The 492,689-nt window shown below is 45.1% G+C and overlaps 122 protein-coding genes across 122 annotated transcripts; 60 read left to right on the top strand and 62 right to left on the bottom strand.

Moving 5' to 3' along the window:
• Positions 1 to 30,852: 30,852 nt before the first annotated feature.
• Positions 30,853 to 31,472, bottom strand: IAQ61_005129 (uncharacterized protein; the record flags this gene model as incomplete). The annotated part of the gene is made up of 5 exons (XM_066096672.1): positions 30,853 to 30,936; positions 31,089 to 31,101; positions 31,155 to 31,200; positions 31,255 to 31,373; positions 31,444 to 31,472. 5 exons carry the CDS (start codon positions 31,470 to 31,472, stop codon positions 30,853 to 30,855), a joined length of 291 nt encoding a protein of 96 aa, XP_065953367.1.
• Positions 31,473 to 78,793: 47,321 nt separating this feature from the next.
• Positions 78,794 to 79,793, bottom strand: IAQ61_005128 (uncharacterized protein; the record flags this gene model as incomplete). Its single annotated transcript, XM_066096671.1, has 4 exons — positions 78,794 to 79,152; positions 79,202 to 79,265; positions 79,315 to 79,627; positions 79,753 to 79,793. 4 exons carry the CDS (start codon positions 79,791 to 79,793, stop codon positions 78,794 to 78,796), a joined length of 777 nt encoding a protein of 258 aa, XP_065953366.1.
• Positions 79,794 to 80,446: 653 nt separating this feature from the next.
• Positions 80,447 to 80,955, top strand: IAQ61_005127 (uncharacterized protein; the record flags this gene model as incomplete). Its single annotated transcript, XM_003843050.1, has 4 exons — positions 80,447 to 80,468; positions 80,528 to 80,563; positions 80,721 to 80,836; positions 80,902 to 80,955. 4 exons carry the CDS (start codon positions 80,447 to 80,449, stop codon positions 80,953 to 80,955), a joined length of 228 nt encoding a protein of 75 aa, XP_003843098.1.
• Positions 80,956 to 81,308: 353 nt separating this feature from the next.
• Positions 81,309 to 82,259, bottom strand: IAQ61_005126 (uncharacterized protein; the record flags this gene model as incomplete). Its single annotated transcript, XM_003843051.1, has 1 exon — positions 81,309 to 82,259. One exon carries the CDS (start codon positions 82,257 to 82,259, stop codon positions 81,309 to 81,311), a length of 951 nt encoding a protein of 316 aa, XP_003843099.1.
• Positions 82,260 to 82,966: 707 nt separating this feature from the next.
• IAQ61_005125 (uncharacterized protein) lies at positions 82,967 to 83,964 on the bottom strand (the record flags this gene model as incomplete). The annotated part of the gene is made up of 2 exons (XM_003843052.1): positions 82,967 to 83,298; positions 83,361 to 83,964. The coding sequence occupies 2 exons, from the start codon at positions 83,962 to 83,964 to the stop codon at positions 82,967 to 82,969; spliced, it is 936 nt and encodes a 311-aa protein (XP_003843100.1).
• Positions 83,965 to 84,755: 791 nt separating this feature from the next.
• On the bottom strand, positions 84,756 to 85,457 carry IAQ61_005124 (uncharacterized protein; the record flags this gene model as incomplete). Its single annotated transcript, XM_003843053.1, has 1 exon — positions 84,756 to 85,457. The coding sequence occupies one exon, from the start codon at positions 85,455 to 85,457 to the stop codon at positions 84,756 to 84,758; it is 702 nt and encodes a 233-aa protein (XP_003843101.1).
• Positions 85,458 to 87,529: 2,072 nt separating this feature from the next.
• IAQ61_005123 (uncharacterized protein) lies at positions 87,530 to 88,930 on the top strand. Its single transcript, XM_003843055.2, has 3 exons — positions 87,530 to 87,977; positions 88,042 to 88,553; positions 88,604 to 88,930. The coding sequence occupies exons 1-3, from the start codon at positions 87,598 to 87,600 to the stop codon at positions 88,648 to 88,650; spliced, it is 939 nt and encodes a 312-aa protein (XP_003843103.1). The 5' UTR covers positions 87,530 to 87,597; the 3' UTR covers positions 88,651 to 88,930.
• Positions 88,931 to 89,367: 437 nt separating this feature from the next.
• Positions 89,368 to 90,900, top strand: IAQ61_005122 (uncharacterized protein; the record flags this gene model as incomplete). The annotated part of the gene is made up of 1 exon (XM_003843056.2): positions 89,368 to 90,900. One exon carries the CDS (start codon positions 89,368 to 89,370, stop codon positions 90,898 to 90,900), a length of 1,533 nt encoding a protein of 510 aa, XP_003843104.2.
• Positions 90,901 to 91,742: 842 nt separating this feature from the next.
• Positions 91,743 to 94,711, bottom strand: IAQ61_005121 (uncharacterized protein; the record flags this gene model as incomplete). Its single annotated transcript, XM_003843057.2, has 2 exons — positions 91,743 to 94,136; positions 94,454 to 94,711. 2 exons carry the CDS (start codon positions 94,709 to 94,711, stop codon positions 91,743 to 91,745), a joined length of 2,652 nt encoding a protein of 883 aa, XP_003843105.2.
• Positions 94,712 to 96,328: 1,617 nt separating this feature from the next.
• IAQ61_005120 (uncharacterized protein) lies at positions 96,329 to 98,444 on the bottom strand (the record flags this gene model as incomplete). The annotated part of the gene is made up of 7 exons (XM_066096670.1): positions 96,329 to 96,472; positions 96,524 to 96,586; positions 96,632 to 96,646; positions 96,716 to 97,016; positions 97,203 to 97,600; positions 97,740 to 98,181; positions 98,335 to 98,444. 7 exons carry the CDS (start codon positions 98,442 to 98,444, stop codon positions 96,329 to 96,331), a joined length of 1,473 nt encoding a protein of 490 aa, XP_065953365.1.
• Positions 98,445 to 99,339: 895 nt separating this feature from the next.
• IAQ61_005119 (uncharacterized protein) lies at positions 99,340 to 102,647 on the top strand. The gene is made up of 2 exons (XM_003843059.2): positions 99,340 to 100,072; positions 100,257 to 102,647. Exons 1-2 carry the CDS (start codon positions 99,467 to 99,469, stop codon positions 102,294 to 102,296), a joined length of 2,646 nt encoding a protein of 881 aa, XP_003843107.1. The 5' UTR covers positions 99,340 to 99,466; the 3' UTR covers positions 102,297 to 102,647.
• IAQ61_005118 (uncharacterized protein) lies at positions 102,648 to 104,563 on the top strand. Its single transcript, XM_066096669.1, has 5 exons — positions 102,648 to 102,860; positions 103,012 to 103,145; positions 103,201 to 103,295; positions 103,347 to 103,878; positions 103,940 to 104,563. The coding sequence occupies exons 1-5, from the start codon at positions 102,757 to 102,759 to the stop codon at positions 104,086 to 104,088; spliced, it is 1,014 nt and encodes a 337-aa protein (XP_065953364.1). The 5' UTR covers positions 102,648 to 102,756; the 3' UTR covers positions 104,089 to 104,563.
• On the top strand, positions 104,564 to 108,158 carry IAQ61_005117 (uncharacterized protein). The gene is made up of 2 exons (XM_003843061.2): positions 104,564 to 106,918; positions 106,974 to 108,158. Exons 1-2 carry the CDS (start codon positions 104,859 to 104,861, stop codon positions 108,043 to 108,045), a joined length of 3,132 nt encoding a protein of 1,043 aa, XP_003843109.2. The 5' UTR covers positions 104,564 to 104,858; the 3' UTR covers positions 108,046 to 108,158.
• A 1,360-nt stretch (positions 108,159 to 109,518) lies between these two features.
• IAQ61_005116 (uncharacterized protein) lies at positions 109,519 to 111,747 on the top strand (the record flags this gene model as incomplete). The annotated part of the gene is made up of 1 exon (XM_066096668.1): positions 109,519 to 111,747. One exon carries the CDS (start codon positions 109,519 to 109,521, stop codon positions 111,745 to 111,747), a length of 2,229 nt encoding a protein of 742 aa, XP_065953363.1.
• A 557-nt stretch (positions 111,748 to 112,304) lies between these two features.
• IAQ61_005115 (uncharacterized protein) lies at positions 112,305 to 113,683 on the top strand (the record flags this gene model as incomplete). Its single annotated transcript, XM_003843063.2, has 4 exons — positions 112,305 to 112,550; positions 112,616 to 112,951; positions 113,034 to 113,164; positions 113,243 to 113,683. Coding segments are annotated over 4 exons (1,146 nt in total), but the record flags the coding sequence as incomplete, so codon positions are not given.
• An 835-nt stretch (positions 113,684 to 114,518) lies between these two features.
• IAQ61_005114 (uncharacterized protein) lies at positions 114,519 to 114,773 on the bottom strand (the record flags this gene model as incomplete). The annotated part of the gene is made up of 1 exon (XM_066096667.1): positions 114,519 to 114,773. One exon carries the CDS (start codon positions 114,771 to 114,773, stop codon positions 114,519 to 114,521), a length of 255 nt encoding a protein of 84 aa, XP_065953362.1.
• Positions 114,774 to 115,577: 804 nt separating this feature from the next.
• On the bottom strand, positions 115,578 to 115,859 carry IAQ61_005113 (uncharacterized protein; the record flags this gene model as incomplete). Its single annotated transcript, XM_066096666.1, has 1 exon — positions 115,578 to 115,859. The coding sequence occupies one exon, from the start codon at positions 115,857 to 115,859 to the stop codon at positions 115,578 to 115,580; it is 282 nt and encodes a 93-aa protein (XP_065953361.1).
• Positions 115,860 to 116,414: 555 nt separating this feature from the next.
• IAQ61_005112 (uncharacterized protein) lies at positions 116,415 to 116,747 on the top strand (the record flags this gene model as incomplete). The annotated part of the gene is made up of 1 exon (XM_003843065.2): positions 116,415 to 116,747. One exon carries the CDS (start codon positions 116,415 to 116,417, stop codon positions 116,745 to 116,747), a length of 333 nt encoding a protein of 110 aa, XP_003843113.2.
• IAQ61_005111 (uncharacterized protein) lies at positions 116,736 to 117,107 on the bottom strand (the record flags this gene model as incomplete). Its single annotated transcript, XM_066096665.1, has 1 exon — positions 116,736 to 117,107. The coding sequence occupies one exon, from the start codon at positions 117,105 to 117,107 to the stop codon at positions 116,736 to 116,738; it is 372 nt and encodes a 123-aa protein (XP_065953360.1).
• An 815-nt stretch (positions 117,108 to 117,922) lies between these two features.
• IAQ61_005110 (uncharacterized protein) lies at positions 117,923 to 119,089 on the bottom strand (the record flags this gene model as incomplete). Its single annotated transcript, XM_066096664.1, has 4 exons — positions 117,923 to 118,036; positions 118,194 to 118,321; positions 118,627 to 118,940; positions 118,980 to 119,089. Coding segments are annotated over 4 exons (666 nt in total), but the record flags the coding sequence as incomplete, so codon positions are not given.
• Positions 119,090 to 122,170: 3,081 nt separating this feature from the next.
• IAQ61_005109 (uncharacterized protein) lies at positions 122,171 to 124,104 on the bottom strand (the record flags this gene model as incomplete). Its single annotated transcript, XM_066096663.1, has 7 exons — positions 122,171 to 122,297; positions 122,353 to 123,311; positions 123,361 to 123,397; positions 123,455 to 123,682; positions 123,741 to 123,936; positions 124,025 to 124,046; positions 124,102 to 124,104. The coding sequence occupies 7 exons, from the start codon at positions 124,102 to 124,104 to the stop codon at positions 122,171 to 122,173; spliced, it is 1,572 nt and encodes a 523-aa protein (XP_065953358.1).
• A 400-nt stretch (positions 124,105 to 124,504) lies between these two features.
• Positions 124,505 to 124,738, top strand: IAQ61_005108 (uncharacterized protein; the record flags this gene model as incomplete). The annotated part of the gene is made up of 1 exon (XM_066096662.1): positions 124,505 to 124,738. One exon carries the CDS (start codon positions 124,505 to 124,507, stop codon positions 124,736 to 124,738), a length of 234 nt encoding a protein of 77 aa, XP_065953357.1.
• A 1,780-nt stretch (positions 124,739 to 126,518) lies between these two features.
• IAQ61_005107 (uncharacterized protein) lies at positions 126,519 to 126,959 on the bottom strand (the record flags this gene model as incomplete). Its single annotated transcript, XM_066096661.1, has 1 exon — positions 126,519 to 126,959. The coding sequence occupies one exon, from the start codon at positions 126,957 to 126,959 to the stop codon at positions 126,519 to 126,521; it is 441 nt and encodes a 146-aa protein (XP_065953356.1).
• Positions 126,960 to 127,730: 771 nt separating this feature from the next.
• IAQ61_005106 (uncharacterized protein) lies at positions 127,731 to 128,412 on the top strand (the record flags this gene model as incomplete). The annotated part of the gene is made up of 5 exons (XM_003843072.2): positions 127,731 to 127,776; positions 128,000 to 128,025; positions 128,077 to 128,107; positions 128,239 to 128,246; positions 128,323 to 128,412. 5 exons carry the CDS (start codon positions 127,731 to 127,733, stop codon positions 128,410 to 128,412), a joined length of 201 nt encoding a protein of 66 aa, XP_003843120.2.
• A 2,225-nt stretch (positions 128,413 to 130,637) lies between these two features.
• On the bottom strand, positions 130,638 to 135,270 carry IAQ61_005105 (uncharacterized protein). Its single transcript, XM_066096660.1, has 4 exons — positions 134,900 to 135,270; positions 134,487 to 134,810; positions 131,787 to 134,414; positions 130,638 to 131,699 (listed from the first exon to the last, which is right to left on the bottom strand). The coding sequence occupies exons 2-4, from the start codon at positions 134,586 to 134,588 to the stop codon at positions 131,595 to 131,597; spliced, it is 2,835 nt and encodes a 944-aa protein (XP_065953355.1). The 5' UTR covers positions 134,589 to 134,810; positions 134,900 to 135,270; the 3' UTR covers positions 130,638 to 131,594.
• A 529-nt stretch (positions 135,271 to 135,799) lies between these two features.
• On the top strand, positions 135,800 to 136,247 carry IAQ61_005104 (uncharacterized protein; the record flags this gene model as incomplete). The annotated part of the gene is made up of 2 exons (XM_066096659.1): positions 135,800 to 135,858; positions 135,929 to 136,247. The coding sequence occupies 2 exons, from the start codon at positions 135,800 to 135,802 to the stop codon at positions 136,245 to 136,247; spliced, it is 378 nt and encodes a 125-aa protein (XP_065953354.1).
• Positions 136,248 to 136,902: 655 nt separating this feature from the next.
• Positions 136,903 to 140,645, top strand: SSH4 (Rsp5p-dependent ubiquitination, sorting of cargo proteins at the multivesicular body). The gene is made up of 3 exons (XM_066096658.1): positions 136,903 to 138,638; positions 138,705 to 139,010; positions 139,062 to 140,645. The coding sequence occupies exons 1-3, from the start codon at positions 138,239 to 138,241 to the stop codon at positions 139,934 to 139,936; spliced, it is 1,581 nt and encodes a 526-aa protein (XP_065953353.1). The 5' UTR covers positions 136,903 to 138,238; the 3' UTR covers positions 139,937 to 140,645.
• Positions 140,646 to 141,510: 865 nt separating this feature from the next.
• On the top strand, positions 141,511 to 144,360 carry IAQ61_005102 (uncharacterized protein). The gene is made up of 3 exons (XM_066096657.1): positions 141,511 to 142,087; positions 142,165 to 143,552; positions 143,610 to 144,360. Exons 1-2 carry the CDS (start codon positions 141,862 to 141,864, stop codon positions 143,385 to 143,387), a joined length of 1,449 nt encoding a protein of 482 aa, XP_065953352.1. The 5' UTR covers positions 141,511 to 141,861; the 3' UTR covers positions 143,388 to 143,552; positions 143,610 to 144,360.
• A 44-nt stretch (positions 144,361 to 144,404) lies between these two features.
• Positions 144,405 to 145,918, top strand: IAQ61_005101 (uncharacterized protein). The gene is made up of 2 exons (XM_003843076.2): positions 144,405 to 145,477; positions 145,541 to 145,918. The coding sequence occupies exons 1-2, from the start codon at positions 145,355 to 145,357 to the stop codon at positions 145,709 to 145,711; spliced, it is 294 nt and encodes a 97-aa protein (XP_003843124.1). The 5' UTR covers positions 144,405 to 145,354; the 3' UTR covers positions 145,712 to 145,918.
• Positions 145,919 to 146,387: 469 nt separating this feature from the next.
• Positions 146,388 to 147,119, bottom strand: IAQ61_005100 (uncharacterized protein; the record flags this gene model as incomplete). Its single annotated transcript, XM_003843077.1, has 1 exon — positions 146,388 to 147,119. The coding sequence occupies one exon, from the start codon at positions 147,117 to 147,119 to the stop codon at positions 146,388 to 146,390; it is 732 nt and encodes a 243-aa protein (XP_003843125.1).
• A 1,104-nt stretch (positions 147,120 to 148,223) lies between these two features.
• IAQ61_005099 (uncharacterized protein) lies at positions 148,224 to 149,258 on the bottom strand (the record flags this gene model as incomplete). The annotated part of the gene is made up of 1 exon (XM_003843078.1): positions 148,224 to 149,258. The coding sequence occupies one exon, from the start codon at positions 149,256 to 149,258 to the stop codon at positions 148,224 to 148,226; it is 1,035 nt and encodes a 344-aa protein (XP_003843126.1).
• A 1,773-nt stretch (positions 149,259 to 151,031) lies between these two features.
• Positions 151,032 to 151,568, bottom strand: IAQ61_005098 (uncharacterized protein; the record flags this gene model as incomplete). The annotated part of the gene is made up of 3 exons (XM_003843080.2): positions 151,032 to 151,162; positions 151,216 to 151,287; positions 151,355 to 151,568. 3 exons carry the CDS (start codon positions 151,566 to 151,568, stop codon positions 151,032 to 151,034), a joined length of 417 nt encoding a protein of 138 aa, XP_003843128.2.
• Positions 151,569 to 152,794: 1,226 nt separating this feature from the next.
• IAQ61_005097 (uncharacterized protein) lies at positions 152,795 to 155,550 on the top strand (the record flags this gene model as incomplete). The annotated part of the gene is made up of 2 exons (XM_003843081.2): positions 152,795 to 154,062; positions 154,205 to 155,550. The coding sequence occupies exons 1-2, from the start codon at positions 153,378 to 153,380 to the stop codon at positions 155,548 to 155,550; spliced, it is 2,031 nt and encodes a 676-aa protein (XP_003843129.1). The 5' UTR covers positions 152,795 to 153,377.
• Positions 155,551 to 156,039: 489 nt separating this feature from the next.
• IAQ61_005096 (uncharacterized protein) lies at positions 156,040 to 159,873 on the bottom strand (the record flags this gene model as incomplete). The annotated part of the gene is made up of 3 exons (XM_003843082.2): positions 156,040 to 159,245; positions 159,314 to 159,795; positions 159,851 to 159,873. The coding sequence occupies 3 exons, from the start codon at positions 159,871 to 159,873 to the stop codon at positions 156,040 to 156,042; spliced, it is 3,711 nt and encodes a 1,236-aa protein (XP_003843130.2).
• Positions 159,874 to 167,312: 7,439 nt separating this feature from the next.
• Positions 167,313 to 170,475, top strand: IAQ61_005095 (uncharacterized protein). The gene is made up of 2 exons (XM_003843084.2): positions 167,313 to 168,812; positions 168,881 to 170,475. Exons 1-2 carry the CDS (start codon positions 168,353 to 168,355, stop codon positions 169,516 to 169,518), a joined length of 1,098 nt encoding a protein of 365 aa, XP_003843132.2. The 5' UTR covers positions 167,313 to 168,352; the 3' UTR covers positions 169,519 to 170,475.
• Positions 170,476 to 171,647: 1,172 nt separating this feature from the next.
• Positions 171,648 to 171,974, bottom strand: IAQ61_005094 (uncharacterized protein; the record flags this gene model as incomplete). The annotated part of the gene is made up of 1 exon (XM_066096656.1): positions 171,648 to 171,974. The coding sequence occupies one exon, from the start codon at positions 171,972 to 171,974 to the stop codon at positions 171,648 to 171,650; it is 327 nt and encodes a 108-aa protein (XP_065953351.1).
• A 1,405-nt stretch (positions 171,975 to 173,379) lies between these two features.
• On the bottom strand, positions 173,380 to 176,308 carry IAQ61_005093 (uncharacterized protein; the record flags this gene model as incomplete). The annotated part of the gene is made up of 6 exons (XM_003843086.2): positions 173,380 to 173,499; positions 173,746 to 173,859; positions 174,068 to 174,549; positions 174,979 to 175,216; positions 175,683 to 175,870; positions 176,227 to 176,308. Coding segments are annotated over 6 exons (1,224 nt in total), but the record flags the coding sequence as incomplete, so codon positions are not given.
• Positions 176,309 to 176,409: 101 nt separating this feature from the next.
• On the top strand, positions 176,410 to 178,553 carry IAQ61_005092 (uncharacterized protein; the record flags this gene model as incomplete). Its single annotated transcript, XM_066096655.1, has 3 exons — positions 176,410 to 176,414; positions 176,907 to 176,997; positions 177,063 to 178,553. 3 exons carry the CDS (start codon positions 176,410 to 176,412, stop codon positions 178,551 to 178,553), a joined length of 1,587 nt encoding a protein of 528 aa, XP_065953350.1.
• Positions 178,554 to 179,643: 1,090 nt separating this feature from the next.
• IAQ61_005091 (uncharacterized protein) lies at positions 179,644 to 181,275 on the bottom strand (the record flags this gene model as incomplete). Its single annotated transcript, XM_066096654.1, has 1 exon — positions 179,644 to 181,275. The coding sequence occupies one exon, from the start codon at positions 181,273 to 181,275 to the stop codon at positions 179,644 to 179,646; it is 1,632 nt and encodes a 543-aa protein (XP_065953349.1).
• Positions 181,276 to 181,919: 644 nt separating this feature from the next.
• IAQ61_005090 (uncharacterized protein) lies at positions 181,920 to 183,672 on the bottom strand (the record flags this gene model as incomplete). Its single annotated transcript, XM_003843089.2, has 2 exons — positions 182,601 to 183,672; positions 181,920 to 182,551 (listed from the first exon to the last, which is right to left on the bottom strand). Exons 1-2 carry the CDS (start codon positions 183,286 to 183,288, stop codon positions 181,920 to 181,922), a joined length of 1,320 nt encoding a protein of 439 aa, XP_003843137.1. The 5' UTR covers positions 183,289 to 183,672.
• Positions 183,673 to 183,941: 269 nt separating this feature from the next.
• Positions 183,942 to 185,359, top strand: IAQ61_005089 (uncharacterized protein). Its single transcript, XM_003843090.2, has 4 exons — positions 183,942 to 184,248; positions 184,420 to 184,531; positions 184,583 to 184,720; positions 184,777 to 185,359. The coding sequence occupies exons 1-4, from the start codon at positions 184,234 to 184,236 to the stop codon at positions 185,019 to 185,021; spliced, it is 510 nt and encodes a 169-aa protein (XP_003843138.1). The 5' UTR covers positions 183,942 to 184,233; the 3' UTR covers positions 185,022 to 185,359.
• A 199-nt stretch (positions 185,360 to 185,558) lies between these two features.
• On the top strand, positions 185,559 to 190,292 carry IAQ61_005088 (uncharacterized protein; the record flags this gene model as incomplete). The annotated part of the gene is made up of 5 exons (XM_003843091.1): positions 185,559 to 185,994; positions 186,259 to 187,734; positions 187,794 to 188,939; positions 188,988 to 190,135; positions 190,191 to 190,292. 5 exons carry the CDS (start codon positions 185,559 to 185,561, stop codon positions 190,290 to 190,292), a joined length of 4,308 nt encoding a protein of 1,435 aa, XP_003843139.1.
• A 707-nt stretch (positions 190,293 to 190,999) lies between these two features.
• Positions 191,000 to 192,133, bottom strand: IAQ61_005087 (uncharacterized protein; the record flags this gene model as incomplete). Its single annotated transcript, XM_003843092.1, has 1 exon — positions 191,000 to 192,133. One exon carries the CDS (start codon positions 192,131 to 192,133, stop codon positions 191,000 to 191,002), a length of 1,134 nt encoding a protein of 377 aa, XP_003843140.1.
• A 107-nt stretch (positions 192,134 to 192,240) lies between these two features.
• On the top strand, positions 192,241 to 194,199 carry IAQ61_005086 (uncharacterized protein; the record flags this gene model as incomplete). The annotated part of the gene is made up of 2 exons (XM_003843093.2): positions 192,241 to 193,320; positions 193,369 to 194,199. The coding sequence occupies exons 1-2, from the start codon at positions 192,535 to 192,537 to the stop codon at positions 194,197 to 194,199; spliced, it is 1,617 nt and encodes a 538-aa protein (XP_003843141.1). The 5' UTR covers positions 192,241 to 192,534.
• A 1,071-nt stretch (positions 194,200 to 195,270) lies between these two features.
• IAQ61_005085 (uncharacterized protein) lies at positions 195,271 to 195,916 on the bottom strand (the record flags this gene model as incomplete). Its single annotated transcript, XM_066096653.1, has 2 exons — positions 195,271 to 195,778; positions 195,894 to 195,916. 2 exons carry the CDS (start codon positions 195,914 to 195,916, stop codon positions 195,271 to 195,273), a joined length of 531 nt encoding a protein of 176 aa, XP_065953348.1.
• A 72-nt stretch (positions 195,917 to 195,988) lies between these two features.
• Positions 195,989 to 197,538, top strand: IAQ61_005084 (uncharacterized protein; the record flags this gene model as incomplete). Its single annotated transcript, XM_003843095.2, has 4 exons — positions 195,989 to 196,272; positions 196,321 to 196,422; positions 196,472 to 197,167; positions 197,218 to 197,538. The coding sequence occupies 4 exons, from the start codon at positions 195,989 to 195,991 to the stop codon at positions 197,375 to 197,377; spliced, it is 1,242 nt and encodes a 413-aa protein (XP_003843143.2). The 3' UTR covers positions 197,378 to 197,538.
• A 1,190-nt stretch (positions 197,539 to 198,728) lies between these two features.
• Positions 198,729 to 200,296, top strand: IAQ61_005083 (uncharacterized protein). The gene is made up of 3 exons (XM_003843096.2): positions 198,729 to 198,947; positions 199,028 to 199,439; positions 199,531 to 200,296. Exons 2-3 carry the CDS (start codon positions 199,140 to 199,142, stop codon positions 200,065 to 200,067), a joined length of 837 nt encoding a protein of 278 aa, XP_003843144.1. The 5' UTR covers positions 198,729 to 198,947; positions 199,028 to 199,139; the 3' UTR covers positions 200,068 to 200,296.
• Positions 200,297 to 200,834: 538 nt separating this feature from the next.
• On the bottom strand, positions 200,835 to 202,497 carry RPS25 (40S ribosomal protein eS25). Its single transcript, XM_003843097.2, has 4 exons — positions 201,545 to 202,497; positions 201,428 to 201,482; positions 201,062 to 201,271; positions 200,835 to 200,957 (listed from the first exon to the last, which is right to left on the bottom strand). Exons 1-4 carry the CDS (start codon positions 201,545 to 201,547, stop codon positions 200,932 to 200,934), a joined length of 294 nt encoding a protein of 97 aa, XP_003843145.1. The 5' UTR covers positions 201,548 to 202,497; the 3' UTR covers positions 200,835 to 200,931.
• Positions 202,498 to 203,021: 524 nt separating this feature from the next.
• On the bottom strand, positions 203,022 to 206,383 carry IAQ61_005081 (uncharacterized protein; the record flags this gene model as incomplete). The annotated part of the gene is made up of 6 exons (XM_066096652.1): positions 203,022 to 203,069; positions 203,126 to 203,475; positions 203,524 to 204,373; positions 204,425 to 205,469; positions 205,681 to 205,691; positions 206,195 to 206,383. The coding sequence occupies 6 exons, from the start codon at positions 206,381 to 206,383 to the stop codon at positions 203,022 to 203,024; spliced, it is 2,493 nt and encodes an 830-aa protein (XP_065953347.1).
• Positions 206,384 to 207,124: 741 nt separating this feature from the next.
• On the bottom strand, positions 207,125 to 207,578 carry IAQ61_005080 (uncharacterized protein; the record flags this gene model as incomplete). The annotated part of the gene is made up of 4 exons (XM_066096651.1): positions 207,125 to 207,174; positions 207,234 to 207,338; positions 207,391 to 207,413; positions 207,466 to 207,578. The coding sequence occupies 4 exons, from the start codon at positions 207,576 to 207,578 to the stop codon at positions 207,125 to 207,127; spliced, it is 291 nt and encodes a 96-aa protein (XP_065953346.1).
• A 420-nt stretch (positions 207,579 to 207,998) lies between these two features.
• Positions 207,999 to 208,463, top strand: IAQ61_005079 (uncharacterized protein; the record flags this gene model as incomplete). The annotated part of the gene is made up of 1 exon (XM_066096650.1): positions 207,999 to 208,463. One exon carries the CDS (start codon positions 207,999 to 208,001, stop codon positions 208,461 to 208,463), a length of 465 nt encoding a protein of 154 aa, XP_065953345.1.
• A 2,506-nt stretch (positions 208,464 to 210,969) lies between these two features.
• IAQ61_005078 (uncharacterized protein) lies at positions 210,970 to 211,917 on the top strand (the record flags this gene model as incomplete). The annotated part of the gene is made up of 1 exon (XM_003843102.1): positions 210,970 to 211,917. The coding sequence occupies one exon, from the start codon at positions 210,970 to 210,972 to the stop codon at positions 211,915 to 211,917; it is 948 nt and encodes a 315-aa protein (XP_003843150.1).
• A 1,527-nt stretch (positions 211,918 to 213,444) lies between these two features.
• IAQ61_005077 (uncharacterized protein) lies at positions 213,445 to 215,527 on the top strand (the record flags this gene model as incomplete). Its single annotated transcript, XM_003843104.2, has 5 exons — positions 213,445 to 213,485; positions 213,535 to 213,595; positions 213,691 to 214,176; positions 214,231 to 214,824; positions 214,871 to 215,527. 5 exons carry the CDS (start codon positions 213,445 to 213,447, stop codon positions 215,525 to 215,527), a joined length of 1,839 nt encoding a protein of 612 aa, XP_003843152.2.
• A 1,463-nt stretch (positions 215,528 to 216,990) lies between these two features.
• IAQ61_005076 (uncharacterized protein) lies at positions 216,991 to 219,077 on the bottom strand (the record flags this gene model as incomplete). The annotated part of the gene is made up of 6 exons (XM_066096649.1): positions 216,991 to 217,670; positions 217,736 to 218,412; positions 218,466 to 218,490; positions 218,543 to 218,582; positions 218,637 to 218,866; positions 218,924 to 219,077. The coding sequence occupies 6 exons, from the start codon at positions 219,075 to 219,077 to the stop codon at positions 216,991 to 216,993; spliced, it is 1,806 nt and encodes a 601-aa protein (XP_065953344.1).
• Positions 219,078 to 219,669: 592 nt separating this feature from the next.
• Positions 219,670 to 220,374, bottom strand: IAQ61_005075 (uncharacterized protein; the record flags this gene model as incomplete). The annotated part of the gene is made up of 4 exons (XM_003843106.2): positions 220,239 to 220,374; positions 220,054 to 220,185; positions 219,937 to 220,004; positions 219,670 to 219,862 (listed from the first exon to the last, which is right to left on the bottom strand). Exons 1-4 carry the CDS (start codon positions 220,251 to 220,253, stop codon positions 219,670 to 219,672), a joined length of 408 nt encoding a protein of 135 aa, XP_003843154.1. The 5' UTR covers positions 220,254 to 220,374.
• Positions 220,375 to 220,751: 377 nt separating this feature from the next.
• Positions 220,752 to 221,072, bottom strand: IAQ61_005074 (uncharacterized protein; the record flags this gene model as incomplete). The annotated part of the gene is made up of 2 exons (XM_066096648.1): positions 220,752 to 220,847; positions 220,923 to 221,072. The coding sequence occupies 2 exons, from the start codon at positions 221,070 to 221,072 to the stop codon at positions 220,752 to 220,754; spliced, it is 246 nt and encodes an 81-aa protein (XP_065953343.1).
• Positions 221,073 to 221,224: 152 nt separating this feature from the next.
• GPI3 (Phosphatidylinositol N-acetylglucosaminyltransferase gpi3 subunit) lies at positions 221,225 to 223,517 on the bottom strand. The gene is made up of 5 exons (XM_066096647.1): positions 223,345 to 223,517; positions 223,255 to 223,286; positions 223,171 to 223,205; positions 222,736 to 223,124; positions 221,225 to 222,689 (listed from the first exon to the last, which is right to left on the bottom strand). Exons 1-5 carry the CDS (start codon positions 223,359 to 223,361, stop codon positions 221,624 to 221,626), a joined length of 1,539 nt encoding a protein of 512 aa, XP_065953342.1. The 5' UTR covers positions 223,362 to 223,517; the 3' UTR covers positions 221,225 to 221,623.
• A 229-nt stretch (positions 223,518 to 223,746) lies between these two features.
• IAQ61_005072 (uncharacterized protein) lies at positions 223,747 to 225,864 on the top strand (the record flags this gene model as incomplete). Its single annotated transcript, XM_003843108.2, has 1 exon — positions 223,747 to 225,864. The coding sequence occupies one exon, from the start codon at positions 223,747 to 223,749 to the stop codon at positions 225,862 to 225,864; it is 2,118 nt and encodes a 705-aa protein (XP_003843156.1).
• Positions 225,865 to 226,850: 986 nt separating this feature from the next.
• IAQ61_005071 (uncharacterized protein) lies at positions 226,851 to 229,589 on the top strand. The gene is made up of 3 exons (XM_066096646.1): positions 226,851 to 228,369; positions 228,419 to 228,933; positions 228,992 to 229,589. The coding sequence occupies exons 1-3, from the start codon at positions 228,014 to 228,016 to the stop codon at positions 229,348 to 229,350; spliced, it is 1,230 nt and encodes a 409-aa protein (XP_065953341.1). The 5' UTR covers positions 226,851 to 228,013; the 3' UTR covers positions 229,351 to 229,589.
• A 1,599-nt stretch (positions 229,590 to 231,188) lies between these two features.
• Positions 231,189 to 231,941, bottom strand: IAQ61_005070 (uncharacterized protein; the record flags this gene model as incomplete). The annotated part of the gene is made up of 1 exon (XM_003843110.2): positions 231,189 to 231,941. The coding sequence occupies one exon, from the start codon at positions 231,939 to 231,941 to the stop codon at positions 231,189 to 231,191; it is 753 nt and encodes a 250-aa protein (XP_003843158.2).
• A 524-nt stretch (positions 231,942 to 232,465) lies between these two features.
• Positions 232,466 to 236,782, top strand: IAQ61_005069 (uncharacterized protein). Its single transcript, XM_066096645.1, has 6 exons — positions 232,466 to 234,000; positions 234,048 to 234,628; positions 234,680 to 235,029; positions 235,156 to 235,608; positions 235,666 to 235,744; positions 235,794 to 236,782. The coding sequence occupies exons 2-6, from the start codon at positions 234,196 to 234,198 to the stop codon at positions 235,985 to 235,987; spliced, it is 1,509 nt and encodes a 502-aa protein (XP_065953340.1). The 5' UTR covers positions 232,466 to 234,000; positions 234,048 to 234,195; the 3' UTR covers positions 235,988 to 236,782.
• Positions 236,783 to 238,678: 1,896 nt separating this feature from the next.
• Positions 238,679 to 239,062, top strand: IAQ61_005068 (uncharacterized protein; the record flags this gene model as incomplete). Its single annotated transcript, XM_066096644.1, has 1 exon — positions 238,679 to 239,062. The coding sequence occupies one exon, from the start codon at positions 238,679 to 238,681 to the stop codon at positions 239,060 to 239,062; it is 384 nt and encodes a 127-aa protein (XP_065953339.1).
• A 348-nt stretch (positions 239,063 to 239,410) lies between these two features.
• IAQ61_005067 (uncharacterized protein) lies at positions 239,411 to 242,330 on the top strand (the record flags this gene model as incomplete). The annotated part of the gene is made up of 5 exons (XM_066096643.1): positions 239,411 to 240,226; positions 240,285 to 240,366; positions 240,423 to 241,233; positions 241,283 to 241,379; positions 241,427 to 242,330. The coding sequence occupies 5 exons, from the start codon at positions 239,411 to 239,413 to the stop codon at positions 241,661 to 241,663; spliced, it is 2,043 nt and encodes a 680-aa protein (XP_065953338.1). The 3' UTR covers positions 241,664 to 242,330.
• A 270-nt stretch (positions 242,331 to 242,600) lies between these two features.
• Positions 242,601 to 244,248, top strand: IAQ61_005066 (uncharacterized protein; the record flags this gene model as incomplete). The annotated part of the gene is made up of 2 exons (XM_066096642.1): positions 242,601 to 243,271; positions 243,424 to 244,248. The coding sequence occupies exons 1-2, from the start codon at positions 242,708 to 242,710 to the stop codon at positions 244,246 to 244,248; spliced, it is 1,389 nt and encodes a 462-aa protein (XP_065953337.1). The 5' UTR covers positions 242,601 to 242,707.
• Positions 244,249 to 244,407: 159 nt separating this feature from the next.
• IAQ61_005065 (uncharacterized protein) lies at positions 244,408 to 248,224 on the bottom strand (the record flags this gene model as incomplete). The annotated part of the gene is made up of 3 exons (XM_003843115.2): positions 247,970 to 248,224; positions 245,268 to 247,876; positions 244,408 to 245,214 (listed from the first exon to the last, which is right to left on the bottom strand). The coding sequence occupies exons 1-3, from the start codon at positions 248,115 to 248,117 to the stop codon at positions 244,408 to 244,410; spliced, it is 3,564 nt and encodes a 1,187-aa protein (XP_003843163.2). The 5' UTR covers positions 248,118 to 248,224.
• Positions 248,225 to 248,595: 371 nt separating this feature from the next.
• On the top strand, positions 248,596 to 251,008 carry IAQ61_005064 (uncharacterized protein; the record flags this gene model as incomplete). The annotated part of the gene is made up of 4 exons (XM_003843116.2): positions 248,596 to 248,713; positions 248,776 to 248,943; positions 248,998 to 249,842; positions 249,890 to 251,008. The coding sequence occupies 4 exons, from the start codon at positions 248,596 to 248,598 to the stop codon at positions 251,006 to 251,008; spliced, it is 2,250 nt and encodes a 749-aa protein (XP_003843164.2).
• A 670-nt stretch (positions 251,009 to 251,678) lies between these two features.
• Positions 251,679 to 252,491, bottom strand: IAQ61_005063 (uncharacterized protein; the record flags this gene model as incomplete). Its single annotated transcript, XM_003843117.2, has 2 exons — positions 251,679 to 252,226; positions 252,293 to 252,491. 2 exons carry the CDS (start codon positions 252,489 to 252,491, stop codon positions 251,679 to 251,681), a joined length of 747 nt encoding a protein of 248 aa, XP_003843165.1.
• Positions 252,492 to 254,848: 2,357 nt separating this feature from the next.
• Positions 254,849 to 257,815, bottom strand: IAQ61_005062 (uncharacterized protein; the record flags this gene model as incomplete). Its single annotated transcript, XM_066096641.1, has 5 exons — positions 254,849 to 255,607; positions 255,694 to 255,837; positions 255,898 to 256,420; positions 256,467 to 257,388; positions 257,704 to 257,815. 5 exons carry the CDS (start codon positions 257,813 to 257,815, stop codon positions 254,849 to 254,851), a joined length of 2,460 nt encoding a protein of 819 aa, XP_065953336.1.
• A 759-nt stretch (positions 257,816 to 258,574) lies between these two features.
• On the bottom strand, positions 258,575 to 260,405 carry IAQ61_005061 (uncharacterized protein; the record flags this gene model as incomplete). The annotated part of the gene is made up of 3 exons (XM_003843119.1): positions 258,575 to 259,825; positions 259,878 to 260,044; positions 260,099 to 260,405. 3 exons carry the CDS (start codon positions 260,403 to 260,405, stop codon positions 258,575 to 258,577), a joined length of 1,725 nt encoding a protein of 574 aa, XP_003843167.1.
• A 1,844-nt stretch (positions 260,406 to 262,249) lies between these two features.
• On the top strand, positions 262,250 to 264,323 carry IAQ61_005060 (uncharacterized protein; the record flags this gene model as incomplete). Its single annotated transcript, XM_003843121.2, has 2 exons — positions 262,250 to 263,848; positions 263,895 to 264,323. 2 exons carry the CDS (start codon positions 262,250 to 262,252, stop codon positions 264,321 to 264,323), a joined length of 2,028 nt encoding a protein of 675 aa, XP_003843169.2.
• Positions 264,324 to 264,425: 102 nt separating this feature from the next.
• IAQ61_005059 (uncharacterized protein) lies at positions 264,426 to 264,659 on the bottom strand (the record flags this gene model as incomplete). The annotated part of the gene is made up of 1 exon (XM_066096640.1): positions 264,426 to 264,659. One exon carries the CDS (start codon positions 264,657 to 264,659, stop codon positions 264,426 to 264,428), a length of 234 nt encoding a protein of 77 aa, XP_065953335.1.
• Positions 264,660 to 265,249: 590 nt separating this feature from the next.
• Positions 265,250 to 267,624, top strand: IAQ61_005058 (uncharacterized protein; the record flags this gene model as incomplete). The annotated part of the gene is made up of 6 exons (XM_003843122.2): positions 265,250 to 265,367; positions 265,423 to 265,649; positions 265,705 to 267,274; positions 267,330 to 267,433; positions 267,485 to 267,502; positions 267,559 to 267,624. 6 exons carry the CDS (start codon positions 265,250 to 265,252, stop codon positions 267,622 to 267,624), a joined length of 2,103 nt encoding a protein of 700 aa, XP_003843170.2.
• Positions 267,625 to 269,441: 1,817 nt separating this feature from the next.
• Positions 269,442 to 270,602, top strand: IAQ61_005057 (uncharacterized protein; the record flags this gene model as incomplete). The annotated part of the gene is made up of 1 exon (XM_003843123.2): positions 269,442 to 270,602. One exon carries the CDS (start codon positions 269,442 to 269,444, stop codon positions 270,600 to 270,602), a length of 1,161 nt encoding a protein of 386 aa, XP_003843171.2.
• Positions 270,603 to 271,786: 1,184 nt separating this feature from the next.
• On the top strand, positions 271,787 to 272,290 carry IAQ61_005056 (uncharacterized protein; the record flags this gene model as incomplete). The annotated part of the gene is made up of 1 exon (XM_003843124.2): positions 271,787 to 272,290. The coding sequence occupies one exon, from the start codon at positions 271,787 to 271,789 to the stop codon at positions 272,288 to 272,290; it is 504 nt and encodes a 167-aa protein (XP_003843172.2).
• A 1,708-nt stretch (positions 272,291 to 273,998) lies between these two features.
• Positions 273,999 to 274,226, top strand: IAQ61_005055 (uncharacterized protein; the record flags this gene model as incomplete). The annotated part of the gene is made up of 1 exon (XM_066096639.1): positions 273,999 to 274,226. The coding sequence occupies one exon, from the start codon at positions 273,999 to 274,001 to the stop codon at positions 274,224 to 274,226; it is 228 nt and encodes a 75-aa protein (XP_065953334.1).
• Positions 274,227 to 274,652: 426 nt separating this feature from the next.
• On the top strand, positions 274,653 to 277,415 carry HSP98 (Heat shock protein hsp98; the record flags this gene model as incomplete). The annotated part of the gene is made up of 1 exon (XM_003843125.2): positions 274,653 to 277,415. One exon carries the CDS (start codon positions 274,653 to 274,655, stop codon positions 277,413 to 277,415), a length of 2,763 nt encoding a protein of 920 aa, XP_003843173.1.
• A 230-nt stretch (positions 277,416 to 277,645) lies between these two features.
• On the bottom strand, positions 277,646 to 279,021 carry IAQ61_005053 (uncharacterized protein). Its single transcript, XM_003843126.2, has 2 exons — positions 278,254 to 279,021; positions 277,646 to 278,184 (listed from the first exon to the last, which is right to left on the bottom strand). The coding sequence occupies exons 1-2, from the start codon at positions 278,509 to 278,511 to the stop codon at positions 277,801 to 277,803; spliced, it is 642 nt and encodes a 213-aa protein (XP_003843174.1). The 5' UTR covers positions 278,512 to 279,021; the 3' UTR covers positions 277,646 to 277,800.
• Positions 279,022 to 279,568: 547 nt separating this feature from the next.
• Positions 279,569 to 281,251, bottom strand: IAQ61_005052 (uncharacterized protein). Its single transcript, XM_003843127.2, has 3 exons — positions 280,386 to 281,251; positions 280,029 to 280,327; positions 279,569 to 279,981 (listed from the first exon to the last, which is right to left on the bottom strand). Exons 1-2 carry the CDS (start codon positions 280,982 to 280,984, stop codon positions 280,135 to 280,137), a joined length of 792 nt encoding a protein of 263 aa, XP_003843175.1. The 5' UTR covers positions 280,985 to 281,251; the 3' UTR covers positions 279,569 to 279,981; positions 280,029 to 280,134.
• Positions 281,252 to 281,659: 408 nt separating this feature from the next.
• Positions 281,660 to 282,288, top strand: CRP27 (40S ribosomal protein uS8; the record flags this gene model as incomplete). Its single annotated transcript, XM_003843128.1, has 2 exons — positions 281,660 to 281,792; positions 282,029 to 282,288. 2 exons carry the CDS (start codon positions 281,660 to 281,662, stop codon positions 282,286 to 282,288), a joined length of 393 nt encoding a protein of 130 aa, XP_003843176.1.
• Positions 282,289 to 283,925: 1,637 nt separating this feature from the next.
• IAQ61_005050 (uncharacterized protein) lies at positions 283,926 to 284,903 on the top strand (the record flags this gene model as incomplete). The annotated part of the gene is made up of 1 exon (XM_066096638.1): positions 283,926 to 284,903. One exon carries the CDS (start codon positions 283,926 to 283,928, stop codon positions 284,901 to 284,903), a length of 978 nt encoding a protein of 325 aa, XP_065953333.1.
• A 4,737-nt stretch (positions 284,904 to 289,640) lies between these two features.
• Positions 289,641 to 291,494, top strand: IAQ61_005049 (uncharacterized protein; the record flags this gene model as incomplete). Its single annotated transcript, XM_066096637.1, has 1 exon — positions 289,641 to 291,494. One exon carries the CDS (start codon positions 289,641 to 289,643, stop codon positions 291,492 to 291,494), a length of 1,854 nt encoding a protein of 617 aa, XP_065953332.1.
• A 1,156-nt stretch (positions 291,495 to 292,650) lies between these two features.
• On the bottom strand, positions 292,651 to 298,930 carry IAQ61_005048 (uncharacterized protein; the record flags this gene model as incomplete). Its single annotated transcript, XM_066096636.1, is given in 5 exon segments — positions 292,651 to 293,681; positions 293,700 to 293,881; positions 293,930 to 295,960; positions 296,009 to 298,612; positions 298,820 to 298,930. The coding sequence occupies 5 exon segments, from the start codon at positions 298,900 to 298,902 to the stop codon at positions 292,651 to 292,653; spliced, it is 5,931 nt and encodes a 1,976-aa protein (XP_065953331.1). The 5' UTR covers positions 298,903 to 298,930.
• Positions 298,931 to 300,010: 1,080 nt separating this feature from the next.
• IAQ61_005047 (uncharacterized protein) lies at positions 300,011 to 304,766 on the top strand. The gene is made up of 6 exons (XM_066096635.1): positions 300,011 to 300,552; positions 300,632 to 301,149; positions 301,210 to 301,237; positions 301,966 to 302,140; positions 302,284 to 302,751; positions 302,812 to 304,766. The coding sequence occupies exons 1-6, from the start codon at positions 300,036 to 300,038 to the stop codon at positions 304,565 to 304,567; spliced, it is 3,462 nt and encodes a 1,153-aa protein (XP_065953330.1). The 5' UTR covers positions 300,011 to 300,035; the 3' UTR covers positions 304,568 to 304,766.
• Positions 304,767 to 304,914: 148 nt separating this feature from the next.
• Positions 304,915 to 307,608, bottom strand: IAQ61_005046 (uncharacterized protein; the record flags this gene model as incomplete). Its single annotated transcript, XM_066096634.1, has 2 exons — positions 304,915 to 307,302; positions 307,375 to 307,608. 2 exons carry the CDS (start codon positions 307,606 to 307,608, stop codon positions 304,915 to 304,917), a joined length of 2,622 nt encoding a protein of 873 aa, XP_065953329.1.
• Positions 307,609 to 307,991: 383 nt separating this feature from the next.
• On the bottom strand, positions 307,992 to 310,635 carry IAQ61_005045 (uncharacterized protein). The gene is made up of 5 exons (XM_066096633.1): positions 309,963 to 310,635; positions 309,543 to 309,914; positions 309,245 to 309,487; positions 308,664 to 309,185; positions 307,992 to 308,606 (listed from the first exon to the last, which is right to left on the bottom strand). Exons 1-5 carry the CDS (start codon positions 310,344 to 310,346, stop codon positions 308,514 to 308,516), a joined length of 1,614 nt encoding a protein of 537 aa, XP_065953328.1. The 5' UTR covers positions 310,347 to 310,635; the 3' UTR covers positions 307,992 to 308,513.
• A 1,475-nt stretch (positions 310,636 to 312,110) lies between these two features.
• IAQ61_005044 (uncharacterized protein) lies at positions 312,111 to 313,416 on the top strand (the record flags this gene model as incomplete). The annotated part of the gene is made up of 4 exons (XM_066096632.1): positions 312,111 to 312,263; positions 312,343 to 312,715; positions 312,763 to 312,801; positions 312,854 to 313,416. The coding sequence occupies 4 exons, from the start codon at positions 312,111 to 312,113 to the stop codon at positions 313,414 to 313,416; spliced, it is 1,128 nt and encodes a 375-aa protein (XP_065953327.1).
• An 890-nt stretch (positions 313,417 to 314,306) lies between these two features.
• Positions 314,307 to 316,004, top strand: IAQ61_005043 (uncharacterized protein; the record flags this gene model as incomplete). Its single annotated transcript, XM_066096631.1, has 2 exons — positions 314,307 to 314,815; positions 314,888 to 316,004. The coding sequence occupies 2 exons, from the start codon at positions 314,307 to 314,309 to the stop codon at positions 316,002 to 316,004; spliced, it is 1,626 nt and encodes a 541-aa protein (XP_065953326.1).
• An 830-nt stretch (positions 316,005 to 316,834) lies between these two features.
• IAQ61_005042 (uncharacterized protein) lies at positions 316,835 to 317,116 on the top strand (the record flags this gene model as incomplete). Its single annotated transcript, XM_066096630.1, has 1 exon — positions 316,835 to 317,116. One exon carries the CDS (start codon positions 316,835 to 316,837, stop codon positions 317,114 to 317,116), a length of 282 nt encoding a protein of 93 aa, XP_065953325.1.
• Positions 317,117 to 318,143: 1,027 nt separating this feature from the next.
• IAQ61_005041 (uncharacterized protein) lies at positions 318,144 to 318,428 on the bottom strand (the record flags this gene model as incomplete). The annotated part of the gene is made up of 1 exon (XM_066096629.1): positions 318,144 to 318,428. The coding sequence occupies one exon, from the start codon at positions 318,426 to 318,428 to the stop codon at positions 318,144 to 318,146; it is 285 nt and encodes a 94-aa protein (XP_065953324.1).
• Positions 318,429 to 318,546: 118 nt separating this feature from the next.
• IAQ61_005040 (uncharacterized protein) lies at positions 318,547 to 320,706 on the top strand (the record flags this gene model as incomplete). The annotated part of the gene is made up of 7 exons (XM_066096628.1): positions 318,547 to 318,801; positions 318,854 to 318,940; positions 318,990 to 319,190; positions 319,241 to 319,640; positions 319,757 to 320,190; positions 320,242 to 320,314; positions 320,366 to 320,706. 7 exons carry the CDS (start codon positions 318,547 to 318,549, stop codon positions 320,704 to 320,706), a joined length of 1,791 nt encoding a protein of 596 aa, XP_065953323.1.
• Positions 320,707 to 321,559: 853 nt separating this feature from the next.
• Positions 321,560 to 322,484, bottom strand: IAQ61_005039 (uncharacterized protein; the record flags this gene model as incomplete). The annotated part of the gene is made up of 2 exons (XM_066096627.1): positions 321,560 to 321,865; positions 322,314 to 322,484. 2 exons carry the CDS (start codon positions 322,482 to 322,484, stop codon positions 321,560 to 321,562), a joined length of 477 nt encoding a protein of 158 aa, XP_065953322.1.
• A 403-nt stretch (positions 322,485 to 322,887) lies between these two features.
• IAQ61_005038 (uncharacterized protein) lies at positions 322,888 to 325,386 on the bottom strand. The gene is made up of 4 exons (XM_066096626.1): positions 324,693 to 325,386; positions 324,529 to 324,608; positions 323,546 to 324,461; positions 322,888 to 323,497 (listed from the first exon to the last, which is right to left on the bottom strand). The coding sequence occupies exons 1-4, from the start codon at positions 324,922 to 324,924 to the stop codon at positions 323,181 to 323,183; spliced, it is 1,545 nt and encodes a 514-aa protein (XP_065953321.1). The 5' UTR covers positions 324,925 to 325,386; the 3' UTR covers positions 322,888 to 323,180.
• Positions 325,387 to 425,847: 100,461 nt separating this feature from the next.
• Positions 425,848 to 426,955, top strand: IAQ61_005037 (uncharacterized protein; the record flags this gene model as incomplete). Its single annotated transcript, XM_066096625.1, has 3 exons — positions 425,848 to 425,881; positions 425,960 to 426,348; positions 426,449 to 426,955. The coding sequence occupies 3 exons, from the start codon at positions 425,848 to 425,850 to the stop codon at positions 426,953 to 426,955; spliced, it is 930 nt and encodes a 309-aa protein (XP_065953320.1).
• A 130-nt stretch (positions 426,956 to 427,085) lies between these two features.
• Positions 427,086 to 428,675, top strand: IAQ61_005036 (uncharacterized protein; the record flags this gene model as incomplete). Its single annotated transcript, XM_066096624.1, has 1 exon — positions 427,086 to 428,675. One exon carries the CDS (start codon positions 427,086 to 427,088, stop codon positions 428,673 to 428,675), a length of 1,590 nt encoding a protein of 529 aa, XP_065953319.1.
• A 1,563-nt stretch (positions 428,676 to 430,238) lies between these two features.
• Positions 430,239 to 433,221, top strand: IAQ61_005035 (uncharacterized protein). Its single transcript, XM_066096623.1, has 5 exons — positions 430,239 to 430,867; positions 430,944 to 431,746; positions 431,796 to 431,998; positions 432,193 to 432,770; positions 432,823 to 433,221. The coding sequence occupies exons 2-5, from the start codon at positions 431,084 to 431,086 to the stop codon at positions 433,044 to 433,046; spliced, it is 1,668 nt and encodes a 555-aa protein (XP_065953318.1). The 5' UTR covers positions 430,239 to 430,867; positions 430,944 to 431,083; the 3' UTR covers positions 433,047 to 433,221.
• A 661-nt stretch (positions 433,222 to 433,882) lies between these two features.
• IAQ61_005034 (uncharacterized protein) lies at positions 433,883 to 434,719 on the top strand (the record flags this gene model as incomplete). Its single annotated transcript, XM_066096622.1, has 1 exon — positions 433,883 to 434,719. The coding sequence occupies one exon, from the start codon at positions 433,883 to 433,885 to the stop codon at positions 434,717 to 434,719; it is 837 nt and encodes a 278-aa protein (XP_065953317.1).
• Positions 434,720 to 435,010: 291 nt separating this feature from the next.
• On the bottom strand, positions 435,011 to 436,060 carry IAQ61_005033 (uncharacterized protein; the record flags this gene model as incomplete). Its single annotated transcript, XM_066096621.1, has 1 exon — positions 435,011 to 436,060. The coding sequence occupies one exon, from the start codon at positions 436,058 to 436,060 to the stop codon at positions 435,011 to 435,013; it is 1,050 nt and encodes a 349-aa protein (XP_065953316.1).
• Positions 436,061 to 436,225: 165 nt separating this feature from the next.
• Positions 436,226 to 436,732, bottom strand: IAQ61_005032 (uncharacterized protein; the record flags this gene model as incomplete). The annotated part of the gene is made up of 1 exon (XM_066096620.1): positions 436,226 to 436,732. The coding sequence occupies one exon, from the start codon at positions 436,730 to 436,732 to the stop codon at positions 436,226 to 436,228; it is 507 nt and encodes a 168-aa protein (XP_065953315.1).
• A 2,225-nt stretch (positions 436,733 to 438,957) lies between these two features.
• On the top strand, positions 438,958 to 440,052 carry IAQ61_005031 (uncharacterized protein; the record flags this gene model as incomplete). Its single annotated transcript, XM_066096619.1, has 1 exon — positions 438,958 to 440,052. The coding sequence occupies exon 1, from the start codon at positions 438,973 to 438,975 to the stop codon at positions 440,050 to 440,052; it is 1,080 nt and encodes a 359-aa protein (XP_065953314.1). The 5' UTR covers positions 438,958 to 438,972.
• Positions 440,053 to 440,398: 346 nt separating this feature from the next.
• Positions 440,399 to 441,895, bottom strand: IAQ61_005030 (uncharacterized protein; the record flags this gene model as incomplete). The annotated part of the gene is made up of 1 exon (XM_066096618.1): positions 440,399 to 441,895. The coding sequence occupies one exon, from the start codon at positions 441,893 to 441,895 to the stop codon at positions 440,399 to 440,401; it is 1,497 nt and encodes a 498-aa protein (XP_065953313.1).
• Positions 441,896 to 442,565: 670 nt separating this feature from the next.
• On the bottom strand, positions 442,566 to 443,562 carry IAQ61_005029 (uncharacterized protein; the record flags this gene model as incomplete). The annotated part of the gene is made up of 4 exons (XM_066096617.1): positions 442,566 to 442,725; positions 442,780 to 443,053; positions 443,078 to 443,365; positions 443,421 to 443,562. Coding segments are annotated over 4 exons (777 nt in total), but the record flags the coding sequence as incomplete, so codon positions are not given.
• A 440-nt stretch (positions 443,563 to 444,002) lies between these two features.
• IAQ61_005028 (uncharacterized protein) lies at positions 444,003 to 447,524 on the bottom strand (the record flags this gene model as incomplete). The annotated part of the gene is made up of 1 exon (XM_066096616.1): positions 444,003 to 447,524. One exon carries the CDS (start codon positions 447,522 to 447,524, stop codon positions 444,003 to 444,005), a length of 3,522 nt encoding a protein of 1,173 aa, XP_065953311.1.
• A 546-nt stretch (positions 447,525 to 448,070) lies between these two features.
• On the bottom strand, positions 448,071 to 448,940 carry IAQ61_005027 (uncharacterized protein; the record flags this gene model as incomplete). Its single annotated transcript, XM_066096615.1, has 1 exon — positions 448,071 to 448,940. The coding sequence occupies one exon, from the start codon at positions 448,938 to 448,940 to the stop codon at positions 448,071 to 448,073; it is 870 nt and encodes a 289-aa protein (XP_065953310.1).
• An 833-nt stretch (positions 448,941 to 449,773) lies between these two features.
• On the top strand, positions 449,774 to 450,297 carry IAQ61_005026 (uncharacterized protein; the record flags this gene model as incomplete). Its single annotated transcript, XM_066096614.1, has 3 exons — positions 449,774 to 449,930; positions 450,008 to 450,083; positions 450,165 to 450,297. The coding sequence occupies 3 exons, from the start codon at positions 449,774 to 449,776 to the stop codon at positions 450,295 to 450,297; spliced, it is 366 nt and encodes a 121-aa protein (XP_065953309.1).
• Positions 450,298 to 450,608: 311 nt separating this feature from the next.
• On the bottom strand, positions 450,609 to 451,676 carry NOP1 (Small subunit processome complex component; the record flags this gene model as incomplete). Its single annotated transcript, XM_066096613.1, has 3 exons — positions 450,609 to 450,814; positions 450,867 to 451,393; positions 451,453 to 451,676. Coding segments are annotated over 3 exons (957 nt in total), but the record flags the coding sequence as incomplete, so codon positions are not given.
• Positions 451,677 to 451,948: 272 nt separating this feature from the next.
• On the bottom strand, positions 451,949 to 452,384 carry IAQ61_005024 (uncharacterized protein; the record flags this gene model as incomplete). The annotated part of the gene is made up of 3 exons (XM_066096612.1): positions 451,949 to 451,989; positions 452,061 to 452,126; positions 452,258 to 452,384. 3 exons carry the CDS (start codon positions 452,382 to 452,384, stop codon positions 451,949 to 451,951), a joined length of 234 nt encoding a protein of 77 aa, XP_065953307.1.
• Positions 452,349 to 453,233, top strand: RPL17 (60S ribosomal protein L17; the record flags this gene model as incomplete). The annotated part of the gene is made up of 4 exons (XM_066096611.1): positions 452,349 to 452,399; positions 452,453 to 452,663; positions 452,837 to 453,024; positions 453,081 to 453,233. The coding sequence occupies 4 exons, from the start codon at positions 452,349 to 452,351 to the stop codon at positions 453,231 to 453,233; spliced, it is 603 nt and encodes a 200-aa protein (XP_065953306.1).
• A 523-nt stretch (positions 453,234 to 453,756) lies between these two features.
• IAQ61_005022 (uncharacterized protein) lies at positions 453,757 to 454,220 on the bottom strand (the record flags this gene model as incomplete). The annotated part of the gene is made up of 2 exons (XM_066096610.1): positions 453,757 to 453,969; positions 454,029 to 454,220. 2 exons carry the CDS (start codon positions 454,218 to 454,220, stop codon positions 453,757 to 453,759), a joined length of 405 nt encoding a protein of 134 aa, XP_065953305.1.
• A 568-nt stretch (positions 454,221 to 454,788) lies between these two features.
• On the top strand, positions 454,789 to 455,790 carry IAQ61_005021 (uncharacterized protein; the record flags this gene model as incomplete). The annotated part of the gene is made up of 1 exon (XM_066096609.1): positions 454,789 to 455,790. The coding sequence occupies one exon, from the start codon at positions 454,789 to 454,791 to the stop codon at positions 455,788 to 455,790; it is 1,002 nt and encodes a 333-aa protein (XP_065953304.1).
• Positions 455,791 to 458,126: 2,336 nt separating this feature from the next.
• Positions 458,127 to 459,928, top strand: IAQ61_005020 (uncharacterized protein; the record flags this gene model as incomplete). Its single annotated transcript, XM_066096608.1, has 4 exons — positions 458,127 to 458,186; positions 458,246 to 458,687; positions 458,749 to 459,338; positions 459,386 to 459,928. The coding sequence occupies 4 exons, from the start codon at positions 458,127 to 458,129 to the stop codon at positions 459,926 to 459,928; spliced, it is 1,635 nt and encodes a 544-aa protein (XP_065953303.1).
• A 517-nt stretch (positions 459,929 to 460,445) lies between these two features.
• Positions 460,446 to 461,600, bottom strand: IAQ61_005019 (uncharacterized protein; the record flags this gene model as incomplete). Its single annotated transcript, XM_066096607.1, has 1 exon — positions 460,446 to 461,600. The coding sequence occupies one exon, from the start codon at positions 461,598 to 461,600 to the stop codon at positions 460,446 to 460,448; it is 1,155 nt and encodes a 384-aa protein (XP_065953302.1).
• A 436-nt stretch (positions 461,601 to 462,036) lies between these two features.
• Positions 462,037 to 464,021, top strand: IAQ61_005018 (uncharacterized protein; the record flags this gene model as incomplete). Its single annotated transcript, XM_066096606.1, has 3 exons — positions 462,037 to 462,054; positions 462,115 to 462,877; positions 462,955 to 464,021. 3 exons carry the CDS (start codon positions 462,037 to 462,039, stop codon positions 464,019 to 464,021), a joined length of 1,848 nt encoding a protein of 615 aa, XP_065953301.1.
• Positions 464,022 to 464,350: 329 nt separating this feature from the next.
• On the bottom strand, positions 464,351 to 464,575 carry IAQ61_005017 (uncharacterized protein; the record flags this gene model as incomplete). The annotated part of the gene is made up of 1 exon (XM_066096605.1): positions 464,351 to 464,575. One exon carries the CDS (start codon positions 464,573 to 464,575, stop codon positions 464,351 to 464,353), a length of 225 nt encoding a protein of 74 aa, XP_065953300.1.
• A 2,126-nt stretch (positions 464,576 to 466,701) lies between these two features.
• Positions 466,702 to 470,282, bottom strand: IAQ61_005016 (uncharacterized protein; the record flags this gene model as incomplete). The annotated part of the gene is made up of 5 exons (XM_066096604.1): positions 466,702 to 467,372; positions 467,495 to 468,033; positions 468,114 to 469,359; positions 469,435 to 469,929; positions 470,138 to 470,282. 5 exons carry the CDS (start codon positions 470,280 to 470,282, stop codon positions 466,702 to 466,704), a joined length of 3,096 nt encoding a protein of 1,031 aa, XP_065953299.1.
• An 887-nt stretch (positions 470,283 to 471,169) lies between these two features.
• On the top strand, positions 471,170 to 472,288 carry IAQ61_005015 (uncharacterized protein; the record flags this gene model as incomplete). The annotated part of the gene is made up of 1 exon (XM_066096603.1): positions 471,170 to 472,288. The coding sequence occupies one exon, from the start codon at positions 471,170 to 471,172 to the stop codon at positions 472,286 to 472,288; it is 1,119 nt and encodes a 372-aa protein (XP_065953298.1).
• Positions 472,289 to 472,871: 583 nt separating this feature from the next.
• IAQ61_005014 (uncharacterized protein) lies at positions 472,872 to 477,046 on the top strand (the record flags this gene model as incomplete). The annotated part of the gene is made up of 6 exons (XM_066096602.1): positions 472,872 to 472,879; positions 472,936 to 474,335; positions 474,397 to 474,726; positions 474,773 to 475,773; positions 475,824 to 476,177; positions 476,231 to 477,046. The coding sequence occupies 6 exons, from the start codon at positions 472,872 to 472,874 to the stop codon at positions 477,044 to 477,046; spliced, it is 3,909 nt and encodes a 1,302-aa protein (XP_065953297.1).
• A 241-nt stretch (positions 477,047 to 477,287) lies between these two features.
• Positions 477,288 to 483,001, bottom strand: IAQ61_005013 (uncharacterized protein; the record flags this gene model as incomplete). Its single annotated transcript, XM_066096601.1, has 5 exons — positions 477,288 to 478,172; positions 478,222 to 479,250; positions 479,296 to 479,580; positions 479,626 to 479,856; positions 479,903 to 483,001. 5 exons carry the CDS (start codon positions 482,999 to 483,001, stop codon positions 477,288 to 477,290), a joined length of 5,529 nt encoding a protein of 1,842 aa, XP_065953296.1.
• An 881-nt stretch (positions 483,002 to 483,882) lies between these two features.
• IAQ61_005012 (uncharacterized protein) lies at positions 483,883 to 484,713 on the bottom strand (the record flags this gene model as incomplete). The annotated part of the gene is made up of 1 exon (XM_066096600.1): positions 483,883 to 484,713. The coding sequence occupies one exon, from the start codon at positions 484,711 to 484,713 to the stop codon at positions 483,883 to 483,885; it is 831 nt and encodes a 276-aa protein (XP_065953295.1).
• Positions 484,714 to 486,994: 2,281 nt separating this feature from the next.
• Positions 486,995 to 487,189, bottom strand: IAQ61_005011 (uncharacterized protein; the record flags this gene model as incomplete). Its single annotated transcript, XM_066096599.1, has 1 exon — positions 486,995 to 487,189. The coding sequence occupies one exon, from the start codon at positions 487,187 to 487,189 to the stop codon at positions 486,995 to 486,997; it is 195 nt and encodes a 64-aa protein (XP_065953294.1).
• Positions 487,190 to 487,705: 516 nt separating this feature from the next.
• IAQ61_005010 (uncharacterized protein) lies at positions 487,706 to 488,768 on the bottom strand (the record flags this gene model as incomplete). Its single annotated transcript, XM_066096598.1, has 3 exons — positions 487,706 to 487,978; positions 488,036 to 488,509; positions 488,568 to 488,768. The coding sequence occupies 3 exons, from the start codon at positions 488,766 to 488,768 to the stop codon at positions 487,706 to 487,708; spliced, it is 948 nt and encodes a 315-aa protein (XP_065953293.1).
• A 590-nt stretch (positions 488,769 to 489,358) lies between these two features.
• On the top strand, positions 489,359 to 490,759 carry GLD1_1 (mitochondrial glycerol dehydrogenase Gld1; the record flags this gene model as incomplete). Its single annotated transcript, XM_066096597.1, has 4 exons — positions 489,359 to 489,507; positions 489,563 to 489,650; positions 489,706 to 489,719; positions 489,913 to 490,759. 4 exons carry the CDS (start codon positions 489,359 to 489,361, stop codon positions 490,757 to 490,759), a joined length of 1,098 nt encoding a protein of 365 aa, XP_065953292.1.
• A 160-nt stretch (positions 490,760 to 490,919) lies between these two features.
• On the bottom strand, positions 490,920 to 491,459 carry IAQ61_005008 (uncharacterized protein; the record flags this gene model as incomplete). Its single annotated transcript, XM_066096596.1, has 1 exon — positions 490,920 to 491,459. The coding sequence occupies one exon, from the start codon at positions 491,457 to 491,459 to the stop codon at positions 490,920 to 490,922; it is 540 nt and encodes a 179-aa protein (XP_065953291.1).
• Positions 491,460 to 492,689: the final 1,230 nt, after the last annotated feature.

The following is a 492,689-nucleotide window of genomic DNA, read 5'->3' as shown; positions in this document are numbered from 1 at the left end:
AGTAGATAGGTATAAAGCTTTCCTAAGTAGTCGCACTTTAATACTAAGATCTATTGCTTATAAGCTATACCTGTTAGCATGTTAAATAGATCCTATAATACCTAGTAGTATAGACGTAGTAATCTTTCCCTTAGTTATCTTAATATAACCTATTAGGCATGTGTAATAGCGTAGTGCTCGCATTTGCTCCTAGGAGTTCCTTTAATCCTAACGTTTATTACTAACTTAACTAGAGCTTTAAGCGCCTTAGGTCCTAAATAGCCTAATTATTAGTGCTAAAGCTCCTCACTATTGTGTCTTAGGTAAGTTATCTAGGATTGCTAGGGTTATTTAGGCACTATGCTTTAGATTATTAGATAAGGAGTAGAGGGCTTATATTCTAGGAAAGTTAAGTTAAACTTGCGCAGTAACTTAGCTAATACAACGCTCTTTTCTAATAATCTAAACTACAAGGTAGTATCTAGCCTAAGGAACTAAACTCCTGCTTTAAGCAATTAAGCTTCTAATATAATATTTACATAAAAACCTTCTACTAACACCACGTTAGTGAGCACTAAATCTTCTGTTTTTAGACCTCTTGGTCTATTAAGAGTATTAGGGATTACTCTTGTCCCTCTGCCTAAGATTAGAAAAGCTTAAGTTCCTGCTTTAACTGTCTTATATTTAACTAATCTAAACAAGCTTTCTTCTAGGTAGCTTATATTATTAACTAGGTGCACTACACCCCTATTGTTAAAGATAGTGCTCTTTAATAGAGCGTAAGCTTTAAAGTCTATAGTTAAATAGATCCTGTTTGTTTTCTCCGCTATTAACATAGGGTTAATTAGTGCCGCCTAGATACTACCTAGATAGGTAATCGCGCTTGCCTTACTACTATAATCTTAATTAATAGGATAGGACTTAATTAGAGCTTTTCTTAACTCTTTAAATTTTAGGTTCCTATTAATCTTTTTCTTAATCTCTAATTATTAAGTAGTAGTAAGCTTGTTACCTATATTAGTCTAAGCTTTAATAACGTTTTTGTATTTAGAAGGTTTCTATAGGTAAGATCTACTATATAGGTATAAAGACTCCTTCTTTAGTTAATTAGAAGGTAGAGCTCCTATTATTGCAAACACTCTAGGACCCTTAGAGCTTAATCTTATATTGTTCTCTTAAAGAAGTAATAAATAGATCTTAGTAACCTGTAGGAGGTTATAAGTTAGCTCTCTTATTACTAACTTTTTAATAATCCTTTAAAACATGTTTTAACCCTAATCTAGTAAGATCCTAGTAGATAGAGCTTTAAGATAATCCTGTACTACAAGCTATCCTTTAATATTAGGTACGTTATATACCTTAGCTTGCGCATATAGGATTGTCTACTCCTTCTACTAGCGATTAGTGTCTTAGCTACTTATCTTTACCTTAGTAAGATAAGCTTTATACTGCGATCTTGCTAGTATTGCAGCGCTTAAGTTAGTTAGCGCTAGGTTATTATAGAGCACTTAGATAAGTGCTTAGAGGGTTACTCTTCCTTGATTAATAAGCTCTATATAGGCTAGGGTAAGGATCCCTTAATCTACTATATTATTAACCTGTGTAAAGAGGTTCTAGATTGCTAATAACATTAATGCCTAATCTAATAAGCAAGCTTAGTACTATGCTATTTAGAGTTTGTACTGCTTGCTTGTTGTGTTAGATAGCGTGATATCTGTTGGCATGTTAGGCTTAATAGGTTTATTCTTAAAGTGGTTTTTAGCATCTAGAGCCTTAGGGTCTACCTTTGCCTAGATCCCTTTAGTTAGGGCATAGTATCTAAATTAAATGTACTAGGTAGGCCAGTTAGTTAATCTAGTAAGTAGGATATCCCCCTTTAGGATTTAGTCACTTATAGTAGAAGAGTAATAAGTAAGCTTTTCGCTTAAGAAATAGTATAAAGAAAGAGTAAAGCTTTGCTAGCTTAGTGTCTAAGTCAAATAATACGCTTAAATAGATAGGACGATCTTTTAATAAGGTAAAGCGCGAACCAGGCTTATAACTGTGGAAATTTAGATCACTAAGGTTAGGAATAATTTAGGAGATAGATTATTAGATTGTATCTACTACGATTAGACTTATATATATAGAGCTTTAGCTACCCTTACTAGAAGGTAAATAATTAGTAAACCTTCCTTACTAGAGCTCCTGCTTTTTATTAGGCACTTGGCAGTAAGCTGGCAGTTAATCAGATAGTGGGTTATACAGGGGTATTGACCAGGATTGATTGGGATTGATCGGGATCAAGATGCTCCGTGATCTAGTTGATATCCCTCCTGCAACACTTACTTATTTTTAGAAAACTATAGTATAATATAAACTAAATAGGTATATAAGTAGTATAACTGCGTAGTAATTAGTATAAGTTAGTATATCTAATAATAGTCTAGCGTAATATATAGATAATATACTTACCTAATAAATACTAGTATATTATATAGTAATAGTGTTAGTATAAAGAGCCTAGTACTATAAAGCTAGATATAGACCTATTATCTTACTTAACTATAGGTAGTTAGTCTTAGACTATCTATATTTATTAATGATATATAGCTTATTACTAGGTTAATGTTAAGTCCTATATCTATAGTAAACTATAGCTACTCCTATAAGGTTAATAATTATTATTATTTAAATCTATTTAATACTATTATTATCTTCTATTATCCTCTAAGGTTAGGCTAGTTAGCCTATAGCAGTAGCGGGTTATATCTATTACTATTAAAGTACTCCTGCCTATTTAGAGTTATTAGCTAGATCTTAAAATAGGTATATTACTATCCTAAAGGAGAGCTAAATATAGTTATTATAATTATTTCTAGTAGCGTAATATATAATAAATATAGTACTCTAAGGGTAGTTACTATCTTTATAATTCCCTAAAACCCTAATAGTATACCTATCTAGAAGTATATAATAGTTATATATAACTATATCCTAGGCGCATGTCTATATAGCATATACTATAGTTATAATTATAGTATAAGTATTATTTAGGATACATCCCTAGTATATATCTATACTACTATAAGACTTAGATTTTAGATAGTACTCTTATAGCTAAGTTATAATTATATTTTTATTAATATTATACTCTATACTAAGCCTAAGTGTTGCAGGAGGGATATTAACCGGATCACGGAGCATCTTAATCCAATTAACCCTAATTAATACCCCTGTATAACCTACTATCTGATTAACTGCCAGCTTACTACTAAGTGCCTAATAAAAAGCAGGAGCTCTAGTAAGGAAGGTTTACTAATTATTCACCTTCTAGTAAGGGTAGCTAAAGCTCTATATATATAAGTACAATTATAGTAGATATAATTAAATAATCTATCTCCTAAATTATTCCTAACCTTAGTAATCTAAATTTCTATAGTTATAAGCCTGGTTCGCGCTTTACCTTATTAAAGATTATCCTATCTATTTAAGCGTATTATTTAACTTAGACACTAAGCTAGCAAGCTTTACTCTTTCTTTATACTATTTCTTAAGCAGAAGCTTACTTATTACTCTTCTACTATAAGCAACTAAATCCTAAAGGGGGATATCCTACTTACTAGATTAACTAACTAGCCTACCTAGTATATTTAATTTAGATACTATGCCCTAACTAAAGGGATCTAGGTAGAGGTAGACCCTAAGGCTTAGGATACTAAAAACCACTTTAAGAATAGACCTATTAAGCCTAATATACTAATAGATATCGCGCTATCTAATATAACAAGCAAGTAGTACAAACTCTAAATAGCTTAGTACTAAGCCTGCTTGTTAGATTAGGTATTAAAGTTATTAGCAATCTAGAACCTTTTTATATAGGTTAATAATATAGTAGATTAAGGGATCCTTACCCTAGCCTATATAGAGCTTGTTAATTAAGGAAGAGTAACTGTGAAGGGCTTAGGCTTATGCCTAAGCCTAGGTCTAACACAAGACGGACCAAGTCTAACACTACTACTAAGCGAACACATTGCACACCTATAAAAAGGCGCTAAGGGCTTACCTCTCCTTTAAGATACTAAATACTATTATTAACGCTTATTGTATTCTCCCTTAAGGCTAGTCTATAATTTTTTAGTATCTTCTTCTAAACATACTATAATAGTAATAAGAGATAGACGCGCTAGATATTTAGAATAACTAGGTGCAACCTAATATAGTAGAAAGGCTAATATAATAGGTCTATAGATTAATAGAATAATAGGCTTAAGACTCTACTATAATAGCTATACTACGTTAATAGAACAAGGAAATACGTAATTAGATTCTATCCTAACCCTCCTCTAAGCCCGCCAGGTTTAATAACATGCTGCCTCTGCCCTCTCCTACCTTATATTACAAACCCTTTCTAGTTAGCTTGCTATATAATAGTACTAAGGCAAACTTCTCCTCCTAGCAAATAACTATAGAGTTTAAACTACGTGCAGACAAGGTCTTTATTAGGGATAATAAGGCAAGGTTTATATATATTTAGTCCTAGTTATTGCCTATAGTTTAGCGCGCTATAGTACTATACTTTAAGGATAGTACACGCAAGTATTAGGATATAAGCAGGTTTCTTAACTACCTAGCGTTTTATTATAGTAACTATTATAGGTAGGAGTGCGCCTAAGTTATATTAGAATACTTATATTAGGCCTAAAATTAGCCTTTTATAAAGTTCTTTATAAATTTTGTATAGCTCCTTATATAGTTAGGAGGTTTACACTAGGATAATAAATAGAAGCTTTTATAACTTTAGTAATCTCTTAATAGTTATATGCGCTTAGTTTCCCTTAATAAGGGAGTCTCTAGGATAAACTATAACGTAGCTATAGAGGAATACAAGATAATTATAGTAGATATTAAAATAGCCTCTCTAGAACTAGGTTTTCTTTAGGCTAGTAAGTCTAAGGAACCCTAGTAGAAGTCTAACTTAGATTAGGATAGCAATATAAATATAGTAGAAGTGGCAGCCTTATTAAGTACACCTACTAAACTACTAATATTACGTCCTAACTAGATCCTACAGGACCTGTTTAATATATAGAAACTAGTAAAGGTCTACACCTAGTATAGATAGGGCAGTTATTTTATGCGTGCATACCCTAATACCCTATTGCTACAACTAGTAGGTGTTAAGACAGTTGCAGCATTAGCAAGCGGCTCTAATTTAGGAAACTAGCCGCCCCTAACTTTAGGCTAAGTTAGGGGTATAAGGAGGACACTATAATAGAGGAATTATTAATAGTAGAGGCTATTAAGTATCCCCTAGATATTAAGGCTAGGTTAAATAATCCTCCTTTCTTTATTCCCCTCCTCCTAGGTAGAGTAGAGAACGTGCAAGCAATAGTTAATTTAGGGTGCTAGTGTTTTAGTGTAGTTAAGGAAAAGTTAGCAAGATAGATTAGTAGGAACTTTATAGATATTCCCCTATAACCCTTGTAACATGCCTAGGGAATTGCTAAGGGTACAAGAATTTTATAGTTAGTAGTATTAGACTATAATTTAGATAGTTAGTAGTCTTAGCTTTTAGCTTATATAGTACCTAGTCTCTCCTATTAACTAATACTAGGCAGACTATAGCTATATAGAGAGGGCGTTATTATAGATATTCTATAAGGCAAATTAATAATTAGGAAGGTAGGAAATATAGTAGTATAAGAGAGCAGGAGACGCCTATATCCTACCTATATCTCTACTATCTTAGGTTTAGTTATAGCAGGGTTGCTAAATTAAGGATCCTAATAGGAAGATATATAGGTATAAATTTTTGTAATAAATATACTAGATATTTTATAAGTAATATATAACTTGCGCCTAATAAAATATCTAGGAAGTGTTAATAAGGGAAGTCCTATTAATATACACACTATCTATATTACTAATAGCACAGTTCCCTATAAGCCTAAGTATAAAACTAGAAAGATAAAGTTACTACTAGAACTATAAGAGTTTAGGGACCTATTTAACAAAGAGTTAGTAAGTAGTTTGCTGCCCTATTAGGGTAGTATAGATTACTATATTTAGTTAATAACTCTCCTAGATAGAACCTAGCCTAACCCCCTATAGGGTCCCCTATACCCTATGTCTTATAATTAATTACTAGAACTAAGAATATAACTTACTAGATTAATAGATAAGGGCTAGATCTAAGCAAGCTCTTCTATAGCTAGAGCTCTAGTATTGCTAGTAAAGAAGCTATTAGGTAGTTAGCGCCTTTGTGTGGATTACTAGATGCTTAATAGCATAACAATATTAGACTAATACCTACTACTACTTATTAAGGAAACTTTATATATACTATCTAGCGCAAATTAGTTTATAAAAGTAGATATTTGTGCTACCTTTTATAAAGTTAGAATAGTAGAAGGTTATAAGTCCTTAATAGCTTTCTGTACCTAGTTTAGGTTATATAAATAGTTAGTATATCTATTTAGTCTTAGTAGTGCGCTATCTACTTTCTAATAATATATTAATACTGCGCTTGTAGAGTTACTTAGATTATATACAATAGCCTACCTTAATAATATCCTAATTTATTTAGGAGGAGACTAGTTTAACTATATAGAAAAAGTAAAGTATATACTTACGCTATTAAAAGAAGTAGGACTACACCTAGACTTAGAGAAGTGTGCCTTTATTGTTAAGGAGGTACGCTACCTAGGCTATATTATTAAGGCGGGCAAATTACTTAGACCTAACCCTAAAAAGCTTAGGGCAGTATAGGAATAGGAACCCCCTAGGAATATAAGAGAGGTGAGGAGTTTTCTAGATTTTGCTAACTTCTACTATAATTTTATTGCAAAGTTTTCTAAAGTAGCAGCGCCTTTAAACTAACTAACTAGGAAGGACACCCTATTCTAATAGGGAGAGGAAGAATAGAGTGTATTTAATGCACTAAAAAAGGTATTTATATCTAGACTAGTACTAACGTAATAGGACCTAGCTAAAGAAATATTATTAGAAGCAGACTATTTAGGATATGCTCTTAGGGGTTACTTGTTGCAAAAAGTTAGGGGCGTCTAGCGCCTAGTTACTTACTACTCTATAGCACTAATACTAGAGAGATAAAACTACACTATATATAACAAGGAATTACTAGCTATTGTTAAGTGTCTTAAAAGCTAGTTAGTAGAGTTATAGAGCGTTTATAAACTATTTACAATATTTACAGACTATAAAAACCTAAAGTACTTTACTAGCCTTTAAAGCTTAAGCAAGTAATAGTACTACTAGGTAGAGGAACTTTTAAAATATTAGTATATCCTATAGTATAGACCTAGCTATCTTGCAGGATAACCTAATACCTTAAGTAGGCAACTATAAGACTTAAACTCCTCTAAAGTAATACTATAGTTAGTAATACGCCCTAAATTAATTTAGGTTATAGTGTTAGAAGCAGAGGAGGCGTCTAAGTTACTAAAGGGCGCTAGCCTTTTTACTAACCTGCATATATAGATACTATAGGACAAAGCAGTATTAGAAGATAAGATATACTAAGTGCGTCTTAATACAGTTTAGAAAGGCGCTAGGTCTTTCCTAGTTTCTACTAATATAAAGCAATAGATTAGGGACTGTATAATTAGCGCACACGGCACTTTGCTTTAGAGGGGCGTTATTTAGTTGCTAATATAGGAACCCCTTATAACTACTATTATATAGCAAGTATATAAATTAGGTTTAGTAGGATATCTAGGAAAGAATATAATATTTTAAATACTGCGCCGCGACTATTATTAGGATAGAATATTAGGAGACGTTGCGCAGTATATTTAGAACTGCTATTATTATAGTGCTTATATCTCCTAGAAGCGCTAATAGGGTCTATTATAACCTATACTAGTTACATTATAATACTAGTCCTAAATATCTATAGATTTTATAGTTAACCTACCTATAAAAGATAATAGTAAACCTTAGTTCTTATTAGTTATTACTAATAGATTATCTAAATATGTTTAGCTTAAAGTAACAGTCTTTATAGCAGCTAATTATTATACAAGGATCTTCTAGGATAACTAGTAGTAGTTCTAGGGCTTCCTATTCTCTATTATTACTAACTAAGGCTCTAACTAGTTAGGATCCTTTTAGTTAATATTATACTAGATAATAAAGATAAACTAGTTACTATCTACTATATATTACCCCTAGATAGACAGCAGGATAGAGCAGGCAAACTAAGAGGTGTAGGTGGTGCTGCGCATAATAGTATGCTTTAAGCAGACTAACTAGCCTAACTACCTACTAGCCTGCTAACTTGCACTTAATAATAGGGACTCTAGTATAACTAGTGTTAGCCTAAATCTACTTTTAAATAGGTATACTATAGATATACTATAAAAGATAATATTACTACTAGTAAAGCCTATAAATCCTTGTAGAGAGGCTATAGCGTTCTTATTACACCTATAGAGGGGTATAGAGCTAGCGCAAGCTACTATTATATTCTAATAGTAATAATAATAGGAAGTAATAAACTAGTCCTAATACCTAGCTAAAAAGTTCCTAAAAGGTAATATAGTTTAGTTTATAATGCGCAATATAAAGATAAACTAACTAAGTAAAAAGTTTAACTAGCTATAGGTAAAGTATAGAGTAATAGAAGTCCCTACTCTACTTATAGTAGTATTAGATTTACTAGGGAACTTGTATAAGACCGTGTATATAGATCTGCTAGAGAGAGCTACTAATAACCTGCTACTAAGCTAGAGGCTTTAGGACTTATAACTAGGTCTAATAGTTACTCTAGAAAATAAAGATATAACACTAGATAAATAGGAAGTAGAAGAGATCCTTTATATAAAGAATATAAGAGGAAAAGGAAAGCGTTAAGTCCTAGTAAAATAGAAGGGGTATGTTAATCTAATATAGCACCCGCTAGACGTAGTATAGGATACTAAGGCTCTAGATAGGTTTAAGGAATAGTATAGGGATGCTGCGTATAATAATAGCCTAATATATATAAAAGCTAGGAGGTAAGGGTAAAAGGAAACTAGAATAATAACTTAGACCTTTGTTACAATTAAGAAGTAGAAAGGTATTAGAGATATCTTTTTATTTATCCTAATAACACTCTAAGCAAGTGCCCTACTACTAAAGTTTTATAATATAGCTAATAATTAGGTAGTAGTGTCTATACTATTACTATCTATAACTAACCTCCCTCTAGCCCCCCCTAAACTATTGTTTATGTTATTCTAACACCTCTATATCTCTTAGCAATAGTAGTAACGCTTACGCGTGTTATAAGTAGGGGAAGACTTAGTTAACAAGTATAAGCAGTAGTAGTAGTAGTAGCAGGAGGAGGGTAGTGCTTTAATAGCTTGCTAACGCGCAGCACCCTAGGCCTAAAGGAAGCAAATATTAGAATAGATATAAAGGGAATAAGGGAAAATTAATACTAATAATAAGGGTCTTAATACTACAGGTAGTGCGCTTAGCAGCGCTCTTAAGCTTATTAATATAAAGGTTAGTTTAGGCCTAGGTCTTATTTATACGCTAGTTAATACACTAGAAGGTAATACTAGTAGTAGTAGTAAGCTATATAATATTGTTGTTGCTATAACTACTATATAAAGGCGTAATAGCAGACTAAAGTAGAAATACTAGAGCACTAGTAGTAGATAGAATAATAGCACTAAGCTAATACTAATTATAGGCGCGCGAGTAGGTAGTAGGGGTAAGTAGAGTAATAGTATTATTAGTTTAAGCCCTTAATATAAGATCCTTAAAATAATAGTAGAGCTAGTAGAACTATAGCACAAACTAGTAATAGGTGCCTTTAGTAGGTTTCCCTATAAAGGTGCTAAGGGTCCCCTTCTTTATAATATAGAGGCAATCCTCCTAGTAACTATAATAAAACCAAAGCTAGTTGCGAAGGGCTTAGCAAACGTTAGGATTATTAGTAAGGATAGCTTCTAATTAAGTATAGGTCTTATAGCTATAATAGCAGGACTTGTATAAGCGCCCTAGATATAGTTAGAACTTGCTATAAAGAAAATAAAAATTAAGGGGAACTTACTACTACCTTCCTAATAGTTACACTTGCTAAAGAGATAAAGCTAGTTAATATACTAATTATAGGGAAGTAGCTTTATAAAGCTACTATTATACTCCTTATTATCTAAGTTACTAGAAATAATAAAGCTACTAAGTAGCTGTGTTTAGGGAGGCGTGTGCTAAGCAAAAGTTAGTGTAGGAAATATAGGGAGAACACTAGAAGTACGCACCTTATCTTAGTGGGCCTAGTATAGGGTCTAACTGCCTTATAGTAGATCCCTACTACTAGTACTAGTAGCTATAGATAAAGATATAATAGGAACTAGATAGGTAGGATTAATAGAAAAAGATTAGAGAAAGGGCTAATTAGTAGGGAAAATCTGTTGTATAACAAAGTAAGTTTAGGAAATTTATAGTAGGGTAGGATAGCTATATTAGAACTTTTATAGTAGGGTGCTAAAACAAGCGTATAGATGCTACGCGCGTGTACTACTTAATATACAGGCCTGTTACAAATTAGGAAGGAACATAAAGATATAACAACAAAACCTAAGAATATATAGAAATAAAGCCTAAAATAGATTATAGGGTACAAAGATATAACCCTAAACCCCTAGAAAGACAATTTTATAATAGTTTATAGGGAAGGTTAGGGGTATGTAAAGGGCTTAGGCTTATGCCTAAGCCTAGGTCTAATACAAGACAGACTAAGTCTAACACTACTACTAAGCGAACACATTGCACACCTATAAAAAGGCGCTAAGGGCTTACCTCTCCTTTAAGATACTAAATACTATTATTAACGCTTATTGCATTCTCCCTTAAGGCTAGTCTATAACAGTCCTATTTGCTATTATATATCCCCTAAAAGGTCCTCTAGGTATAGAACCTCTTTATCCTTGTCTATAAGTTATATATTATTATTATAGTTATCTATTAGGTCTATACTATTACTAGTAGAATTACTAGTAGAATTGTAGGAAGAATTAATATTAAGTACTCCTTGTATATTATTAAGGTATAATAGTTAACTAGCAGGGCAGCTAGTAGTCTATAGTATAGCAGCATCTTTAGTAGTAGTAAAGGGAATATTTTATTTATAGCACCTTTACTAGTGTTATATATACTACTTTTAATTTACCTTATAGTATATACCTTAGTATAGAGTAAGACAATAATAATACTAGAACTTATTCTATTAACTAGATATTTATAGGTAAGGGGTAGCAATTACCTACTATATACTATCTATAATAGTTTCTACGTTAATATAGCACTTAGGGATATAGATAGTAGATATATAAATATAGATAGTAGTGTCTAATCTAAACTATAGTGTGTTCCTTTAATAAGCTATAATATAATTATACTAGTCTTCTAGTATAATAGCTTAGTAGCGTGAACTTACTATTTTACTATACTAGATAATATAAATATTAGTAAGCTATATATATATTAGTAGAGTTATAAAGTTTTATATTTATTATAGTTACTATAATAAACGTATTAGTATAGAAAGTAGACTTTGTATTATCTTCTTTTATACTATATAGGTATTCTACTTTATATATTTATATATTCTACTAGAAGCAGACGTACTAGATATAGTTTATCTTGCTATAAGTTAGACCTAATCTTACCTACTACTTAAAATAATACTATTAAAGATATAGTATACAACTGCGATCGCGATAGCTAAGACTACTAGAATAACTATCTAAACTATACCTAATTAAGGAAACTTACTAAGCTTATAAGCTAACTTATCTAATAAGATAAACTATACTATAGTAACTTTCTATAACTATCTTGTAATAACTAAACCTCTAACCTTATTATTACTATTAGACTTCTATAATAGGATATTTAAGTGTGTAGATATATAATTACTTAAAAGACTAATAACTATTTAAGAGTATAGCGTAATACTATACTCTACGCCTATATTCTATTCTACTTAGGAGATTTTACGTTAAAATATATTAGTTCTAGGATAGATAATTAACTTTAATAGATTATTAACTTAAATACTTAGGACTATTACCTTAAAAATAGTATAGAGAAGTATACTAGTCTATATCTATTATATATCCTATTAGATTATAAAGAGTGTTATAGCTATATTATAGAACCTATAATATTAAATTAATTAGTTTAGAATAGCTCTTTCCTTAACCTAATTAGATCCTAGAGTTGTATTTACTAAGATTGTATTTATAAGGATAGGCTAGAGTAACTTAGATAGTATATTATCTATATAAATAGTACTATAATATTAATACTAATATATATCTAATTTAAAAACCTCTAAGTCTAATCCTACATGCTATAGCAATATTATAGTAGTTAGGGAGCTTACTTTACCTTTACTATATAATCTACCTTATAGAACTCTACTATTAAGTAGCAACTTAGTGTGAAGGGCTTGGGCTTATGCCCAAGCCTGGGTCTAACACAAGACAGACCAAGTCTAACACCACTACTAAGCGAACACACTAGACACCTATAAAAAGGCGTGGAGGGCTTACCTCTCCTTTAAGATACTAAATACTATTATTAACACTTATTGCATTCTCCCTTAAGGCTAGTCTATAATATTTTAGTATCTTCTTCTAAATATACTATAATAGTAATAAGAGATAGACGCGCTAGATATTTAGAATAATTAGGTATAACCTAATATAGTAGAAAGGCTAATATAGCAGGTCTATAGATTAATAGAATAATAGGCTTAAGACTCTACTATAATAGCTATACTATGTTAATAGAATAAGGAAATATGCAATTAGATTCTATCCTAACCCTCCTCTAAGCCTGCTAGGTTTAATAATCTGCTACCTCCGCCCCCTTCTACCTTATAACACAAACCCTTCTTAGTTAGCTTGCTATATAATAGCACTAAGACGAACTTTTCCTCCTAGTAAATAACTATAGAATTTAAACTATATACAGATAAGGTCTTTATTAGGGATAAGGAGGCAAGGTTTATATATATTTAGTCCTAGCTATTACCTATAGTCTAGCGTGCTATAGCAATATACTTTAAGGATAGTGCACGTAAGCGTTAGGATATAAGCAGGTTTCTTAACTACCTAGCGTTCTATTATAGTAACTATTATAGGTAGGAGCGCTCCTAAGTTATATTAGAACACTTATATTAGGGCTAAAATTAGCCTTTTATAGAGTTCTTTATAAATTTTATATAGCTTCTTATATAGTTAGGAGGTTTATACTAGAATAATAAATAGAAGCTTTTATAACTTTAGCAATCTCTTAATAGTTATATACGCTTAGTTTCCCTTAATAGGGGAGTCTCTAGGACAAACTATAACGTATCTATAGAGGAATATAAGATAATTATAGTAGATATTAAAATAGCCTCTCTAGAACTAGGTTTTCTTTAGGCTAGTAAGTCTAAGGAACCCTAGTAGAAGTCTACCTTAGATTAGGACAGCAATATAAATATAGTAGAAGTAGCAGCCTTATTAAGTGCACCTACTAAACTACTAATATTATATCCTAACTAGATCCTATAGAACCTATTTAATATATAGAAACTAGCAAAGGTCTATACCTAGTGTAGATAGGGTAGTTACTTTATACGTGCATATCCTAATACCCTATTACTATAACTAGTAGGTGTTAAGATAGTTATAGTATTAGCAAGCGGCCCTAATTTAGGAAACTAGCTACTACTAACCCTAGGCCAAGTTAGGGGTATAAGGAGGATACTATAATAGAGGAATTATTAATAGCAGAGGCTATTAAGTATCCCCTAGATATTAAGGCAGGGTTAAATAATCCTCCCTTCTTTATTCCCCTCCTCCTAGGTAGAGTAGAGAATGTGCAAGTAATAGTTAATTTAGGGTGCTAGTGTTTTAGTGTAGTTAAGGAAAAGTTAGCAAGATAGATTAGTAGGACCTTTATTAATATTCCCCTATAACCCTTGTAATATACCTAGGGAATTGCTAAGGGTACAAGAATTGCATAGTTAGTAGTATTAGACTATAATTTAGATAGTTAGTGGTCTTAGCTTTTAGCTTATATAGTACCTAGTCTTTCCTATTAACTAATACTAGGTAGACTATAGCTTTGTAGAGAGGGCGTTATTATAGATATTCTATAAGGCAAATTAATAATTAGGAAGGTAGGAAATATAGTAGTATAAGAGAGCGGGAGACGCCTATATCCTACCTATATCTCTACTATCTTAGGTTTAGTTATAGCAGGGTTGCTAAATTAAGGATCCTAATAGGAAGATATATAGGTACAAACTTTTGTAATAAATATACTAGATATATTATAAGTAATATATAACTTACGCATAATAAAATATCTAGGAAGTGTTAATAAGGGAAGTCCTATTAATATACACACTACCTATATTACTAGTAATATATTTCCCTATAAACCTAAGTATAAAACTAGAAAGATAAAGTTACTACTAGAACTGCAAGAGTTTAAGGACCTGTTTAACAAAGAGTTAGCAAGTAGTTTGCTGCTATTATGGACTGGCCTTAAGGGAGAATGCAATAAGCGTTAATAATAGTATTTAGTATCTTAAAGGAGAGGTAAGCCCTTAGCGCCTTTTTATAGGTGTGTAATGTGTTTGCTTAGTAGTAGTGTTAGACTTGGTCTATCTTGTGTTAGACCTAGGCTTAGGCATAAGCCTAAGCCCTTTACATACCCCTAACCTTCCCTATAAACTATTATAAAATTATCTTTCTAGGGGTTTAGGGTTATATCTTTGTACCCTATAATCTATTTTAGGCTTTATTTCTATATATTCTTAGGTTTTATTATTATATCTTTGTGTTCCTTCCTAATTTGTAACAGGCCTATATATTAAGTAGTCTGCGCACGTGGCGTCTATGCGCTTATTTTAGCACCCTACTATAAAAGTTCTAATATAGCTATCCCCCCCCTACTATAAATTTCCTAAACTTACTTTGTAACACAACAGATTTTCCCTACTAATTAGCCCTCTTTCTACCTTCTCTATGTTAATCCTGCCTATTTAGCCTCTATTATATCCTTATCTACTACTACTAGTACTAGTAGTAGGGATCTACTATAAGGCAGTTAGACCCTGCGCTAGGCCTACTAATATAAGATGCGTACTTCTAGTGTTCTCCCTATATTTCCTGCACTAACTTTTGCTTAGCACACACCTCCCTAAATATAGCTGCTTAGTAGCTTTATTATTTCTAGTAACTTAGATAATAATAGGTATAATAGTAGCTTTATAAAGCTACTTCCCTATAATTAGTGTATTAACTAGCTTTATCTCTTTAGTAAGTGTAACTATTAGAAAGGTAGTAGTAAGTTCCCCTTAATTTTTGTTTTCTTTATAGTAAGTTCTAACTATATCTAGGGTATTTATATAAGTCCTGCTATTATAGCTATAAGACCTATACTTAATTAAAAGCTATCCTTACTAATAATCCTAACATTTGCTAAGCCCTTTGTAACTAGCTTTAGTTTTATTATAGTTACTAGGAGGATTGCCTCTATATTATAAAGAAGGGGACCCTTAGTACCTTTATAGGGAAACCTACTAAAGGCACCTATTACTAGTTTATACTATAGTTCTACTAGCTCTACTATTATTTTAAGGATCTTATATTAAGGGCTTAAACTAATAACAATATTGCTCTACTTACCCCTACTACCTACTTACGTGCCTATAATTAGTATTAGCTTAGTGCTATTATTCTATCTACTACTAGTACTCTAGCGTTTCTACTTTAGTCTACTATTACGCCTTTATATAGTAGTTGTAGTAATAATAATATTATATAGCTTGCTACTACTACTAGTGTTACCTTCTAGCGTATTAACTAGCGTATAAATAAGACCTAGGCCTAAACTAACCTTTATATTAATAAGCTTAAGAGCGCTACTAAGCGTACTACCTATAGTATTAAGACTCTTATTATTAGTATTAATTTTCCCTTGTTCCCTTTATATCTATTCTAACGTTTGCTTTCTTTAGGCCTAGGGTGCTGCGCGTTAGCAAGCTATTAAAGCACTACCCTCCTCCTACTACTACTACTACTACTTGTACTTGTTAACTAAGTCTTCCCCTACCTATAACGCGTGTAAGCGTTACTACTATTACTAAAAGATATAGAGGCGTTAGAATAATATAAATAATAGTTTAGGGGGGGCTAAGAGGGGGTTAGTTATAGATAGTAATAGTATAGATACTACTACCTAATTGTTAGCTATATTATAAAACTTTAGTAGTAGGGCACTTGCTTAGAGTGTTATTAGGATAAATAAAAGATATCTCTAATACCTTTCTACTTCTTAATTTTAACAAAGGTCTAAGTTATTATTCTAGTTTCCTTTTACCCTTGCCTCCTAGCTTTTATATATATTAGGCTATTATTATATATAGTATCCCTATACTATTCCTTAAACCTATCTAGAGCCTTAGTATCCTATACTACCTCTAGTAGGTGCTATATTAGATTAATATACCCCTTCTATTTTACTAGGACTTAATACTTTCCTTTTTCTCTTATATTCTTTATATAAAGAATCTCTTCTACTTCCTATTTATCTAGTATTATATCTTTATTTTCTAGAGTAACTATTAGACCTAGTTATAAGTCCTAAAGCTTCTAGCTTAGTAGCAGGTTATTAGTAGCTCTCTCTAGCAGATCCACATGCATAGTTTTATATAAGTTCCCTAGTAAATCTAATACTACTATAAGTAGAGTAGGGACTTCTATTACTTTATACTTTACCTATAGCTAGTTAAACTTTTTACTTAGTTAGTTTATCTTTATATTATATATTATAAACTAAACTATATTACCTTTTAGGAACTTTTTAGCTAGGTATTAGGACTAGTTTATTACTTCCTATTATTATTACTATTAGAATATAATAGTAGCTTACGCTAGCTCTATACCCCTCTATAGGTGTGATAAGAACGCTATAGCCTCTCTATAAGGATTCTTAGGCTTTACTAGTAGTAATATTATCTTTTATAGCGTGTCTATAGTATACCTATTTAAAAGTAGATTTAGGCTAACACTAGTTATACTAGAGTCCCTATTATTAAGTGCAAGTTAGCAGGCTAGTAGGTAGTTAGGCTAGTTAGTCTGCTTAAAGCATACTATTATACGCAGCACTGCCTGCACCTCTTGGTTTGCCTGCTCTGTCCTGCTGTCTATCTAGGGGTGGTATATAGTAGATAGTAACTAGTTTATCTTTATTATCTAGTATAATATTATCTAGAAGGATCCTAACTAGTCTAAGCCTTAGTTAGTAATAATAGAGGATAGGAAGCCCTAGAACTGCTACTAGTTGTCCTAGAAGATTCTTGCACAATAATTAGCTATTATAGAGACTATTACTTTAAGCTAAATATATTTAGATAATCTGTTAGTAATAACTAATAGGTACTAGGGTTTGCTATCCTCTTTTGTAGGTAGGTTAACTATAAAATCTATAGATATTTAGGACTAGTATTGTAACGTAACTAGTATAGGTTATAATAGACCCTATTAGCGCTTCTAGGAGATATAAGCACTATAATAATAGTAGTTTTAAATATACTACGCAACGTCTCCTAATATTCTATCCTAATAATAGTCGCAGCGCAGTATTTAAAATATTATGTTCTTTCCTAGGTGTCCTACTAAACCTAATTTATATACTTACTATATAATAGTAGTTATAAGGGGTTCCTATATTAGTAACTAAATAACACCCCTCTAGAGCAAAGTGCTATATGCGCTAATTGTAAAGTCCCTAATCTATTGCTTTATATTAGCTAAAACTAGGAAAGACCTAGCGCCTTTCTAAACCGCATTAAGACGGTACTTAGTATATCTTATCTTCTAGTACTACTTTGTCCTATAGTATCTGTATATATAGGTTAGCAAAGAGGCTAGCGCCCTTTAGTAACTTAGACGCCTCCTCTACTTCTAATACTATAACCTAGATTAATTTAGAGCGTATTACTAACTATAGTATTACTTTAGAGGAGTTTAAATCTTATAGTTACCTACTTAAGGTATTAGGTTGTCCTATAAGATAGCTAGGTCTATACTATAGGATATACTAGTATTTTAAAAGTTCCTCTGCCTAGCAGCACTATTACTTGCTTAAGCTTTAGAGGCTAGTAAAGTACTCTAGGTTTTTATAGTCTATAAATATTATAAATAGCTTATAAATACTCTATAGCTCTACTAACTAACTTTTAAGATACTTAATAATAGCTAGTAATTCCTTATTATATATAGTGTAGTTTTGTCTCTCTAGTATTAGTGCTATAGAGTAGTAAGCAACTAGGCGCTAAACGCCCCTAACTTTTTGTAACAAGCAACCCCTAAGAGCGTATCCTAAATAGTCTACTTTTAATAATATTGCTTTAGCTAGGTCCTATTATATTAGTACTAGTCTAGATATAAATGCCTTTTTTAGTGTATTAAATGCACTCTATTCTTCCTCTCCCTATTAGAATAGGGTATCCTTCCTAGTTAGTTAGTTTAAAGGTGCTACTATTTTAGAAAACTTTGTAATAAAATTGCGGTAAAAGTTAGTAAAACCTAGAAAACTCCTTACCTCTCTTATATTCCTAGGGGATTCCTATTCCTATACTACCCTAAGCTTTTTAGGGTTAGGTCTAAGTAATTTGCCTGCCTTAATAATATAGCCTAGGTAGCGTACCTCCTTAATACTAAACGCACATTTCTCTAAGTCTAGGTGTAGTCCTACTTCTTTTAATAGCATAAGTACACGCTTTACTTTTTCTATATAGTTAAACTAGTCTCCTCCTAAATAAATTAGGATATTATTAAGGTAGGCTATTGTATATAATCTAAGTAACTCTACAAGCGTAGTATTAATATATTATTAGAAAGTAGATAGCGCACTACTAAGACTAAATAGATATACTAACTATTTATATAACCTAAACTAGGTACAGAAAGCTATTAAGGACTTATAACCTTCTACTATTCTAACTTTATAAAAGGTAGCACAAATATCTACTTTTATAAACTAATTTGCGCTAGATAGTATATATAAAGTTTCCTTAATAAGTAGTAGTAGGTATTAGTCTAATGTTGTTATGCTATTAAGCATCTAGTAATCCATATAAAGGCGCTAACTACCTAATAGCTTCTTTACTAGCAACACTAGAGCTCTAGCTATAGAAGAGCTTGCTTAGATCTAGCCCTTATCTATTAATCTAGTAAGTTATATTCTTAGTTCTAGTAATTAATTATAAGATATAGGGTATAAGGGACCCTATAGGGGGTTAGGCTAGGTTCTATCTAGGAGAGTTGTTAACTAAATATAGTAATCTATACTGCCCTAATAGGGCAGCAAACTGCTTACTAACTCTTTGTTAAATAGGTCCCTAAACTCTTATAGTTCTAGTAGTAACTTTATCTTTCTAGTTTTATACTTAGGCTTATAGGGAACTATGCTATTAGTAATATAGATAGTGTGTATATTAATAGGACTTCCCTTATTAACACTTCCTAGATATTTTATTAGGCGCAAGTTATATATTACTTATAAAATATCTAGTATATTTATTACAAAAATTTATACCTATATATCTTCCTATTAGGATCCTTAATTTAGCAACCCTGCTATAACTAAACCTAAGATAGTAGAGATATAGGTAGGATATAGGCCTCTCCTGCTCTCTTATACTACTATATTTCCTACCTTCCTAATTATTAATTTGCCTTATAGAATATCTATAATAACGCCCTCTCTATATAGCTATAGTCTGCCTAGTATTAGTTAATAGGAGAGACTAGGTACTATATAAGCTAAAAGCTAAGACCGCTAACTATCTAAATTATAGTCTAATACTACTAACTATAAAATTCTTGTACCCTTAGTAATTCCCTAGCTATATTATAAGGGTTATAGGGGAATATTAATAAAGTTCCTACTAATTAATTTTACTAACTTTTCCTTAACTACACTAAAACACTAGCACCCTAAATTAACTATTACTTACACGTTCTCTACTCTACCTAGGAGGAGGGGAATAAAGAAAGAAGGATTATTTAGCCTAGCCTTAATATCTAGGGGACACTTAATAGCCTCTACTATTAATAATTCCTCTATTATAGTATCCTCCTTATACCCCTAACTTAGCCTAAAGTTAGGGGTAGCTAGTTTCCTAAATTAGGGCTGCTTACTAATATTATAACTATCTTAACACCTACTAGTTATAGTAATAGGGCATTAGGGTATACACGTATAAAATAACCGCCCTATCTACACTAGGTGCAGACCTTTGCTAGTTTCTATGCATTAAATAGGTCCTGTAGGATCTAGTTAGGACGTAATATTAGTAGTTTAGTAGGTGTACTTAATAAGGCTACTACTTCTACTATATTTATATCGCTATCCTAATCTAAGTTAGACTTCTACTAGGGTTCCTTAGACTTACTAGCCTAAAGAAAGCCTAGTTCTAGAGAGGCTATTTTAATATCTACTATAATTATCTTATATTCCTCTATAGATACGTTATAGTTTGTCCTAGAGACTCCCCTATTAAGGGAAACTAAGCGCATATAACTATTAAGAGATTGCTAAAGTTATAAAAGCTTCTATTTATTATTCTAGTATAAACCTCCTAACTATATAAGGAGCTATATAAAATTTATAAAGAACTCTATAAAAGGCTAATTTTAGGCCTAATATAAGTATTCTAATATAACTTAGGCGCGCTCCTACCTATAATAGTTACTATAATAGAATACTAGGTAGTTAAGAAACCTGCTTATATCCTAACGCTTACGTGCACTATCCTTAAAGTATATTGCTATAGCACGCTAGACTATAGGTAATAGCTAGGACTAAATATATATAAACCTTGCCTCCTTATCCCTAATAAAGACCTTATCTGTATATAGTTTAAATTCTATAGTTATTTACTAGGAGGAAAAGTTCGTCTTAGTGCTATTATATAGCAAGCTAACTAAGAAGGGTTTGTGTTATAAGGTAGAAGGGGGCGGAGGTAGCAGATTATTAAACCTAGCAGGCTTAGAGGAGGGTTAGGATAGAATCTAATTGCATATTTCCTTATTCTATTAACATAGTATAGCTATTATAGTAGAGTCTTAAGCCTATTATTCTATTAATCTATAGACCTATTGTATTAGCCTTTCTACTATATTAGGTTGCACCTAGTTATTCTAAATATCTAGCGCGTCTATCTCTTATCACTATTATAGTATATTTAGAAGAAGATACTAAAATATTATAGACTAGCCTTAAGGGAGAATGCAATAAGCGTTAATAATAGTATGTGTTATGGACTGGCCTTAAGGGAGAATACAATAAGCGTTGATAATAGTATTTAGTATCTTAAAGGAGAGGTAAGCCCTCCACGCCTTTTTATAGGTGTCTAGTGTGTTCGCTTAGTAGTGGTGTTAGACTTGGTCTGTCTTGTGTTAGACCTAGGCTTGGGCATAAGCCCAAGCCCTTTACAAGTATATGCTTTACTTTTTCTATATAGTTAAACTAGTCTCCTCTTAAATAAATTAGGATATTATTAAGGTAGGCTATTACATATAATCTAAGTAACTCTATAAGCGTGGTATTAATATATTATTAGAAAGTAGATAGCGCACTACTAAGACTAAATAGATATACTAACTATTTATATAACCTAAACTAGGTGTAGAAAGTAGTTAAGGACTTATAACCTTCTACTATTCTAACTTTATAAAAGGTAGCGCGAATATTTACTTTTATAAACTAATTTACGCTAGATAGTATATATAAAGTTTCCTTAATAAGTAGTAGTAGGTATTAGTCTAAGGTTATTATACTATTAAGTATCTAGTAATCTATATAAAGGCGCTAACTACCTAATAGCTTCTTTACTAGTAATACTAGAGCTCTAGCTATAGAAGAGCTTACTTAGATCTAGCCCTTGTCTATTAATCTAGTAAGTTATGTTCTTAGTTCTAGTAATTAATCACGCGATATAGGGTATAGGGGACCCTATAGGGGGTTAGGCTAGGTTCTATCTAGGAGAGTTATTAACTAAATATAGTAATCTATACTACCTTAATAAGGCAGCTGTAAAGGGCTTAGGCTTATGCCTAAGCCTAGGTCTAACACAAGACAGACCAAGTCTAACACTACTACTAAGCGAACACATTGCACACCTATAAAAAGGCGCTAAGGGCTTACCTCTCCTTTAAGATACTAAATACTATTATCAACGCTTATTGCATTCTCCCTTAAGGCTAGTCTATAATATTTTAGTATCTTCTTCTAAATATACTATAATAGTGATAAGAGATAGACGCGCTAGATATTTAGAATAACTAGGTGCAACCTAATATAGTAGAAAGGCTAATACAATAGGTCTATAGATTAATAGAATAATAGGCTTAAGACTCTACTATAATAGCTATACTATGTTAATAGAATAAGGAAATATGCAATTAGATTCTATCCTAACCCTCCTCTAAGCCTGCTAGGTTTAATAATCTGCTACCTCCGCCCCCTTCTACCTTATAACACAAACCCTTCTTAGTTAGCTTGCTATATAATAGCACTAAGACGAACTTTTCCTCCTAGTAAATAACTATAGAATTTAAACTATATACAGATAAGGTCTTTATTAGGGATAAGGAGGCAAGGTTTATATATATTTAGTCCTAGCTATTACCTATAGTCTAGCGTGCTATAGCAATATACTTTAAGGATAGTGCACGTAAGCGTTAGGATATAAGCAGGTTTCTTAACTACCTAGTGTTCTATTATAGTAACTATTATAGGTAGGAGCGCGCCTAAGTTATATTAGAATACTTATATTAGGCCTAAAATTAGCCTTTTATAGAGTTCTTTATAAATTTTATATAGCTCCTTATATAGTTAGGAGGTTTATACTAGAATAATAAATAGAAGCTTTTATAACTTTAGCAATCTCTTAATAGTTATATACGCTTAGTTTCCCTTAATAGGGGAGTCTCTAGGACAAACTATAACGTATCTATAGAGGAATATAAGATAATTATAGTAGATATTAAAATAGCCTCTCTAGAACTAGGCTTTCTTTAGGCTAGTAAGTCTAAGGAACCCTAGTAGAAGTCTAACTTAGATTAGGATAGCGATATAAATATAGTAGAAGTAGTAGCCTTATTAAGTACACCTACTAAACTACTAATATTACGTCCTAACTAGATCCTACAGGACCTATTTAATACATAGAAACTAGCAAAGGTCTGCACCTAGTGTAGATAGGGCGGTTATTTTATACGTGTATACCCTAATGCCCTATTACTATAACTAGTAGGTGTTAAGATAGTTATAATATTAGTAAGCAGCCCTAATTTAGGAAACTAGCTACCCCTAACTTTAGGCTAAGTTAGGGGTATAAGGAGGATACTATAATAGAGGAATTATTAATAGTAGAGGCTATTAAGTGTCCCCTAGATATTAAGGCTAGGCTAAATAATCCTTCTTTCTTTATTCCCCTCCTTCTAGGTAGAGTAGAGAACGTGTAAGTAATAGTTAATTTAGGGTGCTAGTGTTTTAGTGTAGTTAAGGAAAAGTTAGTAAAATTAATTAGTAGGAACTTTATTAATATTCCCCTATAACCCTTATAATATACCTAGGGAATTGCTAAGGGTACAAGAATTTTATAGTTAGTAGTATTAGACTATAATTTAGATAGTTAGCGGTCTTAGCTTTTAGCTTATATAGTACCTAGTCTCTCCTATTAACTAATACTAGGCAGACTATAGCTATATAGAGAGGGCGTTATTATAGATATTCTATAAGGCAAATTAATAATTAGGAAGGTAGGAAATATAGTAGTATAAGAGAGCAGGAGACGCCTATATCCTACCTATATCTCTACTATCTTAGGTTTAGTTATAGCAGGGTTGCTAAATTAAGGATCCTAATAGGAAGATATATAGGTATAAATTTTTATAATAAATATACTAGATATTTTATAAGTAATATATAACTTGTGCCTAATAAAATATCTAGGAAGTGTTAATAAGGGAGGTCCTAATAATATACACACTATCTATATTGCTAGTAACACAGTTCCCTATAAACCTAAGTATAAAACTAGAAAGATAAAGTTGCTACTAGAACTATAAGAGTTTAAGGACCTGTTTAATAAAGAGTTAGTAAGTAGTTTGCTACCTTATTAAGGTAGTATAGATTACTATATTTAGTTAATAACTCTCCTAGATAGAACCTAGCCTAACCCCCTATAGGGTCCCCTATACCCTATATTACGTGACTAATTACTAGAACTAAGAATATAACTTACTAGATTAATAGATAAGGGCTAGATCTAAGCAAGCTCTTCTATAGCTAGAGCTCTAGTGTTGCTAGTAAAGAAGCTATTAGGTAGTTAGCGTCTATGTGTAGACTACTAGATACTTAATAGCATAATAACCTTAGACTAATACCTACTACTACTTATTAAGGAAACTTTACACACACTATCTAGCGTAAATTAGTTTATAAAAGTAGATATTTGCGCCGCCTTTTACAAAGTTAGAATAGTAGAAGGTTATAAGTCCTTAATAGCTTTCTATACCTAGTTTAGGTTATATAAATAGTTAGTATATCTATTTAGTCTTAGTAGTGCGCTATCTACTTTCTAATAATATATTAATACTACGCTTGCAGAGTTACTTAGATTATATACAATAGCATACCTTAATAATATGCTAATTTATTTAGGAGGAGACTAGTTTAACTATATAAAAAAAGTAAAGTATATACTTATACTACTAAAAGAAGCAGGACTATACCTAGACTTAGAGAAATATACTTTTAGTGTTAAAGAGGTACACTACCTAGGCTATATTGTTAAGGTAGGCAAATTACTTAGACATAACCCTAAAAAGCTTAGGGCAGTATAGGAATAGGAATCCCCTAGGAATATAAGAGAGGTAAGGAGTTTTCTAGGTTTTACTAACTTCTACTATAATTTTATTATAAAGTTTTCTAAAGTAGTAGCACCTTTAAACTAACTAACTAGAAGGAACACCCTATTCTAATAGGGAGAGGAAGAATAAAGTGCATTTAATACGCTAAAAAAAATATTTATATTAGGACTAGTATTAATATAATAGGACCTAGCTAAAGAAATATTATTAGAAGCAGACTATTTAGGATGTGCTCTTAGGGGTTGCTTATTGCAAAAAGTTAGGGGCGTCTAGCGCCTAGTTACTTACTACTCTATAGCACTAATACTAGAGAGATAAAACTACACTATATATAATAAGGAATTACTAGCTATTATTAAGTGTCTTAAAAGTTAGTTAGTAGAGTTATAGAGCGTTTATAAGCTATTTATAATATTTATAGACTATAAAAACTTAGAGTACTTTACTAGCCTTTAAACCTTAAGCAAGTAATAGTGCTACTAGGTAGAGGAACTTTTAAAATACTAGTATATCCTATAGTATAGGCCTAGCTATCTTATAGGATAACCTAATACCTTAAGTAGATAACTACAAGATTTAAACTTCTCTAAAGCAACACTATAGTTAGTAATACGCCCTAAATTAATTTAGGTTGCAGTATTAGAAGTAGAGAAGGCGTCTAAGTTACTAAAGGGCGCTAGCCTCTTCGCTAACCTACATATATAGACACTATAGGACAAAGCAGTACTAGAAGATAAGATATACTAAGTACGTCTTAATGCGGTTTAGAAAGGCGCTAGGTCTTTCCTAGTTTTAACTAATATAAAGCAATAGATTAGGGACTATACAATTAGCGCACACGGCACTTTGCTCTAGAGGGGTATTATTTAGTTGCTAATATAGGAACCCCTTATAACTACTATTATATAGCAAGCATATAAATTAGGTTTAGTAGGATATCTAGGGAAGAATATAATATTTTAAATACTACGCCACAACTATTATTAGGATAGAATATTAGGAGATATTATATAGTATATTTAAAACTGCTATTATTATAGTGCTTATATCTCCTAGAAGCACTAATAGGGTCTATTATAACCTATACTAGTTGCGTTACAATACTAGTCCTAAATATCTATAGATTTTATAGTTAACCTACCTATAAAAGATAATAGTAAACCCTAGTCCCTATTAGTTATTACTAATAGATTATCTAAATATATTTAGCTTAAAGTAACAGTCTCTATAGTAGCTAATTATTATGCAAGGATCTTCTAGGATAACTAGTAGTAGTTCTAGGGCTTCCTATCCTCTATTATTACTAACTAAGGTTTAGACTAGTTAGGATCCTTCTAGATAATATTATACTAGATAATAAAGATAAACTAGTTACTGTCTACTATATACCACCCCTAGATAGACAGCAGGATAGAGTAGGCAAACTAAGAATTGCAGGTAGTGCTGCGTATAATAGTATGCTTTAAGCAGACTAACTAGCCTAATTACCTACTAGCCTGCTAACTTGCACTTAATAATAGGGACTCTAGTATAACTAGTATTAGCCTAAATCTACTTTTAAATAGGTATACTATAGACACGCTATAAAAGATAATATTACTACTAGTAAAGCCTAAGAATCCTTGTAGAGAAGCTGTAACGTTCTTATTACACCTATAGAGGGGTATAGAGCTAGCGTAAGCTACTATTATATTCTAATAGCAATAATAATAGGAAGTAATAAACTAGTCTTAACGCCTAGCTAAAAAGTTCCTAAAAGGTAATATAGTTTAGTTTGCAATACGTAATATAAAGATAAACTAACTAAGTAAAAGGTTTAACTAGCTATAGGTTAAGTATAAAGTAATAGAAGTCCCTACTCTACTTATAGTAGTGTTAGACTTACTAGGGAACTTGCATAAGACTATACATGTAGATCTACTAGAGAGAGCTACTAATAACCTGCTACTAAGCTAGAAGCTTTAGGACTTATAACTAGGCCTAATAGTTACTCTAGAAAATAAAGACGTAATACTAGATAAATAGGAAGTAGAAGAGATTCTTTATATAAAGAATATAAGAGAAAAAGGAAAGTGTTAAGTCCTAGTAAAATAGAAGGGGTATATTAATCTAATATAGCACCTACTAGAGGTAGTACAGGATACTAAGGCTCTAGATAGGTTTAAGGAAAAGTATAGGGATATTACGTATAATAATAGCCTAATATATATAAAAGCTAGGAAGTAAGGGTAGAAGAAAACTAGAATAATAACTTAGACCTTTATTATAATTAAGAAGTAGAAAGGTATTAGAGATATCTTTTATTTATCCTTATAATACTCTAAGCAAGTGCCCTACTACTAAAGTTTTATAAGGTAGCTAATAATTAGGTAGTAGTATCTATACTATTACTATCTATAACTAACCCTCCCCTAGCTCCCCCTAAACTATTATTTATATTATTCTAACACCTCTATATCTCTTAGTAATAGTAGTAACACTTGCGCATATTGTAGGTAGGGGAGGACTTAGTTAATAAGTATAAGTAATAGTAGTAGTAGTAGGAGGAGGAGGGTAGTACTTTAATAGTTTACTAATATATAGCACCCTAGGCCTAAAGAAAGTAAATATTAGAATATATATAAAGGGAATAAAGGAAAATTAATACTAATAATAAGAGTCTTAATACTATAGGTAGTGCGCTTAGTAGCGCTCTTAAGCTTATTAATATAAAGGTTAGTTTAGGCCTAGGTCTTATTTATACGCTAGTTAATACGCTAGAAGGTAACACTAGTAGTAGTAGTAAGCTATATAACGTTATTATTACTATAACTACTATATAAAGGCGTAATAGTAGACTAAAGTAGAAATACTAGAGTACTAGTAGTAGATAGAATAATAGCACTAAGCTAATACTAATTATAGGCGCGTAAGTAGGTAGTAGAGGTAAGTATTGTAATAGTATTATTAGTTTAAGCCCTTAATATAAAATCCTTAAAATAATAGTAAAGCTAGTAGAACTATAGTATAAACTAGTAATAGGTGCCTTTAGTAGGTTTCCCTATAAAGGTGCTAAGGGTCCCCTTCTTTATAATATAAAGGCAATCCTCCTAGTAACTATAATAAAACTAAAGCTAGTTATAGAGGGCTTAGCAAATATTAGGATTATTAGTAAGGATAGCTTCTAATTAAGTGCAGGTCTTATAGCTATAATAGCAGGACTTATATAAGCGCCCTAGATATAGTTAGAACTTGCTATAAAGAAAATAAAAATTAAGGGGAACTTACTACTACCTTCCTAATAGTTATACTTACTAAAGAGATAAAGCTAGTTAATATACTAATTATAGGGAAGTAGCTTTATAAAGCTACTATTATATTCCTTATTATCTAAGTTACTAGAAATAATAAAGCTACTAAGCAACTATATTTAGGGAGATGTGTGCTAAGTAAAAAGTTAGTGCAGGAAATATAGGGAGAATATTAGAAGTACGCACCTTATCTTAGTAGGCCTAGTGTAGGGTCTAACTACCTTGCAGTAGATCCCTACTACTAGCACTAGTAGTAGTAGATAAGGATATAATAGGGGCTAGATAGGCAGGATTAATAGAGAAAGAGTAGAGAGAGGGCTAATTAGTAGGGAAAATCTGTTGTCTAACAAAGTAAGTTTAAGAAATTTATAGTAGGGTAAGATAGCTATATTAGAACTTTTATAGTAGTGTGCTAAAATAAATATATAGACACTATACACGTATACTACTTAATATACAGGCCTGTTATAAATTAGGAAGGAATATAAAGATATAATAACAAAACTAAAAAATATAGTAATAAAGCCTAATATAGATTATAGAGGACAAAGATATAACCCTAGACCCCTAGAAAGATAATTTTACAATAGTTTATAGGGGAAGGTTAGGGGTATATAAAGGGCTTAGGCTTATACCTAAGCCTAGGTCTAATATAAGATAGACTAAGTCTAACACTACTACTAAGCAAACACACTAGACACCTATAAAAAGGCGCTAAGGGCTTACCTCTCCTTTAAGATACTAAATACTATTATTAACGCTTATTGCATTCTCCCTTAAGGCTAGTCTATAACAATAAGCTTACTATATTATGCTACCCCTTTACTACTATATATAATATAGTATATATAATAATATATATATATACCTAACTTTAAACTAATATACTACTAAAAAAACCTATAATATATATAGTATAAGTAACTAACTTGCCCTAGAATATTTATAATATAGAGTATAATCTTTAGTAATACTACTATACTATAATATAGGAGTGTTGTCGCAATAGGCGCCTTTATAGAACTTACTAACCTATTATTATAGGATATTTTAGATTATAATTTTATATACTAGGTATACTACCTAGTCTCTTAGTTATTATTATAGCGTACCTAGGTAGTAGTATGCTACACGCCTATACTACCTAGGTATCTACTAGTACTAGTTCCTATATAGTACCCCTACTAAATTATACCTACTACGTGCCCTCTATTTACACTAAATTTTCCCCCTAGGTGCTATATATCTATCTACTATATAACCTATAATTAGGTATAATATATAAACTATATTTAAATAGACACTAAAGTTAATATATATAATACTAATAATATATAAACTAAAAAGTTGTTTACCTTTATAGAATATATAGTATAGTAAACCCTATTTAGGTTTACTTCTTATACTTAAACTACTTTGAGGTCTACTTTAGATAAATATGGCTACTGTAAACCGGTTTTGTACCATAGTGCTGGGATTAGGGACATTCTATACCAAGGGTGAATGATGTGAGTAGGAATTTCACTGAAGCACAAGCCTTGGCGATCGACGTGAACATATACCCGGATTCATGCGTTGGTACAGATTGTGCCGTGCCTAAATTAAGTTTGTAGGAAAAGATTCTGTGATTTGGATGGCTTTCATTATGACGGAAGCGGGGGGCACATGATTACCCCAGGATCGTTGTGTACCATACTAGGTATGCAGAAGAGATGCATTCACGCTTTGTCCTGTTCTGTCAAAGCTCATGATTCAAGTTCAATAGTCGTTGATCAAGTCGGTACCCGGAATTTACCGGTAGAGCACCGACTCGGAGTCAGCAGGGATTATCATTCTGGCAATCAATGCCTGACATGGATCTACTTTGGTATCATATTAATAGATGAGGGATTTCCTTTTAGCTATTGCAGTGTTAGGCATAAATCGATATAAAACGTTTGGTTCTGCAGGGAATTTAGGTAATATCAGTGCGTTTCTGTAGCGCTACCGGGGTACCGTTACCAGATTACCATACCTTCATGAGCTTTGTCCCTCCGTCCTGGTAAGATCAGCAAATACCATATTGAAGCGCGCAGGTATTGTGCGAATGGACGACATTTACGTGGGCTCTGTCGATTGCAGGCTTGCTAACTACCATATAGTGGTTACTGTTTCCTCAGAAATCGCGCAAAAGCCAAGTCGATGTAGGGGCTTGGAACAACAATAGCGGACCTGCTATTTGATATTTCAATCAATTCTGTGATTCGGCTAGAGGAACATTGGAAAAACACAAGACCATTGATGTGCATAGAGAGTAGTGATCTACACGGCGCCTTAAGTCTACCCTATGGTACCTTTTGTAACTACTTTAAATCTACTATATTTTCAAATGGCTTTTGAGTCGTAACACACTTAGACTTAAGATAATTCCCCGTAATGTCACTCCTGCCAACTACAAACGATTCGCTCACATAGATGAACTGTGCAACTAGTGATATTTCTAAATTCTCAATATTCTCATAAAGCCTGGTACCTACCAAGGGATGGTCAAGCGTTTCTATTACAAGTATAGAAGTGGAACCAGAATGATATAAAAGGCTAGTACATTGTTGATTTGATGAAATAGCCAGCTAATTGGCTGGTTGCTAGCAGTATATTTATCTGCTAATCGGATTCCCATCCTGGTCGGTGCGCCGGTAGTTACTGAAGCATCCAGGTGTGAAGGGCCGCTTCGTGTTCTCCTTAACCCCACATGTCCTATACTCACCTTTAGGCGTGAAGCAAGCTGCAGACGGGTTGGTCTCCGGGGCCCCGGCGGCTTGGCACAATCTCGTAGCTTGCGATACAGTAATCCACCCGTCACCATGCACGTTACCGGAGTGGAAACTCGCACCAATATCGTGGAACTTCGACCATTAGGAATATTTATCAGTATAGTAATCAAGGATATCTTACATACATCCCTTCTAAAGGGGCTCTCTCTTTCCCGGTCCACACTTTAGTGCCTAGTACCATATAATTAGTTACTGCGGTCGTCCAGGCAGTGGTACGGTACTTACTGATCACATATTTTCCCCCACTACTGTCCGTGATGTCCAAGGATCTGCTTTCTGCGATTTTCTTATTTTCTGTACAGGTGCAGAGGCGATAGTTAGTATCAGCATGAACGGATGTTGCCCTGCAGGTGTCAGGAAATTCTAACTCAGGGAAGATTGAACGTTGTGATGAGTAGAATTTAGGTAACGTACAATGCGCCGAGAAGAATAGCGACGCGCATGATGAGCTTTGTTGTGTATCGAGAGGACCGGATTTCTGTCAAAACAAATGGCAGTTGTAAGTAAAAGATAAAAAATTCTGCTATGAGGATTATTCAAACCCTTTATCTCTCTGTTCACTGATCTATAGGAATGAGGCTATGCATAGGGCCGAGTCGAGCGGGGCTGACTGTGTTATTGAGGACCTTTCCACGTAGGTTTACCGGTACCGGTACATCCTGGCTAGTCTTTCTCTTATGTTGGGGTTGACTGGCCTAATACTATACTTGTATAGGTACCATAGACATCTCTTGGACTATTAACACAATGATGGGTCATGGGTCGATGGGTCGGCTTGAATACGGACGCTACCGGTACTCTCACAAGTCTGCTCCATTTCCAATGGTATGTGTTACAGGTGCTCCAGAACCACGATTTGAACCGTAGGTCGAGTGAATTCCCACTGCGTTAAACAACCGAACTAGGGCCGCATAATCCATCTTCATTGATCATAGGCAAGTATAAACGCTCAGATACTCACACCGATTGGTTTAGGGGGAAATGCAGAATGCTTTAGCCTTTAGAGCGGGCCGATGCAGCTGCACAGCTTGCATGATCGCTAGGCTACCCCTATAAAGAAGGCCGTAAGTGACACGACCTATAATCATCGATGGAAGGACATAGAACGAAACTCTTCCGCGTGGGGATAAACAATAGTACATGTCAGCACTATGGTAAATCAACAGCAGCATCTTTCGTACCCTGATGTGATAGCAAAACAATAAGAGTGCTGCTATATAGGTACTCTGCACGCTAGGTCCATGTTATAGTCGTCGGGGCCATTCGTTCGAATCGGACTCTTGCATGGAATAATTCTTGTGCATCAGATCATACCGTATAGGGTGTCACTAAGATGGATTAGAAGACAGACTAGAAGCTTTACCTAGTTTCAGAAGAGTTGGATGAGTAAGCGCTAGGCCAGGTCCTGTTAGTATTAGGTCAGAGATTTTTCTTGATATATAGTACGGAGGTGGCTTTTAAAAGTTCTTGCTAGCGTATTTATTAGCGGCTAATCTATTAGCCTAACTTTCTTAGCCTACATACACTTAATTTTTGCCTACTATACCTAATAACTAGTATATAAGAGAGAGGGAGTAGAGAAGTATTGTAGGAGGGATATTAACTGGATCACGGAGCATCTTGATCCTGATTAATCCCGATCAATCCTGGTCAATACCCCTGTATGACCCACTATCTAATCGACTGCTAGCTTACTGCTAAGTACCTAATAAAAAGCAGGAGCTCTAGTAAGGAAGGTTTACTAATTATTTACCTTCTAGTAAGGGTAGCTAAAGCTCTATATATATAAGTCTAATTATAGTAGATATAATCTAATAATCTATCTCCTAAATTATTCCTAACCTTAGTAATCTATATTTCTATAGTTATAAGCCTAGTTCGCGCTTTACCTTATTAAAGATTATCCTATCTATTTAAGCGTATTATTTAACTTAGACACTAAGCTAGTAAGCTTTACTCTTTCTTTATACTATTTCTTAAGCAGAAGCTTACTTATTACTCTTCTACTATAAGTAACTAAATCCTAAAGGGGGATACCCTACTTACTAGATTAACTAACTAGCCTACCTAGTACATTTAATTTAGATACCATGCCCTAACTAAAGGGATCTAGGTAGAGGTAGACCCTAAGGCTCTAGATGCTAAAAACCACTTTAAGAATAAACCTATTAAGCGTAACATGCTAATAGATATTGCGCTATCTAACATAACAAGCAAGCAGTATAAACTCTAAATAGTATAGTACTAAGCTTGCTTATTAGATTAGGTATTAAAGTTATTAGTAATCTAGAACCTCTTTACATAGGTTAATAATATAGTAGATTAAGGGATCCTTACCCTAGCCTATATAGAGCTTATTAATTAAGGAAGAGTGACCCTCTAAGCACTTATCTAAGTGCTCTGTAATAACCTAGCGCTAACTAACTTAAGCGCTGCAACACTAGTAAGATCGCAGTATAAAGCTTATCTTGCTAAGGCAAAGATAAGTAGCTAAGACGCTAATTACTAGCAGAAGGAGTAGATAATCCTATATACATAAGCTAAGGTATACAACGTACCTAATATTAAAGGATAGCTTATAGTATAGGATTATCTTAAAGCTCTATCTACTAGGATCTTACTAGATTAGGGTTAAAACATGTTTTAAAGGATTATTAAAAAGTTAGTAATAGGAGAGCTAACTTATAACCTCCTATAGGTTGCTAAGATCTATTTATTACTTCTTTAAGAGAACAATATAAGATTAAGCTCTAAGGGTCCTAGAGTGTTTGTAATAATAGGAGCTCCACCTTCTAATTAACTAAAGAAGGAGTCTTTATGCCTATGCAGTAGATCTTACCTATAGAAACCTCCTAAATACAAAAACGTTATTAAAGCTTAGACTAATATAGGTAACAAGCTTACTACTACTTAATAATTAGAGATTAAGAAAAAGATTAATAGGAATCTAAAATTTAAAGAGTTAAGAAAAGCTCTAATTAAGTCCTATCCTATTAATTAAGATTATAGTAGTAAAGCAAGCGCGATTACCTATCTAGGTAGTATCTAGGCGGCACTAATTAACCCTATATTAATAGCGGGGAAAACAAATAGGATCTATTTAACTATAGACTTTAAAGCTTACGCTCTATTAAAGAGCACTATCTTTAACAATAGGGGTGCAGTACACCTAGTTAATAATATAAGCTACCTAGAAGAAAGCTTATTTAGATTAGTTAAATATAAGATAGTTAAAGCAGGAACTTAAGCTTTTCTAATCTTAGGTAGAGGGACTAGAGTAATCCCTAATACTCTTAATAGACTAAGAGGTCTAAAAATAGAAGATTTAGTGCTTACTAATATAGTGTTAGTAGAAGGTTTTTATATAAATATTATATTAGAAGCTTAATTGCTTAAAGCAGGAGTTTAGTTCCTTAGGCTAGATGCTACCTTGTAGTTTAGATTATTAGGAAAGAGTATTATATTAGCCAAGTTACTGCGCAAGTTTAACTTAACTTTCCTAGAATACAAGCCCTCTACCCCTTATTAAATAATCTAAAGCATGGTGCCTAAATAACCCTAATAATCCTAGACAACTCACCTAAGACACGATAGTAAGGAGCTTTAGCACTAATAATTAGGCTATTTAGGACCTAAGGCGCTTAAAGCTCTAGTTAAGTTAGTAATAAATATTAGGATTAAAGGAACTCCTAGGAGCAAATGCGAGCACTGCGCTATTACACATGCCTAACAGGTTATATTAAGACAACTAAGGGAAAGATTACTACGTCTATACTACTAGGTATTATAGGATCTATTTAACATACTAACAGGTATAGCTTACAAATAATAGATCTTAGTATTAAAGTGCGACTACTTAGGAAAGCTTTATACCTATCTACTGTAAGCCAAAAACCTTAATAAGATTATGCGGGTGTTCAAAAATTTCAAGAGCTTAATACTTAACTAATATAAGCTTAGTATAGTTAAGATTATGCAAGATAACAATATTATAACGCTCCCTTAGCGTGGCAAATCTCGCTTTTAGATCTAGGTAGCTAATAATAGTATTAAAATTAAGAGCTTACCCGTATATACCTATAAACCTAATAGAGGAGCAGAAAGAGCAGGGTAGGAGATTATAACAAAATCAATTAAAATAAGGATTAGTGCTAACCTACTAACAAAGCTCTAGCCTAAAATTATTAAAGCAGCAACTTGGCTCTATAATATAAGCCTGTCCTATACTTATAATATAATATTACCTAATAAAGTGCTAGATTGTTAGTTTACTAGATACTTTAGGTAGTGGCAACTAGAGCAGATAAGGGAGGTAACTACTAATCTCTGCCCTAATTAGAGCGGAATATACGCCTATAGCTGTTAAGCTTACCCCTGTAACGACTTAGGTAGGTAGGGCATCCAAAAGGTATCCTATACGACTCAAAGGCATATAGGAGTGCGCGTCTGTATAGAAAAGGATAAGATTCCTACACCTATAGGTCTTGTACAAAAGGACAAGAAGAACATGCCTATCCTAACTATAGGCAAGCTGTTCTCTATATATATTAGTAAGTTAGGCCTTTATTAGGCCTAACTTAGCATAGAATAATAGGCAGGCAATTCTACCTTATTATTACACTACCCCCTCCTATAGAGAAAGGATAGTCCCTATCCTTAGGATTAGGTTTAGATCCCTTATTAAAGAAGAGCTTTTTGCAAAATAATTCTACCTTTACCTCTACCTTTACCTTCACTTCTTCTTCCTAGGGCACGGACCCCTATCCCTAGCCTACATATAACTAGCCCTTTACCTACTAACTTTCTTATTCCTATATCCCTAATTTTTTAAATATTTAACCTAATCTATCTAAAATCTAGTAAGTATTTAATCTATATAATTAAATAGTTGCTAATCTAAATTAGAACCTTTAGCTATGCTAGTACTAGTACTACTAGGAGTTCTCCCTGTTGCTTATCGCGCTCTCTATATAAGGGTAGTTAGGGCTCTAGCTAGGGGTAGGTTTAATAATTTTAATTTTAAGTTAAAGAATTCTAAGAAGTGCTAGTACTATATCTCCTAGAATAAGTATTATAATCTAGTAAGTATCTAAGTCTAATAGGGTTCCTTTACTAATTCTAGCAGATTCCTTCTTTTATTAGCTAAGAGTACTCTACCCTTAGGGGTGCCCTAGAAGAGTACTATAGCCTAATAGGAAACCCTGCTAAAGGGGATAAGGATAAAGAGGCTGTGGTTACTTATTAGAAGGATATTAAGTAGTTTAAGGCTACTATTTAAGAAACTACCTAAAACCTAGCTAAGTGTGTTACTATTACTAATACTTAGACTAAAGGTATAGAAGCTACTAAAATCCTTATAGCTACCTATTATACTGCTATATCTAATTTATGTTAGCTTTAGAATAGTATCTATAAGATAGTCTTAGTAGTTAGGGGCTTAATAAGGGCTATTAACAAACTTAAAGAGGAAATAGCACTAAATTAGGAGGTAACCTTTGCGGTGTAGGCTAAGATAAAGGCATTTAACAAGAAGGCGTCTAAATTAGTTCTAGCTCCTATAGCTACTGCACTAGTTATCTAGAAGCTAGCTAAGAAAGATGGTCTAGGCGCTATCTTAGCTAATACAGAGTCTAAACTAGGGTCTAATAGAGAGATAGATATAGAATAAGGAGGTTTCCTAGGGGTTGTAACAATAAGGCAGAATTGCCTGCCTATTGTTCTATGCCGAGTCAGGCCTGATAAAGGCCCAACTTACTGATGTATATAGAGAACAGCTCGCCTATGGTTAGAATAGGTATGTTCTTCTTGTCCTTTTGTACAAGACCTATAGGTGTAGGAATCTTATCCTTTTCTATACAGACGCGCACTCCTATATGCCTTTGAGTTATATAGGATACCTTTTAGATGCCCTACCTACCTAAGTCGTTATATTACAAGAAGAACATTATCCTAGCTAGTGATAGTATTTAAGAATATTGCACTTGTTGTTATTTTAAGCTACTAATTTAGTTCTAGTAGCTACCTAACCCTGCAACTCTACAGTTAGAACAGCTATTAGAACTTCTAATAACTAAAGCCTATAGGTTTAGACTTCTAGACCTATAGGTAGTGCTAGATTACCTTTAGAAAAATCGCGTTAGATTGCGTTAAGGTAGAGACCTAGAGACTACTAAAAGCCTAGAGGAATTAGAGGCAAAGCTAATATCCTCCTACAACTAAACCCCCTAAAAGAAAAGAAAAGATTTGTTATTCTTATTAACTATAAAATATTAGATAAAGGCAAAGGAAGGGTATCTAGTTTAGCCACTTTTAAAAGCCTATTTACTAATAGAAAGAAATTAGATAAGGAGGACTCGATCAACAACGCCCTCCTAGAAGGACCCTCTTCCTATCTGTCTCTTAAGGTACCTTAGGCTCCTAGGAAATCTTAAAGTAACACCTCCCTTAAAGATAAATATATGTTAACCCTATCTAAAAAGGAGAGGTTAGAAGAATAAGTTAAGCAACTTACTAATTAGTTGTACAACACCTCCCTCTATAAGGAGATACAGGGTACTACCTAACCTAGCTAGTCTTTAGCTTCTATATTAAACCCTATAGTGTATGCTATAAAAGCTAAGAGACAATCTAAAAAGACGCTAAATATCTCTACACTTAGTAATAGTGCTAATCCTACTTTTAGATAATAGTAAGCATCTATTTAGGATAGGCTAGAGATTAACGCTAATTACTACCCCTCTTCTAGAGCTTAGATGGCGTTAGTCTAGGGACACTGCTTAGGACTAGCAAGAGAATACTTAGAGCCACGTTACCTATCTAATTCCCTAAGTCTTTAATTCTAAAAAGCTAAGGAAATAATTACCCTCCTTTAAACTTACTTTATTACTAGAAATAAGATAGCTAAGAGTTAGACTGTATTTAACCGCCTGTACATAACTAATATAGAGACGTTCCCTGCTTTTAAGTCACAATTCTAGAGTCTTGCTATTAGAGGAGAAGTACCCTAATTAGAGTAGTATTACTACCTCTAGATAAAGATCACACCTTCCCTAAGGATGCCAAACCTCGCTTTCTAACAGAATTAGCACAATAATTTTAAGACTATAGTAGATTATCTTACCGCTTTTAATATAGAACGCTGCCTATACCCTACCTTGTCTACTCCTCCCTAGACTACTCTATTATCTAGAAAAGGACTAACCCCCTTCTAACACTCTAGAAACTAGTCCTATTTAGACGCTAATTAGAAACCCTATAATAGACCTTTAACAGCCAAACCTTATATGCCCTACTTGCAATAATAAGGCACTACCCCTTAAAACAATTGACCCCTATCTACTACGCTAGCTACTCCTAGCGCTACTACGCTAGGAACCCCCGTAACTTGCTATAATTGTGGAAAGCCTAGGCACTTCTCTAGTAACTGCCCTAAACCCCCTAGGATTTAGGCTATAGATGTGGAACAGGTTGTTAAAAATTCTAAGGAAGAAGATACCGCTAAATTAACTAATTTAGATAGCTATTAGACAGGAAATAACAACGCCTAGGAGGATCCTCCTTCCTAGGCCTAACTTAATATAACCTGTTAAACCTTTCCTTAACTAAATTATTTGTTAGTTCCTATTTGCTTGCACGTACAACCCTGTGCCTTAATAGATCTAGTGTTTAACTAAACGCTTTAGTAGATACTAGGGCCTAAGGTTACTTATTTCTTAATTTAAAAATTGCTTATAATATCTCTTCTACACTTAGGGTACCTATCTAAAAGCTACTATACAAGCTTACTATCAAAGGGTTCTAGGATTAAATTACCTCCCTAGTTGCCTACTACATTTAGCTTCACATAATAGTTAGTGGCTAAAAGGTTCACAACTGCCCCTTTATAATAGTAGACTTAGGTTCTTAGGATTATATTATTAGATAACACTAGCTAAAATAGTTCTAAATCCTAATTAATATAGATAAATATTAACTAATCTAGCCAGAGAAATATCCTCTAACCTACAACCCTACCCCTCCTATTCTAGTACAACTCTACTAGTAAGTGCCGTCTACTCTAGTTACCTATAACATCTTGCAAAGAGACGCCCTTTAGGATTAAGAGGAGAACTAGAACTAAAGTAGTCCTAGTATAATTAATAGGATACGTGGTATACTTAAAATTCTAGCCGCTTATAGGGCTACTACTAAACCTATCACGCCACCTACCCTAGTCTAATCGCTAACCGTTACCCTACCCGCAAAATTCTAAATTACTACTATTTCTGCTAATGCTTTCTATTTTAATATAAAAAAATCTTCTAACAAATTCTTTACTACTAGCCTGTATAAGATTAAGCGTAGGATCCAAACCCTATCTAAATAGGATACTCTTAACTACCGCTTGTTAGATTAGAAGCTCCTATCTAACTATAACTCCTATTAGGACGTCTTTAACAAGGCTAAGGCTAACAAACTTCTAATCTACTAGCCTTACAACCACAAGATAGTCCTAGAGGAACCCCTTCTAAACTACTAGAGTCCCCTCTATTATTAAAATACTAAGGAACTCTAGGCTACTAAGGAATATGTATAAGAGCACCTACAGAAAGGTTTTATTAAGACTAGTTAGAGCCTATTTGCCTCTCCTATCCTATACGTTAAGAAGCTAAATAGAGGTATTAGGATCTGTGTGGATTACTGTAAGCTTAACAGCTTAACGCAAAAGGACGTGTATCTAATACCCTATATAGACGATCTATTGTCCTAGCTAGCTAAAGCAAAAATCTTTACTAAGCTAGATATTTGTGCTGCCTTTAATAAGATCTAAATAGACCCTAACTTAGAGGAGTACACCACTTTCTGCACTAGATATAGTGCCTATAAATACAAAGTCCTACTATTTAGGCTGTGTAACAGACTAGCAACCTATTAGCGTTATATAAATAATATACTAATAGATTATTTAGACGACTTCTGCATCACCTACCTAGATAATATCCTAATCTACTCTAAAAACCTTGCTACTTACAAGGACTATATTAAAAAAGTCCTTAAGCGTCTTTGTTCTACTAGATTACAGGCTAATATTAAGAAAAGCGAATTCTATATAACCTATACCTGTTACCTTAGCTATATCCTAACTAATAAAGGCTTAGAGGTAGACCCTAACAAAGTTAAAGTACTCTAAAACTAGTCTGCTCCTAAGACAATAACTAGAGTAAAGTCCTTCCTAGGATTTACTAGATTCTACTAGCAATTTGTAGAAAACTTCTCTAAGATAGCTAAGCCCTTAACCACCCTCTAGAGTCCTGCTACCCTATTTGTATAGACTTTGGAATGCTAACAAGCCTTTAACTAGCTTAGGAATGCCCTGCTAGCAATCCTAAGCTTAGCTCACTTCTATCCTAAGTACCCTCTAAAACTAGAGACAGACGCCTCTAATAGAGTTATTGCAGCTGTCCTCTTATAGGAGCATCCTAATAGGAAATAGTACCCTATATCCTTCTTTAGTTAGACCCTTACTAGTTCTAAACTTAATTAGGAAATCTATAATAAAGAATTATTTGCAATAATCTGCGCCTTTAAGAAATAGCGTGCTAACCTAACAAGTACTTAGCACCTTATTAGAGTATACACAGACTATAGAGCACTAGAGTACTTTATGTCTACTAAAGTCCTTAGTACTAGGCAAGCTAGATAGCTAGAGGTTATAAGTCCCTTTAACTTCCAAATTAAGTATACTCCTAGATCTTACAACGCCTAAGCAGATATCCTAAGCAGAAGGGAATAGGATATAGTTAACCTTAAGACTACGCAAAGGGATAATTACTTATAAGTAATAATCTCCCTAGACAGGTTACACCCCTAAATTAACTCTAACTTAGCGCAAGACTACCTAGCCAAGCGTTCCTTACTAATCCTTGCTTTAATTATAGCGGTTTAGAACCCTATAACTCTTAGATCCCTAGAACTTATTAAAACTCTTCTCTAAGAAAATAGGTCCTTATTCCTAATAGAAAGATTAGAGTTGCCTAAGCACTATTAGATAGAAAACGGACTCCTTCTCTACTAGGATTAACTTTGCGTGCCTACTAGATTAGTCCTATGTACTAGACTAATTTGTAAGGCTTATGATTAAGTATCTACTACCTACCTATTAGCTACTAAAACCTATTAGATTCTAGCCTAATATTACTACTAGAAAGGTATAGAGACTACCTATAAACGCTACGTTTAGAACTATATCCTATACAGGAGAGGGCACCTAAGACAGCACTAACTCCCTAGCATGCTCTATCCCCTTCCTATCCCTAGTCTACTAATGCAACACTTATGCATTAATTTTAAGGATTTTCTCTAGGATTAACGTAGTTACAATTAGATTATAGTTATTATCAATCGCCTATTAAAGCAAGCTATTACTATCCCTTGCTACAAAACTATAGACGCCTAAGGTATAGCTACCTTATTTATTTAGTAGGTGTACTAATTTAGACACACTCTAGATACTATTATTTCTAATTAAGGCCCTTAGTTTATATCTAGTTTCTAGTCTAAGTTCTGTTAGATTATAGACACTAAAGTTAAGCTCTCTACTACCTACTACAAACAAACTAATAGATAAACTAAGATTATAAACAAGTATATTAATTAGAGACTAAGGCCTTTTGTATCCTATTACTAAGATAACTAGAGCGACCTACTACCTATAATAGACCGTGCCTAAAGTACTCTTCTACATTTATCTATTAGCATAGCTCTATATTAGCTCCTCTTTAGTTCCTTACTAAAGCAAAGTTAGAATTAGAAACTAGAAAAGACCCTATCTACTATACTAGAGAAACTAAACCACAAGGACGCCTTATCCCTTGCTACTTAGATACACGACGCCTAGAAGATTACTAAAGAAAATATAGAAAGAGCTTAAGACTAAATACGCTCCGCTACTAATTGCTATCGCCGTCTAGTTAACTAGAAGGTTAGTAACTATATTTATCTATCTACTACTAATCTTGCTATTTTACAACCTAGCTAAAAACTATCTAAACAATAGGAAGGTCCCTTTAAGGTATTAGAACAAGTAGGAAACGCGTATTACCTCTAATTGCTACCTAGTTCTAAGATCTATAACGTTTTCTCTCCTAATATACTATACAAAGATCCCTAAGACCTATTACCTAGATAAGAGGCTCTAAAACCCCCTAGTACTCCTATACAAGGTGTAGAGGAATAGGAGGTAGAAGAAATCCTAGCTAGCAAATTATATTAATCTAAGCTAAAATATAAGGTTAAGTAGGTTAGACACGATCCTAATCCTATTTAGTATCCTACCTCTAACTTTATAGGTGCTCCCTATAAATTACAGGCATTCTACTAATAGTATCTAAATTAGCTAGGTCCCCTACGCAGCTTACTAAAATGGATTCAAGCCTAGGAAAAAGGGAAAGAGAACCTAACATCACTTCACAACAATTATGCCTAATATTAGAACCAATTCACATCCTATTTAGCTACGTATTACCTATTAACTACTATCTATTACTATTATTCTTATCACTATTTATTATTATATCCTATTTAGAACCTTAAGGTTCCTAGGATACTACCCCTAGGAAACCTCTTTATTCTATATCTATCTCTCTATTAGAACCTAGTTTAGACTCCGTATTAGCTAAGATCGCGCCTAGACCATCCTTCTTTGCTAGCTTCTAGACAACTAGTGCAGCAGGTACAGGAGCAGGGACAGGAGCTAGGACTAATTTAGACTCCTTCTTATAGAACGCCTTTATCTTAGCCTAGACTAGGAAAGTTGCCTCCTAATTTAGCGCTAATTCCTCCTTAAGTTCTTTAATAGCCCTTATTAAGCCCTTAACTACTAAGACTATCTTATAGATACTGTTCTAAAGCCAACGTAAATTAGATATAGTAGTATAATAGGTAGCTATAAGGATTTTAGCAGCCTCTATGCCCTTAGTCTAAGTATTAGCAATAGTAACGCACTTAGCTAGGTTTTAGGCGGTTTCTTAAACGGCGGCCTTAAACTATTTAACATCCTTCTAATAGGCAACCATAGCTTTGTTATCCTTATCCCCTTTAGCAGGGTTTCTAATTAGACTGTAGTATTCTTCTAGAGCACCCCTAAGGGCAGAGTACTCTTAGCTAACAAAAGAAGGAATCTGCTAGGATTAGTAAAGGAACCCTATTAGACTTAGATACTTACTAGATTGCAATACTTATTCTAGGAGATACAGTACTAGCACTTCTTAGAATTCTTTAACTTAAAATTAAAATTATTAAACCTGCCCCTAGCTAGAGCCCTAACTGCTCTTATATAGAGAGCGCGATAAGCGACAGGAAGGACTCCTAGTAGTACTAGTACTAGCATAGCTAAAGGTTCTAATTTAGATTAGCAACTATTTAATTATATAGATTAAATACTTACTAAATTTTAGATAGATTAGGTTAAATAATTAAAAAATTGTGGATATAGGAATAAGAAAGTTAGTAGGTAGAGGGCTAGTTATAGGCAGGCTAAGGATAGGGGTCCGTGCCCTAGGAAGAAGAAGTAAAGGTAAAGGCAGAGGTAAAGGTAGAATTATTTGCAAAAAGCTGTTCTTTAATAAGGGATCTAAACCTAATCCTAAGGATAGGGACTATCCTTTCTCTATAGGAGGGGGTAGTGTAACAATAAGGCAGAATTACCTGCCTATTATTCTATGCCAAGTTAGGCCTAATAAAGGCCTAACTTACTAATATATATAGAGAATAGCTCGCCTATAGTTAGGATAGGCATGTTCTTCTTGTCCTTTCGTACAAGACCTATAGGTGTAGGAATCTTATCCTTTTCCGTACAGACGCGCACTCCCATATGCCTTTGAGTCGTATAGGATACCTTTCGGATGCCCTACCTACCTAAGTTATTACAGGGGTAGTATCCTAGGAACCTTAAAGGTTCTAGGTTAGTTCTAAATAGGATATAATAATAAATAGTAATAAGAATAATAGTAATAGATAGTAGTTAATAGATAATGCGTAGCTAAATAGGATATAAATTAGTTCTAATATTAGGCATAATTATTATAAAGTAATATTAGATCCTCCTTACCCTTTTCCTAGGCTTAAATCTATTTTAGTAAGCTGCGTAGGGGACCTAGCTAATTTAGATACTATTAGTAGAATACCTGTAATTTATAGGGAGCACCTATAAAGTTAGAGGCAGGATACTAAATAGGATTAGGATTATGTCTAACCTACTTAACCTTATATTTTAGCTTAGATTAATATAATTTGCTAGCTAGGATTTCTTCTACCTCCTATTCCTCTACACCTTATATAGGTGTACTAGGGGGTTTTAGAGCCTCTTATCTAGGTAATAGGTCTTAGGGATCTTTGTATAGTATATTAGGAGAAAAAACGTTATAGATCTTAGAACTAGGTAGTAATTAGAGGTAATACGCGTTTCCTACTTATTCTAATACCTTAAAGGGACCTTCCTATTATTTAGATAGTTTTTAGCTAGGTTGTGAAATAGTAAGATTAGCAGTAGATAAATAAATATAGTTACTAACCTTCTAGTCTACTAGATAATAATAGCGATTAGTAGCAGAGCGCATTTAGTCTTAAGCTCTTTCTATATTTTCTTTAGCAATCTTCTAGGCGTTGTGCATCTAAGTAGCAAGGGATAAGGCGTCCTTATAGTTTAGTTTCTCTAGGATAGTAGATAGGGTCTTTTCTAGCTTCTAATACTAACTTTGCTTTAGTAAGGAACTAAAGAGGAGCTAATAAGGAGCTATGCTAATAGATAAATGTAGAAGAGTACTTTAGGCACAGTCTATTATAGGTAGTAGGTCGCTCTAGTTATCTTAGTAATAGGATATAAAAGGCCTTAGTCTCTAATTAATATACTTATTTATAATCTTAGTTTATCTATTAGTTTATTTATAGTAGGTAGTAGAGAGCTTAACTTTAGTGCCTATAATCTAATAGAATTTAGACTAGAAACTAGATATAAACTAAGGGCCTTAATTAGAAATAATAGTATCTAGAGTGTGTCTAAATTAGTACACCTACTAAATAAATAAGGTAGCTATACCTTAGGCGTCTATAGTTTTGTAGCAAGGGATAGTAATAGCTTGCTTTAATAGGCGATTAATAATAACTATAATCTAATTATAACCACGTTAATCCTAGGGAAAATCCTTAAAATTAATGTATAGGTGTTACATTAGTAGACTAGGGATAGGAAGGGGGTAGAGTATGCTAGGGAGTTAGTGCTATCTTAGGTGCCCTCTCCTGCATAGGATACAGTTCTAAACGTAGCGTTTATAGGTAGTCTCTATACCTTTCTAGTAGTAATATTAGGCTAGAATCTAATAGGTTTTAGTAGCTAATAGGTAGGTAGTAGACACTTAATTATAAGCCTTACGAATTAGTCTAGTATATAGGACTAATCTAGTAGGCACGCAAAGTTAATCCTAGTAGAGAAGGAGTCTATTTTCTATCTAATAGTGCTTAGGTAACTCTAATCTTTCTATTAGGAATAAGGACCTATTTTCTTAGAGAAGAGTTTTAATAAGTTCTAGGGATCTAAGAGTTATAGGGTTCTAAACTACTATAATTAAAGCAAGGATTAGTAAGGAACGCTTAGCTAGGTAGTCTTGCGCTAAGTTAGAGTTAATTTAGGGGTGTAACCTATCTAGGGCAATTATTACTTATAAATAATTATCCCTTTAAGTAGTCTTAAGGTTAATTATATCCTGTTCCCTTCTACTTAGGATATCCACTTAGGCGTTATAAGATCTAGGAGTATACTTAATTTAGAAGTTAAAGGGACTTATAACCTCTAGCTATCTAGCTTGCCTAGCACTAAGGACTTTAGTAGATATAAAGTACTCTAGTGCTCTATAGTCTGTGTATACTCTAATAAGGTGCTAAGTACTTATTAGGTTAGCACGCTATTTCTTAAAAGCGTAGATTATTGCAAATAATTCTTTATTATAGATTTCCTAGTTAAGTCTAGAACTAGTAAGGGTCTAACTAAAGAAGGATATAGGGTACTATTTCCTATTAGGATACTCCTGTAAGAGGACAGCTGTAATAACTCTATTAGAGGCGTCTATCTCTAGTTTTAGAGGGTACTTAGGATAGAAGTAAGCTAAGCTTAGGATTGCTAGCAGGGCATTCCTAAGCTAGTTAAAGGCTTATTAGCATTCTAAAGTCTATACAAATAGGGTAGCAGGACTCTAGAGAGTAGTTAAGGGCTTAGCTGTCTTAGAGAAGTTTTCTACAAATTGCTAGTAGAATCTACTATATCCTAGGAAGGACTTTACTCTAGTTATTATCTTAGGAGCGGACTAGTTTTAGAGTACTTTAACTTTGTTAGGGTCTACCTTTAAGCCTTTATTAGTAAGGATATATCTAAGGTAATAGGTACAAGTTGTATAGAATTCGCTTTTCTTAATATTAGCCTGTAATCTAGCAGAACAAAGACGCTTAAGGACTTTTTACATATAGTCCTTATAAGTAGCAAGGTTTTTAGAGTAGATAAGGATATTATCTAGCTAGGCAATATAGAAGTCGTCTAAATAATCTATTAGTATATTATTTATATAGCGCTAATAGGTTACAGGTCTGTTATATAGCCTAAATAGTAGGACTTTGTATTTATAGGCACTATACCTAGTGCGGAAAGTAGTGTACTCCTCTAAGTTAGGGTCTATTTAGATCTTATTAAAGGCAGCACGAATATCTAGCTTAGTAAAGATTTTTACTTTAGCTAGCTATAATAATAGATTGTCTATGCAGGGTATTAGATACGCGTCTTTTCGCGTTAAGCTATTAAGCTTATAGTAATCTACACAGATCCTAAGGCCTCTATTTAGCTTCTTAATATATAGGATAGGAGAGGCGAATAGGCTCTAACTAGTCTTAATAAAACCTTTCTATAGGTGCTCTTGTATATATTCCTTAGTAGCCTAGAGTTCCTTAGTATTTTAATAATAGAGGGGACTCTAGTAGTTTAGAAGGGGTTCCTCTAGGACTATCTTATAGTTATAAGGCTAGTAGATTAGAAGTTTGTTAGCCTTAGCCTTATTAAAGACGTCCTAATAGGAGTTATAGTTAGATAGGAGCTTCTAATCTAATAAGCTGTGGTTAAGAGTGTCCTATTTAGATAGGGTTTAGATCCTACGCTTAATCTTATACAGGCTAGTAGTAAAGAATTTATTAGAAGATTTTTTATATTAAAATAGAAAGTATTAGTAGAAATAGTAGCAATTTAGAATTTTGCGGGTGGGGTAACAGTTAGCAAGCAGACTAGGGTAGGTAGCGTAATAGGTTTAGTAGCAGCCCTATAAGTAGCTAGAATTTTAAGTATACTACGTATCCTATTAATTAAACTAGGACTATTTTAGTTCTAGTTCTCCTCTTAATCCTAAAGGGCGTCTCTTTGCAAGATATTATAGGTAACTAGAGTAGATAGCACTTGCTAGTGTAGTTGTACTAGAATAGGAGGTGCGGGGTCGTAGGTTAGAGGATATTTCTCTAGCTAGATTAGTTAAGATTTATCTGTATTAATTAGGATTTAGAACTGTTTTAGCTAGTATTGTCTAATAATATAATCCTAAGAACCTAAGTCTACTAGTATAAAGGGGCAGTTGTTGTGAAGGACTTAGGCTTATGCCCAAGCCTAGGTCTAACACAAGACAGACCAAGTCTAACACCACTACTAAGCGAACACACTAGACACCTATAAAAAGGCGTAGAGGGCTTATCTCTCCTTTAAGATACTAAATACTATTATTAACGCTTATTGCATTCTCCCTTAAGGCTAGTCTATAATATTTTAGTATCTTCTTCTAAATATACTATAATAGTAATAAGAGATGGATGCGCTAGATATTTAGAATAACTAGGTGCAACCTAATATAGTAGAAAGGCTAATACAATAGGTCTATAGATTAATAGAATAATAGGCTTAAGACTCTACTATAATAGCTATACTACGTTAATAGAATAAGGAAATACGCAATTAGATTCTATCCTAACCCTCCTCTAAGCCCGCCAGGTTTAATAATATACTACCTCTGCCCTCTCCTGCCTTACGCTATAAACCTTTCCTAGTTAGCTTACTATATAATAGCACTAAGGCAAACTTCTCCTCCTAGTAAATAACTATAGAGTTTAAACTACATGCAGACAAGGTCTTTATTAGGGATAAGGAGGCAAGGTTTATATATATTTAGTCCTAGTTATTACCTATAGTCTAGCGCGCTATAGCACTATACTTTAAGGATAGTACACGCAAGCGTTAGGATATAAGCAGGTTTCTTAACTACCTAGTATTCTATTATAGCAACTACTATAGGTAGAAGCGCACCTAAGTCGCGTTAGAACACTTATATTAGGGCTAAAATTAGCCTTTTATAGAGTTTTTTGTAAATTTTATATAGCTTCTTATATAGTTAGGAGGTTTACACTAGAATAATAAATAGAAGCTTTTATAACTTTAGCAATCTCTTAATAGCTATATACGCTTAGTTTCCCTTAATAAGGGAGTCTCTAGGACAAACTATAACGTAGCTATAGAGGAATACAAGATAATTATAGTAGATATTAAAATAGCCTCTCTAGAACTAGGTTTTCTTTAGGCTAGTAAGTCTAAGGAACCCTAGTAGAAGTCTAACTTAGATTAGGACAGCAATATAAATATAGTAGAAGTGGCAGCCTTATTAAGTACACCTACTAAACCGCTAATATTACGTCCTAACTAGATCCTATAGGACCTGTTTAATACACAGAAACTAGCAAAGGTCTACACCTAGTGTAGATAGGGCAGTTATTTTATGCGTGCATGTCCTAATACCCTATTACTATAACTAGTAGGTGTTAAGATAGTTATAATATTAGTAAGTGGCCCTAATTTAGGAAACTAGCCGCCCCTAACCCTAGGCTAAGTTAGGGGTATAAGGAGGACACTATAATAGAGGAATTATTAATAGCAGAGGCTATTAAGTATCCCCTAGATATTAAGGCGGGGTTAAATAATCCTCCCTTCTTTATTCCCCTCCTCCTAGGTAGAGTAGAGAACGTGCAAGCGATAGTTAATTTAGGGTGCTAGTGTTTTAGTGCAGTTAAGGAAAAGTTAGCAAGATAGATTAGTAGGACCTTTATTAATATTCCCCCGCAACCCTTGCAACATACCTAGGGAATTGCTAAGGGTACAAGAATTATATAGTTAGTAGTATTAGACTATAATTTAGATAGTTAGCAGTCTTAGCTTTTAGCTTATATAGTACCTTGTCTTTCCTATTAACTAATACTAGGTAGACTATAGCTTTGCAGAGAGGGCGTTGTTATAGATATTCTACAAGGCGAATTAATAATTAGGAAGGCAGGAAATATAGTAGTATAAGAGAGCAGGAGACGCCTATATCCTACTTATATCCCTATTATCTTAGGTTTAGTTATAGCAGGGTTACTAAATTAAGAACCCTAATAGGAAGATATATAGGTATAAATTTTTATAATAAATATACTAGATATATTATAGGCAATATATAACTTACGCCTAATAAAATATCTAGGAAGTATTAATAAGGGAAGTCCTATTAATATATATACTATCTATATTACTAGTAATATAGTTTCCTACAAACCTAAGTATAAAACTAGAAAGATAAAGTTGCTACTAGAACTTTAAGAGTTTAAGGACCTATTTAACAAAGAGTTAGTAAGTGGTTTGCTACCTTATTAAGGTAGTATAGATTACTATATTTAGTTAATAACTCTCCTAGATAGAACCTAGCCTAACCCCCTATAGGGTCCCCTGTACCCTATATCGCGTGATTAATTGCTAGAACTAAGAATATAACTTACTAGATTAATAGATAAGGGCTAGATCTAAGCAAGCTCTTCTATAGCTAGAGCTCTAGTGTTGCTAGTAAAGAAGCTATTAGGTAGTTAGCGTCTATGTATAGACTACTAGATACTTAATAGCATAATAACCTTAGACTAATACCTACTACTACTTATTAAGGAAACTTTACACACACTATCTAGCGTAAATTAGTTTATAAAAGTAGATATTTACGCTGCCTTTTACAAAGTTAGAATAGTAAAAGGTTATAAGTCCTTAATAGCTTTCTGTACCTAGTTTAGGTTATATAAATAGTTAGTATGTCTATTTAGTCTTAGTAGTGCGCTATCTACTTTCTAATAATATATTAATACTACGCTTATAGAGTTACTTAGATTATATATAATAGCCTACCTTAATAATATCTTAATTTATTTAGGAGGAAACTAGTTTAACTATATAGAAAAAGTAAAGCGTGTACTTACGCTATTAAAAGAAGTAGGACTACACCTAGACTTAGAGAAATGTGCTTTTAGTATTAAGGAGGTACACTACCTAGGCTATATTATTAAGGCAGGCAAATTACTTAGACCTAACCCTAAAAAGCTTAGGGTAGTATAGGAATAGGAATCCCCTAGGAATATAAGAGAGGTAAGGAGTTTTCTAGGTTTTACTAACTTCTACCGCGATTTTATCGCGAAGTTTTCTAAAGTAGTAGCACCTTTAAACTAACTAACTAGGAAGAATACCCTATTCTAATAGGGAGAGGAAGAATAAAGTATATTTAATACGCTAAAAAAGGCGTTTATATTAGGACTAGTATTAATATAATAGGACCTAGCTAAAGAAACATTATTAGAAGTAGACTATTTAGGATGCGCTTTTAGGGGTTGCTTATCGCAAAAAGTTAGGGGCGTCTAGCACCTAGTTGCTTACTACTCTATAGCACTAACGCTAGAGAGACAAAACTACACTATATATAATAAGGAATTACTTGCTATTATTAAGTATCTTAAAAGTTAGTTAGTAGAGCTATAGAGTATTTATAAGCTATTTATAATATTTACAGACTATAAAAACCTAGAGTACTTTACTAGCCTCTAAAGCTTAAGCAAGTAATAGTGCTGCTAGGCAGAGGAACTTTTAAAATATTAGTACATCCTATAGTATAGACCTAGCTATCTTATAGGATAACCTAATACCTTAAGTAGATAACTATAAGATTTAAACTCCTCTAAAGTAATACTATAGTTAGTAATACGCCCTAAATTAATTTAGGTTGTAGTATTAGAAGCAGAGGAGGCGTCTAAGTTACTAAAGGGCGCTAGCCTCTTTGCTAACCTATATATACAGACACTATAGGACAAAGCAGTACTAGAAGATAAGACATACTAAGTACGTCTTAATGCGGTTTAGAAAGGCGCTAGGTCTTTCCTAGTTTTAGCTAATATAAAGCAATAGATTAGGGACTTTATAATTAGCGCATATAGCACTTTGCTCTAGAGGGGTGTTATTTAGTTACTAATATAGGAACCCCTTATAACTACTATTATATAGTAAGTATATAAATTAGGTTTAGTAGGACACCTAGGAAAGAACACAATATTTTAAATACTGCGCCGCGACTATTATTAGGATAGAATATTAGGAGACGTTGCGTAGTATATTTAAAACTACTATTATTATAGTGCTTATATCTCCTAGAAGCGCTAATAGGGTCTATTATAACCTATACTAGTTACGTTACAATACTAGTCCTAAATATCTATAGATTTTATAGTTAACCTACCTGCAAAAGAGGATAGCAAACCCTAGTACCTATTAGTTATTACTAACAGATTATCTAAATATATTTAGCTTAAAGCAATAGTCTCTATAATAGCTAATTATTGTGCAAGAATCTTCTAGGACAACTAGTAGCAGTTCTAGGGCTTCCTATCCTCTATTATTACTAACTAAGGCTTAGACTAGTTAGGATCCTTCTAGATAATATTATGCTAGATAATAAAGATAAACTAGTTACTATCTACTATATACCACCCCTAGATAGACAGTAGGACAGAGCAGGTAAACCAAGAGGTGCAGGCAGTGCTGCGTATAATAGTATGCTTTAAGCAGACTAACTAGCCTAACTACCTACTAGCCTGCTAACTTGCACTTAATAATAGGGACTCTAGTATAACTAGTGTTAGCCTAAATCTACTTTTAAATAGGTATACTATAGACACGCTATAAAAGATAATATTACTACTAGTAAAGCCTAAGAATCCTTATAGAGAGGCTATAGCGTTCTTATCACACCTATAGAGGGGTATAGAGCTAGCGTAAGCTACTATTATATTCTAATAGTAATAATAATAGGAAGTAATAAACTAGTCCTAATACCTAGCTAAAAAGTTCCTAAAAGGTAATATAGTTTAGTTTATAATATATAATATAAAGATAAACTAACTAAGTAAAAAGTTTAACTAGCTATAGGTAAAGTATAAAGTAATAGAAGTCCCTACTCTACTTATAGTAGTATTAGATTTACTAGGGAACTTATATAAAACTATGCATGTGGATCTGCTAGAGAGAGCTACTAATAACCTGCTACTAAGCTAGAAGCTTTAGGACTTATAACTAGGTCTAATAGTTACTCTAGAAAATAAAGATATAATACTAGATAAATAGGAAGTAGAAGAGATTCTTTATATAAAGAATATAAGAGAAAAAGGAAAGTATTAAGTCCTAGTAAAATAGAAGGGGTATATTAATCTAATATAGCACCTACTAGAGGTAGTATAGGATACTAAGGCTCTAGATAGGTTTAAGGAATAGTATAGGGATGCTATATATAATAATAGCCTAATATATATAAAAGCTAGGAGGCAAGGGTAAAAGGAAACTAGAATAATAACTTAGACCTTTGTTAAAATTAAGAAGTAGAAAGGTATTAGAGATATCTTTTATTTATCCTAATAACACTCTAAGCAAGTGCCCTACTACTAAAGTTTTATAATATAGCTAACAATTAGGTAGTAGTATCTATACTATTACTATCTATAACTAACCCCCCCTTAGCCCCCCCTAAACTATTATTTATATTATTCTAACGCCTCTATATCTTTTAGTAATAGTAGTAACGCTTACACGCGTTATAGGTAGGGGAAGACTTAGTTAACAAGTACAAGTAGTAGTAGTAGTAGTAGGAGGAGGGTAGTGCTTTAATAGCTTGCTAACGCGCAGCACCCTAGGCCTAAAGAAAGCAAACGTTAGAATAGATATAAAGGGAACAAGGGAAAATTAATACTAATAATAAGAGTCTTAATACTATAGGTAGTACGCTTAGTAGCGCTCTTAAGCTTATTAATATAAAGGTTAGTTTAGGCCTAGGTCTTATTTATACGCTAGTTAATACGCTAGAAGGTAACACTAGTAGCAGCAGTAAGCTATATAATATTGTTGTTGCTATAACTACTATATAAGGGCGTAATAGTAGACTAAAGTAGAAATACTAGAGCACTAGTAGTAGATAGAATAATAGCACTAAGCTAATACTAATTATAGGCGCGCAAGTATATAGTAGGGGCAAGTAGAGCAATAGCGTTATTAGTTTAAGCCCTTAATATAAGATCCTTAAAATAATAGTAGAGCTAGTAGAACTATAGCACGAACTAGTAATAGGTGCCTTTAGTAGGTTTCCCTATAAAGGTGCTAAGGGTCCCCTTCTTTATAATATAAAGGCGATCCTCCTAGTAACTATAATAAAACTAAAGCTAGTTATAGAGGGCTTAGTAAACATTAGGGTTATTAGCAAGGATAGCTTCTAACTAAGTGCAAGTCTTATAGCTATAATAACAGGACTTACACAAGCGCCCTAGATATAGTTAGAACTCGCCACAAAGAAAACAAAAATTAAGGGGAACTTACTACTACCCTCCTAATAGTTACACTTGCTAAAAAGATAAAGCTAGTTAATATACTAATTACAGGGAAGCAGCTTTATAAAGCCACTATTATACTCCTTATTATCTAAGTTACTAGAAATAATAAAGCCACTAAGCAGCTGTGTTTAGGGAGACGTGTGCTAAGTAAAAGTTAGTGTAGGAAATATAGGGAGAATATTAGAAGTACACACCTTATCTTAGTAGGCCTAGCGCGGGGTCTAACTGCCTTGTAGTAGATCCCTACTACTAGCACTAGTAGCAGCAGATAGAGATATAATAGAGGCTATATAGGCTAGATTAATAGAAAAAGAGTAGAGATAAGACTAATTAGTTAGGAAAGTCTGCTATATAACTAAGTAAGTTTAGGAAATTTATAGTAGGGTAGGATAGCTATGTTAGAACTTTTATAGTAGGGTACTAAAATAAGCGCACAGATGCTACGCGCGCGTACTGCTTAATATATAGGCCTGTTACAAATTAGGAAGGAATATAAAGATATAATAATAAAACTAAAAAATATAGCAATAAAGCCTAATATAGATTATAGAGGACAAAGATATAACCCTAGACCCCTAGAAAGACAATTTTATAATAGTTTATAGAGGAAGGTTAGGGGTATATAAAGGACTTAGGCTTATGCCTAAGCCTAGGTCTAACACAAGATGGACCAAGTCTAACACTACTACTAAGCGAACACACTAGACACCTATAAAAAGGCGTGGAGGGCTTATCTCTCCTTTAAGATACTAAATACTATTATTAACGCTTATTGCATTCTCCCTTAAGGCTAGTCTATAATAGTTATGAACCTTTTAGCTACTAACTATTATATAAAGCTAAATATAGTAGGTAACTAGGGAGGTAATCTAATCCTAGAACCCTTTAATAGTAAGCTTGTATAGTAGCTTTTAGATAGGTACCCTAAGTGTAGAAGAGATATTATAAGCAATTTTTAAATTAAGAAATAAGTAACCTTAGGCCCTAGTATCTACTAAAGCGTTTAGGCGAACACTAGATCTATTAAGGTATAGGGTTGTACGTGCAAGCAAATAGGAACTAATAAACAATTTAGTTAAGGAAAGGTTTAATAGGTTATATTAAGTTAGGCCTAGGAAGGAGGATCCTCCTAGGCGTCGTTGTTTCCTATCTAATAGCTATCTAAATTAGTTAATTTAGTGGCTTCTTCTTCCTTAAAATTCTTAATAACCTGTTCTATATCTATAGCCTAAATCCTAGGGGGTTAAGGGTAGTTACTAGAGAAGTGCCTAGGCTTTCTACAATTATAGCAAGTTACTAGGGTTCCTATTATAGTAGCGCTAGGAGTGGCTAGCGTAGTAGATAGGGGTTAATTATTTTAAGGGGTAGTGCCTTATTATTATAAGTAGGGCATATAAGGTTTAGCTATTAAAGGTCTATTATAAGGTTTCTAATTAGCGTCTAAATAGGACTAGTTTCTAGAGTGTTAGAAGGGGGTTAGTCCTTTTCTAGATAATAGAGTAGTCTAGGTAGGAGCAGATAAGGTAGGGTATAGGCGGCGTTCTATATTAAAAGCGGTAAGATAATCTACTATAGTCTTAAAATTATTGTGCTAATTCTGTTAGAAAGCGAGATTTAGTATCCTTAGGGAAGGTGTAATCTTTATCTAGAGGTAGTAATACTACTCTAATTAGGGTACTTCTCCTCTAATAGCAAGTGTGGAATTTTGGATCACTAAGGTTAGGAATGATTTAGGAGATGGATTATTAGATTATATCTACTACGATTGGACTTATATATATAGAGCTTTAGCTACCCTTACTAGAAGGTAAATAATTAGTAAACCTTCCTTACTAGAGCTCCTACTTTTTATTAGGCACTTAGTAGTAAGCTAGTAGTTAATTAGATAGTGGGTTATATAGGGGTATTAATCAGGATAAATTAGATTAAGATACTCTATAATCTAGTTAATATCCCTCCTATAACACACCCCCTAGGTATAGGTAGATCTTTTATTATTATAGTTACGCTTATAGTTAGTAGGTAGTGTAGCTAATTAGAGCGTTATATATCTAAAGGGTTAAATTAGCTTACCCTTTAGATAATAACTAGCGCGCCTTCCTTGTTTAGCCTGCGCTTACGTGTATAGATATTATCTAAATAGAGCTCTATAACTCTATCTACCTAACTATAATCTTTACTATAGCTTAAGTTATAAGATTATATAACCCTAAAAATCTAAACTATACCTATATCCCTACTAACCTGTATCTTAGTTAAAGTTAAAACCTACTACTTGCGCTTACTCTACCTACGCTACCCTTATTACCTCCTGCGTAGCTAAAGCTATAGTTACTAAAGCTACTACTACTAAAGAAGAGCGTGCTACTACTAAGCGTAAGGCTATTATAGAGTATGCAGTAGCTAAGTGCGTAGCTGCTGCTACTGTAGCTAAGATTACAAAGCTAAGGAAGGGCGCTCCTACTCTAGCTCCTACTACTCTAGCTCTAACTCTAGCTCCCGCTCCTCCCTAGACCCTGCCCCCTATCCCTGCTCCTACTCCTGCTCCCTCTCTAGCTCCTAAGGAGACCCTAAGATCCTCCTATTATAGAGAGCCTAGTATTTGTTATGCTAAAACTTATCTAAATTATCTACGCTTAGCGCTCTTTAATAAGTCTAATAGTAAGTGCTATAACTCTTCTAGTAGAGGGACTTAGTGCTAGTAGTACTTCTCTAGGTATAGCTATATCCTAATATATATAATCTATATAAGAATTTTTCCTTTATAATACTTTAGCAAGATCTTATACTAATAAACTAATTAATAGCCCTAAGCTTGCCTAATACTCTACGCTATCCTTCCTAGTAAGGAAGTAGGTAGGTAAGAGCTAAGACCTTCTTAAGGATAAGAAGCAGAGGGTCTTAGTGCTCCTTAAGGAGAGCAAGGCTAAATAGTAGGAGCTAGTAAAAGCTACTACTACTGCTGCTAAGCTTGCGCGCAAGGCTACTACTATAGCTAAGGGCGCCTAGAGCTCCTTATTAGAAGATAAGGACTCTAGCTCCTCTAAGGTTCCCCCTATAGATCCTAGGATAGGGCAACCTAGGCAGCTCCTTATAGACTCTAAGGCACGCTTTACACGCGTAATAGAGCTTATTAGGGAAGCTACCTAGTTAATAATAGAGAGGTAGGCTATAGTTAGTTATTCTTATATTATATATTAATAGATCTTATATACTACCTTACTTTAATTAACGCTATATAATCTATGCTCTACTATTATTGTAACAACTTAGGTAGGTAGGGCATCTAAAAGGTATCCTATACGACTTAAAGGCATATGGGAGTGCGCGTCTATACAGAAAAGGATAAGATTCCTACACCTATAGGTCTTGTACAAAAGGACAAGAAGAACATGCCTATCCTAACTATAGGCGAGCTGTTCTCTATATACATAAGTAAGTTAGGCCTTTATTAGGCCTAGCTTAGTATAGAATAATAGGCAGGCAATTCTACCTTATTATTACACTACCCCCTCCTATAGAGAAAGGATAGTCCCTATCCTTAGGATTAGGTTTAGATCCCTTATTAAAGAAGAGCTTTTTGCAAAATAAATCTACCTTTACCTCTGCCTTTACCTTTACTTCTTCTTCCTAGGGCACAGACCCCTATCCCTAGCCTGCCTATAACTAGCCCTCTACCTACTAACTTTCTTATTCCTATATCCCTAATTTTTTAAACTTTTTAACCTATATCTATCCTATCTAAAATCTAGTAAGTAATAGATCTATATAATTAAAATAGTTGCTAATCTAGATTAGATCTAAATACTATGCCTGTCCTAGTGCTACTAGGAGTCTTGCTAGCTACCCACCATACTCTGTGCATGCGAGCCGTTAGGGCTCTAGCTTAAGGCAAGTTTGTTAACTTTAACTTCGCTTTATAGAACTCTAAGAAATACTAGTACTGTATTTTATAGAATAAGTATTGCAATCTAGTTTATATCTAAGTCTACTAGGTTTCTTTTCTAACTATAATAGATTCCTAGTTATATTAGGCCTAAGTACTCTCTTCTTTAAGGTGCTTTAGATAAGTACTACAGTTAGATTGCAAACCCCCCTAAGGAGTCTGTAGGAGCCTAGGTGTTAAAGCGCTATTAGAAGGATGTTAACTAATTTAAGGCTACTATTTAGAGGACTACCTAAAACCTAGCTAAAACTATTACTATTGCTAAATCTTAGACTAAGGGCATAGAAGCTACTAAGATCCTTATAGCTATATATTATGCTGCTACATCTAATTTATGTTAGCTTTAGAACAGTATTTATAAGATAGTCTTAGTAGTTAGGGGCTTAATAAGGGCTATTAACAAACTTAAAGAGGAAATAGCACTAAATTAGGAGGTAACCTTTACAGTGTAGGCTAAGATAAAGGCATTTAACAAGAAGGCGTCTAAATTAGTTCTAGCTCCTATAGCTACTGCACTAGTTATCTAGAAGCTAGCTAAGAAAGATGGTCTAGGCGCTATCTTAGCTAATACAGAGTCTAAACTAGGGTCTAATAGAGAGATAGATATAGAATAAGGAGGTTTCCTAGGGGTAGTATCCTAGGAACCTTAAAGGTTCTAGGTTAGTTCTAAATAGGATATAATAATAAATAGTAATAAGAATAATAGTAATAGATAGTAGTTAATAGATAATGCGTAGCTAAATAGGATATAAATTAGTTCTAATATTAGGCATAATTATTATGAAGTAATATTAGATCCTCCTTACCCTTTTCCTAGGCTTAAATCTATTTTAGTAAGCTGCGTAGGGGACCTAGCTAATTTAGATACTATTAGTAGAATACCTGTAATTTATAGGGAGCACCTATAAAGTTAGAGGTAGGATACTAAATAGGATTAGGATTATGTCTAACCTACTTAACCTTATATTTTAGCTTAGATTAATATAATTTGCTAGCTAGGATTTCTTCTACCTCCTATTCCTCTACACCTTATATAGGTGTACTAGGGGGTTTTAGAGCCTCTTATCTAGGTAATAGGTCTTAGGGATCTTTGTATAGTATATTAGGAGAAAAAACGTTATAGATCTTAGAACTAGGTAGTAATTAGAGGTAATACGCGTTTCCTACTTATTCTAATACCTTAAAGGGACCTTCCTATTATTTAGATAGTTTTTAGCTAGGTTGTGAAATAGTAAGATTAGCGGTAGATAAATAAATATAGTTACTAACCTTCTAGTCTACTAGATAATAATAGCGATTAGTAGCAGAGCGCATTTAGTCTTAAGCTCTTTCTATATTTTCTTTAGCAATCTTCTAGGCGTTGTGTATCTAAGTAGCAAGGGATAAGGCGTCCTTATAGTTTAGTTTCTCTAGGATAGTAGATAGGGTCTTTTCTAGCTTCTAATACTAACTTTGCTTTAGTAAGGAACTAAAGAGGAGCTAATAAGGAGCTATGCTAATAGATAAATGTAGAAGAGTACTTTAGGCACAGTCTATTATAGGTAGTAGGTCGCTCTAGTTATCTTAGTAATAGGATATAAAAGGCCTTAGTCTCTAATTAATATACTTATTTATAATCTTAGTTTATCTATTAGTTTATTTATAGTAGGTAGTAGAGAGCTTAACTTTAGTGCCTATAATCTAATAGAACTTAGACTAGAAACTAGATACAAACTAAGGGCCTTAATTAGAAATAATAGTATCTAGAGTGTGTCTAAATTAGTACACCTACTAAATAAATAAGGTAGCTATACCTTAGGCGTCTATAGTTTTATAGCAAGGGATAGTAATAGCTTGCTTTAATAGGCAATTAATAATAACTATAATCTAATTGTAACCACGTTAATCCTAGGGAAAATCCTTAAAATTAATACACAGGTGCTATATTAGTAGACTAGAGATAGGAAGGGGGTAGAGCATGCTAGGGAGTTAGTGCTGTCTTAGGTGCCCTCTCCTGCATAGGATACAGTTCTAAACGTAGCGTTTACAGGTAGTCTCTATACCTTTCTAGTAGTAATATTAGGCTAGAATCTAATAGGTTTTAGTAGTAGATAAGTAGGTAGTAGACACTTAATTATAAGCCTTACGAATTAGTCTAGTACATAAGACTAATCTAGCAGGCACACAAAGCTAATCCTAGTAGAGAAGGAGTCTGTTTTCTATCTAATAGTGCTTAGGTAACTCTAATCTTTCTATTAGGAATAAGGACCTATTTTCTTAGAGAAGAGTTTTAATAAGTTCTAAGGATCTAAGAGTTATAGGGTTCTAAACCGCAGTAATTAAAGCAAGGATTAGTAAGGAACGCTTAGCTAGGTAGTCTTACGCTAAGTTAGAGTTAATTTAGGGGTGTAACCTATCTAGGGTAAATATTACTTGTAAACAATTATCCCTCTAAGTAGTCTTAAGGTTAATTATATCCTATTCCCTTCTACTTAGGATATTAGCTTAGGCGTTATAAGATCTAGGAGTATACTTAATTTAGAAGTTAAAAGGACTTATAACCTCTAGCTATCTAGCTTGCCTAGCACTAAGGACTTTAGTAGATATAAAGTACTCTAGTGCTCTATAGTCTATGTATACTCTAATAAGGTGCTAAGTACTTATTAGGTTAGCACGCTATTTCTTAAAGGCGTGGATTATTACAAATAATTCTTTATTATAGATTTCCTAGTTAAGTTTAGAACTAGTAAGGGTCTAACTAAAGAAGGATACAGGGTACTATTTCCTATTAGGATGCTCCTATAAGAGGATAGCTGCAATAACTCTATTAGAGGCGTCTATCTCTAGTTTTAGAGGGTACTTAGGATAGAAGTAAGCTAAGCTTAGGATTGCTAGCAGGGCATTCCTAAGCTAGTTAAAGGCTTATTAGCATTCTAAAGTCTATACAAATAGGGTAGCAGGACTCTAGAGAGTAGTTAAGGGCTTAGCTGTCTTAGAGAAGTTTTCTACAAATTACTAGCAGAATCTAGTAAATCCTAGGAAGGACTTTACTCTAGTTATTGTCTTAGGAGCGGACTAGTTTTAGAGTACTTTAACTTTGTTAGGGTCTACCTCTAAGCCTTTATTAGTAAGGATATATCTAAGGTAATAGGTACAAGTTGTATAGAATTTGCTTTTCTTAATATTAGCCTGTAATCTAGCAGAACAAAGACACTTAAGGACTTTTTAAACATGGTCCTTATAAGTAGTAAGGTTTTTAGAGTAAATAAGGATATTATCTAGATAGGCGATGTAGAAGTTGTCTAAATAATCTATTAGTATATTATTTATATAGCGCTAATAGGTTATAGGTCTATTATATAGCCTAAATAGTAGGACTTTGTATTTATAGGCACTATACCTAGTGCGGAAAGTAGTGTACTCCTCTAAGTTAGGGTCTATTTAGATCTTATTAAAGGCAGCACGAATATCTAGCTTAGTAAAGATTTTTGCTTTAGCTAGCTGTAATAATAGATTATCTATATAGGGTATTAGATACGCGTCTTTTCGCGTTAAGCTATTAAGCTTACAGTAATCTACACAGATCCTAAGGCCTCTATTTAGCTTCTTGATATATAGGATAGGAGAGGCAAATAGGCTCTAACTAGTCTTAATAAAACCTTTCTATAGGTGCTCTTGTATATATTCCTTAGTAGCCTAGAGTTCCTTAGTATTTTAATAATAGAGGGGACTCTAGTAGTTTAGAAGGGGTTCCTCTAGGACTATGTTATAGTTGTAAGGCTAGTAGATTAGAAGTTTGTTAGCCTTAGCCTTGTTAAAGACGTCCTAATAGGAGTTATAGTTAGATAGGAGCTTCTTATCTAATAAGCAGTAGTTAAGAGTATCCTGTTTAGATAGGGTTTAGATCCTACACTTAATCTTATACAGGCTAGTAGTAAAGAATTTATTAGAAGATTTTTTTATATTAAAATAGAAAGTATTAGTAGAAATAGTAGCAATTTAAAATCTTGCGGGTGGGGTAATAGTTAGAGATTAGACTAGGGTAGGTAGTATAATAGGTTTAGTAGCAGCCCTATAAGTGGCTAGAATTTTAAGTATACTACGTATCCTATTAATTAAACTAGGACTGTTTTAGTTCTAGTTCTCCTCTTAATCCTAAAGGGCGTCTCTTTGCAAGATATCGTGGGTAACTAGAGTAGACGGCACTTGCTAGTAGAGTTGTACTAGAATAGGAGGTGCGGGGTCGTAGGTTAGAGGATATTTCTCTAGCTAGATTAGTTAAGATTTATCTATATTAATTAGGATTTAGAACTGTTTTAGCTAGTGTTATCTAACAATACAATCCTAAGAACCTAAGTCTACTATTACAAAGGGGTAGTTATAAACCTTTTAGCCACTAACTATTATGTAAAGCTAAATGTAGTAGGCAACTAGGGAGGTAATCTAGTCCTAGAACCCTTTAATAGTAAGCTTGTATAGTAACTTTTAGATAGGTACCCTAAGCATAGAAGAGATATTATAAGCAATTTTTAAATTAAGAAATAAGTAACCTTAGGCCCTAGTATCTACTAAAGCGTTTAGGTAAACACTAGATCTGTTAAGGTATAGGGTTATACGTGCAAGTAAATAGGAACTAACAAATAATTTAGTTAAGGAAAGGTTTAATAGGTTATATTAAGTTAGGCCTAGGAAGGAGGATCCTCCTAGGCGTCGTTGTTTCCTGTCTAATAGCTATCTAAATTAGTTAATTTAGCGGTTTCTTCTTCCTTAGAATTCTTAACAACCTATTCTATATCTATAGCCTAAATCCTAGGGGGTTTAGGGTAGTTACTAGAGAAGTGCCTAGGCTTTCTACAATTATAGCAAGTTGCTAGGGTTCCTGTTGTAGTAGCGCTAGGAGTAGCTAGCGTGGTAGATAGGGGTTAATTATTTTAAGGGGTAGTGCCTTATTATTGCAAGTAGGGTATATAAGGTTTAGCTATTAAAGGTCTATTATAGGGTTTTTAATTAGCGTCTAAATAGGACTAGTTTCTAGAGTGTTAGAAGGGGGTTAGTCCTTTTCTAGATAATAGAGTAGTCTAGATAGGAGTAGACAAGGTAGGGTATAGGCGGCGTTCTATATTAAAAGTGGTAAGATAATCTACTATAGTCTTGAAATTATTGTGCCAATTCTGTTAGAAAGCGAGGTTTAGCATCCTTAGGGAAGGTGTAATCTTTATCTAGAGGTAGTAATACTACTCTAATAGGGGTACCTCTCCTCTAATAGCTAGACTCTAGAATTATAACTTAAAAGCAGGGAACGTCTCTATATTAGTTATATATAGGCGGTTAAATATAGTCTAACTCTTAGCTATCTTATTTCTAGTAATAAAGTAAGTTTAAAGGAGGGTAATTATTTCCTTAGCTTTTTAGAATTAAAGACTTAGGGAATTAGATAGGTAACGTAGCTCTAAGTATTCTCTTGCTAGTCCTAAGCAGTGTCCCTAGACTAACGCTATCTAAGCTCTAGAAGAGGGGTAGTAATTAGCGTTAATCTCTAGCCTATCCTAAATAGATGCTTGCTATTATCTAAAAGTAGGATTAGCACTATTGCTAAGTGTAGAGATATTTAGCGTCTTTTTAGATTATTTCTTAGCTTTTATAGCATATACTATAGGGTTTAATATAGAAGCTAAAGACTAGCTAGGTTAGGTAGTACCCTATATCTCCTTATAGAGGGAGGTGTTGTACAACTAATTAGTAAGTTACTTAACTTGTTCCTCTAACCTCTCCTTTTTAGATAGGGTTAACATGTATTTATCTTTAAGGGGAGTGTTGCTTTAAGATTTCCTAGGAGCACAAGGTACCTCTAGAGATAGATAGGAAGCGGGTCCTTTAAGGAGGGCGTTGTTAATTAAGTCTTCCTTATCTAATTTCTTTCTATTAGTAAATAGGCTTTTAAAAGCGGCTAAACTAGATACCCTTCCTTTGCCTTTATCTAATATTTTGTAGTTAATAAGAATAATAAATCTTTTCTTTAGGGGGTTTGGTTGTAGGAGGATATTAGCTTTGCCTCTAATTCCTCTAGGCTTTTAGTAGTCTCTAGGTCTCTACCTTGACGCAATCTAACGCGATTTTTCTAAAGGTAATCTAGCACTACCTATAGGTCTAGAAGTCCAAGCCTATAGGCTTTAGTTGTTAGAAGTTCTAATAGCTATTCTAACTGTAGAGTTGCAGGGTTAGGTAGCTACTAGAACTAAATTAGTAGCTTAAAATAACAACAAGTGCGATATTCTTAAATACTGTTACTAGCTAGGATAATATTCTTCTTGTAATATAATAACTTAGGTAGGTAGGGCATCTAAAAGGTATCCTATACAACTTAAAGGCATATAGGAGTGCGCGTCTGTATAGAAAAGGATAAGATTCCTACACCTATAGGTCTTGTACGAAAGGACAAGAAGAATATGCCTATCCTAACTATAGGCGAGCTATTCTCTATATACATAAGTGAGTTGGGCCTTTATTAGGCCTAGCTTGGCATGGAACAATGGGCAGGCAATTCTGCCTTATTGTTACAATTATATAACTTTAGGTGCTCCCTAAACCTTATAAATTATTATATAGTAAGGTTTTTAGTAAGCCTATTAGCTAGCATATTACTAGTAGGTAGGTAGGTAATATAGAAAGATCCCTTTTTATACTCTTATCTTAGCCACATGTTTTAAATATCTACATAGCGCAGCTTAGTAGTAATCCTTTTATTATTGCCTACTACTAACCTAATAGTTTATTAATTATTACAATTAATTGTCTAGGTAATATCTAAAGTAAGGTGTATTTTAGTTAAAAAATATTTTAACGCTATTACTTCTTTGCTTACTTGCTTAAGCGCAAGGAGCTCTGCCTTAGTAGTTAAAGTAGTAGTAGTTACTTATTAAGCTACCTTCTAAATAATAGGTCCTCTAAAGAGCGTGATTAGGTATCTATGTAATAATTGCTAAGTATTAATATTATTAGCAAATGACGCATTACTATATATTATAAGCTTATTAGGATCCCTATTCCTATATTAGATTAATTAGTATTAAGTTTAGTATAGATAGATGATTACTTGATTAACTATATTAAAGTGTTATTTAGATAGGTTAGTAAGGTATTAGGAGAGCTAGGAGGCTATATAGGCAATATTAGGGCGCCCTATAATTAAGGTGTAAAGGATTAATCTAACGCGCTCCTAATAGTCCTTAATCTCTTTTTTAGTAGCTTCTCCTGTGCTCTTTTTAATGTCTTTACTTAATAGTAGTGTAGTAGGGAATTTTCCTATCTCTGCTAGATTAAATTTCTTTGTAATCTTGTTAATATATTTATTATAAATAAGCGTTATTATCTATCTCTTTCTATCCTAGATTACTCTTACCCCTAGAAACTAGCTTACAGGTCCCTTTTCTTCTATAGTATATCTTTGCTTTAGAGCTTAGATAACTTTGTGAGCTTAGCTTGCGTAGTTTTAGTAATAGAGCGATAGGATATTGTCTACATAGAATATTAATAAGATACTGCGATCTCTATTAAAGAACAGGCATAGCTCCTCTTTAGAAGCAATAAGCTTATTTTCTTAGAGTGTAGTTAAAAGCTTGTTATACTATAATAATAGTAAGTCTTTTAATCTATATAGAGCTTGTTTAAGCTTAACGCACTTCCTAGGTATTTAATATCCTTTAGGTAGCTCGCAGATAACTATAGGGTGTTAATCCCTTAAGGTGTTAAGGAAAGCTCTAACAACGTTATATTAATATATCTTAAGGTTAAACTTGGCTCTAATAGCTATTGTAGTCCTAAAGGTTTAAGCTGCTAGGGTAGCTGCGTAGGTTAAATAAATTAAGTTAGTAAGCTATAGATCTCCTCTTACTACTATCCTTGCTTTGCACTTAATTAGGTAACTATCCTAATTAAGCTTGTATGTAAACACCTATTTAAGTAGGAGTAGACGCTCTCCTTTAGTTAGCCTATTAATCTCCTCCTAGGTACTAGCTTTTAGTAGAGTATTAATTTCTTTATATACTACGTCTCTAAATTACTGTCCTATTTAGTGGTTATAGAGATCCTTCTATTATTTTAGCTCTTTTTATAGAGCGTCCTAGTGCGGATTTCTTTTAGGGTTTTTAGGAGATTTGCTCCCTATTACTACTATAATTATAGCGTAGATTATAGCGTTTAGTTTAGGATATACTAAAAGATTATGCAAGGGATTTCTAATTAGATCTATATCTAATAGATCTATCACTATATATATCCCTATACTTATAGAGCCTCCTAGTAGTTTATTAAGGTCCTATCCCTAAGCTTGCTTACTAACACGCGTTAGTAGTAGTCCTTTAACTTGCAGTTTTCTGCTTCTTCTAGGAGCTCTAGGTGCCGCTTGTAAGGGATCTGTAGGAGATACAGAATCTAGTCCTAAAGCGGGTAGGTAGGAGCTCTGCTTACTACCCCTATAAGAGCTAGATAGGGTGCCCTTACCTATCTCCGTGCTCTTATAAAGTGACCTACTAATAGCACTCTCCCCTCTAGGTCTTTCCTAGGAGCTACCTATTATAGCGTTAAAGTAAGTTAGATTACTACTATCTTAGGTAGTAAGACCCTAATCTATAACCTGTATAGATCCTTTATCTCCTATACTAAAGTTTAGTTCTAGTATTAGTTTAGGAGTTTAGAGCCCTATTAGCTTAGGGGACTTTATATAGATCCTTTGTGCTAAGCTAGCTATACTTAGTACCTATACTAGAGGTGTCTGCTTAGGGGGTTGTGAATCACTAGGCTAGCTAGCCTAATTATCTACCTCCTCTAGCTCTACTCTACCCCCTAGCTCCTGCGCTAGGTTTAGTCCTCCTTGCTTACTAGACTCCTTATATTACTCTGCCGCAATATAAAGCTAATTAAAGATATTAAGCTCTTTATATACTTCTCCTATATTATAGATCTTACCTTTGCTAATAATATTAACTATCTTTTAAGCCTCTAACTATTAAAGCTACTCTAGATCTTTTTCTTTAAAGAAAAGATCCTTATTAAAGGTAATATTCTATGTTGTAATAATCTAATTAAGCAAGGGGATCTATATCCTATATATGTTAGATGCTCTATATCCTACTAGATATCTAATATAACCCTAAGGGTTCACCTTAAAAACCCTCTTGTAACGCCTAGCTGCTTAATCTCTATTAAGGGGGTAAGCTTAATAGCTATAGGCGTATATTCCGCTCTATTTAGGGCGGAGATTAGTAGTTACCTCCCTTATCTACTCTAGTTGCCACTACCTAAAGTATCTAGTAAACTAACAATCTAGCACTTTGTTAGGTAATATTATATTATAAGTATAGGACAGGCTTATATTATAGAGCTAAGTCGCTACTTTAATAATTTTAGGCTAGAGCTTTGTTAGTAGGTTAGCACTAATCCTTATTTTAATTAATTTTGTTATAATCTCCTGCCCTACTCTTTCTACTCCTCTATTAGGTTTATAGGTATATATAGGTAAGCTCTTAATCTTAATACTATTATTAGCTACCTAGATCTAAAAGCAAGATTTGCTGCGCTAAGGGAGCGTTGCAATATTATTATCTTATATAATCTTAACTATGCTAAGCTTATATTAGTTAAGTATTAAGCTCTTAAAATTTTTAAACACCTGTATAATCTTATTAAGGTTTTTAGCTTGCAGTAGATAGGTATAAAGCTTTCCTAAGTAGTCGCACTTTAATACTAAGATCTATTATTTATAAGCTATACCTGTTAGTATGTTAAATAGATCCTATAATACCTAGTAGTATAGACGTAGTAATCTTTCCCTTGGTTATCTTAATATAACCTGTTAGGCATGTGTAATAGCGCAGTGCTCGCATTTGCTCCTAGGAGTTCCTTTAATCCTAATATTTATTACTAACTTAACTAGAGCTTTAAGCGCCTTAGGTCCTAAATAGCCTAATTATTAGTGCTAAAGCTCCTTACTATTATATCTTAGGTGAGTTGTCTAGGATTATTAGGGTTATTTAGGCACCATGCTTTAGATTATTTAATAAGGGGTAGAGGGCTTGTATTCTAGGAAAGTTAAGTTAAACTTGCGCAGTAACTTGGCTAATATAACGCTCTTTCCTAATAATCTAAACTATAAGGTGGCATCTAGCCTAAGGAACTAAACTCCTGCTTTAAGTAATTAAGCTTCTAATATAATATTTACATAAAAACCTTCTACTAACACTATGTTAGTAAGCACTAAATCTTCTATTTTTAGACCTCTTAGTCTATTAAGAGTATTAGGGATTACTCTAGTCCCTCTACCTAAGATTAGAAAAGCTTAAGTTCCTACTTTAACTATCTTATATTTAACTAATCTAAACAAGCTTTCTTCTAGGTAGCTTATATTATTAACTAGGTGCACCACACCCCTATTATTAAAGATAGTGCTCTTTAATAGAGCGTAAGCTTTAAAGTCTATAGTTAAATAGATCCTGTTTGTTTTCTCCGCTATTAATATAGGGTTAATTAGTGCCGCCTAGATACTACCTAGATAGGTAATTGTGCTTGCCTTACTACTATAATCTTGATTAATAGGATAGAACTTAATTAGAGCTTTTCTTAACTCTTTAAATTTTAGATTCCTATTAATCTTTTTCTTAATCTCTAATTATTAAGTAGTAGTAAGCTTGTTACCTATATTAGTCTAAGCTTTAATAACGTTTTTGTATTTAGGAGGTTTCTATAGGTAAGATCTACTATATAGGTATGTAGACTCCTTCTTTAGTTAATTAGAAGGTGGAGCTCCTATTATTGCAAACACTCTAGGACCTTTAGAGCTTAATCTTATATTATTTTCTTAGAGAAGTAATAAATAGATCTTAGTAACCTGTAGGAGGTTATAAGTTAGCTCTCCTATTACTAACTTTTTAATAATCCTTTAAAACATATTTTAACCCTAATCTAGTAAGATCCTAGCAGATAGAGCTTTAAGATAATCCTATACTACAAGCTATCCTTTAATATTAGGAACGTTGTATACCTTAGCTTACGTATATAGGATTATCTACTCCTTCTACTAGTAATTAGCGTCTTAGCTACTTATTTTTACTTTAGTAAGATAAGCTTTATACTATAATCTCGCTAGTGTTGCAGCGCTTAAATTAGTTAGCGCTAGGTTATTGCAGAGTACTTAGATAAGTGCTTAGAGGGTTACTCTTCCTTAATTAACAAGCTTTATATAGGCTAGGGTAAGGATCCCTTAATCTACTATATTATTAACCTATGTAAAAAGGTTTTAGATTGCTAATAACTTTAATACCTAATTTAATAAGCAGGCTTAGTACTAAGCTATTTAAAGCTTATACTACTTGCTTATTATATTAGATAGCGCAATATTTGTTAGCATGTTAGGCTTAATAGGTTTATTCTTAAAGTGGTTTTTAGTATCTAGAGCCTTAGGGTCTACCTCTACCTAGATCCCTTTAGTTAGGGCATAGTATCTAAATTAAATGTACTAGGTAGGCTAGTTAGTTAATTTAGTAAGTAGGATATCCCCCTTTAGGATTTAGTTGCTTATAGTAGAAGAGTAATAAGTAAGCTTTTGCTTAAGAAATAGTATAATAAAAGAGTAAAGCTTTTGCTAGCTTAGTGTCTAAGTTAAACAATACGCTTAAATAGATAGGATAATCTATAATAAGGTAAAGCGCGAACTAGGCTTATAACTATAGAATTTTAGATTACTAAGGTTAGGAATAATTTAGGAGATAGATTATTAGATTATATCTACTATAATTAGACTTATATATATAGAGCTTCAGCTACCCTTACTAGAAGGTGAATAATTAGTAAACCTTCCTTACTAGAGCTCCTGCTTTTTATTAGGCACTTGGCAGTAAGCTAGCAGTTAATCAGATAGTGGGTCGTATAGGGGTATTGATCGGGATTAATTGGATTAAGATGCTCCGTGATCCGGTTGATATCCCTCCTGCAACAGCAAGACTCTAGAATTATAACTTAAAAGCAGGGAACGTCTCTATATTAGTTATATACAGGCGGTTAAATATAGTCTAACTCTTAGCTATCTTATTTCTAGTAATAAAGTAAGTTTAAAGGAGGGTAATTATTTCCTTAGCTTTTTAGAATTAAAGACTTAGGGAATTAGATAGGTAACGTAGCTCTAAGTATTCTCTTGCTAGTCCTAAGCAGTGTCCCTAGACTAACGCTATCTAAGCTCTAGAAGAGGGGTAGTAATTAGTGTTAATCTCTAGCCTATCCTAAATAGATGCTTACTATTATCTAAAAGTAGGATTAGCACTATTACTAAGTATAGAGATATTTAGCGTCTTTTTAGATTATCTCTTAGCTTTTATAGCATACACTGTAGGGTTTAATATAGAAGCTAAAGACTAGCTAGGTTAGGTAGTACCCTATATCTCCTTATAGAGGGAGGTGTTATACAACTAATTAGTAAGTTGCTTAACTTATTCCTCTAACCTCTCCTTTTTAGATAGGGTTAATATATATTTATCTTTAAGGGAGGTGTTACTTTAAGATTTCCTAGGAGCACAAGGTACCTTAAGAGATAGATAGGAAGCGGGTCCTTTAAGGAGGGCGTTGTTAATTAAGTCTTCCTTATCTAATTTCTTTCTATTAGTAAATAGGCTTTTAAAAGCGGCTAAACTAGATACCCTTCCTTTGCCTTTCTCTAATATTTTGTAGTTAATAAGAATAACAAATCTTTTCTTTAGGGGGTTTGGTTGTAGGAGGATATTAGCTTTGCCTCTAATTCCTCTAGGCTTTTGGTAGTCTCTGGGTCTCTATCTTGACGCAATCTAACGTGATTTTTCTAAAGGTAATCTAGCACTACCTATAGGTCTAGAAGTCCAAGCCTATAGGCTTTAGTTGTTAGAAGTTCTAATAGCTATTCTAACTGTAGAGTTGCAGGGTTAGGTAGCTACTAGAACTAAATTAGTAGCTTAAAATAACAACAAGTGCGATATTCTTAAATACTATTACTAGCTAGGAGGATGTTCTTCTTATAATATAATAACTTAGGTAGGTAGGGTATCTAAAAGGTATCCTATACAACTTAAAGGCATATAGGAGTGCGCGTCTATGTAGAAAAGGATAAGATTCCTACACCTATAGGTCTTGTACAAAAGGACAAGAAGAATATACCTATCCTAACTATAGGCGAGCTGTTCTCTATATACATTAGTAAGTCAGGCCTTTATCAGGCCTGACTTGGCATGGAACAATAGGCAGGCAATTCTGCCTTATTGTTACAACCCCCTTAATAGAGATTAAGCAGCTAGGCGTTATAAGAGGGTTTTTAAGGTAAACCCTTAGGGTTATATTAGATATCTAGTAGGATACAGAGCATCTAATATATATAGGATATAGATCCCCTCTCTTAATTAGATTATTATAATGTAGAATATTACCTTTAATAAGGATCTGTTGCAGGAGGGATATTAACTAGATCACAGAGCATCTTAATCCAATCAATCCCAATCAATACCCCTGTATGACCCACTATCTGATTAACTGCTAGCTTACTGCCAAGTGCCTAATAAAAAGCAGGAGCTCTAGTAAGGAAGGTTTACTAATTATTCACCTTCTAGTAAGGGTAGCTGAAGCTCTATATATATAAGTCTGATCGTAGTAGATATAATCTAATAATCTATCTCCTAAATTATTCCTAACCTTAGTAATCTAAAATTCTATAGTTATAAGCCTAGTTCGCGCTTTACCTTATTAAAGATCGTCCTATCTATTTAAGCGTATTATTTAACTTGGACACTAAGCTAGCAAAAGCTTTACTCTTTTGTTATACTATTTCTTAAGCAAAAGCTTACTTATTACTCTTCTACTATAAGCAACCAAATCCTAAAGGGGGATATCCTACTTACTAGATTAACTAACTAGCCTACCTAGTACATTTAATTTAGATACTATGCCCTAACTAAAGGGATCTAGGTAGAGGTAGACCCTAAGGCTCTAGATGCTAAAAACTACTTTAAGAATAAACCTATTAAGCCTAACATGCTAATAGATATTGCGCTATCTAATATAATAAGCGAGCAGTATAAACTCTAAATAGCTTAGTACTAAGCCTGCTTATTAGATTAGGTATTAAAGTTATTAGTAATCTAAAACCTTTTTACATAGGTTAACAATATAGTAGATTAAGGGATCCTTACCCTAGCCTATATAGAGCTTGTTAATTAAGGAAGAGTAACCCTCTAAGCACTTATCTAAGTGCTCTATAACAACCTAGCGCTAACTAATTTAAGCGCTATAATACTAGCAAGATTATAGTATAAAGCTTATCTTACTAAGGTAAAAATAAGTAGCTAAGACGCTAATCGCTAGCAGAAGGAGTAGACAATCCTGTATGCGCAAGCTAAGGTATATAACGTTCCTAATATTAAAGGATAGCTTATAGTACAGGATTATCTTAAAGCTCTATCTACTAGGATCTTACTAGATTAGGGTTAAACTATATTTTAAAGGATTATTAAAAAGTTAGTAATAGGAGAGCTAACTTATAACCTCCTATAGGTTGCTAAGATCTATTTATTACTTCTCTAAGAGAACAATATAAGATTAAGCTTTAAAGGTCCTAGAGTGTTTGCAATAATAGGAGCTCCACCTTCTAATTAACTAAAGAAGGAGTCTTTATGCCTATGTAGTAGATCTTACCTATAGAAACCTCCTAAATACAAAAACATTATTAAAGCTTAGACTAATATAGGTAACAAGCTTACTACTACTTAATAATTAGAGATTAAGAAAAAGATTAATAGGAATTAAAAATTTAAAGAGTTAAGAAAAGCTCTAATTAAGTCCTATCCTATTAATTAAGATTATAGTAGTAAGGCAAGCGCGATTACCTATCTAGGTAGTATCTAGGTGGCACTAATTAACCCTATGTTAATAGCGGAGAAAACAAACAGGATCTATTTAACCATAGACTTTAAAGCTTACGCTCTATTAAAGAGCACTATCTTTAACAATAGGGGTGTAGTGTACCTAGTTAACAATATAAGCTACCTAGAAGAAAGCTTGTTTAGATTAGTTAAATATAAGATAGTTAAAGCAGGAACTTAAGCTTTTCTAATCTTAGGCAGAGGGACTAGAGTAATCCCTAATGCTCTTAATAGACTAAGAGGTCTAAAAATAGAAGATTTAGTGCTTACTAACGTAGTGTTAGTAGAAGGTTTTTATGTGAATATTATATTAGAAGCTTAATTGCTTAAAGCAGGAGTTTAGTTCCTTAGGCTAGATGCTACCTTGTAGTTTAGATTATTAGGAAAGAGCGTTATATTAGCTAAGTTACTGCGCAAGTTTAACTTAACTTTCCTAGAATATAAGCCCTCTACCCCTTATTAAATAATCTAAAGCATAGTGCCTAAATAACCCTAATAATCCTAGATAACTTACCTAAGACACGATAGTAAGGAGCTTTAGCACTAACAATTAGGCTATTTAGGACCTAAGGCGCTTAAAGCTCTAGTTAAGTTAGTAATAAACGTTAGGATTAAAGGAACTCCTAGGAGCAAATGCGAGCACTACGCTATTACACATGCCTAACAGGTTATATTAAGATAACCAAGGGAAAGATTACTATATCTATACTACTAGGTATTATAGGATCTATTTAACATGCTAACAGGTATAGCTTACAAGTAATAGATCTTAGTATTAAAGTGCGACTACTTAGGAAAGCTTTATACCTATCTACTACAAGCTAAAAACCTTAATAAGATTATACAGGTGTTTAAGAATTTTAAGAGCTTAATACTTAACTAATATAAGCTTAGTATAGTTAAGATTATATAAGATAATAATGTTGTAACGCTCCCTTAGCGCGGCAAATCTTGCTTTTAGATCTAGGTAGCTAATAATAGTATTAAGATTAAGAGCTTACCTATATATACCTATAAACCTAATAGAGGAGTAGAAAGAGTAGGGCAGGAGATTATAACAAAATTAATTAAAATAAGGATTAGTGCTAACCTACTAACAAAGCTCTAGCCTAAAATTATTAAAGTAGCGACTTAGCTCTATAATATAAGCCCGTCCTATACTTATAATATAATATTACCTAACAAAGTGCTAGATTGTTAGTTTACTAGATACTTTAGGTAGTGGCAACTAGAGTAGATAAGGGAGGTAACTACTAATCTCCGCCCTAATTAGAGCGGAATATACGCCTATAGCTATTAAGCTTACCCCCTTAATAGAGATTAAGCAGCTAGGCGTTACAAGAGGGTTTTTAAGGTGAACCCTTAGGGTTATATTAGATATCTAGTAGGATATAGAGCATCTAATATATACAGGATATAGATCCCCTTACTTAATTAGATTATTATAACATAGAATATTACCTTTAATAAGGATCTTTTCTATAAAGAGAAAGATCTAGAGCAGCTTTAATAGTTAGAGGCTTAAAAGATAGTTAATATTATTAGCAAAGATAAGATCTATAATATAGGAGAAGTATATAAAGAGCTTAATATCTTTAATTAGCTTTGTATTGCGGCAGAGCAATATAAAGAGTCTAGTAAGCAAGGAGGACTAAACCTAGCGTAGGAGCTAGGGGGTAGGGTAGAGCTAGAGGAGGTAGATAATTAGGCTAGCTAGCCTAGTGATTTATAACCCCCTAAGCAGACACCTCTAGCGTAGGTACTAAGCACAGCTAGCTTAGCACAAAGGATCTATATAAAGTCCCCTAAGTTAATAGGGCTCTAAACTCCTAAACTAACACTAAAACTAAACTTTAGTATAGTAGATAAAGGATCTATATAGGTTATAGATTAGGGTCTTACTACCTAAGATAGTAGTAATCTAACTTACTTTAACGCCATAATAGGTAGCTCCTAGGAAAGACCTAGAGGGGAGAGTGCTATTAGTAGGTTACTCTATAAGAGCACGGAGATAGGTAAGGGCACCCTATCTAGCTCTTATAGGGGTAGTAAGTAGAGCTCCTACCTACCTGCTTTAGGACTAGATTCTGTATCTCCTGCAGATCCCTTACAAGCGGCACCTAGAGCTCCTAGAAGAAGCAGAAAACTATAAGTTAAAGGACTGCCACTAATATATATTAGTAAGCAAGCTTAGGGACAGGACCCTAATAAACTACTAGGAGGCTCTATAAGTATAGGGATATATATAGTAATAGATCTATTAGATATAGATCTAATTAGAAATCCCTTATATAATCTTTTAGTATATCCTAAACTAAATACTATAATCTACGCTATAATTATAGTAGTAATAGGGAGTAAATCTCCTAAAAACCCTAAAAGAAATACGTACTAGGACGCTCTATAAAAAGAGCTAAAATAATAGAAGGATCTCTATAACTACTAAATAGGATAGTAATTTAGAGACGTAGTATATAAAGAAATTAATACTCTACTAAAAGCTAGTACCTAGGAGGAGATTAATGTGAAGGGCTTGGGCTTATGCCCAAGCCTGGGTCTAACACAAGACGGACCAAGTCTAACACCACTACTAAGCGAACACATTGCACACCCATAAAAAGGCGCTAAGGGCTTACCTCTCCTTTAAGATACTAAATACTATTATCAACGCTCATTGCATTCTCCCTTGAGGCTAGTCCATAACAATTAATAGGCTAACTAAGGGAAAGTGTCTACTCCTACTTAAATAGGTGTTTACATACAAGCTTAATTAGGATAGTTACCTAATTAAGTGTAAAGCAAGGATAGTAGTAAGAGGAGATCTATAGCTTACTAACTTAATTTATTTAACCTACGCAGCTACCCTAGCAGCTTAAACCTTTAGGACTATAATAGCTATTAGAGCTAAGTTTAACCTTAAGATATATTAATATAACGTTATTAGAGCTTTCCTTAATGCCTTAAGGGATTAACACCCTATAGTTATCTACAAGCTACCTAAAGGATATTAAATACCTAGGAAGTGTGTTAAGCTTAAACGAGCTCTATATAGACTAAAAGACTTACTATTATTATAGTATAATAAGCTCTTAACTACACTCTAAGAAAATAAGCTTATTACTTCTAAAGAGGAGCTATGCCTATTCTTTAACAGAGATTGCAGTATATTGTTAATATTCTATGTAGACAATATCCTATTGCTCTATTACTAAAACTACGCAAGCTAAGCTTACAAAGTTATCTAAGCTCTAAAGCAAAGATATACTATAGAAGAAAAGGGACCTGTAAGCTAGTTTCTAGGGGTAAGAGTAATCTAGGATAGAAAGAGATAGATAATAACGCTTATTTATAATAAATATATTAACAAGATTATAAAGAAATTTAATCTAGCAGAGATAGGAAAATTCCCTACTATACTACTATTAAGTAAAGATATTAAAAAGAGTATAGGAGAAGCCACTAAAAAAGAGATTAAGGACTATTAGGAGCGCGTTAGATTAATCCTTTATACCTTAATTATAGTGCGCCCTAATATTGCCTATATAGCCTCCTAGCTCTCCTAATACCTTACTAACCTATCTAAATAACACTTTAATATAGTTAATTAAGTAATTGTCTATCTATACTAAACTTAATACTAATTAATCTAATATAGGAATAGGGATCCTAATAAGCTTATAATATATAGTAATGCGTTATTTACTAATAATATTAATACTTAGTAATTATTATATAGATACCTAATTACGCTCTTTAGAGGACCTATTATTTAGAAGGTAGCTTAATAAGCAACTATTACTACTTTAACTACTAAGGTAGAGCTCCTTGCGCTTAAATAAGTAAGTAAAGAAGTAATAGCGTTAAAACACTTTTTAACTAAAATACACCTTACTTTAGATACTACCTAGATAATTAATTATAATAATTAATAAACTATTAGGTTAGTAGTAGGTTATAATAAAAGGATTACTACTAAGCTACGCTATGTGGATATTTAAAATATATAGCTAAGATAAGAGTATATAAAGGGATCTTTCTATATTACTTATCTACCTACTAGTAATATACTAGCTAATAGGCTTACTAAAAACCTAACTATATAATAATTTATAAGGTTTAGGGAGTACCTAAAGTTATATAATAGTAGAGTATATATTATATAGCACTAATTAAAGTAAGGTAGTATATAAGATCTATTAATATATAATATAAGAATAACTAACTATAGCCTACCTCTCTATTATTAACTAGGTAGCTTCCCTAAGGAGCTCTATTACACGCAAGAAGCGTGCCTTAGAGTCTATAGGGAGCTGCCTAGGTTACCCTAGCCTAGGATCTATAGGGGGAACCTTAGAGGAGCTAGAGTCCTTATCTTCTAATAAGGAGCTCTAGGCGCCCTTAGCTATAGTATTAGCCTTACGCGTAAGTTTAGTAGTAGTAGTAGTAGCTTTTACTAGCTCCTGCTACTTAGCCTTACTCTCCTTAAGGAGTACTAAGACCCTCTACTTCTTATTCTTAAGAAGGTCTTAGCTCTTACCTGTAAAGGGCTTAGGCTTATGCCTAAGCCTAGGTCTAATATAAGACGGACCAAGTCTAACACCACTACTAAGCGAACACATTGCACACCTATAAAAAGGCGCTAAGGGCTTACCTCTCCTTTAAGATACTAAATACTATTATTAACGCTTATTGCATTCTCCCTTAAGGCTAGTCTATAACATTACCTACCTACTTCCTTACTAGGAAGGATAGCGTAGAATATTAGGCAAGCTTAGGGCTATTAGTTTATTAGTATAGATCTTACTAAGTATTATAAAGGAAAAATTCTTATATAGATTATATATATTAGGATATAGCTATACCTAAAGGAGTACTACTAGTACTAAGTCCCCCTACTAGAAGAGTTATAGTACTTGCTATTAGACTTATTAAAGAGCGTAGAGCGTAGATAATTTAGATAAGTTTTAGTATAATAAATACTAGGCTCTCTATAGTAGGAGGATCTTAGGGTCTCCTTAGGAGCTAGAGAGGGAGCAGGAGTAGGGATATTAGGCAGGGTCTAGGGAGGAGCAGGAGCTAGAGTTAGAGCTAGAGTAGTAAGAGCTAAGGTAGGAGCGCCCTTCCTTAGCTTCTTAATCTTAACTATAGTAGTAGTAGCTATACACTTAGCTACTACACACTCTATAATAGCCTTATACTTAGTAGTAGTATACTCTTCTTTAGTAGTAGTAGCTTTAGTAATAGTAGCTTTAGTAGTGTAGGAGGTAATAAGGGTAGTATAGGTAGAGTAAGCGTAAGTAGTAGTTTTTAACTTTAACTAAGATATAGGTTAATAAGGATATAAGTATAGTTTAGATCTTTAGGGTTATATAATCTTATAATTTAAGCTATAGTAAAAGATTATAGTTAGGTAGATAGAGTTATAGAGCTTAGTCTAGATAATATCTACGCGCGTAAGCGTAGGCTAAATAAGGAAGGCGCGCTAGTTAGTATCTAAAGGGTAAGCTAATTTAACCCTTTAGATATATAATACTCTAATTAGCTACACTACCTACTAACTATAAGCGTAACTATAATAATAAAAGATCTACCTATACCTAGGGGGTGTATTATAGGAGGGATATTAACTAGATTATAGAGTATCTTAATCTAATTAACCCTAATTAATACCCTTATATAACCTACTATCTAATTAACTACTAGCTTACTACTAAGTACCTAATAAAAAGCAGGAGCTCTAGTAAGGAAGGTTTACTAATTATTTACCTTCTAGTAAGGGTAGCTAAAGCTCTATATATATAAGTCCGATCGTAGTAGATACAATCTAATAATCCATCTCCCAAATTATTCCTGACCTCAGTGATCCAAATTTCCACAGCTAGGCATTGTGAATCGCGTGTGTATGCTAAGAGATAAAGGTGGGTCATGTGCAATGCTTAATCGAGCATGCCTTACTAGTTGTCAAATTTGATGTATGCGGGACTGTAGTTTACCTGCCTAGTACTGACTTGCCAACGCTCCTTTGTGTTTACTTTCATGTACCATGTGCATATGCATCTCATCAAGTAATATATGAACAAGCAGATCTTGTGTGCAAAATTCCATTACATGTGGATAATGTGTATTTAGAGTCCAGCTATCTACAAGATCATTTCTTGAGGTCCGAGTATGGTACATACTTCTCCCCACTGGCCTCTGTCACCCTGTCCGCTGCCCTCTTATACGCGTCCCTTTGCTGCAGCCTACGCATATATGCGTACAGCTTCGGGTAGCTCGTCTCGCTCAGTGGTACTCGCTGACATGCACCTTCCAAACCAAAGTGCATCATGATATCTGCGCCCGAGAGTGTCGACCCAGCAAAGAACTCGCCACTAGACTTGCTCAGGTAGTCCTCCAAGAAGTCGAAGTGGTTCTTCAGCTCAGGGTCAACGAAGGAGCTGTCGATGTTGCCGGCGACTCCTTTGACGATTGGCTTGATGAAGAATGGAACAGGGGCACCTTTGATTTCTGGTCGAAAGTTAATGGGATTCGTTTGGCTGGAAGTGGAAATGCGTACTGCCAGAAATCAATGCAACGATCAGGATGGTGAAGAGAGAACCTTCTGCGTAGTCCATGAGGAACTATGGTGTCGTTAGTACACTGTGATCGTAACCTGTATACCTCACATGCCTTGTAACGCATCCACTCATCCGTCTCCGCGCCCACTTCGCCCTCCTTGCCCTCAGGATAACGGTTCGGAATCAATTGCTTTCCAAAGTGCTCAGAGATGTACTCGACAATCGTCTCACTCTCAGCAATGATGATCTCTTTGTCGGAACCGGCAGGCGTGATTCCAATCGTCGGCGACTTGCCCAGAGGGTGAACTTTCTTCAGTTCGGGCCCTGCGCGTCCGGCTTCATTGCGCTTGTAGACCTTGATGTCATACTCGAGATTCAGCTCTTCAAGTAGCCAGACGATGCGCTGGCCGCGCGACTTGTCGAGCCTGGAAGGAGATCAGTTGACGAGTCAATGTGATGCGCTTACTGGAGTTGATCGTATGCTAGATGTTGATCCAGTTGGAGATGCATGGTAGCCCAAGTCGCTATGGTGATGCGGAGTGTGGCTTACCAGTAGACGGTGATTTTTGCACCTTGTTGATTAGACGCCATGTTTGCACGACTCGAGTTGTAACGGCACAGCAGATTACAAAGTTGAAGTGTTGAGTATGGCCGACATGATCTTTGTCACCGAGGTTCTTTTGATCATTAACAAGCATCGGCCGTTCTCGGTCTTGCGTCACTCTTAGTGTCGGCACCCACAACCTCCGACGAGTTCAGCCTCGACAAGCCACCACCATTTTGTCGTCTTATCAGAGGGAAGCGTTGAATGAAGAATACGCGATAGACGCGGTTCAAGTACAGCAGCTGTTAAGCATTATTGCATGAATCGAGTGCCCGTCGGACCAAAATAATCACTGTGCGACTCCACCAACGTTTCCACGTCTTAGTAGTAGACGTGATTCAAAGACTTGTTCAAAATCGAAACCTTCATGGTTACCGATAATATATACGCAACGGAGACTACTTGTAGTACAGTACATCGCCATGTATTTTCGTCCATAAGCATGATGCTGTCTGTTTTGAACAAGTGATGGAAGCGTCCAACCAACCTTGAAATACTGTCCTCGTTGCCAAGCTCGCGCCCTCACATTCCCGAAGAACACCCGATCCGCCGACCTCATCACAGCTCCTCCCCAACCTCACCACCACGCCAACAACCCCCACGCGCAAAGCCCGCCCTATACCCAAGCAAACCACACACAATGGCGGGGCACAATCATGGCAGTATGTCGTCGCACCTGGAATGAAGCCACTGTCGGCACAATGGCTAACAAGACCCGCAGTCCTCCGCCAGGATCCCGCGCTCATCAAATGGAACAGTACGTTATACGCACGCAATTCACCCGATCTTCTCCGTACCCATATATACATATTCCTCGCTGCCTAGAACGAGAAGGATTGGGAGATATGCAGAGGAGATTGCGCGAGCGCGCGGGGCAGCAGCATCAGAGGGATGAGGAATTGACGGTGTGACAGACATGACAACGAACCGCCACAAATACTTCCGCTGGACGCCACGAACGGTATGGATCTCGTTTGCCTATGTCATTTTGGTGCCCGCGATGCTGGGCACGGCCGGATACATGACTGAGGTATGTAGTGTACCCGCCACGCGCCGGAAGGAGACATAAAGGCGACTCTGTTGACTTTGTTTTAGGGCAAGTGGGAACTTCGTGGCAAGAGAAGGGGAGATTTGTTGTCTGAGTACTAGGGAATGGAGGTGGACGAATTTGTACATAGGAAATGAGGTCACTTCGTAACAGGATTGGACAAAGGTGGGATTGCGTATGTATGCGCAATCGAATTTGATTGAGGTGCTATATTATGATTTAAAAATGATATGTGACGCATTTATGTGACCGAAATGGTGTCTCTGAAAACACTAGCCCCATTATATCGGAGATGTATTTGGCTAGTTTCTCGCCGCAATAAGATTCGGTTATTCATTGCTTGCTCACATCGTGATACAGAGGAGCTTTTATAGAATCAGCAAGCATAATCGCACTTGAAACATGCTGAGAATATATCGAGGATTGAAGTAGCAATGTCCCTGCCAAGTATCGTCTACTCCCCCTCTCGACCAGTCGTATTCTGCTGCTCCTCTTCCCATGCCTCCAACCAATCACAGTGGTCATCGTCAGGCGCTTGGTGCAAAGGCCGCTGTACAGCACGCGTCCAGTACATCATGGAGCGGTCACCAATAGAGACTGTCGGGTCGGCAAAGACTTCCTGTAAGGCTTCATAGAAAGCATTACATTCGGTCTGCAAGCCCATGACGCGAAGACAGCGAAGGATGCGGGTGATGCGGAGATGATTATGGTCGAAGCGGATGCACCAATTAGTGGTTTTTTTGCGCCACTTGGGGCCTCGTATGATGGAGTAGGTGGCGGAAGAGAATTTGGACGATGAAGCTGTAGTAGCTTTAGACTCAGTGGGAAGGCTACTGTTGTCTTCGGGAGATGTCTCTGTGTTCGACCCACTGCTCTTCTCGCTGTCTTCTTGCTTCGACTGTGCGTTGGGTTTGGGCTCCCGAGATATAGCGAAGCCGTAAAACTCAAGCATGCGTTCGAAGCTTAACTGCATACTATCACGCAATTCGCTCCTTGATCGGAATGCATCGAAGACTTCACGGGTAACTACTGGGGCTGACCAGTTGTAAGGCGAACCCTCGGGAAGCGGAAACAGCATCTGGATGTAATTGTGGTTAAGTTCCAGTTGTTTGCCACTCCATGATAACATGTCTTTCTGCGTCCGGCCGTGGCTGTCCTTGGCTTGGATGTTCTGATCATAGAATCGGATGATCAGGTGGGTCTGAGTAGATGGAGTCATCGCTTCTGGCATTCTGCGCTTGGTAGGGGGTTCCAAGTTTATATGTGAGGTTGCTGATGACGATGCTGCTGATGCTGCTGAGTGTTGCTGTTCAGGCGAAGATCGATTATGTTTCTTATTGATGAAGAATTTTAGACGAGATAACCGGACCTGGGCCATTTCCTTCCGATTGTGTGTGCTACTCATGGCTGTTGTTACTAGTGAGAGTAGAAGCAAGAGCGGTCCGGGCGTTACTGTCGGTTGCCAATGCGGTGTTTGCCTGGCGGGAGCAAGTAAAATCGTGGCTGCACCAAACTAGTCACCTGCAATAATTGGAACAATAGATCTGGCTAGATATCTTAAGTGGAATATCTATATATATTGCTGTTCAAGTTATACTGTGAGTTTGAAGAGATGAGATGTCGGCGGCTGTGGATGTTGTACAGAGAGAGGGACCGCTATCTACCGGTACCTCTTCAGGCCTAGCTTGTGCCTTAGCGTGCCAAGGTCACAGCAAGTAGAGTACACAGGATTTTCCGAACTCTTTGGCTTGGGATGCATCATTTACATCTACAAGCCATTTTAAAGTCATCGAGACTGGCGCCATACTCATCATTTATGCAAGGTAGGTATTTACCTTACTCCAACTGCAACTACCCCAAGTACAAGTACGTCAGCATATCTGGCATCAGGACCCTAATAATCCACGGTTGGTTCCTAGCAAACTCGACATGATCAACACATGGATATTACAATCTGCATCTAAGTTCTAAGTGACTGTCTCTGGAAAACCTACTCTGGAAGAACATTGTCAGGCAAACAAGGTAGGTATAGGAGCGAACAAGACGACAGTAGTATGGCATTCCATATTTAACGAGCGTTTGATGACATCCTATCTTCAACACGGACTTATTTTACCACATGACAAAGAGAGTTACTAACGTCGTCAGGCCAGTAATAGTCCACAGCGACTGCTGCCAGATCACTGCTGCCGAATCCTCTCCTGGGCCTTGTTCTGGATTGTCAGCCCCAGCAGCTTTTTCAACAACTCGACACACAACGGTGGCATTGGAAGCCCCGACCACTGGACCTTGGCCATATTTGTAGTTCATAACAAGAATGTGCAACGCGTGAATCGCCTGATTGTACGCGGCCGTCTCGCCAGGTCCGTAAGCTGCACTTGTTGCAAACACCAACGTACCATTGCGCGGCCACTCAACCAGCCCTTCATCATCTGCATTCATTGCTAGTGCGAAGAGTTGTCAGTGATGAGTGATACATCAATTGAAAGGAATGCGGATGCCTTACAAAAGCTGATACCGCGACTTGTACTCTGATCTCTGGCATCGAATGTACTCTCACAGCCCTCCAAATTACTCCAGGCCATTTCATCTTCACCATTGACTGCTCTGTTTCGGATCGACTCAACGCACCTCTCTCCAAGCATAGGTGTACAGTCTCCGTCGTCCGAGTCTTCAAAACGGTCCGTAATGTTCGAGTAGACGGTTGCCATGAAGGCGCTGAACCTAGCACTGTCGACGCTCCGCGACTTTACGAATGATAGGAGATCGTCTTCTTCGCCTGGCCAGACCAATTGCCATTGCGTATGTGCGACATGCAGCCCCTCTGAGAAGTTTGCCCTTTCAAGACCAAGGTCTTGAGAGTTATCTGGGACAGCAATTTCACTGACATTGATCCGCCAAGTCCATTCTTCGGCTGTGTTGTTGAAGTTTTGGGTGAAGGTGACCACGTCGCTCGCATTGGGACTATATCCAGCGTCTTCAAAGACCCGGACAGCTTCGTCAGACCCAGATCCCGCCTTATTGACGCCGATTACTCCCCAGCCGTTGCCTTCAGCTTGTGCGGATGCTGATATTGAGAGCAAGGCCCACGAGAAGTAGCTCAATCTCATTGTCGCGTTGCTGATCGTAACAGAGGCTGTCAAGCCTCAGATTACGCGACGAATTGTTTGACCGGTGTGGAAGTTCGACAGAAATTGCACAGGGCTACGGTACAAGATGAACAATCTTCACAGCAAGTGAATCGCTGTGCGATACTGACTTGACTAGAGGACAGTCCTGCAGAGAACTAAATAGCAAATACGCCCCATATGCCAAGTGCTACGCCTCAACAGCCTGGTCTATCCCATGGAGATCCTCCATGGATTCCAAGAAATCCATATTGACTTCCATGGTATTATCAAATAAGCATATACGTCACAAGTGGATGGCCTTGGGCGAAGATCATCGAGGCAGGGCATGGCTCAGTCAGCGTTACATTCGCTTCGGTCACCCTATCGATCAACTTATCCGGGCGATCGCTAGCGGAGCGGGGAGGATAAGCTGGTAGTGCTCGGCGTTCCTCATTCTTATTCCTTCGACAGCTCTTGGAGCCAGTCACTCGCACGAGCGTACCCGTACCGGTAGGTTAGGGGCCTATACCGGTCGCAAACCTTTCGACGTAAGAGGATTCTGGCTGACATGTCTCGCTGTTCTGCACAACTGCAAGGGTCCAATGTCTCTCTTTAGGATTTCGCAACCATATTGACGGTGCCCATGCGTTACAAGCTAAAATGGTTTACGTGTCATCGTGGTCTCATGTAGATCTAATAGCAAGGTAACTTCTGTTCTAATCTTTACTACGCTCGCTTGGAGCACAGCACAGGAAACCCGCAAGACACATGTGTTGACCCACAATCAGAGCCTAAGGTTTGCGGGCCAAAGCTATGCAGCTAAATCGAAGGTTCTCTCCCCCCTCATCTTCATTCAACCTGATGATCCTCTTGATACCCATGTCAAGCGCTCGTGAACTAAGAACATCCTCATCATCAGCAAGACTCCCTCTCTCCAGCGGACCCATCCTCGATCCTTCAAGCTCCCAAAGTTTGCCACCGCTCTTAACAAAACTCACAAAATGCCCACCGTCACGCTCATCTGCAGGATGCGCATAGCTGTCGCCAGCCTGCTCGACTGACTTGTGAGCACGCTCGAATGGCTCGCTGTTGTACAGCATTTCCGCACGTGCGGCCATTTTCAGTGGTATGGCGGAGTTCCGTAACATAGCGAGATCAGAATCAGGCTTGATGAAGTCAGCGGCTGGGCCGTTGATTACGCTATGTAGTAGGCCAATCGAGCCGCAGGCGTGACCGATGGTCTGCTTGAACCAGATGACTGGCTCGTCAGGGCCGGCGCCAGTGTAAGATTCTTTATCAGCGTCTTCGGCCTTGCGAATTCGATCCCAAGCTGGCGTCAGTGGAATGATGACTAGCAGTGCTAAAGCAGGTCGAGGGATGTGTGCGATTAGGTCAGGGTCATCTAGGGAATAGACGTCGTAGAATTGGAGCTCGGATGATAGACCCAATATCGATGCCAGGTGGTTCATTACATCGGGGTTATTCTCTGCCATTTGCGATGAGTTGATTTCCAAAGGCAAGTGTTAGATGGTGGCTTAGCTCCCTTACCAAGCATCACCCATGTCTTCGATTCCATCTTGAGTAATCAATATATGGAGCACATCAAAATCTGTAATTTTTGATAGAAAAGAAATGCCGTTGAAATGCTAAATTGTTGCCTCAAACTATCTATGAAATCAAGATGTTTATGGAAACGCGGGGTAACGTCGTTGCTGCTGCCTAAACCAGTGATAGCTGGTGTAGACGCTTCAAGAATACAACCAGTATCCATTATGGATATAGACACAGCCGAGAATACTATCGCGTCTACTGTAAATTCCGTGTTCAATTGTGTATTATACTTGTCGTGTAACGATAAATACTACCCCTTGTTCCACACTAGAATATGGTGCATAAAAGAACCGAATCATCTACCATATCTTTCAAGCGTACACCTTAAATCTTAAAAGCGTTGAGATGGGCATGTATAGCATGATTTTGCACTCTTCTATTTCTTAATACTACTTGTCCTCCTAGCAAGTTCCCAGTTGATTTTACGCCTCGCTCAAAATACCATATGACAAGGTATTTACCCGGGCACGCTGTGCTTCACCGGCTAACGGCACATGTCTTGTAAACCCTGCCTTTGCTTGGAATTATTTGTAGGGGCACAAGGAGGTCATAATCAGGAATCAGGTGTTGTGTCGCACATGTAATTCCACATTATCTACGCCAAAGCACAAATCATTGGCCATTCGCACCATCAAAGCTTCACCCAGACAAACCCGCGCAAAAACAAGGAATGTAAGTCTAGGAAATCCCCGTTAATTCGGCGTCCGAATGTTTATGGATCGAAGATGAGTGACCTCACACCTCGCCACAGCCTCCTACCAAGAGAGACGGGAATTCAGAAAAGTAAATGCTGTCCTGTCCATATCTGATGCTCGCTTTCCTCATTCGGCATCTAAACCTTGCATTCCCGCTCAATACGTCAGCTCCTATACCGCAACGGATCCTTCCACGTGAGCATGGCATCCAGATCCACTTCACCGTAGCCAATAAATGCCTGATCTGTCGCGATGCCCGCCCAAATAGGCTGGTATGGCATTCTCTAGATTGCAATAGGAGTAAGACTGCGTGATCTTTTAGGTTGGCGCGGGAGGCTGACCGGAAGGTATGCACCGCACATTCGTTTGTAGGATGGGGGCTTCTTACAACAAGAGTGGAAAGTGTGCGGGGGTGGGATGGTCCGTGGGAACTACCGGTAAGGTCCTAGCCAGGTCATGTTGCTTGGCATTGTGGAAAGGTGGTGTGGGGAGAGAGCCAGGAGACTTGCGTGTATCACGTGCGATGTTGGGTCTTATGGGATGTCAGTGACTATGTGTTGGCTGGAGGATACATCATTATTCTGCCTTGCTAGTTGCACGCGAGCATGCCTATCCTTAGACTAACTCGCTAAGTCTAAAGGCAAAAATGGCTTGATCCTGGATATCTCAAACCTATTCTCAGCCATCGTATACTCAATTCAAGGACGTGAAGATCATACGAAGCTGACGGTTTCCTCCATGTTCAACAGGCCAGCCAGGGCACTCCTGCTCAGCGTAGGCATCAGCGAACGATATTGCCTACTCAATCTGATGCATGCCTCGTTTCTGCATGTCTTAGAAGTGAAAGCAACTTGATTAACGAGTTGGCGGTGGAATACACTCAGCCCATAACAGCAAGGACTAATGTGAAGTTATGGCGCAGCATGCTCTTCTACACCGTTTAATTGCATCCCTTTGGTGGCCATGATTGGACTGTATCGAATCTAACAATACTTCTACCAGCACAGTTCGCCTTGGCAAAGGCATTGGCGAAAGAGGCCTTGCATCGTGAGAGCCATATGAACCAATGTATACTGAAGTTGGGCGTAGTCTTAGGTGTTGGACGTGAACATGATGACCTAATTCTGAACTTCTCAGCCGGAAATGGCGTTAGAATTGGTCCCCGAACCAGAGAGAAGAGAGCCCTTGCGAAGGCATATAAACCTACTTCTTGTCCCTCCAATGCATTTCCACACATCGCTCAGTCTTCTCAGCAGTCACAGCAATCTACTCACTTTCTCTTTGCACAACTTTTCGTTCACACGACTAGAGGCCATCCATCGTTAAGATGCCTTCCCAGTCCATTCTCGCTCTGGCTCTTGCGGTCTCCACTGCCGTGGCCGCCCCCTCTTTCCGCGGCCAAATGATCAAGTCTCGTGAGCCCAACGGCTGCGGCCCCTTCTCAGGAGACCAGCCATTCATCGCCGATATTGGTTTCTACTCTGACAAAGACTGTAATGACAAGATTGACTATACATGCGTCTACACCTACCAGAGCGTCGCAGATGATGATGCAGGTGCCTATGGATGCAACCCAGGTCTGTTGCCTGACACCACTCCGTTCTGGGCAAAGGTCGAGGAGTCGCCTTTTGATGAGATGCAAATCATCTTCACTCGCGATCAGACTTGCCCGCCTAACGGCCCCGGCGCTGTCTTTGCTACCTTAATGTAAGTCTGCTCTGTGTCAACATTAGGATGATGCGTTACGGAAGCTGATGCGATCAATAAATAGTGACAACAGCAACTGTGTTGAGATGAACCTAGGCGGCGAAGCTCCCGGCATCAGTGTCTATCCCAAAGGTGGCTCCGGCCTCTCCCGCAAAATCGATGACGGTCTCGCAAAGCGTGCTGACCCCAAATGCGACGGCTTCGAGGTCGAGAGCTCTACTCCCAGCTCCTCAGAGAGCGTGCAAGTCTCGGTCATCGTGGACTGTGTCAACGGATCTGAACAGGGTTGCGAGATTTCCGTCGAGAAGCAGCACAGTGAGTCTGTCACCACCTCGTACTCGCTTAGTGCTGGAGGTGGTATTGAGGGCATCTTCTCTGTCGAGGCGACTTTTGGCCAGGAGTTTACTTCTGAATCTTCTACTTCGGTTACCACTGGTTTTAGCGTGCAGCAGGGCCAGAAGGGCTATCTCTCTGCTTACTCTGCCGCCACCTTGTTCAAAGGCAAGTTCACCGGCTGTGACTCTGGTGATTCCGAGCAAGCAGGTGAAGTTTTGGCTATTAAGAAGGAAGGGTTTAGTAAGTGGTCCTATGCATATTGCTCAAACGACATCGACTGACTTGCACAGCCTATGCCGTTGTCAACACTGGAGCACGCCAGCTTGTGAGTGCTTAGAGTGGTACTTCAACTCAGGACTCAAATCCTGATGCTTGTGGGGTGATGGAATTATGTGGTATCGGTGTGATGCTTGAGTAGCTGGAGGTGACTTGCTTGTATGTTAACTATAGCCGCTCCTTGTGCTGTGCGGGGAGATTGGCCACTCTTTCGCAAGTTAGTACGTAGAACTTTGATGATTTCGTTTCCTCTGAAATTTTGGACTGAACACATTATCTGTAATGATGATGTCCATGTCCATATCGAAGGTTTGTATCCCAAAACATCCACGACGTTGTCCGCCCCACCTAATTAAGCCTAGCGTGTTCGTAACAGATCTGTGTGTAACATCGCGATCGATACCTACAGGACCCTCATTTCATCTCGATTCGACCTCTGGTTTAAACTTTCACCTCTCTCCACAACATGGCTACCCCAGACTATACCTCTTCGCTGTTCCGACGCTATTGTCATACTCACTGGTTATCAGACGTATGCTGACGTCACGCATATGTCTTTTTGTTGAGGGAATCCTGCTCTAGACCTCTCTCTGGCCTTGTTCTCTAGCTGTCGCGCAAGAAACCGGCTACGATTAAGATAAACCTGCTCATGGCTTTAGTGCTTGATTTTCATAGTTTTATTATATATTCCACAACTTTCGTTACTTTGGATCTAAATATTTTATTTCCGTACACCCACGCACCTTTGAGCTAGATTCGCAACGGCTCAACCATCAATATGGCGTCAGATGAACAAACTCCAACACCTGAAAACAGCACCCTCTTCCAGGCCTTTGAATGGAACGTCCCAGCAGATCAAAAACACTGGAAGCGCCTCATCGCTGAGATTCCCAAACTCAAAGCCATTGGTATCGACAACATATGGCTGCCTCCAGGATGCAAAGCTGCAAATCCAAAGGGTGTTGGCTACGATATCTACGACCTCTACGACCTCGGCGAATTCGACCAAAAAGGCGGTACAGCCACGAAATGGGGATCTAAAGATGAACTCATGGAGTTGACGAGGGTGGCGAAAGAGCATGGCGTGGGATTATACTGGGACGCAGTGCTCAACCACAAAGCCGGCGCAGATAAAACTGAGAAGTGCCGTGTCGTTGAGGTCGATGAGAATGATCGTACCAAGGAAACGAGCGATGCCTTTGAGATTGAGGGATGGCTGGGTTTCAATTTCCCGGGTCGTGGCGACACATACTCGAAGCAAAAGTACCACTGGGAACACTTTAGCGGTACAGACTGGGACCAGGCCTCGGAACGCAAAGCCATCTTCAAGATCCTCGGGGATAACAAAGGCTGGAGTCAAACAGTGGACGACGAGTCTGGCAACGCAGATTACATGATGTTTGCCGATATCGACTACTCGCACCCCGAAGTCATCTCTGACGTGAAAAACTGGGGCGTCTGGATCACAAAAGAACTAGGCCTCAAAGGCTTCCGCCTCGACGCCGTCCAGCATTTCAGCGAGCGCTTCACAAACGAGTGGATCGACGAGCTGCGTGAGCAGTGCGGCGCAGACATCTTCGTCGTGGGCGAATTCTGGAGCGGCGATGTGAAGGAAATGAGCAACTGGCTGGACGCCATGCACCACAAATTCTCCCTCTACGACTCCCCACTCCTCAACAACTTCGGCCGCCTCTCCACCACCGAATCCGCAGACCTCCGCTCCGTCTTCGACGACACGCTCGTGCAGCTACGCCCCACCGACGCCGTCACCGTCGTAACAAACCACGACACCCAGCCCGGCCAAGTCATGGAAACCAAGATCGAGCCCTTTTTCAAACCCCTCGCCTACGCCCTCATCCTCCTCCGCCAACAAGGCTACCCCTGCCCCTTTTACGGCGACCTCTACGGCCTCGCAGACCCCCATCCCACACCCGCCAGCTGTGGCGGCAAACTCGCCGACCTGATTCTCGCGCGTAAACTGTTTGCGTACGGCGAGCAGGAGGATTATTGGGATCATGCGAATCTGATTGGGTTTGTGCGCCGCGGGACGTGGGATCGCAAGGCGGGGCTGGCGTGCGTGATGAGCAATGCGGGGCCCGGGGAGATTCGAATGTCGGTTGGGGACATGCATGCTGGGGAGAAGTGGACGGATGTGTTGGGTTGGGAACAGGGTGAGGTTGAGATTGACGGGGAGGGATTTGGCGTGTTTAAGTGCCCTGGAACAAGCGTGGCGGTATGGGTCAGGAGTGATGCTGAAGGTAGGGAGAAGTTTCCGACGGAGTTTGATGCGGATATCTACAGCAAGGTGTAGAATTTCTGGTTTGGTTTATCTTCTTCCTTTTCTTTTGCATGATGGAATTCCGACTAGATTGTACTGCGTTGATAGAATTTTAGACGTTCAAGAAGACTTGTACACTCGGCGATATTGACTCTTATTCCCCGTAGCTAACACCGCTACCCATACCGTCTCCATTTAGCCTCCCACCCATCCCTCCCCCTCTTCCCACCACCACACTACTACATACAAAACCCAGCAAAAAAAAACCCACCCCCTCACACGCGAAAAACCACGCAAGCGACCTGAACACAAGAAGACATCACACAAACGCCAAGACTACAAATATACCACATCATCGAGCCACACCAGCAAACACAGGCAACCGCCCTCAGCCCCACATTCACACGCACACAACACCTTCACATGCAAACATGCCCAAGGTCAAAAGGTCAAAAGTGCAAAAAGTCTACAAATTTCCAACTCGAATACTTTCAAATTCCTACATAAAAACGCTATCCTGCCAGTCTCCACGCGCGGGGTATATATATGTATGCGTCGACGTCAACTTGAACCGTCCAGATGATCTCAGCGAGTGTGTGTATGGTTGTGGGTTTGGACAACCAGGCAAGGAGATGGAGAAAGGGGGCCCGGGGATCTGTTTCCCAAAAAGGGGGAAAAGGGCGGGAAAGAAGGGGGGAATTGTATGAGATGGGTGTGCGTTTGTATTGTGTTTTGATTTTGCGTGTTGTGTGTGTCCAGGTATCCTACCCGCACGCCCGTGAAGCAATTCACCCATGCCTATCCAAGCCAACTTCGGAGAACAAAAAAAAAAGAAACCCACCAAGCCAAGCGAAACCAAGCCATCACCCATCCACCTACGGCTGCGCGAAAATCGCCAACGTAGCACAGAAATTCGAGCGATTATCCGCGTCCTTGACGACGCCCTGTCCACCCTGAGTAATCATATTAACCGACGCCTTACTGGACAAGCCAAAGACATTGACATTTGTAGAATTATCAATCTGATTCATATGCTGCTGGCAATTCTGCAGCGGCACACAAGTCTGGGCGTAATTGTCGAAGAAGGAGTAGGTACCCGAGCCGTAGTTCCAGATGCTCTGGCTGTCGAGGATGCGGACGGCCCAGGCAGATGCCTGCTGGCTCATGTCCGGGTCGAAGAACTTGTCATTCTTGACAAAGGGGACGGCAGCGGTGGGGTTGGGTTGGTAGTATGGGGTTTCGGTTTGGATGGCGCCGAACCAGATGTCGCGGGCGCCGGACATTTGGTACTGCGAGAGTTGCGAGTGTTCCGAGGCAGTGCCGACGAGCCAGACGGGGCCTTGGGATTCGATGAGCATGCCGCGGCCGTTGTAGATGTCGATTTGCGCGTGGTCCTCTTGGTCGAGCTCGTGGTCGGCTGTCCAGAGCCAGACGTTTTCAAAGTAGCCGTTGGAGTTTTTGGTGATGTGGAGCTGCATGAAGGAGCCGATGCATTCTGGGTTGGGCGCGTGTTGGACTTCGGGCGTCTTCTTGCAGTTGGAGGACTGGAGCTTGGTGCCGGCGAAGCCACCGACGCGGAAGTGAACGTCCCAGAGACCGGCTTGCCCCTTCTCGGCGGCAATATTCCATTCCATCAAGATACCGCCGGGAGCGGGACCCTGAGTGCTGATGATGAGGTCGGACATCTCAAAGGAACCCTTCTCGCCGCTGGTCTTGCCGACCTGGAAGCCAGGCTTGGGATTGTTCATGTCGGAGAAGAATTTGCCAGTGATGAAGAACATGCTGTAGACCTCACCAACAATCTTGACGTTCTTTGCGGCGGGAATGACAATGGTCTTGGTGATCAGGTAGGCACCGTGGTCGACATGGAGAATCTGGCCATCGGTGAGACCATCGATAGCGGCCTGAATGGCAGCAGTATCATCCGTCGCGCCATCACCCTTTGCGCCCTTGGACTTGAGGCTGACAAACTGCGATACAGGAACATTCTCGTACTGAGGTTTGCTGCGCTCGAACCAGCCGTTCTCGCCAAGAAGGCTCGCTGGCTTGGTGGGTGCGCCGTTGACATCACCCTGTACGCGGCCTTGTTGGGCGCCAGCAGCCATGGCATGACCCTGAGCCCAGGTGCCAATCTTCTTGCCACCAGCAAGGATGACATTGCCGGTAGAGCCCTGCACAGCAACCTGAGAGCCGGTGAAGTCGACATTGTCAAGAATGAGTGTGCCGCCCGTTGTGGGAATGCTGTTCTCGGTAAACGAGGAGTTGACGCCGATGGGGGTGTCGACAAGCTTGCTGTCAAGGAGAAGAACAGAGCCAACAGTCTGGTTGGCGGGGTTGTTGGCCATGTCCAAACCAACCTTGCAGCGGTTGATGGTGATGCTCTTGTATGTGAAGACCCAGTTCCAGTTTTGGAAGATGGCAGTGCCGCAGTCATTGAAGGTCATGTTGCGAATGGTAAATTGCTGGGAGCCAAGGAAGGCGCCAATTGCACCGCCGTTGAAGACGAGATCAGTCATGAAACCACCAGAACCATTGTCCTGGAAGATTCCCTTTTGCTCAGCACCCGCCTCGCCCTTGGCCATCTCGAAAACAATGTTTTGGAGACTAGTGGCCTGAGATACTTGCCAGTGGATACCAGCTGCAACCTTGGCTGCGGAGATGTCAATCACAAAGTTGCGAACCTGGCGGTAGAAGTTGTTCTGGTTGGTGTACCAGTTGGCCCCGTTCCCACCTGGAATATACGGGTCGGCATCGATGACGCCCATGCCCTCAAAGTTTGGAGATGCCTTGAGAATAGGCATGTTCAGTGGGTCACCGACAAACTGGGTGTAGTAGTACTGGATAATAGGCTTGCTGATAACGTAGGTACCAGCCGGGAAGTAGATGAGTGCAGGCGTGGTGGTAGATGAGTCGCAGCCCTCGCCACAGCGATTGCCAGCGGCAATGATTTGGTTGATGATGTCTGTGTCATCGGTGACACCGTCACCCTTAGCACCCATCTTCTTGACATCGCGGAAAACCTGGTAGGAATCAGGCGTGGGGTTGAAAGGAGCCTTGCCCTGGCGCTCGATAGTCTCGAGCCAGTACCCTGATGCACCAGGCTGTGGTGCAGGGGCAGGGGCTTGCGCAAGGGGGACAGCATCTGCTGTGGATGCAGTGAGCAAGACGCGCAGCGTCAGAAGAAGCGCGCCAGCGCTGAAAGCAACCATGATGATGGTGCGTTTATTGAGGGTTCGTGCTCTGAATCGTTCAAGAAATGAGTCAGAAGGCTAATGTGGAAGTCGTCAGTTGGCCTGCAAAAGACGATTTGGATAAGTTTTTGGAGCCTGTGGCATGCAAGGTTGCAAGAATGTGGGAGTGGGTTTAAGTGAGAGGTTGCCTGGCAAAGAATGTGGTGAAGAAAAGGGTAAGAATGCTTCGAGCCAACTCTTGAAGAAGATAAATGAATGACGAAGAAACAATAACAATGGAAGCAACACACTGAGTGCTGATGGCTGACCGTGAGTCTGCGTGAAGGGGAGAGGGTGAAGGAGGGGGAGTCAGGCGTTGTATATAAGGCAGCGAGAGTATTCAAGAATGAACTCACAATGTCTGCAGTTTGCCAATCAGGTTCGTCGAAGCTCCTTGTTTCACGTTTCGAATGTCCAGGGCGTGTTCTTCGCTCTGCTGCATGCGACTCATATCCCCCGGCTCTGAATAGATATTTTATACCCCCATCCACATGGTGATACCAGTGCTCTTTTGCCGCCTCTCCGCCACGCTCCACCGATGCGCTCGATCCATACATCCAGCCATCATTCTCTCGCGCCTCATGATAGTGAGGAGGAGGAGGCTCTGTAGCCATGTCTACCAGCCGCATTCCCGCGCCAGCATGTGCCGTAGGGAGGGCTGCGGAATGGGTGACGACGTGAACGACCCTGTGTTCCCCCCTGAGCCCTCGCGCCCACCCAAGACCGCCCGAAGTGTGGCTACACAGTACTAGCAAGGATCGACAGACTTGCCCACGCAAGCGTCAAAAATCCGCGCATGAAACACTATGGAGATCTGGGCCATTCGTTGATTGAGCGTGTGCAGGTGTTGTAGGCCATCTTCCTGAGGGTTTGTTGCCGCAAAGGCAAGCAATTGTCCCTGCAGCTAGCGTCCACTCATCGAGCTAGCATGTGAGTGGGTGGCGTCACATCCGAACATCCCCCATGCGAAACCGTGCTGAAACAACAAGGGATCTATAGGCCCTCAGTGGCCAACTGCTGAGATAAGTAATGCTCGCCGCAGACAATGATGGTCCTTAGGTGGCCTGCGCAGCCGCCGGCCCTTTGCGAAGAAGCCGTTGAAAGAGCCACAGTTCACAGTACCATGTACATGGGCATGGTCCCAATCGCTCCTCACAACACCGTGAAGAGGAGAAGTCCATGTCAGCCACGGACCTGCGGGCCGACGTGACGTGCAGACTGTCAAAGGCGTTGTCTCCATCATGCTGGGTGCTGGGCAAAAATGCCCAAGTACCAAGTACGTATGCATGTAGCGGGTGAGTAGGGTAGAGAGACATGCCCACAACCGCACCACATCAACCAAGCCCTACCGGTAAGTTACCGTACTGGTACCATGCGAACCAAAAAAAAACCCACCATCTCCCCAGACGCCAGTACCAATCCAGTCCTACATCCGTCAACGCCCCCACCGCAAGACACCTTCATATCCTCCAGACTACCGGGTAAACTAAAAAGGGAGTCAAAAGAAGTTCTATCCCAATCAGGCTCTAAATGTCGCACTTTCCCCCCACCAAAAGCAGGCAGAACTTGTTTGGCGGAAGCCGGGGTAGGGGTGCTGGGAGAGGGACTTGTTGTTTTTGGCATCAGGGCAGGCATTAACGTTTTTGCATTGACGCGGCCCCTGCGGCTGTTTCCCCAAGTTTGGCAGGGGTGTATTCATGTATGGATTCATGTACATGGTATATATGTAGGTACCGTACAGGAGCTAGAGTAGAGTACCGGCGTGGATAATTTCATACGAGGAGATTGGGGGATGGGGGCGTTAATATGTTTGCAGATCTGTATCTGTATTATGCTTAACACGACTTCCCGTGGGAATTTTAGGGACGGCCAATCATGTTGCGTTGTGGCATCCTGTTTATCCCCCCCCCTAGTCCTCTGCCGGCTTAACACGTCGATTCACTCTGCAAAAGCTGGTGTCTCGCTGTCGACGAGATTCATGGGTCGGGGACATCATGAGCCGTCAATTTCTTCTCGAACAAATGTTTCAATTGAAGATCTGCTAGCAAGTTAAGTGGGGTGTCGATACATGTTTAAAAATGGCACTTTCACGCCCAGACGCTGATGTGGAAATGGAGGTAGTAATACATAGATTATGAGGGTCTCGCCTAGATTACTGCCTCACGAATACGTGGTGATTTATTCTTATGGGCTTGCTAACCTGGAGTATTTGGAGTATTCATACGGCTCAGTTACCAAAAGCTCTTCGGCTCTGCGTCCGTCGTAGGTGTAAGTGCGGCATTATCGTCGCTAGTTGTATCCTCCTCATCTAACATGCGGCCAATGACCCGCGCGAGACGTTCGATACCTTCAGCCAACATGTCCTCGTCTTCCCACTAGTAGACCGTCAATGATAAAGTTGTCAAATGAGGTTTTAGAGGTCATACCGCGAAGCAAACTCTAACCTCGTTGCCGAAAGCCGTGCCTGGATACTCGGTGTCGCGGGGGACCTGGATCTGTAAGTTATGAATCCCAACTTAGTGGAGTAAACTTACTTGAAAGATCTCACCCTACGTGAGAATGGTTGTTAGCCGCTCCCATGATGTGGTCAGCGGATCTCGTTCAGGTCTTGTACTCACCTGCGCTACTACGACGTTTTCCTCCTCTTTAGCACGTTGTGCAAGCACGGAGCCATTCAACGGCAAGGGCAGAGTCATCCAAATAAAGTATCCTCCGACTACTTCACGATCTGTCTGCGGTATACGGACACCGAGTGGGATCAAATGAGTGTTGATGGCTTCGACCATCCGGCGATAGCGACTGCCGTAAGCCGGCTGGAGTGTGTCGTACACGTAACGTTGCAGCTCTTCGGACTCCAATATCTCAGCCACAAAGCAAGCTGTCAGCTGGCTTGGTGAACCGCCAGATCGACTGCTACCTCTGTGCACGCATTAGCTGTCGTCCTGAATCGGCAAGAGAATGCCTCCTCAGCACTAGAGGAGGCGCCTTTACAGCGCACTTTCAATGCCTGAAGATGCATCACAAGGCGCGAAATTACCAGTAGCTTCGTCGTCAATGGCAAGACAAGTGCATGCACCCAGATCACAATCGAAAAGAATGGCTTACGTCTGTGAGACTCCATAAGACAGCTTAGGCGAACCTTCGCACCAGCCAGTTCGCAAGCCAGGCCCGCAGATCTTGGAGAAACTGCCGTTTGACACCGCATTTCCAAAGCCGTCCGCGCCATCCCTCTCAGCCCCGCCGTCTAGGAATCTATCTAGGTCTACAAGCCGAGGCAATGCAGCCTTCTCCAGGGAAGATGTTTTAGATGTGAGACCTGACGGCCATTGTAGGAAATCATAGACGTCGTCGGTGATGACTAGAGCATCGTACTCTCTAGCCAAGCGTACTAGTTCTTCCCTGCGCCTCAAGCTCATGGTCTTGAAGCTTGGGTTCGAGAAAGTAGGCACAGCGTATATGACATGTTTGTAAGATTTGTCTGATGGCCTTGGAGGCTTCAAATGCTAAGTCGGGGGTTAGTCTGGCCTTGATAGAAGCCTTGGCGTCGAGCTATGCAGGCCTTCAGCTTGAACATTAGGATCCTGATGCTTCACCCAGGTTCCACCATTTTTTTACGTGCTGTACCTCGCTGACTTTACTTACCGGCTTGTCATTACCTTCAGCATTGGCTTTCTCCTCACTTTTCCGAATCTCTCTTCTCAGAAAGTCTATATCTATGCCTTCTTCATCTTCAGGGACAGCTCTCAGCTTCTTGTGGAAGCCTGCATCTTCAAAGATGCGGAACGATAGCATGTATGCCGGGGCCACGATCCAGACATTCCTAGTATATACGGGGTCGGTGAAGGACTGGAGCAAACAGGCTAGATTCTGGGAAGCACCACCAGTGATGCAAATTCGGTCCATATTTACAGGCTCGGCCGGCTGATAAAACTTGGTAAGCCAGGAGGCGACGTTCCTACGCAGTCGCGGATCTCCTGCATCTGGTCCATAGCACATGGCTGGTAGCGCAACAGATGGGTTCTGGAGGGCATTGTGAGTGGCCTTGGCCATCAATTGCGTGGGAAGCAAGGAGACATTGGGCCATCTACTAGTCTGTCAGTGATGGTGATACGCTTTACTTGGTACCTAGTCATCTCGGGTCCCGTGATGGGTTGCCTGTGGAGGCAGAGCACACAGGGGTGGCAGCAGTGCTCGCAGTTGACGTGGGGGGTGAAGCCAGGGTGGGTAGGTAACGTGCCCTCTCAGAAGATTGATCAGCTTGTTAGAACTAGTCATCGAACCGACCATGTCCGGCAAGTTGAACGTTTTCAATATTTGATCAGCGATATCCTCGCCTCCCCCGGGCATGACAGGTGATTGTTGAATGTTGACAAAGGCTAATAGTCGCAAGTGTAACCGCGAGAGCCGGAATACGGATAGTTATCGGATGGGGCTCGTGCGCGAACGGTGGGTGGAGAGGTAAGCAAGACACGAACGGTGTGTGAAGAGAGAGGAGTCTGGACTTGAGACGAGTGAGAAGTTCAATGCGCAATGGTGAGAGGCATATGCTCCTTTGTGTCACCGTCAGTCAGGCTTGTGCTGTCAATGTCATGTCAAAATAGTCACTGTCAAGGGCGCAATGTGACGTTTTACGTGTACGGAGATACAGCCAATGGGGCCAACGCTACGTCATCCCTCGGCAACGAGCTCTACTCCATCTACAGCAGATTCAGGTTATGCTATTTCGACCAGAGTTGTGTTTTCCAAGGTAATGTTTCGCTGAGTGTAGGCACAACAACTGTGGAGTAGAGACTGTAGAGCAGAGTAAGAGCAAGTACCGGTACAGTGAGCCTGCAGAGTTCAAACGCGGCGGGCCTCAGCTGCAGCCTGCGAGGCGCAGGACCGAGCCAACTTCCGCGCATGACGTGTTCCTGTCAGACGGGATGAGGCGCTGCAAGCTGGCCTAGAGGCTGGAGCGTGGGCTTGGACATGCTCATCGTGACCTAGAGTGCCGGGACGCAGATTCAAATGGAACTGAGCGCATCGAGTGCAATGCGCTGCACCTGGACGTACAGTACAGTACCTGGGTACCGTCGTGGCAAACCGGCCAGCCGTCCTGACTCCTAGTAGGTATGTCATAGTAGGTTGCGCTAGCATGGCTGGCTTCTTCTGCTGCGACACTGTTGGATCTGCAACAGCCTTGGGAAGCAAATATAGATCACTTGGCTCCTCCCAGCTGTTCGTTCAAGTTGTCCAGCACCCCCCCCCCCCATTGTCGACCCTATGACATTGAAGACATAGTTATTTTTCGTGGAGAACAGGTCGCCTGCCGTCGCCCTCTGTCGCTCTATACATATTGCATCTTGTAGAGTGGTCGCCCCCTCACCACCATGTTGGGTGACAAGAAGAAGTCGAGCCGCAGGTTGTCGAGTATTTTTTCCATAGGCTCGTCGTCGGAGTCGCAGGACAGCAAAAGTAGCGGCACCAAGATCTCCTCCGTCCCTTCGTCCGAGTCGAGCGGTGGACGATTAACCAAGGTCAAGAAGCGCATGACCTCTGGAACGCATCTGACGCCCGAATCCGCCCAACAGCAGACAGCAGCCGCACCGGCACACAATGCCTCCCTCTCGCCGCCCAGCAGTCAGTCGGTACCGCCGGTACCACCGGTAGAGCCGGCTGCTTCTCTCCCGCCCGTAAAGCCCCTCGAGTCCCTTGAGCCTCCTGAGCCCCTCGAGCCCCCACCACCCCTCCAAGTACCGTCCCGCAGCTCGTCGCCGTACAACAGCAGGCCTGGCACACCCAGCGGCGATGCGGGCTCCGAGGGCAATCTCAAGAAACTGAGGCGCAAGAGTAGGCTTTTTGGAGGGAGCCAGGGCGGCAGTGAGAATGAGTCTCTTTCAATGGCAGCGCGTCCAAAGAGCAGCCCTCTGGCATGGATTGTCGGGCACAAGGGCAAGGTCGCGTACAGCCTGACGACGCTGCTAAACGGCGAGCCGGTGAGTGTTTTATTTTGTTGTGTTTGTTGTTGTGTTTATAGTTCTAGTGCAGGCAGTGCCTCACAGTTGTGTGTCTTACAGCCGTGTCTTACAGTTGTCTCTGCCATCGGTCTGTTTGTTTGTGTATTTGTGTGTATTTGTGTGGCCGTGTCCACAGGCGGCTAACATGGCTCTACTACCATAGGTTCCCGAGCTCTGGGATGACGCAGGCGACACGCTTGTCTACCTCTTTCCTCGCACATCGAACAAAGGCCCCTCCTTCCGCATCGACTCTTCCGTCTACGCATCCTCACAGGCCCTCACCCGTCTGGTCCATGGCCGTCTCTACAGCGACGCCCAGACTGCGCCGCCCTTCGACCTCGCCGCTATCGACCGCCCATCACGGCCTGCCTCGCCGGATCAGAGCCAGATTGGAAGCTCGGATGGGTCCAAGGGTTCGAGGGCGCTCAGTGATGCTGTCGAAGACGACCACACAGAGAAGCACCTGTACATGCCCATTGCCCTCAGCTCCGACTTGGCCTTCACTCCCCAAGAGCCCCAGCTCAACGCCCAGGACACGGACACGTTAGTCGCCTATCGCAACTTCTTCGCATTTCTCATCGGCCAGTCCTTGGTGGCGACGGAGCGTCATCCGCATATTTTCGACATATTCCTGCGCATAGCAGACATTCTCTCCCACTATGCCTTCTCCAACGTCGACGGTTCAACCTATGGCGAGGTGGCTGCCTCCAGCTTTGACTGCTACGTGGATGAGCTGGCCCTTGCAGACGTCAGGCATAGCCGGGAGAAGACGCTTGAGGCCATCGTGCTGGGCGAAAAGATGCGTTCCATGTCCCTGTATACAGAAGGTTTTGTTCACGCTGCGGGCAAGTATGAGAGCATCAAAGAACTCGCCTCTCCGAAACACGACATGATAAGCCCCAAGACTGCGACACGACTGGCCCGCGCTGCCATGGACCTGGAAAACCGAGAAGCCGCAATCAATGGGAAGCTCAAGGACTTCGAGTTTCCAAATATCTTTGCAGGCATCATGAATAGTGCAATGGCTAGCGAGGGTAAAATCATCAGCTTCAAGAAATGGCGGTCAGCATTCGGGACCACGAGGTCGTTTGTGATCGATTACTACAAGAATAAATACGGTTCCTGGCTTCCCAAGGCAAGTTCGAAGAAGAATACCTTGACAACAAGTGGTCTCAACCGCTTGGTCTTGCTAGACATTTACCGTGACATGTCTGACCTGTACGACCTTCTTGTCGATAGAAAGAACCTCACGAATCGCACCGCAGATGGATTCTTAGCTGAAGAGGAGGACATGGACGTCGAGTCTGTCGTTCAGCGCGCGATGAGAAAAGTGCTCAGTGAATATGATCGCAGTACGCCTCCAGTGCAACCGCCCATTCCCTTCGATCTACCATTGTATCCCACATCACCAGCCGCCAAAACCGGCGACAAAAAGAAGGACGCAAAAGCGCGTTCCAAGAGGCTGCACAAGGACGAGGTTGCAAAGTTGCTCAAAGAGGCGCATAATGTGGATGCTGACCAAAAGACACCATTTCTGGAAGCGTTTCGACAATTCGAGTTCAAGCAAGCTGTTGGCGGTAGCATTGAGGACTTGTGGGATCTCCGAGCGGGACAGTGGCTGCTCCTGTATGCCATCATTCAATCGTTGCCTCTGCTGGTCATCGACGCTCCCGGGGTCCGCTTCACTGAGGGTGTAGAATACTTCTTGTGTGAAGTCCCGCGAAGTGGTGTGCCATGGGGGCGCGAAGACACCACACGAACACGGACCTGGTTTGGTGTCGCGGGAGGAGCCCAAGTTGTCAGCCTACCCACTGACATTGTCGAGCACGGTGTGGAGGGTGTCTTCCGCCGATCTCACTGCTGGAAGAAAGCACAGCAATGGTCGGCAAGCGATACGGTTTTGACTGCCGCCATGCAAGAATTGAATGCGAACGCATCACCACTGGCACCTCCGCCGGGCCTACTTGATCCCTCAACAGCAGGGGGTCAATCACGATCGCATAGCCCCGACAGTCGCCGGGAGAGTGTCATGAACCTGGGATTAGAAGCTCTTCCCTTGCCACCTGGCGTTGCACCGCCATCTGCTAATTCGCCCATGTTGAGACCTGCGTCTGCCAGTGACCCAACCAAAACTTTTGACGCAATCCTCGGTATCAGTGCCGCACCTCCGAGCCCAAAGTCCAAGAAGAAGAACAAAAAATGAAATCTCTCTGTCTAGGTGGTTTCTGTTGGCTGCCGCATTGTTGTCCGAGAAAAATGTTTCGAACCGTATTTACACACCAGTAACTACATGTCGCATATACCTGTTTGCATAGCGAATTTTGCTGCTCGTCCATATCAATACTGTAGGGAGGACAGTAGACTGCATCGAGTAATCAATTTCTGAAACCAGTCTCGAGCAATAGAAACTCATTTGTTGGCCTTTGGCCCATGAATTCGTCCCAAGATGTGAACTGGCTGAAGGTTGTGCTCCCGTCTTATCGCATCGAGCTCGGGCCGAGCGTGATGAGTTCCAAACGCCCGCACCGCTTCCGCCATGGTTCCGACATGCCACACTGAATTAACCCCTCTAGCTTGCTTACCTACCCAAAAGCAAGGTCTCCCGCAAGACTTGCAAACATTTGCCTCCTTTGACCCCAGCATTGCCCTCCCTATAAGAGAACATGACATCCTCTCTACCAGGCAGTCGCGATCTGCCATCGTCCCAGTTCGACTTGGGCACTTATTGGGGACGTGTGCGTCACTCGGCCAATCTTACAGACCCAAGGTGAGACCATTGCGCAGATGATAGTTACTTGCATGCGCGTTGGGTGTGGTAAGTACCACGACCGGGAGCTTTCTTCCTTGTATAGGAATCGTCTCGGCAGAGGCGCACAAGTTGAACAAGAGAACAAGAAGGCTGACAGTCGGTGTTGCAGCACGCTATTCGTATCTTCTGCTGGCCTTGAAAATGCGAAACAACTTGTCACCGCGTACAAGACGGGGAAGATTCCGGAAATGACACCGGATCTATGGAGGGCAAAGAAGATTATCGATTCCACGATACATCCAGGTACAACCACGCCTAGGCCGAGGGACAAGAGAAGCGCACACTGATGGCCATAAAGATACGGGAGAATCGGTTTTCCTCCCATTTCGCATGTCAAGCTATGTCTTAACCAACCTGGTTGTGACGGCGGGTATGCTCAAGCCTGGTCTTGGGGTACGCAACATATTCGATTCTGTCAAGAATATAGCATGCTAAGCTCTACAGACAGCGGGAACACTGGGCTGGCAGATAACGAATCAGTCGGTCAATGTCGGAGTCAACTTTTCGAATGCGAACAAATCCACCCCACTCTCCACGTCGACGATTGTCAAGTCCTACCTCCTTGCAGTCAGCGCATCCTGCGGTGTAGCGCTGGGTCTCAATGCGACAGTACCTCGCCTCAAGAGCCTGTCTCCTAGGGCGAGAATGATTGCTGGTCGGCTGGTACCATTTGCAGCAGTCGCTTCGGCCGGTGTGCTGAACGTCTTCCTCATGCGCGGCGAGGAGATTCGACATGGCATTGATGTATACCCAGCTCTTACGGAGAGTGAGAAGCTCAGAGTGGATAGTGGAGAGCTCGAGGTTAAGCCACTTGGCAAAAGTAAAAAGGCTGCCATACTTGCTGTGGGAGAGACAGCGATTAGTCGTGTGCTGAACGCTACGCCTATCATGGTTCTGCCACCTTTGATCTTGGTCAAACTGCAAGAAACGAATTGGCTAAAGAACAGGCCACGAATGGTCACGCCAATCAACTTGGGTGAGCCAGCCTCATGGAAACCCTACTAGTACACGAAACTCTCTAGCTAACCTCTGGCCAGGTCTCATTTTCGCGACATCCGTGTTCGCTCTCCCTCTCGCACTGGCTGCGTTCCCGCAAAGACAAGCTGTCAACGCCAAGACATTGGAGCCAGAATTTCATGAGCGTGGTGGGAGGGACGGCTTGGTCGAATTTAACCGTGGGATATGATGGATGAGTGTCACGCAAAAGGACGCATATGCCCCAAGGCCAACGAGAAGGTTCTCTCGAGTCATGTCATGCGGACACAGTCATGCTCCAAAGCAGAAATCAGTCGTCTCCCAGGACAAGTCTTCGAGGTCATCACTAAATGGCGTTGGAGCGCTTTGGAGAAACCCATGAACTGCGGCGAACGCCTTGCTTCCTGTTGATCTGATTGGCCAGGACCCTGGGAGGCTGATAGAATCGTCGCAACACCAGAGGCCACCGCCATGAAAAAGAAGAAATGGTACATACTGTACGTATATAAATCAAGAGAGAAGCCTCGTCAGGCACCAGCAAAATGGAATTGTAGAATTATTTGCACGTAATTATGCCATATGACTTACTGCATATGGGGGCTGGTGGGCTAGCTGAGGGGCCGGCGTCAAGGTGGCCTCTGTGCCAAAGAGCCAGGTGTCAAAAATGTCCGTGAACAGGGTGCCGACCTAGCTCCAGGCACTTGACTTGGCTATAGACCTACGATACGCCCAACACCTCACGTTCAATGCACCACGGCTGTGAGAGATACGAATCTCACTCCATTCGCGCTGGGATAGATTCCCTTCCCGTCGTTCTCTGTATTTGCACATACACCGCCATACACTGACCGTCTTTGCCACACGCACACGCCCCGCAGGCTGTTGCATCTGCCCAGAGACACGCCTTACCGTTGCCTGGTTTCCTCTTTCTCTCTCTCTCTCTCACACACACACACACACACATTTATATATACACACAGCATGGCCCCACCAGGGCGTCGGAGAGCTAATCTCTCCCCAGCGGCCATCCTGCTTGGTCTTGTGTTTCTCTTCTCCTCCACCGCCTCCGCTGCGTCTGCTGTTGTCGGAATCGATCTCGGAACCGAGTACATCAAAGCCGCTCTCGTCAAGCCCGGCATCCCCCTCGAAATTGTACTCACAAAGGATGCAAGGCGCAAAGAGACCTCTGCCGTTGCTTTCAAACCCTCCAAGAGCGGGCCGCTTCCTGCTGGCTCTTTTCCCGAGCGTTTCTATGGCTCCGATGCCATCGCCCTCCAGGCCCGCTTTCCGGGCGACGTGTACCCAAATCTCAAGCATCTCTTGGGTGTGAATAGTGACAATGATGTGGTCAGCGTGTACAAGGAGCGATACCCCGCCCTTGAGGTTACGGGCACAGAGGGTCGCAAGACTGTGAGCTTCAAGAGCGGCGTCTTTGCGGCCGAGGAGGATAAGACTTACTCAGTAGAGGAGCTGCTAGCCATGGAGCTGAAGAGTGTGCGTGAGAACGCAAAAGCGATGGCTGGTAAAGGCTACGACGTCCAGGATGCTGTATACACGGTCCCGCCTTTCTACACGGTTGAAGAGAGGCGTGCGCTCGAGGTCGCCTCGCGATTGGCTGGCTTGAATGTTCTCAGCATGGTTTCGGATGGTGTGGCCGTCGGTCTCAACTATGCCATGGGCAGGACTTTCCCAGACATAACAAAGGACGGTAACAAGCCAGAGATCAACCTGGTCTTCGACATGGGCGCTGGATCGACTACGGCAACTCTCCTGAAGTTTCAGGGTCGGTCGGTCAAGGACATTGGCAAGCGCAACAAGACTATCCAAGAAGTCCAGGTTCTCGGAGCCGGTTGGGACAGGACCCTGGGAGGCGATGCGCTCAACACTCTCATCGTCGACGACATGGTCTCGCAATTCGTAGAGCTCCCAGGAGCGAAGAGTGCATCCATCACAACCGAGAAGGTCAAGTCCCACGGACGCACCGCTGCAAAACTCTTCAAGGAGGCCGAACGCGTTCGCCAAGTCATCAGCGCCAACACGGAGACGGCTGCCTTTTTTGAGAGCTTCTACGAGGATATAGACTTCCGCTACAAGCTCACGCGCTCCAAGCTCGAGGAACTTTCTGCTGCGTACGCGTCCCGCATTGAGGCACCAGCCATCCAGGCTTTGGAAGCCGCTGGCCTCGAGTTCAAGGATGTCGACTCTATCATTGTGCACGGAGGTGCGACTCGCACACCCTTCATTCAGAGCCGGCTAGAGGCTCTTGCTGGTAAAGGCAAGATCAGAGCCAATGTGAACGCCGACGAGGCAGCTGTTTTTGGCGCCGCCTTCAAGGCTGCTAGTCTGAGCCCTTCATTCCGCGTCAAGGAGCTACGGGACTCGGACACTCAAGGCTATAACCATGGCATCCAGTACTCTTTTAACCTCAAGGAGCGCGATCAGAAGATTTTCACACCCAACACTAAGTTGGGTGCCACCAAAGACCTACCTTTCCAGATGATGGGTGAGTTTGAGTTCACCCTCTACGAAGCTGTTCCTGGAGCAAAGGGCGATGTATCAAAGCAACCTACTCTGCACTTTCAGAGTGGAAACCTAACCAAGGTCGTCACCAAGATGATTAATGAAGAAAAGTGTGACCGTGACAGCTTCAACAACTATGTCAAGGTCAGGCTGAGTCCCATCACTGGGACCCCAGAGGTTCTTTCTGCTTGGGTCACTTGCGAAGCCGAGACTGAAGGAACCAAGGGCGGTATTGTCGATGGTGTCAAGAACCTGTTCGGCATGGGTGGCAAGAAAGACCAGGACCCATTGAAGGAGAGCGAGGAGTCAAGCTCTTCCGCTTCTGCTTCAGCCTCATCCACTTCGTCTTCAGCCTCCTCCTCCTCCTCCTCCTCCAAGTCAGCGAAGGGTGCGAAGAGTACCGATGCAGCAAAGGCTGAGGAAAAGCAAGTCAAGCTCGTCCGATCCGCCATCACCTTCGAAATTACTCAACTAGGTTATGAGAAGCACCCTCGTAAAGAACTCAAGCGCATGCAGGACAGGTAAGTCAATTAGTTCTTATGAAAAGTGAGAAGTGGTTGTACTAATGCCCAACAGACTTGCTGCTTTTGATGCCTCTGACAAGGCTCGTCGTGTTCAGGAAGAGGTTCTGAACTCTTTGGAAGCTTTTACTTATCGTGCTCGTGACTACCTCGAGGACGAAGACTTTATTGCCGCATCTACCGCGGCCGTACGTACGTCACTGGAGAGCGCTCTTAGCACTACCTCGGACTGGATCTACTCTGAGGGTGCAGAGGCCAGTGAGAAGGTACTCAGGGCCAAGTTGAAGGAACTCGAGGACATTGTCAACCCTGTATTGAGGCGCAAAGACGAGGCAGCCAAGCGCCCTGATGCTATCAAAGAACTCAAGGATACTATTGCTCACCTTAAGGAGGTTGAAAATCTAGTCAGCGATCAAATCAAGACGCAATCGGTGGAAAGCTCGAAGAGTAGTGAAGCGGTGTCAAGAGCTTCTGCTTCTCCTTCTCCTTCGCCTTCGGCGGATCCCATGGCCGAACTTGACGAGGAAGCTGCAACGACATCTGCACCTGCTGAGCCAGAAATCACCGAGGTACCCACCATCTACACTGAAGACGATCTGGAGACTGTTCAGAAATCTGCCAGCAAAGCCCAAGAATGGCTTGACGAGGCGGAAGTGAAGCAAAGCAAGCTTGGTCTGACAGACGACCCAGCTGTTACCGTCAAGGAGATTCTAGCAGAGAAGAAGAAGCTAGACGACATGGTCATGGAGCTCATGATGAAGAAGATGCGAGCCTTCAAGCCGCCCGTGCAAAAACCCAAGCCCAAGCCCAAAGCCAAGCCCGCAAAGAAAAAGGCTGACAAAAAGGACAAAAAGGACAAAAAGGCCAAACCGAGCGAGGACAAGCCGGCCGAGGGCGATGAGCAGCCCACGGCCGAAGAGCTCGAGGCCGCCCTCAAGCAGGCGGGCATCAACACGGAGGGCATCAAGCTCAAGAATGTGGGCAACCAGGATGATGAGGTCGAGGATGAGGCGGGCAGGAAACTGAAGAAGTTGAACATCAACCCAGACTCCACAGAGGAGGAAATCTTGGCGGCTATGGATGACTTGATCAAGGATAAGGATGACAAGAAGCACGATGAGTTGTAAGCTTGGAGATTATTTTTTAGGGGGTGTGGCTGGGAGGGGATGACGATGGTAATTCTAGCATGTACAATTCATTGCAAAAGAAAGTGAAATGTTGAAACGTGTACACGTGTTTCTGGATGATTTGTTGTGAGTTTTGTTCTTCGGTGTAGGTTGTGCTGCTGCTGCTGCTGCTTTTGTAAGTGACCATGTGAAGTGTGAGTGAGTCCCGAGATAATAAGAATAAAAAGACTATCCTGGCATGACCAGCCCGCTACGGTTTGTCGTAGTAGAGTTTAGGAGATGTAGTAGACCAGTCATAAGTCATCATCCTTGGCTGTGCCGATTTTCCCTGTCCCCAATGGCATTGCATGTTGAATGCAGGAGTGGGGAGCGGGGGGGGGGGGGTATCATGTGACATGGATGTGTGATGTGTGTAAGCAGATCATCCATCCTGTTTTAGACATCGAGTACCTAGGTATCGACACCGCCCACCTGCCGACAAGTCATGGATTAAACTCGACTGTGTCATCTGACCCCTCCCAAGCCATGGAATCAGCCCATGCAAAATCAGTCTATGCAATCAGTCTATGCAGACCTGTACATGGTGGTGCAATGGGTCAGGAATAAGTGAGGCAGGAGTGGCGTTTAGAATCAGTGTGTGGAGATGCATGATGAGTCGTCTATCCATCCCTTCTGTCCATTCATTCCTCGTAGCACATTCCCCTCCCCTTCATACCTAATCATCCCAATTCACCACACGCCAAAAAAAACACCCCCCCCCCCAAGCACATACATACTCCCCATCCCAACACAGCGCAGATATCCTCGAGTCTTCGGTGTGTGTATATACAGTACACACCCAGAACCACACAATACCACAAACTACGGTACCACACATGTAGCTATGCGGTGCCGTGTCCACCTCACCTCACCCCCGCCACGGCACGCAACAACCAGCCGCTAGCAAGTGGCCGCCGCTCGGTTACCCGCTGCGACGACGGGGCGACAGGGGTGCGGCGGTGTGTAAACAAAGCTAAGTGGGCAACTGATGGTGGACAACGCATCGTACTGCACTGCACCGGCCACATAGGTATACCAACCCACACCGGCACACACACACACACACACACACACACACACACACCCACACGCCCACCGCTCGCACCAGCACCGCACTGCACCCAACCGCATCCCAGCCACCTGCATTGCTGCAATCTTTGGGCCTAGTTTATCGGGGGCCATGGGCTGGTTGCTGTTCAGTCTGGGCCACCCCTCGCTCTGAATTTTACTTTTTCTCTTGTGCAAGAAGAAAGGCGTGGCAGTTTATCTGGACCCTGGAGTGTGGTTGCACGTACCGGTACATAACTTTTATACGCCGATAGAACGGATTTTACAGGATTGACTGTTTGGAGGAGAGGACGACTGATTGATTGATTGATTGATTGTACAGACAAGACAGACGGACTGGGTAGAGTAAGGACGAGAAAGGGTCAAATGAGTACTACGAATACCACGACGACGACGACGACGGCGACGGCGACGGGTGTGCCATCTGCCCCACACGGTCTGACCTCTTTCGCTGTTTACAAAGATCCGGAGCACCACGGACCATCTCTCTCGCCCTCGCCCATGTACGAGGGCGACATGTCGTTCAACTCGGAAGCCGCCGACGACGACGCCCTCCCGAGCACAGAGTTCGAGGCTGGACTGGCAGACGAACCGGAGCCGTACAGGAGCTCGTATACGTCTCGGAATTCCATTTCGGACCCGCGTCGCTCGTCGGGGGCAACGCACTATAGCTTGATCTCTGCGCTTCCCTCCGAGTCTTCCATGTCTTCTCATACAAACGCACACTCGAGCCAGGCCAACGAAGCTCGCTATACACCGCGCAAGGACAGGCCGCGCTTTCGCAATCCAGAGTCGGTGAGGGCGCTGCAGATGTCGTCGCCTCCGCCCCTACCGGCGGCTGAAGCGTCTCGCGAACGCATGAAGACGTACAAGCCGGCCACTCCGAGCAGGACCGCGCGATCAGAGACGCCTGGGTCACGGCGGTCGGGATCACGGAGACAAAGTATAAGGGAGCAGCACAGTCCCCGGCCTCTGGTTAGCGCACCGCAGGCGCCGCTGGTGTTGTTGCATGTCACGATTCTGCCGATGCAGATGCCATACCCGCACGATGTAATGGCCAAAGTTATGCCCGAGTGGCTGGTGGATAACTACAAGATCTTGGAGGAGAAGCTGCAGGATATCATCCTCATGCGACGAGGGCTTTTGATCCCGCATCCAGGAGACGAATACGATCTGCTGGAGGAGCGCATACTGGAGAGCTTGGAGCTCAAGACCCCTCGCATCCTCAAGTGTGGCCACTTTGTACCACCAGACGATGATTCCGACAAGGAGGACGACGATGATGCCGCGAGTCTGGCAGACGACACGACGGGCCGGGGTAGTCGGATGAGCGGGGGTACCCTGACATCAGAAAGGAACATGCACAGCATGGACGATGGTACCTGCACAGACTGCCACCGCGAGCTGAAGAAGCCCGGCAAGGGCGTCGGTGCTGGCTCACGCAAGTTCGACATCAAGGTCTACGCTGCAAACGGTCTCATGCGTGCTGCAGCTTGGGGCGCGTGCTGGGGAGACATGGAGCGATGCGACGTTGAGATATCGCCCTGGATGCCCGACGAAGTCCGCAAGGGTCTCGAGAAGAGGGTCCTGGAAGAGCAGGAAGCCAGCAAGCGAAAACAACTCTACGCCGTTGAGCTGCAGCGTCAGATTCAGGAAGCTGCTGCCAAGCAAAAGGCTATTGAAGACGAGTCCTACAGCAAGAGGAAGCAGGAAGAGGAGGAGCTGCAGAAAAGCTTCGAGGCTGCCGCCGCAGCGTTGCAGAGGAGCATCGAGGAGAAGGCGGCGGAGAAGAAGAAGTTTGAAGAAGTGCTCGAGACGAAGATTGAAGAGGCCAAGGAGTCTGTTCGTCTGGAACTCGAGACCAAGGCTTCAGCCGAGCACGACGCCGTTGCCGAACGCCTGCGTGCATTGGAAGCCATCCTCCAGGAAAAGAAGAAGGCTGAGTCGGAGTCAAACCAGAAGGCTGGCAAATTGTCGGCCTCTGGTCGACCTCGTGCCTCTGACATTCCTCTCCGCACACTGATGAAGAATTACGTTCGCGTACTTTTGGGTGACCGGCGAAACCTCGTCATTCTTGGTCTGAGTGCCGCAGTCGTCTTCCTGGCGATGAATGTGAAGTCGAATGGCAGCCAGCCAATTGTCGCTCCACAGTTGACGTCTGTACCCAATGCACAAGTCTCCAATGCGATTGTGACCACCACGGCGATTTCCTTTGCCACTCTCACAGTCACTGAGATTCAGTTTTCGAGTTTCATGCAGGCTACGTCGCTGCCGACACCGGAGGTTGTGACGCCGGCGTTGGAGGTTGAAGAGTTCTTCACCCGTGTTGAGGATCTTGTCCTGTCCGGTGCTGCTCCCACCACCGAGGGGATTGCCATGGCACATGAAGTCTCTGGGGAAGAGGCTGCGTCTGAGGAGCAAATGGACGACTCGAATGACGACACTCTTGTTGAAGATCTCGTTGAGCCAATTCCCGCGGAAGCCAGCCTTGAGTCAAAAGACTCGGTCAAGACATCTACTCCCGTGCCCGAGTCGTGCTCCGTCGAGCCCTTCTTGCAAGCACCCGCTGCCTTGTGCGCAGTCGACGAACGGTAACTGTGCCAGGAAGTCTGTCCCCTTTTCTTTGTCAGATGTCACTTTACGACCGCATCGTACATATACAAACCCTTTTTTCAAGTCAACGATATACTTGTTTTTTGTTTTCTTCATGAAGTCACGTAGCAAACCCCAGATATCCAGTCAGTCAGTCCCGTTTGATTGTTGTTTGTGTTGGAGCGAATTAGCGGAAATCCATCTACCCTTTGGTTTTGTTTGTTGATTTTCTTTCTTTTCTTTGTTCAAGAGGAGCTTGGTTGGATGATGGGGTGGTGGTGGGTACGTGATGGAGGATGTTAGATAGTCATCAATGCAATACTACAGTACCGAACGGTATGGCTCGATCGTAGCGAGTTTGAGATTTTGGAGACTATTTGTTCTTGGTGCTGCAAGTGTCTGTGTGATTGATGGATTGTATACTATGATTGGCTAGTGGAGCAATCTCAAGGTCTTCTAGTGAGGCCGGATGCCGAGAGTATTATCCGGACTTTGGTAATAATCTGTGGTGAGAGACGAATCGTGATGGATGGTGGATGAATAGGATCCCATGTGAAGGTCCAGTGTGGTTAAAGCGGGGCATTCCGAACCCATCGGAACTGTTCCGAGCACCCTCAAAATCCGGGCCGTCCCAGACTCCGGGCGCCGGTATTAGGCGCCGGTTTCGATGGCGTCAAGGTCTCCCCCCAGTGGCGGCGACAACAACACTTGACAAACAAACCAAGGCCAGACCGACTGTCCTGCTCTCGCTCTTTCCCGTGACGAGCACCATGTCGGGCGGCTGGAATACTATAGAGTCTGATGCTGTAAGCCTGATTTCACCCCCAACACTCATACCCACACCATGGCTTGTGCTAATACGCAAACTAAGGGCGTCTTCACCTATCTAATCGAGAAACTCGGAGTCAAAGACGTGCAGTTTGAAGAACTGACTACGCTCGAACCCGAAGAGCTGCAGCAGTTGGGTACCGTGTACGGTGTCATCTTCCTGTTCAAGTACCCCACGGGCGAGGAGCGCAGCGAGACGCCAAAGGACGGTACCTATGATCACGACGCAGCGCAGAACTTGTTCTTTGCTGCGCAGACGATACAGAATGCTTGTGGGACGCAGGCGATTGTCTCGTTGTTGTTGAATCGTGAGGGCGAGGTGGAGATTGGTAAGGAGTTGAGGGAGTTCAAGGAGTTTGCGGGGGAGTTTCCGCCAGAGGTGTGTTTTTTTCTTGTTTGGGGAAGGGCATTGTGGATGTGGTGCAAGGTGAGTGTATGGGTGGCTAACGGTGAGGATGTAGCTGAGAGGTGAAACCCTGTCGAATTCCGATCTCATACGAGAAACACACAATTCCTTCGCCCGATCGTCGCCCTTTGTCGACGAGACACAGCGGACTGCGACGGAAGACGACGATGTCTTTCACTTCATTGCGTAAGACTTATCCCCACCCTCTAGTCTAATCCCCTTAAACCCCCCATCGCAACAAAAACTCATCCTTCCCGCGAACAGCTACACCTCAATCAACAACACCCTCTACGAACTCGACGGCCTCCAACCAGCCCCAATATCCCACGGCCCCTGCACACCCTCCGCCTTCCCCACCAAAATTATCCCAGTCCTCCAACGCCGCATCGCCCGCTACCCAGCCACGGAAATTCGCTTCAACCTCCTCGCCTGCGTCAAGGACTTGCGTATCCGCGCGCAGGAAATCGGCGATGAGGAGGAGCTCGAGCGCCAGGAGGATCGCCGCGCGCAATGGCTGTGGGAGAATTCCCTGCGCAGACATAATTTTGTGGGGTTTGTGGGCGAATTGTTGAAGGGGGTTGTTAGGGCGAAGCTGGCCGAGGGCGAGGGGGCGTATGAGAAGTGGGTTGAGGAGGCGAAGTGGCGGTCGAGGAAGAGGAGGGAGGAGGCGAGGAGGCAGGGGGTTGGAGAGGGGTGAGGTGGTTAAGAGGGTGCGGGGATTGAAGAGGGGTGAAAGGGGGTTGCTTTGGGTTAGGGATGGGAGATGCAAGATGTGAAATTAGGGGATGTAAGAGCGGAGGAATGTTTATGATTACGATGTCATGATGAGAGAGGAAAAAGTCTTTGCACATCATATCATGCTACTCACCCACCAGACTGGCTACTTTGCCTTCTTCCGAACCAAAGATGAGTCTCAAAAGTAAGCCCATTCCTCCTTCCTTTCTTCTTTTTTCCCTATACCCTCTCTCCTTCTATCTATCTATCCACCGTACCACACACCCCTCTCCCATCTCATCCACCACATCCCCATCACTCCCCACCCCACACCCCTACCGACCCCTCCTCCCCCTCTTCCCCCAAAACCTGCCCTATGGCACACTTCTCAAACCCCACCCGTGGCTGGCCCGCATAAAACCCATCGTACCGCTCGTCCATGGCGTCTGCCAGGCTGTGCACGTTGCCCTCCAGGTGCAGCGTTTCCCAGGGGTGTGTGCAGCTACGCGCTTAGCAGCGTTTGAGGGTCAGGAGGAGGGTTGGGGGATGAGTTGGTGGTGTTGGTGGATGAAGAGATGGGGAGATTGGGGGGAGGGGAGGGGGTAGAAGGTGTGGATTTGGCGGGGATCCAATTTCGGGGCAGGGCGGAGAAGGGTTGAGGGGGATAGGGGAGTAAGAGGAAGGAAAGCAGAGAATGAAGCACACCTTCATATCATACAACTCCCCCTCCATTCCCCCACCAACCCGTAAAACTCCCCTCGAACTCAGTATTCGCTCCAAATCTCAATCTTCACATGTTCACCCTTGTCCTTACCTTTTTCTCAGCTCACCCACCCTCGCCCCTTCTCTGCTCTACACCCCCACCATCCTCAACAACTCGCACAGCAATCAGCTCGCCATCTAAACCCCCCCTCGGCTGTACTTCTGCGCGTTCAAAAACTGTCGGCACAACATCCGCATGACTCGACGGTGTCCACGCACTCCGATTCCGCGGCACCCCCGGCCCCCGCACGAGAAACGGGATATTCGCGTCTTGGTCAATGGCGCAGGATTTGCGGGGCGGCAGGCGGTGCTCGAGCATGTGGCAGCCGTTGTCGGTGGTGTGGAAGAGGTAGGTGGAGGGTAGGAGGGAGGGGTGGATGTGGAGACGGTTGGGGAGGGTGGTGATGGGGTTGGAGATGGGGGGGGATTGGAGGCGGAGTTGGTAGCAGGTGTTGGTGTAGTTGAGTTCCGCGTGATTTAGTTTGCAGAGGGTGAGGAGGTGGTGTGGGGTGGTGAATATGGTGTGGTCTGGTAGGAAATGGTATATTATAGTGTCGTAGGAAATGGTATGCTAGAAGAATAGTGTGGTGATGTTTCAAGACAAGGAAATGGACAAGCACAACTACAAGTAAACCCCCCCCCCCCCAAAAAAAACCCCCCCACATCACTATTAAACCCCCCGGCAGTGGCGTATATATACGAGTACAACCAAACCTATCCTATCATATACAATCGCAGATACCCGTACAAAACGCCCCCTCTTCCCTCCACCTTCCACCCCGATTCCAGAATCCCAGGCAAACCCGCTCAGCGACATGTATTCCCGCTCTTGATTGCGTGGGCTCTGCACTTTCTTGCGTGCTCTCTGCAAGCCAAGCTAGTGTTATTCTGTTGTAGCGTGACAGTGAACCCGGTGGGAGTTGAGAAGCGCGTAATGGGGATTGGAAGATGAGATTGGGAGGGGGGAGGGGGAAAAGTCCAGGGGCATGGTAAATCGCGGGTGTGGTGGGTTTTACAGATGAACAGGGTTGTCTTGGCGCTTTCGAAGGGATGGGTCTTGATTTAGGTACGGTATGGCTTGTGCTGCTGCAAAGTGTTGCGGGTGTAGGTACCGAGTGTATTGCTAGGATGTCGGGGTCTTTGAAGCGCTTGGTGTAGTGGTGTAGTGGGGTGGGATGGTGAAATGGCAAAGGGGGTGATGAGCGAGGGTATGGTGGGTTGTTCTTGAGACTGGTTTTGGGGGCTCTGGAGTTGCGTTGATGTTGGGTGGATGGTGTTGGATTGGTGTGCTTTGGTTTGAAGAGGAGAAATGCTGATAGTGGCTCTGATAGCGCGTTACAGACGCATCTGGGCTAGGAGTTGAAGATGCTTGGGATGGGTATAGTAGGTAGTATAGGCGGGCCATGGGGACTACGTGGTATGCTATAGGGTTGGTGCATCAGGTACGGGAACATACGCACCTGAGCAGCACATTGATTGCTGCTTCTCAGCTGCTTCTCAGAGTGGACCGTGTGCAATGGAAGTGCCTTTCTTTGCCAATACAACACTAGTCCGGCGAGCTCTACACATGCCACACCCTCACCAATTGTGTTTGTCCCATGGCCATTATACTCGTGGCACACGCACACATCCACATGTCTGTTGTCTCACTTTGTCCCAGTCGAGGACATGTTCTCGTTGCAAAAGCAACATCGCGCCGCTTCCGAGCTTCCCGGCCATCAATACGGGATACAGCGAGGCCATCGCATAATTCGGAACGGCGTGTTGAACAAGCGGAATGAAACGTAAAAGATGATGATTGGCACGGCGGATTTCTCCCACTGGTTGTCATCAGCATCAACGTCAAAAGGGAGAAGGATAGTCTCTCGTTGTCAGAGAGGTTGGGGCATATCTATTCCTCAAAGGAGTCTAAGGTGATGAAGAAGCCAGGAAGGGGGATGATGCCCCTTCTGCAGTTGGGATGTTCAAGTGGTCAAAGTACGCAGAGAGGGGAGTGAAGATGATCACACCACCATTGCCACCACCTTGCGCGCTCCGCTGTCCCGTGGGCTCGACAGGACATGGAAGACGCCGGCGTACGGTCGGAGAATACAAGGAAGAGCTGCGGAAACAAAAGAGCGACGTGATGAAAAAGAAACGTTTACGCCTTGGCAAAAAGCTGCAACATCTTCTGAATTTTGCAGATCAAAGGGACAGCAGCAACAAGGCACGACTGAGAGACATTTCGGCGGTGAGGCCGCCTTCTTACCAAGCCCTTACTGAATACGAGAACACTCATGGGCTAAGGCGGTAAAACCCCTCCCCTGGGCAAGAAACTTGGGAAGCCAGCTCCAACGCGGATCAAAACGGCTGGCTTGTTTGCGTCACCTTTTCCTTTATGCCCCTCCCTCCCCTCCTCGCAGAGATTTTTCTTTTTCGCGGGAGAGTCGCTGGGGTGCCGCTTTTCGATTGTGGAGAAAGGCGGCATGGTGTTGTGGCATGGAAGACCGGTGCCAGCCACAGAATGAGTGGCAGTGCTATGGTTTCCGGGCAGTCTGACCGTGGCCTTATGTCGGCGGCATCTATTGGTGATCGACTGTCTAGTGGTACCACAGTATGAAGGATGGTCATAGTAGAAGTCTGTTAAACCTCTTCTTCTAGAGTAGACGGGCATTCGGAACTAGAAGCGTTGAGGCTGTCCATGTCGTGCACGTGACGATGTTGAGACTCTGAGGGAGCAGACCTGCAAGTCTCAGTCCACTCTTTCGTCATTAAAGGCCATGAGGAAAATAGGAGTGTTCATCAAGGCACTTGGGCAGCGACTATCATGTCATCTCTCCATTATAGTGTAAAGCCATTTCAGAGTATTCGACTGGCTAGGTTTGGCAATAGCTCAAACAGTCCGAGGCACTTGCACTTTGAACCTTCAGGGGTCTCCCCAAACCACGAGCGGCCATTGCAGATTCGCTCTGGTGATTGTTTAGCGTTAGCCAGAGCCAAAGACGACGGTTTGCCGGTACAGTAGTTGATGCGCGCGGGTAGCGTACCGAGTTGATTCTTCGCCTCCACAAAGGCAATCACTCTCGTTCTTGGTACGGTTGGGACAGTCGAGACGAAAGCGAGCGATCAATGATGCCCAAGATAGCAGCATTCCCATCAATCCGAAGAGAGACAATGCCAATTGCCTCGTGTCTGTAAATAAACATTGGAGTCGTAACCACGGCGATTTCGCCGTGGTGTAGCGGCATTCTCTTGCTGGCTGTGGTTTGACATTTTGTGGTCCACGGAACGGATACAGATGCTACATTGACCAGGAGATGGGCAGATCACGGTTGCAAGATCGACAAAACGGTCTTCTCTGGATCCATGCTGCAAAGGACCGTGAGTTTTTTGTCCAATTGCAACCATGGTGTGATTGTGCAAGATAGGCGGGATAATGGGGGTCCCACTGTCCCATCGCATACGGTACATGGGTACCTGCCAGATCTATTACTGAAAATCGTTTGAAGCTTCGTATCTTGCGACGCTGAGCAGAGGTTGATGTGCGGTCCGAGCCATCTCAGGTACCTCGCTGTTGGAAATGGCTAGATCATAGACGGCAATCTATGACTGATAGGAGTCGATTCCGCAAGACAGCCAGTGTGGATCTTTGCACACGTACAACATGTACCTACCTATATCATGAGCACTATTGCGACGGGCAAAGCTTGTTAGCCAGACCAGCCGCTCTACTTCCCCTGAAGCTGAGGAGAAGTCGTACCATGTCGGCGTGTGCCTTGGCTACGACATTGCCGGCTTTGGTGGTTCCGAAAAAATAAAACGCTCCGGTGGAAGGAATGCCATACGTTGACTTGGCGGGATCGAGGCACTGGTTACAGCCCGGGCGGCCTGCTAGGCGGTTTGTGAGGCGAATGAGCGATGCGCAAACAGCCAGTTAGCGGCATCCTCGTTCGGATGTTTCTGTCTGGCCCCCCGCAGAAAGAGCCAAAGTGTACGGTACTTGCTGCCCCAGGCCGCAAAAATGATGCCACCTGACAAGCCACAACACCGAAGCGGCTGCGAGTTGGTTGGGTTTGGGCTGAGGATGGAAGCAAGTGTGCAAGTCGCGAGAATCACCCGAGGCATTCGGAGGGTGGGGCCAAACGGGTGAGAGGCGCAACAACCGCAAGACCATGACTATTTGGGTCCCCAACCAAGGGAGGCGATCTGGGTCTCGGTCACGGGTTGTAGGCTATTGTACAAGTTCGGGTTGGTGTGATGTGGAGCGGCGAAGGGGCGGTGGGAGACTGAGAGACTTGGACAGCGGAGCCCTCTCCCTCTGAAAGAAGGGAGGAGGAGAGCGGAGCGAGGACGGTTCCTGCAACGGCGGAAATTTCTTGTGGGCCTCTGGTGCACGACTCGCTCACCCATGTCCCAGCGAACAGGACCGGTCGCCGTAGGGCGCGCGCGGCTAGCCGGGAAGCCATCAAGCCAAACCCTTTGAGCGCTCCGTTTGGTCTCAGAACGGCTTCCCAAGCAGACCGGCTAGGACCAAGAAGAAGCTTACACTGGCTCGATGGACCGTGTTTGCCGAGCAGTCAAGGGTCGATCTGGAGGAGAGTCGGATGGAGCACTGGGTAGGGTAGATGCCTGAGGGTGACCAAGGAGGTACCGTAGCTAGCTAGCTGCTGTAGGTAGGTTCAGTGGCTGCCTAGCAGGGAGGAGGCACACCGATACAATGTGTAGATGTAGTATCATGGCCGGGCAGGGAGGCTGCTATTACTGTGCAGGTACATAGTACAGTACGCACATGTGGTGCGCATGGCGACGAGTCGGTGGGAAAAAAGAGGGTGCGCTCGCCTGTGCCTGTCCATGTATGTATGGATGTATGTACGGAGGTGGCTTTCAAAAGTTCTTGCTAGCGTATTTGTTAGCGGCTGATCTATCGGCCTAACTTTCTTAGCCTACACACACTTAATTTTAAAGCTGTAGATAGTAGTAGTAATAGTCTATCTACTTAATCCTTTAGTATTTTTACTCTACTATAGCTCCTAATACTAATCCCTATACCTATGCGCTTATTATAACTCTAAAGTTACCTTTTAGTAGTAAATCTACTACCTAAATTAGTGCTATTATAGGTATTTTACCACGCACTATTAGGAAGGGCGCTCTTAAGAGTAGAGTAGAGGGTATAAAAGCATAGTTAAAGGCTTAGGATAAGCTACCTTAACACTAAATCTAGGCTTAGATAGAGCGTATATAGTATTATATTTAGTAGATTATTAGACTAGAAGGTGGTAATAAGTATAAGGAGGGGCGGCGCGATAGAGTAGTCTAAGCTTTGGTGGTATCACGGCGGTAATATAGACGCCCCTGTCAGCAAGAACTTTTGAAAGCCACCTCCGTACTACGTAGACACATGCTGTATGTACTTGGTAACGTACTCTACGGCAGGTACCTAACCGTAGTCATGGCGGAGAAGATGCCTCGCTCGTGTACACCTGCCGCAGCGTCGTCGGCAGTCTGCTCTGCCATCATGTACCCAATACACACACGCATATCCTCGTACCGTTACCACGTTACCACCGTCGTACCAAGATCTACCATCTACTATCTGACACCTCGATCCTTTTGTACCTGTGCCCACCACCACCCAATACATGTGTCATGTATGTCGCTCAGCCGATGTAGATACGCCCCATCCTTCTCATGCTGACTCACCCACGCTCTTTGGAGGTTGCAAGCAAGGGCACATTCAAAAAACAAACAAACTCCCCCCTCCAAGCCACGCGTTCACCGGTTATCCCATCCCACATCATCAATGTCAAACACGCGGGGTGTGGCTGCTAGACAAGCGTAGAGCCGGTGCCTCGCGAGAAGTTACCCAAAGAGGCAAGTGTTGCAGATCGACGATCCAAGGAAGAGCAGTGAGTTGCAGCGGGTTGCCGGGATGGGGGAGGAGATGGTGGTGGTGGAGGAGGAGGAGGAGGAGGAGTCTGGCTGGCTGGCTGGCTGGCCGCTTTTCTGCAGACTTTGTCACTGAGTAGACACAGTAGCAGCGCGACAAGCAGCAGCCAGCGGTGTGGAATGACTGTATGACATCACCCCTCGGTCTCGGTCCCTTTTTGCCGGTCGGCCGTGGACAGCAGGTAGGTTACGAGTGGGTGATGGGGGGGGTGTTGTCTCAGAAGCAAACAAAAAGAAGCAGAAACAAGTGAAGAGGAGAGAGAGGAAAGGAATGCAAGCCGGTCCTGTGTGGTATTCATTCATCTCCCATTCCTAGCACAAGGCCGTCTCTGGTCTGCTCTGGCCCTCTTGACTCTGTTCTGGGGACTGTCGATGGTCTTGGGTACTCTAGACATGGCTTGTACGTAACCCGCTGGGCTGGGCTGGCTCAAGCGAGATGGAATACTTGGCTCTGATTGGCCTAGAGAGCTCGGGCTATATTTGGCTGCCCGTCACCGTTCGCCGCCCCATGCACGCTAGCAGGGATACAGGGATTGACTGCTAGCCTTGGCCCAATGCAGGCCGTGTGCACACACACACACACACACATACAGTCACTCACCCACCCATCCGCCCTAGCCACACACACACACACATACACACACACATGCACACATACACACACACATGCACACATACACACACACATGCACACATACACACACACATACACACACACATACACACACACATACACACACACATACACACACACATACACACACACATACACACACACATACACACACACATACACACACACATGCACACATACACACACACATGCACACATACACACACACATACACACACACATACACACACACATACACACACACATACACACACACACACATACACACACACATACACACATACACACACACACACACACAGTAGACAACTAGGTAGAGACACCACAGTAGCATGCCCAATCAATCCAATCAATCCAGTGCAGGCTACTCAACCGAGGTTAGACAATTGGACAACCTGGAATTTCTTTGATGCTGGCCGCCGGCTGCCAACGCCACTGTGCAACCAAGGCCATCTTGCTCGGCCCAAGTGACGAGTCCATACCCTCTCCCATGTAGCCTTCTCCCATTTCTAAACTGACTCGCTCGCTCTGCATCGCTCGCTTCTGCCTTCAAATAGTATGTAGATCAAGACAGGTGCCATAGGTAGGTAGGTAGGTAGATTGGTAGATTGGTAGGCAGACAGGCAGACAGGTAGGCAGACCGGTAGGTATACCTCCCATACTACCATCTGTTTCCCTTCCATGTCTCCACAAACGCAAACGTCGCCAAGTGTCGAGGGAAATACAAAAGACTGCGCCGTGAACCAGTGCGCATTTCATCAAGTCGTTGTTGTGTTGCGCGTGCAGACACGGCCCTGTCCCGCTCTCGTGCCGCCGCTTTCCTGGCTGGACCTCGCCAACTCGATGCAGCCTTCCGCTTACATAACAACATGTGATGCCGATGCCTTGCTTCTCTTCGGCTGCTGCACCGAACGCCAAAGCTCGCCGCTTATCCTCCCAACGGCGGTTGGCCGGCTCGCCTCGCTGTAATAGGTCCAACTCTGTTGGTGATGATCCCAATCCCATCCGTCAATCTTCGCCTCCTTCTCAACCCGGAGGTGGGATCCAGCAAGAAAAAAACCTGGCAGCCGTCCTCGCCGGGAGAAGGGGGGGGGGGCAGGGAACCGGCCTGAAACCCTGTCCGTCCTCTTCCGCCCCATCTCCCTCTCCCTCTCCTACGCCTGGCTGTACTGCGTTCCCATGTAGGCACTAGACGTCGGCTGGCCTGCTGCATTTCCAGAATGGGGACTGGCACTCGAGTGTGGGTGTGGTGGAGAAGCAAGTAGGTTGGTAGTCATGTTCCTGGAAGGTTCGTTCAGCGCGCTTCGTTCATGTCCAGATAGGTGTAGCCACGAACCCGCTGGGATAACCCGTATGCATTCCATACTGCGTGTATGCATGATCTTGTGGTGCTGTGCTGTAAGGCGGTAGCAATGCTGCAGGTGACCCCAGCGGAGACGCATAACTGTTCGACGACGCATAGTTGTTGGAGCTATAGGCGTCGGGGACCGCTCTCGGAACCTCCAGGTAGGGCGATGTGGGCGTAGAAGACATGTTGGATGGCAAGAATGTCAGTGGAGAAGGCGCAAAGGCGGGACTGAGGCTTTGGCCTTGACCATAGCTATGTTGTGCAATCTGGTTCTCAAAGTCCAGGTTGATAGACTCCATTGCGTACGCTGGCTGTTGCATCGTAGACATGGTAGCCATCTGTTGTCGGGCCCATTCCCGACGAGTCTTGTAGGTCGAAACCATATCCATGGGAAACTGTATTAGATAGGACATGGTCTGTATGCGTGAATCATATCTCGTGTCTTGGAACCCTTGTACAACCTGATTGATCTCTTCCAACGGCCGAAGGGAGGGATCAGCTACAAAAACAGATGCCACATCTGGGAACATGGGCTCCAGCGCCAGCGCTGTGGCGTAAAAGTGTGCGAGAACAACAAGGACATTGACGTCCCCGCATTTCGCAGCCAAAAGCGATATGGGAACCCAGAAGAGCCACTTCCGTAGAGCATAGAGCTGATTGAATTGCTCCTCGGGGGATTGTGGTTGGTTGGAGGCCCGCAAACGATCGAGATAACTCTTCAGTTGGTCGACCCACTTCGTCTCTTGGTCGTTACGGTTCAGATAGGGCTGCATGCGTTGTAGGGAGGCATGAATCTCTAGCAGCGTGTTGAGCTGTTCCCTTCGTGCGTCTTGCGATATGGGTGTGCTGACGGGGTTCATGAAACTTCGATTGGGCATTGGTGTGTTGTCGGCGATGTAATCAGCAAACAGGGACTCGTGCCTCCACGGCTGCATTGATTGAATAACCTGACTCTGGGTCAGCTAGAAAGAGGCCATCGCTTGAGAATGAGCTTACCGTCTTTGTGCCTGTCACCAGTGAAGCCCAGCCTCGCCTAAACGTGTCTCTGTCAGTCCCCGAGTGTTGTCCAATGCAGGACCTAAAGACTTACCAGTCCGTGGCTTGCCACGCTAGGAGCAGAGACGAAGCAAGTACCGCATCCGAGTTCAGTTTTGTGAAGTTTGCGATACCATCATGCAGGCCCTTGAGAGCTATGCTTGCATGATGAAATGCAAGGTTCCGCGTTTCACTCGACTGGGAAATCCATGCCAGGTGTGAGGCAGAAAAGGCAAGGATAGAGTGCATTACAAAAGGATGTGATGCTGAGATGCTCAGAAATCTAAGCGTGTTAGTGGTGCGTGCGTTGGGCTTGGATCACTTGAGGGATCTGATCGTACTTGGGCATCATATCCGTCCACAGTGTCGATTTCGACGTTCTATTCCTGAACATTTCGTTTGAAATGGAGGAAATATGATGAATCAAACGCAAGTCGGTTTTGCCAATGGCCCGCCATTGCGGCTGCGGGTACACTCGAAGTTCAGGAAAGGGGAACTCGCCCGTCTGGCTCCACAGCTCGATGGTGGTTTCGATCTCTGGAGTCCATAGCAAATTAGGTTGTTGGGGAGACGAGGGAGAATCTGGCATCATGGCAGTCGGACTGTCCATGTAATCACAACGGACTTGGTGTTTTGTACAGTTTCGGCTGATTCACGGTTAGCCAGAGCTTGCAAAGCAGTCCAGTCCTGCTCAGCGCCTACCATTGCGGGAATGTTTCATCACACCGGATATGCCTTCTCTTGCACGTTTTGCATCCCTTCCGGGACTTGGTGTGGCTGCGTCTCGAGGGACCTCCGCCGGGACCAGCCATTTGGTAGGGTAGAGAGGTGATTGAGCGAAGATAGCAGGTGGAACCAACTGCGCGGTTGGTGGCCTCAGTGATGGTGCGTAACGGTCGTCGTGGTCAGATTTGTTTTTGAGGGATAGTATGCTAGGCGAGATAGATGGGTAGGCGAGTCTCTCAGTATATGCGGGCGGTAGGTCTAGCGAACGGTTGGTGAAGCGAGGGTAATTGGGTCGAAACCGGTGACGAGGTTGGGTAGGGTGTAGTTTTGGAGGCCAGCGATGGGTGTTTGATGATATATACCGCAGGCTGCAGATGGGATGAGCTCAGATAGACCTAGGGCTGGGAGACAAGATATCGAGCCAGAACCAACGAAGCTCCGGTGGACAGGCAGGCAAGGTACGACAGGACGACGTAGCAACGAAAGTGGTCAAGACTGTCTGCACGCTGCCCCCTGCAGAATGACCATGCAGGATTTGGACAAGGCTATGGGACTAAAGGATGGACAGGCTGAAGAAAGACTTGGGTGGTATGGGAGCGGATGCGCAGGGTGACTTGTGCTCGGGTACCATGGACTTCGGTACAGATGTCAAGGACACAGCGAACTACAGCTAGGCAGGGAATAGCGGCCACACAAATAGCAGTGACGCCACAGCGGCAGAGGGGGAGAGAGGGGGATTTGGGTAGCAGCGGACAGACAACTGGACGGGCGGAGCTAGCAGGGAAGGCAGCGAAGCTTGCGGGAGCTACAGCGAGGTTGTAGTTGGTGAGTGATTCACATATGGAACTGGCTGGCTCATGCTCGTATGACATAGCGACATAGCGCTCAGTGTCACTCTCTTGTGGGGATTTGAGCAGCCGTCCACACGCCTATCCAAGGCCGTGGGCCATGGGCCATGGGCCCTCTTGCCCCGAAGCCTCCTCATTTGAGCGCCTTGCTTCCGGCTCAGCAGGCGGCCATGCCGGGCCCTGGACTGATATCAAACGAGAACGACATGGGTGAGGAGAGTGCGAGAGTGAGAGAAGGAGTGAGACTTAGAGCGGAATAGCAGACGGATGGCCACAGCCCTTCCCCCTGTCCCCCTGTCCCCTTGTCCCCCTGTCCCCCTGTGGCCCTTGTGCCCCTGCTGCCGCCCTGGCCAGCATGGCATGCGGGCACCCATCTGGCAGCCAGCCGGCCGGCCATGACTGGGGAGGCGTTGAAGGGTTGGAGGGTTGAAGGGCGCGGATGAAGGAGGAAGTGGCTCTCTCTCTGGCTCGGACCCCTTGTCCATCTGACTGGAAATGGGAGACGTTTAGGCGTGCAGGGTGATGTGCATGAGCCGCCGCTCCAGCTGGGCTGGCAGTGGCAGGCCGGCAATGAGGCGTAAAACGGCCATGGAGGTTGCGGCGGCCGAGGTGTGAAAGGCCAACCTGTCGCGGCCCGTGCGGTGGAGAGATCGACCAGTAGCACGCGACGAACACGTTTGGCCATGCCGGATCGGGTAGGCCGATGGGTGCGCGGATGAGCACCAGCCTGGTCAGCTCCGGCGGGCGCTGAAGAGTTTTGCCGCGCTGGAGAAGAGGCCTGCGCAGCCTGAGGCAAAGCCTGGGGGAGAGGGAAGAGGAGCCTGGGGGTGCCTGGGAAGCCTGGGAAGCCTGAGGGTGCAGAGAGATGTACAAGCTTGCAGAAGCGGTGGTATTGGTGCTGTTGTTGCTGAGATTACAGTCCTGCAATTCATCCTGATTAAAAAGTCGTCGCATTGCGTACCATGCGATTCATACAGCGAGTATTGTTGCTGCTGCTGCTGTTACACAGTGCAACCACTGCATCCATCCAGCTACCTACCTTCCTACCCACCACTACCACACCATCACCAGTCGAGTCCACCCATGACTAGGTACGGCTTGCTTCCTAAACTACCTGCCTACTACCTACCTACCTACTACCTACCTACCTACCAACCACAGGATGACAGACCTACACATACAATACCACCTACTACCTACGGCTACATACCCAGTGCGGCAGCCGGGGCCTCCAATATCTCAGCAGGTAAAAATAGCTCCTTGTCCAATCCGCCTTCAGCTACCTTTTCACTCGCACGGTCATGGTTCAAAAAAGGGTCTTTTACTCGTGCGCTGCCGGACGGCTCTTACTACCTGCTAGCTTCCAGCCACTGTACACAATAGTGCCTCCGCTCGGCTCCATTGTCGATGCTGCTGATGCTACTGTGGCTCTTTGCTCACCGCACCTCCGCCATCATTGCGCCGAAGAGGTTGGGAGAGATGCGCACGCTCGATGTAGTCTACTTTTGGTACATACCTGGGGTGCCGTCCTCGGCTCCTACATGCCTATATGGTGGAACTAAGGCATGCGCCCCTACGCGGGCGGGCAATGGCAATACTGGGTAAAGCCAACGTCCCCCGCGTTTTTGTCTGGAGTAGGATCAAGACGTCCTCTGGCAATATCTCGTGCAGCAGACCTGGCTTCTGGCCGCCTGATGTGCTTATTAGGCGAGAGTCGCGAGACTGACCATCTTCTGTTGTGCTGCGCTGGCCAGCATGACCACCACTACCACTACCACTACCAAGACAGAGTCCTGCTCCCCACACAGTACCGCACATGGCGTGGTACCAAAATACCACAGTGCCACAGTACCTACCGCGGTGCGTGCCACGATCGTCCTCGAAATTTTGAGCGCGGCTGTCCTCGCGGCCGTTACCGAGCTCTTCATCGTCATCATGGCCACCGCGCGCGCGTCCGGAGTCCGCTGCCGCTGCCAGGGCACGCATGCTTCGTTCTCGGGAAGCGTGGGAAAAGCTACGAGTGGAGCAAAACGTGTATGTTGTCGCGAATTACGAGGTCCTAAGAAAAGGAAACCGCAGGGTGACGGCCAATGGGCAACACAATGCATGCCCTTCAGCCGAGGGGCTAGGTACAGTCATTCATTCATGGCCATGGCGGAGTGCGCGACGGTGATGCGATGGAAAACTATGTATCTGAGGCCTCCCTAGTTCGAGCGAGCCACGCATGGGAAGCGTGACCGGGATGGGGTGAGGTTGGGTTAGTATGGATCCCAGGCGGCTATTCTTAGAGATAGAGTCTGTCGGGCTAGCAGGCATGCAGCCGACCCGTGCACGGACGCGGACAGGGGCACCACGCTGGCCCATGCCGTTCTGGGGTTTGGCCAGCCACGACGCTTCGCTGGGAAAGCTCTCTACAATCCCTCTTCGGCGTCTGCCGTCCCAACTCTGTACAGGACAGCTCCAGGAAAAGAACATCTACCTGCTACCTACGGGCCGCAATAGGCAGCATGCTTGCCAGTATTTGCCTCACACCTCCCTGCACGTCCGCTTCTAGGTGGCTTCGACTGGACTATACTGTCTGTACCTACAGTGTGCATCTACCCATCGATTGCACCAGTGCCCTACCCACAAGTTACTTGGCAGTAGCCTACCAAGATACCCTACCATGACGTCTGGACAAGCTCTTGACATTGGCGTGACAGTACCTGGATGGACTAGGACATCGTTCCGCACGATAGGGAAACATGCTAAGGAAACATGCTAATTAAGCGAACGAGTCCATCAATGCGCAAGTTCCATTGCAGTAGCTACCTTCCTCTTTGTCTCCATACGCCCTCGCCGGCGATCTCTCCATACTCTGCTCCCCACCCGTCTTTGTGAAAAGAAGGAAAAAAGCTATTCTAAGGTCCGACCCGGTTCTTCCAGTAGATTGGGTCCCTTCCGCTTGGTGTAGGCATGACATGCCACACAACACACCTCCCCTCCGAAACCACGGGCCAATGCGTGGAGTCGGCTCCTGGCCTCAGCAAACTACTACACTCGCTTAAGGAAGGTATCGTGCAGTCTATACTTCCTTTGCCCAGCTGGTCTGAAACATTCATAGCGCGGCGCAAATAGAGTCGATTGTAACCATTGTTGGTTTCCTCATCCTTCGGTCAATAGTCTGTCATGGCGATCCACAGCCTCTGGCCGGAACATGCCATTTTTGGCGTGGGAATACTTTCATCGATTTGCACCTGATCCACCCAGTACTGACGGACAGCAGTCGACACGGTGAGTTACTTTTGGTGGTAGGAAACCAAAATTCCAGGATGCGCACATATTGACGCGCTGCCATGACCTTTCCAAGCAGACGACGACTGCCCAGCCACCAAGCCCATCGCAGTGTCGATCATTTCTTGACCCTTATGCCCCAGTGAGCAAGACTGGATCTGCATAATGGCAATGCATTCATCGATATCCATGGACTTATTTCCCATAGACTACTTTTTTTCCAAGGCGGATGTTTCAACCATTGATCCCACCGCACCGCGCTTCACCTACCCAGAAGCACCAAACCAGTAAGATACACAGCCAAGGGTAAGATACCAAGTGAAATTCAAAGTGTTTTAATGATGATGTCTTGGGAATAGATCCTCCAATGATCCAATCGTAAGCACTCCCATGCTGACACGAAAATTAGCGCACCGAATCTCCCAAAACGCACGTTTTCTCGAACCACTCACCTGTACACCCACCCAAAAGCCTCCATTTGGCCCTGTTTGGTTTGTTTTTTTGACTCGTACACACACTTTCTGTAAATCGGACTCGCAAATCGCAAAAAGCCCCGAACCAATCACACTGCGATGAATTATTTTGTTTAATTCTCACATAAAATAAATATTCATCAGGTGCACACTGGCTCTTGGCAAACACAGCAATCTGACATCCGCAGATCTTTAATACTCTCTACTATGTATACCCACCCACTTTGTCGATCCCCAATCCTCATCCCCCCTTCCCCAACAAAAAGAAGATAATAACAGCAATAGTCTAGATTGCAGTGATTACGGGAAAGTTGATCACTAATCATGAAATTGCCTTGAATACACCTGTCCTTCCTTCCTCACAAGCACAATGATTCTCACACAGACAACTCGAATCCCAGCACGGTTAACGTACCGGTAAGTCAACTTCAAACAAAAACGTTGATCAAAGCCCTCCCCACACAAAACACAAAACACAACCACAAAAATACCCACACATACCCATACGGTATACCATGTCCTATACCACCACCCCCATCCATCCCTCCGGAACCATCCACCACCCACCGCCCCCACCCCGCCCGTCCGTCCGTCCCATCGACTCAGCTTACCCCCCTCCCCACGCCCTCGCACACACCACACACAACCCAGCGATGCCCATCCACAAAAAACTAGTCCCGCGCCGCCCGTACCCCAAAGTAGGTAGGGTAGTGCAAGCAGAGGCTAAAAAAAAGTCCCCCCGAGATGCCGATACAGTGCCGAGCAGACTGAGACATACGTGATATATGTGACATGGGATTATTGTTTGTATGGAGTTTTTTTGGTGGTTGTGCTGGGTTGGTGGGAGGCTGTGCGGAGGTTTGGGCGTCGGTGTGGCCGAAAGGGGTGGGATTGGATGGATGGATGGGATTGAAGTGTGTGATGTGTAATGTGAAATGTGTGATTTGAGCTATGAGTATATAGTATGAGATACACTAAGACAGCCAACCAGCCAGCCAGCCAGTCAGCAAAGCAAGCACAACTGCGTCTCAGAGTCCAGCCTACAGCAGTACACCACAGTGACTACACTACACCAGCAGCAGCACATAAAATTACCCAACACAACTTCGCCAGTCACCCAAACATACCCACCCTCCTCCCTCAAAACCACACCTCAGCCCTTACCTCCCACACCCCCATCCCCTCCCCTCTCAACAAACCAGCCCAGCCAGCTCATCCCCCCAACAAACCCGCCAGCCCAGCTCAGCCCAACTTAGTGCTGATGTCCTGAATCATACCTCGCTGGCCCGATATGTGAATCGCTATGTGCATGTGGGTAAGTGTGGGTTGAGTCGGTAGATCACTCTGTAGGTAGTAAGTAGTTGGGCACTGGCTAGCATCAACTGCCTTGCCTACAGAGAGCACTGGGCTCTAACTACCATCTCCGAGCCCACCAACTACCATCCATGAGTCCGACCTACGACCTACCACACACCAGCTCCTATAATATATTCCATGCCTATAACACACTATAGTCCATAGTCCACCGCACACCGTCCACCGTACATCCTACACCGTCCATCCTATACCGCTCATCAATCCACCTGCTTAGCAATCTCCCATTCCCCGACCCCCACTCCCAGGGGGGAAATGTGCTGCGATATATCGTCGGCAGTGCTCGTGATATTCGGGGATTTTTTGGAGCTGGGGGGACGGTGTGGGCAGTGGCGGGATGGTGGATCCGAGGATGGATAAGGTGTGCGGTGTATGGTGTACTGTGTGATGATCACTGTGTTTGTGTTTGTGTGTGTTTGTGTACGTGTTTGTGTGTGTTTTGTGTATGTGTATGTGTACAGGGAGTAAGAAAGGAAAGAAATGCAGAAATGCAGACAAAGGATGAATGAAACGCTAGTCCAGTCCAGTTCAGTGCAATTCAACAGTTGATTTCAATTCATTTCAATCTACTCCAACATGGCATCTTCACTCCCACCCACCAACCCATCTCGTCCCTTTCGCCCACGCAACCCCATTACAATCCCACACATCCCCGCCATCCAGACATCCACAGTAGAAACTAGAAACTTTCTCCCCGCATCGTCACAGCTGCGGAAGAATCTCCATGGTCAAACGTACAGTAGATAGCACGGAGTACGGAGACAGGAGGAATACCACATACCACGCGCTACATCACACACCACCACACTCAGCCCCCGTTCAACATGACCCACCACCAGCAACATCAACTCTACCTCGAACACTCCACCTAACATCTCCCTTGTATCCATCCCTCCTTTCTTCCCAGCACCACAAGAGTGGAAAAACAGGTAGAAAAGGAGAACTAGCCAAACTATCCATATCTTATCCATATCCCATTCATATACTACGAAGCTCACCTAGTCAAAATCAGCTGCACCACTAGCCCGGCCAACCAGGGGCTAGTTGCACGGAGGAGGAGGGTTGGTGTTGCGAGTTATAAACAATAGGAAAAGGGAAAAGGAAAAGGGTAAGAAAAAACAAACGCCGGGAAATGTGATATGAGTGAGTGTGCGAGTGTAACGGATATAGGGAGAGAGAGAGAGATTCCATCTCGAATATAAAAAAAAGTAGTAGTCGCTCGCTTGTATGAAAAAAAAATCGCACGTCTATAGGTAGATGCCATACCTCCATGTGGCGTAAATGCTTTCATTTGCCTTTGGCTCCCACCACCAGCACCACCATCAGCCTAGTCCAGTTCAATGTGGTGTTGTTTTCCCCTCTCTTCCTCTAGTAACTAAACTACCTAACCCCATACTCCCTCCGATTGATCCAACGCCCGCATTCCAGCCGGAAAGTAAAAGAGAGGGAAAGAAATGCCAGAGTTCTGTTTTCATGTGCAAGGGTGTCGGGGGATCATGTTTTAGGCGGTGCTGTACAACTGCTGGAACGAAGCCTGTTGGTCTGGAGGCAGGCCTCCGAGGAAGGCGTCGAAGTCGGGGATCATGCCTCTGTACGTCTGGATGACCTGAGCCGGGAAAATGAGGTTAGTGTGTGCAAAAAAGGGAAAAAAGTCTGGCCGACGGAACGGGGCCATTATGTCTTATCGGCTTACCTGTTTGGCGGTGGAGCGGAATGCCTGGCCGACACTCGATCCGACGACGTTCAAGTCGGCCGTGGAGATCTCGCTGAAAAACTCGAGGAGGGATTGTTCCATGGCTCCGGGGTTGGCTAGCATGATCATCATGAAGCCGGTGAGCGCGTGGCACTTTTCATCTGTCCAGCTGACCTTTTGGACGGAGCGGAGGAAGTTGGGCGCTATCTGAGCAAGATGGACAGAGAGGTATTGCGAGCATCCCAGGCCCAGCCTTCCCAATGCAATCGCAGCGTTTTCGTTGAGCGAATCCGGCACGTTTTCGTCAAACAAAATCGTGCCCAACTTGTGCAGTAGCCTCTCGACATAAGGCTGCATACCTTCCTTCTGCCTCATAGCAATCTCTCCAACTGACCAGCAGGCATTATTGATCACTGAGTAACCAGTTTCTTCGCCATCAAGGTGAATCTTGGCAACCTCGAGTTGTGCAATGAGAATCTCCAGTATCGTGGGCAAGCCTGGTTGGAGCTGATCAAACACGTATATTGCACAGTCTCCCAAGAGCGCATAAGCGGATTGTCGCACGTCGTTGTTAGGATCGCTCATGCAGACAGCTAATAATTGGAAGAACTGCGACGTGGACCCAACCAGTTGTACGCTATCTTGCATGTCCAATGCCTGAATTATCGCGCTGATCAAGTCAAGGCTTGTGACGAGGAAGTCCTTGTCCGGAGCTTCGAAACCGTTGATCTCGGCAGCCATGGCACCCTCTTCAAGGTTGCGCTGGATGATCTTTACACATCGTGTGAAGATGCCAACAGCATATTGCGCAAACTTTCTGCCGAGCGCTGTCGCCACGTAGGAGAGACACTCGAGCAGAGGGAACATTTCTCTTGACTGGTCAGACACCTTGTTCCATCGCTGCAGGAGCGCGGGCATAAGCATGCTGACGAGATCGTCGCGAGCCAAGGCTGGACCAACATGCTCAGCTAAAGTCTGTACGCAGTCGTATAGGATGAACATGTTGCGGTCCTTGTACATGGCAAAACACTGAACAAACTGGCGAATGATGACCTCGCAGTAGTCCTTGAGCTCAGTGTTGGCCTTCTCTTCGAGGTTAGCGAAGGCGGATGCCGCGGCTTCTTGGACCTTTTTATTCTTGTCAAGCATCTTCAACAGAATGCCCTCCATTACTGGCTCGAAGAATTGTGACTTCCCAGCCTTGTCCAGATGGGACGCCCATCCAGAGTAACGTCCGAGCGACCAGCATGTGATCTGACGTACAACGGGCTTGGGGTCTTGCAGCAGTGTGATGAGATAGGGTGTCAGCATGGGAAGATGCGGCTCGACAACCTCCATGCAGCCATCGGCAATAGCACCGAGAGCCAAGACGGCTGATTCTCTGTTAGGCCAGTCGGCATGGTTGAGGTTGTCTGTCAGATAAGGCAGCGTGGCCGCAAATACTGCCTCATGGAATACCGAAGCCAGCACGTCCAATGCCGCGGCAGAACACTTGCGCAGATTCCACTGTTCTTCCGGGTCACCAAACTCGTCGTCTTCGTCGTCGAAATCTTCAATCTCTCCTTCGCTGAGATCGTCATCAATGTTCTCGAGCGTGGTATCGGATGCGCCATTGGTGGTCGTAGCGACTTCGCCATTGGGGCCCGTCGTCAGTCTTCCGGCTTTGGTCGACGCAAAAGCTGGCCTGATGTCTTCTTCTCGATCTTCGACGTCGTAATCATCCTCCTCGCCTTCAAGTCGCATAATCTCGTCCTCGCTGTATACCATGCTGGAAAGAAGGACGGGCACAATCTTGGCCAAGTAGGGCCCGAGATGCTCGCGCATGTTCTCATCTTCACCGACACATAACCAGAACTCGGCTGCATCCAGAGCCAATTCTTGATTCTTCACATTTCGTTGTTGTGTGACCATGTAATCTACCAAGCCTTCCATGTGCGGTATTATCGCCTGAGGTGCAATGTCTGCAACATGAACAAAAGCTCGGCAAACGTGTTTCCGGACGTCTTCGCTGGGATCACTGGCTAACGAAAAGAGCTGTTGCATGAGCGTCTCGATGTTGGAGAGGACCGCCTGAGGCTTTTCTGGAACGAAGACGTTGATGCTGGCGAGGGCATCGGCGCGGACTCGAGCAGAAGGGCTGGTCGTTAACTCGAGTAGCTTCGGGAAGAGGAAGTTCAGGGGTTTCTGTCCCTGGTACTGCTTGTCGAGGGCCTTCCTGTTGTCCTCGCAGATTTTGAGGAGAGCGTTCATGGCGCCCTCCTGTGCCTGCGCTGAGACGCTACCATCTGTGGTGCTGGCCATGTTGATCAACTCGGAGAGAATCTGAGGCCAGCCCATGATGCCACCTTGTCGGACAATCTCGGTAATGACATTGCCAGCATATCCCCGCATCTGCGAGCTCTGGTCCTGGAGTCCAACGAGTATGATTGAGCATATGTAGTCCTTTGTGCTGTCCGCCATGGTCTTGTATGTAGTCTTGATGTCGTTTTTGAGCATGACGGCCGCGGCCGAGCGGGCCTGGAAGTACTGAGAGGCGTCCATATTCACGGCGGGCGGAGGCTGGCGGTTGGAGAGAACATAGGCCAGGTATTTGTCGATATCAGGCGAGTCCCTCGCGGATTTGAGCATCTACAGAAGCCGGCACGGTCAGCACAACGGGGTCTGATAGTGGGGGGGATAAATTATCTTGGGCCGACCAACAATGCCAGCATTCTCTCGCGCACTCTGGTCAGAGCCATTGAGTGTGTCTTTGAGGCAGTGCGCCAGCTGGCGCAAGTGCTCGTCCTGGGGTTGCCACGCCATAGTGGTGGTGTGGATGTGTGGATGTGTGGATGTGTGGTAGTATGGTTTTGTATGGTCTGCGGTGCGGTGCGGGGAAAGCGCGGAGGTGCCTTGACGGTCGACCAGCGTATTCAAAGGACGGCTGGGAATGCCAGTAGGGGGAGGAGGAGTGCGCGTTGCAGGGCGCGAGAGGCGATGTCGTCGGGCAGTCCAAGGAAGGTAGCGGCTCTCAAACTTGTGCTGCTGGTGGTGGAGCGATTCATGATTAGCTCTGCCTTGCGCGTGGGTAAAGCGGTGGAGCGAATTGAGGATGGCCAATCTACTGTACCTACATTACCGTATTCTACGTACCAGCGGGCTCGCGTACTCTAGTTGGCCGGTGTTACAAGACTGATAGCATTTTCTCAGGTATTACAAATATTTTGCTGTATAAAATTTTGCGTGCGCTGCCCGTGCAAGTTTGCTAGCAGTTAAGGCGGGGAGCGGAAACTTGCAGCGGGACCTGCGACCGCTGACTAGTTGGCCGCTCTGGGCGAGAGAACAAGACAGTGGGATGATGACAATGGGGCTGCAGTACAACACCGCCAAAGACGATTTCCACAGTACCAGCAGTCGGCCACAGCTTGGCTAGGTGACAAAGAAGAGCTTCTGCGGGCAACGGGTACAACGGTGGAGGGGAGGCGGGGGGGGGGGCGTACGTAGATTTCTAAAGTCTGTAGTGTGCACTGTTGGGAGGGCTTGGGAGGACGCGGCCCGCTGTCACCACTTTCGCTTGTTACCTAACTACCTACTACTACCCAGAGTAGGTTCTGGGTGTACGCTGGAGACGACGAAACATGTAGTGAAGATGGATACAACCTGCATTATGAATACCTACGGCGACATGGCGCCTTTGGGCAGGATAGGATTGACAGCTTAGTGGACCTTGTCCTATTCACAATGGTCCAAAGGGGCGTGGGGTGTTGTAGGAATCGCCAAGACAGGCCTGGAGCGAGGAAGCCAGAGAGAAGCATGTCACGTGACGCAAAGCCTGTTCCACTATCCATCCCCTTGCATCGTTGCTACCGAGGGGTGCGAGACTTTGGGGCCAAGAGGAAGATTCCATGCATCACAGTTTCCATTCTTGCTTCTTCACCCTGAAGACGACCCTCTCATATCGAGCATGAGGCCTCCTTGCTGGCGGACCGTTTGAGGGCTCCAACGGCGAGGCAGCCTTGTGAAGCGGATAGCCGATGCTCACCCAGGGCATCTCACTACAAGTCAACAGGGAAGCAAGTAAGCGCACCGCAAGGTACATGGACCGAACAATCTCCCTGCCATGTGCGCTGCATACCACCGAGTCTGGTAATAATAAGGTTTAGTCCATCGACGGGCATCTTCATCTTCCCATTTTCTCTCCACGGCTGTTCCCGTGGGAGGGAGCCATCTCCGTCGGCCAATTTATGCGTTCATGTTGTACGTGCCTGTCTCGAACCAGGTCAGATCAGATCCACCAAGCCACCGACCGATACCTGCACCGCTAGTATCGGCTCAATCACATTCGGAGGCGGCACGCTGTCGTCCTGCTTTACGGCAAAATCATGGCTTCGGCAAACCTATGACTACGGCATACATATCCTTGACATGGGCAAGCAGACCTGCGTTTCACCGAAGGGAATGAATTCACAACGCTATCAATGAGATTATCTAAGACGACAGCATCTGTCATCTAGTTGATCATCGAGGACGAGACATGTCTAGCTTGGAAGTTCAGGTACTGCCACGCCCCTTTTGAGTCCTTGGCTCACAACTTATTCGAGGAACGTTGGGAGGGTTCAACTACAAGAGACGACTACAGCAATGTGGACTCATGACCGTATGAAACTTGGACTGATGTATGGGTTCAAACAGTGAGGTCATGACTATAATCTACTTGGCCGATGTATTTGATCAATCATGGAACCATGACCGTGTGAACCTCTGACAGATATATTTGCTGAACCCGTGAGGCCATGAACGTGATCTCCTGAGACAACTGCAGTACCTCCACAGATAGGTAAAGCGTCCACAGACAACCAACACATTGCAGCTATAAGAAACCCAATATGATTTGTCTAAACTCCACGAGGCACAGCCGGCCCAAGAGCACCACATGGCACATGGCACATGGCAGACGGGTAGGTGGGCCATGATTCGCTGCGTCGATTATAGGGCTGAGATCCAGCGCTTCAAGCACGAGATCTACCTATATACGACATTCTAGGTAGGGCGTATGTACTACCAGCTACTACACTTGCAGTCTGTGTGGGTTGAACAAAACGCAGGGTATCTTATTGCTCTAAATTTAATCCTGGTATACTAACGGTAGGAATTGAGTTATTGCAGCCATGGTATGTATTTCAATCAGTGTAAGCAGTAGGGCGTCATGTGCTTTGTGTTGAAGAAGCCGAGGCAACTATTATGCTGCACTACCTATTCATACATACTGTGTGGGACCGCAAGTAAGTACACATCTGCAAGCAAGGGGGCACAGCGCGTAGCGAACTATAGTAGTCTACCAAACAAAGGTCTGGGGTACAAGACAGGATCAGCAAGGCAGCGCAGGAGGCTGAAGCCTGAGGCAGCGGCTCTGTCGTGTTGACGTTTCACAGTAGTGCAACGAGGGTGGAGGGAGAGGCATCCAGGGGTTTCGGCAAGGTTCTCCCGCGCGTCTACCAGGAACAGGTGCAGTAGGTAGTATGTTACCGGTACTTAGAAAATGTCTTCTTTTACATGTTTTCAACGATCAGTCTCTGGAAACGGGAAGAATGCTGCTAGTACTGTCTGCAAGGGTCGCTGGATGCAATGGCGCTGTTGCTGAGACGCAGGTGTACTTTTGAGTTGGTGGTGTAGTCTGGACCACTGCGCAGATGCGGACGGGGCTGGAGTTGTGGTTGCCTGTTTCCGGACGGACGCGATGAGGAGAATGCCGCCAACTAAGTGGGTGGTGAACTCAGCGGCGAACCCGTAACAGCGAAGAAACCTTGCTTTGTCATCTCCACACGAACGTCAAGTTGTCACAACCATGTGGTACTTGCTTTCGAACAACCCATTCGGCGCGAGCAAGTGTGTGTCGTGAGCAGAAACGTGATCGGGATCAGGTTCGTGGGGTGCTAAGCGAAGAGAGAGGAAGAGAGAGGCTTGGAAAGGGTGGCAAAGCATCCGGCTACCAAGGCTAGCATTTGCGTCAGTCGTGCATTTGGAGTCTCACGTATTGGTTGGGCGACTCGGACATCACCACGCACGCCTCCTCGCCTCTTCTTCAAACACTGCTTAGAGTACAGTACTCGTCCTCTTCATCCTCCTCACAGCGACTGCGACCTCTGCACGCTCGCATCAGCCTTCGCATCGCCATCGTCATCGCCATCGTCATCGCCATCGTCATCGCCATCCCATCTCACCCCCTCTCGCCCTCTTTCATCACTCACATCCCGCCCGTTGCCGAGCGTCACCAATCACAGCCAGCCGGCCCCCACTGCTTTCGATCCACACACGCACCACCATCCGCGGGCCACTTCACTACTACGACAGCACGAGCGCTGCTGCGCCTGCTGGCCACGGTACCATCCCGTCCGTCGCAACACATTGCTACAACACGAGGGACCATCAAGCACACACTACAGACCCTCCCCTCCTCTCCTTTCAGCCCTGCCATGTCACCGCAGGACGCGCTGCTTCCGGATGCGCCGCCCACGACGCTCCTCCGTTCGGTTCTCGCTGCTGGTCATGCGCCGTCCGCTCAGCCCACCACTCTCCAAAGCCACCACGCTGCACATCATGAGGCTGTCCGGATAGCCGCTGCAAATGCCAGTCTGAGCTCGACGGCCAAGGGCATCATGATTGGCATCTTCTCTGTCCTCGGCGCAGCGGGCCTGTGTCTTATCATCGTAGCCATCGTCTACTACTTCCGGTACACTTCACAGGGCCGCATCTTCCTCGACCGAATATCCCGCCCGGGCGAGTACGATGACGAGCAGCAGTTTGCAAAGGAGGAGGCCGAGGCGCTCGAGCAAATGGATGACCTGCAGAGAGCCGAGTACATGCGGGCCAAGGGTATGTCGCATCACGCTGGTTCATCTAGCCATAGGATGCCATGGAATGCTTGCTAACTTCATACAGCCTTCATCCAGGCCAACCCTCCCGAATCCGTGCAGACAGACATATCCTTGTCACAGTTCCTGGCGATACAGGAGAAGGGCGTGTCGGCCTGGGAGTTTGAGCCCGAACTGGAAATCGCGAATTGCTTTGTCGAGGCTCGCACAGAAATTGAGTTCTTCGATGCCGAATGCAGTGTGCAGAGCAACCTGCCTATACCCAAGCAAAATGAAGTCTACTACTGGGAGGCCAAGGTCTATGAGAAGCCCGAGAATACGAGCATTGCAGTTGGCGTCACGACAAAACCTTATCCGTTGTTTCGATTACCTGGTAAGTGTAACCGTATCCTCGCTATACCTGAATGATACTAACCATGTAAAGGCTACCACAAAGCTTCCATTTCGTACATGTCCAACGGAAACCGCCGATTCAACCAGCCCTTCACCCCTTCTGGCTACGGACCCTCTTACGTACAAGGCGACGTCATTGGTGTCGGATACCGACCTCGAACAGGCACACTCTTCTTCACTCGAAACGGAAAGAAACTGGACGACGTCGCACACGGCCTCAAGACTCAGAACTTCTTCCCTACCGTTGGCGCCAATGGGCCATGCCAGGTCCATGTCAATTTCGGTCAGATGGGCTTTGTCTTCATCGAGGCGAATGTGAAGAAGTGGGGTCTGGCCCCGCAAACCGGCAGCCTGGCTCCCCCACCACCCTATGGTAGCGAACAAGGCTCCATCCTTTTGGATTCTGGGCGCGATGGTGTTAGGGAAGGGATGGGTGGAAGCTACATCTCAGCAGGCTATGGACACGCTCGGACCAGCAGCCAACAGATGCGGCTTGGACGAAACCAACCCACGAGTCCTGGACCTCAACGAAGCCCGACCGACATCTCACTAGCCGCACTGAGCGTCGTAGACTCGAATGAGGACATTGGCGAAGGCACGAGCGAGAACACGGGCACATCTTCCATCACCGCCCCACAAGGTCTCGGCTTCCTCCAGCCAGGCGAACTACCACCAGAGTACAGCAGCCCCGTCGGCTCGCCCAACCTCACCACCACAGCCAGACACCAAGATCAAGGCTACTGGGACGAGAGCGCACCCCTCGTTCCCAACCAACAGCGACGAGGCTCAAGTAGCCCCCCTATTCCTACCTACGACGCTGCGACCGCACCTGCCTCAAACACCACTCCACCCACCATCCGCGTCCGCAGCTCCACGCAAACCTCTCGACCGCGCGGTCCACGTTGATCAAACATGAACCCTTCGCATCGCAAATTTTTCATCCTTCCCGCCTCCCCTCTCCAACGGTGTTTTGTTTTTTGTTTTGCCAAACGGCTCTCAGTATACCCCCTCCAACCCGCTAGCATTTCCTTGTCTTTTATCATCTCCAGGGTGTGCTGCCCATTGGGTTCGTGGCAAGCAAGATGCATTATGCGTCATCACTATTGTTTTCTTTCTTTATCTGGCAGATGGGGATGGGGAATGAGGAAGGGGAAGGCTGGGCATTTGGACATGTGGTGTGTATGGTGTTTGTACACCTATCTTTCCTCCTCTCCCTCATCCCCCCCCCCTTCCCTTGTATGGCGTTGGAATCGGACAAGGTCTGGGTGTAGGAAGCGTGCATTGCGCTGGTATTTCATGTCTACTTGGGCTCTCCCTACCTACTTCCCCTTGTGTGTGTTTGTTTTTTGTTTTGGCGCTGTGGCGAGTATGTGGCGTTTACAGGTGAATCGAGCGATGGGGTTTGTGTTTTTTTCCATTTTGGCTTTTTGGGCGGAGTGGGGGTTGGAATTGTTTTCCCTAGCGGGGGGCTTTGGTTGTGAGGAAGAGAGGGAAGAGAGAGAAGGTGTATGTGTATGTGTAGGTAGCTGGTTCTTTGCACAAAAAACTAAGGTTCACTGTGTCGTATGTTGATGGTCGCGGCAATCTTATGTGCCTGGGGATGTTGTGGAGAGGTTGGCGTTGATTGATGTCGTGGTTGGTTCGGCTGCGGCATGTTATCTGGTATGTCTAGATACGCCCCCCAGACTGCAGAAGAAGAAGATCGGTGATGTGTGATGAGCAGTTGAATTAAATCCATTCAATTCGACTCATTTCGCATACAGGTCGTTGCATCGAGTTACACCACACCACACCGCACCACTATCCCACAATGTCCCGACAAAAAATTACGCAACCCGACACTCCATTAAAGCCGGCTCCGTACTCAAATATCATCGGGTAAGGTTTTTCAACACAGTTTTACTCTTGTCTCGTAACAACGGTCTGCAGACCGCTAGCCCGATTTTAAGCGGGAGAGCGGTTTTGCAGACCGTTGTATCCAGCTCGAAATTCGCGGATGGGGGATCGCGGATTGAGCGAGGTTGGAGACGGGGGGGGATGAGATGGGAGAGGGGGGATGGGATGGGATGGGATGGGATGGGATGAGAGTGCATTCAGACACCACATCACCACATCACCCAGCATCCAACAACTGCCATCCAAGCAACCCCATCAACATCAACATGAGCCCCCAAACCCACCCCATCCATACAAACCCACACCAGCGCCAAACGCCGTAGTCGTGTGCATTCTCGCCCAAGCTCTCGCAAGTCAACAGCAATTTTTTTTTCTCTGTTTTGTTAGTCTAAGGGGCGCGATTATGTCAGCGGGCTTGGCGGGCGCGCTTTTCCTGTTTCGGGATGGGGTGGCGGGGTGGCTGGGGAGGGGTGTGGCCGCGGCATGGGGGAGGGGGATTGGTGCGGATTGGGAGGGGGAGTGTGTGGGGGGTTTCTTTTCGGTGGGGAGGGGTGGGGGTGGGTGGAGGTAGGATAGGTATTTGGGAGTTTTGTAGGGGGTGGTATGTATCTATGTATGCTGTATACTGGGGATTATAGGAGTGATGGGCTGAGGGGACATCGATGCCTACATACCTATGTAACTACCTACCCATCTACCAAAATAGTACGCTAAGCCGCGGACGGCAAGCCGTGTGTATCCAAGCCGCGTGCTGTGTATAAACGATTTTACATAACAGACAGGCATTGCCTAGTCGAGGAAAATCTCCAATCTACTTTTCGTGGTGTTGCAATTCCTCCGTTGACTTTTCTTCACTTTGGTTTCGTCGAGTCAACTTGGAACAACAACAGCAATAATACACCGGGCCTCCTTGAACACTACCCTACCGGTACACCATGGCTGTCGCCGATGAAAACGAAAAGAGTGCAGACGTCAGTCCTCCTGTTCCACTGTCGAGTCAACACCATGACCCCGAGGCAGACGCAGGCGCGAGTTCGCTCTCGCTGGGCAAAGACGTTGCGATTGGCCTGGTGGGTGAATGTGCGCGGGAGATTGATCCAGACGTGGAAGCACGCGTGCTGAGGAAGATTGATTGGTTTTTAATTCCGGCGATGATTGTTGGTATGTCAAGTTATCCACGCACATGTGGGCGGGTCTGTACAGCCTTGCTATTTGCATACCAACAATATTCAATCTAGGATATGGACTGGTATACTACGACAAGGCGATTCTCGGCTCAGCCGTCCTTTTCGGCATGACGAGGGACTTGCATCTCAGCGTTGTGAATACGGCGACTACGCCGCCTACGACGAATACCTCGAGGCTCAGCTGGGCGACGTCCATGTTCTACTTTGGTATGCTGGCTGGCTTGTATCCCATGACGTTTGCGCTGCAGAGATTCAATCTCGGGCGGATCCTAGGCGGTGTCGTTGTCGTGTGGGCGCTGGTCTGCATGTTGACGGCGGCGGTGACTTCCTACCATGGCTTGTACGCCCAGCGCTTCTTCCTGGGCTTTGTGGAGAGCATTGTTCCCACGGGCTTCATGTGCATCATCTCTGGGTACTATACGCAAGAGGAGCAAGCGCTCCGGCAGTCGTGGTGGTTTTCGTCCACTGGCCTGTTCACCATTGTCGGTGGCGCGCTGAACTATGGCTTTGCGCAGATTACTGGCGGGAGTCTGAAGAGGTGGCAGTACATTTACCTTCTTGCGGGATGTCTGACCTTCTTGTTTGGCGTCTGGTGCTTCTTCATTCCAAACTCGCCTGTCTCGGCCTGGTTCTTGACGCCCGCTGAACGTATTGTTGCGGTCGAACGACTTCGAAGGGGTCAGACGGGTGTGCGGTGCCAGCAAATCAAGATGTCTCAGCTCAAAGAAGCCTTGCTTGATCTCAAGGTTTGGCTAGTCTTCATCCTGATGGCGTCTGCGTATACCGTCAACGGCGCGGTCTCGGGCTTTGGCCCACTCATTGTAAGCACCTTTGGATGGTCGACCCTCGAGTCAATCCTGTGGCAGTTTCCTCTGGGCGGCTTGTGTCTCATCACCATTCTTCTTTGCGGCTATCTTTCTTCTCGAATCGCTAACATTCGCCTCATTTTGCTTGTCGTAAACTGTCTCCCTGTGATAGCCGGCTGTGCGATGATCTGGAAGTCCCAGTGGACCTATCATGCCGCCACGCCTGTGGCGGGATACTCGATCATTGGCACATTTGGAGCAGTCGTCAGCCAGACCATTGTCATCGGGATGAGCAATGTTGCGGGAGCTACGAAGAAGAGTGCAATGGCTGCTGCTATTTTCGTAGCCTACTGCGTGGGGAATATTGTGGGACCACAGCTCATCAAGAGTCAACAGAAGGCAGATCACTATCCTCAACTGTGGACAGGGCTGATCATTTGGTGGGTAGCCTGCGGGCTCAACTCGTGACGCGGCTATGTGGGCTATGCTGACTGGGCTAGTTATTGCATCACCATCGCCGCAGCAGTGGCATTGTACGTTCTTCTCGCGAGCGAAAACCGGAAAAGAAAGGGCTTGGTGGTGAATGAGAAGGAAAGAGACAGGCTGGCATTCATGGATTTGACGGACAAGGAGGTACGCGTACACAAAGTGCAAAAAGGGGGGCTGATTTGCTGACTACGACGTACCCAGAACCCATACTTTAGGTATGTGTTGTAGCCAAGACCAGTGCATATCATCTCGTCACCTGGACGGAGAGTCGGATAGCGGTCAGCCGGACACAAGAGCGTCTACAACGTTACACTTTGAGACATCTGCCTGTTTCAGTCGTAATCTACAGAGCGCCTGCCAGATCCCAATGCCGAGCTTCGATGCGATACTCGATTCAACTCAGATCCCCCAGCCACGTGAGTGGTGACCGCGTCGATCACAATGTTGCTTGGCCGAAAATTTCCGTCAAGAGTCGAAACCCCCTTGTGAGATCATCACTAGGTTTCCATGCTGCCCCCATTCATGTACTGTTATGTACAAGATGAGGGCGGAGTGGATGAATCTTCATACAACATTGCACCAAGTTGCACCGATACCGCACGCCCAGACTCAGAAACGATGATTGAGATTGAAGACTGACTGGGCGGAACCCGAAACTCTGGACAAAGCTACACAAAACTACTCCTATATTGCAGCGATCTTGGCTGAACAACACACAAACAGGAAGCATTCGTTCAGGTAACGGCAAGTACTAAAACGCGAATATCAAATCAAAGAAAAAACAGTCTTGTCCTTGTCGTGAAAGCCATGCATGGCACAAAACAAGTCTTGAAGCATGAAGAGTTGCACTTCCGTTCACCTCCCCTCCCGTCGATCCCTTCCCTCCCACACAACAACCAAACCCGGACCTTTTCCTCCCTGACACCAAGAAATGCCAAGGTCTTGGATCCTACCGATCTACAGTGCAACAGGCCCCTCCCCATAACTTACCCATCCGCAGCACTCAATCTTTCTCTCCATTCCTGACAAGCCTCCGCCCATCCCTCGGCGCGGCGCATAAGTCTTGCGTACGTGTCTTGACGCCGCCAAGCCAGGCAGAAGAGACAGGGACGACGCGGCAGCAAAGGCTCACTTCAACATGGTACATCCATGAGCGGGTACAATTGCGAAACGGGATTGCGTTGTTCGATTCGCAAGCACACATGGTCATTGGTCCTGCCCCGTGGGGTAATGCATGGCCTAGCTATGTATTCGGAAATGGACGAGTTTCTGATGACTCGCTTGCATGGCTGGGCGCAGGCTTGGGAGAAACAATCTTCTGCTGGGTGACGCAGGAAAAGGGTAAGGCGTTGTGTTCTTTTCCTGTGCTTTGGCGCGGGCTGCCAAGAGCGCGGTAGTACCCTAGAGTAGCGGCCGAGAGTGCTCTTTTTTTTCCTGCTAGGCCCCGTTTACTTTGGTTGCTGCGGCTGTGGAAGTTGGATTGGGGGGTTGCGAATATATAGCATGGTCGCATTCCAAACAGTCTGCACCTCAGCCATCTAGAAGGAGAAGATTTTTTTTATTGCGCTCGACTATTGTCAACGACCATCATTGGAGTTTTCTTGGATCGTTATACGACTATTACTGCGGTTGGATCCAATGGTTGCAGACTCAACCATGTCGCTACCACTCTAAGTCGACTCTACCACCACAATCACTCCCCTCAACCACACGAAAAGGGTGTGTGATCCTGCAGCCAATCTTTTTTATATTCTTCTTCTCCCAGCCCAACCAAACTATACTCTCCAATAATCTGTTCTTTCCACCCGCACCTTGATAAAAGCCAGCGCACTTGTCCGCTTCCTCCACATCTTCTACATCCCACCTCACACACACACACATATCGGAAAGCAAAAGCATCCACAAAGCAAACCTCCCTTCCACACATCAACACAACATCCATCACCATGCTGCACGTACGCACAAGCATAACCTCGCTCTCCTCGCGGTTGTCTGGCGAAAAGCCACTCCCCAAGCCGCTCTACTACACCAAGATGAACCCGGAGGAGCAAATCCTCCACAACATCATCGTAAGTCGTCTTTGCTCTTCCAGCCGTACGTTTCCACACTTCACATGTACTAATACCTACCAGGGCGAAGAAAAGTTCGAGTACTCTCGTGATAGCAAGGGCAGGATACACAAGCACCACATGTCCTATACCGAGCGCCAGCACAAACAGCGCTTGTTCTACGAGTCGCGTGTCGGCCACGCCATTGTGGGCGATGAATGGATGAGGATGAAGTTGCCTTGTCGGGGCAATTAGGGGGTGGTGGGAGGTGGTTTCAAGGCTGGACGGGTCGTTTGTTTGGTTTGTCTTGGAGTTTGGGAGACGTGGAAGATACCCTTGGACTAGCATTTTGCGATTGTGATTTTTTTTTCTGATGGGTACGCAACAGGGCAAGCGACATCATGTGCATGGCTCGAGAGTGAGCGTTTTCTTATGTGGCAATGGATACGTTGTTTGATGATATTTGTGCATTCCTGTGATGTTTTGCTACCGTGATAATGATAATGATGATACATTCTGCCGGCTTTCAGCATACATGACACCTCACAAGATATCACGATAATACATTCTGGAGGTGACAGCGTGTTCTCCAGAGCCGGGTAAGTTGCTACGGGAGTGCCTGACGACTACCGGCATACGGCGCTACGGCAATTCAGACTGGTGTGCAGAACCGCGAATTGGCTACCATCACCTCAGACCCATCCCTACCGACAATCCATGCTTGAATGACGAAGAATTCTTTTCTTAGATCTTAGTGTGCACCAGTCGACTTGGTAAAGACGTGGCCGCAACATTGCGTGTCACGCCATCCCTCTTGGCCACCTCGTCCCGACCCATCAAGCATCCAACACGTCCTCACTGCAACCCCTGGCCCCTCCTCCCCCCCCATCCAAGGTGCAAGCAACGCGTAGCCAAGTCGCAACACCTCACTCTATAGCTTCGGAGCCAGGGCAATCGCCGAGAACCGCAGATCGCCGCCCTGCTGCGCCTCAATCCTCATCAACCTCGCCAGCCCCTTCTCCAACGCAGCAGCACTCAACACATCTTCCTCATCGGTCAACACACCACGATCCAACGGCCCCATTCTCGAGCCCTCTAGCTCCCACAAGTGCCCGTCCCGCGCCTTGACAAACGCGACAAAATGCTGGCCCGTATGCTCTCCAGTGGGACATGCAGGCGTTGCCGTATCGCCAAGCCTGGCAGCACGTGCATGTGCGGCTTCGAATTCTCCAGAGTCTTCGAGGACTTTTGCTCGCTCCCAGATGGGCTTGTCTAGGGCTTCGTTGCGGATTTGGGCAAGGGTCGAGGATGCGGCAATATGGCTGGAGGCAGGGCTGTTGAGCAGGCAGTGCACGAGGCCTATGCTACCACAGGCGTCTCCGATGGTTTGCTTGAACCAGATTACGGGTTCTTGGTCGCCTTTGCCGGAATACTCGGGTTTGTCTTGGTCTTCTGATGTGCGTGCTGCATGCCAGGTTGGTGTGAGGGGGATGATGACGAGGAGTGCGATGACGGGTCGTGGTATGAGTGATAGTAGTTCCGGGTCGGTCAATGAGTAGACGTCGTGGAAGGAGTAAACACTGGTATCCAGCCCGAGATCTCGAGCTAGACTGTTCATGACATCTGGGTGGTTCTCCAGTACTACGAAGTGCTTCTTCGCCATGGTGAGAAGTGAGTGGTGGATTGCAAGGTGTTTAGTAGAATGGGTGGAATTCATCAGGCAACAGTTGAGTCAAGATTTGGCCTGACTATGGTTGGTTCAGCCTAAGTTTTGTTTCCATGTCGTTGCAGGCAGCCAGTTGCCGAGGGGTATATTGGATGTAGTACGCTATGTATCCACCTATCAAGGCAGCGGGAGCTAGTCGCGGGAAGCGCCACTTCTATGAGAACGCGTTTAACGTTAGGTAAATGCTGAGTTTAAACACGAAAAGGGATATAAACCATAACCGAACAGTCCAGATTCGCTTGCGCGCGATATACCCCTAAAATAATAGCCACCCCCTTCATATCTCCAACCCCACCTTCTACAGCCACAAACATCACGCAAACCGCACCCCAAGACCCACGCACACCAACCAGCTTTCCGCATCATAGACGTCGGGTATCTATGGTACGCATGCCAACACGTAAACACAGCAGTACTAGATACTCAATCCTCCTCAACCCTCCACTTCTCGCTTCCAAAATTCCACATGCCCCCTGTGTCTCTCCCCATGGCCATAATTCCCATTAGCCAGCCAGACTAAGCATTCCCTCGTGTACCAGTAACCCACACAACCTAGCAGTAAGTACCGCAAAAGCACCGCCCTCAGTCCATCCTACAAAAGGCCCGCCTTGTGGGTTTGATGGCGTGGAGGGGGAGGGGTTACGGTTTACGTATGGCTAGGTGATTTGTCTGCGTGATGAGGATGTTGGGGATGTACTATGTCTACATCGTGCAGGCTGGTATTGTATAGCACTCTGCGCTTGCAAAACGGGAACTAAATGATGGCGTTGATTGGGGCGGTGCCTGGTTTATTTGAATCTGGGAAAGGATGGGGTGGTATTTAGAATAAGTTGTATGGTAATGGTACATGGTACGTCTCGATGATGAATCCAACTTCAAAGTGCTCATCGCAAAATGAAAAGTGCTAGATTGTGGGTGATGAAAAGAAAATCCATTGCGAAAGAGCAATCCAACTTCTCCTGAAGAAAAAACCCCCAACATGTTTTCTCACATGCCCACAACAGCCCACATATCATACCGACCCAGCAACCCCTCCAACCATCAATCCTGCCACTCGTCCTCCCCACTCGTCCTACACCGCACACACTCCTGATACAACCTCCCACAAAATTCACGCACCGTCATCTGGGGCCCAAGATCGCAAGCAAGCTCATGTCCAAGCATACAATACCACATCCAGCGCCCGTGGCGGCGGTCGTCACGCTGAAGATAATTTTCGCCGGGGCTCCAGGTGTCGAGGGTAAAGGTCATGCGGGAGAGTGTAGGGCCGAAGGGGCGGGTATGGGAGAGCGGGGTGCCGATTGGGATGAAAGATTGGTAGGCGTGGTACCAGATCCAGAGCGGGTTCCAGAGCGGGTCACCCAGGGCTTTGGCTTCGAGGGTGAGGTTGGTGATGCTTTTCGTTGATTTTAGTTGTTCGTGGATTTTGCGGGCGAGGGGCCAGTCTGAGGAGGTCATGTTGCGGGGGTCGGTGACGCCGAGCATGGCGGAGGTGGTGATCAGTTTTAGGGAGCAGGTTTTGAGGTTTTGGAGGGTGTCTTTGCCGATGTTCCAGATGTGGTCGTTGGGTGGGGAGGTGGAGGGGGTGGATGAGGGTTGGTAGTTTTGGGGGGAGACGGTGAGGTGGAAGGTGGTTTTTTTGCAGATCATGTCCATGTACTCTCTGTAGAGTTGCTTGCTGACGAGGAAGATGCAATTTTTGTCGTGAAGTCGGCCTTGGTAGAGTGGTGCCGAAGTGGCGCGGCTGGATAGAAGCCACAGGCCCTTGCGATAATTTTCCCGGGACCTTGGGGGTGGATAGACGGGGTCTTCAATGAGGTTTGCATAGACCATGTCTCGCAATTCTTGTGGAAGGTCTAGGAAGCGGAATGGCTGACGGTGTGTATATTCGTATCTTCTGTATACGAGATATGCGACCAGTGGGATGGCTGCGGCCAGCAGGGTGATCAGAGTTGCACAGTCCATGAAAGCTTGATTCGATATTGACGACCAAGACGGATCTTGTGCATGTTCGGGTTTTCTTATAAAGTCCTCGAAGGTTTTGATGTGTTCCACAATCTGCGATGTCCTTGCCATGATGATGACTGCTCAATCGCTCGATTGGACAACGCAAAAGACACACCCAACCTCGCAGATGGCGAAAAAAAGAAAGTCGTGCGACTGGTGCCTTGAATGTAGGTACTATATTACGATTGCCTGCGGTCTAACGCTGCAGTGGCACTATTTCTGATAGTCAACCAGCCGCTTGCGACCTAGGCATGCACGGTCCCACGACGCAGTAAGTGAATTATGTGAAGGCAAACAAGCTCAAGAAACAGGCGTATAGCAAACAGTAGATGGAATATGCGAGTGATATGGAGATGACCAACTCCTCCATCACGAAAGAGATGAGAGGTTAACACTGGTGCCTGGCATCCTTCCCGATGCGGTAAGCTGAAACAAGCGCGGCCATTCCTCAGCGCCAAACACGACCAAGTATACTATTGTGTAGCACTTCAACACCGCAACAACCATCTCGTATCATCAGCACACTAACATGCTTGATCCAACAATTCGATCCAAGCCGCCATAAGAAAAGAGATGGAACTGCTCGCCGCCCTATTACAACGAGTCAAGAACATCACGTGCCGCCACTACAACCACACATGCAGCTACCAGTGTATCAATATCGCCAGGAGGCACCAGTCTACCAAAACATCCGGACATGTACCAGTCCTCAACAATGCACCCACTCAGGACCCCACATCCACACTAAAAAAACCCAAAAACCTCACCCCATCAGTCAGTCCCCGTCCCAAAGGCCGACCGCCCCTAAATCTCGAGCCATATAGGGAAATCATGGTGCAAGGGTACAAGCGCGGCGTCACGCCCAAGCAACTCTCCGAATCTCTTAGACTGACAAATGTCCACGTGGGTCAGGGGACGCTACGGAAACGGCTGTTGGGGTGGGGGGCAGGTAGAGTGGATATTGTAGAGCAGCAGAGGGAGATTGTGGAAGAGTGTGTGCGGCTGCGTGTGTCGTATGTGGAGCTGCAGAGACGGTTGAGGGAGAGGGGGATCCTGGTTTCGAAGCGGACGTTGTGGAGGCGGATGCGTGAGTGGGAGGTACCTGTTGTTTTCACTGATGTTGGGAAAAGGGGGCGTGGGCAGAAGTAAAATGCTGTGTGTCATTATTGGTGTCGTGAAGGATCAGGGAAATACTCACGACACCAGGTCTAGAATCAAAGATGGGATACGGCACATTATCCAGATACGGGGATGATGGGAGTGGGCATGAGATTAAGCCGAGGAGGAAGAAGAGGAGGAAGAGGAGGAGGAAGAGAAGAGCCACTGCATACAACAAATCGTACGTGCACGACTCAGCATACACAAAAAAGTCCAGGACGATACGTTTCGTCCGGTACAAAATCACGTACATGTGTGTATTTAGGATGAGGAGGAAGTTGGCAGGTGTGCGAGTGCACGATTATAAGGCTCACACGTGATGAGGGCAAAGCAAGAATGATTGCGCAGATTTTTGTTTTTTTGTTCTCGGTGGCAGGACAAGAGAGGATGTGCCTGTTAGGTTGCTATACTACAGACAGGTGGACAAGGTCTGGTGACGGGGGGAAGCCATATGGTGCCCCCCAGATGGTACCGCTGCAATCCGCCCGTGTACTCATCATGCCGCGTTGACGTCGTGGGTATCGTGTTGAAGCACAGCTTCTGGTTTTTTTCTCTTGCAGTGAGCGGATCAAGTGCTCGACCTCTAGCCTGTTCAAGTGCATTGTTCTCCGACCAGAATTTTTCGGGGGCGGGGTATTTTTTTTCTTTCCACTTTGGTGGGGTGGAGGGGTAATGGGACTGTTTTCAGTCTTCTTCTTGTTGGATGAATGGGTTTGCGATTTCTTCGCTGCCGTCAACGGGGGAAATGACGACGAGGAGGGTTCCGCGGGCGACGATGAGACCTAGTTTGCGATAGCGAATGTTGCCTTCGTCGTCTAGAGGGCGTGTCAGCCAGGGCCATGTGTAGAGAATGTGAGGATGTGCATACCGGTCAAGGCTTCCTTGACTTCATCCAAGACGAGGTTCATGAGTTGGTCGTAGCCCTTGAGTGTGCCAATGACTGGGATGGTGGGTTAGTATCAAGGCTGTAGTTGAGCGCGAACCTGGCACTGTTGGCAGGCGCTCACCTTCACGTCCACCGCTGAACTTGACGGTGATTTGCTTGTCCATGTACTTGTTCAGGTCCAGGATGTTTTCTTTCTTTGGACGGTCGGTCTGTCCTCCTGCACCACCACCACCACCACCAGCCTGTGCCCCGCCGCGAGCACCACCACCTCGGCCTCCACGATCACCGCCTCGGCCTCGGCCTCTGCCACCACGGAATTGGCCTCGCTCAGACATGGTTGTGGCTGTCTAGATAAGAGAAGGGTGGTGGGTGGTGGTTTTTTCTTTTTTTGGGCTGGTATGGTTTGGCGATGGGGAAAGGTGCAGTGAGGTGCAGGGCAAACGCGAAAGCTCGGCCAGGTCCAATCGCGAGGACTGTCTGTGCACAGCCAGTAGTAGAGTACTCCTACCAGTGCCTTTGTTGTTGGCTAAGCTTGGTTAAGCTTGGTTAGGTTGGGTCAGCTCGGCACGTGATCTGGTGAAGGCCGGCCAGTTGACGGCTGGGACCGACTCGGGACTGCATGTGGTTAGGCGCGAGAGAGAGGGGGCTACTCTAAGGCAGCCAATGGAGCTTAGTCAGGGCAAGGGTGGAAAGGGCAGGATTCCGCTGGCGACCACCCAGGCCACCCAGCCATACACACACTTACCTTGCGAGTTACCGTCCCGTACTACACACATTGGTGGCCCCCGTGTCCAGGCTCCTCCAGACTCCAGACTCTCCGCCTTTGCAGTTTGCCTTCCCTTGATCTGCTTCGGGCCCGTTCCTCCGACACGACGACGCGCGTGGGTCTGCGGCATTTTCCTCACTGCCCGGCCGGCCATTCACTCCCCTCACCCTTCACTCGGGGACGACTGGTACTAGGAGGAGTAGATAGCTACTGTGACCGACAGAGCAGTAATGCAGCCAGCACTCCCGAACCCGAGTCGCTGTGCACGGCTGTGTTGGCTATGTTGTCCTCCTGTGTGCTCTCTGTCCTGTGCTGTGAGGGGGGAGGGGGGGGGATTCCAGTAGCAGCCCCTGCAGGCACCTCTTCATCTCTCTCACACACTCTCTCCCCTCACAGCCATGGTTCACAGACAAATACATGCAGCCAACGCTCTGCCTTCCTTGGTGGCTGCAGGCTCAGAGCGGCGCAAATCCTCCAGGCAGTCTTTCTTTTGTTTTCTCAGTCACAGGGATGCAGGATCCATGTCATTGCCACGGATGGATCCCTAGGAGTAGTAGCTACATAGTTCCTCTTGAAGATGGATACAATACAATATAGTATAGTAGTAGGCTAGGCTAGGCCAGGCCCGTGTGTGCCCACCATGTGCGTGGTGTGGTGTTGGGTGCGGGAGGCCGTCGAGAGTGGCGGCGGCTCTGATTGGCTGCGGGGTCCGCCCTCAGGACAGACGCCGCCTCTTTTTATTCCCGTGCCTCTCTCGGCCCTCGTCTGCTCTGGTCTGGTCTTCCAAGGGGGAGTGGACGAGACGAGGGGAAGCAGACAACTGACAGAGAGATGGAGAGATGGAAAGAGAGAGAGAGAGAGAGAGAAGAGAGGGGGTGTCCACCCTTCCCCTCTCTCCCAGCCAAACGCAGCAGCAAGACGTGCTTTGCCTTGTGGCTGCTTCTCCGCGCACCCGTGCTCGACTGTCACCGACACCTGCCTGCCTGCCTGCCTGCCATGGACCGGCCGCCCTTCTCTTCTTACCAACACACTCACTCTCTCTGTCTGTCTTCTGATTCTTCTCCATCCTTGCCACCACCACCACCACCACCATCTCCTCCCTCTCTCCCCCTTGTACCGTTTCTTTTATTTTTGCTTGCCATGTCTTGCCATCTACCTGTGGTGCTGGTGACGGCGTAGTAGAAACTCCCCCCCCCCTCTCCCTCCCCCTGCGCTGTCTTGTTCCCTGCCCTGGCCTGCCCTGCCTGCCTTGCCCTGGCGCCTGTGGCCTGGCCTGTGAGTTGGCTGTGCTAGCGTCCGCCTGCCTCCACCCTCCTCATCGGCCGCCCGCCGTCCGCTCACATAAACTGCCTCGGCCGCCCGGCCACGCTCTTCGCCAATGTCCAACGTCGACATCGCCGCCGTGGTGAGCGAGCGCATCCGCATGGCTTCCCACACATCGCAACACCATGCGCCACCCGCCACCGCGGACCACAAGCGCAAACGCAGTCCTTCGTCGCACGATGTCCACCCACCCTCTGCGCCACTGCCCAAGGCTGCCAAGACGCATAACCATCTGCAGATCAACTATCTCGCTCGACACCTCGACGAGGACCTCCCACTCATCACCAATGAAGACACCCTCCCCGCCATCCTGTCCCTGCTCGGCGACTACCAGGGCGTCCTCGACCGCCATGAGAGCATGGCCTGCAATCTCGGCGCCCGACCGCTGGGCCCCATCCTGATCAAGCGATTCGAGAGACTGTTCGATGGTCCCCCGCGCGTCCTGAAGAGCCATGGCAAAGACGGCACCTCTGTGAGCTGGCTGGACGTGGTCGAATTCGCCCGCAACAAGCCAGAACAGTTCCAGCTGGGCCAGATGAGTGAAGGCGTCCGCGTCTGCCAGTTCTACACCAAGCAGTGTCGCGTGCAAATCTCCGAGGAGGATTTCGTGCTCATCTCCTCGGGCATCCCTCAGAAGATGATTCCACCCCAGCCCATCATCGAGGATGAAGAAAAGGAATTGGGCACGATTGAGATTTTGGAGAAGAACCTGGGGCAGATCTGCCAACTTGCTGACCAAGGTAAGACACGGCCCTTTTTCTCTTCCCTCACTAGGCCATGCACGCTCTTGCCTCTATACAAGCTTTCCCCCTCCCTCGCTGCCCTCTTTCGGCTTATACGGCGCAAAACCCATGGTGATCATGGGCTGACAACAAATTGTAGTCGCTGCACGCACACGGCAGCTCAACCACCGACTCAAGGGTCGCAAACAAGCCATCCTCGATCGGCGGGCAACCGCCAGCCCTGCTGTCCCTGCCGTCCCACGACCAGCCAGTCCCTCGAATGTCGCTCTCATGAAAGGCGGCAGCACCGCTCCACCGACTACTACAACTGGGCTTGCCCAGCCTCCACAGACATCGCCTAGTGGCGTTGGGGGATTCGTTGCCGTGAATGCTCGCCAGCAACAGGATTCGAACGGCCACAGTCATGGTCATGGCCAAGGCACTTCGTCTACCACTCGTCACGAGCTGCTATCCAAATTCCACACAACAAGCGAACGACGCCCTTCCTCGCAGCCATCCAACACTGGTGGTACCGAGGCGAGGCGGCTGTCGATGAGCAGCCACATCTCTCACCCTCCCACGCCAGGCGCCATGCCTACAAGAGCTGCTCCCACCAAGCCTGGTGATGGCCCACAAGGTCCACCAGTCAACATGACGAGGCCACCTCATGGCTTCAACGAATCCGAGCTGCAGACCATGATGAACTCGCCCGTCCCAATACCAAACACTCCCTCTAATCTCCTCCCAGCTGCCAGCCAACGTGCTAGTCAGCAACCGGAGAAGGACGATGGCGGTCCTTTCAAGACGGAAATGGTCCACCGAATGGAAAGCCTGGCCAAGGGCGAGCGCATCATACCACCTTGCGATCGCTGCCGGAGACTCCACATGGACTGCCTGAAGAATCTCACGGCCTGCATGGGCTGTACGAAGAAGCACGCGAAATGCTCGTGGAAAGAGGTTCGCGAAGGCGAGCTACGCGGTGGCTTCATCTACCCTCACAGCACAATCAGCAACGGCCAAAGCGAGACGTCGGACCACGAGAGCGGTGACCGCGCTAGCACCGCCAGTCCCGCCGCGGTGCTGAGTCCACCCCGTCACACCATGACGCCCTCGTACACCAGCCCTGGCAACGGACCACACACGCCACAGTCACAGCCACAACCACAATCACAGTCACACACACAATCACAATCACAGTCACACACACAATCACAATCCCAATCCCAACCCCAACCCCTCCACCCCCAGCAACCAGACCACCACAACACACATGCCCCACCACAACCACCACCGCCACATTACGACCACCAACCGGACACCTGGCCCCCAGCCCCCCGCAACTCCCCACCCGAACGTGATCGAGACCGCGACCGGGACCGCGACCGCAATGTCGAATCCCAGCTCCAAGAGGCAGCCAAGTCGAGTCTAGCCGCTCATGCGAATTCGAGATTGGCCGCGTCGGAGGGCAAGGGGCAGGAGTTTCAGGGTCAGACTATGGTTGCGTGAGGGGGATGGATTGGATTGGGTTGGATTGAATGGGGATTGACGGGATTTAGGGTTTAATTGCAGCTGGAATTGGAATGGACCTTGGGATTTGGATTTGGAATCAGGCATGGGGGGTTTTTTTCTTTGGGGAGGGGGTGTACATGGTGGGACTCGCACACGCAACCATTGCCCCTTGGTTAGATTTTGGATTCCTACCTGTTATCCCGTCCTGTCATCCCATACGGTATATCCCCTATTTACATGTTGAATACCCATCTGTCTGCCACTCTGTCATACCACGTCCATGTCGAATTCCAATCCCATCCCATCCCACCACAAGCCCAACCATGCCTCCTTGGAAAACAATCCATTATTTCCTTCAAAAACAGCCCCCCCCCCCCCAAAAAAAAGATAAATAGGACATGTATAAATGTATACCCGCCCGTCCCCAATACCAAAGCCTGAGCATCAACCATTCCTCCTCCAGCCCGCTCATCCCCCACCCCCAGCTCATTGCTCAAGCACCTCGCGTGCCGGATGACCCTTTGGCGGATCCTTGTGTAGCAAATGTTTACCCTTCCAGCGAGGATGATCGGGGTGGTTTTCATCATGGGCCGTCGTTGTGGTGGTTGCAGCGCCGGTAGCACCATCGGCACCAATAGCAGTGCCAGTAGCAGTAGCAGTACCAGCCGGATATTCCTTCGAGTGTCTGGGGCTGGGCACATCTCTCGAGACGCGTCTGCTATGCTCTCTTGATGCGCGGGGCGACGGCTCTGGGCTGATGGCCGACTTTTCCTTTTTAGACTTGTCTCTGTGCAGGAAGCCGAGGAGGCCACCTTTTTTCTCCTTGTCGGCCTTGTCGGCCTGCTTTTCGCGCTCATGTTGTTCTTTGGTGAGAAGTTTTTGCTCCTTTTCTTGCTCGTTGTGCAGGTTGTGCTGCTCTGTTTCGTGGGCCGCTATAGCCTTTTCGTGCTTGTGCACCTCCTTTTCATGTTTGTGTTGCTCCTTTTCGAGTCTGTGCCGCTCCTTCTCTCGATCATGGGCTTCCTTCTTCAAACGCTCCTGCTCTCGTTCTGCTAATCTAGCTTGTTCACCATCATCCCGTTGGGAGAATGCATATGCGCCGCCACCAATAGCAGCAGCTCCACCTGCACCAAGAAGTGCAGCATTTCGCTTGTCGTGGCCTTGGTCAGCGGGATCTCGAGTGGCATCATACGGCCGCTGGCTAGTCGAGCCTAATGCTTGTGTGTTTTGTGGCACAATGGCACCCTGTGCGGGATATGATGATGATGTTTCGTGAGTTGGGTATGAGGTCTGGTTTGCGCTGTTCCTTGGAAAGGTATCGTGAGTTACTCCACGAATTGGGTCAGCTTGTCCTGCAGAACCTAATGCAAAGTCTTGCGTCGTTTGGTGGAGACGCAATTGCTGATTGTTTTCAGCATGCCTCGAACCAGCGTAAGCTCCTGCACCCACAAGCCCAGGACCTGTGAGACCCTCAAGACCAGCGTTACGTCCAGTGTTACTGTCCACATCTAGCTCGGCGCGGTTCACGTTGCTGTGGATGGTCGGATCATTGTAGTTGTATTCACTTTTTGGTGCCACCGGACTGGGAGCGTTTGCTCCTGGGGTTGTCGGGTCGTACCTCTGTTCATTCATAGACGCACTTGGCTGTGTCATCCTGTGGTTCCCATAGGCCTGGATGGCCTCATGAGCACCGTATCCTGCAGCGCCAGCACCGCCTACCACGGCTGCGTCCCGACCGTAGTGATGATCCGAATGCGCAGCTTTGCCATCGACTTGGGGATCTAGACGGTCAAATGTGTCAGATTGATGGGGTCCGGTGGTGTTGTGGCTCTTTTGCAAGGCCGGGTCCGGTTGAATCCTTGGATCCAAAATGTTTGCTACGTTGCTGGAGTGCGGACCAATCGTCTTCGAAGCTGGCCCTGTCTCTGTTCCTGTGGCAGACGTAAGACCGGTGCTAGAAGCCAAGCCATGTTCTGAGGGCGATGTCGTGCTGGATGCGGGACCTCTATTGGTATCGTCACCGCGAGCTGCGGTGTAGACACCAGCAGCTCCAAGTGCTCCTGCTCCTGCAATTGCTGCGTTACGTCCATAGCCATAGCCAGCATCTTTGTCTGGAGCTGAAGTTGGTGCTGATACCATTGACGATTGCTGGGGTTGTGTGGTATGATCCGCCATCGGTGCTGGAGCCCCCCTAGTGCCGTAGAACTCATCATGCGGTGCTGCTACGGTAGAAGACGCTGGTGGAGCAGTGAGATTCGTTGAGTGATGGGGTGCAGACGAAGCAGGTATTGAACTATGAGCAGTCTCGTGGGGAAGAACTGTTGAGCCAGATCCAGGGGCATTGTTGCGTTGGAGAGAATGCTGCAATGCAGCTCCACCGACAGCAGCACCGCCCATGATTCCAGCATCCCTACCTGGATGATGCTGCGACCCCGATGCCGAAGGATTGCCAGCAGTACTAGATGTCTGCACAATTCGGGAGGGAGCAATTCCAGTCGAACTGGCTTGAGAATCAAACCGGTGTTCCTCAAGTGGATCCTGTACGCCGGAGACACGTGGGTCAAGCATCTTGGAGCTATATGGACTCGTCTCTTCATACAGAGGCTTGCTAGCGTCGACCTCTGTAGTTGCCCGACTTTGGTGGGCTGAGTGTGCGGCTAAGCCAGCGGCGCCCGCACCAAGGCCACCAGCCATTACAGCATCTCTATCATGGTGATGATCCTCGGAAGACCTTGAAAGGGGGTCATCTAGCGTTCCAGTGTGCCGGAGTTCATGCTGATCCGTGGTGGAATGAGGAATCGCGGTCGAGTGTGTGCCGGTAGATGATCCTAGGGTGGAAGTCGGTTCCTGATGAGTGGCAGTAGCAGCGGATATAGGGGTAGGCCCCACACCTAGTGCTGGCGCAGTCAAAGTGGAAGCTGGCTGAACAACTGATGTGTAGTCCAGGAAAGTGTTGCCATGCTCGCCTGGTGTACTAATGAACTCACCAGGAATATGGCGGTGATGGGATTCTAGTCGCGAAGCTTGGGGACGTTCATTAGCAAAGGAACCAGTGACTGAATCACCCGTCTCAACAGGATTGGTAGCTCCATCAACAGCTTCAAGATGGTGGCCTTGTGCAGAGCGGGTGCTAGTGGTATCCATTGGCTCCTGATGAGATACCTCGTGCTCCTTTGTTGTGCCCAAACCGATGAGGTTCTTAGCCTTTGCTAGCAGACCTTGTTCCTCTCCGGGTTCACTAGAACTGTTCATAGTCGCGGCAGAATTGAAGGTGTGGCCATGAGTGTCGACATCTCTCTTGTCTGAACGATCCCTGCTCTGTGTAGCTCCCACGGTAGCCGCAGCCGCAGCCGCTCCAGCCAAAGCCTCTCGGCCATGGGAATGACTAACGTCAGTGCCCTGTTGGTGATGGTCTGGCTCTCGGCCAGTGATGCTCTCTTCGTGTAGCGTTGACGTTGGCTCAGCTGGGTACTGGGCAGCAGATGTCTGTGTCACAGAAGGAATGGTAGAAGCATCCTCCTTGCTGTATGTCGTAGATCCAACAGGACCATCGCCATGGTGCGAGGTCACTCCCCCAGCGAGGGGAAATATGCGGTTGGTATCTACAGTGTAGCTCTCCTGTCGCCGATAACTCCCATACGGTTGTTGTTCCTTGATGGCCCCCAGATCGGCAGCGGGTACTGCGGGAGACTCTGCAGTGTTGCGTCAGGTTTGACCTCATTCAAGGGGAATACGTTTATTGACAAAGATATCTACTTACGAGAAGTGGACCCAATGGTTGTATTTTGATCTAGGCCGTTCCCTTGTGAGTTTCCTAGATTTCCACCTCCTACAACATGGTCTGGAGACAAGTTCTGCTCGATTGAGTTCTGGGTGGGTAAAGCGGCATGTCCCTGCTCGCCGGGGCCGAAACCAATCACACCACTCTTGATGCTGGCAGTACTCATTTCTGTACCACTGGTCTTTGCATCTGGCCGATGTTCTTGCGTGGTCGTGGCAGAAGTACTCTCGTGTCCATGCTTGCCGTCAACAGCATGCCGAGGTTGTGCGAGCGTCGTATATGGCTCGCCGCTCGTCGTCTTTATCTCATAGACCGGCTGACCTAGAGGAGCATGCTTGCCCTCCTTTCTCTCCGTCATCTGATCATAGATGGGGTGTGTCTCTCCAGCCCCTCCAGCAGCAACCGGGGGAGATGCGTGTGGATTGTGAGAAGTGGTCTCTTCCGTCTTCTTGTGTCCATGACTGGCGACGAATTAGAGAACAGCGTTGATTTGTCTTGTCAGTGATGGATACTCACAGGACGTTCTTCATTTTCTCCATGCCGGTTGGGAATGACTCGAGGAAGTAGTAGAGAAGGATTGTGGAGCTGTGCCAGGAAGTTTTTCAGGATGCAGTCCGTGTCGATAGATTGATAGCTGGATATCAGACTCTGGCCGGCTCGAAAGAGGGGGGCACAGAGGTGAGAGTAGGCAAGACAAGACAGTGGCACTAGCAAAAGTTGGTCATGGACATGGCAAGTGTATCAAAGACATGATGATTTGGTGTAGCTACCACGGTACTACTCTGCCTACCTTTGGGTTGCGCAACGATGATGACCTCATAGTGTTGGGGTAAGTTGCAAAGGAAGCTAACCGCTGCAGCTGCCAACGAGAAAACAAGCGCAGAGAGCCAATTGAGCGACAGAGAGCGGGCCACAAACCAAATTCGGTGGACAGGAGGGTTTTTGGTTCCAAGGTGGCGTGTGTGAAGACAGGTTGGGGACAAGGCGAGATTACGCAGGTGGCCGTCATTGTGGTGGATGAGATGTTTTGGTGTGTGCGAGGGTGTTGACGGCCAAAGGGCCGAGGCGGTTTCGTTGGGTGGTGAAGACAATGAGGGAGAAGGGAGAAGGGAGAAGGGAGAGCACGGGGGAGGGAAGCCTAGATGGTAGATGGAGGGCAGTCGGACGGTGGACTGCTGGATTGCACTGCGCAGCGCTGTTACCAATGCGTCTATAGAGATTCTGCTGTGTAAGAGGGAATGGAGTAGAGTAGACAGACACACAGACAGGCAGACAGACAGACAGACAGGACGTGTCTTGCACCCTCCCCCATCCTAGTGTGTTTCATGTTCCCTGTGCAAGTCGTGTGTTGTCCACCGGGCGCGGGATGCGAAGATGTCGCGGAGATAGGGGAAGCCGCCGTCAGCCGCCATGACCTCAGCGCACCTTCCCTGTTGGTGAATTACCCCACACTTGGCCCACCCATTCTGCCCCTACTAGCCCCTCTTGGCTAGCCATGTATTGTACGGTCGAAGGATCTCTGGGGCAACTGCAACTGCACACAGCAGAGTGACCCGCCCCACCACTGGAGACTACGGTAGAGTATACGGTGTATGGCTAGTATTCTCTATCCCTAATCGATGAAGCCACTGCCACACGTCGCTCTGGGCACAATCCACGCTTTTTCTTTATCTTACAAGAGAAAAACACTCGGCCAAGACAAGAGCGAGGCAGGCCAGGCCAACACAGGCGAGCGGGGTGCGGAGGGAAGAAGTGCGTGGTTGCGGCGTGGGAGGGAACGGCATCTCTTGGCTGTGTTCGCAACATGGGAATCCGACCAGGCCAGGCCAGACCAGGATATATAGATGATGGCATGGCGAGGATAAGCGGATGGGTGGATGGGAGCAGAGGACAAGGAGGGAGCAGAGGACAAGGAGGAGGGCGCAGTTCATATGACCATGGAATTAGCGCTGCGTGAACTTGTATTCAGCATAGGGTTAGGCCGTGCTAAGCTCTACTAGCTAGCTAAGCAAGGTTAACTAAATATTATACTATAAGATTTTATAATATATTCTAAACCTATTCTAAATATATTCTATACTAGTAATACTATAAGCTACTACTACTATACCTATTACTAATATATCTCTTATATCCTACGTAAGTAAATTAAAATATATTTAGAATATATTCTTAATAGGTTATAGAAGCACTATTAATAGTACCTTACCCTTAGCTATATTCTAGATAATATTAGGGTATAGCCTATAGTTAGCTCTAATAGGGTAGTTAAAATAGAGAGTAGAGAGCGCTACTACTATACTAAGATTAATAATAAGGGCACCTTATATAGAGTAAGAATAGGTTCTAAATATATTCTAAATAGGTTCTAATATTCTTAGGCTATTCTAGGTACTAGGGGCACTCTATATACCTATACTAAAAAAGATTACAGGCTTAATATAGCCTACTATAAGGTTAGTAGGGTTAAGAAGACTAGCTAGCCTTCTATAATAGAGGTCTATAAGGCAAAGAGTAAATATATTATTAACCTATTCTTAACTTATTATACTAATATATATAGACTTCTATATAAAGGTTATATATAATTACTAGAATACTCCTTACTATAAGTTATTTAGAATATATTTAAAACTTATTACTAATATATTTTATAGAAGTTCTTTAAGCCTAGCTAGTAGCTACTATAGGCCCCCTAGTAAATACTAATACCCTCCTAAATATAATTTAGAAGAAGACTTGCACTAGCTATAATAGTAATAAGGTATAGCCTATAAGAACCTATTAAAAATATATTACTAACTTATTATAGCTTAACTTTATTACTATATCTACCCTACTAAGGATTTAAGGTTATTAGGTTCCTTATACTATCTATACTTATAATTATCCTAGCTATAGTAAGTTATTTATAATATATTATTAACCTATTCCTAATATATTTTAAGACTATTACTTTAATACTAGTATAGACCTTACTAATTCCTACTAGAATACTACCTAGTTCTACTTATAGTATACTTTTATAGAGCCTAGGGAGGATAGGGAGGATAGAGAAGATACTAGAGAGGGGGAGGGAGATAATAATAGTAATAAGTAGGAACACGTTAAGAATATATTAAGAATAGGTTCTAATAAATAATATATAATAGTATATAACCTAAAGGGGTAGTAGTAATTACTAAAATAAACTCTTTACTCTTCTCTTTTTTTTTCTATCTACTAAAAGTAAAGTACTATTTACTTTTATAGGGTCCTTTAATAGTATATAACTTTTTCTTTTAACTTTTATAGGTATTATAAAGCTCTAGTAGTCCTTTAGATTAAAGAAGAATCTAGTATTTATAGGTGTCTAGCTATAATATATTATTAATATATTCTAAATATATTTTAAGAGACTAGACTTATATCTCCTTTTTACTACTTTTACTAAATATTATTTATAGTATAAAGGGGAGTAACTATTTGCTCCTCTTCTTTACTCTCTACTTCCTCTTTAGCCTCTACTCTAGCTACTACTTCTTATTATAGACTAGCTATCTTAGAGGGTTCTTAAACCTTAGAGGAGGCACTTAGTATAGTCTACTCTACTAGTAGAGAACGTATTATTAATATATTTAGAACACGTTCTTAAGCATTTACTATTAAGCTCTTATAGAAGATCCTTACTTCTATAATACCTTATATTATAGTTTTACTATAGTTTACTAGGGCTATTTAAACCTTAGGATAATACCTCTTAAGGTAGTAGATAAGATTACCTCTATTAGAGAAGTAACGCTAAAATAGTTATTAATATATTATAAATATATTCTAACTTGTATATATATATACTCTATAAAGTTCCTATACCCCTAATCTAGCCTAAATAGCCTAGTAGAAAAGCTTGCTAGGAAATACTATACACCTATTATTTAGGTAGGATATTATAAGAGAGAATACCTTAGTATTAAATAGAAGTAACTTAAGCTTAATATATTACTAGTATAAATCCTACTTAGTATTAGAATAAGTTTATAATATATTCCTAATATATTCTATTATATACTAACTTTAAAAGATCTTTATAGACTATATTAACTAGTTATATCTAATAATATTAGGAAAGATAGATAGTAAAATAGTATTAAACTCTTAAATATAAAAAGTTCTTATAGAGTGTAAGAAGAAAGAAGAAGAAAGAGGAGAAGAAAGAATATATATTTATCTACTTATATATACTTATATAATAGACTAGAATATATTAAGAACTAGTTAAGAACTAGTTACTATATTTATAGACTAACCCTACCTTATATAAAAAGTAGCTATCTCTTTCTTAAGTTTAAACTATACCTTTTGCAATTTAAATAGTGCCTTTTTCTATATAAGTTCTTCCTTATCTACCTCTAGCTTTTCTTTTCTCTCCTTTAGAGCCTAATTACTAAGAAGAGCCTTTTATTATAAAGTTTATAGTTATAGACTAATAATAAGTTAGGAATATATTATAAACGTGTTTTGCAAAGCATACCTTTAGGTTACTATTAGTAGAGGAGAAGAGCCTAGTAGTAGAGAAGATAGAAAAGGGGCTAGTAAACTTCTTTCTAATACTACTCTACTACTTACCCTCTAGCTTTAGGCTTTTAAGCGTACTCTTTTATTTCTTATTAGGACTAAGATATATCTAGTTAAGTTAAATATAGCAAGACTTGCTTTATTATTATCTAGAGTGTTATTATTATTATAGGATATATTCTAAACACATTTTAAATATATTTTAATTAGTAAATATATATAACACTAGTATAAGACTTACTTTCTCCCCTCTAAAGCTTTTTAAGGTACCTTTGCTTAAGCCTATTAGGAGTTCTATAGTTATAGTGTATTCTAAACTTACTCTAGGCTTTAAACTCTTTTATATCCTATAGATCTATCTAGTATATACTATATAATATTACTTATATAATTCTAATAAGTTAAGAATAGGTTATAAACTTACTTCTAAGTAGCCTTAAGAATACTTATATACTTACTAGTTTTATATCCTTTCTAGCCTACTTGCTTAGCTATATTTAAATAAGATTCTAGTTTTTCCTATACCTCTTTTAATATTTTACTATAGTATTGCATAATCCTAGCAGTAATTACTAGGTTTTTCTTATAGATTGCCTAGTTTTAGGTATCTTTAGAGGGTTTGTATTCTAATTATATAAGAATAAGTTAGGAATATATTTAGAATAGGTTTAGAATATATTTACTTACGTAAGAGGAGGTTAGCAAGCTAAAAGTATTCCTCTACTATTAATGCCTATAGTAATTTACTTAGATATAAAGAGGTAGTATTATCTAGCTCTCTTTTATATACTTTATAAATACTTCTTTATAGATATACTTAATAAAATCTTATATAAGATTAAAGTTGCTAGCGCTAGTTACGCTTATAAGGATTAATTAACTAGAGATAGCGCCTAAGTCCTAGAAACAAGTTAGAAACACGTTATAAATAGGTTATAGTGCGCTATAAAACTTGCCTATTATCTACTTATTACATATATTAATAGTAGTCCTATAGAATCCCTATAAGTAAATATACCTCTATAATACTTATCTTTTTATAAATGCTTTACACTTCTAAAAGAAGTTAGTAATAGTAACTTAATATATCTTAGTTATATCCTTATCTATAATAATTTAGCTAAGTGTAATAACTATAATATATTAGAAATATATTATAAACCTATTCTTAATATATACGCTTCTTTTCCTATAGGTAGAAGATTACTATTAGAATCTCTACTTATACCCTATATAACCTCTTATATAACATATCTATCTAGAATATATCTTAATCTAATAGAATTAATACCTACTCTTTAAAAAGGTAAATAATTAAGTTACCTAAGCTTAATATAAAGATTTACTATATATACGCCTGTAGTAACGTGTTAGTAATATATTCTAAACCTATTCTCTTACACTATATATAGTTTTAGGATCCTAATGCTTTATCCTCTACTTATAGTGTACTCCTCTAAGGCTACTCTTAAATAGGAACTATAGAAGCTTTTCACACTTTATAATATATAAGATTTTATCTTTATTTATAAAGCTAATATATATTTCTTTAATAGAATAGAAACCTTTAAGTTAGAGATAGGTTTAGAGCTAGGTTAAGTTTAGGAACTAGGCTATAATAAGTTAAGAATATATTTATAATAGGTTGCAAATAACTTATATTATATAAGCTATAGAGTAAGCATAGGCTATAATACCTTTACTACTTCCTTAATATTACTATTAGATAGTGTTAAGGGAGGAGGAGGTATATATATATATATACTAAAAGAAATAATAGTAAAAAAAAGGTATTATTACTATATCTATTAGTATAATTACTTAGAAGGTAACTTTATATAGGATTTTAAATAGAGATCCTTGCCCTTATAGATAATTAATACCTAGAATATATTAGGAATATATTAGGAATAGGTTATAATATACCTACTACACTTCTTTATCTAGCTTAACTATAGCTTAACTATAGAATATAAAGCAGGACTACTAGAAAGATTTAATATCTCCCTAGTTAGAAGACCTTGTAGATATATAGAGTCTACCTCTAGTAGTACCTAACTAAAATAATATTTTTTCCTAGTAGTAGATATTAGGCTATAGTTCTAATAGCTAATATATAGTTAAGCCTATTCTATAATTTACTAACTTATTATTAATATATTTTAAATATATTTAAGTTTCCCTCCCTACCTAATTTACTATAGTCCTTATTATAGGATAATAAGATACCTAGTAGTCCTTATAAATTCTTAAAGAGAAGCGCTTAATAAGGCTATAATAATAGCTTCTTATTTATAGTTCTCTTTATAGAATTTTCTTAGGTACTACACTTTTTAAGGTTTAGATCTAATTATATAATATATTATTAATAATATAATAAGAATATATTTATAATATATTCTTAAGATACTTACACGCTTTTACCCTAGAGTATTAGTATTTATACTAGCTTGCTAGCTAGCTATTAAAGAATAGTAAAGTTATAGGCCTATTAAGATAGATAGACTAGCAGGAGTATTATACCTACTAGAATTAGAATAATTTAAGAACATGTTCTTAGTATATTACCTATATAGCCTATATAAGCACCTCTTCTCTTATTAGGTAAGAGCTATCTTTATATTACTAAACTAGTATTATATACCTATACCCTTAGCTATATAATTAAGGGTATACTAGGAGAATAGCTATATACTTAATAATTACTAGTATAAGTAGTAGTCCTTAACTATTACTATAAGTAAGGTATATATTATACCCCTATAATATATTACTAACCTATTCTAAACTTATTTTATTTACTTTTACTTACTTCCTTAATACTACTACTACTATCCTCCTCTAGCACTTTATATAGTTACCTAAATTTATCTCTAATATTACTATCTAGTTTAGATATATTATCTAGTACTACTATACTAAACTCTAGTATAGTATTTAGGAACGCCTATATATTATTAAGAATAGGTTTAGAATATATTTAAAAAAGATAGTAATAAAAACTATATTTACTTACTTAAATTACCCTAATTTATACTTAACTATAGGCTAGTTTATATAACTATAAAAATTTGCCGCTGTGACGTGGACTTGAACCTACAGGGATATTCTAACCACTTAGAGTAAAGCCCAAGTCGCCCGACGCTAAACCCATGGTCATATGACATGCCACCACGACAAGGAGGGAGCAGAGGACAAGGAGGGAGCAGAGGACAAGGAGGGAGGGGTGGCAAGGCGACTGGCTGGGCTGACTGACTTGACTGTATGGGGGTTTGCGCGAATTAACTGTGTGGCGGACCAATGCAAGCCTTCGCAAGCCCCACGCCGGTGACGGGAGAGTAGTAGTATGCTACTCTAGCCTGTACTTCCTTCTTGCACTCTTGCTGGGTCTCACTCTAGTTTTGCACGGTGGCTACCTACGTGAGAAGGAGACTAGAGTGCTGTACTGGCACGGTAGGGTCGGCAAGAGAAGAAAAAGTCGGCGGATGCAAGTGGGGGGGAATGGGAAAAGTGTTGGTTGGCCTCACCCTCACCCTCACCCTCACCCCCCACGCTGTTTGCTGTTCGCGGCGCCACTGTAGACTGCCAGCCCTCCATTCACAGCGGCTGCACGACACACAAACCCATTCCAACCCATCCAACCCACACACACACACACACCAACCCTTACCACCCTCACTACTCTCACTCCAGAACAACCTCTTCCTCTGCCTCGGCCGATCGATCCCCACGCCTTCTAGAAAACTTCGACGCCCACCTGGGAAAACCTAATCCTGAGTCCTTGCTGGCCCAATCTTGTCTGGCCCTGTCCTGCCCTATCCTGCCTTGCTCTGCCCAGCTCTGCCCTGCTTTGCTGACAATCCCCCATCCCGCCCGCCAGTCGGACTGTACTGTCGCGAGTTCCCCCGTCACGTTTGCCTCGACCGTTGCGCGCGAGCGAGCCACCCAACCTTGGGGTCGTCTTCTCCGCCCTTTGGTCTAGTTCGCCAGCCAGTTTCACGCGCTCATCACCTAACCGTGTATTTGCAGTTTGCGTTGCGCCCATAACCCCATCCTCTCCCACCCCGTTGTTTCCCTCACGCCCCCAACTTCCAACCAACCTGAAGGCTGCTGCGTGCCAGGATCGGTTTCGGCACCCCAGGCACTGCTAGGACCACCCATTATCCACCCACGGGGGCCCACCATCCTCCGCCTCTCCGACCCATCTCCAAGTCAGCCTCACACTGCACTTGCCCTTGCCGACCTTCAACCGACACTCTAGCCCTCCTCTGCTGTCTCCCAACATCCCGATTATTCTCCCAAAATACACACAAACACTTGGACGCCTCCCTCTTCCCCCTCCTCTTCCCCCCTCCTCCCCTCTGCCACCACTCTCACCCGTCTCACCCAAGCCCCCCATTGGGCCTGCACACTGGCTTCCCAACGCTAACACATCGGCATCATCGGCCTACGTCACCGCTCACCATGCCTGGCCAACTGCGAAGCCGCTTGCGGCGAGTTCTGACTGGCGAAGAGGGCCACAGTGGCCCCTTGGGCAAGTTCAAGTCGAAAAACGCAAAGCACGCGCTTCCAGAGAGCGACTTTTATCTCCCAGGCGAGAAGATGCCGCCGCTCAAGTATCGTCGACCCGTCGACCCGGAGCACAAGAAACGGTTGGAGGCCTTTAGCTTCACAACCGCCTGGAGGAGGCACAGCAACGCCAGCCTGTACTCGCCCATGGGAACGCGGTTGTCGAGTCGTAGGAGTAGTTTCCGCAGCAGACGAAGCCGCAGTCGTAGCATGCACCGTAGTCGGAGATCCAGTGTGTCGAGCGAGTACGACCACGAGGATTGGGTAGACAGTGGTATTGGTGCGAGCATCGCAGGTGATGACCGGCCGGCCAATATAAGAGAGGCCAGCGATGACGAGGGCGATGTCCTCAATGGTACGTCTCACCGCATCCTTCTCCTCCTAACCCCTCCCCCCCGACACAACACGTCTAATACTCTGTAGTCGGCCTCTCACGCAACCCTACAGAAGACCCACGCGATGCACGCCGCAAGCAATCCGCAGCTCTCCGCCGTTCTAGTTCGGTGAGACAGTTGTCGCGTCCAGGCACAGGCTCCGACCGCACTCGCCAGCCCTCGGCCTCGGTCCCCTTTACGGCAGAAGAACTCCAGCTAGCCCTGCAAAAATCACATCTAGAAGCCACTACCGAGGAATCGGATCGCAGTGCGGGAACGACGCCCTTTGACGACTTTGACGACTTTGCAGACCCAAGTCCGTTCCTGAGACCGCGTGGTGGCTCCATTTACGTGCCCTATGACGGCCAGGGCACACCGCCAAAACTGCCCTTCTGGGGCACCGCCTACCCCTCCAACGACGACACCCCGAGCGTCGGCCACTTTTCCCGACGACCCTCTGTATTCGCGACTGAGGACGATGTTGCCTGCACCCCGCAATATGAACGTCGTGAATCTGCCTTCTTCCCCGTCGATGCCCCAGGCCTCACGCCCGCCCGCCGAACTTCGGTGTTCGTCGCGGTCGAGCAAACGTGCGAATGCCCGCCCGCAGAAGCAAAACCAATCCGCAAACCCCTGCCATGTGCACCCTGCGACGCCATTGCCGCCATTCTTGCACGACCAGATTAATTCTTCTCGCCACGCCTGGGTCTTTTTCTCATGATCCCTTTTCTCTTCTACTTTTCCCTGTCTATATTTTTTGTGGGCCAGCTTTGGGGCTTTTGATGGTATTCGGCAAGACTGCACTGCATTTTCCACGGCGTTTGATGTCATGTAAGAACCCTTTGATGGTTCCATGTTTGGGTTTTTATTATCCCCGTCTCCGTCCCTCATTCCTAGACGCAGACTTTTTTTTTTGGGGCGGGGGCCTTTTCCTTGTATCATTGCATCATCCCATCGAGGTTGCTTGATTTATACAAATTATATGCCGGGCTTTCTTTGTTTCTTGCCCTTGGCTACTTTTGCGGAATCTCTGGGCATTGGAGGGATTGGAGGGGGATAAGTATGGGATAGGGACTGGGTGTTCCCTCTGAATTTTTTGCAGACTTTAAGCCTTGTGCTTTTTTTCATCGCATTATTGTGGGTTTCCTTCTAGACTAGATGGCGAGCATGTTTGTGTTTGTAGTCGGCAATCAGCGGTGTTTGTAGAGTCGGTATGGTGCGGATCGAAATGCATAGCTCATGTCTTGATTATTTGAGGAATTTATACATGCCATGCTGTGGTTCTTTTTAGGGGGGAGGTTTGGTGCTGGTGGGATGAGTGATGAGTTGTGAATGATGAGTGAGGGCCGGGCTGGGAGTGGTGGAGATGGGGATGGAGGTAGAGATGAAGGCTCATGCATACACCCTACATCACATGGCCTGAAGAAACAAAGCAAACCACTCTGGCACTGGGGTATCTAGGATGATCTAGGATGATTAGGATTGGAGTTTACGGTACATATTGTACACGCTATACACGCTGTACATATTACACATACTATACGGTACATACTACCGTGGGAATCTACGTCCATGCCGGAACTGTGTGAGCGGTGCGTGGTTCGCTGCTTCGTTGTATGGATGTGTGGTAGAGTGGTAGAGTGGCTTTGTGTTTTGGGAGGGAAGGGGAGGTGGGGATTGGATGGTGAAAGGTAGGGGTAGAGGGTAGAGGGTGGATAGGATGGGGATGAATGGGGTGGGATGGCTTTGGATGGGGATTTGAGATTCATATAGCACTTGCAATACCCATACCCATATCTATACCTATACCTATACCTATACCTATATCCCCATTCCTTTTCCAAACTCACAAACTAACAAACTACCACTACCCAACCAGCCCCCAGCAACCCAGCACGCAACCAATCTTCTAATAAAACATCTGGGTGTAATCTACCATATCATCCAAACATCACAGACGGTGAGCTTTGCTATGGCATATGCACTCCCTCTATCTCCATCCTAAATACCTCGCATCCCCATCCCCATCCCCATTTCCATCGGGTGGAAATGTGTAAAGAGTAATCGATTCCCAAAACCACATCACACAGCTATCCAACACATCCACAACACCCGCTCTTTAAGACTGAAGTAGGTACCTCACGTACCATAATCTCCCAACACAGCTACTTGCTCGTTGCTTTTTTTTTATATTCCAGAGTCATGAGCCGGGGAAATATCTTGTGCTGATCTCGCGGTTTCTGGATATATAGCCATCTGTGTAATCTTGGACTTGTAGTCAAGTTTCATCTATGCTGGGTTGCGGGCGGTGGGGTGGAGTACACGACACGGCCTTGGTAGTCATCCATCTACCTACCTACCTACCTACCTACCTACCTACCTATCCACTATACTCGCCCAAGATACTAGCCCAGAAATCCTCCATCACTACTACAACAACACCATCACGCCATCCGCCACCCCCCAAAACACCCAGCCCGGCTTACCCCTTCCACACCCCTCACCCCTCACCCATTTTACTGCACAACACCCACCCCCATCCAAACCCCAACACACCAAAAGATCTTCCGCAAATCCACCTACCCTCTCGGCGCGCATCGGCTTTTCAGCGCGCCAAGACGGTGTTTGCGCTTCTCTTGAGCTCGGCGGACGGCGGGGGCGGGGGCTTGGGGGCTTGGCTGGGGCTTGGGGGGGATGGAGATGGGGTTGGTGTGGAAGCGGGTGCGGGATGGGTGGGAGGGGGTGGATGGCGTGCTGGTTGGGGTTTTTTTGCGGGGGTTTGGGTAGTGGTGGTACTCTAGCATGGGGAGTGTTTGCTACTCTACTTGTAGATGTGGTCTTGTGTTGGAAGGGTGGAGAATGTTTGCTACTTGCAGAGGGTTGCAAGGTGCGGGGGGGTTGTTTGTGTTTGTGGTGGGCAGGGGTGGGTTGGAACTTGGAGGAGTTGAAGATGGGATGTGCTGGAATCCTCTGGGGACGGAAAATTTGCTATGGATTGGGATGGATCTTGGAGGGGGGTTTCCATGGGGTGAGGTGATTGTATGAATGATGTAAGACGACATGGGTAAAATCCGGGGTACTGTAACGGCATCTCGAATTCTTTTCCACGGATCTTTTCCAGGAGCTGTGCTTGGACACGGCATGTCTTGGTATATGTCATCCGGTGTAGCACACAGAGTACGGCGAAAAATCTTATCAATACATCGTGCTCTCGGGTCTGGTGCAAGACTACATCCGAGAAATGGGGAACAAGCCATGGCCTTTATGCTGTTAATGAGTAATCCGTTACCAAATCTTAGAACATACGGTAATCATGTTGACCAGGGTCCTGCGACGCTTGAATGCGCTGATTTGCGATGGCAGGACATGAAATTGCCTGTCAAGCTCGTACAGACGTATCAGTAAAACCCACCTCGCCTATTTATTGCCCAAGCTTCACGTAGGCAACTTACGTGAGGCCAGATAGCTATCCAGCGCAGCTTATCGAAGCCAGACAGTTCGTGTAATTAGATGATGCGGAGTGATCAACAAGAGTGCATACCTATACCTAGGCCAAACCTACCATAGACTAACATCATCTTCGCGCCGGCGATCAATCGACGATGTTGCACGCCACCTTCACCCGTCTACTATGGCAGAGTTCCAGACTCCACAGTCTATGAAGCTCCACCACCCCCGACCGCGGAATGTTTCTCGCTCGATTGCAGGCAACCTCAACACTACTAGCAATCACATCGTATGATGTACAACCATAGCGCGTCCCTCCGATGACTGCGGAAGGAATGGGACATGGGTTGATCAGTCCAATATCCTGTACGATGATGTTGGAGAAAGCATTTACAAAGTTTCGGCAACGAAACCTTCTGGAGATCAGGCAGCTGGGCACTGCCGGCACCGTCAACGGGAGTCATGTTATCCGAGTGAAGATTGAGTAATTCCAATCTGGGGAAGCCGCTGCAAAGCCATGAATCGGCCCGAAAAGGGCAGCAACTTTCGAACTACTGCTGGTGCCCATTTCAGTATCAACTCGCATCAAACACACAGATGGTGGCGGCTCTAGATGAAGTACAAGAGCGGTTCACAAACTTTAGAGGATTGCCAGGATATGTTGGCTGATACCCACATCTAAGCAGAAAAAGCACTGACAGCGTGCGTTCATCGTGAAACGCTACAGCATCCTAGCATGTCAACAGGATGCGGAGAATAGCGAAAGGTAAGAGAGTCGAGACGGAGAAGCCCACCAGCTACGCGAAATTCGTATACTGAATCGCCAGAGCAGCAGTAACGCAACTAGCAACGCACTCGGCTACCTTTGCCCGTCAGCTGTTCATTCACCGTTCAGTAAGTTGTACGCCCTACCCGCAGAATGCGAATCGCGCGAATAATAGACATTTCCAAGTGCTCATCAAGCCACCATGCCCAATTAATGGAAGTCGCATGTATGCATTGGCGAGTACATAGAAGCTACCATGAACAGACACAACATCCCGTGGTGGTGGACTGCTGTGAGGTCGAACATCGTGGAGGATCGAATGGGGCGTACTCCGCTCAGTCCGCACGACCCTGATTGCATCTGCCAAAGAAGTTGGGTGACAGCACTAAACCCACGGCAAATAACGCATAAATCTCAATCAATCTGTTTGGCAACCTCAAAGCAGTATTCCGGTCCTGCATGAAGGTTCACCATGCTCTTCCCGCACTCACATGTGATCCTCCGGTCAAACGTCCACCTGCTCTGCGAGGTGACTTGGGGTCATGCCCCAAGGTACCTGAGTGTGCACTGAAACCTGTCTTGCAAGCAGTCAGCTCGAGAGCGGCTATGACGGCCCCAACAGGGAAAATACGTCCCGGTGAAACTCATGGTGCTGAAGATGGGCGCCTGCAAGATTTGCGCTTCAAGGTGTCGACCCACACAGACTTCTCTCCTGATGCCGCTGGCCGAACGGGCAGATTGTTGTGCGACAAGTTGCTACCTATACTTGTTGAGCTGGTCGGAATCATGGCGGCGACGAAGAGTCGGGGCGAAGGCTATCCTCGGGCATAGCAAGGAATGCTTCCACAAAAGTGTCGTTTGGCCCCAGAGGAGTTTCCATGGCGAAGTTCCCCACAACTCAATTGTGCTGCTTTGAGCACCCATGGGATTTCAAAGTCCTGTCTTCAGTTTCACTGAACAGAACATGTGGGTATATGCGCAACATCAAAGCTCCCAACGGCCCGCGACGCAACGACAACACACTGCCCTGACACCCATTGCAGGTTGGGGCCGTAGATGTCGTGTATCGGTACCTGCCTCCCCTCGCACATTGCGGACGCCAGTCAGCTTAGCGGCCAACAGTCCGACTCGTCTGATCTGTAGGATGAGAAGCTGTTCAAAAGCCAGGTTTGGCCGAGCTCCACCGGAGTTGCTGTCGGCTCTTTTGCGGAGAGTACAAACAGCAATGCTGTGGAAGATGGAGGTACATGGTGCCTTGGCTGTAGTCATCGATGGAGAAGTCACGGTGCACCTTATTGTCCTTGCTGAGATCGAGAGCATGCACACCACGTCTGCGTCTCGTCCACCGATAAGATGAAGAGCCAATGATTTGCGCTTTTGAACACAAAGCGGGTCAAATGCCCCGCGGGATGTTGACGGGATGGATCGTGAGAGAGTCATGCAATCCCAATCGGGCTGTTGTTTTGAACGTGAGTAACGGGGTATTGTGCGCGCTGAACTTTGAACTGTAGCCATCGAGGTTCACGCAAGAGTCAACATGAAAGAAAAAATCCCCTGGTTGCTCGTGATCATGCGTTTATCATGAACCTCCACACTTTGAAGTGGTGTGGGACCTGTCACCTCGCCCACGCCCCACATGCGAGACTGGAATGAAGACTGCTAAGCGAGACCGTCGTGGCAAGCCAAGGTACATGCAGTTCAATAGCCGCTTGTCCTGAGTAGGTCCGCCTTGATACGCGAAGTTAACGCGTGGATCAGATCTGTAGGAACCCTGTTAGACGATTTCTTATCCGAGAAAGGGCCAGGGTGTGACGGGTAGTTGACCGGGGAAGCTACCATTCGGACCTAGAAAGGCCATTATTTCGATTACTTCCTCCTGGTATAGGAAGTGTGAATCGTCTGCCACGCTGTTCGAGGCGAAGAATGCGACCTACCGACCACGTTCAGCATCAGCTTGGGAGAGTCACTTTTGTTGTCGATGCTGGTCACGAGCGTAACAGTCCATATCGATCTGTCTACGCCCGCAGAATCATCACCCGAGGACCAAGAGCGACATCTTTGCAATACCAGGGTCACTTTCCTGCTTCTACTTGAATTCGGCAAGACGTGTCTAGCAGAAGTGCCTGATCGCCGCACATGCCCCTGTTCTGGCCAGTCGTCGGGTGATACAAGCTATCAGTGGTAGATTTGACGGGTCATGGCCTGCGGGAACTGGCAGTACTGTAGGTAGCCAAGGCTATTCCGTGTTTTGCATGGCCTTGATGCGCGTCATCTTGACTGTGGGGCCAGCTTAACTTGTTAGCACCCGTGGCCCGCTCTGGTTGTGACACAAAAGAGACTATTGAACATCCGTTCTGCTGGTTAATCAGTAAACATTTGGCACCAGCGTTGATACAGTTGGGCTAATCGTTGCTTTTTGGTAGAAACAATCAGGCCCAGACAATGGCCAGTCATATCCGAATCGATCGGCAGAGGCAGCTATACGTCTCGATCTCAGCGACGGTACTCTCAACCTAGATCAAACAACTGTCCTGCATATTCGCCTTGTAGTGCAGCTGACTTCAGCCAAAGACTTCGCCTCGGATCGAGGAGTGGCTTAGTTTCAAAATGCTCAGCCATGTCGTGGAGGTGAAAATACTGGAGGCAGCGATGTCGCAACATGAAGAACCTCCGAGGATGCTGGTATATCAGCGTTTACCTGTTGCGTGTATACATTCCCTGTAACAAACAACACACTTGAGACAAGCCAATCATTGCCGCAGAAGGCGGCGTATCGGACCGGAGAATTTGGCGGAAAAACTTTTGTTGATACATGCAGGTTCGCCGCTGTGCAACCGTCAACGTACATGCTCCACTAAAGACCGAACGGAAATCCGTCAGGAGATCCCTCCCAATCTTGGAGGAGCAACCTCAACGGTGATCCTCAAGGAAAAATCGCAGTGTATCTTTCTATCAAAGATCAGATCATGGCCAGCCCTCTATCGAGCGTAACCTTCGGCCTGTGTTGCACCACGAGAGCACTTCCTGGTTTGGTCTAGATACTGCGGAGTGGAGAAGGCTGGTAGAGGCCGAATAAAAAGTGAGCCGACCTCAAAGGGGCAGGACGGGTTTGTACAACGATGCTTGGCAACCGGTTCCCCAGTCGTCTAGTCCTCCTTGAGCTGGCACACATTGTGACGGACATTCCTGAAAGAGTCGGAGAGCAGTCGAACGACGTTCTGCGTAACCCTTGATGAAGACATGTGTGGAGAAGTGCATGCATGTCTGCACAGTTGTCAATGAACCAGCAATTGCCCAACGCAGGAAGGTTAGCATTGTGTGAGATCAGCCTACAGACTCGACTGCTGGCGCGGCTGATTCCCGCCATGCAGTGCGTGATGTGACATCCCAGTAAAGAGGCGTTGCTTCGTCTCTGAGGTTACAATGCGCATATGACCAGTGGGCGTCAACTCAGACACCCTCCCACGACCGTTACTTGGCTACCTGCAAGGCTGTTGCTGCATGTACTTAGTATTCAGGTACGCCGGGCCGTCGTGGATCCGCAATCTTCAAACTCTTGCAACCTGTTGTGTCCATTACCAAACTTCTTACTACGCTAGCTGTAGAGACACCCCAGATTCGCGGTTGGAGTTGCCCTTGCAGAGACTTGACAGTTTTGATCGTTGTTCCTTCGCTTCGTTTGAATCCACTGTTACGGTCGAGGAAACCCACACGCCATTCCTGCGCCCTGCCTCATCGCGTTCGCGACCGCGTCTCGAATTGCCTATTGTATCATTGTATCACAGATTCTTAGTGTGAGGCCACCCCATCTCTTCGCCACTGCCGAGATTCGTCACCGTCCATTGTGAACCCTGATTTAAAGCTTGAGCCTCCTCCCTTCTTTATACATCATCACTACCAAGCTGGATTGTCATCAGCCAACAACACCTGATCAGTACCTGTGCTCACCCAACGTATGTACTGTCTCTGTCACTCTTCTATCATAGAAGAATATGAATAGCTGACACGCTGATTGTAGTTTCGATCATCTCATTGTGGCAAGATGATGCCATCGGGTTCGAACATGTATGCTCGTGGAGGCTCCAACGAGGCTTATCAGCTATCGCCCGCTATACATGCTGCAGAGAGACGTTTGACGCCTCATTCACCTTACAAGATGGATGTCAGGAGAAACTCTGACGTGTCGGCGCTCTCGCTCTCGTCGTCTTTCAGCTCTTATTCTTCTGACTTTTCGGTCCCGCCAACGCCAATCTGCGCTCGTAGCCCTCTTACAACAGAGAGTTTCGATGCCAATGCCTTCGACTTGAGCCATCACCAGTCGCTCAACAGACTTCCCTTGGACTTCCAGCAGAAGCAATCCGGTTTTGACGATTCTTGGTCCTCGTTCGATGCTTCATGCAACATGGGCCAAAACATGCCGATGCGCAATTTTGAGACATTCGCCTCGCATGGGAATTACTTGCATTCACCAGGACCAACATACGTTGGCCTAGAGGCTACATCTGCTATTCCATGGTGTACGCCTACATCCAGCACATCCTACCCCACATATGAGGGTCATATGAGCATGGATGGACTGGACGTCGACCATAATACGACCATGCATTCTATGTGGAACATGCAGCTTCAACAGATGCAAGCAGTATCTGCCTCGAACACAATTGTACCACAGGAGGCTATGTTAGAGGGAGAGATTGTTCGTGTCGACACACCGGATATCAGCATGGAGCCTTACGATGATATGGACGGACCACTTCCTCCTTCTCCGCAGCAAGTTGTCTTCAAGCATGAGTCGAGCCCAAGCTGCATCAAATCTGAGGGTGAATTTTCCGATGACTGTTCGAGGATGAAGAGGTCGATCCGTGAGACAAGGACAGGTGGAAAATCGATCAAACGGGAAAAGCGCCATGGCAAGGTGACGAAGCCAAAGGGCAAAGACAAGCCATTCATCACAAAGCTGTGGGATGGTGAGATCAAGTTTGACCGCAAGTACACTCAAGATCCGGACAGCGGCAAGTTTCGATACGCCGACGAGGAGCCGCGCCCAAAGTTCCAGTGTAAATATCCTTTTGACGATGATGATGCAAGCATACCATCGAACCATCCAGACATATGTGGCAAGATGTTCCAACGTACGGAACACCGTCAGCGCCACAGAAAGACCCACAGCCCTAGCAAAGAATTTCCATGTCTGCTCTGCGATAAGAACTTCAATCGCAACGACAACTGCTGGGCTCATGGCTTTACCCATGTACATCGGCCTGGAAAGAAAGATGGTCGCAACAAGAAGTTTTCGCTTAGGCAGGTCATATCAGTGTTGACAGACCCCAAGCACATTGATAAACTGCTCAAAGATTGGAAGAAAGAAGTTGGGAAAGACTATGTCGCAGAAGACGACGAAGACGATAATGAGGAGTTCATGGACCATGTTCACACATGGAACCCGGATCGTAGTTTCCGTTACATCCCAGAGGATGCTATCGAGAAGATTCGCGCTCACCGAATGTAAGAAAGATTTCACGGTAGGTTGTTTGTTTGGGAGCCCCTTGTTGTTGTACAAAAAGTTTTTGGTCTGGTGCTGGAGTTGTTGTTCTATAGCTGTGGAAAGTACTGTTTTTGCCTAGGCATTCTATCAGTATGCAGCTCTTCATGTAATCTAGCTTCTTCAATGTAGGCCTCCTAATGTATGGGTATCAACACAACGCTCACCTTGTCACATTTGCTTCATGATCCCTAACCAATCTGATCCGAGCCAGTCACTGCCTAGCAGCGGAATGGGCAGTATGAAAGGGCCGTGCATCGGAGTTGCAGCAGAAGCAAAGTGTGTGAAACGTGAGAAGCAAAGTGAGGTTGAGGTGGAGTTACATCCAGAGTTGCCGCCACAGCCAGCTAAGGCTATATTTGGCTTAGCCTAGACTTGGAGGTACATCACCGCTCGCAAGCTCGTATGGCTGGGAATGGCCCCACCGATGCCCCTAATTCACATACATCAATTGGAATGGCACGCATCGCTACAGTAGTCATGGCCAATCGATATTTTCGTTATCCAGCCACATGATAGCGCCATCAGAACCAATATCATGTTTGCCAATATACTTCGCGGGGTTTACAAGAGGAAACCCACAGCTGTGACACGAAAGGCGATCCTTTGACATTTCCTGTGGAGGGAAGGGAGGATACACTAGCAACATACCGGTATGCCTATGAACGAGCACCTTGCTCGAACTCAGGATGAACAGGACGCGCCCCAAGGCGTCGTGACACGAAGGGCGATCCTTTTTGGCCCGGATAAGGAGGAGAGTACCCTGGCAGGCGTATGAACGAGCATCTTCATCGCTTCTCCCTACACAGTGCCCCTTGTCGGAGATCATCCCACACTGTTCTCATGGCGCAAATTGTAAATATCCTTTAGGAAAACAGTATATTTGTACTATCATTGAAGTCATCAACACTTTTTTAATAAATCCATCAACATATTATTATTGAATGCCATTAATAATTAATTATCAAAATCATAATATTATCATTCAACTTCGCAAAGACCCCGAACAAAGCAGATCTACCAGTGCGAAAGCAACAAGTATCCCAATCCACTCCATCTAGTACAAAACCTCCCAACCCGTCTCCCCCGTTTCTCCCCTCCCAACCTTCGGCCTCAACAACCGTGCCGCCCTATCCAGTCCATCCTCCACCTCCACCTCATCTTCATCCTCACCCCTATCCTCATCCACGCGCTCGAACCGTCCTGCATCCCAGTTCCCGTCCCCAAACGCTTCATACATGCTCCCGTGCTTCGGTTTCGGCAGTGTAGACGCATCGTGCGCATCTACAGCATCGCTGAAGAACGTGGCATAGATGGCGCTGTCGAAAGGGTCAGCGAAGTGGCTAGAATCGAGGGGTCGGGATGATGCACGTCCATTATACGATGCGATTGTGCGTGTAGAGACTGGGGATGAGGGACGGGCTGGGATAGAAGACGATGGTTGACGATTGGACGGGGGAAGAGAGGAGAGGACTGAGTCATTGCGATGGTTTTTGTCGGTGAGTGTACCTACCGATGCTGGGTATTGCAACTCTGGGGGATCTGAGCGATCAGAAAGGTCCCAGATCGGGGCATCTTGTGAGGGTACTCGGATCGAGGGGACAAGTGGATCTTGATGTGCAGGTGGCGGTTTGGGACGACGGGGGCGGAGAGGGGCGGGACGGAGATGCTCTGTGCTGCTCTGGCGTATGGCAGGGGCAGATGTCTCCAGTGTCGGTGGGCTATACCGGACCGGAAACCGTACTTCGGTGTTAACTCGAGCTGGTCGCGGACTGCTGGGTAAAGGAGAAGGGGGAATGTCAAAACCCAATGCTGATGCAGGCGAGTACCGCTTAAAATCCGCTGGGCGAGGAACAGGACCAACCTTTACATCATGCAAATGTAGCCCATCCCTACTCTGACTGCTATTCCCCCCAAGACTCGGTTGCACAGGAGGAAGCTGCCGCCGAACACGACTTTGCTCTTCTCCCCACTCCCGTCTCATCCGCTTCATCTTCATGCCCAGCATACCCGCAGTAAACACCGCGGCATCACCATCCCGATTCGCACGAAGCCAGTACTTGACAAAGCGAATCCGCTTCGACCTCGTCTTCTCCCATGCATCAGCACTACCACCCGCTTCAGCATGAGTCAGTGACCGAGTGTTAAACCGACCTACCATGCCCGCGAACAGGGCAAACAAAACTCCGCCATCCGAACCAATGCGGCTGAGCATACAAGCCGGACACTGGTCATGCTGGTACGCCCATTTCTCTCCGCACTGGATGGGCTCGTGGCCCATCGGCGCCGTCTCTTGGAGATTCCAGTCGCGGCGCCACAGGCGGGAAACAGGTTCGAGTTGACGGACCTGAGTTTCTTCAGTGGCATTTAGACGGCCGGACATGATGATGGGATAGAGGAAGCGACCGACTGCGCCCTCGAATTCGTGTTTGAGCCATGACCAGATGTCGTTGATGAGATGGGCGTCGAGGCCCTTGTGCATGCTACAGAGATTAGTAGCGTGGAGGGAGAAATGTGAGGCGCGGAGGCGCCGCGGAAGATTGTGAATATCTTCCTTTAGCTGTGCGTGATATCTTGCCTGTTTGCGCTTTGAGGGTTCGTCTGGTACGCCGCGTAATATGCGTACTAACTGCTTCATATCGGCGTTGTGTAGCCGACGCGTTTCCATGGTCTTTGATAATGGACCCATGTTAGTTTGTTTCTTTGTTATAAAATGGTAAGGGGTGTCTTGCTGAGAAGTGTCCTGTGTGAAAGGAAAACGTCGTGTAATGTATGTTTCTCGTTGGGTAGAATATTGAAATTGCATAAATATAGGATGAAATGGATTATACACCTACATAGTGAAAGGATCTTGTTGTGGGGATGCAAAGATTGTGGGCCTACTATGGTTATGCGGGGAATGTAAGAGGTACTGAAGATGGAACTTTGTACGTGTACTGCAATTATGAAGTTTAGCACAAACTTCAGTCAAGACTGCTGTCTCACACCAGTAGTGGAGACATGCAAGACACCATTATGCATCAAAGTAACGGAAACAAGTTTTGGATGATCCGCGTGGGATCCCAATGATAATAGCTCATCCAATATTTCAGGTAACGCCGATCGCCAAATCATACAAAACATGAACTAGCGAGCGAGCGAGCGGCCTCAAGTTCCCCAAGAAATCCTACCCCGAAGGACTGCGAGAAACCAAACAGAAGCAAACCATGTCAATGAATAATACAGTGAAGCGAACGTACCAGAATACACCAAGAGGTCTACCCTGGAGAAACTATACATTACCTATCGCATATTTCGATTTGGGTTTTTGAAGATATTACGAAAAGTACGCTGTCAATGTGAACTCTCAACGCCTAAAAAGTTTGCTCTTCTTCCGTGAAGGTTCTGATTGACCTTGTTCGTCAGGTCCTTGAAGTTGCCCGCAGAAGATGAGATACTGCCAGCCTTCTTCCGAGATATGCGAGGTGTGGATACACCTTGTGGTAACAGATTCTCCTCTGATGGTGGTAGTGCAGAGGATGCGACGGAGCTAGCAGGTACCGTCAGCTGTTCATTCTCCTTCTCCTGATCCAGCTTCTGTTGAGCGGCACGACGAGCTCGTTCGTACTTCTCAGCTACTTCCCCCTTGTACATGGTTCCACCGATGCGGTCCAAGTACACAAAGAATGGCTGTGAGAAGTTGGTCTTGATACCCCAGCTCTGATGGTGGATGTCGTGGTAAGCTGCGGTATTTGGGAAGATCCAGCTAACGGGATCATAAGGAAATTCGTAGCCGCCATGGTCCATGACCGTCTTAATCGTCGAGCCAGTGAAAAACCACATCGACTGTCGCAGGGTCATTCCCGTAAGAAGGTAAGCGAGGCCGGCGCCCAATGTATCCAAAACAAAGCCCTCTAGCGGGTGGTTGTACAATGCACCATAGGCATATGGAACGTAGAGGCGGTGGTGGCGAGAGTGGAAAGTGACTGTCAAAGTGAGCCAGAGAAGATGAATAGTGGTACATTGAATACTTACCGTATAACCACTTGTTCAGATGCATGGCGCGGTGCAGCATGTACTCCCATGCGTCTATGATGACAATTGCTGCGCTGAATTGTATCGCAGGAATCGCGTACCAGTATAAGAAGCTCGCAAAGGCCAGCTCCCATGACGCGAAGGCGGGGACCCAGTTCTGCTCTCCTGCGACCGAGGTAACTGACTGCAGCAGCCCAGGGTACTTCCCGCCTATGAGTACTGACGAGAGTGTGGGGTATGAGCCAGAGAGCTTCGTGGCCAACGCGAGGGGGTTTATGCCGACCACAGACAGCATGTACGGTACCGCGCGCTGGGCAAGGCGGATCTTCTGTGCGTACCAAGCCACATCGTAATCAGCCTTGCCGGTTGTTGGAGCCTCATCAAACAAGGACAAGCTGAAAGAGGCGATGATCTGAATGATCTGCTGTAACACAACATCACGCAGCACTTCGTAGCGGGAGACGTGATTGCGCTTCAGGACTTCTGCGGGCGTGTGCAGGCGATATTGTGGAAAAAGGTCGTATACGTCGATGGCGTGGTATACGAGCGACACGACCCAGTATCCAGCAACAGGCAGAGCGGCTTGTATAAATGCATCCGAGGCCCACGAGGAGAGAGGGGTCAGCGGCTTAAGGGTGTACTCTGGTAGTGGAGGGAGATCGTAGGAGGTTATGTTTGCGCTCGCCATGTTGAGGCGCGTATGAGGATAGAGCGCCTCGGAATATTATGTAATACGTAGGTTCGAAGGGTTCGAGAGCGCAAAACCAGGGACGAAGCTGGCACCTAGACGACGTCGGATTGGAGCAGGACGCAAGTAAGCAGCTGGCGGAAGGTTCCAAGGTGGAGCAGGGCCGGATGCCGCGGAGCAGGGGATTAAGGCGAAGGTGCGTAGGAACGAGGTGGTGAATAGGAGCAGATGTTAGGACGTAGAATTGGCAGTTTGGGGGGAAGAAGAGGGGGGGGGTGGCGTCAGTGCGGCAGGTGGGCTCAAAAAGGAGAGGCTGAGGTGAGCAGAGCAGAGAGAGAGAAGGAGAGAGAGAGGTGGGATGTGACGATACAGATAACAGTAGCTAGTACCTAGGTACTCTATGTCAGTCGGGTGAGAGTGGTGCTTGCGCGCACATGCGACAGGAAAGGCCTAGTGGACGGGCAACCGGCGCATCATGACATTTGGCCGCCACTGTGCAAACGGACCAGTGACCAGCGTAACCAGCACGATTGGGCCAGCCAGGCAGTGAGCACCGCCGCCTAAAGCCAAGCCGAGCAAGCAGCAAGCAGCCTTCCAAGGTTCCAGTTTTCTTCATTTTGCCCCCCGCTTCCCCCCCCCCCCCCCCTCCCCTCTGCCGGGCTAGGATAGAAAGGCAGAGCAGACCAAGCCAACATTTGAAGGAGGCCTGAGCGCTCCGTGTCAGCCTTGGTTCGAGAACTGCGCTATTTGCGGTTAGAGCCTAGCGCTATTCTGCTCCCAATTTTCGACCCCACCAAATTCTTTTGCTCCTCCCAATCGCCAGCGCTTTCTCCCGTCCAGCGTACAAGAAACATCGACCTTCACTCCGGCCGATTTCCACTCCTTGTCTCTCTCTCTCTCTCTCTCCTCTCTATCACACATATATAAAGTCACCCATCAGACACCATGCTCATCTACAAGGTATGTGTGTGTGCACGCACCGTCGTGGTCCTCGGGCCATGCGCAACCAGTACCCCGCCTTCCTGTTCAGGGACTATATCGCCCTCCTGAACTGCAGTCAAGTCGAGTCCTGTCCAGCCACTTCTTCATCCCGACCGAGCATCCTCAGCAGTGCTAATACCGTGCTTCTAGGATATCCTGACCGGCGACGAGATCATCTCCGACTCGTATGACCTCAAGGAGGTTGATGGCGTCGTCTACGAGGCCGATTGCAAGAAGATCACCGTTGGAGGCGAGAGCTTCGGTTCGTGCTTTGTCTAGAGAATCGCAAGGTACATCCACTAACATGCAACAGACACTGGAGGCAATGCCTCTGCTGAGGAGCAGGAGGAAGGTGTCGAGGACACCGTCGAGCAGAAGATCGATGTAGTCTACTCTTTCCGCCTCAACGAGACTGGCTTCGACAAGAAGGGCTACCTCACATACCTCAAGGGTAGGATACCATATGCACTGCGCGATCCATCAAGCGGAATTCTGACGGGCAAATAGGCTACATGAAGGCAGTCAAGGCAGCTCTTGAGAAGGACGGCGCCGATGCAGCCGCTATCAAGGATTTCGAGACAAAGGCCGGCGCCTACGCAAAGAAGATTATTGCCAACTTCAAGGACTACGAGTTTTACACTGGCGAATCCATGGACCCCGATGGCATGATTGTCCTCCTCAACTACCGTGAGGATGGCACTACTCCCTATGTTACCGTCTGGAAGCACGGTCTCAAGGAGATGAAGGTTTAAATTGGCCTTGTTTTGTCAACAGGGATGGCTTGTGGTTGAACGAGTTCTGAATTTACGAATACCTATGCATGCTCAGATACCGCCGCCGTGCAAAAAGCGCGAAACGAATCTAGACGACCTTCCAAGGGCCACATGTGGCTCACCACCATCTACTGCTTGCCTAAGCGCACTCTCAGACCTCTTGATACTTGTGTGTGTGAGCCACGCCCAATACATATGCTAGCGACATGTGCACGAACATAGTATTTGAACACCATCCAGAATCTACAGATTTTTGTCTGCCGATGAGGTGGTTTGACCCCTGCCAGTGTAAGCGCCGGGCTCGGTGAATTTGATGATCTCGTGATAGCGCGATAGGCAGGACGCGTCGCCAAGCTCGTGCGTTGACCTCGCAACTGCAGCCTAAGGCAGGACTCCCCCTCATCCTCTCGGTTTCAGAGTCGCACTTCTTTGTAGTTGGCTTGCGATTTGCAAATTTCCTCGATTGCACCACCGTCTCTGATGTAATCTGTAGCTACTGTGTATGACACACCCGGTATGCGCAAGTCTACCCGCCTTGCGCAAGGCAACCACACTCAAAGCCACCAAAGTCCGGATCTGACTGGCTCGGTCGCTCCCGCGCCTCGGACCCCACATCACCAAAAGCCGAATGGCGCTGCACTCAAGCAGCTCATCCAGTCCCTAGACGCGAAATGGCAATTAGGCCTGAGAGTGGATGAGCATCGATCTCCCGCTCAAGACCGTACGGCCGCAGACATAATCAAGGCTAGAATTCAGCACCTCTTCTTCGTTTCAAAACCGACTCTTGATGAGGTGCTGGCAACCTTTGAAAGTATTGCAGCTGGATTTGCGCATAGCCAGCATCTCGATCTGCTAGATGGACTGCTCAAGAGCAAGCGGGCTGTGAACTCATCGCAGTCGCGAACGGACACGTTCATTGGCACAGCAAATCATCCACCAAAGAGCCTGTCATGTAAGTGCAATCTATAATCTCCTGCCTAATCTCTCTTGTGGTCAAAATTGTACCTCTCCATGAATCTTAAGGTGGCTCGCGTAGCTGGATCCATCCAGGCTTCCTCACCAAAGCCCATACACGGGAATATCGGAGACCTCAACCCCATGATCATTCTTTGCTATAATTTTACACACAATCATCTTCTAAACATGCAAGCAACGCCAGGCGTTAAATTGGCCACCATGTTAGACACTTTAATGTCACAAGCTAATTCCCCTGCAGCTACAGAGCAGATTCCTCACTCCGGTGGCCGGTTTCAGGAACGAGAGTCAAGATACAACGAAGTCAAACTATGCGCAACTCCTGTCGATTCTGGCTCATCAACAGACGTAGACACGGACGATGAATTCGTTACTCCTCGTTCACAATCCCCGTCGCCATCATGCAGATCTGCCAATCGACGACAAAAGGCAAGTCCTTTCGTTTCCTTACGATCCGGTGATCGGAAACGCCCTTCAGATAGCTCAGAGGACAGTGGAATATCACCAAGATTGACAAAATTTCTCAAAGGAAAACAGTCAGCAGGCTCATCAGTCGCACCGATAGCCACACCCCCGCTTTTCAAGAAGCCTGCTCTCCATATGGCACGTTCTTTTCAAGCTGGCACGACGAGCTTCTCATCTGTCAACACCTCGTTCAATAACACGGCAGTATCATCGCAGGAGACCAACGCCACATCGATCAACACATCTTTCACGTCTCACGACGGCGATGTTGACCCAGACAGAGCACGTTTTTGTGAAGCAGAAACAGCGGCTTTCGTTGTAGAGAAACAGAGAGAGGTTGATCGCATCTTGTCGCAGAATCAGAGCCGTGAAAGTAACTCTAGTTACGATTCAATCGACGAAAATGAGTTACTGAAAATAGAAATTGCTCATCAAAAGGAACAAAAACTTGAGCCAGCTGTACCCAATGGGAAATCGGCCACATGTACCTCCGTTCACGCTGGAACAACGCAAATAACAAGCAGATCTTCGAACGGTTCTGCAACAGAATATCTGGAACATCTGTCAACGATAGAACCCTTACACCCAGTGGATCCATCCGTTCATTATCCGACTCTCGAACTAGCAGATATTCGACAGCGAAACGCCTCAGAAGAGCCTGTCCATGACCCACCTCTGCAGGCGATCACTCCTGCAAAGTCTCCGGAGAAGCTGTCGTGGTACATAAAGAACCTGCCGTACCAGAACATATTTATGGATACTGATAATCTTCCTCGTGGGTTTTTAGAGATACCCTACTTTGTCCTCATTATATGTTACCGCTTGGCAGCCCTAAACTCTGTCACCCCAGGGACACTGTTGCAACTGGTAAAGGACGATTCCATAAACAAAGATGCAAAGTCGTTCTGGAAAGCGATTGATGACAAAATCCAAATTGGTCCCAGAGAGTCGGCTGCAGTCTGGACAGCCTCACGAAGCTCCTTTGAGGGCTTTACTTTCAAAGCCAAAGTCAGCTTTAATACAAGGTTTACGCAACCCGTTTTCAAGCTTGAGCTCAGCCAGATAGAAGCAGAGAGATCATGTCAGTTCCAGCGCATGTTTGGTTCTGATCGCTTTCTATACCTCACCTTCCCTTCTTTCAGCGAAAACATACCAAAGAGATTTACTCGGAGCCAAATGCGCCAAATAGAGAATAAATGGCAGTCGTGGCTTATGCAAGAACACTCCTTCCTTCGACGCAAGTGGCGAGCATGTAAGTTCGTTGTCTCATCAACAATAGTGTGAGGAGTACTGACTTTGACGTCCCCTAAGTTTACGTGGAGCCCATTCAAAAACGAAACACTGGGCGTAAAGCTGATGATGCCGACAAACGCGTCGTGTTGTTCGCAACAGAAGGTTTGGATATCACAAAGCCAATGTCGGTCAACGAAATGCTGAATGAGTTTCTTGACTTTGATATCAATCAGTGGCAGAATCTCTACAAAGCATACTCGCGAATTGCTCTTGGATTGTCACGAACGATACCAACACTTGTGTTCAAGCCGTCACAGATTCGCCTCGTAAAAGATATACGATCGGACGGTACTCCGGAGGCAAATGAGTTCAACGATGAAGGTCTTGATTGGGATGAAAAGTGTAGCCAGCCACAAGTGATGAACGATGGCTGTGCTCGGATATCTGTTGGGGCAGCACGTATAATATGGGAGATGTATTGCAGAGCAACCGGGTCAGACGAACCACTGCCAAGTGCCTTTCAGGGGCGAATCCGAGGAGCGAAAGGTATGTGGATGGTTAGTGCCGAGGCCCATACCCGTGATGAAGAGCATAACGATATTTGGATCGAAATCTCCGACAGCCAATCTAAATACGAGCCACACGAAGCCGACAAAAACGACGCTACTTTTAACTCTCACAGGCTGACATTCAACTATGTAAAGCATAGTCATGTCAACGGATCTACGGATCTACATATCTCCTTTATACCAATACTGGTAGACAGGGGTGTGAAGAGAGATGTTATAGCAGACTTCATAATCAAGCACCTCAATGTTGAGCGAGCGCAACTGTTGGACATGCTTTCTGAGCCTGTCAAGTTGCATAATTGGGTCACAAAGCAAAGTTCTGCTACTAGCGGCGTCATTCCCTGGGAGGCCGCGCTACCAGTCTCTCAATCTGAGAAGGTCAAACTCCTTCTTAGGGCTGGCTTTACGCCCCAGGACAGTCCTTTTCTCGCGAAAGTTCTCATCAACTTGATCCGGCAGCGTCAAAGTGTTATGGAGCAAAAACTACGAGCACCTTTGGGAAGTGCGACGTTTCTACTTGGGTTGGCTGATCCTGAAGGTGTCCTTGAGCCTGGTCAAGTGCATATCAGCTTCTCCTTGCCATTTGTCGATGAGTTTAGTCGCCAGACATATCGTCATCTCGATGGACTTGAAGTCTTAATAGCCCGTCAACCGGGTAGGTCTAGGCTAACTACAAAAAAAAACTACTGCTAACGCGTTGCAGCATGCCGTCGATCAGACATTCAGAAGGTGCGTGTGGTGACATATTCAAAGCTCGCCCACCTGAGAGACGTCATTGTCTTCCCAACGCGAGGTCAGTACCCACTCGCAGGAAAGCTCCAGGGCGGTGACTATGATGGCGACATCTTCTGGACCTGTTGGGAAAACGATCTCGTGGAGTCTTTCAAAAATGCTCCAGCGCCCCTGGCCCCTCCCGGACCCGAAGAATATGGAATCAAAAAGGATCCCGAAAAGATCAATGAAGTCATGAATCCCCGTGACCCCTCGAATGGCAGCTTCGATCTTTTCCTGAAAAAGGCGTTCGAGTTCCGGATTGCGCCGTCGTTGTTGGGCAAGGTGACCAATTTTCTTGAAAAGCAGGCGTATAAGGAGAACAAGATCTTCTCAATTAAAATCAAGGCACTCTGCGATGTTCATGACCTACTAGTCGATGCGCCGAAGCAGGCATTCAAATTCACCGATGATGATTTTAAAGATCTCATCCTCAAGAAACTCAAATGTGGAAATCCAAAGATACCTGCATATAAGCAGGCCATGGATGACAATGCGAAGAGCAGAGAGATAGGCGAAGGTAAGAAAGGCATGAAGGAATATAACGGTAACCCAAAGAATATCCTGGACCATCTATACTTCAACATCATACTGAAGCACAATACCGAGACCCGCGACCAACTCAGCGCCAAATTACCCAAGGATCAGGAGGACGATAAAATGCTGCAGCTACCTTTCACTCAACTACGCGATGAGGGTGTACTCAAAGCAGAGTTTGAACATCTTCGTGAAAACTTCGAACGCATCAGGCAAGAGTGGAATCGTAGCCTGGGCGACAAGAAAGAGATTTCCCGCGAGAGGTACAGCAAATTACTGCAGAGCTGCTATGCTGCGTTTCGTGCGCTCATGCCGTCACCGTCAAGTAGCTCTGACCGGGAAGTTGCGCCGCTAGTAAAATCTTACTTTGGACCTGGCCACCCCGTACTTTGGGAGACAATTCGAGCTTCTGCTATTTACACCTGGTATCCAAAGAAGACCACTTTGGTGTGGCACATGGCGGGTAAAGAGCTCGCAAGACTGAAAGCAGCTGGGAATCCAGATACGTACCACATTGTGCCTGCTATCTTCGCAGATATGAAGGTAAGAAGGCTCTTTATCATACTGGTCCGAGAGTACATACTAATGCCGTACGCAGCCCAAACCGCACAAGGCCCCCAAGCTTGCAGAGGATGATGGTGACGATGAAGACGAAAGTAATGAAGATTTGGAAAGCGCGCTTGAGAAGGCCATGGCATAATCGCTCATGTTGCTTCATCCAACGAAGACGCATTCTCGTCAGCGCTTGTACTGTTATCCCCAACAACCACTCTCACACAGCTACCGAACATTTCAAAGTAGCCTCAGCTCACCATTTGCTTCTACCGTTTGGATACCGAGAGGCCGCTATACATGTCAGATTTCTGTCATCTTGGTCATCCCACACAAATTTCGAATTTCTTGGGCGGATTGAAACGCTTCTACATCGCCAACGCCAGCGTTCTCGGACCAGTTCGAGATCCTCACTGAGCCATTCAGATCAATCAGTATAAAGAGTATATCTGTCATTGCACATAGAGAGAGAGAGAAGAGAGACGAACAAGGAGAGTACATAGATGGAAGAAGAAGAACCTGAAGGATGGACTGGTGAGAAACGCTCGATTCAACGACGTTTGTCTCTTTTTCTTGATCAGTCAGTCGGTTTTCATACAATCTCGCGATTTTCCAACAAAATAACCCCCCACTATCGTTTATACCAGCACCAGGATCAAGGAAGAAGGAGAATATGCCCTCTACTATCGTTTATATCAGCAGAAGAGGGCTATTATGTATATATAATTACATATATATATTGGGTATCGTTGAACACATCTGAATCCCTCCATTGACACACACACACACACATACGCGCACATCCGCTTCCTCAAAGGACAACTTGAATACATACATTAATTCCAAGCACAGCCACTACACGGCCGCAGCAGCCTTCATCTTAGCATTCAACCGCTCCTCCTCCCTCCTCGCCTCGACGCCAGCCAAAAACTCCATGCGTCCCAAGTAGGCCTCCTTGGTCTTGCCATGGGTATCCAATTCCTCGGCAATACCTTCCTTGTCCACGAAGCCCGTCCAGTCCATGCGCGACTTGTCCACGACGTTGAGTTTGGTGGCTTTGGGCGGTTTGCCGGGGGCCTGTGTGTCTGGTGGTGGAGGGGGCATTGTGCTTTCTTGCTCTCGTGATAGGGCGGTGGGTGTGTGGGTTGTTTTGGGAGGCTGGCGCGGCCAGAAGAGTTGGTGTTCTGGGGCGAGGGCGCGGACGTAGCCTGTGGGGTTTGGGTCGAAGCGTGTGGGGCGGCGGAGGGGCCGACGGATTTGAGATACTGGCGGCACGGTTGCGTTTGCGGTTGTGGTGGATGGGGAGGTGGGGTGATCGGGGGAGGTGGTGGTGGCGGTGGAATCGACAGGTTTCCAGCCTAGGGTGAGGTATTTGGGGAGGTGGGAGCGGGGGATGGATTTCTCTTCTGTGGTGTCTTGGCCGGCGAAGGTGTAGACTTTGCGAATGGGGATTTGCTCTTCTTCCTCGGCGATGGGTGGGGGGATTGTGTTGGTTGTGGATTCGTCTTTTGGTGCATCTGTTTCTTGTGCGAGGGTTGGTTGGAGAGGTTGCAGAGGCGCGGCGGTCATTTGGGCCCATAATGCATCAACGTCAACTGTTGCGCCTTGAGTTCTTGCCAGGGGCCTTCGTTCCCTGTGTTCCCCTCTGCGTTGTGCTCTCGTCTTGATCAGCCCACCCTCGCCGCCTTCGTCTTCGGATAGTATCAGCTCATCGTCGTCGGCTTTTGCTCCCTTCTTCTTGTTCTTCTTTGACCGCTTCTTGCGCGCCGCCTGTATCGTCACTTCGTCCCCAGAGTCTAGCTCCTCATCATCAGGCGCTTTCCGCTTGCCCTTGCGCTGCACCACTTTCGTTGCGACTTGCTCGTCCTCATCTTCAGAGCTCGAGACGTCCTCGGGAGGCGCTGATTCGGGATTGAAGTCCTCGTCGGAAGACTCGTGATACTTGTCGTCTGCGTTGTCAATGTCTTCCTCGAAATCTCTGATTGCCATGGCATGTGTCTGTGGCTGTGGCTGTGTCGAAGACGTGGATTCAACGTTTTGGCAGCTTCGTGGTTCGCGGGAACACCCATCCACCGCGCATGACACGCTAGGCGGATCGACCGCTAAGCGAAAAGAGTATTAGCGTTGGCAGGGATCAGATGGCTCCAGATGCGTCGCAGTGACGTGTGTTACGGTGGGGTGTCATGTGTGCAAAGGCAGGGCAGGGCGGGCGCGTCTGAATTCAAAACAAGACCAAAGCACGCATATTTACCACATACAGCAAGCCTGTTGTTACTTTGCTCAGATCTTACGTCTCCTTGCTCTTGCAGGATGCGCATTTATCATTAATCCATCGCTGAAACATTCCAATATCAGGAAATTCACCATCACCACCATCGACCACATCCAAGATGGCACCCGTCGAGAATGCGAAGAGCAACTCGCTGCCTATTGCCATTTTCGGCGGCCAGATTGTTCTCGTTACAGTACTCACCGCAAACGTCCTCCTTCAGGCCCGACGCGCCGCCAAATCCCTCTCACCTTCCACACGAACGCGCCTGCAAAACTCGATACGCCGTCGCAATGCTATCGTCTTCTCACTGCTAGCTGCCGTATCGCTCGCTTCTGTAGGCAGCTTCGCCTTCATCTGGCGCGCCATTTCCTATGTGCGCTGGGCTGAGAACAAACACTACGACACCCCGAACAGCATTCTGAATGGCTGGTCCGCCACCGGCACGGAAGCGCGCTGGCACCTGGGCGATTGGATCTCGGACATTGATCTCGTGCGCGAGTTTGACAGCGTTGGTATTATGAAGCCCGAAGGATTCTTGTACACGAGTCAGTACTTTGTTGGACTGCTTGCAGCTGCCATTTTCATGGGCGCAGAAGGCCGCAGGCGCAATCTCTCCACCTCCACCATCGCATCCTTTGTCCTTCTCTGTTCGCTTGGAAGCCTGGGATTCTCCTTGAGTTTGTTCTTCGTCACCATCCTCTATACGCCCACGACAGTGCGCAGAGATGACTCACCAAAGCACGATGCCTTCTTCACACCATCCCCCATGGTCTACGATTTGGGAATCGTCGTATCCCTGGTGACACTGAATTCGTTCCCCGAGCTGATTTCCGAGTATGGCGACAAGAGCATGCTACGACTGAGTTATTTGGCTATGCCGTTGTTCTTCGCATTCGCGCCCCAAGTAAGTGTCCGAACTGCCTTTCACCGGGACTGGACTGACCCTCGCTAGATTGTGCCCGTAAGCCTCGGAGAGCAGCATACATCCAAGGTGGCTGCTCATCGCTCGTACGCAAAGGTCTTCTACGTGCTCTCGCTGGCCTCGTTATTGTTATACTGGCGCATCTTCATCACCACCATCTTCATGTCCACACCATCAAAGCATACCCACGTCTGGGATCTTTTCCACAACTCACACGGGAGGAACACACCAAATAGGGTCCTCGCTGGCATTAGCATCGCAGGTCAGCGACTGAAGGTCATCAGTAAGCATCCAGCCATCAGTGTTACCAGTCTCGATGTGCTCTTCACCACCATCGCTCTGTTGACATGGACCTTCACTCGGGACTTGGACGTGGACTACCTTCTAGAAAGCAGTGTTTTCTCCTTCCTGGCGTCGAGTCACGAGAAACGTGTGAATTTCAAGGATGACCTCACGAGGCTTATGGAAACCGAACCTGCAGCCCCAGTTGAGACTACGACTCCAAAGAAACGTGGCCGTCCATCCAAGAGCGCTGTTGCGGCTGTGAACGGCGTCTCTTCTGCGGCATTAGCTGTATCTGGCTCGCTCAGACGAAGCTCGCGGAGAAAGGCTGGCAGTGGAGACTATGACACAGAGCCACTTGCACGTGGCACTGATCACGACTCGGATGGTGATTTGACCTATCAGCCGTCCGAAGAGACTAGACAAGCAGTGGCAGAGACGGAGGCCGATGGTGCCATGGTTGATGGAGATGTTGTTCATGCAGGAGAGTCGACTGCGTTGGCACTCTTCTTTGCCATGATGGGCGGTGTGGGACAATTGGCGTCAGCTGTGCTTGGGGCGGAGGTGACTGGCCCATGAATGTAGAGGGCTGTTCAATTACACGATGACACGAGACTGAAACGAGACCGGGCGGCGCGGGCGCACGGGTTTGCAGCGGAAATGCAATGGCCTTCTTACACGGGTTCCCGTGTGGAGTTGAGAAAACGTGCAGACCGCGTGCAGGAGGGATAGAATATGATGCGGGCTGTTTCTTTGATCTGGATGCAAAGGCTGATGTCCCGGGGTGTTGGAGGTCTACACCAAGGCAAGTTACGTGCAGAGTCGAGCTACATGATGTCTGTTCCACGAAACGAGCGCCATGTAAAGTCTTTCTTGTGATACTTTGTATAACCTGCGGAGGTGCCTGGAACCAATACTGTACGATGACGTTGCAGCGGCATCGGGTCGCTATTCCGTGACGGTGAAACCATGTCTTCCATGTCAGACCGAGTCATTGTAGCTGTAGCTGACAAAGAGTGCGTGTGGCTGTGACGAAGACTGCCATCGAGTTGCGGATTGTTGTGTGATCCATGAGTTGGCTTGTCAAGTGGCCTTGCCGGCGTGGTCTGGACATGGCGGGAAGCCCGTTGTGGATTGGAGAAGACGAAAACGGTGCCTGAAGATCTCTCTCATCCGTTGCCGTGAGCTAAGCGAAGATGCATCCGCCTGCACGCGACCTTCGAACCATTCCACTCTACACTCGGCTCTTCCATCGCTTCCGCATCCCAGAGAGGCTTCCAGTCGTGCCACTCTCTTTCAGCAGCAGCACTGACTTCTGCTTGCCCCCCTCGCGACTCGTGCTGCAGTGACCCTACGGAGCCCAATCGTCAGCCACTGGGCTCTGGGCTCGCCCTCACCTAGCGCTCGCTCTTCTTGCCAACTCCTGCTTCCCCCCAAGCCTGGCGATCCGTGGCCATTTTCTGCTCGCACCCAACGCTGAGATAATAGATTTGGGGGCCAATTGATAGGCTAAAGTCGCGGTTGCAACACTGCAATATACCAAGACGACATTCAAGCCTTCCCTCGTTGCACGTCTTGGGGAATAGAGACGTCGGATTGGGCCTGTCCGGGGGGTGCGGTATCATCAGTGCCAACTTTCGGGCCTAAGCATTAGCTATCACTCCCGTGCACGTAACGCAAAGACCGCCCAATACTACCACTGCAATACAATGGAGGTAAGCCCAGCTGTTCTTTTGCTTGCTTGCTTGCTTGCTTGCCTGCTTGCTTGCTTGCCTGCCTGCCCGCTCTCTCTCTCTCTCTCTCTCGTTGCTTTTCCATTTCCACGGCTCTTGTATGCATCTTTCCTCTGCAATCAGCCACAGTGGCGGCGGTCGCAACTTCTTCAGCCCTGTCGTTGGCTCTCACCATGGCTTGAGCATTGCCTTCTCTTCCCACACGTGCCTGACCGCGCCTCGCCGGGTGACGATTTGCCCTTGCGCATCCTGTTGCTGCAGAGGACTGGGCGCCCGTCGTTTGACTCGATCTGTCGCCTTTTCTTTCCACTCGGCTGTCCTTACGCCGAATCGACAGGGTCGTCGTATACCGTAGCTTTTTCTGCTTCTCGGGTCTGCCAAACACGTCATTCCAACGATTGCCAGATTCCTTTCCATCGAATTCACTACGATTCACTGCGCAAATGTCGGCCAGGTGAAGAAGCGACGAAGCATACGAAGATTTTTTCGAGGCCTTCTCTTCTCAGTCGGCCCGGCGTTCCTTCCCAGCACTCACGATACCCCATTTTCCTCTTTTCGTCCATTGATTTGTGCGCTTTTTGTTGTCTTTTCTTTTTTGAGCAATATACCCTGTACCACTACCCTACGTGTTCACCATGGAGAGTCGTCTCGTCAGCGAAAGACATGCGGCCGCAGTAGATGCTTCCCGTAATATCTCTCGAAGCACGAGTGATGAGCAGGCGGATCAGGTGCAGACCTCCGCTTGCTCGTCTCTCCTGAGACCAAGTGCTCAATTGACCATGGATCGTTTCCTACAGGACCTACCAAACGCGGAGCTACCACCGTCCTCCGACTACCCCCCACAGTATCACACTGGTCGTGTGCCGAATAGTAAGGCTGGAGATGGCAAACCACGGCTCTTACTCATGGGACAAAGAAGGTGAATATTTCCGAGGACCGAGGATGCTCAAGCTAACATGCGGTTCAGGAGTGGCAAGTCGTCTATATCGAGTGTAGTCTTCCACAAGCTACCACCCAGCGAAACGTTATACCTTGAGACTACCTATCGGATCAAGAAGGAATCAATGCAGTATGCCATCTAGAGGAATGACGTACCACTGAGCTGACTACATTTGCAGCTCATTCATGGATTTCCAAGTCTGGGATTTGCCAGGTCATTTGGACTACTTCGACCCTGCCTTTGACACAGACAATATTTTTGAGGAAATAGGCGCCCTGATCTGGGTCATTGACGCACAGGACGAGTACCTCGATGCCATTGCCCGGTTGAACATGACGATACTGAACCTTCAACAGTCGTATCCCAACATCAACGTTGAAGTCTTCGTCCACAAAGTGGATGGTTTATCGGATGACTTCCGAGGCGACACCTTCCGGGACATAATCCAACGTGTGCAAGATGAACTCAGTGACAACGGCTACGAACAAGCACCCATATCCTTCTACCAAACGAGCATTTACGATCATTCCATTTTCGAGGCTTTTAGCAAAGTGATCCAAAAGCTGATTCCACAGCTGCCCACTTTGGAAGCACTACTCAACAATCTCTGTGGCGCGTGTAACATCGAAAAGGCCTATTTGTTTGACATTATGAGCAAAATCTACATTGCCACGGATACGAGCCCGACGGACATTGGCAGCTACGAGATTTGCTCCGACTATATCGATGTAGTCATCGATGTTAGCGAGATCTATGGATGGGACCGGCTGGACGAAGAACCTGATGAGAGCGAGACTGGCAACAATGATGCAGAGAGTCTAATCACCATGGAGAAGAAGAACAGCAGATATCTGTACCTGCGTGAGATCAACAAGTAGGTCATGATTCACCACCAATAGGGGTAGTAGCTGACGATATAATCAGATACCTCGCGTTAGTGTGTATCATGGGCCAGGACAACCCAGCCGAGAAAAAGGCCATTATCGATTACAATGTGGGCGTCTTCCAAGCGGGCCTAAAGCAAGTGTTCCCAAAGAGCGACCGAGAAGCACAGATTGAGATTCGTGCTGCAAATGATGATTAGGGCGTCGCAATGAGTTTAATGAGTCCTTGAGACTGACACTGTTTAATCGTATATTGATTGTCACACGGAAAGCGTTAGCCTGTACAACCCCTGCATGACAGGGTCACTGAATGAATAGTATTAATACAAAGGACCTTAGAAATACAAGCCTGTTCATACAAGTATAGATACACATCTACCAAGAAACAAACTCCAAGTGTAGATGGTTGAAAAGTGTGTTTAACACCCGCCTCCATTTCCAGATGCTGTTGCTGCCCATGCCCATCCATTCCCATAGCCGACCCTCGCAACCAATGACAAGAGTCGCTCCTTTTAGAGTAAAACCCCCCGGTCCAATCATCGGAAACCCGAAGCGTGTTACTCCCGAACCGAAGGGAAGTGCTAATTGTCCTCGCCACAATAGACTAATCGTCCTCGCCCTTCCTAATAGGGAAGCGCCAAGGGGTAATTGCCCAAGTACTCCGTCTTAGCGTTGTATGTAATTTTCTATAATACAAGGAGATACAATACCTACCTAATTCGCTTTGCGGCTGTTGCTAGTAGTAAAGTTGCAGCTTTTGCTAGTAAACCTAGGGTGGGAGTAAAGGATATACCACGTGATTATATTAACCTAACTACTAATATTAAGGTTAAGCTATTAGTAGCTACGATAGGCGAGGTAAGGGTTGCAGTAGAGGTAAGGGTTGTAGTAGAGGTAGAGGGTAGAGGTAAGGGTTATAGTTAGAAGTTTTAGTGTTCTAAATATATAGACTAGATCTAACTTAGATAGGATTAGCTATAACCTAAATAGGTTAGATAAGACTAGTAGGTTCCTAAATAGGACTAGACTAGGGGGTAAAAATTTTCTATAGAGCTTAATACTACAAAAAATATTATAATATCTTAAACACGTTCTAGAGTTTAGCACCTATTTTAGCTAAACGCGTTGCCTATTAGTACCGCGCTATTACGTATAGGTTAGAAACTAGTAGGTAAATATAAGTAATACTTATCCTCTGCCTACTTAACTTGCTACTAACTACTAAGATAGTTATCTACTACAATCCTACTACCGCTTGCTTAATTTTTTTATCTATAGAATTTTTCCTTGCTAGATATTTATATTTTAAAAGCACAATATAGTTAGTGCTACCTTAGCTTGCTACTAATTTGCTAGGCGGCCAGGGTACCTGGCGCTAAGTGCTTAGGGCGAGGACGATTAGTCTATTGTGGCGAGGACAATTAGCATTTCCCCGAACCGAACCGTACCCAACGCCTAGTAAAAGTTGGGGTAATGATTAATCTAACCAAATTTCCGCTTCGCCCATTGCATAGTGCACGCCACGCTGTCACACTTTGGGGCGGGGAGACAGGACAAGACTCCAGAAGAGGACAGTTTGAGCAAAATAGTTACCGAGGCTGGGGATGTGCGCATGTTAGAGTTTGAGTGTGATGTGTGATGTAACATAAGTAGCATGTATTTCAATCATGTGTGATTTGCACTCTTGAACGACTCTGCGCCGGAAAGTAAAGGTGATAAGGTGGTGTAGGCTTGTCTTGTGGAGCTTTTGAATCAAGGGTCACGGAAAAGGTACGTACTGTACCGGAGTCAATTGAGTTTTCTTGACAAGATGCGCTGAACACGGGATTGCTTACCTACTACATACTTAGCATACATCCGACGGACCTAACCCCCCTACCCCAACCTACCACCACACAACCCCCGAACATCCGCCGTACTTCTTCTTCTTCTTCTTCTTCTTCCCCAATAAACATATACGCAATGACAACGGCCGCTCGGTACCGCCGCCCAGGGCAATCGCCAGATACAGACACCGATCCCAAAACGTCGTCTGTACCCCCGACCTCGCCCGCGGCAAAGGACGAGGCCGAGCTGAAGAAGGCGGTCGAGGAACAAGCCGTCAAGACATCCAATGGCTTCTCGGTTCTCGATATCCTGCGGATACTGGGGGGAATTCTGCTCCTCAGCAGTGGACTGAGCTATCTGAGCACGAGTGGAGAGAGCATGACGTGGGGCTACAATGCGTGGTGGACGCGTGCACGAGAGTGGAAGAAACTCATGGTATGTATATATATTTCCCATGACCTACCCGCACACACCCTACCGGGATTTGAAAACCCAACGCCCTCACACCCGACTAACCCCTCCAAAGAAACCCCAAATCACCCTCACCGACGCCGAACTCGCCCTCTACAACGGCGCCGACCCCAACAAACCAATCTACCTCGCCCTCAACGGCACAATCTACGACGTCTCCTCCTCGCCCCAGACCTACGGCCCCGGCGGCTCCTACCACGTGTTCGCCGGCAAAGACGCCGCCCGCGCCTTCATCACAGGCTGCTTTGCAGAGGACTCGGTGCCGGATTTGCGCGGTGCAGAGTACACATTTGTGCCCCTGGATCCAGAGGAGAAGGAAGGAGCAACGGCAGAGGACAAGGAGCGTGCGAAGAAGAGATCCAAGTTGTCGAGTGCGGAGCGCAAGAATCGGCATGCGCAGGAGTTGCGGAGTGCGCGCAAGCAGGTGCGGGATACGTTGGAGGGTTGGCATGCGCTGTTTAGGGGGGACAAGGGGAAGCCGTATTTCAAGGTCGGTGAGGTGAGGAGGGAGGAGGGCTGGTTGGAAAAGTTGCCGAAGAGGGAGTTGTGTGAGCAGGCGAGGAAGGCGAGGCCGGTTAGGAAGTATGAGTAGGTTTCGGAGTTGGGGTGAGAGCATTTCGCAGGGAGATGGATTTATCTTTGGGGGGTTGAGCTTTGCAAGTAGATATTTCTTCGATTTACCGTACACATGTGTTTTATACCCATGATGATTTGAAAATGGGCAAACTTCACTTGACTGACATCCTCCCCTTGTCACCCACTTAAACCATGCGCATCAGAGGCCTAGAGATGAAGCAAGACCATCTGTCACACACGTTTCGTTCAGAGACGGCATGTGTAGTAGACAGAAGAAAAGTCCTTGGCCATACAGTACTTAACGCACTATATTCCTTTCGTAGTAGTCCGCCATTCTCCCATAGCAACAAAGAATTTACGACACAGGTCAGGATCAAGTCCGGAATACATGAAGGTCCCTTTCCAGTTCAGCTTTGATCTACAGTCAACAAAGTAACGAAGGGCATAATCTCGAAATCTAAATAATTGCGCATCACACGAAATATGCTGTGAATAGAATCAATCAGGGGGCACAGTCACTGCCTACAAGTGGCAAGTCTGTAATAATCAGACGCGTAGGTGAAGGAAAACATCAAGTCATAGCCAATACCGCAGAATGTCTCATTGCGGGCGTGTATGAGTCGTTGCGAAGAACCAAATAGTTCAGAGTGTTTTGGGAATCGTTTTCATTCAGTACATAACCGACAAATCTCGAGGCTCTGGGTGCTGTACCCAGGCCCGTTCCTCTCAACTCATGATCGCCATGAACCACCCAGTATATGTGAACCATTCATTTTGTGAAGACGCCGATGGTAATGGGAAGAGGTATGCCGTTGAAAATCTGAAAGAATTATCTCGGGTCTCGCGTCCACTATTCGTTTGCTTGTCCGTGGGAAACCGCTTATGCGTCAGCGGCAACAGCGCGTGCTACAAAGTGTCAGTCATGCTCTCCATATAGAATTTCTTTGGCCATGATCGCATTTTGCAGTCCATGGGTCGCAAAAGACCAGAGGGCCTGTAGTGCAACATACTGTAGATGCTCAACTTCGAGTGTCCAACGACCTTCTTGATCTGACCGGCCTCCTCAAGATCGGCAAGCGCTTTCCGTGCAAGCGAGCCATTGATTTTCAAGCGATCGACGAGTGTGGCGACGGTGATGAGGCGGTAGGAACCGACATCCTTCTGGAGTTTGTCGTTGGTCTGCTTGTCGAGGACAACGGCGTGGTTGGCCTTGTCCTTGACTGCGTGGCGGTTAGTGGCGACTCTTGCGAAGGAGTGTTGCAAAGCACATGGAAAAGTCCTCGGAATTGGAAAATGAGGGAGCTGTATCGCGATCCATGCCGGACGTAGATTCGAGTGCTGTGATGGTGCTTGAGGCGCGCTGCGATGTCACGTACCCTTGCCCTTGGACCACTTCTTCTTTTGCTTCTTGCCTCCAGTTGCTGCAGGTGCCTGTGAAGATAGTCAATACACGGCTCGTGTCTCCCTTCTCATACCCATCGGGTGGGACATACCATTTTGTCGGATGTGGTGTGTTTGCTGACAGAGTGGTCGTCGACGTGTGATCAAGGTAAATTCGAGTGCCGTGCGGAGTCGGTGTTGCCAAGGACGCTAACCTCTTTGACAAGCGAGTGTCAGCACGTGACCTTAGATTTCACCCCTCATTTCGCGATGAAAAACCACAAAAGGCAAAATTCGCTGTTATTTGAATCGTATGAAGCGCTCGGATTAGACAATGATGTCTCTAGAGATATGTTGTAGTATCGCGCACGTGATTCGCTGTCATCCGTGGGCTCGGGTCATGGACTGACCAGCGACATGATAATTAATACTAGCCGCGCTACCCTCTCCCTATCAACAGGGAATCTATGATATCTATCCTCTGTCCATCATTGTACAGACGACTTCTTTCGGACCTTTCCGTTCCAGGAAAAGCTATAGAAAAGGGTCATGCGGTCGCATAGACATCGGAGGTCATTCTCGAAAAGCACAAATTCGATAAACCAAAGATTTCGCACGCGATCCACCAACATGCGTGGCTGTCCGCTCTTGCGATCGTGACGTGCTTAATGGGAAAATGTGGTTCGCTATATCTTGACCATCTGTCTGGGATCATCATATTGGCGAACGTTAAGATTGCATGGGTTCGAGGATCATATGGTCGGTGCAGTAGCCGTTGGGGTTAGAGCAAGGCGCAGGGGAATATTGGGCGTCAGACAAAGTTAGCAATGGCCGTACTGTGAACGCGCGGACTGTTAGCCATCAATGCGCCAAGTGTGTAGGCATGCTATGGCAAAGCTGAAGGCGGCTGTATCGAAGAGGAGTGGGCAGGTACGGCACGCCATTCGTCGTTGCCAGAAGACCGTCCATTATCTTGTGGCGGACCAAGCATCGGAGAATAATGAGGCGGGCGCAATGCCAAATTCGAATACTCACAAGGAATGCTGTGACCCCGCAGAGGTGAATTGTGTTGAGGCACCGAACTTCATTTCTCCAATTACACAGCTAGTCGACATGTGCCAATACCCCTCAAGGACCTTTTGCGCCAGCAGAGTGCATCCTTGATTACATCTTTCAGGACAACAAGAGCAAAGAAGCAAGGAAGTGCTTCATCCAAGACAATGAGTGAAGTAATGAAATTTGCCTGACTGTGTGACATAGTAGAGTGTGAGAAGACCTGTAAGATGGACATCAACTAGAAAACGACCCCCAGGTAGAGACAACAAAGGCAAAGAAAAATTGAACTTGGGTGAGAGTTCTTCTCCACGTGTTACTTTTTCAATGCAAACAATTTGCTCAGCCCCCACAAGCAAACGCATGCTTCTCTACCCGATTGCAAATGCTCGCTAATATAGAAGAAACAAGTCCATGGTAACCAGAATAAAGAGCTGGCTTGACAGGCAACTCGTAAATGCTGGAGTTCCAAATCCCAAGTGCAACATTGAAAGGTTTTCGCCAAGACGCCTTGTCCAATTGATGGATGCATAATCGTTAGAAGAAGTGTGTGTGTGGTTTTGAAGCCTCGTGGACCTCCATCTCCTATACATGTGATTAGCGGCCACTTCGGCAAAGGCCTGGGAAAATGTAGAACATACCATCTTGAAAGAGTTGAGCTCTTCTTTGATTTGCTGTGCTAGCATTGGTGTAAGCCTATTACACGTCGCAATGTCACCTCTCCTATCGTAGTCTTGGGGAGACCAGGCATCGTGGAACTGTATACGTGGGCTGAAGGAGATGTTCTTCAAACCACCATGGGGTGTGATTGGAAGACTTCTTGTGCTGCCATTGTGTATGCGTGGCGGCTTTGCGAAGTAGTCATCACTACGTGGTTGGCTTCCATCCGTCCTAGGAGTCGACGGAGAGTTCGACCTCGAATTGCCGGCATTGGGAACAGCATCCACCGGTTTGAGTACGGGAGAGCCAGAGTCTGAGTTGGTGCCAGTGCCTAAAGCAATTGTGAGCACGGGCTTGTACAAGAATCATGAATACTTACGTTTTAGAATACCGCGTTTCATCGACGATAGCACTTCTGCTCGCTCGCGATCGCCTCCTACGATGCTTCTCCTCGAAAATGAATCATTGACCATAGCGGAGGGATTGGCAACATCTGAAGCGTGCCCAGCGTCAACAGAGTTGCGTTCCAACCTCGGATATCCTGTGCCACCTCCAGCTTGCTCGTGAGGATTCGCGTTGACATTGACCTTCTGTCGCTCCGCCTCAACAGTAACCAGCGAGACTTGACCCACACTGGGGCTCGCAATTGGTCCATCTGCGGCCGGCACTCCAATGACGGACTTTGGTCTGAAGAGGCCCTTGATGGACTTGGTACCTTTCTTCATTCCATGACCCATCTTTCGGAGCATAATCGAGGCGGATGAAGCAGCCGACTGTATGGAAAGATTATCGGTAGAGCCAATGCCACCTTGGCCAGAGTAGATGCCAGCTCCAATTCCCGCCGCCTCTTGTTTGGCGATAATCGCCGCTTGCTCTGCATCCTCATCGTTATGGTACCTCTCCTTGCGCAGCTTTGCTCGTTCTGCCGAGAGAGTGTTCTCCGCAGAAGCCCGCCGTAGCTCGGCGGCGCTTCCAAACGAGAAGGCTCTGCGGAGACGTGACTTCATTCCTTTTTCCTTGTCGTTCAAAGCAGCAAGTTGTTGAGCAGCAGTACTCTGTGGAGTGGTGGGACTCGGGGGTCCAGAAGGCGATAAAGGGTTAGATAGAGGAGAGGGCGCATGGCGCTTGACAGATTCCGATGCTTTGGCATCTTTGCCCGCAGCAGCTTTTGATCCACCACCTCCAGCAACAGAGGCATAGCTGCGTTGTGTGGTGACTTCGGGACGTGGCTGTTGTGCTGGTCAGCATCTGTGGACATACGAGATGGATTTTCACCCTACCTGTTGCTGCGAAGACGTCTTGGAGGTTGTGCTACCTACGCTGCCCTGTCTCTCGTGGCCTCGACTTGACGCTGGTCGTCCAGAACTAGACTTGGGTTGCCCAGTGTTTGGGCTCGCTGCCTGTAACCCATTCGTAGCCACTTGAAGTGTGGCCATGTTTGTGGTAAGATTGCTAGCTTCCACTCCACTACTGCTTCGTCGTCTGTATCTCTTTGCGGGGTCTACGCCACCTTGTCGAGTGATTTGCGTTTCACCAGCACTATTGGCTCGGTTGTGTCCGCTTTTGGCTGATGGCTCATTATCAGAGTTGACCACGACTGCACTTTGGGCTGGCTGTGCAGTGGAGAAGCCGATTGAAGGAGAACGCTGTGTCGGTGTCGTAGCACCTGTTGGGACGCTGGTGGACGAATCAGTTCGTCCAGGAGCGCGCCTATACCGCCCAGGCGATGGCTTGACCGGGGCATCGCCACCCAGAGTGAGTGAAAGGTCAGGTATCGACAGGGAGATGGAGGGAGTGAAGTTGTCGACCGGCTTGCGCAAGTCGCCATCGTCTTTGGAGACAAGAGGCGGCCCTGCTGATGAACGACTGGAGGACCCAGAGGTCGAGACTGTAGAGTCGGATGATGAGGAAGGATGAGACGGATGACCGAGTCGGGCCTGCTGTTGCTGTTGCTGCGCCGTTGGGCCGTTGGCAGCCGGGGCCGACTTGTTTTCCTGTCGCAGCTGGGGCGTACTACTAAAGGCATAGGGTGCTATCGGCGTTGAGGTACCTCTGTACCCCGTGGCGCCACTTGTACCCGTCGTGCCATTGTACTGGTTTCGTGGCATCTGCGTGGATCGCGGCTGCTGATTCTTGGGCTGCGTGGGCTGGTTTTGGTAGGCATCGGAGGAAGAATAGGGCATCGTAATGGGACTGGACGGTTGAACGATTGGCGAGAGTACTGTAGCCATTGGGATCTTTGCAGATCGATTTGTCGAGTGCTCGGTCGAGGTCGACGAAGGGAAGTCGAGATAAGGAGACACTGATGAAGCTGCGACTGCAATTCTGCAGCGGGACGTAGTGTTAGCGTGAATGGCCTTGTACGTGCGAGATGCAGGCGTGGGCGGCGGAGATGGAAGCTTGTGATGGAGAGGCTCGAGAAGCGGGCTGGGTCGAGGCGGCGATGTGTAAAGGGAGGCAGCGTCGGCAGTCGGCCCCTCTGCACAGGTGGTACAATGGAAGGGCAGCGAGCGGCGGGGGAGAGGGGGATAGGTACCTGTTAGGCTGCTAAGGAAGAAAACAACGAAGAAAGTATTAAAACAGAGAAGAGAAGGCAAAGAAAAAAAGGCGTCGTCGAGCGCAGGGAAGGCTGTCGTGGTGGACGGAGATGGCAGCGTGTACCAAGCCTCCCGAGCAGTTGTTCAGGCCTGCATTGAACGGCGGACGGATAGGCGGCCTTGTGGTGCTGCGAGCGACGGGGCGGGATCAACAGGCAAGCAGAAGGGAAATAATAGAGTGAGGGTGAAGGCGTCTCTCTCGCGGTGAAGAGGGTGGTCGTAGGATGTTCTAGCAAAGGGGGACACTGCAGCTGTTAGCGGCATCCGTGCGCCCGCCGAGAGGAGACGCCCAATAAGTTACTCACGCCAGGCCGAGCACGTTGCGCTTGCTTTGCGCCTTTGGCTGCAACACATCACGGGAGCATCATGCACGCTGGGCTCGCCCTCCGAGCTTCCCTGCAAGACGACTTCATGGGGGGGGGAGGGGGAAACACCACTGTAGTAACTATGTACTGTACATAGGATGATAGGAGGCGTGGTGCGGCTGCGCTGCAGTCCCAGTGCCTTTCTCCTTCCCCCCTCCCCCTCTCCCGTCCAGTGCCATAACATGTGCAGGGCCAGCTCATCCTCGCGCTCTTGGTTGACGCGAGGAACAAGCGTCGTGTCATGCCAGTTGGCCTGCCATTGAACCGCCAAAACCATTGCAGTGCCTTGGACTGCGGTTCGTGGTGCACACAGTACCTTGGGAAGAGTACCAGTAGCTCTACGTACACACTGCACACAAATAACAGAGTACCTAAGGTACATACTGTGTTGTGCGGTGGACAAGGGTGGCGGTAATTGCCAGCCCAGCTTCACTGAACAAACCCCAGTCGGCTGCCCCGGTCCATAATCTGGGTTGCTATGTACTATATACATATGCGGGCGGGCACATGGATATGTACAGAACATGGACATTAGATGTACACAGCACAAATCCCGTGTCTTGTAGGTACCATGGCCGCAAATCTAGGTGCATCAGCAAGTCAGTCGCCCTGCAGCTTGATATCTGATCCCATAAACAGCCACGATCCACCTCTGTTGTCCTGCGTTTTGCTCTCTTCCCCCCCCCCTCCCCCCTCTCCCCACAATCCCTCGCTGGCCTTCCTGACGCGTTGCAATCACCTGTACAGCGTAGAGTATGCATGGCAACGGGACACAACAGAAGTTCGCGCTCGTCGTCACCGCCTGCCTTCCACTGCTCGCTCATTCCGGGCCAGGACTGCTTCCGACGGCCCTAGAGGCTCTTGAGGCAACGCAAACGCATGCTCGTCCGCATTCCAGGGTCCACGGAAACATGAGCGTTGTTTCAACATGACGACAGGCCTGCAATTTGCTCTCAGCGAGCGAAGCTTCTCCTCCCATCCATATCGGTGGTGGGTTAGCTACCATAGTAGGGGCCTGTCATGATCCCGACTCGCCGTTGCCCCTCGGCTGCCGCACATCGTTGCTCTCTGCTCGACGCGTTTTCCAAGGCAGAGCAGCCAATGTGCACAGCGCGCCCACGACGAACCACCCACATCTGCGGCTGAGCGTTTGCAGCAGTTGGTGGACGGCCGTGGGAAAAGAGCCAGGGTGCCGAAGAATGTCGACAGGGATGGGGTCGGTGGTGTGCATCCTGTATGCGATAAGGACGGCTTGTTGGTCGTGCTTGTGATGTCGAAGCTCACCGACATGTTTGTACCCCGCCTCGCTGCGTACCCCATCCCGTCCTTGGAGATGAGACAACCTCAGTGGCGGCTCACAATCCCTTGTTCTTCACCATCTGCGCGAACAGGGTAGCGCGGTCCCATTCCGGGGCACGCTTCCCAGATCTATGAGCTGCAAACTCGACGATGAAATGCGCAGGACCGCCCATGTCTGCCAAGGCGTGGGGAAGGTGCTAGGTTGCTAGGCACCGAGAGATGAGACTTGTTTGATGGTCATTTCTTTTCATTTGCCTGCACAAAGAGCGTCCCCCCCTCTCCCATTGCTGTCCCGAGTTATACGAGTTACGGTAGGTAGGAGTTGGCCAAGGGGGCAGGGGGCGGCCAGCCCTGGAGTGTTGCGAGGCCCAGAAACTGGGAGAGTCGGCTCAACCAGCTTGCGAGGCCCGTCCTCTGGTACTCTCGTACTATACAACAGTAGCCAATGCCTGATGTCCATGCACAGGTGTTGGCTCGATGCCCGCGCTGCCCGCTGCCTCGTATCCGCATAAAGAAATTCGAGGGACGGTTTGTTGTCGGTGTTGCACCATTGCTCTCCCACGCCCCCGCTTTTTCACCCAAAATCCGCCGGGATGACGCGAGGGCAGGAAGGCATGTCAGCTATTTTGGGCAGTGGCCACCAATCATTGGTCTTTGTGGAGCGGCCGGAGCGAAGATCTTCTTCCCATCTCGGCGTATTATCATTCACCGCCCAGTGCGCAGCCCCAGCGTCCCAGACTCTGGCAGAGACTGCCTGTTGTGGCCCGGGACGACAGCGTAGAGTACAAGAGTCTACTCCACCATGCTCTACACACGGTGTGGTATGTACTATACTGTACTTGTATCTACCCAGTCTACTCTACCCAGTACTCTACTTACTGCGTTATTCCCATGTCCACTGGACGTCTTCTCAGGGTCCCGTCTACTCTACCGCCTTGCTCAATCAAAATCTCGGTCCAGCCACCGACCCAAAGATGACAAGTAGTGGCGCGTTGGCAGAACAAATCCAGAGAGGCAGTCATGTTGTGGTGGCCTGTTTTGGTTCGTTGTTGCCATGATGGCATCTCGATCTCGACAATGATACTCCAGCGGTGCACATCGCAGTATTTGTTGACTGCCCCATGGCCACCTGATGAAACGGTTGTGTAGACTGGCGACCGTACCTTGTCTATTACTAATATGACGACATTTATGGCGCTACTTCAATGCCACAACAATACGCCAGTCCCTACAGTCGGCACTTCACAGCACTCTCCACGGCCCCTACCACACTTACCGCAAGCCCAGTATAGAAGCGGGTCCTTTGGTGTCCCCACTCCTCTCCACTCCTACTGAGAGTACTACCCGAAATAGAGCTACAACAGTTCAGATCAATGATTGACCAGCGCAGCCATACATGCTATTAATTCCTGAATCACACCTATACAGCCCGGGAATCTTTTCCTTGCTCTTAGTCGACGGCCCCTGTTGACAAATTCCTCCTTCTGTCTTCCTCCCTTCCACAACGTTCGACTATAGTACTCCTTCTCATGCCTAGTTTGGGTAGCCGTCAAGATCGAGTTCAACAGCAATGGCTGCTGATTCCAGACTGTCCGCCAATCGGACTGTTGAGGTGTCTCTCATCGTCAACAAGCCATACCCCGCATACTTCTCAAGTCCCATTGGTGTCTAGAATCGTGGAGGCCCGCATAACGAAGCTTTGTGGCTGCCTGCCCAACGTCACGCAAACCGCATTTTGCAAAAAGAGGCTGCGTCCGCCTGCACCCTTGAAATTGCAGCCAATCACCCATTTTGAGGCGAGATCTTGTTGCTTCGGATGATCGGTGATCCCGTCTAGCCGCGTCCTGGAAGATCTTGGAACAAACACATCCGCGGATCTGGAATTCTAGGCTCGGGACATAATTCGCATGCATGTACTCTGCCGGGTGTGGTGTCCGTCTCTTCACATGCTCGATCGATCTTTTGGTGCGGGCAATCTGAAGTGGTCCGCCACACGTACCACCCTTACTCTACAAGCGGTTCTACAGTCACAATGTACAATAACAGTCCCGCAGAGTCAGCCAAGTGCCTGCCAGGGTTGTCCTATGTAACCCTTCTTCGAACATACCCTAAAACGTCTCATCAACTTGGGACATGTTCATCTGGCTAACTTGACTAGCCAGTCGCACTCCATGGATTGGCTATGTTTCCACAACTTTGATTGCTGATCTCATGGTCAATTTTCAGGCTGATCAACGCGCTCTTTCCAGGTGGATCACATTCAAAATTGATGTGCGTTGTTCCTGGCGTCAATGTTAAGCCTTGCTTTATGCTAGCTGCAACAGTCTCGCCCCTGAAATTCCGCACCTCGAAGATGGAAGCCACTCTCTTCCAGCTCGAAGATATTCACCAGCGATCTAAAGTTATCCGCTACTGCAGGAGTGTGTACCAGCTGCGGAAGCTAAGACTGATTCTCAAGAAGTGCCATTGTCGTAGATTTACCCTTGCCAGCCTTGCAAAGGCAAAACTAGCGTTTCGAAAGTAAGATCATTCAGTACCTGCTGACCATTAAATCTGTTTGGTGTTCGGTTGACCTTTAAGATCCATCTTCAAAGGGCGGTGTCGCAAAATGTTGTCGTTTCCCGCATCTCGAACCTGGCCAGTACCTGACCTTGGACTATCCGACATTGGCCCACCGTGCATGGCCATGGGCAGTCGCCACAGGAATAAGGTAGTCTAAATGATTCGACTGCAATTCTTATACGATCGAAAGCCAGGCGACCGGCAGAACAGACACAAATTTCCTAGATCATACATAGTCAATCCTTGCCTGGTATCATATGACCGAGGATTCTTCCACCAAGATAGGGTCACAACCCCGTATGATCAGTGATGCGGACAATGCTCCAGTGATTAATACACAAGTGGTCTTCCTCGTATCCTCAACAGCTACTTCCACTATACCCCCCAACTGTAATGCGGCCCTATAGCGCACTGCCATCGTATCAGTGCCAAGAAATACGACTAATTAGACCGTTGGCCGATTTCCACGCCTGGCGTAAATTGCCGGATTGGGAAAGTTGAGAGGATTATGATCCCTCGGTAAAACTGTCAGACTTGTTGAGATATCATCAACAGCTAGCGAGTTCTAACTGACTATTGTGCGTACAGAGTATGCGTTGTGTTAGTAATGAAAATCAATCAATTTAACTGCCATCTGTCCACTACACATTACACGGCAAGTGGGATGTCTGGTGGGGTCGACGTGGCGGGGTAAGTTGTGGGTAGCTTGTGCGACCTTCCACCTTCAGTCAAATCTACAGTCTACTACAGAGACAATCTCCACATGCTGCCATATCCAATCCTCTTTGATTTTAAAGACCGCCCGGGTCATGTACTTGAACACGCTTGAATAATGTGGACCAGCCTGACAAGGGTCGGAAGAAAGAAAGAGTGCGGGCTACTGTTTACCTTTGTAACTGCTCACCTGAGGTATCGCGAAGCTTTTTACTGAATCGAGAGTTGGTCGGCTGGCAGGAAATTTGGTTAATACGGAGTAGATGAACGACGGTCTGGGGAAACAACATGACTGCTCAGCCTGAATATCAACCATCGGATGGCTACGCAGCTTCCAAGAACATCATCGCATCCCATGATGGACCCTATGAAGCTGCGAAGAAGTCCCTCGATCGTGACGGCTTCGTTATCCTATCCGCTTCTCTCTTCCCAAGCTTTGATCTTGAAGCCCTCCGCGCAGCAGCCTCTCGCATGACCAACGCAGCACGCTCAGGAACCTGGCCCTACGTCCGCACTCTACCCAAGCAATTCCCCCCCTGGCCACAAGACCCCTCAAACGGCATCTGGGGTGTCCAACACCTACTCCACCCCTCCAATCCAGACCACCTAGTCTTTGCAAAATCCTACTTCGATGACGAACTCCTCACCTATGTCGCGGCACTCATCGGCTGCTCCCAAGATGATCTGACCATGGAACTATACAATATGTTGGTCAGACCAGACAAGGACTTTAGTCTCCGCTGGCACCGCGATGACATCTCGGCCACCGCTATACCAGAAGAAGAACTTGAGCGGCTGTCAAAACCGAGCTATCACGCACAATGGAACCTCGCACTCTACGATGACGAAAGTCTCGTCCTCGTACCTGGTTCGCATAGGCGTGCGCGCACGCAGACGGAGCGCAATGCAGATCCCTACGAGTCCCATCTGCCAAACCAAATCACTGTCAGGTTGAAGGCTGGGGAAGTGGCATTTTACAATAATAACATCCTGCATCGTGGGGTGTATGATAGTAGTAAGGAGCGAATGACGCTGCATGGTAGTATCGGGACGGCCGCAGCAGGTGGGGAGCGAGCGAGAAATGTTTTGCAGCATGGTGTAGGAGAGTGGGCAAACGAGTATGACTTTGAAGGGTTTGATTCGGACATGGCGGATAGGGCGAAGAAGATGAGGGAGAGACTTGTGGCGTTGGGGAAGAGTAGTGGGGACGTTGGCTTCTTTTCAAAGGACGAGTAAAGATCTGCTAGAGTTTGTGATGGCAGTGCTTTTGTAATTGTGTTTGTTTTCTTTGGTTATAGACTACAAGTCTATCCTATCATTAACTTGGTATCTTTCGGATCTTACTAGTATCATCACTTGGACCCATGCACCGGTGTACGACGTCGTCTTTATCATATTAGAGAGTACAAATAAACGGGACAGTTTCGCTGAAAGAACAGCATGTATCCAAATAGACAAGTTTTCCCACTCCTCACCTAGAATTACGTACACAACCTTAGGTTGTGGAGGCGGGTACGACAAGATATTTGTAAAGGTCTTGCAAGAAGAAAATGAGCGGGATTGGAAGAGACTTGTTTCACGTTGTTCTATAGTTGCTGGTCATCTATGACCTCGAGGCGTTAAGGAACACCGTTCTCACGTCCCAGTGGTTATTGTTCCCTCCCCAGTAGCTAGCAAGCTAGCGTGAAGCTCTTGAAGGACTTCATGCATAGAATTGAACGCACTGTTCTAGCAATCCTGTATTAGTTTACCTAACAGTATGTTCTTGACCTCTGGAAATTAATTCTTAGTATATTGCTTCTTAACGCCGATTATTTCATCCTTAAATAGGAGTAGTTGTAAAGGGCTTAGGCTTATACCTAAGCCTGGGTCTAACGAAAGATGGGCAGTGTCAGGCTATAGCAGCGTGCGCGCGCATGGTAGGACTATGGGGTATGGCGTGCCCTGCGCCCATATATACTATTCTATTCGTGAATAATCCATTCATGGATTATACGCACCTTTTTGGTTGTACACGCTACACACCTATAAAAAGGCGTAGAGGGCTTACCTCTCCTTCAAGATACTAAATACTATTATTAACGCTTATTGTATTCTCCCTTAAGGCTAGTCTATAACACTAACAAATTCTTGTATACTATGGAATCTAATCTGCGCAGCTTTCTTAAATTACTATCTAAATAGGTCTACTACGTTTAAAAATAAGGCTATTATATATTGCACCTAGATATTAAACAATATTCACATGTAGTCCTAAGTGTTTAAGTGCTTAATATTTCATATTAATTCCCTTGTTATAGAACTCCTTTAGAATTCTTTCCTTATCTATAGCATGTATTAATCCTAATCTGCCAGCCGCAAAGAATTTTAGACTTTTATAGTCTATAGACAAGGGTGATTGGTCTTGGATATGTCCCTTTGTCGGGCTGGGGGCCATGGTCTCATGCTTCTCGGGTGTGGCTCTCATGTGACGCGGAGTAGGTAAGATTTTTGATCAAGGGAGCGTTCTCGTCGTCGTTCCAGGATCTGTGACCTTAGGGCTGTGAAGCGTGAAGATAGAGTGGCTTTAGACGGTAGGGTACAGGCGAGATGAACGGAGCGTGTGTGTGTGTTAAGCAACAGGAGACCTGCTTCCTTCTTTGAAGAACGTGATAGGCGAAGTGATCGTTTTGTGTGTTAAGATGCCTTGGTGTCGTCGCTACATGTCATTCACACCGTTTGCGATGGTTATTAACGGCTGTCTGCAGCGCGTTTTAGACGACTATGGGCGGCGGCCACGTCGCGTCATCTTGGGGGTTTATTCGGTATTGTTCAACTTAAATGGCTTATGATCGGACGTCTGAAGTACCATAGGGATAGCGCTAAAACTCGCCGACGGTGGTACCGAGGCTGCGCGCGCCATGGCCGTGTTCGCGTAATGGCTATCACTTTACTGTCCAAGTCACTCCGAATCCACGCAAACTCCAACCTCTCCACATCGCACGCTATGGGGAACTCCGCACGACATAGGCGCCGCTCCCCGCTCCCCGCTCACTTCCAATCCATCTACTTCCCCATCTTGCAGCGTCCGAGCTCCCTACGATCGAAAATCGCCCCATGTCTGAGCCACCACTCACTGGTTCACGTAAACGTCGACACTCAGAGACACCCCAACTGAATGAAACATCGCGACCCGTATTGAAAAAGCAGAGGCTCAGCCCTCCCAGCGAATCTCAACCACCACCAGCTTTCTGGGACAACTTATCGAAAATCTGGTTGACCAAGCGAGCTTTGAGAGAGCTAGACCGAAGGAACGCTCAAGCTGCTCCAACCCCGCCTCGTTCATCGCATCAACGAGCCCGCCGGCCGGTGACTCGAAACTTCCTGGGTGAATTGAAGAGAAATGGCCAAACAACTCAATACATCGCCGACTATCTTCGCTACGAGCCGAGGATATTGAAGAACATAAAGCTATTTGCCAGACACGGAGGCCCACATCTGTCCGATCTAAGAAACGTATGCATAATAATATACTTGCCGGCTTGCGCCAAAGCTAACGACGCTCTCTAGTTCCGCGAACCTATCCGTCCTCCCGATCACGCAATGAGCTCGAGCCAGTCGAGTTCTAGGAGCCGACAGCAAAGCTCAGTAAATCCCCCCAGCACCGATCCCACCACGAATACGACGAAAACAGAGAGCACTGGGGCTCACGACCGTAATTTTGAACAGTACCTTGTTGACCATGATGTTTATCCTCATGGCTACAGGCATCCGAATGGCAGTGTGCCTATAAGGCCAGATAACCGTGCGCAGTTCAATCAAATATTCGCACGGCGTCGACCTTCACTCTCACCGTCCATATTCAATGAGGAAGAGTTTGAAAATTTTGTACAGGCAGATGCTGACGCCCGTGAAGAAAAACAGGTGTCAGAATTGGTGATTCCTATCATCGAAGGCAAGATCAGGGATGCAAAATGCCGCTCAGGAGGAATTCCCTTTACCAATCTCGACCCACTGACGGACGGCACGCTCAAACCCGGCAACCCAGATATCTACTATGGCGCCCGCCCGGAACAGCTTAATCGGAAGGTCCGCGATGAGCTTGGCGGCCAAATTATTCCTTCAACGCAGCACGATCTTCCTATGGCGCCGAACTTCCTCCTGGTAGCTAAAGGGCCCAGATGGATCGTTAGCGGTTGCCGGAAGACAGGCGTGTTATGATGGTGCATTGGGAGCGAGGGCCATACACACTTTACGGTCATACAAACAAGACGAGCCAGTTTACGACAACAATGCCTATACCATGACATCGATCTACCACGGCGGCACCCTCAAGATGTATACCAGCCACGTTGTTTCGCCGCGCAGTCCTGGCGGTCGGCCGCAGTACCACATGACTCAGGTGGACTCCTTTGCTATAACCGGCAACCGAAACACCTGTGCAGCCGGACTACAAACATACAGAAATGGACGAGATTGGGCCGAGAAGCAGAGAGACGAGGCAATCAGGCTGGCGAATGAGAGAGCAAATTCTATGGAAGTTGCAGCACCAGCTAACAATGTGCGCACCAGCCCGGCTTTAAGCTTCGTGACTGCCGTGTCGGAGACGGAAGCATACAACAAGAGCCAAGAGCCTCAGACGTCGCTGAACGGTGTTTTAGATACACGGGAGGACTTTGAGCAATCTGATAGTTCAATAGAGGAACTCGTGGATTACAGACTCCCGGCCAAACGTACTAGCAGGTGTTCAAAGCGTTCAGAGATTCAGCAAAAGCGACGTAATACAGACGATTCTAGCGCCACAAGATACAGCGAAGGATGCACTGTAACTACTCTACTAACTAATACGACTCCCCCGCCACAATAGGTGTTGGATGAAGACGCTCGAAAATGCTAATACTAGAAGAGCAGCAAATGGATCTGGCAGTAGATGAATTAAGGTATCTATTGAATCCCTAGAGAACAATAAGGGGTTAGATGAAGTTATCTCTTGGAGCGTTGCAATGGAGGGATGGTGCTGTTGTTAAGTTCTATGCGCTTTTCGTTATTGAGATCCTCGTGTAAAAGCGACTCTAGTCTCTATTATTGTCGTCTAACTACTTAACAAACTAAGTCTTTAATATTGTTGAATTAACTCAACTTCTTGGTTTTGTTTACGTACACATATTGTGCTGTGCCTTAGGCCTGAAGAGTCCTATGTGTACTATATCCTCAGAGTTCCTATCTCTTATCTATGTCTGTTACTGGGTCGAGGTCACGAGGAGGCGTTCTGTTTGTGCTAACTAATGCGATGTTCTCACATAGATGGATTGCGAATTATGTCAAGGTGTCAAGTAGCATCCGCTTAAGAAGCTCGCACTCGACTGGAGTCCTGTCCTCTCTTTTCACTAGTTCGTGTCTGTTTCACGGCTGATATAACATACATCCTCTGATACAGAACCTCTTCATGCATCTCTAGCTTGAATTTCTGTACTTTGAAAATACTGATTATTTCTGAGCTCTGATTCAAGAACCGCGTCATTCTACTCCTTTCAGAGCTTTCCTTCCAAGACTGTAACTAATCTTGGACAAAAAGTTTCTGCTATTGTCATACCTGGCCCACTGCATATGCAAAATTTCTTACGACTTCTGCAAACTTTAATTCAACCTCATGTATTGCACAGAAGCACTTGTCTCATAAATCAAACATCCTGGTTAAAGCGCTGATTTAGATATTGATTATTATTACATGACAGCCTCGCCTTATCATTCATATAAGCGGAATCGCACCTTCATCAGAGGGAAGTTAGGGTCTTTGCGGGTATACTGAAACTTGAAAGTAACTTGGTCGTTTTCACGAGAATACTAAAGCTCTTCACGACTATGCATAGAACTTTGGGGACAGGAGAAGTCATACTCATCTATCTTAATTTTATACAGCAACAGCAACAATGCTGACACTACTACTGTGTGATGCCAAACCACATCATGGCGCAAGCCTGTCACAAAATGTTTTACATCATGATACGTACTTCAATACCTACCTTGATACACACCTTGGTATCGCGATATATCAAGAAACTAAAAATCCAGAGACCTCTCGACATCTGGTCTACCGTGAACGACGGTAAAGCTCGGCCTATACACGGCTTGATCCTAGCAGATACAGAGTAGGAATATCATAGGCATACTAATCGTTATCCTCTAGCCACGTAGGCATAGGCTCTACATAAACAAGCTCTATCTCACTAGTCATATTTTTATAGTCCATCAACTCTATCTCTTGAGTATTTCTGAGCTGGATGATTACACAACACTCTTGATAACATACTTTTACTACTCCATCTCCTGTTACACGTCTTCCTTCCCATTCACCTTCCTTGCACCCTGCCGTTCAGTCTCCCTCGCATCCTCCTCTTCCTTCTTCTTCGCCCTCAGATACTGACAAAACTTGCTCTTCTCCCTCATCTTGCCTCCCCACCTCACAAACACAAAAGGCACGACACACAGCGCGAGACTGAAGAAGCCCAACAAGCTAGTCGCCCAAGCTACACCGATAGCTCGATACATGGGCTTTGCCGCAAACGGTAAAACGGCTCCAAACGTGGATCGAGAAAGCGAAGCTGCTGCCATTGCAGATGCGGCAAAGACTTCGTATGCATCGACGAGATAGTTGAGCAGTGCCATGAAGAGACAAAGATATCCCATGCCGAAGAGGATCCCGGCAAGAACTGGGACAATCCAGTGTATACTTTCCTTGGCCGTCCAGGCCAGCCAGAATGCGGAAATGACAAAGAATGGCCCGGCGATGCAGGCTAGTGGTAGACGGCGCATCTCTTCATTATCTGCCCAGGGCTTGTTTGTACGTTGTGCTCGCATGAGAATGGCGTCCCAGGACAGGTAGAGTATTGCGGATATGAATGCGCCGACGCCAATGGGTAGGAATGTGAGACCGACTTCACCGGGGTTGAAGTGGTATATTCCAGTGAAGATGACCGGGTAGGACTGTAGGTAGATGTAGAAGATCGCATCTGTAGGCAAGTTAGTTTTGCCTTACAAGTATACACGATTATCATCGATGGTGCTTCAGACTGACAAGCGTAGCTCAAATACAAGCAGGTAAACAACACAAGCGGTTCAAAGCAAATCATGCGCAGAGGCCTCGTCAAAACCACAGTAACAATGTGATTGAGGCCCGTCTTTTCCAGCTCAAGCGGTGCGACAATATCGTCTTTGCCAGTCTCTTTACGTAGCCGCACCGCACGGCGTTTCAAAATCACTGGCCCATACGTCTCTGGAAAAAAGAAGAACATGGGCCAGGACGCCCCCGCGAATATGGCTCCGATCCAGAACGGCCAACTCCATGAGATGACGCCGATGAAGCCAGAGACGATCGGGCCAAGAAGAGGTCCGAAAGTGGTTGCCGCCATGAAGATTGCCATGCTTCGTCCGCGGGACTGTGGGTTGTGGTAGATGTCGGCGCAGATCCCTCCCACGACACTGATAGCCGCACTGCCCCCAATGCCAACGAAGAGCCGAAATATGACGAGTGCTGCAAAGTTTGGCGCTACTGCTGAGGCGATGGAGAAGATGGTGAGCAGGGCGAAAGAGTACATCATTACGCCTTTACGGCCATAGGACTCTGAGAGTGGACCCCATATCATTGGACCGCATGTGTAGCCGACGAGAAAGATCGAGGTTGGTAAAATCAGCATTTGTTCGTTGTATTCGTTAAAGTTTTTCGATAATGGTTCCACTACTCCTGATGCGAGTCTAGATACTCCCGGTTAGAAGATGTATGGTATAGTCATGGATTAAGTACTAACGAGGAGTTCATCGTACTGTTCATAACTGTCTACTTGTAAGTTCTAACAAACTCAACATCAGGGAACGTTGGACTGACCGCTCATGATGGCCACGAAGATTGCGTAGCATTTCTTCCACTACAAAAAAGTTAGCTACTTCTCCAGACAACGAGTCGAGGCAATCAAACATACCCGTCCCCAATTATCCGGATTCTCTGGATCACCGTCCTCGAACCGAATGATACGCCGCCCACGTACTCCGTCTTCGCCTCCACCAGAATGCTGGGAGAGTGAACTGGTCGAACTCAGCATCGACGGCGACCTCTGCACAGCCTCCTCAATCCCGTCTTCTTTATTCAAGGCTGCAGAGCAACTCTCTTCTTTTTCGAGATTCTTGATCCGTACAGCACGAGCATCTCTTCCTACACCAACGTATCAGTAAACCACGACTCTACTCGTATACGCTTAGGCTTCCTAACTACAACTTTTCGAACTCCCCTGACTATGAAGGCTCCTCTGACTCTTCGTAGTCACGCTGCGCACAAGTGCAACTGGAGTTGCTACAATTTCGTGCCCTGGTCCCAGTCGTTGTTGCTCCCGGGAATAAGTCCTTTCTAGGTCTTCAGACGCCATTGTCTCCGGACAATGACGCTCTATTGTGTCACAATTAAACGCTCAACAGCTATAAAACATAGAGGACGAAGCACGTGAGTGGAAACAGAAAATGTGCATAAACGATGCTTGGTTGTTTACCAAGGCTTGGACGGACCCCGCCCTTTCTTAATGGCATAGGCATCCGAGGTTTGCTAAGGTGCGGTGCGCCCTTTCAGTTTATAAGTTTGACGCACGAAGCAACTGCAGTACAGGCGCCGTTTCTCGCTAGGGCGGGGAAGTCGAACCATGATTGCGTGGCAGTTATTGTTTGGCGATCATGGCTTTGATAGGTGCTGTGGAAGCGGAGGGAGGCCCACACCGGCTGCTACGTACTTTCGGATCGGGAAGAAAGCCGGGAAACACGGACAATCCGAGAATTATCATGCAGCACCTAGACTGAACCGTTGCATATTGTTGAAGTTCTCGTACTGTTGATTGGCTAATCATGCACAGCTTGTAATGGCCTGACATGGTGGTAAGATATGCTGAGTACGATGCTTTGAAGGTTCACCGTCAGTTCATCTGGGATATCTGGTCGTGATCCATGTTGATGTGACAGTGAGGCAGCCACCTAGGTCTCTAGGTTGATACTGCGACCAAAGCGGCCATACAACGCCTTCTTCAGCTCCCCCATTTCTTCTTGAATGCCCTCGAGTTTGGCCTTGAGCTCTTCGACCTCCTTGTCGATGGTCTCTGTTGACGATGCCAGAAGTTCCAAAACTTGCGGCTGCGGTAACGAGATGAAACAGTCTCCCACTTTGTATCTGTCGCACAAGATTAGTAATGTATCGTGGACAACAGCATGCGTGCCATATAATATGCTAGACTTGGAACATACGGTACTTTCTCCTCCTCATCCACAAGTTCCAACTCGTCTGAGATTTCTGCAAGGTCCTCCTTTTCTTTCTGCGTTGAAATCAGCTTGTGAATGTAGATGATCATAACAAAGACGTACAATCTTCGCCCTCAGCTCCTCTTCAATGATTTCTTCCTTTTGATGTAGCGAACTGAATCGGTTGATCTTCTCTTGATCTTCTCTTCGCACTTCCATATCCTCGTTCCCGCCTGCCTCCTCCTCCTTGGTGAGCTGCAGCTGTCAGCGCCTGGCCAAGAACACCGCGCAAATTTGATGCCACGAACCATTCGACGCTGCATCTTGTGTGTAGGATGTGTTGTGGGATTCTAAGCAAGTTCCAATAATGTCTGGATTGTCAAGGTGATGTTGGACTTGGTTTGCGTTGTCTTGATGCTGGTTGGTTGGTCGCGTTCGTGGGGGTGGTATTCTCATAGTAAGCACGCCAAGACATTGACGAGGAAATTGCTAAGAGGGCTCAGTGTTACCAGGCCTCATACAAGACACGACCAATCCTCACACGCTGCTAGATAAAGAGTGGGGCTTGTCATGAATCTGTATAATACGCTGTATATCAGTATGTTCCCAATGGTCTCTTCCACCCCATGATGCAATGAGTGATGTGTTGCTGGTCGGATATGTAGGTAGGTACCAGTAATGCAATGCGCGACTAACGTTAACCGGTACCGGTAGGTACGGTATTGGGAGGAAGATGAGCAGAAACTACATGCAACACACTTATCATTTAACATAAATAGACATCAACAGCTTTCCCTCTCCTCCACCCCTTCTTCAACCACTCACACACACTTAACCGCACAAGCCTCCCGACAAAAAGTAATTGCTGCAACCTGACACGCACAAGCATCCAGGCACGCCGTCGCCCCATCACAGCCCTACGTCTCCCATTAGCTCACGTCCACTCTCTCAACTCTCACCCCCGCAACTCCAAAGAAGCCATGCAAACGTACCCTTCTGCAACTAGCTAGTCTAGTCGAGCAATCGAAACACTGCTGCCGTTTCTCAAGTCCATTGTGCGTGAGTAGCGATGGAGCTGAAAGCGGCTTGGACGACGCGAGGAACGCGAACACGAGAATGAAAAGTGTGGGCATCGGTCTCATGGCTGGGAATCTCTTAGGGTAGATCAAGTAAGGCTTGATGGTAAAGAGAATACGAATGCCTACTTGGCAGTTCCTGGACTCGGAGATCTCGCGTGGTAGGGGAGAGTTCTGTAATGGAGGTTCAAGTCTTATATACCCCCCTCCTGGCCCAGACAACATCTTCCCATCACACGGCCATCATGCTCTCCTCTTTTCTAAGGCGCCCCCTTCTCGGATCCTACAGGAGCGGCCCGCTTACCGTGTACGGGGAGTCAGAGCCAAAGGATCCAGTCAGTTGTCATGTGGCTGAATATGCTTACAGGTGATAGTCCCTTGTTGGACAAAGAAGGGCTGAGAAGGTCGGCGAGCTTACATGTCTCTGATTCCCATGGCTGCAAGGTAAGTGGCTGCACATGTAGCGCTGATGCTAAGAAAACGCGATGTGTGAGATTGATGTAGAGAGGGGACAAGGTAGTTCGAAGCTAATCTCTGATGTCTCTGTTATGGCTTGCATTATGCTCCTCAGCCAAGCAGTCAGATCCAATCCACGGATGCTCATCTTCATGATCAATTCATAAGCTATCATCGCGTTCCTCGAATCTCTCTCTGCGATGTCGGAAGCTCCGCTGCCTGAGTGGACCCTTACTATCCTCTCCTACATCTACGGTTTTTCCCTTCGCCTTCGGAGGGTCCTTGACCATCTTCTTCGGCCAGTCTTTACAGATATCGATCCTAGACCTTGGCGCAAAAAACTCCAATACCAAATAGAGTAAATAATCAACAACAACACACAAGCAGAAAAGCTTGCCTGCCCAGATACCACAGCCATAGTACCTTTTCAAGCGCTCGATGAGTGCAAAACTCTGCACACCAGCACGGCCGCGCGTAGCACTCCAACCACCCGCTGCTCCTGCGCCCTGGTAGAACTCGGTATGGCTAATGACACCACTGATACCATCGTACACCCTCTCAGTCCGCTGTGCAACATCGGTCCACGAGTACATTTGCTTGACTTGGTTGTGAAAGAGTTCTGTCCTGACTTTGCCTTGTCGTAGCTTGGCAATGGCACGTCCAGTAGCTTCGACAATGTCGTCTTCTTCGGGCGCAGCAAATTCTGTCATGTGCGTAGGGAGGACTTCCGGAATACCACCAACGCGAGTTGCTACGACGTACAGACCGCACGAAGCGGCTTCTACAATGACGGTGCCGAATGCCTCTGTGAGCGAGGGACAAAGGTAAATATGGCCTTGTACCATGACGTCTCGTACCTCCTCATGGCGGACAGGACCTATCATGAGGACTTTATCTTGAAGGACGTTTCGTTCTATCATCTGTTCGAGGTCGATAGCTTTGGGGCCATTGCCGGCAATTATGAAGCGAACATTGGGGTGTGCGGCAAGAATGTGCGGTATAGCTGCGACGAGCAAATCGGTGCCCTTGTTATAGTATAGTCGCTGGATGACAATGACTGTTATGATCTCATCTGGGCCCATGGGCTGTGGAGGCCCTGGAGCCATGGGACGGTCGGGGTCGTTCGAGTCGTGCGAAAGGGGACGGAAGTTCTCGGCGACCACTGCATTTGGGATTACGGAGACCATAAGCGGATCCAGTGACGCTCTGAGAACAGTATTCTCTTTGCTGTATCCTGTTAGATCATTCATAATAGCCCGGCGAGTAAACTGACCAGGTATGGCTAACGCAGATGATATGGTCAACGTCGCTGAGCGTAAACTTCAGTAGCTTGTTGGTGAGAATGCTCCCAGCATCTGCAAAACCAAACAGACTGTGGTCTGTGAAGACAGTCCTCAGACCCATAGTGCGGGCATGCAATATGGCCTCATGGCACAGACTGCTCAGACTGGCGTGTCCATGCACAATCTCGATGCGTTCGCGAATGACAATGTTCCGGAAGACGGGGAAGAAGGAGAAGACGGTCGGAAAGGTCGTTTCTCGATAGATGACGAAGAAAGGAACGTAGTAGACCTTGAGTCCATTCGTCAGGTATCGAACACCTGTCCGGCCAGCGTAGGCGTGTGTAATGACGATGACTTTGTGACCGCGATCGATGAGTTTCTGAATCATATTAGTCGAGAACGAAGGGATGGCAGAAAGTTCATACACTGGACAACTGGTACATGTGGCTCTCCACTCCCCCTGCGTTTTCATGAGAGACTGTAGTTGTACATCGAATCTCGCTTCATACCGGGTTGAGGATAGAAGTTGTCGCTGACCATACTGATGTGCAACATGATTAACTAGAGAACAAAGTCGAGGAGGGGCTTGGTGGACGTACGCAATGTTGTAGGGCATGATGATAGGCTGTGAGGGTAGACTCCTCGATTGCGATTACAGTATGGAAACATGGCAGCTCAATGGCGCATACATGGACGCATACAGCGCTACTTGTTCACTGTGGTCGCGAATATGGAATGATGGACAAGCCGCGAAACAGGCACAGGCGCGTCATTGGACATTGGACATTGCAGGGCACATTGTCGGCGTTTTCAATCTTCAGGGTCCCGACCAAATTTTTGGCGGGCCGAGAACTCTTGATGGCCTACGGTCTACCATGCGCCGAAGAAGTACCACCATATTGCGAACCTCACCCACTTCACTCCCATGTTGAGATTGTGAGATCTGAATCTTTCTCGTCACTTGATCGACCACTCGTCTGCCTCTGGCGCGCCATAACACCATGCCAGCACCTCTGTTCAAGCGCTGGGCGCCGCCCGTCACCATCGTCAAGCCAGCTGCACCAGCTGCGCCTGTACGTGCAAAGGTCGCAAAGGCCTTAAGTCCCGTTGTCTCTGCCGTTGAAGTATCTGCCTCACATGCTTCGCCCATTACAGAGGACGCGCCAGTAGAAGCTCCCAAGTCGATCAAGAAGCCCAAGAAGAGGAAGCGCGACCCAGATGCGCAGGAACAAGAAGAGACACCCAAGAAACACAAGGCCATTCTGTCCAAATTTGAAAAGGTGCAGAAGTTGGCAGAGTCACGAGGCGACCAGAAGCAAGATGGATCCACGCATGGCTCAGAAGAGCAAGGAGAACTTCACGATTTGCAGCCAATGCCCCAGCCCGCACCCGTACCCGAGCCTGCATTCGAGCCTACCTTTTCCACTCTACCACCATGGCTTGCGAAGCCAGTGACCGTCGAGGCGACCAAGAACGTCCCATTTTCGGAGCTTGGCATCGAGCCATTTTTCGTCAAGAAGCTACAAAAACAGGGCTTTAATGATGCTCTAGCTGTTCAGACAGCCCTGCTACCCATGCTCCATCCCGGCTTTGAACAGCACTTGGGCGATATATGTGTCTCTGCGAAGACGGGATCTGGCAAGACACTCGCCTATCTACTGCCTATAATCGAAGCGCTCAAGGATCGTGTTGTACCCGTCCTGTCCGCTGTAATTGTAGTTCCAAGCAGACAGCTTGTCAACCAGGCATTGCAGGTCGCTGAAGAGTTATGTGCTGGTACAAAGATCAAGGTTGGGACTGCATTGGGAAATGTCGCATTCCCGACGGAACAGAAACAGCTTGTGAAGCTGAGAGCTCAATACGACCCCCATAGAACTAGAGAGCTACATGAGCGGGCCTCCCGACAGTTTCAGATTGGCTTCGCAGAGAAGGGTGGCATCTTCGATGATCTCAAGAGTATGCCTTTGGACCACGTTCCACAGTACGACTCGGGTGTAGACATTCTGATATGCACACCGGGGAGGCTCGTTGAGCACATCGAAAACACTACGGGCTTCCTGTTGAACGCCGTGCAATGGCTAGTTATCGATGAAGCAGACCAACTGCTGAACCAGAACTTCCAGGGTTGGGCAGGCGTGCTCATGGAGGCGCTCCATGGCGAAACGCCTCCAGACTTCATGAATGCCCAGGAACGGATCCGTATGCGTGAGCGAGATGCCAACTCGAAATGGTCTGTTGCTTTGCCAGCGCGCAGGCAGCTTACAAAGGTTGTGCTGAGCGCGACAATGGAGAAGGATCTTACCAAGCTGGGGACACTAAAGCTAAAGAGACCGAAGCTGGTGGTCGTTCAGGACGAGGCTACCGAGATACAGCCGCTCGACCACGAAGACAACGTGTTCGAATTACCTTCGACCCTCGACGAAGTTGCTGTACACGTTGGCGACGGTTCGAACAAACCTCTTCATCTACTATACATACTACTTAATGCCGTGTTCCCAGGAGCAGAGTCTGGTATGAAACAAGAATCTTCAGATTCGTCCTCTGATTCCTCATCAGCTGAGGACTCTGAACACGATGAAGAGAAGGAAGGCTCGCTTTCCAAACAACAAAGCCGCGTCCTCGTATTCACAAAAAGCACGGAGAGCGCTTCCCGCCTATCCCACCTCCTCTCTGTCCTCGCCCCCAACTTCAGAAAGTACCTCAAAACAATGACACGCGCCCTCACTGCCGAGGCCTCACGCAAGCTCCTCCGCTCTTTCGGCACAGGAGCCATAAAAATTCTCATTGCATCTGATGCCGCCTCCCGTGGCCTAGATATTCCCTCAATAACTCATGTCATCAACTATGACCTCCCCACTAGTATCACGAGCTACGTGCATCGTGTCGGGCGCACAGCACGAGCTGGTAAGGTGGGAGAGGCGTGGACACTATTTACCAAGACAGAAGCTGCGTGGTTCCTCAAGCAGGTCGCAAAGGGGGATAGTATCAAGCGTGGGAACAAGAAGGTGAAGCGTATGGAATTGAAGGAAAGCACCGTTACGGCAGGCGGGAGAAAGAAGGCTTACCGCAAGGCGCTCAAGCAGCTGGAGAGTGCTGTGACCGGTGCTGGGGCCGAATAATTCGGCGGTAAGTGTGTATATCCATGTTGCATGTGTGTGTATGTGGATATGCCGACTCGTGATCGGTTCGGCATCCACGTTTGTATCAAAGCCAATTGGCCTAGAGATTATTGCTGCCGGATAGCTGGCTGGTATGGTGCTGCAAGACCATTCATCCTCCAATACGACTTCAAAGTCGCCATTGTATAAAAAAACGGGCGTGTACAAGCTCTCGCTCGTACTGCTAAGCCTCGACCAAGCCATGTACCGTACACTAGGCTTGTTACCCACCCTCCCTATCTAGGCAGGTCCCTCAACCACCCCCTTCTAGTCGTCACAGTGGCGAAATCGCGTCTGTCGTCTGTTTAAGTTACACTCTACATCTCTCATTGGCTCTCCTCGTTGTTATACACCTTACCACTCCAGGCCTGCACTAGGTTGGGTCAGTGCGTTTACCGGTAGCCCTCCGCGCGGACAAAATAGCACATCCTATGCTACATTTGCGCCCCCGAACCCCTGATATCTCCGCACCCTGTACGTGATGTGATGTTGTTTTTATCCACCTACCTGTTACGGATATAAGCCAGGCCACGGCAGGAGTCCGGTGCGCAGTGCGGTTTTGTTTGTTGGAATTGGTACATCGACGCCGCGGATTGTTTGGTTCTGTTGGGTTGGTTTCTCTCGCAACATCCTGGGATGAGAAGAGAGTCCTGAAGACGACGATGCTGTCCATGGAGATCCAGGAAGATCGAACCGGGACTCAAAAAGGACAAAACTATCCAGACCAGTGTTCCAGCCTGTGGCGATGAGGATAACTTCTCTCCTTGCCATTTTGCACATCGCACGCCGGCCATGGTAAATTAGTGGACTGCCACATATCACGGCTTGTATAGTCAGGCAGAAAGCCTTAGTGTATGCTATCCAAGTTGCTGTTAACATACGCCATTTCAAAAACCAACGAATCCCCGTTGCCCATGTCTTTCCTCCAAATAGCCCCCACCCCCCCGGCCCCCCGACCCCAACCATCCACGAAGCTTGATTCCCGCCAAGCGAGTAGCACCCGAGGCTTAGACACCTGCAACGAGAGCTTGTCTTCCCACTGGCTACCATGGATGATCATCTTTTAGCTTATCAGTCTCGTACCCGGACAGCGGCGGATTATACACATACACCTGTTGATACACGGCATATGCAACACACAAAGACACCACATGCCCGACAATCTACACAAGCGCCTACTTTGCACCAAACCGGGGGTTTTTTTTAGCGGGGAATTGGAAGGTATACAGGGCTAAGGCGAGTGTCATCTGCGGTACCCATCCAATCACGCTGGGTGTCTAGACTGTGGCTATTGTATGAAGGGAGCTGTGTGGGGAGATGAGGGAGGTATGGTTAGATAGAGTAGACCGATGAGTGTAATTGCGTATGTGCGATACGGAGTACCGATAGATGTCTTGCTGGGCAATGATGATTCCCACGTACTGGATTTCACAGCCACTGCTCAAGCGGGAAGGATGCGCAAACACATGCTTGGGAATAACCCCCAATAGCGTGGTTGGGACATATTTCCACAAGATTCATTTCCCAGCCTTGTCGCGCAGACACGAAGCATGTAACTGCAGTGTTGTCCGTAATCTTACAAAGTTTTCCTCCCACAAAACCCTGCTTAATAGTTCATCTCTTGGGTTCCACGCCGAAGGTTCTTTTTTTTCATCCAAAAAGAAAAGCGCCTCTGGGAGCCATCCTCGAAACGGCAGGTTCTTGTGTGTCAAAACGGCGACTCCACTCCACCACGACAAGCACGACAAGTAGCTACCTGCCAAGATGGGAATCGCGGCCTGAGTGGTTCGTCAGATTTGATTGCCAATGGGCGATCGATGCTTATGTGCGCAAACAACATGCCATTACAGCTACGGTGCCAATCAGGGAACCGAAATAGATTGAATGCGTGTAAAGCCTAGGATGATTTGCAAGGCAAGCATCGCATCAGGATGGGCCATACCGGTAAGTCGTGGCAAAAGGCTTAATATAAAGCCAAGTCGTCTTGTCACACTCTTGTCACTGCTGGTAAGCTTCTCTTGCAGTGTTCCAGAGTAGGCCACCGTCTTTCGCTTGCATATCCGTTTTCTCCTTCCTTGCTTCTTCGGGCTCAGACATCGATATTGCTAGTATGCCTTCTATTGTCTCTCTTACGGCGGCACTCACATTTGTGGGTGCTGTTATTGCCTCGCCGGTAGAGAAGCGCTCTGCTTTCTCTGTCGAACAGGTCCCGCATACGACATACCTCAAGAACGGTCCGGCACAGAAGGTCAAGACATTACGCAAATATGGAAAGCCAGTGCCACAGAGCCTCTTGGATGCGGCGGAGAGCCGTGACGCCGTTGGCGAGACTTTTACTGCTTCCGCTGTTGGTGATGGTAGTGACCCTGCTGTGCCCAGTGACCAGTATGACTCGTCATATCTCAGCCCAGTTACTGTTGGTAGTACCACCGTCGAACTGGACTTTGACACCGGTTCCGCTGATCTGTGAGTTATCCGCTCAGCATGCGGTATGGCCTTGCTAACATGACTGTAGCTGGGTCTTCTCGTCTCTTCAAGCTAGCTCGCAGTTGTCTGGCCACCAGTACTATCAGGCGGATGCCTCCAAATTGAAGTCTGGTTACAGCTGGAAGATTTCCTATGGTGACGGCTCCGGTGCCTCAGGCAAGGTGTACGCGGATAAGGTCGTCGTCGGTGGAGTCACTGCGACCTCACAGGCTGTCGAGGCTGCGACTTCAGTATCTGCGCAGTTTAGTCGAGACAGCAACACCGACGGTCTTCTTGGTCTTGCGTTCAGCTCCATCAACACTGTCTCGCCCGAACCACAGAAGACTTTCTTCGACACCGTCAAGCCTCAGCTTGCTGAACCCCTGTTCGCTGTCAACTTGAAGTACCATGCAGCAGGAACCTACGACTTTGGTTATATTGACAAGAGCAAGTATACTGGTCCCATCACCTATGTCAACGTCGACGACAGCCAGGGTTTCTGGGGTATCAGTGCCACTGCCTATGGGGTTGGAGGCACCACCACCCAGCGCGCCATCTCTGGAAGTAAGTTTCCTTCCTAAGACTCTGCGCTCCCGGAAGGAATAGCTGACACGCACATAAGTCCTCGATACCGGCACAACCCTCGTCTACACTGACACCGCCATTGTCAAAGCCTACTACGCCAAGGTCTCAGGAGCGAAGCTCGACAATATCCAAGGCGGATATGTCTTCCCTTGCTCCGCGACTCTGCCCAATTTCTCCATCACTGTTGGTGGCGTTGCCCAGGTTGTTCCAGGCAAGCATATCAACTATTCTCCAGTCGATTCCAGCGGCACAACCTGTTTTGGTGGCATTCAGACCAACGATGGCCTCGGCATGAGCATCTTTGGTGACATTTTCCTCAAGAGCAAATACGTTGTCCACGAGGCGGCTCCCGACTCCCCCCCAAGAATTGGCCTGGCTCAATCGGCCAGCGTATAAGCATCGTGAATGATGCAAGTGCAATTGCAGGAGAGTTATACGATGGAACTATGGAAATATTTCCCGACCTTCTCAGTGCTGTGTAGGCCCAGCTGTGCATGTTGTAGGTGGGGGCCGAGTTAGGCCCGAGCATTTCAGCTTACATACAGTTGTATGCCCGGGTACGCTACGGCAAGCCGACGGCTACGCAGGCGACGACAGCTTCCCGCTGCCATCCCGAGCCATCAGCACCAACATACCCCCTATTCGAACATATAATAAATCAGCGTTGTATCTGGAGTTCACTCCGTATGTTGTGTGACATTTGAAACACTCTGGTTCATGCGGGACGACCGTTCGCATACTCTACTGCCAAAGTTAGTTCGATGCTCACAGGACAGACTCGCCACACCCAACCATCGCTCAGCTTCATTCTGCTGGTGGGACGGCATATCAACGGCTGACCTCTTGGCGTTGCACACCAGAGTACTCGTCCATGCTTGAGCATGTACGACGTGCATGCATGTACGGGTTGTAAATGTTCGACGCTACAGCAGACCATCTGATATCGAAGATGATACAGTGCAAGAAGTATATTCGGTGAGATTTGCATGGCTGGCTGAATGACAATAATGCGAATACGGCGAATGCGAAGAAAGCCAAGAGCATGCCGCATGGACCAGCTGCATTTTATGTCTGAGTAACCGATCGGATACTGAGATGGTACAAGTTGTTCTTACAGTGTGCTGGACTTGAAGGGAGTGATAAGTGTAGTGTGGCCAAAAGTACAGATCGTGCTTACGCATACCACCGACAGAATACCCTGGGCCCCATGAACCCAAGTCTCAGCTGCACGATCCACTTGGTCGTACCACGAGCTGTGTGCAGTACAGGCCCCGCGAAGAACGCCTGATGTTGGCCCCGCGGAGGGCGCGCCTGATGTTGAAGAACCCAAATGGGCGAAGCACCAATGGAGCTCGACGAATAGTAGCATCCTGTACATAGTAGTCTTTAGGCTTGCTAGGCTTGCTCCTCGGGTACTACGTTACCAGCAGTCGGGTCGATACATCCGAGAATGCGGGGATACGAGACAGTTGCTACAGAGCACGTGATGCCGTGTCCATGCAAGCGATTAAAGTCATATCCGTGACTGCATGTTAGTGACAGAATCTAGAGTATGCCATACAAATAGTAGATCTCCATAATGACAGCTGTTGGATAGAAGTGGAGTGAAAGACGCTCGTTGTACGTAAATCTGCATTCCACTCTGAAATCCCTATATATAGATCTCGTCAATGTCTCCTCGCCACTCAGCCTCACGGAACAAGATGAAGCGAACGGTGAGAACCAACGTGATCTGAAATTCGAATTCTCTATCGGATCATTGTATGTTGAATCATCCATTCGGATGAGAACATCTGTACACAACGGAATAGTCAGTAAAGGGGGATCCAAACAACCCCTTTGAAGAGATAACATGGTGCCATGAGAGCCTCGTCGAGTGGCAAGATGATCGTCCAGGCCTCAATGCAAGGTCGAAACATGGAAGAAAGGCTAGAGGCTGTCTGACTACACAAGGGCACATGGTGAGCATGCTATTCAGCAGATATGACAGAAGGTATCGGGTGATATTTGTTGAGTGATCGTCGACATTGCGTGTCGTTCTCCGCTATGTAAGGCGTAAATCGCCCCTATGATCGGCAGAGCCTTAAACATGCGGGGGCGTTTCCCCCTGTCGAACGATCAACAGATGGAACGCATGCAAGCAGAGCATATGCATGAGACCACTCTAGACTCTTTGAGGCTTTCTGTATTCGAGTCAGATAATAGGTTTTGCAGCCGAGCTCCGCGCTGATATTTCATTTTTTCTTCTTGTCTTTGATCTTCTTCTTGGATTCTGTGCCACTGCTAGCCCCACTAGCGCCATCGAGGCCGCCCATCTCAGCCATCATGTCCTTGAGAAAATTGTCTGATACACCGCCGCCAGTCAGGGCTGGTGAGTGCAGCGGCAGGATCTTGTTCATCTTCCAGCCCTTTGGTATGGCAGGCTCGGGCATCTCTTTGGGCATGGGCAAGCCTGCGATGGGGAGTCTGAAGGGCGTGTCCTTCTGGGTGGGGTTCGCCTTGAGATATTGTGATATGAGGATGTAGAGGTGATGTTTGTTCTTGACATCGGCATCCATCATCTTGCCCTCATGTTTGAGCAAGACACGCACCCGGCCTGGATTCGCCCAGTCTTTCGGATGGGTCTTGTCAGGCTCGAAGACAGTGCGCAGGCCCAGGTTCGCGGCTGCATCTGCCATCTCGCGTGCAAGGGGGCTGTCGACGGCCAGCTTGTGGCCAACACGCCGTCCCTCTGCCCGTGACCGAGCCTTGTCGAAATAGATGGGGTACAGGCATTGATAATGCTTCGACTTTTCGCGGTCTGATGAGGTCTTGATGGTGGGAGATTGTGGCTGCAGCAACTGTGAGGGCATCATCGACGTCCTGGTATTGCCCGTGCTGGGCGCATGGGAGGCGTTCATGGCCCGCATCAGCTGGGGCACGTCGTCGATGTCCATCTCGGATGGCTCGCTGTCCGAATCGCTGACCTCTTCGACGCGTGGGTTCATCGTGGCGTCGGAGGTGCTTGTGAGGCGACGGTGGTGGTGGTAGTGTGGTAGTAGTGGTGGTAGTGGTAGTACTGGTAGTACTGGTAGTACTGGTAGTACTGGTAGTAGTGTTGGTAGTGGTAGTAGTGTTGGTAGTGGTGGTTGTGGTGTTTCGGTTCTGTGGTCCAGTCTTCCCAGTGTTGTCTGGCTGTTCCAACTTTTGTCCCCCTCAGCTTGGAGAGTTGGAGGTTTCGTGCGGCAATGTGGGGAAAGGTGGCGCTTGGCGGAAGGGAACCCCTACTGGCAAGGAACGAACAAACGAGATCGGACCTGGGCCTGATTGGAACGTCGACGTCTCCAAAGGGGGGGGCTACTCTAGTAACAGTATTGTAGAGTACCGTACATGGGTAATTGTACTCTACTCTACCTTCTGCACTACATACCGTATCTAGTATGTAGTACCTACTCAGCTGTCCCTCGGCCCGGCTCCATGTTTCTGCGTGACCGGGCCGAAGACCGAGTTTCACTGCACTACGGTAACCCTCCAGCCTTCCACTCGGCTCGACAAACTTGAGTTCGACCGCCAGTCGCCCACCACCTCAAAAGTGCTCCAGCGACCGTCCACCCTTCACACTAGTCCTGGCCCTCATACGCCTACACCGCAACTTGCACCGTCCGCCCCCAAGGGCCCCCAAGGGTCTGCCGTCGCATGCACGCTCCAATGGAAGCCACTTTGTCACCTGCATGCGCCTCGCCCGTATCCCTGTCCCGTCCCTCTTCCTGCCCCTCTCCCTCACGGTCCTGACCTGAGGTTTCTATGCAGAGCCAATTAGGCTGGCACGTACATAAGTACGTCCTGCTGGGACTGTCCCATGTCGTATTGTACATATCGCTCTACCATGGTCTGCTACCGGCGCATACATCTCACGCCTTGGTGGCGCAGATCTGCAGTCCGAGTCGCGTGGCAAGGGCTCCACTCCCTTTCCTTATCATCTTCAAGCCTCAATTCGAGGTTCCAACATCTTGCCCAGTCAAATATGGTCTGAAGAGCCGTTCCTCCGCCAACTTCACGCTTCTTGAGTCATTGTCGCTCGTCAACGGCCTACCAGACAAAGACAAGCCGTGTTCTTCTAGATGCAGGTGCCCTTCCGCTACCTTAGCATTGCTAGCTCGTTCGAACCTTGTCAAGGAAAAGGGCCATGTACATCTGATCGACTTTGGAATCCAATCAGCTCGGGTGCGACTTGGGTGAATTTCCACGACCACGATGTTGGCCCATGGAAGCAAATGGACAGCGCTCCGTCCGTCATCAATCGTTCGACATGTACTTTTGCGCACCTTGCACCACGTGCACATGCGCAGGCGATCAGGGATTCACGTCTGACGTACAAGGAAAAACGGTTTCGCAAACCTGGTGGCGGTTGCATTGATTTTATCCAATACTTGAAGGTGAACTTGGAGCTAGTACCGTCGTTTGAAGCCACCTATTCAGGGCGTCCGATAATTGCTAAAAGGAGATGCAGTACAAACGCCCATTTGACAAGGAGATTCACATCAAGAGAGCGCCAAGGCATGTACAATTCCACCGTTGCACCATGTTATCTTCCACAAACAGTCTAGCACATAGTGCAGTGGTGGTCTGAGGCATCTCTGAATGTGTTGTCGTTACTTCGCTTGCCCTGGCATTGCAACCTGTGTCTCCGGCTCATATACATGTTATTCCATACGCACGGCTTACAGTCTACCACAACAACGGAAAGTGCGGGAGAAGCTGCACCGCCTGATACCATTGGCCAATGCATGTATTACTAAGGTAAGCGACTGACCGTTGAGGGTTCATGTAGCCGAATCAGCCTCATTTCTTCACCGCATTCTATGATTGAATTCGAGGAGGTACGCTTCAGCCAGGGAGCTCTAGTTCGGGATACAGAACCATGCACGGATTGTTGGCTCCTACGGGCGGCCCGAGGTCGAAATGTGACAAATGGTATCGCCCAGGAACTAAGTTGTTGTCTTAGTGACGTTGATCAGGCCCAGCCCATAGGATTTTCCCGCAAACGGACCAGTCCATAACCTTGAAGTACGCCTCACCGGTCACGTCGTGATTGCTCTCATGACTAGCTTTAGGATAAGATCAGGCTGATATAAAGTCCTCTATCTCTCTTCAATATCCTTCTTGATTCACTTTACGTCAAGCCTATCTTGTCGATCCTCTATACTCACCTCAGATCACCTTCGGCTGACGTCCAATCAAATCAAGATCCAAAGAACAGTGATGGCACCTGGTATGATTTGCAATGAGTCTGACATATCAACTCCCATTTCGGATATCGATTCAGACTTATATTCAATTACTACCGATATTTCAAGACTTTCATCAACGGGCAATCGTCTGCCACGGAAAAAATACTTACTCCACAGCAAAATCTGGAGCCAACCCCGACTCTTGACAGCGGGTAAAGGAAGGTGGTGGACTGCAACGGATGATAGTGGAACATGGAGGGTTTTCGACGGATCTGGTGGAGCTGCTGTGTCATGTATTGGCTACCATGACCAAAGAGTTTTCGATGCTATGAACGAGCAGATGAGTACTGGCGTCAGCTATGCACCTGCAGCAGATTTTTATACCGATCCAGCGTATGATTTGGCAGAATGGGTCATCAAATCCACAGGTCATCTCATGGGAGGTGTGGTATTCTATGGTTCAGGTATAGAAGTATAGGCCATTCTTTCTGGCTGGTCTCGCTGATATAAGATAGGTTCTGATGCGACCGAGGCCGCATTAAAGATGGCAATACAGTATCAGACAGCGGCGAAACCAGATCCAGAGCCCAGTCGTCAATTCTTCATTGCGCGACATCGCTCTTACCACGGAGCTACACTTGCCTCACTTGAAATAAGCGGGCATGATGCCAGGAAGCAGCCGTTCCGTCCGAACTTCTCAGGAAAAACAAGCTTCATATCACCATGTTATCCCTACAGAGAGCTCATGGAGAACGAGACAGAAGATCAATACGTAGGCCGTCTTGCCGAAGAGTTGGAGACCGAAATACAGCGTCTTGGACCCAAGAACGTAGCAGCCTTTGTCATGGAACCTGTAGTCGGAGCTGTAAGTAAGATCACTCTAGCCGTGCCGATGAGGATGCACTCCTATTCTTTAAAGGAAACGCAGCAACGAAGCCCTATACAGCTAAACAAGAGTGCTCCTTAGAAGTTCAACTGACTGTGATGATAGGCTCTTGGATGTGTTGCTGCCTTGCCAAATTATCTCGCGGCCATGAAAGCTGTTTGCAAGAGATATGGCGTGCTGTTGATATTCGATGAAGTAATGTGCGGTATGGGAAGGGCCGGCCACCTTCACGCATGGCAGGAAGAGATGGTTGTTCCGGATATCCAGATCATTGGAAAAGGTCTTGCTGGCGGCTATGCTGAGCTTTCTGCCATTCTTTGCAGCCCAGATATCCACGCCGCATTCGGGGAAGGAAGGACAGGCTTCAACCATGGCCACACATTCCAGAATCCCCCTGTTGGTTGTGCGGCAGCACTAACGGTACAAAGAATCATCGAGGAGGAAGATCTGGTGGAAAAAGTACGTAAAAACGGTGAAGTACTGCACCGAAAGCTAGGCGAGCGGCTTTCATATCATTCCAACGTGGGAGATATTCGTGGCAAGGGGCATTTCTGGGGTGTAGGTATCCAATGGCCCGGTGCTGACGATGATATGTGTGCTGAAAAAACAATGTAGATTGAACTCGTCTCCAACAAGGCAACCAAGGCTCCCTTGCCTTCCGAAAAAGGGGTTGCTATGGCCATTCACGAAAGGGGTAAGCAATATGGCCCATTGAAAGTGTTGCTTTACTCACAATTGGGTAGGCTTGACCCGCGAGCATGGAATATATATTTACCCAGGCTCTGGTACAATGGATGGCAAGAGTGGCGACCATCTTATCATCGCCCCAGCGTTTAACATCACAGACGACGAGATTGACCTGCTCGTTGAACGTCTTGGCCGCCTCGTCGAGGACTATTTCAACGATTACCATCGCTCCACAAAGTCCGTCTTGTAAACCCGATTTCAGTTGGCCATGACGCATGGCGCTACCACGGGAAGCGTTGACGACACACGAAGCCGCGAAAAGAAGTGTTTCCAACTTTACAAGAAGTTGCTTGTGACTTCTAACTACTGCACGGACGTCTCATTTTGATCTGCAATCTGCGAACCTTCTTCTCTTATACCATTTGGCACAAAGAGAGGTGTTGAAACAGTACACTACTTTGAGGGAAAGGCCGTCTGAATTCCATGACTCATGTATTCTTTGGGACGGCTGTCTGATTCTGCAAGCATTGGGACGGCTGTTTGATCACCTTTGTACTTTTGTCCCTCATCTCTCGAGGGCGAGATGGGCCTTTTTGTAGACCAAAGCACTGCATTTCCATGTTTTCCACGCTTTGCAGAGTCACTCTCCCTTTGTCCAGTCCACTCTTCATGGGGGGGGGGGGTTGCAGCAACCTGAACCCACAACGGCCATGACCGCTCGATCCATCATTCCCAGCGTCTATCCACTCAATAGCTCCAGTACAGTAGTGTTGACCAAAGACTGACGTTGACCGTGCAGGCGTGCGCGCCGCATACGCAGTTTACAAATTCTTCCATTACATGGCGTGGCCGCAGCGATGATGCCTCGGAGCACAAAGCGGTACTCCATGTCTCTCGTCAGGTATCTCGAGCACGACTTGCAGTAAGTAAGGGGCTCGGATGGGTATTGTACAGTCCTTTGGCGCAAAGCCAGGGGGCTGTAGCGTCCCTACGGATTTGGGGCGCGTGGAGTGGTGTGAGACAATGATGATGGGAATGGGAGGGCTATGTATGTATGTATGTATGTATGTATGTATGTATGTATATATGTATATATGTATGTATATATGTATATGTGTATGTATGTATGGGAAAAGAGTGTGAAGGGTAGGTGTGCTGGCGCTAATTGATGTGCACGTTGCTTCAACGACGTATACAATAGCATGATGGCGGTCGGTATCTATAATCCAAACCCAATCATGCCCATGTCGCTCTCGCACACCCATACCACCATCACACAATCACACGCCCATCCAGGAACTGACCACTCCGGTCTCACACACGAGCACCAGAAAAACACGTGGGAGAGCAAGGTGGAGTAAAATATACAAACTCAAACCAACCCGGGCCTTGTCAAGCCGGTGATAACGACTGTACATGCCTCCCCTCCCAGAGCCGTTGAAAAGTATGATTAGCGGGGGATATAGGCTAATGTGGAAATGGGACTGTAAGCACGACCTCGAAGGAGCTGCGAGAGCTACTCTACCAGGTACACGTGCATCTACCCACCTACAGCAGTACTGTACAAGTGCTTGTACTGTGTAGAGTACAGCCCGATGGGCCCATTTTCCCCCGCAGTGCAGAAACCCGGGATTCAGGGACGTTGTAGGCGGGTCCCTTGATGCTCGGCAGCGTGCAGTCATGGGGCCAAGGGAATGAATGGCTGTCGTGGATTGCTGGACTGCAGGAAGCCAGCTTAGGGTACGAGTAGGTAGGTAGGTAGGTAGGTACCTACTTACCGCATGGGAATGGGAGTGCATGTGGATAGAAGGTTGTGGAACTTCTTTTGGAGGGCAGATGGGGGTGCTCCGAGTTCGGTAGGTGGGTCGATGGTGGTGCTCGGTGTTGTATTACTCAGCTTGGAGGAGAGAGAGAGAGAGAGAGAGAGAGAGAGGGGGGGGGGGGGGAAAGAGGAGGGTCTTTTGGGATGCAGGGCAGGGTGTTGAAGAATCGCTCATTTCCTGGTATTGTTTATTTAATCCCACTCACTTCCCTCGCTCACTCCTGTCTTTCCTCACTTGAGCACTGTGCACTTGGGGAGTGAGCACAAGCGCATGCAAGCAAGCCAAACTTTGACTTGAAACGCCGGGGGTGGCCTAGGTGGAAAATGAAAAGGCCACGTGACGCGGACGGACGCGTCGTCCTTGGCCTCCCATCCCGGGCGAGAGGTTTGTCCAAGACTGGAAGAGCAGCGAAAGGGTAGTTGTGCCGGGAGGGGGTGTGATGCAGTCCAGAACAGAACGATTTGCGTGGGTTGTTTGGCACTGGATCTGAGTGCACGGTGGTGGGACTGGAGTGCACGGTGGAGGGGGATGGGCAAGGTTGATTACAGATGGATGAGTTGGAGGAGGGTGAGAAGGAGAGGGGGGGACATTGTGTGTCGCAGTCTGCAACGTGAACGGTAGTCATGGCTACGGTGTGAAGGCAAGGCCAGAGCCAGGACAGGGCGGACAGGGAAGCCCGAAGGAGCCTGGTTGTTTGGCCCTATTCCATCTAACCGTACAGTGAAGTGAGAGTGAGAGTGAGAGTGAGAGTGAGAGGCATCTTCTTGTGCAGCGACGAGTTTCAATCCCTTTCGCACTGTGCCCAGGCAGGCATGGTAGTCTACCGTACGGGTAGAGTACCCTTTTCGATGCCAACGGACGGGCTTGCGGGCTTCGGGCGGCTCCAGTCCTTTGCTGAATCTCTGGGCACACAGCAGGCTAGCCAGATTGCGGCCACCCCCCAAGAAAGCACTTGGCTGGTGGTGGTATGGTAAGAGTATGTGTGTACCTGCTAGATGACGATATGGGGGAGAAGGAAGGAGAGGAGGAGGGAGGGAATGGCTTGCGAGGCAGCAGTCTGGTCAAGGCTCTGGTCGCCCACTGAGTATGAGTATGAGAAACCACATCGGGCCAACTAGATGGCGCAACCATCTGCAATCACCGGCCACACTGGCTGGCCCGATGACGACGGCCTTGTTGCTGCACACTGCTCTGCTGCTGCCATTGCTGCCATGGCTGCCATTGCTGCACAACAGGAGGAGCACTTTTCGGCGCGAGAAACGCGAAGTGACGGAGTGACAAGAGCCAGGTGGATTGGGGTTGCCCGCGCTTGGGCCCTCTCTGACCACACTTGGACTCTCTTGCAAACTGATCTCAACCTCGCCTGCCCTTGGACCGTCACGCTGAATTTCTCCTCGCCCGTGGCATGTTTGACCTCTCTGTCATTCTTCCGCAACCACGACGATTCCATCCCCCATCCCCGCCGTCTGTCTTGCCCTCCCTCCCCAGCCTCGCCCTCGTGAGCCTCCCCCCGTCCTCGCCCCCAGCCCGCCGCCGCCGCCGCCTCTGCACACGCTTTCTCCACATCGCCCTCGACGGCGACCGGCTGCTGGGCCTGCGATAACGGGCCTGTCTACCGCGAGTCTTTCGTCTGCCGCCCCCGCCCCCCCCCTCCCCACCACAACGTTGGCCTGTACATTCCTACCGACCAGACTCATCCAGCTCCGCGTCGACATCTACCTTGTGGGCTCGCTTCACCGACGGGCCTGTCCTGCTCGCCCGCGCAGAGCAGCCGCGCCTCGACGACAACGACGACGACGACGACGACGACGACGACAGCCCTCACTCGCCCACTCGCTCGCCCACCCGCCATGTCGACGCCGTCGACTGCCACGGCCACGCTCCCGCCCCATCATCAGTACTATTCTCACCACCAGACCTACCAGCCCAACATTTCCAATGCGCAAATCGCCAACGGCTCTGCTCGCATAACCAACTCCATGTACAACAGCGGCTACGCTAGCGCCGCCTCCAGTTCAGACCTCCGCCGAACCGCGACTGCCCACACCAGACAGCCGCCCCAGCTCCCGCCCATCCACCCCGGCCCTGCCATCGACATGGACGGCGAGACGGCTGCCCAGGCTGCCCATCGTCGGCGCAATCCCGACTGGGCCGACTTTTACAAGAACGGTATCCCCAAGGAAGTCATTGTCATCGACGACGACGAGGACCCTGCACCTCCTCCACCGGCCTCTGCGCGCCAATCTGGCCTCACACGCACGGCGACCAACGGCTCTGTGCGACACACGGACAAGAAGCGGAAAACGACGGCCTCGACGGCCTACGACCCGGTCTACAACCAGCAGCAGACCTCGTACTCGACCACCCAGACGCCCTACGACTACTCACCCAACCACTCGATATCCACCGACAGGACAACGTCTGCCCTCCACACGACTGCGCCAACCTCATTGGGCTCACAGGTCAGCAATGGCCACCACATCTCTCCACTCGACAACTCATCCGTAGGCCAGAAACGAAAGCGCACACGAGCCGTTGTCCAGGATGAGGTGAAGCAGGCCAAACGACGCGAACTCGATCATGACGACAATCCCTTTAGCCTCTACCAACCCCCGCCGAATCCGATCATCAAGGCCAAGGATGTCTACGTACAAGTGATACCAGATGTAAGGCTACAGTAAACACCTCATGATACAACCAACCTCACCTACTAACGCGCAACAGAAGTCGTATAATAAGGATGCAAAAGTCGACGATGAAGATGGTCACTACATTGTCGTGCCAGACGCCGATATTACTGAACGATGTAGGTAGCCACTCATTCGAAAATGATCCAGATCTTATGCTGACGACTCTATGCAGACCAGATCACGAAGCTGCTTGGCCAGGGCACGTTTGGCAAGGTTGTCGAAGCCTATGACAGGCGAAAGGGCACCAAATGCGCGATCAAAGTCATTCGATCAGTCCCCAAATACCGTGATGCTAGCCGCATCGAGTTGAGAGTCCTCTCCACACTAGCATCAAACGACAAGCACAACGTCAACCGATGCATACATCTTCGAGACTGCTTCGACTTCCGAAATCACATTTGCATCGTCACCGATCTCTACGGCCAAAGCGTGTTTGACTTTCTCAAGTCCAATGGCTTTGTGCCTTTCCCGAGCTCGCACATCCAGAAGTTTGCCAAGCAACTCTTCACCAGCGTTGCCTTTCTGCACGATCTCAACCTCATCCATACCGACTTGAAGCCGGAGAACATTCTACTGGTCAACAACAACTATCAAACCTTTACCTATAACCGGACCGTGCCTTCGTCGTCAACAACAGTCAATCGCACCGCCCGACACCGCAAGGTCCTACTTGATCCAGAGATTCGCCTCATTGATTTCGGCTCTGCTACCTTCAACGATGAATACCATTCGTCTGTCGTATCCACACGACACTACCGAGCTCCCGAGATCATCCTCAACCTGGGATGGAGTTTTCCCTGCGACATCTGGAGCATAGGCTGCATCCTTGTCGAGTTCTTCACTGGCGATGCTCTGTTCCAAACACACGACAACCTCGAGCACTTGGCCATGATGGAGGCTGTGTGCAGTGGCAAGATTGACCGCGAGATTGTGCGACAAGTTTATAAGCAAGATCGGAGTTCATCACGCAATTCGTCCAATTCGTAGGTTTTGCTGCCACTTCCCTGCTCACCCAATGACTGACCTTGACAGTGCTGCGAGATACTTCAAGAATTACAAACTGGACTATCCCAATGCAGAAACCAACAAGGCCAGCAAGAAATATGTGAAGGCGATGAAGAAGCTTCCTGTATGTATCCGCATGTCTTCTGCTAGAGCACTGGCTAACGATGGCAGGAAACAATACCAACGCACACCGACTTCAACCGACAGTTCCTGGATCTACTGCGCCGGATATTCGTATACGATCCCAAGAAGCGTATCACAGCCAAAGAAGCCTTGCAGCATCCCTGGTTCAAGGAGTCGCTCATGGACGATGGCACCGAGGCCCACAAGATCCGGCTAGAGAGGGAGAAGAAGGCCAGACGGGTAGAAGAAGATCGTCGATTCCGGGAGCAGAACCGAGCCTACTGAGCTGGACTGATCTGGAAGAAGACACTTCTGAATGTCTTGTATAACATTACCCTTATAATCGTTATCGCGCAAGGCTCTCCCGGATAGTCATTGGTGGTGGCCTTTTGTTTTACAATCTATTGCATTTACGACAGCGACATGACCGCATGGAGAAACTTTGGGTCTTAAGGAGGACTGGGGCTGGTAGGCGCACTGAGTTTTTAGTGGTTTTTGGATTCCAGCTATCTCGTTCTCCTTGCCTCCCTCCCCTCCACTCTTTTATTTTCTATTTTAGCGATTGTGGATGAAAGCCCTGCTACAAAGCTTGCTCTTATCCTGAAAGATGGTATCGATTGATAGCGTGTGTCGCAGTTGCAGGGCGAGAAAGAGGAAGGATGATTGTTATACCATGTAGGTGCGCCTGGTTATGAGGAAGGAGAAGTGGAGCGGTTTGAGCAGATGAATGGGGCCTTTTCATAGGCTTTCAGCAATCGAGATCTCTTGTGGCTTCTGATTTCTTCTCCTTCTTCTTTTACAGCATAGGGAAATTCAATGACTGTACAAAGTCATGGTAACAAGCGATGGTGTTGTCAAGAAGCTAGATTCATGGCGGGCGCGACGTGAGATGGGCATCATGGCCCGATGGCGGCTGCGCCTAATCCAAAAGCCGTGTTTTTTGTCTTTGATACGGTGTTCGCCATATGCCATGTTTGCGTGCATGTGTATATTCTCACACATCCTTCATCTAATGCCTAGTACTCACATTCGCCATAGGCACAACACTTGCCTCATTCCCCCACGCATTCTCTCGCTTCCCGCCCATGACTCCACCAATCAGCGACGCATGCAAAAAAAAAAGAAAAAAAAAAAGGGAAACTCTAGCCGACAAACCGACCGTCACGCTAACTTCGATGACATCGCAGCCGAGGGGGTAAAGGTAAACACGTCCCCTCCCCGGCGCGGGCGCGTCGCAAAACATACATACAAGACGCCAAAGTAACAGAGTGGGAATTATTCGCCCAACAACGTGGTTCGCGTTGGAATATACAGGGAATAGGGCTGGAGATGGCGAGTGCGAAGCAGCAGGAGCATATGCTGCTTACGGAGCATTTTACTTGGCCGCCTATTGTGAGTTTGTCCTGCGTTTTGGGTGTTGAGTTGAGTTGTTTGGCTGGCTGGCTGGCTGGCTTGGATGGAATCATATCTACTCTATCATTGCAACATACACCCCTCCCCCCCCCAAACAAAAAGAAGAAACACACCCTAACAACCCCCTCTCCCAACCCACAGACGCTAATCGACGACATCATCAACGCCGTAAACGAAGTCCTCTACCGCTGCACCGACTCCTTTGAAACCGGGCTCCTCAGCGCCGACCCCGCCCTCCTCGGCTTCGCAGACCGCTACGCAGCCGAGCAGCGTGCACCGGCCCGGGATGGCGACGGCGGGGCCCTGTATCCCGAGGCCAGGCTGGAGATTGAGGAGGGCGTGTTGAAGCTCGAGACGTTGATGGAGAATGCGGTGGATAAGAATTTTGACAAGTTGGAGATTTGGACGTTGAGGAATGTGTTGTGTTTGCCGAGGGGGGAGGAGGAGTTGGCGTCGTGGGTGAGGTTGGGGGGGTATGAGGTATGTTTTTTTTTCTTTTTTGTTGTTGCTATCGAGGGGAGGGTTTGGCGGGACGATGGATGGAATGGCCGCGATATATATATATATATATATATATATATACGGGCTACAAAATGGAAAGCTTGTACATGCTAACACAAGGACAACAACAGAACCTCGTACACCCACCCAAAGACCCAGGTCTCACTCCAGAAGCCCTCTACACCCTCCGCCGCAAACTCATCGAGACGCAAAAACTAAACGCCGCACTCGTTGCAGAAAAGAGGCGCAACGAGGCACAAATAGCAAGCTTACGAGCTCTCCTCCAACCCCCCTCTTCCTCATCCTCTTCCACTTCCACCGCTGCACCCGCAAAGCCCGAGTCCAGAATATCCACCTCCCCTCCCACCACCAATATCAACACCGCCAACAACCCAACCACACAAACTCAAACACAACCCCCCTTTGCCTTCCTAACCCACACCCCCGCCGCCCAAAACCTCGGTATCCCAACCCTGCCGCTCCCCCACCACCCCTCCTCCTCCTCCTCCTCCACAACCTCGGCCAAAGAATCAAGAACACCATTGACAACCCACACCACCTTTACAACCTCCCAGCTCCCCGCCCTCCGTGCCCTCCTCTCCTCCCTACGTCCTCATCTCTCCTCATCCAAATCTACCTCCTCTACTTCCAACACCACCAACACACACACCCAACCCGCACCCTCGGAAACAGACACCTCGCACGCCCGCAAGATATACATTGAGAGTCAGAGTAAGCGTATATTGGAGCAGAGGGGTGTGGATACTAGGGATGGGGTTGAGGGCGTTTGGGATGCGAGACGGGTTGGGGGCGAGGAGGTGAGGGGGTTGGAGGGTTTGGTTGGGGGGTTGGTTGGAAGGAGCGGGGATGGGGAGAGTGCTGGTGGGGATGTGGGGATGAGGGCGGAGGGAGAGGGAGAAGAGGAGCAGGGTGGGGAGGCGATGGATACGAGTTAGATGTCAAGTTTTCTTGTGGTGGTAGATGGTGAAATGGAATGAAATGAAATGAAATGATATTGAGATACAAGGACAATCCAACAAGACCATCGACTATCCGAGACCCCACAATACCACCAACACCTGCCCTCCTCCCACCTCCCCACCAAACACCCTCCCTCATCCCCCCCATCCCCCCTCAACCCCACTCTCCCTCTCCACTCTCCCTCCCCCCTCCCTCGCGCACACCAACTCCCAACCAGCCCCAAAATTCTGCACATCGCACAGCGCGCGCCCAACCTGGCTCTCCGCCCTCTCCCTAACAAGGCGCCTCAGACTAGCAACGAGGTAATTGCGAAAGACAAGGACACTCCAGTCGTCCGGCAAGGCAGCCAAGACGTCAGCGACATCGAGCCAGCCGCCAAAGCGCTCGAGGAGTTCCGAGGTGCGGTGGACGCGCTGGCTGAGATCGGAGATGGCGAGGAATTCGGCGAGGAGGTGGGTGAAGAGGTGGGATTGGTGGGTGCGGGAGGGGGTTGTGTTTGTGCTTGTATTTGTGGGGGAGGGAGTTCGGGGTTGGAAGATGGAAGAGTAGCCATATAGACAATAGGAGAGCGCGGTGTCGTAGTCGCCCAGACCATGTGTCAGCAGTCTCAGCGCTTCTTGGTCTCGACCTTGGCGTCCGTTGAGGATGATCATTTCGGGGACGAGGTCGGCTTCGTAGGGTTGGAGTTTTTCGAGGATGGCGTGTACGTCGTAGTCGGAGGTTTGGGAGAGGAGCTGAAGGAGGCGGAGACGGGCTTGCCACCATTCGTCGGGGGAGGCATTGTCGGTGATGAAGGAATGGTAGGTTGGCTTGGGGGGCTCGAGGATGCGGTAGGTCGAGTATGTGTCGCGCAGCGTGGTGCGGGAAGATGGTGTGGTGGAGAGTTCGGTGAGGATGGTGGTGAGGTAGAAGGTCAAGAGTTCGTTGATGTATTGGGTGTGCTGTGTCATCAATATGTCAGTGCATGTTCTAGACGTCTTGGGGGAGGCTGTACCTTTTTGCCAAAGACGAGATACTCGAGGTATTCTTTGACAGCACTAGGTGCTTTTTCTCGCAGCAGTGCGACGGCGCGCGTGGGCTCAAACTTCACTCGACTGGAGTCGTCGGCAAAGATCTGGACACCGAGCTTCGGGTTGCGGTTTGCAAGCCATGTACCATATTCTTCGACGAGTGACTGGTCGCGAATTCTGGCTAGGTATTCTCGGACTCTCTGTTCGCCATCGACGAGCTCCCCCCCTGTGTCCTCCTCGCCCTCAATGATGCGTTTCCATGTTGCCAGCACTTTTGCTGCTTTGAGCGATGCTTTGCAGTTGCTCTGATAAAGACGACTGAGCAGGAACAGTCGCTTAAACTGCTCCAGGAGCTCCACAGCCCGATCGAAGCACTCTACTTCTCGGTCTACCAGCTCATTGAGCTCGGCCCTGTGGCTGCCGGGGCTAGATGTACCCGCTGGACTGCGCTGATCTAGAAGAAGGAGAATATGCAGTAATGCGGCGTCTACAGTTCTAAAGACGTAGGGATCGTTTGTGACACTGGCCATGCCTTTCCGTCTCTTCCAGAAATGAAGGTATCTTTTGACAAATTGAAGCAGATTATCGCCAAAAGGGCCATTGACATCGGTCGACATGGAGGACAGGTCGTTTTGCTGTAGGAATTGTTCGACGAGCGTCGTAATGCCACCAGAGATTTGGATACCCTCCGGGCCTTGGACCACCTCGGTATTCAGTGTTGGTAGCAGACTCAACACAACTCGTGGATCAATCTCGCCCTCAATGAGCGCCTGCTCTGTGATGCGCTTTTCGCTTTCAAAGATGATGATGTTGGTCTTGGTGCGTAATACCACATCCATGAAGAGCATCAGAGATGCCTTTTGACGGATATAAATGAGACTGAGGTACTCTGATTCATTGCGAGGTTCTTGCCCGCGAATGTCACCCAGCACTTGTTCGAGGAGGCTTCGATTGGGCTGAATACGCTGACCGTCTCCAGTCGCAGTGTATTGTGCCTCTTCGATCCGAGAATCAAGGCGAGTCATCAATGGATTGCGCACTGTCCACCAAATCTGGTCTCCAGCCCAAATAACGGTTTGAGCTTGCAGCTTCGACAGTCGATCGGTAAAGTCACGGTCTGCTTTAGCTTGAGCTGTCTCAGCCTTGACCTCATCATCAGATGTTGGCCCGAGATTCAGTCGTTGTACTGACAATTTTGCCCCGATCTCCGGCAGGACGAGATCATAAGGTTGTACTACTGTGCGCATACCCAAAGGGAGGGAACTTCGAGTCGCATCAGCCTGTGCAATAGGACCTAACGCGCTGAAGTCAAGCCATTCTTTTTCAACATCGCCAGCGCCAGGATCAACGTCCCAGCGTTGGACTTCCACTCGGTATGTCACGACACCATCGGGTCCTTCTTCGTGGACAACGGCTAACACATAACCCTCCTCAGCGTTCATGTCTGGACGCATGGAAGCTGACAGATCGATACCTGAGCCATCTGTGACAATAGCATCTGGATAACTGCTGAACTGTATGCTGCCTCTGCACATGTCTCCATCCAGGTTGACAAACATACCTACAGCTTGCTCAGATGGTGTAGTGCCGACAGTGAGCAAAAACTCATTTGGATTTGGAGATGCTATCAGAGGCTTTAGAGGAATGAATGGTGGCGGGTCCGGTGCTGATGGTTCTTCCATCTGTGGCGGATGCTCTTCCGGTGGCGCGGGCAGAGGTTTGTCTCGAGAGACAGTTTCGCTTCTTACTCGGCTTGATGCTCTTTCGGAAGGCTCATCTGTAGCAAGGGCAGAAGCCTTGGCAGGAACCGGCGACATGTCTCGAGAGAGTGACTCTGGTGCATCGAAGCCATATCTGCGTCCCGGTGGCTGTGGGCTGGCTGTTCGAGACGACGGCCGTCCCAATCCCAGCACGTTCAAGCTTGTGCTTCGAACATGGCCACGAGCATCTGCGTGAGCCGCTGGTGCTGTACTGGCAGAAGACACACTTCTCGATGGGAGCTGGGGCACGGTGGCTATGTTTTCGGCCGCTCCACCCACGTCGCCCACATCTGGGTCTAGCGAGGATATTGGAAAGAGGCCAATTTTTTGTTGGTTCTCGACATCGAGTAGAGCGTATGAGTGAGCATCGGCGGCACAGGAGAAAGCGTCTCGTCGGACAGAGAGCAAGCAGCCGCCGTATTCGATTGCCTTGATGGCCTTGGGGGGGTGATGTTCCGAGATCTGGACCAGTCGCAGTCTCTTCTTCAGTCCAATGACTACAACAACGCCGTCGCCTCCCTCCTCGACGTCTTCGTTGAGGTCCACGCCCCCCACCCAGAGACATGATATCGGCTTGAAGGTGGAGTCGGGGCTCAGTTCAGGTAGAGAGTATATCGAGAGGGTGTTGTTGCATAGCACGCATGCCTTGTTGACTCTGGGAAGGATGAGGATCTGCTGTACACCGGGACCAGTGGCGTCGTTGTGTGGAGGTTCTAGGCGGGAGGCGATGATGGCAGTGGGCTCCTCGGACACATCATGGCTGGAGTCTGGCGGGGGCAGGAGCACGAAGTGGAGGATCTCGGCGGCGGAGGTGCCGACATAGAGGTTGCCATCTGGGGCCACATTAACACATGCACCGAGTCTTTGTTGAAGAGAACGACTTCTTTGTATTGTATTCACAAAGGAGGTGGTTTCTGCCTACATACTCCAGACTTCCACACAGCTTATGTGCACCTGGCTGGCGTCGGCGTCGGCGGACAGTGGCAGGTCAGACACGAGCTTGCGCAGTAGGTAAGGGCCAAGGTAGGGGCGGGCAGTCCATTGCTCTGGGGGAAAAGGAGCGTCGTCGGCCATTCTATCAGATTCACTGCATGCGCCATGGCTGGCTACGGTGGCGATGCGTGGAAAGGGTGCATGGCGCGCGCGTGTGAGCAGGAGAAGAGGAGGAGGAGGAATGTTCAGTGTTGGCTGAGGGCCTGGAGAGCTCTTGTGCCTACCGGTACTCTAGGCAATTGGGTGCTACCACCGGTACCTTGCCATGGCCGTTTGGCCTGCTCCTCTCCCACCGATTGGGCGCAACTACAATGCAAGCAAGTACCGCAGTCCGCCCCAAGGTGACCTTTACCTAGTCCCATCTGTCCCTGTCCTTGTTCATTCATGTCCATGTCAGCGTCAGCCCAGCGTTGATGCGCCAGAACTGGCTGTCTTGATACAGTCTTCATATCGACCACCACCACCAAAGTCTACCACTAGACGCGCCATCCATCATCATCTGCTTACGCACTCCTACCATACGTAACCCTAACTTCTCCGGCCTGGCTGCGGACTAGGCATGGAGGGTGGAGTGGACGTGCAAGAGCGGCCGACGGCGAGCGGAAACAACACGGTAGACATCGATGGACCCCACGAGGAGGAAAACAAGTTCCAGAAGGCTATTGGAGCGTGGAGGAGTATGCATGACCATCTTCACCATTCCACCATCGTCGCAGCTCCAGTACTCACAGGACGACAGACATTGACCTCACCACCCTGATCCCCCAACTCGACACCGTCGCCTCAGATATTGTCGCACACCAGCGAGACACGCTCACACAACGAAAGGACCTCGCGCAGAAAACAAAGGACTTCAGGAAACTCGACGATGCAAGCAAACTCAACGACTTCAAGGGACTACTCAAGTGTAAGCAAGGCATGCGCAACCCCGACAGCGCATAGCTAACGTGCTCCCTCATAGCCTACCAAAACTTCATCGACCTCATATCCAACCAGTCCAAGACCGTACAAGCCGCTTTCTTCCAAGTCTACTCTCCGCTGTCCGAGGCACCCGACCCATACCCTCTTCTCGATGCCTCGGTCGATTCCCTGGTGACTGCAGAAGAGGTTGTGCCCAAACTCACGGCCGAGAACGAACGACTGCAGAACACGGTAGCGAAGCTGACCACGCAACTGGATGAGACGGAGAAGTCGCTCGAGGAGGAACGGGCTGCGCGCAAGGCTGTAGAGGAAAGCAGGGACGCCAAGATCAAGGAGGTGGAAGCCTCATGGGAAGCAGTATTGGATGAGAAGCGCGACAACTGGGTGTCCAAGGAGAAGAGTTTGGAAGAAAAGGTCGAGAACCAAGATCGATTACTCAAGGAGCTCAAAGCCAGCTACGAGGTTTCACAGCGACTGGGTCGAGGAGAGGAGGCCGAGGGTGACGGTGGACGAGGGGCTACGGCTGCAGAACTCGAGATTGTGAGCTCAGAGTTGGAGAGAGCCAGCCATCGCTTGGCAGAAGTCGAGGCTCGCAATGAACAATTGCGCCTCGAGCTCGCCCAGTCTGCTTCGGCACCAGCCCAGCAGATCGCCATCGAAGACGATCCTGCCTACCTACGGTTGCGGTCCGAGAACTCGTCACTGTTACGCAAGCTTGAAAATGCACGCTTCGAAAAGGACTCGGAGCGGACCCGCCTAGAAACAGAGACTCGAAGTCTGGAACGGGAAATCAAGTCACTCAAGAGTGAGAAGGAGGCGCTACGAGAAAAGGTTCAAAGGTGGGGTGACTACGAGAATGTGAAGCAGGAGCTGGAGGTTCTCAAGGTACATATTCTCGCAGCGCTACTCCCCCAGTTTCTGACCATGCACAGTCGATTGAATTCGCAACTGGTGACGACGACGACGAAGCCACCGAAATTGCCCTTTCCCAGAACGGAACGGCCAGCAAAGGCAAAGGAGAGACACTCGAACAACTCCTCCTCGCGCGCAACAAGAAGCTCAGCAACGAGCTGACGGTCCTACGCGTCTCGCACCAAGATCTCCAAAGCAGACTCGAAGCAATGCAAGAGGAGCTTTCCCAAGCAAACATGGACTTGGAGAAATCTAGAGCACTCAACGAGACGCTAGAAGCCGATCTCGAAAAGGTCCAACAAGAGGCCACGAATGCGTTTGATCCTGCCATGTCCGTAGCGGGAACCTACGTATCACGCTTCCCACAGTCCTCGTACGGTGGTGGCCGCCGCGGCCGCTCATCCCCCACCTCCTCTATCATCTCGGGCTTCGACTCTTCCTCCCAAGCCCCAACCCTCGCCTCCCTCCGCGCAGGCGGCAGCAGCGAACCCATGGGCGCCGGCTCCGGCATCCTCCCCATGATCACTGCCCAACGTGACCGCTTCAAAAAGCGCAACGCAGAACTGGAAGCCGAGGTGCAAAAATCTTACCAAACCATCTCCTCGCTCCGGAGCGAAATCAACGCTCTACAAAAAGATAACCTCGACCTCTACGAGAAAACCAGATATGTGAGCTCGTACAACTCAGTCAATCGCACCACGGCCTCGAGCGCAAACGCTTACACCGCAAACCCCAATCCCTCCACCGTGAACATTGGTGCTACCAGTCCTGCAGACGCTCGCGCAGCCGCAGCCGCAGACCACAAGTACCGCGCCGCGTACGAAACCTCGCTGAGTCCGTTTGCCGCCTTTCGCGGCCGCGAATCCGCCCGCGCCATCAAGCGCATGCACCTCTTTGAGCGCATCGTCCTGCGCATCACCAAATTTGTGCTGCAGAGTCGGACGACGCGCAATGCATTTGCAGTCTACCTGCTGGGCATTCACGTCCTCGTGTTTTACAGCTTGTTTGCGTATGAGACGGCGGGTGTGGGGGCTGGGGCCGCGGCGGCCATGGCCGCGAGCCAGGCTGGGGGACCGGTGCCGGGGGTTGAGGATGTGGGGGCGGTCGTGAGGAGTGTGGATGGGGCTACGGTGGAGTAGGGGTTTGTTTCTTGTTGGATTGGATTGGGCTGGGATTTTTTGGGGGGGGGAAGATGTGGGTTTATTGGTGTTGGTTGTGGATGTGGTGCTCTGATCTTTGTTTCTTCTTCTCCCGCTTTTCTAGATGCTAATCATGCATCAACATTACCTTACTCAATCCATTTCACCCTCAGTCCCAGTCTCGCTTCTAGAACATGTAAGAATTCAGGACCACAGTGTTCACTTACTGGCCTGCTGACAAGGTACAGGTGTAGGATGGTGTGGTGTCGATGAAGCATCTTCTCCCAATCCACAAAGACCAATCCAAACCCTAAACCCCATACTCGAAATCCAATAAAAGAGGCAACTTTTTCAAGATATGTTGTTATTATTGAGTTTTTTGGACGAGTAATTATGCTACAATGTCACCCCCCGCCAACTAACTCATTGTATAATGTGAGTCGACGTTGGCAGACAGCGAGAATGTAAAATGCAGAACAAGTGCTGACTATGGATGGAACAGCCAATAGCCACAGACTCTCGGATAGGCATGATATGTATCAGTGCCGGAACGCTGAACCGACTCCTCGCATGCCCTCAAGTGGCCGATAAAACAGAAAGATAAAAAGAAGAAGAAGAAACGCCTGTAAATGCTCAAACGCTCAACACGACACACAAAACCCTCTCCAACCTAGGCATAAAACCAATACTGCGCACTATACTCAACCGTAAACCCACCATCCACACCATCGCAATTCTTGGGCGCCACACCCCCGGCCGTATGCACTCGGTAGACTTCCTTGTAATCCCCCTCAACGGCACTTAACTTCAACCACGCCACACTACCAAGACCATTGGCACCCGCCGCCGCACCCACAGGCGCACTACTCTTGACCGCATCCGGCTTCGCAAGCACGTACCCGAGATCCGCGTTGGGCGTGACGAGGTTGAACAGCGGGACGCCAGCGGCGGTGAATTCGTGGTGGCCGCTCACGCGTTGCTGGGCGCCGGTGGCGGAGGGGATGGCGTAGTTGAGTGCGAGTTTGGTGATGTCGGCGAGGACGTTGGTGGGGAGGCGGGCGGCGTCGCAGGTGGCGTTGAAGAGGGTGGCGATTGCGCCGGTGGGTTTGGGGGTGTCGAGGGCGGAGGAGGAGGTGCAGGTGTAGTTTTGTGTGCCCCGGCCGATGGCGATGTGGCGGAGTGTGAGGCCGGGGGTGATGGGGGCGAGGGGGGTGGGGGCTGTGGGGGGATTAGTTTGTTGTGGTTCTTTTTGTTGGGGGGGGGGGAGTGAAAGTGGGAACGTACCGATTGGGAGAACGATGTTGGAGAGATCACAGAGGGAGTTTGTTTGTGCGAGTTGGGAGAGGATTCCAGCGGGTATGTTTTGGCGGGGGAAGATGTTGGCTATTGAGTCGATGAGCTCGGTTGTGCGGGTGGGAGCTGCGAAGAGCGTGGTCGGGGCCAAAGCCAAGACGAGGCTGAGGGTCGAGGTAGTGAAGAGCATGGTGTTGCAGGTTTGTATATCGCCGTGTATTTTGATAGGGTGGGGGAATAAAGAGCAGGCCAGGTTCGTATATGTTGTGTGATGGCGATCCTGTTCCGACAAGACGGTGATGGATGTCTTGTTATATGAAGCCTCTACAATAATTGGACACTCTTTGTATTCTCAAAATAGAAAGCAAGGCCAGCCTCGTCTCCAAATGCAAGCCGTGAGATGCCGTGAGATTTTCCTGGTAATAGAAACGGGCGGAATGATTTCAGAGGCGTACTATAACCATGCAAAAGAGCGGCAGGTAGAGAGAGACACTCCAAAAATGAACAACCCTGACGAGAGAGAACCAAAAAAACCCAGGCGTAATATTACTTTCAGGAAAAGCCAGTAACCCAAGAATCGCAAAGAACAGAGGAGAGGAGATGAAGGGCAGGACTAGAGAGAACTTTTGCGAGAGGTCGAGGCGTAGGGGAGGGCGGAGGAGAAGGAGATGTACTGAATGAATGTCTCCATCGGCCTCGCCCATGCTATATACAAGTCACGACCTACTTGTCTACCAACCAACCTACCAACCTTAGCAGCCTACCAATCTACCAACCCACAACCCGACGGTAGACCAGGCGCGTAGCAATCCTGCACCCTGGACCACCCACCGCCATCGTGTACCCGCACCTCACCCTGTCAACCCGTTGCCGCCTGTCCCACCGACAATAGACTTTTGCGTCCAACCGACAGCTCCACTCGCATCTCGCGCCAGTCTCCAACGGGAGCTGGAAATGACCCCAAATATAGCCGGCGGGGGCTTGATTGGCGGTCGAGAGTGCAATGCTGGTCTGGGTGCTGTGGTTCGCCAATCTGCCGAGCCGCCGGCAGGGGGAGGGGGAGTATGTAACGCTTGGAGATTCCGGGGGTGTTTTGGCGCTTTGGGTGGATGGGGGGTTCGTGTGCGGGAGATGGGTCGAGGTTCTGGATTGTTTATTTTTGAGGGAGGGAGTTCATGGACTAGGGGGGGGGGGGGAAGGGGTAGTAGATACTGGGTTCATGATGATGATGGGAGATGATGGGAGATGCTGGGAGATGATGGGAGATGCTGATGCAAGATGCAGATTTGCGAGGCTCAGCATGATGATCATTTCTGTAGATGATTCACAGCTGATCAGCATATAGGATGAGCAATCCACCCTCTTCCCATCCACCTCTTGCTCCCATCATCATCTGTCAACCGTCCATGCCCCTCACAGCATACCGTACTCTCCATTCTCTATAACTCGACCATAGCCATCCACCCACCAACCCCCCCAGAAAACAACGGCACACGGCACACGACACACCAGTCCCCCAAGACCCCTCACACAACACTTCCCCTCCCCTTCCAATTCCCACCCATCCCGCAGAGCCGCCCACCCCATCTCCACCAACCACCTCCCTCCCTCACCCCCATCAAACCCAGCCCCCGTCTGCCAAAACAAGAAAACAAACAACTCCACTGCAGCTGGCCCCTAGGAAAAAAAAACAAGGTACAACGGCATTCCAGAACCTGATTTCCGTACCCGCGGCGGGAAGGGGGGGGGGGGGGAGACGGCTAACACACATGTAGCAGGTCGGATATACATCGCGTCGCCTATACTCCAAGCACCACATGTATGTGCTGTATAGTATACATGAGGTGGAGTAGAGTATAGTAACATACCCACCCACCATGTACCCGTGTACCCACCCCATTTGCGACCCACAACCCCCCCCCCACAATGACCCTTAATATAGCCCACCTAGCCACCAAGCCACTCATCCACCCATCTAGCCACCTTCCTAACCGCCCCCCAAACCCCAGCATGCCAAAAACCCAAAAAACAAAGTCTGCTAATTAGCCCCGTCCCTTTCCTTTTCTCGCTTAAACCCCCAGATCCCCAAACCGGCCCAATCAACGGCGCGCACGAGGTGTAGCATACGGGCCGTGTGCAGCCAGTGGTACGTGGGTAGTTCGGGAAAAGAGGCAAAGTAGGTGTACAAGCGGTGCAAGGTTGCGGATGGGATAGGCTTGACCAGTGCAAGTTGCGGTACATCTACGTGCCGAGATGATGTGTGAGGGTTGGGTGTACGGTGGTGGCCATTTGATACTCCTAGGAGCTAGAATCTCTGATTTCTATAGGATAAGCTACTGGGCTCTAGACTGAGTGTGTCGAGAGTCTGCGTCTTGTATCTGGATAGCCCATGTACATGGTGCAAAGGTGCAGGCCCCTCAGACCTCCCCTCGCAGACGAATAATCTTAGGACAGAGGCTTCGTGGTTATACGCATGTCCGTTTTGCACGTTGCCCAATCGGTTTCCTCACTCTCGCCAACACCCCAACCCAATATGTTCGCCCACATCTAATACTCGACAATCTTCACTCTCTGCCGCAGTTCCTCGGGTAACTCGTCCGCCTTGACGATACCCATGCGAATGGCATCGCCCCAAACAAAGAGAGCCCTGTCGTTAGCGTATGATAGATAGTCGAATTCTTCTTCATCCTGTTTCTTGAATAGATTAGCATCCTGGTCCGCTTGTTCACATGCATCGACATCTGCTTCCGCCTTTTCTGAACTCACGATGCCGGCCTGTTCGTTCTCTTCCACCTCTGCCACCGCTTTCATCTCTGCTGTTGCGCCGTCAAGCATCGCGGCATTGGCGTCCATGTTCCGTGCTGCCTCCTTTTCCTGGGCCTCAAAATCGGGCATGCCGGGGATATGTGCTTGTACGATGCCCCAGGCTACCCACATGGCCGAGTTGGCGAGGCGCCACAGTTTCGTCTCGGCCAGTAGACGGCGTACTTCTTCCTCGGTCTGTCGTTCGGCGATGGCTTCCTGCTCCGTATACTTTTCGCCAGGTGGGGCGCGGGAGTCAAGCATGAATGCTGAGATGGAGGTAGGGGTGGCCGTAGCAGCTAACGCCGTTGTACTGCCAGAGGATGGCAGAGGTCCAAGACGAGGGGTCGCTGGATTGGACGCATATCCGCCGGCTGCCTTGTGCGAAGGTGTGTGAGTGAGGTACGCGCGAATGAAGCGGTACTGCTCTTCTATGGTCGGGTAGTACTTTTCGTTGCATCTCCAAGGAGCCTCCGCATCGTGGTAATTGTATGTCCATTCGGACTGCACCTGTTAGCCGTGTCGAACAAACACTCGAATTTTAATCCTGGCCAAAGCGATTTAGCCTATTGCAGGAGATGGTAGCTTACGAAATGGTTTGCAAACTCCAGCCCGGGAAGATTGGCGTTTGCGTATTCAAAGTCGATTACCACAAGCTGCTTGTGCTGGTTTGCTGGAAGTAAAAGGGGTGATTCGCCTTCTGGCATCATTCGGAGAATGTTTCCGTATTGCGTCTATAGCATGATCCTGTCAGCTGCTGGGCCACGCACACGTTCGTGTAGTTGTAATCTTACGTCGTTATGGGAGAAGACCATGCGTTCGTTGATCTTATCAAGTCCTCCGTACTGTTCTTCCAACCATCTTCTATATTTCTCTACAGTCTGTCGGAACACTGGCCACTCCATACCGCAAACAAAGCCTCGCTGTTTCCACTTGTCTACAGACGACTGATCTGCATTCTGTCTGCTCTCGCGAACTTGTTGATCCAGCCAAGTGACCACCTGCTCACAGCGTTCGACCCACTTGTCCCAGTTCTGCCAGACGAATGGTCCAGCTTCGCGCTCATCCTTCAGAAGGTCAATGCCTTCGTGAAGTTCTCGCATACGCTTGGCGATTTGTACTGAGGTCTCCATATTGCGCAGCTCCTTGGCGGTGAGTGGCTTCGCATTTAAGAATTCTTCAAAACGTCCATTCTTGAATGTGCCAAGTAGACGCGGGCCAATACGCTTGCGTGCAAGTCGTGTCAGGATTTGCAGTTCAGATTCGCGGTCAATCAAATGGTCCGCCTGCAAACCGTAAACACGCAGCAACAGCTTACTGCGACATATTAGAGACGGTCTTCGGATAGGGACTCGTAACTTACGGAGGTGGGTTTCTTGGCTTCGGAGTGCCATCGTTGCGCTCCTCCTGATATCGAAGGTTTTTAGGCGGCGAGACAACGTACACGGCATTAGTCAGTGCACCACTCAGTCTCTGCACATGGATCTCGTTGCTCTGCTCCATGGCAACCTTGCGCCATCCTTTCAGCTTCAGAGTATGTATGAGACGAAGAATCTCGTATCGAAAGTCGGTCCATGCCTTCCTCTCTTTACGCGCCTGCTTCTCAGAGGCTGCCGTTTGAGGCTCGGCTGATGGTTCGTCTACATTGTAGGCCATGGTCTTCGAATTGTCCAGGATAGCATCACAGCCAGGCACGAGTTGGTCGACCGAGTCGAAGTAATCCGACTCATTTGAGATGGCAGAGTGCCGCTTCAGACCCGTGGACAGCCTGCGAATATGCTGAGAGCGCTTCCTGGCTTCGGCAGGCTTGATAGATAGAGTCTTCTCCAAAATCTGCGCCAACTGATCCAGTGCTACTGAACCTTCTTGGGAGGACTCGGAACTAGTCCGTCCTCGCTGAGCTTCAGTGCCAACTGCCGACTCCATTTCACGTGAGACTTCTTTTTGTGCCTTTCTCTTCGCTCTCCTAGCATGTCGCCTCTGGCGCTCCTGTTTGAGCCATGTGCCAACTTGCTTCAGGAGGTTGTCATGTACATGATGGCTATCAGAGAGATTCTCCGTCGAGCTGTTGGACAACAGAGAATTGAGGGACGGGTTTCCATCAGAGTTTTGTGGCTTGAAAGAGCCCAAACGTTCAACAGATGGTCTCCCAGATAGCCGCTTCCGGCTCACACTTGCACTGTACTGTCTGGTAGTCTTGTCGAGGTCCAAGTAGTCTTTTTGCTCCAGATCTTTGTTCTTGGCTATCATCAAGGGTGAGATGCTTTCATCGGGAAAAGAAACGACTGGAGAGTAGGTATAAGCAGTGTAGTATGCCAAGATCATGAAGTGGTCAGGTTTTTAGTGCTTGTCTACACGTGCCCAGCAAACATGGTCCGACAACTGACTGCCTCATAGACCTGCCACTCAACTCCAGGGTGACCTCGAAACCAACCATACCATACCTCGGTTGAAGTAAGTGGCTTGCTCAAGGGCATCTGGAAGCTGAGCTCTGTCTGACTGCCACCTACTCCGAAGCATAATGGCCACTTTGGGGACAAATTTGGGATGTAGTGGCCAGGCCACCAATGTGGAAGACAGACTAGAGAAGATAGACGAACCTTTGACAGATGACTGCGGTGACGTGCTCTCACCTGCAGCATGTTCGCGCGTGGAGGAGGAGCTTTGGTTCAGGCCATCGGGCTTCTCTGCGTGCCAATTGGTTGAAGCCATGATCCCTGACCAAACACCGAGAGAATGGTGTTGCGCAGAGTAAGCAAGCTCTCGCTGCGGTAAGGTAGCAAGTAGTCCAGGCCCTTGGGGTTTCGACGAACAGTTTGAAACCTGAGACTGGGAATAGCCGCGTTCAAGGATAAGGTAGCAATGTTTCGTGTGGGCGGCAGGCTGTTGATCAGGGTACACTAAAAGGTGGGCAGAAGCTAGAGTAGAGGGGGACACGTGCCAAGACGATTGGAGGGGCAAGTCAACCACTGGATTCTGTCTGCTCGAGTCGAGGTGAAGTGAAATTATTTTTTTCTTCGTCGTGGTGAAGGAGGGGCAGAAGGCCGGCCTTTCTACAGTCTTGGTGCCATGGACACTTGTTGGGCAAGCGGGGTGCTCGATTGTGGTCGGGTTTGTTGTGTCGCTCACATCTGCCCTTGGCAGCGTACGTCAGAGCCTGCCCAGGTGTGACGGCGGCAAGCAAAGAAAACCTGTAAAAGCACCGAGCTGGGCATTTGTTACACGTGCAATACTAGTGCCTGGTCCTGGTGTTACAGTAGGTACTTATACTTTGTAGTCACGTTACCAACCATTTGTTGGCTACAGGGAGAAGAACAAGTACAAACGCAGTCTCAACAAAACGCCCCAACACCTCGCTGTGATACTAAGACCTGAAGCATACCCGAATGGCCTTTACTCAGTTCCATTTGCCCAAAGTGATGCGTCTACCCGAGCCCCACCCATAATCTCCGTTCAAATGAGACCCAACCTTCATTGTGCCCATTCCACAGTCTCCAATGCAAGCATGACCAACAGCAATGTTGACGGCAGGATCCATACAACGTAACTCTGGAACAAGATCTTGGACATGGCACCCATGTACACATTGTTGATCTGGCAAATCTGAGCCAGCTGGAGCGCCGTTGGAGCGCCACTGAGGAGGAAGCAAACGATGATGAAGATGGGATCGTCCAGAATACTGACTGGAACATACTTGGCAGTCAAGGCCAGCAAAGGGGCCATCAGAAGGGTGGGGATAAGCATGCGGCTGATGAGCGAAGCAATGACAAGCTTCTTCTCCACTTTGGGATCCTCCATGGAATGCTGATCTTCCTTTGGCAGAGTATTGCGGGCAAGATTGGCTCCCAGGACTACCAAAATGAGCGGGACGGCGACCTGCCCGCTTTGCGCCACAGCACGGGTGACCGAGTTACTCACAAAAGTGCCTGGATCGAAGAACAAATGTTGCAGCGCAGGAACCGACGCCACAATGATAGCCATCAGCATGGCCCATAGCGGGGGGTTCATAAAGGCCCAGACGCCTTTGAAGAATCGGAACATGGCTGCACCGATCCGAGCCAGGACCTTTTGCATCCACGTAGGTAATGCCTGGAAAACGCGATTACCAGCACGAGAACAGCTACGCGAGACGGTCTTGGTGGCATTTCCGAGCGCCAGCTTGGTTCGTACTGGCCATCCTTTGATACCCTTGGGTATCTGTTTATTCTGGTGTGCTTCCAGGGCACCCTTCAGAGCTCCATTCGCAAGGCTGCCATTGGTCTCTGGGTTCATGTCGCCTGTTCTTCGTATGAGAGCATTGCCATTGGTTGGTGTAATAAAATCGGTCGTGGCCTGAGCGTCCTCGCGATCAAAAAGCGAACTAGATTCACTCGAGTCTGCAGAGGTAGCGTAGCTTGTGACATTGCCTGATTCGTAGTCGGAATGTGAATCATCCAGTAGCAGGTGCTGGACCTCTTCCTCGTTGTATTCGCCGCTCTCCAGTGCCCTGTTCTTGCCGCCATCCTCTTCCCTATACGTGTCTGCAGGCGCCAAAAGCACATTGAAGCCCCAGGTCCACCTGACCAACTGGCCGAGTTGTTGGAAGATCAAGAGGTAGAGAATACCGCGTGCGCCGACTTCGCTGTCATTGTCACCGGGGACTTTATCCCAGTGCAGACCGGAGAGTGTTTTTGAGAGCGAGATGACGAGAGAGATGGGAAGTGAATTTGAGTTTCCGAATACCTACACAAAGTCAGCTGTTGTCGCAATGCCGTGTGCGACTCGTATGTCGTACCGCCATGGCGACCACGAAGTTGGATGCGCGCTTCTTGAAGCCAAAAAGACGGGATACAATCAGCGCTGCGCAGTAGGAGATGAGCGTCTGCACGATGAAGATGACGGGAATGACAGCTAGGTCAGCCAGCTTTTCTGCCGTCAATTGCGAGGCCAGCTTTGTGAAGACTAGGGACCAGGTCAGCCATGGCTCCCCGTGCGCCGTTTTCTTGGGGAACTCACTAAGACATGGGGTAAAGAGCTGTGTGTTCAAATTGGCCAGAAACTTTTGGTTCTCTGCATCGAACTGGCCCATTCTTGCCACCACGTAGCCAGGCAGACTGACGCAGACGACTTCCATGACAGCCTCGAATACCAGCAGGGTAAGATTGGCAAAGTCAGGATGCGAGGTGTGCTTGTTTTTGAAGACGTGCACAAAGCCTCCATTGTCAGCGTGGTTGTAGGATCGCGATGCCATGGTGACAAAATCGGAGGCAGTGGGCTGGAGGTTGCGCAGGCGCAGAGCCTGCGGCGCGGTGAAGAAGGGCATGCTTGAACGGCGGCGGCGGCGGAGGGTAAGAAAAAGCGCGACGGATGAAGAAACACAACAGGGTTGCTGTGAAGCGTCGGGCGTGTTGTTTCAGAAGGGGTTGTAGGAGTAGTAGTATGGCGACGTCACTGCGAGGCGGCTGCGGCAAGCTGCAAGCTGGCAAGCTGGCAAGCGCGACGGAGGGCAGGGTTGGGAAGATGGTGAGATGGGAAAGAAAGTTAGAGCAGCGCCGCGTGGGCATGGGAGGCAGTGGTGGTGGCAGTGCAGGCGGCCATTGCGGGCGGAGTGGGATTTCTTTTTGAGAAAGCTATTGATTGTATCTGCGGAGTAGTAATTGTATGGCGGGCGTCTACTGAGCAACAGCGCACGCAGGCCATGGACAGAATTTCATTTCAACCAACTAGGTACGAAGTTCACTAGTAGCACTGCATGTAGACAGCACGCAGCCAAGGGACAGATTGTGAATGGCGGCGCATCACGGGCTGCCTGGTCAGCCTTGGAAGCCCTAGACCTAGAGTAGTAGAGTGCGACTATGGTGAGTAGGAGTAGTAGAGTAGTAGTAGTAGTAGTAGTAGTAGTAGTAGTAGCTACCTAGCCTTCACCTGGACCTGGGAGACAGCGTGGACACGACATGGTCTTCGCGGCGACGACGCGGTCGTTGGCACCTGTTTCGTCTCGACAATTCCCCTGCAGCCTCGGCCGGGCGTCGCGACGAACCTTTTGGTTGGCAACGCTGGCGGGAATGCCGCGCTGGAGCCAACATGTGGCGAAATGGGTTGCTGCGCGTGCGGGTGCGTGCGGGCGTGTGCTGGCGTTGCTTGCTGGGCGTGCTGACCTGAAATGACAAGTGTGTAGAGTGGTGTCTCCCACCAGGGGCACACAAAATCCTGATCTTGATCCTGATCTTTGACGCCATGTCTCGCTTCACTGCTCGCTTCACTGCACTGCTGTACCGGAGGGAGCTCAGGTTGGCCTGAAGCTGAAGGGACCGGTTCTGCTTGGCAGTGACCTGCCACTGTATGTGTGTGGGTGTGGGTGTGTGCTTGTGTGCTTGTGTGCTTGTGTGCACTACGAGGCCAGCCAGCAAAGAAGAGCCTGCCCAGGTGGAGGCTTGTTCCCATGCCTGCGCCGAGCAAGAAGCACACTCACTGGTACCAGTACTGTAGGTACTCTACATACTCATCAGTAGCACCACCTTACATACACGCTCGGCCGTCGACATTGGTTGGTTGGCTTGCAATTTGCAGTCCCAGTTCCAGTGTCGTGATATCGCTACGGTACTACTCTGGGTACTAGTCAACCCTGCCCTGCCTCTTTTTTTTTTCCGGTACGGCCACTCACTGTCATGCCCACTGCACGCTCGGGCGCATCCTAGAGATAAGTGGTGAAATCACGATTGGAGCTTGTCTCGCCCACAGAGTAGAGGAGAGGAGTAGCTACTAGGCAGAGCTGCTCACATACGCGCACTCACGTCACTGGAAACTCATGCGCCACTGCCCACAACGACGCTGCACCTCGACCTCACACACACACACACACTCTCTCTCTCTCTCTCTCTCTCTCTCTCCCTCTCTATCTCTCTCTTGTCCCACTTTGCCAGATCCGCTGAGATCGTCGCCTGAAGCCCTCCAGTAGTAGTCTTTCCGCCGTGTGGTCGCAGCATCAGATCTCGATCCCAATCCGTCCGCTCTCTTTTGCTCCTACTGCTGCTCCTGTTGCTGCTGCTATTACTACTACCCAAAGACGGTTGCCTCCTCGTCGCTGCCCCACCCCCTCCCCGGAGGAGTACAGGAGGACCCCGCCATACCGCAGGCTGCCCATTCTCGACCACTTCTTCCACCACAATGACCTCTCCTCTCTCCACTCCAGACGCCGACTACGACGACGACTCTCCCTTTGGTAGCCCCTCTTCTCCCTCTCCCCTCGACCACTCGAGCCCTGCCGCCAATGCCTCTTCCGTCCCCAAGCCCGCCGACCGCCCCCCAGCCCGCTCCGCCGTCACCACGAGCCCGACCACAGGCATGACGCCATCCTCGACACCGCTTGGCAACATCAACGCTGCACGGCGCCCGCCCAACACCTCTACCATTTCCAGCCGAGGCAGTGGACTCAATGTATCTCAGGATATTCTCGCGAGAATACAAGCAGTCCACATTGGTCGCAAAGGCGCACCACCCACGGGCCTGCCTGGGAGAGGTCCTGTGCCCCAAAGCCCAGGTCCCTCTGCAGACTCCCGTTCGCCCATGTCGCCCGGTGGTCCCATGGCAGGCAACCCCGGCGGAGTGCCCGTCAACTTTCGTGTGCCTCCCAAGCCAGCCATGCCGTCCTTCCAGTCGGCCCCCGCCGTACCTGGCCGCACGCCCGCGGGTCCTCCTGGTTTAGCAGCACGACGCGCCGCTATGAAGCTGCCTGGTGGATTGCCCACTGCAGGAGGAGCACCGGGCAATGGCCCTGCTCCTAGAAAGAAGCCAAATTTTACACTCTCTCAAATGAATGCAGGCGCTGATGACCAAGCCGCCCCGCCACGCAAACAAGAAAGCTTGATGGACAAATATTCCGACATCATAGACAAGGAAACAGGTACTTTGAGATTCAAGGGCAAGGCTATACTCAACTCTGATGGCGTCCAATTCGAAGGCGGTACCACGTTCAACATATCACTGGACGAAGTCGACACGTTGGACGAGCTGGGCAAGGGCAACTATGGCACAGTATACAAAGTCAGGCACAGCAGGCCTCGGATGCGGAGGCCAGGCCAAGGCTTAGCTGGCAACAAGGCTGCGCCAGGCTCTCCTTCTCAGAAGGGCTTCGACGACGAGGCCAGCCCCATCAGCACCAAGCCTGTCGACGGAACGGGTATCGTCATGGCGATGAAGGAAGTTCGACTCGAGCTAGACGATTCGAAGTTTGCTGCTATCATCATGGAATTGGACGTTCTTCACCGTTGTGTTTCGCCATACATCGTCGATTTCTATGGTGCCTTCTTCCAGGAAGGTGCTGTGTACATCTGCATGGAGTTCATGGATGGAGGCTCTATAGACAAGCTCTATGGCGACGGTGTTCCAGAGGGCGTACTTCGCAAGATTACCTTGGCCACGACACAGGGACTGAAGTCGCTCAAAGACGAACACAACATTATTCATCGCGACGTGAAGCCCACCAATATTCTGATGAACACCAAGGGGCAGATCAAGATATGCGATTTTGGTGTCAGTGGAAACCTAGTGGCCAGTATAGCCAAGACGAATATTGGATGCCAGAGCTACATGGCTCCAGAGAGAATATCTTCTGGCGGGATTGCTCAGGCAGGTGCCAACCCAGGAGGTGGCACATACAGTGTACAAAGCGATATTTGGAGTTTGGGTCTCACCATCATCGAGTGTGCACTGGGTAGATATCCATACCCACCTGACACCTACAACAACATCTTCAGTCAGCTCAGTGTAAGTGTGGCACCAAACTTGTATCAGCCATTACTAACAATTTTAGGCCATTGTTGATGGCGAGCCTCCAGATCTGCCTGCCGAGGGGTACTCAGAAGCCGCACGCAATTTCGTCCGTGGCTGTTTGAACAAGATCCCGAACCTGCGGCCAACGTACGCCATGCTCCTACAACACGCATGGCTCGCACCTCTGGCCAAGCCCGAAACCATCACAGAAGAGGAGGAAGACGAGGTCGAAGCTGCACAGGACGCAGTTGCGGGTGTCGCAGCTGGCGACACGGGGCTACCGGTACCAGTTGACGTGGTTTATGATGAGGAAGTTGCAAATTGGGTCAAGGGCGCTATTGAGAAGAAAAGACGGGGTCAGATGAAGAAAGCGGAGAAACCCGCCCTGCACGCTGCACCCTTGGACGCCGTTCAGAGTCCAGCACCCGCTGGTACGCCCGGCTTAGAGACAGCAGTGCCAGCGGCGTAGCGCGTGCGGTCATCTTCGTAGCTAATTGTCACTCAACCGCCCGCCCCCCTCTAGGCAGCCGAGGACGGACACAGCAACAGCAGCCGTTCCAGTACTCCGCTTTCACCACGCAGGTAGCAGTATCGAAAGAATCAAGGGCAGGTCCCATGTGTCAAAGGGGGCACTGGACTTTATCAACCCTGAATCGAACTTTGGGCTCCGCATGGTCGCGCGACCGCCCGTTGAGGAGGAGGGTGTGGGGAGCGGGACGTTGCCCTGTCCCTGTATACTACAGATCTTGAGCGCAAATGGCGATTTCTCAGCGCACTGATTGAGCCATTTTTCTCGTGGTTCCATGTTCTTTGCATAGTGAGCGAGGGGACGCATGTACCTAAATTACCAGTATACACGTCATTCAAGGTGGCAAACACTATCCAATATTTTATTTTTCTGGACGAACATTTCATCTCATCATATACTATCGTGGGAGGGGGCGGGAGGTTGTTTGTATGATTATCGGCTTGGGTTCATTCGGCAAGGTTGATTCACGGGTTGTGATGTCTAGACCATGCGCCACGGTATACACAGTAGGTATCTTCCAAATACATATTATGAATTGCGAACGTGTTCCGAAAAGGTAATTCCGTGGACCCAACATTCAACATTGAAGTCTATCGCACAGCCACGTGATGATCCGCCAAGCAAGCACTAGCCACTCATCTGCTGGCTGCCACTCTCAGGTCGCGAAAGAACACAGTGGTCGGAACGGTTTATTGTCCACGCCTTTTCTTAGAGCCAGCGCCCGCCCACCCTTCTCTCACAGGATGTCCCAGACCTAAAACAAGTCACCTACACACACCACTGCATTTGGGCCTGCGAGTACTCCAATTTTCTTATTGTCATTCACTACACTTCGCATCCCCTCGTCATAGGGATAGACATTCAAGATGTCTGGAACCGACTACACCTACGATGAACAGGGACAATTTTTCCCTTACTTCATCCTCACAATCACAACGCTGGTGACTGTGCCGACAACCATCTCGTTTCTAAGGCCGAGTAAAGGTGCGCGCGCCCCACCATTCACGCCAGCCGACAAAGTCAGCTAATCACCACATAGAGCTCGAGAACACGGGAACGCGTATAGACTCAGATTTCAAGCCCGAACATGCCGACCTTATCCAAGGACAACGCAAGAAGCAGAAGCGGGCCGAACGCCGGATCAAACGGGGGATTCTTATGGTCCTAGGATGGGCAATGATTGCCATGATGGTGTACCTGATCATCGTCACTGCCCGCACAGTAACGAAGATTTGGGACCCATATGATGTATTGGGAGTTTCTAGGGTACGTACGCTCTTGTAGTTAGGGTCGTCAGAATGTTTGCTAACCGCACCCGCAGTCCGCAGATGAGAAGGAGATCAAGAGGCATTACCGAAGACTCTCCCTGTCACTGCATCCTGACAAAGCCCGCGAGGACAGTTCGAAGAACATTACAATTCAATCCATCAACGATCACTGGGTAGACGTCACCAAGGCGTTCAAAGCTCTTACAGACGAGGAGGTCCGCAACAACTTCCTTCAGTACGGCCACCCGGACGGCAAACAAAGCTTCAGCATTGGAATCGCGCTACCGAAGTGGATTGTGACCAAAGGCGCTGGTAAATACGTTCTGCTCATCTACGCACTAGCCCTTGGTGTCATCTTGCCGTACACAGTTGGAAAGTGGTGGTATGGTACCCAACGGCTAACCAAGGAGAAGGTCCTTGTGGCTAGCGCTGGCAAAATTTTCCGTGAATACGACAATGAGCAGGGCGAAGCCGGCGTTATCGCTGCATTGAGCACCGGAGAAGAATTCCACGAGGTACTCGCTGGTAACAAAGCCGATCAGGGCCTTTCGAAACTGGAACAAAAAGTCCTCTCCGATGCCTCAAGTGTCGTCTCGCAGACACTTTCAAAGAAGGACCGCCAGAAACTCGACGATCTAGATGACAGCCGAAGGCGCAAAGTCATGACATTATTATGGGCGTACCTCGGTCGAATTGAGCTTGAAGATAATACCCTGAACGACGAAAAGTTCGAGGTCGCGCCTGTTGCTCTCCGTCTCAACGAAGCTTATACGGCGATCGCGCTCGCATACGGTAGCACCCGTGGTGTCCTTTCTGCCTATCGTACCTCTCAGAACCTGATTCAGGCTCTAAGGCCAGACGCATCGCCTTTGGAGCAATTACCATATTTCACTGCGCCAGTCGCCAAGGCCGCCGAAGCTGAGCGATCAAGACTTCACATGACCATCCAGGATTTTATGCGCATTCCCGATGCGCAACGCAAAGCGCGTGTAGTCGCTCCCGGTCTCCTCACACAAGAGCAATATGCAACAGCAATGTCTGTAGCTTCTCGTATCCCTATTCTCCACGTCGAGAAAGCATTCTTCAAGGTTGTTGGTGAACGCTTCGTCACACCGAGCAGCTTGGTGCAATTCGTACTCAAGGGCCGATTTATACCTTCGGAGGCCACCAACGTTCCCGAAGTCAACCCCAAGGACTTACTTGACATTGATCCGGATGAAGGCGATGTTGCAGCCATTACAGGACGCAAAAACGACCGCTCAGATGAAAAGCCTATCCAACCGCCTCTAGCGCACGCGCCCTACTTCGCAAGGGATCATGCACCTAGATGGCACATTTTCCTCGCCGACAGCAAGCAGGGCCGTATCGCAGTTCCACCATTTACATTTTCCACATTCGACAAGCCCATCTTTGATGAGAGTGGTAACCCTACATACAATGTACAGACTTTGAAGATGCAATTCGGTGCTCCACCTCAAGCCGGAAGCTACACATTCGTCATGCACGTCATCTGTGACAGTTATGTTGGTATGGACACAAAGATGGAAGTTACCTTGGTTGTTGAAGACGCCAGCAAAGCGGAAGAGGTCGATGAAGAGGAGGAGATTAGCGAGCCAGACGAGGGTATGTGATATCAACCAGTACTATTGACGACGTTAAATGACTAACTTATTTCCAGAATCTCTTGCTGGGCAAATGCGCTCCCTAAAGACTGGTGCTGCACCTTCCAAGAAGCGGAGACAAATAAATGATGACTCTAGTGGAAGTGACACGGAAGGTGACGTCGACTCGGAGAGTGAGACCGATACCGATACCGACTCGGATGAGGAATAGGAGGATATCACATCCTGGGTGAGTGTGTGATGCTAGTTCCGAGCGGAGTATTTGTACATTTGACCCCTTGGCAGTGGACATCTGTCAACAACATGATGGCATTTTCAGGCGTTCCGGTGGAGGCGAGTGTGCCATTGTAAGATCTTGTCTGGGCAGGCGCACGCAGCGTGTGGAAACAGGATGTTCGAAGGCGTCATATCAACTCGTTCTTAGCTACTTAACTGAAGCAATATTCTGTGCCTTGTTCAACCGATTCGTGAATTGTATCCAAACTCGCATTCGTTTTCTCATGCCGCAGTATAACACTGCAGCGTGTCAAGCGCAAACACTGTCGTCTCTTCATGCGTGTGCCTCAGGAACAAACACGATCCGAGAACAATGTCATGCCCTTGGTGCATAAGTGCAGCGTGCTATATACGACGTATACTCTCCAGCGCATATACGGCATGGTCTGTGACTGTCGTGCTCGCTAGATGGTTCGGTTCCCACGCGTGCACGGTTTCATTGACGTCTCACCCGCTCAACTTCAGAACGCACATCGTGAACATCTGGACACGAGACACGGACGCATGCCACTGACGGATGGTGGGCAGTATTGCAAATTCCTGTGTAACCAACTGGTTATGGGCGATGGATCGGATCGTGAGTCGTGCTCAAATAGTTAGTATGCTGATGTGGCTACAGGTCTGCGAGGATTCGCAAAGGCGGGGAGAGAGGACAGCAGCAGCATTTTCGAATACGCTGACAGGTCTTCAGCGGGTTCGGAAGCAAGAGTTGGTCATTTGGAGAGAAGATACAATTGAGAGTACGCTACGCCACATGTAGCACTGTAAGTAGTTACTCGTTTCTGCTCTACTCTAGACACATCGCACCACCGTTTATCCCTGCCCACTCGCGCGCCACACTCACGACCCACAACGTCTCAAACTGTCCATCAAATTTCGGAAGGCTCCATGAGGGACCATGTACTACTGTTCAGTCAGGCATGATCAACACGCCAGGCCGCCATTTCCATGTTCATTCTCGCTCGGATACTCGACACCCGTCCAACCTGAGGATACTATTTGGGCCTCAGACTGCAAAGCGGAGGTGTCAAGCATTCTTGGCAACCGATCTGGGTGCAAATATTCGCACTTGGCAGGTACGGATTTTTTGAACGCCGGGCGGAAAATAACTGCTGCTAGATGAGTGGGAATGGGTGAGGATGGCAGGACAATATGCTTATCCCTCATGAGCCGGATTGGCCGCCGCGAGGGGCTGGTAGGTCTCTGATGAGTGTCTTGCTGATTATGAACTGGAAAGAAATGGACGAAAATGGCACAAGATACTCTCAACTGGTATATACACCAGTCAAGGCTACGAATATCCAAATGCATATATCAGCCACATTTACTACTCTGATATGCGATCCGCAACGTCTCAAACACACAACCTGGTCAATGATGTGCACCCAATGTCCTCGGGCGCGACCATCAGCTCAGCATGAGTCACGGATAGAACCAATCCGCTGTCCTCAGGCTCTGCAAGTTGCCTCAGATCTCGAGGTACACACGATCAAGCACCTCTTGGCACTGGCCTGACCACACAAGGCACTTTCTATCTTCTTGGCGTCTGCGGGTGCCTCATCGCCGGCGAGAGTGACACGCTATCAAACAGTCGCCTAACAAGAGAGAGCGGGAACAGGGGTAACTACCGACTTACCACACTGGACATCGATGGGAGCATGAAGGTTTGGATTGGAATATAAACTGATGGTGTGTAGCACCACAATCATCCCCATCATCCACACTCTCCACCGTCCCTTCTTTAATACCATTCGATTCTAACAGCGACTTTGATAGTCTGCTCCGCACATTCTTTGAATCTTTAATACGTCTGTGACGTTTAATTTAGCTAGTCTAATCCGGTCATACGCCTTCCAGTCCCTACCAGACCTACACCCACATACCGTATCAGGATGTCTTTTACCATTCTCGCAACCCTTGCGGTCGCCGCCGGTCTCGCCGGCGCAAAGCCCATCAATGCCCCCAGGACCGCTCCTGGCTTCAGCAAGCGTGAGCCTCAGTTTGGCGACCTGGACTTTAACTCGGTCATCAACGGCAACCGTGGCGACGGCTTCAACTTCATTGACGGCTTCAACAACTTCAACCAGCAACAACAAGTCATCCAGATCCAGCAGAACAATCTCCAGATCTTCGACAACGGCCGCCAACAGGCAGTCGTCCAGCAGGTCCAAGAAGTCCTCGTGGTCGACCAAGTCAACAACGGCTTCAACAACGACCTGAACAACCTGTTCCGCAAGTCCAACTTCCAGAACCGATTCCAAGACGTCAGCACCGTCATGCTCGTCGTCCAGGAGATCCAAGTCGCCATCGACGACGGCCGCGGCAATGTCTTCCAACAAGATATCTTCGCCCAATCCGCCGTCGTCGCTAACCGTGGCGCACGCGAAACCCAAACCGTCATGGTCTTTGACGAGCGCAAGCTCGTTGCCCAGGATATCCTCGGCGGCGATGCCTTCCGCAACATTGGCCGCGAAGGCGGCATTGCCGGCGCGACTGCTGGTCTCCAGCTCAACGCCGCGCTGCCCACCAAGACCGCTGGCATCCAGCTCTTTGGCGAAAGGCCGACTTGGACGGAAGTTGCTCAGGATCCCGCTGCGACTCTGGGCTCCATCTGGCAAGGCGCTCTTGAGGACTTGCAGAGGGCCGACAACGATGCGCAGGATATGGCACTTAATGAGCAGATTGCCGCGCTGGAGATGCAAAGAATGGATGAGCAGAGGGGCGAGGGTAAGCAGGAGGGTGGTGAGCAGCAACAGCAGGAGGGTGGTGAGCAGCAACAGCAGGAGGAGCAGAAGCAGGCTGAGGAACAGCAAAAGCAGGAAGAGGAACAGCAGAAGCAGGAAGAGCAACAACAGAAGCAGGAAGAGCAACAACAGAAGCAGGAAGAGCAACAACAGGAGCAGGAGATGCAGCAACACGAGCAGCAGCAACAGCAGGAAGAACAGAAGCAGGCCGAGGAGCAACAAAAGCAAGCCGAGGAGCAGCAGAAGCAGCAAGATCAACAAGGCAACGAAGAGCAAATGGCCCAAGAAGGTCAAATGATGGCCGAGTAAACCATTTCCCTCTACATCACTCATCAAAGCCCTTGCTTGCTTCCTGCAACCGAAGCAATCAAACTCACCCAGCATGTTCATGCGTACGACATGAGGAGCACGACATACGTATTAACGAAGACCCGTCCAGTGTATGCGAGTGTTTGTGAGAGAGGAGAGGGGGGGAAGACACAGTGGACGAAAATTTTGAGGCGGTTTTTTACGCCTTCTCCTGGCTGGTTCGGAGATAGAGTACGCTAGTCTTTATAGGAAATAAGGGAATGTAAATGAAATAATTTGCGTTTTTGTGTTTTTGATGGTGTCTTGAGTTTTGTTGTCTGGATGGATGGGTTGGTGAGGTTGTGTTTGCGGTGGCTGGGGTGAGAGCGACTCCTGACGTTCTTCCTCTACTGACGGCGAGAGATGGTAGTGTTTGGTGAGTGGTAAGTTGAGGATTTTTGGTGAGGGTGTGGCTGTTTTTTTGAGGTTGGTTGCGGTGTTTGAATTTCCCTTGTGGGTATTGGGGCTGGGATGAGGGTACATGGGGTATACTTTTTCCTTGGTGATGTTTGGGTAATTGTTCGCTTGTACCTGGGGTAAGACTTGTATCCTATACTCTTACGGTGACACATCCTATACAAACCTAAAGCTTCTGCAAAAATGAAAATAATGATATTAACTATGCGCTACCCCGGCCTTGCCGGACTCACGACCCCCAGAACCCTCCTTACTATCCTCCTGCTCACTACCCTCCTCCTCACAACTCTAACTCTCACCCTCTACATCACCCACCCCATCTTCCCCCCCCCTATCTAACTACTCCACCCCAACACCCCCCTCCCCCAATCCTCCCTCCGCATCAAAAAAGCCACAATCCTCCACTCACCCACCAACCCCCTCTTCACCGCCACCCTCGCCCTACACACCACCCATGACACCACCTTCCCACACCACACCCACACCCTCCGCACACCCATCCTCCGCGGTGCCCTCAAAAAAATCTACCTCCTGCAACACCTCATCACATCGCAGTTGCTGCTCGCCCCCGACGCGGCCGCCCGCTCGGACTCGATCTTGTACTTTGAGACGCCCGGCGCGGTGCTGCTGAATCCTGGGATCGAGGTGCAGAGGTATTTACCGCCAGTGAGGGAGGCGGAGGCGTTTGAGGGGGTGAGGGTGGGTGGAAGGGAGATGGGGCGATGGGGATGGGGGTTGTGTGGGTGAGAGTTTGTGCGGCGGCACTGGCGGTGTTGTCGGAGGTTATTGTGCGGGTGGGACGGGAGAAGGATGGGGGAAATCTGGTCGGCCGCGTATTTGAGGATGTGTTGGAGCAAGAGGGTAATAGGGAAAAAGCCATTTGGCAGCCTGCAAAGTGGTACAATGGATCCATCACCTCTCCCTCCTCTGACGGTTTAGCACTGTTCACGCAGCCCTGGACGGCGACGCATCTCGAGCTGCTTGTATGGCTGGAAGATTCCCTTGAAGTTCTCCAACAGGAGGCTTTGAAGCCCAAGAAGCCGTATCCGGAGGACAAGGCGATTCGTGTGTTTTGGCGCAGTGTTGGGGAGGCGAGGAGGGTGTTGCAGGAGACCGAGGATCGGGGGCATACGGTGGAGAGGGGGGAGTGGAGCGATTTGGTGAGGGAGATAAGGGAGTTGGTGGAGCTGCGGGCGTGGGAGACTGAGGTTATTGATGCTAGGGGGTGTTGAGGGAGGGGTTGGATATGGATTGAGGTTGTGGTTGGGGCTTCATGCTATGGCGTCTTGGAGAGTGAGGGATATCATGGTCAAACAGCAGATCTCTGAATCGAATATTATGCAATAACGATTGAGAAGAGTGCTTGAATTCGGCATTCAGATCTTAGACCAAGAGTCTTGCCTCCATCCGGTGTACACCATCCAAGTCCTAGCTGTTGAGATTGCTTCCAACTATCGAGCAGACGAGCCTTTTCGCCGCTGTGTGCGGACATCAACAACCAGACCTAGCTTATAGCACGGCCTATTAAGTCGAATATAATCGAGATTCTCACCAGCGTCTTTACCCTTGAGCATCTCGCCAAGATTTTGCAGCCACGGTCCTTCCCCAAGGTGCTTGCCAGTCTGGCTCAAAACGTCCACAACATAATCATTAAGATACTTGTACTTGCAACCCTGCCTCCGTGCATTACCGGGACTGGTATGCAAGAAAACGGCAACATATGATTTTCAGTGGACAGACTGATGCGAGCTCAAGTATGTTGGGTACATCACCACTGCAAACGACAAACGACAAACGGCAAACGCACTCACCACCACCCACCACAACAACAGCAACAGCAACAACAGCAACCCAAACCACCGCACCCGCACTTCCTTCCAGCTAGCAGATAACTCACATATATAACACCAAAACTTGAGCTCCCTTTTAGTAAGTCACACGACCTTCACTTAGCCCACCGGTCAAGAACCGGGCTCCTCCGAGCCCGTGTTAGAAGGGTCCCAGGTCAATTCCTGTAAAGGACAAAATATTCAAGAAGGGAGAGGTTACAATCGGACGCGAATGGTAATCATCGTACAAGGCGTAGGGGGCCTGTATCACGGCTTTCGGGCTGTGCCTAGAACTTTTTGTCTTTTTATACTCTATTGTTAGTTACTAGATCCAGGCTATTAACTTCTTTATATATGCCAAGGTTTGCCTACGATTAGGATCGTAGGGGCAGAGGTGGGGTAGGCCTTGCTGCATGTAGTGCAGTTAAAGAGGCTAACAGTAATAAAGAAGGCAGGTAATAGATGTGATGACTGTTTCTTTTAGTATGTACCCTATTTGTATCTCATGCTTGAGAAACTCTAAGCTAATCGTTAGCCTAGAATATATTAGGGGGGCAAGGCGACGACTTACTTTATTACTGTTCTAGTATAAGTATAGTTTGACTGTGTTGTTGTAAGCATGGTTTACGTAGTCATAATTCACTAATATTTTTCTTTGGGGGTTGCAATGCTATTAGAATACGTCTTGGAAAGGCGCAAAGTAGGTTGAGAGCCCTTGTAAAGCAGTAGAAAGACTTATTAGCTACAAGATATGATGCTTTATGCCTAAAAGTTCATAGCTGAATTTGTCTTAGCAGGTGTAGGGGAAATTACTATTTGACATACTCCAAGTGTTCTGCATTAGATCTACGGAGCGGAAGAATTGATCGGCAAGAAGGCAAGCACAGAAAGTTATAGAATCGAGCCTTCCATTCGACTGCTGGTGAGACAGATGGAATCGTGAAGTAAAGAAAGACATGGAGAGGTTGAGTGGGGTCGAGGCACGAAGGTCTGACGTGTGCAATGGCTTCATGCGGCCCTTGAATTGCGTTAGCAAATAATAGAGGTTGGACTGACGAGAGAGGCCGTCTCCAAGGGTCTGGAAATAGACAGTCTCTCTGAGAACTACAGTATGAAGAATAAATTCGTGCACGATTGGGATCGGAATGGTATTGGAGACGAGGACAAGATGATGCCATTGCAAAGATGGGTTGGGCTGCCAGATTTCGAGCTTTCACCCAAGGCTCAGCCAGGGCCCAACTCTATGATAGCTAGATTACCGGTAGGAGTCACACCTGAACATGAAATCAGGCATTCTTCGGCCATCAAACGTACTTGGGCCACGTCTGTGGTTGCTTGAGACGATTGCGTATAGTTTACTATATTGCTCAGGTGGTTGGATGGGCCGCCATGTTACTCGCTTGCGCTAACCGCTTTTGGCCCACACATGATGTGATGTCATTGGGCGGGACCCTTTCCTGCCCGCAAACTAGAAGTGACTGGAGGCTTCCATGGGGAGAGGCTCCCACCACTCTGCCTTCGAGAGTCGACAAGAAATCACACGATCGTCCTAGTATGCTCCTGATCTTTCGCTGAACAAACACTTGAGTATATATTAGTTCCTCAAAGCCCCTCACTTTGGCAATCAATTGCAAACAAGATACCCCGTACAACTTCTTTGTACACACACCTGCCCTATTTTCCAACCTACCAAGTGGAAAGAGCAACAATAATACTGTACTCTACCGACTCGACGCCTTATACAAGGCTCTAATCATATCACACAATGACTTCCTTCGACGCCTACACGGATCGAGCAGCGAAAGCGCTTGCAGACAGCTTCGATCTAGCTAAGAGCTATTCGCACTCACAACTCACACCCATTCACCTTGCCGTGTCACTCATAGATCCACCAAAAGACCTCGCAAACCAAGTCGACGTACCGCCTCCACCGCTGTTCAAACAAGTCCTCGAACGTGCCAATGGCGACGCACAACTCTTTGAGCGCAACCTCAAGAAGGCGTTGGTACGATTACCAAGCCAAGATCCACCTCCAGAGCGGACATCACCCTCACCTGCCATGGCGAAGGTGCTGCGCTCAGCCGAAGAGTTGAGCAAGACCCAGAAGGACAGCTACATTGCGGTCGACCATCTCATTTCATCTTTATGCCAGGACGCATCAATACAACGCGCCCTCTCCGAATCCAACGTACCAAACACAAAGCAGATCGACAATGCGATTCAGGCATTGCGAGGCACCAAGAGGGTCGACTCCAAGACGGCAGATGCCGAGGAGGAGAATGAGAACCTCAAGAAGTTCACAATCGACATGACGGCCATGGCACGAGAAGGCAAGATCGACCCTGTTATTGGTCGTGAGGAAGAGACGCGCCGAGTTATACGCATCTTGACCCGACGAACGAAGAACAACCCGGTTCTCATCGGAGAGCCAGGTGTTGGTAAGACTACGGTTGTGGAAGGTCTTGCCCGCCGCATTGTCGATGCTGATGTCCCTGCCAATCTTGCAGCTTGCAAGCTGCTCTCATTGGATGTTGGTGCCTTGGTTGCTGGCAGCAAATATCGTGGAGAGTTTGAAGACCGAATGAAGGGTGTCCTAAAAGAGATTGAGGATTCCAAGGAGATGATAGTATTGTTTGTGGATGAAATCCATCTGCTCATGGGCGCTGGTTCTTCAGGAGAGGGTGGCATGGACGCGGCTAACCTGTTGAAGCCCATGCTGGCCCGTGGACAGCTTCACTGCATCGGCGCTACTACCCTTGGAGAATACAGAAAGTACATCGAAAAGGACGCAGCGTTCGAGCGTCGTTTCCAACAAGTTCTGGTCAAGGAGCCTTCAATCCCCGAGACCATATCCATTCTTCGTGGTCTCAAGGAGCGGTACGAGACACATCATGGTGTCACCATCATGGACGGTGCTATCGTCTCTGCTGCCACACTTGCGGCGCGCTACCTTACCCAGCGTCGCTTGCCCGATTCTGCGGTCGATCTGATCGATGAGGCCGCAGCAGCAGTTCGTGTCACTCGAGAGTCACAGCCCGAAGCACTCGATAACCTCGAGCGAAGGCACAGACAACTACAAATCGAGATCCACGCTCTCTCTCGGGAGAAGGACGAACCATCACAAGTCCGCCTCAAGGAAGCGCGTGCAGAAGCTGCTAACATTGAGGAAGAGCTCAAGCCCCTGCGTGAGATGTACGAGCGTGAAAAGGGACGTAGCAAGGAGATTCAAGAGCAGAAGCTGAAGCTTGAAGGCCTCAAGACCAAATTGGCAGAGGCTGAACGTATGCGCGATATTCAAACAGCTTCAGATCTCAAGTACTACGCCATTCCGGACGTCGAACAGCGGATTACCGAGCTTGAGCGAGACAAAGCACGTGCAGATCAAGAAATGTGGGCACACCAAGCGAGTGGAGGAGGCGAAGCACTCATGAGCGACTCTGTTGGACCAGACCAGATCAACGAGATTGTTGCCCGCTGGACTGGTATTCCCGTCACTCGCCTCAAGACAAGCGAGAAGGACAAACTGCTTAATATGGAACGTCACCTTAGCCATGTTGTGGTTGGCCAGCGGGAAGCTGTCACCTCCGTCTCCAATGCTATCCGACTTCAGCGGTCTGGTCTCGCAAACCCCAACCAGCCACCCAGTTTCCTCTTCTGTGGTCCGTCTGGTACGGGTAAGACACTTCTCACCAAGGCTCTAGCTGAGTTCCTCTTCGACGATCCAAAGGCCATGATCCGCTTCGACATGTCTGAGTATCAGGAGCGACACTCTCTCAGCAGGATGATTGGTGCACCACCCGGCTATGTCGGTCACGACTCAGGAGGTCAACTCACAGAGGCCCTGCGTCGCAAGCCCTTCTCCATTCTGCTCTTCGATGAAGTGGAGAAGGCCGCCAAAGAAGTCCTCACCGTGCTCCTGCAACTCATGGATGATGGCCGCATCACCGATGGTCAAGGCAGAGTTGTCGATGCAAAGAATTGCATTGTCGTCATGACCTCTAACTTGGGTGCTGAACATCTTTCTCGTCCTCAGGGACCCGATGGCAAGATCGATCCCACGACGAAAGAGATGGTCATGAACGCACTACGCAACTGGTTCCTGCCTGAGTTCCTCAATCGTATCTCCTCCATCGTCATCTTCAACCGTCTCACCAAGCGCGAGATTCGGAAGATCGTTGACGTGCGCCTCGCCGAGATTCAGAAACGTCTCAACGCCAATGGTCGTAATGTACGCATCGAAATGACGAACGAGGTCCGCGATTACCTTGGCTCGGCAGGGTACTCGCCAGCATATGGAGCTCGTCCTCTTGCGCGACTGATCGAGAAGGAAGTGCTCAACCGCATGGCTGTGCTCATCCTTCGTGGCGCCATCAAGGATGGCGAGACGGCACGAGTTGTGCTTGACGACGGACACATTGTCGTCTTGCCGAACCACACTGACAGCGAAGACGATTCGGAGATGTACGATGAATCCGATGCTGTAGCTGATTTGGATGATGATGAAGGTGGAATGGACCTTTACGACTAAATGACACGTGATGATTGCTGAGTTGGGACATTTTGAGCAGTTATACGAAGTGGATTGCAAAGCATCAACCAGGCGTTTTGGCGTTTGATTTGGGATCTTTCGATGCTAGAGGCATCGCATGAAATGACGAGTCACGCATGATGAATGTTTGCGAGGGCATGAACGTTCCTAATAGCATAATTGGGTTCAATTACTTGTAAATAGATGAATGAACATTTGAATAATTTCAACATCGTATCCCGTAAGAGTGCAAATTTGCAAAGGTGAACGCCCCAGGACGGACTTGGTCCATTCCTGATTTTGCGCCCAACCACCAAAACCTTCTCTGAACAACAGCAAACACCTCACCTCATCCCCCAAACGCCAACCGCGCCCGACAATCTATCTACTGCGACACATCCCCCATCTCCACCCCCTCCTTACGCCTCTGCCTTGCCGCCACCTTATCCGCCAACCACGCCACAATCGTAACCGCAAGCCCACCACACAACAGCAAAAACACCGTCAGCGTACCCCAAAGCGCAAACCTGCTCTCCCTGCATAAGCTCCCGAAATTGCCATTGCCGAAACCAGCAGGCATCGCCCTGTCCTGGGGCAAGGGGCTCGAGACGCTGTATTTGCAGGTCCAGGTCTGGATGGTGTCGAGTTCGGGGGTGTTGTTGTTGAGGATGTGGGCGTAGATTGTGGTGGTGAGGGTGAGGAGGGTGGAGGGGAGGAGAGTTGCGAGGGAGAGGAGGGCGCGGAGGGTTGGTTTTTGTGGGAGGGAGAGCTGGAGGGGGTGGGGAGTTAGTTTTTCTGTGTGGGTATTGGTGTGGGTTTTGGTATTTGGGAGACTTACTTGGGGAATGAATGAAGCGATTAAAAAGGCACCGCAGAGAACGAGGGTGACGACGGAGGAGGCGATGAGTGCTTTTGTGCCGTGGGTGTCGTAGTGTTGGGGCCAGAGGGGCATCCACCATGGGTTGGAGGTTTGCTGTTTGTTGTAGACATCGAGGGTGTGTGCGGAGGTTCCTAGGATGGCGATGCTGAGGGCTACGACGAGGCCGGTTATGATGGCCTGGGCTAAGTGGAAGGGTGCGGGGTTGACCTTCATCATGTTGACTGTGTTTTTCCTTTTCTTCGTCTTTCGTTTGCGTTGAAAGGGGTATTGTATATTGGAATGAATTACTGTTGCGTCGTCTGCGGAGAGTCCGAGTCCAGAAGAGAAGGTGTGTGATGTATAGGTATGGGCAGAGTAGATTTCGACAGGTCCCAACCAGGAGCACCTTGCCAATTCTTCTTTCTTGCAAATGAAGGACAAGAGAACTGAAGAAAGAAACAATAGAAGGAGAAAAGATGGGAAAGTTGAACTACAATATGAACCTTAGGCTGAGATCAAGTAAGAAACATCTTTAGGGGAACCCATGCCTTTAAAACTTCTTGGTCGCATTATGCGTTTCACGCCCAGCGACACTCGCCCACCCCTCCAAACTCATCCTCCTTAGTTCCCTCCCCCATGTCTCGAAATAGACGAGCGGCACCAGCACAAAAAGAAAACACACACAGAACGGTTATTTGCGCTGCTGCTGCAGTGTGCCAGACTGTGTATCTGGGCGGCGGGGGGTGGAGAAAGCATTGGTGTAGTCTGTTTTTGGCAGTGGTGTTGTTATTTGCAGCGCGTAAGATGCAAGCTAAGCTGTAAATAGTGAATTTGGCATATATGTTGGCTGGAAAGCTTACTGCATAGGGGTCATTAGCAGCACTTGAGCGTTCCTTGTGGCTTGGGAACAGGCCAGTTAGATGAGGCCTGGAGGTGCAGTTAAGCACTGGGGCTTGTCTGTAATGCTGTGGCTGCCGTGCAATAGCGACTATGTGAAATAGTGTTCTTGCTGGCTGGCCAATGGATTGTCCGAGGGGCCAGATGCAGAAGCGATGAGCATTCGAAACACTCAATGCAGGGTGGGCGCTTGGAACATCGTCGTGCAGATACTCTACCGATTTGGCGAGGCTTCAGCGCTTACAGAAGTGCTGGTCTGGGCTGTGGGAACGTTGTGTTGTGATTGGCTAGGCGAATCTAGATCCTGCACAATGTAACTGAAGGCATCGCATCTGCGGTTAACAGCCTCTCTCTGTGGGTCGAGATGGTGGAACTTGCTTTTTCAGGTTGAATCTCGTCTTGGTATCTGATCCCACATCGAGTGATTCAGAATCTGGTGTCTCTAGTCAACGACACAGCAGATTTTTTTTGAAAGCATTCATGTCTACAACAACTAATGATCATACCATATTTGAATCCTCTTCGAGCACAAGCACGCTCCTGTAGTATATATCGTAAACGCCTCGCTCCCAATGAACTACTGCTGTTGTGCCGCAACGAAAAGGTAATGCTGTTGATGATAGTACACTAAATATGGCAGTCTTGACTTCGTCAAGTGCTTGCCATGGATTCCATCGATGGTAGCGGACATCTCAGATCTGGCAAACTATGAGATGCAAACATTTTTAGACCGAGTTACGCCCCGGCCCATCTTGATCATGCATGAGTCATGTTCGAACGATGGTGGATTAACAAGTTGTCGAATGAGATCTAAGGAGGTCAGAAACGCTGGAAGGCCCCCCGAGCACACAACATACAATGATGAGCGCCTCCTGGAGGATTCGAGTGGGAGTAACCAATGTACTATATGTGCCACCGTTCCATCCAGGGAGTTTCAACACCACGCGCCAATTTGACGCCGCTCTATGACACCTGCCCTGTAAGGCCGCCGAAACCCCACTTGCGTCTTCCTGTGCTTTGAGATGCTTTGGACTTGCCCTTTTTTGCGGCTTCGAGGGAGTGTTCCTTCTCCCACTCTTCATCGGCTTTGTATGAGGTTACAGCGTGCTCGAGTTGGTACTCCGTTTGCTCCAGATATAGCAAAGCGACATCGTATCTGCAAAGCTATATCAGCACTGTCGCCAACCGAATTCTCATCCATGAGCAGCGCTTACTCTGCAACCTTGCATCTGACCATGAACTTTCTTAGCTTTGTCTTCTTTATCTCTTCCTCTTCTCCTTCTAATGGCCTTGGGCTCAGACTAACACCACCCTTGTAGAATTCGCCGGGTATCAGTACTGTCCTTCGCGCTGCTAATAGGTGATCGGCATAGAGATTGTTGGTACGACGCAGTGCGTCAGCCGGTACACCATATCGAAGCGACAGTGAGGTGATCGAGTCGTTGTTCTGATCCACAAAATGAAGGACATCCGGGCCGTTGTCCATTTTCGATTTCGACTTCTCTGAAGGAGGCTTGAGGCCATCGTGTGCAGAGTATGGTGGCAGTTCGTCGTCGCCGTCCCGCTCGTCTGGTGGCGAATATGTTGGAGGTTCGCGGAGACCTTGGGGTGGTAGTGCGGAAGGACCGGTAGCAATCTGGCAGAACGGACAATAGTCATTGAATCTGGGGTTATCTGTCAAACATCGGGCGCATATAGCACGACCGCAGCAGTCAAGACGGCGCTCGAATTGTGATGGCTTCTCGATCTTCTCATCATAAGTTGGGGGAATAGAGGATAGCAGCGCAGCGCAGGTACAGCAGGCTTCAGACATGTTGGCAAGTGTGAGGTAGTGGAACAAGGTACTAGAGAAACTCTGGATCTGCAGGCAGGTGATAGGTACTGGGAGGCGAAGAAGGAGATGCTACGTCATGACTAAGAGTGCCCACGGCCGCGAAGGCACGTGAAGACGCGACGATTGCTGAAGAGGCAAATTGGCTTTAGTTAGCTGAGATGGAGAAGAGCAACACAGAATCAATCAACGCGGGTTGGGCCATGTGAATAGTCATTGGTCGCGCCATGAGATGGTGCTCGAGTTCATCGTGTACTGCTGCTGTGGTTGCTGGCGCTGTGAAGCTGACTAACAGGGGTCCATGCCAAGGCCACATCTAGCGAGCCCACGGACCAACACACCAAATTCCAACTTTCGCGAGCGAACTTTTCGGACCTCTGTCAATCTATCGCTCACCACATTCCACCCCCTTTCTAGGTATGTCTATTCCGCGCTCGAGTGCCCTTCAGAGAGCCAGGGGAAGCAATCGCAATCGTCCGCAGGGATGAAGGCAAGGCGAAGGCGACACTGCTTCCCCTTCTGCGACACGAGCTGTAGAACCCTCAAGCTGCAGCACTGAGGGCACTCTCCACGCTCTGGCATCTGGAGGCTAACCACCAACCCTTCCCACAGATACCTCAGTCGCCCAACCGCCATTGAGAATCTACTACCGCCAAAATGGTCAAGACTTCCGTTCTCAACGACTGCTTGAATGCTATCAACAACGCCGAGAAGGCCGGCAAGCGCCAGGTCCTGATCCGCCCGTCCTCCAAGGTCATCGTCAAGTTCCTCACGGTCATGCAGCGTCACGGTATGTTTGCATTTCACTTTCTTTGCTATCGTCCCTCGCACATGTACACATATGCACTTCTTTCTCTTTCCCTCCCCCTCCGGGCTGATAACTAGGCAATGATCTCGCATTCTCCACGATCTTTGCCCTTTAAGTGTCCGGTACATTAAACTCTGCGGAGAACTTACACGTCTTCGGATCATGTTTATGACGTCTGATGTTTATTTCTCTGCAACACGCTGACTCTTTTTGCGCAGGCTACATCGGCGAGTTCGAGGAGGTCGATGACCACCGCAACGGCAAGATTGTCATCCAGCTCAACGGCCGCATCAACAAGACCGGTGTCATCTCCCCCCGCTACAACGTCCAGCTCCGCGACATGGAGAAGTGGGTTGTCAAGCTGCTGCCTTCGCGTCAATTCGGCTACATTGTCCTCACCACCTCGGCTGGTATCATGGACCACGAGGAGGCCCGCAGGAAGCACGTCGCTGGCAAGATTCTCGGTTTCTTCTACTAGGTTGCGCGTATGATGTGGTGGGATGCAATATACCCGGGGCCTGGGCAGACAATCATAGGTCTAACCAGGCAACCATCATGGTGACGATAGAATGAAGAAATGACAAAAGTTTATGACGTGTCAAATTGGACCATTCTCTTGAATGTCATGGCCATGCACCAAGTGATTTGAATGTAGTCTGAGGATGGTCAGTGTCGATCGTTGCTCCTACATGCTAATTAGATGAAGGTCTTTGCTCTGTGATGTGGTGTCCTCTCCAGCAGCTATATTATAGCTCACATGATGTTAAAGGCAAACAGACAACCAAGTTATGTTGCGGCTAGCCATTATCTTCTGCAGGTGAATGAGCAGACGCAGGCATGGTGCAAGGTCACACTGATCGAGCCAATACCAAGTGCTTGATCCATGGTCAGTCTTGGTATGGATCGACTGTGCGACTGCAGCATGGATGGCCAAAAATTCCATGGTAGTTGGTTTGGCCGATGGTGTCAATGATGGCTGGTTTGGTTGGTGGTCTTTGTTCGCATGGGTGTAAGCTAGGTGTCTAGGTATGTACTCTAGATGGCTACGAACATGGACAATCACAGTTATTGGTTCTCATAACATTAGAGTAAGCGAATCTGCCGTTTGTGGATGATGTCCAGGTTCAAGCGTAGCGAGTGGCCAAGCCGGGTGTGTAAGCATGCATAGTCGATGATACCTATTGGACGCAAAGTGCATAGGCAATGGTGGCCGTGACACGACGCAATCGTTACCAATGCGATTATTCAAGAGCTCTTCCATCGTGGACATGGTTTGGTGGTCAATGTCTGTCATTTGTCTGAGAGTGTAGGTTTGTGTCCATGACCAAGCTTGGGTGAGTACGGGCCATTGATAGATTGTTTGAGTTTAACAAGCGCAACACAACTAACAGTGCTTGTCTTTGCTCGCCGGAGACAGCAGACGTGAGACAGCAGATGTGGCAGTTGTCACGGTGCGGTGTGACATTGCACAACGAGAGCTCTCCTCTGTCTGACAACAGCCTTCAAGACAAGCTGTTGTTGCATGGCAGCAGCAACAACAGCAGCAGCAGCAGCAGCAGTCATGCATGAGCGCGGTATGTAGTGTGGGAGTGTGGGAGTGTGTGCGTGTGTCTGTGTCGTATCTGACGGTCCAGCGCGCGTCGAAATAAGCTGCTAGTTGCCGAATGCGTCGTACATGTTCGCGTCACGACCGCGAATGATCGGCGTGCCTCCGCTTCTTGTTCTAGTGCCGCCATCTGTCAGCGTGGAAGCCCCATTTCGCCCACCGTTTGCTTCTCCTTCATCACCCTCTTCTTTCTTTTCTCCTCCTTGTCTCCGCCTTCCGCCTCCGCCAAAGAGCAAGTGAAGGGCAAGTGCAAGTGCAGACGCAGAATTGGGTAGTCTGCCCGCCCAGAGCCCAACTGCCCACTTAGCAACGAGATTGATGATTCGCCTGGTCAATCTGGAACCCTGCTGCTCCTCATCAGCCCCCAACCGGCTCGAGCGTGCATCACAAAGTCGCCCTCTCGGAGCTAGGTATCCACTGGACCACTGCAGTTCATAAGTAATTCATCACTGGGCCTGGCCCACCTTTGCCCTACGCCGCAACCTGAGCTGCCTCCTACGCACGCTGCCATGTACAGCAGTCACGCCTCGCAGACGGAAGAGCATCGCAGCAAGAGAACCTTCCAGCCGAGCATAACGACTTATTTTACCTTTGCCGACGACCTTGACAACGACCAAGAAGATCTGCGGGGTCTAGATCCGACTACCCGCCCCCGTCATCACGCCCACCTGCACCACCACCATAGCAGGGGCTCAACATCGCAGCGACAGCGACAGAGTCTCGCGCCCACCTTGCCCGGCCAGGTGCAAGCAGACTTGCTCAACGTCGGCATGCGCGTGCGGAAAGCAGTGCCAGGAGGCTATAAAACACAAAAGCTCATGTCCGGCCTGCCAACCATTACCACGACGCTAGTCCATAGTCCCACCACTGCGCTCGCCGATTACGAGGTTAAGCCGTCACGAGATACCGTCGAAGATCGCCTCACGCACCAGAGAGAACTGCTACCGTTCTGTGGCCTGAACAAGATCGCAGGCTACGCCGAGCAACCCACGACCAACCGACACCTATACGGCGGCGGCCACGACTCTGCCACCCAAGAATCTACCAACCTCTTCCCCCTCTCTGCCGAAGCCTTCACCCAACCCTTTTCCTCCCAAGGCTCCACCGACTCGGGCTACTCAACCGCCTCGCAACGACTGCCCAATCCGCTCAATTCCTCGAAGCGCTCCTGGCACGACGACGATGAAGTGCGCCCGCTGAATTCAAACCTCTTCTTCGCGATGCCAAAGGGAAACCTGGCCGTCGAGGTGGACGAGGTGCCCGTCAGCCCGCTCAGCGAGACACCGCAAAACATGCTGCCGCAGGTCCGACAGTTTGCGCAGCCGAAATCTCGCCGGCAGGGCCGGAGGACGGTGTTGTCGGGTGATGAGGACATGGACATGGAGGGGGAGAGTGCAGTCCATGTGGAGAGGAGGGTGACGGTGGGAAGCGGGAGTGATTTCGAAGAGGCTGATTTTTTGCACGAGGTGGATATGGGTGGTATATGAGACCATTTTCTCTCCTCGTCCTCATCCTCGTCCTCATTTTCTTCTTTTCTTTTCTTCCCCCTATTTGTTTTTATGCTTTTGTCTCGACACCAGCGTGGCAGTCAATCACGCCGCACACACATCTCTCTCTCTCTCTCTCTCTCTCTCCATAGCCACTTCTTTCCCACAACCTTTTCTCCAAATCACTCAATCTTTCCTTTCCCTCTGATGTTGTATGTTGTACGAAAAAAAGAACTGGCGACGGCGCAACTATACCCGGGTTTTTTTTCTCCTTTTTCAATCTGTTTGCTGTTCTTGGCCGTTTGGGTTCATGGTTATTGGGCGTGGTGTCGTGTATAGATGTATCTGTTCATGATGCGAATAGTAATGATGTCGTTTATGTGATTTGTGATTGTCAAACTTGCTGTGTTCTTTAGTGATGTGGATGGCTGGGTGTTGTGGTTGTGGTGGCTGGTCTCTTGTGCCGTGGTGGTGATGATTATTGTTGGGCTGGGATTAGGATTGGAATTTTCAACAATCACGACATGTCACATAGTTTGTATATCCACAGCACAACAAAATCCACTATCCCCGCACCCACCCACACAATTCCCAATACACACTATAACACCACCCATACCCAGACATGTAAAAATATAAATCCAACAACCTCCCCCGCTACAACTCCATTCGCCTGTGGCAAACAAGCTTGCGATGAAACGAGTGGCGAGATGATGAGGTTGAAGTGGAATGGGGATGGGGATGTTTGGATGAAGGGGTTTCGTGGGGCTGGGTTTGATGGGTGGGGGTTAGATAGGTAGGTGGGATGGGGTGAGGGGAGATGGGGGAATGGACGGTGGCTGTGGTGAGGTGGGATGAGGTGGGATGACATGAGAGATGCAGACTCCGCAAAACCAGTCCGCAAGACAGGCTCGTCTTTCCCCTTGCCTTGGCAACGAAGACGAAAATAAGCAGGGAGACGGGAAAGAGAAGAGTAGAGAAAAGAGAGGGAGTGGTGGGGGCAGGAGCACGTGTAATGCATCCTGGGTTTTGGTAGGAAGGAAAGGGCAGGGTGGGCAAGGCAGGTTGTAGGGTTGTAGTAGTACTAGTTATCTCGGCTAGTTTGAGGATCACGTTACTTGTCTTGTGCCATCAAAATAGCCAGGATGTAGCAGTGGCAAATCACATGATACTCACACTACCCGAGCGCATGAGTTGTGCTGTGGGATGAGAAAAGAGTGGGGATTTGGAATTCTTCTTGGGTTGGGTTGGGGGTGAGTGGGTGGGATGGCTGTGTTGTATTTTGTTGCGTGTATGTGGGGTGGGTAGGTGTGTAGACAGGGTAGTAAAGTAGGGAGTGTAGAGCAGAGTAAAGTCCAGTAGACCAAGTACCGTACCCGTACAAAACACACCACCCATGCAATCAACACTTGAAATACAGAATACCCGATATCCACACGAATACATTTCCAGACCCGTCACCTCACGCTCGGTACGATACAATAGGTACAGTAGTCCAGGTGGGCGCAGAGGTGGGCAGACATTGTTTCACGGCGGCAGCTGTGGTCGGGGGTGTGCAGGAGCGACTGTTTCGAGGATATGGGGGGGAGGCGTTGTGGTGCATGAATTAGAGCGGGGGGGTGGAATGGGATTTTGTTTTGTTTTCTCGGGGGTGGTGGGTTGAAGCGATATGGTACTTACTGTTGGGCTGGAAGAGGAGCTGTATTGTGGAGGTATTTGGGTGGATGGTAGTGAGCCACAACCTTTTAAGTATTTTTTTATTTTTATTTTTTACTTTCCACTTTTCGTTTTCCCCTCCAATGGGCCAGAGTGACGTGAGAAGGCGTCTAAATGGGGAGACGGGCAAAAAGGTTGGCTAGCCGGGTACGAGGCAGTGTGGGCAGTGTGTCCTGGTGGCCGGTCGGTCCCGATGCCCAGGCCGGAAGGGGGTGATGGGTGCCTGGGCCTTTCTCCCAGGACTCATCGTGGTGAGATGAGGTTGTGTGTGTGGATATCGTGTACCTAGCTATCTGCTCTACAGTACCTACCCATGTGAAATGTCATGACCATGAGCCCATCACGTTATCCAAGGTTTTGCACCCACTGCCCAGTCTGCCATGCCCCGATAGCCGACATTCAAAATTGTGTGCCTGGGCATCTGCGACAACACGACAACACAGCCTGGGAACATGTGCCTCGGTAGGCAGCCAAGGTCGCTAGACGACCTCGTTAAGAGAGGGAATAGCGCAAGTGGAGTCGCCATCTAGCTGGATGGATGCATGTCAAACGTCGCATGAAAAACGGCATGACGGAGATTCGGACAGGAGGCTCTTGTGGCTTGCAGGATGGATTGGACATGGTCAGGGGAAGGTGGGGGGTGGAAAAACGGGCTGGCTCGGGCTGGGCGGGCGGGTGGACAGATGCTAGATGGGATGATGGGAGGCTGGCAGAGTTTGGGATCGCTGCGGGGATGAAGGATGAAGGGTGAAGGAGGAAGGGTACTACAGGATGAAAGGATGGATGGATTGTCTTGACTTTTCCATGGCAGAGGGCGACTTTGTTTGGGCTCTCGGTTGTGCTACTGGTTTGGTAGGTAGGCAGGACAGGCGCCGCGCTTCTGGAACCACGGCGCGTGTCACTTCTGGTCGTTGGAGGCGAGGGAGTGGAGGGGCAATTTGTTGTTGCTGCTGTACTCTACCTACTCTGACCACTCTTACCTGCTCCAACCTAGCCTGTCAGAGATTCACACACGGCTGCTATTCGTTCCAATGTCAAGTGGAGTGAGATTCAATCATCGTGGAACAGGCGGCCCAGGGCCAGACTGTCTTCTTACTCGGTCGTTGCCCTCTTGTTTGTGCTTGTCCCGGTTCTCAGACGAGGGTGGTGAGGTGGTGGTGATTGGGTGAGCGTTTGGGTGGCCAAGTTTCGAAACGTTGTTTTCAGCCACAGTGGGTGTTTTGGCAGCCGTGTCTTCTCAGCGCATCGTGGGTGCGCCAGTCCCGATGTTTTGCACGACGGCCGGGAAGTCGGCAGAGACACGACATCTGGCCTGGCCCGGTGGGTGGCTGGGGTCGTTGTGTGCTGCAGACTGCGAGTGGACTACTCTACAGTAGATGCTCTAGAGTAGTAGCTGGTGGTATAGAGTAGTACTCTACTACCTAGGTACTCTACTTGACAGCACACATGTGATGTAGTATGTAGTAGAGTACAAGCATGTACTCTTGTGCCACTCCACTGTCGGCTGAGCCTCAGATCAGACTCGGTTTCATGGCGGCAACCATGGCCGACAAGGAGCCAATCACGGACAGCCTGCCCAGTCTGCCAGACTGCCACTGCCTGTTTCAGCGGGTACTGTAGTTCTGTACTGAGCAGGCGCAGAGGGCAGGGGAGGAGGAGGGAGGGAGGGAGGGAAACGAGGCAAACTCAGGGAAGGAGCGGAAGTGACCGTCTGACTGGCCGTCCACCTCTCCTTCCCTCTCTCCCAACGCCCCCCCGCCCATTCCCAATCCGGCCAAGCGCCACACTCCCCTTCCGCCCGCTTGTAGCCCGTTTTGGCCTCTGCCCACCCATCAGCACCGGCCCACCCGCAGCCAATCAAGGCCAATCAAGGCCAATCAGGGCCAATCAGGGCCAATCAAAGCCAATCGAGGCCAAAGTCAAGGCCAGTCCAGGCCAGTCAAGGCCAATCATGCCAATCACTTCCCCCTTCACTCGCCCATTTCGAGCTGGCTACTTTTTCGCTGGCCTTGCGGTCGCCCCCCCCTGCCCTGTCTGCCCTTGCCCTTGTCTGCCCGGCCTTGCCAATGGCCCCCCCCCTCCCATGTCAGGTCCCATGTTCAGGCCCATGACGGTCGGAATCGTTCATATCCACTCCTGTCCTCACCCATCCCTCTGACCTCACGTTTCTCCTACCACCACTACCACCACCACCGTACCACCACCTGGGGCGCCCGTTTTCGCTACTCTTCCCCTTGCACCCACCTTCTTCTTTTTTTTTTCTTTCCCTCTTTTTAATTTTTTGATTTACCAGTCCCTCGCTCCGCTGTTCACTCGTTTCGACAGCTACCTACCTACCTACCTACCTACCTACCCCGTACACGCACCGCTCGCCCGCCATTCTTCAGTGCGTTTGCTATAGAGCCGCCTGTTGACCCGTTCTCCGCCCCATTGCCCTCAGTGCCCCTCCCCTGGTGAAAGCGTAATACATGCTATTGACCTCCCTCGTTCAATAACCGCCGCCCTGTTCAACGTACCTCACCTCTTCACCGTCACTGTCTGTACATTGTGAATTCATTCACTGGACTGGAAACAGACCGCCGCCCCTCGATTCAACTTTGGCTCCCTTGGCAACTCTGCACAACCCCCCCCCCCCCTCCCGACAACCATCATTGTGCATAGACAACCCTCCTCGACACCGCTACCACCACGTTGGATCATGTATTCACGGTGACACCCAGCAACAAAGTCAACCCACATTGCCAATCGTGAGCCTTCGACTATCGACGCAGAAGCTCCAGTGGGATTGAATTGATTTGCGCCTTAATTTCCCAGCTCCAAGAATTATCATTCACAAAAAACTTCCCCCCTGGTAGTGAGTGCAACCGTCATTCACGGATCACGACGCATCAACAATCGCCAAGACTGCCCGATCGGCTCCCCTTCACCTTCCTCCCTGGAATCTATTAATCTCGCGCAACCTGTACGACACCACCACGATCACCTTACGAGACACTACCACCACTGCTACCACTACTACACATGGCTTCCTTCCTCCGCCCCCGGCGGGTGGAGCACACGAATCCCATCACCAACCATGATCTTGCCCGTCGCCATTTCCTCTCCGGCTGGGACGCCTCCCAATTCGACGACCTCAAGTACTCATACGGCCTCACGGGTGTCGACCAAGTCGGTAACTACCTCTGGGTCGACACCTTTCTCTACCTCCTCCTCGGCCTCTCCGCTCTACTCCTGAGCTTGCGCGTAGCGAACATGTGGTGGCGCCACAGCCGCCACCTTAGCGCCATGGGAAACCCGAACCAGTCGTATTGGACGACGAACAAGACGAGCTGGTGGCCCTGGCTGAACCGCCACATTCTCGTCGCGCCACTGTGGAAAAAGAAGCACAATGCCCAGTTCCAGATCTCGAGTGCCATTGACAATGGTACTCTGCCAGGGAGATGGCACTCGATTATGCTCTTCATCTACGTTGGCCTCAATCTCGCCTGGTGTGTCGCTCTCCCGTACAAGGCGCTCGACCACAAGGCGACCGTCGCCGCCCTACGTGGACGCTCTGGAACGCTGGCCGCCCTCAACCTCATCCCTACCGTCCTTTTCGCAATGCGCAACAACCCTCTCATCACCATCCTCCAGGTTTCCTATGACGACTTCAACCTGTTCCACCGCTGGGCCGCCCGCATTACCATTGTCGAGGCCATTGTCCACACCGTCGCGTGGATGTACAACACTGTTCACGGTGCGGGCTGGGATCATGTCGTCAAAGGCCTCCACACCGAAGGCTCCTACGGCTGGGGCATGGTCGGCACCGTGGCCTTTACTTTTATTGGCATCCAAGCATGGTCGCCCTTTCGTCATGCCTTTTACGAGACGTTTCTCAACATTCACCGACTCTGCGCAATTGCCGCCATGATTGGCATATACAAGCATCTCGAGCTCCACACCCTGCCCCAGGTTCCATGGATGCATCTCATCTTCCTCTTCTGGGTCACCGAGTGGATCCTTCGCGGCCTCTCTATCCTCTACTACGGCTTCAGTCTCAAGAAGCGCTCCCGCATCACCGTCGAAGCCATGCCTGGCGAAGCCGTCCGCCTGACCATTGACATGGTGCGCGACTGGACGCCCCGCCCCGGATGTCACGTCCACGTGTGGATGCCTCGCCTCGCCCTCTGGTCCTCGCACCCCTTTTCCGTCGCGTGGGCCACTACCCTCACTCCCGATTCCAAAGAAATGACCCTCCCCACGCTCGAAGGCGACTTCCTCATGCCCGGCGCGCCCCAAAAATCCCGTCAAATCAGCCTCGTCTGCCGTGCCCGCACAGGCCTGACGCGGAAAATGTACGAAAAGGCGTGCAAAGCGCCGAATGAGCAATTCACGACGTTTGGCTTCATCGAAGGCCCGTATGGCGGACATCACAGCCTGGATTCCTACGGCACATGCGTCTTGTTTGCAGGTGGAGTCGGCATCACCCACCAAGTCATGTACATGAAGCACCTCGTCGAAGGCTACAGCCACGGCACGACGGCCACGCAAAAAATCGTCCTCATCTGGACGGTCCCGTCGTCGGACTGCCTCGAATGGGTACGCCCATGGATGGACGAGATCCTACGCATAAAGGGCCGCAAACAGGTCCTGCGCATCAAGCTCTTCATCTCCCGACCCAAGGGCCGCATCGAGAGCAGTAGCGAGACAGTCAAGATGTACAGCGGCCGGCCAAATGCAGCCGCGCTGATTGAAGAAGAAGTACGGAACCGGGTGGGCGCCATGGCCGTGACGGTCTGCGCATCGGGCGGCATGGCCGATGGCGTCCGCTTTGCCGTCCGGCCCTGGTTGACAGAGGGTTGTGTGGATTTCATCGAGGAGGCTTTTACGTACTAAGCCTTGTCCTCGTTTTTGCTAGTTTTTTGGGGTGGTATGCATGTGAATGGTTGTTTTCTCACGCATATTGATTTTTTTCTTGCTCTGACTGGGTTTTGTTGGATGGGCATGTCAAGCGTAGCGTATTAATATGGGTCTGTGGGATGTTTTTGCGGATCCATGTTTAGGCATGTTTGACTATTTTTCTCTCTCTCTCAACCTCATCCTCACCTCCTTCCTCTCGATATCCGATTTAGCCAGCCATCCAGCCAACCAATCAGTCAGCCAGCCAGCAAGCCAGCCATTTACAAAACCCCACCCCACCTGTATATAGTTCTTCCTTTTTGTCACCTATAAAAACACGCAAGTTTTTATCCCATATCCTGTCCCAACTCATTTTTTTGCCACTTTGTCTTTCTTTGGGCGGTTTCTTGATTTTATTTGTACATATTTTAGTTAGCTATATATCTTTTTTTATTCTGGGACATTGCTATTTTTTTTCTGTTTTTTTTCCGCGGGCGGGGGGGGGGGAGTGTTGGTGGGAGGAGGGCAAGGGGAGAGCAGAGAAGGGGGAGACGGAAGGAGACGGGAGAGGATGGATTCTGTCTACGGGTTGGCTTTGGCCTTGGCCTTTCTTATCATCTCTTTCCTCTTTCCCTCCTTTCCTCGCCGCACTTGCATGGCCTCGGTTGATGAAATATAATTACACAGGATGATTACTTTGACCTGGCCTTCTGGCCCTGATTTGGAATTACATGTCCATCTAGACGACGATGCAGATTTAGAGGGGGGAGGATGCAGATCTGGCGCTGTTGTGGAGTATACTCGCATAAGCAACTTTGAAAGTGGTGGCGCGTGGGGGGATGGGATGGCATGGGATGGGATAGCAGAGTAGAGTAGAGTAGAGTAGAGTAGAGTAGAGTAGAGTAGAGTAGAGTAGAGTATATGTATATGTGTATATAGCTGGGATACATAAAACACAATACAGAGCATTAGTCAAGTTGTTCACTAGTCTAATCGCTTACGTTTCAAACCCCCCCCAAAAAAATACTGGATATTTATTTTCAGCATGGAAATTATATACCATACCCATACCCATACTTGATTCTCATTCCCTTCATTCATTCATTCCTCTCCCTCTCCCCTAATCTATCCCACCCAATCCTCCCTCCGCTCACTACCTCCCCTCGCCCTCCCCCCTCCCCCCCGCAAAATCAATCTGCGCAAGCACATCCCGCTTCCACCCCTCATCCGCCTCACTACCACTAGAATCGCGATTCGCAACCCTGAGCGCGCCACCGCCGCCGCCACCACCGTTACCCGCATACCCACCCGCATACCCAGCACCACCATCGTCATTCTGCGACTGCGCGTCTGCGCCAAAATAAGGGGCGTTGGCGTAGTCCTGCTGGTGCTGGTCTGACCATTGGTCTTGTTGGTCGGCGTAGGAGGAGTAAGGGTGGTTGTTTTGCCAGGTTTGCATGTCCTGCTGCTGTTGCTGTTGTTGTTGATACTGCTGCTGTTGGTACTGCTGGTGAGCATGCTCCGGTCCCGGGCGCAGGATATCCGGTACTTGGCTCGGATTGGTAATGTGAAAGCCCCTGGGCGCCTCGTCATCCTCGCCCTGCTGCGACGGATGATAGGCGTTCTGGTAGTTGCCGGCGTAGTCGCCTGCGAAGCTGCCGCCGCGGTGCTGGTCTGCGGTCGGGGTGTCGAAGACGCCCGTCTGGTCAATGGGCGAGTAGTCTGTGCCCATGCCTCTGGTGTCGAGGCGGGGCAGGAAGCCAGGTCGGGCGTCGGTGGGCGTCCGGTCGTTTTCCAGGGCGTCGTTACCAGTGAGCTCGGGGATCGGGTCTTGATAAAAGGAGAATCGGGCGTCGTTTTGGACTTGCGAAGAGGATGGATCCGAGGGACCCGGGGGTGGGGTGAAGGTTTGCATGGAGCCGGATTGCTGCTGCTGCTGCTGCTGCTGGTCCATACCATGGTTGTGTAGACCCAAGGTGGCCAATTGTGAGGCCAGACCCAATGTACTTCCCCTATTCATACTTCCTTTCACACTGGGTGGGCCGCCGACTCTCATTGCACTGCCAGCCATGCTCGCGCGATTGCTTGGCTCCTCGCTGATTCCACCAAAGCCACCGCCATCTTGCATATTGGGATCGCGGATGCTGTACTGCGCAATCGTCCGCATCTTCCTCGTGACCCAACCTGCGAGGATCTTCCCACGCTGTTTCTCGCCTAGGCGAGAGCGATGAAAGTCTCCCTTGTGTACAAAGGCGACAATGTCGATGACGAGTTGGTGTTCGTTGAGGATGGCGTTGACGATGACAGGGACCATGGATGCGAGGAAGTTGCGGCGGAAGATCTCGACGACGATTACGACGAGACCACCGGCTTGGAAGACAGCACTGTCAAATATTAGCATTTGTAAACCTCGAGACTGCAAAAAGACATACCAGCCCCCGGGCACAATGTTGCGGTGGCAGCGCTCTACCGACTGCTCAATGTCCATTGAAAAGTGATTCAAGCCATTAACTTCAAAAGTATCTCCAATGCTTCCCAGCACAAAGAGGACTTGCATATCCACTGGCGCATTGTTGGGCCCAATCGGCCTGGTCACATTGTGCAAGAATCCCAAATCACCAGTCCTCACGTATCGTGCATTCGGATCTCCATCGACGGTTCTACCATTGAACCTCTCAGCATCCAACCGCTCTTTTGAGCCATAGAAACTGTAGGCATTGGCTTCCGACTGTACCCAAATCTCGCCATACTCGCCAACAAGACAGAGTTGGTTGGTTTCTGGATTGACAATGGAGATTTGCGTGCTCACAGGTACCATGCCAGAGTCTTGTACCAGGAGCGCGCCAGGCTCCGTATCCGGATCGACACGCATGACGAGACCGCGACGGAGTGCGCCCACATCGAGATGCAGCTCGATCGGCTCTATGCACATGTACGACCGCGAGGCTACCATGGGGTTGAGGACGTGAGAGTACACGGTATTGATGGCCGTCCGGTCGAGACTCGCAGAGGCAAAGTGTACGCGCACACGCTGATAGACATCGACTCTGGGTCGGCCATCTGTTGCAATCATCAGATTCTTCAACTCGTGCAATGCCATGCTCTTCCCTGCGCCTCTTGCAATGGCATGATCCAACATTTGGCTCGTCGCATAAGCGTCCTTGATCTTGTATCTTGCCAGGGTTTGGAACAGAATATTGGGGTTCTGCGCAAAGTCCACAGGCGAGACTAGGTACGTGGGCGCAGCAAGGAAGATGCCCATGAGGCACGTGTGGATGAAGCCAAGACCAATCGTACTACGTACACATCCAAGTATTGGCCGTGAGCTTGTCATCTGACACGTCTCTTTCTGTACTTTGCAGAGTGCCATGATTTGGCTGTGTCCATACTGCACAGCGATGCGGCGTTGGTCTGGGGTCCAATAGATCCACACAAGTACTGGGAAGCCCGGTTGGACCCACGCGGGTCGTATAGTAAGTCGGAGATCTCGACAGCCGCTCGATTGCTTGGGCGGCTTGGTCGTGTTGTAGGTATGCGGAACATTGATCTTCAAAATGACGGCTGATTGCTTAATGTGCTGCGATACTTGTTTGACCTTCATGAGATGGTCTACATCTGCGTTGACCAGGATGGCCTTGACTTTGAAATCGGCGATGATGTGGAGCAACGCGGGTGCGTCTTCGTTGAGTCTGTTTTGATCAATGGGTGCCATTGGTATTGCAATCGCGCCGAGAACAAAGCAGGCGTGCACCGCGAAAACAAAGTCTTCAGAGTGCGTGTACATTAGAAGAAGATGATCGCCCGCCGTTACCTTGACCTTGTTCTTGAGGAACATGGCTACACCGGCCACCTTTTGGTCAAACTTCTTCCAGTTGACACCCTTGCCTTCTTTGCCACGACCGTCGACAGTGCAGTAGGCCAGTTCCTCGGCTTGTCGGGAGACGCGCCATTGCATAAGGTCATGGATGTTTGAGAATTGATTGAGCGGGGTGGAGGTGCGATCGTCGATGACAACTTCTCGGTGATCAACACCAGAATACTGCTTATCCTGCATCATCAAGAACTGCTGGCGCGCCATGGAAGCCTCGTAGGACCACATCCCGCCAGCAGGATCGTCACCAAGCGCAATATTCTGTACAGATCTTTCTACCCCAAACTTGACGTGCACACACGGTAGTGAGCCGTTGTCAAACTCTCGTCGACAGAGCATGTTGCCTATTTCTCGTCTGCCGTTTTTGATCACTCGAGGGAGTGTGTTGGGAGCCGTAATCATCACACAGTAGACGCGCAGATGATGTTCCTGGTAGAGAACCTCCATGCAGCGCTCCGATAGCGAGTCCAGAAAAGGTATATCCAGCTGCTGTGGCGGTCCACCTGGGTTCGTAGGAGCAGTAGAAGCCGCCTGCGTCTCAATGAGAATGATGGGCAGATATTCGCCGTTGACATACGAGTCGAACGCCGAACTACATTGCATTAGCGCAGCGTGAGGACTACAGGATGGAATCACTTACGAGTCGTAGATCTTGGGCACGGCCTTCATAATGCTTGTGACAAGATGTTGTACAAAGAAATAGCGATGCTCCGCCTCCAATTGACCATGTTCAACCCACTCGACGCGCTGCCTGATGCGATCTTCGTACAGTCCAAGTACAAAAATCTTTCCTTCTACGACACAGCCAAGAAGTCCGGTGCGTAGAAACTCGAGTTCAAGTAATTGCGGGGTTGGGCTTCCTTCCACAAAACGATACGGCCGAGCGTGGAAGATCGTTTCAGTGTGCTTTTGTAATTGCCAAAACCCACCAGAGAGCGAAGGCGAGTCTACCCAAATCTCTCCAATGGAGTAAGGGGAACAAAGCAGATTCGTCTCGGGATCAACAATCGCAAGAGTCGCATCAGGTATTGGGTATCCAAATGCCCCGACTCTCATAGTTCCAGGTTCATTGGCACGCTTGCTCGCCTCTTCTCCTATGGCGAGGACTACAACATCATTCATCTTCAGAGCCTCCTTGTCGAGCAAAATCTCAGTCAACTCGGTGGAATCCTTCTTCTTCTTCTCTTTGGGGGCATTCTTGGTCGTGCCTCCACCAATGAGACTAGAGTAGCCGTTGGCCGCACTGACATCCTCGTCCTTGTCTTCATCGTCTGATTCTTCTTGTGCGATGCTCAGGGGACAGCCCATGCGTTCCTCGCCACCCAGCCAGTCACGCACGGAAATAATCATACCGCCATGCTCGGGCAGGCACAGCATGGGTGCGATGAGATCTCGTGCTCTGGGATTCCTCATTGGCCTGAACCATCGGTCACCAAGAATCTCGTGAAACTCGCAATCAACCGTGAGCGTGTCGATGAGACAAATCTTGACAGAGCCAAAGTTGGGCTCGGAATTCTTCTTGAAATTCCTCGTCGCCATGGGATCCTGCTGGTAGTTGTACGCCGCCCGCTTGAGGCCTGGATAATCAGCTACAAGGATAGTTGCCTTGTACTTTGTGATGAGGTGGGCGTAGAGGCCAGGCGTCTCCATGGTGGGCGATTCTGCCCAGACAGTGGTATGCCCGCCGTAGACTGCGAAGAGGACGCTGAGGATGAGACCGGCGCTTTCACGAGGATCGAGATAGGTCAGAATCATTTCCGTGGGATTGCGTTGTGGAGGCGGGGCGACGAATCGGCCTTCCGAGTCGCGCAGATTTGCACTGAACGTGTCCTGATTCTTACTTTCTTTCACGGGTATCGTGCTCACCATTGCGCTGATACATGCCATCTGGTGCATGATTGTTCGGTGACTCAAGACGACACCTCGCAAATCACCAGTCGGCGCCCTTGAAAATTCAATATAGGCGACCTCTGGTACCTGTAGAGCGGGGGTATCGTCGTGTTTCTTGGGATGGTAGCTTCCAAACTCGTTCGTCTTCCACCACTCTACTCCGCTAGGCCACTTGAGGCGATTCTGGCTAATGTCCCGATGGAATGCCTTTAGGTTGTTGTCCGTGGTCAGAGCGAGATGTGCTTGGGTTGTGGTCAGTAGCAAAATCAGTTTTTGGTAGTCATCCACGCTGTTGATGGGCACGGCGACGACACCTGCAATGAAGCAGCCCATGAGCGCCACCACGAACTCGATAATCTCCGTGTCTCTGTACACCAAGGCTACGCGATCGCCTCGATACAGATTGCTCTTGTCCCTGATTACTTTGGCCACCTTTTCAGCGCGACTGGCCACCTTTTCCCAAGTAATGGACGCCGTCTCTTTGCCTTTTGCGTCCAAGACCCAAAACGCAGTTGCCCGAGGTTGCAACCTGCCGCGATGTCGCAGCACAGCGCCAATGTTGTCAAATTGGGACATCATTACATTGTGATTATGTGGATCGAAGACATCAAACGGTAGGTCTCGCGGCTCCAAGGGCAGCATCGTATCCGCAGCACCGGCTGGGAGGTCGTTTGGGTTCATCATGGGCGGCGGTATCGCTGCCGTAGGCGACAGGGCATCGCCGGTCGAGTAGCGGTTTGGCCCGCCGTAGGAGTCGCGGTGATCCTGCATCTGCTGGCCTGTAAAGTCGGAGAAGTAGCCCTGGTTGACGTCCAGCATCGTGCTCCTCCGACTGGCTTGGCCTGGCGAACCATGGCCGTCGAAGCCCGGTTGGGTGTCTGGGTTGAAGGCGTAGTTGCCCATCATTGTGCCCTCGCGCGAGTAGCTGTATTCGGGGGTTTGCGGTCGCGGTATAAAGGTCTCGCTGCCCTGGGAGACTTGGGAGACATTGCGCTGCAGCGATTGGGTCCGTATGCCCAATTGCTTCTCCTGGAAGCGGCCTACTTGGCTGGGCGGGTAGGCCATGTACTGTGAGGTGCCGGTGGTGCTCGTCGAGGAGCTGGCATAGTGGCCCATGGTGCTTGTTGCCGAGCTGTCATGGTACGAATCTGGGCGCGGGAGGGCGAGTTGTGGTGCTTGCGATGCTTGTGGTACTTGTGATGGATGAGGGCCCGACAGCGCTGCGAGCGAGGCGCTGCGGGAGCCAGAGCCCTCGCTCGCCACGAAGCTCTGCGTTCGCAAGTCATTTGCGAGCTGGGCGGCGGATTCGGGCCCCAGGTACTGCGACAGGAGGACGGTGCGGCGTTTCTCGTAGCTGTGCGATTTGTTAGCGCACGTGTGGGGAGATTGAATGCGACGGCGCGTGGACGCGCCGGGCGACGGCGGGACAGGTGTAGCGGTGGTGGCGGCGACGACGGCGGGGGGGGGGGAAACAAAAGGCGATCAATAACGAGTACAGGTACAGGTACAGGTACAGGTACAGGTATAGGTGCTGGCACAGATGTAGATGCAGGTAACGGACCCCTTGCGTGTGATGTCGCCCTCCTCCAGCTCGTGGTCGAGCTCCTGCAGTTTCGCCTGCAGCTCGGGATGGGTGTCGGCCATGAGGTCTACGGCAAAGTGCAGTGCTTGCCTAAACGGGCGTGTCGTCGAGAGAAGCGAATGGGCGTGGACGTGGGCGTGGACAAGGTGGCGGGCAGGCAAACATGAACATGCATGTCCAGCGTCAAAAGAATGCAAGGACAAGGAGAGCTCGTCTCTACTCTATGGGGGAGCACAGCCCAGGGCAGCCGCATCGGACTGGCTGGGGTTGCGCAAACGAGTGGGAAGACAGCGCTATGTACAATGGGTACTGCGTAGTAGAGTAGGAGGGGATGTCGTGGAGAATCGGGGAATTCGGGGGCGGGGGCCTTGGGCGATGAATGCTTGGATACGGTACTCTATAGGTAGGTAGGCAGGTAGGGTAGGTAGGTATACGGCAAGGTAAGTAAGTCTACTCCTAAGTAGCCAGGTACTTTTGAATGCCATCAAAGCAAGGTAACAACCCGCCGCATTGGCAGCAGCATCATCAGCATCATCATCATCATCAACACCCGGCCAGGAACGCGTGCGCGCGCACATACATGCAGCATGGATGCATAGAGTACATCCACAGGTACATGGATAGAATACAAACTGTGTGTACTCTACATAATCAGCAGCGAACGAAAAGGTATGACGTTGCCCCAGTGGACAAGCCGCCCATTACGCCCATTACGAGTTAGTCAGCCGTTAGCCGTAGCCCGGCCGGTACAATAAACAGGATTGGAACGACTGGAAGGATTACTTAGCAGAAGCCATGTGGTGGGGCTTGTGCTTCCTTGCTGGCTTGTCAGGTTCCTAGGCTGTTGGCGTTTATGCCTCGGCTCGAGGATGCAGGCAGAGAGAGAGAGAGAGAGAGAGAGAGTCGGGCATCCAACTAGTAGCCCAGTTACCGGTGGTACATCAAGTACAGCCAACTGCAACTGTGCGGTCATGCTTGCGAGCGACATGCAGCCGAACGCGCTGGTGACAAGCACGCTCAGCTGAACGCGGTTATAACGTTGGATGACCGCCTGCTCCTTTCTTCTGTCATCTTGGACGCTCCCCTTTTCCCCATACGCTAGACTCTAGATTCTAGACTCTAGACTCTAGACTTTATACTCCATACTCCATACCATACCGCACACCACAGCGCACACCACATCGCTAGCTACACCATGGCGACCCTCATCCGCCCCCCGCCCGTGGACCACTCGCAATCCGCCATCGAAAACGTCCTCGAGCTCACACAACTCCACGACATCGACCCAGACCTCTTCACAAACACCCGGCCCATGTGGCATCCCCCGGGCGCTCGTGGCATCTTTGGCGGCGCTGCCATTGCCCAGACCCTGAGTGCAGCCCAAAAGACCGTCGACCAAGACTTTACCGTCCACTCGATGCATTGCTACTTTGTCCTGGCTGGCAACGCTGAGATACCCATCATCTACCATGTGGAGCGCGTGCGGTCTGGCAAGTCCTTTGCCACGAGGACGGTGCAGGCCCGCCAACGGGGCAAGGTCATCTTCACAACCACCATGAGCTTCGTGCGACAGAACAGTGGAGGCAAGGACAAGGTCGAGCATGCCTATCCCATGCCAGACGTCCCCGGCCCGGTCGAGAACGTGGACGACATGGGCATCCACAACAAGGACAGCAGCCCGTTTCAGAGTCAAAGACTGCCTGTGGAGAACGGTAGGTGCCCGTGCTAGCACACCACCACATGCCAACCGAACCGGTGAACCAGCCCACATGCACTCTGACACCAACACAGATGACTCGGACCAACCACATGTCAAGAAATGCAGACAGTGGATGAAGGCCCGTGGCCGCATCTCCCCAGCTGGCCGCCATGAAGCCCACCTCTCCGCCATCGCCTACATGTCCGACTCGTATTTCATCGGAACCATTGCGCGCGCCCACAAACTGTGGCGCTACTCGTCACAACGCGCGTCCAAGGCCAAGCCCAGCGTCGATGAAGACATGCTGAAGAAGCTGCTGGCCATGGATGACGCCGAGCTGAAGCGCTTGAACTTTGTCGATGAAGCCGACCTCCAGCGCATCCGCAGACTGAAGAATGGCGAGGACGTGGCCAAGGTCAACGACACGCGCGAGATTGGCATGATGGTCAGCCTGGACCACACCATCTACTTCCACAACCCACGAAATTTCAGGGCCGATGAGTGGATCTTCAGCGAAATGGAGACTTCATGGGCTGGCGATGGTCGCGGCCTGGTCTACCAAAGAATGTACACCCAAGACGGCGTCCTCATCGCGAGCTGCATCCAAGAGGTCCGTGGCCCATATCCGAATGCTGTCTCTCTGACCCAACACGTACTAACATGACTCCAGGGTTTGGTTCGTCTGAAGCAATCAGATAGTAAATTGTGAGCCATGGGAAGTGCGCCAATTCTTCTCTTCCTGGCGCATGCTGCGAAATAATCTGTTGTAACTTGTTTTTACTAGCATGCTTTCAGTGATGCTGGACTAGATAACTATCCCAATTGAATCGTCCTGTTGAAAGGAAAGCAAGGGCTCCCACCATCCATTACTCGAACAAGAAAGATATTTCTCGCTCCACTGCGCCCCAGATAGGCATGGCAAGATACAACTCTTGAGAGCAGAACACAATCTACATGAAGACCAAACACCAAAACACGGTGAGGTAAGCAAAAGCAAAGGCGTGCATAATCCCTATGCAGGTCAAAAGAGGGGCCCCTCCCGCTTCTGAGATCCGGGGTCCGCGCTAGTTCGTCAATGGTTAGCCTACAAAATGGCCTTGTACCGGATGGATCATGGCACCCGAATCTCTTCTACACGCCCAATCCACTACCTAGCTGCGTCATTTTCACGATTCTCATCATACCAAAGACCCAAAGGCTCATCCGCGGGTATGACGATACAAAGAAGAGCAGGTTGACCAACCCCTGGACCCTAACCCCATCTACATTCATCCTCCATCCTCATCATCATCATCAAGACGACTGCGACTTTTCTTGTGCCCTGAATGTCTTTGCCGTACTGCCGCAGTCCTGTCTCACCTGAGCCCACGGACCGACGCATAGAGTGCAGACACTGACTACTCCCCCATCCTCCTCAGACTTTGAGATCTGATTCGCTCGCGAGGTATGAATACCAAGCAGGCGGCCTGTCTGAATTGCCGCAGGAGCAAAATCAAGTGTCGGCGCGAAGAAGGTGCACCAATATGTGATCGCTGCCAGCATGTTGGCGCAGAGTGTGTGATTCCCGAGTTTCATATTGGGAGACAAAAGGGCGTTAAGAAGTAAGTTTCCTGGCGACTGTCTTGTTGTTTATAGGCACTTGCACTGTGGTGGGAGTGGAGGATATGAAGAGGTCTTTGAAGCCGCTAAATCATATGGCTGATCTATTTTGGCCCGCTGTGAAGATATATTAATTGCAGCCTAGTAAACGATCAGGCCTCGAAAAGGCCATCTATCAAGTCGAAGAGGCCATCAAGAAAAGAAAGTCTGATGTGACTACGGACAAGAGTACACTTCAACACTTGCAAAGGCTTCTCAACGAGGCACAAGGAGAAGAATCCAAGTCGAAATCCAACGACGCCGTGCCTTCATCCTCTGAGCCGTCTCCTACACCAGCTCAAACAAAGGATCCAGTACCACATTCAGGAGACGATCAGCTGGCGCTCGAAGACGTGGAAAATCCACTTCAGCTCCTCGCTCGTGCTTCAGATTTGCGCATTGCCTCACCACAGACGTATGATCCTACGAGTCCCGAGGGCAGAAACAATGGCAGTGAGCAAAGTGCCTATTTGGATGTTCATCACTTCTTCTTGCCTATGAAGGCGAGTTTGGACCAAGGCCCCGGCCTGGATCCTGTTGATGTTGGCCTTATTACCATGAATGAAGCAGAAATGTTGCTACAATAGTAAGATTCCTGCCCTCTGTAGGTAGCGCAATGGCTTACACGTTCAAGTTTCCATAAGAAGCTGGCGCATACTCGCTGGGGCCTTGACCCAGTAGTGCACACATTACCATTCGTCAGGAATCGTTCGGCATTTCTATTCACAACACTGCTAGCAATGACGGCAATCTTCTTGCCGGAGACAGCGTCATTGGCGAAGCGGCTGCTCCTACATAGGAGATTCCTGGCTGAGCAAGTCATTGTGCGAAAGTTTAGGTCTGTCGAGATTGTGTTAGCATTCATGGTCAGCATTCCCTGGATGCCCCCCGGCTCTCACGCAAGTGATGATGACACAAGTCTCTATCTGGCTACCGCCCTGTCGATAGCATTAGATATGTCGCTCGACAAAGTCATTACGCCCTCGTCGTCTTTCGATCAGGAGCTCGTGAGGCAGACACCCAAAGCCGAATGTCTCCACGCAACGAAGGCACTCGCAATGGATGGTTTCGAGGACATTGATCCAAATTCAGAATGGGGGCAACGACTTCTCCGTCGCAGAGAACGCGTTTGGATCGCCCTTTTTGTGCTGGAACGGGGTGTATGCCTCGCCCGCGGCCGCAGCTACTGTGTGCCCAAGACTTGCCTCATCCTTCACGCCGACCAATGGCACTTTCAACAATACTCCGACGTCCAAGACGGGCCCCTGGTCTCCATGGCCGTCCTCCGTAGAGATCTAGACGACCTCTTCTCCGATGTGCGATCACGATGCGACTTGTACTGCACATCATCCACCGGCACACAAATCGCCCATGAAATCGATTCGGCCATTGACTCCTTCTTTGACCGCTGGACCCGCACCTGGACGTCTGTAATTGGCGACCCAGAGTCCAAGACCCTTCCGCCCTATGTCGAGATCCTCATAACACACACCCGCCTCTCCACCTACTCCATGCTCCTCAACCACCCCTCGGCCCCTTCCGAAGTCAAGAGGTCGTTTCGTGCAAGCGCCCTCTCCTCGGCTCTCAACGTCATGCGCGCCGCTATCCAGGGCGAATCCCGTCTGAAGAGTATGCCCAACAACACCGTAACCATGATCTGCTTCGCCGCCAGCATCGCCCTCGCCCTCAGCGGTCCCGCTGTAAACCGGCCCCCTGCTACTACTACTGTTCCTATCACCACTGCTCCCGCCCAACGAAACACCCCCAACAAAACCATGAACCTAGCCCCCAGCGTGCACCACCTCATCACCGACACCGCCACAGTCCTCGAACGCATAGGCAGCACACCCAGCCACCGCAACGGCGCAAGCGTAGTCTACGGCCGCTTCTTACGCGTCCTCGTTCAATCATCAACACCACACATCGACTCCACCACCACCACCGTACCAACAACCTCCTTACCACCACCCCCCCACCCCGCTCTTCCCCCCACCCCCTTACCCCCACAATCCCACCCCCACATCTCCCTCCCCCATCTCACTTCCCCCCTCGTCGACGGCGCCCTCTCCGCCGCTCAACTCCTCCAGGACCCGATTTCTAGCTATTGGCCTGATGCCCCGCTTGACTTTAGCGCCATGAGTTATCATGAGGTTAATGAGACGGTTTCGAATAGTGAGATTTTTTCTTCGGGCTTGTTGGAGGGCGCGGGGTGGGAGGGTGGTGGTGCTGCTGCTGCTGGAGGAGGGCATGGAGCTGCGGGTGGAGGGGCTGGAGCTGTGGGAGTGGGAGTGGGAACGGGACTTGGGGTGTTGGGTGGTGCGGCCGTGGGAGGGCCTGGGGGTGGGTTATGGACTGATTGGATGAATTTGCCGGATTTCAATTATTCCTAGGGGTTTTTTTTTCTGGGGCGTGCGCGTACAAGGGGGTTTTTTTTTTCATCTTCAGACTAAAGGGAAGGAGGATGACGGATGACGGATGATGGATAAAGACAATCTTGTACATGAACATCACAACACACATGAGAGCCAAAGCGAGCGAACCGTTTATCCCAATGTATATAACATCCTACTGTAAGAAAACCAATTGTCAATTCAAATACCCAATAAGAAAAGTACCCCCAAACTCCCAACCTGACCCCCCCCCCCCCAAAAAAAAATACGCCGCAAAACAATAAAAATCCATGGCTACCAAAAACACGCCTGCTCGTCAAATCATCACAAGCGGGGCGTGCCTTATTCTAAGCAGAAACCTCGGCATCCACAGCCCTCTCCTTACCCTTTGCACTCGACTCGATGCCCGCATCCCCAGGGGCTTCAGTCGCAGAGCCAGCCGCGCTTGCGGCCGCGGTGGCGGGTTGATCCTTCGTCTCTCCCTCCGCCGCCCTCTTCTCCTCATCCTCGCGCGCCTTCCTTTCCTCCTCTGCACGCCTCTCCTCCTCCTCCCGCCTAGCCACGCGTTCCAGCCTCTCCCTCTCCTCCTGCGCATGCACCATGCCCTCCCCGACCCCAGGCCACAAACTAGCCACAAACAAGGCAAACGCGCGCTCCACACTGCGCAGCCCCTCTCTCGCCCATCCAAACTGCTGTTCACGCTGTTGTCGCAAGAGGCGTTGCGCAGCTTGCTCGGGGGTGAGGGGGACTTGATTGCGCGCACGGTCTTCGTCTCCGTCAGCGTGGCGAGGCGGATTCGGAGCAAGGGGTGCGGCGACGCGTTGCGCCAATGCGCCGATGGGGAGCAGGGCTTCGAAGTGGCGACGCAGGGCGTTGAATTGGTCTTCGAATATGCCCGTCTGTGCAATGTATACGACGGCGGCGATGATGCCGAGCACAATGGGACGGTAGTATCCGCTTCCGCCGCCGGCGAAGAAGTAGACAAAACAGGCGAGTTTGAGAATCAACCAGACGTGTCCGCCTATATTCGCCAGCCGGTCTTCGTCTGCGGCAGGGGGATTCACAGCACCATTCTGAGCCTGGGCTTGGGCTGGGACTTGGGCCTGGCCAATCTGCTGGTCGTTGTTGTTTTGTGGTTCTGGATTCTGGTCGTCATTCATCGGCTGCCGTGTTTGAGTAGCGGCTGGCGCAGTAGCGATATGGTTGAACAGAGAACCGTTTCCGTGCGCAATTTGTTGGCCGAGACCTGTGATGAGTTGTCTGTTGTGGGCGAACTGGCCTGTAAAGGTTTGGAACGGGAGTGTAGGGACAAGAGGGGCGGTGGTGTAGGTACCTCGTTGATCGTAGATGAGGCCAACAGGTCCTTGGGGACTATATAGAAGGAAGAGCTCCGGAGAACAGTCCGCCGGCAGTGTCGAGGCCGTATTTTGGACGGGGAGTGCGGGAGCGATACGGGCAGTGGTGGGATCGTCTCGGTGATTGAAGATGACGCCGGCAGGTCCTTGGGGGCTAGATAGGAGAAAGAGCTCTGGGGGGCAGTCTGCTGGCGTTGTCGATACCGTATTTTGGCCTTGTGGTTGCGACGGAAGAGACTGTGTTGGCGGAGATGCAGTCGAAGTAGACTGGGCTGCGGTTGGCTCGGACGAGTTAACAGTGGATGCTGCAGGTGTGTTACTTGATGAAGTGCCAGTGTTTGCCGAAGTATTTGGAGTGTCGTGCTCGTCTTGATCCAGTCGGCGTGTCATTTCTTCTGCTTGGGTTCTAAGCTCATACATAGACCGCCGCAGTTCCATGAGATCAGGATTAGCCGCGCGCTGAAATAACGGCACATGACCGACGGCAATGTTCAATTCCCGTTCAACAAGATCCAAGTTCCGCTGCACAGTCGAGAGATTGCTTCTAATCTGAGCACGTCGCCAGCTTGGTGGACTGGCCGAAGTAGGCGGGCTAGCCAATGGGCCTCGAGGCGTTTGGTGAAGGGCCTTGGCATTCTGCATGCTCTGCCTCGAGCTTTCCAAAGTCAACTTGAGACGTGGCAGAATTCGCTCTACAATCTCAGCGAGGCTGGGTGTTGCTACAGGGGGGACTGCAAGGGCAACACCTGGAAGATTTTGGAGGTGTGGAAAAGGTCCTGGTCTTGGGTTCTGGCCTTGTGCAGGCATGTTCATCTCGTTGATTGTTACCGACCAGCGCGCTCCGTTAGGTCCCACACCCTCTTGCCGTATCACTCTGGCATTATTTGGTCCAGCATTCAGCACGGCAAGGCCTACTGGCGTTCCTGGGAGAGCTGCCGGGACCGGTCCATGCGCGGTGGCTGCAGGATTTGTAAGGACGGGAATCATTGGTTGTGGTCCTTGTATAGTTGGTGGATGAGTGGTTGGTTGTCCATTTTGAGCCAGTGCTTGGGCGATTTGCTGTTGGACCGACGCGGGTATGGCAACGCCCAACGGATTTACAGCAGCTGGGACATGGCCATTGTGATGATGATGGTGGTCATGTATATGGGAGTGGATATGTGGGTGATTATGATGATGTGGTTGCGAAGGGTCTGGCTCTGTTGCCGGGGGTGCTGATGATGATGGAGGATTCGTCTGCGAAGGGCTCGTCGACGTGGGAGCGTGGGTTGCACGGAAGGGGTTGGGCGGAGCAGTCGATGATCGGGGAGTAGGAGATGCGCCGGAGGGAATATTGGGTGGGAGCACGAGGTGCAGACTTTGGTCCTTGTTGTCGCGAATCTATACACACGGGACGGTACCTCTGGTTAGTGCTCAACGTTACCACTATGTCATTGCGAGCGAGCAGCATACATTGTCTGCGCCGAACACGGCTTCAAGAGTTTGACTGTTGTCCGCAACTACTCTACCACGGTATATCAGTCGCATGCGATCGGGCGAAGGTTTCGAAGGCACTGCATCCTGTATGCGATTGCGCAGCTGTCCGACGGTGGTGGAAGTCGGGAGAGCAGTGAATGTGACGCCGCCTTCTAATTCACTCGAGGGCGATAGCACCTTGAGGTTGAACGTAGCCTGCTCTTCCGCCATGTTGGTCTTTGAATACAGTCGAGTGAATGTCGGGCCTGTCCCGTGTGGTTGCAGCAATGGAGGCGCAAGTGTGGGTAATTGTATACGTTGCGTTTTGGTCCGAATCAGCGTTTGCCCAAGTCGGCGCCCGCCATCAATGACCCTTGTGAGCAGGCGCGGGTTCACGGTTGCTTCTAGAACCAACACGAGTAATCTTGAACATATTGCAACTGCGACTGCGATTATGCAAGCCCGTTGATTTCGTGATGCATCCTGATTTGCAAGAGGGAGTTTGATACGCTTGGTAAGCCTCGGTCGGACCTGTGGTTGCGAGTAAAGTGCCGGTCTTGTATCTTTGTTGGCACGAGAGCTGAGTGCTCCGCCTTGCCTCGGTGGATTGATGGATGCTGTGTTACACGTGACACACAGCTCTTGGAACACGTGTTTCCAGCCAAACGACTTTGGGACGCCGATCATGACAGAAACAATAACTAATGTACCAGTAGATGTTATGTGTCTACAGCAAGTAAGGCAGCTCTGTGTATGCCGAAATGGCATGGCGAACAATGTTTCAAATGCTCCTCAGAAAGCCCTCTTTTTACATTCCTATACCTGTGGTAAACACCGAATCCACTGTTTAATTTCTCATGTCACCATCTCCTAAATAAACTGGCCTGTATCTCCTTAACCTTAAGAAGCTAGCACTCCTCGATGGCCGTGATAATATGAAAATGAAGGCTTGGGTTAAGGTTTGAAATGCAAGTATCTATAAGCAAAATTGCTATGCGCCCAAGTCAACGATTTTACAACTCACCTTTTCATCTGGCTACGGATTCATGATTATCTATAGATACTTACATTCGCTAATCATCGTGTCATTAGTCCCCTCACAGCTACTGTTCGTTATAGTGTGCTCGAACCTGCCTTCAACCCAGACTCAACTTGACTTTAATCTTGTGAGGCCAGACAAACCACTGCTTGTGCAGTTCCCACTCTTTGCCCGAGTCTTCAAGTTCAATCTTCAACAAATCATCAGTATCGGTACTTCAAATAGGCCCTACAACCAACCAACATACCTCGTATCTTGCAAAGAGCGTAGCAATCACCTTGTAGACTTCCACCAACGCTATCGGCCGTCCGATGCAGATCCGATTCCCACCTCCAAAAGCCATATCTGCATCTTTCATCCTCTTCATCCGGGCTTCAAATTCGGATGCGTTTTCCTCTTCGGCTTGGAGCCAGCGCTCCGGTCTAAAATCGAATGGTTTTTCTCCAAAGATGCTCCCCTTGTAATGGATCACCCAAGGATTCATCCCCACAACCGTGCCTGGCGGAATAACGGTACCGTCCGCTAAGACAAGTCCTGTGGATGGAACAATGCGCTCAAGAACATGGCCAACTACGGGGTGCATGCGTAAACCTTCCTTGATACAGGCGTCGAGGTATGGCAGCTGACTGATGCTCTCGTAAGATGCAGGAAAAGGAATTTGCGCCGAGTGCAGTTCCTGGATGAGTCTATTTTTGGAGGATGGCGATTGGAGAATATGATAGATTGTGGCTTTCATGACGATGGCGAGTGTGTCAGCGCCACCGAGTATCTATTTTGAAGTTGTAAGTGCAGCTGCTCATACACGTCTCCGAGGCAATTCCAACTCACATTGATGATCATATAGCCAATGATTTCTTTATCAGTGACCAGTTCTGGAAACTCCTTCTTCGCTTCAAGAAATCCATTGAGAAAGTCCCATTTGCCTTTATCAAGTTCAGGATGCTGCACGCGCTCCATGAACCTCTCGACCGAGAAGCGAGCAGCAGTTGAGAAGTCATCAAATTTGAAGAAAGATCGCGGCCATTGTGGGTTCTTGCCGAGCCATTTGTCGAGACTAGGAATCTGTCCGACCTGTTTGAGATCAGCATTGTCCAAGGAGAAGACTCTGAAGTAGCTGTGACTATACCACAGAAAAGTACCGCATGACGCGTTCGGCTGTACCCAACATGTCGCCAGCATCTTTGCCCTCCTCCATGAAGCCAATGCGCTTACTCCAAGTCATGTCGCCTAAAAAGTCCCACGCAAAGTATGATATCCAATCTGCAATGTCACATGTCTTCCCGGGGCTTGCTCCATCCATGTATTGCGATTCAAGTTGAGCACAGAGCGTCCGAAGATTGTCGTCCATGATCTCTTCAACATAGAGTGCATTTTGATGGCTGTACAACTTCTGAACAGGCCGGACGCGTTTGGAATGGAACTCATTACTGCGTGTGCTAAAGATGTTTTGGATGATGTGACCATCTTGGAGAGCATCGTTGATACTATAATAGTCGCTCTGAGTGCGTTAACGATGACTTGCCACGCGATCGGCTACATAACCAACTTTGAGAAAAGTGCCGCGAGCATTATAGATAATTTTGATCAGATTCTCGTCGGCCAGGCTGACCATATTAGGGCCAAGCCGAACAACATCGCCGTGCTGCTCATGAAGTTTTCTTTGCGTTTCAATATGAGTTTGTCTATAGTGATTTGTAAATCGCCAGACATTAGAGAATTTGGCAAGTAAGGGGCCAGGAATTTTCTTGAGCGGGGATCGGAAATAGGTGAGCAAGCAGCGAGTGATCAAATATATCGCAGCGAGACAAAGAGTCTTGAAAAGCGAACCTGCAATGGTCATCTTTGTGCTGCAAAAAGGTTGATTGGAGATGGTGCTGAGGTATCCAAGAGCCAGAGAGCAGATGAAGAGCAAGTGCGGCACAGAAGACATGGTTTTCCATATCGCTTGTTGGTCCTACGCACAACGTCATGCAGCACTTGAGACACTTACTTCCTTCCCAAAAAGGAACAGGTTAGGCCGTAGAGTCGAGCAAGAGGTCTACCAATTTCCAAGGGCGATATTCAATCGTCAGCTAGCAGACCTCAACAAGAAACCCTCTGCCAGCGCCGCAGCGGCACACTGATGCCCACCCGTGGCTCAACAGCTTTTAACAAATCATAGATGGATGGATCGGACACCAGACCAATGAGATGCTACGTATTGTCCTTTCAGGCACAATAGCGAATCCTTCATAGTTGGAAGAAGAGTATCGATCGTGGCCGGGATCCTCCTTGGACTGAGACAGGCAGGTGAGTAACGTTCGACGCGTCACGTGCTCCTGGGACCTGGTGCAGCACTATGATATAAGACCCACACAAGCCTTGGCCTAGTGTATGGTATTCTTAAAATAAGACACACAAAAACCGTAACTAGACGATAATGATGAGCCATTCATCTTGAACGACAGCGTTCTGCGCTAATCAGCGGCGTGGTGGCCAGAGCATACTCTATGTATCACCATAGTTATTCACGTGTTGCCAAGACGGATGAGTGCAACCGTGCCCGTGGGATTGTAGGTATTTCCTCTTTCCTTTTCATCCCACCTACCATGGTATACTCTAGCCCGCAACCTCAACTCCATGACATGGCTCATGACTGTATGCCTGCTCCCGTTCACTTGCACATGACACCGTTGGCGATGCGTCATCACTGCGGGAATGTCAAGGCCGCATCTTCTGCGTTCTGACACCGGATACCGGTATTTTGTTACAGCATCCACAGATATTTTCCTTGTGTTTCGCCACCTTGTGGACTTGATCGCAATCTCGTGCAGCCTCTCATCATAAGTCTTGTTCAGCTACCCGCTCAAAGTGTTCGTCCAATCAATAGGGTAAGATGGATAACAAATTTGCCTGCACTGCGATTCGAGGCAGTGGCTCTGGCTGCAGCGCCACCAACTGCAAGCAAGTCCGCTTTCGTGCGGTTCCCTTCCACAAGCGACTGACCAACATTCGCTTGCACTCTCGGAATTCGAGACCCGTCTCAGCATCCTTGCTTCTACATACTCCGGGGAACTCGTAATCGTACCGCTGCCATTGCAAGTGGACGCCGGACCCGAAGATGTCGGCGAGGACTACCACAGAACAGTGTACCGCAGGATGGGCTTCCTACCATGGCAATGCAGATTTCTCCAATAACTTGCAATTTTGCACCCATATGGCCCAGATTACGGGCTGACAGTGTATTAACAGTACGCATAGAGAATGGTACAGCAAGCCAGGAACCTCAGTCCGTGGAAGCAGCGCCATGTGTCTCACTGTTACGTTTCATGAAGAAAAAAAAACGACTGAGGAAGCATCAATGATTTGCACCGAAATTCACTTTTATTGGTAGCGTGTTCCCTCGCCACGTTGCCATCGTAGCACGGCATCTTGTGTTGCGATTGCGGTGTGCGTTATTACCATCATTCTTTCGTCGTTACGGACGCCCACTAATCGATGCCTTGTGAGAACCTCATATTGCTATTCTGCATCTGATCCCATCTGCATTTGATCCCATCTTGAATCTAGCCATCGTAACGACGGTAGTCAAAGTCTCACTCCAGGTCAGGCATCTGTACGTCGCGACAGTCCAACCCGGATCTATTCAGATACTAGGCCGCCGGAAAAGTTCATATTCGAGAGCAGCAACGCCACTGTGGTCACACAGGAGACAATGAGCAAGCCAGATGACTTCTCGGACATTCTCAACGGCGTCATGTGGTTCCAGGTTTTGTTCGCAAGCGTCTTCATCGCTCTACGCTTGTATACACGACATCATGTCATCAGGAACATGGGATGGGATGACATACTTATGATAGTGAATCTGGTATGGCAAAGCTTCGGACGTTCACTAGCGCTTCATCTCCCCAGACAATTATCAACAACTCTTACTGACAGCTCCCAAGGCCACATTTATCGGTTACGTCGCGTGCATCTCGGTCGGCATTACCTATGGCGTGGGACGACGAACTGTTGACATAGTGCGTATGGACCTTGATTACTCTAGAGCCATGAAATGGGAAGCAATCGGCCAGGGCATCTGCATCATGGGGATTGCGGCTTCGAAGGGATCTGTGGCATTCTTCTTGTTGCGCATTGTTGCTAAGCCATGGCATATTGTCATACTGTGGTTCTGTATCTTGAGCACGACGGCGTTGTGTATCATCACAACCGCGTTGCTTTTCGTGCAATGTCGCCCGACGGCATTCCTATGGGATCAGAGTATTGAGGGAGGATATTGCTGGCTCAACTTCACGCAAGTTGGGCTAACGATGGGCTGTAAGTTTGGCATCTTCTCAGTTCAGGCTTATGCTGATGACACCCAGCATGGTCCGCAGCCATGGATTTTGCGCTTGCCCTTCTTCGTAAGTCAATTGACTTGATTTACACCGAGGAATTTTCACTGATTTTTCATAGCTTGGCACATAGTGATGGGCCTGAATATGAAACGCAAAGAAAAGATCACAATCGCGTGTGGACTATCGCTGGGAATCTTCGCCGGTACCTGCTCGATAGTACGAACGATCGAACTGCAGTCCCTTTCCTCTGTGGAGGACTACGTGTACGACACCTCGACCATGCTTCTCTGGTCGTCATCAGAAGTGTGCCTCACCATTGTCTGCGCTTGTATACCCGTTCTTCGTCCACTCTATGTCAGAATGAAGTATGGATCAGGCGGCGATTCCGCAGCCAAGAGATCCTATCCACTCGATGATCATTCCGAGTCCAATAATAGCCGAAACCGAAAGAAGGCCGATCATCGGTCAAGTGACGGCATATACATGGGACCAGGGGGGAGCATCTTGCAAACCACCGTTCGCATGGGCAGTGATACAGCAAGCGAGGAGACTATGTTGCGGGAGTGCGAGGAGCAACCATTCAAGTCGGATTCTCAAGCGCGGGATGCTGGCAGAAATACTGATCGCACGCACGATATCAAGGTTACTACGACTGTGACGTCCATGGACGAACGTGTATAAATACACTCGAGACTTGCAATGCTTGCGTATCGAAACCATACAAATGTGATAGTATAGTTAGAGGGAAAGGCTTTAAGAAAACACTCTTCATCCTGCGAATAATGTCAACCTTTTCTTAAGATTTTTTCAACGACGTCCTCTATTAGTGTACCGGTGCCTTTGTGATGAAAAGCCTGGAGACTGTGGCCGTCTACCACCATGGACCAGAAGCTTTCACATGATGGCCTATGGCAGCCTTGGTGCTTGACTGCGCAACTCAGCCAGTTCGCAAGCAAGGTTCAGGTACTGGGAGGAAGTTGGTCGTGTGTAGCTTGGGACAAGTTGTATAGGATAAGTTTTTGGCTTTAGGTGCTAGGAATACAATCTGTGGATTACTAATTTTGATGATAGTGTTAGTGAGAATAATATCTTGTTTTATTAAGTCGAGTATTTTTATGTACTTGGTAACTATAGGTACAGTACATGCCTGTGGGTCGACTAGTCATTTCACCTACTTGGAGAGACCTAGGAATTACCTCGAACCTCGATAGGCAATAGTATTAACGCCCGCCCCTCATCTATAAAAACCAGATTACAATATCAAGATAGAAGTACACAAAAGAGCAAAATTAGAAGGATATGCCTTATTAGAACTACATGCGACTTGTAAGGGTCCAAGTTCCTGCGATCGCTTCACTTCGCTTCCCGGTACCTCGACGCGCCGTGGCCGCCACGCTAGCATCGGTCGAGCACAGTACCGGTACGTCATTCATCATTGGCTTGTGAAAAAGAACATCTTCATCTCTTGATGCGACCACTGCCATTTCGTCCCATTGCCAACCTGCACGCTGTTTATTGTTTACTGAATAGGCACGAGCACACTTCTTGTCGTCGCTCATGAAGCAGCAGTCATGACCTTGATTTCCACGCGATCGCTCCTGCGAGCACCTGTTCGCACAATACCATATCCGCGGCCCTCGTGTCGATATACACGCTTCTCCACACAATCGCGCACCTTCACATCGACACGGGCCAGCTACGAAAAGCAAAATTCGCATAGAAAGGAGTCATTTAGATCGCGGCTGAGCTCTGCGCTTGGGAAGACGAAGATCAAATGGGAGCCCATACCCATAGCACTGGGTATTGGCTTCCTCGGCGTCTTCCAGCTGTACCGCATACAGCGAAGAGAAAAACACACGCAAGCAGATGGAGGCAATGGCGGGGAAGGGGCGGTGGATTCACAGGGACGTCCGAAGAAGCGGGAGAGGATACGGCCGAGCGGACCGTGGAGTGTTCAGGTCATGTCAACGCTGCCATTGAAGGCCTTGTCTCGACTATGGGGTCGCTTCAACGAGATTGACATTCCCTACTACTTTCGGGTGCCAGGTTTCAAGCTCTACTCCTTCATCTTTGGCGTCAAGTAAGTTGCACATGCATACATCACACCAGACATGCCACATTGCATGCTAGATCTGTGGTTGACTTTTCATAGCCTTTCCGAAGTCGCAGAGCCTGATCTTCACGTATACCCAAATCTCGCCGCCTTCTTCTACCGCAAGCTTAAGCCAGGCGTTCGTCCACTCGATCCTGACCCCAACGCCGTCCTATCGCCTGCTGATGGCAAAATCATCCAATTCGGCCTCATCGAACATGGAGAAGTTGAGCAAGTCAAGGGCGTAACATACAGCCTCGACGCTCTCCTCGGCTCCAATCGTCCCACAAAGCCAGACCAGAATGTTGCCAACTCACAGATCATCCAAGGCGTCCACGAAAAGACTTCACACAAAGACGAAGACGTGGTTCGTGCAGACGAAGAATTCGCAAACGTCAACGGCATATCCTACACCCTCCCCAACCTGTTCTCTGGCCCCTGGCCCAAAGACGGTAAACCTGCCGAAATGCCAACCGATCAATCCACAAAGCCGACACCTTCGTCTGAATCAGCCGTCCGCGCCGACCTCGCTCTTAGTGAGGCCGAGAAGCCTTGGTGGTCACCTGCCAGCACAAAGACACCTACTGCGCTATACTACTGCGTTGTCTACCTTGCTCCTGGCGACTATCATCGATTTCACAGTCCCGTGTCATGGGTTGTCGAGTCGCGACGACACTTTGCTGGCGAGCTGTACTCTGTGTCGCCATACCTCCAGCGCAAAATGCCCGGCTTATTCACTCTGAACGAGCGCGTCGTACTTCTCGGCCGCTGGCGCTGGGGATTTTTCTCTTATACCCCTGTTGGCGCCACAAACGTAGGCTCTATCAAAGTCAACTTCGACGCCGAACTACGCACCAACAGCCTCCTCACCGACACTGCCGCCGACCGCGCTGCTGAAGAAGCCGCCGAACGCGGTGAACCATACTCTGGCTTCGCAGAAGCGAGCTATGCGAACGCGAGTCGCGTGTTGGGCGGCTATGCGCTCAAGAGGGGCGAGGAGATGGGAGGGTTTCAATTGGGCAGTACGATTGTGCTTGTTTTTGAGGCACCCAAGGGGGAGAGACCGAGCTTGGACGAGGGCTTCAAGGGCAGGAAGGGCGGGTTCAGGTGGAACGTTGAGCAGGGGCAAAAAGTCAAGGTCGGGCAGGCGTTGGGTTATGTGGAAGAAGCCGACTAGGCAGTCGATCTTGTGAATGATAGCATTGAAATGGCAATACTGGCACGAAGAATGAAGTATTGCGAAGTCATGATGGCCAGACTTGAGATGCTGGATACTCACTCGTAGCTTGTGCGGTGACTCCCTCCAGATCACCCTGACTATAAGACGAAATAGGTATAATGTACAATAGTGATATGTTTTCTCTTATCCAATTCTCAGTTTGCATCGCCAGCGTTATTACTTCGAAATCATAGCACCTTCATCAGGGAAATTCGAGAAAACAAAAGCCCTTCTGCATGGAATTGGGAAAGTGATGTTCTTCATAATTGTTACGTCATGTTGGTATGCGCAGTGCGGAATAGGAGCTCGCTGCGTTTATTAAGAATTTGGGATGATGGAAGTTAAGATGGGATGGCGGAGAGATGGAGTAGGGCTGAGGGTTGGGTTTGGTGGGATGTTGGTGTTGATAGAGGGTTGCTGGGACTACCTACTGTTGGTGAGGTCTTGCTAACTATCAACTGCAGATGGCCGAGTCTCCGCGAGTATTTGGGCCAACGCTGCTAGAGCAAGCCATGACGTAGTATATGAAACAGTCTTTCCGTATAGATGGTGGTTGTATGCTTGAGTCCATGTGGCAGACGGTTCCCTCTACAGCATGCTAAATCAACGTCTTTTATTTTGACGATTTCATCATTTACCTCAGTCCAACGAAGGCCAAATCTAACGTGTTTTGCCAAAGGATAGCACAAATCTGAATGTTTCGTCACATCGACGTTAGCAGACCCCGCTAAAAGCATCAATGATCACGTACTATAGATTGAGTGCTCACTATTGGTAGCACGAACCAGATGATGGAAGATGGACCCAAAACGTCTGCATGTGGCCCTGCGAACTTCTGGAATCTGACATATGACAACAACACAGGTACACGCATGATCAAAACGACGAGGCTGCACCGCTTGACCGGAGCATTCTCTTACACGCAGCGAGCTGAAGCCAAGCCTTACTGGAACATGCATGTCAGCATTGCCTACCTGACATTTCCATATTGTGGCACTGTGCTGTCAATTGTAAGATCCACTACAACACCTCTAAAAGCTCGCTCTGCCGTCTTATCTGACACAACTTGACCGTTACATGTTGAGTTTGGTCACAGCCTCTAGTTTGGCAACGGCCTGCCAAGATCTGCAGCTGAAGATCATGAGATTGAATCTGCTGAACACCAGCGCAGCACTTGATCGAATGCAGATAATGAGCAAGCCTTACACTCGGATACGATGCCAAAGATTACATCTGACGAGACTTTGAACACCCAACACGGCCGCACAAGTGTCTGGCCAAGGCCTGAGTTTGCTTCTTACACCCACCGATGACTCCGCAGCTAACAATGTTTGAGAGTCACAACTCTGATGAAAAAGCATCAGTTCGATTTCAGCCTGCCAGATTGTGAGAGTCATCTCTGGAACTCGTCCAATCGATGTGGCTTTCGAGCCATGCATTGCAGTTGTGGTGCATTCGATACGATGTCGAGTTGGACTGAATGCCACAGGTGCAGGCTTGTTCGTCCATTACTCTACGGGCAGAGTTGCATCGATTGAAAAAGATAATTAGCACCACTTGCCATATTCATCTGCCACACCAAGCCTGGAAAGTTGAATTAAGGGTGTCGTGATGCGAAGAAGCCCGGCTCCCCTCGTACTTCCGACGCGCCACAGAACGCTAACAACCATCACAGTCTAGTTGGCGTGATCTACATAGCTTGAATGAGCTTCTTCCATGTTCAATTCTAGCTTCATCTGCTTGCTTCATACACCCTCTTCGGAGACGACTCTCGAAGCCATGACTAGCTCGAGCCACAATATGCGGAGTTCCCGATACCGGTATGTTCGGCACTCTACCGGTAATGATGTACATGTCAATTGATACCTCCAACGCCCACTCCCTGCAACTCTAACATGCACCACCGCTCACCACCGCTCCACAGTCGGCTGGAGCGACCATCTCCATGTACGACTCAGCACCTGCTGCGCCGCCGAGCTTGAGGCTGCCCAACGCCATGCAGGATCACAGGCTTGGTTCGGTACTTCTAGCTGCATTTGTCTGTGTACCGCAAGCCTTACCAATGCTTGACCTAGACCAGCCACTCAAAATCTCCGCTCATCTATCTAGGGTTGGTATATCGAATGTTACCTGCCCTCCAAGTACACACGGTATCGTGTAAGCCATACCGCCGCCTGCCATACCTCGTGCTCGACCAAGATCCGTCCTATTGGTGTCGACATAACAACATGCTTCCCATGAACTCATTGTGGTGTCGGGCAGATCCACAGCTAGTAGTGTAGTCTTGGTAGCTGATGTTTGACCTACTAGTGAGGCAGGGACAGCTGCCACCCTGAAGATATAACCACCTGTACCACCCAACGTTGGGACCCAGCCAGCCATTCGCTTTTCATCTTTACGTCAGTGAGCAAAACGCTTATTGCGCTTGTTGCCCGGCCAGCTAGGCACTCTACGACAAATTCTATTGCAACATTCGTTCACTCATACTTTGCAACTCATAATGTTTTCCTTTGTGAAAACTGCCGTCTTGTTGGCTTTTCCAATATTTCCTATATCCACTGTCGCTGTACCTACTCACCCACTGAGACCCCGAGTGCCTTGGGAAAAGAGTGGCATATTTGCGGGCAACAAAAGAGACAATAGCTACAGAACTGGCTGCGTTCATGGTCCAGAGTCAAGAGGCTGCTGGAAGGATGGTTTCAACATCGACACCGACATGGACCTGAAATGGCCAAACACTGGAAAGACTGTCAAAGTACGTCCCGTTCGCTCCAAGCATGACGTTCAAGCTTCGCTGACCAGCAAAGTATCACTTGGAAATTACAAACGGTACTGGGTCACCAGATGGGGTAGAGAGGCCCATGATGTTAATTAATGGACAATACCCAGGTCCTGTAAGTCAGCCATCAGAACTGACCAGTGTATAATGTTAACCTTTCACAGACGATAGTTGCAGACTGGGGCGACGACCTTGAGATTACGGTATCAAGTCAACTTCAACATAACGGAACAGGAATGCACTGGCACGGATTTAGGCAATGGGGATCGAATCAGGAGGATGGCGTGAATGGCATCACAGAGTGTCCAATCGTGCCTGGGCAATCAAGAACGTATCGCTTCAAGGCTACACAATACGGTACTTCAGTAAGTCTGAAACGCGGTCGCATCATCTGTGCGTGTGCTAATATTCTCAGTGGTATCATTCGCATTATTCTGTGCAATACGCCGATGGCCTTGTAGGCCCCATGATCATCAACGGTCCCTCGACAGCGAACTATGACATCGACCTGGGAGCACTGCCTTTCACGGACTGGTTTCACACATCTGCATTTACGGTCAATGCTGCAGCTCTCCATGCAGCTGGCCCACCTACTGCAGACAATCTACTCATCAACGGCCTGATGACATCGAACCTTGGTGGCAAATACGCGGAGACTGTACTTACTCCTCGAAAATCTCATCTTTTGCGACTCATCAATACTGGTATCAACAACTACGTTCACGTAGCCTTGGACGGTCATCCCTTCACTGTCATTTCCGCCGATTTTACGCCAATCGTACCATTTGAGGCAACTTCGCTTGTTCTTGCAGTCGGTATGTCACACAATGTCTAACCTACCCCAACCTCTCCACCTGTGCGACCCCCCCACGAATATGCAACACACATCCATGCTCATCAACGTTACACTAATGATGCACGCGATCACCAGGTCAACGTTATGAAGTCGTTATTCACGCCACGGAGAAGATTGACAACTACTGGCTTCGCGTAGGTACTGGTGGCAGATGCGACGGCCCCATTGCGAACGCAGGAAACATCAGAAGTATATTCCGCTATGAGGGTGCTAGAAGTGGCTACCCCACCTCTGTCGCCTCTGCACCACTTCCAGTGGGATGTGAGGACGAGCAAAACATTGTTCCTTGGGTTCCTACGACAGTTCCCCGGAATACACCAAAGGAGTTGGTTGCGGGATTCGATGCTGAATACACCGATGTCACACATAGTAACGGGGTAGTGCAGTGGCTGATCAATGGAATCCCCATGGCAATTGATCTAGACCATCCAACATTACAGTCTGTCATGGATGGCACCAACAACTTCACATCCTCACGCCATGTTTTCGAAATCGATGGCGAAAACAATGTACGTACCTTTCCTGCCATCCTCTCGACAATTGCCTGACATCGAACTTAGTGGCAATACTGGGTCATCCAACAAGATGCCACTGCCCCAACCCAACCCCATCCAATCCATCTGCACGGCCACGGTGAGTCTGCCATCTGAACGCCAAACGCTACACCACTAAAACAGTCACCAGATTTCTACGTCCTCGACTCTCAAGCAAACGCCCAGTGGTCCGGCGACATCTCCCGTCTAAAAACCGACAACCCCATCCGCCGCGACACCGCCTCCCTCCCCGCATCAGGCTACCTTGTCCTCGCCTTTGAATCCGACAACCCAGGTGCATGGCTCATGCACTGCCATATACCCTTCCACGTCGCCGCCGGCCTAGGCGTGCAATTCCTCGAGCGAAAGAGCGAGATCCAGAATACGCTGGGTAGTCTGCAAGGTATGCAGGATGGGTGTCGCCAATGGCGGGATTTCCACAAGGAGAATTATCCGAATGGTATCTTGATACATGGCGATTCGGGATTGTGAGGCGCAGGAGGAAATTTTGGTGAGGCTGGAGGGTTGAAGGGGGTTGAGCAGTGGTAGGCCCATTTAGCCACTGTTCTTTTGGGGGGTTTTCGCATTGCTGTGGCAACTTTTCATCTTCATGGCTTGGGATGGGGTTTGATGCTTAGATTACAATGCCATGCGTACTCAGGCACTCTATAGTAGTTTTAGTTTAATAATAATGACGTGTGCATGTTCGGTATGCACATCCACGCTACTTCTTCTTCTCTCTTTTTGCTTCTTTTTGGATTTGTAGATCTAACCAGACTACCGGTACCGGTATCATAAGTATATCTAGCGTTTATTATGACCCCCGATGTCCGCTGGCCTTTCATTGTCAAGCCACTACATTGGCGTATTTACTACTTATGTATGGACAAGCAAGGCGGCCGCAGCATCCAGTACGTCCCCTTTTTGACTACTTTGATACAGTGCAACAGTGGTGAAGTGGTACGGTAACGCTTTGGTATATATCTTAAGTTGCTTCCTCCCCCCGCACTGCAAATTAGATGAATTGTCAAGCGACTTTCCAAAATGCAGGAAGTTGCTGTGTACAGTGTGTTCGACCTCGCCTCGCCTCCACTAGGTCATGCGGGTGATTGTCTGGAGGGGAAAAAGTGTTGTAAATGATGTATGTATATAATTGATGTATGCACTAGGTTGACTTGCCACCGCGCCTTCATCTGGGCAGTCAAAGCAATCATGCTTTATATCCCTATTGCAAAAGATGCTCTCTTCTTGGTTTGCCTTTCTTCTTCATGAATCTGATCACTTTCCTCGTATGCTTCTGACTCCCCTCTTCCATGAACCCATCAAGCTACTGTCATTGTCACTGCTACTCGATCTGTTCAATATTCTTCCGTGAACGAGCTTTCCTCTCATTCTCTTCACGCTGTCTTTGCGCGGTAGCTTGTGTAGTTGCATCTGCAGCCTTTGCTTTCGCGGCTTTCTCACGATCGCGAACCAGTCGGCGTTCACGCTTCCTTTGGGCAGCGGCTGCTTGCTTTGCTTTGTGTTCGGCGGCAAGGCGCGCTTGCTTTTCACATGTAGCTACAAGTTCTCGCATTAGTTTTTCGGTTCTTTCGGCTCTGTTCATACCTTCCACGAATTTCTGAAATATCGATGATGGAGTTCTTCCTCTCTTCGTTGAGACTTCGTTTCCAATGGTTTTGTTTCGAGCCAAGGCCGACCTGCAACGTAATCTTTTCTCATGTCACAAGCTTCGGCGTCAAAAAAGTCGGCATACTTAATTCTAATCGCTATATGCCGTTGAAAAAAAGAATTGATTTGAGTTAGCGATGATTCCTAGCCTCTCCACACCAACATCTCTTTGCTTCTCTACGTTGTGCTCATTCCTCTGCGTCCTTTTTTTCAGCCACGTCTTCGGCTTCCTTGTGTCGTCTTTCCCTTTCTATCCAGCGTTCCCAACGTCTCATCTTCCTACGGTAATTTTGCCATTCGGCCTTGATCTTCTCGTAATCCTCGTCGTAATTGGCCTTCTCTTGTTCATCACCAAGTACTTCGAATGCTGCACATACCTACACGTCCTTGCATTAGTGTATGAAATTGTAGGTCAATGGGCAGCTTACCTGACGGAACTCAACGGCGTCAACTGTCTGGGCAGGGGCTTTCTTGTCTGGGTGATGCAAACGAGCAAGCGCATGGAAAGATTTTCGAATGTCCGTCCGTGTAGCATCTTTGCTGAGACCGAGATCGAGATAGAAGTCTGCTCTTGCAGGCTTGACTGGTTCACTACGCATATGGTTGATGTTGAGCAGATCGATGGGTGAGAAGTAGTGATGGCAGATGCGCAGCTAAATCTGGAGGGAAAAAGATGGGGTGGCTGAAGATCAATGAGGTGAGGTGGTTGAAGATCAATGAAGTGAAAGAGGTGAAGATCAATGAAGTGAGGTGAGGAAGATTTATAGGATAAGACGAGCCAAAGTCTAATAAAGTAGTGGAGATAAATAATTTACAATAAACTAAAGTACAAAGATTTAAAGTGAATTAAAGCTCAAAGAAATAATTAATTAAAAATTAACCTCTGTGAAGTCTACGGTTTACAAATTCGCAACACATTTCACCTAGTAATTGCGAGCTAAATCCCGCTCAGGAAAACGCGACATCGCGTTTGCAAACTCAACATAGCAGGACAAATAGCTTGGCATCATCTGCATTCGACCATTGAATGGGAACGAGCTGATATTTGTTTATGGTGTTGGCACAATAGTAGCCACACAGGCCCAACACAGGCGGACAAGTACCATGTACATATATATTCACGTTGTGAGTGACGGGAACTATAATGCTGGTTATTATTACCGGTGTACTGCGGTACGATCACGTAATTTCACTCGCAGCTACCGTGTATCACGATTTTGACACACTAATGTAACAATAAGTTTCGAGTATCTTGCAATCGCAAATATGAAGCTCCTTCACAGTTGCACCATGCTCTATAGTAAGAACCTAAACCCGTTGCTTTGCCCAACACCCGGCGCTGCATTAATCGCCCCCTCGACGTGCTCACCACGCTCTAACTTCTTGTTCAACCTTCGGAGGATGATTCTCATGATAACAGTCATGATAATGGCAAGCGCTGCAGTGCCGCAGTCCACACTGAGTGGGACAGTCAAATCTGGCTGTTGACCGCTGGGTGGCTGCTCATACATGTAACTGGCGTAGATACTGCTGGTATTGGATACGGCGTTGATAAAAGCCAAGGCAGCTGCGCGTTTGGCTGGGGGTCGAGGGATGGAGTTGGAGATCCAGGCTGGGATTGTGTTAGCCAAGGTGCGATTTGCAACGACATTGTACTTACCGAGAGCAACGACATAGCCGGTGTAGACTCCAGGGACCATCAGCATCATCGCAACATAGCGGGGTGCTATGGATGTTGTGGCAGCTGCTAGGATAAAAGCTGCGACGCCGACGCATAGAGGAAGGACAATGTGGAAAAATCGTTCACCTGTACGATCGGCATGCCATGCATTTGCAAACGTGGTGATTACAGCAAGAACGTAAGGAGGAGCCGTCAGTAACAGTGTCTTGATGTTGTCGTAACCCAGCGTCTTGACAACGGTGGGGAAGAAGTTGGTGACGGATGCCGATGAAACGATGGAGAGCAGGAGGATCATCAGAATCCAAGTCTTGATATCCAATAGAGCCAGCTTGAGGCCACCAAAGAAGCTCTGCGACTCTGTGGAAGTCCAGTCGTCCTCGCCAATGTCCTCCTCTAGCCTGTAGACGGCAAGTTGTCTCTCCTCCTCTGTGAGCCAAGACGTCGTGCGAGGGAAGTTTGGCAGTATAAAGAACGCCACGCATGCGATGACCACGGTTATTATCCCCTCAAGGATGAAAACCCAACGCCAGGCCCGTAGTCCAGACGTATAATCCATATTGCTGGTTATCCCGGCGGTGATCAAGCCTCCAAAGGCTCCTGAGATCAAGGAACCGCTGTAGAGCACCGCCGTTCGAAGCCCAAGCTCTTTGCGTGTGTACCAGGTCGACAGATAGAACAGACAGCCCGGGAAGTAAGCAGCCTCGACGAAACCCAAGAAGAACCGGCAGGCAACTAGCCCCCCAAAATTTTGAACCGCACCGGTGGCTCCGGAAATGATGCCCCAGACAATCATGCAGACAGGTAGGTAAATCGCGGGCTTTCCGGTCTTGTTCAGGAACAGATTGCTCGGAATCTGCATGAGAATGTATCCAACAAAGAGAATAGAGACTGTAGTCTGCGGATTGGTCAATACAATGGGTCTTGTACTAGGCGCATTTCTGATGTGTGAAGTCAGGACTGACCTGATATTGCACACTGCTCAAGTTCAACTCATCTTGGAGTCCTGCCAATCGAACGGCTGCAATATTATTTCGATCCAGATCTAGTGTTTGAGTAGCAACGTCAGTGATGTTGTCGTACAGACTTTGAAAAATTGAAAAAATTGAAAAAAAAAAGAAAAACTCACAATTCATTATGTACATCAGAATGACCATTGGAAGTAGTCGGATATCGATTTTTCGCCGCATCTTGGCTTCGGCCTCAGCCCGTCGCTCGGCAGTCATGGCCGCAACGAGCGGCGGAGCCACAAGCTTGCCATTTGATTGTCCAGGACTCGCTCCACCCGTGACGGGCGCGATATTGTCGTCGGAAAAGCGGTCGGCCCCGTCTTTTTGATCGATTTCTGTTATACTCCCCATTGCGATCTAGACGTGAGGCGGATTGGCGTTCAAGGAACTGGGAACGGTAACGTAACGGTTGGCGGGCGGGCGCAGACGTGGAACAAGCATCTGTCAAGCACAGCGGGCGCATCCAAGACTTTACTTATAGGAAGCTTGCAGTAAGCGCGAACAGGGCTACCCGCGCAAGGTCCAAACCAGCGTCTCGGCATGAGGAGTTGCTTCTTGAGATGGCACCACATATCGTCTGCATACCCGGGATTTTGGCCATAACGTGTCTAGGTATCGGAGGTTGGCCTAAGAGATACGGGTCGTGTGACGTAGTGGTGGCATGTCATATGACCATGGGTTTCGCGTCGGGCGACTTGGGCTTTACTCCGAGTGGTTAGAATATCCCTGTAGGTTCAAGTCCACGTCACAGCGGTAAATTTTTATAGTTATATAAACTAGCCTATAGTTAAGTATAAATTAGGGTAATTTAAGCAAGTAAACGCAGTTTTTATTACTATCTTTTTTAAACATGTTCTAAACCTATTCTTAATAATATATAGGCGTTCCTAAATACTATACTAGAGTTTAGTATAGCAGTACTAGATAATATATCTAAACTAGATAGTAATATTAGAGATAAATTTAGGCAACTATATAAAGTGCTAGAGGAGGATAGTAGTAGTAGTATTAAGGAAGTAAGTAAAAGTAAATAGAACAAGTTTAGAATAGGTTAGTAACACGTTATAGGGGTATAATATATACCTTACTTATAGTAATAGTTAAGGACTACTACTTATACTAGTAATTATTAAGCATACAGCTATTCTCCTAGTATACCCTTAATTATATAGCTAAGGGTATAGGTATATAATACTAGTTTAGTAATATAAAGATAGCTCTTACCTAATAAGAGAAGAGGTGCTTATATAGGCTACACAGGTAACACATTAAGAACACGTTCTTAAATTATTCTAATTCTAGTAGGTATAATACTCCTGCTAGTCTGTCTATCTTAATAGGCCTACAACTTTACTATTCTTTAATAGCTAGCTAGCAAGCTAGTATAAATACTAATACTCTAGGGTAAAAGTGTGTAAGTATCTTAAGAACACGTTATAAATATATTCTTATTACGTTATTAATAATGTATTATATAATTAGATCTAAACCTTAAAAAGTGCTATACCTAAGAAAATTCTACAAAGAGAACTATAAATAAGAAGCTATTATTATAGCCTTATTAAGCGCTTCTCTTTAAGGATTTATAAGGACTACTAGGTATCTTATTATCCTATAATAAGGACTATAGTAAATTAGGTAGGGAGCAAAACTTAAACATGTTTAAAACGTGTTAATAATAAGTTAGCAAATTATAGAATAGGCTTAACTATATATTAGCTGTTAGAACTATAGCCTAATATCTGCTACTAGGAAAAAATATTATTTTAGTTAGGTACTACTAGAGGTAGACTCTATATATCTATAAGGTCTTCTAACTAGGGAGATATTAAATCTTTCTAGTAGTCCTACTTTATATTCTGTGGTTAAGCTATAGTTAAGCTAGATAAAGAAGTGTGGTAGGTATATTGCAACCTATTCCTAACATGTTCCTAATATATTCTAGGCGTTAATTATCTACAAGGGCAAGGATCTCTATTTAAAATCCTATATAAAGTTACCTTCTAAGTAATTATACTAATAGATATAGTAGCAATACCTTTTTTTACTATTATTTCTTTTAGTATATATATATATATACCTCCTCCTCCCTTAACACTATCTAATAGTAATATTAAGGAAGTAGTAAAGGTGTTGTAGCCTATACTTACTTTATAGCTTACGCAATATAAGTTGTTTGCAACCTATTATAAATATATTCCTAACTTATTATAGCCTAGTTCCTAAACTTAACCTAGCTCTAAACCTATCTCTAACTTAAAGGTTTCTATTCTATTAAAGAAATATATATTAGCTTTACAAATAAAGATAAAATCTTGCGTATTATAAAGCGTAAAAAGCTTCTATAGTTCCTATTTAAGAGTAGCCTTAGAGGAGTACACTATAAGTAGAGGATAAAGCATTAGGATCCTAAAACTATACGTGGTATAAGAGAATAGGTTTAGAACATGTTGCTAACACGTTACTATAGGCGTATATATAGCAAATCTTTATATTAAGCTTAGGTAACTTAATTATTTACCTTTTTAAAGAGCAGGTATTAATTCTATTAGATTAAGATATATTCTAGATAGATATGTTATATAAGAGGTTGTATAGGGTATAGGCAGAGATTCTAATAGTAATCTTCTACCTATAGGAAAAGAAGCGTACGCATTAAGAATAGGTTTGTAACACGTTTCTAATATATTATAGTTATTATACTTAGCTAAATTATTATAGATAAGGATATAACTAAGATATATTAAGTTACTATTACTAACTTCTTTTAGAAGTGTAAAGCACTTACAAAAAAATAAGTATTATAGAGGCATATTTACTTATAGGGATTCTATAGGACTACTATTAATATATATAATAAGCAGATAATAGGCAAGTTTTATAGCACACTATAATATATTTGTAACGTGTTTCTAACTTGTTTCTAGGACTTAGGCGCTATCTCTAGTTAATTAATCCCTATAAGCGTAACTAGCGCTAGTAACTTTAATCTTGTATAAGATTTTGTTAAGTATATCTATAAAGAAGTATTTACAAAGTATATAAAAGAGAGCTAGATAATACTACCTCTTTATATCTAAGTAAATTACTATAGGCATTAATAGCAGAGGAATACTTTTAGCTTACTAACCTCCTCTTACGTAAGTAAATATATTCTAAACCTATTCTAAACGTGTTCCTAACTTATTCTTATATAATTAGAACATAAACCCTCTAAAGATACCTAAAACTAGGTAATCTATAAGAAAAACCTAGTAATTACTACTAAGATTATGCAATACTATAGTAAAATATTAAAAGAGGTATAGGAAAAACTAGAATCTTATTTAAATATAGCTAAGCAAGCAGGCTAGAAAGGATATAAAACTAGTAAGTATATAAGTATTCTTAAGGCTACTTAGAAGTAAGTTTATAACCTATTCTTAACCTATTAGAATTATATAAGTAATATTATATAGTGCACACTAGATAGATCTATAGGATATAAAAGAGTTTAAAGCCTAGAGCAAGTTTAGAATACGCTATAACTATAGAACTCCTAATAGGCTTAAGCAAAGGTACCTTAAAAAGCTTTAGAGGGGAGAAAGTAAGTCTTACGCTAGCGTTATGCATATTTACTAATTAAAATATGTTTAGAATATGTTTAGAACGCGTCTTATAATAATAATAACACTCTAGATAATAATAAAGCAAGTCTTGCTATATCTAACTTAACTAGATATATCTTAGTCCTAATAAGAAATAAAAGAGCACGCTTAAAAGCCTAAAGCTAGAGGGCAAGTAGTAGAGCGGTATTAGAAAGAAGTTTACTAGCCCCTTTTCTATCTTCTCTACTACTAGGCTCTTCTCCTCTACTAACAGTAACCTAAAGGTATGCTTCGCGAAACACGTTTATAACACGTTCCTAACTTGTTATTAGTCTATAACTATAAACTTTATAATAAAAGGCTCTTCTTAGTAATTAGGCTCTAAAGGAGAGAAAAGAAAAGCTAGAGGTAGATAAGGAAGAACTTATATAGAAAAAGGCACTATTTAAATTATAAAAGGTATAGTTTAAACTTAAGAAAGAGATAGCTACTTTTTATATAAGGTAGGGTTAGTCTATAAATATAGTAACTAGTTCCTAACTAGTTCTTAATATATTCTAGTCTATCACGTAAGTATATATAAGTGGATAAATATATATTCTTTCTTCTTCTCTTTCTTCTTCTTTCTTCTTACACTCTATAAGAACTTTTTATATTTAAGAGTTTAATACTATTTTACTATCTATCTTTCCTAATATTATTAGATATAACTAGTTAATATAGTCTACAAAGATCTTTTAAAGTTAGTATATAATAGAACGCGTTAGGAATATGTTATAAACTTGTTCTAATACTAAGTAGGATTTATACTAGCGATATATTAAGCTTAAGTTACTTCTATCTAATACTAGGGCATTCTCTCCTATAATATCCTACCTAAATAATAGGTGTATAGTATTTCCTAGCAAGCTTTTCTGCTAGGCTATTTAGGCTAGATTAGGGGTATAGGAACTTTATAGAGTATATATACATGCGAGTTAGAACATGTTTACAATATATTAATAACTATTTTAGCGTTACTTCTCTAATAGAGGTAATCTTATCTACTACCTTAAGAGGTATTATCCTAAGGTTTAAATAGCCCTAGTAAACTATAGTAGAACTATAATACAAGGTATTACAGAAGTAAGGATCTTCTATAGGAGCTTAATAGTAAATACTTAAGAATATGTTCTAAACACGTTAATAATACATTCTCTACTAGTAGAGCAGACTACACTAAGTGCCTCCTCTAAGGTTTAAGAACCCTCTAAGATAGCTAGTCTATAACAAGAAGTGGTAGCTAGAGTAGAGGCTAAAGAGGAAGTAGAGAGTAAAGAAGAGGAGCAAATAGTTGCTCCCCTTTACACTATAAATAATATTTAGCAAAAGTAGCAAAAAGGAGATATAAGTCTAGTCTCTTAAAACACGTTTAGAATATATTAATAATACGTTATAGCTAGACACCTATAAATACTAGATTCTTCTTTAATTTAAGGGACTACTAGAGCTTTATAATACCTATAAAAGTTAAAAGAAAAAGTTATATACTATTAAAGGACCCTATAAAAGTAAATAGTACTTTACTTTTAGTAGATAGAAAAAAAAAGAGAAGAGTAGAGAGTTTATTTTAGCAATTACTACTACCCCTTTAGGTTATATGCTATTATATATTATTTATTAGAACCTGTTCTTAACACGTTCTTAACGTGTTCCTACTTATTACTATTATTATCTCCCTCCCCCTCTCTAGTATCTTCTCTATCCTCCCTATCCTCCCTAGGCTCTACAAAAGCATACTGCAAGTAGAACTAGGTAGTATTCTAGCAGGAATTAGCAAGGTCTATACTAGTATTAAAGTAATAGTCTTAAAACACGTTAGGAATAGGTTAATAATATATTATAAATAACTTACTATAGCTAGGATAATTACAAGCGTAGATAGTATAAGGAACCTAATAACCTTAAATCCTTAGTAGGGTAGATATAGTAACAAAGTTAAGCTATAATAAGTTAGTAACGTGTTTTTAATAGGTTCTTATAGGCTATACCTTATTACTATTATAGCTACTATAAGTCTTCTTCTAAATTATATTTAGGAGGGTATTAGTATTTATAGGGGGGCCTATAGTAGCTGCTAGCTAGGCTTAGAGAACTTCTATAAAATATATTAGTAATAAGTTTTAAATATATTCTAAATAACTTATAGTAAGGAGTGTTCTAGTAATTATATATAACCTTTATATAGAAGTCTATATATATTAGTATAACAAGTTAAGAATAGGTTAATAATATATTTACTCTTTGCCTTGCAGACCTCTATTATAGAGGGCTAGCTAGTCTTCTTAACCCTACTAACCTTATAGTAGGCTATATTAAGCCTATAATCTTTTTTAGCATAGGTATATAGAGTGCCCCTAGTACCTAGAATAGCCTAAGAATATTAGAACCTATTTAGAATATATTTAGAACCTATTCTTACTCTATATAAGGTGCCCTTATTATTAATCTTAGTATAGTAGTAGCGCTCTCTACTCTCTATCTTAACTGCCCTATTAGGGCTAACCACAGGCTATACCCTAATATTATCTAGGACGCAGCTAAGGGCAAGGTACTATTAATAGTGCTTCTATAACCTATTAAGAACATATTCTAAACACGTTTTAATCTACTTACGTAGAATAAGAGGGATACGTTAGTAATAGGTATAGTAGTAGTAGCTTATAGTATTACTAGTATAGAATATATTTAGAATAGGTTTAGAACATATTATAAAATCTTATAGTATAATATTTAGTTAATCTTGCTTAGCTAGCTAGTAAAGCTTGGCATAGCCTAACCCTATGCTAAATACGAGTTCACGCAGCGCTAATTCCATGGTTATATGAACTGCGCCCTCGTGTGACGTACGTTTGGCAAACCAGAGCTGAGAATAGCAACTCCCTTTGTCGGGAAGCGGGATGTCGATGCAAGCATGTCGTGTCATGAAGAAAGGTAAGTGGCTGGCGGGAGGGAAGGGGGTAACTTTGCGGGGGGAAGATCTGCCGAGATGTCGTAACACCGGGAAATGGGGACGGCACAAAATCCGGGGTTAGACATGAGCAGAATCTTCCATCACTTGTCACTTTCACCAGGATCCGACGGCGAACTTTCCCTCCCCTTTTACCAGCGCCATAGGAACGCACTGCTGCTATACTATGAAAAGTAAGACTTTTGACTACATTGAACATTCATTTATTGCAGCTGGTGCAGATGTGTAGTTTCAAGGTCAAGGTATCGCATGAACCAGACGCTCCGGAGCGTCTGGTACAAAACCGGTTTACAGTAGCCATATTTATCTGAAGTAGACCACGAAGTAGTTTAAGTACGAGAAGTAAACCTAAATAGGGTTTACTATACTATATATTCTATAAAGGTAAACTACTTTTTAGTTTATATATTATTAGTATTATATATATTAACTTTAGCATCTATTTAAATATAGTTTATATAATATACCTAATTATAGGTTATATAGTATATAGATATATAGCACCTAGGGGGAAAATTTAGTGTAAATAGAGGGCACGTAGTAGGCATAATTTAGTAGGGTTACTATACAGGAACTAGTACTAGTAGATACCTAGGTAGTATAGGCGTGTAGTATACTGCTGCCTAGGTACGCTATAATAATAACTAAGAGACTTAGTAGTATACCTAGTATATAAAATTATAATCTAAAATATCCTATAATAATAGGTTAGTAAGTTCTATAAAGGCGCCTATTATAATAACACTCCTATATTATAGTATAGTAGTATTACTAAAGATTATACTCTATATTATAAATATTCTAGGGCAAGTTAGTTACTTATACTATATATATTATAGGTTTTTTAGTAGTATATTAGTTTAAAGTTAGGTATATATATATATTATTATATATACTATATTATATATAGTAGTAAAGGGGTAGTATAATATAGTAAGCTTATATAGTGTAGGATATATAGTAATATTATATTATATTATTTATATATACTAATACTATATATATATATTATTTAACTTATATAGTTAGGACCCTCTTATATTATAATTATCTATAAACCTAGACGCTATTATTACTATTACTATTATTTAGCTCTCTTATACTACTACTATCTATATAAGGGGCATCTATAATAGATACTTTAGTTTATATTAGAGACTACTATAATTTTAGGCCTTATACTCTAGAAGTATTTCTCTTATTACTATTACTTTTAGCCTTAGCTTTAGTTATATAGTTACGCCTAGCCTTTATATTCCTAACACGTGTATTCTTGTAAGTCTATATTAGTAGAATAGAATCTAAAGTCTCTATTAGAGAGTCTATAATAGTATAAGGTTAGCGTTATTATATATCTAGTAGTATATTATAGTTATCTTCTATAGGTATATTTTTATAAGTATCTAGAGTAGAATTATTTAGTTAGGCTAGTATACTATATAAATAGGTTTGCTTTTATAGTCTTATATCTAGCTATACTAGTACTTATTATAATCTAATACTACTAGCTAGGGGTATACTAACTATTAGGTTAGGATACTAACCCCTAAAAACGCTACTATTACTATCCTAGGCACCCTAGTCTTTAAAACTAGTAATACTACTAGTGTATTTAGTTTAGGGTAGATATTATCTTTGTATATATTTAATAGGATAGGGTAATACTAGCTTACTTATAGCCTATAATAAGTCTTAGTTTAAATATTAGGGAGCGTTACTATAAAATCCTAACTAGGCTACTATATAGTTATAGTATATACCTAAACTACTATAAATAAAGTTAGATATTAGCTGCTAGTATCTATATAGACCTCTATATATAATAGACCTCCCTAGTCTAGGGCCTTATAGGATAGCAAATATTTAAGTAATTAGGGTAGTAATACTATTACCTAGTATAGCATAATTATATATAATAGCTCCTTTATAATAGTAAGATTAGTATATTTAAAGAGGTAGATAATATACTTGTATTTTAGTTTAAAGTGTTAGTTCTTATTCCTATATATCTAGGTCTGCTATATAAGCTATTTTAATACCTATACTCTATTAAAATATCTAAAAAATAGATACTTAGTAAGGATAGTATCCTATATATTAGTCTACTTAGAGTTAGAAATATAGCTAAATAGTTAGTCTTAGATTATATTAAAGTATATATCTATAGCCTTATAGATACACTTATTAAGGTTATTAATACCTTTCTTACTAACTATAAATATATAAATCTATAAGGCAAATACTTTAGGCGTATATATTACTACCTACACTATAATTAGATTATTACTTACTAATTTTAGCTGCAGGCAGATACTATATAGTTCTAGTATTTTGTGTAAATAGGATCTTAAATCCTATATTAACTGCAGGATAGTATTAGAAACAAAGGCAGCATTTATAGTAGATAAGGTTATAAGTAAAGCTAATATATTATAAATATATTATTATAGATAGAAAGGGTATATAGTTATATATAACTTATACACTTGTTATATTATAACGCGTACTAGTATTATTACTATTGCTTATAATATATTATCTTTAGCTATATCTTTATACTAATATACTTCTATAATATAGTTATTAAATAATAAGTTATTATACTATAGTTATACTATATTAGTATAATAGAAGTGTAGAGAGGGTGTGCTAACGTGTTGTATTATATATGTGTGTAAGGGGTTAAGAATTAATTTAGAGTACACTAGATTATTATTATATAGATTTATATATATTACTATAATTATAGTATTATTACTTGTTATAACTAACGCTAATAAGTTATATTAGCTTATATAGATTTATACTATATCCTTTTATTTACCTACTCCTCTATATACTAGAGTATAATAGTTATATTAATAGAGTAAGATATAAATATCTAGTGTGCCGTGGTAAGGGATGTATAGGAGGAAAACAAGGCTTAGCCTAAAAGGTTAGGCAAATTGAATGGTATAAAGGCATGAAGGATTAGAGGATAGGACAAAAATAACTCTAGCAGACTTGACTTTAACTCTATAATATTATTATTTTACTTATGTTGCTATATTAAACCCCTATCCTCTACTATAGGATTACTACTATTAAACCTTGCCCCTCCTACTTCTCCTGGTTTAACTAGGTTACTCTCCCTAATAGTATAAATAGCGAAGCCTAAGGGGAACTTATCTTATCCTAGTAAAGGGGAGGGCCTAGTAGTATGCAACTAAGAGGACGTTTCTCTAAGTATAAGGAAGGTAGAGAAAAATTAAAAAAAATAGGTAGTGTTAATAATTAATATTGTTAAGACAAAAATAGTAGGCCTATATTAGGACGTGGCTAACGCGCGTTAGTAGGAACAGAGTAACAACACTAAGAGGCTAACTAGAAAACACTAGAACACTAGAACAACTAGAACAACTAGAACTAGAACAACTAGAACTAGAATAACTAGAACTAGAACAACTAGAATAACTAGAACTAGAATAACTAGAATAACTAGAACTAGAATAACTAGAATAACTAGAACTAGAATAACTAAAACTAGAATAACTAAAACTAGAATAACTAAAACTAGAACTATTAGAATAATTAGAACTACAAGAAGTATTAGTAATACTAGAAGTACTAGAACACCTAGAATATTACTACTAATAGAAAAGCTACTATAAAGGCTACAGGGTAGTGTGCGCTATTAGTAGGAAAATAGGGCTAGGCTAAAGTTACTAACGTAATAAGAATCTACTAAAAATAAATATAAGTGCTAGCACTATTTAAGAAGGGTATTAGGGATATAGCTACTAAGGAGGAGGAGACAGTCTATAAAAGTAAGAGATAGAAAAGGGGGGAAGTAACACAAGCAAGCAGATACTAACTTATCTAATAATTTTAATTAACATTACTAGTTTATACACCTCCTTTAATATTTATAGAAGCCTACTACCTTAACTAAGCCTATCCTTTTTACTAGGAATAATACCTAGAGAAAGTAATATTACCCTAGGGTTAACTAAAATAGAAACCTCTAGATCCCTAAGAAGAGTCCTTGTCCCTATAAGGCCTAGGAAAACTAACTTTTAGTTCTAGGGGAGGGAGGTTATAGAGTTCCTAGATAACTATAACTACTAGGTAGAAAATAGGGGGCTAGATAAAGTAGATTAGCTAAAAATTCTACTAGACTTTTATAATACTATATGCAGAATATTTATAAAGAAGCTTAGACCCTACTAGAAGCAAGACTAGGAGGAGCTACAGGAAGCTATAAAGGAGCACTAGAGGGACTAGGATATAGCCTAAAGGATAGGTACCTAAACCTTCCTAGATACGTATATATAAGAAGCCTCTAGGAACTTCCTAGGTCTCTTAGACTACTATACTAATTTTATAGTGTATAGTAATACCTACCTAGTATCTAAATAGCTATATAAAAGCAAGGTTAGATTCTTCTTCTTTAGAGGGTTACCCTAGGTAGACAAAGAGCTAGTCTTGCTTAGTATACTAGGAGGGCCTAATAGTAATAAGGTAGCAAGCTATAAGCTAGAGAAGATCTATGCCTATATTAAAAGAATCTATTAGTAAAGAGAAGGAATAAAATATATATTAGCTAGCTAAATAGAGGAAGATACTTAGCAGGTATATTAGATATTAGAATTAGTAAAAGCTATGCCTATAAAGGAGGATATTATAGAGGTAGCAAAAGGCGTTAGAAAGGAGCAAGCTACTACCTAACTACTACTAAACGTTAACCTAGAAATAGACTAGTTAATTAGGGCACTAGGAAAAATAAAGATAAGTTTAGCTAAGGCTAATAGGCTATAGGAACACTACGTAATAGGCCTACTACTAAAAAGCCTAGTAAACTAGCTCTACTTTATTTTACATGTAACTAACACTAGGATAGAGTAGGGAATATATTAGAATACTATAGTAATTAGGGGCTTATTAATAAACTAGCTAAGAACCTAGGGCCCTACGTAAACGTTAACCACTTAGCTAGGGACATAGAGTTATAGGGGGTATAATAAGAAACTACCTACCTATAATATATATAGATTAGAAACCTACCTAGCAAGGGACTGCCCCCCCTAGCTAGAACTTATAGCGCTAGGGTAGGTAAGCACTTCCTAGAATCTAGAAATAAGGACTAGGATATTTTACTACAGACTATTATATAAAAGACTAGGGTAGGTTACTAAGCTAGTACTATAGAACCTTACTCTTTACTAGATAAAGAAAAAGTTGTATAAATACTATAAGGTTACTAAGGATATCCTTAGCTAGCTAGTATTATAGGTTAAGCTAGAACTATTTAATAGAATAGATTTAAGAGGCTAGTAGTAGAGGTAAACTTAAGGACTAGACTACCTAGTAGCAAAAAGAGCAGGAGCTAACGCGATATCTTCCTAGAATTAAGGATTAGAACTAGGGGATGCTTAAAAAGAATATAAGTAGTTCTTAAACTATTAAATACTATAAACTAGTAAGGAAGACCTAGTAGTAATAACGCTAGATTATATAGACTTAAGATATATTATCCTAGGATTAGTAGATAAGAATATACCTAGGATCTACGCCTCTATAAGGGAGAAAGAAAAGCAAAGGGACTAAGTCTTAGAAGAAGTAAGGACAGGATTAATCTAGAAGCGCGGGCAAGGAAGACTAGCACAAAACCTAGTAAACTAAGAAGAGGGAGCAGGTAAGGAGATAGAGCTTAAAGAGACCCTAGAGATTCTATACCTAGCCTAGGCCTACATAGACCCCTTTGCAATAATCTAGCTACTAGATAATACAGGTAAAGGCTATATAAATTTAGGGCCTAATTAGGACCTACTAATAATAAGAAGAAAAGTATAGTTTAAAGAAGTAAAGAATAAAGAGCTTAAGGGAATAATACGCCTAAGCCTAAACTAAATAGTAGCTACTTTTCTTAGGTAGGAAGTCTAGGGAATTACAGTAGCTAACCTACTAGGGCAAGATTATCTATAGGAATAAATCAAGACATTATTATAGGAACCCTAGACTTAAGTCCTGCAGGATAATAACTACTTTAGCGAGGTAAACATAGTAGAGCTAGGGGTCCTAGAAAGTGCGCTAGTCCTAAATAGGTATCTAAAGGGTGCGCTAATTTCACCCTTTAGATATATTAACTAATTAGAGAAGCTAGAGGTAAAGAACCCTACGCTAGGTTAGCGTAATATACTTGTAATACTAGAAGTACTTAATACCTAAGTAAGGCTTTAATTTAGACAAAACTTAGATAAGTATAGAAAAGATTTAGTTATATAAGAAGAAAAAAACAAGTCTTGCGCTAACTAGGAATTAAATTAGATAACTCTCTACGCAGAACTACTAACCTGCTAGACTAGCATAAGGGGGAACGCAGTAAACTACCTAATTAATATAGGGGTATAAATAAATCTCTTAAGGTTAAGTGCTGCGCAGGCGTTATAGGTACCTATTAAGATACTAACCTAGACCCTAGGGCATACGTAGGGGGTAGTTATAGCTAATAGTAGGATAGACCTATTTATTAGAACCGCGTAGAATATGCTAGTACGTATAGGGGAGGTAGAGACCCTAACTTATTTTAAGGTAATTATAAACCTAACCTACTTAGCTATATTAGGGGGGCTATAGTGTACCTCTGCTAGGCTAGCTATTTAGTATAATATCTATAGGAGGGTTACCTGCTAGGTGCTATCCTTAGATAGGGAAAGGAATGCAGTCTTTATAGCCTTAGATCTAAAGCTAGAAGATAGAGATAAAATAGAAGAGGAAGACAAGTTAGAAAACTAACAGCAGGACCCTTGCTTAGGAAAGAGATCCTGCAAAATCAATACCTAGGAGATAAATGCTGCATAGTAGAATATATAGCATATTTAAAATTTCTACAAGAGGTAGACTATATAGAGCTATAAGCAGGATTTAGTAAATATAGATAACTATTTACCTTAGAAGATAAGAAGATGCTAGAAAAATAGGCAGCATAAACTATAGGATATAGTGTAGGGGCAAGCAAAGACCTATAGGCTATCTAAGAGCTAAACCTAATATTAGTAATATATAAGCTAAATTAAGGTGCATAATAAAAAGTAGTGTAAATAGTTACTAAGGTAAGCACTAAGTATAAAAAAGTTAGTAAGAAAATCTAACTAGTAGATAAACTAAAAGAGAAGGATAAGGATATAGAGTTTAGAAGGGAGGACTAGAAAATAGTAGCTAAGGAAAACTAACTACTAAAGCTTAGTATTCGTAAAAGAGTTAACCTTAGCCCTTTTAACTATCTTTTTAAGAAAAGATATATATTATTTCTAAGAGGGTCTAGGCTAACTACTAAGAGGATGCGAGAATAGAAATTTAGTCTAGACTTATTAGCAGTAGAAAGGACTCTATTTTAAGAAATAATTCTTAATAGAGAAGTAGCTATTGCCTTTAACTTTAGAGAAAGTAGACGTATTACTTAAGACGTTAGCCTGCCTTACTAAATAAAGATAATCCTGCATAAGGCATAGCAAATACGTAGTTTCCTAGTAGCTAAAGCGGTAGAAGAAGAATTTATTTAGATATTAGAAGAGCGTCTAGATTAAGGAACACTTAAGAGGTGTAACAGCCTATACTAGAACCTATATTTCTTAGTAGCAAAGAAAGATAGGAAGTACTATCTAGTCTAGAATACTGTCTATATAAACAAGGTTAGCTAGAGGGACGCAAACCTACCTCTAACTATAGATAAATTCTCTAAGAAATTTGCTAGGTGCAAGATATTATCCCTAATAGATATGTTTTTAGGATATAACTAGATTACCCTATACCTAGATAGTAGAGATATAACTACTATACACACCCCTATTAGCCTACTATAATCCTGCACTATAGTACAAGGAGTAATAAACTTAGTAGTAGCCTTTTAGAGAATTATAATAAAAATACTACGTAATTATTCCCCTTATATAATGCTATTTATAGACGATGTAACTACAGGGGGGCCTAAGACTAACTATAGGGGCAAAGAGGCGCTTCCTAGGGTCTAGAGATTTGTGCTTAAGTATATACAGCAGCTTAACCAAGTCCTAGCAGATATTAAGTAAGTAGGGGGTATAGTTTTAGGAAAGAAATATTATTAGGGTATAGCTTATCTTAGCGTTGTGGGCTATAAGGTTAGCTTTAAAGGAAGATACCCTAACTATATAAAGGTAGAAAAGATTGTAAAATAGCTAGAATATAGAAATATAAGGGAAGTCTAGATATTTGTTAGGATCTGTGTCTACTACTAGATATAGGTTCCTAGCTTTACTATCTAAGTAAAGCTATTATTTATACTCCTGCAAGGCAACACTAGGTAGATATAGGAAGAACCATAGAGGGTAGCAATAAAAGAGCTTAAGCATTTTATTACTATAGCACTAGCCCTAATAACTATTAATTACAAGACTAGAGGGACTATCTACCTTATAGTAGACGCTAGTAGGGAAGGTGCAGGAGCTTCCCTAGAACAAATAGGGCTAGATAGAAGGCAATATCTATACTAGTTTAAAAGTACTATATAGTTAAAGTCTAAAGTAAAGTAGCACTCTACTAAGCTAGAGTGTAGAGCTATGCTATAGGCCCTAAAAAAGTTTAGAGTTTAGCTCTATAGAACACTATTTGTTATTAAGACAGACGCTTAAACCTTAATTGCTTAGCTTAATTAGTCCTTAAGCAAAATACTAGGAGGAGTAATAAATAGGTAGCTTACTGCTATTTTAGCGTAGGACTTTAAAATTTAACATATTTTAGGCAAGAGGAATATAGTTGTAGATACTCTATTACAATATCTAAAAGAGGATAGATAGGAACCCCTAGATAAAACTAAAGATAACGTTAAAGACTTTATTAAGTATATAATTGCTAATATTAAGTTATATAATCTAATAAAGGATAAAGTACTACGTCCTAAATATAGCGCTAAATTAGAAGGAATTGCCTAGTTTCTAGTTAGGTTTAAAATCCTAGACGTTCTGTAGAAGGAGTTAAGGGCATAGAAGAAACAAGCATTAAACTTCTTTATAAGAGATAGGTTCCTCTTCTATAAGATATCTTAAAATATAGTAGTAAGACAAGTAGTTAATAATAAAGACGTTAGGATTGCTGCTATATAGGAAATACATCGCCTTATTAGTTATTATAGGGTAAATACTATCTACTTAATAATAGCTTAGCAATATTAGTAGGAAAGGATATATAAGATAGTAAGGCTTACTCTACGTATATATTATAAGTATTAGAAAAGAAGTAGTAAGAAGAAGGTTAACATGCTTACTAACACCTACTCCTATGCGCTATAGGAGATAGGAGCTATTAATATAGTCTACATGCCTTATAATTCTAGGAAATAATTCCTAGTAATAGCCTAGGACTATTTAAGTAGGTGGCCTAAAGCATAAGTATTACTAAATAATAGATTAAAAACTATTGCTAAATTTATATACAAAGATATCCTATATAGATAGAGCATGGCGCGAAGGATTGTAGTTAATAGGGGGCCTAACTTCTAAAAAGTTATTTGTAATTTGGCCACTATCTATAGCATATGTAGGGTTTAGATCTCTACCTATAACCCTTAGGCTAACAGAAAAATTAAAGGAGGGCATAAACTAATTATTAACGCACTTGCAAAGCTCTAGGGGAGCTAGGTCTCTAATCTACTAACAGTACTCCTAGCTAACTAAATATCTATTTAAGAAAATACTAGATACTCTGCATACTAGCTAGTTACTAGTTAGAACCTAGTGCTCCTAATTAAACTAGCTCTTCTAACATAGCAGACGCTTCCCTTTAGGTAGATAATAGATAGGGCTTAGCTACTAGTAGTAAGGGCTACCTAGGTTAACCTAAGAGATTAGTTTATTAAAGATGTAGTATTAAGAATTAAGAGGCTGCGCTTATAGAAGAAAGAATATTAGGATAACTATAAGGAAATTTAAAGAGAGGAAATTAGCCCTAGCTTATTAGTACTGCTATAGGATTTGGTCTGCTAAATAGATATATCTAGAGATAGGAAACTTAGTAATAAATAGCTAGGTCTATACCTAGTAGCGCGGAGCTTTCTAGAGTTAGGGACGTATTAGCTAAAAGATTTAGATAGAGCTAAGTTCGCATATATAACGCTAGGCTAGAGGGTAAAGATCTTCTACTAGAGAAGCTAGGATAAGGTAAACTAGGAAGACTAAGGACTTATAAAGTTATAGGATAGGGCACTATAGGAAAATAGGTATATCTTCTAGGCGCTACCTACGTAGTTTAATAAGTTAGGTATAGAGGGAAGAGAAGAAAATAAGAAAGCTAAATTAGAGAATTAGGACTAGGAAATCCTGCAACTAGATATAGGTAGTCCTACTCTTAAGATTAGGCCTAGGACACTCTTAGATAAAGAACAAGTAGAATACTAATATTTTAACATCTTAGATTCTAGTAAAAGTAATTAAGAGGAGGATAATTAATAATTAAGAGTTAATAGTATTAATACTTTAGTGTTAAAACTTAGGAAAAGATGCGCTATAGGACGGGCGCAAGATTAGTAGGGGGAAGGCAGGAAGCGCGCTAGTCCTAAATAGGTATCTAAAGGGTGCGCTAATTTAACCCTTTAGATATACAACGCTCTAATTAGCTACACTAACTGCCTACCTGCGCGTAGATAAGTAATTATAATAAGGATAATAAGAAAGTAAAGGTAGAAGGGCAATAAATAAGTAAAGGTAGAAGGATAATAAATAAGTAAAGGTAGAATAAAGTAAAGGTAGGAGAATAATAGGAAGGCGCGTGTATAATAGAAAGGCACGCGTGTTTCTATATATAATCTACCTACGCTGCTACTACTATAATAAACTACACTAAAAACTTTAGATATCTAATAAAACTATAAGTATCTAACAAAGCTACTACTAGAAGATCCTAAACAAAATAACGAGCCCTAAATAGTTGTTAGAAGTCTAGAAAGGAAAATAGCTAGTAGTTAAGCTAAGTTTACTAGGATCCCTAATATTAATAGGTTCCCTATAGTCCCTAAGGTTAAGCCTACAACCTAGAGGGTTGTAGCTACAGCCTATAATACCTAGAAGTTTTGCACTAGACCTTTAGCATACGTTATAATAGAGGAGTCTTTTAGCTGTTAAAAGGTTAGACTTAGTTTAGCCTAAAGAGTTTAACGCGCAGACCTAGGTACTTTACAAAGGTATCCCTCTTCTATAGAAAGGAGGTGCAACTATAGGTAGCTAGATTAACAAGATACGTGTAAGCACTATTATATAATAGAGGAATATTGCAGATAACTTTATAGGAGCACTAGGGGAGCACTTTAACAAAACTTTAGGATTAATAATAGTAGTAGGGAGCTTTATAGAGTCTAGCCTAGCACTTATATAGTTATATAGTAGTGTAGCTAATTTTAGGTTGTAGTACCTATTTATAAAGAAAGCGTGTAATATATATAAGAAGTGACTTAATAAAATACGCTTAGTAATATAGTATATCTACGCTAATTACGCTAAATTTAGTTAGAAATACCTAAGCTAATTTACCCTATAAGTTAGTTAGACACACTAAGGATATATAGACGTAAGGTACCTCCTATATTATATAGGTCTAGACTAGCTTGCTAGCTTCCTAAACTTAGAGGTATACTATAGAATATAGGGTTAAAACTAGTTAAAAGATAATTTTATTAACATTACTAACTAGCATAGGGTCTAGGTTACAATTACTAAGCTAATAGGAAAGGTAGATGCTATCTTAAAGGTAAAGGAGGAACTAGAGGACTATTTCTTATAACATGTTAGGGCAATTATTTGTTACTACGTAATAGGCCTATATACCCTACCTAGACTAACGCTTAAAGGTATAAGCAACCTACGCAACTTTAACATGCGCTATAGAGAGGAGGATAGTGCTTATACTAGGATTTAGCGCCTAGTGCTGCAATAGTATAGGAAGTTAGAGAACTAGGTAGGGGTGCTACTTAGTATAATCCCCCTAAGTAAATAGATATAGAAAGAGGGTATAAGGTTATTAACAAACTATAGGATACTAGTGCTAAAAGAAATTAAAGATGTCCTAGCTAGCTCTCTATAAGGAAGTAGAGAAGTAGCTAAAAAGAAAGTAGAGGAGGAGAAGGTAACACAAGAGATTAAGAATCTAGGTTATAACTAGCTACCTAGGACTATATCCTACGCTAGACGTGCCTAGACTATACTACTAGATAGGAGTGTAGTCTAGAATAGAGGACTATTAAGGTTAGAAAGTATAGCAAGGGAGTTATAGAGTTACAAGAAGAGGATAGAGGATATACTAGATACTGCCCTAGGAGAAATTAAATTAGCCGCCTATATCTTAGAGGAAGAATCTCTAGTAGAATTACCTATATAGAGGATAATAAGAGCATAAGGAAGACACGCTGCCTAGCTCTTAAAAAGGATAGAAGAGAATATTTACTAGGAGTTTAGTATTATTAGCTAATATATAGCAGCAGGCCTATAACTATAGGATACTAATATAGAGGTAATAAATAAATTGCGCAACTCTTTACCTAGACTACTTAAGGAACTTAACAAGACTCTAGATACTAAGATAATAATACTAGAAGAAGAGGGTATTACTAAAGATAAGCATACTATAGTTAAGAATAAAGCACCCTGTTAGTGCAAAAACTAACACTCTATACTACAATTAATTGCTACTAGGATTAGGAGTAGCACACTTAACAATACTAAGCAAAGGAAGCTAGTTAAAGTATAGTACTACAAAGTCACTAATTGTAGCACTATCTAGGACGCTAAGGGGAGGATAGTATAGGATTTAAATTAGGTATGCTTTAGCTACTTAAAGTTTATTACTAGCAAGATAGGGCTCTATACTTAGACTCTAAACGCGGAGGTAAGCAATAGATAGCTAAACATGCTATACTATAAGCCTAGAGAATAGGGAAATTTGCAAGCTAACCTAGTTACTACAGTAGCTTTTACTAAGCTGTTTAATTAAGATTACACCTCTAAGGATCTATAAGCTTATTACTACTAGCTAAAGAAGATAGTACTAATAATTAACTAGGCTTAACTACAATAGGTAATAAGATTTAAGCAGAGTTACTAAGGCTTCTTATAGAAAGGAAGCATAACCCTAGACACCTTTACCTAGATCTATAAAGACCTAGAACTAGTAAGGATAGTAGATAAGTGCTTTAAGATATATAAATAGCACTTAAGGGAGATAAAGCAGGTAGCTAATTTAGGGTAGTGCAGGACTATATACTACTCTATTGTTTAATAGCTAGTGCAAGGGGATATAGGATACTAGCTCTAATACGCTATAATCTAGGAAACTATAAACCTAATCTTATACCTATACTACACTAAGTACGCCTAGGCAGGAGACTAGACCTTCTTTTGTCACGTGGACGTGAACCTTTCTAAGGCAGCGCAGTTAGGACAAGGGCTTAAGATAATCTAAGGCTTAGTTTCTTTTAATAATAAGGACTAAGATAACTATACTAAGCTTCTAATTAGGTTTAAAGAAGTATAGAAGAATTAGGTAAATTAGATAGATAGAGGATTAAGGAGGAACAAGAGGGCCTATATCTAAGTATAGGAAGATAGGGTGCACTAGCCTAAAGAGCTAAGGGAGAAGTGCCCTATAGTAAAATAGGAGAAGGAGATCTACTAAAAAGGATAGGTAAGGATTATAAGCCTAGTAATACTATATAGATCTACTAGACCTACTACTTAAACGCGGCGTATAGTTCTACTATAGTATATAAAAGTATAGGATAATATAATAATAATAGAGGTGCTAGAGATAGGGATATATGCAGAGATCGCACTAGCCTACCTATAGATAAGCATAGCCCTAAAGACTCTGTTAGGGCACCTAGTTAAATATAGTAGAGTCTAATAGTAGTTTCCTAGGGACGTCTAGGCTACCTACCTAACCTAGATCTTAAAGGTAATTATATGTTAGGTTTAATAGGATAACCCTTTAGTAAAGGCAGAGATCTAGAAGTACCTAATAGGAGATTTAAATAGAGAAAAGATAGAAGCATAGATTAGGAAGAGTTAGGTTAAGATAGTAAAAGAGTTAAAGAAGAATTAGGCTATCTACATTAAGAATAAGAAGCTTGCATTTAGCAAGGATAAGGACGCTAGGGTACTAGACTAATCCTACTTTAGTACAAAGGGAGTACAGCCTACTAAGGTAGGAGAGTAGTAGAGGTATAATAGATAGATTAAGTAATTAGAGACTCTAGATGCTGTTAAAAAGCATCTAGGAGCTATTAAGGAGGAATAGAAGGTGGAGGGATCTAGGCGTCTAGGGCTAGGCTATCTAGGAAGTCTAGCTAGGGCGTGGAGGAGAACTGTCTTGTTAAGTTTAGGTTTAAGATTAGAGACCCTAGATACTCCTACTCCCTTACCTAAAGCTTAATAAGCTAGGAACCAGGGTCGCAGACTAGGAGGAGGAGAGTAAGGTCTAAGCTTAATAGGGCTAAGCTTAAAGGAGGGGGAGGTTTGTGCTGTAGTAAGGGATATATAGGAGGAAAACAAGGCTTAGCCTAAAAGGTTAGGCAAATTAAATAGTATAAAGGCATAAAGGATTAGAGGATAGGATAAAAATAACTCTAGCAGACTTAACTTTAACTCTACAATATTATTATTTCACTTATGTTGCTATATTAAACCCCTATCCTCTACTATAGGATTACTACTATTAAACCTTGCCCCTCCCACTTCTCCTAGTTTAACTAGGTTACTCTCTCTAATAGTACACTAGGAATATACTCTTACTAACCTATATTAGCTATATATAGTTTACGTTTACTAAAACACAGTTATTATATAACCTAGATTAGTATATAAGTTATACTAGACTAGGAATTAACGTAGATTAATATAGTAACTATAACACTATTTAAGAGGATAATATTATAAGTTACTAAATTTAGGGGTAATAACCTGTCTACTATGCTATAGTATTCTAAAAGTAGGGTAATCTATCCTTTAGATACCCTATTGTTGCAGGAGGGATATCAACTGGATCACGGAGCATCTTAATCCCAATCAATCCTAATTAATCCTAGTTAATACCCCTATATGACCCACTATCTAATCAACTGCTAGCTTACTACCAAGTGCCTAATAAAAAGCAGGAGCTCTAGTAAGGAAGGTTTACTAATCATTCACCTTCTAGTAAGGGTAGCTGAAGCTCTATATATATAAGTCTAATCGTAGTAGATACAATCTAATAATCTATCTCCTAAATTATTCCTAACCTTAGTAATCTAAATTTCTATAGTTATAAGCCTAGTTCGCGCTTTACCTTATTAAAGATCGTCCTATCTATTTAAGCGTATTATTTAACTTAGACACTAAGCTAGCAAGCTTTACTCTTTCTTTATACTATTTCTTAAGCAGAAGCTTACTTATTACTCTTCTACTATAAGTAACTAAATCCTAAAAGGGGATATCCTACTTACTAGATTAACTAACTAGCCTACCTAGTATATTTAATTTAGATACTATGCCCTAACTAAGGGATCTAGGTAGAGGTAGACCCTAAGGCTCTAGATACTAAAAACCACTTTAAGAATAAACCTATTAAGCCTAGTATGCTAATAGATATCGCGCTATCTAACATAACAAGCGAGCAGTATAAACTCTAAATAGCATAGTACTAAGCTTGCTTATTAGATTAGGTATTAAAGTTATTAGTAATCTAGAACCTCTTTACATAGGTTAATAATATAGTAGATTAAGGGATCCTTACCCTAGCCTATATAGAGCTTGTTAATTAAGGAAGAGTAACGCTCTAAGCACTAATCTAAGTGCTCTGCAATAACCTAGCGCTAACAGACTTAAGTACTGCAACACTAGCAAGATTGTAGTACAAAGCTTATCTTGCTAAGGTAAAGATAAGTAGCTAAGATACTAATTACTAGTAGAAGGAGTAGACAATCCTATATACGCAAGCTAAGGTATACAACGTTCCTAATATTAAAGGATAGCTTATAGTACAGGATTATCTTAAAGCTCTATCTACTAGGATCTTACTAGATTAGGGTTACACTATATTTTAAAGGATTATTAAAAAGTTAGTAATAGGAGAGCTAACTTATAACCTCCTACAGGTTACTAAGATCTATTTATTACTTCTCTAAGAGAATAATATAAGATTAAGCTCTAAAGGTCCTAGAGTGTTTGCAACAATAGGAGCTCCACCTTCTAACTAACCTAAGAAGGAGTCTTTATGCCTATGCAGTAGATCTTACCTAGAGAAACCTCCTAAATGCAAAAACGTTATTAAAGCTTAGACTAATATAGGTAACAAGCTTACTACTACTTAATAATTAGAGATTAAGAAAAAGATTAATAGGAATCTAAAATTTAAAGAGTTAAGAAAAGCTCTAATTAAGTCCTATCCTATTAATTAAGATTATAGTAGTAAGGCAAGCATAATTACCTATCTAGGCAGTATCTAGGCGGCACTAATTAACCCTATGTTAATAGCGGAGAAAACAAACAGGATCTATTTAACTATAGACTTTAAAGCTTACGCTCTATTAAAGAGCACTATCTTTAATAATAGGGGTGCAGTGCACCTAGTTAATAATATAAGCTACCTAGAAGAAAGCTTGTTTAGATTAGTTAAATATAAGATAGTTAAAGCAGGAACTTAAGCTTTTCTAATCTTAGGTAGAGGGACTAGAGTAATCCCTAACGCTCTTAATAGACTAAGAGGTCTAAAAACAGAAGATTTGGTGCTTACTAACGTAGTGTTAGTAGAAGGTTTTTATATAAATATTATATTAGAAGCTTAATTGCTTAAAGTAGGAGTTTAGTTCCTTAGGCTAGATGCTACCTTATAGTTTAGATTATTAGAAAAGAGCGTTATATTAGCTAAGTTACTGCGCAAGTTTAACTTAACTTTCCTAGAATACAAGCCCTCTACCCCTTATTAAATAATCTAAAGCATAGTGCCTAAATAACCCTAATAATCCTAGATAACTTACCTAAGACACAATAGTAAGGAGCTTTAGCACTAATAATTAGGCTATTTAGGACCTAAGGCGCTTAAAGCTCTAGTTAAGTTAGTAATAAATATTAGGATTAAAGGAACTCCTAGGAGCAAATACGAGCACTGCGCTATTACACATGCCTAATAGATTATATTAAGATAACTAAGGGAAAGATTACTACGTCTATACTACTAGGTATTATAGGATCTATTTAATATGCTAATAGGTATAGCTTACAAGCAATAGATCTTGGTATTAAAGTGCGACTACTTAGGAAAGCTTTATACCTATCTACTGCAAGCTAAAAACCTTAATAAGATTATACGGGTGTTCAAAAATTTTAAGAGCTTAATACTTAACTAATATAAGCTTAGTATAGTTAAGATTATGCAAGATAATAACGTTGCAACGCTCCCTTAGCGTGGCGAATCTTGCTTTTAGATCTAGGTAGCTAATAATAGTATTAAAATTAAGAGCTTACCTGTATATACCTATAAACCTAATAGAGGAGTAGAAAGAGTAGGGCAGGAGATTATAACAAAATTAATTAAAATAAGGATTAGTGCTAACCTACTAACAAAGCTCTAGCCTAAAATTATTAAAGCAGCGACTTAGCTCTATAATATAAGCCTGTCCTGTTATGGACTAGCCTTAAGGGAGAATGCAATAAGCGTTAATAATAGTATTTAGTATCTTAAAGGAGAGATAAGCCCTCTACGCCTTTTTATAGGTGTCTAGTGTGTTTGCTTAGTAGTAGTGTTAGACTTGGTCTGTCTTGTGTTAGACCTAGGCTTAGGCATAAGCCTAAGTCCTTTACATACCCCTAACCTTCCCCTATAAACTATCGTGAAATTATCTTTCTAGGGGTCTAGGGTTATATCTTTGTCCTCTATAATCTATATTAGGCTTTATTACTATATTTTTTAGTTTTATTATTATATCTTTATATTCCTTCCTAATTTGTAACAGGCCTATATATTAAGTAGTACGCGCGCGTAGCGTCTATACGCTTATTTTAGCACCCTACTATAAAAGTTCTAATATAGCTATCCTACCCTACTATAAATTTCCTAAACTTACTTAGTTACATAGCAGACTTTCCTAACTAATTAGTCTTATCTCTACTCTTTTTCTATTAATCTAGCCTATATAGCCTCTATTATATCTCTATCTACTACTACTAGTGCTAGTAGTAGGGATCTACTATAAGGTAGTTAGACCCCGCGCTAGGCCTACTAAGATAAGGTGCGTACTTCTAATGTTCTCCCTATATTTCCTACACTAACTTTTGCTTAGCACACGTCTCCCTAAATATAGCTACTTAGTAGCTTTATTATTTCTAGTAACTTAGATAATAAGGAGTATAATAGTAGCTTTATAAAGCTACTTCCCTATAATTAGTGTATTAACTAGCTTTATCTTTTTAGCAAGTGTAACTATTAGGAGGGTAGTAGTAAGTTCCCCTTAATTTTTATTTTCTTTATAGTAAGTTCTAACTATATCTAGGGCGCTTATATAAGTCCTGTTGTTATGGCTACAAGACTTATACTTAGTTAGAAGCTATCCTTGCTAATAACCCTAACATTCGCTAAGCCCTCTATAACTAGCTTTAGTTTTATTATAGTTACTAGGAGGATCGCCTTTATATTGCAAAGAAGGGGACCCTTAGCACTTTTATAGGGAAACCTACTAAAGGCACCTATTACTAGTTTATACTATAGTTCTACTAGCTCTACTATTATTTTAAGGATCTTATATTAAGGGCTTAAACTAATAACACTGTTACTCTACTTACCCTTACTATACACTTGCGCGCCTATAATTAGTATTAGCTTAGTGCTATTATTCTATCTACTACTAGTACTCTAGTATTTCTACTTTAGTCTACTATTACGCCCTTATATAGTAGTTATAGCAACAATAATATTATATAGCTTGCTACTACTACTAGTATTACCTTCTAGCATATTAACTAGCGTATAAATAAGACCTAGGCCTAAACTAACCTTTATATTAATAGGCTTAAGAGCGCTACTAAGCGCACTACCTAAGGTATTAAGACTCTTATTATTAGTATTAAATTTCCCTTATTTCCTTTATATCTATTCTAACGTTTGTTTTCTTTAGGCCTAGGGTGCTACGCGTTAGCAAGCTATTAAAGCACTACCCTCCTCCTACTACTACTACTACTATTGTTTATACTTGTTAACTAAGTTGTCCCTTACCTGCGCTACGCGTAAGCGTTACTACTATTACTAAGAGATATAGAGGCGTTAGGATAATATAAATAATAGTTTAGGGGGGGCTAGAGGGGGGTTAGTTATAGATAGTAATAGTATAGACACTACTACCTAATTATTAGCTATATTATAAAACTTTAGTAGTAGGGCACTTGCTTAGAGTGTTATTAGGATAAATAAAAGATATCTCTAATACCTTTCTACTTCTTAATTATAATAAAGGTCTAAGTTATTATTCTAGTCTCCTTTTACCCTTACTTCCTAGCTTTTATATGTATTAGGCTATTATTATGCGCAGTATCCCTATACTATTCCTTAAACCTATCTAGAGCCTTAGTATCCTACACTACCTCTAGTAGGTGATATATTAGATTAATATACCCCCTCTATTTTACTAGGACTTAACGCTTTCCTTTTCCTCTTATATTCTTTACATAAAGGATCTCTTCTACTTCCTATTTATCTAGTGTTATATCTTTATTTTCTAGAGTAACTATTAGACCTAGTTATAAGTCCTAAAGCTTCTAGCTTAGTAGTAGGTTATTAGTAGCTCTCTCTAGTAGATCTATATGCACAGTCTTATATAAGCTCCCTAGTAAGTCTAATACTACTATAAGTAGAGTAGGAACTTATATTACTTTATACTTTACCTATAGCTAGTTAAACTTTTTACTTAGTTAGTTTATCTTTATATTACGCATTATAAACTAAACTATATTACCTTTTAGGAACTTTTTAGCTAGGTATTAGGACTAGTTTATTACTTCCTATTATTATTACTATTAGAACGTAATAGCAGCTTGCGCTAGCTCTATACCCCTCTATAGGTGTGATAAGAACGCTATAGCCTCTTTATAAGGATTCTTAGGCTTTACTAGTAGTAATATTATCTTTTATAGCGTGTTTATAGTATACCTATTTAAAAGTAAATTTAGGCTAACACTAGTTATACTAGAGTCCCTATTATTAAGTGCAAGTTAGCAGGCTAGAAGGTAGTTAGGCTAGTTAGTCTGCTTAAAGCATACTATTATGCGCAGCACTACCTGTACTTCTTAGTTTGCCTACTCTGTCCTGCTATCTATCTAGGGGTAGTATACAGTAGATAGTAACTAGTTTATCTTTGTTATCTAGTATAACGTTATCTAGAAGGATCCTAACTAGTCTAAGCCTTAGTTAGTAATAATAGAGGATAGGAAGCCCTAGAACTACTACTAGTTATCCTAGAAGATTCTTGCATAATAATTAGCTATTATAGAGACTGTTGCTTTAAGCTAAATATATTTAGATGATCTATTAGTAATAACTAATAGGTACTAGGGTTTGCTATTCTCTTTTACTAGTAGGTTAACTATAAAATCTATAGATATTTAGGACTAGTATTGTAACGCGACTAGTATAGGTTATAATAGACCCTATTAGCGCTTCTAGGAGATATAAGCACTATAATAATAGTAGTTTTAAATATACCACGCAACGTCTCCTAATATTCTATCCTAATAATAGTTGCGGTGTAGTATTTAAAATATTATATTCTTTCCTAGGTGTCCTACTAAACCTAATTTATATGCTTGCTATATAATAGTAGTTATAAGGGGTTCCTATATTAGTAACTAAATAACACCCCTCTAGAGTAAAGTGCTATATACGTTAATTACATAGTCCCTAATCTATTGCCTTATATTAGCTAAAACTAGGAAAGACCTAGCGCCTTTCTAAACCGTATTAAGACGTACTTAGTATGTCTTATCTTCTAGTACTGCTTTGTCCTATAGTGTCTGTATGTACAGGTTAGCAAAGAGGCTAGCGCCCTTTAGTAACTTAGACGCCTCCTCCGCTTCTAATACTATAACCTAAATTAATTTAGGGCGCATTACTAACTATAGTGTTACTTTAGAGGAGTTTAAATCTTATAGTTATCTACTTAAGGTATTAGGTTATCCTGCAAGATAGCTAGGTCTATACTATAGGATATACTAATATTTTAAAAGTTCCTCTACCTAGCAGCACTATTATTTGCTTAAGCTTTAAAGGCTAGTAAAGTACTCTAAGTTTTTATAGTCTATAAATATTATAAATAGCTTATAAATGCTCTATAACTCTGCTAACTAACTTTTAAGACACTTAATAATAGCAAGTAATTCCTTATTATATATAGTGTAGTTTTATCTCTCTAGCGTTAGTACTATAGAGTAGTAAGTAACTAGGCGCTAGACGCCCCTAACTTTTTATAATAAGCAACCCCTAAGAGCGTATCCTAAATAGTCTACTTCTAAGAATATTTCTTTAGCTAGGTTCTATTATATTAATACTAGTCCTAATATAAACGCCTTTTTTAGCGCATTAAATGTACTTTATTCTTCCTCTCCCTATTAGAATAGGGTGTTCTTCCTAGTTAGTTAGTTTAAAGGTGCTGCTACTTTAGAAAACTTTGCGATAAAATTATAGTAGAAGTTAGTAAAACCTAGAAAACTCCTTACCTCTCTTATATTCCTAGGGGATTCCTATTCCTGTACCGCCCTAAGCTTTTTAGGGTTAGGTCTAAGTAATTTGCCCGCCTTAATAATAAAGCCTAGGTAGCGTACCTCCTTAATACTAAAAGCATATTTCTCTAAGTCTAGGTGTAGTCCTACTTCTTTTAATAGCGTAAGTATATGCTTTACTTTTTCTATATAGTTAAACTAGTTTCCTCCTAAATAAATTAAGATATTATTAAGGTAGGCTATTACATATAATCTAAGTAACTCTATAAGCGTGGTATTAATATATTATTAGAAAGTAGATAGCGCACTACTAAGACTAAATAGATATACTAACTATTTATATAACCTAAACTAGGTATAGAAAGTAGTTAAGGACTTATAACCTTCTACTATTCTAACTTTATAAAAGGTAGCGCAAATATCTACTTTTATAAACTAATTTACGCTAGATAGTGTGTATAAAGTTTCCTTAATAAGTAGTAGTAGGTATTAGTCTAAGGTTATTATGCTATTAAGCATCTAGTAGTCTACACACAGACGCTAACTACCTAACAGCTTCTTTACTAGCAACACTAGAGCTCTAGCTATAGAAGAGCTTGCTTAGATCTAGCCCTTGTCTATTAATCTAGTAAGTTATGTTCTTAGTTCTAGTAATTAATTACGTAATATAGGGTATAGGGGACCCTATAGGGGGTTAGGCTAGGTTCTATCTAGGAGAGTTATTAACTAAATATAGTAATCTATACTACCTTAATAAGGCAGCAAACTGCTTGCTAACTCTTTATTAAATAGGTCCTTAAACTCTTAAAGTTCTAGTAGCAACTTTATCTTTCTAGTTTTATACTTAGGTTTATAGGAAACTATATTACTAGTAATATAGATAGTGTGTATATTAATAGGACTTCCCTTATTAACACTTCCTAGATATTTTATTAGGCGCAAGTTATATATTACTTATAATATATCTAGTATATTTATTGCAAAAATTTATACCTATATATCTTCTTATTAGGGTTCTTAATTTAGTAACCCTGCTATAACTAAACCTAAGATAATAGAGATATAGGTAGGATACAGGCGTCTCCCGCTCTCTTATACTACTATATTTCCTGCCTTCCTAATTATTAATTTGCCTTATAGAATGTCTATAACAACGCCCTCTCTGCAAAGCTATAGTCTGCCTAGTATTAGTGAATAGGAAAGACAAGGTACTATATAAGCTAAAAGCTAAGACCACTAACTATCTAAATTATAGTCTAATACTACTAACTATATAATTCTTATACCCTTAGTAATTCCCTAGGCATGTTATAAGGGTCGCAGGGGAATATTAATAAAGGTCCTACTAATCTATCTTACTAACTTTTCCTTAACTACACTAAAACACTAGCACCCTAAATTAACTATCACTTGCACGTTCTCTACTCTACCTAGGAGGAGGGGAATAAAGAAGGGAGGATTATTTAACCCCGCCTTAATATCTAGGGGATACTTAACAGCCTCTACTATTAATAATTCCTCTATTATAGTATCCTCCTTATACCCCTAACTTAGCCTAGGGTTAGGGGTGGCTAGTTTCCTAAATTAGGGCTACTTGCTAATACTACAACTATCTTAACACCTACTAGTTATAGTAATAGGGTATTAGGATATACACGCACAAAATAACTACCCTATCTATACTAGGTGTAGACCTTTACTAGTTTCTGTGCATTAAATAGGTCCTGTAGGATCTAGTTAGGATATAATATTAGTAGTTTAGTAGGTGCACTTAATAAGGCTGCTACTTCTACTATATTTATATTACTATCCTAATCTAAGGCAGACCTCTACTAGGGTTCCTTAGACTTACTAGCCTAAAGAAACCCTAGTTCTAGAGAGGCTATTTTAATATCTACTATAATTGTCTTATATTCCTCTATAGCTATATTATAGTTTGTCCTAGAGACTCCCCTATTAAGGGAAACTAAGCGCATACAGCTATTAAGAGATTGCTAAAGTTATAAAAGCTTCTATTTATTATCCTAGTATAAACCTCCTAACTATATAAGAAGCTGCACAAAATTCACAAAGAACTCTATAAAAGGCTAATTTTAGCCCTAATATAAGTGTTCTAACGCGACTTAGGCGCGCTCCTGCCTATAGTAGTTACTATAATAAAACACTAGGTAGTTAAGAAACCTACTTACATCCTAACGCTTACGTGCACTATCCTTAAAGTATAGTGCTATAGCGCGCTAGACTACAGGCAATAACTAGGACTAAATATATATAAACCTTACCTCCTTATCCCTAATAAAGACCTTATCTACACGTAGTTTAAACTCTATAGTTATTTACTAGGAGGAGAAGTTTGCCTTAGTGCTATTATATAGCAAGCTAACTAGGAAGGGTTTGTAATATAAGGCAGGAGAGGGTAGAGGCAGTATATTATTAAACCTAGCGGGCTTAGAGGAGGGTTAGGATAGAATCTAATTGCGTATTTCCTTGTTCTATTAACGTAGTATAGTTATTATAGTAGAGTCTTAAGCCTATTATTCTATTAAACTATAGACCTGTTATATTAGCCTTTCTACTATATTAGGTTACACCTAGTTATTCTAAATATCTAGCGCGTCTATCTCTTATTACTATTATAGTATGTTTAGAAGAAGATACTAAAATATTATAGACTAGCCTTAAGGGAGAATATAATAAGCGTTAATAATAGTATTTAGTATCTTAAAGGAGAGATAAGCCCTCTATGGCTTTTTATAGGTGTCTAGTGTGTTCGCTTAGTAGTAGTATTAGACTTGGTCTGTCTTGTGTTAGACCTAGGCTTAGGTATAAGCCTAAGTCCTTTACATGTCCTATGCTTATAATATAATATTACCTAATAAAGTGCTAGATTGTTAGTTTACTAGATACTTTAGGTAGTGGCAACTAGAGCAGATAAGGGAGGTAACTACTAATCTCTGCCCTAATTAGAGCGGAATATACGCCTATAGCTGTTAAGCTTACCCCCTTAATAGAGATTAAGTAGCTAGGCGTTATAAGAGGGTTTTTAAGGTAAACCCTTAGGGTTATATTAGATATCTAGTAGGATATAGAGCATCTAATATATATAGGATATAGATCCCCTTGCTTAATTAGATTATTATAACGCAGAATGTTACCTTTAATAAGGATCTTTTCTATAAAGAGAAAGATCTAGAGTAGCTTTAATAGTTAGAGGCTTAAAAGATAGTTAATATTATTAGTAAAGATAAGATCTATAATATAGGAGAAGTATATAAAGAGCTTAATATCTTTAATTAGCTTTATATTGTAGTAGAGTAATATAAGGAGTCTAGTAAGTAAGAAGGACTAAACCTAGCGTAGGAGCTAGGGGGTAGGGTAGAGCTAGAGGAGGTAGATAATTAGGCTAGCTAGCCTAGTGATTTACAACCCCCTAAGCAGACACCTCTAGCATAGGTACTAAGCATAGCTAGCTTAGCACAAAGGATCTATATAAAGTCCCCTAAGCTAATAGGGCTCTAAACTCCTAAACTAACACTAGAACTAAACTTTAGTATAGGAGACAAAGGATCTATATAGGTTATAGATTAGGGTCTTACTACCTAAGATAGTAGTAATCTAACTTACTTTAACGCCACAATAGGTAGCTCCTAGGAAAGACCTAGAGAGAAGAGTGCTATTAGTAGGTCACTCTATAAGAGCACGGAGATAGGTAAGGGCACCCTATCTAGCCCTTATAGGGGTAGTAAGTAGAGCTCCTACCTACTTACTTTAGGACTAGATTCTGTATCTCCTGCAGATCCCTTATAAGCGGCACCTAGAGCTCCTAGAAGAAGTAGAAAACTACAAGTTAAAGGACTGCTACTAACGCGTGTTAGTAAGCAAGCTTAGGGACAGGACCCTAATAAACTACTAGGAGGATCTATAAGTATAGGGATATACATAGTAATAGATCTATTAGATATAGATCTAATTAGAAATCCCTTACACAATCTTTTAGTATATCCTAAACTAAATACTATAATCCACGCTGTAATCGCAGTAGTAATAGGGAGTAAATCTCCTAAAAACCCTAAAAGGAATACGCACTAGGATGCTCTACAAAAAGAGCTAAAATAATAGAAGGATCTCTATAACTACTAAATAGGATAGCAATTTAGAGACGCAGCATATAAAGAAATTAATACTCTACTAAAAGCTAGTACCTAGGAGGAGATTAATAGGCTAACTAAAGGAGAGTGTCTACTCCTACTTAAATAGGTGTTTATATACAAGCTTAATTAGGATAGTTACCTAATTAAGTGTAAAGCAAGGATAGTAGTAAGAGGAGATCTATAGCTTACAGACTTAATTTATTTAACCTACGCAGCTACCCTAGTAGCTTAAACCTTTAGGACTACAATAGCTATTAGAGCTAAGTTTAACCTTAAGATATATTAATATAACGTTGTTAGAGCTTTCCTTAACGCCTTAAGGGATTAACACCCTATAGTTATCTGCAAGCTACCTAAAGGATATTAAATACCTAGGAAGTGCGTTAAGCTTAAACAAGCTCTATATAGATTAAAAGACTTACTATTATTATAGTATAATAAGCTCTTAACTACACTCTAAGAAAATAAGCTTATTGCTTCTAAAGAGGAGCTATGCCTATTCTTTAATAAAGATCGTAGTATCTTGTTAATATTCTATATAGACAATATCCTATCGCTCTATTACTAAAACTACGCAAGCTAAGCTTACAAAGTTATCTAAGCTCTAAAGCAAAGATATACTATAGAAGAGAAGGGACCTGTAAGCTAGTTTCTAGGGGTAAGAGTAATCTAGGATAGAAAGAGACAGACAATAACGCTTATTTATAATAAATACATTAACAAGATTATAAAGAAATTTAATCTAGTAGAGATAGGAAAATTCCCTACTACACTACTATTAAGTAAAGATATTAAAAAGAGTACTAGAGAAGCTACTAAAAAGGAGATTAAGGACTATTAGGAGTGCGTTAGATTAATCCTTTACACCTTAATTATAGTGCGCCCTAATATTGCCTATATAGCCTCCTAGCTCTCCTAATACCTTACTAACCTATCTAAACAACACTTTAATGTAGTTAATTAAGTAATTGTCTATCTATACTAAACTTAATACTAATTAATCTAATATAGGAATAGGGATCCTAATAAGCTTATAATATATAGTAATGCGTTATTTGCTAATAATATTAATACTTAGCGATTATTACATAGATACCTAATCACACTCTTTAGAGGACCTATTATTTAGAAGGTAGCTTAATAATTAACTATTACTACTTTAACTACTAAGGCAGAGCTCCTTGCGCTTAAGTAAGTAAGTAAAGAAGTAATAGCGTTAAAATATTTTTTAACTAAAATACACCTTACTTTAGATACTACCTAGATAATTAATTATAATAATTAATAAACTATTAGGTTAGTAGTAGGCAATAATAAAAGGATCACTACTAAGCTGCGCTATATAGATATTTAAAACATGTGGCTTAGGCAAGAGTATATAAAGGGATCTTTCTATATTACCTACCTACCTACTAGCGATATACTAGCTAATAGGCTTACTAAAAACCTAATAGTATAATAATTTATAAGGTTTAGGGAGCACCTAAAGTTATATAATAGTAGAGTATATATTATATAGCGTTAATTAAAGTAAGGTAGTATATAAGATCTATTAATATATAATATAAAAATAACTAACTATAGCCTACCTCTCTATTATTAACTAGGTAGCTTCCCTAAGGAGCTCTATTACGCGCGCAAAGCGTGCCTTAGAGTCTATAGGGAGCTACCTAGGTTACTCTACCCTAGGATCTATAGGGGGAACCTTAGAGGAGCTAGAGTCCTTATCTTCTAATAAGGAGCTCTAGGCGCCCTTAGCTGCAGAAGCAGCCTTACGCGTAAGCTTAGCGGCAGCAGTAGTGGCTTTTACTAGCTCCTGCTATTTAGCCTCGCTCTCCTTAAGGAGCACTAAGACTCTTTGTTAAATTTTGGATTACTAAGGTTAGGAATAATTTAGGAGATGGATTATTAGATTGTATATACTACGATCGGACTTATATATATAGAGCTTTAGCTACCCTTACTAGAAGGTAAATAATTAATAAACCTTCCTTACTAGAGCTCCTGCTTTTTATTAGGCACTTGGTAGTAAGCTAGTCACTACGGTAAAAAATTGTTTACTGTAGAATGGTACGCTAGGGGTTTACTATATAGGTGTAAACTGACCTTGTGTATACCTGTAAATAGGTTTAAAGTGGTGGTTTACTTTTTTGTAGTATAAACATAGTGTGGTTTACTATAGACCTATTAGTAGAGTAAATAAAGTGGTTTACAATAGACCTATTAGTAGAGTACATAAAGTGGTTTATAAAAGACAAAATATAAGTGTTAGGTATAGTAATAATAGTATTAGATTTTTTTAGTATCCTTATATAAACTACTAGTACGTCGTTGCCTGTCCCGTCCCTAGGCCTAACCCGCCTAATTAATAGCCTATACCCGCCTAATTAACAGGCCTAAAACTGCCTAATTATTAGCCTATACCTGCGTAATTGTAAGGCTGTCCACTGCGTACCTTACTTATTTTTAGAAAACTGTGGTATAATATAAATTAAATAGGTATACAAGTAGTACAACTGCGCAGTAATTAGTGTAAGTTAGTACGTCTAATAATAGTCTAGCGTAACACATAGATAATATACTTACCTAATAAATGCTAGTATGTTATATAGCAATAGTGTTAGTATAAAGAGCCTAGTACTGTAAAGCTAGATGTGGACCTATTATCTTACTTAACTGTAGGTAGTTAGTCTTAGACCATCCGCGTTTATTAATAATATACAGCTTATTACTAGGTTAAAGTTAAGCGCCGTGTCTGTAGTAAACTATAGCTACTCCTACAAGGTTAACAATTGTCGTTATTTAAATCTATTTAATGCTGTTGTTATCTTCTATTATCCTCTAAGGTTAGGCTAGTTAGCCTATAGTAGCAGCGGGTTGTGTCTGTTGCTATTAAAGTACTCCTGCCTATTTAGAGTTATTAGCTAGATCTTAAAATAGGTGTATTACTATCCTAAAGGAGAGCTAAACACAGTTATTGTAATTATTTCTAGCAGCGTAATATATAATAAACGCGGTGCTCTAGGGGTAGTTACTATCTTTATAATTCCCTAAAACCCTAATAGTACACCTATTTAGGAGTATGCAATAGTTATATATAACTATATCCTAGGCGCGTGTCTATATAGCATGCACTATAGTTGTGATTATAGCATAAGTGTTATCTAGGATACGTCTCTAGTGCGTATCTATACTACTATAAGACTTAGATTTTAGATAGTGCTCTTATAGCTAAGTTATAATTATATTTTTATTAATATTATACTCTATACTAAGCCTAAGCTATCACACGTAGATAATATGCTTGTATGCTAGCATATTCCGCTCTAAACTAATATACTTCTAGGAAGGAGAAGTTACTATCTTCTTAATACAACTAATAAGTCTCTCTAAAGACTATTAGGTATAGTATATAGGTAGTCTAAAATCCCTAGTATTAGATATAAGGTAAAGTAGGTAATAGATCTAAATAGAGCAAGATAGTAACTAGTCTACTTTACTACAGTAGTAGAGTGACTTGTACTAGCAAATAAAATTCTCTGCTAATAGTTCTAACTTATTAATCTAGTTAATAGTAAACTCCCTCTAGCTTATGTAGAAGAGTAGTTTATAGTAGCATAGGAAGTTATTAGCATATTCCTTCTAAAGATAGACCTATATAGCTAGCGCTCTATAAGTAAGTATAAAAGTCCGCTATTTAAATAAAGTCTACATCTTGTATATTATAGTGCTTTATAGGGCAGTGCTAACTTAGGTTAGTACTAAGGAATAGGACTTGTAAAGACCTTTATTAATTAAAGCCTAATTAGCGTTAGTAACAAGCTATAGTATAGTCTTGTCGTTAAATTTGTCCCCTTTCTAGAGTTAGAACAAGGCTTTAGGTATATTATAGGACATTACGTGCATAACATTAATAGGAAAGCTACAAGGAAAGTGTATAGTAGGGAGGTCTAACAGGATAGAGTAGTAGTTAATACTAGCATCTTAGCGTAAGGTAGTGTATCTAGAGGCTAGCATGTTAGTCTATTATTTATATATATCTTTAATAGTAGTAGCTAAATTGTTATGCATAACTAGGCAAAGGGTATCTCTATTTAGGAAAGAGTATTTACTAGTTCTCCCCTTAGTTCCTTTGTACAGGCACAGGCGGCAACTCCTTTTTAATATACTAGGCTATTTTGTTCCTATAATCTCTGCTATAGCTAGCCTATCTCTAGTTATTAGTATAAGGTAGGCGTAAAGGATAAATTCTTCCTAAGTGTCTACGTTGTATATGTAAACTCTAACTATAAGTTAGCGTAATTCCTCTACTATTAGGTGTAGCTAAGTGTCTATAAATTTTTTGTTAAAAGTACTAGGTATAACAGTAGTAACAAGTGTATTGCAGTCTTAATCCTAAATAGATAGGTAAAGGTTTAAGATATATAGCACTACTAGTATAATACTTTATTATTTCTTAGGGTTCTTTACTATACCTACTACGTCTAATGTAAGTTATAAAGCTAGATTCCTAGGGTCTTAGAAGTATCCTTTCCTACTATATTCTTAAAACTAGTCCCTGTTATACACGTCTTAGTGCGAAGTACGTTTGCTAGTAGGGTTAAAAGTTACCTAATACGCTTTTAATTATTGTAACTAATAACTATTATTATACTAGATACGTAGTTGTAGAAGTATAGGGATATATTACTATTAATATTTTAATTTGCCTTTCTTATTATACTAAGCTCTGCTATAGGATAGGCACGTATAAGTAGTATTAAGGTCGCTAGTAAAGGCTACGCACCTATTAGCACAACAATTAATAGATAGAGGAGTTATAGTATCCTAGAATAAGGTATATAGTGTATGCTACCCCTAGTAGATAGTATTACTAATATTAATATTATAGTATTTCTTTAAAGTTTGTTGCATCTTTTAGAACTTCTTGCGTAGAGTACCTATAAATGCGGCGTATATATTAAGAGAGGTGGTGTAAAGTTATTAAACACGCTCTATTTGCTTATAATATAGTGTGTGTCTTATTTGCTATTATATGTCCCCTAAAAAGTCCTCTAGGTATAGAACCTCTTTGTCCTTGTCCGCGAGTTACATGTTATTGTTATGGTTATCTATTAGATCTGCACTGTCGCTAACAGAATTGCTAGTAGAATTACAGGAAGAATTAATGTTAAGTACTCCTTGTATATCGTTAAGGTGTAATAGTTTACTAGTAGGGCAGCTAGTAGTCTATAGTATAGCGGCATCTTTAGTAGTAGTAAAGGGAATATTTTATTTATAGCACCTTCGCTAGTGTTATATATACTACTTTTAATTCACCTTATAGCGTGCACCTTAGTGTAGAGTAAGATAATAATAATACTAGAACTTGTTCTATTAACTAGATATTTATAGGCAAGGGGTAGCAATTACCTGCTATATACTATCTATAATAGTTTCTACGTTAATATAGCACTTAGGGATATAGACAGTAGATATATAAATATAAATAGTAGTGTCTAATCTAAACTATAGTGTGTTTCTTTAATAAGCTATAATGCAATTATACTAGTCTTCTAGTATAATAGCTTAGTAGCGTAAACTTACTATTTTGCTATACTAGACAACATAAATATTAGTAAGCTATATACGTATTAGTAGAGTTATAAAGTTTTATATTTATTATAGTTACTATAATAAACGTATTAGTATAGAAAGTAGACTTTGTGTTATCTTCTTTTATACTATATAGGTATTCTACTTTACACATCTATATATTCTACTATAAGTAGACGTACTAGACATAGTTTATCTTGCTATAAGTTAGACCTAATCTTACCTACTACTTAAAATAATACTATTAAAGATATAGTATACAACTATAATCGCGATAGTTAAGACTACTAGAATAACTATCTAAACTACACCTAATTAAGGAAACTCGCTAAGCTTATAAGCTAACTCTTCTAATAAGATAAACTATGCTATAGCGACTTTCTGCAACTATCTTGCAATAACTAAACCTCTAACCTTGTTATTACTATTAGACTTCTATAATAGGATATTTAAGTGTATAGATATATAATTGCTTAGAAGACTAATAACTATTTAAGAGTATAGCGTAACACTATACTCTACGCCTATATTCTATTCTACTTAGGAGATTTTGCGTTAAAATATATTAGTTCTAGGATAGACAATTAACTTTAATAGATTATTAACTTAAATACTTAGGACTGTTACCTTAAAAATAGTGCAGAGAAGCACACTAGTCTACATCTATTGCGTATCCTATTAGATTGCAAAGAGTGTTACAGCTATATTGTAGAACCTACGATATTAAATCAATTAGTTTAGAACAGCTCTTTCCTTAACCTAATTAGATCCTAGAGTTATATTTACTAAGATTGCATTTATAAGGATAGGCTAGAGTAACTTAGATAGTATATTATCTATATAAATAGTACTATAATATTAATACTAATATATATCTAATTTAAAAACCTCTAAGTCTAATCCTACGTGCTATAGCGATATTATAGTAGTTAGGGAGCTTACTTTACCTTTACTATATAATCTACCTTGTAGAACTCTACTATTAAGTAGCGACTTAGCGTATCCCTCTATAACCTTAACACCCCTATCCCCTTGTCTACTTTATTAATCCCTCCTATCACCTTCTTTGCATAGCTTCTTCTTCCCCTCTTGCGTTAAAGCCGCTTATTAACTGCGCTAATTAAAGTCGCTTATTAGCTGCGTAGTCCTAAAGTTACTAAAACTCTAATAGAACTAAGTCTCCCTCTTTTAAAAGTAAATAGATGGTTTGCTAAATTATAGTTAGGTACGCTACCTACGCAGGCGCATATACAAAGCTACTTATTAACTACGCTAATTAAAGTTACTTATTAGCTACGCAGTCCTAAAGTCTCTAAAACCTTAATAGAACTAAGTCTCTCTTATTTAAATATAAATAGATAGTTTACTTACTTATATATAGGTATATTACCTACGCAGGCATATATATAAAGCTACTCCTTAATTATACTAAATTAAGTTACTTATTAATTACGTAGAACTACACACGCTATTTATATTACTAAAACTAAGTCTCCCTTATTTAAAAGTAAATAGATAATTTACTAAGTTATAGTTAGGTACGTTGCCTATATAGGCGTAAATCTAAAGCTACTCCTTAACTACGCTAAATTAAGCTGCTTGTTATCTATATAGTCCTATAGTTTTTGCTTATCTTAGTAGAACTAAGTCTTACCTTATTTAAATATAAGCAGATAGATCACTAATTTATATATTAGGTACGTCGCCTACGCAGGCGTAAATCTAGAGCTACTTACTAGAGTGCTATAAAAGCCGCTTAATAGAGTGCTAAAATACCTAGTTTAGATAAACTTGCAGTCTAACTGCGTTATTAATTAGTGCAACTCTATTAAAGGCTGTAGTAGTTATATCTTTAGACAAGTAATTAATCCTACTATAGACTTTAATATATTAATAACTTGTAAGTCTACCTAGCGCTCCTAATACTATTAACTTTATCTTTAGTAGATAGATAGTTACCTATCTAATAACGTATCTATAGTTTTGTACTAGCTATTCTTATTCCTATAGCATTCCCTTAACGTTATTTTATTAAGTTAGTTAGTATTAAAGGGATTAAGATATGCTAGACACTAGCTAGGTCGTAGTAGCGTAAGGACACTATACTAGGCATAGTACTAGTTGTTAAAACTAGCTTAGGTCTACCTAATAAGTAGTTATAGCAATATACGCGTCTCTCTATCTTTATATTGCTTAGGGAGACGTCCCTATTAAGTGCTTGCGCTTAAGGCGATAAGGTAGTACCTTCTCTATATTATTATTCTATTAATATTATTAAGACAGGTAGCACCTCTAAGTTAATAAACGCTGCAATAAGAGTTGTCGCAGTTAGCAGTGGTTACACTTAGCACTATCTAATAAGCTCCTAGAGCCTGTAGTTTATATAATAGATAAGTAGTAGGTTAGTACACACCTATACTTCCTAAGGATCTATAGTCTCTGTAGAGGATAGTTAGACCTAAGCTAAACTTAATACTTTACTTAACTAGTTATTTAATAGATTTTAAATTAGTAATCTTAGCTAGAATTAGGACTAGTAGTTAGTAGTTGCTGCTATAGTAAGGCTAAGGATTGCAACCTTTAGGCTTCTAAATAATAGCATAACTAGCGCTAGTGTTATGCCCCTATAGGAGCTAATAAGTTATGCCTGTCCTTAATAAGGCTAATAGGTAGTGTTAGTAGTAGTAGTATGTAGTCTTTTAGTTTATTAAGGGCGTAGTAGTTTATAATTGTAAGTATATAGGTAGGTATATTAAAGAATAGTTAATTATACTAGTGCGCTAGTTGCACTTATAACTAGTAGGCGGAGTTAGTTAGAGTTAAAGTAGAGCGGCCTCTCTTTAGTAGCAGTCCTAGACTACAGGACTAATTATTTAGGTCTGCTAACTATAGGTTGTCTACCTATCTTTAGTATTACTTAGTGCGGATTAGACTATTATAGGCGTAGTAGGGCCTAGACTACCTAAACTTAATCTCTATGTAGTATTAGGGGATAACCTTACATTCTTAATCGCTTGCGGTCTTTCTTTCCTTTAGAGTATTTAGTAATATTTACTTACTAGTAGTAGAGGTTCTCTTTACCTAGCTATCTCTTAAGACTTTATAATAGAGATATAATTAAAGGGGTTTCTTACTATAGATAAGTATAGGCTAGCAAATTAGGGGCGTTAGACACTATTTACAGTGGCCTTTTTAAGCGTTATAGAGACTCTTTTAACCTCTTTCTAATAGAGGTAGGACTAGCTTAGGCTACTCCTAGATAATCCGCTCTACTTAAATCCTTGCTTAGTATTAGTTTCTCCTCCTTGTGCCTTAGTTAGCCTTATAGACTAAGGATATTCTAAGAAAGGTTTCTAGGCTGCTATAAGACTGTATTGCTACTATTCTATATAAAAGAAAGCTAGTCTAACTAGTGTGGTCTAGGTAAGATGGCCTATTAATAGTATAGTTAGCTTGTTACTATCTACTGTTAAAGGGCTTTATACTATAAGATATACTATCTAAGACACGAACTTGCTATATTATAATAGATGCGTAGTTCTCTATAGAATACTATATAGGAGGGTAATCTATTTCTCCTTATATAGGTTATCTAGTTACTACTAGATTTGTCTATATAGGAAGGAGTAATTCTTTAATTATATAATATACTTGTTTAACACGTCCTATTATATTACGCTTACATGTAACGCATCTATTATAAGTTTATTAATACTAAATTAAATAAAAGCTTCTATAAAGATAATCTTAACTTTAATAGCATACTATTAAAGACGAAGAGCCTCTTCTTCTATAACTAGGCTTTCCACGGTAGGGACTACTATATCTTGCAGTAGTTAACTAACGTACACAATAGCCCTATTTTCTATCCTAAGCTAATACGTATTAGTTCTATGCCTAGCCTAGGAAAATATATTAATGTGTGACGTATAGTTAATAGGGTATCTAAAGGATAGATTACCCTACTTTTAGAATACTATAGCATAGCAGACAGGTTATTACCCCTAAATTTAGTAACTCGCGATATTATCCTCTTAAATAGTATTATGGTCGCTATATTAATCTACGTTAATTCCTAGTCTAGCATAACTTATATGCTAATCTAGGTTGTATAACAACTGCGTTTTAGTAAACGTGAACTATATATAGCTAATATAGGTTAGTAATAGTGTATTCCTAGATATTTATATCTTACTCTATTAATGCGACTGTTGTACTCTAGTACATAGAGGAGTGGGTAAATAAAAGGATATAGCATAAATCTGCGTAAGCTAATATAACTTGTTAGCGTTAGTTACAATAAGTAATAATACTATAATTATAGTAATATATATAAATCTATATAATAATAATCTAGTGTACTCTAAATTAATTCTTAACCCCTTGCACACGTACGTAATACAACACGTTAGCACACCCTCTCTACACTTCTATTATACTAATATAGCATAACTATAGTACGACAACTTATTATTTAATAACTATATTATAGAAGTATATTAGTATAAAGATGTAGCTAAAGATAATATGTTATAAGTAATAGCAATAACACTAGTGCGCGTTATAATATAACAAGTGCACAAGTTGTATATAATAATATACCCTTTCTATTTATAATAATATATTTGTAATATATTAGCTTTACTTATAACCTTATCTACTACAAACGCTGCCTTTATTCCTAACACTATCCTATAGTTAATTTAGGATTTAAGATCCTATTTATACAAAATACTAGAACTATATAGTGTCTGCCTGTAGCTAAAATTAGTAAGTAATAATCTAATTGCGGTGTGGGTAGTAATGTATACGCCTAAAGTGTTTGCCCTATAGATCTACACGTTTATAGTTAGTAAGAAGGGTATTAACAACCTTAACAAGTGTATCTGCAAGGCTATAGATATATACTTTAACACAATCTAAGACTAACTATTTAGCTATATTTCTAACTCTAAGTAGACTAATATATAGGACACTGTCCTTACTAAGTATCTATTTTTTAGATATTTTAATAGAGTATAGGCATTAAAATAGCTTGTATAGCAGACCTAGATATACAGGAATAAGAACTAACACTCTAAACTAAAACGCAAGTATATTGTCTACCTCTTTAAATACACTAATCTTACTATTATAAAGGAGCTGTTATGCATGATCGTGCTATGCTAGGTAATAGTATTGCTACCCTAATTACTTAAACGTTCGCTGTCCTGTAAGGCCCTAGCCTAGGGAGGTCTATTATATGCAGAGGTCTATGTAGATACTAGTGGCTAATATCTAACTTTATTTATAGTAGTTTAGGTATATGCCGCGACTGCGTAGTAGCCTAGTTAGGATTCTATAGCAACGCTCCCTAATATTTAAACTAAGACTTATTACAGGCTATAAGTAAGCTAGTATTACCCTATCCTATTAAATATATATAAAGACGACGTCTACCCTAAACTAAATATACTAGTAGTATTACTAGCTTTAAAGACTAGGGTGCCTAGGATAGTAATAGTAGCGTTTTTAGGGGTTAGCATCCTAACCTAATAGTTAGTGTGCCCCTAGCTAGCAGTGTTAGATTACAACAAGTACTAGTACGGCTAGATATAAGACTACAAAAGCAAACCTATTTATATAGTATACTAGCCTAACTAAATAATTCTACTCTAGACACTTATAAAAACACGCCTGTGGAAGACAACTATAATACACTGCTAGACACGCAACAACGCTAACCTTATACTATCACAGACTCTCTAATAGAGACTTTAGATTCTGCTCTACTAATACAGACTTGCAAGAATACACGCGTTAGGAACGCAAAGGCTAGGCGCAACTATACAACTAAAGCTAAGGCTAAAGGCAATAGCAATAAGAGAAATACTTCTAGAGTGCAAGGCCTAAAATTACAGCAGTCTCTAATACAAACTAGAGCATCTATTATAGATGCCCCTTATATAGATAGTAGTGGTATAGGAGAGCTAAATAATAGTAATAGTAATAATAGCGTCTAGGTTCATAGACAATCACAACATAAGAGGGTCCTAACTACACAAGTTAAATAATATATATATATAATATTAGTATATATAAATAATATAACATAATATTACTATATATCCTATACTACACAAGCTTACTATATTATGCTACACCTTTACTACTATATATAATATAGTATATATAATAATATATATACATGCCTAACTTTAAACTAATATACTACTAAAGAAACCCGTGATATATACAGTGTAAGTAACTAACTTGCCCTAGAATATTTATAACGTGGAGCATAATCTTTAGCAATACTACTACACTATAATATAGGAGTGTCGTCGCAATAGGCGCCTTTATAGAACTTACTAACCTATTATTATAGGATAGTTTAGATTGTAATTTTATATACTAGGTATACTGCCTAGTCTCTTAGTTATTATTGCAGCGTACCTAGGCGGCGGTATGCTGCACGCCTATACTGCCTAGGTATCTACTAGTACTGCTTCCCGCATAGTAACCCTACTAAATCATGCCTACTGCGTGCCCTCTATCTACACCAAATTTTCCCCCTAGGTGCTATATATCTATCTACTATATAACCTGTAATTAGGTACATTATATAAACTGTGTTTAAATAGACGCTAAAGTTAATACATGTAATACTAATAATGCATAAACTAAAAAGTGGTTTACCTTTGTAGAATATATAGTATAGTAAACCCTATTTAGGTTTACTTCTCGTACTTAAACTACTTTGTGGTCTACTTTAGATAAATATAGCTACTGTAAACCGGTTTTGTACCATAGTAAGTAGTTAGTTAGATAGTGGGTTATATAGGGGTATTAATTAGGATTAATTAGATTAAGATGCTCTATAATCTAGTTAATATCCCTCCTGCAACACACCCCCTAGGTATAGGTGGATCTTTTGTTATTATTATAGTTACACTTATAGTTAGTAGGTAGTGTAGCTAATTAGAGCGTTGTATATCTAAAGGGTTAAATTAGCTTACCCTTTAGATACTAACTAGCGCGCCTTCCTTGTTTGGCCTGCGCTTACGCGCGTAGATATTATCTAGATAGAGCTCTATAACTCTATCTACCTAACTATAATCTTTACTATAGCTTAAGTTATAAGATTATATAACCCTAAAGATCTAAACTATACCTATATCCCTACTAACCTATCTTAGTTAAAGTTAAAACCTGCTACTTGCGCTTGCTCTACCTGCGCTGCCCTTATTACCTCCTGCGCAGCTAAAGCTACAGTCTCTAAAGCTGCCGCTGCTAAAGAAGAGCGTGCTACTACTAAGCGTAAGGCTGTTGTAGAGTATACAGCAGCTAAGCGTATAGCTACTACTACTATAGCTAAGATTATAAAGCTAAGGAAAGGCGCTCCTACTCTAGCTCCTACTACTCTAGCTCTAACTCTAGCTCCTGCTCCTCCCTAGACCCTACCTAAGGCCCCTACTCCTGCGCCTACTCCCTCTCTAGCTCCTAAGGAGACCCTAAGATCCTCCTACTATAGAGAGCCTAGTATTTATTGTGCTAAAACTTGTCTAAATTATCTATGCTTAGCGCTCTTTAATAAGTCTAATAGCAAGTGCTATAACTTTTCTAGTAGGGGGACTTAGTACTAGTAGTGCTCCTCTAGGCATAGCTATATCCTAATATATATAATCTATACAAGAATTTTTCCTTTATAATGCTTTTAGTAAGATCTTATACTAATTAACTAATTAATAGCCCTAAGCTTGCCTAACGCTCTACGCTGTATAAAGGGCTTAGGCTTATGCCTAAGCCTAGGTCTAACATAAGATAGACTAAGTCTAACACCACTACTAAGTAAACATATTGCACACCTATAAAAAGGCGCTAAGGGCTTACCTCTCCTTTAAGATACTAAATACTATTATTAACGCTTATTGTATTCTCCCTTAAGGCTAGTCTATAATATTTTAGTATCTTCTTCTAAATATACTATAATAGTAATAAGAGATAGACGCGCTAGATATTTAGAATAACTAGGTGCAACCTAATATAGTAGAAAGGCTAATACAATAGGTCTATAGATTAATAGAATAATAGGCTTAAGACTCTGCTATAATAGCTATACTACGTTAATAGAATAAAGAAATACGCAATTAGATTCTATCCTAACCCTCCTCTAAGCCTACTAGGTTTAATAATATGCTGCCTCTACCCTCTCCTGCCTTATATTACAAACCCTTCCTAGTTAGCTTGCTATATAATAGCACTAAGGCAAATTTCTCCTTCTAGCAAATAACTATAGAGTTTAAACTACATATAGACAAGGTCTTTATTAGGGATAAGGAGGCAAGGTTTATATATATTTAGTCCTAGTTATTACCTATAGTCTAGCGCGCTATAGCACTATACTTTAAGGATAGTGCACGCAAGCGTTAGGATATAAGCAGGTTTCTTAACTACCTAGCGTTCTATTATAGCAACTATTATAGATAGGAGCGCGCCTAAGTTATATTAGAACACTTATATTAGGGCTAAAATTAGCCTTTTATAGAGTTCTTTGTAAATTTTGTGTAGCTCCTTATATAGTTAGGAGGTTTACACTAGAATAATAAATAGAAGCTTTTATAACTTTAGTAATCTCTTAATAGTTATATACGCTTAGTTTCCCTTAATAGGGGAGTCTCTAGGATAAACTATAATATAGCTATAGAGGAATATAAGATAATTGTAGTAGATATTAAAATAGCCTCTCTAGAACTAGGTTTTCTTTAGGCTAGTAAGTCTAAGGAACCCTAGTAGAAGTCTAACTTAGATTAGGATAGCAATATAAATATAGTAGAAGTAGTAGCCTTATTAAGTATACCTACTAAACTACTAATATTACGTTCTAACTAGATCCTATAGGACCTATTTAATATATAGAAACTAGTAAAAGTCTATACCTAGTGTAGATAGGGCAGTTATTTTGTGCGTGCATACCCTAATACCCTATTGCTACAACTAGTAGGTGTTAAGATAGTTGCAGCATTAGCAAGCAGCTCTAATTTAGGAAACTAGCTACCCCTAACTTTAGGCTAAGTTAGGGGTATAAGGAGGATACTATAATAGAGGAATTATTAATAGTAGAGGCTATTAAGTATCCCCTAGATATTAAGGCTAGGTTAAATAATCCTCCTTTCTTTATTCCCCTCCTCCTAGGTAGAGTAAAGAATATGTAAGCGATAGTTAATTTAGGGTGCTAGTGTTTTAGTATAGTTAAGGAAAGGTTAGCAAGATAGATTAGTAGGAACTTTATAGATATTCCCCTGCAACCCTTATAATATACCTAGGGAATTGCTAAGGGTACAAGAATTTTATAGTTAGTAGTATTAGACTATAATTTTAATAGTTAGTAGTCTTAGCTTTTAGCCTATATAGTACCTAGTCTCTCCTATTAACTAATACTAGGTAGACTATAGCTATGTAGAGAGGGCGTTATTATAGACATTCTATAAGGCGAATTAATAATTAGGAAGGCAGGAAATATAGTAGTATAGGAGAGTAGGAGACGCCTATATCCTACCTATATCTCTATTATCTTAGGTTTAGTTATAGTAGGGTTACTAAATTAAGGACCCTAATAGGAAGATATATAGGTACAAATTTTTGCAATAAATATACTAGATATTTTATAGGCAATATATAACTTACGCCTAATAAAATATCTAGGAAGTGTTAATAAGGGAAGTCCTATTAATATACACACTATCTATATTACTAATAGTATAGTTCCCTATAAGCCTAAGTATAAAACTAGAAAGATAAAGTTGCTACTAGAACTATAAGAGTTTAGGGACCTATTTAACAAAGAGTTAGCAAGTAGTTTACTACCCTATTAGGGTAGTATAGATTACTATATTTAGTTAATAACTCTCCTAGATAGAACCTAGCCTAACCCCCTATAGGGTCCCCTATACCCTATATCTTATAATTAATTGCTAGAACTAAGAATATAACTTACTAGATTAATAGACAAGGGCTAGATCTAAGTAAGCTCTTCTATAGCTAGAGCTCTAGTATTACTAGTAAAGAAGCTATTAGGCAGTTAGCGCCTTTATATAGATTACTAGATACTTAACAGCATAATAATATTAGACTAATACCTACTACTACTTATTAAGGAAACTTTACGTATACTATCTAGCGTAAATTAGTTTATAAAAGTAGATATTTGCGCTACCTTTTATAAAGTTAGAATAGTAGAAGGTTATAAGTCCTTAATAGCTTTCTATACCTAGTTTAGGTTATATAAATAGTTAGTATATCTATTTAGTCTTAGTAGTGCGCTATCTACTTTCTAATAATATATTAATACCACGCTTATAGAGTTACTTAGATTATATATAATAGCCTACCTTAATAATATTCTAATTTATTTAGAAGGAGACTAGTTTAACTATATAGAAAAAGTAAAGTGTATACTTACGCTATTAAAAGAAGTAGGACTATAACTAGACTTAGAGAAGTGTGGATTCTATATTAAGGAGGTACGCTACCTAGGCTATATTATTAAGGCAGGCAAATTACTTAGACCTAACCCTAAAAAGCTTAGGGTAGTATAGGAATAGGAACCCCCTAAGAATATAAGAGAGGTAAGGAGTTTTCTAGGTTTTACTAACTTCTACCGCGATTTTATTGCAAAGTTTTCTAAAGTAGTAGCGCCTTTAAACTAACTAACTAGGAAGGACACCCTATTCTAATAGGGAGAGGAAGAATAGAGTGTATTTAATATACTAAAAAAGGTATTTATATCTAGACTAGTACTAATATAATAGGACCTAGCTAAAGAAATATTATTAGAAGCAGACTATTTAGGATACGCTCTTAGGGGTTGCTTATTACAAAAAGTTAGGGGCGTCTAGCGCCTAGTTGCTTACTACTCTACAGTACTAACACTAGAGAGATAAAACTACACTATATATAACAAGGAATTGCTAGCTATTATTAAGTATCTTAAAAGCTAGTTAGTAGAGTTATAGAGCGTTTATAAACTATTTATAATATTTATAGACTATAAAAACCTAGAGTACTTTACTAGCCTTTAAAGCTTAAGCAAGTAATAGTATTACTAGGTAGAGGAACTTTTAAAATATTAGTATATCCTATAGTATAGACCTAGCTATCTTATAGGATAACCTAATACCTTAAGTAGGTAACTATAAGACTTAAACTCCTCTAAAGTAATACTATAGTTAGTAATACGCCCTAAATTAATTTAGGTTATAGTGTTAGAAGCAGAGGAGGCGTCTAAGTTACTAAAGAGCGCTAGCGTTTTCACTAACCTATATATATAGATACTATAGGACAAAGTAGTATTAGAAGATAAGATATACTAAGTGCATCTTAATATAGTTTAGAAAGGCGCTAGGTCTTTCCTAGTTTCTACTAATACAAAGCAATAGATTAGGGACTATACAATTAGCGCACACAGCACTTTGCTTTAGAGGGGCGTTATTTAGTTACTAATATAGGAACCCCTTATAACTACTATTATATAGTAAGTATATAAATTAGGTTTAGTAGGATATCTAGGAAAGAATATAATATTTTAAATACTACGCTACAACTATTATTAGGATAGAATATTAGGAGATATTACGCAGTATATTTAGAACTGCTATTATTATAGTGCTTATATCTCCTAGAAGCGCTAATAGGGTCTATTATAACCTATACTAGTTATATTATAATACTAGTCCTAAATATTTATAGATTTTATAGTTAACCTACCTGCAAAAGATAATAGCAAACCTTAGTTCCTATTAGTTATTACTAATAGATTGTCTAAATACGTTTAGCTTAAAGTAATAGTCTCTATAGCAGCTAATTATTATATAAGGATCTTCTAGGATAACTAGTAGTAGTTCTAGGGCTTCCTATCCTCTATTATTACTAACTAAGGCTCTAACTAGTTAGGATCCTTCTAGATAATATTATACTAGATAATAAAGATAAACTAGTTACTATCTACTGCATATCACCCCTAGATAGATAGCAGGACAGAGCAGGTAAACTAAGAGGTGTAGGTAGTGCTGCACATAATAGTATGCTTTAAGTAGACTAACTAGCCTAACTACCTGCTAGCCTGCTAACTTATACTTAATAATAGGGACTCTAGTATAACTAGTATTAGCCTAAATCTACTTTTAAATAGGTATACTATAGATACGCTATAAAAGATAATATTACTACTAGTAAAGCCTATAAATCCTTATAGAGAGGCTATAGCGTTCTTATCACACCTATAGAGGGGTATAGAGCTAGCGCAAGCTACTATTATATTCTAATAGCAATAATAATAGAAAGTAATAAACTAGTCCTAACGCCTAGCTAAAAAGTTCCTAAAAAGTAATATAGTTTAGTTTGCAATACGTAATATAAAGATAAACTAACTAAGTAAAAAGTTTAACTAGCTATAGGTAAAGTATAGAGTAATAGAAGTCCCTACTCTACTTATAGTAGTATTAGATTTACTAGGGAACTTATATAAGACTATGTATATAGATCTGCTAGAGAGAGCTACTAATAACCTGCTACTAAGCTAGAGGCTTTAGGACTTATAACTAGGTCTAATAGTTACTCTAGAAAATAAAGATATAACGCTAGATAAATAGGAAGTAGAAGAGATCCTTTATATAAAGAATATAAGAGGAAAAGGAAAGCGTTAAGTCCTAGTAAAATAGAAGGTGTATATTAATCTAATATAGCACCTGCTAGAGGTAGTGCAGGATACTAAGGCTCTAGATAGGTTTAAGGAATAGTATAGGGATACTACGTATAATAATAGCCTAATACGTATAAAAGCTAGGAGGTAAGGGTAAAAAAAAACTAGAATAATAACTTAGACCTTTATTATAATTAAGAAGTAGAAAGGTATTAGAGATATCTCTTTATTTATCCTAATAACACTCTAAGCAAGTGCCCTGCTACTAAAGTTTTATAATATAACTAATAATTAGGTAGTGTTATGGACTAGCCTTAAGGGAGAATGCAATGAGCGTTAATAATAGTATTTAGTATCTTGAAGGAGAGATAAGCCCTCTACGCCTTTTTATAGGTGTCTAGTGTGTTCGCTTAGTAGTGGTGTTAGACTTAGTCTATCTTATGTTAGACCTAGGCTTAGGTATAAGCCTAAGCCCTTTATATACCCCTAACCTTCCCTATAAACTATCGTGAAATTGTCTTTCTAGGGGTCTAGGCTTATATCTCTATCCTCTATAATCTATATTAGGCTTTATTACTATATTTTTTAGTTTTGTTATTATATCTTTATATTCCTTCCTAATTTGTAACAGGCCTATATATTAAGCAGTACGCGCGTGTGGCGTCTATACGCTTATTTTAGCACCCTACTATAAAAGTTCTAACATAGCTATCCTACCCTACTATAAATTTCCTAAACTTACTTTGTTACATAATAGATTTTCTCTACTAATTAGCCCTCTTTCTACCCTCTCTATATTAATCCTGCCTATTTAGCCTCTATTATATCCTTGTCTACTACTACTAGTGCTAGTAGTAGGGATCTACTATAAGGCAGTTAGACCCCGCGCTAGGCCTACTAAGATAAGGTGCATACTTCTAATATTCTCCCTATATTTCCTATACTAACTTTTGCTTAGTACGCGTCTCCCTAAATATAGCTACTTAGTAGCTTTATTATTTCTAGTAACTTAGATAATAAGGAGTATAATAGTAGCTTTATAAAGCTGCTTCCCTATAATTAATATATTAACTAGCTTTGTCTTTTTAGCAAGTGTAACTATTAGGAGGGTAGTAGTAAGTTCCCCTTAATTTTTATTTTCTTTGTGGCAAGTTCTAACTATATCTAGGGTGTTTATGCGAGTCTTGTTGTCGCAGTTATAAGACCTGTACTAGGTTAGAGGCTATACTTACTAACAATCCTAACGTCCGCTAAGCCCTCCACAACTAGCTTTAGTTTTATTATAGTTACTAGGAGGATTACCTCTATATTATAAAGAAAGGGACCCTTAGAACCTTTATAGGAAAACCTACTAAAGGCACTTACTACTAGTTTGTGCTGTAGTTCTACTAGCTCTACTATTATTTTAAGGATCTTATATTAAGGGCTTAGACTAATAATACTATTACTCTACTTGCCCCTACTGCCTACTCGCGCGCTTATAATTAGTATTAGCTTAGTGCTATTATTCTATCTGTTGCAGGAGGGATATCAACCAGATCACAGAGCATCTTAATCCAATCAATCCCGATCAATACCCCTGTATAACCCACTAGCTGATCGACTGCCAGCTCACTGCCAAGCGCCTAACAAAAAGCAGGAGCTCTAGTAAGGAAGGTTTACCAATTATTCACCTTCTAGTAAGGGTAGCTGAAGCTCTATATATATAAGTCTAATCATAGTAGATACAATCCAATAATCCATCTCCTAAATTATTCCTAACCTTAGTAATCCAATTTTCCACAGTTATAAGCCTAGTTCGCGCTTTACCTTATTAAAGATTGTCCTATCTATTTAAGCGTATTGTTTAACTTAGACACTAAGCTAGCAAAGCTTCACTCTTTCTTTATACTATTTCTTAAGCAGAAGCTTACTTATTACTCTTCCACTATAAGCGACTAAATCCTAAAGGGGGATATCCTACTCACTAGATTAACCAACTAGCCCACCTAGTACATTTAATTCAGATACCATGCCCTAACTAAAGGGATCTAGGCAGAGGTAGACCCTAAGGCTCTAGATACTGAAAACCACTTTAAGAATAAACCTATTAAGCCTAACATGCTAACAAATATCGCGCTATCTAACATAACAAGCGAGCAGTATAAGCTCTAAATAGCTTAGTACCAAGCCTGCTTATTAGATTAGGCATTAAAGTTATTAGTAATCCAGAACCTCTTCACATAGGTTAACAACACAGTAGATTAAGGGATCCTTACCCTAGCCTATATAGAGCTTGTTAATCAAGGAAGAGTAACCCTCTAAGCACTTATCTAAGTGCTCTGCAACAACCTAGCGCTAACTAATTTAAGCGCTGCAACACTAGCAAGATCGCAGTATAAAGCTTATCTTGCTAAAGCAAAGATAAGTAGTTAAGACGCTAATCGCTAGTAAAAGGAGTAGACAATCCTGTATGCGCAAGCTAAGGTATACAACGTTCCTAATATTAAAGGACAGCTCGCAGTACAGGATTATCTTAAAGCTCTATCTGCTAGGATCTTACTAGATTAGGGTTAAACTATGTTTTAAAGGATTATTAAAAAGTTAGTAATAGGAGAGCTAACATACAACCTCTAGCAGGTTGCTAAGATCTATTTATCACTTCTCTAAGAAAACAACATAAGATTAAGCTCTAGGGGTCCTAGAGTATTTGCAACAATAGGAGCTCTACCTTCTAATTAACTAAAGAAGGAGTCTTTATGCCTATGCAGTAGATCTTACCTATAGAAACCTCCTAAATGCAAAAACGTTATTAAAGCTTAGACTAATACAGGTAATAAGCTTACTACCACTTAACAATTAGAGATTAAGAAAAGGATTAATAGGAATTAAAAATTCAAAGAGTTAAGGAAAGCTCTAATCAAGTCCTATCCTATTGATTAAGATTATGGTGGTAAGGCAAGCACGATCACCTATCTAGGCAGTATCCAGGCAGCACTAATTAACCCTATGTTAATAGCGGAGAAAACGAACAGGATCTATTTAACTATAGACTTTAAAGCTTACGCTCTATTAAAGAGCACTATCTTTAATAATAGAGGTGCAGTGCACCTAGTTAATAATATAAGCTACCTAGAAGAAAGCTTGTTTAGATTAGTTAAATATAAGACAGTTAAAGTAGGAACTTAAGCTTTTCTAATCTTAGGCAGAGGGACTAGAGTAATCCCTAATGCTCTTAATAGACCAAGAGGTCCAAAAACAGAAGATTTGGTGCTCACTAACGTGGTGTTGGTAGAAGGTTTTCATGTGAATATTATATCAGAAGCTTAATTGCTTAAAGCAGGAGTTTAGTTCCTTAGGCTAGATGCCACCTTGTAGTTTAGATTATTAGAGAAGAGCGTTATATTAGCCAAGTTACTGCGCAAGTTTAACTTAACTTTCCTAGAATACAAGCCCTCTACCCCTTATTAAATAATCTAAAGCATAGTGCCTAAACAACACTAACAATCCTAGACGACTCACCCAAGACACGACAGTAAGGAGCTTTAGCACCAACAATTAGGCTATTTAGGACCTAAGGCGCTTAAAGCTCTAGTTAAGTTAGCAATAAACGTTAGGATTAAAGGAACTCCTAGGAGTAAATGCGAGCACTGCGCTATTACACATGCCTAACAGGTTATATTAAGACAACCAAGGGAAAGATTACTATGTCTATACTACTAGGTATTATAGGATCTATTTAACATGCCAACAGGTATAGCTCACGAGCAATGGATCTTAGTATTAAAGTGCGACTACTTAGGAAAGCTTTATACCTATCTAATACAAGCCAAAAACCTTAATAAGATTATACAGGTGTTTAAAAATTTTAAGAGCTTAATACTTAACTAATATAAGCTTAGCATAGTTAAGATTATGCAAGACAACGACGTTGCAACGCTCCCTTAGCGTGGCGAATCTCGCTTTCAGATCTAGGCAGCTAACAATAGTATTAAAATTGAGAGCTCACCTATATATACCTATAAACCTAATAGAGGAGCAGAAAGAGCAGGGCAAGAGATTATAACGAAATCGATCAAAATAAGGATTAGTGCTAACCTACTAACAAAGCTCTAGCCTAAAATTGTTAAAGCAGCAACTTAGCTCTATAATATAAGCCTGTCTTATGCTTATAATATGATATTACCTAACGAAGTGCTAGATTGTTAGTTTACTAGATACTTTAGGTGGTGGCAACTAGAGCAGATAAGGGAGGCAACTGCTAATCTCCGCCCTAATTAGAGCGGAATATACGCCTATGGCTGTTGAGCTTACCCCCTTAACCAAGATTAAGCAGCCAGGCGTTACAAGAGGGTTTTTAAGGTAAACCCTTAGGGTTATATTAGATATCTAGTAGGATATAGAGCATCTAATATATATAGGATATAGATCCCCTCGCTTAATTAGATTATTACAACGCGGAACGTTACCTTTAATAAGGATCTTTTCTATAAAGAAAAAGATCTAGAGCAGCTTTAACAGTTAGAAGCTTAAAAGATAGTTAACGTTATTAGCAAAGATAAGATCCGCGATGCAGGAGAAGCGTATAAAGAGCTTAATATCTTTGATTAGCTTTGTATTGCGGCAGAGCAATATAAGGAGTCTAGTAAGCAAGGAGGACTAAACCTAGCGCAGGAGCTAGGGGGTAGGGTAGAGCTAGAGGAGGTAGATAATTAGGCTAGCTGGCCTAGTAATTCACAACCCCCTAAGCAGACACCTCCAGCGTGGGTACTAAGCACGGCCAGCTTAGCACAAAGGATCTATACAAAGTCCCCTAAGCTAATAGGGCTCTAAACTCCTAAACTAACACTAGAACTAAACTTTAGTACAGGATACAAAGGATCTATGCAGGTTATAGATTAGGGTCTTACTACCTAAGATAGTAGTGATCTAACTTACTTTAACGCCACAATAGGTAGCTCCTAGGAAAGACCTAGAGGGGAGAGTGCTATTAATAGGTTACTCTATAAGAGCATAGAGATGGGTAAGGGCACCCTATCTAGTTCTTATAGGGGTGGTAAGCAGAGCTCCTGCCCACCCGCTTTAGGACTAGATTCTGTATCTCCTGCAGATCCCTTACAAGCGGCACCTAGAGCTCCTAGAAAAAGCAGAAAACCGCGAGTTAAAGGACTGCCACTAACGCGTGTTAGTAAGCAAGCTTAGGGACAGGACCCTAATAAACTACTAGGAGGCTCTACAAGTGCGGGGATATACATAGTGATAGATCTATTAGATATAGATCTAATTAGAAATCCCTTGCATAATCTTTTAGTACATCCTAAACTAAACGCTATAATCCACGCTGTGATCGCAGCAGCAATAGGGAGCAAATCCCCTAAAAACCCTAAAAGAAATACGCACTAGGACGCTCTATAAAAAGAGCTAAAACAATAGAAGGATCTCTATAACCACTAAATAGGACAGCAATTTAGAGACGCAGCATATAAAGAAATTAATACTCTACTAAAAGCTAGTACCTAGGAGGAGATTAATAGGCTAAATACAGGAGAGCGTCTACTCCTACTTAAATAGGTGTTTACATACAAGCTTAATCAGGATGGTTACCTAATTAAGTGCAAAGCAAGGATAGTAGTAAGAGGAGATCTATAGCTTACTAACTTAATTTATTTAACCTACGCAGCTACCCTAGCAGCTTAAACCTTTAGGACTATAATAGCTATTAGAGCCAAGTTTAACCTTAAGATATATTAATATAATGTTGTTAGAGCTTTCCTTAACGCCTTAAGAGATTAACACCCTACAGTTATCTGTAAGCAACCTAAAGGATATTAAATACCTAGGAAGTGCGTTAAGCTTAAACGAGCTCTATATAGACTAAAAGACTTACTATTATTATAGTATAATAAGCTCTTAACTACACTCTAAGAAAATAAGCTTATTACTTCTAAAGAGGAGCCATACCTATTCTTTAACAGAGATCGCAGTATCTTGTTAATATTCTATGTGGACGATATCCTATCGCTCTATTACTAAAACTACGCAAGCTAAGCTTATAGAGTTATCTAAGCTCTAAAGCAAAGATATAATATAGAGGAAAAGGGACCTGTAAGCTAGTTTCTAGGGGTAAGAGTAATCTAGGATAGAAAGAGATAGATAATAACGCTTATTTATAATAAATACATTAACAAGATTGCAAAGAAATTCAATCTAGCAGAGATAGGAAAATTCCCTATTACACTACTATTAAGTAAAGATATTAAAAAGAGCACAGGAGAAGCCACTAAAAAAGAGATTAAGGACTATTAGGAGCGCGTTAGATTAATCCTTTACACCTTAATTATAGTGCGCCCTAATATTGCCTATGTAGCCTCCTAGCTCTCCTAATACCTTACTAACCTATCTAAACAACACTTTGATGCGGTTAATTAAGTGATCGTCTATCTATACTAAACTTAATACTAATTAATCTAATATAGGAATAGGGATCCTAATAAGCTTATAATATATAGTAATGCGTTATTTGCTAATAATATTAATACTTAGCAATCATTACATAGATACCTAATTACGCTCTTTAGAGGACCTATTATTTAGAAGGCAGCTTAACAAGCAACTATTACTACTTTAACTACTAAGGCAGAGCTCCTTGCGCTTAAGCAAGTAAGCAAAGAAGCAATAGCGTTAAAACGCTTTTTAACTAAAATACATCTTACTTTAGATACTACCTAGACAATTAATTGTAATAATTAACAAACTATTAGGTTAGTAGTAGGCAATAACAAAAGGATTACTACTAAGCTGCGCTATATAGATATTTAAAATATGTGGCTTAGGCAAGAATATATAAAGGGATCTTTCTATATTACCTACCTACCTACTAGTAATATGCTAGCTAATAGGCTTACTAAAAATCTAACCGCACAAAAATTTATAAGGTTTAGGGAGCACCTAAAGTTATATAATAGCAGAGCACAGATTATATAGCGTTAATTAAAGTAAGGTAGTATATAAGATCTATTAATATATAATATAAGAATAACTAACTATAGCCTACCTCTCTATTATTAACTAGGCAGCTTCCCTAAGGAGCTCTATTACGCGCGCGAAGCGTGCCTTAGAGTCTATAGGGAGCCGCCTAGGTTGCCCTATCCTAGGATCTATAGGGGGAACCTTAGAGGAGCTAGAGTCCTTATCTTCTAATAAGGAGCTCTAGGCGCCCTTAGCTGCTAAAGCAGCCTTGCGCGCAAGCTTAGCGGCAGCAGCAGCGGCTTTTACTAGCTCCTGCTACTTAGCCTCGCTCTCCTTAAGGAGCACTAAGACCCTCCGCTTCTTATCCTTAAGAAGGTCTTAGCTCTTACCTGCCTGCTTCCTCGCTAGGAAAGATAGCGTAGAATATTAGGCAAGCTTAGGGCTATTAGTTTATTAGTATAAGATCTTGCTAAGCATTATAAAGGAAAAATTCTTATATAGATTATATATATTAGGATATAGCTATACCTAGAGGAGCACTACTAGCACTAAGTCCCCCTACTAGAAGAGTTATAGCACTTGCTATTAGACTTGTTAAAGAGCGCTAAGCGCAGACAATTTAGACAAGTTTTAGCACGACAAATGCTAGGCTCTCTATAGCAGGAGGATCTTAGGGTCTCCTTAGGAGCTAGAGAGGGAGCAGGAGCAGGGATAGGGGACAGGGTCTAGGGAGGAGCGGGAGCTAGAGTTAGAGCTAGAGTAGTAGAAGCTAGAGCAGGAGCGCCCTTCCTTAGCTTCGCAATCTTAACCGCGGTAGCAGCAGCTGTGCGCTTAGCTGCTACACACTCTGCAACAGCCTTACGCTTAGTAGCAGCACGCTCTTCTTTAGCAGCAGCGGCTTTAGTAACTGCAGCTTTAGCTACGCGGGAGGCAATAAGGGCAGCGTAGGTAGAGCAAGCGCAAGTAGCAGTTTTTAACTTTAACTAAGACACAGGTTAGTAGGGATATAGGTATAGTTTAGATCTTTAGGGTTACATAATCTTATAATACGGGCTATAGTAAAGATTATAGTTAGGTAGATAGAGTTACAGAGCTAAGTCTAGGTAATATCTACGCGCGTAAGCGCAGGCTAAATAAGGAAGGCGCGCTAGTTAGTATCTAAAGGGTGAGCTAATTTAACCCTTTAGATATACAACGCTCTAATTAGCTACACTACCTACTAACCACAAGCGCAACCACAATAATAAAAGATCTACCTATACCTAGGGGGTGTGTTGCAGGAGGGATATTAACTAGATCACAGAGTATCTTAATCTAATTAATCCCGATTAATACCCCTATATAACCCACTAGCTAATTAACTGCTAGCTTACTGCTAAGCGCCTAATAAAAAGCAGGAGCTCTAGTAAGGAAGGTTTACTAATTATTTACCTTCTAGTAAGGGTAGCTGAAGCTCTATATATATGAGTCTGATCGTAGTAGATACAATCCAATAATCCATCTCCCAAATCATTCCTAACCTTAGTGATCCAATTTTCCACACTATCTACTACTAGTACTCTAGTATTTCTACTTTAGTCTACTATTACGCCTTTATATAGTAGTTATAGCAATAACAACGTTATATAGCTTGCTACTACTACTAGTATTACCTTCTAGCGTATTAATTAGCGTATAAACAAGACCTAGGCCTAAACTAACCTTTATATTAATAAGCTTAAGAGCGCTGCTAAGCGCACTGCCTATAGTATTAAGACTCTTATTATTAGTATTAATTTTCCTTTGTTCCCTTTATATATATTCTAATATTAGCTTTCTTTAGGCCTAGGGTGCTGCGCGTTAGCAAACTATTAAAGCACTACTCTCCTTCTACTACTACTACTACTGCTACTTATACTTATTAACTAAGTCGTCCCCTACCTATACTATGCGTAAGCGTTACTACTATTACTAAGAGATGTAGAGGCGTTAGAATAACATAAATAATAGTTTAGGGGGAGCTAGGGGGGGGTTAGTCGCAGATAGTAATAGTATAGACACTGCTGCCTAATTATTAGCCACCTTATAGAACTTTAATAGCAGGGCACTTACTTAGAGTATTATTAGGATAAATAAAACATATCTCTAATACCTTTCTACTTCTTAATTATAATAAAGGTCTAAGTTATTATTCTAGTTTTCTTCTATACTTGCTTCCTTGCTTTTATGCGCATTAGGCTATTATTATGCGCAATATCCCTATACTATTCCTTAAACCTATCTAGAGCCTTAGTATCCTACACTACCTCTAGCAGGTGCTATATTAGATTAATATACCCCTTCTATTTTACTAGGACTTAACACTTCCCTTTTCCTCTTGCATTCTTTATATAAAGGATCTCTTCTACTTCCTATTTATCTAGCGTTGCGTCTTTATTTTCTAGAGTAACTATAGGGCCTAGTTATAAGTCCTAAAGCTTCTAGCTTAGCAGCAGATTATTAGTAGCTCTCTCTAGTAGATCTATATACATAGTCTTATATAAGTTCCCTAGTAAGTCTAATACTACTATAAGTAGAGTAGGGACTTCTATTACTTTATACTTTACCTATAGCTAGTTAAACTTTTTACTTAGTTAGTTTATCTTTATATTACGTATTATAAACTAAACTATATTACCTTTTAGAAACTTTTTAGCTAGCTATTAGGACTAGTTTATTACTTCCTATTATTATTACTATTAGAATATAATAGTAGCTTACGCTAGCTCTACACCCCTCTATAGGTGCGATAAGAACGCTATAGCCTCTCTACAAGGATTCTTAGGCTTTACTAGTAGTAATATTTGCTTTTATAGAGTGTCTATAGTATACCTATTTAAAAGAAGATTTAGGCTAACACTAGTTATGCTAGAGTCCCTATTATTAAGTGCAAGTTAGTAGGCTAGTAGGTAGTTAGGCTAGTTAGTCTGCTTAAAGCATACTATTATACGCAGCACTACCTGCACTTCTTAGTTTGCCCGCTCTGTCCTGCTATCTATCTAAGGGTGGTATGTAGTGGACAGTAACTAGTTTATCTTTATTATCTAGCACAATATTATCTAGAAAGATCCTAACTAGTTAGAGCCTTAGTTAGTAATAATAGAGGATAGGAAGCCCTAGAACTACTACTAGTTATCCTAGAAGATCCTTATATAATAATTAGCTGCTATAGAGACTATTACTTTAAGCTAAACGTATTTAGACAATCTATTAGTAATAACTAATAGGAACTAAGGTTTGCTATTATCTTTTGCAGGTAGGTTAACTATAAAATCTATAGATATTTAGGACTAGTATTATAATGTAACTAGTATAGGTTATAATAGACCCTATTAGCGCTTCTAGGAGATATAAGCACTATAATAATAGTAGTTCTAAATATACTACGCAATGTCTCCTAATATTCTATCCTAATAATAGTCGCGGCGCAGTATTTAAAATATTATATTCTTTCCTAGATATCCTACTAAACCTAATTTATATGCTTGCTATATAATAGTAGTTATAAGGGGTTCCTATATTAGTAACTAAATAACGCCCCTCTAAAGCAAAGTGCTGTGTGTGCTAATTGCATAGTCCCTAATCTATTGCTTTGTGTTAGCTAGAACTAGGAAAGACCTAGCGCCTTTCTAAACCGCATTAAGACGCACTTAGTATATCTTATCTTCTAATACTACTTTATCCTATAGTATCTGCATATATAGGTTAGCAAAGAGGCTAGCGCCCTTTAGTAACTTAGACGCCTCCTCTACTTCTAATACTACAACCTAGATTAATTTAGGGCGCATTACTAACTATAGTATTGCTTTAGAGGAGTTTAAATCTTATAGTTGCCTACTTAAGGTATTAGGTTGTCCTGCAAGATAGCTAGGTCTATACTGTAGGATGTACTAGTATTTTAAAAGTTCCTCTGCCTAGCAGCACTATTGCTCGCTTAAGCTTTAGAGGCTAGTAAAGTACTCTAGGTTTTTATAGTCCGTGAATATTATAAATAGCTTATAAATACTCTATAGCTCTACTAACTAACTTTTAAGATACTTAATAATAGCTAGTAATTCCTTATTATATATAGTGTAGTTTTATCTCTCTAGTATTAGTACTATAGAGTAGTAAGTAACTAGGCGCTAGACGCCCCTAACTTTTTGCAATAAGCAACCCCTAAGAGCGCCTCCTAAATAGTCTACTTCTAATAATATTTCTTTAGCTAGGTCCTATTGCGCTAGTACTAGTCTAGATATAAATACCTTTTTTAGTGTATTAAATATACTCTATTCTTCCTCTCCCTATTAGAATAGGGTGTCCTTCCTAGTTAGTTAGTTTAAAGGCGCTGCTACTTTAGAAAACTTTGTAATAAAATTATAGTAGAAGTTAGTAAAACCTAGAAAACTCCTTACCTCTCTTATATTCCTAGGGGATTCCTATTCCTATACTACCCTAAGCTTTTTAGGGTTAGGTCTAAGTAATTTGCCTGCCTTAATAATATAGCCTAGGTAGCGTACCTCCTTAATATAGAATCTACACTTCTCTAAGTCTAGGTGTAGTCCTACTTCTTTTAATAGTATAAGTACACGCTTTACTTTTTCTATATAGTTAAACTAGTCTCCTCCTAAATAAATTAGGATATTATTAAGGTAGGCTATTATATATAATCTAAGTAACTCTATAAGCGCGGTATTAATATATTATTAGAAAGTAGATAGCGCACTACTAAGACTAAATAGATATACTAACTATTTATATAACCTAAACTAGGTATAGAAAGCTATTAAGGACTTATAACCTTCTACTATTCTAACTTTATAAAAGGTAGCGCGAATATCTACTTTTATAAACTAATTTACGCTAGATAGTATGCGCAAAGTTTCCTTAATAAGTAGTAGTAGGTATTAGTCTAATATTATTATGCTATTAAGCATCTAGTAATCTATATAAAGGCGCTAACTGCCTAATAGCTTCTTTACTAGCAACACTAGAGCTCTAGCTGTAGAAGAGCTTGCTTAGATCTAGCCCTTGTCTATTAATCTAGTAAGTTGTATTCTTAGTTCTAGTAATTAATTACAAGATATAGGGTACAGGGGACCCTATAGGGGGTTAGGCTAGGTTCTATCTAGGAGAGTTATTAACTAAATATAGTAATCTATACTACCCTAATAGGGTAGTAAACCGCTTGCTAAGTCTTTGTTAAACAGGTCCTTAAACTCTTGCAGTTCTAGTAGCAACTTTATCTTTCTAGTTTTATACTTAGGCTTATAGGGAACTATGCTATTAGTAATATAGATAGTGTGTATATTAATAGGACTTCCCTTATTAACACTTCCTAGATATTTTATTAGGCGCAAGTTATATATTACCTATAAAATATCTAGTATATTTATTGCAAAAATTTGTACCTATATATCTTCCTATTAGGGTCCTTAATTTAGTAACCCTACTATAACTAAACCTAAGATAATAGAGATATAAGTAGGATGTAGGCGTCTCCTGCTCTCTTATACTACTATATTTCCTGCCTTCCTAATTATTATTTCGCCTTGTAGAATATCTATAATAACGCCCTCTCTGCATAGCTATAGTCTACCTAGTATTAGTTAATAGGAGAGACTAGGTACTATATAGGCTAAAAGCTAAGACTACTAACTATCTAAATTATAGTCTAATGCTACTAACTGTGAAATTCTTGTACCCTTAGTAATTCCCTAGGCATGTTGCAAGGGTTGCGGGGGAATATCTATAAAGTTCCTACTAATCTATCTTGCTAACTTTTCCTTAACTGCACTAAAACACTAGCACCCTAAATTAACTATTGCTTACACGTTCTCTACTCTACCTAGGAGGAGGGGAATAAAGAAAGGAGGATTATTTAACCTAGCCTTAATATCTAGGGGACACTTAATAGCCTCTACTATTAATAATTCCTCTATTATAGTGTCCTCCTTATACCCCTAACTTAGCCTAAAGTTAGGGGCAGCTAGTTTCCTAAATTAGGGCCGCTTACTAATACTGCAACTATCTTAACACCCACTAGTTGCAGCAATAGGGCATTAGGGCATGTACGCATAAAATAACTACCCTATCTACACTAGGTGCAGACCTTAGCTAGTTTCTGTGTATTAAACAGGTCCTATAGGATCTAGTTAGGACGTAATATTAGTAGTTTAGTAGGTGCACTTAATAAGGCTGCTACTTCTACTATATTTATATTACTATCCTAATCTAAGTTAGACTTCTACTAGGGTTCCTTAGACTTACTAGCCTAAAGAAAACCTAGTTCTAGAGAGGCTATTTTAATATCTACCGCAATTATCTTATATTCCTCTATAGCTATATTATAGTTTGTCCTAGAGACTCCCCTATTAAGGGAAACTAAGCGCATATAACTATTAAGAGATTGCTAAAGTTATAAAAGCTTCTATTTATTATCCTAGTGTAAACCTCCTAACTATATAAAGAGCTACACAAAATTTATAAAGAACTTTATAAAAGGCTAATTTTAGCCCTAATATAAGTGTTCTAACGTGACTTAGGCGCGCTCCTACTTATAATAGTCGCTGTAATAGAATGCTAGGTAGTCTAGAAACCTGCTTATATCCTAACGCTTGCGTGTACTATCCTTAAAGTATAGTGCTATAGTGCGCTAGACTATAGGTAATAACTAGGACTAAATATATATAAATCTTGCCTCCTTATCTCTAATAAAGACCTTGTCTGCACGTAGTTTAAACTCTATAGTTATTTACTAGGAGGAGAAGTTTGCCTTAGTGCTATTATATAGCAAGCTAACTAGGAAAGGTTTATAATATAAGGCAGGGGAGGGTAGAAGTAGCATGTTATTAAACCTAGCGGGCTTAGAGGAGGGTTAGGATAGAATCTAATTGCGTATTTCCTTATTCTATTAACGTAGTATAGCTATTATAGTAGAGTCTTAAGCCTATTATTCTATTAATCTATAGACCTATTATATTAGCCTTTCTACTATATTAGGTTGCACCTAGTTATTCTAAATATCTAGCGCGTCTATCTCTTATTACTATTATAGTATGTTTAGAAGAAGATACTAAAATATTATAGACTAGCCTTAAGGGAGAATATAATAAGCGTTAATAATAGTATTTAGTATCTTAAAGGAGAGATAAGCCCTCTACGCCTTTTTATAGGTGTCTAGTGTGTTCGCTTAGTAGTAGTGTTAGACTTAGTCTGTCTTGTGTTAGACCTAGGCTTAGGCATAAGCCTAAGCCCTTTACAGGTAGTAGTGTCTATACTATTACTATCTATAACTAACCCCCCCCTAGCCCCCCCTAAACTATTATTTATATTATTCTAACGCCTCTATATCTCTTAGCAATAGTAGTAACGCTTACACGCGTTATAGGTAGGGGAAGACTTAGTTAATAAGTACAAGTAGTAGTAGTAGTAGTAGTAGGAGGAGGGTAGTACTTTAATAGCTTACTAACGCGCAGTACCCTAGGCCTAAAGAAAGCAAATATTAGAATAGATATAAAGGGAACAAGGGAAAATTAATACTAATAATAAGGGTCTTAATACTATAGGTAGTGCGCTTAGTAGCGCTCTTAAGCTTATTAATATAAAGGTTAGTTTAGGCCTAGGTCTTGTTTATACGCTAATTAATACGCTAGAAGGTAATACTAGTAGTAGTAGCAAGCTATATAATATTATTATTACTATAACTGCTATATAAAGGCGTAATAGTAGACTAAAGTAGAAACGCTAGAGCACTAGTAGTAGATAGAATAATAGCACTAAGCTAATACTAATTATAGGCGCGTAAGTAGGTAGTAGGGGCGAGTAGAGTAATAGTATTATTAGTTTAAGCCCTTAATATAAGATCCTTAAAATAATAGTAGAGCTAGTAGAACTATAGCACAAACTAGTAATAGGTGCCTTTAGTAGGTTTCCCTATAAAGGTGCTAAGGGTCCCCTTCTTTATAATATAGAGGTGATCCTCCTAGTAACTATAATAAAACTAAAGCTAGTTACAAAGGGCTTAGTAAACGTTAGGATTATTAGTAAGGATAGCTTCTAATTAAGTATAGGTCTTATAGCTATAATAGCAGGACTTATATAAGCGCCCTAGACATAGTTAGAACTTGCTATAGAGAAAATAAAAATTAAGGGGAACTTACTACTACCTTCCTAATAGTTATACTTGCTAAAGAGATAAACCTAGTTAATATACTAATTATAGGGAAGTAGCTTTATAAAGCTACTATTATACTCCTTATTATCTAAGTTACTAGAAATAATAAAGCTACTAAGTAGCTATATTTAGGGAGGCGTGTGCTAAGCAAAAGTTAGTGTAGGAAATATAGGGAGAACACTAGAAGTACGCACCTTATCTTAGTAGGCCTAGCGCAGGGTCTAACTACCTTATAGTAGATCCCTACTACTAGCACTAGTAGCTATAGATAAAGATATAATAGGAACTAGATAGGCAGGATTAATAGAAAAAGATTAGAGAAAGGGCTAATTAGTAGGGAAAATCTGTTATATAACAAAGTAAGTTTAGGAAATTTATAGTAGGGTAGGATAGCTATATTAGAACTTTTATAGTAGGGTGCTAAAATAAGTGTATAGACGCTATATACGTGCACTACTTAATATATAGGCCTGTTATAAATTAGGAAGGAATACAAAGATATAACAATAAAACCTAAGAATATATAGAAATAAAGCCTAAAATAGATTATAGGGTACAAAGATATAACCCTAGACCCCTAGAAAGACAATTTTATAATAGTTTATAGGGAAGGTTAGGGGTATATAAAGGGCTTAGGCTTATGCCTAAGCCTAGGTCTAACACAAGATAGACCAAGTCTAACACTACTACTAAGTAAACACATTACACACCTATAAAAAGGCGCTAAGGGCTTACCTCTCCTTTAAGATACTAAATACTATTATTAACGCTTATTATATTCTCCCCTAAGGCTAGTCTATAACACGCTGTCCTTCCTAGTAAGGAAGTAGGTAGGTAAGAGCTAAGACCTTCTTAAGGATAAGAAGCGAAGGGTCTTAGTGCTCCTTAAGGAGAGCAAGGCTAAATAGCAGGAGCTAGTAAAAGCCGCTGCTGCTGCTGCTAAGCTTGCGCGTAAGGCTGCTTCTATAGCTAAGGGCGCCTAGAGCTCCTTATTAGAAGATAAGGACTCTAGCTCCTCTAAGGTTCCCCCTATAGATCCTAGGGTAGGGCAACCTAGGTAGCTCCCTATAGACTCTAAGGCACGCTTTACGCGCGTAATAGAGCTCCTTAGGGAAGCTACCTAGTTAATAATAGAGAGGTAGCCTATAGTTAGTTATTTTTATATTATATATTAATAGATCTTATATACTACCTTACTTTAATTAATATTATATAATCTGTACTCTGCTATTATATAACTTTAGGTGCTCCCTAAACCTTATAAATTATTATATAGTTAGGTTTTTAGTAAGCCTATTAGCTAGTATATTACTAGTAGGTAGGTAGGTAATATAGAAAGATCCCTTTGCATGCTCTTACCTAAGCCACATATTTTAAATATCTACATAGCGCAGCTTAGTAGTAATCCTTTTGTTATTACCTACTACTAACCTAATAGTTTATTAATTATTATAATTAATTGTCTAGGTAGTATCTAAAGTAAGGTGTATTTTAGTTAAAAAGCGTTTTAACGCTATTGCTTCTTTGCTTACTTGCTTAAGCGTAAGGAGCTCTACCTTAGTAGTTAAAGTAGTAATAGTTGCTTATTAAGCTGCCTTCTAAATAATAGGTCCTCTAAAGAGCGTAATTAGGTATCTATATAATAATTGCTAAGTATTAATATTATTAGTAAATAACGTATTACTATATATTATAAGCTTATTAGGATCCCTATTCCTATATTAGATTAATTAGTATTAAGTTTAGTATAGATAGACAATTACTTAATTAACTACATTAAAGTGTTGTTTAGATAGGTTAGTAAGGTATTAGGAGAGCTAGGAGGCTATATAGGCAATATTAGGGCGCACTATAATTAAGGTGTAAAGGATTAATCTAACGCGCTCCTAATAGTCCTTAATCTCCTTTTTAGTGGCTTCTCTGGTGCTCTTTTTAATATCTTTACTTAATAGTAGTGTAGCAGGGAATTTTCCTATCTCTACTAGATTAAATTTCTTTGTAATCTTGTTAATATATTTATTATAAATAAGTGTTATTGTCTGTCTCTTTCTATCCTAGATTACTCTTACCCCTAGAAACTAGCTTATAGGTCCCTTCTCTTCTATAGTATATCTTTGCTTTAGAGCTTGGATGACTTTGTGAGCTTAGCTTGCGTAGTTTTAGTGATAGAGTGATAGGATATTGTCCACATAGAATATTAACAAGATACTACAATCTCTATTAAAGAATAGGCATAGCTCCTCTTTGGAAGTAGTAAGCTTATTTTCTTAGAGTGTAGTTAAGAGCTTATTATACTATAATAATAGTAAGTCTTTTAGTCTATATAGAGCCTGTTTAAGCTTAATGTACTTCCTAGGTATTTAATATCCTTTAGGTAGCTTGTAGATAACTATAGGGTATTAATCCCTTAAGGCGTTAAGGAAAGCTCTAACAACGTTATATTAATATATCTTAAGGTTAAACTTAGCTCTAATAGCTATTATAGTCCTAAAGGTTTAAGCTGCTAGGGTAGCTGCGTAGGTTAAATAAATTAAGTTAGTAAGCTGTAGATCTCCTCTTACTACTATCCTTGCTTTGCACTTAATTAGGTAACTATCCTAATTAAGCTTGTATATAAACACCTATTTAAGTAGGAGTAGACGCTCTCCTATAGTTAGCCTATTAATCTCCTCCTAGGTACTAGCTTTTAGTAGAGTATTAATTTCTTTATATGCTACGTCTCTAAATTGCTATCCTATTTAGTAGTTATAGAGATCCTTCTATTATTTTAGCTCTTTTTATAGAGCGTCCTAGTACGTATTTCTTTTAGGGTTTTTAGGAGATTTACTCCCTATTGCTACTGTAATTATAGCGTGGATTATAGCGTTTAGTTTAGGATATACTAAAAGATTATATAAGGGATTTCTAATTAGATCTATATCTAATAGATCTATTACTATGTATATCCCCGCACTTGTGGATCCTCCTAGTGGTTTATTAGGGTCCTATCCCTAAGCTTGCTTACTAACACGCGTTAGTAGCAGTCCTTTAACTTATAGTTTTCTGCTTCTTCTAGGAGCTCTAGGTGCCGCTTGTAAGGGATCTGCAGGAGATACAGAATCTAGTCCTAAAGCAGGTAGGTAGGAGCTCTGCTTACTACCCCTATAAGAGCTAGATAGGGTGCCCTTACCTATCTCTGTGCTCTTATAGAGTGACCTACTAATAGCACTCTCCCCTCTAGGTCTTTCCTAGGAGCTACCTATTGTGGCGTTAAAGTAAGTTAGATTACTACTATCTTAGGTAGTATAACCCTAATCTATAACCTATATAGATCCTTTATCTCTTATACTAAAGTTTAGTTCTAGTGTTAGTTTAGGAGTTTAGAGCCCTATTAGCTTAGGGGACTTTGTATAGATCCTTTGTGCTAAGCTAGCTGTGCTTAGTACCTACGCTAGAGGTGTCTGCTTAGGGGGTTGTGAATTACTAGGCTAGCTAGCCTAATTATCTACCTCCTCTAGCTCTACCCTACCCCCTAGCTCCTGCGCTAGGTTTAGTCCTCCTTGCTTACTAGACTCCTTATATTACTCTGCTGCAATATAAAGCTAATTAAAGATATTAAGCTCTTTATATACTTCTCCTATATTATAGATCTTATCTTTACTAATAATATTAACTATCTTTTAAGCCTCTAACTATTAAAGCTGCTCTAGATCTTTCTCTTTATAGAAAAGATCCTTATTAAAGGTAACGTTCTGCGTTATAATAATCTAATTAAGCAAGGGGATCTATATCCTATATATATTAGATACTCTGTATCCTACTAGATATCTAATATAACCCTAAGGGTTCACCTTAAAAACCCTCTTATAACGCCTAGCTGCTTAATCTTAGTTAAGGGGGTAAGCTTGATAGCTATAGGCGTATATTCCGCTCTAATTAGGGCAGAGATTAGTAGTTACCTCCCTTATCTACTCTAGTTACTACTACCTAAAGTATCTAGTAAACTAATAATCTAGCACTTTGTTAGGTAATATTATATTATAAGCATAGGACAGGCTTATATTATAGAGCTAAGTTGCTGCTTTAATAATTTTAGGCTAGAGCTTTGTTAGTAGGTTAGCACTAATCCTTATTTTAATTAATTTCGTTATAATCTCCTGCCCTACTCTTTCTGCTCCTCTATTAGGTTTATAGGTATATACGGGTGAGCTCTTAATTTTAATACTATTATTAGCTACCTAGATCTAAAAGCAAGATTTGCCACGCTAAGGGAGTGTTGCAATATTATTATCTTGTATAATCTTAACTATGCTAAGCTTATATTAGTTAAGTATTAAGCTCTTAAAATTTTTAAATACCTGTATAATCTTATTAAGGTTTTTAGCTTGCAGTAGATAGGTATAAAGCTTTCCTAAGTAGTTGCACTTTAATACTAAGATCTATTACTTGTATACTATACCTGTTAGCATATTAAATAGATCCTATAATACCTAGTAGTATAGACGTGGTAATCTTTCCCTTAGTTATTTTAATATAACCTGTTAGGCATGTGTAATAGCGTAGTGCTCGTATTTGCTCCTAGGAGTTCCTTTAATCCTAATATTTATTACTAACTTAACTAGAGCTTTAAGCGCCTTAGGTCCTAAATAGCCTAATTATTAGTGCTAAAGCTCCTTACTATTATATCTTAGGTAAGTTATCTAGGATTGTTAGGGTTATTTAGGCACTATGCTTTAGATTATTTAATAAGGGGTAGAGGGCTTATATTCTAGGAAAGTTAAGTTAAACTTGCGCAGTAACTTGGCTAATATAACGCTCTTTTCTAATAATCTAAACTGCAAGGTGGTATCTAGCCTAAGGAACTAAACTCCTGCTTTAAGCAATTAAGCTTCTAATATAATATTTATATAAAAACCTTCTACTAACACCACGTTAGTAAGCACTAAATCTTCTATTTTTAGACCTCTTAGTCTATTAAGAGTATTAGGGATCACTCTAGTCCCTCTGCCTAAGATTAGAAAAGCTTAAGTTCCTGCTTTAACTATCTTATATTTAACTAATCTAAACAAGCTTTCTTCTAGGTAGCTTATATTATTAACTAGGTGCACTACACCCCTGTTGTTAAAGATAGTGCTCTTTAATAGAGCGTAAGCTTTAAAGTCTATAGTTAAATAGATCCTGTTTGTTTTCTCTGCTATTAACATAGGGTTAATTAGTGCTGCCTAGATACTGCCTAGATAGGTGATCGCGCTTGCCTTACCACTATAATCTTAATTAATAGGATAGGACTTAATTAGAGCTTTTCTTAACCCTTTAAATTTTAGATTCCTATTAATCTTTTTCTTAATCTCTAATTATTAAGTAGTAGTAAGCTTATTACCTATATTAGTCTAAGCTTTAATAACGTTTTTGCATTTAGAAGGTTTCTATAGGTAAGATCTACTATATAGGTATAAAGACTCCTTCTTTAGTTAATTAGAAGGTAGAGCTCCTATTATTGCAAACACTCTAGGACCCTTAGAGCTTAATCTTATATTGTTCTCTTAGAGTAGTAATAAATAGATCTTAGTAACCTATAGGAGGTTATAAGTTAGCTCTCCTATTACTAACTTTTTAATAATCCTTTAAAACATAGTTTAACCCTAATCTAGTAAGATCCTAGTAGATAGAGCTTTAAGATAATCCTATACTATAAGCTATCCTTTAATATTAGGAACGTTGTATACCTTAGCTTGCGTATATAGGATTGTCTACTCCTTCTACTAGCAATTAGTATCTTAGCTACTTATCTTTACCTTAGCAAGATAAGCTTTATACTACAATCTCGCTAGTATTATAGCGCTTAAGTTAGTTAGCGCTAGGTTATTATAGAGCACTTAGATTAGTGCTTAGAGGGTTACTCTTCCTTAATTAACAAGCTCTATATAGGCTAGGGTAAGGATCCCTTAATCTACTATATTGTTAACCTATATAAAGAGGTTCTAGATTGCTAATAACTTTAATACCTAATCTAATAAGCAAGCTTAGTACTATGCTATGTAGAGTTTGTACTGCTCGCTTGTTATATTAGATAGCCCGATATCTGTTGGCATGTTAGGCTTAATAGGTTTATTCTTAAAGTGGTTTTTAGTATCTAGAGCCTTAGAGTCTACCTCTACCTAGATCCCTTTAGTTAGGGCATGGTATCTAAATTAAATGTACTAGGTAGGCTAGTTAGTTAATCTAGTAAGTAGGATATCCCCCTTTAGGATTTAGTCGCTTATAGTGGAAGAGTAATAAGTAAGCTTTTGCTTAAGAAATGGTATAAAGAGTAAAGCTTACTAGCTTAGTGTCTAAGTCAAATAATACGCTTAAATAGATAGGACGATCTTTAATAAGGTAAAGCGCGAACTAGGCTTATAACTGTTAAATTTTAGATTACTAAGGTTAGGAATAATTTAGAAGATAGATTATTAGATTATATATACTACGATCAGACTTATATATATAGAGCTTTAGCTACCCTTACTAGAAGGTAAATAATTAATAAACCTTCCTTACTAGAGCTCCTGCTTTTTATTAGGCACTTAGTAGTAAGCTAGCAGTTGGTTAGATAGTGGGTTATACAGGGGTATTAATTGGGATTAATTAGATTAAGATGCTCTGTAATCTGGTTAATATCCCTCCTACAACACTCTTTGCTTCTTATCCTTAAGAAGGTCTTAGCTCTTACCTACCTGCTTCCTTACTAGGAAGGACAGCATAGAGCGTTAGGCAAGCTTAGGGCTATTAATTAGTTTATTAGTATAAGATCTTACTAAAAGCATTATAAAGGAAAAATTCTTATATAGATTATATATATTAGGATATAGCTATACCTAGAGAAGTACTACTAGTACTAAGTCCCCCTACTAGAAGAGTTATAGCACTTGCTATTAGACTTATTAAAGAGCGCTAAGCGTAGATAATTTAGACAAGTTTTAGCACGATAAATACTAGGCTCTCTATAGTAGGAGGATCTTAGGGTCTCCTTAGGAGCTAGAGAGGGAGTAGGCGCAGGAGCAGGGGCCTTAGGCAGGGTCTAGGGGGGAGCAGGAGCTAGAGTTAGAGCTAGAGTAGTAGGAGCTAGAGCAGGAGCGCCTTACCTTAGCTTTGCAATCTTAGCTATAGTAGTAGTAGCTGTGCGCTTAGCTACTGCACACTCTATAATAGCCTTACGCTTAGTAGTGTTATAGACTAGCCTTAGGGGAGAATGCAATAAGCGTTAATAATAGTATTTAGTATCTTAAAGGAGAGGTAAGCCCTTAGCGCCTTTTTATAGGTGTGTAATATGTTTGCTTAGTAGTGGTGTTAGACTTAGTCTATCTTGTGTTAGACCTAGGCTTAGGTATAAGCCTAAGCCCTTTATATACCCCTAACCTTCCCTATAAACTATTATAAAATTATCTTTCTAGGGGTCTAGGGTTATATCTTTATACCCTATAATCCATTTTAGGCTTTATTTCTATATATTCTTAGGTTTTATTATTATATCTTTATATTCCTTCCTAATTTATAACAGGCCTGTATATTAAGTAGTACGCGCGCGTAGCGTCTATACGCTTATTTTAGCACCCTACTATAAAAGTTCTAATATAGCTGTCCTACCCTATTATAAATTTCCTAAACTTACTTTGTTATATAATAGATTTTCCCTACTAATTAGCCCTTTCTCTAATTTTTTTTTATTAATCCTGCCTATCTAGTTCCTATTATATCTTTGTCTATAGCTGCTAGTGCTAGTAGTAGGGATCTACTATAAGGCAGTTAGACCCTATACTAGGCCTACTAAGATAAGGTGCGTACTTCTAGTATTCTCCCTAAACTTACTTTGTTATATAACAGATTTTCCCTACTAATTAGCCCTTTCTCTAATCTTTTTCTATTAATCCTGCCTATCTAGTTCCTATTATATCTTTATCTATAGCTACTAGTGCTAGTAGTAGGGATCTACTATAAGGTAGTTAGACCCTGCGCTAGGCCTACTAAGATAAGGTGCGTACTTCTAGTGTTCTCCCTATATTTCCTACACTAACTTTTGCTTAGCACACGCCTCCCTAAACACAGCTGCTTAGCAGCTTTATTATTTCTAGTAACTTAGATAATAAGGAGTATAATAGTAGCTTTATAAAGCTGCTTCCCTATAATTAGTATATTAACTAGCTTTATCTCTTTAGTAAGTATAACTATTAGGAAGGTAGTAGTAAGTTCCCCTTAATTTTTATTTTCTCTATAGCAAGTTCTAACTATATCTAGGGCGCTTATATAAGTCCTACTATTATAGCTACAAGACCTGTACTTAATTAGAAGCTATCCTTACTAATAATCCTAATATTTACTAAGCCCTTTACAACTAGCTTTAGTTTTATTATAGTTACTAGGAGGATTACCTCTATATTATAAAGAAGGGGACCCTTAGTACCTTTATAGGGAAACCTACTAAAGGCACCTATTACTAGTTTATACTATAGTTCTACTAGCTCTGCTATTATTTTAAGGATCTTATATTAAGGGCTTAAACTAATAACGCTATTACTCTACTCGCCCCTACTACCTACTCGCGCGCCTATAATTAGTATTAGCTTAGTGCTATTATTCTATCTACTACTAGTACTCTAGTATTTCTACTTTAGTCTACTATTACGCCTTTATATAGTAGTTATAGCAATAACAACGTTATATAGCTTGCTACTACTACTAGTATTACCTTCTAGCGCATTAATTAGCGTATAAACAAGACCTAGGCCTAAACTAACCTTTATATTAATAAGCTTAAGAGCGCTGCTAAGCGCACCACCTATAGTATTAAGACCCTTATTATTAGTATTAATTTTCCCTTATTCCCTTTATATCTATTCTAATATTTACTTCCTTTAGGCCTAGGGTGCTGTGCGTTAGTAAGCTATTAAAGCACTACCCTCCTCCTGCTACTACTACTACTACTACTAAACTGACAGGGAGAGTAACCCATTCAAACGAGGAGAAGTGGGAGGGGCAAGGTTTAATAGTAGTAATCCTATAGTGGAGGATATAGGTTTAATGCAGAAACATAAGTAAAAAGATAATATTGTAGAGTTAAAGTAAAGTACCTAGGAGTTATTATTGTCCTATTCTCTAATCCTTTATGCCTTTATACTATTTAATCCGCCTAACCTTTTAGGCTAAGCCTTATTTTCCTCCTATATATCCCTTACTATAGCACAAACCTCCCCCTCCTTTAAGCTTAGCCCTATTAAGCTTAGACCTTATTCTCCTCCTCCTAGTCTGCGACCCTAGTTCCTAGCTTATTAAGCTTTAGGTAAGGGAGTAGGGGTATCTAGGGTCTCTAATCTTAAACCTAAACTTAACGAGACAGTTCTCCTCTGCGCCCTAGCTAGACTTCCTAGATAGCCTAGCCCTAGACGCCTAGATCCCTCCGCCTTCTGTTCCTCTTTAATAGCTCCTAGATGCTTTTTAACAGCATCTAGAGTCTCTAATTGCTTAATCTATCTATTATACCTCTACTACTCTCCTGCCTTAGTAGGCTGTACTCCCTTTGTGCTAAAGTAGGATTAGTCTAGTACCCTAGCGTCCTTATCCTTGCTAAATGCAAGCTTCTTATTCTTAATGCAGATAGCCTAATTCTTCTTTAACTCTTTTACTATCTTAACCTAACTCTTCCTAATCTATGCTCCTATCTTCTCTCTATTTAAATCTCCTATTAGGTACTTCTAGATCTCTGCCTTTACTAAAGGGTTATCCTATTAAACCTAACACATAATTGCCTTTAAGATCTAGGTAGGGTAGGTAGCCTAGACGTCCCTAGGAAACTGCTATTAGACTCTACTATATTTAACTAGGTGCCCTAATAGAGTCTTTAGGGCTATACTTATCTATAGGTAGGCTAGTGCGATCTCTATATATATCCCTATCTCTAGCACCTCTATTATTATTATATTATCCTACACTTTTATATACTATAGTAGAACTATACGCCGCGTTTAAGTAGTGGGTCTAGTAGATCTATGTAGTATTACTAGGCTTGTGATCCTTGCCTATCCTTTTTAGTAGATCTCCTTCTCCTATTTTACTGTAGGGCACTTCTCCCTTAGCTCTTTAGGCTAGTGCACCCTATCTTCCTATGCTTAGATATAGGCCCTCTTGTTCCTCCTTAATCCTCTATCTATCTAATTTACCTAATTCTTCTATACTTCTTTAAACCTAATTAGAAGTTTAGTATAGTTGTCTTGGTCCTTATTATTAAAAGAAACTAAGCCTTAGATTATCTTAAGCCCTCGTCCTAACTGCGCTACCTTAGAAAGGTTCACGTCTACGTGACGAAAGAAGGTCTAGTCTCCTACCTAGGCGTACTTAGTGTAGTACAGGTATAAGATTAGGTTTGTAGTTTCCTAGATTATAGTATATTAGAGCTAGTATCCTACATCCCCTCGCACTAGCTATTAAACAATAGAGTAGTACATGGTCCTGCACTACCCTAAATTAGCTACCTGCTTTATCTCCCTTAAGTGCTATTTATACATCTTAAAGCACTTATCTACTATCCTTACTAGTTCTAGGTCTTTGTAGATCTAGGTGAAGGTGTCTAGGGTTATGCTTCCTTTCTATAAGAAGCCTTAGTAACTCTACTTAAATCTTATCACCTGTTATAGTTAAGCCTAGTCAATTATTAGTGCTGTCTTCTTTAGCTAGTAGTAATAAGCTTGCAGATCCTTAGAGGTGTAATCTTAGTTAAATAGCTTAGTAAAAGCTACTATAGTAACTAGGTTAGCTTGCAAATTTCCCTATTCTCTAGGCTTATAGTATAGCACGTTTAGCTATCTATTACTTGCCTCTACATTTAGAGTCTAAGTGTAGAGCCCTATCTTGCTAGTAATAAACTTTAAGTGGCTAAAGCATACCTAATTTAAATCCTGCACTATCCTCCCCTTAGCGTCCTAGATAGTGCTACAATTAGTAACTTTGTAGTACTATACTTTAACTAGCTTCCTTTGCTTAGTGTTGTTAAGTGCGCTACTCCTAATCCTAGTGGCAATTAATTGTAGTGCAGAGCGTTAGTTTTTGCACTAATAGGGTGCTTTATTCTTAACTGCAGCATGCTTATCTTTAGTAATACCCTCTTCTTCTAGTATTATTATCTTAGTGTCTAGAGTCTTATTAAGTTCCTTAAGTAGTCTAGGTAAAGAGTTGCGTAATTTATTTATTACCTCTATATTAGCATCCTATAGTTATAGGCCTACTACTATATATTAGCTAACAATACTATACTCCTAGTAAATGTTCTCTTCTATCCTTTTTAAGAGCTAGGCGGCGTGTCTTCCTTATGCTCTTATTATCCTTTGCATAGGCAATTCTGCTAGAGATTCTTCCTCTAAGATATAGGCGGCTAATTTAATTTCTCCTAGGGTAGTATCTAGTATGTCCTCTGTCCTCTTCTTGTAACTCTATAACTCCCTTGCTATGCTTCCTAACCTTAATAGTCCTCTATTCTAGACTACACTCCTATCTAGCAGTATAGTCTAGGCACGCCTAGCGTAGGATATAGTCCTAGGTAGCTAGTTATAGCCTAGATTCTTAATCTCTTGTATCACCCTCTCCTCCTCTACTTTCTTTTTAGCTACTTCTCTGCTTCCTTGCAGAGAGCTAGCTAGGATATCTTTAATTTCTTTTAGCACTAGTATCCTATAGTTTATTAATAACCTTATGCCCTCTTTCTACATCTATTTGCTTAGGGGGATTATGCTAAGTAGCACCCCTACCTAGTTCTCTAACTTCCCGTACTATTGCAGCACTAGGCGCTAAATCCTAGCGTAAGCACTATCCTCCTCTCTATAGCGCATGTTAAAGTTGCGTAGGTTGCTTATACTATTAAGCGTTAGTCTAGGTAGGGTATATAGGCCTATTACGTAGTAATAAACAATTGCCCTAACACGTTGCGAGAAATAGTCCTCTAGTTCCTCCTTTGCCTTTAAGATAGCATCTACCTTTCCTATTAGCTTAGCAATTATAACCTAGACCCTATGCTAGTTAGTAATGTTAACAAAATTATCTTTTAACTAGTTTCTACCCTACATTCTATAGTATACCTCTAAGTTTAGGAAGCTAGCAAGCTAGTCTAGACCCACGTAATATAGGAGGTACCTTACGTCTATACATCCTTAGTGTGTCTAACTAACTTGTAGGGTAAATTAGCTTAGGTATTTCTAACCAAATTTAGCGTAATTAGCGCAGATATACTATATTACTAAGCGTATTTTATTAAGTCGCTTCTTATGCGTGTTGCGCGCTTCCTTTATAAATAGGTACTATAACCTAAAATTAGCTACCCTACTATATAACTGCATAAGTGCTAGGCTAGACTCTATAAAGCTCCCTGCTGCTATTATTAATCCTAAAGTTTTATTAAAGTGCTCCCCTAGTGCTCCTATAAAGTCGTCTGCAATATTCCTTTATTACATAATAGTGCTTACACGCATCTTATTAATCTAGCTACCTATAGTTGCACCTCCTTTCTATAGAAGAGGGATACCTTTGTAAAGTGCCTAGGTCTGCGCGTTGAACTCTTTAGGCTAAACTAAGTCTAACCTTTTAACAGCTAAAAGGCTCCTCTATTATAACGTATGCTAATAGTCTAGTGCGAAACTTCTAGGTGTTATAGGCTATAGCTGCAACCCTCTAGGTTATAGGCTTAACCTTAGGGACTGCGGGGAACCTGTTGATATTAGGGATCCTAGTAAACTTAGCTTAACTACTAGCTATTTTCCTTTCTAGACTTCTAATAACTATTTGGGGCTTATTATTTTATTTAGGATCTTCTAGTAGTAGCTTTGTTAGATACTTGTGGTTTTGTTAGATATCTAAAGTTTTTAGTGTAGTTTGTTATAGTAGTAGCAGCGTAGGCAGATTATATGCGGGAACACACATACCTTCCTATTATACTCGCGCCTTCCTATTGTTCTCCTACCTTTACTTTGTTCTACCTTTACTTGTTTATTGTCCTTCCACCTTTACTTGTTTATTGCCCTTCTACCTTTACTTTCTTATTGTCCTTATTGTAATTGCTTGTCCGCGCGTGGGTAGGTAGTTAGTGTAGCCAATTAGAGCGTCGTATATCCAAAGGGTTAAATTAGCGCACCCTTTGGATACCTATTTAGGACTAGCGCGCTTCCTACCTTCCCCCCTACTAATCTTGCGCCCGTCCTATAGCGCATCTTTTCCTAAGTTTTAACACTAAAGTATTAATACTATTAACTCTTAATTATTAATTATCCTCCTCTTAATTACTTTTACTAGAATCCAAGATGTTAAAATATTAGTATTCTGCTCGTTCTTTGTCTAAGAGCGTCCTAGGCCTAATCTTAAGAGTAGGACCGCCTACATCTAGTCGCAGGATTTCCTAGTCCTAATTCTCTAATTTAGCTTCCTTATTTTCTTCTCTTCCCTCTATACCTAACTTATTAAACTACGCAGGCAGCGCCTAGAAGATGTGCCTATTTTCCTACAGTGCCCTATCCTACAACTTTATAAGTCCTTAGTCTTCCTAGTTTACCTTATCCTAGCTTCTCTAGTAGAAGATCTTTACCCTCTAGCCTAGCGTTATATATGCAAACTTAGCTCTATCTAAATCTTTTAGCTAATATATCCCTAACTCTAGAAAGCTCCGCGCCACTAGGTATAGACCTAGCTATTTGTTACTAAGTTTCCTATCTCTAGACATATCTGTCTAGCGGACTAAATCCCACAACAGTACTAATAAGCTAGGGCTAATTTCCTCTCTTTAAATTTCCTTATGGTTGTCCTAATATTCTTTCTTCTATAAGCGCAGCCTCTTAATTCTTAATACTGTATCTTTAATAAACTAATCTCTTAGGTTAACCTAGGCGGCCCTTACTGCTAGTAGCTAAGCCCTATCTATTATCTGCCTAAAGGGAAGCGTCTGCTATGTTAGAAGAGCTAGTTTAATTAGGAGCACTAGGTTCTAACTAGTAACTAGCTAGTATGCAGAGTATCTAGTATTTTCTTAAATAGATATTTGGTTAGCTAGGAGTACTGTTAGTAGATTAGAGACCTAGCTTCCCTAGAGCTTTGTAAGTGCGTTAACAATTAGTTTATGCCCTCCTTTAATTTTTCTATTAGCCTAAGGGTTATAGGCAGAGATCTAAACCCTACGTATGCCATAGATAGTAGCTAAATCACAAATAACTTTTTAGAAGTTAGGCCCCCTATTAACTACAACCCTTCGCGCTATACTCTATCTGCATAGGATGTCTTCGTATATAAATTTAGCGATAGTTTTTAATCTATTGTTTAGCAATACTTGTGCTTTAGGCCACCCGCTTAAATAGTCCTAGGCTATTACTAGGAATTATTTCCTAGAATTATAAGGCATGTAGACTACATTAATAGCTACTATCTCCTATAGCGTATAGGAGTAGGTGTTAGTAAGTATATTAACCTTCTTCTTGCTGCTTCTTTTCTAACACTTATAACACGTGCGTAGAGTAAGCTTTACTATCTTATATATCCTTTCCTACTAATATCGCTAAGCTATTATTAAGTAGATAGTATTCACCCTATAATAACTAACAAGGCGATGTATTTCCTATATAGTAGCAATCCTAACATCCTTATTATTAACTACTTGTCTTACTGCTATATTTTAAGATGTCTTGTAGAAGAGGAACCTATCTCTTACGAAGAAGTTTAATGCTCGTTTCTTCTATGCCCTTAACTCCTTCTGCAGAACGTCTAGGATCTTAAACCTAACTAGAAACTAGGCAATTCCTTCTAATTTAGCGCTATATTTAGGACGTAGTACTTTGTCCTTTATTAGATTATATAACTTAACATTAGCAATTATATACTTAATAAAGTCTTTAATATTGTCTTTAGTTTTATCTAGGGGTTCCTATCTATCCTCTTTTAGATATTATAATAGAGCATCTATAACTACATTCCTCTTACCTAGAATATGTTAAATTTTAAAGTCCTACGCTAAAATAGCAGCAAGCTACCTGTTTATTACTCCTCCTAGTATTTTGCTTAAGGACTAATTAAGCTAAGTAATTAAGGTTTAAGCGTCCGTCTTAATAACAAATAGTGTTCTATAGAGCTAAACTCTAAACTTTTTTAGGGCCTATAGCACAGCTCTACACTCTAGCTTAGTAGAGTGCTACTTTACTTTAGACTTTGACTATACGGTACTTTTAAACTAGCATAGATGTCGCCTTCTATCTAGCCCTATTTATTCTAGGGAAGCTCCTGCGCCTTCCCTACTAGCGTCCACTATAAGGTAGATAGTCCCTCTAGTCTTATAATTAATAGTTATTAGGGCTAGTACTATAGTAATAAAATGCTTAAGCTCTTTTATTGCAACCCTCTATAGTTCTTCCTATATCTATCTAGTGTTGCCTTGCAGGAGTATAAATAATAGCTTTGCTTAGATAGCAAAGCTAGGAACCTATATCTAGTAGTAGACACAGATCCTAACAAACATCTAGACTTCCTTCACATTTCTGTATTCTAGCTATTTTACAATCTTTTCTACCTTTATGCAGTTAGGGTATCTTCCTTTAAAGCTAACCTTATAGCCCACAACGCCAAGATAAGCTATACCCTAATAACATTTCTTTCCTAAAACTATACCCCCCGCTTACTTAATATCTGCTAGGACTTGGTTAAGCTACTGCACATGCTTAAGCACAAATCTCTAGACCCTAGGAAGCGCCTCTTTGCCCCTATAGTTAGTCTTAGGCCCCCCTGCAGTTACATCGTCTATAAATAGTATTATATAAGGGGAATAATTGCGCAGTATTTTTATTATAATTCTCTAGAAGGCTGCTACTAAGTTTGTTGCTCCTTATACTATAGTGCAGGATTGTAGCAGGCTAATAGGGGTGTGTATAGCAGTTATATCTCTACTATCTAGGTGTAGGGTAATCTAGTTATATCCTAAAAACATATCTATTAGGGATAATATCTTGCACCTAGCAAATTTCTTAGAGAATTTATCTACAGTTAGAGGTAAGTTTGCGTCCCTCTAGCTAACCTTGTTTATATAGATAGTATTCTAGACTAGTTAGTGCTTCCTATCTTTCTTTACTACTAAGAAATATAGGTTCTAGTACAGACTATTGCACCTCTTAAGTGTTCCTTAATCTAGGCGCTCTTCTAATATCTAAACAAATTCTTCTTCTACCACCTTAGCTACTAGGAAACTGCGTATCTACCATGCCTTATGCGGGATTATCTTTATTTAATAAGGCGGGCTAATGTCTTAAGTAATATGTCCACTTTCTCTAAAGTTAAAGGTAATAGCTACTTCTCTGTTAAGAATTATTTCTTAAAATAGAGTCCTTTCCGCTGCTAATAAGTCTAGACCAAATTTCTATTCTTGCATCCTCTTAGTAGTTAACCTAGACCCTCTTAGAAATAATGTATATCTTTTCTCGAAAAGATAGTTAAAAGGGCTAAGGTTAACTCTTTCGCGAATACTAAGCTTTAGCAGTTAGTTTTCCTTAGCTACTATTTTCTAGTCCTCCCTTCTAAACTCTATATCCTTGTCCTTCTCTTTTAGGTTATCTACTAGTTAGATTTTCTCGCTAACTTTTTTATACTTAGTGCTTACCTTAGCAACTATTTGCGCTACTTTTTATTATACACCTTAATTTAGCTTATATATTACTAATATTAGGTTTAGCTCTTAGATAGCCTACAGGTCTTTGCTTGCCCCTACACCATATCCTATAGTTTATGCTACCTATTTTTCTAGCATTTTTTTGTCTTCTAAGGTAAATAGTTATCTATATTTGCTAAATCCCGCTTATAGCTCTATATAGTCTACCTCTTGTAGAAATTTTAAATATGCTATATATTCTACTATACAGCATTTATCTCCTAGGTATTAATTTTGCAGGATCTCTTTCCTAAGCAAGGGTCCTGCTGTTAGTTTTCTAACTCATCTTCTTCCTCTATTTTATCTCTATCTTCTAGCTTTAGATCTAAGGCTATAAAGACCGCATTCCTTTCCCTATCTAAGGATAGCACCTAGTAGGTAACCCTCCTATAGATATTATACTAAATAGCTAGCCTAGCAGAGGTACACTATAGCCCTCCTAATATAGCTAAGCAGGTTAGGTTTGTAATTACCCTAAAATAAGTTAGGGTCTCTACCTCCCCTATACGTACTAGCACATTCCACGTGGTTCCTATAAATAGGTCCATCCTGCTGTTAGCCGTGACTACCCCCTGCGTATACCCTAGGGTCTAGGTTAGTATCTTAATAGGTACCTGTAACGCCCACGCAGCACTTAATCTTAAGAGATTTATTTATACCCCTATATTAATTAGGTAGTTTACTACGTTCCCCCTTATACTAGTCTAGCAGGTTAGTAGTTCTACGTAGAGAGTTGTCTAATTTAATTCCTAGTTAGCGCGAGACTTGTCTTTCTCTTCTTGTATAACTAAATCTTTTCTATACCTATCTAAGTTTTGTCTAAATTAGAGCCTTGCTTAAGCGTTAAGTACTTCTAGCATTACGCGCATATTGCGCTAACCTAGCGCAGGGTCCTTTACCTCTAGCTCCTCTAATTAGTTAACATATCTAAAGGGTAAAATTAGCGCACCCTTTGGATACCTATTTAGGACTAGCGCACTTTCTAGGCCCCCTAGCTCCACTATATTTACCCCGCTAAAGTTATTATCTAGTAGGACTTAAGTCTAGGGTTCTTGTAATAACGTCTTGATTTATTCCTACAGATAGTCTTGCCCTAGTAGGTTAGCTACCGCAATTCCCTAGACTTCCTATCTAAGAAAAGCAGCTACTATTTAGTTTAGGCTTAGGCGCATTATTCCCTTAAGCTCCTTATTCTTTACTTCTTTAAACTGTACTTTTCTTCTTGTTACTAGCAGGTCCTAGTTAGGCCCTAAATTCGCATAGCCTTTACCCGCATTATCTAGTAGTTAGATTATCGCAAAGGGGTCTATATAGGCCTAAGCTAGGTATAGAATCTCTAGGGTCTCTTTAAGTTCTATCTCCTTACTTGCCCCCTCTTCTTAGTTTACTAAGTTTTATGTTAGTCTTCCTTACCCGCGCTTCTAGATTAATCCTGTCCTTACTTCCTCTAAGACTTAGTCCCTTCGCTTTTCTTTCTCCCTTGTAGAGGCGTGGATCCTAGGTGTATTCTTGTCTGCTAATCCTAGGACAATATGTCTTAAGTCTACATAATCTAGCGTTATTACTACTAGGTCTTCCTTACTAGTTTATAGTATTTAATAGTTTAAGAACTACTTATATTTTTTTTAAGTATCTCCTAGTTCTAATCCTTAATTCTAGGAAGATATCGCGTTAGCTCCTGCTCTTTTTACCGCTAGATAGTCTAGTCCCTAAGTCTACCTCTGCTGCTAGCCTCTTAAATCTATTCTATTAAATAGTTCTAGCTTAACCTATAACGCTAGCTAGCTAAGGATATCCTTAGTAACTTTATAGTATTTACGCAACTTTTTCTTTATCTAATAAAGAGTAAGGTTCTATAGTGCTAGCTTAGTAACCTGCCCTAGTCTTTTATGTAATAGTCTATAGTAAAATGTCCTAGTCCTTGTTTCTAGATTCTAGGAAGTGCTTACCTACCCCAGCGCTATAAGTTCTAGCTAGGGGGGGCAGTCCCTTACTAGGTAGGATTCTAATCTATATATATTATAGGTAGGTGGTTTCTTATTATACCCCCTATAACTCTGTAGCCCTAGCTAAGTAGTTAACGTTTGCATAGGGCCCTAGGTTCTTAGCTAGTTTATTAGTAACCCCCTAATTGCTATAGTATTCTAATATATTCCTTGCTCTATCCTAGCGTTAGTCGCATGTGAAATAAAGTAGAGCTAGTTTGCTAGGCTTTTTAGTAGCAGGCCTATTGCGTGGTGTTCCTGTAGCCTATTAGCCTTAGCTAAACTTATCTTTATTTTTCCTAGTGCCCTAATTAACTAGTCTATTTCTAGGTTAACGTTTAGTAGTAGTTAGGTAGTGGCTTGCTCCTTTCTAACGCCTTTCGCTACCTCTATAATATCCTCCTTTGTAGGCATAGTTTTTGCTAACTCTAATATCTAATATGCCTGCTAAGTATCTTCCTCTATTTAGCTAGCTAATATATGTTTTATTCCTTCTCTTTGCTAATAGATTCTTTTAACGTAGGCATAGATCTTCTCTAGCTTATAGCTTACTACCTTATTGCTATTAGGCCCTCCTAGCATACTAAGCAAGACTAGCTCTTTATCTACCTAGGGTAACCCTCTAAAGAAGAAGAATCTAACCTCGCTTTTGTGTAGCTATTTAGATACTAGGCAGGCATTGCTATACACCACAAAATTAGTATAGTAGTCTAAGAGACCTAGGAAGTTCCTAGAGGCTTCTTGTATATACGCATCTAGGAAGGTTTAGGTACCTATCCTTTAGGCTATATCCTAGTCCCTCTAGTGCTCCTTTATAGCTTCCTGTAGCTCCTCCTAGTCTTGCTTCTAGTAGGGTCTAAGCTTCTTTACAAATATTCTGCATACAGCATTACAAAAGTCTAGCAGAATTTTTAGCTAATCTACTTCGCCTAGCCCCCTATTTTCCACCTAGCGGTTATAGTTATCTAGGAATTCTGTAACCTCCCTCCCCTAGAACTAAAAGTTAGTTTTCCCAGGCCTTATAGGGACAAGGACTCTTCTTAGGGGTCTAGAGGTTTCTATTTTAGTTAACCCTAGGGTAATGTCGCTTTCTCTAGGCATTATTCCTAGTAAAAAGGATAGGCTTAGTTAAGGTAGTAGGCTTCTATAAACGTTAAAGGAGGTGTATAAACCTGTAATGTTAATTAAAATTATTAGATAAGTTAGCATCTACTTGCTTGTGTCACTTCCCCCCTTTCCTATCTCTTACTTTTATAGACTGCATTTGTTTTTAGTGGATTCTTATTGCGTTAGTAACTTTAGCCTAGCCCTATTTTCCTACTAACAGCGCACACTATCCTGCGGCCTTTGCTGTCGCTTTTCTATTAGTAGCAATGTTCTAGGTGTTCTAGCACTTCTAGTATTGCTAATGCTTCTCGTAGTTCTAATTATTCTAATAGTTCTAGTTGTTCTAGTTCTAGTTATTCTAGTCGTTCTGGTTCTAGTTATTCTAGTTGTTCTGGTTCTAGTTATTCTAGTTGTTCTGGTTCTAGTTATTCTGGTCGTTCTAGTTCTAGTTATTCTGGTCGTTCTAGTTATTCTAGTTCTAGTTATTCTAGTTATTCTAGTTATTCTAGTTATTCTATTTCTAATTCTAGTTCTGGTCGTTCTAGTTCTAGTTATTCTAGTTGTTCTAGTGTTTCTGATATTTTCTAGTTAGCCTCTTAGTATTATTACTCTGTCCCTACTAACGCGCGTTAGCCACGTCCTAATATAGGCCCACTATTTTAGCCTTAACAATGTTAATTATTAACACTACCTATTTTTCAATTTTTCTCTGCCCTCCTTATACTTAGAGGAACGTCCTCTTAGTTGCATGCTGCTAGGCCCTCCCCTTCACTAAGATAAGATAAGTTCCCCTTAGGCTTCGCTATTTAAACTGACAGGGAGAGTAACCCATTTAAACGAGGAGAAGTAGGAGGGGCAAGGTTTAATAGTAGTGATCCTATAGTGGAGGATATAGGTTTAATGCAGAAACATAAGTAAAAAGATGATATTGTAGAGTTAAAGTAAAGTACCCAGGAGTTATTATTGTCCTATCCTCTGATCCTTCATGCCTTTATACCATTCAATCCGCCTAACCTTTTAGGCTAAGCCTTGTTTTCCTCCCATACATCCCTCACCACGGCACACTACTACTTGTACTTGTTAACTAAGTCTTCCCCTACCTATAACGCGTATAAGCGTTACTACTATTACTAAGAGATATAGAGGCGTTAGAATAATATAAATAATAGTTTAGGGGGGGCTAGGGGAGGGTTAGTTATAGATAGTAATAGTATAGACACTACTACCTAATTATTAGTTATATTATAAAACTTTAGTAGCAGGGCACTTGCTTAGAGTGTTGTTAGGATAAATAAAGAGATATCTCTAATACCTTTCTACTTCTTAATTATAATAAAGGTCTAAGTTATTATTCTAGTTTCCTTTTACCCTTACCTCCTAGCTTTTATACGTATTAGGCTATTATTATACGTGGTATCTCTATACTATTCCTTAAACCTATCTAGAGCCTTAGTATCCTATACTACCTCTAGTAGGTGCTATATTAGATTAATATACCCCTTCTATTTTACTAGGACTTAATACTTTCCTTTTCCTCTTATATTCTTTGTATAAAGGATCTCTTCTACTTCCTATTTATCTAGCGTTATATCTTTATTTTCTAGAGTAACTATTAGACCTAGTTATAAGTCCTAAAGCCTCTAGCTTAGTAGCAGGTTATTAGTAGCTCTCTTTAGTAGATCTACATGCATAGTCTTATATAAGTTCCCTAGTAAATCTAATACTACTATAAGTAGAGTAGGGACTTCTATTACTCTATACTTTACCTATAGCTAGTTAAACTTTTTACTTAGTTAGTTTATCTTTATATTACGTATTATAAACTAAACTATATTACCTTTTAGGAACTTTTTAGCTAGGCGTTAGGACTAGTTTATTACTTCCTATTATTATTGCTATTAGAATATAATAGTAGCTTGCGCTAGCTCTACACCCCTCTATAGGTGCAACAAGAACGCTATAGCCTCTCTATAAGGATTTATAGGCTTTACTAGTAGTAATATTATCTTTTATAGCGTATCTATAGTATACCTATTTAAAAGTAGATTTAGGCTAATACTAGTTATGCTAGAGTCCCTATTATTAAGTGCAAGTTAGCAGGCTAGTAGGTAGTTAGGCTAGTTAGTCTGCTTAAAGCATACTATTATACGCAGTACTACCTGCACCTCTTAGTTTACCTGCTCTATCCTGCTATCTGTCTAGGGGTAATATACAGTGGATAGTAACTAGTTTATCTTTATTATCTAGCACAACGTTATCTAGAAGGATCCTAACTAGTTAGAGCCTTAGTTAGTAATAATAGAGGATAGGAAGCCCTAGAACTACTACTAGTTATCCTAGAAGATCCTTGCATAATAATTAGCTACTATAGAGACTATTACTTTAAGCTAAATATATTTAGACAATCTATTAGTAATAACTAATAGGAACTAAGGTTTGCTATTATCTTTTATAGGTAGGTTAACTATAAAATCTATAGATATTTAGGACTAGTATTATAACGCAACTAGTATAGGTTATAATAGACCCTATTAGCGCTTCTAGGAGATATAAGCACTATAATAATAGCAGTTCTAAATATACTGCGTAATATCTCCTAATATTCTATCCTAATAATAGTTGTAGCGTAGTATTTAAAATATTATATTCTTTCCTAGATATCCTACTAAACCTAATTTATATACTTACTATATAATAGTAGTTATAAGGGGTTCCTATATTAGTAACTAAATAACGCCCCTCTAAAGCAAAGTGCTGTGTGCGCTAATTGTATAGTCCCTAATCTATTGCTTTGTATTAGTAGAAACTAGGAAAGACCTAGCGCCTTTCTAAACTATATTAAGATGCACTTAGTATATCTTATCTTCTAATACTACTTTGTCCTATAGTATCTATATATATAGGTTAGTGAAAACGCTAGCGCTCTTTAGTAACTTAGACGCCTCCTCTGCTTCTAACACTATAACCTAAATTAATTTAGGGCGTATTACTAACTATAGTGTTACTTTAGAGGAGTTTAAGTCTTATAGTTACCTACTTAAGGTATTAGGTTATCCTATAAGATAGCTAGGTCTATACTATAGGATATACTAATATTTTAAAAGTTCCTCTACCTAGTAATACTATTACTTGCTTAAGCTTTAAAGGCTAGTAAAGTACTCTAGGTTTTTATAGTCTATAAATATTATAAATAGTTTATAAACGCTCTATAACTCTACTAACTAGCTTTTAAGATACTTAATAATAGCTAGCAATTCCTTGTTATATATAGTGTAGTTTTATCTCTCTAGTGTTAGTACTATAGAGTAGTAAGCAACTAGGCGCTAGACGCCCCTAACTTTTTGTAATAAGCAACCCCTAAGAGCGTATCCTAAATAGTCTGCTTCTAATAATATTTCTTTAGCTAGGTCCTATTATATTAGTACTAGTCTAGATATAAATACCTTTTTTAGTATATTAAATACACTCTATTCTTCCTCTCCCTATTAGAATAGGGTGTCCTTCCTAGTTAGTTAGTTTAAAGGCGCTACTACTTTAGAAAACTTTGCAATAAAATCGCGGTAGAAGTTAGTAAAACCTAGAAAACTCCTTACCTCTCTTATATTCTTAGGGGGTTCCTATTCCTATACTACCCTAAGCTTTTTAGGGTTAGGTCTAAGTAATTTGCCTGCCTTAATAATATAGCCTAGGTAGCGTACCTCCTTAATATAGAATCCACACTTCTCTAAGTCTAGTTATAGTCCTACTTCTTTTAATAGCGTAAGTATACGCTTTACTTTTTCTATATAGTTAAACTAGTCTCCTCCTAAATAAATTAGGATATTATTAAGGTAGGCTATTATATATAATCTAAGTAACTCTATAAGCGTAGTATTAATATATTATTAGAAAGTAGATAGCGCACTACTAAGACTAAATAGATATACTAACTATTTATATAACCTAAACTAGGTATAGAAAGCTATTAAGGACTTATAACCTTCTACTATTCTAACTTTATAAAAGGTAGCGCAAATATCTACTTTTATAAACTAATTTACGCTAGATAGTATACGCAAAGTTTCCTTAATAAGTAGTAGTAGGTATTAGTCTAATATTATTATGCTGTTAAGTATCTAGTAATCTATATAAAGGCGCTAACTGCCTAATAGCTTCTTTACTAGTAATACTAGAGCTCTAGCTATAGAAGAGCTTACTTAGATCTAGCCCTTGTCTATTAATCTAGTAAGTTGTATTCTTAGTTCTAGCAATTAATTATAAGATATAGGGTATAGGGGACCCTATAGGGGGTTAGGCTAGGTTCTATCTAGGAGAGTTATTAACTAAACATAGTAATCTATACTACCCTAATAGGGTAGTAAACTACTTGCTAACTCTTTGTTAAATAGGTCCCTAAACTCTTATAGTTCTAGTAGCAACTTTATCTTTCTAGTTTTATACTTAGGCTTATAGGGAACTATGCTATTAGTAATATAGATAGTGTGTATGTTAATAGGACTTCCCTTATTAACACTTCCTAGATATTTTATTAGGCGTAAGTTATATATTACCTATAAAATGTCTAGTATATTTATTGCAAAAATTTGTACCTGTATGTCTTCCTATTAGGGTCCTTAATTTAGTAACCCTACTATAACTAAACCTAAGATAATAGAGATATAGGTAGGATATAGGCGTCTCCTACTCTCCTATACTACTATATTTCCTGCCTTCCTAATTATTAATTTGCCTTATAGAATATCTATAACAACGCCCTCTCTACATAGCTATAGTCTGCCTAGTATTAGTTAATAGGAGAGACTAGGTACTATATAGGCTAAAAGCTAAGACTACTAACTATCTAAATTATAGTCTAATGCTACTAACTATAAAATTCTTATACCCTTAGCAATTCCCTAGGTATGTTATAAGGGTCGTGGGGGAATGTCTATAAAGTTCCTACTAATCTATCTTGCTAACTTTTCCTTAACTGCACTAAAACACTAGTACCCTAAATTAACTATTACTTACACGTTCTCTACTCTACCTAGGAGGAGGGGAATAAAGAAAGGAGGATTATTTAACCTAGCCTTAATATCTAGGGGATACTTAATAGCCTCTACTATTAATAATTCCTCTATTATAGTGTCCTTCTTATACCCCTAACTTAGCCTAAAGTTAGGGGTAGCTAGTTTCCTAAATTAGAGCCGCTTGCTAATACTATAACTATCTTAAGACCTACTAGTTATAGTAATAGGGTATTAGGGCATGTATATATAAAATAACTGCCCTATCTACACTAGGTACAGACCTTTGCTAGTTTCTATATATTAAATAGGTCCTGTAGGATCTAGTTAGGACGTAATATTAGTAGTTTAGTAGGTATACTTAATAAGGCTACTACTTCTACTATATTTATATTGCTATCCTAATCTAAGTTAGACTTCTACTAGGGTTCCTTAGACTTACTAGCCTAAAGAAAACCTAGTTCTAGAGAGGCTATTTTAATATCTACTATAATTGTCTTATATTCCTCTATAGCTGCGTTATAGTTTATTCTAGAGACTCCCCTATTAAGAGAAACTAAGCGCATATAACTATTAAGAGATTACTAAAGTTATAAAAGCTTCTATTTATTATCCTAGTATAAACCTCCTAACTATATAAGGAGCTATATAAAATTTACAAAGAACTCTATAAAAGGCTAATTTTAGCCCTAATATAAGTGTTCTAACGCAACTTAGGCGCGCTCCTATCTATAATAGTTACTATAATAGAACGCTAGGTAGTTAAGAAACCTGCTTATATCCTAACGCTTACGTGTACTATCCTTAAAGTATAGTGCTATAGCGCACTAGACTATAAGTAATAACTAGGACTAAATATATATAAACCTTGCCTCCTTATCCCTAATAAAGACCTTATCTATACGTAGTTTAAACTCTATAGTTATTTGCTAGAAGGAGAAGTTTGCCTTAGTGCTATTATATAGCAAGCTAACTAGGAAAGGTTTGCAATATAAGGCAGGAGAGGGTAGAGGCAGCATGTTATTAAACCTAGTAGGCTTAGAGGAGGGTTAGGATAGAATCTAATTGCGTATTTCTTTGTTCTATTAACGTAGTATAGCTATTATAGCAGAGTCTTAAGCCTATTATTCTATTAATTTATAGACCTATTATATTAGCCTTTCTACTATATTAGGTTGCACCTAGTTATTCTAAATATCTAGCGCGTCTATCTCTTATTACTATTATAGTATATTTAGAAGAAGATACTAAAATATTATAGACTAGCCTTAGGGGAGAATATAATAAGCGTTAATAATAGTATTTAGTATCTTAAAGGAGAGGTAAGCCCTTAGCGCCTTTTTATAGGTGTGCAATGTGTTCGCTTAGTAGTAGTGTTAGACTTGGTCTGTCTTGTGTTAGACCTAGGCTTGGGCATAAGCCTAAGCCCTTTACAAGTAGTAGCGCGCTCTTCTTTAGTAGTGGCGGCTTTAGTAAGTATAGCTTTAGCTACGCAGGAGGTAATAAGGGCAGCGTAGGTAGAGCAAGCGCGAGTAGTAGGTTTTAACTTTAACTAAGATATAGGTTAGTAGGGATATAAGTATAGTTTAGATCTTTAGGGTTATATAATCTTATAACTTAAGCTATAGTAAAAGATTATAGTTAGGTAGATAGAGTTATAGAGCTCTATCTAGACAATATCTACGCGCGTAAGCACAGGCTAAATAAGGAAGGCGCGCTAGTTAGTATCTAAAGGGTAAGCTAATTTAACCCTTTAGATATACAACGCTCTAATTAGCCACACCACCTACTAACCATAAGCGTAACTATAATAACAAAAGATCTACCTACACCTAGGGGGTGTGTTGCAGGAGGGATATTAACTAGATCACAGAGCATCTTAATCCTAATTAATCCTAATTAATCCTAGTTAATACCCCTGTATAACCTACTATCTAATCAACTGCTAGCTTACTGCTAAGTGCCTAACAAAAAGCAGGAGCTCTAGTAAGGAAGGTTTACTAATTATTTACCTTCTAGTAAGGGTAGCTAAAGCTCTATATATATAAGTCCAATCGTAGTAGATATAATCTAATAATCTATCTCCTAAATCATTCCTAACCTTAGTGATCCAAATTTCCACACCTATTAACTATACGTTACACGTTAATATATTTTCCTAGGCTAGGTATAGAACTAATATATATTAGCTTAGGATAGAAAATAGGCCTATTATATACGTTAGTTAACTACTATAAGATATAGTAGTCCTTACTATAGAAAGCCTAGTTATAGAAGAAGAGGCTCTTTATCTTTAATAGTACACTATTAAAGTTAAGATTATCTTTATAGAAGCTTTTATTTAATTTAGTATTAATAAACTTATAATAGATATATTATGTATAAGCGTAACATAATAGGATATGTTAAATAAGTATATTATATAATTAAAGAATTACTCCTTCCTATATAAATAAATCTAGTAGTAACTAGATAACCTATATAAGGAGAAATAGATTACCCTCCTATATAGTATCTTATAAAGAACTACGCATCTATTATAATATAGTAAGTTTATATCTTAGATAGTATATCTTATAGTATAAAGCCCTTTAATAGTAGATAGTAATAAGCTAACTATACTATTAATAGGCTATCTTACCTAGACTATACTAGTTAGACTAGCTTTCTTTTATATAGAATAGTAGTAATATAGTCTTATAGTAGCCTAGAAACCTTTCTTAGAATATCCTTAGTCTATAAGGCTAACTAAGGCATAAGGAGGAGAAACTAATACTAAGTAAGGATTTAAGTAAAGTAGATTATCTAGGAGTAGCCTAAGCTAGTCCTACCTTTATTAGAAAGAGGTTAAAAGAGTCTTTATAACGCTTAAAAAGGCTACTATAAATAGTATCTAACGCCCCTAATTTACTAGCTTATACTTATTTATAGTAAGAAACCCCTTTAATTATATCTCTATTATAAAGTCTTAAGAGATAGCTAGGTAAAGAGAACCTCTACTACTAGCAAGTAAATATTACTAAATACTCTAAAGGAAAGAAAGACTATAAGTAATTAAGAATATAAGGTTATCCCCTAATACTATAGAGAGATTAAGTTTAGGTAGTCTAGGCCCTACTACGCCTATAATAGTCTAATCTACACTAAGTAATACTAAAGATAGGTAGATAACCTATAGTTAGTAGACCTAAATAATTAGTCCTGTAGTCTAGGACTACTACTAAAGAGAGGCTACTCTACTTTAACTCTAACTAACTCTACCTACTAGTTATAAGTATAACTAGCGCACTAGTATAATTAACTATTCTTTAATATACCTACCTATATACTAATAATTATAAACTACTACGCCCTTAATAAACTAAAAGACTATATACTACTACTACTAACACTACCTATTAGCCTTATTAAGGACAGGCATAACTTATTAGCTCCTATAGGGGCATAACACTAGCGCTAGTTATGCTATTGTTTAGAAGCCTAAAGGTTACGATCCTTAGCCTTACTATAGCAGCAACTACTAACTACTAGTCCTAATTCTAGCTAAGATTACTAATTTAAAATCTATTAAATAACTAGTTAAGTAAAGTATTAAGTTTAGCTTAGGTCTAACTATCCTCTATAGAGACTATAGATCCTTAGGAAGTATAGGTATATACTAACCTACTACTTATCTATTATATAAACTATAGGCTCTAGGAGCTTATTAGATAGTGCTAAGTATAACTACTACTAACTACAATAACTCTTATTACAGCGTTTATTAACTTAGAGGTGCTACCTATCTTAATAATATTAATAGAATAATAATATAGAGAAGGTACTACCTTATTACCTTAAGTATAAGCACTTAATAGGGACGTCTCCCTAAGTAATATAAAGATAGAGAGACACGTGTATTGCTATAACTACTTATTAGGTAAACCTAAGCTAGTTTTAATAACTAGTACTACGCCTAGTATAGTGTCCTTACACTACTATAACCTAGCTAGTATCTAGTATATCTTAATCCCTTTAATACTAACTAACTTAATAGAATAATATTAAGGGAATACTATAGGGATAAGAATAGCTAGTATAAAACTATAGATATATTATTAGATAGGTAACTATCTATTTACTAAAGATAAAGTTAATAGTATTAGGAGCGCTAGGTAGACTTATAAGTTATTAATATATTAAAGTCTATAGTAGGATTAATTACTTATCTAAAGATATAACTACTATAGCCTTTAATAGAGTTGTACTAATTAATAATATAGTTAGACTATAAGTTTATCTAAACTAGGTATTTTAGCACTCTATTAAGCAGCTTTTATAGCACTCTAGTAAGTAGCTCTAGATTTACGCCTGCGTAGGCGACGTACCTAATATATAAATTAGTGATCTATCTGCTTATATTTAAATAAGGTAAGACTTAGTTCTACTAAGATAAGCAAAAACTATAGGACTATATAGATAACAAGCAGCTTAATTTAGCGTAGTTGAGGAGTAGCTTTAGATTTACGCCTATATAGGCAACGTACCTAACTATAACTTAGTAAATTATCTATTTACTTTTAAATAAGGGAGACTTAGTTTTAGTAATATAAATAGCGTGTGTAGTTCTACGTAATTAATAAGTAACTTAATTTAGTATAATTAAGGAGTAGCTTTATATATATGCCTGCGTAGGTAATATACCTATATATAAGTAAGTAAACTATCTATTTATATTTAAATAAGAGAGACTTAGTTCTATTAAGGTTTTAGAGACTTTAGGACTACGTAGCTAATAAGTAACTTTAATTAGCGTAGTTAATAAGTAGCTTTGTATATGCGCCTGCGTAGGTAGCGTACCTAACTATAATTTAGTAAACTATCTATTTACTTTTAAAAGAGGGAGACTTAGTTCTATTAGAGTTTTAGTAACTTTAGGACTACGTAGCTAATAAGTAACTTTAATTAGTATAGTTAATAAGTAGCTTTAACGTAAGAGGGGAAGAAGAAGCTATGTAAAGAAGGTAATAGGAGGGATTAATAAAGTAGATAAGGGGATAGGGGTGTTAAGGTTATAGAGGGATACGCTAAGTCGCTACTTAATAGTAGAGTTCTATAAGGTAGATTATATAGTAAAGGTAAAGTAAGCTCCCTAACTACTATAATATTACTATAGCACGTAGGATTAGACTTAGAGGTTTTTAAATTAGATATATATTAGTATTAATATTATAGTACTATTTATATAGATAATATACTATCTAAGTTACTCTAGCCTATCCTTATAAATGTAATCTTAGTAAATATAACTCTAGGATCTAATTAGGTTAAGGAAAGAGCTATTCTAAACTAATTAATTTAATATTATAGGTTCTATAATATAGCTATAACACTCTTTGTAATCTAATAGGATATATAATAGATATAGACTAGTGTGCTTCTCTACACTATTTTTAAGGTAATAGTCCTAAGTATTTAAGTTAATAATCTATTAAAGTTAATTATCTATCCTAGAACTAATATATTTTAATATAAAATCTCCTAAGTAGAATAGAATATAGGCGTGGAGTATAGTATTACGCTATACTCTTAAATAGTTATTAGTCTTCTAAGCAATTATATATCTATACACTTAAATATCCTGTTATAGAAGTCTAATAGTAATAACAAGGTTAGAGGTTTAGTTATTATAAGATAGTTATAGAAAGTTGCTGTAGTATAGTTTATCTTATTAGAAGAGTTAGCTTATAAGCTTAGCAAGTTTCCTTAATTAGGTGTAGTTTAGATAGTTATTCTAGTAGTCTTAACTATTGCAATTGCAGTTGTATACTATATCTTTAATAGTATTATTTTAAGTAGTAGGTAAGATTAGGTCTAACTTATAGCGAGATAAACTATATCTAGTACGTCTGCTTATAGTAGAATATATAGATATATAAAGTAGAATACCTATATAGTATAAAAGAAGATAACACAAAGTCTACTTTCTATACTAATACGTTTATTATAGTAACTATAATAAACGTAAAACTTTATAACTCTACTAATATATATATAGCTTACTAATGTTTATATTATCTAGTATAGCAAAATAGTAAGTTTATACTACTAAGCTATTATACTAGAAGACTAGTATAATTATATTATAGCTTATTAAAGGAACACACTATAGTTTAGATTAGACACTACTATTTATATTTATATATCTACTGTCTATATCCCTAAGTGCTATATTAACGTAGAAACTATTATAGATAGTACGTAGTAGGTAATTACTACCCCTTGCCTATAAATATCTAGTTAATAGAACAAGTTCTAGTATTATTATTATCTTACTCTATACTAAGGTACACGCTATAAGGTAAATTAAAAGTAGTATATATAATACTAGCAAAGGTGCTATAAATAAAATATTCCCTTTACTACTACTAAAGATGCTACTATACTATAGACTACTAGCCGCCCTACTAGTTAACTATTACACCTTAATAACATACAAGGAGTACTTAATATTAATTCTTCCTATAATTCTACTAGCAATTCTACTAGTAATAGTATAGACCTAATAGACAACTATAATAATAATATATAACTCGCGGACAAGGACAAAGAGGTTCTATACCTAGAGGACTTTTTAGGGGATATATAATAGCAAATAGGATATATACTATATTATAAGTAAATAGAGTATATTTAATAACTTTATACTATCTCTCTTAATATATACGCTGTATTTATAGGTACTCTATATAAGAAGTTCTAAAAGATATAATAAACTTTAAAGAAATACTATAATATTAATATTAGTAATACTATCTACTAGGGGCAGCATATACTATATACGTTATTCTAGGATACTATAACTCCTCTATCTATTAATTATTATACTAATAGGTGCGTAGCCTTTACTAGCAACCTTAACACTACTTATACGTGCCTATCCTATAGTAGAGCTTAGTATAATAAGAAAGGTAAATTAAAATATTAATAGTAATATATCCCTATACTTCTATAACTACGTATCTAGTATAATAATAGTTATTAGTTATAATAATTAAAAGTATATTAGGTAACTTTTAACCCTACTAGTAAATATACTTTATACTAAGACGTGTATAATAGGGACTAGTTTTAAGAATATAGTAGGAAAGGATACTTCTAAGACCCTAGGGATCTAGCTTTATAACTTATATTAGACGTAGTAGGTATAGTAAAGAACCCTAAGAAATAATAAAGTATTATACTAGTAGTGCTATATATCTTAAACCTTTACCTATCTATTTAGGATTAAGACTATAATACACTTGTTACTACTATTATACCTAGTACTTTTAATAAAAAATTTATAGACACTTAGCTACACCTAATAGTAGAGGAATTATACTAACTTATAGTTAGAGTTTATATATATAATATAGATACTTAGGAAGAATTTATCCTTTATACCTACCTTATACTAATAACTAGAGATAGGCTAGCTATAGTAGAGATTATAGGAATAAAACAGCCTAGTATATTAAAAAGGAGTTACTACCTATACCTATATAAAGGAACTAAGGGGAGAACTAGTAAATACTCTTTCCTAAATAAAGATACCCTTTACCTAGTTATATATAATAATTTAGCTACTACTATTAAAGATATATATAAATAATAGACTAATATACTAGCCTCTAGATATACTACCTTACGCTAAGATACTAGTATTAACTACTACTCTATCCTATTAGACCTCCTTACTATACACTTTCCTTATAGCTTTCCTATTAATATTATACACGCAATATCCTATAATATACCTAAAGCCTTATTCTAACTCTAGAAAGGGGATAAATTTAATAACAAGACTATACTATAGCTTATTACTAATACTAATTAGGCTTTAATTAATAAAGGTCTTTATAAGTCCTATTCCTTAGTACTAACCTAAGTTAGTACTACCCTATAAAGCACTATAATATATAAGATATAGACTTTATTTAAATAGTAGACTTTTATACTTACTTATAGAGCGCTAGCTATATAGGTTTATCTTTAGAAGGAATATACTAATAACTTCTTATACTACTATAAACTACTCTTCTATATAAGCTAGAGGGAGTTTACTATTAACTAGATTAATAAGTTAGAACTATTAGTAGAGAATTTTATTTGCTAGTATAAGTTACTCTACTACTATAGTAAAGTAGACTAGTTACTATCTTGCTCTATTTAGATCTATTACCTACTCTACCTTATATCTAATACTAAGGATTTTAGACTACCTATATACTATACCTAATAGTCTTTAGAGAGGCTTATTAGTTATATTAAGAAGATAGCAACTTCTCTTTCTTAGAAGTATATTAGTTTAGAGTAGAATATACTAGTATATAAGTGTATTATCTATATATAATAGCTTAGGCTTAGTATAGAGTATAATATTAATAAAAATATAATTATAACTTAGCTATAAGAGTACTATCTAAAATCTAAGTCTTATAGTAGTATAAATATATACTAGGGATATATCCTAGATAATACTTATACTATAATTATAACTATAGTATATACTATATAGACACGCGCCTAGGATATAGTTATATATAATTATTATATACTTCTAAATAGGTATACTATTAGGGTTTTAGGGAATTATAAAGATAGTAACTACCCCTAGAGTACTATATTTATTATATATTACGCTGCTAGAAATAATTATAATAACTATATTTAGCTCTCCTTTAGGATAGTAATATACCTATTTTAAGATCTAGCTAATAACTCTAAATAGGTAGGAGTACTTTAATAGCAATAGACACAACCTACTACTACTATAGGCTAACTAGCCTAACGTTAGAGGATAATAGAAGATAATAATAGTATTAAATAGATTTAAATAATAATAATTATTAACCTTATAAGAGTAGCTATAGTTTACTATAGACGCAGCACTTAACTTTAACCTAGTAATAAGCTATATATTATTAATAAATATAGATAGTCTAAGACTAACTACCTATAATTAAGTAAGATAATAGGTCTATATCTAGCTTTATAGTACTAGGCTCTTTATACTAATACTATTACTATATAATATACTAGTATTTATTAGGTAAGTATATTATCTATATATTACGCTAGACTATTATTAGATATACTAACTTATACTAATTACTGCGTAGTTATACTACTTGTATACCTATTTAATTTATATTATACTATAGTTTTCTAAAAATAAGTAAGGTACGTAGTAGATAGCCTTATAATTACGTAGGTATAGGCTAATTATTATATAGGTATAGGCTAATAATTAGGCAGTTTTAGGCCTATTAATTAGGCGGGTATAGGCTGTTAATTAGGCGGGTTAGGCCTAGGGATAGGATAGGCAACAACGTACTAGTAGTTTATATAAGGATACTAAAAAAAATCTAATACTATTATTACTATACCTAATACTTATATTTTATCTTTTATAAACTACTTTATATACTCTACTAATAGGACTATTATAAACTACTTTATTTACTCTACTAATAGGTCTATAGTAAACCACACTATATTTATACTATAAAAAAGTAAACTACTACTTTAAACCTATTTACAGGTATACACGAGGTTAGTTTACACCTATATAGTAAACCCCTAGCGTACCATTCTACAGTAAACAATTTTTTACCGTAGTGTCCGCCAAAGCTGATTTATTAATGCTCAGCCAATCACAGGTACCGTAAAGCCTAGGGTAAAGTCCATCTACTTACAGATTGCTCCTATAATGGCATGGTGTAGCTTTAGCAGGGTATCTACGGTAAACCAAGATTTGTTCTAGTATAACTATTACTACTTGAAAATAAAGATTGGTTGTTTTTGTAATAAGACTGGGCTCCTTTGCTTGTATCGATCTGTAGATACTGAGGCGAGTAGAATTTATTTCAATACATGATACTTTCATGTACTAACGATTGTGATAATAAGGGTCACTACTACCTAATAATAAACTACATTGTACACGGTCACAGACCAGGGAGGGTAAATCTACACTAAAAGAACGCGCCAAATCTCGGCCAGGGCATCTCATCCATGAGATCAGTTTCAAGAACCATGTCGCAAAGAACTGTATGGTGAGAATGCTGGTTGCTGGAACAGCAGATCCAATGTCCCAGCAGCAGGGCAGCTACTCGAGATATTCCTCTTCTTAGGCAGATACCCGTAGTATTTCACTGTTTATGCGATTTCCATTCTTGTCCTTCGTTGCTTTGCGGTCGCTAGCAATGCATTGTTCCACCATCTCCATCTCGCCACTAGACCCCGACCATCAAAGCGTTTGTCGCAACATCCACACTAATACAAAGTCCCAAATTGCATCATTGCCTTGAGGCACTTGTCCATTTCCACCGTGCTTTACCTCTAGCTTGCTGTCTAGAAGTCTGAGCTAGGTCTTGGCAAAACCCATGCTTATACCGTTTGCTCCCTCCTGGATCCCAACATAAATTTCTTCCTGGAGGTCGTACACTTGACGCGTCGAGTACACACGCTCGTCTCTTCAGTGGCATACGCGCAGGCGGTAGATCTACCAGTGTTTTCTGACACCCTCGCTGCGCACTGTTTACCAGCTCTTGTGACGTGTGAGATGCCTTCTCCACCGTCAGCACACGTGTTTCACGCAGCAGCAATGACAAAAGGCACTCGTATGGCGTTACACTCCGGTAATAGCTCTGACAACAAACCCGCAGTCGATCTGCGAGGCCGCAAGCAACCCGCATCGGGTGATAACACGCAGACAGTGTACACAATTGGCGAAGCCTTAACAACTACACATCGGACGTTTCCGCTATCCGGTGCAAGCAACGCGGACGCGCTACGCAAGTCTCTTCAGGAACATTTGCCGGCTCACCATGTCACGGATGAGGATGGGAATGTTAGGCCGTTGGGAGAGATCTCGTGTCACCACCTTCCGACGCTGCAGGGGAAGCTGTGGCGCGAGGTTCCTCGAGAGCAGATAGATGGTTTGACAAAGCAAGTGTGGTTGTTGCCGAGAACGAGTGAAGATGCGCGTTCGTTTACGAAAATGACAGTGTTATTGGATTCACCGGCTGGTAGAGACAGGAAGCAGGTGTCAGCATCCCCAGTTGAAACCATTGCCAACATGCTCGAAGGTGAGTGCTTTGAGGAAGTCTTGTAGCTCCGAATAACTAACTAGAACAGATGGTCACGTCTTCATAAGTAGTGGCGAGCGTAGTGTACATTGCTCCAACCGGACTTGTCATCAACAGGAGAACGAAAACATGCAGAATATGCCGCTGCTAACGCTTGAACCATACTTTCACTGGGGCACCTTGACGACTGCATCCGATCTTATTCTTGCTCATGGTAAGATCGTCGTCTTTCGGCGGGATGGAGAGAAGTCCAAGGACCCGCTCTGGGCAGCCGCCATGAAGCAGCTCGGCCGTAGAGAGCCTCTGGCATATTGCACACAGTGTCTGGAGGGTTTGATGGCCAAACTAGTGAAGGAGTGGACTTTGATTGATCTGGCGACCGCGCCCTGTCAATCAGCACAACTTCCTTTTGAACCCTCGTTCTTGGATCGTATGCCATCTACGCTTTCATGGGAACACATTCATCCAGCTCATCGGCCATCAGATGCTACATTTTTCATCCCAGACCGCGCAACCTCCAACCCTGTAACACCACAGACTGTGCCTCTGTCGCCTGATAAAACGCAACACGTGAGTACCCAAACGACATTGCTATCCGCGCCTCAACTTCGCTACGATTGCTAAACTATTTCGTTTGCAGTCCCCACAAAAGTCCACAACCGCAAAATTATCACTGCAGCTCGACGGCGCCAGTGACAGTCGCCAGCCAAAGCCGCGGCGTTCACCTCCTCGCCTTGCCAAACTAACCCGCACGATGCCAAAGCAACCGCCTGCTAGCTTTGAGCTATGGGATGACGGGAAGCAGGTTGATTGCGTGGCAGAAGGCGCGTGTGATGGGCAGTCGAAACATACACACCGCGACGATGACGCATTGGAGACTCGGGGGGTTGGAGTGCCTACAACCGATGTAGCGATGCCCTTCACAGGCCCTTTGAATTCGCTACAGGGACTAAAAGGAACTTTGGTGGATCCCCTCTTGGTCACCAATCCCTCAAGCAGTTCATCACAGAATCACGACCAGCCTGTGGACACTTGCGACGCAGAATCAAGGCTCAAAAAAGCCGTCGTCTCCTTGAAAAGCAAGGAAAAGCGTCTGTTTGGTCGCGAGGTTAATACAAACATCGTCGACCATCTTTCAAAGAAGCCCACGTCTAAAACTAAGACAGCGAAAAAGGCCGTCATAGAGCAGGACCTTCAATCATTTCTATCTCCTACCGTTGACTTACCTCCTCGACAAATAGTCACAACTGCGGATCCTCTAACAATGGATGTTAAACTCCCCCATGATACTTATACAGTCGATGCCACATGTGGAGATGACATTACTCAAGATAGTACAGTCTCAGGTATTGCTCAAGTCGCAACTCAAGCAGGCCTCAAATCTGACCAGAAAGTGCGCTGCACACTGAAGCTCACCGACAAGACGAATGTATCCCGACAACGCAAGGATAGCGGAGTGAAGAAAACCACAGCTCCCAAGATCCGTCCAACAAAGCCACTTCCCAAAACCAAAGCAGCCAAAAAACTTCAGACTTCCTCGAAATCCACTGCCTCGACCAAGCGACCTGTTGCTGCCCCCGCGAAGCCCCAAGCCTTCTTCATTCCTGTCTTCGCAAAGCGCACACCAGTTACACACGCCACCGTTCCCGCAAGTGTAGACCACGACACATATGAAGCACACCTAAACGCCATACCCTCTCCTACCAACCTCATCTGCATCTGTAAGAAGCCCGCCCGCACGTACAACGTCGAGATCGCCCAATGCGCCAATCAAGCTTGCAGCATCCGATGGTTTCACCGTGCATGTCTGGACAAGAGGTGCAAGTTATCGATACGCTTCGGTACGATGGTGTGCATGGTCTGCCGCGGTGAGAAGGAGATCAAAGAGATAGCTGGTGCAGAAGGTTGGAATACTGGATCTTTGGAAGAAGAAGTGACAAAGCTCGTCGACATCAATTTCGGCAGGACCTTGGCAGATGGCCTACCAGGCGTGGGTGGGGTGAAGAACGTGATTCATGCGTATGGAATTGGTGTCCCAATGGTGGAGCTTCAGACTGTAGTGGCAAAGAAAAATGAGCGAGCATTGGGATCGCTGAGTATGATTGGATACGCTCAATCGAGGCCGGAGCAGTTCGTCGAAGCGTATGAGAATGCTGAGGCGAATAGGAAGGCTGCGGATGAGGAGTGGGATTATCTCAGGACGGTGGACACTGAGAACGATGACGAATTTGATGATGATGAAGAGGCCGAGGAAGAGGATTATTCCACCGAGGAGTCCGAAGATGAGGACAGCTTGGATCCATTGAAGTATTGGAGGGGCGCGGAGATTGTTCATGCCATTTAGGCAGCCGAGTGTTCTTCTTTCGTGCGTGTTCGTTTCCATTTGATCCTTCATGACAGAGATCGAATAGAGAACTACTTCCTCGCGATATCGAGATTGCAGTTTCGTGCTTCAAGGACAGTTTGATAATCAGTTAATCCCTGCACAGAGGAGGTCTCCCGCCGAACCACACTCGCTGTCAGTACCGAAGGTTCACTGTAAGAAACAATGAGAATGATATTGATCATGTTTCGAGTTGCGAGATCGAGTAGTGTGGCTGAAAATTGTACCTTTACATAACGTCGTTGATCTTGCGCCGTTCACCCAACCTTTGATAGTGGCCTTAAGGGTTCCACCAAAATCCACTCCTAGATGGTATTTTGGATTGTTGGCGTAGCATGCCAAACAAAGACGTGGAGTTCTTCCTGACCACAGTCGCATCATTCACTATAGCGCTTCGCGCAATATTGATCAGAACACGAAATTGATGCATCTCGCAAACTCTGGCTCGTGTGCAAGAATCTCCAGGTTGCGGCTGTGCCGCCAATCCAAGGAAAGTGGCGTGACGTGGGACTACGAGGCGCGAAACGCGCTCCTTATTCCTGCGGGCTACATGCACTTCTATTGAAGGCGTCTTTAATCAATTTTTGCGAGCAGCCAACAAGCAGGCACGCGTCCAATGCATGGCCCGACAGCCGTGATTCGCTTGCCGGTATCTACGTCAGTGCGATCATTGTCGGTCTCCAGTTTCACACCATCCCACAGCCGTGTTCGGCCAACCTACCCAGTCCGCCATACCCCAACGCCCAGGAGCTCGTCAGCAGTGCAGATCACGGGCCGCGAGCCATCTGGGAGCCGCATGTGTTGTGTTGGCAGTGGACACTGCCATTGCCCTTTCGCTCACTCGGTTGATCCCGCGTTGTTCAGTCTGGTAGGAGGAGGGTGTGGCGTTTGGCAGCAATAAGTACTGTTAGGTAGTACTGCTGTTGCAGCTAAAGCTCTGGAACGCCTGGCCCCGGTAGTCTGTCACGCGCGCGCCTTGCAGGCGTCCAGCTCAACGGGATCGGTTCCTGTAATAGATACAAAACGTACAGCGACAGACTATGGTATGTACATATCGTGACTTCGGCGGAACGTCGGGAGGGAGGGGCTGTTTTGAGAGTCGACAGTGGGTAGCTGATCTTTACGGGTACATGCGGTGTGGTGATGAGGATGGTGGCGGAGCGGATTCATGGGTGAAATTGCACACGAGTCGCTGTCTCTTTGTTAACAGCATGGTGCAGGAGATAGTAGGTACCACAGGAAAACACACAGTAAGTGATGAGTAACGAACTGGCAGATGGTTTGGTGGAAAAAGAGAAGAGAGGGAAGAGAGTGTGTGTTTATCATTTTGTCCATCGTGAAGGAAGTGACGGCTGGTTCGGTTGTTCTTTCTTCACATCTCAAGTGCGACGACGATATGACGTCGCGCACACACGCCAGCACTGAAGGGGGAAAAAGGGTCTGAGTGTGTGGGAAAGGGTCCAACAGGGACAACAACCACAAATGATTTCTTCCTCTTCCTCTTCTTCTTCTTCTCCACCTCCTTCTTCTTCCCCCTTTCCACCACCCAACAACTGCCCTTCCTTGTCAAATCCTCGCAACCCACCCAAATCCATCCCAGTAGACCGAAACCAAAATGCCCTGCAGTCCGTCGTATTCGACCATGTACCAACCGACCAAATGCTCGGATCCATGGCCAACTACCGCCACTAGCTAGGCACTGGGTTTGCGCAGCGCCTAAGCCGAAGCGGCGTGCCGCCAGACGCCTAAATCGCGAGCATGTCTGTCGATGGCTGTTGATTGGGCTTTGGTCGCATTTTTGTCGGTTTGCAGCAATTATCTACTACTACTGTAACTACTGTAATCCCCGCAGAATCCAGCCCAGTCCAGCTCCTCCTCGTGGCATAACCTAGTCGCATCCGTCCATGAGGCTCTGCTATCGCATTTTGTCGGCCTGGTCAGGATATGGGCAAATTGCCGCGGCTGGTTCTTGCGCGATGCACACTATCCTGCGGGCTGCGGCCCACTCTGTAAAAAAACTTCTACACGGAGGCGGCACGTAGCGTGTGGGTGGAGGTTCGCAGGATCCCATCGGTGATTTTCTCGGCGCTTCCAAACAGCCCTACAGCAATTGGATCGGCCAAGGACGGAGTCGCTATCCTTTTGAGATTCGCGTGAGAACACCTGCCACACTTGCCAGATTGACAACTAGTGTACCTGGACCTAGCGCCGACTGACGTCCGCCTGCAGTGCCTTCAAAGGGCAACGCTGATCCGCATCCAAGCAATTTGCAGTTCAGCTCTACGACGACCCAAGTCCCTCTTTCCAGGTCCCTTTCCCTCCCTCAAAAGGTCCCTCCTGTTCGGACGATAAAACAACGACCACACACCATGTCCGACTACCGCTACGGCACGCAGTCTGATGCGTATGCCGCTGAGCACGATGTTGTGCCCCCGCATAACAGCGTCGAGAAAGAAACGAAATTGAAGAATTCCTACTCGGGCGACGACAGCAGTCGCAACGATGCCGACGAACTGTTGGCAGCCATGGGCTACAAGTCCGAGTTGGTTCGTTCGAGATCAACTCTGCAGGTTGCCTTCATGTCTTTCGTCCTGGCTTCGGTCCCCTATGGCCTGGCAACCACGCTTTACTACCCCGTCGTGGGCGGAGGTCCTACCACCATCATTTGGGGCTGGCTCGCTGTTTCTCTCATCATCATGTGTGTCGCTGCATCCCTCGGCGAAATCACGAGTGTGTACCCGACAAGTGGCGGTGTCTACTATCAGACTTTTATGATTTCGCCGCCCTCGTATCGGAAGATCGCCTCGTGGATCTGTGGTTGGTGTTTCGTAGTTGGCAACATTACCATCACTCTTTCGGTCCAATTCGCTACCGCTCTGTTCGTCGTGGCATGCGTCAATGTCTTCGAGAGCTCTCCTGGTGTAGGCATCCTCGCTGGTGAACCGTACCAAGTGTACCTGATCTTCCTCGGCATCACGCTCTTCTGCAACTGCGTGTCTGCTTTTGGTAACAAATGGCTCCCTTGGCTCGATGTGAGATCCTTCCCTAGCGACTTTTAGTACATGTTACTTACCTGTCTAGACTTTTGCCATCTTCTGGACCTTTGCCGGTGTCATCGCCATTGTCGTCTGCGTCCTTGCCATTGCGAAAAACGGCCGCCACAGTGCGCACTACGTCTTTACTGAATTCGACCCTTCCAACTCTGGATGGGTTCCAGGATGGTCATTCATGGTTGGATTGCTTCATGCAGCCTATGCGACTTCGTCCACTGGAATGATCGTCTCGTGAGCATGCCCTCTCTTTTGCCAAAGCAACTCCTCGAAGCTTGCCCTAGCGACTTTCCAAAGCAATCTTCCCATGCAGCAAACCCGTGCCGCAACCCATCTCCCAAGCAACTTGATGTTCCATTGGAATCGTGCCGTGTTCTTAATCGGTAATGTGAATGCCGAGATTGACCATTTACTAATTATGTGACCAGGATGTGCGAAGAAGTACGACAGCCTGCTACTCAGGTGCCCAAGGCTATGGTGGGTACTGTCGCCCTCAACACCATCTGTGGTCTCGTCTTCCTGATTCCGCTTGTCTTCGTTCTCCCCGATCAAGCTTCGCTCGCCGCGTTGCTCTCTGGCCAGCCTACCCCTGTCATCATCAAAGAGGCCGTTGGCTCCTCCGGTGCTGCTATTGCTCTTCTCGTCCCGCTTCTCGTCCTCGGACTGCTCTGTGGTATCGGTTGCACTACCGCCGCTTCCCGCGCTACATGGGCCTTCTCCCGTGATGGCGCTATTCCCGGATACAAGATGTGGAGGGTAGTGAACACCAAGCTTGATGTCCCACTCAACGCGATGATGTTGAGCATGGCCGTCCAGCTCTTACTTGGTCTCATTTATTTTGGTGCCGCTGCCGCTTTCAATGCTTTCTCTGGCGTCGGTGTTATTTGTTTGACTTTGAGCTATGCTGCTCCCATCTTGGTCTCCGTCATGGGTGGCCGTAAGCAAGTCAAGGAGGGCGCATTCCATCTTGGACCTTTGGGATTGTTCTGCAACATTATTGCACTTGGTGAGTCTTACCCCAGTGCGCATGGCTTAGAAAACTTACTAATGTGCATTAGGCTGGTCTGCCCTTGCAACACCTCTTTTCTGCATGCCAACATTCAAGCTTGTCACTGCCGCAACTATGAATTACGCCTGTGTCGTCTTGGTGGCTGTCGTCGTCATCTCTACAATCTGGTACTTTGTATGGGGCAAGAAGAACTACGAAGGACCTCCAACTCACGAGGACGCTGTTCTGGAGGCCAGGAGGGCCAGTATGATCAGCACGCATAGCAGAAGGTAGACCTTGCAACGCCGCTTATACCCTTGGATGTAGAACGTCACTTGGCGGTCTTTCGTTGTTATATACCTCCTCTCGGACTTTGTAGTTTCGCACATAATCACAACTATCATTAGGTGCTACAGTCTCTATAACGCAGTATGATGAGCAAATAGAAAGCCTCTGTCTCTTTTTTTCATGACAAAGATTGGATCGAGGTCATGGCTCGATGATGACTTAGAAAACCAGCAAGAAAAGGGTCTGTTGATCGGCCTAGCAATGGCTGCACAAACGTTTGAATGTTGAAAAACTGGTAACTTTACTTAACACAGTCGTTGTATTGGTACCGAAAAGCGTCTGATGATTGGCTGAGCGAATGAAGCTCGAACCTTCCATACCTAGCGTCACCGGCCTTGGCACATTTCTCGCTCCAGCGGCCAGCCTCAACCACTGACATTCCACTCTCAAGCTGCCCAGCACATACCCCAGCCCATCGCGACACAGACAACGTCAAATTCTTACAGAAGCCCGATTCCCAAACGATAAACTATGCTCTCGCTTTACCTTCACTGCGCAGACCCGAAACCTCTGCGATAATCACACGCCGACCGCACTGTGGCAGCGCCTTTGTGCACGTGCTGTAGTACAATGCAATTCCAAGACTCACTACGACCACGCTCACAAAGTTACACACTACGCGCTGCGACCTCTGATTAATTGCTCACATCACGCCCGACACTTGCTTGCGACTGCCAAGGACCCTCGATTTGAAACCATCAACAGAACCACCCTCGTTATCACTAGCCAACGCCACTCGTCTTCAACGATCACCAACGCGCCAGGCTCCAATAAGCTCGCCAATGAACTTCGCAAACAGTGCCTTCAGGACCGCACCGCCCTCAAAGGTCTCGAACGACACAATGTCTCACACCAACATGGTGATGGCATGTAGATTTGGATGGAGCAGCACACCGGAAACTGGCGCACAAGCCCCACAAGCTTCAGCGTACTCTTCCACCCCTGTTTCATCGTTTAACAATGTGCGAACGAAACGTTTTGCGCCTTGTCAAGGGCGCCTTTACCATCAACTTCTCTGCTCTCACCGCATCCGTACAGACCTCGTAGAAGACTGTGGCGCAAACTGTGTCGAGCCTTACGGCGACGTGATTGACACTGCCTTCATTTGTAACGAATGTGTACAAGCTGAAGCGGCGAAAATCTGGGAAGCTCGGGTATATCAACACAACGCTTCCTACCCACCAATAGACCAGATGAAAAAGGAGCAGTATGATCAATGGTACGCCGAACACCGCCAATTGGAGGCTGAATTCAGCCACGACCACCATGCATACCTGATGGATCTCAAGGCAAAGACGCGGCCAAGTAACATCTGCTCCATCATTGAGGCAAGCAAGGAAGAGACGGATTTCGCCACCGAATTGGATTCACTATCACTCTCGTTGATGAATTCCGACAATCACGCTGGCCAATCAGACCCAGTCCAGCCGTTGACGCGCACTCGCACAAGTTTGCCTAGCGATGCCTCGGAGCAACTCCATTGGAACCTCAATTCTCTCGCCTTAGATCGCGGCGCTTGCAGTATGGAATACCCACTTTCTCACACGGCTTCCAGTATGCCTGTTGCTCCGAGTCTTGATCCGGAAGAGCTGTGGAAAAAGCCGCGCGACCGTAATTGAATGAGCTGCGTGATTACCCTATTTTGTACGATGTTGTAAAGAAACGGGTCACCTTTTTAAGTGCGATCAGGTAAAGCGCGCAAGACATTTGCGAATTAGCGATTGCATGGATTTTGGAGTTCGGAGAGCACGGGTGAGGTGTTGGATTCCTTTTAGTGACAGTGTGCACAGGAAAGCTCTCGTGCTGAGGTGTAGATCATTGCATCGACATCAATACCAGGTCAAGTACCAAATTTGCTACTGACCATATCTCTGTGTATGACCAATATCTTTAATCAAAATATCATTTGTTCATGACCTCGACACTACGATATCGAACGGCGGATAATGCAGGTCCACGCCCCCCTCCCTCTCAACCAGCACGAACTTACTCAACGGCCACCCCTCGGTATCTTTGTACCCGTCGAAATCAAACCAGTCACAAGTTTCCAGTCCCGGTACTATCATTCTCCACACCTGGGCCCCTGGACCGAATTGCGCCGTCTCACCCGCACCTTCGGCAGGCTCAAGCGCAACACCCCGCGGCGTAGAAAACAAACGCGGTCCGGCATCATCAGTCTCCCAGCTCAAGCGGTCTACGGCTTCGAGAGCGCTGGTACCGTTGACGACTAGCTGGTGTAGATATAGAATCTGGTCTTCCACTTCGAGCTGGGCGTAAGTGGGCGTGTACGGGGCCGGCGTGGACACTTGATCGATGGTGAGACCCGTATCGTGCGCCTGGTCATAAGTCCCTGCAAAACGCTGCGTCATGCGTGCGGCGAGGGCTTTTGAGAAGGCGGGAGCGAGGATCGCATGCACCGTATCGCGGAGCTCTGTCGGTGATGTGGTTGTGAAGTTTGAGAGGCCGGATTTCTGGGACAAGACAACGAGGCCATAGCCAAGGTTGGGAATGACATCCATCCATGAGTGCCAACCTCCACCATCTCCGGATTTTCCAAAGATGCTGTAGGTTTTGTCGCTGTTGGTCGCAGACACATTGGTGCTTGTGGAGATGGTGAGGGTTTGTATCTCCCATCCGGAAGCGACTTGTTGCTTACCGTCCTGGAGTACATACATTGGCTTTAGCACCTGGCGACGCTGGAACCGGGTTATAAGGCTTGGCTCTGGTTGTAGCCATAGACCATGAAGATACTTTGCAAGATCGGAGGCTGAGCTCCACATCCCAGCTGCGGGAGCGTAACCGTCGCCAACGACCAGATCCGCCCAATTGTCTCCCCCGGGCACTCCAATGTCGGCGACTAGATGCTGGGGTATTGCGCCCAGGAAGCTGTGTGTCATATTGAGTGGGTTGAGAAGCTCCTGGGTAACAAGTTGGCTCCATGACAGATGTGTCGAGGTCATATTGTTGTACTGTGTAGTGACAGCAGCTAGGCACGAGTTTCAGAATTGCACGCCTTGACATGGAAATTTAGAAGGACCACTTACATCCAAGAAGAGCATAACCGGCATTCGAGTCAAGAAGCAGTCAGTTCTTTTACACAACGCCCATGTGGGCATGCCATTTAATCACTTACACGCAGCCCGCTGCCCGGGCGCAAACATCAAATTCGACGCCGCAAGACCGTCAAGCACCTCCTGCTCACTTATCCTCGCCCATTCGGCGCCAATGGTTGCTGCATTTGCCTTACCTGTACTCAACACCATGTTGAAACCAGTGCTGTAGCTCTCTCGCGGGATGCCCGCGGTATGACTGGCAAGCATACGCAGCGTAATCTCACTCCCGCCATCATCCCAATCCTTCTCCGGAAGCCGGAAATCCGGAAGAAGGAAGCGGACTGGTGTGTCTAGTGTTATAACATAGCTACGTGAAGTAGTAGAGAGATTCTTGAATCTGTTTTCCACGACGAGAGCGGAGCTCAGGGCGAAGTTTTTGGACACAGAAACAATGCGGAAGATTGAGTCGCTCGTTACGCGATTCCCTTCGTCTTCATCAGAGCTTGTCTCGTTGTTCTTGAGTGTTCCATTGTTGAAGGTGTATACTGGCGTGGCACTCGATGCGTGGACCTGTTCCATCTTAGTACCTACAAGATGCTGAATCGAACATCATCATTCAAAAGACCTCGAAGTACTCACTACTGCAAAACTCAGCCCATCACGCGTGACATTCGCATACATCGCCGTCAGATTCCCCCGCACGTGTTCCAACGCCGCAACAACAGACGGATGCCCAAGCACCCCCGGATCAACGAGCAGCTTATCTGGAAAATCGGGTACACATGCAGCAGCCCCCAACGCAATACAAGAACTTGCCAGCAGCAGTCCCCAAGTACCCAAAGCCAGCGACGACATGCTGCTAACAGGCGATGGGCTTGCGAAAGAGTCATGCAGAACGTAACAGAGAGAGAGAGATATATATATGGTCCGTTGTTGTCTCTCGCTGTCTCGGTGATTAAGCTGGGCAGCCGACCGCAAAGAGGCCGGCTTATCACCGCCGGATTCTGGGTAAACATACATGCAAGGACCTCTGTATGGATAGTCGTCTGCAAGGTATTACCTAGGCGTCAGCATCGCAGTGCGCGCGAGAACCTCTAATGCGAGGGAGATCTAATCGGGTCTGAGCCATTGGCCTGGACATCCCGAGCAGGTTTCCTGTGGGTAAGGAAGTGTAGATTTCACCCATGTACCCGTACTAGTATTTGGTCGATCTCTGTGATGATCGGTTTTACAGAGATCAAGTATCAGGCTCAGCTTGCAGCTGGTTGGGGTTTTGTGTTGTGAGAGGCAGATTGGGGGAAAGTGAGGGGTCAAGAGGTTGCCCCACATTGGTGGCGCCTGGATTAAGTTTGGCTGTTGACCGCTCTCTTCTACGAGGACTACTATGAATCTTTCCTGCGTGGCTATAGCTATCTGATATTTCATACTAGCAGAATGATTGTTACTCGGTCCTTGTCCTCTGCACATGCTTTTCATATCTAGAAATCGTATTACTATGACAGAGCGAGATCGAAGTATCCGCTGGTCAGGATTTCGTATCAAATGAGCGCACCACGCGCGAACTCTATCATTCATTCCTTGGACCATGCAGTGATTAAACAACATGTGGATCTCGCCTTGTCCATATTGGCCATGACCTACGTCCAGTTCAAAAACTTGCATTCCTGGACGCTACCGCTCAAACCGATACGCGAGGATCAGTACGTAGCTCTGGCACAAAGATGAATTTAAGGAGATATTGTAACAGCGCCGGAGCCATACATAAAGGATATGGATGGACGTCTACCTAGATAATTAGGTTTGCTGGCATAGCTTGAAATCACGGGAGATGTAGAGAGGTGAAATTCCATGTACAGCCACAGCTATGATTTCATTTCATGACATCCTAGGATGACATCTAAGACCCAAAGTATACGTGAATTGAAATGCAAGCGAGACTTAAATGGATATGATGTAGGGCTAACCTGCTGTACAGAAGTTTCTTAACATTCACTTCAGGGCCCATAAAACACCCCCGCCATTGCAGAAGAGGAAGCCAGTACAACTATCAAGCTCAGACCGGGCATTAATAACAGCTCCAGACACGAAGTCCGCCTTTCTTTAACCAGTCAAACGTCTCTACAATGATACATTTCCCTTCTGCACTCCCAGACCTTACGTCTTCCCACTGAGCCAATGCGCCCCCAACTCCAGACATATACCACGATTTCCTCATGCCATATATCCCACACTTGTTTATCAATCCAAAACAGAAAATACACCTCGTCGCAACACGTGACTATGGCTTTACAACAATCTAGCCCTCTCCCATCCACCACGACGCAAAAAAACCTCAACTCTAGACCACGCCAGGCACAACGGATATCAACATTGCCGACGCAATCGAATTGACAGTTTACAAAGGCCACTTCGTCTGTCATGTCTACTTCCGGCAACTTGTAGCGCATCAACGCATGCTGTGTGCGGCGATGAGGTTGGGTGTGGTGGTTGATGAACTTGGTGTAGCGTGATTATTAGACCTCGATCTTAGGGTACCCGGGCGTACTCAGCGATCTGAAGACACTAAAAATCGTGGGAGAAACTACATCCGCAGGGCTAGACCTAGCCATCGAAATCGCTAATAGTTTTTAATGTCAAGACTGAATTCGTCGGGGCTGGTCTGGGCAGAGAGATGATGGGGTATATATATTATGATGGTGGATGAGCGTGGATGGAAGAAGTCATCGTTTATTCGAGTGCACTCTATTAAACTTTCTCCTGCTCAGTACCCAATCTACCATACTCCACTTGTTGATCTTTCTCATCTCCTACTTCTAATCATGAGATCTTCCACCATCGCCTCGGCAGCTCTCGCCGCGAGTATCGCCATGGCAGCACCATCTGGCAAACGAGAGTCCACTCACGACAACGTGACCTTCCCACTACCCAATGGCTTCCCCAACCCGAACCCAGAGCAGCTTCTCCAAATCCAAAAAGAAGCACACGGCACTCTACCCAACGGGCCCCCACCCCCCAAGCTAAGCGACCAAGGCGTCACAAACCTCAAACTCATCGCCCTCAACGAACTCTTCGAAGTCGCCTACTTCACACAACTCGTGCACAACGTGACAAGCAAGGCTCCAGGCTACGACCTCGGGTCCGACGAGACCTACGTCGTCGACACCCTAACTGCCATTCTCGCACAGGAAGAATTACACCTGCTCAATGCAAACGGGGCGCTCAAACACTTCAACCACGACCCCATTCAGCCCTGCAAATACAGTTTCCCAGTCTCAGACTACAAGAGCGCCATCGCACTCGCCGGAACCTTTACCGACCTCGTTCTCGGCACCCTGCAAGATGTGGCCCAGGTGTTTGCGCAGAATAGCGATGACGGCCTCGTGCGCGCTGTTGCGTCGGTCATTGGGAATGAGGGTGAGCAGCAAGGATTTTATCGACTGGTGCAGAAGAAACGACCGTCCGCACAGCCGTTCCTGACGACGGCAACCCGTGACTTTGCCTTTACGGCTATCCAGTCCTTTACGATTCCAGGTTCTTGTCCCAACATCGCTAGTATTCCGCTCAAGACATTCAAGCCGTTGACCGTGGAGACGGCGGACATCAAGCCCGTGACGCAAAACATTCGGTTCTCGTTTGCGCGGACAAAGGAAGATTCGTATGAAACGGGGCAACTGAAGTTGGTCCTTCTCAATGGCCAGAATCTGCCGATTGTGCAGAGCTTGGAGAATGTGCAGATGGAGGAGGGCAAAGTTGTGTTTGAGGCTGCGTTGCCGTTTGATGAGTTTCAAATGAATGGGCTTACGATTGCGGCTGTGACGCAGGGCGCCGCTCAGTTTGATAATGCGGATCAGGTGGCTCAAGCTACCATCTTTGGACCGGGGCTGATTGAGATTGAGTGAGTGAGGCTGGGGTTTGTGGACGCTGGACTTAGCCATGGTGGACATGTAGTGACGCCTTTTGGCAAAGTGATTTCTTCTTCTTGTATATACAGCTGTCGAGAATGGTTTATGATCTTTTAATAGAGGTTCATATAGTGATAGACCGAAATGTAAATATGAGCACACTTAGGAACTGATCTGCCATCAGTGCAACGTTCCCTTGGTACGTGCAAGTCGTAATGTTGGCTACAAGCGGGTGCTATGCTCTGAATATGAACAAGACGATAACTACACGAAAGCCAAGTTGGAACAACTTCAAGAATGCACGCATGCGGCAAATTGGGTTGATAGCTGCATGGCTATCTCTTCATAAAGCAGTCTGGACAGTTGGATCCTGACGATAGACCTGGTTCACCTGTACCGGAACCTTTGGTGGCAAAGGGGGCATTTTCTGGCCCTGCTTCAGACTAGCCAAGAAGTCTCGAATCGCACTCGGTAAATTCGGATCGTTCCAAGCCTTCATAATCATGCCCAGGTACGGCCCATCGGCGGCACGGTTGCGGCTCATGTAAAACAACGTCATACCCAGGGGAAACGACATTGCCGTCGCGCCCATGATCCCATGGCGCTCTTGGAAGAGGTATGAAGCCGAGCGAGCGAGTAGACGAGCAAACATTCGCGGGTGTGGTCGATCGGGGTGGGTGGTGGTCCAGGATGTTGGCGTCTCTGGGACGTTTGCTGCAAAGTCGAGATTGGAGTAGATGAGGAGGGCAATAACCCAGTACCGAACCGTCTGGCAGGCAATCTCAAGACTGGGAAAGGTCAATGGCACCATGCTATCCAGTATCTCTGGTGTATAAACCTCCGCTCGGTTCGTCACAATCCAGTCTTGCAGTTGGAGGTGAAGGGCCCATGCTTTGGTGATTATTGCTGTACGAAGTCTTTCTTCCCTTTTGGGACTCAACGTACCCGAAACTATCAACTCCATGGCCTCCATAAGCTCCGGTACGCCGCAAAAGATGTCACACAAGGTGTCATTTGCAGTTTTGGGAATGCTACCCCATGGCAATGTCTTCCATTCAGGAGTGTTCAAGATCGTGGCTTTGCGAGTACGGACTGCACTGATGAGTAATCTGAACCGCGCGTTGACGAACAAGGAGTGTGCAGCATCGTCCTTTGAAAAGGAAGCTGGACCCCGGCTGATTATCAGCGCCATCTCCCCGATAGCATGGCTTAACCAGCTGGTCGCCTGGTCCACACTCTTGTCAGCGCCAAACAGGATTTCGAATAGGGCCATGGTTCGAGGCACGAGCATCATGGCTTCACTATTCGCTCGAATCGGATCGCGCAACGCCACAGCCGTCTCTGTCAAGGCTTTACCATACAAGGTACTCGCTTGGCAATTAAGGTTGGGATCCTCGGTGGTCCTCCCCAGTGCTGCTGTGCCAATCGCCAGCACGGCCATCTGCAGTGCCCTGTCGCGGATGATCATAAGCGGTAACACATCTACAAAACCCTGACTATCTGCATTACTGGCTCGATATTCCCCGTGCGGAATATACATTGAGATAAATGCATCCAGAACCTTCTCGGTGTATGCTGAGCGTTGAAGTGCTTCTGGCAGTACAACGGAGAACGGGCGGGGTTGTCGCGAAGCTGATATATTGGCATGGGGTGCGTTCTTGACTGGAACCAGTCGCGTCTCTCTAGCTGGTGGAGTATCTTTCTTACGCTTCTCATTTGCCTGGTAAATGAAGATGCGATCTGAATCGTAGCCTCCGCATACTATGCCACGCTCATTGCACTGTCCACAAGCTGGCTTAGCAAGATCGCACTGCAACGCGTTAACATCGACCGGTAACATGGGCCAAACGATAATACCCCCTTCTTCCTCTTCCGGCAAGTCACACAGCCTTTGGAACGTCCAGGCACGCCCACCATGCTGCGTATCGAGATCAGATGGCGGTGGTGGGACAATGATTAGGCAACGTCGCGGCACGGCGCGAAATCATCCTTTATGGATCTAGCTTCGAACCTCATGGATCTAGCCTTAAGAATCTCTAGCGTCCTCATATAGCACGGGCAGGGCAGGATGATTCTACGATTAAGATGTTCTGTTGCTATTCGTCGATGACGTCGGCGGCAAGGCAGCCCATTAGAGTCTTGACCAGGGTCTGTTGTTTAAGCCACGGCAATTAGGAAGCACACATAGGCACTTTCCAAGCTTCTTAACTTGCCTATGACCATTGGGCTCAACTGATAGCTGCCTCCGAGCCGTGAGATGATTCGTATTGCCAATCGTACTGCTGGTGTTCTTTTAGCGTAGCTGAGCTTGTGTTGAGGATGAAGGTGAGCAAGACGGTAGTGTGGAGCATCGATCGTCGGCTCCAACAGATCGATCGGCACATCGTGCGAGCTAATCCTCTTTAAGCATAACGAGGGACGTCGTCAACATCACCCAGTCCCATTTGACATAGTTCCTTGATTCACAGGCAAGAATGTCGAAAGGAGCAAACGTGTCAGGTTTCGGAAATAATAGTCATGAAAGTCAACTCCAGGGACTGCTTCTCATACTATCCATCTCATCAAAGACCCGCCGTCATCACTGAGCGATGCCAAACCTACCACGGTAACTGTAACGGCGTAGGCAGCTTGCTCTTGGGCCCCATCACAGCTTCCACAGTGACAATATCACTACCATCACGAATCAGCTCCTGCATGGAATTTCTGCCATCCGGTTCCACTTACTCTGGTCCTCTCGGCGCCCAGTATTGTCCCGTTTTACCAATATCAAAAATTTCGATCCACTCAGCTAGCGACGTTGCCGCAATCTCAGGCGTCACAGCACCGCCATCATCCCAATGCTTATCAAACCCCACACTGCGCGTCATATCCGTCTTCATGAATCCAGCATGTACAGCGGCCACTGCAACGCCGCGGCCCTCGAGATCCAAACTCAACAGCTTCACTGACATGTTGAGCGCGGCCTTGGAAGCATGGTGGCCGTAGTTGCCGCCACCTTCTGTCTTGTGTCAGAGTGTTATACTGCCGCTTTCAGAGGAGATGAAGATGATTTTCGATGTTGAGTTGAGGATGTCATTGTCCATGTTTGCCAGGGCCGAGATGAGTATGGTAGGTCCGATTGCGCAGGTGCGGTACATGCGTTCTTGAGCGGAGAAGGAGAGCTCTTTGAAGGTCTCCGTGGCGAAGTATCCGGCTGTGATTATGATGATGTCGATGTGCGGGATACTTCGTGTGGTAAGATAATTGGCCAGGTCAATGCCTGCTTGTGGTGATTCCAGGTCGATGCTAGGAATGTAGGTGACGTTATTTGCTAGTGACCGTCAGCATGTGCACCACGGTTCATGGAGGTCAAGTCATCATCTCACTGTTTGCGGGCGGCTTTGACGTCCTTGCGGTTGTAAGCACACGGTTTTTGGGGTTGGCAGCATATGTTTGTAACAGGCTGTTAGCCAGTCCGCGCGTGGCTCCAACGACGAGTATGGTACGCATGTTGCTCAATCGGATCGGCTAGTTGTCCCTTTAGTATTGCAAAAAAAGTCTTAGGTTTTGTAAGAAGTACGAATCAATGTTTCAAGGTTTGTGATGTCGATGATTATGCCGAGTGTTTCCACGCTCCGAACATTTGGCGGGCAGCTTCATAACTAACATGTACATCGACAACGGTTGCGTCGTGAAGGCGCGGGTTTGCAGCACGTGGAAGGTACTAAACCCCATTGTTGCTCTTTCTCATACGATGTCAGCCGTGGCCAGAACCTCCAGATCGCCCTGCCAACAAACATCAAGATACGATATTCTACTGGCCTGTTGAAGAGCAAGACCGCCAGCAGACGATAGCTCATTGACATGAGATGAATACAACATATATGTACAAGCTGATCTATTTTCTACATGGTGTCATTCATGAGACGTGTATTTTCTTTTCATTCAATGTAAACCCCGGGCAGCCGTCAATTGTTTCTCTGCGACTTCGACTTCTTGCTTTTCTTTTTGCTCTTAGCAGTGTCTTCGTCTTCGCTCATCTTCTTGCCATTCGCATTGATGAGCGCATCCACATCCGACGGCACTTCGTCCTTTTCTTTGACGAGCAATTCGTTCAGCGCCATGTTATAGTTCTCGATCTCAGCAATATCACCAATCTTGACACGCATGTAATCAAACGAGATAGCCACTTTCATATCCTTATTGCGGACCTTGATGACACGTTGGCTCGTGCTCGAGGAAGAGGATGGTTGATGTATGGATGGAGGGTTGGATGTGTCTGTGGCATGGGGTTTGGATGAAGATGCTGGGACTGTAGGGTGTATGTCCATATTGCCCGCATCCTCTGTTGTAGGGTCAACTGCATCTTCCTCGTCGGCAGCCGGGTCCTCGGCAACATTTGCGACGTCGAGACTTGGATCTTCTTGCTCACCATCTATAATGGTTTGCAAGACAGGTATTTTTTGATATCGCTGGCTGAAATGCGTCAGTAGCACCGCTTTAGCTTCCATTTCTGAGCCTATTGCGATCGCTTCCGAGGTGGTAGAATGCTTCTTTGCTTTGGCATCGCCTAGCAGTTCATCGTCAAAGGTAGCTTCATGGATAAGCACAGTGGAATCCGCCCCAATTCTAGCAAAGGCTCGGCTGGGCCTACAATCGCCAGAGTAGCTCACTTTGAGTGGGCTGACATTCTCAGGGTCAGAGGGTGAGTGCGGGAAAGTCATCGAGCAAGCCATCGCGCCGTGACAATGGGATACTCTGACAGCTTGGATGTCTGAAAAGCCAAATAGCCTCTCATAGTCTTGCTGCCGCAAATCTGGGAGCGATGAACGGTAGTTGGACTCTCTTGGCTCGAATGAGGTCAAGAGGGACAATGCAGAACCGGAGCTTCCTTCATTAGCCGATATTTGTACAGGTAAGATGCGGCTGTATCCATAGTCCTCGACTGACGAATATTCCTTCAAAAACTGCAGCATACCGTTATGCGATATCACCGCAAGGCCATAAGCATTAATGTCGATCTCTTCGGATGAAGTTGGAGGCTTTGGGTTACGAACACCTCCATGAACCAACTTGTACCAAGCACGTATGACTGATACTGTGCCCAAGTGATGATCAGCATGTAGGTGGCTAATCCAGATCACACGTAGGTTCTTGAGTATGTCGGTCAGTTCCTCCAACGGGAAAACGCGTGATAGCTGGCCCAAAGTGTTCTCCCCAACATCAAAGAGGTAGTTTCCTATGCCCGGCACTCGCATCAACGTGGAGGACACGTTACGGTACATTGAAGGCGCTGCTGACCCAGTTCCTAATGTAATGATTTCAGTGTCAGGGCGTGCAAGAAGCTGTCTCCAGGCGTGCAAGGCTGGCTTGTTATCTTGTACTGCCACCCGGGCTTGAACAGCCAAGTCCAAGACTTCTGGAGGTATCTCTTTGATCGCTTCATTAGGATCGAATAATGCAGAAGCGGTCTCTGTCTTCATCACATATTTCGGTGACAATGTGAAGCTCATGCCTCGGTCGGCTACGATGACACCCTCGGGAAGTGCCGAAGTCCGTGGCAAGCCTAGCCTGTAGAGAGAATCTTGTGGGACAGTTTTGTTATCAAAGATCGGTGTAGAGTACCGACTAGAATCAATGAGGCCTAATCGTGTGGTTTGGCCAGCTGCCGAATCATTTGCGATGCGGTTGGGATTGGTGTTCAGGGAGGAAACAATGTGCTCTACACTATCCCATTCCTTCAAAAAGCTTTCTAGCAAAGAATGGCCTACGACACCAGGGCCAAGCATCCAAATAAAAGCTCGAATGCCAGACATGACCCCTTCAGATTTGAATTCCTCGCGTTGTACGAGCGTCTCGAGATAGTCGATTGAGGGTACATCTAGGATCGCCACTCCTTGTCCTGGCCGGGTACTGCCAATCACTTGATCCGGGGTGATCCAATCCCCATCGCTGTTCTGCACGGATTGGCCTTTGGTCAACTTGCCGAAGTCAGGGCCTGGTTTTACACCAAGCATCTTGGCGCGTACCACATCAAAAGTTCCGCGGGTCGGTTTCGTGCGTACAACGTACGAGAGGCACTCTGGGGTGGGCCCTGTGGGAGGAAGAGCGAGAACTTTTGCACCAGGCCATGGTGTTCGCGTCCAGACATTGATATCGGGGAGAGGATCAGGACCACCGGGCTTTGGGCCAGTATACGGCAGATAGCCCTTGGAGTGAGGATTACGAACGAATATGGCAGTAGGCATCTCCACTTCTGAGATGTGTCGCTCTACCAGTGTGTCAAAGCTCCAATTCGAGTCAAACATGAATTGCAATGTGGCTGACCGTATACGGTCATATCGCTGCTCACGTTCTTCTGGGGTTTCATTCGCAGTCGGTAGATGCTCTGCAAAGGTATTCGAGTTTCGATCAAAGTGCTGTCGCTGTGCCTCCAAGATCGCTTCCGCTTCAGCGTCTCGTTCTTGTTTCGCAGGAACAATGGGTAGAGCCCAAACATCTATATTGGCGTCCTGCCAGGTCGATGGGATGCTCCCGTTCTCATCAGGCTTTGGGGAATTGGCAGTATACTCCGTCGTGACAATCGGCATGCCTTTTCTGAAGATGAATCTTCGACAAGCGCCGAGGGCATGCTTTAGGTTGGGTGGCCCATATAGATTGAATTGAGGTTTTGCTGGCGCCGTAGTCTGCCGACCCTTTCCCTCGGTCTTGCGGTAGGCCTCCATTGTTGAGGCATACGAGGCTGAGCTTGAGTCGGCCAATGTGAGTATCATACCAATCAATCCACCCGCATTTTGCCACTCCGCCTTCCCCGTTAAGAAGAAGTCCTGCGCTTTGAGGAGCCGCGTACCCTGCTGAATCAGCGCCCTTTGTGTGCCCTCAGCAAGACTGCCAAAGACATAAGCCTTTGTTGGTGAGCGTAGCACGAGTGCGGTGCCAGGCGTGTCTGCGGTCGGCGTGGTGACAATTTCCAGACTAGCCATACCGATAAGCGTTTCGGGTTGGGTTCCGGATGGCGATGGATCTTGGGAGGCGGATTCGTCTGTGCTTTCCTCGATGGCTTCTGCCGGCAGAGGTTCGAGGAGTGGCTGACGACTGAGATAGTGCCAAAGTAGGCTTTTGGATAAGCCGGAGGCTGCTGCGAGAGTGCCCCCGTAGGATTGTGTTCTTATCCTCGGATTATTTGACCCCGCCGGTATTTGTCCTTCTACAGCCAACGCCTTTCCGAATATGCTCTTAAAGACAGTTCTTCCCTGAGCGTTCTGAGTCGCCCAAGACGTGGTGCTCGACGCGAAGTTACGCAAATTGATGCGCGTCCAGCCTAGACTATCTGCTCGCCTTTTCCAAACAGGCGTAGACGTAGACGTAGCCAAGTATAGCGTATGTGCAGATGAGCACAATGGTCGGCGCAATGAGAGTAGACTTGGGTTGCCTGTGCAGGTCGTCAATCGCCCTGTGGCGCTCAATCGTGGAAGCGACGGTATGCCCATATAAAAGAGCGACGGAGGTCAGGATGATGTATCAGGCACGAGGGCCCGTCTCTACTTTGACAGGGGCACACATGGCTTGACCAAGTGACGGCATCAACTTTTCTGCCAGCGTCCCGGCGAAACATTGACCCGCGTTGATGGACCCTGACTGGAACCTAGTACTCATGCGCTCGGGTGGTTTGAGTATCATGTGACTTGCCACTGCTACATCCTGGCTATTTGATGACACAAGACAAGTAACGTGATCCTCAAACTAGCCGAGATAACTAGTACCATAAGCGGCTTCGTTACCATACCGTACGCATATCATGGCCGGGTAACCTCAACTTTCCTCCGTCCTGGCCTCAAGGAGCATCACACATCGAAAACATCATGCTTTGGGGTGCAACACTAATACAAGCCCTCTGTCTACACAGCTATGGCCCGTGTATCTTTTAACCTGTTTCAACTAATCGTCAAACATCTGTCATCCCATCCTGGTACCATGGCATGGCTTAGCCGCCCTATTCGTCCACGGCCACCATAGCCACCACGTTCATCCATCCTTCACTTCTTCATCCTCAGGGCCCCACCATCAATAGTAAAGTCTTGTCCCGTCACAAAGCCAGCCTCGATGAGATACAACGCTGCGTCGGCGATATCCTTTGGTCTTCCCGCACGATTGGCCGCATGATCGTCAATGTCCTTCCTCTCGTTCTGTCCAGCCCAATCCAACCCCTTCTCGTCTCCCTCTTTGCACTCATGTGCAACCTTGATGCGTCCAGGCGCAATGAGGTTGACGCGGATGCCCAAAGATCCCAGACTGATAGCCATGGAGTGCATGAGGCCCAGTTGTCCGGCTTTGCTTGACGCGTATCCTTCCTGGTTCGGATCCGATTGATGCGCACGAAAGGAGCCGATGTGGATGATGCATGGCCCTGCTGGGCTCGAGTTGTTTTCGTTTTGCATGTGCGCGCCGAGCTCGACGTCTGAGGCACGAGCCTTCATGTATGGAATGCAAGCTTGCGACATAGCAAAGGGACCAGTCAAGTTCGTGTCGATGTAGGCCTGCCACTCGGACAACGTGTCTGGATCTTCCATGGTTTTTCCGTCCTTCCAGTAAGGACTGGCAATGCCTCCATTATTGATGAGCACATCGATGCGATCGTCGAAGAATTGCGCAGCTTCCTTGACCTTGACACGAATGTCCTCGACATTGCGAAGATCGCAGAGAGCGTATCCTAACCTTCCGTCTTCGTAGTATGCTTTGAGGTGCACCTTGACGGTATGTTCCATCTCATCGCCATCAATATCGAAGATATAGGCATGGTGGCCGGCTTCCAGCATCATCCTCGTAAGCGCTCGCCCAATTCCGCGCGCCCCACCACTAATGATGATGTTCTTGAAAGGTACCTGGACTGGCTGTACTTCAGACATGGTGAAAGTTGTGAATTGCAATGCAGGGTGATAAGTTGGTGTGTTTGGGGTTGAGCTGTGTTGCACGTAGCATAGGTATGCTTTGCGGGTTTGAAGTTGCACGTTACTCTGACGTCACATTATATCGATCCTTTACAATTTCGTGCATATTGTTGGGGGATACGCGGGAGTTCTCGCAGATGTTGTCTTTCTTGCGCGCGGTTGGTGCTACTTCTTGCTACATTCAAGAGCAAGCCAATGACATCTACCCTCACTTTCTCCCAAATCCATGGACACTTCTTCGCTAGCAATTGAGCCTGCAAAGAGTAATGATGGCCTCGCTAGGAAGCTTGCAATTTTCCCATTTCCGAATAACCCAAGCCAGAGCGGACTCATGATCCATGACAATCAGTGCCAGAGCATGCACAAACGCAGACTTTGAAGTAACGTCTCTGCAATTGATATATCCACTACAGGCCCTTGGGATCCAAATAAAGATTCGTCAATTGAAGTTCAATTCGGGAGGCTCGGGGGAAGCTCCTAGGTAAACATCGCCGGTACCACCATGACAGCTCTGGAATGCAGTCTTGTCCGCCAAGAACAAACACAACTCGACAAGTTATATATAACCACCACCTCTGCCATCCCGAACGTTACTTCCATCAAGACTCTTGCTTTAATTCCTTAAGGAATCCACTGTCATTACTCCCTCCTAATAATCGCACCTTTCTCCACGGCCTACGCATCTGACGCAACACACTCTACACTTCCCAACAATAACAACAACCAAACCATTCCTTCACAACTTGCATCATTGCCCTCAAACCAGTCCCATATTATAAAATCCACCCACAATGCTCTTCCTACCCATCCTCTTCGCCACCCTCGCCCTCGCCGCCCCAACCCCACTAGAAGGCGCCGAAGGCCCAGCAACTCCACACCTCTACCTCTGCAAAGACGCCTCCTTCACAGGTGAATGCACAAACCTGCATCTCGAAGCATCCACATGCCGTACGTGCCGCCCGCATCCTCTCAACAGTCCCACGCTTCCCCAAACAGACTACCCAACGTTTACTCACTCTGATCAGAAAACATCGAAGCCGCATATGTCAAACAAACTTCATCTGCCGGACCGGATGACGGGACGTTTTGCACGTTGTACTCGTAAGTCGCTGGCTTTTGCACTCTGGATGGGTTAAAGGCATGCCGGGAAATGGAGCAGAAAGCTGATGAATTGGAAAACAGTGAATTCGACTGCCGTGGCCAAGCCCTACCGTTTACGTTCCCTGGTATTCGGAACTTGGAGCGCTATGGCTTCTCTGATCTTACGAGCTCCGTAAGGTGTGACTTCATCGCAGGCTGGGCGAGCCATCCATGAGCATAAAGGAAGGGAGGGAGGGGGGCCGATTGAGCCAGAGAGTCTTGTAACTCGATAATAGCTAATGAACCGTATAAACATCAATACCATTACACTTAATGTAAGAGTCATGCCGCGTCACCAACTAGCAAGGTCAATTTTGGTAAAGTGATTTTTTCTTGATATGCATCCAATATATCTTTTGGGCAAACGAAAAACTACCAAAGCCTCCGGGCGCCGCGAACGCCAAATTCCGTGAAGTACAGGTACATGACCGCATCTATGCATCATAAATTCCAAACCGACACATGGTGGTATACGACTGATTCCATCTATTGCGCACGCTGGTAGACACCGACGACCATGGCGTGGTCACGCTCAAAGGGCTCAAGCGTCAGTTGCTCCTTGGGCTTGATGCCCATCTCTCGTAGCTTGGCGACTTCCTGTGCAAAGACAGCCTCAGGGGCGGCCGTCGAATCGATACAGTTGGCCTTGATAGAGATGACAATACCACCACCAACCTTCAAGAAGAGACCAGCTGTGTACATGTTAGAGAGTATTTCACGGATGTATTTGGTTCAAGAGCTTACCATTGAGACCCACGATACGGGCCTGATCAGGTTGCGCAACATCGGCGAAAATGCAGTCAACCATGCCAACCAACATGCGGTACTTGAGAGGGTGGCGGGCATCCTCGACGATTGGGATGACGTTTGTGCGGTGGGTGGCCATATTGATCAGATCGCGACCTGAGCGGTGGGAGAACTCGACAGCGAAAACGGTTCCCTCGGGGCCAACGATATCGGCGACGTGAGATACACTAGTTCCAGAGGCGGCACCAAGGTAGAGGACCTTGCTTCCAGGGCCCATGTAGATGTTGTCGACACCACCAAGGATACCAGCAGCCAACTTGGAGCGGAAAGGATTCCATACGCGGTACTCGGTGCTGCTGGCGGTAGCGTCCTCGCCATCTGCGGGGGCGGTAGAGGCACCAACGCTGATGCGCTTCTCCCCGTAGACACTCTCACCGGGGGTCAAGTTCTTGGTGACAAGGAGATCTTCCTTTCCGCGGGCGACAAACACGCCGGCGTGGCGATGGGGCTCGACAATTACCTTGCTGAGAAATTGTTAGCGAGGCGGTATTGATTAGGAATGGAGGAATAAAAGGGTACATACGCTCCACCACGAGCACCACCGCGTCCACCTCGCGCACCACCTCGTGGGGCACCGCGCCCTCCACGGGGCGCGCCACGACCGCCTCCTCTCCCTCCACGGTCACCGAAGCCTCCACGGCCTCCTCCACGACCGCCACGCGCACCGCCACGGGGAGTGAAGCCGCCGCGACCACCACGGTCACCACCGCCACCACGGCCGCCGCCGCCGAATCCACCGCGTCCGCCTCTAGATGAAGATCAGTGCTGTTCTTGTAGTGCAGTTTTGTAGTAACCGAAGAGGCATAAGATGCGGAGTAGAAACAGTAGTAGCAAAAGTAGCAGTGGAAGCTACGGGAGAAGTAGGGAGGTTCCAAGATGATTTTCCAGAAGCACTGGTAAGATGCAAACAAGGGTAGCCGAGAGATAATACGCAAGGACAGCTAGTCGTGAATGCGCAAGCGGAATCGTCGTACCTGGGAGTAAAGGCCATTTCTGTCTGGCTGGTATCGAGTAGCTAGCTAAAGAGCTGGGGGGTATGTGTTCGGAAAGAAGCTACTGGCTGCGCAAAGTCAGTATCTCAATGCCCTTGAATGAAATGTGAAATGAATGCAGATAGGGGGTAGATCTCACCTATGCGCTTCGCGGATGCGCTATGCGTGAGTACGTGGTCGGCGAAGATGGGGCGATGGCTGGTTGCTACGAAAAGAGCGTCGCGACTGGAGTTGTTGGAAGTTCGAGAGCTGGATTTTTTTCGCCAAGGGCTACCCCGAATGCGGTCAAGCGCAATAGCCCGGCGGAGGCACCCTGGCCGTGCCTGGCTCGCTTACGGGCACACGCAATTCTCCACAGAGGCTTCAATATCGAAACAAGACACCAACCGTCGCCCTCGACTAACAACCACAGCACACGACAGGCACAATGGTACGTCTGCCCCCCGCCGCCCTCCGCTGCCATACAGCTGCCCTCCGCGTAGACTGCGATTATTTCTGCCCTCGCGAACATGCTTTAATGACTGGTGGCAGGTTCGCTACGGTCCCACCATCGACGGTGCAAAGTCTGCGCGCGCCCGCGGCAGCTACCTCCGTGTCTCATTCAAGAACACGCGCGAGACTGCGCAGGCCATCAACGGCTGGAAGCTCGAGCGCGCCCTCACCTACCTCGGAAATGTTCTGGAGCACAAGGAGGCCATCCCCATGAGGCGGTACGCCGGAGGCACTGGACGCACTGCGCAGGGTGAGTAGCCCTCTGAAGACCCTTCAGCCACACACTGTCGATGACAGCAATCGCATGTGTGGCAAGCAGAGAGTATATTTTGGGCATGATCCTTCATTTGAGGGTCTCTGGTTGAGATTGGCAATTGAAGGAGGGCATGCAATATACCAAACACCAGACTAACACCACCCTAGGCAAGGCTCTGGGCGTCACCCGTGCCCGCTGGCCCGTCAAGTCGGCTGAGATCATTCTCGGTCTTCTCAAGAACGCAGAGGCCAACGCCGACACCAAGGGACTCGACACGGCCAACTTGATCGTCAAGCACATCCAGGTCAACCAGGCACCCAAGCAGCGAAGGCGCACTTACCGTGCCCACGGTCGTGTATGTTTTGAGCTTATCCAGCAGCAAGCTAAATATCTTTTCTAATAATCACACAGATCAACCCTTACATGTCCAACCCCTCCCACGTCGAGCTCATCCTCACCGAGGGTGCCGAGGTCGTCAAGAAGTCCAACGAGGGTCTCGAGCGCCGATTGAACTCGAGGCAGCGTGGCCGTGAGGCCCGTAAAGCCATCACTGCTTCCGAGTAGGCGAAGAGGGAGCGAGTGGCGATGAAGGGAAGAAAAAGGTCAATGCATGGGCACGGTCTGGGAGTCAATGAGCGATGAATCTTAGGGTCTTTCACACTCATCATGTATACATGATATGGGACTTCGATTTCTCCGGTGTCTGGTCGATAACAATAAAGGCCATGGCCTTTCTCAAACATTTACTCTTCACCTGCGACGTCTTGAATGCTCATGCTCTATGTTGGGGTGATCTGCTGCTGTGCGGACTTGTGATGACGTCTCCATGTCTGTCTTGCCCGGTTTCACGATTAATGGATCAATCAGCGAGTGTCCCCTGTGAACTTACCCATAGACTTTGACGTGCAATCTTGCAAGGGATTTCGCTGGGTGCGCTAGGCGGTTTCAGGACTAGTTGCATCCTTGCATTGGGCAATGCAATCAAGTAGCAACAGACGCAGTAGGTACTTACTACATCACCAGAAGATGCATAGTCGACCAAAAAATAAGATTTCCTTGACATCATGAACATTATTGATAGTATACTTCATACAACAAGCAGTGCGAATAGCATATATCCCCACGCCGACATTAGTATTGCAAAACACTCACTCTTTCTTCTGCCTTGTCTTCTTCGTGACCTGTGTGGCCTTCTCGTCGGAATCTCTTGGAAATCATTGATTGCATCTAGTGAGACATTCTCTTTGTCAGCAGTAACGAGCTTTCGACGGGTTTGTGTCTTGTAGAGATAGTCGAAGGCCTAACTCGTTAGTCAGGGACGATCACTTGCATACTAAGGGTGTTGTTGGCGATTCATACTTTGCCCTCCTTGGTCGGTATCTTGTAAAATGGCGAGCTTCCAGTCAACGATGGCATATGCGGTATGCGAGATTTGAATGTGCGAAGTTGGTGCTTTCGAGCCTGCTCGGTTAGACAGATTTTGGCGTGTGATGGTACAATATAGAGGTATTTTGTCTCGTTGATATCCACGGTGTTTTTAATTATTAGCATGTTGCAATACGTAGAAGGAAGGAAGCATTGTACAAAGTGCCTTGCGTGATAAGCGCATATATAAATCCATGTCAGAAGACCTTCGACAATAACAAGATCAAGCGGCCAAGTACACACGTCTTGGCGTGGATCTTACCGGTAGTGCCGTCTGGGCCCGCTGAGATGAGCCACTGTCATACCGGTACCCCAACTAAAATGAAGTTGGATGAACATTCAACTCTATCCACATTGAAGCTCACGACACAGGCCTCTTGATCCATTCCATGTCCATGCTTTACAGTTTGCCAGCAGGTTTCAAGGCGCCCCCCATTCCCTCGAGTCAGTCGTGCCTTTTTTTCTCGGTGCTACTGCCAGGACTCCCACCCGGTTTCCATGATCCAATGACGCAAGCCCAGGATGGCCATGTACCTCGCCACAAAACATGGCATACGAGGAGAGGTTGTGTAGATACCAGGATGTTAGCGCTGTGATTGGCAACACTTGAGATCTGAGATCTACACCATAAAACCGAGTTCCTGGAACAGTCTCTTTGTTCTCATGTTGGTTCGACATCTACAGAGTCAACAACATGTTTTGCAATCCCATGTCTACCTGCGACCGAGAGCACCGAGCTCATTATATTGCCCTGTTCACCCTCATTGCAAGTAGAGCACTTGCACAAGACTCTAAACGAGGCTTCGCCTTCATTGGCGACACCCATGCCTCGGACAACCGCCTCCTCTCCTCCAATAGTCCTCTAACCTGGTACTACAACTGGTCACCCTATCCAAACAACGACCTAATACCCTCGGATTCTCTGGAGTTTGTCCCCATGGTCCATGGCATCGACGCGACACAAGACCCACGAACCGAAAGCGTCATCAAAGGCCTCGCATCAAGTAGTACCCACCTTCTCACTTTCAATGAACCAGATGGTACAACGGGTAGCGGCGGTAGCAGCATATCGCCAGAAGATGCAGCACGTGCATACATTGACTATGTAGTGCCCTTTCGCACCGGCCAAAGTGGAGGCCGAAACTGGAAAATCAGTCACCCCAGCACGACCGGCAGTGGAAACGGCCTCGAGTGGTTGCGCTCCTTCAACGAATCGTGCTACGAAATCGATAGGGAGAATGGATGTCCTGCAGACTTTGTCGCTGCGCATTGGTATGGGGAATTCGCTGGATTGGCGGGCTGGCTGGGTACCTTGGACGAGTTTTACAACACCAATTCGACAGGCGACGAGCCGCTGAAAATATGGGTCACCGAGTTGGGCTTGCCACAGCAGGATGCAGGTGCTACTGTTGCGATGATGAATCAGACGTTGCCGTATCTAGACAATCTCACCTATGTCGAGCGATATGCGTGGTTCGGTGCGTTTAGAACCGATGATGCGAATGAGTGGACGGGCGATGGTGTCGCATTGTTTGACGATGATGGTGGGTTGACCGACTTGGGAGCGTTGTACATGGGAAACGGATATGAGGAAGGACAGAAAGGTGAAGGAGAGAGTGCGGCGAGTGGACTGAGGATGAGCGGGGTCACGCTGGCTGCGTTGTGTATATGTTCTGTGGTCTTTAGTTTGTTATAGGCCTGTGGCGATGTTTCACGCCGCTACGAATTTGTTTTTTAGAGTAGGTACACCTGCAGTCCTTGTGTTCTGCCAGATGCAACATTCGACTTCTCAACAACAATAGAACTTCCGGAACGAAACACAAGCCACCCGCACTTTGAGTCGGGGATGTGGACGATGAGTCCGGGACGGGAAGAGCAAGGGCGGATGGGTGCTGAGCATTTTTACACAGTCATGACCTGGTGTAGGTAGAGTAGATGTACCTACTCTACGAAGGAGCAGCCTAGACGTTGACCTCTAAGCTCCTAGGGGATCAGGTAGGCGAGCCAACCGAAGATTCCACTACGGACAATCATTCCTGGCAACAGTTTGTGTCGAGACTGGAGAGCTAAATCATGGCCATGGGAATACAAATGGCCGACTCGTACACAGGAGCACCTGACACGGGCCGTGGTGCCGTTGGTCTCTGGTCGAAGCGCCCGAGTTGATCACCATTGTCACGGCATACGCTCGTTGACGGCACACACACACACACACACACACACACACGAGAGAACAACATTGCGGATGCCAAACTGACGGTAGGAATCAATTCTATGCCAGAACACTCGCCGGGAAAATTGAAGAGGAAGAGCATTTCTATGTGAAAGATAAAAAAAAAGGGTCAAGTTATCTTCTTACACATTACTTTAGACGTTGAAAGCATTTCACTGTTCCTATTTAGGACTGCGGAGCAACCATGTCCGCACCCACCTCCTCTCCCAAGCCAGTCACCCGGCAGCCCAAGAGTCCAGCAACCTGTCCAGCAACCGCATTGGCGTCTGCACTACACAAAGCTGGGAATTTCTCCGCCGTATTCACTACCTGCTGTACATACATACATACGGGCCACCGAGCCTCTAGCTGACTTCCGTATTTCTTCATGTTGAACACGCGTGACACTGGCCGTAAGCGCGCGCCCTGCTTCCAACAGAGTCTCGTCCTACTGCCGTACCCTAGCCTAGTACCTAGGTGTTGTCTTTGATCTGGGCTTGCGGATGGGAGGTCGCACGAAGAGGTGATGTGGCGTTGCTGGTAGCATTGGACTGTCTCGTCGGAAGGTAAAGGGTAGATACCTAGGTACTCTGGCGTCGCTTGGGAGGGGATTCACGTCCAATTGCAAGCGGGTACGGTATAACATAGACCAAGAGTAGGTATGGTACTATGTAAATCCTCCTACATGACAGATGCCTGATATACATGGAGTACATCCTAGCCATCCCTCGATGCGATTCGCGGATAAAACACGTGTTTGAGAACGACAGCCACCCCAACTCAACCTTCACCAAGCCCACATTGCGGCAGCCGGTTACCCATGCTGAATGCCTAGCTAGGCTACCCAGCAGATGACCAGATCGTCTAAGAGGGCTTGTCTCAAGATCGCCAAGCTCTGCACCGTGCACTGGCTAGCCAGGCAGGACAAGGAGCTTTCCACCACACCTTTGTACCGGTAGCTTGCCTCGTGCTCGTCTGCAGTCTCTTGCTGTGCATGAGGCGGCTACGGCGACGAGTGTTGGACGACAGCTGGCGATGAGGGTGTCCAGGATTACGGACTGCATACTATGGAGCAGCGTAGAGTAGTATGCAGGACAGTATGCTTCTGTTCTTCTATTTCACTTTTTCATTGGATTAGCCTTGCATTGGGGCAGGGGGGCCGAGATGGTGGACTCTGGACCATACGGTAGAGTAGTAGGAGGTTCGGTAGTCTGGAGACGGGATGTTGGGATCCCCACGGGGATTCTGGTTGTCCACGCCAAGCTGTGGCAACGGGACCGCTACTCTAGGTGGTCTTCTTGAAACTCTGTTGTCCTACTAAGAGGACGGTACCGGTACCGGTGCTACCAAAGCCCACGCCGTCCACTGCTTGGTCTCGAGGCCCGCCCTGTCTTGTCTTGTGGCGTGGTGAGCATACGACCAAGGCCCGGAGAGAGTCTTGTTCTCCGTGCTCAATGAACCCTAGCCAGCTTGCCCTTGGACAGACGGCCTGGGCGAGGCACACGGGTGAGGCTTCTGGGAGGCGACCGAGCGAGTCCGCTTCCAGGCCGGAGTGGCCAGGTCCGCGTCAACTTCACCCATTCGTTCCAGAAGGGCACAGCGAGCCTGCCCTGCGCCGTTGGGATGCAGCTGTGAACCCCGGCCCGTAATATCCGGCTAATGCTCCAGCCCAGCCATGAGCACACAGGTACGCGACCATGTCGTGAGCACACGCGCGCCCATCAGATTTATATACTGTCGACTCCCCCTCCCCCCCTGGTGGGAGCAGCAGTGACAGCAGTAGCGCTCGTCTGACAGCACCCTGAGTCCCCCCTGTGATCATGTCCGAACTCAAGGACAACACCGCTACCCATGTCGATACAACGACTTCAGACCATGGCGTAAGTTGCACAGGAAGAACAACACAGTCTGCCATCAAACTCGCTCACGCTTTCCCCAGAACCCCAAAGGTGCCGTGGCAGAGGTCAGAGTCATCTCTGGCTCCGAAGCCATTGCCGAAGCCATGTTGAAGGAGCCTCCGAGCAAGTTCAATGCCTCGGCCATGCTTCTCTACCTTTCTGCTTTTGTTGCCTTTTTCTGCTCGACCTGCAACGGTTTCGATGGTTCCATGTTCAACGCCCTTTTGACCAACAAAGTCTTCAAGGAGTACTACAACGTTGACAACGATGGTGCCTGGGCTGGCATCGTGACCTCCATGTATCAAATTGGCGGCGTAGTAGCGCTCGCAGTCATCGGGCCTGCCTGTGATACCTGGGGACGCAGATGGGGCATGATGATCGGAGGTGCCATTGGTGTCACGGGTGTCATCATTCAGTCGACAGCGCCAGCACACAATCCCATCGGCCAGTTCATGGGAGGTCGATTCTTGCTTGGGTTTGCAGGTAAGGAGACTGTCTTCTGAGCACGAGCATGTTTGTGTCGACCTGGGCTGACAGGCTGTAGTTCCCATCATGACCACGGCTGGGCCTCTCCACGTTATCGAGACAGCCCACCCTGCCTTCCGCGGTCAGATCACCGGTCTCTACAACACCTTCTGGTTTGTCGGATCTATTCTGGCGGCCGGTGTTGCTCGCGGCTCCAACAACCTCCCTGGCAACCAGAGCTGGAAGGTTCCCGTCTGGCTGCAGATGCTCTTCCCCGCCCTCATCCTGCTCTTGGCCTGGTTCCTCCCCGAAAGCCCACGCTGGTTGTACACGCGTGGCCGTCAATCGGAGGCGAAGAAGGTTCTGACTCGGTACCACGGCAACGGCAACGAAGACAGCATCTGGGTCTCCATGCAGATTCGCGAGTACGAGGAATACCTCAACATGGATGGCGGTGACAAGCGCTGGTGGGACTATGGTTCGCTGTTCAAGACTCGTCAGGCCCGGTACCGTATGGCATGCAACTGCATCTTTGTCATCTTCGCTCAATGGGCCGGTAACGGCTCGGTTGATTACTTCATCTCTGCCGTCCTTGACACCGCTGGCGTGACCGGCCAAGTCGAGCAGATGAACATCAACCTCGGAAAGTCATGCATTCAACTCGTCTTTGTAAGTCTTTGCCACGTTGAAACATCAACACCAACTAACACTGCCAGGCCGTCACCGGTGCCTTCTTCGTCAACAAGCTCGGCCGCAGACCCATGATGATCGGTGCCTTCTCCGCCGCCGCCGTCCTCTGGCTAGGCGCCATCGGCGCCGTCTCCCAAACCACTGACAAATCCAACCCCAACGACGCAGCAAGCAAAGCCTTCATCGCCATGATCTTCCTCTTCAACTCCGTCTTCGCCTTTGGCATCACACCCCTACAAGCCCTCTACCCCGTCGAAGTCCTCTCCTTCGAGATGCGCGCCAAGGGCATGGCCTTTTCCAACCTCGCACTCACCACCGCCATGCTCGTCAACCAGTTTGCCTACCCGGTCGCGATGAAGAATATCGGTTGGAAACTGTACATTGTGTTTGCCGTCTGGTGTCCCGTCCAGGCGTTTGTCTGCTGGCTGTATCTGCCCGAGACGAAGAATCGCACGCTCGAGGAGATTGACGACATCTTTAATAGCCCGAATCCGCGCAATGCCTCGCTTGTGAAGAAGAAGTTGGCGGCGGATGGGCAGGGGAATATTTTGGAAGTCGAGAAAATATAGGTTGGGGCCATGAATAAGTGTGAAGAGGTGTAGAATAGGCGGTTCGTTGTTTGCTTGCTTGCTTGCTTTTCTGCTGATTTCGCTGTTGGAGGCAATGCGTGCTTGCCGATAGTTGTGGAATTACAGTTTGCAGATACCCAATTCATTAGGGATTTATTCGGCCTCTGACGTGTTTTTGGGAGCCGGGTGTATTGTGGATGCTTGTCTACTACTGTTCAACGTTTCGTCTCTCACGGTGGGGACGTAAAAACCGATTCCCATTAATGATGCATCTGGCCAGTCTGACAGGCTTGTTTTTTGTTGGCACATCAACGTTGTGCAATCTCGTAGGGAACAGTGAATTGGACACAAGAGAGACTATCACAGGCCACAATGAATCATCAGAACACAAAATATTGCACCAGTAGTAGGCGAAAAAGAAAGAAATCCACATGGGCAGGCAACTCTTCTCGTGCACAACTACACCTCCCAACGCAGCAACACCAATAGAATCCAAAACCCCCCGCTTCCCCAAACCCTACGACATAACCAACCGCTTCCTCAGCCTCGCCACAAAATTCCCCTTCACCTGTCCAGCAACAACCTGCTCCTTTGGCCGACACTTTGCAATATACTGTTCCACATCCCCATAAATCCCTCCCAGCATATCCCACACAAGCCCATTCTGCACCGCCAGCGTATCCATCGCCTCGCGAATCAGCGCATGCGGAGCCTTTGCCTCGACCGGCTGCTCCGCCAGCTCCTCGTACAGATCAAGGGCATCAGCCATGCGATCCAGCAGGGCTGTGAAATCACGGCCCAGACGCACGGGGGTGGAGGCTGGTGTTGGGTTAAACAGTGCGTGGGCAAAAGTCTGGTAGATTTTGATTATGTGGGCGGTGTGTGTTGCAAAGTGAACGAGGGGTTCGAGTTGGGCGTTTAGGGAGGCAACTGTGATTTGTGATTTGCGTAGTTCAAGGGCCTTTTGGTTTACAGCGGCCGAGACGTTTGCGTGGTCGATTTCGAGGGTGTCGATGAGGGAGGTGTAGGCGTCGGAGATGGCTTGGGTTTCTGCTTCTATGCGTGCGGTTTCTGCGTGTGCGGTTGAGAGGGCTTCGGTTTTTGCGGTGATGATGGCTTGGAGGCGGGTGTGTTGGGTGTTGAAGGCGTGTTGGTATTGGGTGCGTTGTTGGTCGGCGGCTTCGGTGGCTTGGTTGTGTTTTTGGAGGAGGAGTTGGTAGGAGGATAGTTGGGTGTGGAGTTGGGTTTGCAGGGTTTCTACTTTGGCCGAGAGCGAGTCGGAGATGGTTTCTTTGCTTTGGACGCTGTCGAGTTTCTTTTGTAGTCGGTCGGCGCGCTTGTCTGCATCTTCCGAGATTCCCTTGTAGATTTCAATGTGTCGCTGGGCTTGTTGTAGTTCAATCTCGAGAGATTTGATATTCCCGGGCTGGTCCTGGATTTCCACCTCTTTGGCCTTTAGTTTATTTAGTAAATCGTCATTCTGGGCCAGTAGAGTTTGCTCGCGGGTTTCAAGATCGGCAATGTAGGTACGGCCTTCTTTAAGCTCGGCGAGGCCTGGGAGATGATCCAGCATCTCCTCTGCAACTACATCTTCAATCTTGAGTCCTTGTGCCTTGATGCCAGCCAGAACGGATGAAAGCTGTTTTCTAAGGGCACCGCGGCTGAGCAGCATGTTTTGGGTGTTTGATTGCTGCATCTATGGAATCCTTTGCGATCGAGTATCGTAGTGATTGTAGATCCGAGTTCAAGTAGGGGAAAAACGTGAGGTACTTAGTAGCAGCGTCTCCCAACACGGTGTCGACATTGTTGACGGACAATATAGTTGACATTGTGAATATCTGCAAAGTGCAGTCAATTGTCAAGAGTCTCAAAGGACATGTACACGTTTGGTGAAGTTTTGTAGAAACGATTGGTCAGTAGTATGCAGTTGCACATTGGTCTCAGACAAGTGCTTGACATGTCTGGCATGCTAGTCACGTGACTCATATGGGGCTCACCTCCGCCTATTTGCCACGCCGTATCTGCACACTGGAGTCATTGGATTACGATCAGATAGTTCATGTGATTTGTGTTGATATTTATCCAAAGTGGTGAGTGCAGGTTCGGTCATGTCAGAGCCCGCAACGGTTCATGATAGGTACAATGACGAGCGCCAAGGCGTAGGTACCAGTGTTGAGAATGCATAGACGCGCTTCTGGGGTCACGGGTTCGTGTGTCTTCGATCATCTACTTACGCTATGATGCTTACCATCCAAATTCTTTCACTCGTCGCTCTCGGGACAGCATCATCATGTAGTTCATGCAAAAACGCATCAATCATCTTGAGCCATGATCCTCTGCAGCAACCTTACCCATATGCTTTCCCCGCCCAAGATGCCAGAAACAGTCCAGATCTTTTCCCAATGCCAAAATGCGGTACGATGACGCTTCAAGAGGCCACCATTGACCAATTGCAAGGCTACATGAGCGATGGGGTGCTTACAAGCGTCGAATTGCTCAAATGCTACCTGAAAAGAGCTCTTCAGGTGGACGACTACATCAACTCAATCATGGAGCTAAACCCCGATGCTGAGGTGATCGCCATGGCGCTCGATACAGAGCGGGCAGCGGGGCATGTACGCGGACCACTGCATGGAATTCCCTTTATTGTAAAGGACAATATCGCCACTAAAGATCATATGGAAACTACGGCTGGAAGTTGGGCGTTGCTGGGTAGCGTTGTCCCCCGTGATGCGCATGTTGTTGCAAAACTGCGTGACGCCGGTGCAGTCTTGATGGGCAAAGCGACCATGTCAGAATGGGCTGATATGAGATCGAACAACTATTCCGAGGGTTATTCGGCGAGAGGTGGCCAAAGTCGGAGCCCGTATAATCTCACGGTGAACCCTGGTGGAAGCAGCTCTGGTAGTGCAGTAGCTGTTGCTGCAAACGTGGTGACTTTTTCATTGGGTCAGTGATTCATGACCCTGTTTGCATATTGGTACTGAGCGCAGACGGATTGAGAATCATTAGTCCGAGCTGACAAGCAACAGGCACAGAGACTGATGGTTCCGTGATCAATCCTGCAGAGAGGAACGGTCTGGTAGGCATCAAGCCGACCGTCGGTCTCACGTCTCGCGCAGGTGTGGTACCCGAGAGTGTCCATCAAGATACAATCGGCACGTTTGGGCGAACAGTGCGAGACGCTGCGTACGCCTTGGACGCCATCGTCGGTATAGATCCAAGAGACAACTACACCCTTGCACAAGCCGGCCAAACTCCACCAAATGGCTACATTCCCTTTCTAAGCGATCGCCATGCGCTACGAAACGCAACTTTCGGGCTACCATGGTCCTCTTTCTGGATTTATGCTGATGCGGAACAGCAAGCGCTACTTCTCTCAATCATCGCACTGATTGAAGGCGCCGGGGGAGTCGTGCTGAACAATACAGAGATACCCAACTACAAGACCATCGTATCGCCTGATGGCTGGAACTGGGATTACGGAAGCACTCGCGGATACCCAAACGAATCAGAATACACAGTTGTCAAAGTCGACTTTTACAACAACATCAAAACATACCTCTCCGAGCTCGAGAACACGGAAATCAGAAGCCTGGAGGATATAGTCGCGTACAACTATGCAAACGACGGGTCAGAAGGTGGTCATGCCTGGCCTCACGGTGTCCCGGCGTTTTACTCTGGCCAAGATGGGTTTCTGGCCTCACTGGATACCAAAGGCAACATGGACGAGACGTACTACCAAGCTCTCGCTTTCACGCAATCGAGCACCAGAGAAGACGGAATCGATGCTGCACTTGCCAATGACGGCCGGCGTCTCGACGCGCTGCTGGTGCCGCCGGATGTTGGCCAGACTTACCAGATTGCAGCGCAGGCTGGATATCCGATGATTACGCTGCCAGGGGGCGTGCATGGCGCCACGGGGATGCCATTTGGACTAGCCGTCATGGGGACGGCGTGGAGTGAGGGCAATCTCTTGAAGTGGGCGAGTGCGATTGAGGATTTGCAATTGTCGAGTGCTGGGGCGTTGAAGAGGACGTTGCCGAAATGGTATGGCTATCTGGAGAGGAACATTCCTGTGAGGAATCTTTGAGATTGTCTTGAGTCTTGGTCGTGTCTGCGGACCGCTATCTTCCAGGTCAAAGTCAACAACACCACCTGCAAACTGCTCTGGTGCATCTTTGGACTACTGAGCCTCATGAACAAGCAAATCAAGGACAAGTGGGAGGAGAATGAAGTCATGGCCAGTCAGGGTGATTGATTCAATAATATAATGCATTTATTGTGTGCAGAGTACGTTCTTTTAGAACTCAACTCTTGAGACCATCTCCCCACATTCCTGTTCCAGCTTGATAAAGTTTAAACCCCTTGATAGTAGTATCCAATTCAACCCCAAGCTTCAATCCCAATGGCCGACAATGACTAGATGCCCAGAAGATGATCCAACCAACACCCAACCAAGTCCCTCTCACCAGCGCACTGAAGACATGCCACTTTGACCTGACCCGCAAGGGCGCCGGTGACATGTAACCAGGGAGGAAATCCAAGCAAGAATGGTAGGCCTGGTTTAGTGCAAGCACCATTGACCGTCTGTCCTCCCGCACCATTCAGCAAACCGATTGGTAGGCCAGGTTTAGCAAAAGCCATTGACCTTCTGTCCTCCAACACCAATCGATGGACTCAACTGCCTATGCGACCCTCCGACCCTCCAAACCAAAGTTGTCCCGAGCATCTAGTTGTGATTGCCACCATGGCGAGACCATTCATCCAACACGTAGGGACCCTGTAGCCTTGTCTACACCCTGTGCCATCCTTGATGTTTGCGTGTTTCGAGCAAAGCGTCGTACCATCCGTGGATGGGGACGCCCAGGAGATCTGCCGATGAGTCCCTCCTGTCCGGTGCCCAGCGCCTACGTCTAGGACAGCTGTTCGTAAGTGAAGATGTGTCGAGAGTCCGAGGATCCAGAATCCAGGTGGTGAAGGAAGAGGTTGATGGTTGGGGGTGGTGTCCAGTATAGCAAAAGTCAAGGTCAAGTAGCCAAGTTGTTATGATGTTGATAGGTAATTGTGGTAGACCAAGGCGACATGATGTTGGAGTAAGGTGATGTTGATCATGTTGAAGTGAAGTGAAGTATGTCAACAATGTCGAGGTGTGTTGACGATGTCGAGGTGTGTCAACAATGTCGAGGTGTGTTGACCATGTCGAGGTGTGTCAACAATGTCGAGGTGTGTCAACAATGTCGAGGTGTGTTGACGATGTCGAATTGTATTGACGATGTCGAGACATGTCAACAACGTCGAGACATGTCAACAACATCAAAGGTACCAACAAACCAGCAAGACATAAGCACACCACCAAACAAAACAACCCTCAAACAACATACCCACCAAACACTAAGCCCCAAGCCGCCGAAGAAAGAAAAAACCCCCCCGAGGCGAACGAGCGAGTGGTTGTAAAGTAAAGTAGAGTGGAGAAAGGACGGAGGACAGGGGGACAGGCAGCTCTTATATACACACCGCAGCCCCGCTAGCGCGCACTGCTTACATAATATCGCGCTGCCAGACTCCTCCCAGACACTGATAGAAGGTTCCAGGCAAGGCGGGGACGGCGATAGGCTGGTTGGGCGGGTGACGTGGTGGCGGGCGCAAAGTCGAGGTGAACGAGGGTTTGACGGGCAACAACAAGACCGAGTGCGGGGCTGAGAGGTTTGGGAAGGAGCGACGGGAATAGGGAAGGGGCGGAAATGGGGGGGGTTGGGGATGGATATGGTGATGCGGATGTGTTGGGTATGTGAGGGTGAGGAGGATGAGCTGGTGGAGCGGGGAGGCAGTGTTGGGTTTTGAGAGGCGCGGAGGGAGGCTGAAGGTGTGGTATTTTGGGGTCAAGGGCGTGGGGTACGAGATTGTCATGTGTCGACGTGATTGAAGTAACTGGCGAGGGGATTCGTGAAGTATTGAAGCGGTGATGAGCCCATGGCTGTGGTCTTTGGAACGGGCGATGGACTACAGAGTCGAATAGGTTAAGCAACCCAAGCACACTATATGCATTAACAAACATGGCGAGACCTTGATAGACAGACAGACAATAGAACAAGATCATCACACTGCCCCAAACAATCACCACACCAGCAAGACCAGCCAAACAAACAACAAAAACACACAAACCTCACCTCTACCAACCCATTCCAAGAATAGCCACAGAACAAGCTCAAGCTCAAGACGGCGCCAAAAACTAGATATTGTGGAACATGTCCACACATGCCTTTGACATGCCCACAGTACCACTGCTAAATCATCTTCCTCTCCATCCCCCCCAACCCTCACAATCATCTCCCCTCCACAAACCCCCATCCCAGCCCAGCTCAACCCAAGAAAAGAAAATGAAACAATCCAAGTAAAAAGACCCGATCAAACAGCCGAGCACGGTAGAACCGCACAATCCATGCATTTTGTGAAAAATATATAGACCCTTTGTACACGAAAAAACCTCCCTCGCCATTGCATTGCGTTGCATGGCATTGCTTTCCCACGTGCATTGCTCAACTCCACGCACGAGTGGGAAGTTGGGGGGGGGGGGGTATCCTGTTATTACATGTGTAGTATGTGTTCCAACAATTTGCCAGAAACGATGATGAAAAAGAAACAAAACCGGCGCGTGCGCGCAACGAACCCATCTGACTTTTCCCTCATGCACCTGCACCCGCGCCCAGAGAAACAAGTAAAGAAAACGACCCAAAAACAAAACGAAAACCAACAAAAAGCGCTAGAAATGTTCAACCCCCGGCATGATCACGAGACGCACCTTCAGTCCCAAAACCACTGGCCCCGAAGCCCCCACCATCGCCAAAATACAACACGTCATGTGGCAGATACTCCAGATCCCAGGGCATCATATCGGCGCCGAGTGCAGACATGTCAACGTCCTGGGTATCAATCACCATGTCACCAAAGGTGTTGTCCGAGGAATTTGAAAACGTGGCAAAGGTGGGCGAAAAGTCGTTGTGCGGCTGCGGAGGTTGTTGAGTAGGATGATTGCTTGTCAAAGGCGCTGCCCTTGCATACGGCGAGGGGCCATGGAGTGACGTTCGCGCGCTTGTAGGCGACCCGGCGGTGAAGGGAGAATGCAGATTGAGGAGGAGATCAGCATCTGATACAAGTACAGGATCTGAGGCGGAAACGCCGTTGTATGGAACATTTGATGGTGGAGGGGGCATGGATGATGGATCGAAGTTGTTGAATGAGGATGCGGACGGTAGAGCCTGATTGGGCTCGAATTTAATGGGAGGATCGGATATGAGGGATGCGATGGACGGCTGGGTGCTTGCCGGGACAGGTTTTGACGGCGGAGGCTTTGTCGAGCGGCCATCACTGGTCTCGGATGTGTACATCACGGCGACGTTGGTAGATGGGGAATTCATTGTGCCGGTGAGGGACCATCCGATAGCTGGAGGTAGGGTTAGCTGGTGTGTGAGAGGGGTGTCGATACGGACGCTTGCAAATTTCCTCAAGATAGACTGCCGGCAAAGTCTGAAGACCTTACAAGGATGAGAACATGGCAAAGCTTACCTTGACTAGGATGTACTGCGGGCGACCCTGGGATCGTTGGTGTCCGTGTGCCCTTTCTCATTGCAGCAGCTACCTTGGCCATTTCACCATCAGAACTTTCAGCCGTGAGATACGTGCCCCAGCTAAGCTTCCTCCGCCACCCGGGACTCGTGAAAGAAGGTTCAGGCCTGGGCGCTTCCAACGCGCTCTCCATCTCTTCCCTAGTATATAACAATGGGTCGCCAACACCCTTTGCTTTCTGGTCTAGGACTGTCAGGATATACTTTACACCAGCCCAGTACGTTTCTAGTGCCTTCAGAGCACGATAGCATCGTTGGTAGTTTTGGTTCGCAGCAGAAGCCAGCAGAGTGTGTTTAGCCGCCTGCTTCTGCTCCTGATCGTTTATGGGCCCTAAGCGATCGAGCGATGTGTGTGTAATCTGCTTTTTCTCCTGTTCGCCCCGTTGGCCAGGACTCGAGGGGCGCGAATGAGGCTGAGAAGAGGCCGAATGCATCGCGGTCTCCTTGAGGAAAGCACAGGCTGCAATGTAGATTGGCTGACTAGGTAGATTTCAGCATATGAGCGTGATGGGGCCGCAAAGATACGACTGCTGGTCAGACTTGGGTGCTTCATTACTTACCTCGTAAAGGGATTGCCCAGCCCGCTCTTTACATCGATGAGCTCGGTGAAAGCCAAGATGTCGGCCACTGTTTTTGCAGAGGACATGGACAATTCTCTGCTATTCGTGGACAGTGACTGCGGCGTCCCTTCCAATGTCTTGAGAAGAGTCGGTTGATGTAAGAGGACAATCAAGGTATGGAACCAGCAGTGAAGCAGCAAGAAATTCGTCCCCTGCCTAATCTTGACGTATTGCTGGAAGTTGACGGCGTTGAAGTGAAGTTTTGGTGACAGGTTCTGGTATATGAGAGTCAGACGATCCTCCAAGGTCCCCAGCTGCTTCTGAAGGTCAGTCGTGATGTCAGCCGCATTCCGAATCCGATTCAGCAGGTCCGTCACCCGTCCGTACAGATGTATGACTCGGATGAGAGCAGGATACGGCGAGGGCCACCCAGAAGCCGGGTCGACTTCGTCCAGAGAAGGGAAAGAGATTTCAATGTCACGATCTCGCAACGTGACTGGACGACCAGTTCCAGAAGAGATGACGCGATCGAGAAAGAAGATGGACCAAAAGGTGTCTAGTCTTTCGCGCTCGACCGCTCTTTGCTCTTCTTCTTGGGCACTTTTGTCGGATGCTGAATGCTGTCCTGGGGCTGGGTGGGACGCCAAGCCATGAGGGTCTGTCTTGATGGAATTGGGTGTGGGTCCATTTCGTCCCTCATACTTCAGTCCTTGCAGGGTTTGCATGCCCAAGTCTTGGGCCATTCGAATAGCGATACCCAGATACATCCATAGACCACTGTCACGATTGGCACCAAACTCGTCATAGGCAAGCAAAAGGGCAGCTTGCACGACGGCAACACTAGGGCAAGGGAAGGCGTCTGGTATGGCGGATTTGGCTCGTTGGGCAAAAGCCTGACCATGCTCGGAGGGTTGCGTTTTGGTCGCATCGTTGCTGTCACTGCTATGGGGGTCGCCGTTACCTATCAACATGGGATGTGTGGAGAAGCGGGCGGCCAAGGCACATACAGCGTCCACTAAGATGGCGTCGACCTGCTTTTCTTCGAGATCGCGCATGAAGCGATCTCTTTGCAGAAATGGGAAGGAACATCCGAGGTGGATGAAGAAGAGCTTGCAGAGATGGGTGATTAGCGGACTTGGGGACATGGCCGAGGCGTCATAGACGGGTATTTCCATGGGTGTGCGTGCTAGTGGTGCTGGTGGAGAGGTATTGGTAGCTTGTGCGGGTGACGAGTCTACTGTGTGTTCTGCGAGTGTCAACTATCTGGGAGACAGAAAGGGGTAAGAGGGAAGAGAGAAGAAGGGGATGGGGCCAGACGTACGGTCTGATGTGGTTTGAGCACTGCCATGCTGCTTCCCCCGCACCTTGACCACCATTTGGCGCAGGCCGGGCACGATGGCAGTGGGCCCAAAGTATCTGAAGTAGGGCATCCTGTTGCGCGTACTGAGCCTCAAGCCCGTGCTGCCCGCGCTCCCCGTACTCGCTCCCTCTTCCTCGCGCTTTGGGGAGCGGGTGTGGAGACTCGAGTCTGAGAGGTGTGAGGTGGATGAGAGGGTGTGTGGAGGGAGCGGGCGGGTGAGCTGGGGGTCAATGGGCTGCTCATATTTGTGGGAAGAAGGTGGGTTGGCGTTGGACGAGGTGGTTGGATTGCCCTTGGAGGTGGAGGAGGTGGTGGTGTTGCTTGAGCTGGACTGTTGGCTTCCCCGGCCAACCGCTTTCTTCGCGTCTCTGTTGGCATCGCTGGCGCCCTGGTCGTCTCCGTAGCCGGCGCAGTCGTGCTTATTCTGGGTGCAGGTCCCACAGAAGGGTCTTTCGCCTGGGGTGTGTTTGGTCAGCCAAGACGCGCCCATCTTGAATTGTGCGCTGGACACAGCCTGCACAGTTCACGGTTCACAATTCAGAGTTCAGAGTTCAGTGATCCGAGATTCGAGATTCGAGATTCGAGATTCGAGATTCAAGATTCGAGATTCGAGATTCAAGATTCGAGATTCGAGATCCGATCTCCTCTCCTTTTCAAGACTCACCAGAACAACGCGTCTTTTTGCGACGGCATGTCAGGCAGGCCGAGTTGATTCTGCGCCGCTTCGCATAGGGCCCATCGTGGTTGGTCACGAAGCGGATGGGCTTGGGCGTGGGCGCATTGGCGGACGATGCAGACGCTTGATTCATGAAAAGGGAGGGAGCGAGGGTTTAGTGCATGGGAGTGACTGGAGTTGGGTGGGGTAGCGGGAGTGATAGGCAAGCGTGTCGACTGGAGAGAGGTAGAGGTGTAGAGATGGATGAAGGATAAGGTAGGTGTTGAGCATGCACGTCTTTCGCAAGCCCCCTTCGGCGTGGGGGGAGGGAAGGTGACCAAGGTGCAGGGGAAGAGGGGTGGCCGTGGCAAAGCAGTGGCATATTCGCAGGCCACAAGCCGGCGGTGCAGCAGCAGCAGCAGCAAGACTGGCGATGCCAGCAGGGCCCTGGGCGTGGATGAGGTAGGTAGGTAAGTACTGCGTAGAGTTGGACGAGTCGAGCAGATAGCATGGGGTATGTTGTATGTAGAGTGTAGGAGTACTAGTATTAGGCGCACAGTGCGACTAACTGACGACTGACGACTGACGACTGACGACTTGACGGGGATTGTTGTGGGCGTGTGGAGTTCCCTTGGGGGGGGCCCTTGTGCAAGCCTGTGCAAGCCTGGGCAGTTGCCGACCGCCGATAAGATGCCCCGGCCAGCCCAAGTTTCCCCAGATTTCCGGCCGTTCGTTGTTGCGCTGGTCTAGCCGTGTTGGGACTGGCACTTCTTTTCTCTCTTTTCTCTCTCTCTCGCTCTCTCTCGCTCTCGCTCTCGCTCCCTGCAGAGCAGAAAGAACATAGGTTCACGGCTTGTTGACCGGGTCATACGCCTGAACCAGCGCCATTACAACCACCACCGTCACAACAACATCAACAACAACAACAACACCAAGAACAACAATAATCACCACCATCAAAACAAAACAAAAAAAAAACCCCCCTCGGAAAAAAAAAAAAGTTATCAAAAATAGTAACGACACCACCGAACACACCCCTCAATGGACTCCCTCCGACCAGCGCTCAGAGCAGTGCGGCTACAGGCCAATGCCAACACCCACAGACCCCATCCACCACCAGCCCTCTACCAATGCCTCCACACGACTGCCATGCGCCGCGCCACCCCGCTGCCACACCCAGCAGTGCCTGGCCACCCGCCGGCGACACCCACACCCGAGCCGTCAGAGGCAATGGCCAGAGTGGCGCGGAAGAGGAAGCAGGCAGACATGATGAAGCAGGCGCGCGAGATGCGAAATGTCAGCTCGGCTAGCAGCAAGCCCAAGACCATGCTGGCCAAGCGCTTCTGGAAGGATGTACATGTCAAGGAGGCCGACGGCGGCCTACAGGTCTTCCTCGACCACAGGCCTGTCCGCATGGCCAACAAGCAAATCCTCACCGTCCCGCCCACCAAGCAGCAGCTGGCCACGGCGATTGCACTCGAGTGGGACCTGCTCACGAGCGCACAACAGGCCCTCAAGGCCGACTACATACCCATGACTTCACTGGCCGCACGCGCCATCGACATTGAGACCGCCGACGCCGAGGGAAGGACCAAGGTCAGAGACGACATTCTCAACTACCTCATGCGCGTCTTCACAACCGACACCCTGCTGTGCTGGGCGCCAGAGACGGTCCTGAACGAGGTCAAGCACGATGGCAAGACGTTGCGCGAGCAGCAAGAAGACGTGGCCACCAAAATCCTCGCCTACCTCACCAGACATGTGTGGCCAGGCGTCGAGATCCGGCCCACACTCGACCCAGACAGCATTATTCCTGTGTCGCAGTCCGAGTTGACCCAGCAGATCATCCGCGGCTGGTGCGCAGGCCTTCCTGCCTACGAGCTTGCTGGACTCGAGCGTGCGGTGCTGGCGTCGAAGAGCTTGCTTGTCGGCGCACGTCTTGTATTCGAATGGGCCGAGGCATTTGCGCATGCACGCAAGGCTGTGCCCACCGAAGCCAGCCGATTTGGAATGCAAGACGCGGCCGAAGCGTGCAGCCTTGAGGTGAACTGGCAGACACGGCAGTGGGGTGAGGTCGAGGACACGCATGACGTAGAAAAGGAGGATCTGCGGAGGCAGCTTGGCAGTGCTATCCTCTTGGTGGCCGGAGCTTTGTCGTAGAAGGGCTGGTTGGAAGCGTAGGGTAGTATTAGGATATGGGTGTTTGTGTACCTATGGTGCTACTCCTACCTGAGTAGAAGACTGCATGGCTTGCATGGCATGGCCCGTCCAATGATCATGGATGAATGCTTCATTGCTGTGTATGTGCAGGTGTCTAGAGTATCTACCACCTATCTCTACTAGAGTATAGCATGTTGCTATCTCGTGATTCGCTGGAGCCAATGCCGTCGGAGCCCATGCCCTACTCCCCCACCACCGCCCTCCCCCCCCCCCCCGCTACTGTTCGCTCGAGTCCTTGGAATACCACACAGGCCGTCATCCTCTAACCCTCTAGTTCACACACACACACACACACACACACACACACACTTTCTCTCTATTTTTTTTAAACTGTGCTGACTGTGACTTCTGGCATCCTGTTTTTCCTGGTGTTACCTAAATCACCAGACCATATCCAGCGAGCCTACTCTACATAGAGAGATACATACACAACACACGCCCCGTCTGACATACATATCTAGGTGCTGTGCCCCATCGCTTGGGGTAGGGGAAGGGGGGTCGTCCGCCACCAATCACGCCCACCATGGAAGGGCAAGTTCAGTCGTGGGCAGAGACACGGTAAATAGCGGCTGATTGTTGGTCGATAGGCACAAGCGGTCCAAGTCAGGGACGGTGAAGAACCTCCTTTCGCGAGTGTCGTCCAAGAACGACGTCACGTATCCTTCATCGCCAGTAGAGGCCAGCACAAGCACGAGCATCAACACCAACCCCAACCCCAACACCAACACCAACACGAATGCCAGCACCAACGAGAATTCCCCACCGACCTCTTCGGCCGCATCGCTCAACTCGCAGCCAACAGCACACTTGGCCTCGTCGTCCTCGCAGTCGCACAAGTCTGCGGTGCACCATCGCAGCCTCTCCAAAAAGAGTGCGCACCTGTCGATGGCGGCCGGGCCCAACGTCACCATGGCGAGCCTGAATACGACCCAGGACAGCTTGAGCCCCGCATCTGCGAGCCACCAACACCACCACCAGGCCTCCCCAAGCTCGTCCACGCCCAAGGCCTCGTCCATTGAGCAGTCCGTCCGCCTGTTTCGCGTCTTCGAGTCGCTGCGTAATGGCGATACCGCCGCCATCTCGCGCGCCATACGTGACCAAACCGCCCCGGCCTCAGCCCCGTCCGATGGCGACGACAGGCGCTCGTCGCTGCAGTTGCCCAGCGCCCGCACCGAAGGCACCTCAATCCTGCACCTCGCAGTGCAGTGTGCAGAGGTGCCCGTCATCGAATTCGTCCTGTCCAATGCCACAGCCACGCCTGACTCGCCCATCGACATCAACGGCCGCGACCGCGATGGCAACACACCCCTCCACCTCGCCGCCACCCTCGGCCGCGCCCCTGTTGTACGCATGCTGCTCGACCAGCCCGGCATCAACGACTCCATGACCAATTACAGCGGCCACACCCCGCTCGACCTAGCCCGCACCCCAGACATCTTCCAGCAGCTGCAGTTGTCCCGCTCCATCTTCATCGACACCAATGTCAAGCGCATACAACACATGGTTGCTTCGGGCGACCTCGAGGCTCTGGAGAAGACACTGCAGGACGAGCGGATTAAGAGCACACTCGACATCAACGGCGGCGAGTTCGCCACAGACCCCATCGTCATCGATGCCGGTGGCACGCTCTTACACGAGGCCGCTAAGAAGAAGGATGTCAAGCTGGCCCAGCTGCTGCTGCTCAACGGTGCCGACCCCTTTCGTCGAGATCGCAAGGGCAAGCTGCCCCAGGACTACACCAAGGACGATCGCACGCGCGCCATCTTGAAGCGATCGCCCGCTGCCGCTGCGGCCCAGCGTGGCATACAGGAGAAGACAATTTTGGCCGGTGGACAGCCAGGCGCCGCTGCTACGGACAGTGGCATGGGTGCCAAGGAATCCCGGGAAATGAAGGGCTATCTTAAGAAGTGGACGAATTATACCACTGGCTACAAGCTGCGCTGGTTCGTCCTGGAAGATGGCGTCTTGAGCTACTACAAGCACCAGGGTAACTAGATGCTGTGTCATCCCCAGGCCGACAAGGTCACACGCTAACTCGGACGTAACAGATGACATTGGGTCTGCCTGTCGCGGTGCCGTCAACATGCGTATTGCGAAGCTGTACATGGATCCCCAGGACAAGCAACGGTTTGAAATTCAAGGCAAGTCCTCTGTCAAGTATCATCTCAAGGCAAACCACCAGGTCGAAGCCAAGCGATGGTATTGGGCTCTGAACAACGCCATCCAGTGGGCCAAAGATGAGGCCCGCGAAGAGGAGAGGCGCGCAACACAAGATCAAGAGACTTTGAAGCAGGCCAAGATGGCACAGATACGACAGGAAGGAGACTCTACCAGTCTCACTAGCTCCAAAATGGCAAACTCCAAGAGTCTTGCTCCTGGTAAGCCCGTCGTCTTCTTTGCCACGCCATTCGCTAACCGAAATAGTCAATACGCTCGGAGTCCCCGTTCCCAGTGTCGATAATACGTCGTCTCGTACAGCTGTCAGTCTGACCGAGGAGCCTGGAAGTACCTATGAACCGAGCATGAATGGACAAGAATTAGGCCGCAGGGTCAGCCACATGGGAACAAACACGATCGCTGGCGACGATGAAGATGAAGAGGATGACTTTGCTGATGATAGTAGTAGTCGCGAAGTCAAGCCCCACAGTAAAGATGCCTTCAACATCACCGCCCAGTCTGCTAAACTGCAGCTTGATCTCCTCAGCTCTGTCTCCGCGGCTCTCCAAATTGAGAAGAGCAGGTCACCCAACTTGCAGATTTCGGATCCGTTGATGTTACAGGCGTTTGCTTCGTATGAGTCAGCCATCAGTAATCTGAAAGGACTGCTCGGTGACTTACTTCGCATCTCACGAGACCGCGATGCCTACTGGCAATACCGCCTAGATCGCGAGGCCAATGTGCGACGCATGTGGGAAGAGAGCATGGCACAGGTTGCCAAGGAGCAAGAGGAGTTGGAGAATAGGATGGGCGAATCTGAGCAAAAAAGACGCAAAACTAAAAAGGCGTTGAAAGAATTTTTGGAAGACTTTGAAATGGACGCTCCTGAAAAAGATGCGGGAGACGGCGAAGAGAAATTTGTAGAGGCCGCCGAAGAGGCCGAGCATCAAGACGAGGTTACGAACAAGCCAAAGTCTATTAGCAAGGTCAAGAGGAAAGCCACCTTTGCGGACATTGCTGCCGAGATCTCCGAATCAGAGTCGGAAAACGACGACGAATTCTTCGATGCAATTGGCGCTGGTGAGGTCGAGGTAGTGGAGATGCCCACTGCGGCACCAGCTGTCGACGAGAAAAAGGACCCGGCTTCTACAGAAGACATCTTTGAACAAAGATATTCCGAAATCGCTACCGCATGGGCTGGGTACGAAGACGGTCCTCGTAAAAAGCTTGCCATGGACGCCGATAACAGGCCTAAGATTTCACTTTGGGTATGTATGGGCAGCGAGGCTACTGTCGCAGCCAACTAACAAGACGACAGGGTATTCTCAAGTCTATGATTGGCAAGGACATGTCAAAAATGACCCTTCCTGTCTCTTTCAACGAACCGACGTCTCTGTTACAACGTGTGGCGGAGGACATGGAATACACCGACTTGCTCGACACAGCTGCAGAGCGCTCCGACTCCACCGAACGTTTGTTGTATGTTGCTGCATTTGCTGCATCCGAGTATGCCTCGACGATAGGCCGGGTCGCGAAGCCCTTTAACCCCCTTCTTGCCGAGACGTACGAGTACGCGAGACCTGACAAGGGCTATCGTTTCTTCATTGAGCAAGTCAGTCATCATCCACCGATTGGCGCAGCATACGCCGAGTCGAAGAAGTGGGATTATTATGTACGTCACTTTGCGATATCCATGATAGCTCATGTTATTAACTCTACTCTTAGGGTGAATCCGCCGTCAGATCTAAATTTTACGGAAAGTCGTTCGAGGTCAACCCGCTTGGTACTTGGTTTCTACGTCTCCGCCCCACGTCTGAAGGAGGAAAGGAGGAAATGTACACTTGGAAAAAGGTTACGTCATCCGTTGTCGGCATCATCACTGGTAACCCGATGATTGATAACTATGGACCCATGGAGATTCGAAACCACACTACAGGCGAGGTCTGCCACCTAGATTTCAAGCAGCGCGGCTGGAAAGCCTCGTCTGCCTTCCAGGTGGTTGGTAAAGTGCTGGATGCAAAAGGCCACGTCTGCTGGTCCATTGGCGGTCGCTGGAACGACAAGATTTACGCTAGATATACCCCCGGCTACGAAGACGCCGATATCGAGAGATCAGCAGCCGCCAAGTCCAAGCACGAGGACAACAAGGCTTTCCTGGTCTGGCAGGCACACGAACGACCGACTGGCATCCCCTTCAATCTCACCCCTTTTGTCATCACCCTCAACGCCATTCCCGACAAACTCCGGCCCATTGTCGCGCCCACCGACACCCGACTCCGGCCGGACCAGCGCGCCATGGAGGACGGCGAGTACGATTTGGCGGCCACGGAGAAGAACCGGGTCGAGGAGAAGCAGCGGGCAACGCGGCGACAGCGAGAGGCGCGCGGAGAAGAGTTTGTGCCCCGCTGGTTCACAAAGTTGACGTGTCCGACGACGGGAGAGGAGTTTTGGGAATTTAATCACGAGTATTGGAAGATTAGGGACAAGGTGGCTAGAGGCGAGGCCAAGTGGCCTGATGCGGGCTTGGAGGATATCTTTTGACAAGGGTGTTGTGCATGTAGTCAGTAGTGTATATAGAGTTGGATAACTACCTAGCTAGGCCTCGTGGTTTTTTCTTCATCACACTTGTCCACAACTTTGAAACAAATAGAGTCGAAACATGCAACCAGACTTTTTCCGTTGCATGCTCACATGCAAAGACCACTTGGAGATCCCGCAAGAACCAAGATTCCAAATCTCCAATCCAAAACTCCCGACAAAACGAATCCCACCCACCGACCCACTACTGCAACATTCCCTCCAAACTCTCACCCAACACCTCCTCGACACCCGAAATCCACCTCTGCGTCTCCCGCTCAACCATCTCATCATCATCCTCCCTCAACTCACTAATAAACGGCAGCATCTCCGGAAGCAAGCCCAGCCACTCCTCGCCCAGCCTGCTCGTCAGACTCTGCTGGCACAGGACGGTTGCCAGACGGGTATGCGGAGCATCTGAGCGCATGTAGCGCAGTAAAATCGCATTCATTTCGCGGTGATTATCAATCGACGACGACGAGGCAGCGGCGAGGTCCGTGATTGTTGGAATTGCGTTGTTGGTATTGTGTGAGGGAGTAGAAGTAGCGGCAGAAGGGAGGGTGAGCAAGGCGAGTAAAGGGGGCATGATGGTGCCGAAATGCGAGGGAGCTTGCCAAAAGCCGTCTTGGTCGTGTTGAAAGGATTTTTGGAGGGCGGTGAGGAGGGCGCGGCGGAGGTTGGGCTCTGAGTCTGCGGTTGCGAGCCAAACGAGGGTCTTGGCGATGTGGTCGATTAGGTAGCTCGAGTAGGTGGTGACGATGGATTTGAACTTGTCGAAGAAGACGGCGAGGAACTTGTAGAAGGTGATGGAACGCTGGGGACCCTCTTGGTCGACAAGCTGGATGAAGAAGGGTCGGAATGTTGCATCGTTGAGCTTGAGAACCATGGCAACGACGGAGTCGACAAGTGTGTCGTCCAATTGCTCGAGTTCCTCTTCGTCAAACTGGCCATCACTCTGCGGGCCAGTCACCTCGCGTAGACGGAAAATCTGGAGAAGAAGACTAAACAGAGTAGAGCTGGCTTTGATGAGCTTGGCTTTTGTTTGACTGTTGATAGTAGAACGAAGCAGTTCAAGATGTTCCAATGATGCCTACAGATTTGTCAGTGTTGTAGCTCATATGAAGAAGGTCGAAACTTACATTGAACCCTTGAGAGACCGCGTGTTGCCATGTACCCTTGATAGCAACAAAGACCTCTTGTGCACTCAGGTGTTCCGATATACTCTGGTAGAAGCCTAGCCGGCTTTCATCGCATGTGTTCTCGAGGCTAGCTGAAGCAGAGCGATGAGAGAGCTGCAACGCGGTGACCAAATAGTCTCGAGAGAACATGTACCCAAGTCTCTCGACAATATTCGATAGAAGAGTAAACACAGCGTTATGCAGGCCAGATTTCTCTTGGCCGACTGCTTGAGATAAGTATTCAAAGGCGGTAGGCAAGATCTTGGGCAGCAAAGATATCGCCTCGTCTTCGAGTACATCAAATACAGAAGTGAGGCAAAGCAGAGATAGTACGCGCACTCTATCATCACTGCTGGATAGAGCCTGTGATCCAGAAATAGACTGTGCGACAGAAGCGATGGCTTTGAGATCCTTCTTACCGAAGCGCTCGATGATGCGATCGATACAGCTGACAGAGATGATCTTGGCCTCCATATCTGGCGACTCTTGCAGGAGACGTTCTACGCTTGGTAAGAACGATAACAAGGCTTGTACAGATTTTCGGTCATTCTGAACGGCGGTCCCTGCGCGTACTTCAACGGCTCTAACCGCTGCAACTTGTACTTGCGAGTCTCGGTTCTCAAGAAGAAGGGCGGCCGACTGGACGAGATCAGAAGTAGGGAGGAGATCCAAGCACTTGGCAAGCACACGACTGCATGCTTCGTACAATTTAGGCGATGAAGCGACCTTTCTTGATAACTGAATTGTCGCTTCCACGATGCTCGCGAAGACTTCACGCGGCCTACTGGTATCATCTCTTCTTCGGAACGCCCGGGTAACATGGGCACGTAGTCGGTCCTCCGTGGCAAGATCTGTGAGACAGGAAAGAAGATTTCGAATCGCAGATTCAATCTGCGCAGGCTGTTTCTCGTTGAGTCCGAAGAGCGTGTCAGCGACCTTGCGCTTAGGTGCAGCAGCATCGATCACGAGGTCGAGGAATCCTCTGAAAGCCTAGATGGGTTAGCTTCAGTCACATCAGTCCAAGGGGAGACTTACATCAAGAGTGTGAATAGGATCGAAAGCGAGCAATAGATCCGTACTGAATTTGCGATGTGTTTTATTACTCTGATGACGATCGGCAAGTAGTGCAACGATGGCAGACAATGCATCCTCTGGGCCGAGGGTGCGAGCAAGCTCCGAGAATAACTTCAACCGTCGGTGCGACGGAATGTGCTCGAAGGCTGCGGTGAAGCTAAGCAAAAGATCGGAAACTCCTGTAAGGAAATTTTTATGCTTGGATCGAAGGGAAGCTGCCAATTGAGGCACGACACGTGAGATGGTCTAGACAAATTAGTCCTAGGTCTTCATGTAGATGCGATAACATACCTTGTCCACTACTTGAGCCGAGTACTCATCCTGCTGCCGCAGTAGAGTTGATCCGATGAATGTGAAGATCGGCATGAGATTGTGCAGGATTAGATCAGGTACCCATGAAGCTAGATTGGCGATGAGAAGCAGCGCACTATTTTGCACCTGTGGGCTGGGAGAGTGCCGTATGCAATCGATGAGCAAATCTGCGCGAACTGCCGATTGATAACCGGCTGTATCTGATTGCGTCTGCAACAGTTAGACCATGAAAGCAAATGCCGATAAAAATACATGCCTTAAGAGTGTCGACTATAGGGGCCAAAGATCCCAGAATCATGCTTTGTAGGTACACAAGTTCAGAGCCAGATTGTTGCTTGAGCGGTTGCAGTTCGCCAAACACTGTAAAGAGATTTTGGAACAAGGCTGGGTGCCTCCCTGGATTTGAACCTTCAATCAGCTCCAGTACGAACGTGAGCTTACGTAGCAGGCGCTGAAGCTCATCTTGAGAAGAAAGTTCCACACGGGCCATTTCATTTCTGCTGGTCCGTCGGCGCTTCTTGGCCGGGGGGCCTTCAGGCATCTGTACGACAGAAGGAACACTTTCCAGTAAAGTGACGAGAGTCGCAGAATCCAAGGGCACACTTCGCAAGGTTTCAAAGGCCCGTTCCCGACATACTCTGTTAAATTCTTGGTTTTTCTCGCTGAATGAAAGATCCAACATCGATTGAGCCAGTGCGAGTCTGATTTCGGATCTGAAGTTCAACCATAGAGCAGCGATTCGGTCAAAGGCAGCATTTGCCAATAGTGATCTGTCCTGGTTATGGGCGCCAGAAATGATTTCTTGTAGTAGTTGAGCACTCCTCGAATCCTTGGGCAATAGCACAGCGAGGTGTGCGCGGTCTGCATCTCCAAGCGATAATCCCCCATTTGCCTCGCAACGCATAGTCACTTCAGCACTTGGCAAACTGCACCACTCTTGGACAAATGGTAGCACAGTAGTGATGCGAACCGTGTCGGAAATCTTACCCATGAATGCAAACATCGGCAATAGACTCAATCTTACATTGAGAAGTGGTGTTAGACCGGCATGCCTGGCAAAGAAGGAGAGGATCGAGGTTCGCTGCTGTGCTTTAACAGCATGCTTGGGATGGGATTTAGACGTTTGTGAGCCTTCGAGCGAGTCTCGTATGGCAGGAATGATGAAGTGAGAATCCATGACACACTCCTCTAGGATTGGCCTGATGATTGACATTAGTAACGTGGAGACTTCCTCTTGCTTTAAAAGAGTGAGCGTCTTCGACATATCGCCGTAGAAATTAGGAATGCCCGATATATTCTCTTTTGGTGTCGCAGAGGACATCCCAGAGATTGTAGCAACGCATGCAGCGGCCGAACGTCTAATAAGGGAAGATGGATCAGTGAGCGCATGCACCAAGTATGGCAGTAGGTTCTGTAGCGCTCGTGCATTATGGACCTGCTCAACAGCAGACTTGGTAGCTTGCAAAGCAGCAAGTCGTACGGGGATGGTACGTCGACTGCTCCATATGCGGGCTAGAAACGACAGGTATAATGGATTTTCGGCTGCCTCATTGTGGCAAAGCGCCTTCGATTGCAAGTAATGTTTTGTTTGCTTGACAGAGACTGCCTTCTCGAAAGCCTCTGCGACACTGGCGAAATCAGCGTCAGACTTGATAGCCAAGAAACTCGTAACGGATACGGTCGGTGAATCGATGTATAGATCTTTGTCAATGGTGCTGTTGTCTTCTGGGTCCAACATCAGTTCGTCCTCCGAATCCGTAGCATCAATCTTCGCAACTTCAGAGGATGGTGTGGCGAGTATGCCCAGAGATTCCATATCAAAATTGCTTTGCTTTGCCGTATCAGAGAGCACACCAATTAGCTGCTTCATTTCCGTCAAGTGTGTTGTAAACCCCAGCAGTTCCGCATGCTCTTCAGAGCCTGGCTGGCTCTTTCCGAGCAGCTGAAGGAGAGTCGACAGTACGATTTGGGTCTTTGACTCGCTGAGCAGTCGAGATTCAAGGAGTTCATCGAGTGTACTGCGACTCTCTTCAGAGCGAGCAACACCTGAAAGAGCACCAAGCGCACAACCCAACGCCAGCCGTTCGACGTGACACTGTTGTGATACCAAGGCCAGTTTCGAGCACAATTGCGGTATCTTGAGCAGCCGTCGATAGACCTTGTCCGGGATCTGTGCCGTTGTACGTTCTCCAGCAATCATGGCCAAGCATGCCAGACACTCGATCAAGGATGAATCGTCATGCGCGAGAAGCACAGCTTCCATGAGTCCATCTAGAACCTTGTCGCCCACCTTGGCCTGAGTGACGAGGATGACAACGATAGCATAGCAGGCCGTCACTGTCTCAGCCCCATGCTTGGCCCTCATGCAGTTGTTGAGAACGGGCAGGACTTCCAAAACAAGCTCCTCCATCTTCTGGTCCTGTACATCGCGCCTGCCAGTGCTGGAGTTGTTGAGGATACCAAAAACAGCCTCGACCGTAATGCTGGACCAGAAGGACAGCATGTGGGCGTACTGGTGGCCCGCCTTGACGACCTTGGTGACATGGGACTGGTATGCCCTGAAGAAGGTCAGGGTGGTGATGGCGGTGTATGCAATGGTACGGCGGGGTGGATTAGTCGGCGACTGGATGTAGGGGAAGAGGAAGCGCAGGGCAGGTTGCGGGTGGGGCGAGAGTATGGAGAGGAGGGCGAGGAACTGCGGGGTGTTGTGGTAGGGCAGGTAGGTGAGGACGAGGCATTCGGTATTGTACTCGTGCACCTTGAAGCGACGGACAAGCCACTCGAGCGCCTTCTCTGCGGGCCGAAGCAGCAGACGCGGGGCGATGAGAGTGAGGAAGGCGTCGATGACAGTATCGAGTTTGGCATTGTCGGCCGCGGTCATGTGCGTACGGTCTTCCACTTTGCTCTGTTCGCTGAACAGGCTCTTGGAGAAGTGTAGGAAGCGCGGGTCCAGCGCGCAGAGGTCCCGGTAGCCCTCGTGGCATATGAGGTAGAGCTGATCAAACGACTGTGAAGCGGCGACCTTGGGCTCGAATAGCAGCGATTTGCCATGGGCTGCCTTTTGCGCGCGGAGGTCCAACTGGTGGGTGCTTGATACGGCGATAGCCGCAAGCTGCTTCTGGAGCGCGGTTGCCATTGTGCTTACGGGGTGAACGAGAAGGGGCGCGCAAAGCTTCAGGTGGAAGGAGGGGCGGTCCCAGGAGCCATACGGGATGCTACGGAGCGCGAGGGTTTCCGAGGCGAGTCGAGATGATGTGCTGTTGAACACGGTTGTGAGGCTTGCAGGTAGAGGCGTTGGGCCGATATTTTTTTTTTGGTCGGCCAAGATTTCGGGACCAATGAAGCTTAGCGCCATCTAGGAATTCCAGAGCAGCCCCCAGGGCTCAAGTGCGGACCTCCGAGAGCACGTGATCTGCCTGGCTCGACCGACATTATGTAATCCGCTTTCATTGGCTAGCATAGCTGTACTGTGGTAAGCCTGTCTTAGGGTGTGTACTGAATGGCCCCAGCCTGTACATATCCTCCAGCCTCTAGCCGCCTTCACAGCGCAACGTCTTCCCCAACAAATCATTGCATACTTGACATGCACCATACCGGTGGCATACCATGGTAGGTAGATAGCACTATGCTGGTCTGATGCCACTGATGCCAGAGTATAGCTCACATGCTCTACCTACCTAACTCACAAGTACAAATGCATCTCAATCATGCTAATATACCGGTACGCCAAGATGCCCGCTGCTGCGAGTGTGCGCTCAGGTTCACCTATAGGTACCTAACATGATAGTGGTTTCAAAACCGTACCTGATTAGGTACCATACATTAGGTGGCAAGTACAGCGGCTAACATGCGCGCACAATACAGGCGAAAGGCGGGCTGTAAGAACCTCTCCTGACGCGTTGCACAGCACAAAGCTTGTCTAAAAACGATTCGACATTAATGCCTAGCCAGGTCGCGCCGTGAGTGGCTTGGCCAAGACCACATCCCAACCTCCACTAAACGTCAGCACTATTGTTTAGTCTACGGAACATACCAAAGATTATATTCTCGGGATTCGGGAAATACGGGGGATTAAAGGGGTGGCGGGAAGGAAGTGGGGGAATTTTTGATTTTTGATTTTTTTTTAAAAGAGGAGCTGTCTTGCAACAACGGTAGGTCAAATTACCGGAGAGGAGTGCCGATGGACGAATAACTACCACGCCGGCCGACCCAAGGCCAAGACGACACAACTGATCCTTACACGTTAATGCGATGCTGCCAGACTGCTTGTTCACTGCGGGCACTGTATGAACTCGCCCCAAGGATGTCTTGCATCTCTTTGACAGAAGTGAACATGATCTGGCGTGCGACAAACCACCTAATTCCCTCGGTGCAAGGTGGGCTTGTCAGACTACCCTCGTATGTCCAGAATTCGTTGAAGTGTAGCACAGCATCCAGAGCAAGCGTCAGATTCAGCTCGCAAGACTCTTCCTCGCCAACCTTGTCCAATTCGATCATGGGGGGCAATTGCTGGAAGAACTGGTTGTTCGCTTGACCCGGGTCGATCCGGATGGCCAGCACAGCGGCTTCGTTCCCCTCGGCGTCAACATGGACGAAATGGATCTCGGCTTTGCTGCGGTGCCCCCCAACCGTGTGATCGGCTGGGGTGTGGACGTGCAAGCCCTTGAGGTAGACGGTCTCGTTATCGTAGGTTATGCTTGGGTGCCGGGTCCAGTCATTGTCTTCATGATGGACAGTAAAACCAGGACCATATCCAGTGTTGAAGAAGGTCCCCTTCACAGATCCATTGTAGTCGAATCTCGGAACGTGGCTCTGTGCGAGACCATTGCCCATAGCTAGCGGTATAGGGGACTGATGAGTTCCTATCTGACACATACGGTAGTCCTTGTTGACTTTGCCCCAGTCGTACGAGGCTTCATAGGTCCAGTCGCTCTTTTCCTTCTTGCCTTCTACCTCAGCAAGTGTTGTACGTTTTCCCAGGGGCATGGGTTTGTTGTTGGAGTGATCTGGACATGCCAGAGCAACGGGCGCAAGGATAGCGGCCAGAGCGAATGACTTGAAAAACATGGTAGCGAGTGTGGGGGAAAAGAAAGTAATTGTAGAATAAGTTTGAAGTGAAGTTTGGATGGCATGATTTCTTCTTGGGCGCGCAGGCTTTTATACAAGCTGCCAAATGGCTGCCGCCTCCAGGATCATGAACACCCTGTCCCGCACAGAGCCCTTGAAGATGACTCCACACATTGCCAAGGTCTTGAGAATGAAAACTGTACCATGTCGAGTGCTTTTGCCTTCGTGATCTAGGCACGCTTGCCAAGCAGCCTATTGTGCACGTATAGAATGTGACGGGACATGCATAGAGTCGTGGCGGTAGCATGGCCAAGCTAAAGGAGATACGGACATGCTGTCAGTGCGGCGCTGGAGACCATGATGTTAAAGGGTAGTCCTTGGGTTTCATTGCAAAGGTCTCGTTGCCAAGAGATACAAGATCGGCTCCGCCCTGTTTATTGGCGTTCGGTCGTCTTAGCTCGGCGGCTTACTGGATAGCGTTAGAAGTTTGGCCGACCAGGGGCTGAGCCCGCCGAGACAGCGACGTCGACCTTGGAGTATGGAGGTAGGCATGTGTAGGTGAATCAGTACAGTCCACATTTCTTTCCACAATCAACACGTCCACGGACCGAGACTGCGGAACCGACTTTTGGACACGGGTACTCGGTCCGCTACGGATAACAGTACATCTGGAAGTCGTAACTTTCTGGCCCGAACCGTCTCGTAAGCCCATCTACCGGTGTCGGCTAGCTACCTCGTACGGTACTCAGCTATCTATCGGTTCATAACTCTACGGAGTTAACATGCACTGGATGCGTTTACACACGCCCTGGTGCGATCTATCGCGATAACTTCACTCCAGCAAGAGATAACTGGACTCCCCAAGCAGTATGTTCATATTTTACTCCTACCGTAAGTGGCAGAGCGTCATTTTATAATGTCGGCGGAAATCTACCGATGCCGCTCCTGTAACAGGAAAACAAGCTTGCACATGCAAAGTGCAATGACTTTTGCATGCAAGCCAGGTCCACAGTCGGGGATGTTTGAGATAGCAGCTTATCGATCTCGACTCCTGTACCGGTACCAAAGCAGGCTAGAAAGGACGCTGCAGCCAACAGGGCTATCGCAGCAATTCTGAGAAATCATGAAACAGGAATCGGCCGAAATTCAATGGGTTGATAAACAAGACTTTGGCTAAACATCAATAACTTGAAGTCTAAAGACATGGATTGCGATGCTTGGAGATCTTGGCGTTGGCGTATGGTAGGTAATGGGTACCTGTACAGTATGTATGCAGAATGTGGAGTGCCCATCAAGCGCTAACTTGAGGCAAATAACGGGAAATTCATGCTAGTATATCAACGACAAGAAGACATAGAACCAATCTTGCTGAGAAAATACATCATGATATAGAAGTAGACCAAAGCGAAGACCATATACTTACTTACTGTAGGAGAGTAGAGATCTCGTGGGCGAGAACTTTCATTTTCTTGGCTAGAGTATTGGCGTAGGAACATGCACAAATCGACACTCGTTGAAAATTGAAAGCCAACAGACACGGGCACTCCACCAAGGATTAATAATCGTATTGCTCAGCTCAGCGTGAGATTTTCAACTATGGCGCATTGCAAATGTGCGCCGATCCACCGCCAGAACAAAAGTCTTCTTTCAAGGACCAAATTCTTTATTGACCAGGAAAGCTTGCTCTTTTGTTATATTATTTATTCTTTGCCGCCCACAACGTATCAGCTTTCAGCATTTGTTGGAGCCAAGAAACGGGACCATAAACAATCATGCACCAGATCTTACGCCAAGTCTAACGAATCAAACGATGAGCGCCAGGGTAGAGCTCATCTTCCTTGGCTTCAAACTAATTCTCCAATAGCTAACGGGAGTTGCTAATTGTCCTTGCCCTTCCTATCTAGGTATAGCTATAGTATTAGTGGCTTAGCAGTGAATGTAATACATCTTACTAAGGAAGGGGGAGCACGTTTTTTATATATTCTATATCCCATACTCTATACTAACCCTCACCCTACTGCACCCTTACTCTGGATACCCTAAACCCTAGGTATTTATGCTTACTTATATATGTTTTCACGTAAGATACACAGCGCCAAGTACTAATTTGCTAGGCGGTCAAGGTACCCTAGTAAGGGCGAGGACGATTAGTCCATTGTGGCGAGGAAAATTATCACTTCCCATAGCCAACGGCACCTCATTGGGCTGTCGAGCCAAGTCGGCCTTGTAGTTTCACTGTGTTCAACTGCTTCGTCCGCTGGTTCCATATTACCCGCCCATGCTATTCTGTGGCCTCGCGAGCTGCCGCCTTCATTGCCTTCTTGCAGTGACGCCCAGCTCTTTCTAGTGTTTTCTTGACCGCGCGCACACTGGTGTGACGCCGAACTTCATTGATGCGTTCCCCTGTCCAGACTCCTTTTACCTCGATTCGTCTTGGGGTGAAGGAGGTGTTCTTCGAAGAGCTGGCAGGCGGCATTTTCGGGAATGAGATCGTCTGTATCATCACAGGGGTCGTCACTGGGCGTTTCTGACGAAACAGAGAGTGAATCCCGATGATGCGGTTGGTTTGTATGAACAACAGTGGCGGCCTGCTTGTCCCCTCTGAAGCTATCAAGGACGTTCGGAGGATGAACGCCAGACACATTTTCCAATGGTCGCTTTCGTTTCCTAAGCATCTTTCAACCCTTGCTGATTTGATGTTGTGTCTGTTCGAGCTGACATGCTGTGCAGAAGACGTGAACGACAGTGGAAACCCGTAAGCAGTACGAGGTTATAAATAAATATGACGCGAAAGAGTCTATGACAGGGGATGACAGTGAATGGATTCGTTGCTTGGTGAATAGAATGGAAAGAGAGGTGACGCGACGAGGGAATACGATATGGACATTATCAGCTAGAAGGGGCTTTTAAGGCGCATTAGGGAGGTCGTCACGATGCGAGCGGAAGGCGCTTTTCATGAGTTCAACCAACTCACAGTTGAAGTGCTCAGGGTTTATTGATGACCTTGCCAGATCCCTAGAGCACCGGGGGAAAGTTCAAAAGCGCCATCGCTTAGGGCATGCTCATACTCCAAATCCGGTTGGAACTCCCAATACAGACTTTCAGCGTCACTGCTCATCTTGAACGTGTATGCGGCCGCATCATCGTCGACCAAAATCTTGGGAACGCCATGGGCAGCTGCTGCCTCGACCATGAGCTGGACTTCGCAGGAGCGTTCCATGAGCGTGTAAAGGAAAGCAGCTTCATCGACAGTACCTCCCACCGTCTATATTCAGTTAGCCCGAACACGAGATAATTCTCTAGAGACCAGTCGTTTGCTCACCAATAGTCCATGATTCCTCAGAATTATGCCCTTTCCCTTTGACCCCAATGCGCTGGCCAGTCGGAGGCCCTCTTCCTCGCTAAAAACAACACCGCCAAAGTCGTCGTAAACAGCCTGCGCATCGCCGTAAAAGTAGCACACGTCTTGATTAAGCATCTCCAGAGGACGAGCAAAAGCACTCCAGGCTTTGCCCGCCTTGCCATGGCAGTGGCATGCAGCATTCACATCCGGGCGTGCTTTGTGCACAGCTGAATGTATAAGGAAGCCTGCAGCGTTGGCCGGCCTGCTTGTATTGCCTCCGACCACATGACCATCATAGTCAACAAGGACCATATCAGACGCCTTGAGTAGGCCAAAGTGCTTGCCGAGAGGATTGGTCCAGAAGGTGTGTGGGTTCTCTGGATCGCGTACACTGATGTGGCCGCTCATGCCCTCGGTCAGACCATGTCTGGAGAAGACTCTAAACGCGCCAGCCTAGCCAACTATCAACTACTAGACGTCTCATCAAGCCAGGACAGATGCTTGCGAATACCATGTGCGAGAGAATCCATGCGCGTTGCTTATCGAACGAAGAGAAGAGCGGAATGCCAGGAAGACAGACGCCCTGAGAGATGGCCTGAAGTGGCGTCTTCTCCTTAGCATCGTCGGTTTCGCATCGCGGGACCAGCTGCTTCGAGTGACCAGAAGTAGACGGCACAGAAACTGACTGGGCTGGTAACACGGAGGGTGCCATCTTCTCGGGTATCAGACTTGTGATGAGCTGAAGATGAGATGAAGATGTAGGTAGCACGACGCGAAACCAACGCGCTCTCTCGTGTTGCGGGGTAATCTCAAATGTACTGTATCAGGTGACCTGTCAGGTGACTTCACATGCTGTCAACTGGCCACTACTGCGGTTGTTTCCACCCACCTGAGTGACGGCAACGCTGTCTTGAATACGCGATGCTGAGAAGACCGCTTCAGACTGTTCAGAGTGCACAACCACTCCGACAAGCTCCAAGCCGATATCGACATCGACAGCGACATCGACATCGATATCGAGCGTTGATGGAGGGGGGTCTCTCGGTAGTCTTCGCACCGATTCTATGCCCCACTACGCCACAAAGGACTGGGTCAAATGAGGCCAGCGGGGTATCTCCTCGTCGCCAAAGCACACAATTATCCCGCCATCTGTCGGCCGTGCAATCCATCCCAATCAACACCGTAATGGTCACTGTTCTGCGCGGATTGGGCCCCCACCATGCCACGCCAAGGAACAATTTTTGACGGCTTCAATGGCTACAAAGGGCCTCCCGGCCGGCGTTATGGCCGAGCGGACATGCGATGAGATACTTAACTAGAAACTGCCTGCTCAACGGGCTCCGACCCAACACCAACATACCTCGCTATAGATTCCAACCGTTCAAACCTTACTTATTCTTCAGAATGTCTTCAGGCAAGACCGTCACCCTCAACACCGGCCACAAGATCCCGTCAGTCTTCCTTCTGCTCAACGTACTTTGAGCTTGGACTTACACACCCACACAGTCAATTGGGCTATGGCACATGGCAAGCCGCTCCTGGTGAGGTTGGCAATGGCGTCTACGAGGCCTTGAAGATCGGCTACCGACATCTGGTACGGTTCATCTATTCCGAGTTTGATGCACTACTAACCTTTGCTTCGTGAACAGGATCTTGCAAAGATGTACGTAAGAGTCCCCACGCGTGTTTAGACCATGGCACGAATTGTTCCGACACACACTCTATCAGCGGTTTCAGGCTTCAAGAGCCGATCCTGAGCTCCCAATTCCTACTATTCGCCCCGTTCAGTCCTATGGGCCATGTCTTGCACCAACTGTTCAAGAAAGCTGGCTAACGAGATTTTCCACCAATCACAGCTATGAGAACCAAAAGGAGGTCGCTCAAGGTATCAAACGTGCCTTCAAGGACATCCCCGGTCTTAAGCGAGAGGACATCTTCATCACATCCAAGCTCTGGAACACACAGCATGACCCCGCCCACGTCGAGGCTGCCCTCGATGACACTCTAGCCGAGCTTGAGCTTGACTACCTTGATTTGTACCTCATTCACTGGCCCGTCAACTTCGGCCCCGGCAAGGACCCGCATTCCGATCTTTTCCCAGCCAGCTCAGACCCCAACGAAGTCAACATCGACAACTCAATTCCCAACAGCGAGACATGGAAAGCCATGAACAAGCTGCCCAAGAGCAAGGTCCGCTCAGTTGGTGTCTCGAACTTCACATACCAAAATCTGAAGGCTCTTGTCGAAAAGACAGGACTAGTGCCCGCCGTAAACCAAATTGAACGCCACCCCATCCTCCCGAGCAAAGAGCTCATCGCCTACGCCAAGGAGAAGAACATTCACATTACTGCCTATTCTGCCTTTGGTAACAACTTCTTCAACATTCCCCTCCTCATCACGCGCCCAGAAGTCAAAGCTATCGCAGAAAAGAAGGGAGCCACACCTGCCCAGGTCATCTTGGCTTGGAGTCAGGTTGGCGGACACTCTGTCATTCCCAAGTCTGTCACACCCTCCCGTATTGCTGAGAACTTCAAGGAGATTGAGTTGTCGGAAGAGGATGTTGCCGCTATTCAAAAGTTCTCTGATGAGCATCAGGGCAGGAGACGATACAATGTACCTTACACTGCGAACAAACCTCGCTGGAGCATTAACATCTTCGATGAGCCGGAAGAGCAGGAGGCACCCAACAAGGTCATTGTGTAGATATACAAAGTATTAGGGGAGAATTCGAGTTATGTCTTGCACAACTTGAGGAGAATAAAACTAAAAGGTGAAACATAGGATTAAGAGGGACTCTGCAATGAGCTTTACTTTGAAACACTAGTCAATCCTTTCCATTTCATAAGTCTATGCGTTCATCGTTCTAGCAGCACCAAAGGCGCATCCTGGACATGGAACGCTCTATCCTGTAGCACTTATTATCTCCGCCCTGCTCCGCTGACTTTGCACTCAGGCCCATCGACTGCAAAGCAGAGGCAATACGCCAGTGCTCATCCATCTTACATCCGTACGAATTGGGAATGATGTCGTGCCAGTACCACGATGCAAGCTCCTGTTTGAGATCACTGTCCCATACACTCGCTGCGGATGGCGGGTTACGAGTGTCCTTGAGAAGCACACCAGCAGTGGTATCGCTCCCCGTCAGACCGCACATCAGTGCACCGCCTTTTGTGGTGTATGTCGTCCCGTCTGCGGAACTGACATAGTCGTCATCGAAGAAGGCGATGGATGGTATTTTGGGGTTACGGTATGCCAGAGGAGCGGATGTATCGCCAATGCCAATAGAATCGGGGAATAAGAGGTGGGGTCTGATGCTACCCGAAGAGCTGTTCGAAATATTTGCGATTCTGGCCCTGAATGTGCAGATGATCACGAGGGACAAGGCAGCAAGGCACGCCCTCATGGTCGATATGTGAGATGACGAGAAAATCGCGGCTTATCCAACGATCTTATGCGATTAAGCTACTTAGTGTCTTACTCATCTGGGTGGTTGGTATGGTAGAGCTCAGAAAGGTCTCGTGAAAGAGGAACGCTGTTTGATAGAGAGGCGCTTGGGAACGATGCAGGCTACCGCGACATGATCACACTGGTATTAACCCGTGTTTGTTGTGGCTGGAAGACACTAAACTACTGTACACCGAGTTCTCGAGTGCGTTTGTAGATGCTTGTTGTTGCTGTTGGTATCAGCTACATTGACTTCAAGTCCGTTTTTGGTTGACACTTTCAATCCACATACTACGCGGTGACATCAGTGGCATCTCATTGAAATGTTAAAAAAGCAAGAAGTAGACGTAAAGGATCACACAGGGCTTTGTATATCTCTCTTGTTTGCTCATACACAGTCTAGAGTTACCATATGGAACAGCCCATTCGAAACGAGGCTGGAGTTCACATTATTTCATTATTTCGTCACATGACCTCGAGTTGCAACATGGCAGTATGGCGCGTTTTGGCTTGGAAATGGTTATTTACTTGACAGCTCCTTTGAATGTCTGCAGGAAAAACAATTGCATGTCTCACTGCGTTTAACAATGTTGCCAGACTTGGCTAGCGTGCCTCACTAAGGCTTCCGGTCGACGACCGCCCTTTGTGTCATTTTCATCATCACATCTTTTCCGACCTCACACTTTATAATGGCATAATTCGTGGGATCCTCTCGCGGATGTTGATGGTGATGTGTAACTGTTTGTAGAAGTAGGCATGTATGGCATCAACGGATAAGCCTGAAGTCACATCTCAGCATGGCTTCGCTTCGTTCCAGATGGCGGCTCAGGCTGTTCTCTACAACTATCCACAAGGGGCATCTGTCGTCTCTATGCTGTCTTTGGATCTGGTGATTCTCGTTTACCGTTGTTGCTGCTACTTTCTTTTCCCAATACTTCGCTGCGAGATGTTGATGCTTGTCAGTTGGTAGATTATGATTTGAATCCTGCATCCATTCAGTACTGGTAGCGTTTCAGTTCTTTCTTGTTTGTTATGCCCAGATCAGTTATAGCATCCTACGTCTGCTGAGCACACTGACATCTTAACTAGGCTTTTCCTTCCCGTTTGCTACTGATCGTCACGCGTCGTTGCAAGGTCTGACTCTTTGCGAGCTCGTTCACCCAGCAACGGTGTCCATTGATATCGTGCA

This window comes from Plenodomus lingam, assembly GCF_022343315.1.
Source record: "Plenodomus lingam strain CAN1 chromosome Unknown contig_21, whole genome shotgun sequence".
NCBI classification, from domain to species: Eukaryota; Fungi; Ascomycota; class Dothideomycetes; order Pleosporales; family Leptosphaeriaceae; genus Plenodomus; species Plenodomus lingam.
The sequence above is the reverse complement of the archived record's forward strand: the minus strand, read 5'-3'. Positions and strand labels throughout refer to the sequence as shown.

Excerpts from the sequence above, each read along its gene's own strand:
- IAQ61_005123 (XM_003843055.2), top strand. The coding sequence starts at position 87,598 with ATGCCTTCCCAGTCCATTCTCGCTCTGGCTCTTGCGGTCTCCACTGCC. Across the intron at positions 87,978-88,041 it reads GCTGTCTTTGCTACCTTAAT|TGACAACAGCAACTGTGTTG; the intron begins GTAAGTCTGCTC and ends ATCAATAAATAG. Across the intron at positions 88,554-88,603 it reads TATTAAGAAGGAAGGGTTTA|CCTATGCCGTTGTCAACACT; the intron begins GTAAGTGGTCCT and ends TGACTTGCACAG.
- IAQ61_005119 (XM_003843059.2), top strand. The coding sequence starts at position 99,467 with ATGTTGGGTGACAAGAAGAAGTCGAGCCGCAGGTTGTCGAGTATTTTT. Across the intron at positions 100,073-100,256 it reads CGCTGCTAAACGGCGAGCCG|GTTCCCGAGCTCTGGGATGA; the intron begins GTGAGTGTTTTA and ends CTACTACCATAG.
- IAQ61_005118 (XM_066096669.1), top strand. The coding sequence starts at position 102,757 with ATGACATCCTCTCTACCAGGCAGTCGCGATCTGCCATCGTCCCAGTTC. Across the intron at positions 102,861-103,011 it reads GCCAATCTTACAGACCCAAG|CACGCTATTCGTATCTTCTG; the intron begins GTGAGACCATTG and ends TCGGTGTTGCAG. Across the intron at positions 103,879-103,939 it reads GGTCACGCCAATCAACTTGG|GTCTCATTTTCGCGACATCC; the intron begins GTGAGCCAGCCT and ends ACCTCTGGCCAG.
- IAQ61_005117 (XM_003843061.2), top strand. The coding sequence starts at position 104,859 with ATGGCCCCACCAGGGCGTCGGAGAGCTAATCTCTCCCCAGCGGCCATC. Across the intron at positions 106,919-106,973 it reads CTCAAGCGCATGCAGGACAG|ACTTGCTGCTTTTGATGCCT; the intron begins GTAAGTCAATTA and ends AATGCCCAACAG.
- IAQ61_005105 (XM_066096660.1), bottom strand. The coding sequence starts at position 134,588 with ATGGCGTGGCAACCCCAGGACGAGCACTTGCGCCAGCTGGCGCACTGC. Across the intron at positions 134,415-134,486 it reads CGCGAGAGAATGCTGGCATT|ATGCTCAAATCCGCGAGGGA; the intron begins GTTGGTCGGCCC and ends CGGCTTCTGTAG. Across the intron at positions 131,700-131,786 it reads TCCGCTCCACCGCCAAACAG|GTCATCCAGACGTACAGAGG; the intron begins GTAAGCCGATAA and ends TTCCCGGCTCAG.
- SSH4 (XM_066096658.1), top strand. The coding sequence starts at position 138,239 with ATGTCACCGCAGGACGCGCTGCTTCCGGATGCGCCGCCCACGACGCTC. Across the intron at positions 138,639-138,704 it reads CGAGTACATGCGGGCCAAGG|CCTTCATCCAGGCCAACCCT; the intron begins GTATGTCGCATC and ends AACTTCATACAG. Across the intron at positions 139,011-139,061 it reads TCCGTTGTTTCGATTACCTG|GCTACCACAAAGCTTCCATT; the intron begins GTAAGTGTAACC and ends AACCATGTAAAG.
- IAQ61_005102 (XM_066096657.1), top strand. The coding sequence starts at position 141,862 with ATGGCTGTCGCCGATGAAAACGAAAAGAGTGCAGACGTCAGTCCTCCT. Across the intron at positions 142,088-142,164 it reads AATTCCGGCGATGATTGTTG|GATATGGACTGGTATACTAC; the intron begins GTATGTCAAGTT and ends TATTCAATCTAG.
- IAQ61_005101 (XM_003843076.2), top strand. The coding sequence starts at position 145,355 with ATGCTGCACGTACGCACAAGCATAACCTCGCTCTCCTCGCGGTTGTCT. Across the intron at positions 145,478-145,540 it reads AAATCCTCCACAACATCATC|GGCGAAGAAAAGTTCGAGTA; the intron begins GTAAGTCGTCTT and ends AATACCTACCAG.
- IAQ61_005095 (XM_003843084.2), top strand. The coding sequence starts at position 168,353 with ATGCCTGGCCAACTGCGAAGCCGCTTGCGGCGAGTTCTGACTGGCGAA. Across the intron at positions 168,813-168,880 it reads CGAGGGCGATGTCCTCAATG|TCGGCCTCTCACGCAACCCT; the intron begins GTACGTCTCACC and ends AATACTCTGTAG.
- IAQ61_005089 (XM_003843090.2), top strand. Across the intron at positions 184,532-184,582 it reads CGTTGGAGGCGAGAGCTTCG|ACACTGGAGGCAATGCCTCT; the intron begins GTTCGTGCTTTG and ends AACATGCAACAG. Across the intron at positions 184,721-184,776 it reads CTACCTCACATACCTCAAGG|GCTACATGAAGGCAGTCAAG; the intron begins GTAGGATACCAT and ends ACGGGCAAATAG.
- IAQ61_005083 (XM_003843096.2), top strand. The coding sequence starts at position 199,140 with ATGACAACGGCCGCTCGGTACCGCCGCCCAGGGCAATCGCCAGATACA. Across the intron at positions 199,440-199,530 it reads GAGAGTGGAAGAAACTCATG|AAACCCCAAATCACCCTCAC; the intron begins GTATGTATATAT and ends ACCCCTCCAAAG.
- RPS25 (XM_003843097.2), bottom strand. Across the intron at positions 201,272-201,427 it reads GAAGTGGTCCAAGGGCAAGG|TCAAGGACAAGGCCAACCAC; the intron begins GTACGTGACATC and ends ACCGCCACGCAG. Across the intron at positions 200,958-201,061 it reads CTCGAAGTTGAGCATCTACA|CACGCGCTGTTGCCGCTGAC; the intron begins GTATGTTGCACT and ends GACACTTTGTAG.
- GPI3 (XM_066096647.1), bottom strand. Across the intron at positions 223,206-223,254 it reads CAACTTCTATCCTCAACCCG|GGGGAGTGGAGAGCCACATG; the intron begins GTATGAAGCGAG and ends ATGAAAACGCAG. Across the intron at positions 223,125-223,170 it reads ACATGTACCAGTTGTCCAGT|AAACTCATCGATCGCGGTCA; the intron begins GTATGAACTTTC and ends AATATGATTCAG.
- IAQ61_005071 (XM_066096646.1), top strand. The coding sequence starts at position 228,014 with ATGCCTTCTATTGTCTCTCTTACGGCGGCACTCACATTTGTGGGTGCT. Across the intron at positions 228,370-228,418 it reads GACACCGGTTCCGCTGATCT|CTGGGTCTTCTCGTCTCTTC; the intron begins GTGAGTTATCCG and ends ACATGACTGTAG. Across the intron at positions 228,934-228,991 it reads CCAGCGCGCCATCTCTGGAA|TCCTCGATACCGGCACAACC; the intron begins GTAAGTTTCCTT and ends CACGCACATAAG.
- IAQ61_005069 (XM_066096645.1), top strand. The coding sequence starts at position 234,196 with ATGGCACCTGGTATGATTTGCAATGAGTCTGACATATCAACTCCCATT. Across the intron at positions 234,629-234,679 it reads TGTGGTATTCTATGGTTCAG|GTTCTGATGCGACCGAGGCC; the intron begins GTATAGAAGTAT and ends GATATAAGATAG. Across the intron at positions 235,030-235,155 it reads TGGAACCTGTAGTCGGAGCT|GCTCTTGGATGTGTTGCTGC; the intron begins GTAAGTAAGATC and ends CTGTGATGATAG.
- IAQ61_005053 (XM_003843126.2), bottom strand. The coding sequence starts at position 278,511 with ATGATGAAGGTCAACCCCGCACCCTTCCACTTAGCCCAGGCCATCATA. Across the intron at positions 278,185-278,253 it reads TCGCTTCATTCATTCCCCAA|CTCTCCCTCCCACAAAAACC; the intron begins GTAAGTCTCCCA and ends CACCCCCTCCAG.
- IAQ61_005052 (XM_003843127.2), bottom strand. The coding sequence starts at position 280,984 with ATGTCTGAAGCCTGCTGTACCTGCGCTGCGCTGCTATCCTCTATTCCC. Across the intron at positions 280,328-280,385 it reads GTCAGATGCAAGGTTGCAGA|ATACGATGTCGCTTTGCTAT; the intron begins GTAAGCGCTGCT and ends ATAGCTTTGCAG.
- IAQ61_005047 (XM_066096635.1), top strand. The coding sequence starts at position 300,036 with ATGGCGACCCTCATCCGCCCCCCGCCCGTGGACCACTCGCAATCCGCC. Across the intron at positions 300,553-300,631 it reads AAGACTGCCTGTGGAGAACG|ATGACTCGGACCAACCACAT; the intron begins GTAGGTGCCCGT and ends ACACCAACACAG. Across the intron at positions 301,150-301,209 it reads TCGCGAGCTGCATCCAAGAG|GGTTTGGTTCGTCTGAAGCA; the intron begins GTCCGTGGCCCA and ends ACATGACTCCAG.
- IAQ61_005045 (XM_066096633.1), bottom strand. The coding sequence starts at position 310,346 with ATGTCTTCTGTGCCGCACTTGCTCTTCATCTGCTCTCTGGCTCTTGGA. Across the intron at positions 309,488-309,542 it reads TCATGCGGTACTTTTCTGTG|GTCGGACAGATTCCTAGTCT; the intron begins GTATAGTCACAG and ends GATCTCAAACAG. Across the intron at positions 308,607-308,663 it reads CGCTCTTTGCAAGATACGAG|ATTGAACTTGAAGACTCGGG; the intron begins GTATGTTGGTTG and ends GATTTGTTGAAG.
- IAQ61_005038 (XM_066096626.1), bottom strand. The coding sequence starts at position 324,924 with ATGGGGAGTATAACAGAAATCGATCAAAAAGACGGGGCCGACCGCTTT. Across the intron at positions 324,462-324,528 it reads TGAGCAGTGTGCAATATCAG|ACTACAGTCTCTATTCTCTT; the intron begins GTCAGTCCTGAC and ends ACCAATCCGCAG. Across the intron at positions 323,498-323,545 it reads CGGCTATGTCGTTGCTCTCG|CCTGGATCTCCAACTCCATC; the intron begins GTAAGTACAATG and ends ACACAATCCCAG.
- IAQ61_005035 (XM_066096623.1), top strand. The coding sequence starts at position 431,084 with ATGTCCGACTACCGCTACGGCACGCAGTCTGATGCGTATGCCGCTGAG. Across the intron at positions 431,747-431,795 it reads AATGGCTCCCTTGGCTCGAT|ACTTTTGCCATCTTCTGGAC; the intron begins GTGAGATCCTTC and ends TTACCTGTCTAG. Across the intron at positions 432,771-432,822 it reads CTGCAACATTATTGCACTTG|GCTGGTCTGCCCTTGCAACA; the intron begins GTGAGTCTTACC and ends AATGTGCATTAG.